The 466,304-nt window shown below is 45.7% G+C and overlaps 8 protein-coding genes and 2 long non-coding RNA genes across 17 annotated transcripts; 4 read left to right on the top strand and 6 right to left on the bottom strand.

Moving 5' to 3' along the window:
- Nucleotides 1–359: 359 nt before the first annotated feature.
- MAP3K14 (mitogen-activated protein kinase kinase kinase 14) lies at nt 360–36,336 on the bottom strand. Its single transcript, XM_035135478.3, has 16 exons — nt 36,250–36,336; nt 27,013–27,291; nt 26,150–26,219; nt 24,701–24,914; nt 23,829–24,425; nt 20,093–20,230; nt 17,302–17,431; nt 16,432–16,563; nt 15,876–15,980; nt 13,203–13,366; nt 12,021–12,171; nt 10,191–10,499; nt 8,161–8,267; nt 6,822–6,966; nt 5,565–5,665; nt 360–3,975 (listed from the first exon to the last, which is right to left on the bottom strand). The coding sequence occupies exons 2-16, from the start codon at nt 27,269–27,271 to the stop codon at nt 3,811–3,813; spliced, it is 2,787 nt and encodes a 928-aa protein (XP_034991369.3). The 5' UTR covers nt 27,272–27,291; nt 36,250–36,336; the 3' UTR covers nt 360–3,810.
- A 22,223-nt stretch (nt 36,337–58,559) lies between these two features.
- On the top strand, nt 58,560–65,266 carry LOC148683793 (uncharacterized). The gene is made up of 3 exons (XR_015946533.1): nt 58,560–58,745; nt 64,411–64,496; nt 65,002–65,266. It is a non-coding gene; the product is annotated as an uncharacterized LOC148683793 (long non-coding RNA).
- A 2,799-nt stretch (nt 65,267–68,065) lies between these two features.
- Nucleotides 68,066–240,770, top strand: MYO1D (myosin ID). Of its 2 annotated transcripts, XM_035136261.3 has the most exons (22): nt 68,074–68,205; nt 103,639–103,847; nt 105,047–105,140; nt 107,940–108,105; nt 110,132–110,185; nt 111,360–111,455; nt 113,055–113,171; nt 117,911–118,114; nt 119,311–119,456; nt 119,545–119,659; nt 120,324–120,494; nt 128,107–128,177; nt 130,789–130,863; nt 131,899–132,031; nt 144,353–144,519; nt 147,383–147,590; nt 162,601–162,824; nt 163,345–163,489; nt 165,704–165,808; nt 177,834–177,947; nt 185,227–185,381; nt 238,035–240,770. In XM_035136261.3, exons 1-22 carry the CDS (start codon nt 68,111–68,113, stop codon nt 238,189–238,191), a joined length of 3,021 nt encoding a protein of 1,006 aa, XP_034992152.3. In that variant the 5' UTR covers nt 68,074–68,110; the 3' UTR covers nt 238,192–240,770. The 2 variants fall into 2 exon arrangements, with proteins under 2 accessions (XP_088511116.1, XP_034992152.3); XM_088654990.1 differs by lacking the exons at nt 103,639–103,847; nt 105,047–105,140; nt 107,940–108,105; ... (16 more) ...; nt 185,227–185,381; nt 238,035–240,770 and adding an exon at nt 74,521–86,607 and having other exon boundaries at nt 68,066–68,205.
- LOC148683792 (uncharacterized) lies at nt 230,080–241,565 on the bottom strand. Of its 2 annotated transcripts, XR_015946535.1 has the most exons (4): nt 238,258–238,391; nt 237,937–238,196; nt 236,562–237,018; nt 230,080–230,402 (listed from the first exon to the last, which is right to left on the bottom strand). It is a non-coding gene; the product is annotated as an uncharacterized LOC148683792 (long non-coding RNA). The 2 variants fall into 2 exon arrangements; XR_015946534.1 differs by lacking the exon at nt 230,080–230,402 and having other exon boundaries at nt 236,695–238,196; nt 238,258–241,565.
- Nucleotides 241,566–246,382: 4,817 nt separating this feature from the next.
- Nucleotides 246,383–251,081, bottom strand: CDK5R1 (cyclin dependent kinase 5 regulatory subunit 1). The gene is made up of 2 exons (XM_035137183.3): nt 250,880–251,081; nt 246,383–249,911 (listed from the first exon to the last, which is right to left on the bottom strand). The coding sequence occupies exon 2, from the start codon at nt 249,798–249,800 to the stop codon at nt 248,883–248,885; it is 918 nt and encodes a 305-aa protein (XP_034993074.3). The 5' UTR covers nt 249,801–249,911; nt 250,880–251,081; the 3' UTR covers nt 246,383–248,882.
- A 40,012-nt stretch (nt 251,082–291,093) lies between these two features.
- On the bottom strand, nt 291,094–293,706 carry HEXIM1 (HEXIM P-TEFb complex subunit 1). Its single transcript, XM_035134844.3, has 2 exons — nt 293,360–293,706; nt 291,094–293,152 (listed from the first exon to the last, which is right to left on the bottom strand). The coding sequence occupies exon 2, from the start codon at nt 292,748–292,750 to the stop codon at nt 291,677–291,679; it is 1,074 nt and encodes a 357-aa protein (XP_034990735.2). The 5' UTR covers nt 292,751–293,152; nt 293,360–293,706; the 3' UTR covers nt 291,094–291,676.
- A 5,188-nt stretch (nt 293,707–298,894) lies between these two features.
- On the bottom strand, nt 298,895–325,338 carry ACBD4 (acyl-CoA binding domain containing 4). 4 transcript variants are annotated; one of them, XM_060282339.2, is made up of 11 exons: nt 325,217–325,338; nt 321,159–321,297; nt 317,984–318,104; nt 315,916–316,000; nt 315,132–315,252; nt 311,706–311,846; nt 309,470–309,564; nt 308,020–308,131; nt 302,596–302,762; nt 300,541–300,594; nt 298,895–299,755 (listed from the first exon to the last, which is right to left on the bottom strand). In XM_060282339.2, the coding sequence occupies exons 2-11, from the start codon at nt 321,241–321,243 to the stop codon at nt 299,645–299,647; spliced, it is 1,092 nt and encodes a 363-aa protein (XP_060138322.2). In that variant the 5' UTR covers nt 321,244–321,297; nt 325,217–325,338; the 3' UTR covers nt 298,895–299,644. The 4 variants fall into 4 exon arrangements, with proteins under 4 accessions (XP_060138322.2, XP_034990734.3, XP_060138323.2 ...); XM_035134843.3 differs by having other exon boundaries at nt 311,751–311,846; XM_060282340.2 differs by lacking the exons at nt 321,159–321,297; nt 325,217–325,338 and having other exon boundaries at nt 315,132–315,299; nt 317,984–318,037.
- Nucleotides 325,339–343,182: 17,844 nt separating this feature from the next.
- Nucleotides 343,183–429,194, top strand: PLCD3 (phospholipase C delta 3). Its single transcript, XM_035137245.3, has 16 exons — nt 343,183–343,643; nt 378,067–378,228; nt 387,234–387,462; nt 389,717–389,846; nt 394,809–395,034; nt 399,876–400,077; nt 401,337–401,481; nt 405,571–405,723; nt 407,593–407,712; nt 409,290–409,325; nt 412,300–412,459; nt 414,560–414,676; nt 421,463–421,641; nt 423,755–423,890; nt 424,340–424,489; nt 426,744–429,194. The coding sequence occupies exons 1-16, from the start codon at nt 343,508–343,510 to the stop codon at nt 426,830–426,832; spliced, it is 2,370 nt and encodes a 789-aa protein (XP_034993136.3). The 5' UTR covers nt 343,183–343,507; the 3' UTR covers nt 426,833–429,194.
- Nucleotides 429,195–433,734: 4,540 nt separating this feature from the next.
- Nucleotides 433,735–454,636, bottom strand: NMT1 (N-myristoyltransferase 1). Its single transcript, XM_035137246.3, has 12 exons — nt 454,421–454,636; nt 446,964–447,072; nt 446,448–446,589; nt 445,873–445,991; nt 443,972–444,063; nt 442,424–442,540; nt 441,660–441,830; nt 440,413–440,521; nt 437,325–437,495; nt 435,426–435,593; nt 435,031–435,168; nt 433,735–434,098 (listed from the first exon to the last, which is right to left on the bottom strand). The coding sequence occupies exons 1-12, from the start codon at nt 454,633–454,635 to the stop codon at nt 434,078–434,080; spliced, it is 1,572 nt and encodes a 523-aa protein (XP_034993137.2). The 5' UTR covers nt 454,636; the 3' UTR covers nt 433,735–434,077.
- DCAKD (dephospho-CoA kinase domain containing) lies at nt 454,290–464,648 on the top strand. 3 transcript variants are annotated; one of them, XM_035135624.3, is made up of 6 exons: nt 454,290–454,675; nt 457,462–457,546; nt 458,607–458,724; nt 460,529–460,732; nt 462,978–463,065; nt 463,967–464,648. In XM_035135624.3, the coding sequence occupies exons 3-6, from the start codon at nt 458,613–458,615 to the stop codon at nt 464,250–464,252; spliced, it is 690 nt and encodes a 229-aa protein (XP_034991515.1). In that variant the 5' UTR covers nt 454,290–454,675; nt 457,462–457,546; nt 458,607–458,612; the 3' UTR covers nt 464,253–464,648. The 3 variants fall into 3 exon arrangements, with proteins under 3 accessions (XP_034991515.1, XP_034991516.1, XP_088511808.1); XM_035135625.3 differs by lacking the exon at nt 454,290–454,675 and having other exon boundaries at nt 457,487–457,610; XM_088655682.1 differs by lacking the exons at nt 454,290–454,675; nt 457,462–457,546 and adding an exon at nt 457,595–457,768.
- Nucleotides 464,649–466,304: the final 1,656 nt, after the last annotated feature.

The following is a 466,304-nucleotide window of genomic DNA, read 5'->3' as shown; positions in this document are numbered from 1 at the left end:
AAATCCAGCTAATTAATTTAGCATGCTGGGTGGATTCAATGGGCATTTTAATTTGGGGGGGTGGGTGGGAGGGGAGGAATACACACAGACTTGCACATATGTCATTTGTGACACTCGCCAGACACTGCACGGATAGGTAAGTTAAGTGGCAGCAGAACAGCTGCCGTCGTGTATCCCACTCTTGTTGAGAAACTTGGGTGAAACAACTTGGCATGTGCTGGTTTGGGACACAGGGAATGGCTAGGACATGGGACCCACAAACCTGAGGCATTAAGACCAACCTCACTCCAAACCAATAATTGCCCAAGAGCAGAGCAGCAATGCACAACACTGTTCAATAAAACAAAACTCCACAAAAGTCAGTTGCTGCCCCAAAAGGCACGGTAATTTTGCTTCATTTCCACGACAGCAATACATACATTTAGTATCACAGTGTTCTGGAACATCACAGAAAGGGAAAAGAAGGTAACAACAGATTTAGGCAACCGTTAGTATTGCATAGGTCTGGCAACTGGCAGAACCGACTTGAACCCAAAGAAAAGTGGGCATGTGCACATCTTGATAACTATTTTGTCCCACTGATGTCAACAGTCTGTGAGTGGAACTAACATTCCCTGCACTGGAGCCCTTGGATCTACAAAAACCAAAGAGTCAAGAGGAGTCTGCCTGCAATCATATCCCAGGACTTCTCCCACCCCTTCAAACTGAGGAACCCCCACCCCACAAAAATACTTTAGTCTTTTCAAAATCAAGGGCAGACAAAGACTGCAGAGTCTTATTCTTGCAGAGCAAAACAAAGCTATTCAGATTGCAACAAAGTGCAGCCAGGCAGCCCTCTGACAAAAATGATCATTTCCTAAAGCAAACTTGCAGAGCAAGTGGAAAGGCTACATATGAAATGAATGAATGAAAGCAAGGCAAAGCACCAGTGCTTTCATACTACCGACTCTAGGCTTCCATGGTGCTGATTGTATATTGCTGAACTACAGCACTCAGAAGCTGTATCGCTGGAGGATGAAATATTTCCCAAAATATCTAGAGGGCCGCAAGTTCCCCACCTCTGCTCCAGAAGGTCTTCCTGGACCGTTCTGCAGTAAACGGTATAGACCATTGGTGGCTGTAAAGCCACAGGGCTAGTGGAGACCACTAAGTGCACAGAGTGCCAATCTAAATGGGGAGCAAGAACACTTGCCTCTCAAAAAGCGGGTGGATAACCTGTCCTGTCTCCACTGTCCCCCTCTTTCAGCAGCTGCATCCAAGAACTGAACCATGCTTGTAGGATGTAGGTCTAATGTGCTGCAGGGAAGACCAATGGGACAAAGAGATTACTATAGGTCAGGAGCTAGCGTGTAGGCCTCCCTGCACCCGTTTCCTTTTCTAAAGGGTAAATTCCCTGCCATTTAACTCAGTAGCAACTGAAAACACACTCCTTTTGCCCAGCCTCTTTCCTTCTAAATCTAAGCTAATGCAGTGCCTCTTCTACACACCAGGTGGCGTCCGTACCAGTTCCATTCGTTTTCCTGCAAAAAATAACGCAGTAAACCTTGGTTTGCTGATTTTACTGCAGCCTTGATGGCAATTTATGCCTTTGTGCTGGCTGCCACGCACACCACGACAAAGGCTGGACTGAAACAATGTTGGCCTTTAAAGTGGCTTATTGTAAAATATTTCCTCGGCACATGTACATCAAGGGAGGTTTGGGACAAAGAAGTTCCTTTGGAAAAGGATGAAGATGCCCTTAGATGCCCTTCCTTTTAAAAAAACACACCTCTTCTTTTTCTACCCTACTTCAGAGAGTTTAGAAAGAGGCAGCTTCCTTACCTGACAGTAGAATCAACCCAAATGGGATGGAATAACCTTAGCTCCGAAATAAAAGAAAAAAACCAAACCATTTTATGCAACCCGAGAATGGCCACAGCCGTCCCAGAATGGCTGCCTTCCAGTCTCCAATCCCTGCAGTGCCATGGCTGTGGTTGAGATTAGCCAGCCTTCATTTTGTAAGCGGCATTAATATTCCAGACAGGAAGCTCAGCAAGGAAGGGGGTTCAGATTCATAGCTTAGTAAGCTTCAGGCAAGGCTTTGTCATAGCAGGAAATCCTTGAACCCAACAAGGAAAGAGGACGTACCACTTCCCTCCTAATGAAGTTCCTCATCTAGTCACTTTCATTCATTTACCCACATCACTTGGCACAGAATAAAGCCACTCCAAATTCTACAAGGTCAACCGTGCCAATATGCACACATAATTTTTTATATATAAAAAGAGCATCCATATTGTACTGATTTGCCTACTTTATTTGAAGTTTACATTTTGCCTAAAACTCTTCTGGTATAGTGTTTGGATTTCTAAGGCTGCAATCCTATGTACACAGTTAGTTTGGGGATAAAGTCCCACTGACTGCAGTAGGGCTATTTCTGAGTAAGCATGCATAGCTCTGGCTCTGATAAAAACACATGGCAGTTTTCTCTATTTAGGACAGAAAAAGAAAAGAAAATGGAACCAAAACCTAAAACGCAAGGAGCTCCACTTGAAATGTCTGTCAGTCTTCACCAATCACCAATGGGGGTTGTAGCTGAAAACATATCTATGAAGGGACGCATATCAGGCTCCCACAACTGGTGACCCACAAAGCCAAAAAAAAATCAAACTTCCTATTTCTTGCTGCCTGTCCAGGGGCTGCAAAAGCCTACACAGCAACTGTTTGGCTACGGTACATGTCTGCCATGGTGTATTGGGTTTGGTGGGTTACAAACAATACAGGCCCAGATTATATGAACAAACTGAGACACACTCGAGTGATTTCCCCATCCCGTCTCACATTTCTCCATGAGATGGAATGCAAGGCTGGTTGCGTTTTGATGCCAAGCACAGGAAACTCCTCTCAAACACCCCAAAAGGGGCACTTTGGTATATTGGATAAATTCAATGCCTGGACGTCTGCAAGAATCCCCCCCGCCCCGCCCCCTGGAAATTTTAAGCTCGCCAAAATTTGGCCAAGTAGCGATTCACCAAGCCAAACAGGGCTCAGGCACATTAAGGCCTTTGAGGTTATTGGCCACACAAGGCAAGGCAGCAAGAGGAGGTGCTCTTATCAAAGCACTGGTGGGCTGCCATAGGCACTGGATGGTGTGCATTCAAGGTTGGCTGGGGGGGGGGGGGAAGCTGGCTGTCTATTGCATAGCTAGGGAAATTGCCATTCAGCTGAAATTTAATACGATGAATCTTCCAGCACAGATTTCAGAGCTTTCTCAGAAGGTGCAGCATGCTACCAGTTTCGCTAAGGAAGTTCCCAAGCGAATCAGGTATGTGTTGCTTACTACATTCCTCCCAGCTGCTCAGGGCAACGTTTTTTGCACTGCAACAGGCATGCAGCATCAAATGAAGATGAAAAAGTGAGTTGGCCAAAGTGACCTGATGTCTCCAAGGAGGTTCCCCACCTCTAAGCCCATTGCTGGGTTTGGGGAACTTTACTAAGCCCCACTGCGCAAATCAGAACTTCCCATTTTCCTTGGGATTGGTAGAAGGCGGTTGGGTTAAGAAACTGACCGACCGACCACAACCCAGCAGATCAGGTTCTTCCTAGTCTTCTGGGTCGGTTTCATAAACGCAGACACAATAATTCAGTTCTTTCTGCCACCCAGCCCATAAACCTGGCTGCACACAAGGGCTGGATGCAGTAAAGAAGCAGTGAGGAACCAAACCTATAACCTATAACCACCACCAACATTTAGCACTCAGCTATCTGCAGATGCCACATCTGGCTCCATGAGGGACATCACAGGAGTGTGGTGGGGAGAGACAACATCCCTCAAGGCTTCTTCTCTAGTTGACCATGTTTGACCCTCCAGCTCCAGCCACAGCTGCTGTCGGGAGCAAGAGTGCACTGAAGTTCGATGCCCAAATCAGGGACCTCCATGTCGTAGTGGACAGGTTGGCCTTCCTTGGTGAAGAAACTGAAAGCAGAGGCCGGTATCTGTGAAAGCAGCACACACAAACAAATAAAAAAGGTGAAGGGGCCCGACTCCACAACAACTGCACATTTATTTCTAGTTGACAGAGGAAGAAGCGAAGTCACATCACATGCATTTAAAGGGGGAATGGGCAAAAAATTCATTGCATGCGTATTTCTGGGCCCACAGCAGAGTTCAATAAGAGCAAAGTGGCCATGTTGATTATCTTTCTGTCTCGAGACAATGGAGTGTGCCTCCAGGGGTGGAGCCAGACCACTGCGCTAGCAGCACTGAAGCAACCTCCCTGGGGTGTAAGCCTGGGCAGTGTGTATGCAGGTCCTGGGTTGCTGATGACAAGACGCCCCTTCTCAGCCTGTCTGGCACCAGCTGGGCTGCAGGAGTTGCTGGAAGGAGGCGTACAAAGTGCCATCCAACCGTCTTAGGGACTCCACTCTGAATTTGTGCAGGGTTTAATCCTTAGCCCTTTCTTCTCCAGAATATATATTGCAAGGCGGAGAAGGATTAAGATGACATTCCAAAATACAGTGGTACCTTGGTTCTGAAATGCCTTGGTACTCAAATGCCGAAAACCTGGAAGTGTTCCGGTTTTCGAACGTTTTTCGGAAGCCGAACATTAGATGCAGCTTTTGGCTATTGTTTCCGGGGCACCTGCACCAATCAGAAGCTGCGCCATGGTTTTCGAACATTTTGGAAGTCAAACAGACTTCCGGAACGGATCAAGTTTGGCGCTTTTGTTTTTGCGTTTTTGTTTTTGAGGTTAATTTGATTTTGTGACTGTGTGAAACCCAGTTCAGCTACTGATTGACTGCGGAAATGGATGAAAGCCCCCCATCCATACAATGATTATCATCAGCACAGGCAAGAAAAAAAGTAATTTTAATTTTTATCATCTACAATACTGTCTTATTCATTTTATAGTGCAGTACATTTGCTTTCATTTTATAATAAATCACCATCATCATCATCATCATCATCTCTCTACGAGAAGCCAAGTTACAGGGAACCAGGCAGAGGGCCTTCTCGGTAGTGGCACCCACCCTGTGGAATGCCCTCCCACCAGAGGTCAAAGAGAACAACAATTACCAGACCTTTAGAAGGCATCTCAAGGCAGCCCTGTTAAGGGAAGCTTTTAATGTTTGATGGATTTCTGTATTTTAATGTTTTGTTGGAAGCCGCCCAGAGTGGCTGGGGGAACCCGGCCAGATGGGCGGGGTATAAATAATAAATATTTATTTATTTATTCATTCATACATACATACATACATACATACCCATCTGGCTGGGTTTCTCCAGCCACTCTGGGCAGCTACCAACAGAATATTAAAATACAATAATTTATGGATCAATGGTCTTGTTAGATAGTAAAATTCATGTTAAATTGCTGTTTGAGGGGTTGTTTTTAACAGTCTGGAACGGATTAATCCGTTTTGCATAACTTTATATGGGAAAGCACACCTTGGTTTTGGAACGCGTTGGTTTTGAAACGGACTTCCGGAACGGATTAAGCTTGAGGACTAAGGTACCACTGTAGCCCCATTTTGCAGTACTTTGCACCCCCAAAAGGAGAGAAGTCCACCAGGGCAGAACTCACCTGGCTGCTGATTCCAATGGCTACATCTCCCACCTTGGCGCCACGAAACTCTCGGATGTGGAGACTCTCCCCGCTGAGCAAGCCGATCTCGATTTTTACTCCTGGAAGGCAGAAATAGAGAGCTAAGCATTTACTTGCCACCTGAAGATAGCATTCTATACATCTGACAAAGCAGCTTCTAGTCCTTTAAAACTCATGTCAAATAAATCTATCAGGATGCTTCCCGGCTGTCACTATTTTCAGGTGGGATTCGCTCACCTACTGGCAGATTGGAAGGGCCCCGCACAACCAACTCACTTTCCTAAACGATCAGACTTCTTTGTGATAAAGAGAGCAATAGCAAAATGCAAGGTAGCCTTTACAAAAACTTATGGAATATGCAGAAACGGCGAAGCTTACCGGAAAAATAAGAAATCAAGGTAACAAACTTTTTATAAAAGAATGGAAATGGCTTATGGAATATTTACAAATAAACTGAAAACAGGCAAGAACATTGGCAGGATTATTGTAATAACCTGCCTTTTTTATAAGAGTATATATTTAAAGTACATGAACAAACGAGTATGTTAAGTTCATTTGGAATATGCAGAAAATATAAAAAAATAAATTTAAGGAACCGCAGAATGAGGGGGAAGGAAGTGTCAAAATGATCGTAAAATTACTGAAATTGAAAATCATAAAAAAGAGAAATACAAGGCAGCCAACTATATCCTGGTATTTGATGTAAAACGATTTTTGCTCCCAATTCTAGTGTTTATTAGTTTATTAGTAATGATTTCACAGTCTAATGAGCAATTAGTAATTCATGTGCCAATGAAACACACCAGAAAATGGAACGGTTTAACACAGGGGTCAGCAACCTTTTTCACCCGTGGGCCGGTCCACCGTCCCTCAGATCATGGGGTGGGCCGGACTATACTTTGAAAAAATAATAATGAACCTATGCCCCACAAATTACCCAGAGATGCATTTTAAATAAAAGCACACATTCTACTCTTGTAAAAACACCAGGCAGGCCCCACAAATAACCCAGAGATGCATGTTAAATAAAAGGACACATTCTACTCATGTAAAAATACGCTGATTCCCAGACTGTCCACAGGCCGGATTTAGAAGGCGATTGGGCTGCATCCGGCCCACGGGCCTTAGGTTGCCTATCCCTGGTTTAACACAATAGTGCCTTCGACAAGCAAATGCAGAAGAAGCCATTGGGCCTCTGGCTTGCATAGTACCTTACGGGCCAAGAACAGAACCTACCATCAAAGTAGGTGGGCATATCCGTATGCCTGCTGAGATGCAGCCAGCTGTTCCAGCTGTTGCTCTGCACATCTGTTTGGCTGCTCCAAGAACACACTCCAGAACTCATGGTTTCCTTCAGGCTCTGAGATGTTTTCAATGAGTCCTAGAGAAACAGAAAGCGATGGCAATGTCATTCTTCCGCAGGCACACCAATTGGCTGCTGGGTCTAGTTTCCAATGCCTCACAGTATGAGGGTCACTTCAGGTAGTCCCACCCCCACCCCCACCCCAGGCATGTGCAAAGGACTGGAAACCAGGACAAGACAAAATGTGATGGAGAGGACAAGATTGAGGCTGAAAGGAGACTGTTTGAAAAGCAAGAACCTGCCATTAAAACAGCAGTTCCATGTCCCCTTCTCCAGTCAAGATAATAATGCTTGCATGCGTCACGGGACACCATCATGCTTTTGAGTTTCCCCTGCGTAGCACAGCCAAGGTAGAGGAGAAAGAATGTAGGGACTGGGAGTGTGATATCATATTGCTAAATATCAATGAGAAATGGTGTAGACTTAGGGCCGATTCTGTTTGATGGCAGATGTGCACCTTCTATAATAATTAGTACAGAGTTGAAACAACCTGGATATCCTTGCTGGGGTAGATAGAGATGGGAAGGCCTGGGGGGAAACTGGAAAAGGGGGGGGTCCAGCTTTTTTCCCAAATGGCAAAAAACCCTGGTTTCCCCCCAATTTTTCCCCCAGACCTTCCCATCTCTAGGTAGGCAGGCCACACAACAGCCTGTCAAAAAGCAGCTCAAAGCATGACTGCAACAAGGAACATTAAGCAGAAGACACACGCTAAAAGGTTTTCACAGCTCAGAGGCAGGAGATGCTTCTGGGACCAAATCAGGTAATTGGCACAATGCAAGGAAAAAAGTAAAGGTAAAGGATCCCTGCATGGTTAAGTCCAGTCAAAGGTGACTATGGGGTGCGGCTCTCGCTTTCAGGCCGAGGGAGCCGGCTTTTGTCCACAGACAGCTTTCCGGGTCATGTGGCCAGCAAGACTAAACTGCTTCTGGTGCAATGGAACACTCTGACTGAAACCAAAGTGCATGGAAACACTTTTTACCTTCCCGCCGCAGCGGTACCTATTTATCTACTTGCACCGGTGTGCTTTCAAACCTCTAGGTTGGCAGCAGCTGGGACAGAGCAACAGGAGCTCACTCCGTCGCGGGGATTCCAACTGCCGACCTTCTGATGGGCAAGCCCAAGATGTTCAGTGGTTTCGACCACAGTGCCACCCGCATCCCGGCACAATGCAAACAGCCCATGGCTCCCTCCTGCTTGTCCTCATGTACTTGCCTTCTCACTGGTGTCTGACGGGAGACCACTGTCCAGGCTGAGGCACAACAGCATCTGCTCCTGCTCCTCCAGAGAGAAGGGCTGAGACAGGCTGTTTCGAATCAGCTCTGTGGGAAAGGAAACAGGCTACAATGAAAACAAAGGCCAGAAGATCATCCCCCAACCACCCCTGGTCCTCAGCAAGTTCCAGATTCAACCCCCACCAGTGACAAGTGGGGTCGTGCTATGCAGTTCTGCCCCCCCTTTCAGAGAACTACATTTGACTAATTTTGGAACACATTTGCCAAGCAATCAATGCAGTTTTAAACAAATCCCGTGCTTATTTTTATCCCCATTTAACTCCCTAACCCCCCGCTCTCTTCAGCACAGCCTTTCTCATTTCAAATGCTCCATAAAAGCTCCTCCTGCTAATGAGTATCTCGCTCTGTCAGCCCGTTTGGTGTTTCCTCGTTTACACAGCGCCTCCCCAATAAGCCTGCATCGAAAGACCCGAGCAAGGCTCTCAATAGATAAAATCAACGTGTTATAGTGACAACTGGCAGCTCCTAACATGAGCTGCACTGAGCTACCGGTAGGAATCAAAGTCCAGATATAAGGCCATCTGAAGGGGAAATGGTGGGTGGAGGAAGGGTTCAGCAACCCCTCCCCACAGCGCTTCTCTGCTTAAAACTGCAGCCTCACCATGCTGCTTTTCACAGTGGCTTGGCACCACTTATGTTAGGAGACATCAGCCTACGGTCATAACAGATACTTCAACCACGAACCAGATGGTTCTTATGTGCAAGGACTGAGTCCACAAAGTTCAAATCATGAAAAAAAATTGCTTGTTTTAAAACAGACATTGGCATATTCTGGCCCTCCAGATGTTTGGGACTACAATTCCCATCATCCTTGACCACTGGTCCTGTTAGCTAGGGGTGATGGGAATTGTAGTCCCAAACATCTGGAGGGCTGGAGTTTGCCTATGCCTGTTTTAACACAACAACAACAACAGCATATTCTGTTTCCTTCATGAAAGCCTATTCAGTGTTCTTTTTCATATACAGTGGTATTGGAAGTCGAACGGAATCCGTTCTGGAAGTCCGTTTGACTTCCAAAAGATTCGGAAAACAAAGCAGGAAGCTCCTGCAACCAATCAGAAGCCGTGTTGGACGTTCATGTTCCAAAGAACACTCACTTCCGGGTTTGCGGCGTTTGGGAGCCTAAACATTCGACTCGCAAGGCATTCGGGATCCAAGGTACGACTGTATATATTTTAAAAATCATGATAGGATTTATTCTACATGGATTTGAAAAAAGACTCAATACACTGTGAGGCTCCATAAAGGTACAAAGAAAGGCAAGAACAATGATCCCAGCAATATAAAAAAGGCACTGTGGAAATCAGCTATACCAGTTGCAAATCATCCTGAACCCAAAATGCCAATGAATGAGTCATGGCAGGTTGGGCTGAACTAAATCAAGAATGCAATGAAAATGACATGGGGCATAAAGAGCAGCTGGAGAAGTGCAGATAACACTTCTCCTACCTGAACCAAGATGCGGAAGGAACCCTATCCTTCTGAAAAACCCTCGCCCCCGCTTCAATAAAATTTAGCAATGTGCAATTGACAAGATATTGGAATTCAACAAAGATTCCCTTTTCAATACCTGCATTAAGCCAAAAGGAGCCCAATTTATCGTTTTAACCTTGAAAATGGAGATATTCAGTGTTCTGAGATGGTTTGTTCTTTTAAATTGCTATGTCCCATCGTATCCATGCTACCTTCTATTCTGCTACAACCACCCGGGCACAAGATACATTGGCGCCGTGCGTAGATGTAATTCCACCCCCCTTTTTATCTTTTAAGCACACACCCCTTCCTTGCCTGGCCCTCCAACCAACCAATAGGAAGCAGGTAGTCCTGCCCCATACGTACAATCCTTCAACTCTGGGGGAGCAGAGCTGCACACAAAGAGACTTGAGAGTAAGACGACAAATAAAGGCACATTTCCAGAGAGAAAGATGAGAAGCGCAGTTCGCTCATTACCAAACTCCAGCTGCTGAAGCTCAAGTTCAAAGGATGTGGTTCTCCAGTCTGTCAAACTGCCCCTCTTGGCGTTGAGAGGAGACGGGAAGCAGGGCTGCAGAGAGTCGCACGGCTGCATTAGTTCCTTGCACGTGCTCAGAGGGATGAACTGCGCCTTCTCGGCCAGACCCTGGCGGGGAAGTGGGGGGGTGTGGCTTTCGGGAGGCTCTGGGATTGGCAGCGGTGGGTCTGGGAGACTAGGCTCTGGTGCCAACTGTAGGCTTCGGGGTTGTCTGTATTCTCCTCTCCAGGGGCTCCTCAGGCCTCCCACTGCAAAGCGAAGGGGAAATGTTAGGTCAGAAGAGGAGCACTTGCTGGAGGGGAAACACCCAGGAGGTTTCGTTTCTTTTCAATCCCAGGTGACTGCCATTAAGTGAAGAAAAAGGATGCATTGATGGGATGATCATTTAAAGCTTTATCCAGCGGCAGGGTGTGGGTGGGTGTCCTCAAGTCTGAGGGCCAAATGAGGCCCCCAGATTTCTCTGCCTGGCCCCTGGAACTCTCCCCAGGCCACACCCTGCCCTGGTCCTGTTTCACCCCAAGTGTTTTTTTCCCTAGCTGCAATTTGTCCTTGACATCTGGGGACTCTGGCTTGTCCGGATGGAGGTGTGTGTGTGTTTAGAAGTTAGCCTATAGCAGAAAGGCAAGATTTACATCCACAGCTCTTCCCACCTTTGCCTCTGGCCTCACCTGCCACACACAGTGTGTTAAAGCAAACAGGTTACAAACACCTGGAATTTCTGTGGCTAAGTTATACCTGCTGTAGCTGCCGTACCTGGCCAAAGGCAGTCTTTTTAACCTGCCTCAAAACAGCAGCCTTCCTGTTCGCTACACCACCGAAAGTCCAAGTTGTAAAAGTTGCCTGTGACGCGTTACGGCAGGGAGCAGCATTTTGAAAATAAAAGGCACACTCCCTGCTGTCTGGTGGGAATGCGCAAAACAAGGGTTGCAGAATTGGACCCAGTATGCTTGACGTACGGAACACCATCAGCTGTGGATGCAAAATTTAAGGACAGTCAAAAACCCAAGTGTTATGTGATTGATGGGGGACACCCACCCTCACTTGCAGATGATGTCAGCCTCTCCTGGTATTTCCCACGGAGGACCTTACAGTCTGCAAATAACAACACCCTGAAAATTCTGGGGCCCAGGGAGATTAGACTGGCCTCGACCAGAGCCAGGGCCTTTTCAGCCATGGACCTGGCCTGGTGGAACGCGCTCTCACGTGAGACCAGGGCCCTGCGAGATTTGACCTCCTTCTGCAGGGCCTGCAAGACGGAGCTGTTCCACCAGGCCTTTGGTCAGGGTTCAGTCTCTTTGTATAAGAACAAGCACAAAGAAGGTTTACCAGCCCGCTCACAGGTCCTTATAATATTAGTGGAAACTGTTGGTCCTGGCGAGTATTAACTGCTTTCAATTTTAACCTGAGGATTGTCATTTGTCCAGTTTTAACTTTAATTTATTTGGGATGCATTTTAATCGATTGTTTGCTTGTTTTTATGCATATCGTATTATTTATATGATGTTAGCCGCTCTGAGCCCAATTCTGGCCAGGGAGGGCGGGGTACAAATCTAAATTATTATTACTATTATCATTCTAACTCCCGGCACAAGAACCGGATCTGCCTAGCGCCAACATCCAAGCAGTCCTATTAAAGCCAATGCAGCAAGCATTTGGCAGCAGCGGCAGCAAATAAAGCACATCGCATGCCGCAAGCAGCTTTTTGTCGCAACCAAGGTGTTGGGCTCTGGTAATCTGCCACTTGTTTAACAGCTGTAGGAAATCCTCACCCTTTTCAAGGGCCGCACAGGCTTTCACCCTCAGCTCCGCTGCAGAGGCCCGTTGGGCCGGATCCTTCTCAAGTCCCGCCTTGATGAGATGGGCGGTGGATGGGTGGCAGGAGGGTGGGATTTCTCTCAATGGAGGCGGCTCTTTGGCTATCTACAATACAGAAAATGCGGGGAAACGTTAGGTGTCAGAAACGACAATGTCTACTAGAGGAGAAGGAGGCAGGTCTGTTAGTTGGGACAGGTCACCCAAGGTGTTATGATCCTAAAGAGTTTTTTTATAAAAATAAAATAAAAGATGATGTACTGTTGGATTATTACGCCTGAGAAACTATTTGGAATGTACAAATGTATTTCAAATGTTTGCTGGAAGTGCCAAGAACACAAAGGGACATTTTGCCATGCTGTGGTGGACATGTAAAAAGGCTAAAAAATATTGGATACAAATACATATGCTGACACAGTCAAACCTCGCTTGCCGAATGTAATCTGGTCTGGAAGCCTGATCGGCTTCCGAAATGTTCAACAACCGAGGCGCGGCTTCCGATTGGCTGCAGGAGCTTCCTGCACTCAAGCGGAACCCGCGTCGTACGTTTGGCTTCAGAAAAACGTTCGGAAACAGGAACACTTACTTCCGGGTTTTCAGGAGCAAAAAGGTTCCGAAACAGAGGCGTTTGGGAACCGAGGTTGGACTGTACAGCAGATTTTAAAGGTTTATATTAACTGTAAGCCAGAACTCTTTATTTTAGGGTTAATGGACACATCTGGAAAAGGACTATGGAAGATTACTCCAATATATTACAGTCGTGAGACTGTTATATGCACAAAGATGGAAAGATACAGACCTACCCACTATAGAGGAATGGAGGATAAAATATAGCATCACAGGGAGACTGCAAAGAAGCTGAAGAAACCGTTTGCCATAATCAGCCCCCGAGGGAAGGTACAGCCACACCCCAGAATGCCCTCTTCCTCTTCCTTCCACCATTGATGGACCTGGGAGGTCCTTCAAGGAAAGGCACTGCTCACCTCTCCAAAGTGTTTTCCTTTATTATTTATCCATCAATCCCTCATCCTCTCCACACACCATACCTGAAGATGGAAGGGAGTTCGTCCTTCCAAATGCCAATGTGCCCCGACTAAATCAGGCCAGCCCACCTGCGCGTCTGCGAAGATGCAACTTACCTTGAGGCACAGGGGGTGGTTGTAGTACTGGGTCCAAGGGTGGCATCCGTTCAAGAGATGCAGCATCATGCAGCAGCTGCTCCAAACGTCTGCCTTGGAGTCGCAGCGCTTCCCCATCACCACCTCGGGGGCCAGGTGGGTCTCTGTACCAGGAACATAATCCCCTGGAAATGCAATGGAGGAGATCTGCTCTCAAAGGTCTTGTGCAGTAGCAGCCCATGCACAGGCGGTTCTTAAAGGGGAAAGGGTAGCAGTTGGGACCCAAACAAGAGACCTGGGGTAGTATAGCAGACTTGAAGCTGGGCTTAAACTCCCTGTTTGTGGCATGCTCTCCCCAGAGAAGCTCGCCTGGCGCTTCATTATCCACCTTTAGGCGCTAGGCAAAAACATTCCTCTTTAACCAGGCATCCAATGCCCTTTTAAAATGTATTGGGTTGTTTTAGTTTTAGTTTTGGTTATGTGTTTTGTGTTTTTATATTGTGATTTTATCCTGTGAACCGCCCTGAGACCTGCAGGTATAGGGCGGTATATTATATTATTATTATTATTATTATTATTATTATTATTATTATGCGACAACAGTGGGTGGAGGACCTGGGTGAAAATCTCTGCTCAGTTATTAAACACTGGCGGGCCTTGGCCAAATCACAATATCTTGGCCTAATCTACCTGGCAGGGATGTTGCAAGGATACAGATATTTGTGTGTAATCAGGATTGCATGATCTTAGATAGATAGACAGATATAGATATAGATATAGATATAGATATAGATGATATAGATATAGATATAGAGATATATAGATACAGTGGTACCTCGCAAGACGAATGCCTCGCGCAACGAAAAACTCGCAAGACGAAAGGGGTTCGCGATTTTTTTGGTGACTCGCAAGACAAATTTTTCTATGGCCGTGCTTCGCAAGATGAATTTTTTTGCAATCCCCCCCCCCCCATTCCTATGGGAAACCGTGCTTTGCAAGACGAAATTATCGCTATACGAAACGACTCGCAGAACAAATTATTTTCGTCTTGCGAGGCATCATTGTATGTCATTGATATCTTAAGGATGTAAAATGAGTTTTTAAAATTGTAAAATAGAAAATTTAATAAAATTATTTTTATCAATTTTATTAAATTTTCTATTTAATGTAGATGTAAAATGAGTTTTTAAAATTGTAAAATAGAAAATTTAATAAAATTGATAAAAATAATTTTATTAAATTTTCTATTTTACAATTTAAAATACTCATTTTACATCCTTAAGATATCAATGACTTCCCTTCTTCTCTTTCCATGGTTCATTTTACATACCATAAATTCCTGCATATTTTACAAAAACTGTACCATTCAGTATTCCATTACTGCATCCATCAAAACATATTTACACTGTTGAATTTATCTTTATGCTGCCAGCATTTTCAGCTGTATACAATTATTTCCCATATATTCAATCAACGTTTTCCAGTCTTCTTTAAACATATGTTCTTCTTGTTCTCCTATTCTGTATGTTAAGTCTGCAAGTTGTGCATATTCTGTCAAACTTAAGTTGCCATTCTTTTTTGGTTGGGACCTCGCTCGTTTTCCATTTTGGGGGCCAGGATTGCATGGTCTCCACCAGCAGGACATAGCTGACTTCCCATGGTAAACACAAGGCTGTCAAGAGTTTATGTGTCTCTAAGTTAGTTATATATAGCCCCTTTGTGACTGGCAACCCCAGCACTCTCAAAATCTGAAAAGTGCCCATTAGTCCAAAAAAGTTGGTGACCCATAGTCTCCTGCGTAGGACCTAACACTGGATCCCACCCCTACTTTATTGGTTCTCTGCTTTATAATAAGATAGGGCATAGAAGACACTTTGAACATTCAAAACAACAACAACACATAAATGCTAAGCGTTATTGCTTTGTTTCATTTTAAGAAAAGCCATTATCTAGTCCAGGGTCCCCAAACTAAGGCCCGGGGGCCAGATGCGGCCCAATCGCCTTCTAAATCCGGCCCGCGGACAGTCCAAGGAATCAGCATGTTTTTACATGAGTAGAATGTGTCCTTTTATTTAAAATGCATCTCTGGGTTATTTGTGGGGCATAGGAATTCGTTCATTTTTTCCCTCCAAAATATAGTCCGGCCCCCCACAAGGTCTGAGGGACAGTGGACCGGCCCCCTGCTGAAAAAGTTTGCTGACCCCTGTTTAGTGCTTATGTTCAGATGGATATGTTTCAAATGACTGCTTCTGAAATCTCAGAAGCCAGAGGGATGACTGAGGAAGATCTTCAGTGCTTGGGAGGTGGGCCTTCAATGCCCTTGCCCTTTTGGGGCTAGCAAAACCAAAATAAAACTATGCAGAAAAAACTCAATTTGCGTAATTTATACAAGCTACGAACTCCTAGCTTTCTTGGAGCAGAATACAGACCCCCAGGGCACAAAAATTTATCTATTCGGCATGGATTACACATTAGCCCAATTGATGCCTAAATATAATGCCAGGGGAAGTAGAGGGGGTGCAGAGGCCAGATAATGGCATATCTCACACGGGACTGGCAGCGGGCAGAGCGGGCACACCTCCATGATTTTTATTACAAGGCGGGCTAAGGGCATTTAACTGAAAACATGCAAAGCAGCCTAAACATAGGCTCAGGGCATATCACCGACCTTTTGCTGAACTGACCGTAACTCACCTGTCATCAAATACTTCCCCATGCCATCCGGGTGAAGGTGAGCTGCATGACCAAAGTCGCAGAGGACAGCGTGGCTTCTGTCGCCGGACAAAAGGATGTTGTCAGCTGGCAAGGAAAAGGTCGCAATGGTTTGCCTGCCATCGAGATCCAGGCACGTCCCAACGGCAAGCAGGATCCAAGCTTTGAGCAACGACAAAGCCCGGTTCTTTTTTCAGATCAGAAACCCGTGTCTCACCCGTGCTGCTTTGGAGCAGGAGCGGAAGCTCTCAGGGCTGGCTCTTCCTCCGCACGACCTTCCACGGCGGCAGAAACTAGTGCCGCTGGAAGAAGGCTAAGCATGAAATCCTTCTCCTCAACGTGTCGTTTGCGGGGCGGAGAATTCTTATCAACCATGTCAGAAATGGCAAAGCGAACGGCAGGTGGGCAACCTCAGCGAGAACCGTGTCAAAACACTGCTCTCCACCCTCTCAAGAGCTGCAAGAGAGCCAATCCACCGGGGGGGGGGGGAGGCAAGCTCTCTGCTACCCAGAAGCCAGTTCACCAACAAGGTACGTACCTTTCACATCTCCGTGGAGAATGCTGTGAGCATGAAGGTACTCCAAGCCTTCCAGCGCTTGGCCTAGATAATCAAGAGCTCGGTCCTCCGGCAGGTAACCGCGTTGCTTCAGGAGCTGACCAAGGGACCCACCTGCAAGGAAGAATTGCTGTTATTTTATTTATTCCCTCTGTATCCCACTTTTTCCTCTAAAAAGTGGTGCACTGTCAGGCTTCAAGGAATCCAATCCTCTCCCCCACAGCAGGCTGCCAGTAATAGACAAGAAGCTCTTACCAAGTCTTTTATTCAATATTCACAGAGAGGTTTAGAAATGCTGCCTCTAGGAGTAACGGTGTTGCTCCAAGTGGAACCCCCCCCCCCAAAAATCTTTCTCATTATACGTCATCCCTATGGTGGCTGATCTGTACCTTCTGCCTCTGCGCTCTCTGCTCTCCTACTTTCAATGCCCGTCGGGTTCTGGGAGAAGGGGAGTCTAGAATGCTTTCTAAAGATACTGAGTCCGTCAGCTGTCACCCCCCCCCTGCTGCTGCTGCTTCTTCCTGCTCCCCTCTCATTATTTCCCAGGTTTTCCCCTCATGTGCCTCTAAGTTATGACCTCCAAACCACTGTTGTAAATCTATACTGTCCTCCTCTTCTCTGGAAGGACCAGGCTGTGGAGGTAGTTCCCACCATTCCTCCTCTGTCCAGTCCCTGACACGCACATGGTCATGGCGGAACTCGCCAGATGAAACATAACCTTGCTTAGCCACTCTGCTGGCCCCCCAAATTATTTCCATGCCAGATCTCATTACTTTGCCCATGCAGTAAGCTGCAAATCGCTGCTGCTGCTGCTCACACGGGGCTCCCTTTCTCTTGTCCTTGAACACCTACCTTCCATTAGCTTCATGAAGAGAGTAATCCACAGGCCCTCCTTCACTGCTCCGTATAATGGGAGGACTTTGGCATGCACCCCTTCAGTGCACGGCATCAACTCCTCTGCACGGAAGTGTTCGACCCGCACCTGGATTGAAGAGAGCAAGATGGCAGGAGGGTTCACTCTATGTACAGTAGTATCTTGGTTCTCAAATGCCTTTGTACTCGAACTTATCGGTTCCCAAACACTGTAAACTCGGAAGTGTTATGGTTTGCAAACGTTTTTCAGAAGCTGAACATCCGACGCAGCTTCCGCTTGAGTGCAGGAAGCTCCTGCAGCCAATCGGAAGCCACGCCTTGGTTTTCGAACGGTTTTGGGAGTCGAACGTACGCCCCAAATGGATTACGTTCAAGAACCAAGGTACCACTGTAATTAGAAAACAACAGTGTCCACCTCTGGGGGTGGAGAGCTGGAAACAGAAGGCTTACTGAGGTCTAAAAGTGTGTGTGGTGGTGGTGGAGGTGGCAGAGAAGCGGTTAAGGGAGAGTCAGGTTGGCAGAAGGAAGCAGGCCGCAGGTGACAAGGGACTGAAATGTGGAACTTGAGGAAACAGCTGCCAGGGGAGGCCTGGAGACAGGGAAAGGAGGAGCCAAGATGACAGAGGGGTTCATGAGAAGGTAAAGGTAAAGGTAAAGGACCCCTGGATGGTTAAGTCTTGTCAAAGGCGACTATTGGGTACGGCGCTCATCTCGCTTTCAGGCCGAGGGAGCTGGTGTTTGTCCACAGACAGCTTTCTGGGTCATGTGGCCAGCATGACCAAACCGTCTCTGGCGCACAACGGGACACAGTGATGGAAACCAGAGCAGCACACGGAAATACCGTTTACTTTCCCGCCACACTGGTACTTATTTATCTTCTTGCACTGGTGTGCTTTCAAACTGCTAGGTTGACAGGGGCTGGGAGAAAGCAACGGGAGCTCACCCCGTTGCGGAGATTCGAATCATCGACCTTCTGATTGGCAAGCCCAAGAGGCTCAGTGGTTTAGACCACAGCACCACCCATGTCCATAAAGAGAGCCCAGGGAAAGAAAGGGCTGTGAGCATTGACCATGAGATCGCAGGGTGGCTGTGGCGGCGGCAGAGCTAAAAAGTCCACCGAATGATGTTCACCAGCCCACCAGACTTTTGCTGCAGGGATGTAGCGAATAATAAACTCTCCGAGCCACAAAAATGGCAAGCAAGGCGGAATCTACAGGGGAGTCTCATGGCACATGTTGAGGCAGTATCAGGTTACTTTTTTCTCTTCAACACAAGCGTTCAAAATGCAGCCTGCTTGTGTATCGGTTTTTTTAAAGCAATTACAGCTAAGGCCAAGAGCAGAGCTAAAGAGAAAGCAGATGGTATATCGTCTGGCCAAGTGCAGAGCTTGCTGAAGATAAGGAGGAAAATATGAGTCACTGGCGTGTTTGGCTGCTGCACGATAGTCGAAGTGGGCTTAGATCAGAACATGAGACTGCGGGGAAGGAGGAGGAGGAGGAGAGTTCAGAATGGGGAGGGATATAAGGGGAAGGCACATAACCAGAGACTTCAGCCTACTGGAGGTGCCTCCAAATATAGGCACAGCAGGGAAATACAGCTCTGTCACCCGAGCTCCCTGGTCGGGCTCTCTGGAGCTTGATATTAACAGCAGTGATCACGATGTGAAGATGCACAAAGCAGTTCTGTGGCTGGAGCTGAACAGCCTGGGGCCTGGAGAGTATCTGCATGGGAGGTCACCCAAGCAGCACGTGCATTGTGGAAAGGGCAGGATACAAATAGATCGGCTAAGCTACCCAGCATCATATGAGGGCCATACAATCAAATTGCTGGGAGAATTCCCCTACAAATCACCACCACTGCCCTCCCTGCAACCCCAATGGGTCAGTGCGTCTGGCTGCTAACTGAAAGGCTGGTAGTTCAAGCCCACCTAGGGACATCTATGGCGGGATTCCTGCACTGCAGGAGATTGGACTAGGTAGCCCCCGGGATCCCTTCCAACCCTACAATTCCATGATTCTGTGAACACTGTGCAGGAAAATTACAGCTTCAATCGTCAGATGGCAGACTAAATTGATGGACTATGCCGAAATGGCAAAAATGACCGGAAAAATCAGAAATCGGGAAGACCAAAACTTTTAATAATGGGGGAAATTGATAACTTACCTTGGAGAACACTGTAAACAGTTAAAATCATTAGAGGGATTGCAATAACACTTGTAATGTAACGAGAACTATGGATGATATAAAGATATAAAAATTGGGATGATTATATATAAAGAAAAGATACAGCAGAAAAGGTTCAATAATGGGACTCATGGAGAGGAGGAGGAAAGTCCAGGGATTTGTGGAAATCCTAGTCTATGTAGGGTAAGAATGTAAATTTTAATATGTAAAACCAAAAAAGCAAGCTTGTGGGGGGGGGTAGGGGGGGAATCTCTGCTGCTGCTATTTAGCATGTCTGTCGTCTCTGCCACCGGTTGCTCTTAGAGAAATCAAGGCCATCGGTTTGGACTTTGTGCAAGAGCAACCCTCCCCACATAGCTTGCTGCACCCAACACCCACGCACGGCAGGAGATTCCACCGCCCGGTGTCTCCAGGGCAACGCCTTCTGCCTTGACCTTGAGATCAGCCACAAACAAGTTGCAGCAAAGCGACTGCTCCAGCCCCAGCCCTCAGCAGCTCCAGCAGAAAGGGAAGGAGCTTTCGGTTCCCCTTTTGATTTCGCTTTCCCTTGCCTCGGGGCAGAACTGGGTTCGGGGCATTTGCATACCTTTTTGGCAGCACACTGAAAGCCCGTCTGCTTGTCCTCCATTTTGTACACTTCACCAAAAGATCCTGTGCCAAGCAAGCCTGGACATTTGGTCCAGTGGACGCCTTCGCGGTACTCATAATCCACGGCTTTCAGTTTCTGAGGGATGGCAAGAGCAGTAAGATAAGGTACAGGGGTCAAGGAAAGGGGGAAGAACTGCCAACAGCAGGGACAGGAGTAGTACAGGGATACAGGCACTCCCCAGCCGGCCTGTTTAGCTAAAGTCATTTAACCCAAGAAACTGGCCACACGTTTTTACAGGTTTCCCCTCTTCCACCAGAAGTTCTGGAGCAGTGGTTCTCAAACATTTTTCTCTGGGCCACACTTTCAGGATAAAAATTTGCTCGTGCCACACCAACTTTTTCATTGAAATACATTGGAAAACAAAAAGAAACAACTCCAAGCAGTGCTTGATCTACAGCACAGAACACAACTACTTTATAATCTGATAAAGGGACATCTTTTATGCAGCTACATAAGACTATGGGTCATTCAAAAAATGTAATTATAAACAAGCCTCTTACATGAGAGGTTTAAGCTTGCTTTTGCTGGCTAATCTCAGTTATGTTAGGTCTTATCTGAGACAAAAAAAACCCTCTCATCTCCTCATCAACACATAAGTGTTTCTTTTTTTCTGTTGAGTTGAAAATCCCTGTTCACACCAATATGTCATGGAGTATGATAGAAGAATAGCCAAAGCTCTTGAAGAAAGCTGTGGATACTGTTTCTGGTTTCCCTCAATCTTCCTGCCAAACCAGTGTGGCACCTCACACCCTTCTAGAGACTCAAAATGCAATACCCTAAAACCACTCTTGAGGAGCCCTGCTTCCAATGTATTTTGAGATGTCTGCTATCTGTCCCTAAGCTTGCCCATCTTGTGCAGAAGGATTGTTCCAATGCTGTGTATTCACGCCATGTGATCACTTTCCTGTCCCCATAGCTCAGCTGGTTGGAGCATGGTGCTGATAATGCCAAGGCTGCAGGTTCAATTTCCATACAGGACAGCTGCAACTTCCGGCCTTGCAGGGGGTTGGACTAGATCAGGCATCCCCAAACTGCGGCCCTCCAGATGTTTTGGCCTACAACTCCCATGATCCCTAGCTAACAGGACCAGTGGTCGGGGAAGATGGGAATTGTAGTCCAAAACATCTGGAGGGACGAAGTTTGGGGATGCCTGGACTAGATTATCCTCAGCGTCCCTTCCAACTCTATGATTTTGTTGAACACCGATTTTGTATGTATGAAATAAGCCAGAGGAGCAAGTCCGCTTTGGGCTGGTTTGTGGAGGACAATTGCACAGAATCTGCACTGCTACAGACTAAAGACCTTCTAGCTCAATCACTGAAGAGATGCACAGCAGAACCATACCCTTCAGAAAGCAACACAAGTCTTTAAAAAGTGAACCAGAGACCACACCTTCTACTGGGGGAAATAAATATCCAGCTCCCTTCTAGCTAAGAAAAGGATCTTGCTCAAATTGTTTGCAATGACAGATTCCTGCAGTTTAAACCACCCTTATGCTTGTCCCTGCCCCCCCCCATGGAAAGATTTCTAAGTAACTGTTCCCACTAACTTTCCTTTAAAAATTAAAAGTGTTTTAAAGCACGTAAAGAATATTGCATTACCAGGTAAGACCAAAAGGTCCATCTAGGGCATCAACCAGCTTCTAACAGCCGAGTAATCTTGGGAACCCTATAAACAAGGCCCGGAGGCAATGCCATCCCCAGGGATGTTCCTGTTAGCAAGTGTTATTCAGGCATACACTGCATTGTTTAAATCCTAAAATCACACAGCTGTGAATTAGTCTAATTCTTTTGAAAACTATTTAACCGACATCGTGCATTAATGAATTCTAAAAGCTCGCTCTGTGTTCCATGAAGAAATACTTCATTTCGTCCATCCCAAATCTAGCACCAACCAGTTTCACTGAGCAACTCAGGCATGCATTGTTATTACTGAGGGCCAAACAAAGTTCTCTCTCCACACCAGTCACAATTCCAAATTCTTGTATCACTCTCTGAATTCAGCTATATTTTCTTTTCTTTTTTCTTTTCAATCTATAAAGCCTCAAACACTTCGATTTCCCCTCATAGGAAACATTCTCTTGTGTGGGCAAGCCCAAGTTAGACAGGTCACCCAAAGCGGCAGCTCTTCCCCAATCCGACGTCGTCATGTAGACATAGCGGGTGGATGCAGGACATTAGAACACTTCTGGTCTCTGCCCATGTGATGCTATCTTGCCAAGCGTGGTTGATGGTTCCCGCCTGAGTATCTCCCCTGAAGCACGGATTGGGAGAAGAGGGGCTACAAGCAAACCCCTCACATCCAGGCTTCCTCCTCAGCCCTTTTCTGCCTTACACACTTCAGTTTTTACTTAATTATCTCTGAGCAATAGGCAATTCCCCCCCCCCCCAGGCTGATCCCAAAAGACATCCTTCATCCCCACTGTCAAACGTCTGCAGGGGTCCTTCAAGAGTGAGCATCTCCTACCGTCCCCATTGGAGTATTTCTCCACTTTTACCCCTAACAAGTAAGATCATGTACATGCAATGATACCCCACAATCCTTTCCCTCTGCTTTTCTAGACAGCAAACAGCTATTTTCTCCAGAAGAGGCACCTAATCTGACAACATTCGCACACGAACAAAACAGCTAAAGGGCTGGAGTACTCTTGAAAGCAAAGTCCCCGTCCTCCTCACTTAACTCCTATCTCAGTGAAGAGCTTTAAAATTACGTTAAAAAGAAGTCTCGTCTACTGAAAAAAAAATATGTATCACGTACTGGAGCCCTTTCTAAGCTATCCCACTTGAAACAGCATGTGAGGAAATTACGTTTTTGAATCCACAACCACCGCTCATCAAAACCTCCTTGCCCGTGGAAATCTAGCATTTCAGGACAAAAGGCAGTAGCCTCATTTTTTTTCTCTTAGGCATGACAGTTTGCCACGCTGGGTTTGTTTTTGTGATGTCCCCCACACAAGGGAGCCCTCAAGCAAGCAAGCCCTCACTTGCAGCCTAGAGTGATACATTCCAAGGAGGCTGTGTAACACAAAATATTTCCGAACGTTTATTAGTCCTCCTCAGAGTAGGGCCAATGAAATTAATCAGCCCAAGTTAGTTATGCCCATTAGCCCCAGTGGGTCTACTATGAACAGGACCACTGCCGAATAATTAATAATAATAATAATAATAATAATAATAATAATAGTTTATTACTTATATTCCCCCTTCATGGATCACTGCCTTGTCGTGGCAAAGGGGCTTGAATAACTCCAAGAAGCTACGGTATGAGCTATGCCATGCAGGGCCACCCAAGACGGACAAGTCATAGCCGAGAGTTTAGACTAAATGTGATCCACCTGGAGAAGAAACTGGCAAACCACTCCAGTATTTTGCCAAGAAAACTCCATGGACATAAAAAAAGGAGATGCTTTGAGAAGAAAGTGAGAGTTTCCAAGGCATGCTCTGGTTCATGGGGTCACAGAGAGTCGAACACGACTAAGACAACAACACTTATATCCCGCCCATCTGACTGGGCCTCCCCAGCCACCCAAATAGCACCCAAAATCTGGTTCTGAAGTTTAAACAAGGCCCCAGGCGATGGGTTACTCTGGTCCCTTACTTCCCAGAACATGGTGTAATCTACTCTGAGGAAGATGCCATTGTCACCCCTAGCTTCAGCTTCTGTGAAGGCTCACCTCCGTAAGCAGCACCCCTTCATTTCCATCCATCCCCTTTGGATTCAATCCACCTCCTTTCCAGGTCTTGGCTAAGCAAGCTAGGTTTCTTGGTTCTCCGAGGATTACACTCCCCTTCAAGGCATCCACCAGAAATTCTTCCATGGACAGCTTGTCTGAGATGCTTTCTGCAGGCTGGTGGCTACATTTGGAGAAGCTCTGCTCCAAGCTCAGGCCTGAGAGGCGTTGCTCACCATCCACACAGGAAAGGTCATCAAAGAGATAGGTCCTCAGAGGGTTGAGTTTCAAGGGAGGAAAGAGGTCACTGTAGCCACAGAAATCAAGGGGAAACTTCCCATAGGGGAAGGGGTGTGGAGTCTCTGATTGAGGGGTGAAAATGCCTTGCGTGTGGGCCTTCCAGACATGGCTCAGGCACTGAGCGGGGCTGATCAGCTTGTGTAATTCTAGCTTTCCTCGATTCTTCAGCAAGTCCAACCTGCCAGCAGGTAGGGCTTTTTTTGGTTTCTCCAAGGTGCTGAGATCACAGCCCAAATCCTTGCATGACTTTGAAAGCCAGGAAGCGCTACTGAAGAGGGTGTCCGAGGGCGAGTCATCCTCCTGGAAGAAAAGGGGGACAGAGTTAGATCAAGCGGGGAATGATTCTCTCTCAGCAGGGGCTGCTCTCAAAATACAAGCCGCACTGACAGGGCCTGGGGAAAATTTATTTCAAATAATTAGGTGCCAGGCCAAAAATGCATTTCAAAATTCTTTGGGGCCAGATTTCAGGTTTCGGAAGGTATCAGCAAACCAGTTACCTGGGATTTCGCTTGTTCTTACTCCTAAGAAAGTACTATACCTGGGCATGATTGAAGAAAACATAGGAAAGGCCTTACCTGCACTGGAATTGGCACACAGCTCTCCTGTTCTGGCGTTCTTGGCTTGTGAGGTGGGGAGGCCGACTCCTTGTGTGTAAGAAGATGGGATCTTTTCTTTCGCCGTTTCTTCCGGGACTTGCCACGATGCATGGCTTTCCTGTAGGCTGGGGCAATTTTGCCCTCAGTTGCGTAGGCCACATTGTTGGGGATCTGATCGAGGCTACAAGACCGGCTGGCACAGAGAAGGGTATTGCAAAGGTATTTTAGATTAAAAGCAGCAGCGACGGAACACGGCCTTCTCTAGCTGAATTGAAAACTAAGAGGTATAAAAGGAGAAGTTAGAAGAAACTCTAGATCTTAAGAACAATGAAGCTTCTTGGCCACAAAATGGAATTCCATTTTGCACAATGCCTGGCACTGGATTATACGAGACCCTGCATTAACAAACAAACAAAAATAGTGCGACAAACACTAATTTTAATTTATGTGACCTAAGTCCATTTCTTAAAATGTATATTTTGCATGGTCAAAGTACAAAATACATCTCTCTCCTTTTCAACAATGTTTTGGGGTTAAAGGTGTTAGTCTATTGGGAGTGAGGGGGCTGCAACGCTGAAATAATTGTCCTTACTCTGAATTGGTTTGTTTGACCTCAGAGGTGTGGTCATGTTTACCATGTGATCTCTGATTGGCTAGGATCATTCTGGGAAGGAGAAGCAGCCCTAAAAAGCAGTGGGAGGGAGTCAGTGGCTTCACAACAGCCATCAACAACTATGGAAAAGCTACAAAAACGGGATTTTTCGGTAGGAGACATTTTACTCTTTGTTGCAATAAGCAATTACCGGTATTTCTTACACACACCAATGGATGACTGTTCAGCTCAACCCCATGTACTCAGGTACAAAATAATACACAATAACTTGGATGTCCCCCACTCTGCAGCTTCCCATCCTTTCTATTATTTAAGTCATTGGCTTAGGCCTCGTTCATACCTCACACTAATCCAAACCATAGTTTAGTATGTGCTTCCCCAGTTACTGTGCTGCCCCTGCTGTGCTCAGCTAAGCCACAGCTTGGGCTTGGCATGTCGTCTGGGAACAAACCTTGGTTACAACTTGTAATTAACCTGGAGAGAGCTGAGCCACAAGGCCAGGTCCAAAGGACACACTAAGCCAAGCCATGGTCAAGTTCAGCATGGCGCAGCAAAAATGACAGCAGGAGCAAAGGAACGATGTTCTCCATGCAAGCCTGCATAAAACACACCAAGCCATTGTTTGGCTCAGCATCACATGAGAACTAGGCCTCATATATAATAAACCCCATGGTGAATATTGGGTATTCAAAGGATACCCAGGACACAGGGTTAAGATGGAGTAGAAGATGCATTCTAGAATCAAAGTTCCTGCCCCACAATGCAACTGAGATTTGTGGCTCTTTCTGCACACTGTGTTACAGGGGAGACCTTACCTGAATCGTTTGGTGTCAGCAAGAAAAGGCCTCTCAGAATACGTAGGGCTGAACTCCTGGCTAATCTCACCTGCAGAGGAAAGCAAACGAGGCCAATACAAGCCAGGGTGAGGCAGGAAATGCCAGAGTCATACCATCTTCCGGAAATTAGCTTTTCTGTAGTAGCAAAGGAGGATGTCAAAACCTAACTCCCAAAAGAGCCACAAGATCACCAAGAGGGACTGTGAGTATTCTGTTTGGGGAGATGTGGGGAGGAATCACAATTCTGGATGAAAAAATATGCAAGCGAGAATCCAAATAATTGCATATTTGGTCTCTATGTCCATGGGAGTTTAGGATTTGTGTCTGGGTGGGCGAGACATGCTTCTGCATCACAAGCGGCTTCAAAATTTGGAGTGTGTTTCAGGAGCAGTTTACAATGCAGCATAGGAGGGAACGGCTCAGTGGAAAAAAGGCTCCCAGGCATGCATAAAGTAGCCCTGTTTTAACACTTCAATTTCTCTTGTGCCTCATAATTGTTGACCTTTCCTAGGGTATTCTAACTAAACCGCTCATATTTCCCAGAATTTGAGCCCTGGAAGGGCTACATATGTTTGGTTTCTTTTATTTACTGCTGCATAAAATGTTATTCTGACACACCAGCTCCTTATACCTCAGCGGCTGGGATCCTCCTGCAATGGCTGGTGAGTGAAGCAACAGCAATCATGGGCTATGTCTGCCGAACAGGTTTCCCATTAGCTGAGCTGATGGGGTTGCAGGTCTGCTAGAGGGCTTTGATGCAGAAAGCTACAGCTACAGCTTCACCCCCAGCCACAATCCAATTTTAGCCCCCCACCCACTCAGCGTTGCAGCTCCCCACTTACATTCTGCCTGGGCAATGATGGAGATAGAGGCTAAGCTCCCTTCCCCACTGTCTTCCTTGGCAGTTCCTTTGGCAATCACGTCGCTCAGAATCTTCCACGGTCCCTGGAACACATTTTTCTCTGGATCCTCTACTTTGCAAACGCTGCTCTTTTTCTCAATCACCACCTCCTTCGGTCCTTTATCCGTAGGAAGCTCCTTTGGGTGCCCAACGGTAACAGGGACTGGAGCGTCTTGGCAAGCTATTTCCATTACGGCCATCTCCTCCTTTTGCTAGAAGGCTGGAAGATAAATCCCACCAAAAAAAGAACAAGCCATTAGAACAGATGCCCTCTCTTCATAGAACCATAGTAATGTGGGGTAGGAAAGGACCCTTGAGGGTCATCTCAACCCCCTGCAATGCAGGAATCTCAACACACGGTCCAGAATGTGGAGACGACACTCTATTGAGTTCCCCTTCCCTCTCACAAACACACTGACGATGTCTGATAACAGGGAGTGGGCGAAATGTGCAAGGTGGCTCCATGACACACACGCAGACTACAGACCCTTCTCTCTCACTTGCTCATAATTCACATGTCCCTCTCAGGCAAACCACACATGCACACAGGCCACACATTCCTATCTTGCCCCTCCCCCAACACACACCAGCTGTAAATAAATATCTCTCCTAAGTACATCTCTCCATAGATGGGTACCTGAAGGATATTTGGGGGGGGGGGTGTCAGGAGAAGTAAAACACAGAAAGGGTGGAACAGGCTAATTTCTCACACACAAAAATGAGAAGGATCGTGCCTGTATGGTCTAACTACCACTACTACTATTTTATCTTTATTCATTATATGCCACACATCTGACTCGGTTGCCCCAGCCACTCTGGAAGGCTCCCAACGAAGTATTAAACACACAATAGAACCTCTAACATTAATAACTTCCCTGCAAATGCTATGAACTCGCTTAAAACCAAAACGGGGAAACTGAGGGTTATGGTACATGTGGGGGCAGAAAGGCTTTCACAGGCTTTCACAGGCACTATGGTGCCCGTGGGCACGGGATTGGCAATTCCTGTTGAACAGGATGCATTGGGCAGTGGATACAAGGCGGCTGTTCCTTCCTTCCTGTTCTGGGTGGTGAGAGGGAAGGATAGACAGACACATTCCCCCTTTCCTTTCCCCCACCTCCATTTTCCTTGCTTAGTTACATCACATTAGAAGGTTCAGGTCTGGGCTGGTTGCCAGTCCTGACTGAGTGCATTTTATTGCTATTTAGCGTGGGCGGGCGGGTAGGGGAAGACTCTGGGGAATAAGAAACCGGGAAAGGCATTCAGGGAAGTGGGGACAGTTCTCCTATAGCACGTGAGGAGCTTATTAAAATCTCGTGGCAAATTCCTCTTCCAAACTTTGCTTTCAGGGCATGCATTTTTAGGGAGGCCAGTTCTCTCCACCACCACCCCACCCCACCCCACCTCGATCTTCCATCTTCTCAAATGATGCCCTAATACTCCATGACTCAAATGCTCTCAACCTGACCTTCCATCTCTCCCCCACCCCACCCCCTTTCTGTCCTTCAACATTCAGCGTTTGAACCAATTTAGACCTATGGACTAAACTGGAAAGCTCACACAGTCCGCCAAATGTCTGGTTCCTTTCAAACCCCTCCAGACCCCCCCCCCCAAAAAAGGTGCAAACATGAGGATATAGTGGAGAAATAAAGCAAGGATTTTAATGCAGCTGTGATTGGGCATCAGTGATGGGTCATGTTCCCCACAAAAAAGGGGGAAAGTGAGGCTTGCCACCAAATACTGATGGGCATTTTGAGCTATGTCTTGCATGAAGTGTTTCAGTGCAGAGATAGAAGAAACACCGCCAGTCCTAGAGAAACTTGCTTCCCTTTTTAAGACTAGCGACTGGCTTCCTTTCTTTTTAACATTAAGGTGTGTTTTTTTTTAATATTCTATATTTGGTAGCTTTCAATGGCATACAGCTCTGAGCTTTGGACTAAGCGAGCAGACTCTCCGTGACAGGGAAAGGAACTGCTCTCTTAGCCACAACTGCAGCTGTATCAAATCGATCCGGTACCCGGCCTCTTGACAGTAGACTAGAGGATCCTTTTCCTGTTTCGCAAGGCTCTTTCGTTTTCCACCTCTCCTTTGAGCTTCGGGCTAGCAAAGGCCACTTCCCTGTGCTTCTGGTGAGCCAGAAGCAGAATGGGGGAACCTCCAGACACTGCACCCAACTGGAGTGGGTCTTGCGAGAGACGGTGTCCTGTCTCCGGCTTGCAAGCCTTGTCCAGGCTGGGCACCCCTCTCTCCCACCACTTCCCGGCACAGGCAGATTTCCAGACAGGCAGAGGTGGTGTTGGCTGGCTGGGAAGGGTGTGGCAGAGGCTCACTGAAGGGCTGCGTGCACACTTTCTCAGTGCTGCTTCCTCCTGACCACATACACAGTACACCCTTTTTTTAAAGAAGTCTGTCCTCTTTAGGCAGTTTTTTTTTAATGCACTTCTGCAAACCTTGGGGTTCCCTCAAACAAGTAAGGTACCTCTTTTTTTTTTTTCCAGTGGCCCTATTTTGGCTACAAAGCTGTTATTGTGGGAGCGGTTTAGTCCCGTATTGTTTATTCTTATTCAAACAGTTTAACTCCCATGGTGAATAAGTGATTTATAAAGACACAATGCAAAAAGAAGAAGTTGTTAAAACTATAAAATCTCCATTAAAATGCCTGCTGGATGTTCAGTAGGGAGGGGGACTGTCTGACTTCAACTGGGAGTTCCATAAAATTGCGCCCTCAATACTAAACTCACAGCTCCTGGTGGAAACAAGCCCTGCATCCAAGCCATAGGGGACCACCCCACAAAACATTGGTGATCGGGCAGGGATATAAGAGATTCGGCAGTCCTTGCAGGACCCTGAACCCAAATTGTTAAGGACCTTGCAAATTAATACAAGCACCTTGAACCTGGCCTGGTAGCATATAGATTTTTGTTGTTGCTGCTGCTGCTGCTGTTTTATGTGGGGTGTTTTTTTTTTGTCTCTATAAAATTTATTCAAGTTTCAGATTTTGAAATTTACAAAAATGGTCCTGGATACCATGATGGTCTATGGGATCAAAAGCCACAGAGAAAATGAGAAGCAGTCAAACTCCGGCCACAATCCTGCCCTTGTCTTTACCTGACCAGCAACGCTTACCTTTCCACAGTCTCCTTACAATTATTGTTTAGCAGATCATTTCAAACCTGCCTTTTAACTTCAAAAAATGCCCAAGGAAGTTCACAATATAAATGGAATTAAAAGTAAGAGCAGCAGTAAAATAATTTATTTATTTTTAAATCCGCCGGTAAAAAACAAATTCAGATTAAAATGATGGGACAAAATGCTCCACACCCTGGGGGAAATATCAAATGCTTGCCAGAAGAAGAAGTCTTCACCCTGGGATGGGGCCAGACACCTAGGCACCTTTCCACCTGTGACCAACACCCTTGGCCCTGCTGAACTTACTGCTTCAAGGTCACAGCTCACCTTGATCGTTCTGGCTCTACCTCCCAAGGCTGCCTCTTGGCTTTGCACCAAGTGACAGCCTCTGTTTGAGGGCCTGCTTCTGCTGCCATCTCTGTTCCTGTAATGAACGCCCACGGCCCATTTCCCATAATGCACTCTGGGCAGGGTCTTCCCGTGTTCTAGTTGCAAAGCTACGAGGTATGAATGGGGAGTCAGCTCGGCCTTTTTTTTCCACTGAAGCTTGCCTCAAGTGTTTCCAAGTGTACCGCGTGCAAGGATTCCCTTCTGTGTTTTGAGAAGGGAGAAGTTAGGCCTCAAAAGTGAAACCAAGTCATCTGATGGCCATATTGTTGCAGGGGGGAGCGGTGAAGTTCCGACAAATCACCACTTCATTTTAGTAAGGCCTCAAGCCTCATCTTCCTGAAAGGGAACAGGAAGCAATGGCCCTCCTTGTTAAAATAATATTTAGCTGCTCTTCCTGAACCGATTCAGGAAAATACAAAAAATAGGGCACTGTTTCGGGGGTGACCTTATCTACAGCAGGGAAGAAAGGCTGCTTCCTCTCTGCGAGATGCTTTTTACCCAAAATCGAAAGTCATTGTTCCTTGTCCCAAGGTAACCCCTGCCTACCCAAAGAAGGAATGCTAGGGTGCCTGAGCTACACATTCCTGTGCCAAAAGAAATAAATAAAACACTTGTGGCACTTTAGACGTGCTAACAGACAGACTGATGCAGAGGTGGGCAACTTGTCGGTCCACGGTGTGCATAATCTGCCTGATGTCAGTGTCCAGATAGAGACAAGGATGGGCAGAAATGCAGACAAAAGTGATCTGGATGAACGCATCCAGAATCAGAGATGGGAGAAGTTTCCATTTAAAATGCTAGACTACTGCATCCACACTTCCTGAAACAATACAGGTGGCAACCATTTTGCTTGCGTTCAACTGATGAACAGGTTGTTTTGGACCTTGAAGAGGATGTAACAGGGGAGCGGGGGCATAATTGGGGGGGGAGCTTATGTGTGCTCCACCAAATCATGTGAATGCCCAGAATGCTGCCCCCGCACAAATAGGGAGTTGGCTGTACGCAAATTAAAGCACAGCCACCCTTCAGCCTTTGCACTTCTTTGAACTTGCAGTTCTGTAACTAACCCCCAATTTTTTTTACAAGAATATGTGTATTAGGGGAAAGTGTGCATTGCAAGCATGCATGTCATAAAAATGCATTATATCAAGGAAACTGTTTGCAGAAGTGTGTGTGTTTGTGTGTTAGGAGAAATGAGCACTAAAATTATGGTGATTTTTTTGGTGAGGGGGTTCCTTTTCCAGGTCAAAACTGATGTGCAATTGTAAAGAACAAACCTATAACTTGAAAAATGATTAAACAGATAAACCAAAACCAACAAATTGATCTATTAACCCTAACTGGATTAAAGGTAGTCCTGTTAAGAAAGGGGTTGCTCCATTTCATTTTTACTTAAATAACAGCAACCATGGTATGTGGGAAAGTGGTAGGTTAGCCTTTTCTCATCACACCACAGACTCAATGAAAGCTGCCCCTCCCAGAGCTGTTCCTCATCATGGCAACTATTTGATTGCAGGAGAAAACCAAGCCACACATTTAACATAGTGTATAGTTTGGCCCTGAGTCTACAAGGACCATGTGCTGCTAGCATCCCATTGCTGCATTATCAATCAAGACATGGAAGCTGAATTTGCAAACCACCAATTCTGGAATACTGTATGTGCTTGCCAGCCTGTGTTGCATTTTTAATTTTACACATCTCAGGCAGAAAACATCTGGCAAGCAACCACAGCAGCTGTCCATTCATCAGCAATGAGGTATTTGAAACTTGTGTGTTGTATTCCCGCCCCCCTTAAGAGAAAAGGTTTCATTCCAGAGTAATACAATCAATTTGTACCATGTGTCTATCTTGGCAAAACTGCATCTCAAGGATCAGCAATTTATGTACTAGGGATTGCTTTAATCCAGTCACAGGTTGTTACAAAAAACTACAATTTCGTCTTTAATACACAGAGGACTTGAGCCCATGAAACCTTATGCCGCAATAAAAGTCTTTAAGGTGCCACAAGATTCTTTGTTGTTTTAACCCTAGGTTTGTAAACAATTGATCACCTAGGGTAAGCAGGAATTGTCTCCAAGCGACCAAGTGAGGAAGAGTTTGTAAACTAAAGAAGAATTAGTTTGTTTTCATCTTCAGACTGAAGAAGATATGTGTCAGCTGGTAACTTATTTACAAGACTAAACTGTATTCCTAATTTTGCAAAATACATCCTGAATGTTAAGCAGACACAGTATATGCTGGATTTTAATATACACAGGAAATCTTAAACTGCTATTAATAATATTTTAAGACTATTACATTTACAGTTTTGTTTGTTTGTTTTTTAATGCAAATAAGGATTGGCATGTCTTTTCATTGCACAGCACGTTGCCACAGTTTTGTAGGGGGAAATGCATGAAACTGGAAGCCAATAGAATATCGACCTGTTAGACTCAGACTGACTGGACATCACACTCACAGGAAGAAAAACAAAGTATAACAAGCCACTGAAGCTTCAACCATAAGAGCACAAGAGGAGCCTTCTGGATCAGGCCTATGGCCCATCCAGTCCAGCATCCTGTTCTCACAGTGGCCAACCGGAAACTCCTATGCAGGACCCAAGCACATGAGCACTCTCCCCGCTTGAGGTTTCCAGAAACTGCTATTCAGAAACGTAACTGCCTCCAACCACAAACCACAGAAACCCTACCAAGCCCTTCTGTGGTCTCTGAAATTCGACCAGACACTATCCAGACCATATTACCACTTCAGCATTAACTTTGTTTGATAGAGTGCTCCACATTGAACAGAAACGCACTACTGTCCTTATGCTACAGGAAGGTTACGAAACTCAAAGGTCTGTACATTTTTTATTGGCCTTTTGTAGCAAAGGCAAGACCTGTTATCGTTAGGATCCATCCCTCGCCACCGGCACAATTTTCTATGCATGCTTACCGAAAAGCCGCATTATGTTCTATGGGCTTACACACCAAGGGACGCATGTGTACAGGATTGCAGTCCTGATCTCACACTGCACCTCTATGGGAAGTCAAGGACAATTCCCCTTCTGCAGCTCTAAACCTTAAGTGCTGGGGGAAGGGATTACAGTGGTACCTCGACTTACGAACAACTCGACAACCAAATTTTTCGACCTACGAATGGGGCAAATGGCCACACGTTTATGAATTTCTCGATATCCGAACGGAAACCGCAGCAGTTTTAGATAGGGCTTTTTCGACTTACGAATTTTTAGATGGGGTTGCTTCGACTTACGAATTTTTCCGTTTCCAATGCATTCCTATGGGAAATCGCATTTCCAATGGCGCTTTTCAACTTATGAATTTTTCGACCTACGAAGGTGCCTTCGGAACGGATTAAATTCGTAAGTGGAGGCACCACTGTACAGTGGTACCTCAGTTTAAGAACAGTCCTGTTTAAGAATGATTCGGTTTACGAACTCCGTAAAACTGGAAGTAGTGTCCCGGTTTGCGAACTTTACCTCAGTCTAAGAACGGAATCCGAACGGTGGAAGGGCACCAGTGGCAGCAGGCCTCATTAGGGAAAGTGCACCTTGGTTTAAGAATGGTTTTGGTTTAAGAACGGACTTTCGGAACGGGTTCGTAAACGTACCACTGTATTATTATTAGTAATAGTAGCAGTATACCACCCTGCACCTGTAGATCTCAGGGCAGTTCACAACATAAAATTACATTATGAAGAACACAAAATACCGGTACATAATAAAAATAGAAACAAAAATAACCCAACAATCCACAACACAAAGCAGCCAGTCCCAACTTTCCTCTCTAGGTTGTAGACATAAAGTAAAGCAAGCATCTTTTCTATCGCTACGCTGAGCTCTCTGAAGGTCAGTGCAATTGAAGGGGGTGATTTCTCTACCCACCCATCCAAGGTTCCAAGCTAGAGGGGAAGGTTGGGGTTCCCCTTGCCATCGCTGCCTTTGGGCAAAAACTACTGTGGCAAGAATGGCAAACAGAAATGTAAACCCAAGGGAGAGAGATGCATCTATCTCTCCAATGACACTCCTCCTCAAACTTATGACCTTTTTTCTTTTGATAGGTCCTTGGCCCAATTGACAATGCCTGCCTCCCCTGTTTTTGTGGCTGTGTTAACTGCTACACTTTGCCCAATTTTCTTGAATGCATTTATTTTTTAATTTTGATTTAATCTATATTAGACGTTTCTAAAAGAAACTGAAAGCCAAGGTAAAATGCTTTAAAACTATCAGATCTCACATTTCTGGTATAGAGCCTGGCAGGCTACTAGCTTGCTATTTGAAAGCTACTGTAGACAAGAAGAAGCCTGTTAGTCCTGGATGAAAAGAGCTGCTAGACGAAGGCATATATGGGCTATACTGTTACGTTTCGGCTAAGTAAGTTAAACCAAACGAGGTGTGTGCAGGTATCCTGGGAAAGGGCAAGTAAAGGTTCAAAGCGCACAGGAAATAAACTTCTCACATGCTGCCCGCCAAGGCTTACTGGGAGGCATAACTTGCTATGTGCTGGAAGGTGCATTCAAGCTTATTTTCCGTTTTCCATCCCATCCTTTCTCCAAGGTTCTCACAGTGGCACACATAAACCCCTGCAAGGTAGGTTAGGCTGGGAGGCACCCACATGGCCCAGGATCATCCTTTGGGGCTTTGAAACCAGTCAACCCAAGTATAAGCCCACTCCAGTCACTACATATTCCAATGATAATACCTAGTGGTTTATTTACAAAGTGCCTAGGGCTAGCTTTTCCAGATCTGCAGAGGCCAGTGCTCAGCAGGACTCTAGAGGTAAGAGCATGAAAGCAAAAGGCAGGGGGGGGGGGAGAAGCAGTGCCCAATAAGGTGCTGGGGGGGGGAGAGACGAGACCTATCTATCTATACAAAACATGCACACGGGGGAGGGGGGGCAGCAAGTAGCAAAACTTTCAGGCAAAACAGAAAACAGCCTGCCTTTTTAATTCTTTCAGCTTCCTCCCAACTTTAATTCTGTTAACTTGGCTGACAGCTCCGTCAGAAGAGCAGGAGACTCTTAAATCTCAGGATTTGAGTTATAATTTGGCATCTGAATGATTGGTACTAGTAATTGTATTCTAATTTGGCATTGCTATAACGAGGCTATTATTGGATTATTGTAATTGAAAACTAATAAAAACTATTTATTATTTTTTAAAAAATGATTCTAAATTCTCATCCAGAGACACTTAAGAGATGGGAACGAGAAACGGCCGCGCTAGGCAAGCAACAGGTGCGGGAAATTAGGACTCCGCACCTGGCACGGGAAGAGGGGAGGGGGGGAACAGCTTGAGAGAGCTGCGGTCCTTCGTCCAGAGACTACAACTCCCATCATCCTCGGCCGCCGACCGGCGCCGCTTTCGCGCAGAATGGAGGAAAAGGAAGCCTGAAGGAAGTTTTGGCTGAGGAGCGCAAAACATATATACACATACACACACGAACAAACCCCTCTAAGCGGCGGATAGCGGGACCGGGCTGAGGGCTGAAGAGACGAGGGGCAAACTAGCGGGAGAAGAAAATAAGTTTTTTGGGGGGTGGGGGGCTCCTCCAGCGGCCCCCCCACCTCGCGCACACGGAGAAGCAGCAGCAGTAGCAGCTTCAGGAAGCCCAAACACATCCCTTTAAAATGCGGGGTGCGGCACAAACCAGAAACCCACCTGTCGCGGGGTTGGGGGAGAAGAGAAAAGAACCACAGCAGGCACTTCCGGCCTCCTTCCCTGCTCAGGCTCAGACTGACAGGAAGCTTAAAAGCGGACGGCTCAGGGCGGAGGGGCAGACCCTGCCCCGCCCCGCAATCCCGCCTCCGCCCAATCAGAGACCGCTATTTGCTCAAAATCACGCCCCTCCCCGCCCGCTTTCTCCCACGCTCCCTCGCGCCTTCCCCCGTCCACCTCCCCGCTCTCAGGGACAAAATGGCTTCAGGGATAAGCCACGCCCAGGCGGCGAACAAGGCCGGCGGTGACGCCACCCGCGCGAGCGTGTTCCTCTTCCCACCCCTTTCAAGGCCCTCCAATACCGTTTCTTCCTGTCACTTTGTGATTGGTTCCTGGGAGCTGCCCGTGATTTCCTATAACTACTTTGGCTTCGGGAAAACGCAGTACAGTACAGTACTGTAGTAAGAAAAAGAAGGGCAGTTTTTCTAAAAAAAAAAAAAGTTTAGGGGTACTCTCATTTTGACTTAAGAAAATCACCATTTTATAGTTCAAATCGGGAAAAATAAATACAGTAAATGGACAAAAGTACAAATATTCACAAAACGTTTAGGGGTCTGCGTCCCCCCCCCAGAAAAAACCCCCAATAAAATAATATTGGCTTGACAGCGTTATATCCGGCTGGATCTTTTTCAATAAATTGTTTTCTCGCCGGGTGTGACTCGAATTCAGAATGGGAGTGGCAGGATGTTAGTCTTTCCCAGCATACACAAATTATTATTATCTGAAGAAGTGTGCATGCACACGAAAGCTCATACCAATGACAAACTTAGTTGGTCTCTAAGGTGCTACTGGAAGGATTTTTTTTTATTTTGTTTCGACAAATTATTATGTGATGCAAGACAGTTAATCTGTTAAACAAAAGGACTGTATTATGACTTGCACATATAAGCATATGGTCTCAAACTGACTTTCTCTTATATGCTGCTTTATTGCGACGATGGCGACTGTACTACTGATCCTAAAGCTGAATAGCTTAGTTGCCCTGCCCTGCTTCGGATCCAACACCAACTACAATCCCCTCCTGAACCCAGAGCTCTCAACTGCCTCACCTGCAACATTCCAAGCCTCATCCAATCTTCACTCACCTCCAGCATTCCACCCTCACTCTTCCCCCTCCCTCCCTCCCTAACGTCCCCTTAATAATTCTAATACAATCACCTTCGTCACCCTATTACACTAGTTTTCAACCAGTGTGCCGTGGTACCCTGGGGTGACTTCCAGGAGCCTTTAGGTGAGCCCCAGGTGGCTGTCCTTTTATTAACCTACAGCCCAGATCTTCCTGCTTTCTCTCTCTTTCTCTCTGAAGCACATTCAGGGGGAGCAGGCGGCAGCTTTAACTTGCAGCCTGTTATCTTCCTGCATCTCTTCCCTACCCCCCCTCCCCATGTTTATCTTCTTAAAATATTCCCCCCCCCCCCCGAAAAAAATCCTCCCCAGCTTCAGTAAGTAACAATTCCTCGGTTTTACACAAAAGAGCTTGAGAAATAATGAAGTAGTTTGATGGAGTGTGTGCCTGGGTGTGCGTGTGTGTTCTGTAAGGAAGTATTTAAAAATAACTCTGAAAGTAGAGTCCTTTATGTTTCTCCTTCTACCCCAAACATCCCTCCCCCCCCTCTTCTTCTCTACATACCCTGCAGGCAAACCCCATCCTCCTTAAGTTATCCAGCTTTGTTATGGTTGCCATATTTCAAAAAGTAAAAACCAGGATACCCCAAAGTTGTTGAGGTTTGACTTGTCTAAGATCCAGGACAAGGCACCGCCTTTCAGAAATTCCGCCCAAACGTCAATTCCATCTGGGAAATCCCAGTAATGGCAGACCTAATGGAAATAGTAATTGATTTCAGAAGGCACTCTTCCGTCTTGCTGCCACTTTCCATCCTTGGTAACATGGTTGTAATAGTAGAGTCCTTTAAGTTCCTGGGCTCTATAATTTCTCAAAACTTAAATTGGTCAGGCAACATCAATATTATTATTAAAAAGGCCCACCAGAGGCTGCATTTCTTGAATCAACTAATAAAATTTAATTTGCCCCAGGAATTGTTGATCCAATTTTACAGAGGTATCATTGAAACTGTTCTCTGTAATTCTATTACTGCCTGGTATGGCACAGCCTCCAAGATGGACAAGAAAAGGCTCAAACGTGCAGCAGTAAGAATTGCAGAAAGGGTACCATAATCGGTGCTAGTTTGCCTTCAATAGAGACACTTTATGCTATCCGAGCTAGGAAGAGAGCAGAGCAAATTGTCGCAGATCCTTTCCATCATCTGTTTGACTTACTTCCATCTGGACGTCGCTACAGGACTCTATACACAAAAATGGCTAGGCACAGGAACAGTTTTTTCCCTTGTGCCATCATATTGTTAAATTCGTAGTTGCGTAGCAGAAGGGAAGGCCAGTTATGGGTGGGTTTCCTTTGCTGTGCTATTGTATTGTGAGTGGAACAATGTTTGTATAAGGTACATACACATTTACATTGCAATGTAGCCGAAGCAAAATTCCAAATATGTTGGTACTTGGCCAATAATTGATTCCTAATTGTGGGGACAGGCAGAATGTTGCAGTAGACGAGGTCTGCATGTGTATCCTGTGCTGTGTGTTTCTCGCTTTCCTACCCTGCAATACGAAAACGTTTCTGCTGCTGATGTTAATCTTGTTTTGCCCTCTCCACCCCCGGATACACTCTAATTTCAGGGAAGCCTGGTGCTGCCGTGTGAAGTATGTCAGCTCAGCCCTCAGCAGCGTGCTCCCACTTTACGCACATGCCAAAAAAGGTGCCAAAAAGGGGAGGGGCAGGACAGGGGAATCCCCACTGGCTGTTACAAGACTCTATCAATAACAATAATAATAATAACAATAACAACTTTATACTCCACCCATCTGGCTGGGTTACCCCAGCCACTCTGGGCGGCTAAAGGATGGAGGGGGGCCCTAATATGCACTATATGGTCTCATCCCACTACACTTTGACACCCCCCTTTATTCTTTATTATTAATACAGCTGCCTGACAACCCAGCAGCCTGGCCCCTGTTTCCCAGCTGATGTCACAATGGGCAGGTTTGCAAGCAGGCATCATATTGCCCTGAGAGACGGATGCCTGTCAGTCTGATGGTGATACACTTGCCTTGGCAAGTGCTGCCCATAAGTGATAATGAGCAGGAACTGTGAAGGTAAGAGGAGCTCAGAGCCAGGTTCTTGAGCTGGGGAGGGACCCTGTGCATTGGAAATGGAAAACCAGGAGGGTGTTGAGTGTCACAGGATTGTGCCTTGACTTCAAGGGGAACGTTGGGGAGATGGGTTTTGCTCGTGCTCAAGTGCTAAGATTGCCACACAGGTTTTCCAACATATTGGAGGACAAGAAGGGTACTGTGTACTGTGCCAGGCAAGGAATCTGTGTACTGTGTACTGTGTACTGAGTACTGTGCCAGGCAAGGAATCTCTGGGCTGGCTTATGATAACCACACCTGATTGAGCACTGATTGAGTCCATTAAGCTAAGATGTAATGGATTTAAAATAGAGGATTGAGTAACGTGATTAATATTTATGAACACAATGTTAGAGTTTTAAGGTAGCAACAATGCACTCATGCATGTGAGTGAAGGAAGTCACATGGGTATTTGGGTAAATGGTGAGGTGGGTATAGGGTTTAGGGTTAAAGGGGGGAATCCGTATATTTAATGTATAATGTTGAAAAGGTATGGCAACTAACATGTAAAATGAAATCCATAATAAATAAATGGGGGGGGGAATAAAAAGAAACCACACCTATGCTTCCTAGGCAAATAAGCCCAATGGCAATGTGCATGAGCCCTAAAAGTACGCTGTGTACACAGTCTATGGTTTTAAGGGAAAGGCCTCTAAGGGGCTTAGGCTTGCACAGGGCAGAAGCTTAGTGAGATTTATTTTGTATTATCTGTTTGCACCATCACTGTGTGTGACCCTTTACAAAGAGGATGCTGTCCTGAGCAGCTTAAAATCTTTAATTTGGCACAGGGAAGCAACAGGGAAAGGTTGAAGGTCCAAGGTGGCTCCTGAGTCCTACCAGGGTCTGTGAGTTTAGACTTCTGGGTTCCCCGGCATTTCCCATATATGACCTCTTTCTTTGCTTTTATTTTCCTTTCTATCTCCTAGGTCCTGAGGCATGAAGGTCAGAGAAGCTGCTGTGGCGGCGTGGACAAGCTGAGAAAGGGGTGGGTGGGGCGCCATACTTCAAAGTGGCATCTTGCAGGTGACGGGCACTGTGATTTTTGCAGCAGGGAGAGAGCTTTGCTGCATGGTTCCCTTTCCGAGCTTAGCCCCCAACCCATGCAGTTATAAGGGGGGGCACCATATTGGACAAGAGGGTTTAACTGCAGGGGGGAGGAGGAAACCATTTTGCAGCCATCACCCCTATGCAGCTGCTGCTCAACGTTGCTGCAAACGCCTGTGTTGGGCCACTGTGTTTGCTTCTGAATCTCTGCGTGGATGTGTTCATGGGGGGGGGGGTTTGAGACTGCAGCAAATAGCCCCTTAGCAGCAAAGACGCTTTGCTTGCAGAAGATTCAACCCTTTGTATGAAGCGTCAGGTAGCAGATTGTGGGAAGATTTCTACCCAGTGGTGGCTGGTGCCCACTGTAGTTTCCCCATTCACATGTGCAAGCCTTTACTTGAAGTTGCATTCATAGATGAAGCAGCTTGCCTCATCTGAACATCAGCTGCTGTTACAAGAGAATGGAAGAAGTAGAACCTTTCTGCATGAGATCAGAAAGGAAGGGCTCTAGTTCCTTGAGAAGTTAGCAAGTTAGCCAGGCTTCCTTTGGAAGTAATGGAATGTTAATTCCGTTGGATATCCAATCCCCACATATACCAGGAGGATCCTATATCCTGCCTCCCTTTGTGGGGCCACGCTTTCGGAGAATGGTCTCCGTCTCCAGCTCCCACTATGATGGACAAGACGACAACCAAGCCATCCATGCAGTTATTGGCTGCCATTTCTGGATGCCAGTGAATCCCGAAGGAATCCTCAAAGAAAAATCTTGATCCTCGTGCCTCTTCTCCACTGCCTCGCCTCTGTGTGGGCATGGCTCCTTCTTTGATGTATGCTGCAACCAGATATTTGGTCCAGAAGCAGTGGCTCAAGTTTCCTCTTCTGAAGACAACAGTGGGGAGCCCAGCCAGGCTAGATAGCCGACCATCTCAAGGAAGAAACATTGGCTTCTGAGTGAAACCATCCAGGATGTAGCAGAGGAGCTCACCCCATTTGCAGCAAAAGTGGGGAAAGGCCCTGAGTTCAGGTAGGAGGAAATGCTTCCTTCCCATGTCCCCCACCATCATGGCCCAGACAGGTGCTAGCATGGCTTGGAGCCGATGTCTCCGTTTGCTTTGCATCAAGGGAAAGCAGCAGCCTTGCTTTGGGAACCGCCTCTGTTGTCCTATCCTCATCCCGGGAGAGACTGGAGCCCAGAAGGACACCTGACTCAGAGGTACTGGGGCAGGAGGAAGGAGGGGGTCCTTATGAAGCACATAAGAATAGAGTAACACCTTTGCTTGGAAAATTTGGTTGGCTGCAGGGATAAATTGGTTTCCTTTCTGATAATAGAAACGAGCAACAGCTGAGGAGGTACTCTTTGCCTGTTTTATAGCATTTGTACAATGATTTGACCACCCTAAATTGCTCTGGAATAAAATTCCCAGATACCTATACATCTTTACTTGCTGGATTTCTTGTTCTCTTATTTTCCATTTCCCTAGTTTCCAACCTTTGGAGAAAACCAAGATTTTCGTCGTCTTGTAGTTTATGGAAAGTTTGTTCATTTCACAGTAGAGACTCAGGGAAAGTATAAGACGTTTCAAACCCAAGCTCGTTAATGATAGTAGGACTGTGTCATCTGCGTATAATAAAAGAGGAACAGGCTTCTGATTGAGTTTGGGGGCGTGTGATTCTATTTTTTGGAGGTGTTCTGGAAGATCTGATAAAAATAGATTAAATAGAAAGGGGGCAAGAGAAAGCTGAGAAAGGGGGGAGACTGGAGCCCAGAAGGACACCTGACTCAGAGGTACTGGGGCAGGAGGAAGGAGGGGGTCCTTATGAAACACATAAGAAGAGCCTGCTGGATCAGGCCCATGGCCCATCTGCTCCAGTATCCTCTTATCCCCGTGGCCACCCAGATCCATGGGGGAAACCTGCAAGAACCCTCTTTCCAGCCATGACTTCCAGCAACTGCTATTCAGAAGCAATACCGAAAGGTTGCCCTTTCTGGATCCCAGCACAGCCCTTCCATTTCCACGAAGGAATCTGAATGGAACCAGCTTTATGTTTGCGTATCTTTCCCGCTGCCCCCTGTCCGCGTGGGCATGGTGCCCTCTCGGCCATTTGCGGCACCCAGATCTTTGGTGCAGAACTTGGCCCCTGCACCCTTACTAAAAGGACAGTTCCAAGGCTGGCACAAAGAAGTACTCCCTTTATAGAGGTGCACAGTTGAAATAATATAGGTTTGTGCATGTAATACGTGTATCAGAATGAAACATAAGGAAACCCTTTATTTACTCTGGAGGAAGACCTCTGTGTGTGGAGAGAAACACTCCCTTGAGTGCTCCTTTCTTTGTGATTTCCCCTTTTCTAGTGCTCTGACCCTCCCTCCTCCCAGCTTCTTAATTTCTTCTTCATTATTTTCACATTTCTCTTCTCTCCGCACCGCCTGTCATCTGGGGAAGGGAAGAGTGTATAGGGGGCAGCTGGATTCTGCCCCGATTCCTGGGAGGAGTCCACAGAGGTGACAGGACCAGAAACTCATTCCCGCCCTTTTCTATATTTAAAAAAAAAAGGCGGGAAACGCCATTTTGTTTCAACATCTCAGCCGTTTGGTTCTCCTCCCTCCTGCATGTGAAACTGGAGGGGCTGTTCAACTGCCTGCTGGGGGGGGGTCTTCTTATGGAGGCCCCCAATGCTTGCACCCTCTTCCAACTGCTCAATGACCTCCGAAGGTACAGCCTCAGGGAAAGCAGAGAGGCAAAAAAACCATGGCGGCCAGCATAATCTCTGCACTGCTGGCCTTTGCCCAAAGATTTCCCCGCTTCAGAAACACAGTAGCTCGGCCTAACTCTGGCCGAATTGAAGCGAAGATGATCTCATCCTCAAAGACTTGTAGTTTTGAAGTGGAAAAAGGATCAAACATGGAGTCAGCAGTACAAGGCAAGGGGGACCAGGACACAAGATTTCTTACACAGTGGGAAGAAACCATTTAAATGCAAAGAGCGTGGAAAGAGCTTCATACAGAAAGAAACTATCAGATCTGCTAATATTTTAAATTTTATCCCAGGGTGTGTTCCCCCCCCCCGCCCCTGAGAAATTTCCATATGTCTCTTTGCTGTTGTTTGAAGCAGTATAACCGAAACAGAAATAGCATCTTCGGTAGTACATTTAACCCCATCTGAAAGATTTTCATCCTTCCCCATCTTGCTAAATCTTGTTTCACCTCATACCATACTTCAACATAGATATTCGGATTAAGCGATGCATTTTTATTTCTTAACCAAATACCCAAATATTTCACCTCTCACACACACACCCAATGCCCGTTTTGTTTTGTAGACCCTCTTTCTCTTGATGCGTCAGATTTTTTAGTCAGGATTTTAGTTTAGTTTTTCTTTTATATATAGAAAGAGAGAACGGGCCTTTTCTGCAGTGGCTCCCTGTCTGTGGAATGCTCTCCCCAGGGATGTTTGCCTGGCACCTTCATTATACACCTTTAGGCGCCAGGCAGAAACATTCCTTTCTAACCGGGCCTTTGGTTGATCCGATTTACATCCTATGCCCTTAAAGAATTTTTTTTTGGGGGGGGGGCGACTATTGCCTTGTTTTTGTTTTTATTAGGTGTTTTGTGGTTTTATATCTTGATTTTATTATGTGAACCGCCCTGAGACCCCGAGTATAGGGTGGTATATAAATTCAATAAATAATAATAATATATAAATTTTGTTTTTCAGTTTTTCAGTTTTTGTGACATACAAACATCCAATACAAAAAAAATCCCATTTGACTTCCCTCCCCACCCCTTTCGTGGTTCCTTCAGTTACTTCAGTTTTCTTATTGCATCTCCTCAATAATCCATTTTTTGGTTTACTCCCTCTTTATTTCTTAGTCAATAGTTTTTAAGATTTAAGGTAGTTTTTAAATTTTAAGATAATCCTGCAAATGAATTCAATTGTTTACAATAACTTTTCAAAGCTCGCTCCATCTTCCATGTGACAGCCCCGAGATCTTGACTCTCTCTGGTGTCGCTGGATCAAGTTGATAAATTTTCTTGCATTACCTAAACAGTTTTAAATGGATTTTGAATAAACGTGCAATTAATTTTTAAAAAATAAAAAACTCAGCCATTTTGTGGAACACCATTTTGTTCCAACAACTCAGCCATTTTGTGGAAGGCCGTTTTGTTCCAACAACTCAGCCATTTTGTGGAACGAACAACGCAGTGTTTCTCCTGGAGGCCCCAACAGCTCCTAGAGATGTGGTTGCTACACCTTTTTTGAGGGGGGTTCTGGAGGAATCACAAACAATAGGACAATTCCTTCCTGACTAGGCCCAACAAAAATGTCGCGCAAAGTCGCGAGGGAACTTTCAAAGTTCCCTGAGAGCTCCTCTTGCTCAATCTTCAGGCGGGGGCACTGGACGGGGAATTCAAAAAGCGGGGGATAGGGAAGAAGCACGGCAAGATGGAAACGGCCCAAAGACTGGACTTTGGTAACCATCTTCAGTGGCCCAGGCCGCCTGGTTATAGCCTCCCCCTGCTAGTCGGTTGCTAGAGGTGCAGGGTTGAAATGCTGGTTTCCCAACATTTCCTGCAGGGAGGCTTGCTGGGACAAAGGACCCTCCACCACCCCGCCAGCCGCTTGCCATCGTCCCCCCCACTTTGCGATGCTCTGGCACTAACTACCCACAGTCTCCTGATCCAGCTTTGCACTCCTAACAATATGGGCGGCTATGAGGCGGGTCTTTCCCTAAACCCCTTTTATTCCTGATGCCACCACAGATGATATCGATCACGATATTTCAGCCCTGACGTAGCCCAGTGTGAGGCATGCGGATGAAATCTGTTTAAAACAAAACCCAAGCAACGGTTGCATTATAGCTTGGGTACAACTTGCATCGTTTGTTACTTTTATTACATGGGTATGCAAACTAAGGCCCGTGGGTCGGATCTGGCCCAATCGCCTTCTAAATCCGGCCCGCAGACTATCTGGGAATCAGCATGTTTCTATATGAGTAGAATGTGTTCCTTTTATTTAAAATCCATAACTTGGTTATTTGTGGGGCATTGGAATTCGTTCATTTTTATTTTATTTTTCAAAATATAGTCCGGCCCCCCCACAAGGTCTGAGGGACAGTGGACCGCCCCCCTGCTGAAAAAGTTTGCTGACCCCTGTATTACAACTACAGCAGCGGGGATTAAACTACTGATCCTAAACTGAACAGCTGCCCAACCCTGCTTCGGATCCAAATACCATCCCCCACCAAACCAACAGCTTTCAACTGACTCCCAATTGCCTCACCGCCAACATTCAAATTCCTTTTCAACATTCAAACCCCTTTTCAAACCCAACTGCCTCATCACCAACATTCAAACTCCTTTTCCAATCTTCACAAACATTCCATGCTCCCTTCTTTCCCTCTCCCTCCCTTATTAAGATTCCCTTAATAATTCTAATATAATTACCTTCCTTTTTTATAAATTTATTTGGTTTTTCAAATTAAAGTTTTACAATCACATATCCAACATACATCATAAAAACAAGATTCCAAAGAATCTCCTGGACTTCCCCCTCCCTCCTCCCCTTGTGGTCATGCGGCATCTTTTATAATAATCCAAATCTCCATTATATCCAAAATTCACCACTGAACTACAAGTGTTATTCCAATCCTACTAATGATTTTAACTGCTTCCAATTATTTTTAAGATAAATTATAAATTTTCCCCATTCCTTATTAAAATTTTGGTTTCTGATTCTTCCGGTCATTTTTGCCATTTTGGCATAATCCATCAACTTCATCTGCCATTCTTCTCTGGTCAGGACTTTATATTCTTTCCATCTCTGGGCCAATAACATCTGCATAGCCGTGGTCGCATACATAAACAATCTTTTCTGCTCCATTGCAATTTCTTTTTTAAAATATTTTTTATTGCGTTTTACAATTTTATCATCACCACAATCATTATTTTATTTCAACAAAACAAAATAAAGTATAGATCCCCAACTGCCCCCGCCCCCCAGCGGTGACTTCCCTCAACTTCCTTTTCTGTTTTTTGGCATATTATCTCTCCCTGCTTATTGGTTATTTCTTATTCTTTACAGGTTTTTTTTAAAAAAATAGTTATTATAATTCTCTTATCATTTTAACATGGCATTTCCATTTCTATATTTGGGGTTTTTTTTTGCTCCATTGTGATTTCGGCACCTCTAATTACCTTCCTTTCCATATTACATCCATGCAATATTTTACGTACCCTCCTCTTTGTAATCATACTGTTAAAAGCCCTTGAGCTTCCCATTCCTGGTTCCAAGGAAACGGGGGTGAGCAAGCTGACTTAAGCTCTTGCCTCCTCCCATTGTATGTTCCTCACTTATGTTCTAAAAAGCAGATATTCCACCCCACCCCCCAAAATATGTTGGGAACTGTAGTGTGTTAAAGTTAATGATTAAAAACTGGAGGGCAAGGTGAGAAGAGGTGGCGGAAACCCCACACCTAAATTTACCCTGGGCAGGTTAGAGAATTTCTGCTGCCCTTAAAGAGCGGTTAAGTTTGTTTAATGCTTACTCCGTGTCAATTCATGTGGCAAACACCACAAACCATATCATTGGTTGAACTGCTGCAGATGAACATTTTTATATGTAAGCTCCCTTGTGTTCCATCAGGGGGAAAGGCAGGGTATAAATAAATACTTAATAATAACTACCATTGCTACCTGATTTTCCACACAAAAATACAAAGGGGGACCCTGAACATAAGCGTGCAATGAAAGGGAGGTGGAACTAAAACCCTTCCTTTTACCATTCTGAGTGTGACTTGTAAGATCTTGCCATCTCCCATCACAGGTTCCTAATATATCTTCTAAAAAGCAAATATTTCCTCCCCCCCAAAAAAACAACAACAACACGTTGGGAACTGTAGTTTGTTATGGGTTCTGGGAATTGTAGAGGGAAGCTACAATCCCCAGGATCCTTTGGGAGAAGTCATGTGCTTCAAATGCTCATCGGAGGCACTTTAAATCATAGGATCATAGAACTGTGGAATTGGAAGGGACCCCAAGGGTCATCTACCTCTTTTTTATAATATTTTTTATTAATTTTCATGAATGGCCAAAGAAAAAATTATATATTATATAAATTACCTTAGGGAAGTAGGTTTAAGTTTTCAGTTTGTACTAAAATAAAAATTTTAAGATAGAAAGTAAATTTGAAATTAGGATAGAGATATGCATTTATAAGTAGAACCTGCTAAAGAGGTGAAAGGAAAGGAAGCTCAGAAGGTGGGACCGAGGGAAGTCCCCTCCACGATGGAGAATTAAAAGATCAGTAAGGGATAAATATTTTTTGTTATTTTTGTCTGTATTTGTTTGTGTATGTTTCTTTGTATTTTTGTTTGTTTTTATTGTATTTTTGTTATCAGTATTTTTGTTATATTTTTGCCATTGTGTGTATTATTGAATAAAAAGTATTTTATTTTATTTTAATTAATTTTCAACTACCATCCAAGAATAGCCTCATTATAACAATACCAAATTATAATTCAATTACTAATAATTTAGGTGCCCCCCCCCGTGGGCTAGATTTTATGGTTTGATTATTTTCTTTTTTTCCCTGCATTCCAAAAACTCATTAACTTCAATTACATTCCAGCCTAGCTTTGGAAACCACCTCTGTTGTCCTGTCTTCATCCCGGGAGAGACATGAGCCCTCAGGAAGGACAGACGACTCGCAGGTACTGGGGCAGGAGGAAGGAGGGGGTCCTTATGAAACACATAAGAAGAGCCTGCTGGATCAGGCCTATGACCCATCTGGTCCAGCATCCCCTTCTCTCCAGGGCTTCCCAGATGCCTGCAAGCAGGATTCAAGCACAAGAGCCCTCTGCCTACCTATGGCTTCCAACAACTACTTTGGAGAAGCATTGCTGCCTCTCATTGTGGAGGCAGAGTGTTGCCATCATGGCTAGTAGCCTTTGATAGCTCTCGCCTCCATTGAATCGCCTAATCCTCTTTTAAAGCCATCTTATGAGATGCTCTTCCGGTGCATCTGATTCTCCCATGCTTCATTGTTCCTGCAAGAAGGTGGCAGGCTGTTGTGAGGTCGGCAGTGTGATCTTGCCCTCGCAACATACAAAGTTACAGCTGCTTCGTAATTGCATGCACATCATTACCCGATGATCATATCCAGTGCTTTTCTTTAGAGAAAAAGTTGCCAATACTGCGTACCCTTGAGTACCCCCAGGAGAGAAAAAAAGCACCGATTATAGCACATCCACCGCACCATACATTGAAAGCCCTCTTCTGCCACTTTCTTTCAAGGTCTTGACTTCCACCAAATAATCCTGGGAACTGTTGTTTGTCAAGGATGAGGACCCCGCAGACCCACCATTCTCTGCAGCTACACAATTCCCAGCGCCCTCAACACACTACAACATTGCCAGGATTATCCATGACTGTTAAAAGTGCTGTAAGAAGGCTTTAAATATATGGTGTGGGTGTGACAGCTGAATGTGTGTCTGAGGTGGCCTTCTGTCTGTGGCATTCTGTCTGTGGTAGCCCATTCATATGTGAAAGCCTTCACTTGAAGTTGCAATCATACAGTATATGAAGCAGCCAGCCTCATCTGAACATCGGCTGCAGTTTTTCTCCCAGAGGGCCTGGAGGACCCACCAAGGAAAGGGCCAGATGAAGGTTTGAAGGAAATAAAAAGTATGGCAAAAATTTAAATTTCTATGAATAATAAATTAACACATACCGTACAACCAGGAAGCGTCCTGAGACTTGTGGGTGTAGGGCAATATATAAATTCAAGAAATCATCATCATCATCATCATCATCATGAAAGGGAAAGGTTAAGGGAGAAAAGCTGCTGGAGGAGGAGGAAGAAGTGAATGTAGAAAGAACAAGTAAGAGGGATGAAAGATTTGCATGGCACGGGGAGGACATGGTATGAGTTGAGCAGAAAAGGAGAATGGAAGAAGAACCTTTCTGCATGAGATCAGAAAGGAGGGACTCTAGTTCCTCAAGAAGACGATCAGCCAAGCTTCCTTTGGAAATAATGGCATGTATAATTCCATTAGGAATCCATTCCTCACATGTCAGAAGAATACTATATCCTGCTTCCTTCACAGGGCCACGCTTCCAGAGAATGGTCCCAGTCTCCAGCTCCCAAGCTGATGGGCAAGAGCACAGCCAAGCCGTCTGTGTGGTTCCTGGTTGCTCTTTCTGGATCCCAGGTCAGCCCTACCAAGTCACTGAAAGAATCCTCATAGAAGCATCTTTGTCCTCGTGCCTCTTCACCACTTCCCTTTGTCTGAGTGGGCATGGCACTTCCTCAGTCATTTGCTACGTGCCGGACTTTGGTCCAGAACTTGGCCGCTACACCCTCACAAAAGGAGAGCTCCAGGATAGGAGGTAGGAGAAACTATCCATTGCGTGATCCATAGGAAAGCTTCCTTCCCATGTCCCCCATCATCATGCCCAGACTGGTGCTAAGATGGCTTGGAGCCAGGTGCCTGCTGATGTCTCTGTTTGCTTTGCAGTGAGGGAAAGCAGCAGCCTAGCTTTGGGAACCACCTCTGTTGTCCAGTCCTCATCCCGGGAGAGACACAAGCCCTCAAGAAGCACAGAGGACTCGCAGGTACTGGGGCAGGAGGAAGGAGGGGGTCCTTATGAAACACATAAGAAGAGCCTGCTGGATCAGGCCTATGACCCATCTGGTCCAGCATCCCATTCTCTCCAGGGCTTCCCAGATGCCTGAAAGCAGGATTCAAGCACAAGAGCCCTCTGCCCACCTATGGCTTCCATTTGGAGAAGCATTGCTGCCTCTCATTGTGGAGGCAGAGTGTTGCCATCATGGCTAGTAGCCTTTGGTAGCTCTCGCCTCCATTGAATCGCCTATTCCTCTTTTAAAGCCATCTTATGAGATGCTCTTCCAGTGCATCTGATTCTCACATGCTTCATTGTTCCTGCAAGAAGGTGGCAGGCTATTGTGAGGTCAGCAGTGTGATCTTGCCCTCGCACCATACAAAGTTACAGCTGCTTCGTAATTGCATGCACATCATTACCCGATGATCATATCCAGTGCTTTTCTTTAGAGAAAAAGTTGCCAATACTGCGTACTCTTGAGTACCCCCAGAAAAAACGCACCGATTATATCACATCCACTGCACCATACATTGAAAGCCCTCTTCTACCACTTTCAAGGTCTTGACTTCAACCAAAGAATCCTGGGAACTGTTGTTTGTCAAGGATGAGGACCCTGCAGACCCACCATTCTCTGCAGCTACAATTCCCAGCGCCCTTAACACACTACAGCATTGCCAGAATTATCCATGACTGTTAAAAGTGCTGTAAGAAGGCTTTAAATATATGGTGTGGGTGTGACAGCTGAATGTGCGTATCTGAAGAAGTGTGCATGCACATGAAAGCTCATACCAGTAGCAAGCTTAGTTGGTCTCTAAGGTGCTACTGGAAGGAATTTTTTTATTTTGTTTCGACTATGGCAGACCAATACAGCTACCTACCTGTAAGCTGAATGTGCGTCTGAATGGGCCTTCTATCCGTGGTGTTCAGTCTGTGGTAGCCTATTCACAAGTGCAAGCCTTCATATATGAAGTAGCCCATAGCAAAGAGTTCTCCCATGCTTCAAGGATACCTTCTCTCTTTCGTCAATTCCTTTATGCAGCACTGTGGCTATAGTGGAAACTTGGTGATGCCTTTCAGGCCCTCCCAAAAGCACATTCAAATTTCTCACTCTGTACGCCAGTTTGTAGGTACATATCTGCTCATTGAAAGGCACACCTGTTTTGATACACTCAGAGGAAAACGCACAACGCCAAGCAGGGTTGGGGACAGAACTCAATTCACAGCTGCAGCTAGAACACATGTGAAGAATAAATAAGATAAGGGAGCCTCTGAACATCTGTAGAATGCATTTTGTCACTAAGCTGACAAATCTGGGGTTCATTAACTGCTGTGGCTTGTGGATCAGTGGGTGGGTTTGCATCCTCGTGTCTCTCTTGTTTATTTGTTTTTGGTTTTTTACAAGCTTAAACCCTGCTCAGTGGTGGCTAAGATAATACAAATGAAGGTCTTGTGCTCAGATTTTGATCAACTCTAGGAGAAGGAAGAGGCTGGTCTCACAGAGGTGCTTGAAAGGAACCAATTTATTTTGCAAAGGTTGCCCGGTGCATTTTGTTCAAAGCTCTTCCAGTATACCCTTTAAAGTGAATCCCCCAGTAATATAGGTTCACACACGTAATATGGCACATTATGTATCAGAATGGCACATAATGAAACTCTTTGCTTTTGAGGAAGACTTTGGGCCAAAATGGATTAGGCAATGATCACAAAATAGTTTACTATTTTTCAAGGACCAACTTGAGATCTGACTCATCTTCTGCTCTACTGCAGTAGTTCTCAAACAGAGGGCCTGCAGGACTCGCCGAAAGATTAATAGTTATTATTGATAAATAAATCTATGCCCTGGGGATAGAAAGGAAAGAGATAAGAGAGAAAAGCTGCTGTAAGAGAAAGAAGTGAATGTAAAAATGACAGGTAAGAGGAAGGCCTTCTGGTGGTTCCCTCACTGTGAGAAGTGAAGTTAAAGGGAACCAGACAGAGGGCCTTCTTGGTAGTGGCACCCGCCCTGTGGGTGACATCCGATCAGATGTCAAGGAAATACACAACTATCTGACTTTTAGAAGGCCTCTGAAGGCAGCCCCGTTTAGGGAAGTTTTTAATGTTTGATGTTTTATTGTGTTTTTAATATTCTGTTGGGAGCCTCCCAGAGTGTATGGGGAAACCCAGTCAGATGCGCGGGGTATGTATGTATGTATGTATAAACAAACAAACAAACAAACAGGAAATATTTGCATGGGCCACGGAGAACACAGAACAAGTTGAGCGTAAACAGAGAATGGGGGGAAAGCCTTCCTGTATTGGATCAGAAAGGAGATGCTCTAGTCTAGAAGTGGTTGGACTAAGCTTTCTTGGGGAGCAATGTCATGGCAGTTGCACTGGGCATCCATTCCCCCTGTCTGCCAGGATAATACCAAGTCCTTCTTCCTTCCCAGGCCAGGGCCACGCTTCCAGAGAACAGGCTCCAGATCTAGCTCCCAGGCTGATGAACAAGAGCACGACTCAGTCCTCCATGGCATTCCACTCTGACCTTTCTGGATTGCACAGTCCTTCCAAGCAGGGCCATCTTTAGCAGATGCGGCGCCGGGGTGCAAATATCCGCCCAGTGCCCCCAAATTACCACGGATAGTGTTGGGTTGGCCGTAGCTGCGCACTGCAAGCATGGGGGCCCCCCCAAAACTCTTCCCCATGCAGCTGCGGGAGAGCGATCCTCGCAGAGGCTTGGGAGTGAAGTTGCACCCCTCCCAAGCCTCTGCGGGAGGAGAGTGCAGCTTCCCTCCCAAGCCTCCTCAGGAGGAGAGCAATCCCCGCAGGGGCTTGGGAGGCAAGCTGCGCTCTCCTCCTGCGGAGGCTTGGGAGGGGCGCAACTTCACTCCCAAGCCTCTGCGAGGATCCCTCTCCTCCCGAGGAGGCTTGGGAGGGAAGCTGCACGCCCATCAGCCTTATGGTTGGCAGGGCGCAACTGATGGGCATGCAGGGAAAGGGGAGGCCCCCGGCAAAGCTGCGCAGCTCCCCCGCTTGCTAGGGCGCCCCTGAGAGGCCAGCGCCCTGGCGCGTTGCACCACTAAGCCCTATAGGAGAGACAGCTCTGCTTCCAAGTCGCCGAAGGAATCCGTGCCGAAACAGCTTTCTCCCCGCTCAGACAGGTAAAGAGCTTCTGGAAGCAGCCTCCAACCCTGTCCTGGAATAACCTCCTTCTTCTGACGCCCCTTTATCGCTCCAACTTTCTGATTCCAGCACTTCTCCAGCCTCCTTCCTGTTGTCCCACCGCCAGGTCAAAGTCCTCATCTTCCCTGTCATGCTCCTGGATGAGAGGCTCCCACACCTCCTCCTCATCCAGCTAGACCCTGACACTTGTGAATTTGTGGCACAGCTTCTTTTCCATACAGACTATGAGAAGTGGAGCGTCTCTGCTCCGGGGAGGGGCTCGAAGAAGTCAGTGGCCTGCTACTCAGCGCCTTGCATGTCTCCTGGGGTGTCATATTTTCTGTCTGAATGTGCCAGTCCCCTACCAAGAGGAGAATGGCATCCCTGGCAGGTGGGCTTCTGAAGTAAGCTGGAAGACTGGGGGTGTGGGCCCCTCTCTGGTGGTTGGCCTGATTTCAATCCCCAGAACAGAGCACACCGGGAACAGATAGGGTAGGATGGGGGGCGATTATCGAAACTGACTTTGAAAATCTGTATTTGGAGGTTGCACTGTACATATGTTTTTCTTTCCGTGTTACTGCACACGTTGAAACTCAATAAAGAACTTGGAGCAATTTTGATATGCCAAGGATAAAAAAATTTCTTGTTATAAACTTTTTTTAAAGAAAAAATAAGCAGTTTTCTTTCTGATGGAAGGACCAATTTAGATCTTTGACATGGTTAGCCAATGAGATCTTTCCAATGGCCTTCAAAGTTTGGATTAAATGAGTGGTGGTATTAGCACCAGGCCGCGGCAGGACCATCTTTAGGAACAAGAGTGGAAATAGAACAGTAAACTACATTAAAGGGGTAGTAGTCACAAGCCACTCTCAGGACAGCTGCAGAATGGGAGCATTAAGAACGTGAGAAGAGCTCAGCAGATAAGTACTGGGGATGCAAAGAGGTTGAGGGAATGTTCTTTCACATGTGGTGGACTTGTAAAAGGGTAAAAGAGTACCATAGCTGCCAAGTCCGGGTCGTAAAGATCCGGGATCGGCAGCGCGCGCATGACCGGAAGTTGCGTGACGCAACTTCTGGTGGTGCTTTGCCCTTCTATGGGCACCAAAAAATGGTGGCGCCAGTGCCGGAAGTCGCTTCCGCGCATGACCGGAAACACGTAAAAGCGACTTCCGGCGCCAGCGCCGCCATTTTCTGATGCCCATAGAAGGGCAAAGCACCACCGGAAGTCGCGTCACGCAACTTCCGGTCATGCGCGGAAGCGACTTCCGGCGCCGGCGCCGCCATTTTCTGGTGCCCATAGAAGGGCAAAGCGGCACCAGAAAAATGGCCGCCGGGCAGAAGCCAATTTAAGGGACAATACCGGGATTTTTCACCAAACGGGAGACCGCCGGGAAACGGTAAGAAAAAATGGGTTTTCCCGGCGGATACGGGATACTTGGCAGCTATGAAGAGTACTGGGAAATAATCCATAATGAATTGGGGGGGGGGGATGTTTAAAAGTACCTTTCCAAAAAAAGAGAGTTCTTTTCGCTGGGGATAGTTCAGACGGAAATTCCCAGGTGTCAAAAAAGGTTGCTTATGTATATTCCACTAATGTGGCCTGTGTTTGTTAGCCCAAAAATGGAAAACGAGCGAGGTCCCAACTAAAGAAGAATGGCAACTGACAGAATACAGTATGTGCAGCTTGCAGACTTAGCATATAGAATAAAGAGAACAAGAAGAACATATGTTTAGAGAAGATTGGAAAACGTTTATTGAATACATGGGAAATTGTGTACAAAGCGTTGGAAGCATTAAGATAAATTCAACAGTGTACTGTAAATAAGTTTTGATGGATGTAATAATGGAATACTGAATGGTTTAGTTTTTTGTAAAATATGCAGAGATTTATGATATTAAAAGGAACAAGGGTGGAAAGATAAGCTACATTTACAGGGGTAGCGATCACAAGCCACTCTCAGGACAGCTGCAGAATGGGAGTATTAAGAATGGGGGAGCAGCTTGTCTGAATCGGACTAAACATCTTTCTGCATATAAACACAAGACTAAACAGCAGGGTTGTGCGTTACTTTCTTAACCCCACCGGTGTAGGGATAGCAGCACAGGACAAAGCTACAGGACTGCTCTGGGACTCTTCCAGCCCAACCTTTAATCGGGGTACTAGACTACATTGCAGGCTTCCTGTAAAACACTTTCTCTTCATTGCCCTGACTCCAACGTGCAATACTCAAAGTGAAGCACACTGCAAAGCCGTCATACTCCCAGCTGCAAACGCTTCAAACTTTCAATATGGGATAATGAACTGCGTTCGTATTGAAATCTGCATTTTTTTAAAAACGTCTAAAGGCAAAACAAGGGTTTTCCTTCCCGCACATCAAATGAGTTTCGATTAGAGGAGCCCAAACTATTTGCTGCTACCATTTTGTTCGGCGGTTAATGTGCCAGCATACGTTTACATGGGCATTAACATCTTGGCTTTCTCTGCAGATTTCTGGGAGTGGTGTCAATAAGCAAAAATAGCAAAACAGCACACATTCAGTAACTTTTTAAAAAATATATATATTCAGTTCTCCCTATCCCGAGGACTCAGGATTCGTATTCATAGCTTTCAAAACCAATGAAGCCAATAGATACCTAGCACAAGTGACTTTCACAACGATGAAAAACAAATGCATAAATAATGTCTCACTTCCAAAGACGCTGCACAGAACTCTCTTCTTTCATCCTCTTTTGAAGAAGAGCAGGCTGAGTCATTTCCTATAGGGCTCAAGTATGATAGCAATTTAACTATGTGATGCTTTGACTTGCTAAGTGTTACCAGGCAATGGCTGTCCTGAAACATGCCAGAGGAACTCTTGATTTCCTTCCAGTGCTGCCACAGTCATTTTTTAATTCACACGCAACTTTAGCTGCCCTCGCCTCATTCTAAAAGAATGCCCAGGACCCGATTTTATGTGCCTAAAAAAAAGAGGAGGTGGAGGAAGCGGTTAGCAGCAGATAAAAGTACTTGAGAGCCTGGCATTAATGCCCTAAAATAATGCTACAGTGACTGGGCAACCTTCCTCTGTTAGGGAGATTGCATTTAATAGTCTAGGACAGGGGTCCCCAAACTAAGGTCCGGGGGCCAGATGTGACCCAATTGCCTTCTAAATCCGGCCCGTGGACGGTCCGGGAATCAGCATGTTTTTACATGAGTAGAATGTGTCCTTTTATTTAAAATGCATCTTTGGGTTATTTGTGGGGCATAGGAATTCGTTCATATTTTTTTCCAAAATATAGTCCGGCCCACCACATGGTCTGAGGGACAGTGGACCGGCCCCCTGCTGAAAAAGTTTGCTGACCCCTGGTTTAGGGTGGAAAGGGGGATTTTCCTTTAATGGATGCTAATTTTGGGGCAAAAGAGGAGAGCGCAAAATATGGTCTGAAGCTCAACATCATGATGGCCACTGGTCCCATCACCTACTGGCAAATAGAACTGGAAGAAATGAAGGCAGTGAGAGATTTAATTTCTTGGGTTCCATGATCACTGCAGATGGTGACAACAGTCATGAAATTAAAAGGAGCCTGCTTCTTGGGAGAAAACCAATGACAAACCTAGACAGCATCTTAAAAAGCAGAGACATCACCTTGCCGACAAAGGTCCGTATAGTTAAAGCTATGGTTTTCCCAGTAGTGATGTATGGAAGTGAGAGCTGGACCATAAAGAAGGCTGATCGCTGAAGAATTGATGCTTTTGAATTATGGTGCAGGAGGAGACTCTTGACTTGAGAGTCCCATGGACTGCAAGAAGATCAAACCTATCAATTCTGAAGGAAATCTGAAGGACAGATCCTGAAGCTGAGGCTCCAATACTTTGGCCACTTCATGAGGAAGAATGGCAAATGAAGTTGATGGAACACGCAGAATTGGACAAGATAACAGGAAGAATTCAAAACCAACGGGACCAGAAGTTCTTAAGGGATTGGACAAAATTTGAGAAATATTTGAAAGACAATTGCAAACAACAGATTACGCTAGTAGGTTTGCAGGAAGTTTTGTAAGGAGAATGATATGAAATATTATAAAAATGATTTAAAATGATGAAAATAGAGTGAGGGTTGATAAAGTAATAGTGAAATCAGAATTACAAGAAGAAGTTATAAAGTAGGGAAATCTCCAGAAGTGGCTGAGGGAAGTCAAAAACAATGTATAAAACATGGAAGAGTGTTAAATGTTTGATGGATGTATATGTAAAAAATCAATAAAAATATATTTTTTAAAAAAAGAAAGCGGGCTGCTCCCCCCTCCGCCGCCGCTGCCAGCGGCATTGATTCAGAATAATTTTTTTCTCTTGTTTTCCTCCTCTAAAACTAAGTGAGTCTTATGGTCAGGTGCTTCTTATGGAACGAAAAATACGGTCCTTTACCTTTTAAGGAAAAGGCATGGTGGCTGCAATGCCACATACACTTTCTGGGGCTGCAATACCAGCCCCCACTGAATCCAATAGGACTTCTGAGTAGACACGGGTTAGGACTGCACCGCGAGCCTCACCAAACCTATTGTAGCATATATGGGAGACAAATCCTTCTTGGCCCATCCTGTCATGGTCATGCAAAAATAGATGAGAAACGTAACTGAATTTCCAATCCTGGAATAACGCTTGTAGTTTAATGGTGAATTTTGGATATAATGGAGATGTAAAAGATTGGGATTATTATAAAAGATGCAGGAGAAAATGATTAACAATAGGACCCACAAAGGCGAGGAAGGAAGTCCAGGGAAGTCTTTGGAATATCGTTTTTATGATGTATGTTGGATATGTGATATGTAAATAATTTGAAAAACCAAATAAATAAATTGATATCTATATCTATCTATCTATCTATCTATCTATCTATCTATCTATCTATCTATCTATCTATCTATCATCTATAAATATATATAAATGTAACCAGAGCATGTTTGCGTCTCCACTTTTAACCGAAACCGCTGGACCGATTGCATTAAAATTTTGACACAATGTCACATGCGAATATGCAAGGAAGCTAAGGCAGTTTGTGCAGACAGATTTCACACCTGAGACAGGTGAAAACATGATTATAGGTTTAAAAAACCCACAGTACCCTCCAGTGGACGTCAAAGGAACTGAAGACATTTCCTTTGGTATAGCGCCATCTGCTGGACGTCAACACGGCCACAGCTGCTGCCATTGGCTGCACACTATCGGTGACATCACAGAAGACCACGTCAACCAACTGAATATGAGCCTTTAACAGAAATCAACAGCAATGCCCAGCATTGGCCAGCCGGGAGAACCGGCTAGGCCACAGAGGTTTGCGAGGGGGAGAGATAGAGGGGTTGGGGTGATGGGTGCCGTCACGTGGAAGGGAGATGACGTCACGCAGCGTAGGGAACAGAGAGAGGGGTGTCGTGCCGTCATGCGACTGGGGTGAGGAACGGGGGCACTGAGTGGAGGAGGGCCCTGCCTTTGGGGAGGATGAATGTGTCAGGACGGGGTGCGGGGATTTCACGAACACGCTTGGGTGGGGGAGTCAGGGTTGGGACGGGGCGGAATTTTAAACAACATGCGTATTGGAGGGAATGATTGTATGCTAAATGAAGGGGGACTCTGAAGTTAGGGGACTCTGAAGGGGGACTCTGAAGGTCCATTTAACAGACTGAGCCACAGCAACGCGTGGCCGGCCCAGCTAGTATATATATATATATATAAAAGAAACTGAATTTGACACTTGAATAAAAACATCAAGCAAACCCTCCATCATGCATGCTGGGGTGTGCTTCCTGGTTTAATATTTACCCATTTTAGAATCTTGTAGCTGTAGTCTGAATAGCTGTTTCTTCTTCGTTCTGTTTGGAATGATGTGAGCCAGTGTTGAGGAACAGAGACCACCTTGCTGATAAGGGACCAAGGTTTCCTTCATTGCAGCTATAAAGGAGTAAGGGCACGATCACAAAAGTGCTGACAAACCAAGGTAAGGTTTCAAGAGGGATTCACTGAAAGTTTAATCCTACGTGCCCTACTTAGAAACAAAATTTATTCAAAAGCATTCAGACATTAGGAATATTCGATTACAGTCCTTCCTGTTGCCTCTGTTTTATAATTGCATTATTATTATTTAGAAGAACCACAGATTAAGATGTGAAACAAGGCAAAACTCCTAAAACAAAGTTTCTAAGTACTAAACTGGGAACCAGCATCTCACAAGTCTATACGCATTCCAAGCTAGGCACCATCTAGTGGCCAATTTCCATACAAAACTCATGAAATTGTCCTTCCGTCTTGTCTAATGCTATTTATGTGAGTGTCTGTCTGATACTGGGGAGCGGGTGGAAGCAGCAGCAGCATTTGTAATCTCCATCTGCATGTACGGAAAAAGCTACAAAGCTTGATTTTGCTCGTGTTTTCCACCCCTAGTGAGCTACAAGTAGCTCATAACACAAGCCTATATATCTGCTCAGAAGGAACTTCCATTGGGTTAAATGGAGTTTGCACCCAGATAAACGTTCTAGGTCAGATTATAGCCTCAGTCTATAGCACGGGTGTCAAACACAAGGCCCGGGGGCCAAATCCGGCCCGCCAGACCTCGTCATGTGGCCCGCCGAGCGCCCCAGCCAGCGGGACCCAGCAGCGGGACCTTGCTGCTGAAGTGCAGCGCCAACAAACAGCTGGGGGCGGGGGGGTAGAAAGGCAGCCGGAGCAGCGCTGCATGGAGCGCCCCGAGCCACAGCAGGAGAAGGAGGAGGCAGCTTGCCGGGTCAGCGCCCGGCAGCGCTGCACGAAGAGTCCCGAGCCTCTGCGACGCAGCAGTGCTCTGTAGCACTTTGAATCCTCCTCCTCCTACCACGGCTCGGTGCCTGGAAACGGCTGCTGCTGCTGCTACTGAGGCACAGACAAAGCACCCAGCAGCGCCGCGTGGAGGAGGAGGATTCAAAGTGCTACAGAGCACTGCTGCGTCCCAGAGGCTCGGGACTCTCCGCACGGTGCTGCTGGGCACCGACCCGGCAAGCCGCTGCCTCCGCCTCCTCTTGCCTCACCTCCTCCTCCTCCTGCCGCGGCTCAGCCTCATGAACGTGAGCTCAGCAGCGGCTCAGCCTCACGAACGTGCAACTCTGAGACTTTGCGCACTTCTCCTAAAATGGACACCCGCTGCCTCATGCTGCACGGGAAATGCTTTTTGCCCCTGGGTCCCTTCGCGCTCTTTTCTGGCGCTGAATCAAGGCGGCGACCCCCCCCTTCCCTTCCTTTCTTCCTTTCTCTCGTTCTTATTCTTTCTTTCCCTCTCCTTCCTTCCTTCTTTATCTCTGTCTTCTCTCCCTCTTTCTTTTTGTTTCCTTCTTTATTCCTTCTTTCCTACTCTTCTTTCTCTCACCTCTTTCCTTCCTCTCTCCCTCCCGCTCCCTCTTTTCTTCCTTCCTTCCTTCCTTCCTCCATCCCCTCCCCTCCCTCTCCCTCTCCTCAGAAACATAGGATGCTGCTTTATACTTCTGGCCCTTAAACCCTGGAACCAGGAGAGCAGCTCCAGTGAGTCACCCTCAGCCAGTCCCTTTGGTGAAGGGTGGTGGCTCACTGGCAGAACATCTGTCCTGCATGCAGAAGGACCCCAGCATCTCCAGGTACCAGTAGCTCAGCCAAGCTCCTGCATGAAACCCTAGCGAGCCTCCACCACCCAGTGCAGTTACCAAAAATCATTTTTCAATAAATTGTACAATAATTGTACATTTGAATATCTACTTGCCATTATTCTGACTATGTTTCTGCTTTCAGAGCTAGTTATTACTTACATTATTACAAAAAAACAGTAATAATTGAATGCAGTGACAATAATTTATGATAATAAAGAGTGGACACATAGTCCTACAGATACAACCGGCCCTTTGAGGGTGACCAAACTGCTGATGCGGCCCCCGATGAATTTGAGTTTGACACCCCTGGTCTATAGGATTATAGCACTGAGGTTACACACTGTTAAACTAAACCCTTACAGGTATTCCATTAGCTTATAGAATCATAGAGTTGGAAGAGACCACAAGGGCCATCCAGTCCAACCCCCTGCCAAGCAGGAAACACCATCAAAGCATTCCTGACAGATGGCTGTCAAGCCTCCGCTTAAAGACCTCCAAAGAAGGAGACTCCACCACACTTCTTGGCAACAAGTTCCACTGTGGAACAGCTCTTACTGTCAGGAAGTTCTTCCTAATGTTTAGGTGGAATCTTCTTTCTTGTAGCTTGAATCCATTGCTCCATGTCTGTTTCTCTGGAGCAGCAGAAAACAACCTTTCAGCCTCTTCTATATGACATCCTTTTATATATTTGAACACGGCTATCATATCCCCCCCTAACCTTCTCTTCTCCAGGCTAAACATACCCAGCTCCCTAAGCCGTTCCTCATAAGGCATTGTTTTTAGCCATTCCTCACAAGGCATTATTTTATCTTCATCAGTTCTCAGGTGATCATTCTTATTTCTGCGCTGCAAAAAGCTTATCTACTACCGCCTGTAGCCCAAGCAACAGCTAATGACGCAAGGAGGTGGCTGAAGAGCTGGAAATCCAGACTAAGGCAGCATTTAAAGCACTCTTGCAAACTTTGGGTCTGTCAAGGAAACTAGACTACAATTCATGCCTAAAGTAGGGAGAATGAGGAAGGACACAGTTGCACTAAAGAAAACATGAAGTACAAGGAAGTTGGGCTATATAGCCTAAAATGTGGATGAGTAAACCTATAGCTAAGGTTTAGCACAGCATTTAATAGAACGAGCTCTCTCCCCCCAACCTTTTCTTCGTAGCGGCTTTGTCCCTATGCTTTTTAGCCTTCCAATATGCAGCGGTTTAAGAAGTTAAAGCTTCTTCATTTAGGAAAGCAAGTGGCAAAGTGTCATCAGCTGAGTTACTAGCATCATATCAGTTCCAGGTGCAACAAATTCTCATCTCCTTGGTTTAAATTTAAATTTGTAATGTGTCATTTGTGGTCCCAGTCTACCTGAGCTGATAAGAGGATGCTAAATCCGGAACAGCAGTTCTCATTTTCTGCTTCTGGGGGGCAGCTTCCACATCAACCTTTCCGCTGAACAACCCCTGGGAGTTTGCCATGGAATCGAACGTGTTGAAAAGGATTATGGGAAATGTTTTAGATAATATATTAGAAGAACAGCACCGCTGGATTTGACCAAAGGGCCATGGGCGTAGCCAGGATTTTTATTAGGGGGGCAGGTCTTTTTTGGGGGGGGGGAGAACCTCACTTTGCTATGTATTTTTATTGATTATGGGGGGTGCCCCTCCCTGCCCCCCTGGCTACGCCCATGCCAAAGGCCCAGTTAGTTCACTGTCCTGCTCTCACAGTGGCCAATAAAAACCCTAGGAGAAGCCTCTGAAGCAGAAACCGAGCTCAACAGCACTCTACCCAACCATAATCCCCAGCAGCTGACATTCAGGGGTACAATTCAAAGCGCTGGTCATCCTATATAATAATGTGCAAGTGTCTCTGCGTCCAGATTCCCTGTGTCCCTGTGTCCGCGCTACTGCGCATGTGCCCCATGGACACAGGGATTGGAGCGCAGAGAGCGGCCGGCTGAGACAATGAAGGCGCCGCCACCGCCGCCGGAAGCAGCTGCTACTGTAGCACCGTCGTCGTCGTCGGCTGCCGCCCTGAAATGCTCTGTGCAGCCGGGGACGCCGAAGAGGCTGAGGCGTTGGATGCCGGCTGGTGCAGTGAAGGCGTGAGGTAGCGCCGCTGGCTGCCGAGCGCCCCTCTCTCCGCCATGGCTGAGGAGAACGACGGCGCCGACAGTCTCCCTCAATCCCCGCTAGCGCCAGCGTCGCCTTGCCCCTTCAGCCGCACGGCTGGGTTTCACTCCTGTTGCCCCTGCAGGCGCACTCCTGAATAGGAGAAGCGGGGAGATTTGGAGGGAGGGCGGCGGCGGCAGTTGCGGGCTCAAACCCAAATTAAAGGGGGCGCTCCTCGCCACTGACCTCCCCGGCGGCCCCCTCAGCTCGACGCCCGCCGCCTCGGCCCGGGCCGCCCTCCTCAGCCCGCCTCCTCCTCAGCCGCCTCCCCTACGGGGAGTAGGCTCGCCGGTCCCGGGATCCACCCACCGCCGCCTCCTTTCTGCTTTTGGCTGCCTGAGCTCCGACACCTCTCGCCTTCTCCCAGCGGCGCCCATGGTGGCAGCCAACCAAGGGGCGGAAAGGAGGCGACGGTGGATAGATCCCGGGGCCGGCGGGTAAATCCTGGCCGAGGAGGCAGCGCCGCGGCGGCCCCGGCTTCTCCTATAGCCGAGCGCCGGGGTTGTGATCCGGCCTTGCCGCTGCCGAGACACGCGCTCTAGCGCCCGTTTATTTTAACGGGCTGAATGACACTAGTTAGCTATAAAGCCCTATGCAGCTTAGGCGCAAGCTATCCGAAAGACAGCATTCCCGAAACCTGCCTGGGTTTTGTGATCTTCGGGCGACGGCTTTCTCCTGGTCCCGCCACCCTTGCAGGGACACTTGGTGGGGACACGGAAGAGGGCCTTCTTGGTGGTGGCTGCTCCAAGACGAGGGTGGCGCTGTGGTCTAAACCACTGAGCCTCTTGGGCTTGCTGATCAGAAGGTCGGCGGTTTGAATCCCTGTGACGGGGTGAGCTCCCGTTGCTCTGTCCCAGCTCCTGCCAATCCGGCAGTTCAAAAGCATGCCAGTGCAATGAGATAGATAGCACTGCGGCGGGAAGGTAGATGGCATTTCCGTGCGCTCTGGCTTCCGTCACGGTGTCCCGTTGTGCTAGAAGCAGTTTAGTCATGCTGGCCACATGACCTGGAAAGCTGCCTGCAGACAAACACCGACTCCCTTGGCCTGAAAGCGAGATGAGCACCACATCCCCAAGTCAACGTTTACATTGTTTTGCTCCAGTTCAACCTGGGAACTCCTTCCCTAGAGAAGCTGAACTGGTCCCCCCGCCCCGCCCCCCGTTGTCTTTCCACAGGCTTTTGAGACCTGACTGTTTTTAACGAAAGGGCTGGTGCCCTGCTGTTTTTGGTGCGATTGTCTGTATGTTTTTAATAGATCTTTCCTACAGAGAGTTTTAATTCTATTAATGTTAGATTGTTTTTTTAATTATAGGTGTGTGTTCCGTCCCCCGTCCCCCCATGTTTTTAACTATTCTTACATTATCTGAAAACCACCTTGAGTCCCTGTCGGGGGAAAAGGTAGAGTATAATAATAATAATAATAATAGTACATTGGTTTACTGCCTTTGTGTCAGAGAGCAGAAACTCTGTAAGGAGACATGTGCAGTGCAACAGCTAGGATTAGCGTCCAACGAAGAGATTGCTGCATCTCACAGCATGTTCTTTTTATGACAGCTATGGGAAGCTGCATTGCATGTTTTCGTTAAGTCCACTTTACTAGTGCATTTTCTCTTTTCTTGTTGTCCCCTTTATCGGGGAAGGTCTCTACCTAACTTGTGCTTCTCCTCTCATAACAGAACAATAAAGCAGAACTTTCCAAACTGTGCCTTGTGACACATTAGCGTGTTTAATGCAGTGTGTAGGCTGCAAAGGGGATAGTTTCACCTCTGCTTTGCTAGTAAAATGGAATGACCGTGTCGCGAAATGTTGCATGTCTAAAAAGAGCGTCAGCAGCATGAAAAGTTTGGAAAACTCTGCAATAAATATTCTTTTTCCTTTGTTTTAAAAATGCAATGAAATCAAGGGTCCGCCGAGGCTGACATCCTGCCTCATCCTCCTTATCCATTCTCAACAGCAAAACCGAAGTAGCAGCTTGAAATATCCCAAAGACATTGCATTGGATTCTTAAAAAAGAAAAAAGAAAGGTTGGGGCATTAGCATCTCCAACCTGGACTCACTCATGAAACCCATTGAGGAATATGGATAGAAAACATACAGCATGTTATGGTCTAAGAGAAAATTATATGAAAATGATATACCGTATCAATGGTACTGTTATAAGAATTCTAGGGTCCCAAATATAAACGTTCATAAATGTACAAGGGAAACACACACCTAAGTATATAAACCACGTGTCTGAAATAGTACAGGAGAGCAATCCTGAAACCATTTTGACCCTCCCAAACCATTTTGACCCTCCCAAATTGACCTCAAATATTTCTCTGCAAGGAGGAAGGAAAGGGGAAAGCCTCTTCATTGTCCTTTGTTTACCTGTCCTAAGGGCGTATTTGTCTGTGAGCCTGTGGCCTGCATTCAGAAATTTAAGTATTTACCAGCATAGAAGAATGGCAGGGCTGCCCAGGTAAAGCAATCAGTGACCACTGTCAGGTATCCTGGCAGACAGAATTTCTGCTGTAGATAGCCTCCTGTGATGTATTTCTGCTGTAGACCTGCCTCCTTCTGTGATGTATGTATGATGTTTTTGGGAGTAGTCTTGAGCTACAGGGTGGGCAATTTAAAAAGTCTATATAAGGGCTTGCACACCATTGTTCTGGGTTCCTCCTCTCTCCTGCGTGTGGTAAATGAGGACCCTGTTGCAACAGTTTAATAAAGATCAGGCTTACTAGCTGCTTTGCTTCTCAATACTCTCTGGTTGGCCTCTGTTATTTTCTCCTACCAACAGGGAGCCCACTTAATGACTCTATATGGGCTCTTGGATACCCCATAAGGGAAAGGAGCACAGTTTTTCTTATAACAGTACCTAACACCAAGTAAACTGGCAAAAATGTATAAATCTAAATCAAATAAATGCTGGAAATGTAAAGAGAAAGAAAGTTTTTATCATATGTGATGGTCTTGTAGTAAGGTTAAAGCTTACTGGGAAATGATATATAATGAATTGAAAAAGATGTTTAAAATAATGTTTGTAAAAAAACAAAACAAAAAACCACAGAAGCTTTCCTTTGGGGAATTATAGGGACAGAACTACCCAAACTGTACAGAAATTTATTCATATATGTGACTACAGCGGCTTGAATGTTACTTGCTCAAAAATCGAAAGAAGTCCCAGCGAAAGAAGAATGGATAGAAAAACTTATGGAACATGCAGAAACAGCAAAACTTACCAGAAAAATTAGAAATCAAGGTAACAAACTTTTTATAAAAGAATGGAAATCATTTATTGAATATTTACAAACTGTAAACAGATAAGAACATTGGCAGGATTATTGTAATAATCTGCAGTTTCATAAGAGTAAGTATTTAAAGCAGATGAATAAATCAACAAATTTAGTTTATTTGGATATGTCAAAAATAAATTAAAAATAAATTTAAGGAACCAAAGAAAGAGGGGGAAGGAAGTCAAGTTTTGAAATGTCAAAATGATTGTAAAATCAGTGAAATGTATAAACCTGAAAAGTATAAATAAAAATATATTATTATTAATAATAATAATAATAAAGAAATGGTTTATTGAATATTTACAAACAAACTGTAAACAGATAAGAACATTGGCAGGATTGTTGTTGTTGTTGTTAAGTCGTTTAGTCGTGTCCGACTCTTCGTGACCCCATGGACCAGAGCACGCCAGGCACTCCTGTCTTCCACTGCCTCCTGCAGTTTGGTCACTCATGTTGGTGGCTTCAAGAACACTGTCCAACCATCTCGTCCTCTGCCGTCCCCTTCTCCTTGTGCCCTCCATCTTTCCCAACATCAGGGTTTTTTCCAGGGAGTCTTCTCTTCTCATGAGGTGGCCAAAGTATTGGAGCCTCAGCTTCAGGATCTGTCCTTCCAGTGAACACTCAGGGCTGATTTTCTTAAGAATGGATAGGTTTGATATTCTTGCAGTCCATGGGACTCTCAACAGTCTCCTCCAGCACCATTATTCAAAAGCATCAATTCTTTGGCTATCAGCCTTCTTTATGATCCAGCTCTCACTTATTACAGTGGTACCTCGGTTTGCGAACGCAATCCATTCCGCGGAGGCGTTTGCTCAGCAAGGCATTCGCTCACTGAAGGCACGCTTCTGTGCGTGCGTAAAGCGCCGATAGAGCGCTTCTGTGCATGTGCTGCGCAGATCGTGTCTGCGCATCCGACGCCGTGGAACCCGAATGTAAACACTTATGTGTCTGTGGCGTTCGTAAACGGAGGTTTTCGTAAAGGGAGGTAGTTGTAAACCGAGGTTCCACTGTATTGTAATAACCTGCAATTTCATAAGAGTATATATTTAAAACTGATGAATAAATGAACAAATTAAGTTAATTTAGGTATGCAGAAAATATGAAAAATAAATTTAAGGAACTGCAGAAAGAGGGGGAAGGAAGTCAAGCTTTGAAATGTTAAAATGACTGTAAAATTATGGAAATGTATAAAACTGAAAATCATTTTAAAAAAAGAAACCCATTGAAGCCACTCTCTGTGGGCTTAGCCTACCTCACAAGATGGTTGTGGAAATAAAAGAGGAAAGGAAAAGAAAAACCACGCACCTCGCCTGGAGCTCCTTGATAGGAAAGGCGGGCTACAAGCGTTCCAAGCTACCTACGTCGAGAGACGACGTTTGAACGTCACGTCGTACGCAAGCGCGCCGCTCGGAACGAGCCGCCAGGTGGCCCTGCAAGCTTTTCCTAGAGCGAGAGAGGGGAGGGGCGGCGGTTGCCCGGGCGGCAGGCATCCGAGAGTGGGCGTGGCTTCTCCCTGCCCGCAGCCCCGCCCAACTCGGGCGTGACGCGCGCGCCTCCAGTCTCGAGCGGCCTCTCAGGTGAAGGGGGCGTGGCCTTCTCGAGTAGACTCCGTCGGACGGTCGGCTGCGCTTTTCTGCCCGGCTCCGGCGCGCGCGCCCGTTCTTCTCTTCGCCTTCGCCCGCCGTGTGGGCTCGCCGCTCCGTCCGCCGGGTCCCTTCGCCCCTTCCTAGCGCCATGGCAGAGCAGGAGAGCCTCGAGTTCGGCAAGGCGGACTTCGTGCTCCTCGACGCCGTCTCCATGCCCGAGTTCATGGCCAACCTCCGGCTGAGGTAAAAAGAAAGCAGGAACGGGGGCGTGGGCGGGGCGTCGCGGGTCTCTCTCTCTCTCTCTCTCTCCCGGCGCCCCTCCCCATCGAATTTCCGAGGGAGGGGGCAGGAGCAGAGATCTCTCTGATTGGTGGGTAGAGACTGGGATGGGGGGAAGCAGGCAGGTGCCCTCGTTTCACCTGGTGGATGGGGAAGGGGCTCCTGCCCGTCTCTCCGTCCGGACTTTCGCCGCAGGGTGATTTTGGGGTGGCGCCCGCCCGGGAAAGGGGCAGCGGTTTTCGTTAGATCAACCAAAGGCTAAGGGTCGGGGGGTTTGCGCGCGATTCGAACTCAGCGCTTCAGCAGCAGCGAGCAGCGTTTCTCTCGCGGGTACCTGGAGCTCTTTTTACATCCTTGCGAGCCCTCTCTGCCCCGGAAAGCCGCCTAGGCGTTGATGCGGCTCCCCGGTGCGCGTGGAGTGGCGTGCGAAAGACAGGGCGGGTTGCCTCTGGGCCCATTGGGGTGAGTTCGTGGGAAGAGGCAAGATTCCGATCGGATTATTTCCTGGTTGGTTGGCAACTCCGTTTTCCTGGTCGCTGCCTGAAGTGCACCTGGTTGCAAAAGTTTCCTTCTGTGGATAGGCTCGTTTAATCTTATCCTGATAATGATTTTGCGGGGTTTTTTGTTTTTAAAATCCAGTCACTTAAATAGGATGTCAGTCTAATTCTGTAACATCTTACTGCCAGTAGTGGCCATAAGGAGGGTGTTAGTTTTCATAGAATCATACATCAATGGTTTTGTCACGGGGATGAGTCAGAGACCATATTCTTTTGGGGGAAGGTAGCTGTGGACCATCTACCGGTGATGGGGTGTGTGGGGAGGTTTGGAGCAAAAAGTAGGTGGAAGAGCTTGCCTGTCTGCCTCTTCATTCATTCTCTCCCTTCCAGACTCACTCATCCTCTCTCACACCTGTTCACAGTACCCTTTTCTCACTTTTACTCTTCTATCCGTTCATTATTTAGGGCTTGGCAGACCTCACTGAAGGTGGTGGAGGACTGTAGGTGACCCTGACCCTTGAGCTGTAGGTTGCCCCCTTGTGTATTGTACATGTGTGGTCCTGCTAGGTCAGATCAAGGGTCCACCTGCTGACACCCTGCCTCAGGCTCAATAGCCATCCTCAACAGCAAAACCGAAGTAACTGCTTGAAATACCCCAAAGGTATTTCATTGCACTTTATTTATCTTAAGTATTTTGACCTTTCCCTGCCTTTCAGGGTAGGTGCCCTCCCAAAGGAGAGCATAGAGAGATTTTTATGACCACTATTTCAACGTTCATCAGTAAGCACTGTGATTTGAATGCCATGTTTGTAGTGCATCTTAATCATAGCATTGGTAAGGTGTGGTTACTCAGGGATCCTGCCATCATCACCATGCCCACATTCCTATTCTGCCTGTGAAATCCAGACCACAAAATGTTTCATAATCAGAGAATGGGTAAACTGCAGAAAAGCTGTCTAACATATCACCTAGCCTCCACTCCCCAAGTTGCAGAATGAAGTTCAAACAAAGTTGGTAAAGTTGGGCTGAATGAACTGAAGCAACAAAAGACTCATCATTCCAACCAGAAATGCTTTCGTTGCCTTAAATCAGGCTTCCCCAACCTTTAGCCCTCCAGATGTTTTGGACTACAGTTCCCATCATCCCTGACCACTGGTCCTGTTAGCTAGGGATCATGGGATTTGCCCCCATATTACCCAGCCAGGATTGCATAGCAGCCTGTAAAAATAAAACAAAATACCAGCCATTGTGTTGGCAGCTCCAGCAAGTGAACAGAGAAGAGGAGACTGAGTATCTCTTTCTGATCTGTGTTGTGCACAGCAGTTGTGGCCAAAGTCTGAGAGTATTTTGCCATCCTGTACAGAATCTTCATCCAGCGAAAATGGTAGCTGAGTTGGGTTACCTGGCACATCTTCCTTTTCAGTAATTAAAATATGTTTAAAAACTGAACTCTTAATTGCTTCTTAGAAAAAGCAGAATTGAATATGATGATTAATTGCTAATTCCCTCCAGGGCTGCCATGTGTTGGCAATGTGATCATGAAACACCTGCCCTGTGGCTATTGCATAATCACTATGCCAGGGCAAACAGCTCTTTCAAGGAACAGAATAATGGCTGAAATTCTTGAAGGCGGAAGAGGGAAAAGAATTTGAAGGGGAGGGGAGAGAAGAAGAAAAAGAAGGTAAAAATTTCAGTCTTCTCTCCCCTCACCATCGTTCAGAAAGTAGCATTTATATTTATGATTTTGAGAGTGCTTGTTTGAACCCTTCCATTTATTTGAATGGAACTTATTTTCAAATAAGTATGCTTAGGCTTGCTACGTGGAATATCAAAACTTTTTGCAAATATATATTATCTTCCTTCATTGCAAAGAAGTTGCATCTAGCTTTCTTGCAGTTAACAGGCATCTTCTCTTCTAGATGTTTAGCTCAGTTGCAGCAGCTGGTCAGTGCCTATTTTTGTTGGTTTCGTGGCAAAATGGGATTCCATTTCTCTGGGCGGGTGTGTGGTCTGTGGCTGTAGACATGTCACTATATTTAAACACATTTGGCACATATGAGCATTTCTGGGTTGGCAAAGTTTATATTTCATGAAAACAGACATGCTGATCCTGGACATATCTTTATGGAACTTTGTTCCATTGGTTTCAGTTCAGTTTATTTTTAAGTAAATATGCTTAGGACGTTAGCATAAGCCCTAATTCATCTAGGGATAAATTGTGCAGTTTGGTTTGAAAGACATAACTGATGAACAGGATTTCTGGTCTCCTACGGAAGCCTCTCTCCCCTCGTGCGATATAACATTATTTCACCTATACATGGGCTTATTTGTCCTCCTTGTCTTCCAAATCTCTCTTGAAAATCCACTACCAAAAGTGTTTTCAGGATCACAAGAGTAGTGATGCCTGTTCTTCTAGAAGCAAGAGAACTATCTAGAGTTGCCTAATGGAAGTTCCTTGAAAATCTGGGCTATGTCAGTTCCTGGATGGGAGAATGTTCGGGAGTCATCATAGAGCTAGAAGGAGCCATATACCGTGTTTCTCCTAAAATAAGACACGTCTTAAATTTATTTTTCCTCCAAAAAAAAACACCACGGCTTATTTTCAGGGGATGTCTTATTTTTTATTAAGTATTTTTTATTAACCATGCATTTTGTAAAGTGGGCAAGGCAAGAAAAGAAAGTAGGGTACTGTACCGGTAGTGTTTTGAAACTGGGCTTTGGGGCTCGGCATGGTGCGCTGCACACTGTGGCTCTTGCCGTCGGGGCTTGGCGTTGCGCACGCTGCGGCTGTTGCCGGCTCCCCTCGGCCGGGGCTCGGCTCCGCGAGCGCTTGCCGGCTTTTGCTGAGTCGGGGCGGGCTGTTGCTGGCTCTCACCGGGTCCCGGGTCTCACCGGCTCTCACCTCGGGGAGGCGTGCTGTTCAGGCTCCCGCTGGGTCGGAGCTCGGCGAGCGCTGCGCCTTTTGCCGGCTCCTGCTCAGTAGGGGCACGGTGCGGCGCGCTGTTGCCGGCTCCCGCTCAGTCAGGGCTCGGTGCGGCGTGTGCTGCGCCTCTCACCGGGTCCTGCTGTGTCAGGGGTCAGCGTAGCGCGCTGTTGCAGGCTCCTGCTGAGTCGGGGCTCGGCGAGCGCTACACCTCTTCCCTGCTCCCGCTCAATCGGGGCTTTGTGCGGCTCGCGCTACAGCTCTCGCCGGGTCCCGCTGGGTCAGGGATCGACACGGCGCGCTGTTGTCGGCTCTCCCAGGTCAGCCCTCGTGGGGTCCTGCTTGGTCGGGGCTCGGCGCGCTGTACTGCCGGGACCTGCGGCTCTCGCAGGGTCCTGCTGCAGCTCTTGCTGGCTCCCGCTCAGTCAGGGCTCGGTGCGGCGTGTGCTGCGCCTCTCACCGGGTCCTGCTGTGTCGGGGGTCGGCGTAGCGCGCTGTTGCAGGCTCCTGCTGAGTCGGGGCTCGGCGAGCGCTGCACCTCTTCCCTGCTCCCGCTCAATCGGGGCTTCGTGCGGCTCGCGCTACAGCTCTCGCCGGGTCCCGCTGGGTTGCGGATCGGCACGGCGCGCTGTTGTTGACTCTCTCGGGTCGGCCCTCGTGGGGTCCTGCTTGGTCGGGGCTTGGCGCGCTGTACTGCCGGGACCTGCGGCTCTCGCGGGGTCCTGCTGGTCGGCTCTCGGGGGGGCCTGCTGCAGCTCTTGCCGGCTCCTGGTCAGTCGTGACTCCACATGGGACATGCTGCTGGGTGATTTGGCGGGGCAGCAACATCCGTTTCAGGGCGCCGACAGGAAACTTCCTTTTCCTCTTCCTCTTCCTTGGCGCCATCCAGACCCGCTCCCCCCCCGGCTTATTTTCGGGGTATGTCTTATATTTATTCTACCCTTGAAAAGCCTGCCATGGCTTATTTTTGAGGCCCGTCTTATTTTAGGAGAAACACGGTAGGAACCTCTTGTTGCAGGGAAGCCTCAATTAATGGCTTTCCAGTTCCAGACTCTGCTTGAAGACCTTCAGCAAAGGAGAACCCCACCCCAAGTCTTTAATTCCATTGTCAAAATTGATATTATCATTAAGGAGATTTTCCTAATGTTGAATCAAAATCTACCCTCCTGTAACTTAAACCCATTAGATCTAATCCTGCCCTCTGAATCAGCAGGGAGAAAGTCTTTGTTCTTTTCTTTAGTGACAGCTGTTTAGGTAATTGAAGTGTGCTGTCATCTCCCATGTCCTGCCCAGTTCTTATGGCCAGGATAAGTATACCCATTTCTTTTAGCCCAGGATTGGGGAATTTGTGGTATTGCAGATGTTGTTGGATCCCATATCCCATTACCCCTGGCCATTGGCCATGCTGACTGGGACTGATGGGAGTTGGAATTCAACGATATCTAGAGGGCCACAGGTTCCTCATTCATAGAATCATAGAATTGTAGAGTTGGAAGGGACCTTGAGGATCATATAGTCCAACCCCCTGGAATGCAGGAATATACAGCTGTTCCATACGGGGATCGAACCTGCAACCTTGGCATTATCAGCACCACACTGTAACCAGCTGTCCTGCTTTAACTTTTCCTCATAGGACTTGTTTTCTCTTGCTCTCCTCTGAACCAATGCCGGTTTGTCTATTTCCTCCATTAAGTGCACAGCACTCCTGATGAAGTAAGACTTCTGCATAAAATTGAACTATTGCTTTTTGAGTTGAAAAGTATGACTCTCCTGCAGCCTAAAATTTCCCTAGCCTTGTCTGCAGCTGCTTCACACTGTTGACTCATTGGTATCTTGTGATTGGCTACAGTCCTGAGATCATTTTCACATGTACTGCTGCCAAGTTGGGCATCTCCCATCCTATTTCTGTGCACACACACCCCTTCCCAGATGCAGAACTTTGTATCCCACTCAGTTCTTTGTCCTTGCCAAACTAGATAAGGATCCCTTCTGCTCCTTCATCTAAGTCATTAATGAAAATGTTGTTGAAGTATATGGGGCTTGGAGCAAAGCCCTGCTCCACTTTTGAGTACAGTTTTTCAATTAGCTGTTAATCCAAATGACAGCATTGTCTAACCGGCATTTAACCAGTTTGCTAACCAAAATATGATTAAGGACTTTGTCAAATGATTTGATGAAATCTAGATAAATTACATCCACAGAATTCCACAATTCACAAAGTTCTACAATTAGAATAAAAAAAGAAAGAAATGGGAGTTGTCTGATAGTGTTCTTCAGTAGAAACCAGCATAAGTTTGTCCCAGCTTCTACCAATGACTGCATTGTTATCAAGAATCTTACAAGTGGGCTCCTTTTAAATCTGTTCTAGGATCTTACTGTGTCAAAGTCAGATTTGACCATTGTGCATCCAGTCCAACATTCTGCTTCCTGTAGTGGTCGGTCAGATTCATCTGGGAAGGCCATAAGTAAGACATGGTCAATAGCCCTTTCCTGTCATTTGCTGGCAACTAGTATTTAGTGGCCTCTCAAACTGAAGGTAGTATATATGGTAGTTATCATGACTAGCAGCTATTGATACACATTCTCTATGAATTTCTCTAATCTTTTAAAATCCATCTCAGCTAGTGACCTTCTGTGATGGTGAGTTCCATAAATTATACACTCTGTGAAGGCATACTCCCCCCCCCATCCTCTCACCTGAATTTCCTGCCGGTCAGCTTCATTGGATGACCTGAGTTGTGGTGGTTTAAGAGAAGTGGGGGGAATTATATCCATTTCCCCCAAAACATGTGTTTAGAGTGTCATCTTGGAGCGCCTGGATTTCAACATTCTACTTAGCAACAACATTTTTGTCTCTAGCCCTATACAACTACATTCCCTCTCCAGCAATGACGGGAGGAGCACAAAGTTCCAGGATGGAAGAAGCATTTGAAGCAGGCAGTATCTTCCTTTCCTCTATCCGAGATCTGGGTGAATTGTATCCTCTTTGGCAGACAATTTAATACATGTCAACACTTACAATAAACATTTGAGATCTCTCAACATTATACCGTCAAACATGTATGCGTAAACAAAAAAAGGAAAATAAAAACTATGTTACTTATCTACTTGTTGTGTTTTTACTTTGTTTGCACCAGACTTCCTTCCACCTCTTACTTGGGTCCATAGAATTCTACATTGTATGCCTTTCCAGTTGTAGCTAATCTTCTGTTTACCACCTTTTCCACAGTTTCTACTAGTTATCTTTACAAGAGTTATTCTAGCCCAGTCAAAAATTTTAAATCAACGCAGTAATCTTTCAGATATTTTTTAAAATTACTCCAATTGTTTTTAATTTTTTGGTACTCTTGGTCTCTTAATTGCCTTGTCAGTTTGTCAATCTCTGCATATTCAATCAGCTTCATTTGCCAGTCCCCCTTCATTGGAATTTGGTCTCCTTTCCAGTTTTGTGCTATCAATACTCTCGCTGCTGTGGTGGCGTACATGAATAATTTCTTCAAATCTTTGGGGATCTCATCCCCAATGATTCCTAAAAGGAAAGCTTTTGGCTTACATTTTGCTGAGCATGGTTTTAGGGATCTTGTGCGCTGTGAGTTAAACCACAGAGCCTAGGGCTTGCCGATCAGAAGGTCAGTGGTTTGAATCCCTGTGACAGGGTGAGCTCCCGTTGCTCGGTCCCAGCTCCTGCCAGCCTAGCAGTTCAAAAGCACATCAAAATGCAAGTAGATAAATAGGTACTGCTCCGGCGGGAAGGTAAACGGCATTTCCGTGTGCTGCTCTGGTTCGCCAGAAGCGGCTCTGTCATGCTGGCCACATGACCTGGAAGCTGTACGCCGGCTCCCTTGGCCAATAATGCGAGATGAGCGCTGCAACCCCAGAGTCGGTCACGACTGGACCTAATGGTCAGGGGTCCCTTTACCTTTACTTTCCCCTAAGTGTTGAGTTTAGTATCCCAATCTATAGGCCCTTCCAAGATTTTTTTTTACTCATCTTCATTAAGCACAATCAGCCATCCTGGAAATCTCTAAATATACCCTAGTAAAGCATATGTGCAATCATCTTAATACTAAAGCTAGAAACAAACATTTGGAACCGGATGTTTAAAATTTAAGATTTGGCTATAAATTGTGCTGCAATCACTTCTTTATGAAGGGCACAGAGCATGGGCGTCTGAAACTGCACACTGTAGTGCTTTTATTTTTCTCCATAACTTATTGTAGATGAAAATATTTTCCTTTTGTTTGGATCTAAAAATATTTAGGAAGTAAATGCTACTTTTGATGACCAGCTTTATTACTAGTGAGAAAATATTTGTGGTGCTGATACTCTTTTAACTTGCCCTTGGAGTGGTAGATGTTAAGCTTTCTGAATGCTGCTTTGTGCTGGTGACGGGAGAGATTTCTGTAGCAGGAAGGGAATTCACATTATTATTATTATTGCCAATGAAAAACCAAACTCACCACAAGAATGTCCCTATATCCCCTTGTAATTCCAAACATATTACTCCTTTTGCAAAAGCATGAGCAAATAAGGCAGGGAGACCTTCCTAAAATTGGCTTTCTGGTTAGACAAACAATATGTGGACTATATGCTAGAAAAAGAAGAGTGAAAGCAGGTCTCATTTTACAGGGTAAACCAAACAGACTTGTTTGCGAGTGTGCTGTGCTTACTTTCGTCTCATAACTTCCTGTAACAATGCTGGATAGGAATCTGACCGAAAGGAGGTGGTGTGGAGATCTGAGAGCCCCAGCTTGCCGTACTTTAGCCACAAATCATCTATAAACCCCTGCGAAAAAATAATGCCCGTTTCCTAGGCTAGTAGTCTATCCGTTAGACCAATGGTTTCCAATTAGCTAAGTACTGCAGACTCCCTGTTTTTCAAAAGCCAAGCCATGGACCCCCTACTTTTGCAAATTTTGATCTCTCTGGTAGTTTTTGTTATGTAAATGGTACTGTGGACCCCCTGGGGTCCAGGGACCAGGACATTAGACCATATGATTGTAACAATAGCTAGGAATGGTTCCTCTACACATCTTGACTGAAATAAAACCCTGCATTTTTCCTATCAAAATGAACTTTCTGCATGCACTTATCATGTATATCCACATTTGCATGTTGATCAGCTTAGAAAATGGCAGTTATAGAGTTAATGCTACATTGAAACCAGTAATCAGATGAATAAGTGCAATCAATCTAAAGTTGTATCTAGACAAAAATTTGCTGCTTCTGCGATAGGTTTTTCTGTGTTTGGGGCCACGATTCTCTGTCAGAATGGATGCAGACTTTGGGAGTCCTGTCCAACCTTACTTTTTTATAAGCAAGTTCCTGTTGTGTTTGACAGCGTGGTTTTTCAGCCTCTATTCCTTTAGAGAGGAGGGTTTTTGCCACACTGACTTCTGCATTTTAAATCTTTGGCCTTGACTACTATATCACTCTATGTGGGCCTATCCTTGAAGGCAACATAGAAACTTCAGAAAATGTCAAATGCCACTGTGAGTTTCCTCATGCTAACCTTTAGAGGCTTTCAGAAGGCCTTTTTGGTAGTGGCGCCCATTCTGTGGAATGCCCTTCCATCAGATGTCAAGGAGATATAACATTTAGGAAACTTCTGAAGGCAGCCCTGTATAGGGAAGCTTTTAAAGTTTTTTATGTTTTACTAGGTTTTTATATGTGCTGGAAGCCGCCCAGAGTGGCTAGGGCAGCCCAGTCAGATGGGTATACCTCTGCAAGCAATTCTTCCTCAACCAACCCTATGACAACTTTGCTCATCTAGTTGTATAGCAGCTCCCTGTGAGAATTGGCAAAGTAAAGCACTGAAAAAGGGGAGCAGGCTAACTTCTCTCTTGCACAAAAAGAGGGAAATGGTGTATTTGTATGTTTTCCCGCATATCTCGGATTCTACAAATTCTAGAACCTACTATTTTTTAAAAGAAATGAAAGCCTCTATCTGGGTTTTATGGCTCATGGGGCAATCCGTCCCTTGCTCTCCTTGTTTGGTGCCATGAGGTAAGAACTGTTTCAGATAGAAAGAGGGCCTTTACATCAGCTCTCCAACCCCTCATATCTTCAGCACATTCTCCTTATTGGCTTTTAGAAAGACTTTCAAGTGGTATGTTTTGTTTGGCCTCTCACATGGTTGGCTAATCTGAATCTCTTCCACATTTTTATATTGCGTTTTAATCTGCTTTCATAACTGTCATAGGCAATGTTGAGCTTCAGAAAAGCAGCTTTCTTCTCCACTCCTTCCCTTTCCCTCAAATTCACTGGCCAAAACTGACTCCAGTCAAGTAGCTGAGGCTACACAATCAAATTATTCCTACAGTATCAGAAGCCTACAGGGCTCTGGCATCTATGAGGAGATAGCTCATATTGGGGATTACGTTGGCATGACCATTGTGCTTGGGGGCAGAAAATTTCCTTCTCTCCCTACACCTCCAATGCTGCCCTGTTTGTTATTACAGGCTGTGACTGTTTTAGGTACTTCTGATATGTGCTCAAACTTCTTACGCACGCATCATCACGCCAAACCCGGAAGTGATCCGAAAACATTGCGAAAAGGGGCGAGGACGGAATGGGGTGTTTGCAGCCATAACTCTTCTGCCATTCTCTCTCTCTCTCCCCCCCACATTTATTTCTCATCTTTGGGTGGGGGTTTGTGGTGCTGCAGAGGAGAATTGACAGAGAAGGGGAAGACTGAGCACTTTCCTCCCACCTCTACCTCAATTAATCCTGGGGTTTTAAAGAAGAGTAATAAATTGATGTAGGATTCCCCCACCCACCCACCCAGCTGACAGACTAAGATGCCTACAATAAATAGCAGCCTTGTTTCCAGATAACTTAAGAAATGCCTAACAGGTATTTTAAAATCTATTTAACATGAATGCCTTTCATGTGAAACTTTTTGACTCGCATTCATGTTAGGGATATATTACAAGGCACTCATAGTAACTGTGGCTCACTGGATACCATAATGTTGAGTCATGGATGAATCTCTTCAAGGGGATTTTCTTCCTATCAGAAAGGTAGCATCCTTTACTGAGTTGGAGAGGCTTTTTGTATTTGTGACATCCTTGGCATGTAACAGTATTTGATTGCTGTATGTGTGAAACTGTAGCACTGTATACATTCTCTGTTAATGTACTTCTGCATGCAACCCATTTGCTCACATTGGTTCCGCTATGAAGAAGTGTGCATGCACATGAAAGCTTATACCCAGAAAAAAATTAGTTGGTTCCTAAGGTGCTACTGGACAATTTCTTTTTTAAAATTTATTCCGACTGCGTCAGACCAACACGGCTACCTACCTGAATCTATGAAATTCTTGTTATGCATGAAGAATCAGAGTCCAAGCTTGTGGAGCTCTGAGCCAAGTTAATGAGGCTGAGATGCAAAAGAAAGAGTTAATGGCACAGAGACTTCCATTCTGCTGGTATGCCGAGTTCACGGCCTTGCTTTGTTTGTCTAGTCTCCCTTGATAACTGTGAGGGACAGGGGATATCGCGAAGTCCCTCCCCTCCTGAGTTCAAGCCCGTCCCCGAGCAAAGGGGAAAGCAGGGAGAGTTCCGATTCCAGTGGGGAAGCAGGAAGTCGTGTCCGAGGCTCAGGCAAGGTAGAGGAGCCAGGGTCCCAGGTGGGACAGGAAGGGGCAAGTAAGGGGGGAAGACCCATCCCCCCAACTCCAGAATTACGCAGGAAGAGGAGGGGCAAGAGGATGGGTCTGCCAAAGCTTTTGTGTTGGAGAAAGACGCGCCAAAAGCCATTAGGAGGTTCTGAAACCGACTGACAACATCGCTCCGTGTAAATAGCAATGACTTGAGCACTGTAAATACGCAGCACCAATAAAAGAATAAAATGCAGAGCTGCGTAGCGTCGTTACTCTGAAGTAGTCCACTCCGGCCACTGTGACAGCAACCTCCTAATCATTTTTGGGCTACTTTGGAGTTGCCGGGATGAGCGTGTCAGAGGCGGAGAAGTGGCGGCAGATCGCTGAGCAAGCCCAGCTAGAACTGCAACAGCTGTCGCTGCAGGCGCAGGGAGAATTGAAGGCAGCTAAAGAGGAGACTAAGAAGGTCCAGGACGACCGGCTACAACTTGCGGAACAGGTGAGAGAGCTCCAGGAAAAAGAGCAGCATTTAAGGGCGGTGGCGGTAGACCTCCAAAACAAGCTGGATGCAGAGAAAAACAAGGCGGGAGGGGCACCCCAAGTCCAAGTGCTGCCAGGAAGGAGAGCCGGGACCCTAGTAAGCAAGTTCAATGGAGACCCGAAGGAGTTTCAGGGCTTTGAGACTGAGATTGTGTATGCTCTTGAGCTGCACCACGATGAGTTCCCTGATGATGAGCACAGAGTAGCGTTTATTGTGGAGCACCTTACAGGGGCGGCCAGGGAGTGGCTAAGACCGTTAATTGCAACAAGGAATCCTTGCATGAAGAATGTCAAACTATTTCTAGAAGGTTTGAAAACGATGTATTCGTCCGATAGTCATATGGACCAGACTAAGGAGGAACTTCATAATTTACGCCAAGGAAATATGACAGTTCGCGCGTATTGGGCGAAATTCACCATGCTGGTGCACAGATTGGGGTGGGATCTGGAGTCTGCCCCAATGCAAGCGGCGTTTTACTTGGGGTTGCATGAGGAGGTGAAGGATGAGCTCTCGAGAGGTCCAAAGCCCAGTAATATGGATCAACTGAGCAAAGCGGCTCTGGCGGTGGGGGTGAGGCAGGAATCCAGATGGAGCGACAAGCAAGCAACGCGCGCAAAGCGGGCTTGGTTCCCACGGTCGCAGGAGAAGCCACTCCCTCAACAACCCTTTCAAGCCACGCCTGGGGCCAGTCAGGACCAGGAACCCATGCAGATTGATAGCGCGCGCGCGCGGGCTTTTCAAACCCCAGCGGCGCCAAGACGCAAGGAGGGAAGGGGTGGGAATTGCTTTCTCTGCAACTCCCCCCAGCATCTCGTCAGAGACTGCCCACATCGCAGGGAGTGGCAAGGAAAGGCGGGAACGGTTGTGCCCTCCCCCACTGACGCAGCACCACAGCAGGGAAACGGGAAAGCCTGGCTGCAGGAGACAAGGGGCGGCAGCCAGGCACAGTCAGCAGACAACAGCCCCAGCCCACCCACCCGCACAGAGAGGAGCAGAGCCAGCCCACCCCTCCCAGAGCAGGAGTGGTTCTAGAAGTGACGCTCACGCTCCCAAATGGCTATCCATTGACGGTCCTCGCCCTAATTGACAGTGGTGCCTCAGCCAACTTCTTCTCGAGAAACTTTGCAGAAGAGCACCAGATCCAGCTTCTGCAGCTGGATTTTCCTCTGCACGTGGCAACCATTGACGGCAGAGAGCTGCTGGGAGGGGCCATCACTCATCAAACCCCCCCCATGAGAATGACGGTTGGAAGGCACTCAGAGACACTGGCATTCAACGTCACCACCATCTCAGACCCCCCAATCGTTTTGGGCATGAGCTGGCTGGCGCGCCACGACCCCTCCATAAGTTGGCATCAGAGATGCATCACTTTTGGATCGGACTTTTGCCTGGAACATTGCATGCAGCACCAACCAGGGGAGGGGCCTCCGATAGCCACGGTGGCCACCATGCACGTCAAAGGGGGTGAGGCGATACCCAAACCATACTGGGACCTGCAGGAGGTCTTCAGTGAAGCGGAGTCCGACCACCTGCCCCCACACAGGCCTTTTGACTGCCAGATCAACCTGGTGCCTGGGGCAACTATACCCCCAGCCAAGCTGTACGCCATGTCAGACCAGGAACTGGAGGATCTGCGCGCTTTTATCGACAAGAACCTCAAGCGGGGGTTCATCAGAGAAAGCAAGGCAGCAGGGGGCAGCCCGGTCTTCTGGGTGGACAAGAAAGACACGCAACAGCGCCGTCTTGTGGTGGATTTTAGACGGCTGAATTCGGTGACAGAGCCAGTGGCTTTCCCCATGCCCAGAGTGGATGATCTCCTGACAGCGGCACGCAGAGGCAAGATTTTCACCAAGCTAGACCTGAGGGGGGCGTACAACTTGATCAGGATCCGGGAAGGCGATGAGTGGAAAACCACGATGTTCACGCCTCTGGGCTCTTTTGAATATCTGGTGATGCCCTTCGGGTTGCAAGGGGGCTCAGCATGCTTCCAGGCCTTCATGCACCACGTCCTGGGGTCCCTACTCTTCAGGAAATGCTTGGTCTTTCTGGATGACATCCTTATTTACTCCAACGACCCAGTGCAGCACGTGAAGGACGTCAGGGAGGTGTTACAGCGCCTGAAGGAGAACCACCTGTATGTGAAGCTGGAGAAGTGCAAGTTTCACACCAAGGAGGTGGACTTCCTGGGCTACAAGCTGTCAGACAAGGGGCTGGCAATGGACAAGGACAAGGTGCAGACCATCCTGGACTGGCACAGCCCCAGGACGCGCAAAGATGCCCAACGCCTACTAGGCTTTGCCAACTTCTACAGGAAGTTCATCAAGAACTTCTCTCGAGTTACGGCTCCCATCACTGACTGCCTGAGAGGCAAGCAGAAGTTCAGGTGGACACCAGAGGCGCAAGCAGCGTTCGAAAGCCTCCAGAGGGTGTTCGCCTCAGACCAGAACCTGTTCCACGTGGTTCAGGACGCGCCCCTACGCATTGAAACAGATGCTTCTGATAAGGCTGTGGGCGCCATTTTGTTGCAACTGGACGCCAACAGAGAGTGGAGACCCTGTGCCTTCTTCTCCAGGAAGTTGACCCAGCCCGAGCGAAACTACACAGTTTTTGATCGGGAACTTCTTGCGATCCACGCGGCGTTCCAGCACTGGAGACACTTCCTGGTGGGCGCCAAGCACCCCATCCAGGTGTGCACAGACCACAAGAACCTGGAGTTCTGGAGAACTGCCAGGGTGCTCAACCAGCGGCAGATACGGTGGGCGGAGTTCTTCTCGAACTTCAACTTCTCCATACACTACATCCCAGGAGAGCAGAATGTCAGGGCGGATGCCCTCTCCCGCAAGCCAGAGTACATGGAGGAGGAGGCGCCACCAGCCCCAAGGCACATTTTCCCCCCGTCGGCATGGTCCTGCGGAGCAGCAGTGGTGAGCGAGGCAGAACTCACAGCACTGACGGCAGCGGATGAATTTGCCAACCGCATCTTCAGAGAACTGAGAGGGGGGAGGGAGCAGGCAAAAGACTTTGCAGAACGCAGAGGGCTGCTTTTCTACAAGGGTGCGCTGTACCTACCCACCACCCAGCTTCGACGTACGGTCCTCAAGCAGATGCACGACAACCCTACAGCGGGGCATTTTGGAAGGGACAAGACCACTCACCTAGTCATGAGACACTTCTGGTGGCCAGGGGTGAGGGAAGATGTTCGAGACTATGTAAGGGGCTGTACCACCTGCCAGCGGGCGAAGGTGGTCAGAGCAGCGCCACCAGGGTTGCTGGAGCCCTTAGCCACACCACACAGGCCGTGGGAAGTGGTGTCCATGGACTTCATCACAGATCTGCCTTCGTCCAGGGGTAAGACTGCAGTGTTGGTGGTGGTGGACCTCATGTCCAAAATGTGTCACTTTATACCGTGTGCCAGGGCAGTCTCGGCAGAAGAGACAGCCAAACTGTTTGTTGATCACATTTTCAGACTGCATGGATTACCTTTAAGGGTTATTTCGGATCGTGGCCGCCAATTTGTTTCCAGGTTCTGGCGGCGGCTCATGAACCTCCTGCAGGTGGAGGTCAGCTTGTCGACGGCTAGACACCCGCAGACCAACGGACAAGCGGAGAGGGTCAACGCCATTCTGCAGCAGTACCTGAGATGCTACGTCAGCCAGCGGCAAACGGACTGGGTGGATCGCTTGCCACTAGCAGAATTTGCCTACAACAATGCAGTGCACGTCTCCACAGGGGTGTCGCCCTTTAAGGCCAATTACGGGCGCGACCTCAGATCTTTCCCAGAGAGGGAGAGGGAGGAGGAGGAGGAGGGCCCACAGGCTGAGGATTGGGCAGAGGAACTGGAGACGGTGCACCAGCAGCTCAGAGAACACTTGGAGAGGGCCAAGGAAGCGTACAAAAAGGGGGCAGATCGCCACAGGCGACAAGGGGAGGTCATCAGGGTGGGGGACAAGGTGTGGTTGTCCTCGGAGGGCCTTCCCACCAGAGGGAGGTGCAAAAAGCTGGCACCCAAATGGCTGGGCCCCTTCACGGTCACGCAACAGGTCAACCCGGTGGCATACAGGCTGGCACTGCCAGAGGACATGAGGGTGCATCCAGTGTTTCATAGATCGCTGCTGTCGCCGTACAGGGAAAGCAGCAGGCTCAGAGACAGCGAACAAACCCCCGAGGGAGGGGGGGAGAGGGAAAGCAGGGAGCAACTCAATGAGGCCACGGCCATCCTGGATTCAAGGTGGGGGGTGGGGGGCCTGGAGTACCTCATGGCATGGGAGGATGCTCCACCGTCCCAGAATGAATGGGTTCCCGCCACTCAGATACAGGAGGAATTCTTGGTGGAAGAATTTCACGCCCTCTTTCCCCACAGACCCAAGCCCTGGCACATGGAAAGGGAGGGGGAGGAGGAGGAGGCACGGGAGAACAGCTCACCATGGCGCTGGGAAGCGGAGTTTGAGGAACCAGAGGATGAGGTATGGGTGTCGCCAAGATCCACCCAGTCAGAGGAAGGAGCAGATTGGCAAAACATTTTTACCCCCACCAGCTCTGACGCCACGGACTTTTTGGGATTCCCGTCCTCCCAGGCGGAAGGGGGGGGCTCGCAGGACTGGGGGGAGGTGTTCACACCAACGGGCTCGGAGAGCACCGAGTTTTTAGGCTTCCAGTCGTCACCGACACATGGGGGGGGCCTGGGGAGGGGTGAAGGAGAGCTTGGGAGGGGGGTGGATGTGAGGGACAGGGGATATCGCGAAGTCCCTCCCCTCCTGAGTTCAAGCCCGTCCCCGAGCAAAGGGGAAAGCAGGGAGAGTTCCGATTCCAGTGGGGAAGCAGGAAGTCGTGTCCGAGGCTCAGGCAAGGTAGAGGAGCCAGGGTCCCAGGTGGGACAGGAAGGGGCAAGTAAGGGGGGAAGACCCATCCCCCCAACTCCAGAATTACGCAGGAAGAGGAGGGGCAAGAGGATGGGTCTGCCAAAGCTTTTGTGTTGGAGAAAGACGCGCCAAAAGCCATTAGGAGGTTCTGAAACCGACTGACAACATCGCTCCGTGTAAATAGCAATGACTTGAGCACTGTAAATACGCAGCACCAATAAAAGAATAAAATGCAGAGCTGCGTAGCGTCGTTACTCTGAAGTAGTCCACTCCGGCCACTGTGACAATAACCAATTAGGAGTTTCACACATTCAGGTTACCTTGGATCACTGCCTTGCAAACCTCTCAACAAGAGCATTGATATTCCTGAAACTAAGCCTTGCCTTGAATTTGTGTTGTTTAAACATGTAGGATCGCTATAATGGGCACCATAATTGGGCACATAGAATAAATGCATTGCTTTATGATTACTGTATAACTTGTTGGCCCCCATGACACTTCAGCTGAGGAGTTTTAAGATAATAACACAATCAGGGCCGTCTCAAGCATGTCGGGCGCCCGGGCGCCATGCTGCGGAGATCGCTCCGGCGCCCCCGCCCTGGTGGGCAGGCGCAGCACGCAGCATGGCTTCTGTGCGGCTTTGCTGCGCGGCGCCCCCTGCTGGCCCGGCGCCCTGGCACCCTGCGCCACCCAACCTACCCCTAGAGCCGGCCCTGAACACAATATAAAAAGAGCCCTGGTTGGGTCAGATCAAGGATTCATTCTGTTTCCAGCAGTTGTCTGCCAGATGACAATGAGAATATTGTAAGGGGGCATTAAGACAGTACTGTAACCATCTCCCATCATAGTTTTACAGTTCTTATTTGTCTTTTTGTATAGCCCTGAAACTTAGAACATTGTTTCATTTTTTACAGGTTGGGCCCTGAAGGGGGGGGACAAAGGAGGACTGGCCTAAAGCCACCCCTGCTAATTCATGGCCATTTCAGTTGCTTTCAGCCTTGAAAAACAGACTACCAATTTCTTTACTTGTGCCCCTGGGGTGCCTGCTAATAGAGCCCCATATCCAAAGGGATTTGCTGCTCTTTCTTCCTCAAATCCCAAAGAGACCCACTTACTCTCTTAGCGTATGGAATCAAGCCTGCAAGTATACAAGGCAAAGCAGCTGGTGTTGCTGTCTTCCAAGTTCTTGATACATATCCTGCTTACTTCCTGGCTTTTGCTACTCCTGAGTTAAAATACCCATGTCATCAAGGAATTCTGCATATATAGCTGCAGGAGGGAACTTTTTTTAATGAAACCCAGCATGTCGAAAAATGATTTGCCTTCAGTTGGATTGTTGTGTGGAGGCTGCAGAAGTGGCCACATGAGTAGCTTATACATCTGAATGGTGACATGACCAAATCTGAGATAATTCTTCGCTTACATTTAAACCAGAGGTGGGAAACCTGTGACCTGTGGACTACAGCTCCCATAATCCCTGACCACAGGCCATTCTCACTGATGGAAGATGCAAGCCATTGGGAGGGCCACAAGTTTCCCATCCCTTATTTAAGACATTCTGTTGATTGAACTGATGAGTTAAATAATGACTTTTAGTCTAAAATGTTATCCAGTCCCTGTTTCACTGCTAGCATAACCTAGAGGGGAAAACAAAACAAGGGTGGAAACTACACACACATAAAAAACGCTGTGAAAATGCTTTGTTAGAAAACGTTTTGAAAAATATATTGAATTTGCCTTAGCTCACCATCGCCATCTAGTGTCCACATTTGTATATTGCACTTTACAACACATTAAGAACGTTTTATTTACAGCTGTATAGCTGAGTCCAAGGTAAAGAAAAACATTTGTTGCTTAATAGTAGGACCTGTTCCTGGTTCCAAAAGAGATGATGCTTGTCATCCTTATTATCTAACTAATTAAACTGCTTCCTTGACTTCTAATGCTGCTGTTGAACCTTTTACGAGTGGCCTTTGTGAGAGCATGAGTAGTGAAGCATCTTGGGTTGGTTGCTACCTTAACCATAGCATGCAGTTGCTTGCTATGTCACTTTAGACAGATCCTTGTAATAAAGAGTAATAATTAACCTTTGGAGCTGTTAAACAACTTTGAATGTCAATAAATCCTTGTTACAAGTGTGTGTATCTTGGGGAAGGTGCTCCTTGGAGCTCATTCAATGTGAGCAGCAAGCTGTGGCCCTTTGTGGTTCTTTAAAAGGTCCTGCTATGGCTTGATAGTCCTAAGTATCTGTCTGAAAATTAAATTCCACCCAGGAAGTGGCTTTTTAAATGTGTCTGGTTCCCGTGAGGTGGGACATACAGTTGCTACTGGAAGAAGGCTTAGAGGCAGAGTCCATTATTCACCCCACCCATGTATAGCATGAAGATAGTAGAATAAGCTGTTTTGCATCCTGTGTACCAATTGTCAGTGCTGGCAGTTGCTGCAGCAACCCCTTGTTTGGATTTTTGTAGCTTATTACTTCCTCCTTTTTACTCCTGGATGTGTCCGTTCTCTCTTTGTACAGTACATTTTCTCTGGGGTAGCCTAACTGGTGCTGCCTATGCTCTGATAACCTCTAGGTTAGATTACTGCAATACATTATACATAGGGCTGCCTCTAAAGGAGGTTTGGAAACTTCAGCTGTGCATAATTCGGTGGCTAGGTTGCTCACCAGGGCAAGACAGTTTGAGCATATTACACCGATCTGTACTGGCTGTCGATTAGTTTGTGGGCCTAATTCAGATTGCTGGTTCTGACCTATAAAACCTTAAACCATTCAAGACTGCAATACCTCAAGGACCGCCTCTCCATATAAACCTACCCCAGACCCTGTGATCATCCTCTGAGGCCCTTCTTTGGGTACCACCTCCATGAGAGCTCAGAAGGGTAGCAACACGAGAACGCGCCTTTTCTGCAGTAGCTCCCCATTTGTGGAATTCTCTCCCCAGGGAGGTTCAGCTGGAAAACAACTGTACTTGCTCTGCAACGTTTACTAACATTAGAGAAGGTATGCTTCTAGGCAGGAGGACATATTTCACCCAATCTACTGTGTGTTTTGGAAAGTGCTTTGTCTGTCCATTTGCTTGTTTGTCCTCTGTGGTTTGGATGCCTCTCAAGATTATCATTGCCAAACTCTGCATGAGGGTTCCTAAGGGGTGGGGGGAGGGGGCTTTGTTAATGTTTAGACACCAGGTGCCATTTGAATCAAAATGCTGGACCAAAATGTGACTTTGGCATAAGTTCATCTAATTTTTGGCATAATGGGTCCAAACTCATAAACCACACCAGGCATAGGCAACCTTGGCTCTCCAGATGTTTTGGAACTACAACTCCCATGATCCCCGACCACTGGCCCTGTTAGCTAGGGATCATGGGAGTTGTAGTTCCAAAACATCTGGAGAGCCAAGGTTGCCTATGCCTGAACTACACTATCCATTTATTTAAGAAACCAGAGTAGTCATGATGTCCAGTACCACACTTCTGTGACACATTTGCTGTCACATATTTTGATGTCTAGAAGCATTCTTCTGTTTTCATATGTATGCAGGACAGGTGGTATAAATAGATTTTTTAAAGTACATCATATCTAGTTGGCTTTAGCTTCAACATTTGTCTTACATTTCAGTCATGAGCCTAAATGGATGATGGACACTGTCCTTACCATTAAACCAAACAAGCACAACTCTTGTTTATGCTGGCAAAGAGAACCACAGGCTAAATATGACTTGTTTCACTGGGCAGCATGAAACCTTGTTTTGCCACATCTGTTAAATAGGAAAACAGATAGCTCCTGATAAATGATAGGCAAGATAAATATGTATTAAGCAAATTTGTATCTGTAGGGAACTGGGTTTCTGATTCAGGTGTGTTCTCTGCAACTTATGTGCGAGAGAATAACTTTTGGTATGCAAACACTGAATTCAGCAATGTGCAAAATTTAGTTTTAGTTTGGTGCACTTTCTCCTATTACAGGAGTAAATGGGCAGCAATGGGAAAGTAGGATCATGAGGGAGGTGCTTGTCAATGATAAAATGTTTGAATTGGTCACAATTGTGACTTTCAGAAATATGCAAATATCCCTGCAGTACTCACTGAAGTTCAGCTGGGAGTTTTTCCTTTAAAAAAAAAAATCTGGGTTGGTGCCCAAAAATCACTGAAATCGGTTGGCTAGAGAGCTCCAAGTTTGCAGCTATTTTTACTGCTTGCTGTTGGCTGCTTGTTTCCTCCAGAGAACTACAAAGACGATTTGTTCTTTTCAAGTCCTTTTTTATTATGATTATGAATTGTCCAGTGCCAACTGTGAAGGAGGAAATACCGAATAACCCACTGTAGCAAATGTACTGTCTGGAACAAAGACTATCCAGCAAATATTTATTGCTGTTTCAGGCTTTGCTGCATGATGATGTGACCTTAATGTTGGAGTTTTCTAGATAAATAAATTTGATTTTTGTTTGTTCATTAAATCACTTTTCTAGCAATAGAATGGAAAAATGCAATGCTTATCTAATATTTATTGCTGCCATACCTCGTGGACCACCTCTCCCCATATTAACCGATCCAACCCGCACCCGGCGATCATAATCTGAGGCCTTTCTTCATGTGGCTCCTCCATGAGAGGTCTAGAGGGTGGCAACATGAGAACGGGCCTTTTCTGTGATGACTCCCCATTTGTGGAATGCTTTCCCCAGGGAGGCTTACCTGGCATCTGCCTTTGGCTAAATAAACAATCTATGGCCTTTTAAACGGGTGTGTGTGTGTTTATTGTTTTGTTTGCTGTTATGTTATGTATTTTTGTGTTTTCATTCTGAAACCATCCTGAGATCCTCAGATGAAGGGCGTTATATACATTTAATATAAATAAGAATATAAAGAATAAGAATATAAATTGCCCAACTATAATACATTGCCCAAACAAATCCCTGATATTTAAATTTGTTTCATGGCACTCATTTTGTATTCTCTCAGTGGAATAATCTCCTGAACTGCAGCTACCTGAAATCCAGGTTGTAGGGCCTGCAAGCTAGATTCCAGGGAACTGTGGTTCATGGAGTTATGTAGGCCGTGGAACTGATGAACCAAGGAACTACCTATAGAACATTATTGGCATGGGTAGCTTACTTATTGCAGACAGACATTGTGCCATTTCCATATACTATCTAAGAATCTGCTTATTACATCATTTTTTCTGTTCTTCTTGCCATTCTATCATGTTGGCTGCAAGGGGCATATTTGGCCTGCGTGTGGAGTATGAAGAAAAGAGCAGGGCAATCATTGCTATATGGATCAGGATTTCTAAACTGTACCTGTTTAGACAAAATGAGACAGAGTCATTTGTCATCAGTCTGAATTTATTGCAACCTGATTTTTAAGGCAATGGCCTACTTCACTGCATGCATAAGGCTGTAGTGATCTGCAACCAGTATTAAAATTGTTTGCATGTTCTTTTTATACAAGCTGCTGGATCCTGGTAATCCCTGGTGCAAATTAAAGTCACTGGCTTGCAGTTTAAATAAAATATGTGGCCCTGCTTATGAAAGTTGTGAGTCTTCACCATTCCATCAGAGCCCGAAAATTACATCAAATGTTCTCCAATTTAATACTGTACAGTACTCTTCTTAAAATCTTGAAGCCACTGCCTGAACACTGTAGCACAAGAAAACAAACACCAGTGACCAACAGTGTACAGAAAACCAATTTCTGGTCTGTATGTTTATATACCTGCCTGAGGCACGAGAGAGTAACTTGGCTGAAAGGAAGTGCAAGGGGCGAGGGAGGGGTTGACATGCCAACTCTAAAAATGTCTGGTTTTACTACTACTCAAGTCTTTGGAATGTTTATGAATAAGTCTGTGAGTGAATGGGATTACAAGGCAGAAAGGACACCCTTTAAAGGCCTTTAGAAGCTTCGCTTGAACTTCATAATCATATGTCTAGTGTAGATGTTTAACACTGTTGTCTGCTTAATAAACTAATACCTCTCCTTTTCCTTAGCACAGTTGACACTCCTGATACTATCTTTGATTTCATGAACATTATTGGTTTATGATCTGCTTCGGTTGCTGTGGCTGCACAGTTGGCAGGGAATGCAAATTATTATGGGATTCTGTGCTTATTTGTGCTAAAAGTTTTTTTTACATTATATCAATTCAGATCTGGGTTTTTCTTGAACACTTGGGCAATACAACAATAATATAATAATAATTTATTATTTATACCCCACCCATCTGGCTGGATTTCCCCAGCCACTCTGGGCGGCTTCCAACAGAAGTATTAAAATACAATAATCCATTAAACATTAAAAGCTTCCCTAAACAGGGCTGCCTTCAGATGTCCTCTGAAAGTCTGGTACAGTAGTTGTTTTTCTCTTTGACATCTGGTGGGAGGGTGTTCCACAGGACGGGTGCCAATACCAAGAAGGCCCTCTGCCTGGTTCCCTGTAACTTGGCTTATCGCAGTGAGGGAACTGCCAGAAGGCCCTCGGCACTGGACCTCAGTGTCTGGACAGAACGATGGGGGTGGAGACGCTCCTTTGGGATCTCCCATTTTAAAACCTTTATTCTCCTAGCAATGGTACTGCAACTAAACCTAATACTGTACAGAAACTGGCAAACCCTGGACCAGATCTTGCTCTTTGGGAAGTTTCACTTCACTCCTGCTTTTGCCTTCCAGGAGGCAACTCCCATAGTTTCATCAGAGCTTGTCAGCAGTCCACCTTGAAAAATGAGGAGGAGCTTTGCCATCCATTCCTACCTTCTCTGCTTTGTGGCCATCTGAATACCAATTGCCTACAGGAGTCTGTAAACAGGAGTAGATTCCTCTACATAATGGTGCCAGCTTTCTTAGTTTGTGGTGATTGAGGAGATTAGCTTTTGCTTGTAAGGTTTGAGACAGGCTGTTGTTGCTGTATTAGTTTCAGAGCATTATGGTTGTGTTCACACAATTTTTGGAACGATTTTTGGAAGCCGAATACCCGGTCGTAGCTTCTGTGGCTTCTGATTGGCTGCAGGACACGCCTGCAGCCAATCAGAAGCTGCGCCTTGGTTTTCGAATGGTTCCGGGATGGAATGCATTCTGTTCAAGAATCAAGGTACGACTGTATCTAGAGAGCCACATAGTGTTAGAAACTGGGATAGAAAAGCTAGGAGCCAAATGGCTTCTGGGACCTGGGTTGTGGGTGCCAAAATAGAATGTCTAGTCGCCTCTAGATAGTGGGGGAAACACTTTTTATTTATTCTTTTGATAAGCATGAATTAATACACAATTCACATAAGTGACGCATTGTTAATATCACATGTTTTGCAGAAATGGTTAAAACATGTTTAATTTGGTGTTTGCAATAAGAATATTGGTACCATACTTAAGTTTTCAAAACACTCTACTCTTTATTGTTAAACTCCTTAACATATTGTCTATCCTTAACATTTATTTTGAGGCTTCAAAGCACATAAAGGTAAAGGTAAAGGGACCCCTGACCATTAGGTCCAGTCGTGACCGACTCTGGGGTTGCGCGCTCATCTCGCATTATTGGCCGAGGGAGCCGGCGTATAGCTTCCAGGTCATGTGGCCAGCATGACAAAGCCGCTTCTGGCAAACCACAGCAGCACATGGAAACGCCGTTTACCTTCCCGCTGTAGCGGTTCCTATTTATCTACTTGCATTTTGACGTGCTTTCGAACTGCTAGGTTGGCAGGAGCTGGGACCAAGCAACGGGAGCTCACCCCGTCACAGGGATTCGAACCGCCGACCTGCTGATCAGCAAGCCCTAGGCTCAGTGGTTTAACCACAGCGCCACAAAAGGGCACCCAGACCACAAAAGAATAACTTTTAGGTGCTAAATGTGCCTGCTAATTTTGAACCCTGGGGCTACTTTCCCATTCCTGCAATAGAGGCTGCTTGCTGTGAGGCAACAAATGTCTGCTATTCCTGGCTATTGACTTTTAAGTCCCACCTGTGGTGAAATGGAAGTACTATCACTCTCTTGCCACATAGGGGAGTTCTGTTTTGTTTTAAGAACATATAGCTGCTGAAAATAGCATATGGCAAGCAATACTGCCAGGCAGCAGCTCTGTGAACACTGGGGCACTTTTTCTTCTGGATACTGACATCATGAAGCCAATTTGTAGCTAAATATATGAGATTGCCTTCCTTATGTCACAGGGGCCACCTGTAAGCAAGTGCATCATCCCAAATAGCCATGTGCCATCTTCATGAGGCAGATTTAGCTGCTTTCCCACTGTACTATATATAATTCAGACCTGATTACAAGTATATCTATTTATGTAGCAATTATCTTTAAAGTCATCCTTAGGTCTCTTGAGTTGCTGTCTGTGTATCTGCAAATTAGCCACTTTTGAGTCTGTCTGAAGGATTCTGGGTAATGCAGAAGCTTGAACTTTACTAATAGATTTTTTTAAGGAAGATACTGCCTTGCCTGTTTCTTAAGATCACTGTTCCGGCCATTGTTTCCATCTCCTTTTGTATCTTAAAAAAATGTGTATGAATATGATGGGCCACTTCACCTATTAGTTGTTGACAAGAAATTGTGACTTGTCGGAACTTGCAATGTAATGTCTCATACCTCTGTGTTTTTCCAGCTGGAGTTGCATCAGTTTTGTTTTGTCATGGAACACACTGTTTTTTCCTGGATTTTACCATGGAGGGCTTGTTTTCAGTCAGGGCTTAATCAGAATTTAGCCCTTGGGTGTATAGTGAGGGCTTCTCAGCATGAGCAGAATATACCCTCTCCAGATTGAGTAGCTGCAACCAACCCCTTCCCAATTCTGGGTCAGAGAGTTAAGTTATAAGAAAGCTTGAGTTCTTCCTGTTAGTAATAGAGTACTGTTATGTAGTGTGTAGTGTTTAGTACAATGATTTTTAGAGGTAGGAAGGCGAGAAGTTTGAAGAGTTGTTCCGATACCTTGTTGACATAGGCATGCAAATTACCTTAGGCATGTCATCTCACACGTAGATTCTTTTCCTGGAATGGAAGTAATTACCAAAGATCAAATATAAATTTGCATTGCATCTTTAAGAGTCGAAAATGTGCTTTGTCCATATGCAGCGAAAGTTACTGGGGTTGTCACAGCTCTTATTAAAATGTATCTTGGTAAAAGGCTAAGTTGCCTTGACTTCCTAATGTTGTGTTTAAGATGGTTACTGTATTTGAAAACATGCATATTCCTTGACTATCAGAAATAGGTCTGGAGAAAGGTTTTTCTAGGCTAGAGGGTTTCAAACTTTTTCACCTAAAATGAAGCCTTATCACTTTTGTGCTTAAGGACACTTACTTGTCTGCCACAAACCTCCTGCTCAGTGCAGAGCATTCTGTGACATGTTCTTGAGCAGCCTTCCTCAACATGTTGCCTTCCAGATGTTAGACTAACCATACTGTCTGGCATTCCTAGGACTGCTCAGGGCCAATGGTGCTGGTTCTTCAGGACATCTGGAGGGCTCTTAAGTTGGGGAAGGCTGCTCTATGGCACATCATCATACATGCAGGTCACTAGAGATTAGACTGTATACACCCATATGAACTGTGTGTGAGAGTAAACACCCTTCCTATAGCTGTGTGGTGGCAGCGATGATGATAAAATAGCCATTGATATGCCTCCAATGAATTTTGGGGTTCCCCAGTTTAAAAATGATGGTCCTAGTGCCGTAATATTTTTTCTTGGCTGTGTCCAATATTTATGTCAGTATTTCTCTAACCTTATGTCCCCTCAAGTCCCCCTACCTGCTTACAACCATTTCTTTAGCAAGCAAATGTGCAGAGTCCTCATACACAGCTGCACATCTCTAGTTCGCTGCTTGTAAGGCTTTGTTGACTGGAGTGCTAATCCAGCACTGGCATTCAGAGAGGAGTAGGATAAGGCATTTCATCCTCCCTCTTAAACTAGCCAGTCAGTGAAGGAAGGCAGGAGGAGGGAGAGCTGCTCCCACATCTTTTATGAGCTTTCATACTTAACATAGCACAATTGGGTGGCTGCTGTGCTAAACTGCTGCTGCTGCTACTGCAAGAAATGTGCCTTTGGCTTTGCTTGCTGTAGGATTCTCTTCTTCCATGGAGGTTTGCCTCATCTTCATTGAGGTTTTATATTGCCTCTCTTAGCAAGTACTTCTGCATTTCTCTTGATCAGTGGCTTTCAGAGCTTCAGAGGGAGCTGATTTGCTGCTACGGTACCAATCTCCTACATTGCATGTATAGTATTGGGTGTGTTCTGGATGCATTCTCATTTTGTGCAGGTGATTGCTAGGACCAAAAGGCCCGGCTGGCATCCTGTACAAACCCCTAGCTCTCACAAGCAGCAGGTGAGGTGAAAATCCTGTGTCTAGACTTGATCACTTCAGACCGAAGGTGAGGTCTTGCATGACTTGAATGCCTTTCCATACCAAATAATAATAAATTCCTGCGGAGAACTAGGTGTCAAGGAGAAGGGTTCTAGCCAAGTTTTCTCCTCGACACATATATACCGGTAGTTGTTTTAAATGGAGCAGCAGTCAGTCAAGTGAGCCTCTCCTGCAGTCTGAAGAGGTCTGTGCTCAGGATTGCCATCTCAAGTGTTATTTGGGAAGGCTGAGTACATGTCCAGGAATATGCCCCAGAACCTTCTATGTACAACATTGTGCATATCTTTCATGCTTAGATGCACTGTACAGATGAATAGATTTGCATATGAGAGTAGGAAATTTCTATGAAATGTGTTTCCACATGGATTCTGATGGGGATTTTATGCACCCCATCAGTGTACTGGATCACCAGTGAACTGGTGGTCAGAACATTCATTATAATGTTGGAGGGCAATTCCAAGACTGGTACCTAACCATTCTTGTGCCTGCTGAGACTTAATTGGGTTGGCACCAGAGCACTTTCTCTGTTATGCATCTGTTGTTGCATTTTCTGTGGTCTAGAAATAAAGCACCAGTTCTAGGGAGTTCGGGATGCTTTCATGACAAGCTGTTTACAATAATGTGTTAACATGGAAAATACACTGTAGTGTTGCATTAATATGCAAGGCATGAAATAACTCCTCAACAAAAGAGCAATAATACTGTGCTCGGTCTCTGTTGGGTCACAAATTATCGTGCCTTAGAAAGTTTAATTTAACATTTCCACATGAGTTTGCTCCTGGTGATAACAAATGGTCTGTTCAAACCAAAAAATGGGAAGAGGAAACAAAAGGCAATGTAGTATACTGTTTTGGTTACACTGGCATTTTCTTACCCTGAATCAGCTTATGGGGCACATCTAGTTCAATTATTTCTGTGCATTTTATGTTCTTCAGAGAAGGCCTGCTGCCTTTCCTGACTATTTCTAGGACTGGAGAACTAAATTGGTGCATTCAAAAGCCCAGGCTCAAACACAATGTTCTATTCAGAAGATCCCAGTATTCACAGAGCAGTACCGAGTGCGAGTTTGACAAATGTAGAATATTTTTAAGAGAACAATGAAGCATCTGATGTTGCATCAGCGGCTTGTGGCTAGCTGATGGCAAGAAACAGCTCGGGATACCCTTAAGAAATCTTGTGCTTCCACTCCTGTACTTCAATAGTAGGAAGCAGAGGAGTCTTGGCGGCAAGACTCAGTGTAAATTAGGGGGGGGGCGCTGCAGCTGGGATTAATTGTCACAGTAAGTATGTCCCTTGTGTGTAATATTCCATCTCCAATATGGTAGCAATCCAGGCCTGTCCTCTGTGACTCTGGTGGTAACCACTGGTGGTATGTAGTTCATACACTGCTGTGTATGCTACAAGTTTTGCTCTTGGTTCATTCATAAAGGTAAAAGTAAAGGTACCCCTGACCGTTAGGTCCAGTCGCGGACGACTCTGGGGTTGCGTGCTCACCTCGCTCTATAGGCCGAGGGAGCCTGCGTTTGTCCGCAGACAGCTTCCAGGTCATGTGGCCAGCATGACAAAGCCGCTTCTGGCGAACCAGAGCGGCACACGGAAACGCCGTTTACCTTCCCGCCGGAGTGGTACCTAGTTATCTACTTGCACTTTGACATGCTTTCAAACTGCTAGGTGGACAGGAGTTGGGACTGAGTAACGGGAGCTCAGCCCGTCGCTGGGATTCGAACTGCCGACCTTCTTATCAGCAAGCCCTAGGCCAGGCATCCCCAAACTTTGGCTCTCCAGATGTTTTGGACTACAATTCCCATCTTCCCCAACCACTGGTCCTGTTAGCTAGGGATCATGGGAGTTGTAGGCCAAAACATCTGGAGGGCTGCAGTTTGGGGATGCCTCCCCTAGGCTCTGTGGTTTAGACCACATCGCCACCCGCGTCCCTTCATGGTTCATTCATAGTGCAGTGTGAAAGATTTTTGGATTCACACGCCCTCCATGGTAATGTCTCCAGATAAAAGGGATCACTAAACTGTTACCCTTGTACAACACTTGTTTGTGTCATTAGAACTTAAGCTAAAGAAATTCATGAATGTGCCCTAGGTGAGAGATTTTAGTTGCTTTACCAGGAAGCATTTCTTCAGTACATGGAAGTTGGCCAAAGGAGCACATTCCAAATCCCACAGGTAAAATAGTAAGGAAATTAAAACACGTTTTTTTCCTTTGTATTATGTCTAGATTCCTGTCATGAATGAGGATTGGTTTATGACCTTATAATGTAATGTGCTTGTTGTGAAGCTTTTCACCCCTACATCTGTTGCTTGGAGTAAAAAGGGTGTTTATTTGGGGTTGGAGGCAACTAAAAGAAAAAGTTGGGGAGAAAAGAGGTGAATGAGGTAGTGGTGAAAAAGTTATGTTTCTGCCATATTAGAGGTAAGCAGGGGAAACCAGGCTCCGGAAAAGTAAATGCTAAGAAATGAGAATGAACAGCAACCCAATGAATGTCTACTTGGAAGAAAATCTCATTGAATTCAATGAGACCTACTCCCATATCTGTGTGTAGAATTGCACACTATAATAAGAGCAAAACTTGTACGCCAGGTTTGTTTTTGTTTCTTTAAGAATGCATTGCTAATTTGTTAAAGTGCCATTATTCTGAGTCTTAAGATGTTCCTAATGCCTAATGCACAGCTGCTTGGTTTAGCATAATATGTCAAATTTCCTCAATGCCAATATCACGTCATTAATATTGACCGTGCTGAAAATGAGTGAAAACACCCCCCAACATTCCCAGAAACATAATCTTTTAGGCACCTTAAAGAACTTCTGCAGCTCAAGCAAGAGCCTGCATTATATGGGGCCCAATTATTAACAAGCTCAGAAGTTCAGTAAATGGCGTGGTATTCAGGTGCAGTGTTTCAGAAGGGGCTAAATACTGCAGGTGCATCACAAAATCTTCTTTTACTCGACACTCCTTTGGTTCCTCCTTCTGTAAAGCTGTTGTTAATGTTTTCATGTCTATATTTTGTGTGTATGTAACACTTCTGCTTGGATCACATTCTCTGTTAATTTTAGTGAAATGGAATGTGAAGCATGTTATCCTAAAGGCAAAAAACTTGTAACTGTTCTTTTTCTTTTCTTTTCTTTGTCAGGGAGGTCCTTCCAGGTGACTCCTATTCTATTCTTTTCTCTCTCTCTCTGTACTTTCTTTCTGTGGGTATAGTATAATTACTTGGAGTTAGCTAGTTGGTTGGTTAAAACAAATTAGGCAGGTGGCAATGGTAACAATTTTTTTCTTGATTTATTGGCAGAAGGCACCATTGCTGCAGCCTCTGTCTGTTCCAGGAAACCAGTCTGTTATCCCTCTGCTGCCTTTCTGCCATAATATCTGCAGATAAAACAGGCATCCCAAGCCTGGCTTGCACTCCGCAGCCCTCAAATGTGGAGGAGGCATGCCTCACAGTACCCACTGACGCAAGCAGAAAGAAAAGCGTTCTTACACTCCTGCGTTTAGTGGTTTGGCTTTTATTTGCTTCTGTCCAAGGTCTTTTGCTCTGTAATATGCTGAAATTGCACTGTGTAGAAAACAGTTTCCCCTCCCAAACTCCATATTGTGGAATTGAACCACGGTCTGTGCAGCTACCTCACAGTCATATCAATTTCACTGTTGTTTTCGCCTATAGCCTACCGTATATGACTTGGAAGCTGAAGCTGGTCAGAAGCATGGCAAAATCTTAGTTAACGTAGTTCCACTGTATAGTAAAGGCTGGAACACTTTTACATAACACTACTAACACAAAATCCTTTTCTTTTGCAGTTTGCCTTTCCCGAAATAGTGTCATGCCCCATTTTTTCTTCTTTATTTCCCAAATCCTTCTACTTTCCTCTTAAACTGCTGCAATAACCTTACAACATGCCTGATTTAGAGAAACAAGTTCTTGAGCTGTGTTTGTGTGTGTGTTCTGGCACGAGGGCAGGAGGATGAATTTCTGGTCGGGCCAGTAAAAGTCTGACCTTTTGGCAACCCTAGAATTACAAGCCCATCCTGCTCCCCTTCCAGACTTCCTTCAAAGGAGAACTTGCCCTGTTTAAGAGTTTTGTGTGAGTAAATTGCTTATCCTTGCCCTGCCCTTGCTTCTCAGTCCCATTCAGGAAAGGAGGGGCTCCAATGCACACTGAATGGCATTTCCTACTCTGTGGAATTGGCAGCCCTTAATGCTGAGTTGAAAAGGGCGTAGGGCTCTTTGGTTTTCACTTGTAAATCTATTAACATTTATTGCAGGTGTGCATACTTCATAAGCAAGAGTGAAAATGAGATCAATGTCTAGGGAGGGTGTATCAAAATGCTTCTGGGATTGTAAAACTCCATTGAAACCTGAACTCTCTGGGCTATAACTAACTCAGTGCTACTCAGAGCAGATCCATTAAAATAAGTGGGCTTAAGTTAGATCCCTCAATTAGTTGGGTCTACTCTGAGTAAGACTTAGTTGGCTACACTCCTTTGTCTTTGGAAGCAAGTCAGTAATGCTGAATTTTCCCACTACTTACAAAGGAAGTGCTTTCAGTAAGAAAATATTCCACACTAGATGAAATTGGGGGTTCTGCCTCCCTTTACCTGTGTGTTCAGTGGGAGAAGAATTCAAATAGGTTAAGAATTTGTGAAACTGTTAAGGAATATCTCGTGTGAGATTAGCAGAAGGTGCTTGACTGCTGGGATTTTTTGCAGCATCTTTATAGCAATCTGGATGTTATGCAGTAGCATGAGCATAGCCAGGATTTTTGTTGGAGGGGCAAGTCTTTTGTTTGGGGGGGGCGGGACAGAACCTCAGCTATATATTTTTATTGATTTTATTGACTGCCCCTCCCTGCCCCCCTCCCGGCTATGCCCATGTGCAGTAGCACATGAAACTTAAAATACTGTGTTTGGAACCCTGAACTCATGTAGAAGCCTCTGCTCAGTGGCTGTTTTGCGGTACTTTAGAAAACATAGGCAACTCCATATAGCACTGGTATACAGTACATCAGCAGCTGAGCTGAGCTGAGCAGGGACCTGTGATCTTCACTGCACACTTGGTTTGGTCTTCCTTTCTCAAATTGAGCAATGGAAAAGGATTTGTCATATCCTGCTGTGTGTTTTAAGGGCACACTGTGTTTGGGCCAGGATTGTGGTTCAGTCAGCTATCAAGTAAGTATTTTAGAGTGAGTTAGGAAGTGTACTGATCCCACCTAGTGGTGAAGGATCAGTAACAGTCTGCAGAAGATGGGGAGGTGTTGTGTTTTTTTGAAAGAAAATGTGGCGGGCAGGGAAGAGGAACCTAAGGTCAGGGGTAAGCAACCTAAGGCCCGTTCGGGGGCCGGATGTGGCCCAATCACCTTCTCAATCCAGCCTGCAGGCGGTCCGGGAATCAGCGTGTTTTTACATGAGTAGAATGTCTCCTTTTATTTAAAATGCATCTCTGGGTTATTTGTGGGCCATAGGAATTCATTCATTATTATTTTTTCCAAAATATAGTCCTGCCCACCGCATGGTCTGAGGGACGGTGGACCGGCCCACAACTGAAAAAGGTTGCTGACCTCTGTCTTTGGTCATCCATAGGGAAGGCTCTCACATTGGTGTGCTAGAATCCTTTTGGACCTCAAGAAGAGATTAAAGATGCAGAAGTTTGAACTTAAGAGCCTGCCCTTTATGGTTTCTGTGCAGTCACACACATGCAGTCTGGAGCATTTAAGACAGAGCTTCAGAGAACATTTTAGTCTCTACCCTTGAGTAGGGAAACTCGGTGCCATTTGACTGACTTGAGAGTGAGAAAAACATCTCTTTTCCTCAGCTCTGGTTTGACAATGTGAACTGGAAGAGACAGCAGCAGCAGAAGAAGAGTGCCCTATTGTTGGACTTATACGGTTCAGGGGGAGCTGGCAGATGCTGACAAATGCCTCCCCGGGCCATCACCTACAAAGAGATCCCACTTCAGAAAAGCGGTTAAAGGGAAACTGTGTGCCCGAAGTGGTCCTGTTCCTCCAGCTCCAGACCTGTCAAGATCACCCCCAGAACTCCAGAGCAGAGGTGGCAGCATGCCTGAGTGGAAGCCTAGAGCCAAAAAAAAATAATAAAAAATCCTTCAGCAGCACCTTAAAGACCAACTAAGTTTTTATTTTGGTATGTATCTGACGAAGTGTGCATGCACACGAAAGCTCATACCAAATAAAAACTTAGTTGGTCTTTAAGGTGCTACTGAAGGATTTTATTTTATTTTATTTTGCTTCGACTCAGACCAACACGGCTACCTACCAAAGTTACAGTGCCCACCTGGCATTATAAGCTCTCTGGGCTCTGAGCCCTGCTCTTGAGGAAGAAACCAGAATTCCTCTTCTGTTACAGATCAGGGCCACCATGACATACCAGGAAAGGCTAGCGCACAGAGCAGAACTTAAGAGAGACTTCCCAGCTGCAAAGCAACACATTATTCTGCTGATTTAACACATTGGTCCCTGACCCACTTGACCTTTCTGATAAGGCAGAATTCTGAGTCGCACAGCGGGGACTGGCCACTGCCTTGTGTTGGGTGCTTCTCTCATGAACTTTGCTCGTTCTGCGGTTGTCTCTCTCTCACAAGTTCCTTATCTCTCCTTATGATTTCTACAGTATTCTTTCAATGGTTTCCAAACACATTCCTGACATTTATTATACCTTTCTTCTTTAAAAAAAGAACTTTGATCACCATGCCATATTTCAAATGCTCTTAAATTTCCTTTCGTTGTTAACAAGAAATATTGTGCTATCATCTCCTCGTGTGTGGCTCACTGGACTTAAAAAATAAGTTGTTGAGCCAAGTTTCCTAGCTTGGAAGCCCACAGCCTTTTGTTCAGGAGTGTCTTATAATCACTTCCTGTCTGCACTGCTTGTGCTTTAGCAAGCAGGCATGACACGATACAGCCCTTTGACTTGGAGCTTATCTCTGAGAAATTCCCTTAAAAACGTTGGATGAGATGGCTGCGTCAGGGTCCCTGAAATTGATAGCCTGGTGAATCAATCCCTTGAATGGATTGTAGAGTTGTGTGAACCATTCCCCCCCCCCTGTTTTAGAAAGCCTTCCACACAGCAAATATACAAAGTTTAAGTAGTGTGGCTAATTGATGCACTTTGCAGTAGTTCCCCCCCTCTCTTCATCCCCCCCCCCTTACCTGAAAACAACAAGAGAGACAAACCTGGATAAGAAGAGTTCACTAATCAGCTATCTCTGCATTCATCGCTAGGACTGATAGCACTTCCTCACCCCAGGGACCGTATCAGCATGGAGTGTATCTTTGGTACTGAGTCATCTTATGAGAAAGTTGTTTGAGCCTATGGTTACTGTGGATTTTATGCTCACCTTTAAAGCTGCCTTTCTTGTGGCTTTAATGTCAGCTAGGTGTGCAAGTGAGTTATGCACCCTACGCTCTGACTTGCCTTACATTAGAGCTTTCCAAACTTTTCATGTTGGTGACACATTTTTTTAGACACGCATCATTTCGCGACCCAGTAATTCAGTTTCATTAGCAAAGAGGAGGTGAAACTAACTCCTTTCCAGCCCTGGGAGCATTTGCGTGACACACCTACACACTGCAGTTGACACACTAACATGTCACAACACAGAGTTTGGAAAGTTCTGCCTTACATTATCCATTCATAATGGCAACATTATTCTATGAGCCGATATCACTTTCCTAAGCTGAATACAAAGTACCTTGGAATTTGTGTTTAGGAAGGATGTGTGTGAAATACTTTTTTTTTGTTTTTGTTTTGTTTTTTTGTTAGGGCTACACTGGGCATTTAGACTTGATTAAGAGTTTTTTGATGCAAACTTTTGCGTGTTGTATTGATGCAAACTGATTTTTCCCAACTAGATTTTTTAATGTTTTTAAAGTGGTCTTGTTTAGTGCTCCAGTTGTCACTTACTGTCTCGTATATTAAAGTAAAGGCAACTCCCAATTTACATGGAGGTTGCGTTCCAATGCACCACACATTTAAGTGAAATTGCGTATATTTGAGACACCATTGAAAAAGCCTGCAAACACCCCATTCTGCCCCCACCATGCCCTGTTCCACCCCCTTTTGTGACTTTTTGGGTCACTTCCAGGCTCAGTGTGATGTGAGTGTGCACAGTCACACACATATTGAAAGTGCATAAATTGGGGGGCAGTTTGCCTGTACTAGCTTAATATTCTTCTAAAAGATGTTCCAGAATAGTGAGATTGGTATTTGGAACCTCGATAAGCAGTCCTGGTAGTAGGACTGTCATCACAACTTGTTACACATGTTTGCTTGAACCTGTAAAAATTGCCATGAGGGCTAGATTCTTTTTCGGCGTAATCAAAACTGGTTCTCAGGATGTCGAATTCTGCTTCTAGATAACCAGATTCTATGTTTACATGGAAAACTTGGCGGCATTTACAGTGCCTATAATTCTTCCTAATGTACTACATATGTTTTCCATACAAGCTTTCAAACGTTATTACCTTTCTGTTAGTCTGTGAAATACTTTGGTCAATTGACTAACGGGTATGATCAAAAGCAGCTGAGGAGATGTGCAGAAGCTCATGTATGCTCTTTGAAGTTAACTCTCTCTCTCTCCTTTGCCTTTGTCTTGCCCTGCCTAGGTTTGAAAAGGGACGGATCTACACTTTTATTGGGGAAGTGGTCGTTTCTGTAAACCCTTACAAGAACTTGAATATCTATGGACGGGACATGATCGAGCAGTACAAAGGTCGGGAGCTGTATGAGCGGCCCCCTCATCTCTTTGCTATTGCGGATGCTGCATACAAAGCCATGAAGAGACGATCAAAGGATACCTGCATCGTAATATCAGGTGTGTTGCAGGGTACCTGCTACCTCCGTAACATTCTAACAGCCTATTTGAAAGTTGAAGCACAGGAAGTGAGTCTGGCTGCAGTTGTGTTGTTTCTTCTAGTGCTGGGATGCAGCATTCACCCTGTAGTAGTTGTTGTTTTTTGTTGATAATTGGAGGGAGTGAAAGCAGTTCGAGGAGTGGGGAATAAATTATTTGATTTTAGGGGGGCTTACCAAGACATCTCGTGTTATTGGCCGAGGGAGCCAGCGTACAGCTTCCAGGTCATGTGGCCAACATGACAAAGCCGCTTCTGATGAACCAGAGCAGCGCACGGAAACGCCATTTACCTTCCCGCTGTAGCGGTACCGAGCAATGGGAGCTCACCCCATCACGGGGATTCGAACCGCCGACCTCCTGATCAGCAAGCCCTAGGCTCTGTGGTTTAACCCACAGCGCCACCCGCGTTAATTGGGTTAATCCATTGCAAATTAGGAATACCGCCAGGCTGCTGGCTTGCAGCTTTGCTGAGGCTTGAAGTGTCAACAAAGCTTCAAAAATGTAGATGAAGCAATTTTACAAACTATGCTTTTAGCAGTGCACCTTTCCCAACTTTCTCCCTCTCTAACACCCACCTCATCTCCAATATAAAACTTAGAATATAAGGAGCTGTCATCTGTTGAATCAACCTCAGCTTAGGGGCAGGCAGTGCTTTTTAAAGAGCTGAGCATTGTTTGAGAGCGGTTTTGCTTCCTATGGTGTGTTTGCATGTTTCATTTTTTCCACACTGGTCAAAAGTGTTTTGCAGTGCTTTGAGGTAAATCCCACCCTAAAACCTGTTCACCAGAAGCAAAAGTGGAATGAATTTACATACCACAAGTAAGCAGTTCCTCTTTCTGTCCATCTTCTACTGGCTCAACACTGTATGCAACTTTCTAGAATGCCATACAGAGGTCTTGCCCACTTCTGCAGTTGATGTTCTTCAACTAGAAATGCTACAAGTTGAATTTGGGACAGTACATGGTCAACATATGTCCTTAAATTCAGCTTGCGTTAAAAACTGACAAACCAGAAATGACTTAAACAGCAAAAATACTGTAGTACAGGGTAGAGTGAATGCTGAGAATAAAATGTGTCCTCTTTATAACTACTACAATGTGGTGGTTTTGAACTCTTGTGAAAGCTTAGAAAACTTTTTTTTCCTCTGTCTGTGCCCCCAGGTGAGAGTGGAGCAGGCAAAACAGAAGCAAGCAAATACATCATGCAATACATAGCTGCCATTACTAATCCAAGCCAGAGAGCTGAGGTAGAAAGGTAAGGTGACTATGGTCCTGGGAAAGAGGGTACATGTTTGGAATGTAATATGGTACATGGGGCTGCTGCTGAATTGTGTGAAGGCTGGGGTGACACTGATAGCAAAGGACACAATTGCCCCTACCTGGCTCCGTGGTTTCTAAGCGCAGTTCCAGGTGCTAGTGTTAGAATGGCTTGAGTCCTACATGTCTTCGGTGCTGTTTCTTTCTGTATGTTCCATTGCGATCACTGCTGTTTGGTTCTTTGTCCTGGCCTTTGACACCCAATATATGTGCTTCAGGGGAGGGACACTGTCTCAGTGGTTTAAACCAGTGTTTTTCAACCTTTTTTGGGCAAAGGCACACTTGTTCCATGAAAAAAATCACGAGGCACACCACCATTAAAAAAGTTAAAAAATTTGAGAAACGCTGGCCTAGGGGAGGGGAATGTCTGTGCCACTAGCTGTGGGGAGCCTCCTTTTACAGCAGCAGTCTATCCCCAATAATTTAGGTGCCAGGGGTTAAACAAGTGGAGACAAGGCATTTTCATAAGAACCTAAGAAGAGCCTGCTGGATCAGGCCAGTGGCCCACCTAGTCCAGCATCCTGCCCTCACAATGGCCATCCAGAGGCCCCATTGGGAAACCCACAAGCAGGATTCAGGCACAAGACCACTTTTCCCCTCCTGTAGTTTCTGGCACCTGGCATCCAGAAACACTGCTGCTTCCAAATGTGGCCGGGCAGAGGAGAGCCCTCAACAGGTTGCCCTCTCCTCCACGAAACCCACCGATGTTGGTGGTCATCACTGCCTCCTGTGGGAGGGAGTTCCTAAGTTTAACAATGTGCTGCAGTTAGGAAGTCCGTCCTTTTACCTTCACTTCCAGTGCCAGGACCTCTGACCTGCTCTGCGTGCCCTTCCCACGTGCATTGCAAGGTTTGCTCCCTTAAGGGAGAGGATCTAGGGGAGAAAGGGGGTGCTCCCTTCCTGCACTCCCACCCTAGCCCCCCACCATCCCTTGTCTCTCCTCCTCTGCACCTTTCCAACACCCACCCACCCACCCAAGGTCCCTTTATTATTGAACGTGGTGGTCATCTGCTCACCCTACTGAAAGCTGCAAAGGAGCCATTCTGCCCCCTCCAGCGAGGAAGATGAGTCCATTACTGACCTCCCCTTCCGCCCGCCCCCACTAGTGTTATTAAGCCTCTCTAGGAATTGGATTCTTTGGATTTAACCATTATAGATCCACTTGAAATTCCCTTTCCCCCCACCCCCGCAAGTGGTGCCTCCCGGGCCGAATTTCAAGGCAAGAAATTACCTTTACCTTTTCACGCAGCTTGCTACATTTGTACGTAAGTGAAGAAAGAATGCACATATCGAGTCAGCAAGAGGAGCGAGAGCGAGACAAACAGCAGCAGCAGCACCCGCCGGCCGCCTCTCACGTCCGAGGCCATGGTGGTGGCTGTTGAGAGCTGCGCTCGCCCCGCGTCGTGACCCGGCCGGCTTCCTTTCCGGTGGGTTAGTGTTGAGTGATGGCGGCCGCCAGGCACGTGACAAGGCAGCAAATCGCCCTTCTCGTCGCCGCACGTGTGTGCCGCGGAACAGCGGTTGAGAAACGCTGGTTTAAACCACTGAGCCTTTTGGGCTTGCTGATCGTAAGGTTGGCAGTTTGAATCCATGTGACAGAGTGAGCTCCCGTTGCTGTCCCAAGTCCTGTCAACCGTTTGAAAGCATATCCGTGTGAGTGAGTAGATAAATAGGTACCAGGGATTTGTCATCTTTCCGCAGGGCCTGCAAGACAGAGCTGTTCCGCCTGGCCTTTGGGTTAGACTCAGACTGACCCCTGTGTTTTCCTCCCTCATGGCTTGGATTTATGGACTACTTGAAATGATGCTGCATTTAAAATTTTAATACTGTATTTTAATCTGTATTTTAATTAATTGTTTTTATGTTTTATTGTAATTCTGTTGGTGTCAGCCGCCCTGAGCCCGGTTTTTGACTGGGGAGGGCGGGGTATAAATAAAAATTTATTATTATTATTATTTATTACCACTGCGGTGGGAAGGTAAACACCATTTCTGTGTGCTTTGGCACTTGTCACAGTGTTCTGTGTACCAGAGAAGGTTTAGTCATGCTGGCCACATGACCCAGAAATACTGTCTGAGGACAAATGCCAGCTCCATCGGCCTGAAAGCGGAGATGAGTGTCGCACCCCAGAGCCAAATTCTACTGGACTTAACTGTCCAGGGGTCCTTTACCTTTACGTGCTTCAGGGTTCACCCTATTCTTGTGAGTGTAATGTGTTTTAACTTTTAAGTTTTAAATTTAAAATTGTTCTAACCTCCCCTGAGGAAAAATAAGAAGTAGAATGGATCACATGTGGGCACAAGGATACATGGTGCATGCCCTAGGCTGCACATTTCCCTGCCATTGAAGGTATTCCTAGGTTCAAGAGTTGCTTTGGAAGTGCAGGCTTTGGCCTGGATTTTATTGGGGAAAAGATTGAGCTTTCAATGTGCAATGTTGGAGCTGAACAGACTTTTTTTTAAAAAAAAAAATGGGGGGTGAGCTTTAGATACAAACAAAGAATACAGTGTCCAGAAGTGCTGGATTAAGCCGCATGCCGGAGGGGAGCTTTATGTTGAGACATGTTTTGGGCTACTTCACTTGAACCTTTCATGAGCACAGCTTTTTTAATCCCACAAAATCGCTAATGTGGCCATTCCGCTGCTTGCATATAAAACATGTTGATTTGCAAACTTAGAAATACATAACGTCTAGACCTGGTTTCCTGTTCCTTTTTGTGCCTGTCTGCTCTCCAAAGGGTGAAGAACATGCTGTTGAAATCCAACTGTGTCCTGGAAGCCTTTGGCAATGCCAAAACCAACCGAAACGACAATTCCAGCCGGTTTGGAAAGTATATGGATATCAACTTTGATTTCAAAGGGGACCCAATAGGTGGGCACATCAATAATTACTTGCTGGAAAAGGTAAGTTTGCCTTGCCAATAAAAAAGCCATCATCATTTTTTGTGGACTTATTTTATAAATGATGAGAAGGATTACCATATTGTATGCATCTGCTGAGGAGAGCTCGTGGGATAAGAACATGCCTTACTCCCAGCAGGACAAAAATCAAAAGAGTTGGCTTTAACATAGTGAGCTTTCCAGAAAATAAAATCACAGCAGATGTCAAATGCCATGGTTTTCAAATAGAGGATCATGCCGCAGTAACAGAACTTTCTATTACATGTTCAGTCATGGGTTGATGAAAATCTCACTTAAAAATGGACTAGATGATGGGACTGTTTTGCTTTGCGTGACTATGAGAGCTGGCTGGCTTTCATGTGGATTCCTGTGACAGCATCTGGTGTTTGGGGTGTGTGGTTTTTTTGGTGTTTTTTTAAGCATCTGCATTTGTTGCCCTCGAGCCTCTTTGCAGAATGAATGTAGTCTCAGCCTCTCTCTCTCTCTGTCTCTCTCTCTCTCTCTCTCTCTCTGTCTCTGTCTCTGTCTCTCTCTGTCTCTCTCTCTCTCTCTCTCTCTCTCCATCTCAGTCTCAGGGGTTATTCCATATTTGGTACTCATATGCCCATTTGCTCATAGTGACACACTTGGGGTAATTTATTTATTACAATTATATCCCATCTCTCCCCCCCAAAAAAAGAACTTGAAGTGGTGTGCACAGTTCTCCTCCTCACAACAACAGTATAGGTTCGACTGAGAGGCAATGACTGGCCCAATATCACTCAGTGAGTTTTATGGCAGAGTGGGCATTTGAACCCTGCTTTCTCAGCTCCTAGTCCAACTGTCTTAACGACTACATTGCACTCAGTCTCAGCCATTATAGCTGTGATGGCTTGCAAGGCATTTTAGTGATTTATTTTGGGTTTTTAAAAAAGTGGTGTTGGTTTCTCTCTCAAATTAAAACACGAAGGTATTTGAAGAATATTTTGATTGCAGATTGTAGATGTAACTTGATTTAGGATGCATCCTTTGTACTCTACTTGATTTGCATGACATTGTAAAACAATAAAAATGAATTAAAAAAAAAACACAAATTAAAACACGAAGGCATTTCGGCTGGTTTGGTAAGCATCCTATGTTTGTAGGAGTTGGCCCAGTTTGGTTCATTTGGAACAGGCCCTAGACAGTTGCGCGGGAAGGGGGTGCGGTCCACCCTGGGTGTCATCACTGGGGTGTGTGTGACAAAATGAGTTGTGTTTTTTTAAAAAAAATTGGGCTCATGAAACTTTTTAGGAGTGACGTGGTGACTTAGGTGCCTGCAGGTTCTGAAATGCCTACTGCCTCTCCCTCAGCCGCCCTATAGCTGAGGGGAAGGCAGCGGAGAAGCAGATCGCCCCGCCCCTAGCTACAGGACACGCTCCCACACCAGGCACCCGAGCGGCTCGCTACACCGCTAGCCTTAGATACAGTACTTGAGAAGAGTTCTGAAATCTTGGATTACCTAAATTCTAATGGAAACAATACCCAATTTGGCATTCCCATGTCCTCTTTCAGCCAGCTTTTTTTGTTGCTCTAAAGTGCTTACTAGTAACTTTTGGGCATTCCATCACACCTTTAAGGGGCTCAACAAATAGACCATAACTGTCCTGCGCCTCTGTTATAAATCCAAAGTGTAACTGCTGCCAGTGCTCTTTACCTAGTTGCTTGTTCAATTGCAGTACTAAAAACCCCCACCAACACCACATATTTGTATCAGACTTTTCAATGTGGGGCGGGGGGGGGGGCATTGATGGCAACAAGTCATCAAAAATTTACAAACAGATTAAGTACATTAAAACAGTGTAGACCTGTTACTAACTAAGTAACTAATAACCAAAATAACTAAGTAACTAATAGCCAAAACTCAGAGGTTTCCCACTCTTGATGTTCTGGCCTGAGCCCTCCAAAACTTTGCTATGACACCACTGATGCCTTAGTCAAGAGACTTAAGCTATGTTGGGTAGCTAAGCCAACTTGTAATCTTTCCCTTGTTTCTTGTGCTTCTCTCTAGTCACGGGTGATTGTGCAGCAGTCAGGAGAGCGCAACTTTCACTCCTTCTACCAGGTGAGCTGTTAGCTTGATATGCTAAGGTGAAATCAGCAGCCTTGTAAGTGAGTGCCTCTGAATTCACAGGAAATACTGCTTGATTGCTTTTTGCAGTGTCCCTCATTGTGTGTAAAATTTTCAACAGATGCCACATCCCACTTTGCTCACTAGTCCATGCAGGGTATATGCTTGGCTTTGATTTGTCATTTGCTAAATACAGTAATTTACAGATCATCAGCGCCATCCCCTTGCTCTGCTCAAAGGCAGGCTCTTCAAGCCTTACTCATCCAAATCTAATCCTCATTGGGTTTTTTGTTTTTGTTTCTTTTGGAGGGGTTGGTGATGCTGGTTCTAGATACAGATGGAAATAATTTCCCTATACTTCCGGCAAGCAATTAGAGTAACTGGCAGGGGCGTACCCAGGATCAAAACTAGGGGGGCCAAGGGGCGGGGCTAAGGCACGGGAGGGAAGGGAGGAAGCACGCAGGGCGGGGGGGGGAGGAGCCAGAGCGCGATGTCTGCCGGGCAAGGGGGCCGCCGGCGGCAGCAGCAGGAGCTGCTGAGTTCAATGGGACTTGCTCCCAGGGAACAGCGCACAAGAGGGCAAGCTTCTTAGCGCCCGCTCCACCAAGCGGCACTAATGTGGTGGTCTTTTAAGGTGTCCCGCATGCCCAGAAGCACTCTCCTTTTTTCTTTTCCCCTCCTCTGAACGCAGTTCAGCAGCAGGATCGGCGGCAGCAGGATCCTGCATTCAGAGGATTGTGGGCCTGTGTGCAGGAGCTGTACACAGGCATGGGCAGAAGAAAGATTGGGATCTACTGATAGTTCTCTGGGTCATTTGCAGTGAATTAACAAGGATTTCTGACTACTAATAGCTTTAATAATAGAACCAACAAAGGTTACTTTTTCCACATAAATTGGTATTGAAAACAAATCCCTAAGCTTACTTAGAATATGCTCCGAGGAACTCCTATTCATCATTTCTAACTATATCTCTTTCGTACCTGGCTTTGGTAGGTATATCTTGGGGTTTTAGAAACAGAGAAAGTGGATTCAATGAACCTGAAGTCTGCCCACCCCTACTGTACAGCTTTTAGAACTTTTAAAGTACTTTAATTGTTGATAATAACAATAGTATAAAAGCTGAAAAAGAAATTAATTTGGATAAATGACTCTCCGACTTTCTCTTCAGCTACTCCAAGGAGGTTCTGAACAGCTGCTACGTTCCTTACATCTACATAAGGATTTATCTGCATACAGCTATATTGCTACTGGAATGCAGTTAAAGGTGAGGTTGTTGCCAACTTATGAGGAATCTCTTTTTCTTGGTCCTTCTGAATTGTGGCATGATCAGCCATACTATGGACTCTGTGCAGTTCCAGCTGAATTTATGCACTTATGCCACTTTAGTTGGCTGGTTTGGGCATAATGCTAATAGTTTAGCATTGTGAGAATAAGCCTTGGAAACACGTGATCCTCCCTTCCTCCTAAAGAAAGGTCACACAGAGGAATTAGAAAACTTCTGATTCAGTTTTGGATTGACCACAAACCTGCACAAGCTGCAGTTGTTTCTACCAATGTTGAATGGAAACAGTCCAATAGATTTAGACCAGGTGTCCCCAAACTAAGGCCCGGGGGCCGGATGCGGCCCAATCGCCTTCTAAATCCGGCCCGCGGACGGTCTGGGAATCAGCATGTTTTTACATGAGTAGAATGTGTCCTTTTATTTAAAATGCATCTCTGGGTTATTTGTGGGGCATAAGAATTCATTCATATTTTTTTTTCAAATTATAGTCTGGCCCCCCACAAGGTCTGAGGGACAGTGGACTGGCCCCCTGCTGAAAAAAGTTTGCTGACCCCTGATTTAGACAAATCTCTTTCTTCTGACGTAGATCATGCAGCAGAGTTGACTAAGGCAGTTTCCGTTCCCAAACCAATCTGAAATTAATCCAGATAATCAGCTTTATTCCAAAGTGTCTATGGAGTTGTCTGACCACCACCCACTTGAGTACCTTGTCCCCAAAATGCAAATATATGAGATTGACCGAGAGTTGCCTAGTTTAACAGGGTCAAGCAATGGTTTCTTAAAATAGAGAGTCACAACTGCCTCCTTAAAACCACGAGAAACATTCATTTAAAAGAGAGAAGGGGAGAAAAAGAATGCTGACCATCTATAGTTAGATTTTGCTTTTCCTGGATTATACCAGCACATTGTGGCTTCAAATTCTCCACATGCCTTGTGTACATCCTTTGGTAAAATAGGCTGAAACAATTGGTTATCTAAGGCTGAAACAATTGGTTATCTAATTAGATAACAATTGGTTATCTAATTGGCAATTGGTTATCTAAGGCTACTAGCCATGATGGCTATGTTCTGCCTCCACTGTTGGAGGCAATATGTCTCTGAATACCACTTAATATGAATCACAGGTGTGGAAAGTGTTTGTTGCACTCGGGTCCTGGGCTTCCTACAGGCATCTGGCCGACCACTGTGAGAACAGAATGCTGCACTAGATGGGCCATTGGCCTGATCCAGAAGGCTTTTTAGTGTTCTTAACTAAGTGGCTTTTCAGCACATTCTCTGCAATCAGTGTGGCATGTGAAATAGATTATCCACTATAGGTTATCCACTATATACTGAAGGCATATAGACTTCTACCTGATGTTAAATTGACTCTGAGGAGGAGTCGTAGCTCAAACCACACACAGGACGTTTTCTGTTTTCAGATTAAATATTGTGCAATATCTACAGGTTTTTTCTTCTTCTTTTCAGCTCACCACTGCAGAAATGTCCGCCATGATTTTTCTTGTCTATTATTGCACCCTCAGTGTGCGTGCAATGGTATTGCATCTGATTAATTTGCTGTTGCTGCTGCTTCTTTTTCAGTGTTCTATTAATGATGGTGCTGACTTCAAAGCTGTGGCTGATGCTATGAAAGTAATTGGATTTGAACCAGAGGAGACTCAGACAGTATACAAAATTCTAGCTACCATTCTCCATTTGGTGAGTAAGAGGGCGCCATGTACACAAAGATGGCTCTCTGGGCTGCTAAAATGCTGAGGGTTTATGTATGTGCGTGTGTTGATTTAAGGAATAATCAGAGTGAGAGCGAGAGAGCACACTTTGATTGAGTGGCATTATGACAGAGCTGCAGCTCTGAAAGAGCAGACCACTTGTTTCTTCACAAATTCAACATTTCCTGTCAGTACCAAGCGAATGTAGAGATTGCTACTCTCTTCTGTCCAAATCTCATATTGGACCTGACTGAGGAAAGCTGTTGAATGCTTCTCAAATTTAATTGCCTGGGATGATTGGCACATTTTAGGCTTAGAATCCCTTCACTGGGGAGGGAGTAGAATACTCTGTACCGTACCAGCATATAGTTCTTACGTGGAACTTGTCTAGCAGATATGCAGATACCGTAAGCCAGTAATCAAGGTTTCATTTTTAAATGAATTTATGACAAATGTCTCAGTGTTTTGGCAGAAGACCTGACTCCAGCTCTGTTACTTAATACTGAGGTGGAAGTTGAGTTCCTAGAACACTGGAGGCGAGGGCACAAATTATTTGTTCTGCCTCCTTTGCATTTGCGTCCTGTAAATTGACTGGAATAGTAGGTTTTGGGGTTGTTGTTGTTTTTTTTTTAAGGAGATTGGAGTGGAGTGAAAGTGTGAGGGAGAGCAGCTACAGACAGCCTCCTCCCATCCTGAGCACAAGTTCATCTCCCAGCGCCAGTGGGAGTGGGGAGGGGGATGTCTCTAGCGGGGAATCAGGAAGTAGAAGGCACAGCTCAGGTAGGGTAGCAGAGCCACTGCTCCGCTCAGGAGAGGAAATGGGAAGCAGGGAAAGCGCGACCAGAAGACCGCTCCCGCCGACCCCGGAATTGCGTAAAAAGCGCCGGGGGCGGAGATTCAATGTTCCCAGGCTACTTTGTTGGAGGAAAACGCGGGAATCTCCATTCGGAGGTTCTGACCCAGACTGACAACATCTACATAGTACTGACTCTGCACTGTAAATAGTTTGCACTGAATAAAAGCATGAAAAGGCGACGTTGTGAGGAGTCTTTACTCTAGAGTAGCCGCTACTGCGCCTGTGACAGAAAGAATTGGAGCTTGAGCCTTTTCAGCAACTTGGGAGCTGCTTCCCAACAAAGATCTTCATGAAGCTGCATTTATCTGTAACAGAAAAGAGAAACTCGCCAGAAAGAGAGTTAAAAGGACTTCTCATTTGGGATGCCTGAGGCATCCAATATGCTGGGTTTGGACGTCCCGTTGCTCAGAAAGACGGGGAACATGTGATAAAGCTCCGCCTTCAGTTCATTCCTTGCCTTTGCAAGGACAGCCTTCTCTCTCACTTTGCCTTGGATGACTTCAGGATTTCCCCTCTTTATCTATTTTTGTTTTACAGTTGTTCCTAGATCTCTAGTTTTTTCTTCCATCTTCTTGGTTTTTGTTTTTGCTTTAAAAAAAATCCCCTTAAATGTGCTGTGTCTTTTGTCTTTTGCCTCTCCTCCTTTCCCCATGGCTCCGTTTAGAGAAGGCAGGCCACAAAGGAAACAGTTCAGCGTGAGAGAATAGTTAAATGTAAAAAAATCACAGGTGCCTGAGACTGAGTCTCTAGCCGTAAACCTCTGTAGTCGGCCTGCTCCTACAGCTTAAGAATGCTCCGACTTGGTGTCTCAGTCGCACCTGGAATTAATATGGGTGTCTGCTTCCCAAGCACCATCTCTCATCCTCCCAGGGAGTCCCAATATGCCAACTGCTGCCACTAGATGGAATCAAACACCAAGGAGCAACAAACGAGCCACAGAGATGTTGATCTCACCATATCAGGTGGTGTGGAAAGAGTTCACAAAGAGGGCAGGCCCCTTTGATGCCATTTTGGGTTCCTCATCATCTTCCTGCCAAGTGTCATCTTGGAAGGGTGTGGCCCAGACCATTCCCCATTATGACCAGCAGTGGCCTTCCTGCTATATTCAGCTCTCAGGAAAATGTCGTCTCTTTTCCCCCCCCCTCCCCCAGCATCAGCTAGCACCGCATCTCTGTATCCTATAGCTCTCCCTCGACTTCCCTCAACTTATCCAGGGGTCCCCCTCAGCGTTATTATATTTTTATATTAAAAGAAGGTGGTGTTGGAATAATGAAGCTGTTATTGTTGGCATAAATGGCCAGTTAGTTCACTAGGAATAGGAAAGGGAGTCTAAGAACTCTTTTAGAATCTTCTCCAGCTGGTCCTGATTCATCCGATATCAGCAGATTGGACCTGCACAAAGCAACCATCCAACTGAGCCACATCCTCACACAGTATTCTTCAGATGGCTCCAACCAAGGTTCCCCTGTGCCACATGCACTTAAAGTGGGTTTCATTTTCTCACCTTCTCAGTTCTCCTCCTTTAAGGTCATCTTCTTAATGGCTATCGCCACCACTTGCAGAATCTGTGCTAGGAGCCGTCAGCATCAAAAACCATCTGCTTTTTTTTCCACTAGCACAAGATTCAACCTTTATTCCAAATATTGCTTTGGACTTCCATAGTGAACAAGAACTGATTTTCCCTTCCCTTTGCTTGTGCTCCTCTCAACCAAGAGAGAGTATATGGTATAAGCTGGATGTTCAAAGAGCACTGAAGAAGTACATTAAAAATACATAGTACATTTCTGATTCCCTTTTTCAATTCCTTTCAACCTCGAACCGTGGGAGGGAAAGCCTCAAGCACTATCCTAGCCATATGGCTCAAAACTCGTATTTTTCTGGCATATAGAGACCCAACAACTCCCAAAGGATAAGAACATCAGTGTCAATATTTTCATTCTCTCCCATTGCTGGATGTGTGATTGTTACATCACATGTCTGTGTTTACATTCCATGCTTGGAAAGTGTGGGAAACGGAAGCCAGTCCTATCTAGTCCGTTGTATTGTACTTTTGTACTCTCCCTCTCTCTTGGAGAAGATGTGAGAAGGACGCCATGATTCCTTTGTCCTGTATATATTACTTAATAAACTTAGATGCCACACCTCATGGCCTCGGCTTCCAGCTTTACTCTGCTGTTTGAGTGTGTGCATATCTTCAGATATGTATTGCTGCTGCGCACCAGGACTGAAGAGTTACAAAACATCTTGTGCTGTGCTCCAGACGGAAGACGCCCAGAGAGGTTTCCAGTGTGGGGGATTTGCATCATCACCTCCCCCCGACATTTCCCACACAGAGCCCAATCAACAAGGGCAGCAGTAGCTTCAATGGCTTTTCCCATTAGTGCTCCTTTCTTAGAGATTTGTCAGGTAGCCACATGGAAGTCTTCTTTAGCTTTTAACAAACATTACAGAATAGGCACCTCTCCTGAGGTGGCCTTTTGAAGGAGAGTGCTTTAACATATTCTCCCGCCATCATAATATTTTCCACCGACTCGTGTGGCTGGAATGAATGAGGCATCCAATCCTCACCCTAGCAAAACCACTGATCAGGGGATCTCATATACAGTGGTACCTCTGGTTGCGAACGGGATCCGTTCCGGAGGCCTGTTTGCAACATGAAAAGTCCACAACCTGAAGCGCTGTATCTGCGCAGGTGCGCGGCGTGATCTGGCGCTTGTGTGCATGCGCAAAGCGCGATTTAGCGCTACTGCGCATGCGCAAGTGGCGAAACCCGGAAGTAACCCCTTCTAGTACTTCCAAGTTGCCGCGGGACGCAACCTGAAAAGACATAACCCGCAGCGGACGTAACATGAGGTATGACTGTGCCTTCAACACTGGGAATTTGTCAAAGCCTCCAGCTCATATCAGGCAGTTCCTTTCCCCAAAAGAAGGAATTACTGAACTCCTGGAGCAACATTCTTTTGTTTCAAATTATTTTGGTCCTGGACTTCTTTCCGAAATCTCTGTCTCAAGCTTTTTTCCATGGGATGGAAGCTTAATGATTTGATTTAATTTAATTTAAAACAAATTTCCTTTTAACAAAGTCACTTAAATTAGGGCTGCCATACGTCCGTCCGGACGTTACTGGGATTTCCCAGACATTACTGGGATTTCAAAGGTGGAATTGCCATCCCGGAGAAATTTCCAAAAGGCAGCACTTTTTTCTGGATCTTTGGCAAGTAAATCGAAAATTTTTGTTTTTTGGCACAACAACTTTGGCGGTTTTCTATAAAAAAATAGAAAGAAGCTCAAGAAATTTGGTGTCTTCCTAACAATTTGCTCAACAACATTCGGGGTGTCCTGGTCTTTACTTTCTTCACAGCAACCCTACTTAAGGTAAATACAAAATAAAACAAAATGCAAATAACATTCCATGTTGGGGTGGAAAATTATAAATGTTCAATAATTCATTTAGTACATTGGGAACTATGGTCAGTGTTTGTCATTTTTATATCTGTTGTGCAAATATATACATACATGGAGTCCAGATGATGGGGAACTTCCCTTATATGCTGTTGTCTTTGAAAAGTTGCTTTCTCATATGCTGCTAATGCAGATAAACCTTTTGATTGGAGCACCAATCTCTTTGCCACCATTAGTACACCGTCGGAAATTTGCTTTTTTAGTTCTCATGTGTCCTCAGAACCCCAGGTTAACTGTTGGCTTCAGAGGTTGCCTGGTAGAACCCTTATGGCAGGGGTATTCTTTGACCTAACTGGGATGCATTAAGGAAATTGCATCTGTCTGAAAGCACTGCCTGTATCAGAAGTGCCATTTGCTGCCTAGACTCAGGGAGAATGAATGTCCTTAATTTTTTTTCAATCTTTCCACAGGGCAATTTGAAGTTTTCTGTGGATGGTGACATACCTGTCATTGAAAACAGCAAGTTAGTGTCTGTCATTGCTGACCTGCTCGCAACCAAGGCTGACATGGTGGAGAAGGCCTTGCTTTTTCGAACTGTTGCTACCGGCCGGGACATCATTGATAAACAGCATACAGAGCAAGAAGCCACCTATGGCAGAAATGCGTTTGCAAAGGTGGATGTAGATACACTCCTGCCAACTTGGAAGTTTCGGTTTATTCTTACAGTGGTTGTTTCGTTCTGTGTCTTCATACTTTTCACCCACGCAGATATGCACACATAAATTGATAGCCAGCATCTTCAGTTTTTTGCCCACACATTTCTTTATTAGCCATTTGCCCATTTCACCTCAAGGTGAATCTTTCTTGCCATAGGGCAGGCACCCCCAAACTGCAGCCCTCCAGGTGTTTTGGCCTACAACTCCCATGATCCCTAGCTAACAGGACCAGTGGTCAGGGATGATGGGAATTGTAGTCCAAAACATCTGGAGGGCCGAAGTTTGGGGATGCCTGCCATAGGGGATCAGACAAATGTTGGGTTGGGGTTTTTTTTTTTTTTTTTTAGACATCTGTTTTGAGTAGTTTTATGCCTTGGGGAGACAGGTTTGTATCCTTGGAGACTTATGGAGCCTTGAGAATGCAGAACTCTCTGGACAATATAACCAATATACAGTGGTACCTCGGGTTACGAACTTAATTCGTTCCAGAGGTCCGTTCTTACCCCAAAACCGTTCTTAACCTGAGGCACGCTTTCGCAGCCAGCGCACAATTTCCGTTCTCATCCTGGGGCAAAGTTCTCAACCTGAGGTACTACTTCCGGGTTAGCGGAGTTTGTAACTCGAAGTGTTTGTAACCTGAAGTGTTTGTAACCTGAGGTACCACTGTACTCTGGGAAAGAGCACCAAGCAATGTCTGAGACGGAGCAACTATTTTTTTTTCCTCGGTGAGAATTGTCCACTGGCCCAGGGGTGATGGGAGAACCCGTAGACTTTACCACAGATAAGAATATTGGTTTAACATACCTTGGTTTGAAGGTATCTGAAGAAGTGTGCATGCACACGAAAGCTCATACCAAAATAAAAACTTAGTTGGTCTTTAAGGTGCTACTGAAGGAATTTTTTTAATTGGTTTAACATGTTTAGCATCTCCAGTGTCTTGCAAATTGACATCACAGTAAAACCTAAAGCAGCTAGAGAGCAACCTGTAGTTAACCTAGGCTAGTTTCCTTAAACTTTGTTAGGATTTTGACAGCTGGTTACATATTCCCCAGTTTCCTATTAGAGTGCTACAGAAATGCATCACAAAGCTGAATGCTAACTAAACCCGAGCAGCAGAAACGAAAAATGACCCTGGATATTCTTTTGGTTTGAAGGCAATATACGAGCGCCTTTTCTGCTGGATTGTGACACACATCAATGACGTGATTGAAGTCAAGGACTACAACAGCACAGTTCATGGGAAAAACACTGTAATCGGGGTCCTTGATATCTATGGCTTTGAGATCTTTGACAATAACAGGTGAGGTGTCTTGAGAGGGTTAGGCATATCACTTAAATTGTTTCCAGTTGCGGAATTAATTAATTATTTCAATATGTTTTTGCTTTAGTTTTGAACAGTTCTGTATCAATTACTGCAACGAGAAACTGCAGCAGCTCTTCATTCAGCTTGTTTTGAAGCAAGAGCAAGAGGAATATCAGCGTGAGGGAATTCCGTGGAAGCATGTGAGTAGATAAGCCAGAGCGTTCCAAACTGTGTGCCACGGCACTTTTAGGGTGTTGGCTGCACTGTGTAGGTGTGTCACGCAAACACGCCCTATGCTTCTCCCGGGCCTGGAAACGGGTTAGTTTAACTTCCAGTTTGCTAGTAAAACTGAATTACTGTGTCATGAAATGATGCATGTCTAAAAGGTGTGTCACCAACATGAAAAGCTTGGAAAGCTCTGAGATGAGCAGTCGGACAAAGCCAACATGGATTTGAAGATGCCAGGTGTTAGCGATTCTACACCAGCAGGTAGCTATTCAAAGCTCAAAAGAGAGGGATTTAGAATGGGAGAGCCCTCCATCCCCAGCCACGGAGAGTCGAGTGCAGACCCATTCCATTCTGCAGGATTTTTAGTGGTGCTTTGAAACTGGAGTAAAGCCATAGGGGAGTTCGATAGATTTGCCTGAAATGACCTGAAATACCAGAACTGAAATTGGAATAAATTTTGACAGTGAGCGCAACCTTTAAGAGTGAAGACACTGCTTGCATTTCTAGGTAAACGTAAACTGGCGCTTGCTTCTCTGTTTCCCTACAATTGCGTGCCTGCAATCGAGAGAGAAAACATTCCTCACTTACCGTAGTTGGATCACTGTTGCAAATAACCCTGCTTGAACCACTCTGCAGATTGACTACTTCAACAACCAGATCATTATTGACCTAGTGGAGCAACAGCATAAAGGAATCATTGCCATTCTGGATGATGCCTGCATGAATGTCGGCAGAGTCACTGATGGGATGTTCTTGGAGGCTCTTAATACCAAACTGGGCAAACACGCTCACTTCTCCAGCAGAAAGGTACTCCTTTGTGTGTGTATAATAACTTCACTTGACTAAATCAAGCTTGGGGGTCAACCTAAATCAACCTATATCCTACCCTTTCACAGTGAGAACGATGTTCAGTTTTGAACAAAATAGCAAACCAGATGCAGCTTGCTTTGCTCCTGTTTGTCATGAGGAAAAGCAGGGAACAATGCCTACTGCAGTGCTTACACTGCTGGGTGTTGTAGTGGACTGGCTGGATGCAAAGGAGAGATGGGAGGCACCAGCCAGGGAACCCCCTAAGGAACCCCCAGGGAAGAAGGCTCAGAACCTGGGGATTGGTGGTGGAACGATGACGAGTGGTCAGAGGGAGAAGGAGCAGATCTGGGGGAGGGGAAGGGTCTGAAGTAGAAGAGGTGACAGGGTTTAGTGAACAAGAAGAGGCTGTGGCAGAGCACAGTTCAGACTCGGAGGCAGAAACAGAATCCAGGGAGTCTTCCCCTCCTGCTGCAACCAGCTCCCCTGGTCTCCTAGAACACAACGAGAAATGAAAGAGGCAGAGCAGAGTTGGGTTGTGCGCAGACGCATCCTGAGTCCTGGTGGGCACTTCAGCTGTTTCATTGGGGCAAGACCCTCCTAGAAAGGGTTGCCTGAGACCACTAGGTCAGAGCTGTGGTTGGTTTCCTTGAATAGAGAATAAACTTCACTGGTCTCGGTTGATTTATTGGTTTGTTGCTGACCTATGCCTGCTTCCAGCCCTGACAGATGTCCACTTTGTCATCTCATATCGTATTGCCCATGCACTTTGTAAGTCTGGTCTCAGCGCTAAACACTGAGATTCTCAGGGCCAAACACTGAGATTCTCAGAGTGCAAATTCCACCTTTGCAGGGTGAGCTCAGAAGAAATAAACAGCACACGCTGCTTAGGTAATTAAGACATCCAGAGAGAGAGAGAGAGAGAGAGAGAGAGAGAGAGAGAGAGAGATCTAGTTCTCATCAAGGTGCTAAAACTTTAGATGGAAATTCCCGTAATGTAATATTCTTTCATGGGGGAAAAAATCTATTCCCAAAAAATAAATGAAAAATAGGGTTTTGGGGGACAAGGCTGGAACGCTTTTTGGTGTAGTTTTGATTTTTATTTTAATTGGGGGAGTGTGCCATTATGTAAGCCCCTCCCTGTGATCTGAAGTGGTGCAATCCAGACACAGGTTTCCCACCTCAGTGCTTACTGTGCCAAAGCAGCAGTAAAAGGGAACTTTACTCCCAGGCAAGGGATGCAGGTGTTGCTGTGGTCTAAATCACTGAGCCTCTTGGGCTTACCGATTTAAAGTCTTGAAAGGTCGGCAGTTCGAATCCCTGCAATGGGGTGAGCTCCCATTGTTCTGTCCCAGCTCCTGCCAACCTAGCAGTCTGAAAGCACACCAGTGCCAGTAGATAAATAGGTACCCCTGCTGAGGGAAGGTAAATGGCGTTTCCATGCACTCTGGCACTCCTCATGGTTCTCCATGCACCAGAAGCGGTTAACCATGCTGGCCACTTGACCCAGAAAGTTGTCTGTGGACAAATGCTGGCTCCCTCAGCCTGAAGCGAGATGAGCGCCACAACCCCATTGTTGCCTTTGACTGGACTTAACTGCCCAGGGGTCCTTCCCCCCTTTCCCCCCCTTAAATGGGAGCTTAAGTTAGGTTTGCTTGTTCTGTTAATACAGCCATGCTTGTGTTTGTTAACAGAACAAGCAAATCCATGTCTGTACCTCCAGTACCAAATCCTGTCTTTAAGACCCATTGCAGGACAGGTAACAGGATAGGTATATGATGCTGCTTGAGGTTGAAATGTGAAGATGAATGTGACAGGCATTGACCAGACACCTGTTCATTCATCAGAGTTGTCTGTGCGCGAAGATATAAGTCGATGCAGCAGGGCATCTTGGCCCAAAAGTTCTGCATGGCATCTGTGCGTGCCTTTCCCTTCCCTTCAACTGTACTGGGAGGAGGGGAGGCAGAAGCAGGTAGCAAAACAAGCTGGAGTAGTTCTGATGGTGGAAATGATAAGGGAATTTGAGACCATGTGGGGCCCAGGATTATGGGTATGCATGTACAAGGATGGTGGTTGTTTTAGTAGGCTCGGGTGCTGTTTGTAGTTGCCTGAGGTGGACTAAAAATAGGTAGAGTTAACTTGGTGGCTTGTATGGGTACTAGATGAGGTGGTGCCCTCTAATGGTGGTACCAATTGGAAGAAGGGACCACCTGGTATTTGTCTGCAGAGCTTGGACTCAAAGGTGAGAGTAGCCTAAAAAATGTAAGATCCCATGATCTGAAGTACGGCTGTGCATTTTGTTAAGTAAGTTTTGACATTGGAAATGTCAGTTTTGCACTGATATCCAGCAGAGGGAGCAGGAGCCTGCTCAAAATTGCAGGGAAGAACTGGAGCACGAGTTTGGCAAGACGATGATGATGTCACTCGCAGCCAATAGGGACCCGGTTTAAATTCATGTGATATTTCCTAAGCAACTAATTTTGCACGACACAGACAACACCAGCGTTTGATTTATAGTTAAATGACTTCAAAATCCACAGTCAGGCAATGACACAGAATAGTGAGCAAGCTTTTTAATTCTCAGAACTCATCAGGCTGGGTATTAAATAAAATGGGAAGCAGGAGGGAGTGGAGAGAAAAAGCTGGCTTGATGTTGAGCCGCAAAATCTGCATTTAGTCACAGTCTTAAGATGGAGTGTAGGAGATTGCAGACTTACAGCACAGTCCTAATCATGTCTAATCAGAAGTAAATCATTGGATTAAGTGGGGCTTACTCCCAGGTAAATGGGGTTAGGATTGCACCCTTAATTGGATTTGGCTGTGCTACTTGCTATGGAGATTTCAGGTTGCGCCTAGGGCTGATGGGACAAAGGAACAAATAATGGCAAATTCCCTCATTTTTGAAAATGCTGCTGCTACCTGGATCTGTCTCTTGCCCGAAGTGAAACATGTGGTTAGATGATAGAAAGATGACAAAACAGTGTTAACGGCTCTGCCCAATGCTTGCTAGCTTCAAAATCACAGACAGCAGCATGAATAATTTTAAGCCCTGGACAATGGTGATCCCATATTTTGGCAGTGTGCTTAAAGAAAGATATCTTACTTGAAATGAGTCTGCAATGTGGAAAGAGAGCCTCTCACCATGTAGAGCAAATATTATTCTTAATAGGCATGAATGAAAACTATGCTCAAGATAGTTAACACAATACGTACGTAGAACCATATTTATGTAGTTGTTACTGAAATTTGTATCCTGCCCTTCCTCTCCATAGGGTGCCCCATAGGGTGCCCAATAAATCACTGAATTAGTTTGTATTGTAAAACACAAACTGGAAGTAAAGTAGGAGGGAATATCTGTAGTGGTGGCTTTATGTGTTCTTTACAGAGGGTAGGATTTGCAAGTATGGCTGCAACAGAATCAAGCCCATAAAGTATAAGCAAGCTATTCAGAGGAGAGGTGGTTTCCACAGATAAAAGGCTAGGTGTCCAGGAATTTCAGCAGAAATCGTGTTGCCGGTTAATGTTATATTCAGTATCATTGGTCTCAAGTCTTCATTACGCTGAACCTCTTAAATCTGTGTACTGCTGAAACTGAATTTCATTTGATACTTGGAGGGGGAAGGGGAGTGTGTCAAGAGCTCTCCAAATTCCAAGACAAATCGTCTGTGAAGAGAGACTGCTAGATCAGGAGACATCAGGATCAGCTAGAATCTATGATGAGTGAAACCCCCCCCCCAACTACTGCCAAAAATTGCCTGCATGCTTTTAGAATTCTTTCTGCTATGCTGAGTAATAAGATATTATTTTACTTTGGGTCTTCCTTTTATTTTTACACGAAAGCTCAGGTCCTCATGACTTTGTGTGCTCCTCAACCCCTGTCCACATGCTTCATGGTGCAATCACAAGCTTGCATTCATAAATGTGTTCTCCATAACACTCTTATCGCTTCCTTAATATTTCCAGCAGTTTCTTATAGTGGAAATCCAGGTTTCTCTGTATCCCGCAAAGCAAAACCAATCTGGTATTGCACCGCCCCGGCACCTTGCTGAAAGCAGCAACGGTGACCACAAATATTGAGGCAAGTGTTTATGAAGAGGACAGGACTGTGTGCTTTGGAAACAGTGATCTTGGAACCTCACATTTAATGCTTCAGTACTCCCCTGTGAAGCGTATTGGGTTTTGCATTGGGGCAGATAAGCTCCGAGGGGCTGCTGTGCCCTACATTCTAGTGTCCTAGTTTACAGACAGCAGCACACCGGATATGCAGTCAGCTTGGGGTTTTTGTTTTGTTTTTGTTTTGGTATGTAAAACCCACACAGCAGAAGAAAGCATTTTTGCTCTGCACAAAATAGAAATCTGGGTTACATTACAGGCCTCTTCTCTCTCTTGCCTGATGAAAGGTTCTTGCTAGCTGCACAACTTTGTGCTGGGCAGTGTAAAATCTGCCTTTCTAGCTTGAGTTTTCCCCTTCCTCTCCTCATCCACTCTGAAGAAGATCAAGCCTGCTTCACTCATTATAATTTCCATAAATGAAGCATTTCCACACAGAGGGACTAGAGCAGGGGTGGAGAACCTGTCGTTCTCCAGGTTTTGTAGACTACAGCTCCCACCTTTCCTGACCATTGGTTGTGCTTGCTGTCCAACCACATCTGGAGGGCCACAAGTTCCCCACCCCTGAAGCAGAGGGTCCTTGTGATGTGTGAGTAAGGTCATGAGCAACTACCACCAGTCTGGTAGTTGAAGCATAGCATGATAAAGCCATGCCACAGGTTATGCTAAATGTGCCCTTTTCTGCATGGAGTTAATCACGAGTATTTTTAAGTGGGAAAACAGCCGGCTGGAATATAAGCTCTGAGCCTTTCTCAATCTCAAATCAATTTTTATTACAGCAAAAGCCAGCAATACAGAATATCATAATTCCAAACGAAAGAAAATCAGCAGTAACATCACCAGAAGTAGAACAATTACACAAAAGGAATTTGCAATGTGTCATTCAATAGATGGGATTTACGTTTCTTAATAGCTAAATTGCAGAATTTGGCCACGTAACATGACACTGGGCTTGAGGAATCTTCCTGAAGGAATTTTCGTAAGATTTCGGGGGGAAATTCCAAATAATATTGTAAGGGTGTAAATTTTGATAAAAGGGGTAAAGTAAGTTGAGCTCGTTCTTCACTATAAAATTCACAAAATAAAAGAAAGTGAGTGACCGATTCTACCTTGTTAGACATGCAAGGGCAAAGGCGCTCATGAATTGGTACCCGCATAAATTTGCCGTACAGCACCGCTGAGGGCATTGCCTCAAAGCGGGGCTCTAGAGAAGGCCCATCTGTAAGCTTCGTTAGTGATGTTAGATAAGTAAGGGGCAGCTGTAAAATTAGGCCACGATTTTAGACATCTATAATTCTTTGGGAGTAAGGCATCTTCTTCTTGTAATTCGACATCGTAAAGTCTCTGAGTAATAATTATTTTTGCCTTGTTCCATTAAAAAGATCTCTCTGAGCCTTTCCTTTCACCTACCACTTTTCTCGTGAGTTCCCCCTCCCGGGTGAGTTCTCCCTCACTTCCTGCCAGGCTAACTTCTGCTCTGGGAGCTTGGCTAGAAAAAAATGCTGCTTGGGCGGGAGGAGGCTGCAGGAGGAAAGTGACAGGCGGGGAAAGGTCAAGCACCCCACTGCACTTGAACTTGGTCCCACACTGTGCCCCTTTATTGCTGTTCGCTGGCGACCCAGGTCATCATCTGAATGCTCTCAGCTGCCTACATAACGTTGGCGAAATGAATCTTCCCGATCAGTTTGGATAAATCTCAGCTGCCAGCTACCATGATGAGGATGGATAGATAACTGAGGTGGTAACAGGTGTCTTCTGTAGTGGGGAAGACATTGGGACACACAGGTCGCTGTCATGAAAGCACCTAGAGGAACAAAAGAGAGAGAACCAATAGTTAGCATGGCTCTGTCAAAAACCAGTCGTCAGAGCTTCTCCCCAATGTGAATGATTTACTAGATAAAGCAAAAGCGATTTCAGTAAGACTGAACGTGGGTTTTATTTCTGTGTTGGGAAGACATAATATGTTGTTGTTGTTTGTTTAGTCGTTTAGTCGTGTCCGACTCTTCGTGACCCCGTGGACCAGAGCACGCCAGGCACTCCTGTCTTGCACTGCCTCCCGCAGTTTGGTCAAACTCATGTTCGTAGCTTCGAGAACACTGTCCAACCATCTTGTCCTCTGTCATCCCCTTCTCCTTGTGCCCTTCATCTTTCCCAACACCAGGGTCTTTTCCAGGGAGTCTTCTCTTCTCATGAGGTGGCCAAAGTATTGGAGCCTCAGCTTCATGATCTGTCCTTCCAGTGAGCACTCAGGGCTGATCTCCTTCAGAATGGATAGGTTTGATCTTCTTGCAGTCCATGGGACTCTCAAGAGTCTCCTCCAGCACCATTATTCAAAAGCATCAATTCTTCGGCGATCAGCCTTCTTTATGGTCCAGCTCTCACTTCCATACATCACTACTGGGAAAACCATAGCTTTAACTATACGCACCTTTGTAGGCAAGGTGATGTCTCTGCTTTTTAAGATGCTGTCTAGGTTTGTCATTGCTTTTCTCCCAAGAAGCAGGCGTCTTTTAATTTCGTGACTGCTGTCACCATCTGCAGTGATCAAGGAGCCCAAGAAGGTAAAATCTCTCACTGCCTCCATTTCTTCCCCTTCTATTTGCCAGGAGGTGATGGGACCAGTGGCCATGATCTTGGTTTTTTTGAAGGCATAATATACGATCCCTTAATATGGGATGGGGCACACCTCATTAGATCTCAGGTTCACTCCCCTATATACCATGTTAAAGGAAGGCAAGTGTCGTGTTTGGGAGATATCCAGGAGCACAAATAAATAGTAGTGAGCTAAATGAACCAATGACTCTTAACTTTGTATATAAAGCAGGGGCAGCTATCCACATGCTTTATTCTTATCTAAACAACCTCAACCTTTGGACTGGCTCTTTGGCTTTCCTCACAACTGCAGGACCATTGCAGTCACCGACGGCATGTGAAATGGAACAGTGTTTGATTTAATGTTTTATGTTCATCTTTCTTGCATATCGCTTTGTGTTTTACGACAAGAAAGACTACATTTCCGCCCTGTTTTCACTTGAGCTAAACTACTTGGTTTTGCTTGACCATGTGAAGATTTCAGTATTCTCTTCACGCTAGCTTCACTTGGTTGCTATATCCTGTGAAAACAGACTTTTCGTAAATTTCATATCAATCTGTTCACTTGGTGATGCCCTACAGTTTGCCTGTGTATTTTGGTTAGATTATTGCACGAAAGAGGAGAGAACAGATGGCAGTGGAGACCCACGGTTCTTCACTCTCTGCAAGTTTCTTTCGCTATAAAGGAACAGTATCACTGAGTCTAAAAGAAAAGGTTGCCTTGACTTACAGATTGTCGTGTCTATAAATAAATACCTTATATAACAATAGAATTCGGAAAGACATTCCGTTGCTAAACTTGTATGTGAAGCAGTAGTTGAGCCCACCAGGGTCTGTCACTGAGAAGCAGCTGTGCAATGCAGTCTGAGATGCTTCAGTAATATTGACTTCTTAACCATTTGTTTTTAAGCTCTGTGCTATGGACAAAAACCTGGAATTTGACAGAGACTTTCGGATTAAGCACTACGCTGGAGACGTTATGTAAGTGTGGTTCTTGGGCTTGCTTTCTTACTACCTGTTAACACCTCCTCAAACACACTTTTTCCGTCACACACTGCCTTTTCTCCACTGCAGTATAGCCCAAGGTAGCCTTTCTCTTCTTTTGCTTTTTGTAAAGTTTAGGGAAATGTTTGTATATGTTTTGCTTTTAGATAGTTTTTTGGTGCTGCTGCTGTGCTATGCCACTCATAGCTTCCCATGATTGGTCTGTGATTATTCCTCTGCGTAGCCACAAAACAACTTTTCAACCTCCCTTATCAAGGGTGTTAAATAAATAAATAAATAAATTGTTAGGCTATTTAATTTATATTATTGTACCTGAAGAATAATTGTACTCTGTGGGTTAAACCACAGCACCTAGAGCTTGCCGATCAGAAGGTCGGCGGTTCAAATCCCCGCGCCGGGGTGAGCTCCCGTTGTTCAGTCCCGGCTCCTGCCAACCTAGCAGTTTGAAAGCACGTCAAAGTGCAAGTATCATATATTCCAGCGTATAAGACGACTGGGCGTATAAGACAACCCCCAACTTTCCCAGGTAAAATATAGAGTTTGGGATATACTTGCCGTATAAGAAATACGACCCGGCGTGTAAGACGACCCCCGACTTTTGAGAAGATTTTCCTGGGTTAAAAAGTAGTCTTATACATAGGAATATACAGTAGATAAATAGGTACTGCTCCGGCGGGAAGGTAAACTGTGTTTCCGTGCACTGCTCTGGTTCTCCAGAAGCGGCTTAGTCATGCTGGCCACATGACCCGGAAGCTGTCTGCGGACAAATGCCGGATCCCTTGGCCAATAAAGCGAGATGAGCGCCGCAACCCCAGAGTCGTCTGTGACTGGACCTAATGGTCAGGGGTCCCCTTACCTTTACCTGAACACATGTTTACCTGGGCACTTCTTTCAAACACAAAAGCTAAACCCTTCCATAATCCCAGAAGCCATTTATTTCACTGTTCTTCCTCAAGAATTTGCTTCTTGGCATATTTCATGTGTTGCTGCATCTGTATAGTTTTAATGTAGCAACACACACATGAAACTGTGCAATTTCTGGAGGAAATATTAATGTAAGGGAAACATGAATAGAAATGTGAGACGAGAGGAGTGACCAGTGGTTGGGTATGATGGGAGTTAATAGCTCAACAATACTCGAAGGACCACTGGGTTAAAGTGTTTCACCATATAATCCCAGTAATATTACCTGCAAGGTAAAAAGGTAAAGGTAAAGGTACCCCTGACCGTTAGGTCCAGTCGCAGATGACTCTGGGGTTGCGTGCTCATCTCACTCTATAGGCCAAGGGAGCTAGCATTTGTCCACAGACAATTTCCGGGTCATGTGGCCAGCATGACTAAGCTGCTTCTGGCGAACCAGAGCAGCGCACGGAAACACCGTTTACCTTCCCGCTGATGCGGCACCTTTTTATCTACTTGCACTTGACGTGCTTTCGAACTGCTAGGTGGGCAGGAGCTGGGACCGAACAACAGGAGCTCATCCCATCGCGGGGATTCGAACTGCTGACCTTCCGATTGGCCAGCCCTAGACTCTGTGGTTTAGACCACAGCGCCACCCATAAATCCCAATGTCCCAGCCCTGCAAGGTAGGTCAGTGCTATCTTGATAGCCCTGTTGAGCTATTTTATAAGATCTACATTTTAAAAATCATAGGCTTGGACATGGGCTGAGGTCAAGGTAACAGGGGTGTGTTTAAGGTTGTATAGTTAAGTCCACAGCTGAGATGAGATTTCAGCCAAGGACTAAAGCCATGTGTATTTTTTATCAAACTTTATCTATATAATCCAAATAACAAAACAGAACTTCTTGAAACAGACACATAAGAACCAAACCAAACCAAAGCTGTGCATATTTTCTAGTTTAAAAGTACACGCCAATTTCTTAACAGTAGAACTTGCCCTATTGGCGCGTACTTTTAAACTAGAAAATATGCACAGCTTTGGTTTGGTTTGGTTCTTATGTGTCTGTTTCAAGAAGTTCTGTTTTGTTATTTGGATTATATAGATAAAATTTGATAAAAAATACACATGGCTTTAATTGCTAGCTAAATTGGGCCACATCGTATAGCGTCCTGTGTGAGAGGAGAAGAACAAAGGTGAGCTTTCACAACTAGTACACCTTCTCTCCAGGAGTTTGTCATCATGTCACTGTGTATGAAGTATGTTTTATTAGCTTCTGATTTAGCCCACTGGAAGTCTACCAGGGAAGAGAGAACCCCTGGTGCTGTTAATTTTCTGCTTGGTAAAATGTGTGTTGTCGCAGTACTGATAACCATGTGTTGTTGAGACTCCTGTGATCCGTTCCAGACATGGTAACTGTCTCCGCAGTAGGAGGCAGCAATGGTTATGAACACCAAGCTACTGGAAACTGCAGGAGGAGAGAGTGCTCTTTTGCACTCAAGTCCTGTTTGTGGGCTTCCCATAGCAATCTGGCTGGCCACCATGAAAACAGGACACTGGAACTACATTGGCTCGATCCAGCAGGCTCTTCGTATGTACTAAATGCCTCTCCCTTTCAGTGGCCAATTGTTACTTTTGTCACTTGAGGTTCACTGAAATTAACTCTCTCTCTCTCTCTCATTTACCAGCTACTCAGTTACAGGATTTATAGATAAAAACAAGGACACTTTATTTCAAGATTTCAAGCGCCTGATGTACAACAGGTAAGGAGTCAAGCTTCAGACCTGCAAAAGGGTAAAAAGAGTACTGGGAAATAATTCATAATGAATTGAAAAAAAATGTTTAAAAGTACTTTTTAAAAAAACCTAGAGCCCTTTTTGCTGAGGTTAATTCAGTTGGATATTCCCAGGTGTCAAAAAGGGTTATTTATGTACTGTGGCCCGTGTTTTGTTAGCCCAAAAGTGGAAAATGAGCGAGGCCCCAACTAAAGAAGAATGGAAACTTAAACTGATGAAATATGCGCTGCTTGCGGACCTAACATATAGAATAAGAAAGCAAGAAGAACATACATTTAGAGAAGATTGGAAAATGTTTATTGAATATATGGGGGGGGAATTGTGTACACTTGAAAGCGTTGGCAGCATTAAGATAAATAAAAAAGGTAAAGGGGCCCCTGTCCATCAGGTCCAGTCGTGTCCGACTCTGGGGTTGCGGCGCTCATCTCGCTCTATAGGCCGAGGGAGCCGGCGTTTGTCCGCAGACAGCTTCCAGGTCATGTGGCCAGCATGACAAAGCTGCTTCTGGCGAACCAGAGCAGCGCACGGAAATGCCGTTTACCTTCCCGCCGGAGCGGTCCCTATTTATCTACTTGCACTTTGATGTGCTTTCGAACTGCTAGGTGGGCAGGAGCTGGGACCGAGCAACGGGAGCTCACCCCGTTGCAGGGATTCGACCCGCTGACCTTCTGATCAGCAAGCCCTAGACTCTGTGGTTTAACCCACAGCGCCACAACAGTGTAAACAAGTTTTGATGGATGTAATAATAATGGAATACTAAATGGTTTAGTTTATGTAAAATATGCAGGGATTTATGATATGCAAAATGAACCATGGAAAGAGAAGAAGGGAAGTCATTGACATTTTCAGGTTGCTTAAATGAATATTCCAAATGGTAAAACAGAAAAATTAATAAAAATTATACAAAAAAAGGGAGTCAAGCTTCAGCTATTCATATGTCTCTTCACTACAGCTGACCAAATATTACTGACCTTTTCACTCCTTTTCTCCCTGGCTTTGTAGCTCCAATCCCGTGCTGAGAAAGATGTGGCCAGAAGGCAAGTTGAGCATCACAGAAGTGACTAAGCGACCACTGACTGCTGCTACCCTTTTCAAGAACTCAATGATTGCTTTAGTGGACAATCTGGCATCAAAGGTAATAATGGGTTTCGGTTTAAAGCAGGGGTGGGGAACCTTAGACTCAGGGCTAAATGTGACCTCCAGGCACTCTCCATAGGACATATCCCCTCACCAGCCCTGTTCTGCAACTTCCTAGAGTGACTTAGATAAAATGCATTCTTGAACTGTCATCATGCCTGGATATTGAAACCTCATGACTTTTCATGTGGCTGGAATGTAGCTTACTGTTCAAAAAAGAGTCACATACTTTCCCTGTGGCCGCTCTTGCCTTTGCCCCAACTCACAATTCATGAGTAGCCTTGGCAAAGTAGCCCTCATGATGGAAAAGGGTCCCAACACCTGGTCTAAAGTCAGTTTTTTCCATCTATGTAGGAATTCATTATTTAAAAAATACTAGGCTTCCAAACAGCAGCAGCAACACAGAATTCCTACAGCATGTTCTATGTTCAGAGGGTTCGATAGTGCTTATTGCAGTCCTCCTGCCAACACTGAAGAAGGACATTGATCCTTTTTTGAAGATGAGAAAGCTGAGGTTGATAGGCTAGCTGACCCGGGACTTGAACTGGGCTCTGATGTTTTCCAGAGGTATAATTTCTAAAGATAGGTGATGGGTGCAAAGCTTGCCAGGAAACCACTCTGACCTGGAAGCATGAACCTTTAGTCTAATACGTGGTAGAATTGGTTAACTGGTTAATTGGTTAGTCTGGGGTTTGTATATGACTGGTGGTGTGCTATGATTGGTTGCAGACTTAGTTGGTATTTTTATGTTCCATTGCTGCATGAGCAGAATGAGAAATGGGGCACATTTCACAAGCTCTCTTGACCTGCAGCCATTCTTTTTCTGTCTTAGCTTTACACCAGTAGGGGAGTCAGGACTTGCCCAGGGGTAATGTAGATAGGATCTGCAACAAGCTAGCTATTCCTTCTGATTGCCCCCTCCCTGTGCTTCTGGAGCTGTCCCTTTCCTCAGTCTTAGGCTGGTTTAGTTACAGCAGCATAGGATTTACGTCGACAACGTTATGATGCTGTAAATTTCCTACACGATCATAACCTGGGCTTATGTTGGCATAGAGGACTTGGTAGCAATCCAATCCCTGTCTGGTCAGCGTAACTTAAGGATAGAATACTACTAGCAGCCAACTTTATCCCATGCAAGCGAAGATCTTGGCAAAGGGCTCTATAAGCCACTTGTGCCTTGCACCCCCAGCAAGAGTAGCGCTAGAGGGTTCATCAGAAGCAGAAAAGCTTCAAAAATGAAGCATGTAAGGAAAAAAAACCTCTGCTGTTATTCATACAAGGTTGGCTCCTGTATCTAAGCTCACGCTGGAGCAGGTCAGTGCAGCGCTTTTGAGGTTTATTTCGGTGTGTTTCTCCATCCTGGTTTGTTTGTTTGCTTGTTTTGTTTTGTTTTTACTGACTTGAACCTTCTTTTGCATTATGGGCATTAATCACATGATGAGTAGACAGTGCTCTGTGTGAGGCAAAATTAGTGAAGCCCTAAAATCTTAATTTAAAAGGCGAAGCAGTAAAGAGACCCAGGGAGAAGGTACAAACAAAATGCATTAGGAGGTCCCATGGGGATTTTTTTCCTGCAGAGTGTGTAGGAAAGGTTCTGTCTTGATCATTCAAAAGTTTTATGTGCAATATTCTCCTTAATGAAGAAGGACCACTGAGTTCTTCAGAGCAGCAATGTGGACATAAAAGTTTGACTCTTTGGCAGCCATTAAGAGCTTTACAGCTGTCAAGCCAATATGTGAAATAAATGGGTTGTAATGGTTGCATTAAATTTTCTGTTATGAGGGAAGCATAGTATTGTGTGCTGACAAAATGTGCTGTTCAAAAACTGTCCGGTGTTGAATAGCATTAACTTCATTGCTGTCTTTATTTTATTTTCGTAAGATTACATTTGCAATGCTAGCTAGCTAGCTAGCTAGCTAGCTAGCTAGCTAGCTACACACACACACACACACACACACTGTATACAGTGGTGCCTCGCTTAACGAATGGCCTGCTTAACGAAATTTCCGCTTAACGAAAGGTTTATTCTAGTGGAGGTTGCCTCGCTAGACGAATTCGTTTTACGGAAAATTCGTCTAGCGAATTGCGGTTTCCCATAGGAATGCATTGAAATTCAATTAATGCGTTCCTATGGGCAAATTTTTTTAAAAAAACAATTCAATGCATTCCTATGGGATTCGCTAGACAAATTTTTCGTTATAAGAAAAGACCCGTTAGAATTAGATTCGTTTAGCGAGGCACCACTGTATATTCCTTCTATATATATATTGCTTCTATATATATTGCTTCTTAAAAGAGCTGCTGTGGTTACTAATATGCTGTCAATATAGCAAATTAAGAATGTTGATACTTACCTGTAAAGACTTAAAACAACTTGGGACCAGCTGAATCCTTCAGCGATATAGACCTAACTGGTCGCTAAGATCTTCAGCCAAGGTACTCCTGGTTGTTTCACAACCAACAGTGATCCATCTTGCAACAACCCAGAGGAGGATCTTTTCTGTTGTGACACCCAGCCTATGGAACAACCCTCCAAGATGATGCAAGTGCCTGCTTGCTTGCTACGAACTTACCAATTATCCTACTTTTATATTATTTTGCATAAAAATCTTAAAGCAGTTCACAATAAAACAAAAGTACAACACAAATGTATTAAGGCCAGTGTATTGCGTTTATCTGGACTTGATTGCTGCTGTATTTGTTGCTTTGTTGTAGTTCTAATGTCTTCTTATGAACTGCTTTGAAATTTTTATGAAAGGTGAATAAAAAGTAATTTAAATAAAGAGAAAACAGTTTAATAATAATTTAGAAACCTGCTGATCCTGTTAATGGTCTCCTATCAGTACCTCTGATTCTGGCCGAATATTTTTGCTTAGATTCTCCATCTGACCTTCAGACTTTCCCCTTTTCCATTCAAATCAGTGGAGCATGTAATCCAGTCAAGAGTCTTCGGTGATGGAGCCATTGGCAGAGTTGTCTTATTGTTCAGACTATATTAGAGTCCTGATTCACAAGCTCTTATGTTGGGGGGGGGATTACCACCCAGCCCAATTAGCACTCAGAGACTTATTTAACAATTTGACTGATTACCCTGCAGTCCCTTCCTTAGGCTGGAGATTGGGAATGGTGCACAAACTAAATCCCCACCTAAATTGTTGTCAACTACTCTGCAAATATTTGGCCTGAAAATTAACCTGTTAAATTTTTGAAATAAATGCACCTAATTTTGCTCTGACTCTCCAGGTTCAGGATCTAATGTGTGAGTTATGGCATGTCAAGTAACTGCCTGTATAGATCTCAGATTTTTCTAGCACATAACCTCAGTCCATTTGTCTGTAGGGATTTGCTTGCTTGCTTCTTGCCCTATGTTCCTTGTGGGTGAGGTGGGCAAATATTCTCTTTCTTTCTAAAATGTCGTTTTGTGACTCACTAACAGTGAGAATGACCAGCCATGCCACTCAGTGGATGGAGGAATAAGACTGCATTAGAATGTTAATAACCAAGATATCAGTAGGTATGTAAAAGCCTCCATTTAGGAGCATTTGTTAGGAACAGTACGCCCAAAGCCTTCTCTCAACCTTTGTTGTTGTTTAGTCGTTTAGTCGTGTCCAACTCTTCGTGACCCCCATGGACCAGAGCACGCCAGGCACTCCTGTCTTCCACTGCCTCCCGCAGTTTGGTCAAACTCATGTTCGTAGCTTCGAGAACACTGTCCAACCATCTCGTCCTCTGTCATCCCCTGCTCCTTGTGCCCTCCATCTTTCCCAACATCAGGGTCTTTTCCAGGGAGTCTTCTCTTCTCACGAGGTGGCCAAAGTATTGGAGCCTCAGCTTCACAATCTGTCCTTCCAGTGAGCGCTCAGGGCTGATTTCCTTCAGAATGGATAGGTTTGATCTTCTAGCAGTCCATGGGACTCTCAAGAGTCTCCTCCAGCACCATAATTCAAAAGCATCAATTCTTCAGCGATCAGCCTTCTTTATGGTCCAGCTCTCACTTCCATACATCACTCTCAACCTTTATTTATTGTTATATCAGGATCAAAACAATATCTGGGCACCATAAAAGCTAAATGTGCTTTTTTCTCCCTTCCCTGTCTTATTAAGGGGGCTGTGTCCTCTCATTTCTTGTCTAGCAGATCTTGTACATCAGGAAATAAAAGATAAGAGGTGTTTCCCATGCAGCTTTTTAAAAATAGTATCTTTGGACTGATTTATGCTCCTGCCATGTGTAATAGAGTGTGGCTGATAAATACTAAATCCTTAGAGTTGCCTCTTGAGGCTTTGGGCCTCTTTCAAAAGATCACCAGGGGGTCTTTCCTTAATGTTCCTTTCACTGACAGCTGTAGTGAGTGATGGACCATTGTGAGACTGGGTTTTTAAATCTCTGGGGACCCCTCGTTTGTTTCTTAATCTCTCATTTGCTGGCTGAACCTGCTCCCTTCTCTTTCCTCCTTGTGGTTTCATTTGTTTCCACTGCAAATGAGCTTTGTCAGTGTACTTAATTCCATCACTTAATAAACCAGGCACCTACCGTGTTTCCCCTTTTTTAAGACGTAGTCATTAAGTAAGCCATGGCAGCATTTTTAAAAGTCCAAAATAAAACAAGCAGCACGCAAAGGCACCAAATTCAATCCAGTTTCAATCAAGTATTATTAATCCAAAGAGAAAACAATAAGAGAACCATATACAAGTGCTGACACAAGAGCCAAAATCAAACGTTAAACAGATAACATGTACAAATTAAAGGCAAACCAGTCTTTATAGTCTTTGAGGCTATCTAGCGGTCAGCAAGTGGCAGCAGGTCGAACGAGGTGTCAATGGTAGTAAGACAGGCTGCCGGCGTTTTTTTGCCTGTTTCGCCCATATGACGGGCTTCTTCAGTAGTTCTCCTTGTACTTTTATGTTTAGTGCATTCACTGGTGGTATAAACCAGGTCTTATTAGTATTCGAATTAAGACACTAATATACATATAAACAGAACAAATATCAAAAACAGTACTTACAATTTGTATGAAACCACTTATCTTGGCTTAGGCCACAATGCTCAGGTGTTTTTTCAAAAGGTTCTCTCATTTACATATTCACTGGTAATACAAATCAAATTCTAATTATTGTTTGAAATAATACAGTAATACAATTTCTAAAATACATGTACACATAAAGAGATACTTACATTTCTTGTATTCAGAGTATTTTTGGTTTGAGCATGTATTGACTAAGCAAATATCCTGTGTTTGGAGCACACTTATATACAAAAAGTTGGTTCACAGGTGATAATAATTAAAGATGACAATTAGGAGGGGGCAGAAGAATGTGAGTACTGATAACACTTACAGTATCTCTATGATTACTGTATGTTATACTGCTAGTGTGTTCGTTTAAATGAATACAGAAAGGTCAAGATCTGAGTTTAAACCGTCCGGTTGTAATGTCTTAAACATAAAAATCAATTTAGTTTCTTGTTGTCTCAATATTTTTAGGATATCCTGCTTGTGGTATTTCTTGGGTGTGTACTGCCATAAGCCAAAAAACATTAAATCGGAGTCACTGTGTTTCATTTGTAAAAAATGAGGTGTAAGAGGGGCTTCCATCACTTTATTGCGGATGCGTGATCTGTGTTCTCCTATACGTACCTTTAGTGCCCGCGTGGTGCTGCCTATATACAGTTTGTTGCAAGGGCACCGTATGCAATAAACTACGTTCTTGGAGTTGCATGTGGTCATGGAGTTGATTTTAAAAGTGAACTGCATATGTTCACTTTTTATTTCTTTTACTTGTAAACTGTAGGGGCACATATTGCATGAGCCGCATCTATAGTGGCCTTTAGTGACAATGGATGGTGATTCCAAACAATCAGCTTTGACCAATTGATTGCGCAAAGTTCCTTTCTTCCTCAACCCTAAAAGGGGGGGATCTTTACAGCCAGGTATGTCTTCCACAATATGCCAATGTTTATATATAATGTTTCTAATGTGGCTGGCCAGGGGTGTGAAATCCATCCCCATGACCAGGCGGCTGGGTTTTCTGTTTTTAATGCTATCAGACCGTGTTTCAAGCAAATTTTTTCGATTGCGACCGTCTACACGTCTGTATGCGTCCTGTATGATACAATTAGGGTAGCCCCGGTTAACGAGAGCTTTTTCTAGCTGATGAGCCGCATTTCTATAGTCTCTCTTGTCTGTAGCATTCCTTTTCAGTCTGATTAACTGTCCGTATGGTAAATTTCTTTTTAAATGAGAAGGGTGACTTGAAGAGTAATGGAGTAGGGAGTAACAATCCGTTAATTTCTTATATGGTTTGAATGCCAAGGTGTTTCTATTTGAAATGTAGACCACTACATCCAAAAATGGAATTTCTTTTTTGTGATACTGACAAGTAAATTTTAGATGGGAATCCAATGTGTTCACCCATTCTTGGAATGCAATACATGTTGCTTCAGATTTAAAAATTATGAGCAAATCATCAATGTATCTTTTAATCAGAATGATGTCATTTGTAAAGGGGTTAGATTCAGAAAAAAAATGTTTGTTTTCAAAGTCAATCATGTGAATGTTTGCTACCGATGGGGCCAATGCCGCGCCCATAGCAACCCCCTTGGTTTGGATGTAGAAGTCATTTTTATACCTGAAGAAATTATTTTCAAAAACAATATCCAGTAATTGGATTAAAAAATAATAAGGAGGGGTTTGTTCTTGTCTGGAACGTAGTAAATTTTCAATGGTCCCTCTTATGGTCTCTAGTGGGATATTAGTGTAGAGAGAACCTACATCGAGTGTTGCCAGGATCGCTCCTCTAGGCACGGGAAGGTCTTCCAGTTTAGCAATAAGATCTTTAGTGTCTCGGATATATGTGGTGGTGGCAGTGGAGTATTCAAATATAAATGAGTCTAGGTACTTGGATAAGGGTTCAGTGAGTGAACCAACAGCTGAGACAATAGGACGGCCCGGGGGTGGTGTGATATTTTTATGGATCTTGGGGAGAGTGTAAAAGATAGGGACCCGTGGATTTTTACAAAGTAGGAACTCGGCGGTTTGTATAGAAATATAATCTAGCGCTAGAGCCTCATTGACCGTGATACGAATAAGGTTAGAAACTTTCTGAGTGGGATCATAACTAAGAGGTAAATAATATCTTCTGTCGGCCAATTGCCTGTTTATTTCCCGTTCATAAGTGACTGTGTCCATAAAGACAATAGCCCCTCCTTTGTCCGCAGGTTTAATTGTGATGGAGCGGTCATTCGCCAAGTTATGAATTAGCTCTTGTTGTTCTCTAGTTATATTATGTCTAGTAGGGATATGACGTTTTTCCAATCTGTCTAAGTCTTTTATAATTTCATGATGAAAAGCTTCTATCCTAAAATCCTGGTTATGGGGGATGAAGGTTGATTTGGTTTTAAAAGGAGTACTAGTGTCCAAGGTATCAGTGTTGGACTGAAATAATAATTTTAGTTTCAGTTGACGAATCATTTTATACACATCAATGCGAGTGCTTAGGGCCGAATATTTTTGGGTGGGAGCAAAATTTAAGCCTAAACTGAGTACTCTCAACTCATCCGAGGAGAGTATCCGGCTTGACAGATTAACGACAGTTATCTGTTCTTCCCTCTGCCCCTGCGCCTGTGAGGGTCATACTGTGTATGTTGTCTGGGTCTTAATTGTCTAAACTCAGATGTTGATTCTGATGATCCTCTGCTGGAAATGCTACTGTTCTCATCTGGAATAGTAGTGTCGTTTTTTGTTTGTGGATATTTGGTTTTTCTGTCAAAAAACCTATTGTTTCTATTTTCATATTTAGACCTCTATTTTCATATTTAGACTTTCTTCTGCCCCCTCCTAATTGTCATCTTTAATTATTATCACCTGTGAACCAACTTTTTGTATATAAGTGTGCTCCAAACACAGGATATTTGCTTAGTCAATACATGCTCAAACCAAAAATACTCTGAATACAAGAAATGTAAGTATCTCTTTATGTGTACATGTATTTTAGAAATTGTATTACTGTATTATTTCAAACAATAATTAGAATTTGATTTGTATTACCAGTGAATATGTAAATGAGAGAACCTTTTGAAAAAACACCTGAGCATTGTGGCCTAAGCCAAGATAAGTGGTTTCATACAAATTGTAAGTACTGTTTTTGATATTTATTCTGTTTATATGTATATTAGTGTCTTAATTCGAATACTGATAAGACCTGGTTTATACCACCAGTGAATGCACTAAACATAAAAGTACAAGGAGAACTACTGAAGAAGCCCGTCATATGGGCGAAACAGGCAAAAAAACGCCGGCAGCCTGTCTTACTACCATTGACACCTCGTTCGACCTGCTGCCACTTGCTGACCGCTAGATAGCCTCAAAGACTATAAAGACTGGTTTGCCTTTAATTTGTACATGCTATCTGTTTAACGTTTGATTTTGGCTCTTGTGTCAGCACTTGTATATGGTTCTCTTATTGTTTTCTCTTTGGATTAATAATACTTGATTGAAACTGGATTGAATTTGGTGCCTTTGCGTGCTGCTTGTTTTATTTTGGACTTTTGAAGAAATTGGCAGCATTAGCCCATCATCTTTGTTTTATGGCAGCATTTTTAAGCATTTGCGAAAGATAAGACATACCCCGAAAATAAGACATACCTCCATGCCCTGTATGAAAACTAACACCCTCCTTATGGCCACTACTGGGAGTAAGATGTCGCTGAATTAGACTGAGATCCTATTTAAGTGACTAGATTTTGGATTTTAAAAGCGAGACCGCCGAGCGCCCCAGCCAGCCAGCGGGACCCAGCCAGCCAGCGGGGCCTGGGAAGCGGCTGCTGTTGTAGTGGTGAGCTCGCGGATCGCCCAGCCAAGGAGATCTGCTGCCCCACCGGCCGGAACCGACTGCTGCAGAGCGGAGCGCTCCGCAGCGCCGAGCGCTCAGAGCGCCCAGCAGCACCGGGCGGAGCGCTGGAGCCAGCGGCCTCGCCTCCGCCCGGCCGAGGAGACCTGCTGCCTCGCTGTCCGGAATGGCTGCTGCAGAGCGGAGCGCTCCGCAGCGCCGCCGGAGAATGCTCAGAGTGCCCAGCAGCACCGGGTGGAGCGCCGGAGCCAGCGGCTTCGCCTCTGCCCGGCCGAGGAGACCTGCTGCCCCGCCGTCCGGAATGGCTGCTGCACAGCGGAGCGCTCCACAGCGCCGCCGCAGAGCGCTCAGAGTGCCCAGCAGCACCGGGCGGAGCGCCGGAGCCAGCAGCTTCGCCTCCGCCCGGCCGAGGAGACCTGCTGCCCTGCCGCCCAGAACGGTTGCTGCAGAGCGGAGCGCTCCGTAGCGCTGCCGCCGAGTGCTCAGAGTGCCCAGCAGCACCGGGCGGAGCGCCGGAGCCAGCGGCCTTGCCTCCGTCCGGCCGAGGAGACCTGCCGCCCCGCCGCCCGGAACGGCTGCTGCAGAGCGGAGCGCTCAGCAGTGCCGCCGCCGCGCGCTTAGAGCGCCCAGCAGCACTGGGCGGAGCGCTGGAGCAAGCGGCCGGCCGGCCGGCCGCCAGGAACCAGCTGCTGGAGCGCGCAGAGCGCTCAGCAGCTCAGAGCACCCGGCAGCGCCGGAGCCAGCGGCCTCGCCTCTGCCCGGCCAAGGAGGCTTGCCATCCCGCTGCCCAGAACCAGCTGCTGGAGCGCGCGGAGTGCTCAGCAGCTCGGAGCACCCAGCAGAGCCCTCGCCCCTTTCTTCTGCCGTCTGGCCTGTCTTAAAAGGGGCGCAGCGGAGAAAATGCCTTTAAAGGGTGATCGGAGGGGGATCCGGTGGGAAGATGGGAAGATGGGGGCTTTCTATTTCATTATTTAATAGGGTTGCCATATTTTGCAAAAGCAAAAAAGAGGACGCATTTGGCAACTCCTGCTTTTAATTATGGATCGCTATGACGACTCTGCCTGTGATAAAGAGGACGTGTCCTCGAAAAAATATGAGACATGGCAACCCTATTTATATCTATATTTGCTCCATTGGTTAGAGCATGATGCTGATGATTCTTCATTGCAGAGGGTTGGGCTAGATGATCCTTGGGGTCCCTTCCAACTCTTCGATTCTATGATCATCTGGAGGGACACAGGTTTTCCCATCACCGATGGAGAAGACCTGTGAACCTGAAGACCTGAGAATATAGTACTGTACAGCTGGAAGGGGTCCCCCAAGGGCCATCCAGTCAAACCCCCTGCAATTATGCAGAAATCACAGCTAAAATAATCCCCATCAGATGGCAGTCACAGCTGGAGAAGCCTTGGCCATCCAAACCTGGGTTTTAAAACCTCCCATGTAGGCGAGTCCAAGCTCAATAGCACCTCAGAGCACTGAAATCTTTGTGCATACATTGTATTGTTCTAATACATACAACAGCCTTGTCAGGTAGGACAGAGCTCAGCAGCGCTGCGCGTAGCACACAGCAGCACCCCGAGCCAGCGGCCTGGCCCAGCCGAGGAGACCATAAGACACCCCACCAAAAATAAGCCACCCTGTGTTTTTTTAACGAAAAAAAGTTATAAGACGGTGTCTTAAAAAAGGGGAAACACGGTAGTTGAAATGCATCTTCTCTTAACCTCAGCCAGCATGAAATGTGTAGCATGTCGTTTGTCAAACACTTGCCATAGCAAACCTCTGTATGCTTTTTTTAAATAAATAAAAAATTGTTGAAGCAACCCTTAATACAATCATTTCCAGGCAATGCTTGCTTTTTCATTTGGATAGCTCGGCCTTCCCCAAGTTAGCAACCTACAGATGCTGTTGGATTCCAGCACCCATCATTCCAACTGGCATGGCCAGTGCTCAGGGCTGATGGGAGCTGCAGTCTAAAACACCTGGAGGACATCAGGCTGGGGTAATAATAATAATATTACAATAATTTTTTATTTATACCCCACCCATCTGGCTGGGTTTCCCCAGCCACTCTGGGTGGCCCCCAACAGAAAAGTAAAAGCACAATAAAATGTCAAACATTAAACATTTCCCTAAACAGGGCTGCCTTCATATGTCTTCTAAAAGTCAGATAGTTGTTTATTTCCTTGACATCTGATGGGAGGGCGTTCCACAGGGCAAGCGCCACCACCGAGAAGGCCCTTTCCCTGGTTCCCTGTAACCTCACTTCTCTCAGTGAGGGAACTGCCAGAAGGCCCTCAGAGCTGGACCTCAGTGTCCGGGCTGAACAATGGGGGTGGAGACACTCCTTCAGGTATACTGGGCCGAGAAAAGGATAAAAACTCCCTGCCTAGCACAAATTACCAGCAACTCTTCCCCCATTGGCGGCTAACAGATTGAGGTTGAATCCTGACAAGACAGAAGTACTGTTTGTGGGGGACAGGAGGCGGGCAGGTGTGGCGGACTCCCTTATCCTGAATGGGGTAACTGTGCCCCTGAAGGACCAGGTGCGCAGCTTGGGAGTCACTTTGGACTCACAGCTGTCCATGGAGGCGCAGGTCAATTCTGTGCCCAGGGCAGCTGTCTATCAGCTCCATCTGGTACGCAGGCTGAGACCTTATCTGCCTGCAGACTGTCTCGCCAGAGTGGTGCATGCTCTAGTTATCACCCGCTTGGAGTACTGCAATGCGCTCTACATGGGGCTACCTTTGAAGGTGACCCGGAAACTACAACTAATCCAGAATGCGGCAGCTAGACTGATGACTGGGAGCCGCCACTGAGACCACTTTAAAGCCCTAAATGGCCTTGGTCCTGTATACCTGAAGGCGCGTATCCACCCCCATCATTCTGCCCAGACACTGAGGTCCAGTACCGAGGGCCTTCTGGCGGTTCCCTTGTTGCAAGAAGCCAAGTTGCAGGGAACCAGGCAAAGGGCCTTCTCGGTAGTGGCGCCCGCCCTGTGGAACGCCCTCCCATCAGATGTCAAAGAGAAAAATAGCTACCAGATTTTTAGAAGACATCTGAAAGCAGCCCTTTAGGGAGGCTTTTAATGTTTAATCAATTATTTTATTTTATTTTTCTGTTATAGGCTGCCCAGAGTGGCTGGGGAAACCCAGCCAGATGGGCAGGGTATAAATAATAAATTATTATTATTATTATTATTATTATTATTATTATTATTATTATTATTATTAGCAAGGTTGACACACATAGTTGTATTCATAATGCTAGCATTTGCTTGAATTCTGGCGAACAGCTAACCCTGGATAGCCCTAACTATATTTAGGACCAACATGGAGGAGGAGGAGCATGCAATTCTCTGGCTTGTTTTCTTTGTGACGATTATCCGATTTGGAGTAGTACATTTGCACTGCCCTGCTCTTGCGCCTTGGCTCTTAGCATTAAAATTGTTGTGTTCCTCACTGCCTCCCACTAGGAACCATACTACGTCCGCTGCATTAAGCCTAATGACAAAAAGTTGTCACATCTATTTGATGAGGAGCGTTGCAGGCATCAGGTGGAATACCTTGGACTCCTGGAAAACGTCAGGGTCCGAAGAGCAGGTTTCGCCTATCGTCAGACATACGAGAAATTCCTTCACAGGTAAGGAAAGATAAAGCTGACTAGCCTTCAGATGTTTGGGGACCCTCTAGATCAGTGATGGCCAAACCTGGCCCTCCAGCTGTTTTGGGACAACAACTCCCACCATCCGTAGCTAACAGGACCAGTGGTCAGGGATAATGGGAATTGTAGTCCCAAAACAGCTTTGAGGGCCAGGTTTGGCCATCGCTGATCTAGAGACTAGGCAGAAATGACTGAAATGTATCATGTTGAGTGGTACTGGCTTTGTATACCCTCCTGCTTTATTTTGGAGAATAAAATAACTTGTATAGGGATTTCTTCCTTTCTTCCTTTCAATTTCTTTTTTTAACAAAGTAATAATCATAAATAAATAAGAATAAAAATGTGCACCCCACCACTGAGGCCATTCCATTGTAACTATCCAGCCTCCCAAAATTTCAAAACCTCTTGTGGTAGTTTGACCTCTTTCCGTTTTAACAGTACAAATTCTACAAACACCTTCCATATCTCTGCAGAATAATTTCTCCTGCATATTCCCCATCTTACCTTAATAGCACATGTTAACTTGTCATTAATAGCTATATCCCACACCTCTTTATACCATTATTCCATTTTATATTCTGCTTGCCCCTTCCACTTCCTAGCTATAATAACTTGTGCAGCTGTCAATAAATTTGTGAGCAAGTCCTTCACAGCCTGCAAAACTTCCACCCCATCATAAATTGATAATAATGCTACCTCTGGACTTTCAGTCAGCTTTAACCCAGTGATTTCTGTTATCTCCTTAAATACCCTTTGCCAATAAATAGTACATATTCACGCGTATAGGGATTTCTGTTGGCATTAATGAGAATAGTTTCACCCGGCCAGTTTTATAGACCTTTAATAAAGGTGTGGGGAACTTTTGGTCTTCCAGATGTTGCTGAACTACAGCAATTCATCATCACATGCCATCTGCCATGCTTGCTGGGGCTGGTGGGAATTATAATTCACCAGTATCTAGAGGGCCATTGGTTCCCCACTTTTAACACCTCTGCTTTAAAATCTTTTGAATGTACTTTTGTGGTCATAGCTTTGGTTTCTTAGAGACCAGCTTGGTATCACCCCTGTAGGATAAATTCAATGTCCAAAAGTTGTGTGGTTCTCCCACTACATCTTTTCTCCCAGCCGATTGGCGCAAGAAATATTTCCCCCGTCTGTGGTTAGCAAGCAGAGAGCTGGAACCAAGAGCAAGAGTTTGGCTGTCTGAATATATCAGATATTTATGCCATGGGCTCCCTGTGGCAGAGCAGGAGCTCCTCAGCCGATCTAAATGAAAACGGATGCACATCCATGCTCCCAAGCGCACACAAAGCTCTACGCCATTTTCTGTAAAGCACCTTTCTGTATGAATGAATATGTGAGTTGCAGCTTCTTTAATTCCGAAGAGATACCGAGGTCACCTTGGGCACCGAATGCTGCTATTTATGCTGGTGATAAGCTGTTAAAGCTTGAGCAAAGAAATTCAGATGGGAGAGCAGGGCTGCCTTGTAGTGTGCCTCTGCTTTAACTTGGGAAGTGGCTGCCGAGACCATATAACACTGGTCCTGAAAGACCTACACTGGCTCCCAGTATGTTTCCGGACACAATTCAAAGTGTTGGTGCTGACCTTTAAAGCCCTAAATGGCCTCGGCCCAGTATACCTGAAGGAACGTCTTACCCCCATCATTCAGCCCAGGTACTGACATCCAGCTCTGAGGGCCTTCTGGCAGTTCCCTCACTGCAAGGTTACAGGGAACCAGGCAGAGCGCCTTCTCAATAGTGGTGCCCGCCCTGTGGAATGTCCTCCTGTCAGATGTCAAGGAAATAACTATCTGACTTTTAGAAGACATCTGAAGGTAGTCCTGCTTAGGGAAGTTTTTAATGTTTGGTGTTTTATCATGCTTTTAATAATCTGTTGGGAGCCGCTCAGAGTGGCTGGGAAAACCCACCCAGATGGGTGGGGTATAAATATATTATTATTATTATTATTATTATTATTATTATTATTATTATTATTATTAGCCCTTTCCTGACTTTGGCTAGGATTTTGTCAGGCATTCTTGGGCCATATGGACAACTATAGTCAAAGGCAGCTGTGCATTCTCTCTCTCTTGGCTCCAGGGGACAACTGCTGGAATTCAGCAGGTGGAAGATATTGTTGTCGATTAGGCAAGGGCAGAAGACTTGCCCATTGTTGCACCTCTTATTGCCTTCTTTGCCTGAAAAGGCCTCTGACTTAAGCACCCACAATGCCTGTTGACTTGCTAGGCTGGTGAAGGTCCTTGTTTAGTCCCAAGAGTCATTGGCAGATATGAATAATTCTGCATGATCCAGGCCCCACCCTCTTATCAACTGAGTTACTCTAACCCAGGCATCCCCAAACTGCGGCCCTCCAGATGTTTTGGCCTACAGCTCCCATGATCCCTAGCTAACAGGACCAGTGGTCAGGGACCATGAGAATTGTAGTCCAAAACATCTGGAGGGCCGAAGTTTGGGGATGCCTGCTCTAACCCATTGAATGTATTTATCTGGAGTTTCATTCTGCAAAACTGGAACATCCTTAAAGCTTGGTAGTCAAATAGCTCATTCAAATGATCTGTCAAACAATAAGATGACACTCCATGGAACATAAACCAATTTGAACCCAGTTCTACTGAAGCCTGCGCAGGTCACTGATTCCATTATCTGCATTTGCAAGTCCTTTCCATGTGAAGTGGAAACAGATAAAGCCCCATCACATTTGTTGAGGTCATGTTGGGGATGCCCTAGTAGTCCTTTACCATGATACTGATGAGTCTGGGATTGAGCAGAGATGGCAAACGCAACTCCAACATTGCTTTCTTTTAAAAATTCTGCTATGCAGGTACAAGATAATTCCTGAATTTACTTGGCCAAATCACAAGCTCCCATCGGACAAGGAGGCTGTTAAAAAACTGATTGAGCATTGCGGGTTCCAACACGACGTGGCCTACGGCAAGACCAAGATTTTCATCCGCACGCCTCGGACACTCTTTACGTTGGAAGAACTACATGCCAAGATGCTTGTATGGGTTGTTCTTTTCCTACAGAAGGTGAGAGGCAGTAGCAAAAGCTGCTTTAAAATAGCCCAGCTCTAGCCACTGCAGGCTTATTAAAGGTGGCAGTATGGCCTGTGGCAGATTCCCAGTGCACTGTTAGCTTAATCTTTATGCCGAACCTGATTTGTAGGGAAAGGGTTCCAGTTTTGTTGTGGAGTCGGCTGTTATTGCAAATCCATTTCCCACGATATGCATTAGAGAAGCAGTTCAAACACTAGCCTCCAAAAGTTTCCCAAGGACTACAACCCTTGAGTCAGGTAATTAGTTGGTTTGTCAAATTAGCTATCTAAATCTGAATTCAGGACAGGGAAACTGGGCACTTTAAATAAACTGGGCTAACTAAGAAGACTTGTGCAAACCTGATTTGCAGCAATAAGCAGTTAGTATGTTGTAACTTTAAAACGATTATTGACCTTTGCTTACCTTTAATCCAATTAGAAAGCTGGTTATGGTACAAGAGGAATGGACAAGACAGGGGTGGCATTTTGGAGCAAGGCAGAGAGGGACATGATTGGGCATAAAAGTTCCAGGGCGCCCACCTGGGGCCGTATTTTATAACAGAGGACACCAGAAATGAGGGCTTGGAAATCATGTCGTCTCAAACATAAACCGCATCCCTTGTAAATCCAACTTTGTAGCCTTTTTGTGCAAGCCACAACCAAAGATAGGAATAGTGAAAAAGCAAACTTGTGATGATTGCTTTTAATAACCCTTTTACGTTGTGATTATAATGAAACACAACGTCGTAAATCTGCTCAGAATAAGGGATAAAATTAACGACGTTTCTTGCAGTGGAAGGCCTAGAAACATCAGTACCGGTATGTTCTGTTTTGTGCATAGCAGTACTCACAAAGTATAAACGGTTGTTACTCCAGCTTGCATCTCTGTAGGACTGATTCCTGTAAATGATCCTTTTTGCTATTGCTTGTATGACAGCTTCCCCCACTGCCAGAATGTCCCAATGGGCCTGAAATGGTAAGGGAGGGAAATGGTTGCTGCTTTGCAGTAGCTTGCCCCTTTTACTGTTGCTACCAGCAGGAAGTAGGAAATTAATTTTTAATGTAATGCTAGAATATTGATTCATTACAGCACACATTAAGTAAACAGAAAAGGGGATCTGTGGAAGTGTGATGGGTCTTGTGATGCCATAGATTTCTTTGGAGGGACTTGATTTTCTAAAACAAAAACAAAACTCAGAAAAGGTAATTAGAGGCCTTACCTGGCTTGAAATGCTTTGGAATTGTTATTACATAATTCCTTAAAGACCTATATAGCTTAGCCTAGTTTTTGCTCCATCATGCTTCTACTTAGGATTGCTACTTGTTACCAGCAGATGGAGCCCTTGCAGGCTTCCAGTGAAGAGATGAAGATTAAGCTTCATATAAAAAATAAGACAAAAAAAATGAGGCAGTTTGGTTTCTGTGTCACTTTTGTATGCTTCTTCAGAATGTTTAATAGTTAGCAACTCCCCTTTTTATTTGCTGCCGGACAAGCTTTTGTTCCTCCCCAAATCTATCTCCATCTTGCGCATTATGTGCAAAATGTGACTGTAGAAAATATTGGAAGAAACTGCTTGCAGTCCTGAGGTGCAAGAATTTTTGGGAGAACATGGAAAATGAGAGAGGGATACAGAATTTTGTTGATGGGATGAAGCACTGCTCTTGGCTCACTAGAGAGTCTGTGAAGGGTTCTGGGTTTGCAGTCTTGTGATGATGTAAGAGAGATGGTGATCATGACAACCTTGCTTTCTGTCCATCATTCTCTCTTTCATATTTTGTGTACTTCACAAGACTCAGCTGATGGGGTTAAGCACGTCATAGTGCAGGCCCCCCTGCTTAACGGAACTTGGAGGGTTTATTTCTTTATTTGCATCTACAGTCAAACCTTGGTTCTCGAATGGCTCCGTTTTCAAACGTTTCGGCTCCCAAACGCCGAAAACCCAGAAGTAAATGTTCCAGTTTTCGAATGTTTTTCGGAACCTGAACGTCCAACGTGGCTTCCGTTTTGAGTTTCCCTTTTGATTTGAGGCTTCTGCTTTCCCGTTTTCAGTTTTTGGAAGTCGAATGGTCTTTCGGAACGGATTGCCTTCGAAAACCGAGGTTCCACTGTATAATCTTTCCGCGCCAAGTGCCCAAGGCAGCTAAGAGTAACAATATGCAAATGCAATAGAAAAGCAAACGAAGTAGAATGACAATTAAAAGAAAAATAAATAAACGCAACAGCAGGTTTAAACAAAGCAGCAAAATGAATCCCCCTCAGTGATTTTGAAGGCTTCTGCTGTCCAATGAAAACCCAGCTGAGAAGAGACTAAATAGGCCTGGTTGAGAAGCGAGTTCAAAATGCTGGTGCAGCCACTGAGAAGACCCTTTCCAGTATCCTTGCCAAATGTGCCTCGTGTTGGTATGACACAGAAATCTATTATTTTCTGAGAACCTTAAAACTAGGCAGGTTCTTGCATGAGAAGTCATGTTCCAATGTTTAGGAGAATGCTCCCCAACATGATGCTCTCCCAATGTTTTGGACTACCCCTTTCATCAGTCCTGGGGCGGATGGTAACTCAGGCTCAGCATATGGAGGGCACTACATTGGGGGAAGGTGGACTTAGGGCTTTGAGTATCATCTGAAGTTTCTGAACGCTGTCCTGAAGACTTCTTTGCACAGCTAAACTGCGGAACTACATCCCACGAGAGGCAGTGATGGCCACCCATGTGGATGGCTTCACAAGAGGTTTGGACAAATTCATGAAGGATATGGCTATTAGCTTCTGCTAGCCACGATGGCTGTACTGTGCCTCCATGGTCACAGGCAGTAACACTTCTGAATACTAGTTGCTTGTCCTTTTATGGGTACCTGAGTTGGTTAGAGCTCAGTCCCCGTATGCAGGGGGTTGGACCAGATGATCTTCACGGTTCCTTCAAACTCTGCACTTCTATGATTCTATGAAACCACGAGAGGGGAGAGTATTTTTGCACTTAGGTCCTGCTTGTGGGTTAACTACTGCGAGAACAGGATGCTGGTCTAGATGGGCCAATGACCTGGTCTGGCAGGCTCTTCTTACTATTCGGAGATAGTCCCAGGTAGAGTGTGCATGTTGTTCTAATCCAAATGAGATGTAGCCGGGGCATTTGTCACCATGGCCAAACCGTACGTTTCAAGGAAAGGGGTACAGATGGTGCTCTGGCCTCAGTTGAGCAACAGCATATGCTTTCTTTGCCATTGCCATTCAAAAGTGTCATGAATAATTGGGGTGGGGAAGCTCAGAGGTGGAATTGTCCAACTGGTTCATGTTCAACCAGTTATCTATTTAATAAGTGGTTTGCTTCAAGTAGCTGTATGATACCTCTATGAAAATAAACACAAGCAGTGTTATCTCAGCGTTCTCTCTAAAAAGAGCCAGCAGGACTTAAATAGCAAATGTAATGGGGTCTCTTAAAATCAGACTTCTAACACCTTCCTCTTCGCCCTGATCATCCTTGGGTTGACTACTTCTGTAATGCAGACTCAAGCCATTTAGGACGCTGCCAGCTTTGCTTCTATCAGAAACCATTACACTTAGTTCCCCCTGCCAGCTCGTCCTTTTAGAAAGGCATTAGGTTTGGTTGTATCTGCGAGGTTGAACCGCTAGACTCCATGCAGTTGTGCAAGAAGACAGGCTTATTAATGTTTCAGCCTGGCACACAGGAATGTCCCTTTTGTTGAAAGGGCTGTGTGTCTGCCATCCTTTCCAGTATTGTGAGCTGACAGTGTTTCCCCCCTCTTCTCTCATCTATCCCCCCCCCCTTGCCTTGAGGCATTTTATTTCCCCAGACACTCCTCTCAGGAGGCTTGTCAATCAAGACCCTGCAGCAGCTGTTGCCATAGCAACATTCCTGGTGGTGGTGGAAATAAGTAGATGGAGAGAGGAGATGAGAACAAAAGCTGCGGCTGACTTTTCATAATTTAATATTTTGCTTTTCTCTGTCCCAACATGCCCTTAAAGCTGTACATACTGGGAATGGGTGAGCTGCCAAAAGAAGAAGAAGAAGAGGCTTCCACTATTAACAAAAGAAAAGACTGCGTTTTCGTATTAGATTACAGTCCAACAGCTGTAATCAGAGAAGGGCTTCTGCACAATGACCCACATCAGGGATGATATAAGGGGTTTGCCATCGATTTAGAAGGCATTTTCCTATTCTTGTGTGTTGAGGTTGTGGAAATAAGTAGAAATGGGAATTGTTCTGTATCTGATGTAACATAACATATCTGACATGGGATCCTCAGCCAAAATCCTCCAATGTTTCTGAACACCCATTGCTGCATTGCAAAGGCCATTTATTACTGCCTTTAGCCCAGTGGTTGGGCCACACATAAACCTGGAAATCAGTATGTTTAACAAGCACCTTCATTGCACACTGAAGTCTGGATATATGAAGAACTCTAGTTTAATGAGTAAGCCAAGTTTCATGTGCCCCCCCTCTGCCCCAGAGTATATTATCAATTTCACAGAACCACATTTATTCTTTGTGCAGCAATACAGAATCCACTTTTCTGACTCAAACTGTGGTGTCCCTAACACTAATTAAAAATGGAGCAGGGGAACAGGCATTGTCTCAGACCCCATAATTAGTGAGGCACAATAGGAGAATCTTCCACTTTTAATATGAAACTGAACATCTTTTGTGCTCCTCGTTTCGCAGAATTTTGCCCCTCTCTAAGGGTTATTTTACCTAATTTTTAGAGCCTAGCAGCTTAGAGGCAGATTTCCCCCCCCCCTGCTGCAATATCAACAGCAACCTCTGAAGAACAGATCCCATTTGCAACGCTCTGGAAGCCATACAGCAAAGCTCATGCCCGTGTGGAATTTATCTTCCTAGTTTCAGTTTTGGTGCCTGGAGGATCAGCTGTGCTTTGACAGTGTGAAATGTTGTTTGCCTAGCAGCTCAGGCGACTGTGAAGCAGGGTTGGTAGGAGAGGGCACATGTGCGTCTGCTGTAGCAAGCACGAAAATATTTTTGCAAGGCTCGTACAACCATAACATGTCTCTGTGTTGCAGTATTGGCATTTAAATTTCAGAATGAATTACTTGGTTTTGGCGTGGATTTTCCGTGTATCTTTTTGGGTTGGGGTTTTAGGCGCTTGGATCTGGCGGAGGAAATCTTCAGGGGCTAACACAAATGCTTTTTCCAGTGAAATTGGAGTTGCGAGGCGCTTGCTGAGCGGAATCTAAATACAGACACCCTGCCTCTCTCTCCCGCCAATGCCCCTCTGTTGACAAGGACAGTAGATGCTAGAAGAATGTTTTTGATTTCTTTCCTCCATGGCCATCCTAACCAGCGTTCTATTCATAGCCAGAGCCTCGTTACTTTTTAATGTGGCTTATAGTTGCTCTCTTTAAGGTGCAAATAGTCCTGTCATTCTGGTTATCCACACAAAAAACCCCTATGAGGTTGTCTCTACTAATGCCCTGCAATGATGGGGGTCTAAGCAAAATAGCATAATAATGTTATAAAGGTACCCTTTTATGGAAGGTTCATTCACTTGATGCCCCAACAACTGTGATGGGGAAAGTTGAGGTATAGCAAGAAGTTACCTTATTAGATTTATTTTCAGTTGTGGCTATTGAGCACTGCTGGTGGTAGTGTTGTGCTGCACCATATCTTTCTCCTGAGCCAAGCCATCCAATCTGCGAGGACTAATAGGTATTAAAAAGGGGGTGTTCTTCTTCCCTCTCCCCTTTCAAAAGTGTTTTTCGTAGGTGATGGTCTTTCAGATGTTAAGTTCTGATGTCCTGCACAACACCAAAGACGGGGCATGCTAATTGAAGGATTCCTAGCAGATGAACGTCCATTCTTGAAAGGCTTCAGTGAAGATGCCAGCTTCCTTAGGCAGGATCTTTCTTTTTGTTATTTGTTTGGTTTTGGAGTTTGGAAGTTCTCCTAAGTCCAACAGTTTAGTTACAAGCATTGCTTACCGACTCATCTTCAGAACAATTCTTCGAACACTTCTGTGTAGTGCAAGTCCAAGACCTGCTGACTTCACAGTAGCTACAGATTTTGAAGTGGGTTCAAGGTCAGCATTTAATTGGCACAACCCCATGCATATTCATTGGAAGTGGAAGTAAGCGACACTGAGCTCAATGAAACAGTTCCAGATAAATGTACGTCAGGTTGCAGCCATACTGTCGGGTCATGGCATGCCTCGGAAGTTATTTTCGTGAAACTCAAGCACATACAGCTTGGCTCCTCGGGGTCAAAACCATGTCGCACTAAATTGCGTAGTCAAAAACCATGTCGGGGATTTTTAAAAATGTAATAGGAGGCATTAAATTTTCATTGGCACCCACAGGAGCCTTTTATCTCAGGCTTCTTGTGGGTTTCTTGAGTGTTTTTCATCAGGATTACAGCTGGGGGAAAGTGGTTTCATCTTCCATCTTAACATGCTGAAGTCCCAATGAAACACCCCCACGACCACATATTAAAACTTTTTAGATCCCCTGACATGGTTCTTATCTACAAATTACGATCAATGTCTAGCCTGATCCTTATCTGGAAGCTTTGGCCATGTACCTGTCTTGTGTACTTTGGATCCTGTGATTTTTATATTTTTTTATATTTTTTGTAGCCTGTCTTTCTTTTCCGCATGCTTGTCAAGTTGACAGTATTGTGGGAGGGCCTGGTCCCTTTGCTTGACACAGCACTCGTAATTTAGGCTGCAATGGGGAGTGTTTGCTCTTCGGTTTTTATCAATCTTTTAAATAAGCTGCCTTTTTAATGATGCATTATGGTAGGTGTTAGAATGGAAACCACTTCAGATCCTGGAAAGCATCTCACTGCTGTCATTTCCTTGAACTCATCTCTTTTTTTTTGCTAACCATACTGGGCAGAGTGGAACTCTTGTAGTTCTCTCCCCCGTGCCTCTCTCCCCGCCCCACAATTTTACCACCTCCAGAACCATATTTTGAGAAATAATGATGCATGTCACACATTGAAACAGATGGTGCTATGCTCTTTATTTGCATATTTTAAAGTGAAATGTGTTTGTCATGAATACAGTTCATCCCCACCACCACACACAGAAAGACAATTTTGGGAAGGGAAGGAATTGTCCTTTGACTGTCAGTAAAAGAGAAGTTAAAAACAAATGTGATTCCTAATGTGGGGAGAGTTGGTTCAGAATTCTCACCTTAGGGCTGGGGGGCTGCTGAGACTCGCATCTGGAAGCCTCACCTTACAGCCCGATCAAGGCCCAAGTTTGATTCAGCAGATAGCCAAATTCTCTGAGCAGACTAAATTATAAAGCCAGAATGCAAACTCTGTTAAATGAACAGTGACAGCCTGTTCAGCATCTACCGTCGTAGCAGATTTATTAAAATGTGCTACCCATGCTAAATAAGAAGCTGTGTCCTAATGGCATAGCAGTGAAGGGTCAAAGGGAATGGATTCAACTGCTATAGGAAACATGACCTCTGAAGGCCTTTCCAAGAAAAAAACACCTAGTGTATATGTTGGGGATAATATCCAGGTAAATGTTAAATAAGTACTAGTACTGGACAAGAGCTGAATGTATGGTAACCATGTTCCTGTACTGGAATGGGAGAGAATAATTTCCACTGCACTTTAAGTTGGGGAGGGGGGAGAGATGCAGTAGTTTCATTTCTGTGGGAGAGAGGGTCTTACTTGTGACTATACTGTGATTGTTCCCACCCACCGAATCACCATGACTTACGGCATGAAAATATACATAGAAATATTATTCTCTCAAGGATCAGCATCTCTGTTTGGGGCAGAGTGAAGCGAAGCTTTTATCTTTGCTTGCTTAATGTTTTTTGTTTCTCTGTTTTGACTATCCCCAAACAGGCAGGAGGTGCTGGGTTGGGTTTGTGATCTAGGTGGGAAGTTGGCAGTCGGGAGACTCTGGCAGGCAAGAAAAGGTCAGTGGAAGCCAAGTGTCATAGAAGTGGTGAAGGGAGGAGACGTCAGAAAGCAAGAGCAGAGCAGCATCAAACGGGGTAAAGAGCAGGGATTCACCTTCCAGTCTTAACGGGCAAGAAAGTATATAAGATAAACCACCTCTGATGTATTCTGCCTTCTCTATTCCCATCTGCATTGAGTTTCTGCTCCCATCTATATTGAATCTCTACTCCATTTGGATGAATAATACTTACCTGTCTTCTTTCGCTCCCACTTGCCCACTTAAAAGGCCTTTTGTGAGTGTAGCCCCGAGGCATGCCTGAACTGGTTAATTGGCCTGGCTGAGAGTGAGGGGAGGCTGCTTTTTGTTGATCTTTTGACTCTTAGAGAGGTTTGGGTAGCTTTCATAATACGGTCTGAGAGTGTCTCGGATTTTTGAGGAGAATCCCTCTGTACTCCAGATTCGGTCTAGAATGCAAAACCCACCCAGTCAAGTGAATAATTTGCTCCAGTGTTCCCCAAACGCCGAAGGGAAAAGTGGACTCTGCTTTGGGTCCCTGTACTGACTCATCTCCTCAGTGGGTTGGGGCAGGGGAATAGCAACCCTGGCTTATTTTGGAAAGCAAGAACACCCCCCCCCCCAGCATTGACTATTATTTCTTGCTATGCTACGTGCAGCGGCATATGGAAGAAGGAAAGGCAAGCTATTAAAAAAAAATACCCCCACAATAATAAAGGTAAAGGGACCCCTGACCATTAGGTCCAGTCGTGACCGACTCTGGGGTTGCGCACTCATCTCGCATTATTGGCCGAGGGAGCCGGCGTATAGCTTCCAGGTCAGGTGGCCAGCATGACAAAGCCGCTTCTGGCAAACCAGAGCAGCACATGGAAACGCCGTTTACCTTCCCGCTGTAGCGGTTCCTATTTATCTACTTGCATTTTGACATGCTTTCGAACTGCTAGGTTGGCAGGAGCTGGGACCAAGCAACGGGAGCTCACCCCGTCACAGGGATTCGAACCGCCGACCTTCTGATCAGCAAGCCCTAGGCTCAGTGATTTAACCACAGCGCCACCTGGGTCCCTCATCCCACAATAATACTTAAGTGCAATTTAGAAAATATAGCGCTAAGGGCAACAGAAGAAAATAATGACTGTGGGGAACATGCGTGAGAGTGTGCATCTTTTTTTCTTTTTTAAAAAATGGGAAGTTTGACACTTGTGTATATTGTCACATGTATGCATACATTCATTGGCAAAGCTCACTGCCCTATGCAGACAAAGAGCTACTATGAACCAAAGAGACCTTGGACGCATTCCAAATAACTGTCATGTGCAAACTTAAAGTGTGCAGAACAAGCAATCCTCAATCCCTGACTTAGAATTATGTCTGAAGAAGGATCGCTGTTTTGTGCCAAACAAACCACAAAGTCAAGGTTTGTTCTTGGTTTACCAATTGTGGTTTGTTAAAGCAAAGCAAACCAAACCATGTCCCTTGGTTCAGGTGTCACACTAGGCCAGGGACTATTATATTCCATTGTACACTATTATATTATTTATTGTTTGTATTTGATGTGTTTGCCAAGCTGGGCTCATAAATTTAGCGAATACATATTTGTAGCCCACCCTTCACCAAATGGTGTCCCATAAAAGAACAATTAAAATAAAGTACAATGTAGGGAGCAGCAAAGCAGGCATGATTTGTTCATGCACAGCTGGTCATGGTTTACAGTAGCTTACCAATTTTGTGCAACAATTTTACTTTAACAATGCCTGCCTGCCTGCAATGCATTCTTGATTATTTTCTCTATTTTAGTAGCACACACACACACACATCCCAAAGCAGGATAGATAAAAGGATGATAATGCAACTGGTAGCTTGGGGGAAAGGCTACTTAAGTTTTGCTCTGGTTCCTAAACACTTTGGACCTCTCGCTCAGGCAGCTCACAGCTTTTGGGCAGCTGCCAAAAATAACTCAGTTTATCTCATAGCGTAGCAGAAGAGATGAGCAGCAAAAGTAGCATGCTGAAAGGAGATACCTTTGTGGGATAACAGCAACAAGCTTATGTGGTGATGCATACACCAATGCAGTATCCAACTTACATTCTCCTTGACCAGTTGTTGTTCCAAATAGGGACTGGAAATATGTGTGCAGGTGTAGCATTAATGCAGGGTCTCTCAGTAGGTTGGTTAGAAAATCTAGCGTTTAGTCTGACCATGGATGGAAGGATGGATTTAAATTCAATGGAGCAGGGTTTCCTTTTGGCTCAGTTTTCAGGGTTGAAGCCAGATTGATGATTTGTTGCTACTGCATGTACGAAGGTATATCCTAGCTGCTCTAGGTTGGCAGAACTCTTTTCCCATGAAGGTTCACCAGTGCCTTAACCTGAGTGTATTTCAGGAGCAGAGTTTAAAAACCGATCTCTTTGATAAGGATATGATGGCTGTGGTCAATTGTTCATAAGTGTTTCATTTAAACTTGATACTTTGCTGTTTTTCATTAACTTATTCTGAGACCCCAAGTCTCTGGAATAGGACAGGACAGTGGTTTTCAACCAATGTGCTGTAGCACCCTGGGGTGCCTTGAATGATGGTCAGGGATGCCATGGGCAACCACTTGCCTCTGTCCCTCTTTCCTTCCCTCCTCCTCCCCCCAAAGGCTTGCACAGCTGTTTGTTGCAGCCAGCCTGACTACAAGCTCTACAGGCGAATGTTGCCTCTGGGGCTGGCCTGGGGGTGCTGGCTGCCAGGAGCTGAGGCAGCCTTGGAGTAGGCAACCAGGTGGGTGAGGGAGGCTGGGCAGGCAGGCAGGCACTGTGCTGGCTTTTCTTGTGTTTGCTGTGTGCAATGCCTGCCTGGAAGCTGAGTGCCCTGTGCTGAAGGGGAGCCTTTCCACCATGCAGGCCCACTGGCCTCATGTTCACCTTTGGTTAGTCTCCACTGGGCTGCTAAGGCTGCAGGCATCCTCTTCCTAGGCCCCTGTGGGGCAGTGTGAGGGGCAGCAGCAGTGGCTGCCTGGAGGACTCCCCAGAGGAGAGGAGAGGAGGCTTAGGAAACGCTCCACGAGGGTGTTTGAAAAAGGGTAAGAGACTGCCAGTTCTGCAGGCAAGGGGTGACATAACAGGGCTCCTGAGCCCCACAGGGGTGCTGCAGAAAGAATGTGGACTCCAAAAGGTTGAAAACCTCTGGGATATGTTACTATCCACAAAAACTTAATGGTCTTAAAACAGTGTTACAATGATTCACACATACTGAGTAGCGTTGGCTCTCGTCTTGCGTTTTCTGGAGGTGGGTAGAATTAAAGGGCTTGGATATGTTCCAAAACGGATTGCAGGATCTTCTCCCAGTTCAGAATCAGTGAGGCTTGCATATTAATTCTTTGTTGGGACTCTGCAGCAAATATTTTCTCTCCCCATCTGTTTGTCCCTTGTTTTATCATTCCTAGCTTGACGTAATCTATGGTTTAGTGAGGCATGCAGGAAGGACCTCCACTTGACACAAGCTTCATAAAACAAATAGCTGTGGTGCTAAATTGCCTTGGGTAATTAATTAATCCTACTGTAAATGAAAGGACTGATGCACATCTGTATGGATCCATAAGATGCCAACTCAGGAGCTGAATCAATTTCCCCGGCCAGCCAACCCCTCAATGAATTGCAGGGCTGTCAGTTCACCAACAGGAGAAACAAAACAAAAAAAAACCCTTTTCCGTTGAACTCAAAGAGAGACGAGCATTGGTCTAATGCAGCACCAGGCAATTTGAAACAGAGTGCAACCATTGTAGAGTTCCTGGAGAACGCTTCATCTAATATGGTTGAAATGTAATACGAGTTGCATGGTGAGAATTTGACATCCACATTTGCCATCTCAGCTACTTGACATCCATAGGGTGGAGGAACTGCAGTTACGAAATTCTTCACAGTGGTGTTATAAGAATTTTAAAAGGCTTTCTTGCCTGTTTAAAATGGTTCTAGTCCGGTAGGGAGTCCGAACCTCTGAAGAGATCGGGCAAAATTAATTACCCCTCTTCAATAGTGCAAAACAGAGACCAACGCAAGGTAGAGGAATCTGCTGCAGCAGGGTGTTCTCTCTCGCACAGGAGAAGAGAAGGACCCCGAACAAAGGATCTCCCTCTCCCAAGCAAAGGAAATTATCTTTTCACCAGATCATGAGAAATGACCACTGAATTTGCCAATGTGTGTTGAGTGTTGTTGTATTATTTCTACTTATTGGACTCCAGAGGGTTCTCCACTCAAGCATGAGGAACTGTCTTCATCCCCTTCTGCCTCACTGCCCTCTGCAGCTGAAACAATCCCTTTCAGAACACCTGCACGGTGCTGCCGCCTCTCTCCTTCAGATCCCTCTGCCAAACCCACCTTTCTCCCTTAGTAGATAAGAGGGCATTGCTAATGGGATTAGGTCCCACCCTCTGACCTTTAAAGATAGGGATGAAAAAGCTGCTTGCTGAAGGACATCAGCCACCCACAAATTCACACACCGTCTTCCTGCCTGAGACAGGGAGGCAAAGTTTTATTGGCACCCTTCAGGGCTTCATCCCCGCCCTCCAAAAAAGGTGGCAGAAGAAATATGAAAATTTAAAAGAGATCATTAAGATGAATAGAAGACAGGGAGCCCCAATCCTAAATGCTTGCTTTTGGTTTGTCCCTGTCCTGCTGTTCTTTCCTCTATAAAGCAGTACAGTCTAACCTCGGTCGTTGAGTTCAATCCGTTCCAGAAGCACATTTTGCTTCCGACATTTTCTACAACCAAGGCGCGGTTTCCGATTGGTTTGCAGGAGCACTCCAGTGGAAGCTGCGTCAGATGTTCGGCTTCCAAAAAATGTTTGAAAACCGGAGCGTTTCCTTCTGGGTTTTCGGCATTTGGGAGCCGAAACATTCCAAAACGGATGCGTTCGGGATCCGAGGTTTGACTGTACAGTAGTTCGTTAGCTGTTTCTCTGGTCTATTATGACCTAGAGGAGGTCTTCAGTGGGCAGCAAGGCATCCATCTTTGCTTCACCTGTTCCTTAGGAAACAGAAGCATTGCTCATGGCCAGCACGACCCCTGGTGATATTCCTTTCTTTGAGTGTAGCAATGAGATCCACATGAAAGCAGACTCTCTTGTTCCCTGGGATGTACTCTTTTTACAAATTCCAATTAAGAATGTTGTCCTGTCCACAAGGGGAGAATTGAGCTACCCTTCATCCTCCCTTGGAGTAACTTGAATCATAAATCTGAATAATGGCTGGGCAACCTTTATCCTGTCTAGGGCAGGGTTCCCCAAACTTGGGTCTCTGTTGGACTACAACTCCCATCATCCCTAGCTAGCAGGACCAGTGGTCAGGGATGATGAGAACTGTAGTCCAAAAACAGCTGGAGACCCAAGTTTGGGAAACCCTGGTCTAGGCAACATTTTGCTCAGGGGCAATTTGCCCTGGCTTCATGCAGTGGGGAGGGCCACCCATTTTCTCCCCCTCCCTCTTTGCCTTTTCTTCCCTGCCCAGAGGTCTACTGGGGAAGGAGCTTATTGCTGCTGACCTGAGCATGTGGAGACGACTTTTGAAATAGGCCAGGGACTACAGCTTACCCACCCCTGCTGTAAATAAATGTAAAAGCAGAATATCTATACTTAGGAGACTGGTCTCTGTTGTCCTCACTGTATTACATAATCCTCCGGTTTATATGGTTGTGTTTTTAAGCGGCAGTGTCTATAGATCCCTTGCTCCTCATCCCTAGATCCAGTTGAGATTCCTGCATGGCAGGGGGATGGACTGGATGACCCTTGGGGGGTCCCTTCCAACTCTACAGCTGTATGATTCCATGATCCCCAAACAAAATAAAGCCTGAGTCCACTTAACTATGCTTGTCTGTTTACCTCGTCACCTTTACCTCTCCTTCCCTATTGGGATTTAGATAGAAAGATGCTTGGAGCAGTAGCCTGTCTTTTGGTACGCTACTTCATCAAGGGCCATGTCCGGCAGTGGCACAATATAAATAATGATAGAGGGGAGAATTGGGTTGGCACTTCTTTAACTCTGTCTCCACGAAATTAATTAACTCTGGGGCATGGCATGGCAAGAGAGCACTGGCAGTAGAACTCTGTATTGTTACTATTATTAGCTTTCTTCCCCACCCTTCACCATCATGTCCCGGGGCAGGTGGCGGCAATGTGAAAATGCAATATTAAATTCAGTTAAAATGATTTACCATCAGAGGAGTAGGGTGGGTCCTAAGGGACTTCCAAGCGGCAGCTCTTCAGCGTCCTGAAGAGCATTTTGCCCCTCTCCATGCCTAGCCAAAGCAGAATAAACTATGCAGATGTGATTGATTTTGGATAATTCACATAGCTTGTGTAAATCAGGCTTCTTGGTGCAGGATCTGGACTATTTAATATGAAGTATACAAGGCTCCTTGCACAGTGCTTCTTTTTGTGTATGTATACAAGCAAAGGCTGGTGGGGTGAGTGGCGGGTGTCGTCTGGCATGTATACTCAAGTATACAGTGGTACCTTGGTTTTCGAGCATCTCGGAAGCCAAACATTTTGGTTTTCAAACGCTGAAAACCTGGAAGTATAGTGGTACCTTGGTTCTCGAACTTAATCTGTTCCGGGAGTCTGTTCAACTCCCGAAACCGTTCGAAAACCAAGGTGCGACTTCTGATTGGCTGCAGGAGCTTTCTCCACTCAAGTGGAAGCTGCGTCAGACATTCAGCTTCTGAAAAATGTTTGCAAACCGGAACACTTATTTCCAGGTTTGTGGTGTTCAGGAGCTGATTTGTTTGGCAACTAAGCCGTTCGAGAACCAAGGTACCACAGTAATTGCTTCTGTTTTTGAACGTGCCTCAGAAGTTGAACAGCTTCCACTGCAGGTTCTTTCAATTTTCTCCATTGACTTTGCAGCCCAGCCCTTTGCGCCTCGGTTGTCAAACATTTTGGAAGTCAAATGGTCTTCCAGAACGGATTACGTTCAACAACCGAGGTACCACTGTATTGTGAAATGCATGCTCCATTTGCACTATTACTTTGTAGTGATACATGAAATATTGAGTAGGAAGAAGGAAACTACTCATCCCCCCCCCATTTCTATTGTCCTAACTTTTTTTATGGGGGCTTCTATAGGTTTGGAGGGGCACACTGGCTCGCTTGCGCTACAAGAGAACCCGAGCTGCCCTCAAGATCATAAAGTGCTACCGCCGATACAAAGTGAAGTTGTATATCTGCGAGGTTGCCCGGCGATTTCACAACGTCAGGTCTATGAAAGGCTACGGCAAGCATGTGAGATGGCCCACCCCACCCAAAGTGCTGCGGCGGTTTGAAGAGGCTCTGCAAGCAATCTATCACAGGTAGGAATCAAAGGCAGTCTGTTTCTTGGGCTACGGAGCAGGAACATTACCTGATACTACCACGTATAGTGTAACCGCGAAAGCCTTGCAACCCGAACGTTTCGGCTCCAGAACGATCGAAAACCAGAAGTGATTGTTCCAGTTTTTGAACGTTTTTTGGAAGCCGAATGTCTGGGGTGGCTTCCGATTGGCTGCAGGAAGCTCCTGCAGCCAATCGGAAGCTGCGCCTTGATTCTCGAATGGTTCTGGGAGTCGAACGGACTCCTGGAACACATTCTGTTCAAAAACCAAGGTACGACTGTATTGTATTTGAGAAAGATGCAAGCACCATTTAAGGATGTGGCGGCCGCAGAACAAAGCCAGCTTGTGGTTATTTTTAGTTATGCCAATCAGTTGGTGAGTGGGATTGCAGAATTGTTTGTATGAAAATGCTGATAACTATTTAATTGGGCAACCGTATATTCCAATCCCCATGCTAGTCTGATGTGCAATTGCTTCTGGTTTGTTTGTTTTTTACCAGGTGGAGGGCGCACGAACTTATCAAGAGCATTCCCCCCAAGGATGTGCCTCAGATCAGGGCAAAGGTGGCAGCAGTGGAAGTGCTGAAGGGCCACCGAAGTGATATGGGGATCCAAAGAGCCTGGCAGGGCAACTACATTGCATTGGTAAGTACTATATAGTAGAACACGCAAAATGTCAGTCATTGCATTCTGTGATACCGCAAAGATAAAAAGTAAATAACCAAGGCCCATGCTAACAATTCTTTACTCCTTGCAGAACTAGCCTTTTCCTCTTAAACTCCAATCCTTGTCCTTCTTTCCTCTAATTCAAGCCCTAATTGATTTTTTCTTAGTTAATGAACAACAACAAAAACTATTACAGAACTCTGTCAAATCTCACCCTGCAAAGCAGCCCACTGTGTCCACTCTTTAATGAAAGTGAGGTATATTAAAAACAAAGTAGGCAAGCTAGCTGTATACAAATTTGCAGAATTTATTCTAGTGTGAAAATTGGAAGTGTTTGCAAGTGGAAGGTGTGATTATTTTAAACCCATGGTTCCAGACGATTTCCTATATTGGTTGCCTGCAAACACCAAAGCATCCTTTGAAATGTGTAGGTGGTTTTCTCAACTATGGTTATAACTAGAAGAAGGGCTTTCACTTCTCAGAGGATGGAATAAATGAATGAGCCCCAAATGAAATTAAACTTCTGTTCAGAATACCCTTGTAAAAAATGCTACCAAAGACGGAATTAAACAGATAGCAAAATAAGCCTTGTTGAGGAAGAGACACTGTATGTAGAATGAAGTTCTGCCCCAACACACTTTTGAAATAATTCGGCATCATGCATGTAGATGGGGTGATCCCACAAAAACTTGTAATACCTCCGTTAGTCTTTAACGTGCCACAAAACTACCATAGCTACCCCCCTGGAAGTTGTTACCTCACCAAAAGCTCTTGGTTGTGCTGTTGTGAAAGAAAAATGGATAGCTCCTCTGGGAACTGGTTAAGCAACAGGAAGCAGAGAATATTAGTAAATGAGCAGTTCTTTCAACAGGTGGTAGAAAACAGTGAAGTCTAAGGATCTGTGCTTACATAACTTGTTTAAAAATGTACGGGGAAATGGGAATTCACATTAGGTCAGATATACAGAAGCATATAAAGTGGTGCATATTGGGGCAAAAATCCTACCTTCAAATAGTAGCATAACCACCCAACCTCACCCCACTTACCATTCCCCCCTCCCCCTCTTCCCCCCTGTTTTCTTCCTAACAATTATTATTTTTATTTAAAAAAATGCTTGATGAATTAAAACAAACAAACAAAACTCTGTTCTATGCTGTTTGCCCTTTGTTTAAACCAATTCATGAACCAAGAACTTACACATTGACCACTAATAATGAACCATATGTTGTAGATATTTATTATTTTTGTGATTACAAATGACACAAGAAAACTTTGTATACTTATTTTTGTTTCTAAAACCCAATAAAAAGTTATTCAAAAATAAATAAATCCTAGCTTCATGTACACACTGATGGAATTTGAACTGGTGGTGTCTGATCAAGAAAAAGATCCAAAGTCAAAGGAAGTATACTATCAGCTGGAGAAAAATAGTGGGAGAGCGCAGTTCCCTTCCTGGGGCCTTTCCAGGTGCTTCTGTTTGGAAACAAGGATGTTGGATTAGCAGAAATGTCCTTCTAGTCTGGAAAGACATTTGTGCTTAGTCTAGTAGTGCTGTTCTTCTGTGTTCTGTGACCATGCTTGAAAAGAAGGCCCCATGTATGCATTGGGTTCTGCAAACTATTGTATGGAAAACAAACAGAATGCAAGACAGAATAAACTTGTATGCCTCCTTAGAATGCCCACTTGCTTCCATTTTTCAGGGATGTAGAAACCACGGCCAAGCCCTTTCATAAGAAAAGCACCGGATCAGACGAAAGCCTGCTGTCTTGTTCTCACAGTGGCAAGCCAGGTTCCTATGGGAAGCAAGCAGGGCCAGATTGCAACAACAAACACTCTCCCCATTTGTTATTCCCAAAAAGCTGTTATTCAGGAGGACATTTTATTTGCTGCCTTGTTCAGAAAACCTAGGAAATTCAACTCCATAATTAAAAGACTGATGCCCATCTCTTACCTGAGCAGTTCTAACATATTCTGCTCTAACATAGTCTCTGTTTAAGAATTGAAACTTTTGGAATCAAGGAGGTGCTGGGCTTGGAATGCCGTCTTGGTGGTGAAGGATAGCAATTGCAGTGTTGTTACAAATGTATATTTGAGACTTCTATAGCTGGCTGACCTGGAATGGTAAAGATGCTGCTGCCCTTGTTTTAATGATGAAGACAAATTATTTGCTTGTCTTCCTGTTTGCTCCTTTAGAATCCAGATAACCCTCAGGCTGCAGGCTCATTTGTCCCCATTGCCAATGAGTTGAAACGAAAAGACAAGTTCATGAATGTTCTCTTCTCGTCTCACGTCCGCAAGGTAAGCACAGCAACTGCTGCAGAAGGACGATGAAAGCCTCTGGAAAGTAAGGGGAGGGGAGGGATTCATCAAGAGGCTTTTACATTGCTGAAGCTCAGGTCAAGGAATTTTGAAATAGTAAAAAGAAATAAAGAAATGTATTTCAAAAAGAAGTGCTTCTGAGGATAGTATTTAGAACTAGGAAAGTGAGAAAACTGTCAGCAAAACAGGTGGGGATTGGGGGAATCAAACTTACAATTTATTGTAAAGAAGTTCAAAAAGGGTTGAACATGAATAGAATAAAGAAGACCTATATTGTGTGCATTTTGAGCAGATCTACTTTTGCAAGTACCCAGGTGGCGCTGTGGGTTAAACTACTGAGCCTAGGGCTTGCTGATCAGAAGGTTGGCGGTTCGAATCCCTGCGACGGGGTGAGCTCCCGTTGCTCGGTCCCAGCTCCTGCCAACCTAGCAGTTCGAAAGCATGTCAAAATGCAAGTAGATAAATAGGAACCGCTACAGCGGGAAGGTAAACGGTGTTTCCGTGTGCTGCTCTGGTTCGCCAGAAGTGGCTTTGTCATGCTGGCCACATGACCTGGAAGCAATACGCCGGCTCCCTCAGCCAATAATGCGAGATGAGCGTGCAACCCCAGAGTCGGTCGGGGGTCCCTTTACCTTTACTTTTGCAATGGTTCTTCAGCTCTGCTGCGTTAAGCAGATGAGCTCAAAGTTACAGGGTGATCTCCTTTGAAATGTAAAGGGCAGATTCATACTAAAAAGCTTCTTCACCCGCACCTTTGGTCTGGTGCAGGCATCATGTCTTTTGGGTCCTGGGTAACTTGCTTGGGAGAGCTGCTTGACTCCTTGGCCTTTATGTTGCAGAATTTTGCAGGATCCCATTCCTCCAACCCTATGCTTTTAAAACACACTAAACTTGAGAAATCTGGAGTTTTGGGGTGAAACGTCATCAGTAAGGTGATGATGCATAGCTCTACCTCCCCATCTGCTTTAGGTTACATTGCCAAGGTCCTAAATAGATTCCGAATGGAATGGATGACCAGTAAATTGAGGCTTAGTCCAGATAAGACCAAAGTATGGCTGATTGATGATACACTTGAGCAAGGAAATCAGATTCAACCTGTTCTATTGGGGGGGGGGGGTTGCCCTCCCTCCCAAAGGATCATGTTCTCATCTTGGAAGTGCTTTTAAATCTGGATGATCAAGTTATCTTTTGTGGCCTCTGGCACTTCGTTCAGCAGCTTTAGCTGATTCAGCAGCTGTGGCCAATCCTGGAAAAACATGATCTGTACTCAGTTATTCATGCCCTTAAAGAATCTAGATTGCAACTACTGCATTGTGCAGCATGTGATGTTGCTTTTGAACCCGCATCTAGACACTCCAACTGGTGTGAAATGCAAAACCTTGTTTGCCAACTGGCTCATGCCCCAGGAAACATTTCTTTGCAAACTAAGCTGACTGCCAGTGAGCTTGCAAGCACAATTCAAAATTTCCATTTTGACATTTAAATCCTGAAATGGCTTAGAACAGTAGTACCTGAAAGATCACCAACTCCCACATGAATCTGCTCACCTCAAAAGATTGTTGTCTGAGGCCCTGCTCTGTGTCCCCACATTTTGAAGCAAGGTGTGTGGCAGTAAGGAACGAAGCCACTCTTCCAGAACACACTTCATTCCTTCACCATTCCCGCTCTATTTTAGAAAGAGATTGAAATCAGTACTGCTTCCCTCCGTTTTTAATGAGAATCAGTATTGCTGATGTTTTTACTGCATCATATTTTGTTTTTTATTGTGTTTTTTTTATTGTGCTAGCCCCCTTGTGAATCAGTTTTGTTTGAGAGGTGGAATAAAAATAATTTAAATATATATCCCTTCACCGGGGATAGCACCAATAATAGTCGGCCGGCGCAGACACAATACTGCATGTTCTCCTGACTGAGGTTAGGAGATCAGTAACCCACCTGAGATTTAAATATTCCTTTCCCCTCTTATCTCTTACCATCAAGGTTGTAAATTCTCCCAATTCTCTTTTTGGAATCAACATGGTTAACACTACAGTCATACCTCTGGTTACATTCACTGCGGGTTGCGTATTTTCAGCTTAAGAATGCGGTGGACCCGGAAGTGTTTACCTCCTGGTTCCGCCACTTGCACATGCATAGAAGCGTTCTGTGTTTTGTGCATGCGCGGAAGTGCCGCTCCAGATACATACTTTTTGGGGTGAGAACGGCACCCCGGAATGGATCAAGTACTTATCCAGAGGTACCACTGTATATATACATGAATCAGTGTTAACCACGTTTAGCTGCCACTCTTAAGTTTAGAGATGTTGTTAGAACCAGGTTAGCAAATTCAGGTCTGAGCTAAAAATGGTTAGGGTTAAAATCTGTTTGCATGTAACACTAACCATAGCTGGCTCCAGAAATGGACGGGAGAAGGAATCACACACAACAGGGGGGGGGGCAAATGTATAGGATACTTCTGATTTTGTAATCATGATCAGCCAGGGTTGTGTTTGCCTTGCACTAGCCTGGCTTGTTGTCTAACCTTGGTTAAGATTTCAAATGTGTCGTGAACCCATGGTTTAATTTGCTGAACCGCACCCTGCCCCCCAAATGGTGTAGGAGGTTGACCTGCTTCTCCCCTTTTGAGCAAGGAGTCTGGAGAGAACACAAAATTGCCTTAACTGTGGCTTGCTCAGTGCTGATATAACACATAACCATAGCTTCACATCCCAATTTGGGGCTAATCCTTAACTGTGTGTAGCATTTAATTATGGTTAAGTTCAATGTCTGTATAAGGGCATTTCTTGGGTTTGGTAGTATTTTATTCAGCTTGGGTCTATGTAGAATATAGCAGAGGGCCGTAAAATACTTCCTTGGTTTATTCAGTTGACATTTAGGAAGGGTATGGATCAGTGAAATACTGCTATATAGTAATTACTCCCCCTCCTTGCAAAGTAGAAGAATGATGAGCAAAGGAGAATTCATCTGCTCTCTGTCCTTGAGTGCCCCTAAATCCCTTGCATGTACCTGCTTTAAAGGATGCTTCAATCTGAATTTGTGTTAGGACTGACAAGCCGCATCTTTGTCAGGGAGTTTTCTGGAATGTATTTTCTCTCTCTGTGTTACATAATTTTAATCTCTTTAAATCTTTTCTCACATCCTTCCTGATTCAGATTTCCAAGCATAATGTAACAAAGCCCTTTACCCTTTGAGTTGCAAAAGATTTGTTTGGTTTTGATTTGTTTAAACTCTAATGAAAACGTACTTGCCAAAGAGAAAGCTTTTTGTGTTTGGCGATATAGATCCTGATTGATAATGGGATCCCTCCACAGATGTGAGTACAAAAATGTGTGTTCACAAGATGCACATCTCCAGATTTTGCCTCAAGGAAGCAACAGTGCTGTGCTTTGAGTACATTGTGCAGATCTGTAATGGCTATGCAATTTTTTTCTTGCTCTGTTTGCATTCTTTTTCAAACTGTGTTTTTGCAGCAAAGGATAAATAAAGGAAGCAACTGGGCTACATCAGGGAGAAATAGAAAGCCTGTACAGGGCACAGAAAGTTTCCTCTGCACACCCAGTCTAAAGACTACGATAAATATGGCATCTTTCCCCAACCTTTCTTCCACCATCAGCACTCTGAGAAATCATTGCTCTGCGCCCCTGTACACAAGAACTGTTATGTGGCCATAAAACTTTACCTTTGCTTTGAAAAGAGAATTTTATTAATTAAAAAATCAAAGTTCTGTTTTTAGTTCTATTCTTTTTTTAATGCCACCAGTGTGTTAGCTATCCTATAAAATGAAGGTATTATATCAATTACACTGGCTGCCTGTTTGCTTCTGAATCCTAAGCAGTTTGGCACTAAATTACTTGGTGGACCACTGGCACCCATATGAGCCTGCTTCAAGCCCCAAGGTCTTGCTCACAGACCCGCCAGTAGTATACAGTCAGGATGTGGAAATATGAGACAGGGCCTTTATGGTGATGGCCGCTTACCTATGGAATTCCCTCCCACAAAAGGTGCATTTGGCCTCATCCCTGCTTTCTCTCAGGCAGGCCATAAAAATGTTTCTTTTCCATCAGCCTTTCGGTTAGGTATCTTGTGTGGGTTTTAAACTTGCTTTTATCATTTTTAGTACAGTCGTACCTTGGATCTCGAACACGTTGCAACTCGAACGCCTTGGTTCCCGAACGCCACAAACCCGGAAGTGAGTGTTCCAGTTTGTGAACATTCTTTGGAACCCGAACATCTGACGCAGCTTCCGATTGGCTGCAGGAGCTTCCTGCAGCCAATCAGAAGCCGCACCTTGGTTTCCGACCGTTTTGGAAGTCAAACGGATTCCATTAGATAACCAGGGTACGACTGTACTGTGGTATCCGCTGGCACAGGTTGGCTGGGTGTTATATGCTTGTTTCGTTTTTTATGCTGCTCTGTTTGCTTTTAGATGCTAAAAATGTATCATTGGTCTTTGGCTCTAGTGGTTGGATTGGTAATGCTTTATTGTGTTTTGTGATCATTATATGTGAGCCACTTTAAAAGGGCTTCAGTTTTTTAAAAAGCAGCGTAAAAATCACTTAAATAAAAATTATAATAAAGAGCGGCCACAAGCAAACCTGGCCTTCAATTCCGAAATCACATGGCTCTTTTTCACTCCTACCTCTAACTCTTTATTTCCATTTCAGTCTCCTTTGTTCTGCATATCTTCTTTCGACTGCTATTGTTCTCCTCACTCTTTCTTTTAATGCTTTGGCTATGCTGCTTCCTAAGTTGATAACAGCCCGCTTTTTCACATCAGTCCCACAGCCTTTCCCTAACAGCCAAAGCCAAGTGTTTTTTGCACTGTCGGCTCAGTTCCCCTTCTTTTCCCCCCACCCCTTCTTCACCCCTGTCAGGTTTTGTCCTTGCCCTTTACATTTCTCCTCTCCATTTAACAAACAATAACTTCACACTCTGCAAATATGTTAAGAGGAAAAGGCAGGCACAGATTCCTCACACTCACAGCGAGCACCTGCTGCTGTTCTGCTGCTGATTGGGGTTTCCTGGTGTATGTCCCTGCATGTTTTCAAAGGATGCTTCTCTGCTTTCCCCATTTCCTACATTGGTATGTTGGGAAGACACTGGTGTCACTACTTATTGCGGCTAAAAGTGTGAAGCACCACTGAAACAGCAGTGATGGTGTTAACTGCTTTGTACTGATCAGCATGCAGGGCACACTGTCAACACTTAAGTAGATGCTTAGTCAAGAAATGGCCAGGTTAGGGGAATTGCAAAGCAGAAAGCAGGCTGCTTTTCTGCTTACAGACAACAAACGAGAGAGAAGAAATGATGGCTTTAGAAAGTGGAATATTGGGTGCTTAGTATCTGTTGCCTTCAGGCAGAATTTGCAATAGCTCTTTTGCTTGATGCTCTTGTGCAGGGGTCAGCAAAGTTTTTCAGCAGGGGGGTCAGTCCACTGTCCCTCAGACCTTGTGGGGGGCCGGACTATATTTTGAAAAAAATAAATAAATGAACGAATTGCTGTGCCCAACAAATAACCCAGAGATGCCCTTTAAATAAAAGGACACATGCTACTCATGTAAAAGCACCCCAATTCCTGGATCTCCAGGTTCCTGCAAGAACCAGCTGCCCATAATTAGTAACCCATGATTTAGAAACTTTATTTTACACACTTGCTGGGGGGTTATTTTACCCAACAAACCATCAAGCCATCTTGCCCTTATGACTATCAGCTGGTAACAAGAAAGACCTTCTTTGAAAGGAATGCCCTACCTTCCTGCATGAGCTGCTTTTTCATATTGTATATGTTTAACCAATCTCTTTACCCAGTAAACAGCCACCTTCCAGATCTCTTTCTGGGCAGGTCTCCTATTGAATGTGATGCTTCTCTCTCTTCAAATTGATTAGTTGTCCCGGGTAGAGATAGCTATGGCAGAATTGCTAGAGGGTGTGACATTAGAGAACCAAGCTAGAATTGTCATGTTCTGTACAGAGTTGGCAAGATTGACAGGTTGAAAGAGTGAATGACATGTGCTTCTAAATGTAACAAGAATATGGGTGAGCAAGCTTCCAGAATCTTGAAAGGTTATTGTCAAGAGCATAAAAAACCACCCTTTTATCTATTTCTGATGATGAGGACAGATTTAATTTGTTGCAAAGCAGAAAGAAAAGATCAGCAAGTTGGCTCACTTACTAGAGTCCATTTGCTCTGCAGATGTTTTGTGCAGTTTGGCAACTCTGCTTGTCTAGTTGTTGAGTTTGGATAGTTTGGATGTTGTTTTTTGTGGTGCTACAAACGTTGCATTAAAGTAGAAACTTGGAACTTAATGGCTTTGAGATCCTTTCTTAGTCTTCTGGTCTCAAATTCTGCAGGTTTACCATGAGTCAAATATACTGGGCAAGATACTAATTTCTGCTGTGCTCAAACTCTACATGGGGGCTCTGATGTGCATATAAAACTCAGCATGAGTTTCCCTGTTCTCTTCAGTACAAAGGACAGCTCCGTGTGTGCAAGGCAGGATGCTGACTTTAAGAGAAAGTTACCAGTACATTCTTGCTTTCTTGGCACTCTTTGTGTACGCTAGTTACTGGGCTAGAGTTATAATATCTGTTGAAATGCTGGATCTAATAAATTGGTCTGCTGTTTCTGAGATGCTCTTGCAATCTACTTTGTCACGATTTCGGCACCAGTTAAATGGCAATCTGTCTGAGATTACTACTGCTTCTGTTACCATATCATAGATAACAACAGCCAGGGTGGTCCGGAGGGTGAAATTGCTGCTGGTGAAAAGCATTTCATGCTACAGAAGCCACTTGTACCTTCAGAGATGAGACTGGATCCAACAGCACCCCAAACTACAAATCTGACCTCCTAAGCGGTTGTGCAATTCTGCCCAGAACAGACTGAATCTTGTATCCCTGGGTAAACCCAAAGTATCTGTTTGCTTGTCTGGAGTTAGTGTCTGTTTACTGACCCTCTCCCAGTCCAGTACTGATCTCAGGTACTGGTTCATCGCATCAACTGCACCACCTGAATTGGCAAACAAGGGTGAAACATAACTATGTGTCACCAGTATACAGACAGTGCACCTCAGTTCTCTGTTCCACTGAGAAACTAATCGGTGGTTCCATGTAGATTTACTGTAACTGCAACTTTTATACCATAACCTATATGGTTGTATCCAATGCTAGTCATACTCGGAGCAGACACACTGAAATTTCTGAACAGGTTCATTATTTGCCAGATTATGTTGGAGCACATTCTGTAGCAAGGATAACTCCTCCCACGGGAACTTGGTAGGTAGGGCCTTCAGAGCCATACATCCCATAATAGCTAGCCTGTACACTTGATGTAGCATTAGCTTCATCTCCCTTCTTCCCACCCGCTCCACAAACATGGGACACATCCAGATGTCAAAGAGAAAAGCAACTACCAGACTTTTAGAAGACATCTGAAGGCAGCCCTGGTTATCTCCCGCTTGGACTACTGCAATGCACTCTACGTGGGGCTACCTTTGAAGGTGACCCGGAAACTGCAATTAATCCAGAATGCGGCAGCTAGACTGGTGACTGGGAGTGGCCGCCGGGCCCACATAACACCGGTCCTGAGAGATGTACACTGACTCCCAGTACGTTTCCAAGCACAATTCAAAGTGTTGGTATTGACCTTTAAAGCCCTAAAAGGCCTCGGTCCTGTATACCTGAAGGAGCGTCTCCACCCCCATCGTTCAGCCCGGACACTGAGATCTAGCACTGAGGGCCTTCTGGCGGTTCCCTCATTGTGAGAAGTGAGGTTACAGGGAACCAGACAGAGGGCCTTCTCAGCAGTGGCACCCGTCCTGTGGAACACCCTCCCAGCAGATGTCAAGGCAATAAGCAACTATTTTACTTTTAAAAGACAACCCTGTTTAGGGAAGTTTTTAATGTTTGATGCTGTATTGTTTTTAATATTCAGTTGGAAGCTGCCCAGAGTGGCTGGGGAAACGCAGCCAGATGGGCGGGGTATAAATAATAAATTATTATTATTATTATTATCCTTAAAATAATTAGTCATTTCATAGTGGCTCTTGTAAAATCACCTAAGATCAAGACACTTTTACCATGTGTGTGTGGATGGTAGTAATCATGGTGAGATACTCAGTCTTGTGGACTAAACAATGTAACAGACTTTGAAGATTGCCGTTGGAAGTGAAGAAAGCAATCAATCCCCTGACATGGTCAAAGCAGCTGTATGTTTACGGCAATCAATAAGCACACAAGTGTTTAACTTGTTTGTTAGTAGTACATTTTCCACTTGGCCATAGTGGCTGAGGGAACCCATCTTTGTGAATGCCTTGAAGCAGCAGGGACAGAGCAAATCAGGTGTTGACTATTCATAGCAATGGAAGAAGTGGTAGTCAAAGAGAATCAAGGCTTACCTTTGCTCTTCTTTGTCTTTCTGTGTTTCTGATTGATGTAGTGGAGCTTTCCATGTCGAAGATGGTGCTGTTAAAAGCATAAATATATGGCACATGCAGTGTGTACTGGCAGTTTGTAGTGCTGCAGAAGACAAGACCTAGTTTCCCATCTGCCATCTCTTGGCTAGATGGTTCTTCAGAGCATTGCCCACTCTCTGTGTTTGACACCTAAATCTCTTAGCTGATTTTGAGTTACTGATACAAGTGACAAGCTACCTGGAAAAGCTTAGGTGTCCTACTTTTGCACAGATTTAAGGGATTATTTGACTCTGTTACAGAGAGCATGCTGCTTGTCTGAAGGACTCACGTTGGTTACCAATAAAAGAGATGCTACTTGTGTAATTTGGGCTCCTGCCAAGCAGTAGGATGAAGTCAGAAAGGCTTTATGCCTCAGAGAGGGCTTCCTTGTTCATCATTATCTCCACAGGCAGCTGGGTTTTGTTTTTATTTTTAAATTGTACAGAACCTAGAAAACTGTAGACACATTAATAATAATAATAATAATAATAAGTATTATTATTATTATTATTTATACCCCGCCCATCTGGCTGGGTTTCCCCACCCACTCTGGGCGGCTTCCAACAGAAAAATGAAATAAAATAATCTATTAAACATTAAAAGCCTCCCTAAACAGGGCTGCCTTCAGGTGTCTTCTAAAAATCTGGTAGCTGTTTTTCTCTTTGACATCTGATGGGAGGGCGTTCCACAGGGCGGAAGGCCCTCTGCCTGGTTCCCTGCAACTTGGCTTCTCGCAACTAGGGAACCACCAGAAGGCCCTCGGTACTGGACCTCAGTGTCCGGGCAGAACGATGGGGGTGGAGACGCTCCTTCAGGTATACTGGACCGAGGCCATTTAGGGCTTTAAAGGTCAGCACCAACACTTTGAACTGTGCTCGGAAACGTACTGGGAGCCAATGTAGATCTTTCAAGCCCAGTGTTATGTGGTCTCGGTGGCCGCTCCCAGTCACCAGTCTAGCTGCCGCATTCTGGATTAGTTGTAGTTTCCGGGTCACCTTCAAAGGTAGCCCCACGTAGAGCACATTGCAGTAGTCCAAGCGGGAGAGCAATGCACCACTCTGGCGAGACAGTCTGCAGTCAGGTAGGGTCTCAGCCTGCGTACCAGATGGAGCTGATAAACAGCTGCCCTGGACACAGAATTGACCTGCGCCTCCATGGACAGCTGTGAGTCCAGAATGACTCCCAGGCTGCGCACCTGGTCCTTCAGGGGCACAGTTACCCCATTCAGGACCAGGGAGTCCTCCACACCTGCCCACCTCCTGTCCCCCACAAACAGTAATTCTGTCTTGCCAGGATTCAACCTCAATCTTATTATTAATGCATTGCTGCTTGTCCTATTCTCATTAGTTAGGGTGAACAGTTCTTCTAAGATTTATCTTTCTTCTTTTTAATGAAAATGATTTCTGTACGTATGCATGTGCACACACACACACAAATATACCCCTCTGATTTTTGGGTGTGGGGAAACTGGTTCTGCATTCCAAACCGTCTCTTACTGAAATCCATTGGAGTAGTCTTTTGTTCTTTCTCCTCCTGCTACATCCAGCCATGTGGAATAGATAGATAGATAGATAGATAGATAGATAGATAGATAGATAGATAGATAGATGATAGATATAGGCAACCCGTCTTCAAGGCTTTGCTTTGAACTATCATTTTAATTCCGTTTGCCCGGCTGGATGCCTGTCAATAGCAAGTTGGAAGGAAAAACTGATCTAATGGTGCATTTCTCAGCAGGGGACTCAATTGTGGTTTACTGAATCCCAGTGGCATCCTCAATTAATTTCAAATTTAGAGCCTTTAGCTGTAAAAGTAGTAACAAGTGGGTTTCATTTCACTGATGGAAATGGTTTCAGTCCCATTTTGGAAACTGTTAGCAAACAGTATGTTTCACGTTGCTAGCATTACAAATGTAATGGTAATTTAGAAATGGTGCTGTTCTGCTCTCTCACACATTCCCAAACACACACACACACACACACACACACACACACACACACACACAGCAGAATACCCTGCCGCTTGCTATCTTTAGAGTTGTCACAGCAAGGCATAAGTCTTCCTGTTACAAAAGGCATCCAGAGTTGACATCTTTAGGGCGTTCCCAGATAATGCTAGTTTACATAGGTGCTGTACATATGTGAAGCCATGTTACCTCGCAACGGCCATAATCAAAATAGTAAAAACTTCAATGAAATCAGTCTGAAAAACCAAGTAGCCTACCATAAACCAATTAACAGAAAAGTGAGGGTTATTTGCACAGTATAATAGCAGCGGCTCAGACAGTCACCCTGAAAGCCTCATGAATAGGTGGCAAAACAAAATTTAGGGGGAGGCCATGCCATGATGTTGATGCCATGACGTTATTCACTGCTCCTCTCGTTCACCAGCTGCAATGTAGTCAGCTTTGGGAATCTGGAGCAGTACCCCCAAAACTGATTGGAGGAGAGAATTAACCAGGTTCCGAGCCATTGGGACAGGAGTGGAGAACGAGTGGGGAATCTTTTTTCAGTCCAGGGTCTGCATTCTCTTCTGGGGCAACCTTTCAAGGGCCACATGCAAGCAGTGGACAAGGCCAGAGGCAAAAATGGGCAGAGCAACAAACGTAAACGTCACCTTTGTATATAGACTAATTTCTACACACATTCGTACACCCTGCTCTTCCCTCCATCCAGGCGAGCAAGAGGCATTATTGGAGTTCAGGGAAACATTCCATCCAGGTAAAAGCACTCAGGGTGAAAAACAGGACCAGTGAGAGGTGTGGCCTGGGAGCATCACCTGGGGCAAATAAAGAGGCATTGGGGCCTCATTTGGCACCCAGGCCTGAGGCTTCCCGCACCTTTAAGGCTGTAAAGGAAAGAACTAGAACTTGAATTGAGTCCAGAAATGCATGGCTAGCCAATGAAGATAAGAGCACCAGAATAAAATCTGTGACAATCTGGCAGCTGCATTTTGGACTGATTCAAAGCTTCTGGGTGTTTTCAAGTGCAGCCCCATCTAGAGTGCATTACAGTAGACTTGTGTAGACATTACCTTTCTGTCTGCCAAACTTCCTAGATAACTTCCCATACACCTGAGAAAGCCGAAGCTCAGCTAAGACCTGCCTTTAGAGCAAAGTCCTACCCTCTCACAATCAGCCATGCTCTGTTTTGGGCAGTTTATGTGGTTAGAGGGCTGGTCCCTGTCTGTCTTTAGTGAACAAATACAGGCAGCAACAGGGTCATCATATTTGGGCTGACATTTTAGCAATCCAGGTTAAGCTAACAGAAGTACTTTTCCTTTCTTTTTTTAATCTCATTGTTTTCAACTACTGCTTTCTATACACAATACCACCAAGTTGAACTCAGCTTAAATCCGGACCGTTTTTAATCCTTCTGTCAGTTAAAACCTGATTTGCACATGCCTTTTAGAACTGTGGAAGCAAAATTCAAACATCTTCAGGAGCCAGTAATGCTACTATCACGCTATTCAGAGTGTGTGAAGTGTGTTCTTTGTTTTGTTTAAAAAAAGGAAATGACTTTTAATTCCCATGGGGATTTGATTATTTCCAGATAAACCGCTTTAGCAAAGTGGAAGATCGGGCAATTTTTATCACTGACAGACACCTTTATAAGATGGATCCGACAAAGCACTACAAAGTGATGAAAACCATCCCACTGTACAATGTAAGTATTGGAGCTGGAGCCAGGACTCCGCAGTACGAAATTGCTAATGATCCAGCTTCTCTGTTGTAAAATTGATAAGAACTCTGGTCAGAATTCTGTGAAGTGCATAGAGTTATTTTATCTGTATATCTCCCACAAGCTTTTTTTTAAAAAAATTTTTTTGCAACCCACTCTTAAAAAATAAAAAAACCAAAAAAACACACAACAAAAACCAGGGTGGGTTACATCAATAGTGGGAGTGCAGTTCATAATTGGCATATTGTTGCTGGGAAGCTTCAGTTGGTGGTGGAACTACCAAGAAAAGATGCCCAGCAGATCTCAAGTCACAGACAGAATGGTATAAGTGCCAGCTCTTAAGGTAACAGGACTCTAAGCCATTCAGGCTTTATAGGTCAGTACCAAAACCTGGACTCGGGCTCAGTAGCAAATAGGCAGTCAGTGCAGATCTTTAAGCACCAATGTTTATGGTATTTAGGTTTCAGGACCATCAGAATACTGACAGCTGTATTTTGCGCTATCTGCAATCTCTAAACCATGGGTAGGCAAACTAAGGGCTGGATCTGGCCCAATCGCCTTCTCAATCTGGCCCACGGACGGTCCGAGAATCAGCATGATTTTACATGAGTAGAATGTGTCCTTTTATTTAAGACGCATCTCTGGGTTATTTGTGGGGCATAGGAATTCATTCCCCCCCCCAAAAAAAAATATAGTCCGGCCCCCCACAAGGTCTGAGGGACCGGCCCCCTGCTGAAAAAGTTTGCTGACCTCTGCCAGGTCTAAACCATATTCAAGGGCAGCTCCATGTAGAATGTTTTTGCAGTAGTCTAAACAAAATGTTTCTGGAACCTGGCTCACTCTGACCAGGCTATCTCTGTCCAGGAGTGGCAGTAAGTTCAAACCAATCAGATCTGAAAATAGGCATTCCTTGTCACCAAAGTCATTTGGGCTCCCAGAATCCAGGAGCACCTACCAACTACAAACCTGGTCCTTCAGAGGGAACGCAGCCCTATCCAGAGCAGGCTGCCCCCCTAATTCCCAGACCCAGAAACCACCAATCTGCAGCACTTCTAGCATGTCAGGATTGAGCTTCGGTTTACTGGCTCTTGTTTCCTCCAGTACTGGTCAAGAACCTGCCTGATGCTCTGGTCAATAAGCCTGCACGATGGCAGGAGAATGCTTCCCTAAAGGCTTAGAGGCATGGAAAATCCATAAGCAAAATTTCCTGCTGTCTTTTTTTTTTCATAAAAATTTTTACTTGGAAAGCCCCATGTGGCTGCTTTGAAGATCAGGGAAGTAGGACTAGGTTGTTCTGAACTACTTTCCTCCTGAACAAGCAGCTGTTAGCTGTGTTTCCACACACTGAGCTATCTGTGTGTTCTTCCCCTACCCTCAGCCCCACCCCGTGAACTAATTCTTTCCAGAGGAGTGGTGCAATGTATATCGGGGTAAATGAAACACGCACATTGCTGCTTTCGCAACCCTCAAAGCAACTGCATGGGCCTGCTATTTCAGTATTTTTGAAAGGGGGTAAGATCTTGATCACAGCTCTCCCTTCCCATTGGCCACTGACTCGCAATTGTGTTTGTCTCTTGTGGATCAGCTTGTCCCTTAAAGAATTTCTTTCAAAAGTGTGATACTCAGCTGGGGGTTTATGCCTACAAGGCCTGAAGAATTTTAACTCGTGCTGAAAGGCTGGCAGACGGGCTGGTGCAAAGGAAGCACAGCAAGATCTTCCTGGCCACTTTTTCTGATGCACTACACTTGCTTATTCTCTCATAGCCCTAGTGCAGGCACCCCCAAGCTGCGGCCCTCCAGATGTTTTGGCCTACAACTCCCATCATCCCTAGCTAACAGGACCAGTGGTCAGGGATGATGGGAATTGTAGTCCAAAACATCTGGAATGCCGAGGTTTGGGGGTGCCTGCCCTAGTGTGTAACCCATCCTCCTCTACCTGCCTCATCTGATCCATCCCCCCTTATCTCCCCTCTGACACTACTCCCACGCACAACCAGGTGGTACCTCCTTTTATTTTATTTTTCATGGAGTGGCCTTGCACACCGCAGAGCAAATACTGGCCTCCAGCTGCCCATCATTCCAGAATGACTCTCGAACCCTTGTGCTCACCAGAGGATGTTATCAATGACTCAAAAGTATTTACGAATTAAGCTATAACTTGTCCTGCTTCTTGCTGAGATAAAATATTTGTCCCTGGTAATCTTTCCCCCACAAAGAAATCATTTCTCCCATCCTCCCACAGTCCACCAGGGTTTCTTCCCCCCAGGGGGGAAATCCTCTGTCTCCAGAACAGCTAGAGGACATTCCCCATCCTTTATTTACATGCTTGTAATTTTTCCAAACAAAACGTATCAGCAGCCTGCTATTCGGTTTTTTAGGAGCTGCCCATTGCCGGTGGGGTTTTTTTTTGACACGCATGGCCCCTCAACTAATATCTTTGTATGTAGTGAAAGTGGGGAAGCCTCGAAATCTGCATAATTGTGCGGGGGATGGGTTTCCCCCTTGCTCTTCATAGAAAAGCTCCATTATTTGGACTGACAGAGATGCTTTCACCTAGAACATGGACCATTTATATTTGAGCCTCGGCGTTTATTTCTCTGCCTCACCTGAAAAGATGTGTTCCATTTACATCTGCAAGATGGATTGGCCCTGTAAAGGTGTACAGGAGCTAGCCTCGTCAAAGTGCATCTGCATGCCAGCAGCGCTCACAATCACTTTTTGCAAAGCTGCCCTGTCAACATAGCAACATCCCTTGGGAAGGCGTTGCCATGGAGATCTCAGGCGGTCAGCTGGTGCCTGGTCCTGCCGAAGCTTGTTTTCCCAGCTCAAGAAGCCGTTCTGTCACTCCTAACCTTTTTTTTAAAAAAAAAAAGCAATTCCAAATGGAGAGTAATATCCCTCGGTGTGCCTTTGACTTGTGGCAGTAAAAATCCCAGTGACTTGAAACCTCTGGTGGGGTTCTTGTGCCTGGTGTTGCCAGCCAAGTTGGCATATGCCAGGAACTGAAGGATGGCAATAACTAAATGCATTAAGATGGGAAGATATGATCCTAGGATTGAGGAAGTCTGCAGCTGGTGTACAGATAACTAGGAAATAATAATACATTCTGGAAAACGGAGGAAATGAAGATAATTTTCTCTTATTTCACACATGCCTGTTACTATCACTTTGCATGCTTGTTTTGTTAAATTGAATCGGGATGCATTCCTGCGTCCAGTTTTGGCATTTTTAGAATGTAGATTCAGTTGGTTCGTACAGAGTGTGGTACCTCACAAAGCAGTGGTACAATTGCTTCACCATGCACCTGCCTTACAGAGCAAATCACAATTACCCACACCAAGATGCCAAAGACAGCTTTAAATCAATTATTTAAACTAATCTACCCTGCTGAAGAGTCCCCCTGTAGCAGATTATTGGAGCTAAATGTGGTTTGATAGTTGGCTGCATACCAACCTTTCACTTTTTTATGTTAGAGGTAGCTCCTTGTTCTAAAACTAAGTAGCAAATGTATTACTATCCAGAAGTCACAGTAGTACAACTGACCATTGACTTGTTGGAGGGCGCCAAATTGACTTTCCCCATTCTAAAGCGGTATAGTCTTACATTTTTTCAGGATTGAAACCTAGAGAACAATAACTTTGTCCCAACTGTTTGCTAGGGGACACAACAGTTGGCACTGGGCATTGCCCCTGGAATTGGCCTGGATGGAGAGGGGAGGGAAGATCACGAGTAGGTATTGGGTTAGAATTCTCTCCTGCCTGACCCCAGCTCATAACACCCCCTATTTGTTGGAAGAAGGTACAGACTGAACACAGAATTCTTGTGTTTACATGTGGGGTCTCTTGATCCCTTTGCAAGAGAACGCCTGGTCACAGAGTGCTTTCAGTCACATCCCCTTGATTAGAATCCTAGAAATACAACTGAACACACCTAGACCCTGCTTTTGGAGGCTTTCATAACAACAATTTCTAGACGTATGCACTGCTGTTTGGGCAATTCCTTTTTACATGAGCTTTCTAGTGCACTGAACATTTCTTGAAGTCTTAACCTTTCTCTCCAGCAAGGGGGAAATGGCAGAGAGGTGTTGAAAGGTGTCAGAAATGAGACAAGTCTCTTTTTTCATGCTAAAACAAAGAACAGTCCTTGAAGGTTGAGTTTTTTCTTAGGTTCCTTGAAGAAACTAGCAGTCAGTCTGATCCAATTATAGCCATTCTAAATAGCTAGGAATTCTCATCTGAGTACACTTTTGTCAATGCTTGACATTTCGCTACAAAAATAAATAGCAATTATTGGGTTTTTGCCTGAAGAATTATGCTTCCCTCTGGGATGTTTGAGTGATCAAAGCTGTATCAGCTTTTAAAATTTAAAGCTTATACCCTCTAACACACTCTGTGTGTGTGTGTGTGTGTGTGTGTGTGTGTGTGTGTGTGTGTGTGTATTCTGGGGCAAAGCTCTTTCAAGCCTTTGCTTAATTTAATCCCTGATTATTAGACAAAAGCTTGTGTGTGCCAAACACAATCCAGAATATAGAAATGTATTGGCTTTTTCTATGGGTCTGATTAGCAGAAATGCACTGTAAGCAGAATCAAAGCCCCATCACCAATACTTGGTCAATCAGTAAGCTCTTTGTTATTATCAACAGAGCCATTTGTGGTAGCATGCGCAAATATTTCAATCTTTGTTCTGTCTCACCTGATTTATTGCTACATTTGCACAAACCTTTTAACTCATTAGTATATTTTTTTTATAAAACACGTGTGCCTCTTTTAAAAAATGAATAGCGAAGGGAGGAGGATTAATTTGCACTTGCTGAACCAAGACACGCACTGAAATGTAGTTATCCTTTGGAGTTGACACTTACCTAGATCTTGCAATACAGTTCTCCAATCAAAAGAGCATAGAAAATGTCTGCATTAGTAAAAATGTTTACAGAAATGTAAGATATCAGGGGGAAATGCTTCAAAAACGGATACACCAGGAGAATATATGCACACAATTGCATATGAATTTTCTTGTGCCAATGCAGAAACAGGATGGACTGAATTTAAGAATGGAAAATGAGAAATGGAGAGAAACCAAAATGGGCAGGTTTCACCCATCCCTACCCCAAGGCTGTACAGCTGCAGTATATAGTCTGGGATGTGTGTGCTGATCTGCTACAAAAAAAATGTCTCCATACTGCGTTCAGAATATGTTGTGCCATGCAAATACATTTTCATATATTGTTATCAGTTGTCAAGTTCTGTGTGACGAACGCATTTTGTGGAAAATGTGCGAGTAAGTTTGGAGATGAACTAAAAATTCATAACAACATAGGAGTCTTGGTAGCCCGATCTGGTCCAGCAGTCTGGTCAGCCCACGGGAAGATACAGATGAGTTTGGGTAGAGTGGCACTCTGATCATAATCCCCAGTGCCTAGTGTTCAGAGACATGCTGCTCTGATGCAGGAGATGAAATATGGTCATCGTGACAAGTAGCCATTGATAGCTTTTACAGGGGACTAGGTAATTTCATGGAGGGATAAGGCTATCTAAACTGGTAGCAAATTCCAGAGTTTAACTAAGTGTGAAGAAACATTTCCTATCATCTGCTCTGAATCTCTTGCTGTTCACCTTCAATGAATGATTCCAGAGTCTCCTATTTGGTGTGTGTCTGCGTGAGAGATACTACCTTTCCCCACACCATGCAAATACATCATTATCCCCTCTCCCCATATTCATCTAAAAAACTCCAAATGTTATAAATGTTCCTCAAAGGTGAGTTGCTCTTGCCCCTTGGTGAGATTGGTTGCCCTTTTCTTCACCGCAGGCAGAGAGTGGGACTCCAGATACTTTTTATAAATGGCTCAGGGCCGCAATAGCTCAAGGACCGCCTCTTTCCATATGAACCTGAGATCATCTTCTGATGCCCTTTGTGTGCCTCCTCCTCTAGAGGTCTGGAGGGAGGCAACACGAGAACAGGGCCTTCTCTGCAGTGGTTCCCTGTCTGTGGAATGCTCTCCCAGGGAAGTTCGCCTGGCGCCTTCATTATACACCTTTAGGCACCAGGCAAAAAATGTTCTTTTTTAACCAGGCCTTTGGTTGATTTGATTGACATCTGATGCATTTTAAAAATGTGGAAGGGTTTTTTTGGGGGGGGTATTGGGTTGTTGTTTTTATTTTGATTCTATATTTTATGGTTTTGTGTTCTGGTTTTGTTCTGTGAGCCACCCTGAGACCTCCGGATATAGGGCGGTATATAAATTCAATTAATAATAATAATAATTCTAATCAGTGCTTTTTTCTGGGGGGGGGAGGTGCGGGGGGGTGCATACCCCTAAACATTTTGTGAATCTATAAGTTTGGCCTCATTGAGGGGCAGTATTTCAATATGAGTAGGAAAATGAGACTACCCCTAAACATTATTTTTAGAAAACCAGCCCTAATTCTAATAATTGTAAATATATCATGGAGTGTAACTGAAACAAGCTTCCTAATATATTTCTAGTATGCTTAGCATGTTTCCTAAGTACTTGAGGTGCTACTGTGAAATTTTATGTATGCCTTACTTTTAAGGTTCCGTTTAATTGCTCAACTGTCTGTGGCACAGCTGCCAAGTCTCCTGCTGAAAAATGCGGGATCAGCAGCGGCGCGGCACCGGAAGCCGCTTCTACGCATGTCCAGACATGCGTAGAAGCGACTTCCAGTGCCGCTCTACCCGATTTTCGGTGCCCAGGCATGGGCGGAGCGGCACCAGAAGTCGCTTCTACGCATATCCGGACATGCGTAGAAGCGACTTCTGGTGCCGTGCTACCCACGTCTGGGCACCGGAAATCGGGCAGCGCCAGGACCCAAAATGGAGCCTCCCTGGCAGGTAAGAAATCTGGGGGATTTACGGGATTTTTCCCAATCCAGGCTGCCAGCGGGAAACGGTTTAAAATACGGGGGTTTCCCGCAAAAAAACAGGAGACTTGGCAGCTATGGTCTGTAGGCACTTCTGTATTATACAAAGTCATATTTGAAATACTAATGTCAAAACATATAGTGCGTTGCTACTAGTACATGTACCTGAGTCCCTGTGTAATTATTTCTCACTTGAGTGAGAAAAGCCAGGCACTTGCCCTGTTAAAGTCTGGTTAATCAGACATGGCTGTCATTCCAGAAACGGGTGGTAGGGGGAAGGTGTCTGGATTTCTAATCTAATTTTCTATCTATGACTACTGCAAAGCATCCACTAAGGCATGGAACTTGGTTAGCCTTAACGTTTCCCCTCTTTCTTCGCTCAGCTGACGGGATTGAGTGTCTCCAATGGAAAAGACCAGCTTGCAGTTTTCCACACAAAAGACAACAAGGACCTAATTGTGTGCCTCCTCAGTATGCATCCAGTCAATGAGAGCAAGATCGGAGAGTTGATTGGAGTCCTGGCAAATCACTTCAAAAGGTGAGCTTGAGTACAGACCACCAAGGCTTGCTTTGGGGTGGCTTTTGACTCCATTTCTGTAAACATCTGGATATCTCTCTAGAGTTTGACTCCTCAGGGCTTGGACAAACCTGTATTTTGACCACATAAGTAGCTCTTTTTGGCTACCCAACAGATGTGTTAACTGTAAGACAAACTCTAGGTGTTGTGACACCATGCATCCGTATCTGAAATGTTTTTCCCATATGTGCTTCAGGTTTGACTGTGTAGGACCAGAATGACTGCTGATAGTTGTCCCGTGTTTGGAAAGAAACAGTATTTGGTCTCAACTCGTCTGTGCCCTTTAATTCCTAACAGCCGATCCCATTGTGTTTTCTATTTTCCACTTGCACCCACTAATTATGTGTATAATTTGAAAAGCACTCAGCTTTTGTGGCAAAGTTCTTTCACACCCAGAATCATTTTGATTTGATTAACAATAGCTGCTACCGTACTACAGCGGCTCTCCTGTTTATTACTCATCCTAGCTTTCCCTTAATCAGCCATGGCCACACTTGGCCCTCCAGCTGTTTTGGGACTACAACTCCCATCATCCCTAGCTAACAGGACCACTGGTCAGGGATGATGGGAATTGTAGTCCCAAAGCAGCTGGAGGGCCAAGGTTGGCCATGCCTGCCTTAAGTGAATTCCCTTAAGAGATTCAAGCTTGAAATATGATCAGTTTTGGTCAGTAAAAGTTGGTGTCTACTACATTATTAATAGAGTTCAATATAATAAGTTGTTATGGATGGAAATCCAAAATGGTCTTTTTTGTTGCAACATGGAGTTTTGCCTCCTACATCTTTGACATGGTTTCATAGTAATCTACTCTTTATTAAAACATACCACAGGAGCCCAGTATAACTTATGTGGAACCTTTTTGCTGAACCTTCTCTCAAATTTAAATTAGTAGCAAATACCACAGAGCCTAGGGCTTGCCGATCGGAAGGTCGGCGGTTCGAATCCCCGCATCGGGGTGAGCTCCCATTGCTCGGTCCCTGCTCCTGCCCACCTAGCAGTTTGAAAGCACCTCAAAGTGCAAGTAGATAAATAGGTACCACTCCATCGGGAAGGTAAACGGCGTTTCCGTGCGCTGCTCTGGTTCGCCAGAAGCGGCTTAGTCATGCTGGCCACATGACCCAGAAGCTGTACGCCGGCTCCCTCAGCCAGTAAAGCGAGGTGAGCGCCACAACCCCAGAATCGTCCGCGACTGGACCTAATGATCAGGGGTCCCTTTACCTTTTACTATGATATTTGACTACCTCCTTCCAATACACTGAGGTTTCCCCACTCCAGAATATACCATTGGGTGTGTGTGAGAATACCACGTGAAGCAAGCTTTGACATCTGTCTCAGTCCAGTGTGAGACCTGTGGTAGATGCTCTCAGTATGTGACAGCATCCATAACATGGGAATGGCTTTGGCTGGCCAATTAAACCAGGTGAGGGTAGCTGATGAGTCTCAAACCCTCAGTGAGTTAGTGACTTCCCCTGCATGCAAAGACAGGCTCTGTCCGATTAAGCAGATGTGACCAATAATGGGTCCAACCATGGGCGTACCCAGGATCAAAACTAGGGGGGGGGCAAGGGGAGGGGCCAAGGCACGGAAGGGGAGGGGCCACAAAGTGGGCGGGAACAGCGAACTCGCGCTCCGCCGGGCTGTGCCCCTCCCTAGAAGCAGGGCTGGTGGGCGGAGGCGGAGCCCAGCCCAGCGGAGCGCGAGTTCAGCGTTCCCGCCCGCCGCGCCGCGCTCTCTGGTTCCCCGCCGCGCTTGGCCTTGCCAGAGGGCGCGACGGGGAGCTGGAGGGAGGGCGCAGCGCGGCGGGCGGGAACGGCGAACTCGCGCTCCGCCGGGCTGTGCCCCTCCCTAGAAGCAGGGCTGGTGGGCGGAGGCGGAGCCCAGCCCAGCGGAGCGCGAGTTCAGCGTTCCCGCCCGCCGCGCCGCGCTCTCTGGTTCCCCGCCGCGCTTGGCCTTGCCAGAGGGCGCGACGGGGAGCTGGAGGGAGGGCGCAGCGCGGCGGGCGGGAACGGCGAACTCGCGCTCCGCCGGGCTGTGCCCCTCCCTAGCAGCAGGGCTGGTGGGCGGAGGCGGAGCCCAGCCCAGCGGAGCGCGAGTTCGGCGTTCCCACCCACCGCGCCGCGCTCCCTGGTTCCCCGCCGCGCTTGGCCTTGCCTGAGGGCACGCCGGGGAGCTGGAGGGAGGGTGCGGCGCGGTGCGGCGGGAATGGCGAACTCGCGCTCCGCCGGGCTGTGCTCCGCCTCTGCCCACCAGCTCTGCTTCTAGAGTAGGGCAGCTGCCCTAACTTGCCGCATGGTGGGTACGCCCTTGGGTCCAACAGTCAAGAAGGTGGTTTCTGCACATGCTATAGAAGGAAGTGAGAGGCAGATGGGGCTTTTCAACCGGGGAAGGTGGTGCATCTAGAAGGAAAACTCTGATCCTAAACATCTGCTTTCTTGTGGGATATTTTCAGGAAAATAAAAGACTAAGGAGTAAACCCTACACAAATCTGGAGTGGAGTCTCTAAGATGGTTGGATGGCATCTTGTATGCCTTTTTCTGGCAAATCCTGCAGCCAGGCTGGTGCCAAATGTATTGCTCTGCTTTCCTTTGGACCATATCACCAAGGCCAGAGGGGAGATTTGTTGTCTGGGCCACCCAGGACTTCCATACACACCGCCTAGGCTTGTGCCCCAGAGAGATGCTAACACAGTGGTTTGACTTCACCCCTGGAGGCGCACTCCTTTGTCTCTTGAGACAATAGATGCCAACAAGTTTGTGCTGCAGGAAATTATGCAGATGCCCAGTAGAGGGCGCTAGTGAGGTGGGAGAAACTGCAATGATGGGGAGCTTGAGATCTGCTAATTCCTGACTTCCTTGATTCCAGCTAGCCCAGAGCCTTTAGCCTTTACCTATTAATTTACTATGGCATAATTCAAGTTCAGTAAAACCATCTCTATGGTCATCTCACACAGAACAATATTTGCTTCAGTCCACAAGCCTTAGTTGACCTAAGTCAGTGTGGGCCAACATTTATCCTCCAGCCAGACAGTGGTCCTCCTGGAACCAGGAGGTTGCAAACTGACCCCCTTACATGTGTCCATGGCCAAGCTCCATAGTTGAGTTGGTGCCATCAAGTAATAATAGTTTCGCAGTTATGAAGGCGTAGCTGGAGCATGGCACAGGAACAAAGGAAGTAGCCTTATACTGAGTCAGACCCATCTAGCTCAGTGTGGTTGCAATGACTTGCAGTGACTCTCCATGATTTCAGACAGAAGTCTCTCCCAAGCTTAGCTGGAGATGCCAGGGGTTGAACATGGGACCTCCTGCTTGCAAGACAGGTGCTCTACCACTGAGCTACAGCCCTTTCCCATAAAAACATTCCAAAAAGAAATATTACTTGAAAGCGTAGATAGAATATCTTACCAATTAAAAAAGTTTAGCCAATCTATTTCCTGAAAAAAGATTAATATTGAAAGATATTGATTAAGGAAGCCTATGCATATGACAGTATCAGGAGGGGAGGAAAAATAGGGAGCACAATTGAAAAACAAAACAAATCTCTGATTTGATGGACCCATCTTCCAACTACCCTAATAATGTGGATTTCACTGAGCTTTGCCACACCTGTGGTGGGGGTGAGGAGATTGTTTTCACTGCAGCTGCTCTAGAAGCCCTTCAGCAGCCAAAAATATTTTCAGCAATTTGCTTAATGGAAACAGTGGAATGCAAACCTTCACTCCCTTAAAAGAAGGGGGGTGTTTCATATTGCATAGTAACTCGAGACAGAAATGCTTTTTGTCCCTCTTTCTTCTACAGTCAAGTTTATTGTGCTTTCCTGAACTGGGATCCTGATGCTTAATTTATATCTTGCAACACTTGATTGCTATGTCCTGTTGCCTGCTTTGGGAGCGTGGAATCCCAATATACATAAGTAATGCACAATTAAAATGCTTTAAAGATTTTGAAGTTGCCCCACCCAATCCAAGGGCTCAGGCTCATAAGCGTGTCCCTGATTACTGTCCCGAAGGCTTGCAAACTTAAGAGCAAGAAATAATGAAAGTAGGGAATAGTTGGAGATCAAAGCATAAAATCTAACGGGATACATGCATTTCTACACTGATGGGGTGTGTGGAGAGGTAGGCCAGCTAGATTGAACCAAGTTTTAAAGCAGACAATAAGTCATATTCACCTCATGTGGCACCCTAGTAGCTGTGGTGAGAAAATGACTGTGTTGGTGCATCATGCCAAACCATGGTTTTGTGTAACATGCAGAAGACACAGTGAGCCTCAGGCTCCTGCACTCCCCATTCCTTCTCCTCCTGCATGGTCAGGAGAAGGACTTTGGGAGCTTTTATTTTGCATTGCCTTTAAATGCATCTGCTTGCTTCATTTGAACTGATGAGCATGGTTTCGCACCATGTTCAGTTTCAAAACAAGCCAATTTCAGACCATGGTTTATGGAGCTGACTTGTTTCAAGAAAACCTAGTTAGTGTAACCCACGATCCCCAGTACAGATGAAATGACAAGCCACATTTATGGGAAACCAAATATAAAAGCTGCTGAAATCCTCCTCCTGGCTATGCAAGGAGGAGAAGTGTGTATTGGAGTGTCAGGGAATGAACAAGCCTTGAATATTGCTACAATTGATGCATCTCACTAAAACCATGGTTTAGTATGACGTGCAAGCACAACCAATCTGTCTTGCTTTGTTTGCTTGAGATCTACCTCACAGCTTTCAGATTCGTGGAAGATGTCTTTAAAAATATGAAGCCAGTATCTGCTTCTGAGGGGTGAGCTGCTGTTTGACCCTGAGGAACATGTCTTGAAGAAATTTGAGGTGCTATAGCTAGATTTGCAAATAGTAACTGCTTATCAATTGGAATCCTTGGACATTATTGTTTAGGACATGACCAAATTACAGCTGATGTATAAACGTAAGAAATCAAGAGAGCATTAAAAGAAAAGGAAACTAAGCACCTTTTGTTGCTTTGGGAAACGCAATCATATGCTATGTAACTCACCAGTACTCACAAGGATTACCCTGCTACCTTTTGTGGGGTGAAGTCCCTGGTGCATACAAATGGTTTGTGAGTTATGGGCAAACTTTTGACAACTCAAGGTGGAGAAAGGACGGGGGAGCAGGTTACATGTTGGCACAGAATATTTGTGCCTAGCAGATGGTCCCTCTGCTGTTGGTTCACTATGCTGTACATACAAAGATCTCCCAACTATACCAGTCAAAACAAATGACACTTGCCAGACACTTTCATGCAATATTTTCCTCGTTTCTCCGATACAGTGTACACACGCTTCTCCCCTTGCCTGTTTGTTTTTCCTTTTCTTTCACCCTCTGTAAAAGGGGGCCAGTTCACCAGGCTTTTTCATAAACAAGTGACACACAGAATAACATGAGCCACCTGCACACGTCAGACTTGCTGAGTCAGCTGCAGCTGTTTCAGGTGAGCCTAGTCTTGGGTCACTAAACTTCCAGTATACAAGGAGATGAAACTGGAAGGGTTGGTGCTGAAGGTGCAAGAAAAGGAAATGGGTGAAGCAATTGAGGGCAGAGGGAAGGCAGAAGCAGACAGCAGCCATTTCAGAATGACTTGAAATACGAAACATTCACCAGCTGTAGATGTTGTGGCTTGTGGGTGTAGTTTTCTGGTCTGCAAATGGAGATATTGCCCACCCTAGGGACTACTCTCATTTAACATCAGATTTACAAAAAACATCGTGGTGATGTTTTTCATCATTCTCATCAAAAGTACTTTTAGAAATCCCACCCTCACTCCTGTGCTCCAAAAACATAGTGGAGCTTTTGTGCTCAGCAAACAAATGCTATGTTCTTGTAAACCGAGCTGGTTTTGCGTTGTGGTTAAGATGGCAGCCAGGATCCCTGCTTCAAATTTCACCTTAGCCGTTAGCTTGCTGTGATCTTAAGGAAGTCACTGTGTGTTAACCTCAGGCCCAGCAACTGCAGAATAGGGAAAATAACTGGTGTCAGTTGATTGGCAGAGCTGTCAGGTCCACAAGATCCCCAGATGTGTAGCACTGCAGAAATGAAGGCTTTTTGCACTCCCTAGAAGCAATGCTTTCTTTGTCATGGTACTCACCATTGCAGAGTACTGTCACCTCTCCCCCTCTGTCTACGGCAACCATTGTATGCTGGAACTCACAGCGCTCTTATCAAGATATGAGTACCAGCAGCTCATTTTACCAAAATAATAATAATGAAGCGCTTCCTAAAAGCAAGCCGAATTCAACACAGTAGGTCTTTTCCATCAGCTTTGGATTGCACGGAACATAGTACCTTGGTTCTCGAACGGCTTAGTTGATGAACAAATTGGCTCCCGAAGGCCAAAAACCTGGAAGTAAGTGTTCCGGTTTTCGAACATTTTCTGGAAGCCAAATGCCCGACGTGGCTTCCGCTTGAGTGCAGGAAGCTTCTGCAGCCAATCAGAAGCTGTACCTTGGTTTTTGAACAGTTTTGGGAGTTGAACGGACTTCCGGAACGGATTAAGTTTGAGAACCAAGGTTCCACTGTATCTGAATGCTGAGTATTAGTATTTCTTATTTACTCTGCTTCTTTTCATGTTGGCCAAGAGCAACCTCGAGGGTTCCTTTAATGCAGGAGTGGAGATCTCAAGGCTCTCCAGATGTGATTGGACACCAACTCCCATCAACCTCAGCCAGTCTGGTTTGTGGTCAAGAATTATGGTAGCTGTAGTCCAGCAGCAGCTGGAAGGCCCACAGGTTTTACAACTCTTACTTTAGTGTGTTAGATGTCCTTGCCGCTTGGATTCCAATGAGATTCATTCACAACATCCGCTGCTCAATTTTTGGAACTGCTTTTTAAAATCTAGTTTTAATATTGTCCAACCTTTCAGCTTAAAAACCCAGACAACTGTTTTAAAACCCCTTTTATACAGTCATAGAAGGTTTTCCTTAATATCTGCCTCCCTCTTTCTTTCTTTCTTTCTTTCTTTCTTTCTTTCTTTCTTTCTTTCTTTCTTTCTTTCTTTCTTTCTTTCTTCCAAGCTTGGATTGCTTCCTTCTCCTCCATTAAATGTTGCCCTCAAGTACAGTATGGATACCAAATGAGCTCCGACTCAAATAATTTATTTTGCCGTCTGTTAAACAAGTGCAAGCTTCAGGATTATTCCCCCCTCCCCTTTTCAGCAAGGTTTCCTCCTTATTTGAGAAGAAACACTGGAGATGTTGCTGAAGCGGAATATGCATGGTGACAGTGTCTCTTTTGAGACAGATATAGAGACATGGCAAGGTTTATAGTTTCCCCTTAATGTTAATGAGCAAGCATCTTCCTGAGGAAATGGCTCTCTGCAGAAGTGCAGGACACCTCCACTCAAAAGAGCCATTGAAAACTTGCTAATGTCAGATTTATCTGTCACTTAAGCATTTTTATGCTGTTGGAAAGTTGATTTCTGCTGACAAAGGATGCCAGTAAAGGAGGCAGCCAAATGCTAGCTAATGACAGGGCCTTGCCTGCAAGACTATGTGAGGCAAAGCAGTTTGCCAGAAAAGACCCTAACTACCCCTTTAAAATATACATTTCATTTTCAATTTATGTTATTTTATCTATACGTTACTTATAAAAAGCACCCTGAAATCATTACATAAACCATCACAAATAATTCAGCCATGAAAGTAATGCTGAGGGGCAGTTCAGGTGTCGTAATCTCAGTTCACCAAACCATTGTTTATTAATACAAGCAGCATCCACCTCTCCTTCTCTCATATGCTGGCTTTGATGCTTCAATCATGGCAACCCACAATTTCCTGTTACATCTGAAATAGCAAACTGAGATGGTTTAATTTTAATTTACTAACCATTTTATAGTCCTGGCTTCATAACCTTGTTAGTAAACCAGGATTAACTGAGATCTGGTTGTATTAGGAAACCATGGTTTAACAAACCACTATAGAAACAGTCTCTCCACTGTGGGAGGGCAGGAGCAAAGAGGCACAGTGCTTGTTCTCAGCTTAATAAACCATGGTTTTATTTCGTCAAGATTGTTAACGTCTGAACTAGTCCACTTAAATGAAATGAAAGCAGATTAGAGGATGTGAAAATATTTTATGGGACAAACCTTTCTAAACGCCTGCTATAGATAAATTTGGTTTAGAAACCTGTTCCACAATCTTGCAGTTACTGTATACAGTGGTACCTCAGTTCTCAAACGGAATCTGTTCCAGAAGCCCATTCAGTTTTCGAAACATTCGAAAACCAAGGTGTGGCTTCCCATTGGTTGCAAGAGCTTTGTGCACTCAGCGGAAGCCGTGTCGCACGTTCGGGTTCCGGAAAACATTGAAAATGGAAGCATTTAATTCCGGGTTTTTGGCATTTGAGAACCGAAACATACGACAACAGAGGCATTTGGGAACCGAGGTACCACTGTATATCATATTCTGGCATCCCAGGGATCTGAGTTTCTTTAGTTCCTGAGAGTACATGGTGACTTAAAAAAAACCCAAAACTAAACGCTGCATTTCCTACGGCAACTAAAATCTAAATTCTGAACATAACACAATTAGGACCTCAAAATAAAGCTCCACTCATGGCATGTTGCTGCCTGATAGTGGCTGTGCAATTGTCTTCTCTGTGATCCCCATTTTCTCTCAAGGTGCCTACCATATAGAGACCCTCCTCTTTATCTAGTAGAACGCTTCTGAAGTTGTTGTAGGCTGAAGACAATGTTCCTCTCATCCTGAGCAGATAACCATTGAATTCCAACAGTAGCAGCAAGTTGTGGCCGTGCTCTACAAAAATGTGTGTGGAATGCTGTAAGCATGTAAGCCGCCTGAGGCCCAAGGATCTAAAGGTAGCTGGCCTTGCTGCTAGTTTTCTTAGGCTACCTGCTGCTCCAAAATCCTTTGTGCACACTCACAAACAGATGGTGGCTGATTTGGCTACTCTAGCCAGAGTTTAAATTCACCGACAGCAGCATTATGGAGCTGTCAAAAGATCCATCTGCCCCAAGCAGCTGTCCTGGCATTTGCCTGTCTGCCTCCTTGGGAAATTCTGTGCCTCCTTGTTCTCAGGCAGACATATAACTTTGCTGCTAGTGCTGTTTTATTGGGACAGGAATGGAAGCAGGACCATCTGCCTGATAGCGTTGATCAGAAAAGGTTACTTCTCTCCCCCAGCCTCCCCACAAGCCTTTTCTTATCTTTATAGCTGATAGTTTTCTGGCTGTGTCCAGAGGCAGTTCTGGGCTGAAGATAGCCACTTAGGGCTTCTTGGACACAGGTCATGTGCATTCATTTTGTGAGAGAGAGAGAGAGAGAGAGAGAGAGAGAGAAAGAGAGACTGAGTCAGTGACTCTTGCCTTTGTGTGTGTTCCCAAACCCTCCAATGAGTAAGGCTGAAAGACTTCATTTAATTAATTTATACTACATTTCTGTTTAACCGCAGGTCTAAGAGTGTCTTTTTTAAAAAATAATAATAATCATGACTGTTTCACATGCCGGGATTTATTTTGGTCTGTTTAATTGTTCTCTGAATAGAAGAATCTTTATGAAAGCTTTAAGCTATTAAACTAGTTGACAAATGACCCATCCTGTACTTCTAACCAAAAACCTGCTGTTTGGTGTTTTTAAAAAGTGGGTTTAAAAATAAAATACCATTCATTTGTTTCAATGCATATTTTTTTTTATCTTATGCATTTTCAAATTAAAACCACTGAAGACTTACTAGGTGTTTCACAATCAATCATTCTCTTTTCTTAAAATAAATAAATAAAACCGCCCAAACAATAAACTACTGTATCAGTTTTAGATATCCTGTAAGCCTGCCAGAGTACGCGGGTTATACATATAACAACAACAACAACAACAACCATGTCTTTAAGCAAGCCAAATAGCCCACATTCCACAAAGCATCCCTATCTGCATTTTTAAACAAGTTTTACAACAAACCTTGTAGTTTGTGTATTTTTCTTCATCAAGCAGCTGCTGATTTGCCTTGCATATACATGTTCATTCTGTGACATTAATTCTATAGCTACCCTGTTTCCCCTATTTTAAGACGTAGTCATAAAATAAGCCATAGCAGGATTTTTAAGCATTCAAGGAATATAAGCCATACCCCAAAAATAAGACAGTCATAAGCGCAGCAGCAATGCCGGCTGCAGCAGGAGGAGGGGGAAAAAATAAGACATCTCCTGAAAATAAGCCATAGTGTTTTGTTTTGTTTTGTTTTGTTTTTGAGGAAAAATAAAAATAAGATGGTGTCTTATTTTCGGAGAAACACGGTACCAAGCTTCCAATATGGTGAGTGGGCAAGTGTGGATACTTGATTACTTATGAACAAACAGATGATGAAAGCTCACTTTAGTGGCAGAATTATATATTAGAGTCAAGAGCAGGCATCCCCAAACTGCGGCCCTCCATATGTTTTGGCCTACAACTCCCATGATCCCTAGCTAACAGAACCAGTGGTCAGGGATGATGAGAATTGTAGTCCATAACATCTGGAGGGCCAAAGTTTGGGGATGCCTGGTCAAGAGGGATAAAACAACTTTTACCACATTGTATGTGTTTTTATGCCAGTTGGTGTCTGTGTCGGATCTGAATTGCTTTTTATATTGCTGCTTTTTAAAAATTGTTTTATATCTAATGTTTCTATATATGCAAATGTTTCAGCTATTTTTTATATGTTGTGTTATTCTGTTTTGATCGTATTGGAAGGCCCCATGGGAAGTGTATTGTAAATGAAATTAATAGCACCTGCAACAGTGGGCATCGGAAATGATAATCAGATAACATATATTCTTTGATAAATTACAATACTGTATTTCAATGGGCTTCTTTTTAAAGATGCCGCTGTGGTATTTTCAAACCTGCATAAAGCATAACAAGCCGTTGTGAACCTCTTGCGTTTGCATAGAATCATAGAATTGTAGAGTTGGAAAGGACCCCGAGGGTCCAGCTCTCTGCAATGCAGGAATCTCAACTAAAACATCCTTGGCAGATGGCCACGAAACCTCTGCTTAAAAATCTTAAATGAAAGAGTACACCACCTTCTGAAGGAGTCCATTCCACTGTCAAGCAGCTCTTACCGTCAGAAAGTTCTCCCTAATGTTTAGTCATGATATTTCCATGTTGCATGTTCTCACCTGCACATGGTCACCCATTCTTCTGGTAAAGGTGTAAAGCTCTTGGATGGTCACAGCAAACTTGCCCACTTCTTTCCAGCTGTGGTGGCTGCAGCATAGGCCAGCAGACTGAGACTCTTTAATAACAAGGAATATTCTTGGTACTGTAGGTATCCTGCGATGGAGCTGTCCGTTTGTGGCAGATCAGCAACAAAAGAGTTCAAGTTTCCATATTCAGCAAACTCCACATTCTGATCAGATATTTCCCAGCATTTCCAGTATCTCATTCTGCGCCTGCAAATTACGATTAGTATTCCCCCCCCCCATGTATCCAGCTGGTGCTATGTGTTTGGTTTTGATATTGGTCAAAGCTTAACTTCCCAGTGAAATGTGAGCTTTTCCCAAAAGGCTGGCCCATTCAGGCAGGTCCAAGCTTTATGAGAAAGTGATACATAGGGACAAAAGTGTATTTGTGTCCCAATAGCATACTGCACCATGTGGATCGTTGAGATGTAGCTCAGCAGTAGCCATTCTGTGTTTGGATTGTTTGGGAAGTATTGTAACAGAATATATACCACTCTGCTGAACCACCTAGTTCAGATGTGGCATGGTGTTTGGACAGCTTCCTTAATCTATTAACTCCTGCACTTCCTGTTTATTACCATGGTGTCCACTGTTACCGAATTACCGTATGTACAGAACGTCTGAGCTCTCAACACTATCCAAATGCATTTTCCTCTTTCCCAATCCTACAAGGCCTGCTTTATTCCAGCATGATGTAACCTTGGAGGCGGGGAGATCGAGGAAGCCCCTGTGCTTGCGAAATAGGTTTGTAAGCGCAGTAGAATTCATCTGAGTAGATCCTTCTGTGTGGATTCTTTGAGGCTTTCCAGGAGCTTTGCACTGTGCATACTAGTGGCTTTCAAAGTCTCCCAGGGATCCCTGGGATTCCTCAGAAACTTGCCAGCAGGAACATCATTAATGCCAGATAAGCTTCCCGGAAAAAACATCCCATCTTTCAACTCTCAATGATGCATGATGATTTGGGGGCCCAGGAGGCGTGGTCAGCATTCCCATGTGAACTGCATGTTTCATGGCAGACATACAGGGATTTCTTGCCAGCTGAAAAAGATCCACAGAAGACAAAAAGCTTGAAAACAGCTAGTGTATATATTTTATAATCAGGCCTAAGTATATCAATACAAATATATATATATGATGAGACAACTGGGATTGAAAAAGCATTGACTGTCTCTCTGGCCCCAGGCCCTTGCTGTGTCAGCTTCAAGACTCTGACTTGGCATAATTTGGAAGGCATCTGAGGTGCTTTTGAAGTGCCAAGCATTTATGAGATCAAGTTAACGAGGTCTTCAGCTCCTCAAACAGTGATTCACACCTTGGGTAAAGACTCCACATCATCTCTCCTATATGACTTCCAGCCAAAAAAAAAAAAAAAACCACACACAAAGCACCAGAAAAACTGAATTGCGTACACACGCGCTAAGTCCTGTCTGTGGTGCCTACCCTCTTCCCCAATTACCATGCTTTCTGTTGTTATAAGCTAATTATGGATACTGTTGCACATACATTCTTTGCTCAGAATTGTGTTGTATCATTGCATTTATAGTCGTGCCATATCTGTAACATAACCTATCGTGCAGCGCAACTGTGGCCCAAGGGAGTTTCCAAAAATATATTTGTTTTATGGTTCTGTTTATTTTTTTTAATTGTGTCTTTATTTTATTTTTAACTTTTGTAAACTGTCCTAAGGATGATTGTTTGTGGAAAGGCAATATAAAATTCTGACCAATAAATAAATATATTTGGAGCTATAACAATTTGACATATGACAATGCAGCAATTGCACTGCAGCAGTGCACACTTTTTGAAATGCCCTTGATTCTGGAACAATGTAGTAAGCATAGTAAGGTTGACCATGTCTTTCAATAGCCTCTCCAGCTCCCTGCCCAGGCCCTTATCTCTTCCCCTGTCACCTCTGCTGCTTCACATCTTCCCTTGATGAACCGCCCCCCTCCCCAAACTTCATTGTATTTGTGTTCCACAAGCTGTTCATTTTGTAACCTAGTAAGTTGAAAGGATCTAAAGCAGGCAGGAAAAAAATGATGCTTGTGTGTGGGTGTTTTTTGTTTCCCTATTCTTTTCTGTCTCTATTCATGAGGAGTCAGGAGGATGTTTCAGAAAACTGGGTCAGGCATAACTCATCCTCTTCAAGACGTGCTCAGGCCTCGTAGCCAAACCTCGTTGTATGAAAAGTGACAGCAGATATTTGTCAAAGTGTTAATGGTGACATTTAAACCAGGTTCCTAGCCGTCTAGCTGTTTTTCTTAGTGCTTGACCTGTCAGCTCTTTGCCAGCATTCTATGTGATGTGCCTCGGTATATTAACTTTGTTTGTTATTAGGCGTGAAATATAACATCAGTGTGGGTACTCTTTCTCTCTCTTTGCATGAAATATGGTGGATTCCCTCTGCTGGGTAAAGATTCACTTAATGAGCTTCAAGGCTGTGTTGGCCCAATGCTTTGTGAAGCGTCAGCCATAGGATGAAAGCTACGCTGTTCAAATGGAGAAGGCATGTTCTCTTTGGCCTAGTTTGGATTCTGCAGGCACTTTTATCTCTGTAGATCAGGCATCCCCAAACTTCGGCCCTCCAGATGTTTTGGACTACAATTCCCATCATCCCTGACCACTGGTCCTCTTAGCTAAGGATCATGGGAGTTGTAGGCCAAAACATCTGGAGGGCCGCAGTTTGGGGATGCCTGCTGTAGATGCTTTCAAGGAAAGCTGAAGTGGGATAGCAGCTGTAATGTTTGCCTGGGAGGGCCTGGGTCTACTTTGGATTACTCCCTCCACCAATGGTTTGTGGACACACCACACTTTTGTCCTTCAGGAAGACTTGAAGATTCAGAAGCACCCAAAAAGTAAAGTTCAGTTGAGCACACTTTGGCCAACCATGCTGAAAAGTCCCGAGTAGAGTGTTGAATTTCTGTTCCATTTAGCTTTATCAGCTGGACTCCTTCTCCTTCTTTTAGTCCAATATGCCTTCTGTTTTAGATAGGAAGTCCCCTTTCTTTTCTACTGCAGGGAGTATCATTTCAGCTGTTTACTTGTTTGAAAAGACAGGGCGCTTATGACTAATGGATTACTGTACAGGAAATCTACTTTCTGTGTGTTCGGGAGGATTCAAGTGGGAGCAAGTACACAGCAGCACTCTTGTGACACTGATATAGAAATCCCCGTTTCCTCATATCGCTCAATAGCTGCTTTGACTAAACAATTCAGTACATAACCCAGGTGCCAAAGACTGACATTTCTGAAACCCTCCTGTGCTCAGCAGGTTTTTATAAGCTGAGGTTTTGATGTATTAACAGAGCAAGTGACTGGAGCCTGACTGCCTGCCTAGGCGGGCCTGTCTCCTCCAACCTTCTCTTCAGTCAAGAACTGGAAATTCTGGCTTTCCTGATAGACTACTGTCTGCCAGAAACATGACCAGGTGAAAGCTGTGGAGATCTCGAAATGCCAATAGGCCATGGCTGTCCCTCCAACAGAAAAGTCAAACAAATCATAGTCTAATTTCTGTGCCAAGGAAAGACTTGTTTCATACTTGAAATTGCAGAGGCATACACAGATGTTTAAACTATGCATAAAGTTGTTTGCTTGCATGTGTTCAGATCTTTCCTCACAACCATGAAAACTAGATATTTTGAAGGTCTAAGCCGGGTATCCCCAAACTCGGCCCTCCAGATGTTTTGGACTACAATTCCCATCATCCCTGACCACTGGTCCTGTTAGCTAGGGATCATGGGAGTTATAGGCCAAAACATCTGGAGGGCCGCAGTTTGGGGATGCCTGGTCTAAGCTGAATGCGCTCGCAGTATTTTGGGAACATTCTTGGCAGTGTTAAAAATTGCCCCCCTTCAAGATTTTTTTGGTAATAATAATCACCCTATTTGTTTTCATTGCTCTCTGTTACCTTCAATGGGCTTAAATTACCTTCAGTAATATAGTCAGCCAAATCTGGCTATATTCTGTTATATCATTCCATTTGCAAGGTGATCCCTGATTGTATTGGATTTCCCATGTGACAGTGCAGGAGAAAGAAGCAAACAGCAACTTGAAGGGAACAGAGCTTAACAACTGGGGTGGTGCTTTCAGGTTTTTCTCAGTGGTTGGCCAATGATGGAATTGATGAGAGACTGATACATCCGGTCATTAGTTCCGAAAGATCTATTATTATAGCTTTGTAGAGAAGCTCAGGCTTTGTGTATCTTGAACCACCTGCATTTGTTCCTAATTTGTTCCTGTGTTGACTTTGCTGCTCTTTGTGAGTCTTTCAAACCCGGCATTTTAAGCAAAAGAGCAACATATACCAGCAACATCATTCCAAGTTCTGTCTGTCTTGAATATGTCATTCTGAAGTCAAGTGCCGCATGTTCTCTGAGGCATTACAAACCGAACAGGAAGGAGCAGAGGAGACAGTGGCTCATATATGAATGACCTTATAATAATTTTTGTTTGGGTGTGCATCACTGAGGGTCACTTTAATGGCCGGTTCTCAGTTTTCTTGCACATTTCATCCCATGCAAATCATGCCACTGTCACCCTTTCATAACTAAAAAGTAATGTCACCATTCCAGATTATTTTTACCTGGTGAAATGTTACTAAAACACTTCTAGACCCTATGATCATAATCTGAGGCCAGGGACATTTTTTGAGAACCGGGACATTTGCAGGGAAACCAAAATGCTTTTTACAAAGCTATTGTACTACCAACCTTACTATATGCTTCTGTAACACTGGACCACATATAAACGCCATCTCCAACTCCTCGAAAGATTCAATCAACGGTGTCTCCGAAAAATTTTACGCATCGCTTGGAAAGACAGGCGAACTAATATCAGTGTACTAGAAGAAGCAAAGATCACCAGTGTTGAAGCAATGATTCTTCAACATCAACTTTGTTGGACTGGTCATGTTGTGCAGATGCCTGATGATCATTTTCCAAAGCAACTACAGTGGTGCCTCGCTAGACGAATTTAATTAGTTCCACAGGTCTTTTCTTATAATGAAAAATTCGTCTAGCGAATCCCATAGGAATGCATTGAATTTTTTTTAAAAAATTTTTGCCCATAGGAACACATTAATTGAATTTCAATGCATTCCTATGGGAAACCACGATTCGCTAGACAAATTTTTCGTAAAACGCATTCGTCTAGCGAGGCAACCTCCGCTAGAAAAAAACCTTTCATTAAGCGGAAATTTCGTTAAGCAGGGCATTCGTTAAGCGAGGCACCACTGTACTCTATTCTGAACTTAAAAATGGAAAGCGTAATGCGTAATGGTCAACAAAAGAGGTTTAAAGACTCTCTCAAGGCAAATCTTTTAAAATGTAGTATAAACACTGACAACTGGGAAACACTGGCCTGCGAGCGCTCCAGTTGGAGAACAGCCTTTATTGAAGACAATCTTACTTGGCTACAAGTGATCGCCAAAGAAGAAAATTTGAGGCCCTTTCTCCTGTGTCCCCTCCATGGGGTCCTTCACTTGTGGAATGCTCTCTGCAGAATGGCATGCCAGGCACCATCTTTATCCAATTTTAGGCACCTGGCAAATACTTTCTCCTGGGCTTTTGGCCTTTAGTTTGAAAGATATTATTGTCCCTTTTAGCAGGTATAGAAATTTGTGGGGGGGGGGGGGGTTTAAGCTTTTTATCTGAATTGTTGTGTTTTGGGAGGTTTATTGTTTTTAAGTTGGTTTTAATGCATGCTACTTAAAGTTATCTTAGTAAGAAAAGTGACCAATAAATAGTAACAGGAGTTGAAATCTTGCCCATATAGATAGTTCTGCATTTCTTTATAAATTGGTTTTGTGTGGAAATGGATCTCTGTTTCTCTCTTCCGACCTCCCCCAGCCTCTAGATAAAATGCTGTGATGCCACATTATGATTGTTTAAGTACGCATTTATTTATAAAAGCATTTATGTATGGCCTGCAATAAAACATCAGAACCGTTCACAACATTAAAACAGCATTGAAGGGGAAAGGTAGCTATTAAATGTCAACAGTAAGTGATGTTGCTTCTGTTCAAGAGTTGGAAGCTGAGCTTGGCTGAGAGTAAAAGGCAACACAAGAGTCTTGGGTTAGGAAGGACCATGTGTGCCTTTGAGCTTATGACTTACTAAGTGTGCCCTCCACCAAGCTCTGCTCTGGTTTCCTTCATTTTTTTCTACCACACTTAATTTTTAGGAGATTTAAAGTAATTTTTGGTGGGAAGCGGCCAATAAAGATCTCTCTGAAGTAAGAGTCCCCTCAACACGCACCTGCAGGGGCACCGTGGGCAGGCAAACGATGGTTTGCCGGGGAATCAACAGTTTACATTGGCAGGGGAATGGGAGGAGATTCTCGGTGGTGGCGCCCGCCCTGTGGAATGCCCTCTCATCAGATGTCAAGGAAATAAACAACTATCTGACTTTTAGAAGACATCTGAAGGCAGCCCTGTTTAGGGAAGTTCATCATGTTTGATGTTTTATCACTTTATTATTAATAATATTCTGTTGGGAGCCATGCAAAGTGGCTGGGTATAAATTTATTATTATTATTATTATTATTATTATTATTATTATTATTATTATTATTAGGGAATGGTTTGAACTATGGCAGATACAGAGTGTTTGGATTGCAGGTGGGGATATTAACATTATGAAGACAATAACTTTAAACATAAAAGATCTGGTGGAATGCTATAAAACGGCCAAGATTATATCAACTGATCCCAAAAGTACAACCCATGATCATTATGCTGCAAAAGACATAAAGCAAAATTTACAGGTGCATTTCTTAACTCTGCGAAAAGAGCACTTAAATGTATTATACGTGGGTTTTTATTTAATTTTTGTTTTTTTTAAAAGAAATGATTTGGGGCTTGCAAGGGCTGAGGAAACCTCTGCTTGAGACCTTGGAGAGTCACTGCCACTAGGAGTAAGACACTCCTGGGCCGTGAGAAGCAATGATCTGACTCAGTATAGGGCAACATGTGCCAGGTGGGAATGCACTTTGAAAGCAGACAGGTGAGTTGGTTAAGTGAGAAGCCCTAGAAAGCTGAGCAGCCCAAGCTATGCCTCATGCTGCTTGGCATTGCACCTGATTCATAGGAGGTGGAGGCAGCATTGTGGACTGACTTCCCTGTCTTCCAGACTTCTTTTGTGCTGTGAGAACCAGATTGGGCGGTGGCACAACTAGGTTAATGGCACAAGCCCTGTGGGAACTGATGTCTGTTTAGAGCTTGATGATTTTCACTATATAGGCACTGTTGTTGGTGCAACATCAGGACTTCAAAGCTGGAAATGCTAGAAATGCTGCCAAAGGACACAGTCAGCAAGCGCGCACATTAGGACATAGGGATTGGGAAGGCATCCTATGTATGGGAGAGAACTGAGCATTTGCCAGTCAACTGCCCTGGACTTTATCTCATTCCTTACACACTCTTCCAAAGATTTCACAACTCAGGATTCCAAAGAGATCCCACTCGGGGCACTGAAGGATCCCACAGAATTGCTGCATCTCGATAGCATGGGTATCACATGGGGGCTTAGCAGCATCAGCTGCCAGAGCCAAGAAACAACTTGTCCCCGTATACCCAATTGCTTGCCACTGGAATGGGCGTTCAGGGGATAGAGAGATTCTCTATGCTAATAGGCCAGGCTGCGATGTGGTCTTCTGCATCAATGAAGGATGCCACACATAACAACTGAGCCCAGAGTACTGCCTGGAAATCTTTATCAGTGCTGTGTGTCTGTATCCTCTCAATTTTTTATTTGTGCAGTGTCCACAAAATCTTGGGCGCCATTGTTGATAAGGATTACTAAACTTCTGTCATACACGCAAAACCATTTCCGCATTCTGTAGCACCCCTGTTTTATCATCTTAACCCGGCAAGCACGTGTTTCAGAGTTTAGGTATCACGTCAGGGCATCACGGACTTGCCTATGTACTGCAATAGTGCTATCTCAGTACTGTGGACTGCACTTGGTGTAGACTAGTGGAGTAGTCCATCTGCTCAGCAAAAGATGGGAAAGGGAGCCTTGTGTTGTGAGAGGCACCAGTGAACTCTGTACCCTGACTAGGGTACTGGGGACAGTGCTTTCCATTTGCACGTCCCATGGTTGTGACTGTAGCCCGAGTCATGAAAACAGGAACAGGAACTCGCTGACAGATAGCCTGGACACTGCTGCTTTCCCGTAACTGCAACAAGGGAAGCATGGTTTTAAGCCTTTAGTTGGATACAAATTGAGAATGACAGAGGTCAAAGTGGCCTTTGCTTCTTTGGCCTGGGCCTACTATTCCACGTATATGCCATGCCACCCACTGAAAGGATGGGTGGGGTCAGATCATTACCAAAACATGCCTGCATCCCAGGAACCGCTTTCTGCTGCATTAGATAACATTCCCAGGACTCTCAACTTTGCCTCTAAAGGGAGACTGAAAAAATTGTGTGTCCTTCATTTAAAAAGAAAACTTTTGATGTGACTTTTTTCAGACAAAACTTGCATAGCTGCTATCGAGGCTTTGATGCACTTATTTCCAGGGACCAGAAGCTTATGCAGTGTTATTTATTCTTTGCTACTTTGACTTACTGCGAGCTGCAGTTTAAATTGATGCTTACAGTTTAATGGATGCATTGTAGGTGATTGATTAATCATGCCAAGCAATTGTATTTGTAATAAGTTGGAAGCGAAAGTTATTCTTAATCCACTTGATTTCTATAAGAAAATGTGAGTGGATTCAAATATAGAGAGAATCAGAGAGAGGGGGAGGGAGGGAGGAGTTTTGAACACTAAAAGGTTGAGCAGTGAAAACTGCTGAATAGCTGCTGCTGAATCTCCTTCCTTGGAACTTTTCAACGGCAGTTTCAGCAGGGACATGCAGAAATGTTTATGTATTTGCCATGTTTTCACTCATAAGAGAGCGTTGCCAAATGGTCTGTGTGATTTGAACCAGGCCAAGATACAATGAGTGCATTCATTGCTTTTCATATGGAAGGTCCCAGGTTGCGTTCCAGGCATTTCCAGGTAGGGGATAGTAAAGGCTTCTGCCTGAAACCCTGACAGGCATGTGTGAATTAAGGGATGGGGAGCCCATATCCCTCCAGGTGTAGTTGAACTCCAGCGCTCATAATTCCTGATGGTTCAGTATGCTCGCTGGGGCTGACAGCAGTTGGGAGTCCCACATTATCTGGAGGGGTTCTGCACCCCTAGTGTAGGCAGAACTGAGCTAGTTTGTCTGGTTCAGCATAAAGCAGCATTGCTCTAGTCCCTCCTCTTTGTTTTTGCTGAAACTTTAATACAGACATAACCACTGCTCTATCTTCTGTGCCTGCATATGCTGTAGTTCGGGAGTCAGCAAGGTTTACCTCGCCTGGGCCGGTTCACTCCAGTACAGATCCCTCTGTGGGCTGGATTGTGCGCACGCAATTTCTGGCATCTGTGTCTGTGCAGGCGCAATTTCTGGCACCGCAGAAGCGAGTCCCCACGCCGCGCTGGTTTAGCACAGAGCGGGTGGCTCGTGAGCCGGTTAAACGATCCCCATGGGCCTTAGGTTGTTGGCCCCTGCTGTAGTTGCTTGTAGAACGCATTCTTCCACACAGCATAGTGGGCCGTGTTCAGTTAACAAGTTAGCAGAAACCAGAGCTAAGGTTCCCAGTACTGCAACAGAGGTTCCTCTCCTCTGGAGGGTCAGGAGAACCCTCAGACAGCAAGCAGGGGGACAAGAGAGGGAAATTGTTTCGTCAACGCAAGCATTTCTGCTTGCTGATGGAGCTATCTTCTTAGCACCATGCTGAATACAATCTGTGTTGTAGTACACATTCTGCGGAAGGGAAAGCAAGGGGACTTGGAGCAGCAACAACTCTGTCTCTCTTACTAAAGTCTAGTTCTGCCTGTCCCTCTGTTTCATCACACAGCAGTACCTGTCTTTTAAGCCCCAAGATTCTTCTCTGCTCACAGCAATATTCCACTTCCTTAGTGCTGTCTAACTGTCAGGCCTCTGTGGCTGATATTTTCCCATCATTGGTTACAATAATTGAAGATTCTGTGACACTCGGCAGTGGAATTGCAAGCAGTGGCTCACCATAAATGCTGCTGGCTAGAAATGACCATTGTAGTGCCTGCAGTTAGTGAAATACTCCACAGTTGTTTCTCCCATCCATAGATCTGAGCCCGGTCTTTGAACCGAGACTCAGGAGGCTGGGATAGCTCAGTCGGTAGAGCATGAGGCTATTAATATCAGGAGGATCATAGGTCTGAGTCTCACACTGGGCAAAAGATTCCTGCATTGCAGGAGGTTGGACTAGATGACCCCCATGGTCCCTTCCAGCTCTACGGTTCTGTGATTCTATCCCAGCCTTTCGTTTCCTCCATTGCATTAATGTTGGGTGATGGCTGTCTTGAAGAGGTTATTGGACCAAACCTAGAATTTGTTACGCTCCTGCTAGAATTATCAGTCAGTCTTGGACCAGACTTCTTAGTCTAAGTTTTGAGCTGTGGGGGAACAGACAACAGAAGGAATTACATGGCAGAGGGTAGACATCTCAAGTGACATAAACCCACAGGTATTTCTCTGCCCCTTCGTACCCTGGCAAGTTTGATGTTTAGCTCCTCTCAGCAAAATTGCAAATGTTTCAGTGAGACCTTCTGTGAGGGACAGGGGATATCGCGAAGTCCCTCCCCTCCTGAGTTCAAGCCCATCACCGACCACAGGGGGAAGCAGAGGGAGCTCCGATTCCAGTGGGGAAGCAGGAAGTCGGGTCCGAGGCTCAGGCAAGGTAGCGGAGCCAGGGTCCCAGGTGGGACAGGAAGGGGGAAGTAAGGGGGGGAGACCCATCCCCCCAACTCCAGAATTACGCCGGAAGAGGAGGGGAAAGAGGATGGGGCTTCCAAGACTTTTGTGCTGGGGAAAGACGCGCCAAAAGTCACTTGGAGGTTCTGAAACCGACTGACCACATCACTCCGTGTAAATAGCATGACTTCAGCACTGTAAATACGCAGCACCAATAAAAGAATAAAAATGCAGAGCTGCGTAGCGTCGTTACTCTGAAGTAGTCCACTCCGGCCACTGTGACAGCAACCTCCAAGTCTTTTTTGGGCTACTTTGGAGTTGCCGGGATGAGCGTGTCAGAGGCGGAGAGATGGCGGCAGATCGCGGAGCAAGCCCAGCAAGAACTGCAGCAGCTGTCGCTGCAGGCGCAGGGGGAATTGAAGGCAGCTAAAGAAGAGACTAAGAAGGTCCAGGACGACCGGCTACAACTGGCGGAACAGGTGAGAGCACTACAGGAAAGAGAGCAGGAATTAAGGGCGGTGGCGGTAGACCTCCAAAACAAGCTGGATGCAGAGAAAAACAAGGCGGGAGGGGCACCCCAAGTCCAAGTGCTGCCAGGAAGGAGAGCCGGGACCCTAGTGAGCAAGTTCAATGGAGACCCGAAGGAATATCAGGGCTTTGAGACTGAGATGGTGTATGCTCTTGAGCTACACCACGCTGAGTTCCCTGATGATGAGCACAGAGTAGCGTTTATTGTGGAGCACCTTACCGGGGCAGCCAGGGAATGGCTAAGACCGTTGATCGCAACAAAGAATCCTTGCATGAAGGATGTCAAACTATTTCTAGAAGGTTTGAGAACGATGTATTCGTCCGATAGTCATATGGACCAGACTAAGGAGGAACTTCATAATTTACGCCAAGGAAATATGACAGTTCGCGCGTACTGGGCGAAATTCACCATGCTGGTGCACAGATTGGGGTGGGAATTAGGGTCACCCCCAATGCAAGCGGCGTTCTACTTGGGGTTGCATGAGGACGTGAAGGATGAGCTCTCGAGAGGTCCAAAGCCCAGTGATATGGATCAGCTGAGCAAAGCGGCTCTGGCGGTGGGGGTGAGACAGGAATCCCGGTGGAGCGACAAACAAGCAACGCGCGCAAAGCGGGCTTGGTTCCCACGGTCGCAGGAGAAACCACTCCCCCAACAACCCTTTCAAGCCACGCCTGGGGCCAGCCAGGACCAGGAACCCATGCAGATTGATAGCGCGCGCGCGCGGGCTTTTCAAACCCCAGCGGCGCCAAGACGCAAGGAGGGAAAGGGCGGGAATTGCTTTCTCTGCAACTCCCCCCAGCATCTCGTCAGAGACTGCCCACATCGCAGGGAGTGGCAAGGAAGGGCGGGAACGGTGGTGCCCTCCCCCACTGACGCAGCACCACAGCAGGGAAACGGGAAAGCCTGGCTGCAGGAGACAAGGGGCAGCAGCCAGGCACAGTCAGCAGACAACAGCCCCAGCCCACCCACCCGCACAGAGAGGAGCAGAGCCAGCCCACCCCTCCCAGAGCAGGAGTGGTTCTAGAAGTCACGCTAACGCTCCCAAATGGCTATCCCCTGACAGTCCTTGCCTTAATTGACAGTGGTGCCTCAGCGAACTTCTTCTCGAGAAACTTTGCAGAAGAGCACCAGATCCAGCTTCTGCAGCTGGATTTTCCCCTTCACGTGGCAACCATTGACGGCAGAGAGCTGCTGGGGGGGGGCCATCACTCATCAAACCCCCCCCCATGAGAATGACGGTGGGAAGGCACTCAGAGACACTGGCATTCAACGTCACCACCATCTCAGACCCCCCCATCGTCTTGGGCATGAGCTGGCTGGCGCGCCACGACCCCTCCATCAGTTGGCACCAGAGATGCATCACTTTTGGATCGGACTTTTGCCTGGAACATTGCATGCAGCACCAACCAGGGGAGGGGCCTCCGATAGCCACGGTGGCCACCATGCACGTCAAAGGGGGTGAGGCGATACCCAAGCCGTACTGGGACCTGCAGGAGGTCTTCAGCGAAGCGGAGTCCGACCACCTACCCCCACACAGGCCTTTTGACTGCCAGATCAACCTGGTGCCAGGGGCAACTATACCCCCAGCCAAGCTGTACGCCATGTCAGACCAGGAACTGGAGGATCTGCGCGCTTTCATCGACAAGAACCTCAAGCGGGGGTTCATCAGAGAAAGCAAGGCAGCAGGGGGCAGCCCGGTCTTCTGGGTGGACAAGAAAGACACGCAACAGCGCCGCCTGGTGGTGGATTTTAGACGGCTGAATTCGGTGACAGAGCCAGTGGCTTTCCCCATGCCCAGAGTGGATGATCTCCTGACAGCAGCACGCAGGGGCAAGATTTTCACCAAGCTAGACCTGAGGGGGGCGTACAACTTGATCAGGATCCGGGAAGGCGATGAATGGAAGACCACGATGTTCACGCCTCTGGGCTCTTTTGAATATCTGGTGATGCCCTTCGGGTTGCAAGGGGGCTCAGCCTGCTTCCAGGCCTTCATGCACCACGTCCTGGGGTCCCTCCTCTTCAAGAACTGCCTGGTCTTTCTGGATGACATCCTTATCTATTCCAATGACCCAGTGCAGCATGTGAAAGATGTCAGGGAAGTGTTGCAGCGCCTGAAGGAGAACCACCTGTATGTGAAGCTGGAGAAGTGCAAGTTTCACACCAAGGAGGTGGACTTCCTGGGCTACAAGCTGTCAGACAAGGGGCTGGCGATGGACAAGGACAAGGTGCAGGCCATCCTGGACTGGCACAGCCCCAGGACGCGCAAAGATGCCCAACGCCTACTAGGCTTCGCCAACTTCTACAGGAAGTTCATCAAGAACTTCTCTCGCGTTACGGCTCCCATCACTGACTGCCTGAGAGGCAAGCAGAAGTTCAGGTGGACACCAGAGGCGCAAGCAGCGTTCGAAAGCCTCAAGAGGGTGTTCGCCTCGGACCAGAACCTGTTCCACGTGGTCCAGGACGCGCCCCTACGCATTGAGACAGATGCTTCTGAGAAAGCTGTGGGCGCCATTTTGTTGCAACTGGACGCCAACAGGGAGTGGAGACCCTGTGCCTTCTTCTCCAGGAAGTTGACACAGCCCGAGCGCAACTACACGGTGTTTGACAAAGAACTTCTTGCGATCCACGCTGCGTTCAAACATTGGAGACACTTCCTGGTGGGCGCCAAGCACCCCATCCAGGTGTGCACAGACCACAAGAATCTGGAGTTCTGGAGAACGGCCAGGGTGCTCAACCAGCGGCAGATACGGTGGGCGGAGTTCTTCTCGAACTTCAACTTCTCCATACACTACATCCCGGGGGAGCAGAATGTCAGGGCGGATGCCCTCTCCCGCAAGCCAGAGTACATGGAGGAGGAGGCGCCACCAGCACCAAGGCACATTTTCCCCCCGTCAGCATGGTCCTGCGGAGCAGCAGTGGTGAGCGAGGCAGAACTCACAGCACTGACGGCAGCGGATGAATTTGCCAACCGCATCTTCAGAGAACTGAGAGGGGGGAGGGAGCAGGCAAAGGACTTTGCAGAACGCAGGGGGCTGCTTTTCTACAAGGGTGCACTGTACCTGCCCACCACCCAGCTTAGACGTACGGTCCTCAAGCAGATGCACGACAACCCAACGGCGGGTCATTTTGGAAGGGACAAAACCGCTCACCTAGTCATGAGACACTTCTGGTGGCCAGGGGTGAGGGAAGATGTTCGAGACTATGTACGGGGCTGTGACACCTGCCAGCGGGCAAAGGTGGTCAGAGCAGCGCCAGCAGGATTGCTGGAGCCCTTAGCCACACCACACAGGCCGTGGGAAGTGGTGTCCATGGACTTCATCACAGATCTGCCTTCTTCCAGGGGCAAGACCGCAGTGTTGGTGGTGGTGGACCTCATGTCCAAAATGTGCCACTTTATACCGTGTGCCAGGGCGGTCTCTGCAGAAGAGACAGCCAAACTGTTTGTTGATCACGTATTCAGACTGCATGGATTACCTTTAAGGGTTATTTCGGATCGTGGCCGCCAATTTGTTTCCAGGTTCTGGCGGCGGCTCATGAACCTCCTGCAGGTGGAGGTCAGCTTGTCGACGGCTAGACACCCGCAGACCAATGGACAGGCGGAAAGGGTCAACGCCATTCTGCAGCAGTACCTGAGATGCTACGTCAGCCAGCGGCAAACGGACTGGGTGGATCGCCTGCCACTGGCAGAATTTGCCTACAACAATGCAGTGCACGTCTCCACAGGGGTGTCGCCCTTTAAGGCCAATTACGGGCGCGACCTCAGATCTTTCCCAGAGAGGGAGGGGGAGGAGGAGGAGGAGGGCCCACAGGCTGAGGATTGGGCAGAGGAACTGGAGACGGTGCACCAGCAGCTCAGAGAACACTTGGAGAGGGCCAAGGAAGCGTACAAAAAGGGGGCGGATCGCCACAGGCGACTAGGGGAGGTCATCAGGGTGGGGGACAAGGTTTGGTTGTCCTCGGAGGGCCTTCCCACCAGAGGGAGGTGCAAAAAGCTGGCACCCAGACGGCTGGGCCCCTTCACGGTCACGCAACAGGTCAACCCGGTGGCATACAGGCTGGCACTGCCAGAGGATATGAGGGTGCATCCAGGGTTTCATAGATCGCTGCTGTCGCCGTACAGGGAAAGCAGCAGGCTCCGAGACAGCGAACAAACCCCCGAGGGAGGGGGGGAGAGGGGAGGCAGGGAGCAACTCAATGAGGCCACGGCCATCCTTGATTCACGGAGAGGGGTGGGGGGCCTGGAGTACCTCATGGCATGGGAGGATGCTCCACCGTCCCAGAATGAATGGGTCCCAGCCACTCAGATACAGGAGGAATTCTTGGTGGAAGAATTTCACGCCCTCTATCCCCACAGACCCAAGCCCTGGCACATGGAAAGGGAGGGGGAGGAGGAGGAGGCACGGGAGAGCAGCTCACCATGGCGCTGGGAAGCAGAGTTTGAGGACTCGGGAGACGAGATATGGGTGTCACCGAGATCCACACAGTCAGAGGCAGAAGCAGATTGGCAGCACATTTTTACCCCCACCAGCTCGGACGCCACGGAATTTTTGGGATTCCAGTCCTCCCAGGCGGAAGGGGGAGCCTCGCAGGACTGGGGGGAGGTGTTCACACCAACGGGCTCGGAAAGCACTGAGTTCTTAGGCTTCCAGTCGTCACCGACACCTGGGGGGGACCTGGGGAGGGGAGAAGGGGAGCTTGGAAGGGGGGTGGATGTGAGGGACAGGGGATATCGCGAAGTCCCTCCCCTCCTGAGTTCAAGCCCATCACCGACCACAGGGGGAAGCAGAGGGAGCTCCGATTCCAGTGGGGAAGCAGGAAGTCGGGTCCGAGGCTCAGGCAAGGTAGCGGAGCCAGGGTCCCAGGTGGGACAGGAAGGGGGAAGTAAGGGGGGGAGACCCATCCCCCCAACTCCAGAATTACGCCGGAAGAGGAGGGGAAAGAGGATGGGGCTTCCAAGACTTTTGTGCTGGGGAAAGACGCGCCAAAAGTCACTTGGAGGTTCTGAAACCGACTGACCACATCACTCCGTGTAAATAGCATGACTTCAGCACTGTAAATACGCAGCACCAATAAAAGAATAAAAATGCAGAGCTGCGTAGCGTCGTTACTCTGAAGTAGTCCACTCCGGCCACTGTGACACCTTCTTCCTCTGCAGAGTACATATTTTAAGCTTGCTCTCCCCCTCCATCTGATGCCATGATGGCTGGCTTGAGCAGTAGAGCATTGAAATGTCTACTACCTGAAGTTGCGGGGTTAATGGATCAGTGGTTGCTAGGCAGTTGCTGAGTGCTTTCTTCCTCCCTCCCTCCCTCCTCCCTGCAGGTCTGATCTAGAGGTCTGAGGAGCCCTTTTAAGCATGTGCCCTGCTGCCCGTCCTTTAAACAGCACAACCGCGCACTGACAGGGGCTGACCATGTGAGACTTCCCCACAGATTTGGCGTACCTGCTGCTAGTCAGGACTTGCACAATGTGCCCCTGCTGTGTGCTGAGTCACCCCAGCTGCACGACTCAGAGAAAAAGCACCTTCTGTGTGTTTAGGCTTCCTAACAAGGGGCTGAATATGCAGCTAGGTCTGCAGTCCTAGCCCTTGTTTCCCAGATCTAAGTTGTCGCTTCTGGTGTTCTGCGTGCTCTTTCTCTCTCTTTTTCCTGCTCTCCACCCCACCCTTTTGTAATATCCCAGAGCACAGAAATGTGTTTTTGTTGGTGAAAGGAAAAAAGTGGCACTGCCTAACATTCCTTTAAACATGAACATTCTTAATTGGGCCACAAAGTGGGGAAAGGAGCTTTGCATTCTAAGACACAAACCTGAATGCCTGAGAGGAGGAGGAAGGGGTGTTGTACGGAGAAAGCAGAGGCAACAGTCTGGGAGGAGACTCGGGCAACTGCCAGGGACACCAGCAGAACCTTTAAACACAACCAGTTTATCATGCAGGATCAGCCGGCTGCCTTCAAACACAGCCCTCACGTGTTAATTAAATGCTCACATGTCCACTATAGCTGGGGTTGTTTTTTTTAAGCATACACATGCACCAAAGACACTTGGGTATGAAGTATAGAATAGAACTAGGGCAACAGAGAAGCCAAACGCTGACCTAGATATTTGTCGTTGTTGACTTGGCAAAGGGAGAAATGCAGAGCAAATATTGAAGTCAGCCTGGCAATAATGATCCTCCTGTTCTTTTGGAGGCTTTCCTTTCTGTGCCAGCATTTAGGTAAGGGGAGGCAATTTCCCCAAACAATCTTCTTATACCTTGTCTAACTGAAAAGGTTATGGGGATGCCTATACACTTAGATAGCTTGATACCTCCTTGTTAAGAGCCAGTGGGGTCAGTGGCATAGCCGGTCTTTGTGTGCAGGGGAAATCACTAGCTCAGCAAGGGGTTTGAGACCCACCGGCTGCCCTCGTCTATTTCAGCCAGCCTGTCAAAGCCATTCCTGGGGCGTGGCTGCTGTCATAGGCTGACAGCTTCTAGGAGCCACAAGTGAGAGCTGAGTGCAGGGCGGGAACCAAAGGTGGACAAACTACTTGGGAAGGAGGATGACATGCCCCCCACCAGAGATTCTTCCCTTCTCCTAACACCCCACACACCCTGAGAGAGAGTAGTCATGCTATAATGAATACTGAAAATCATTTTGTTTCCTGGTAAATGGCAGATGGCAAATTATTTTGTTTTTCTTAATGGCTGTTTTAATTTATGAATCATAACACTTGCCTAGGCTACTGTATCACTGACATAGTCTGAGCTCTGCACAAACTTTGAAGGCAGTCCCATAGGAAACAAAAAATGTCTGCAGTGCATTTGTTTGAGGAGTAAGATGCTGGTTTGCTTCTCCGGGACTCATTGCTTTCCTTTTCTCTAATGTCCTTAGGCCTGTCTAATGACCACTTAATTAGTTCTGATCTTGTGTGCTGTTGATTCCTTCTATATATTGGAATGATGTGATATTGCTGAGACACTGCCTGTCTTTTATGGAAGATAAAAATAAAGATTAATTAAAACTTTTTTTAAAAAAAGATACTAGTCTATTAGTGGGACTATGTGTTTGCAATAAGTGGGAAGTAGCTAGTTTGGCATGCGTTTGAATTGCACCTTCTTCTGCTGTGAAATAGGATGGAGGCTAAATTACCCTATGTCATCATCCTCTTTCCCCATGACTCTCACCTCCACTCCTTCCCACTCTCTCTTGGCTACTAGAAAGCTTTTGAGTCTGATCCTCCCTGAATATTGCCAGGCTGGTTTATGAAAAGTTACGTACAGACTGTCAGGAACCCCAAACCCTGACCTTGACATAGCTAGGCTCCCTTGTCCGTTTAGAGCTAAGGCAAGTTCTGTTGGTTATGCCGCGCAGGGGTGGCCAACTCCCAATAGACTGCAATCTACTCACAGTTAAAAACTGGCAGTGATCTACCCCCATTTTTGGGGTGCAGGTCAAAGTTGTTGAGCATTTTTAGGGAGGAGGAAAGCCCTGTTTTTTTTAGGTGAGGGACAAAGATGTTGAGCTTCTTTTTAGGGGAGCCGAAGTTGTTGAGCTTCTTCGGGGGGAGCTGGTGATCTACTACAGACGTCCAGTGATCTACCGGTGGATCACGATCTACCTGTTGGACATGCCTGGTTATGCGAGTTGCAGTAGAAAGTGATATCCATGGGGGTCTTTTTAGAGCAGGAATAGAACTAATTGCAGGGGGTTGGGCTTGGTCAAGGTGGTGGTGGAAGTTATCATTCATTGATCGTTAGCATCCATCTGTCTCGAGACAATGGAGTGTGCCTCCGGGGGTGAAGTCAAACCACTGCATTAGTAGCACCAAAGTTACCTCCCCAGACCGCAAGCCTGGGCAGTGAGCGTATGGAAGTCCAGGGCTGCCCAGACAACAAGACCCTTCTCTCAGCCTGCAGATGTGGTCCAAAGGAAAGCAGAGCAGTGTGTTTAGCACCAGCTTGGCTGCAGGAGTTGCCGATGGTGTCCAAGGCACCACCCAACTATCTTAGGGACTCCACTCCAGATTTGTGTAGAGTTTACTCCTTAGCCTTTTCTTCTCCTGAAGATATCCCCCAAGGCAGCAGAGGTTTAGGATCAGAGTCTTCCTTCTCCTGGTTGGGCTTCCCAGGTTGACAAGCCCCATCCACCCCTCACGTCCCTACAGCACGGGCAGAAGCTGCCTTCTTGACCATTGGACCCACTATTGGTCTTGTCCACTCAGTCCACCAGAGCCTGTCTTCACATGCAGGGGAAGCCCCTAACTCAACAGAGGGTTTGAGACCCATTGGCTACCCTCACCTGGTTTAGCCAGCCAGTCGAAGCTGTACCTCGGGTGTGGCCAATCGGTTGAGACCAACCAATTAGTTGAGGCCTTTGGAATCGAACACTAGTCATGCTAGGCACAGCTGACATTTTTTTCTCTCACTACCATATCTTGTGCTTCTCTCTGTATACCTCATGAGGGCTAGAACTTTGCTTTCGGATTAAATAAGCTTCTCCTGCCATGAGTCACGAGTAACTTCAGTTGAGACAACCAAAGATCATCCCAAGCTACAACCATATCTCAGGGCACCACGGTCTCATTGGCTACTGCTTCATGTTCATTTGATGCTGATCTTGCCAGTACAATTTGGCATAACCTTGATTCGGGATGTGATAGCATCATAGCAGTGAACAAAACTTCCAGGCTGTCAGCTTTGGTTTGGAGTCTTCAGATAAATTCGGTGTGGCAGATGGAAATTGAGCTCACATGTGTGTATGCGCGCCTGGAAAATCCTGCAAAATGCTAATCAGGTGGGTGTCGTTTGAGATTCTGCGTGTCGGAATATCAGGCTCTCATCAAGTACAGCCAATAACACCACCCTCGTTTAATTAGTCTGCTAGCAACACTGTTATTTGGAGGGAGAGAATTCATGTGGAAAAAAGATGGGAGAAGATACAGACTTTAAGGGCTCGTGCTTCTTTTAGAGCAGTAAAAATGTGTTCAATCTTCTGAAACAAGCATAGGAGCAAACAGCAAAATATACCCTTTGCTGCTGGCTAAAGGTGAAGCTTTCATGAGGTGTTTACCTCATAAGTACCAGTAGAAAAGGCTACCGTTATAGAGAGAGGTGGAAAGGACCTTAAAGGTCCTTTGGTCTAACCCAGGCATAGGCAACACCTCACAGACAACCCAAATAAGTCAGTTTAAACTGGACTGTATAAAGATGATTTAACTGGAAATATAAAAAATAAACACATGTACAGGTTAGACCAGGCATAGGCAACCTTGGCTCTCCAGATGTTTTGGAACTACAACTCCCATGAATCCCTAGCTAACAGGGCCAGTGGTCAGGGATCATGGGAGTTGTAGTTCCAAAACATCTGGAGAGCCAAGGTTGCCTATGCCTGGTCTAACCTGTACATGTGTTTATTTTTTATATTTCCAGTTAAATCATCTTTATACAGTCCAGTTTAAACTGACTTATTTGGGTTGTCTGTGAGGTGTTGTGGACACATAAGACTACTTTTTAACCCAGGAAAATCTTCTCAAAAGTCGGGGGTCGTCTTATACACCAGGTCGTATTTCTTAAACAGCGAGTATATCTCAAACTCTATATTTTAACTGGAAAAGTTGGGGGTCGTCTTATACGCTGGAATATACGGTACCTGTTTCTTCTTGAGCTTGGCCTCAATGCTTATCAGTATGCAATTTCAAAAGATTCATTTATTTGGGGGGGGGGAGGGAGAGAGAGAGAGAGAAAGGATGCTAATTTTTCTCTTAGACTTTGGCCCTGTAAGTTTTCATTTTAGATTTGTGGTATTGCCGTTCAGCAAACCTGCTGTATATAAGGAAATTCAAAGCACTCAAAGGAAGTACATTAAACAAATCCTTCAAGATGAATTCTTAGTATTTTTAAGAGGATCATTAAAACTAGAGGGCAAAGACATTTAGAAAAATATTTGCTGTGCTGCCAACATTTGCAAAATCCATGTAGGAAAGAGCTGGGGGGAATGCAGAATCAGTTAAAAAATACTGACAATAAAAAGATAGTATTAATTTAGTGAGGGGAAAGCACAAATGGGTGTTTATTTGACAAGCCAACACCTATGATGGTGCAGGGTGCTACTACTCTTTGTAGGTGGGGGTAGGGGAGGATGTTTTCAGCTTGACGGTAATTACAGATCCAGTGCAGAAGGAAGATCTCTAAGCAAGGTTTCCATGGTAACAACATCAGCAGCTGAATGACTTTCTGTCACACCAAGTTGGTGATTTAATGAGTTCATTACTGAATTCCAGAGGAAAACATGAAAGTCTATGTGAACCATTGCTGCTTCAGCCCCAGAGACACTGCAGTGTATGTGTGTGTGCGCGCGCATGTGTGTGCACAGAGGAATTGCATATGAATCACATTATATCTGAAAGAAGGATTATGGTGGGAGCAGAAGGATGGGCCAGCCATCTCCCTAGTCCTTCCTGCTTGGAATGTTAATACTATAAATGTGCTCTAGCTTATTCGATGAAATAAGCTGAAAGGAAGGCAAGTTTCTCCAAACAATTTGGAGAGACTTTGGGTCTTGCTTTTGTTTTGGGTACCCAGTTTTGAAATTGAATTTTCCACTGCTCTACAAGGGAAGGGAGAAATCCCTTGTTTTGTGCAGCTGCATTGAGTCATAATGTGTGGTGATGGGCCTCTTCAGGTTAAAAAAAGAAAGAAAAGAATAAATAATACCAATAAAGGTTGAAGCTACTTCCCCTCCCATGACACATCAGGGATATTTGTGGCAAGGCCCAGAAGTGAGTGTCAGTACCAAAAAATATATGTGGGAAGGCTTTGCTATAATACAGTAATGGGTGGTTTTCCTCACAAAATCTCCCCTCTTTGTCAGAGCAGTCCTATTCATAGTCGACTCTTAATGATGAATCCATTAACCATTCTAGGCAAGTTGAGACATGTAGGCAGCCCATGAGTGAGAAGGGAGTGCCTCTTTTTTTCTTTTGTTATTTTACTGGTTTATGATTACCATTGCTATAAGAAAAAAACACTGCTCCTTTTCCCTCATGGGGTATCCAAGAGCCCATATAGAGTCCTTAAGTAGTTCCCCTATCGGTAGGAGAAAATAACAGAGGCCAACCAGAGAATATCGAGAAGCAAAGCAGCTAGTAAGCCTGATCTTTATTAAATAGTTGCAGAAGGGTCCCCCACTCCCCTCACACAGGGAGGGAGGAGAGGAACCTAGAACAGCGGTGTGCAAGCCCTTATATAGACTTTTGAAATTGCCTACCCTGTAGCTCAAGACCACCCCCCAAAACATCATACATACATCACAGAAGGAGGCAATCCCCAGCAGAAATACATCACAGGGGGGGTCTACCATTAAATCCTGTCTGCCAGGAAATTTGACAATGGTCAATCATTGCTCTACCTGGTTTCTCTGTCTGGTGTCAGAGGACCAGTAGGAGAACACTTCGATCTCCCAGGACATTCTATAAAAGATCTAAAGTAGCTGTCTTATTACAAAAGAATTTCAGAATAGACTGGAAAGAGTTACAGGTAGGTAGCCGTGTTGGTCTGAGTCGAAGCAAAATAAAAAAAAATCCTTCAGTAGCACCTTAAAGACCAACTAAGTTTATATTTTGGTATGAGCTTTCGTGTGCATGCACACTTCTTCAGATACACTAGACTAGAAAGAGAAGTTGCTGAATTGCAACTTATTACCAAACTTAAAACCATGGAGAGACCTGGTCTGAATAGAGGCATTGGATTCTTATACAGTACATGATAAAGCTATTTTTAGCCATCTCACCCCTTGCTTTTTCCTGTGAGACCAATTGCAGTGTTTAACAGTCGTCAACAGGTTTACCACACCTATCAGCCAATCACCCATTCCCACCACCCTTCTGAGTAATACCCCTCCCCACCCTCTCACTATATATAAGGGTCTGGTGACTTCTGTTTCAGTGTATCTGAAGAAGTGTGCATGCACACGAAAGCTCATACCAATAACAAACTTAGTTGGTCTCTAATGTGCTACTGGAATGAATTTTTTTTATTTAATAGACTAGGACATACTTTTGAGGAAATACACTTAGGATCTCTCTGTAAGGTTTTGCCTTCTCTGTGGAGTAGGCCAATGGGATTGTTATGGGGGTACATAGCACTATATGAAGTGCTGTGTGAAACCATAGTTACAATTCCACATTCTGCTGATTGCAACTAAAGGGCTCCAGTGTGGGAAAGATCTGGATATTAAAAGTGTTTGGGAGTTGGGGTTTTTTCCAGAAAGGTACAACTGGAATAACTATTACGTCCTTGCAAGGAATTGCAAAAAAAGTAAAGTTTCCCACATAAGTGTTTACTAGTCTCTACGTCTAAACATCTTTATCTTGGGTTTTTTTGTAGCCTATAAGAAAGAGAATCAATTTCTGTAATGCTCACCTGGATCTATTACTTAGCTCTACACACTCCACTAGCTATTTACAAAGCTACTTTATGCTAACCACAAAATTTAAAGTTACGGGGGGGGGGGCGGGCGGCGCAGAATTGCAGGCAATGTTCCAACTCTCGAGTGACCATGGATGCAAACTGATTCCTACAACTAAAAAAAATTCTCCAAAGTTAATGTCAGCCCACAACTTCGGTTGGGGGTATGAGGTACTGGGTGACTGTGAAATCAAAGAATTAGATTCTTAAAAACAAAAAACAAAAAAACCCATTTTTTTAGGTCCTCTACTTAAAGCACAAGCTACGCAGGCTTCCATTATCCTGAAACTAGATTTGGTTTATGAATTACTACATTCTGCAGGAAAACTGATATTACCTCCATGTTATTGACTAGAACAGCCCTTTGGCCAGGCATAGGCAATCTTGGCTATCCAGATGTTTTGGAACTACAACTCCCATGATCCCTAGCTAACAGGGCCAGTGGTCAGGGATCATAGGATGGGAGTTGTAGTTCCAAAGCATCTGGAGAGCCAAGGTTGCCTATGCCTGCCTTTGACATATACCACATATAAAAATGCAAGCTGAAACATACCAGTAGGAATATTCACTAGCCTAGCCTAACTATGTTGAGGTTTGTTGAGGTCAGAGAGTTACAGTAACTGTTCCAAGGGAGAGATAACAGTGCCAGATACAGAATATGATATGTTGCAGAGATAGCCTCTGCAGTAAAGATGTTTTCATTTGCTTGCACTATTGCAAAGGCTCTGTGGGCGGAAATAGTTCTTTCATCCTACTTCTTGTTCAATCTTGTAGACAGAAGATGGTCATCCTGCAGCAAGGGAACTATGGTTAGTAGCCACTGCAAAGATACATTCATTCCCTGTGTGGGTGCGTGCGTGCATGCATGCACACACAATTTTGCCTCCTCTGTTGTAAGCACTTCCAGCTTATCATACAGCCTTTCTGTTTTCCTTCATGCAAATGCTCATTGCTCCAAAAATATTAGAGCGTTCCCTACCACCTATTTGATGTCTGCATATACTGGTAAAACTAACTTGATACCAAGGCTCACAAAGAGGGATATAGGCCTTCGTTAAGGAAGCTTGAGCTGCTGCTAAGGGACACACAAGTTCTTAGCTGATGCTGGTCAGAGTTTCTTGTGTATGGCTGGGCTGGGGCAAGAGGTGCAGGGAATTTTAGCTTTGACTTGGGGGTTGCACTTTGCTAGGAGATTAAAATTCACAGGTGATGGTCTGCTGTTCAGATAAGATCTTTGAGGGTTTGGGGGGTTGAACAGGTTTGCCGTGAGAGCTCCCGCTTTCATTCGTCAATTTAGATACCGTATTTTTCTCACCATAACACCATAACACACAAGTTTTTTCCTCCTCAAGAGTAAGGAGAAATCTCTGTGCTGTCATGGAGCGAATGCCATGGCTCCAGCCGCTCAGCAGCTGATAGCCAAGCTGATCAGCAAGCCAGATAAGGGACACTAACAATAAAGGGGGCTGCCTAGGAGCCAGGAGGTTAAGACAGCGAACTTGCAAGGAGAGTACTAAAGCAAGCAATGAGGAGAGCAATTAGAAGAAAAGGGCGGGAAACTGCTCCAGCTAAGGAAGGCAAACAAGAGGGAGAGAGGGTGTTAAAATGAAGTTGAGCAGCTGATTGGCAAGCCAGATAAGGGACCCTTGCAATAAAGGAGGCTGCCTGGGAGGGGGGAGGTAAAAGCACATGGATCCTCAGGATTTTTGCATTGGGTCACCCTAAATTCACCATCAAATCACATATCATGTCTGTGGCCACAGCATGAACCACAAAAATCATACACCCTCTGTTTCGTTCAGAATATTTTTTTTTCCCTGGTTTTTTTCCTCTAAAAACTAAGTGTGTGTTATGGTCCGGTGCGTGTTATAGTCCAAAGGTATGGTGTGTGTCTGTGAGCAACTGATGATCAAGCTGAGCCCCTGGCAGTTTGGCAAGTTATAAAAATGAGGAAACTCTGAAACAAAAGTTAATTTGATGTTGCAACAAAGAGATGGCAACAAACCTGCCACAGGAAGTTATGCATTTCCTATTCTCATGCTTGCTTTCACTTTGCAAGTTACAACTTGAGGCCTGCTGTTCAGATAAGACTCACTTTGTAGGTTGTACTACATCAAAGAGAACCTAGATAAGCGGTGAGGCAATCTTTCTGACTTGCCTGTGCTGTGCTAATGTCCTTGCTCCATAGAACAGCTAATTAAATAGCCTCCGTTTGAAGTATTGGAAATCACATGATCATAAACGTCAGCAGCTTTGCACGCTATGTTTGTGATTCCTATTCTTGCACTTTGCCTTTGTCCCCTTCAGTGAACCTTTGGGCCCACATTCATTTTCTGTGGGATAAATACCCAATCCAAGAAAGCTGTCCTTTCTCCCAGAATTACACTGTATGTTACTACTACCGGTAGTAGCTTCCCACCATCACCTCAAGGGACCTGCCCTTTGGCTTCCACTTAGGGTTCGTTTGGTCTGTTGCGCCAGAAGTGATTGAGTCATGCTGGCCACACAACCCAGAAAGCTCTCTGTGGACAATTGCCTGCTCCCTCTGCCTGAAAAGCAAGATGACCACCACAACTCCATAGTCGCCTTTGATTGGACTTAACAGTCCAGGGGTCCTTTACCTTTTACCTTTACCTCTCTTTAACTAAGGAGGAGGCACGCCATCTTGCCAGCCCCAGAAGATACAAATCAATAACGTTCACCTCAAAGCAAGCCTTGGAAAGGGGAAGAGGGTAATATTGCCTTTTGGAGTCCTCAGCTGTTGTGTGAGAATGGAACAACAGCAGGTGTCTTATCCCATGAAAGGCCAAGACATTTAAAACACATTAACACAATACAGCAACTGTCTCTCCCCCCCCCACCTGAAAATCTCTCCCAGCTGAGAAACTGTCCATTGGAGTGGACAGAGTGGTCTAGCTAAATTGGGAAGTAGCTCTTATCTCACTGGAATCTGTGGAATGGAACTCTCCAAATGGGCTTGGTTACATCTCTTGAGGAGATGAGTTGTGTAGGCAGGAGTTGTCTGCTCCTCCATTCATCCATAGCTCTCTGGTTTTCTTCCTTATATAGGGATGCCAAGTTTTTCTGACTGGATTACAGCAGGGATCCATCTCTGTCTGCTTCTCTGTCACTCTGCAATAGCTTTTGTTAATTGATTCAGCTTATTCAGCTAAAACAGCCTTGCAAATAAGTCTACAAATATTGCTAGCCACACACACACACAGCCTTTTCACTCCCATAGACCTGTTTACTCATTTGTGGGTCTCAGGGTGCAATCTTACATGCACTCACTTGGGAGGACTTTAGAGTAGGCATATGTAGCACCGCAATGTAATAACGAAAGGAAATATGCCTTTACCTGGTATTTGCATGGTAACTTTTCTTTTTAAATACTATGTAAATGTTCCAAAATTTGTCCCCATATTCGCCGGGGAAATATGTATGACGAGTATAAATGAGTGTCAGAAATCAACACTGGCTTGGAAAACTATTTTAAGTAGAAAGTAAGTAAATACAGTGGTACCTACAAGACGAATGCCCTGCAAGACAAATTTTTCGCAAGACGAATTCGTTTTGCGAAAAATTCGTCTTGCAAATCGCGGTTTCCCATAGGAATGCATTGAAATTTAATTAATGTGTTCCTATGGGCAAAAAATAAATAAATTTCAATGCATTCCTATGGGAAACCGCGATTCACAAGACGAATTTTTCGCAAAACGAATTAAATTCGTCTTGCGAGGCACCACAAAGGTAATCACAAAGGTATCAGTCAACATGGCATTAATACTGGAGGATGCAATGTTTAATTGATCCACCAAATTAATATTTTTAAAAAAACTTTCAATATCTAAAAAAGCCCCTTTTTATCATTAAATATCTATTAATAGTCTAAGATTATACTTACACATTATCTAATAATGAAGTATATTTCTTGCTTTAGAACTATTGTTTTTAACACAAATGTAACTACCTAAGTTTTCTTTAGCTGATGGACACATTTTATATAGGAATATAATATGACATTTTACAGATTAGCGAACTCAGACAGAGATTGGCTTTAACACTTCATATTTTAGATTTGGATAAGTTATGCCAGGGACCAGACTTGCCATTAACTATTGGCAGTTCTATGCTGCTGTGTTAAATCAATGTGCAAGGGAAGAACCTTTGAGGTATGAGTGGGAATCTTAAGTATTTAGGTAGTTGGGACATAATTGTAGTGAAGCTTAGACACATGTGCAGTGCTTTTTGATAACTGAAATAAATTTGGCACCCACCCTCTGGACACGGAATTGATAATGGCAATAATATGCCCTTTTAAAATTCTTTTGGGGGGGCGGTATTTTTTGTTTTGATGAGAAAGGCCAGTGTAGCCTTTCCATATGTCCACAGTCTTCTGGACACATCACATGTCGTCCTTTGTCTGCATGCAAGCATCTACCTCAAAAGGTGGAGAGTGGGACTTTTCCATCCTTGGGGATTACTCCCAAGCCCACAGCATGTTATCTTGTCACTGCAGCAGCCCTTCACAAAATAAATAGCAATTTACAGGGAGTCTCTTGAAATGCTGCGATAGCCTCAGAACAAAGAATTCATCTGTTACTCTCCTGACAGCATTTACTCTGCAATTGGCTTTCTCAACCTTTTGGCTTGATTACCCTTTTTTTTGGTGGTTTGGTTTTCTTTCAATTTTTCATAGACAGAAATATGAGAGATTGGATTCTGGTACATTCATTGAAACGATGCAGGCGAGCAGGGGGAGAACGTTATTCAGTTCAATGGCCAAAGTAAAATCAATTAACACTAAAAGCTTAATGCACTGCAAATTCTTGGAAATTCAGTGCTGCCCTTTTAGCAGATAATTCAGAAGTTTTCCAGTACAGTATGCAGTTGACAAAATGCTATTGATGCCTCCCTTCATGGATCCGACTGCTCTTTGCAAAAACATTTGTTTGCACACGAGACAGAGAGGGTACCCTGCTTGGCTTTCTCTTGGCCCGGTGCTTCAAGGTTTGCCTGGATTTTTAATGTGTCCCTTCTCAGTGAGTCAGTTTGTGGGGTGTGGGGAAAATTGGCAAGCATTTTGTTCATACGAAAGCAGCCTAAAATGTTATATTAGAAGAGTTATCAAGGTGCAGTGGTAGGAGGGTGTTACATACCAAAATTGCTTTGTGACACATAGAGCAGGCATCCCCAAACTGCGGCCCTCCAGATGTTTTGGCCTACAACTCCCATGATCCCTAGCTAAGAGGTCCAGTGGTCAGGGATGATGGGAATTGTAGTCCAAAACATGCCTGACATAGAGGATTTGGAAGCAGCATTGTAAGATATGGGTCACTGTGTTTCTGCTGATAATTGGCAGCTTTTTAACACTACCAAATCACCTTGTTAAGAGAAGGGGCGAGGCAGGCAATAAGCTCTTGTTCTTCAGAAATAGCATTTAGCATGAACTCCTCCTCACTCCTGCAGGGATAAGATAGGAAAAGGAGGGAGTCTCGCTCTTCTGGTGCTGAAACAAGAGCAACAAAATATGGCATGCCATATGTTAAATGCCCTTTGCGTCTTTAATTAACACAATGCTGGTGTTTCTCCTACTTTTTGAAATATGTGGACCGGAGGATGAGTTTATTCTGGGCTTGCTACCCTTTTCCTTTGCAAGGGATCCAGCAGACCAGATCAGGCCTTTGTTTTCATTTCCACCTCCCATTTCCAACATGCACCATTTGATAAAGGAACAGCACTGGGACTGGCATGGTTGCAGCTACAGAGGAAGGTGGTGGCACAAGGTGGTTCATTAGAGGATGAGGGCTGACCTCCAGACAGTGGGCAGAGTGGCAGCCCCTAATGTACAGCAGCATGATGACATTCAGTGGGAGAATGTTTTGCTCCATGTCCCAGTTGTCTGTTTTCCTTGATCATTGCTTCATGGCGTCGTTCTGCTCCCTTGCTGTCCCCTCTGTTAGTATCTACTATATTTGTGCTGAGTTATTACACAGTGCTGATCGCAAGAAAGACTTTGCAGTAAACTCAAAGCCATCAGCTCGCTGTGATAACCATCAGCTCCCCACCTACCAATGCCTAATGAAAACCTGCCACTAGACTGAAAAGGTCATAAAGGAGCTTAGCATTTATCGTTATGGCAGTCAGTCTCATGGTTAAGAACTTGCCTCAGTATAAGTGGTGCCAAGACTTGACTTCATAACATATTCATGCCTGTTATGAGTTGCCTCTCAAACATGTGATATAAACACAGAGTGCCTCTGAGCCATGTGCAGAGTGCTTTTACTTGGCCTTTGAGGAAAACCCTGACATGCACCAGCATGTTTGGCATGCAAGCCTTGCTAAGAATGTGGCGCAGTTCTTAAAACCAGCTTATTCTTCCAGCACACATACACACACACACACACACACAGAGAGAGAGAGAGAGAGAGAGAGAGAGAGAGAGAGAGAGAGAGAGAGAGAGAGAGAGAGAGAGAGTCAAACCTCGGTTGTCAAACGTAATCCATTCCAGAAGCCTGTTCGGCTTCTGAAGCATTCAACAACCAAGGCGCGGCTTCCGATTGGTTGCAAGAGCTTCCTGCACTCAAGCTGAAGCTGCGTCGGGCGTTTGGCTTCCGAAAAACATTTGAAAACCGGAGCATTTACTTCCAGCTTTTTGGCATTTGGGAGCCAAAATGGAGCCGTTCGGGAGCCGAGGTTTGACTGTATAAGTTTTTCCCTCTTCTTACCATCTCTTCTTGTTTTACGCATAAAAGTGATTCCTCCCCTCCCCCCCCTTAAAGTTCTGCTTTAGGTGAGATTGCAGTTCAAGGCTACAAGATTTTCACACACGCGCCTATTCATTTCTGTGAATGCAACCTTCTCTGGGTAAATTAGGAAGAGCAGGAGCAGAACTAGGTCACTGCTTTAAAGGAGATAGTGTCTGCTGGCAGAGTTGCCCTTTTCAGGCCTACGCAGATTGGCCAGGGACTGGGAGTCCCACGATAGCAGCTGAAGCAGAAAGGGCAGGTGGTGGTTCTTCACAGATTGTAGCTTTGAATTCTCTATGAGCACCGATTAAAAAGCTGACATTCATTAAATTGCAGTTGTCGCCACGCTTTGCTCTGGATTCCAAAATGTGTAGACTGACGAATTCCTCTGATCCAAGGTCTTTGATAAGGGCGGGTAAAGAGGGTGTTTTTTTTTTTTGCAGAATCTAGTATGGTTGGAGAACAGCATTCCTGTGCCTCGCCGCAGGGCTTCAGCCATGCTGCCTGTCTATAAGCGATATCGAGAGCAATCAGAGAGATCTGGTGGGGGCAAAAAGCTCCCTACTCCCTTGCATGCCCCCAAAATGCATGCCTGTATTTTAAATACTGCCTATCTCTGTGGAGATGAGGAGTGCACCTGTAGGAGAACCCAATTATACAGGTCATTTGATACAGGTAAAAGATGAATCAAATCAAGACGAATGTGCAACAAGCTGAGAGTTCTGATGAGGCTCCAAAGCATGTCTGCCTATTTTGGTTGACTATAAGGTCACGGGCCAGTTTGAGGAATCTGGCTCATGTAATACACACCAGGAACAGGTAAAAAAAATCTATGTAAGTGTGCTACCCTGCACACCAACATTCATCCACTCCCTCTAGATATATCAGTAGAGTCCAAGACACAGTTTGCTACCAGGAGATAACCGGTTCATCCACACATTTCTAGGTAGCACAAGCAAGTGAGCCAATCGACACGGTGTCACAGATAACACACCACTTCCTTCCAGGTCACAGTAGCCAACATACCTCAGGATTTATTTATTTGTACCCCGCCCATCTGGCTGGGTTTCCCCAGTCTTCCCCAGCAGTATGTAGGTCACTTAAAACATTATAATGGGAGCACTCCTCACGATGTAGTGGGTGCTCTCTCCACACACCCCACTCTGCAATGACATGTTTCTGCTTCTTTGCTAATTTTGCATGAATGTGGGAGATGGTTTGAGGACAGTGTGCCTGGAAATGTCCCATCTGCTCAGTTTGGTACTGGCCTGGCAAGCACTGTGACTAATCTGGCAGAACTGGAGAGGAGTGGAAGACAAGTTGTAAAACAGTCTCTGGAAGACCATCTCGGGTAACAGAAGGGCTGTAGCTAATTGGAGGAGCACAAGGTTAATAACAGGTTAATCACAACATCTCCAGGTAGGCTCTGCCTGGAAACCTGGAGGGTCAGCGCAGGTTAGATGGACCAGTAGTCTGAATTCATATAAGGTAGCTTCCTATCTTCCTATGTTCTTAACAGGCACTGGAGAACATCAGACAGGAGCAAGGTTAGGACTCTGCCTACTCCACACTTTTAAAAAAAAATCCCGTAGAAATTACACAAGTTGGTCAAATTTGCATGATTTGCCTTATTTTGTGTACGTTCCATGAGGACTAGAAACTTCCTTTTTTTAAAGTGCCAGCTGAGATTCTCCGGAAGATGACTTCTGTGCCTGCTGCCACATTCTGTCGAATTGCACCGTGAGCCAGCCCTGAGCGGCCTGTAACAAACTCATGGTAAACAATGTTTTTAGTTCTTGCAGTTTTAAGAGGTTAAGAGCAGGCCATCTCAGTTAGTTGTGAAACTTCCTCCTTGGAAGATAAATTAGTGGTTTTCCTTTACAGCCTCTTGAGATCTGTTGGTTGATGCCAGTCACCTAGAGTGTGAGCTGTCGCTTTGTTTTAACGTTGTCTACCTTGCCTTGCATTCTCCCTCCAGGCCCCATGAAGAGGTCAAATATAGATTTCCCTCCCCATGTTATTTACCCCTTCAGCACCCTGTGTCATTCTGGAAGAATATCTCTTCATAAGTGCTGCCTCCTTGGCTTCAGATTTCCTATCCTCAATGCAGCCTTTGGTGACTGCAGTCACTTCCTTGCACATATTTGTGAAAGCAGGTGGCTTCCTTCATGTCCTAGTAACTCCACCCCTAAGGCTGACTCCTGTCCTACCTCTAAGATACGTAAAAGCCAGGGTGTTAGCAAGCTACAAAGATAATGATTTTAATTGAAGTTTAATGTCATACGTTGTTTTAATTCATTACTCTGATTTTGTATGAGCCCCATCCTGGTAAATATTTCTAATAAAATAAAATAAGGAAAGGCCAAAACAAATCACTTCACATTTACAGTGGTACCTTGGTTCCTGAACAAATCGGCTCCTGAACGTCACAAACCCAGAAGTAAGTGTTCCAGTTTGCGAACGTTTTTTGGAAGCCGAACTTCCATTTTGGCTGTCAGCATTGTTTCTGGGGCCAATCAGAAGCTGCACGCCTTGGTTTGCAAATGTTTTGGAAATCAAACACACTTCCAGAATGTGGAAGTGTGCATGCACACGAAAGCTCATACCAAAATATAAACTTAGTTGGTCTTTAAGGTGCTACTGAAGGAATTTTTTTATTTTACTTCCAGAATGGATTGAGTTCGGGAACCAAGGTCCCACTGTATACGGCTTATAAGAGCACACTGAAATTGCTGAACTCTTACAACAATCCTGTATACTAGTCTATGCATTTATTCCCTCCCCCACCCCCCCAAAAAAAAAAAGAATAAGAAAAAAGAAAGAAAAACCGTTCCAAGGTCACATCCTCAGTTCATAGCATAGGCAAGATTTCAGCTGGGAACTTTGCAACTTGGTTGTTCTGTCTCGTAGCGACTGTAACCCACAGACTGGGTTGAGCAACATTTGCCTGGGAATTTGAATACCTTTTCTAGCCATGACCTAGATCAGGCATCATTAACTGGTAGGCCACAGGAAGAAGCTGAGCTCTGCAATGAGTTACTGGCAGTAACCAGACTAAAGGTTTGGGAGAGGATCTGAGGGCAGAAATGCCTTTTCTTCCTCCTTCACCATTGTATCCTCACCACAAGACTGCATAAGAACAGGCAATGAGGAGGCATTCCTGTTGAGAGGGGAAATACCAGTCCTTTCCATTCTTGCACTGATTTCCTTGTACTTGGAGCCCAGCAATGTAGATTGGGGGTGGGGGAGGCAACTCCCAAACAGTCTGGTCAGGAGTGGCCCTGTCCCCAGTCTTAAAAGCTGGCATCCACTGGCCTAGGAAAGAGAAAAAAGAGACCGTTTTGAATATTTAAAAGGGTCTTGCAAAAAAAGAAGAAGAGCCCTTGTTTATATTACTTACTTCTGGCAGCCTTCCCCAATCTGGTGCCATCCAAATGTTTGGGATTTCAGCTTTCCTAAACCCTGACAGTGGGCCATGCTGGCTGGGGCAGATGGAAGGTGTAGTTCAAAACACCTGGAGGGGTACCATATTGGAGCTGACTATTGGCTATTGTTCATCTTGTTCGCTGAGATTAGAGCAAGAAGCTGTTGGGTGATGTGATGCTGATTTTGCTGGAATAGCGTAAGCGAAGATTCAAAGCTTCCCGGACCCTGAGATCAACTTCTGAGGCCCTCCTTTGTGTTCCTCCTCCTTGAGAGGTCCGGAGGGTGGCAACACGAGAACGGGCCTTCTCTGCAGTGGCTCCCCGTCTGTGGAATGCTCTCCCCAGAGAAGTTCGTCTGACACCTTCACTATACACCTTTAGGCGTTAGGCAAAAGCGTTCCTTTTTAACCAGGCCTTTGGTTGACCTGATTGACATCCTATACCCTTTTAAAATGTGACTCTTTTTGCGGGGTGTGTGTGTGTTATTGTCCTTATTTTGATTTTATATATTGTGATCTTTTCTGTGAACCGCCCTGAGACCTCCGGGTATAGAGCGGTATATAAATTCATTAAATAAATAAATAAATAAATAAACAAACCATGAAAACATTACAGACAAGTATGAAATAAAAACCACACAATCAATGATGAAATTGGTAACATCAGTGATAGCCCAAATAGCCACAATCCAGAACAGCTTTCATGTTCCAAATGCCTGGGCAAACAGAAAACTCTTCAGCTTACACATAAAAATATCAGAAGTGGGGGCAGATTTGATTTTCCCCAGGAGCTGGTTCTATAACCAGGGTGCCTCCACCAAGAAAAGGTCCTGTCTCATGCCACCACCCTCCCAGCTTCTGCTGTAGATGGGGACAACAATCAGGGCCTCTCCTGCTGATCATAATTCCTGGGCCAGTTGGCAGTCGGAAAGATATTTGGATCCCAAATAATTCAGATCTTTATAGGCTAATAGCAAGGCACTGCCATACATAATGAGTTAGGAATTGCACCACATGTTTCTACTACATCCTGGGCGTACCTGGAGGTGTGCAGGGGAACAGCTAGCTTAAAGGTTGCTAGCTCAGGCATCGTGGTTGAGAGGTGGAATGTGGCTGCAGTCCTGATCAACAAAGAGAGATGCACAAGCATTCTACTCCTTCCAATGCTTATCTACTAAAACGTCAGCTTTGGGGCTGCCATAGTGCCCTCTTTTTTGGGATGGGCCTAGAGCAGGCATCCCCAAACTGCGGCCCTCCAGATGTTTTGGCCTACAACTCCCATGACCCCTAGCTAACAGGACCATTGGTCGGGGAAGATGGGAATTGTAGTCCAAAACATCTGGAGGGCCGAAGTTTGGGGATGCCTGGCCTAGAGCCACTTAGCTGATGCTGCTCTTAACTAACAGCTAGTAATCATCATCATCAGATTTTATTGGTCAGCTAAATACAGGTTATAGCCAAGAACAAACAAACAAAAATCGACACAGAAACCAATTCAGGCTGGTGACCAATAGCCATTATTTTATGTATTTCTTTTTGGTTGGTTGGTTTTTGCTCTCTTTATCCAAGATTATTTGGAGAGGGCGACTGAACTTTCCTCTAACCATTCAGTAAAATTAAAGTTAAAGGTTCCATATCTTCCCATTGCCACTAAAAGCCCTGATGAGTGTCTGTCTTTTGAATGGCTCTTAAGAGATGCCTGGGTGTTGGCAAGTTGCTCATGGAGAGAAATCCCCAAAGATGTGAAGCGGATGTTGGAGACATGAACCCTGAAGACACTTTGTGACCTGCCCTCCTTGAATGGATTTACTATTCAGATGGGTTGTATGCAAAATGGGCATGCTTGTCGTAGGCTTTGGGCTGATGGAAAAAAAAACCAGTACCAGCTATGCACTTACATGAATAAAACTGCTCAGTTTGGTGGTTCTGTGATCGGGTTCCAGATCTTGCAGTGCTTCCAGAGGGAAGCTTTCTGCAAGTGTGCTGGGTCAGCGGCGTCCAGTCTGCCCTATGCCCTCAATCCACCCAAAGATCACCTTGTGCCAATAGCTGCATCTCCCAACAGCTGCAAGGTTTTTGTGAGCAGCGGAGCAAAACGGAGCACAAAACCAGCAACTTGTATCCCCGAGCTCCTCTGCTAGAAGGTACTGCTTTGTTCTGGGGGGGGGGGGATTTCCTGTCCCACGTCCTGCTTAGCGAGCGTTAGATGTTGCAGGAAGAAGTCACCCGCAAGTGTGTGTGTGCATTTTCCAAATGAATGGTGTTGTGCTTGCAGAGCTGTGGAGACGAACGAGGATTGCAAAACGCTGCTCACGTTGGCGTTCCCTAATACTAATAAGCGATCGGTTTTAAATTTGGCTCGTAAGCAGGCATCCCTAGAAGAGGCAGCAGGCTCTAGCCCCACCCCCACCCCCCAGCCAAATAAGAGCATGCATGACAGTCACATCATCTGGTTGGCTGGCAGTGATGCACTGGCTAATATCCAGGTTACTATGGTGACCAGGACCAAGAGAGTTGTAGTGTTTGAAAGCAGTGGTTTCTCCCTTCAGAAACCCTCCACCCCTCTGCTTTTTCTCCCGCACAGACTGTTTCTCTTCTCTTGTTTCTTCCGTGGAACCGTGTGAGTAATATTCTAGCTGAAGTGATCTCTGGCTTGTCACGTTTCTTCCATTTTAAACCACCTCTCCATGACGTTGAAGCACGCTGGGCGCAAAATGGAACGCGAGCAGCACCATTTGCCCACGTGCAAGTAACTCTGAAATCCTTAAGCTAGAGCAGGGGCCAGCAACCTTTTTCAGCCGTGGGCCAGTCCACTGTCCCTCAGACCATGTGGGGGGCCGGACCATATTTTGGAAAAAAATATGAACAAATTCCTTTGTCCCGCAAATAACCCAGAGATGCATTTTAAATAAAAGCACACATTCTACTCATGTAAAAACACGCTGATTCCCGGACCATCCGCGGGCCGGATTGAGAATGTGATTGGGCCGCATCCGGCCCCCTAGCCTCAGCTTGCCTACCCCTGAGCTAGAGCTTTCCAAGACCCACTTGTGGACTTACGGTAATGAGTAAGCCTAGCAGTATAGCTCCCTGGGTCTGTTAACCTTTGAGGTAAAGAGGACTCTGAGATAATCTTTTCTGTTTTCAAAGCAGAGTTTTACAATCACATATCCAATGTTGTTGTTGTTTAGTCATTTAGTCGTGTCCGACTCTTCGTGACCCCATGGACCATAGCACGCCAGGCACTCCTGACTTGCACTGCCTCCCGCAGTTTGGTCAAACTCATGTTCGTAGCTTCGAGAACACTGTCCAACCATCTCATCCTCTGTCGTCCCCTTCTCCTAGTGCCCTCAATCTTTCCCAACATCAGGGTCTTTTCCACGGATTCTTCTCTTCTCATGAGGTGGCCAAAGTATTGGAGCCTCAGCTTCACGATCTGTCCTTCCAGTGAGCACTCAGGGTTGATTTCCTTAAGAATGGATAGGTTTGATCTTCTTGCAGTCCATGGGACTCTCAAGAGTCTCCTCCAGCACCATAATTCAAAAGCAGCAATTCTTCGGCGATCAGCCTTCTTTATGGTCCAGCTCTCACTTCCATACATCACTACTGGAAAACCAGTTATCCAATACATAACATAAAAACAAGATTCCAAGGAATCTTCTGGACTTCCCTCCTCCCCTTTGTGGGTCCTATTGTTAATCATTTCCTCCTACATCTTTTATGATTAATCCAAATCTTTCATATCTCCATTATGTCCAAAATTCACCATTAAACTACAAGTGCTATTCCAGTCCTGCTAACAGTTTTAACTATTTACAGTGGTTTTTAAGATAAATGCTAAATTCTCCCTATTCCTTATTAAAAATTTGGTCTTCCTTATTTCTGATACTTCCGGCCATTTTTGCCATTCCAGCATAGTCCATCAACTTGATCTGCCATTCTTCTCTGGTAGGCATTTTATCTTCTTTCCATCTCTGGGCTAGTAGCATCCGCGCAGCTGGGGGTCGCGTACATAAATAGCCTTTCTGCCCCTTTGGGATTTCGGATTTCCAGGATTTGTCCCCCATTCTTTGTGAGCCGACCTTTTGAATCTGGACCTGCCTTTTCTGTTTGGGACCGTCCCTGAAGCACTGAGCTCTTAGTTACGGTTTGGAGTCTGAAGCAGCGTTTCACAAGCCAGCTTTCAAAAGCCCTCTGTTGTCCGGAACATTGCTGCTACAGTCACTGCCTTCACAGGGGACTATGACCCCAGATACATACATGGCCCCAGTTGGCATTAAAAGGTGTAGTGAGAGGGACCTGTGGCACAAACCAGAAAAGTAAATACTGCTTGTTTTTCATGGTTAGACCCTCGCTGTTTGTTTTTATTAAAAGGGGGAAAGAAAAAACAGCTTCTGTTGCTCACATTGGATGAATCATTTCTGCAGCCTTTCAAGAGCAGAGGTTACTGAACTGGTCTGTGGGCATGAGGCTGTCTGCAAATGACTTCCTGTGAAGTTTTGATGAAACTAGCTCTCTTGCTATTTCTGCTTCTTGTTCCAATAGGCAAGTGTACCCTGCGTGCTCGCGCACAGTTTTGTACTGGCAGCCAAGATTCTGAATGTGTATATGTTCACTTATTTTGCATATTTCTGCTTTTGCTGTTTTATTTTAAGCCCCTATCCTCGAGATGGGGAAGTTCAAGCTTCCCCTTGTATTTAGACAGCTTCTTACCACCTCTGGGCTCTGAAGCTTTGAAAAAGTATCGCCAACCTTCTTTCACATCTAACTTTGCAGGCATGAGGACTAGAAATTGAGTGATGGGATGTTAATGAGAACAGAGGTGCTCGGGATGCTGAATTCTGCAGCCGACCCAATTTCATGTCATCTCCCCTCTCCCCCCAGCCTTGACAGAATTGTGGAATTCAGGCATGTCCTCTACGTGCCAGAGTGAAAAACAAAGAACATTGTGAACTGCCCCTGGGAAAGTGTTGTGTTTTAAGATGATATGGAAAGTGCTTTCCTATGTTAGTCAAGCTGCGTGAAACTGATTCTACACCAACACACACCTTTGTGCACCTTAGCTATGTTGCAAGACCAGTGCCCTAGCTTGCTATAACAGTATCCAAAAGTGATGGCAACCACCTTTTGATAGACTCATCCCCACCTAGCCTCTTGGGCTTGCCGATCTGAAGGTCAGCGGTTCGAATCCGCATGACGAGGTGAGTTCCTGTTGCTCTGTCCCAGCTCCTGCCAACCTAGCAGTTCGAAAGCACACCAGTGCAAGTAGGTAAATAGGTATCTATCTGCGGCGGGAAGGTAAACGGCTTTTCTGTGCACTCTGGTTTCCTTCACGGTGTCCCGTTGCGCCAGAAGCAGTTTAGTCATGCTGGCCACATGACCCGGAAAGCTGTCTGTGGACAAACGCCGGCTCCTTCGGCCTGAAAGCGAGATGAGTGCCGCATCCCCATAGTCACCTTTGACTGGACTTAACCGTCCAGGGCTCCTTTAGCTTTACCTATACTCCACCATACCACAAATCTCAAGGGTCAATTAGTCAAATGTGATCAGGCGATGGGAGAGGAGAGCTAACTATGAGTGAGAGGGAATGATGTTGATTATGGAACCTCTGGTGATATAACAAGAAGCAGAATTTGTTGCAGTGCCGTTTGTAAAAGCATATCCAACAGCTACATTCTTGCTCAACCAAATGAAGGGGAGGCATGTACTTGAGAGTATAGAGCAGGCTTCCTCAAACTCTGCCTTCCAGATGTTTTGAAACTACAATTCCCATCATCCCTGACCACTGCTCCTGCTAACTAGGGATCATGGGAGTTGTAGGCCAAAAACATTTGGAGGGCCGAGTTTGAGGAAGCCTGGTATTGAGTATTGTTCTCTCTTACTCACACACCCACCCACCGGTGATTCACATTGTAAATGCATCCACAAGCACCTGTGATCTGCTTTACCATGTGTTCATTTGGGTCTGCTAAGGCACGGCAAAAATAGCAAATTAATCAGGGATTTTCAATGCAACTCGCTGTGGCGTTAAGTCAAGAAGTATTAAATACCTGGAAGACTTGGCCTCCTGTCCCGATGGCACCCTGACGTGACAGCGATCAGTGTTGTGCATCGTCTTTCTTGTTTGTTAATCTTGACCCTTTTCCTTTCTTTTCTTTTAAAAAAGCAGACTAATATTTAATATTAGTGGCACAGCCCTGAGCATGTTTATTCAGCAGACAGTCACATACGGGGCTTACTAAGCACTCCTTGGTCCTTTCCCTAAAAAGTAGGGGGGGGGGCAATTAAGTTTCTGCTGGAAAGCGTTGGCAGAAAATAATGAATTGGTGTGATAGTTTAGGTTTCCCAAAGAAAAAGAAATTTGGCAGTGTTTTGGGGATTCTGTTTCCATTTTTCAGTAAGTGATACAGGACCTTTAAAAACAAACAGATTTCAGCATTTGGGCATATTCATCTTGCCAGCTGCACTTTCAGCTCCTGCATTTAAAATTATCATTAGCTGTCTTTCCTGTAAGGGAAACAAAACTGCATTATTACACTCATAAAGCGGGGAAGATTCTTAAAACCCAACATGCAAATTACTCAAGTTGCCGAATGTCCTCCACCCCCACAATGGAATTTACATTTTTTAAAAAAGCTGAATAACAGCTTAAAATTAAATATTCTGTTTCTCTTTGCATTAAATTTCTGGAAATTCTTTCCCCCTGGACAGCATTGTCAGAAAGACTGTGAACTCTCTTTATTTAAGCCTGACATTGAAGCCAAGGGTTGTGTTTTTGGGTTTTGTTTTTGTTTTTGTTTTTAACAGGGCTGTTTTATGGGATCTGATTTTTCATTCTGGGGTGGAATTTCTTCTGTGGGGCTTCTAAGTTGGAGTGTTAGGAGAGAGCAAGGCGGTGAAGGAAGGACACAAGTCTCGCCCACACGACGTGAGCAAAGGAGTTGGCCCTCTTCTTACCTCCATCAGGAACGATTTTTTAAAATACAGCAAAGTAGTCTGGAACTCATTCCGTTGGAACAGCTGCATTAGAAAGCTGTTTGCAAAAATGATTGCAGTCTTTGTGTTGCTCTTGGGTATAAAGCATTGATGTGCTTCATTCCTTGAAATTAAAAACCTTTTTTAATTTTTTTTAAAAAGCTCAAAATATGGAAATAGTGCAAATCTCAAAAATGGGTTTGTGATAGAGGGAACTCCATCAGGTCACAGAGGGGACTCTCTATACCTAAGCCTGGATGAGTAGCTCGTATCTACGCACCTTCCCTGGCCCCATCCCAAAGAATGCACAAGTTGCCCTCCCTTATAGCCTTTCCAGAACCATGGCTAAAGGAGTCGGTGGTTCTTTTTCTTCATTTGCATGATCCGTTCTAATCTTGGCCGTTAATCACGGCCTCCCGAGCTGTTAGGAGGTGGTGGAGCAGATCTTACAAGTTCAAGGTGGCCTTTCTTCTCCTCTTCACACACATTGAAGTCTCTTTCTTTAATGCGTTTTTCTCCTCCCCGCCCCCCTCTCTCTCGCCCTGCAGTGAGAAACGCCGCCTGCAAGTCAGCGTCGCCAATCCGGTCCAGTGCAGCATGCATGGTCGGAAATGCACCATCTCCGTGGAAACCAGAATAAACCAATCAGAGCCAAACTTCACCAAGGATCGGTCAGGCTTCGTTCTGTGTGTGCCTGGAAATTAGCATTGCTTCTGCTAGGGGAGGGCTGTGGGGGGGGGGAGGTAGAGAGAGACTCCCCCTCTAAGCAGCCTTCCTTTCCTCTTGTGCCTTGAATCTTGCATGGGGGTGGGAGGAGGAGGAGGACGGTTGTAAAGATGTTTGTCTGTGACACACATCTAGACAGCTCTAAAGCTACACTGAGCAGGAGCTTAAAATAGCCCTCCATTGTGCTGGCTATAAATTTAGAACTGGCTCCCATGCTGTGTTTTAGCAAAGTGCCTTTTATGAATGGATATATGTATATATGCTCTCCTCCTCCTATTCCCCCCCCCAATATCTAAGATGGTTGCGTAATTAATCCTTGGGACTCCAAAGCCTTCTATGGGAGGGAATAGGAGGGGGGGCGGGAACCCCTTTGGATTTCATGCAGGCCTTAATTTTAAAAGTGATCTGTACTTAAAAAGAGGTGGGCTTTCCATAGCACAGGGTCAAGGGGCTGGCAGCAGCTTCCACAGAGTTTCCCCAGCCCCTTTTGTTCCAAAGAGGTTATGCATGAGAGGAACGCCCCCCCCTGGCCACGGTTTGCCCACTTAGTGCCCTCCAGATGTTGTGGACTCCCAGCTCCCATCATCCCCAACCATTGGCCCTACTAGCTAGGAGTCTCGTCAACATCGGACGGCAGCATGTGGACTGCCCTTGCCCTAGGTCAGGCTTCCTCAACCTCGGCCCCCCAGATGTTTTGAGACGACAGTTCCCATTGTCCCTGACCACTGGTCCTACTAGCTAGGGATCATGGGAGCTGAAGGCCAAAAACATCTGGAGGGCCGAGGTTGAGGGAGCCTGCCCTAGGGCTCGTCCGATGTTGACGAGACTCCTAGCTAGTAGGCATTAGCCATTGCACCCTGGAAAGGGTGTCCTTGTTTGGCATTAGCTGCTTCGCTGCAGTGCTAGCGTTGCACCCGGACACCAACAGACAGGTGGAAAGAGCACCAGCTTTAAAGTATGTCTGTTATATCTTCAGGGGGGGGGGCTCCCCTGTGTGCATGACTTGGCACAGATTTGCCTTCGCCAACGCTGCTGTTAGTGCAAGCGCTGGAGCCGATCGCTTAGGCCAGCTCACAGTGTGCTTTATCCGAGCGGCTGGCATCATTCTGGCCAGTGTGTCCTCATAGTTAGTTGCCTTTTGTCCAGCTCTCCGGCTTTCCGCTGGGTAGCAGGCACAGCCTCGTTGACGAGCTTTATTTTCTTCTCATGCCAAAGTTGCTGCGTTTTGCTTGACGCCGAGCGCTTCCAGCGTCTCGAGGCGTGGGCCGAGACGCACCATGCTGGAGCACTTGACAACAAGGCCCACACCAAATAAGCAAAATACCAAATAAGTAAAATGAAGTAAATTGGGGGGGGGGACCAAGCCTGACACTGCTGGTCAGGTCAGGATTCCTTGACTTTGTGATTGCTCACAACCCAGGTAGGAACATTGAATGGTTGATCGGTTGAATCAGGTTTTCTTAAAGCATGGGAATGTAGCCCTTCCCAGATTAATGGGTGGTGGAGCAAACTGGCTTGTTCCTGGGGAGCAAGTCCCCACCACCGTCATATTGATGGACAAAGTCCTTATTACCCAGTTCCCAGCCATTCTGGCTGTGCTGTTTCCCCATCTTTGTGGTCCAGCTTTCCAGAGAAGGGGACCACCATCTAGGTCCCTTTCCTTGCTTGTTTTATGGCTAGCCTGGAAGTGGCAAGATCCCACCCTTTTAACATTTTAAAGTATTTTTTGGTAGAAGTGCCCAGAGGCTGGGGGGGGGGTAAATACCGTATGAAGCCTTTAACGTGTCCCCCCCCCCACTGCGTTTATGGCATGTATGAAGTCCATTAGCCATCCCCTGCGTTCGTTCCAATGAATGCCAGGCACATCTATGCTGAACGGCCCATCGTTTCTTCTGAAAAGAAAGCGGGCTCTTGACTGGTCTTGTAAACTCGACCAAATGTTTGCACTCTGTTCCCTGTTGCAAGTAGCGAAACGGACCTGTCCCCACTCGCCCCACCCCCACCCCCACCCCAGCGTCTTCCTCTGCTTCTCGGTTAATTACTCAAAAGCCTTCCAGCTCTCACTTTCATAGCAGCCAAATTAGCCAAGGAAACTTTTTAATTAGCACTTTCATACGGTGCCCCGGCATAATTGCTGCATTTGAATAATGACAGAGACCAGCCCTCCAAACCTCGGATGAAGGGTGGTTTAGAAATTTAAGAAATGCAAAATAAATAAGCAAATTGTATGATAAGGAAGTCTCTCCAAATCTGTAAGACTGGCTATGTCACGTGCTATGAAGTATTTGTCTCGATTTAAATGAATATACAGTATTTGTGGCCTTTTCTGTTGTGTGTATGTGTGTGAGTGAGAGAAAAGAGAGAATTTCTCAGTTTTATCTATAAATTAACTATTCCTTAATTGTATGTTTGATTTTTAAGCCTGAGGGAATAATGGAATGAACATTTTAAAATTTAGTTTATATAGAAATGTGGGCAAGCACCCTTGTTATAATTGAAATGTATTTTTGTTTACATCATTCATTGCAATAAATAAAAGAAGTATCATTTATACCCAATCATGCTGTCTCTTTTTGTATTTGGGAAGCACACAGAAATCTTTTAGGGCCACAGCAGCTTTTGCATTACTCTGAGTCTAACTCTGTAACACTTTTTCTTTTTAATTAAAGCTTCTAGTCCTCAAGACTGCATAGCAACTAACCCACAGGCACAGGGTTGGAGGGAACACTGAAGAATAGTGAACATGTTACTTAGGAAGATGCTGCCTTAGACTATTTTTTGGAAAGATGGGAGTGTAAATATTTCAGATAAGTACATAAAATAAATATGTGGCTGTGAGTTAAGTAATGCATATGATTGCTCCCAACAAACTACCTAATTCAGCACTTTGGACTCCCAGCCATTTCTCTTGCACTGCTTTTATGTGTTCCCAGCCTGCTCCAGTTTTCCAGTACTCCCATCTCTGACAGATTTCAGGACCAAGTGAAATTTGCAGCAAGACAATGCGCTTAAGGAAATGGCCTTTTTCCAAAGACATATTACTGTGTTTGCTTTGGTAGTAGTATCTGTAGGTCATCCTTTAAGGCTCTAAACCAGGCATCCCCAAACTCTGCCCTCCAGGTGTTTTGGGACTACAATATAATAAGAAGAAGGAGAAGAAGAAGGAGAAGAAGAAGGAGAAGAAGAAGGAGAAGGAGAAGAAGAAGAAGAAGAAGAAGAAGAAGAAGAAGAAGAAGAAGAAGAAGAAGAAGAAGAAGAAGAAGAAGAAGAAGAAGAAGAAGAAGAAGAAGAAGAAGAAGAAGAAGAAGAAGAAGAAGAAGAAGAAGAAGAAGAAGAAGAAGAAGAAGAAGAAGAAGAGGTTTATTATTTATACCCTGCCCCATCTGGCTGGGTTTCCCCAGCCACTCTGGGCGGCTTCCAACAGAAAAATAAAATACAATAATCTATTAAACATTAAAAGCCTCCCTAAACAGGGCTGCCTTCAGATGTCTTCTAAAAATCTGGTAGCTGTTTTTCTCTTTGACATCTGATGGGAGGGCATTCCACAGGGCGGGCGCCACTACCGAGAAGGCCCTCTGCCTGGTTCCCTGTAACTTCTCACAATGAGGGAACCGCCAGAAGGCCCTTGGTGCTTGACCTCAGTGTCTGGGCAGAACAATGGTGGAGGCGCTCCTTCGGGTATTCTGGACCGAGGCCATTTAGGGCTTTAAAGGTCAGCACCAACACTTTAGGCAACCCCCCCCCCCCATTTTCTTATTTTTGAGTCCCCCAAAATGGGGGGGGGGCGTCTTCTACGCAGGAGTGTGTTATTACACACAAAAAAATATGGTACATAGCAAGGTCCCATGGACCTTTGCAGCTTTGCTTCTCTTTCTTGCTAACTACGCTGGGTGTGGCCTCCAGTTATCCCATATAGATCAGGGGTGTCCAACTGATTGATCGGGATCGAGTAGTCGATCCCTGGGAGGTTCTGTTTGATTGCTGTCGACCGCGGGCTCCTTTTTGTTAGCGGTGCCATAAGAGCATCCGGGGCTTGCTGATCAGAAGGTCGGCGGTTCGAATCCCCGCGACGGGGTGAGCTCCCGTTGCTCGGTCACTGCTCCTGCCCACCTAGCAGTTCAAAAGCACGTCAAAGTGCAAGTAGAAGGTAAACAGCGTTTACAGCGGGAAGGTAAACAGCGTTTCTGTGCGCTGCTCTGGTTCACCAGAAGCGGCTTAGTCATGCTGGCCACATGACCTGGAAGCTGTCTGCAGTCAAATGCTGGCTCCCTCGGCCTGTAGAGCGAGATGAGCGCCGCAACCCCAGAGTTGTTTGCGACTGGACATAACGGTCAGGGGCACCTTTACCATTAAGAGCATCTGGCCCCACCCCTTCACCCTGCCCTCCATTCGTGCATGCTCACTGGAGCGGAAGATGGAGTTTTCGCTGTGAGTCAGATTGTTTCCTTAGTGATCTTTCTCCTCTACTAAAATTCTTCACTTCCCTCTCTAAAATGGAGCTTCCCTCCCTAAAAAAGCTCAACAACTTTGGCCTGATCGCAGTCTCTTGGGAGTTGGACGTCCCTAATATAGATGAATTGGCATTTCCTTCTTCGCCGGTTGGTTTGAGACAGGGATTGCCGATGGGTGCAATAATGAACACTCAGTAGAGTAAACAAGGGAAACCGGACTGAAATGCCCCTGAAGATGTGGGAAAATAATATCTGGGATACAACAATGTCTGAGCATCTTGCCAGACACAGTTATGCCATATTAAAGGCATAACATAAAGAAATGCAAACCCTTTTAACTGTGTTAATTACCACCAAATCAAGTCCTTGTTAGGCCAACTGCTCAATCTTCTCGGTGGAGAGACTATGGTAAGGAATGCATTGAATGTGTAAGCCTTATGTCTAAAGTCAATGGGTGTCAGCGACCATGCCGCAGAGGGCTGCACAGATGAGGAACGCCAGGCCCCTCCCCCTCCCCCTGCTCCCAATTCAGGATCCTGAATCTTCCCATGAGCAGGAGGACAGTATAGATTTGGAGCAGTGGTTTCCAGAGGGGCACAGTTCAGAAGACAAAAGTTGGGAAGAACTGGGTGGTGAACAGCTAGGAGAGGAAGACCTTTATGAGAGAGAGTCAACAGATACTCTCTCGCTGGAAAGCCGACATCCGCCCAGCCCCAAGGTCATGACAGCAGATAAGGTGGCAGCATAGAAAGCAAAATGGTTGCGAGATCAGGTTGCAAGACGAGGAAGTGACGGGTGACTCGGAGGGGAAGTGGGTGTAAACCTTAATTGGGAGCACTCTTACTCCGAGAATGGACTCTTTGTTATTTCGCTGTGATCATTAAAATATCTTTAAATGGTAAGAGACTATTTTTGCTTTGTTCTGCTTATCCACGGCCAAAGGAAGCCGCTTCCCCAAAGCCTGACAATGAATAGAACAAACACCATTTGTTGCTGCTAAGATGCTGCAAAGTCTTTAATGGTTCTTGTATTTGTATTTTTTTATAAACCCATAAATGTTCATTGTTGTTGTTTAAAAAAGCCCAAGGGTTAGGAGATAATGGACAGGATCCAGCAAAATGTGAGCAATTTTAAATCCACTTGATCTCAATGGAAGATGGATCTTTTTTTCAATGGAAGATATTCAGGCTGCAAACTCAATGGGGCTTTTAAAGCTTACAACTCTTGCTGAAATCACGGCAAGTTGTTTTGGTTGGAACACGCCCCACGTTTCTCAAGACCTTTATTGTAAAAGGGCGAACATGATGCAAACGTCTCTCTTTCAGATAAAAGGCTTCCCTCAAACACAGAGGGAAAGCCAGCAGCAGCCTCAATGTTAACTACTTCGTTTCTCGATTGCTTTTAAAAAAACCTAGCTTTCATTGTCACCTTAAGGAAGAATAACCCCAGTCCAGAAAGGGAGCCTGTGAAGGATGTCGAAAAGGGATTAGCAGCTAGTGCTTGTGAGCTCATGAAGAAGGAAAGCGCCCTCGGAGGCGAAATGTGCTTAAGGACTCTGCATTATTGTGTAGTTCTGAACCTTTTTTAAAAAAATCTCATTAGCTGGACTCTAGCAAAGGAACAAGACTGACTTCCTCTTCTGAATCTCCTTGTGACTCATGCACCATGTGATACCAGGAATGCCATTCACAAAGCTTGGTTTCCTTTCTCTTCCCAGTGAGAGACTGGCTCCAAAGAAGGAATTGCCCTCCCTGGGCCAATCCGTTTTCCTCTCCTGTCTCCCCATCCCTCCAAGACAACGTTGCCCCTCAAAACTACAATATGGAGGGGTGACTTCAGCCGTACATTGTCTACTTTTATTTTTATTTTTTGCTTTCTAAAAACTGGATTCCCGAGGGTCCACCGATGGGTGTTCTGAATGTGAAAAGCACACAAGGGCATATTTGAGATTTCTTCATAGTGAAGTCTTCCAGGTGGACTACAGCTCCCATCAACCCCCTGAAAATGCTTGGCTGGGGATAATGGGAGTTGGGAGAACAACTCTGTGTTTTACAGTGCCGATCTGCTTACAGAAACAAGTCCCGCTAGATTTAATGGGGCTTACTCCCAGGTAAGGGGATACACAGGTTTGTAGTCTTAAGTGATTCTAAGTGTGTGCTATTGGTGAATCGGATCAAGGTCTACCTAAACCAGCATCTTTTGTAAAAATCCTAGCAACCATCTGTCACGATGTTGTTGTCCAGTTCTGCCTACTCATTTTCTGCAGGATATTGCCTCCGTGGCAACCAGGAGAGAACCTGTGAACCATACTATACTTAACCTTGATTTAAGACCCTCTTGCGTTAAACCGCCTCCCTACAAGGCAAATCCAATTAAATTCCGATGGCTCTGTTATTTACAATTGTCTTCATTGTCTATCATCGCCTCCTGCCATCACACAACAGCATATGTTTTTTTTTAAAAAAAGAAATAGATATATAAAATAAAGCTCTGAATACCATCATGTAATGGATGGTCAGTGCATTTTATTTTTAATCAGCACAGTACAAAAATAAATAAAAATAAGGGGAGGGTGTTAAGTTACAGGCACACACAGCTCTGTGACAGTCTTGTCATATTTATAAACCTCACATACTTACAAACTCACTATAATACACATACATACAAAAAGGACAATTTATAAATTAATTTAAGTAATAATAAGCAATAATCATAATAATAATACCAATTTTGGTCAACAAATGTCTACAGAAGAGATTGCACACTAAAAAAAACAAAAACCCCAAAAACCTCAACATACACATACATGTAGAATTTAGCAGGTTTTCTGTTTGTTTGTTTGTTTTTCTTTTCCTCTTCTCCCCCCCCCTCCCACCCCACACATAAAATGTACAGGTATGGAGAATTTCAAGTGAAAAAAATGGCACGTTTTTTTTTCTTTCAGTTTTTTTTTCCTTTTGAAAAAAAAGAAGTAACAACGGTTTAGAACACAGCCGAACTCTTAAGAACTGTGTACAGTTGAGATTTGAAAAGGTCTAGAAGTCTCGAGATGAAAATATATTGATTTGAAGGACCTACGGGTAGGGCTTGTTGTGACAGTGGAGGGGAGGAGGGTGTGTGTGATGTGCTTGAAATTGTGTGTGCTTGAAATCTGTGCATGGCGATTTATCTTGCTTCTTTGTTTTTACAATCAGTTGTTCCAAGGTTTTGCCTTTTGTCAAAAGATGCAATGGAAAGCAATGATGAAAGAACAAAGGAAAGACAGACCTCTCCCCCCCCCTTTCGTATTTATTAGCATAGATTTTGTTCTAAAAAGTTACTTGTTTCGTATAGCAGCATGTTAAAACCCCATTCATTGCTCTTATTATGTACTCAAGTATATCAGTTGATCTTTTGTTTGCTGTTACAAAAATCCCAATAAATACACTGGATCCAGGACTCCAAAAAGAACAAGACAGGTTTTCGCACCAAGGGATATACATAGGTCTGTTAAGGTAGATCCCTCTGCAATGCAACTCATGGTTTGCTTACTCTGGAGTAAGCCTCACTGTCTTCAATGGGGCTTTCTCCCACGTAAGCATGCATAGGACTGCAGCCGCAACCTTCCAGAACCACGTTGATTAAAAGCTATAATTTCCCTTTTATATTGAAAAGAAAAGAAGGACAGTGTACAGAGGAGGAAGAATAAAGGTTTGGGGTTTTTTTTTTTAGGGGGGGGGTAGGAGAATTACTTATCCAGAGACAGGCTAGAATTTAGTCTTCAAGGTGTTCCAGGAGCCAGCGAAGAAGCTGAGCAAGGAACACCATACCGTAGTTGATGATGGGGGACTGAAATGAATTATGTGCCCATCCATTTTAGAGCAGCAAGAATGGTCATGCAATGAAGATCTATACACCCCCCCCCCCCGATTCCCCATTCACTGCGAAGGACCCAAAGCCCTCCCTCGCGACTCTAAGGCTCTCCTTCCCTATGGACCCAAAACATACGCTCTTAACAGTCAGTGTCTCGCTTTTGAATGGCTCAGATTTCGGCCTAGCTTTCGGAGGAGGCGATGGCAGGACCTGCTTAGCAAACCCAGCAGCCGTTTCATATTCACAAAATCTCAGCTCCTGTCTACCTCAAAGCCTCTCTCAGCTCAGACCTTTTTTCCTTTTGAAATTTCACAGCTTTTTTTCCCCCTGTTCCTCTTACATTTTTTTTATTATTTAAATAGTGCTCTGCTGCTTTGAAGTTAATTGCAAGCTACCCTATTCGACAACCGTTAAGTACAAGACAAGCTCCCCCTTCTGCCAGAATGCCAGCATCCATAACACCAGGATCAGAGATGGAGCCCCAAACGCTTTCAACTTGGCCTTTTGTCCAATAGCTACCCCAACACCCGAGAGTGTTTGAGCTTCTTTGTCCCCTCTGTTGTCCCACGGGAACATAAATACAGAGAAGATGACGTCCATTGTAAAGGAAGTTCACATCTTCAGCGGAATCCTAGACCCGGGACTATTGGCATTTAATACGGCATGTCATTAACTGAGCAAAATTCAGTGTATATTCCGGTGTCGTTGCACCCCCTCCCCACCCACATCCCCTGCTATTCTCTATATACATTTACCATCCCTGAAGCTTGCCGATCAGAATATTTTTTTTTCAACCTCTTCCTTTTTGAGAACCGGAGGGCTAAGCAAAATAAATTAAATTCCTAAGCACCGGAATAAATTTTTTTAGAGGACTACATCAAATGTTTCAGTGCCAGAAATAGGGGGGGGGGTGATACTGGAAAAAAAACATTAGGAGCTGGCATGCTTTTTAGAGAGACTAAAAAAGCAATATAAATCCCATAATATACTAAATGTGTGTCTATTCTGTATATGCTTCAGTTTTATATTCCCAAGCTGCTTTAGTCGCAATCTGTTCCTGAAATTGTAGTGTTTGCTGCGGATCTCTTTATTACATAGTCATCATTCTTTCCCCGCTTGGTACGTTCCCTCCCTCCCTCCCCCCCACCCCTCCCCCCTCATAAAATATTAAGATGGTTGGCTGGCTAAATAAATGACAAGGGATTTTCCATTTCAGGATGGGGTGGGAGGAATCTGTAACAAAGAATATCAGCTGTATATCGGGGTTCAGCACCAAATCATCTGGACAACAAATCGACTGGCACCAGCCTTACATTTTCCTGAAAAGGTTTATCTTGAAAAGGGACCATTATTCCAGCTGCTCAGAAGGCCTCAAACAGAATCATAGTCACTCTGATCTGAAGCAGCCAGTTTAAATACTGTGCAATAAAAAACAAAACTCAAAATGTATCAAACGTCCACCTAAATAACTTGCCAGCAAAATTAATACTAGGTGAGTTGAGTGCCCATTTCCTGAGGCCATCTTTAATCTCGGCCACCCATTCCATATTGGCTACATCGGCTTTCCTTTTTCCTTGGGTACTGTCACAGGAAATGACCCCCAAAATCTCACCTTTGCCCTTTGGCACGGATGTAAACCAAAGGGGCTGCCTCCCCCAGGGAAAGGCGGCGAGAGGGGAGACACACCCCAAAGGGCCTGCGATACGCCTGTCTTTTGCTTCCCCACTTCTGCTGGAGTGTAGCCACGTGCTTTCATGCAATAAGGGTCCCCTTTCCAGAGGCCAATACTGATTTGGTGTCATTTCGATCAGGCGAGTGCGCAAGATGGTGGAAAGAAAAAGAGGAGGCGGATCCCGTCCTTTGATCCCTTTTCCAGAACGCCAGGCTCTGCAAAATGCACTGGGTTGCCTCCCGCTTATCGTCTCGAGGACAGTAAATGCTATTTAGCCACCTCCGCAATCCACGGTGAGGAATTAAGAAGTGCAAGGTGGATCTCCCCTCCCCGGCTGAGGATCTCCAAGGCAAAAGCCAAGCGCCGAAGGGACGCTGCGGTCTTGCCAGCGTTGCACTTGGCTCTAGGCCCCACCTGCTCGCCCCCTCCTTGTTGACATTAAGGGCGAGAGGAAGCCACAGAAAACCAGGCAGGCAAGCCCTGACGTCACCGCTTCTCCTTTCCGAAATGTGTCTGTGTTTTGGATCCCAAAAAGCCAAGCCAATCGCGGTGGAGAAGAACGGAGGCTCAAGTGTCCTCTCTCAGGCTTGCCCATGCCCACCTTTTGTGTCCCGGTTTGTTTCGAAAACAAAAACAACATAAAAAGAAGGAAAAAATGTTCCCCCCTCATCCCAGCGGCAAGGGAGCCCGGAAGCTCACCGGTCCAGGCCAATGAGCAGCCTGTTCTTCTCTTCCTGGCTGCTCTCGTTCTTCAGGTCGGCAAAGACCTGAGTGAAATAGTGCGGGTCGGCGTTGATCTGCAACATTTTGGGGCTCATGAGGTTAATAATGGACAGGCAGCGATCCCAGAAGGCCTCCTTGCAGCTCTCCACCAGGAAGGGCTTGAGAGGGTAGGAGATCTCGTTGCCCATGTAGGAATAGGAGAGATAGAGGCAGGTGAGCAAGACAGCTTGCAGTTCATGGTCCGTGGCCACTTCGGAAGAGATGACGTCCCGGCAGAGCATGTACAGGAACACCACGTTGGCCGGGGTGATGAAGCCTTGGTCTTGCCAGCCTTGTAGGAGCAGGGACCGGTCGACACTCCGAAGCCAGAGGACCGGGTCGGTGGGCGATAGGTGCTTCAGCCGGTAGCATCGCCGGCAGAGGAACTCGCCCAGGCACCGAAGCAGCTCGCTGGTCGAAGCTTGGACAATGACCCTCTTGGGGGTGCCAGTCGAGTTGGTGTTGGGGTGGGGGGTCTTCTTGACGGAGGAGAGGTTGCTCTTGGAGGTGGAAATCTGGTTGTTGGGCGCCGGCGGCTGGGCGCCCTGGGTCTGGGCAAAAGTGGAGAGGTTGGCACACGAGAGGGACTTCTTCAGGTTCTCGTTGTTGAGGTGCGTGACGTTGTTCTGGTAGCTGCTGTTGGGCTGCACCTTCTTGGAGTTCTTCTTCTTGGCCGACACGGCCACGATGCGCTTCCAGGGCAGCACTGAGATGATGGAGTGGCGCTTGAGACTCTTGTCCTTGGCGTTCTTGCTGTTCTGCACGGCCGTGTACTGTCCCACCGTGGACGAGCCATCGTCAAAGAGGGTCGCCTTCCGGTAACTGGGGGAAAGGGACAAGACGGTACCCATGGCGCAAGCAGCAGAGGAGGGAGGGAGGCGAACGGAACAGCTGGCTGGGTACGGGCAGCGGTCTCTGTTTCAAGCACCCCTGTGCCGCAGTCTTACAGCTTCAGTTCAGACCTGCCAAAGGCAAAATGGTTCAGATAAGCAAAAGCGGAGGTCCTTTTTTCTCCCAAGCACACAGAATCCCCCCCCCTCTCCCTGAGGGCGCAGAAGCCCCTTCTCACCCCCTCCCTCTCCTGCCCCATCCATCCTTTTCTGGCATTATTTTCTGGCTTCCACTGCTACCCTCTCTTTTTCTTCCCTCCCCTCCCAAATCTTTAAGGCCACCTCAGGTACATATTGCCTGCTAGGTCTCCCCGCTTTTTTTTACCGACATGGCCCTACTCCAGCAGACACAAAGCCTGTGGAAGACCCCCTTGTGCAAGCTCTGAACACGCAGCCATGTGCTCAAACGTGTGTGTTTCCCTAGAGGTAGCCATATTATCCCATTGCAGCAAAACAAAAAACAAAAGCCCCTCGCTCGTGTGTTCAAGGGATCACGGCAGAAGCACCTCCCGTGGGCCAGAGCAGAGCCCGTTTGGCCAGCAGCATGATGTCAGAGGTGCACATGCCTCTCCAAAGCAACAGACTTTGCCCACTCATGGGGAAGCTCTGCCTGAGCACATTATACGGGCATCAGTCATGCATTTCATATAATTACAGACGCGCAACTTGCTGCGTCGTGAATTCTGCCCCTTTGCAAAGCAGCCATCCGCCAGCTGCTGAGCTGGAAGTGTGTGTGTGTGTGTGTGTGTGTGTGTGTGTGTGGTTTATTCTCATTTTATCTTTTGCTGTCGTGACCCAGCCTGACATCTTCAGAGGAACGGTGGTATACAAATGCAATTTAAAACAACAACAACAAACCATTCATCCTGCCTCCCCATCTTTCCTCCTGCCAATGTTTTCCTCCGACCCATCCTGGCGTACACACACACACACACACACGGGACTCGCTACCTCCGCCCCCCCCCACGTTTTTTGCTGCATCCCCTTCAAAGGGAGGGGGGAGAAGGGAGGCTCGCGATGGCCTTCCCCGTGGTACCCACCGCAGTGCGCGCTCCCTCGGCCGACGGCGCGTCTTCTGTCCAAGGTCCTGCAGGGACGGCTTCGTTCCGGGGGGGGACGGCGGCGGAAGGTGGCGCTACGGGGGGGGGGTGTTTTCGTCCAGCCTCCCCCTCTCCCAGCTCCGAGGTGCGCCGGATCAGTCGTGCGGGGACATGGAGAGCTTCGGCTGGCACGGAGAGGGGGGGCGCGCGCGGATGGCGCGATGGCAGGCACCCCTAGGTGGGGGCACCCCCTTCCCACCACCCACCCACCACCCTTCCCTCCCTCCCTCCCTGCCCGCAAGGGCGGCGGCGGCGGCGCGAGGCGTCCGGACCGCCTGGCGCTTCTCGGCTCCTGCTTTCGGCTGCTGCGCGCCCGGCTGGCTCCGCGCGTCCTGCTTGACTCCGTCCGAGACGCCGCTCGCCGCCCGGCTCCGCCTCCGCCCCGGCCGCGCCTCCCCGCCTCTCCCGCCGCAGCCGCAGCGCCGCCTGCCAAGCGGGACGCCCCCCGCCGGTCGCCAGCGGGAAGGCACCGGAGCCTCTGTCGAGAGCGCCTCTGAGCGCGTGCAGAGGGAAGAAGGCGCATGAGCTGAGCCGCGGACGAGGAGTTTCATGGCTTGTCATTGTTTCCTCTCTCTCTCTCTCTCTCTCTTTTTCTTAAAAAAATAATTGCTTTTTCAAATTAAAGTTTTTCAGTTTTTCTGTATACATCTATCGTTTTATTGTTGCTGTGGCCTTTGGCTAATGCGAATAAAGTTGTTTGTTTATTATTATTATTATTATTAAGCGAGAAGAGCGCCGCAGCCCCAGAGTGTTTTGCGACTGGACTTAACTGTCAGGGGTCCTTTACCTCTATCTTTTTTAAATTAGCAAAAATGTATAAAACATGCTCAAATGTATGGTGGAAATGTAAGGAAAAAGAAGGCACCTCTTATCGTATGTGGAGGAATTGGAAGGTGGTAAAAGGATTTTGGGAAATCATATATAATGAGTTGGGAAAAAAATATTTAAAATAACCTTTTTTAAAAAGCCTGAAGCCTTCCTTTAAGGAATTCTAGGTGTCAAAATCCCAAAGGAGCAGAAAAAATTTATGTATGCTACCACGGCTGCACAGAGATGGAAAGAAGATACCTACCAGAGAAAAATGGCAGATGAAATTGATGGACTATGCCGAAATGGCTAAAATGACCAGAAGAGTCAGAAATCAGGAAGACCAAAATTTTAATAAGGAATGGCGAAAAAGACCACTGCAAACAGTTAAAATCGTTAGTAGGATTGGAATATCACTTGTAGTTTAAGGTTGAATTCTGGACATAATGGAAGAGCTAAAGGGTTTGGATTATCATAAAAGATGCGGGAGAAACTGATTGATAATGGAACCCACAAAGGGATGGAAGTCCAGGAGATTCCTTGGAATCCTGTTTTATTTGATATATCTCTCTAAAGGTTTAAGTTGAAAAAATCAAATAAATTAGTAAATATACCAGTAAGTAACGGCAGTGCTTGGCAGGAGTTTCAGAGCAGGGCCAAGAGGCAGAAAGCAGGGTAAAGCTTGGAGGGTGGAGCTACCCCCCACTCTCGATTCCGAATGTGGAGGTGGTCCTATTTTGTCTCCCAGAGTGGTGCATGCTCTAGTTATCTCCCGCTTGGACTACTGCAATGCGCTCTTCATGGGGCTACCTTTGACGGTGACTCGGAAATTGCACTTAATCCAGAATGCGGCAGTTAGACTGGTGACTGGGAGCAGCCCCCAGGACCACAAAACACCAGTCCTGAAAGACTGGCTCCCAGTACGTTTCCGAGCACAATTCAAAGTGTTGGTGCTGATCTTTAAAGTCCTAAATGGCCTCGGCCCAGTATACCTGAAGGAGCATCTCCACCCCCATTGTTCAGCCCGGACACAGAGGTCCAGCTCCGAGGGCCTTCTGGCAGCTCCCTCCCTGCGAGAAGCGAGGTTACAGGGAACCAGGCAGAGGGCCTTCTTGGTAGTGGCGCCCGCCCTGTGGAACGCCCTCCCACCAGATGGCAAGGAAATAAACAACTATCTGACTTTTAGGAGACATCTGAAGGCAGTCCCGTTTAGGGAAGTTTTTAATGTTTGATGTTTTATTGTATTTTTTATATTCTGTTGGGAGCCGCCCAGAGTGGCTGGGGAAACCCAGCCAGATGGGCGGGGTATAAATATTATTATTATTATTATTATTATTATTATTATTATTATTATTATTATCATCATCATCATTGGCCTCAGATAGAAAAATGCCTCTGGTTAGCCTCACCTTTCGCCACACCCATGTCAATCACCTCCACACCATCCATTCAAAGCACTCTCTTTTTTTCCCTTTTTCTTTTTTAAATATTTTATTAATTTTCACCACAAACAAAATCATTACATTAAAGAAAAATAAAAAACATAAAAAGGAACATTTAACACAACTGTATACATATTTCATATTAAATCCACATTATGGGATTACTTCCCTCCTCTCTCTCTCCTGGTTCCTTTGTATTATTTTCATGCATGCATGTCAATAAAGACTTTATCTCTAATTACCTCCGCATTTAAACATGATCCATAACATTGCAAGTGTTTTTAAAATCCTGCTAATGTATTCACTTCCTTACAATGCTTTTGTAAATATGCAATAAACATTTCCCATTCTTTTTTTTTTTTACATTTGTTATCGTCTTGATTTCTTAGTTTCCCAGATTCAGGTAGGTAGCCATGTTGGTCTGACGCAGTTGAAATAAATAAAAAAAGTAAAAAATTGTCCAGTAGCACCTTAGAGGCCAAACCCTATGCCAAAGTAAAAAGGTAAAGGGACCCCTGACCATTAGGTCTAGTTGTGACCGACTCTGGGGTTGCGGCGCTCATCTTGCTCTATTGCCCGAGGGAGCTGGCATACAGCTTCCAGGTCATATGGTCAGCATGACTAAGCATAGCTGCCAAGTATCCCGTTTTCGCCGGGAAACCCCCTTTTTTCCTACCGTTTCCCGGCGGTCTCGCGTATCAGTTATTATCCCGTTATTCTCCCTTAAATCCGCTTCTGCCGGCAGCCATTTTTCTGGTGCCGCTTTGCCCTTCTATGGGCACCAGAGAATGGCGGCGCCGGTGCCAGAAGTCGCTTTTACGCATTTCCGGTCATGTGTAGAAGCGACTTCCGGCACTGGCGCCGCCATTTTCTGGTGCCCATAGAAGGGCAAAGCGCCACCGGAAGTTGCGTCTACGCAACTTCCGGTGTCGCGGGCTGCTGAACCCGGATTTTTCCGTCTAGGACTTGGCAGGTATGTGACTAAACCACTTCTGGCGAACCAGAGCAGCGCACAGAAATGCCGTTTACCTTCCCACTGGAGCGGTACCTATTGATCTACTTGCATTTCGTGCTTTCGAACTGCTAGGTTGGCAGGAGCAGGGACCAAGCAACAGGAGCTCAGCCTGTTGCGGGGATTCGAACCGCCGACCTGATCAGCAAGCCCTAGACTCTGTGGTTTAACCCACAGTGCCACCCGCGTCCCATATGCCAAAGGCTAAATGGACATAAATCTGACATCAGGAATCACAGGACAGAGGAGCCAATAGGAGAACACTTCAATCTCCCAGGACAGGCATAGGCAGACTCAGCCCTCCAGATGTTTTGGGACTACAACTCCCATGGTCCCTAGCTAACAGGACCAGTGGTCAGGGACGATGGAAGTTGTCGTCCCAAAACATATGGAGGGCCAAGTTTGCCTATGCCTGTCCCAGGACATTCAATACAGGATCTCAAAGCAGCTGTCTTATTGCAAAAGAATTTCAGAAATAGACTTGAAAGAGAAGTTGCTGAATTGCAACTTATTACTAAACTGAAAACTATTGGAGAGACCTGGCCTGAATAGAGATACTGGATTCTTGTTTCGTTACATATGCTAAAGCTATTTTTGGTTATCTGCATACTGTCCCTTGCTTTTTCCTGTAGGACTAATTGCAGTCATTAACAGTTGTCAAGATACCCATTGAGTCAATCACCCATCTCCTACCACCCTCCCACTATATATAAAGGTCTGGTGACTTCTGTTTTAGTGTATCTGAAGAAGTGTGCATGCACATGAAAGCACTTCGTTGATCTCTAAGGTGCTACTGGACAATTTTAGCCCCCCCCCCCTAAGTTTCCCAGTTAGTTTAGCCATTTTCGCATATTCCATTGCCAATCTTCCTTAGTGGGGACTTTTTTCCCTTTCCAAGTGTTGGGCTAGCAATATTCGAGCGGCCTTTGTTGCATACATGAAGACAAAGCAATCACGTGCCACTTTAAAAGTCTTAGGGAACCCGGGGAACTGTTGTTTGCTCAGGGCGCTTGGAATTGTAGCTCAGTGACGTCCGTGCAAACTACAGTTCCCATGATTCTTTGGTGGAAGCCATAGCTGCAGAAGCGGGGTGAATGTGGACGTGAGCAGAGACTCCCTCCCTTAATCTGCAGGATTAAGACATTCCTGCCTAAGAAGGCCTCCGGCCTTTAGAGACTGTTCCCATAATTCTACACAATCCCTCTCTGGTTTTGCACTCTGAAAAGAATACAGTAAATAACACTGGCTTTCATGATATTTTCGATGGAGTTGCTTCAAAAGTGCTTCCGCTGCTGGCTTCCGTTGTCGCCGCTTTCAGTAATGAATATTTTGCTATTTTCGTCAACTGGATGAGGGAGAAAAGACGGGGTTTAAATTAATCAAACCAAATGCACAATAATAATCTTGTTCTGTGTTGGATGCAGAAATGGGCACTTTGCAAAGTGTGAGGCATTACAGAAGAGTAAACTGAGGAATCCCAGTTGCGAGTCACGACCCAGCCCAAACCCAGAGGTCACACCAGCAGCTGACAGTTGCTTTCAGAGCTTTTTATTTTTATTTTTGAGAGAGAGAGAGGAAGAGGGAGGAAGAGAGGATGGGTTGAGGGGAGCAAGAAACAGAGGGCAGGGGATATGAAAATGATATGTTGTTGGTATCCAACACCGAGTAAACTGGCAAAAATGTATAAATCTAAATCAAATAAGTGTTGGAAATGTAAAGAGAAAGAAGGTTCCTTTTATCATATGTGGTGGTCTTGCAGTAAGGTTAAAGCTTATTGGGGAATGATATATAATGGATTGAAAAAGATGTTCAAAATAACTTTTATTTAAAAACAAAACAAAACCAGAAGCTTTTCTTTTGGGGATTTATAGGGACAGAACGACCTAAAATTTTACAGACATTTATTTACGTATGCTACTACAGCGGCAAGAATGCTACTCGCCCCAGAATGGAAAGAAGCAGAAGTCCCAGCAAAGGAAGAATGGATACAAAAACTTTTCGCAGAAAACGTTTCACAGAAATGGCGAAACTTACCGGAAGAATAAGAAACCAAGATAACAAAGATTTTTATAAAAGAATGGAGATGGTTTATTGAATATTTACAGATAGGAAGAAAAAGCACTTGTGCATATGAGTGTGTTTGTTTTGGAGAGCTTATTATTAGCCTTTTGGGGTAAAATACACACATATTGCAAAAGAGGGCAGCTTATGCCGCAGAAAACCTGTTTGGTTGTTAAAGCTGCAGGTGGCGTCACCTACTGGCAAAAGGCAGTATTGCGCCTCCAAAGATTAAAACAGTCGGAGAGCAGAGAGTTCCAGGCAGACCCTCCTTCCAAATATTGTCTGATGACAGAATAAAATTTCCCAATATGTACTGAATGTGAAACTCAGAGGGCAGGGAGCTTTTATTTTCAAAGGGCACTGTCTAACTGACTTAGTGCTGGCCCACTGAAAAAAATGGACTTCAGTCCATTAATTTCAACAGGTCGCCTATTGACCAAAATTAGATTATCTCCCAAAGAGCCTGGCATCTCAGGCTGTGATCATTATCTTGCACACGTTTTCCCCCAACGACCTTCAAAGCAAAGCGATTCAAAATATGTGCCTTTCTTTTCCGAGGTGCTTTTTAAAATCAGCATAAACATAGTGTCTTTGAGCATGTTCAGAGTGCTCCTCTCTGTTCTCTTTTCCTTTTAAATAAAATGGATACTTTAAAAAGCAGGGAAATTAAATAATTGAAAGTTTTTTAAAAACTGGTTTGGTCCTATTTTGTTCTGGCAGCTAACTGGAGATCTCCAGTCTGTCGCTGTTTTGACAGAGAGATTCAACTGCATGCTAGCATTTTAGGTTAGTACAATGAAAGCGGATGAAATCTCCCTTTTGCTCTAGCACAGGAATCCCCAAAATCGGCCCTCCAGGTGTTTTGGGACTACAATTCCCATCATCCCTGACCACTGGCCCTGTTGGCTAGGGGTGATGGGAGTTGTAGTCCCAAAACTTCTGGAGGGCCGAGTTTGGGGGGGCCTGCTCTAACACAACATATCCATTTGTTTTGAAAGCAGACGTTTTGCAGTTAGGAAATTGACAGGGAAAATGCACCCAAAAGTGTAGGATGAATGAAGAACAGGAAGATGTGTGAAGCAGCAAATCAGAACACATGCACGATAAAAACTGGACGCAGTCTAATCACCACCTGAGCTTTGGGCAAGAAAATCAGGATGAATGTTCAATGAACAGGTTATATGGAAGAGTTATGAAAGGATGAGATTCTGCTCATGACAGTGACATTCTAGCCAGGTTGAAACCCCCGAAAGGCAAGAACAGATCAGCCACATGGAAATAACTTAAGAAAGAAAAATGTGCAGAAAGGAGAGGAATGTCCAAAATATATAAGAGGTTCAGTGTCGAGGGCCTTCTGGCAGTTCCCTCATTGCGAGAAGCCAAGTTGCAGGGAACCAGGCAGAGGGCCTTCTCGGTGGTGGCACCTGCCCTGTGGAATGCCCTCCCAACAGATGTCAAAGAGGAAAACAGCTACCAGATTTTTAGAAGACATCTGAAGGCAGCCCTGTTTAGGGAGGCTTTTAGTGTTTAATAGATTATTTTGTTTCATTTTTCTGTTGGAAGCTGCCTAGAGTGGCTGGGAAAACCCAGCCAGATGGGTGGGGTATAAATAATATATTATATTATTATTATTATTATTATTATTATTATGATCAAAGATCCATGAGGGACACAGGCAAGGAAAAATCACACACACATTTACTGTGCCTTTCACATGTAACAGACAGAAATTCAACAGGAACATACTTCCCCAGTATTGTGTCGCTCTGCTCAAAATTAACAAACTATTATGTTTGCTGAAGGGTGAGCTCCCGTTGCTCGGTCCCAGCTCCTGCCCACCTAGCAGTTCAAAAGCACGTCAAAGTGCAAGTAGACAAATAGGTACCTCTCTGGCGGGAAGGTAAACAGCATTTCAGTGCGCTGCTCTGGTTCGCCAGAAGCGGCTTAGTCATGCTGGCCACATGACCCGGAAGCTGTACGCCGGCTCCCTCGGCCAGTAAAGCGAGATGAGCACCACAACCCCAGAATCGTCCGTGATTGGACGTAACGGTCAGGGGTCCCTTTACCTTTATGTTTACTGAAGATTGTTTCCTCTAGCCTCACCAAGTCAACTTGGATGCTCAGCACCATTCTTTGTTTCCTTTTTTAGAAATATGAATGTTTTGCTAAATGTAACAGATTCCCTATCTTTTAAGACATAGCATATGTGGACAAACAATGTGACCTGTCTGTGTCCTCCACAGCTGATCCCTGGAACACGAATCCTTAAATGGTTGTTTTCCAGATATGTGGTGTTGCTAAAATCTGAAGGATTGGATGGATTTGGGAGTCAGCTTTAAAGGGCTGCTATATTTAAAGGGGACCCAGGTGGCGCTGTGGTTAAACCACTGAGCCTAGGGCTTGCTGATCAGAAGGTCGGCGGTTCGAATCCCTGTGACGGGGTGAGCTCCCATTGCTTGGTCCCAGCTCCTACCCACCTAGCAGTTCGAAAGCACGTCAAAATGCAAGTAGATAAATAGCGGGAAGGTAAACGACGTTTCCATGTGCTGCTCTGGTTTGCCAGAAGCGGCTTTGTCATACTGGCCACATGACCTGGAAGCTGTACGCCGGCTCCCTCGGCCAATAATGCAAGATGAGCGCGCAACCCCAGAGTCAGTCACGACTGGACCTAATGGTCAGGGGTCCCTTTACCTTTATCTTTATATTATTAAAGAGGGATGAGGGTGGCACTGTGGTCTAAACCACAGAGCCTAGGGTTTGCCGATCAGAAGGTCAGCGGTTCAAATCCCTGCGATGGGGTGAGCTCCCGTTGCTCAGTCCCAGCTCCTGCCCACCTAGCAATTCGAAAGCATGTCAAGTGCAAGTAGATAAATAGGTACCACTCCGGCGGGAAGGTAAACGGCCTTTCCGTGCGGTGCTCTGGTTCGCCAGAAGCGGCTTAGTCATGCTGGCCGCATGACCTGGAAGCTGTACGCCGGCTCCCTCGGCCAGTAAAGCGAGATGAGCGCCGCAACCCCACAGTCGTCCGCGACTGGACCTAACGGTCAGGGGTCCCTTTACCTTTATGTTTACTGAAGATTGTTTCCTCCAGCCTCACCAAGTCAACTTGGATGCTCAGCACCATTCTTTGTTTCCTTTTTTAGAAATATGAATGTTTTGCTAAATGTAACAGATTCCCTATCTTTTAAGACATAGCATATGTGGACAAACAATGTGACCTGTCTGTGTCCTCCACAGCTGATCCCTGGAACACGAATCCTTAAATGGTTGTTTTCCAGATATGTGGTGTTGCTAAAATCTGAAGGATTGGATGGATTTGGGAGTCAGCTTTAAAGGGCTGCTATATTTAAAGGGGACCCAGGTGGCGCTGTGGTTAAACCACTGAGCCTAGGGCTTGCTGATCAGAAGGTCGGCGGTTCGAATCCCTGTGACGGGGTGAGCTCCCGTTGCTTGGTCCCAGCTCCTACCCACCTAGCAGTTCGAATGCACATCAAAGTGCAAGTAGATCAATAGGAACCGCTACAGTGGGAAGGTAAATGGCGTTTCCATGTGCTGCTCTGGTTTGCCAGAAGCGGCTTTGTCATGCTGGCCACATGACCTGGAAGCTATACGCCGGCTCCCTTGGCCAATAACGCGAGATGAGCGCCGCAACCCCAGAGTCAGTCACGACTGGACCTAATGGTCAAGGGTCCCTTTACCTTTACCTTTATATTATTAAAGAGGGATGAGGGTGGCGCTGTGGTCTAAACCACAGAGCCTAGGGTTTGCCGATCAGAAGGTCAGCGGTTCAAATCCCTGCGATGGGGTGAGCTCCCGTTGCTCAGTCCCAGCTCCTGCCCACCTAGCAATTCGAAAGCATGTCAAGTGCAAGTAGATAAATAGGTACCACTCCGGCGGGAAGGTAAACGGCCTTTCCGTGCGCTGCTCTGGTTCGCCAGAAGCGGCTTAGTCATGCTGGCCACATGACCCGGAAGCTGTCTGCGGACAAACGCTGGCTCCCTCGGCCTATAGAGCGAGCTGAGCGCCGCAACCCCAGAGTTGGACACGACTGGACCTGATGGTTAGGGGCCCCTTTACCTTTACCTTTACATAATTGTTGTTGTCAAAATTGTAGCTCAATAATAGGAAAGCACCTTGCAGTTTTGAGATGGTAATATTCCAAATACCACTGAGATGCAAAAATTTATAAATGAAGCGTGCTGAAGGAATTACACACATACACCCCAATCCCATCCGCCAAAAGCAGCCTCAGTTCATTTTGTCATGGACCGCACAATTTAACAACGTACAGTTGGAAAAATCGTTTTTACGGTACGTGTTACAGCACACACGCACATTTAAAGGCGACCTTCTAGGCTGAAAACCCTTTCAAGGTTAGTTTACATAAAAAATATAAATTACATTCAATTTTATTTTATTTTTAAGCATTTAAAACACTTCAAAAGTCAGTACCCACAATTGCTTAAAATCAATCGAAACATCTAACAGGAACGATTTAAAAGCAGCTCAGAATAAAGGGGCTTTCGGGGCATGCCTAAAGGTCAGCATTGAAATCCGCTGGGAGGGGGTTCCACAGATATGGTATAAGGCCAGCTCTATATACAGATTTAATAACTGTATGTTATCTGTTAGGATATACTGTACATTACAGTACAGTACTGTGTTTGGGGAATCCTCTGCAATGCCTTAGTCTCTGCTGCCATCTAGTGGCAGAAAGGTCCAACAACAACCTACTCTTCCCCCTCTTCTTTGGCAAAACAGGGTCCAGGACCCTAAGACAAAGTAGCCAATCCGGTGCTCTTTGGATGTTCATAGAATCATAGAATTGTAGCGTTGGAAGGGACCACGAGGGTTATCTAGTCATCCAAACCCCTGCAAGGAGGAATCTTTTGCCCAATGTGCAGCTAGAACTCACGACCCTGAGATGCATTCTTTTTAATTTGTTATTGCATTTCACCTTTCAACCACAATTTACACATTTTCGCAATAAGGTGTTCATCATCTGCACACAACAACATTTCAAAATTGTTCTCTCTTTTTTTTTTGTTCTATACCAAAAAGTTTTTTTGTCCAACTTAAAACTCACGGCTACTTGTCAATGTGCAAACCACCAGAGTTGAAACCTTCTTTGATTAGTTGTTCCCTTGCTTTAATTTTACAGTCCCTTTCGCTCCACTCTAATCATACTTGATAGCTTAACCATTTCTCATTACTTATCATCTCCTTTCTGTGAAGCGCTTCTTGCACTGCAATACATAAAGGTACCTACATACATAAACTAGGTTTGTATCTCTTCCAGACTCTCAGTATAGCACGTCTGACAAAATGGTTTTTAAACTCCACATTTACTTTGACCTTGTCGTACCACAGATATCAAAAGGGTGGTGCTGTGGTCTAAACCACTGAGCCTCTTGGGCTTGCCGATCGGAAGGTTGGCGGTTCGAATCCCTGCGACGGGGTGAGCTCCCGTTGCTCTGTCCCAGCTCCTGCCAACCTAGCAGTCCGAAAGCACACCAGTGCAAGTAGATAAATAGGTACCGCTGCGGTGGGAAGGTAAACAGTGTTTCCGTGCGCTCTGATTTCCATCACGGTGTCCTGTTGCGCCAGAAGCGGTTTAGTCATGCTGGCTATATCACGTATGTATACGGACAAACACCGGCTCCCTCGGCCCCAAAGCGAGATGAGCGCAGCAACCCCATAGTCGCCTTTGACTGGACTTAACAGTCCAGGGCTTCTTTAACTTTTTCTATTTTTTAACCACAGATATCCATGCCATCCTAATCTTAAAATCGTGAGCTTCTAATTCCAAAATTCTCCTATTTCTTAACCGAAATACATTTCTCAACATGCCTTCAAGTTCAGCCAGATCGCGCACGTTGGCCCCTTGCTCTTCTTTGAGTTTCGGCTTTGTGGTCTTGGTCCTCTGGTTTCAATCTCCGCCTTGCGGCCGCTGCCTCCCTAAAATTCAGCAAGATCCTGCCTGGCTGTTCTGGGCTGCAGGGCCTCGCCAAGAAGATTTTGCATGACTCATCTTTCAAATACATTAAAGTCCTGACCCCCAAAACGCTGGTGTAACTTCCCAACTTATTACAGGTGGCAGTGGGAAGGTTGACAACAGAGGCCAAAATGATGAACTTCCGATGTGGAGTGACTGAGCTCCTGAAGCTGCGATCGAAGCAGAACTTCCCTGCCTTCATGGATCTTATTTTTAACTGCGAAAGGGTGGGTGGCAGAAGCAACCGAGCAATGAAAATCCTTCGCCTTCTCTGGATAACGTGTTGTTTTTGAACTGCTGCCCCTTTCACCCCAGTGCACGTTGATTGTTTGGATTTGATGCTCACATTTTCCAATTCCCACAGAGGCCTTTTTCCTTTTCCCATAACTCCCCCACATTCCAGGAGTTGGTCTCTCTGCTCAGGGGAAAGGAAATCAAATCCTGCAACGCCTTAGCAACATTATGTCCTCTGCTCGCTTTCCAGTCTATGCTGGCTGCTTCATCCAGAATTGGCATTATTATTATTATTATTATTATTATTATTATTATTATTATTATTAAGAAATCCAGACAAGGTTCCTGCCAAACCTTTGCATTCCAGTTACAGGTAGGTAGCCGTGTTGGTCTGAGTCGAAACAAAATAAAAAAAAATTCCTTCAGTAGCACCTTAAAGACCAACTAAGTTTTTATTTTGGTATGAGCTTTCATGTGCATGCACACTTCGTCAGATACACTGAAACAGAATCCACCAGACCCTTATGTATATTCAGAGGGTGGGGGGGTGGGAATGGGTGATGGGCTGATGGGAGTGGTAAACCTGTTGATGACTGTTAACGACTGTTAATGACTGCAATTGGTCTTGCGGGGGGGGGAGCAAGGGCTGAGGTGCTAAGGAAAGCTTGATCATGTATAATGAGATAAGAATCCTATGTCTTTGTTCATTCCAGGTGGCTCCATGGTTTTAAGCTTGCTAATGAGTTGCAATTCAGCAACTTCTCTTTCCAGTCTGTTTCTGAAATTTTTCTGTAATAAAACAGTTGCTTTGAGAACTTGCATAGAATGTCCTGGGATAGCATACACAATGTTAGAAGATGAGCAATTAAATAGTCCTGAGATGGTATGTTGGATGTTGTTGGGGCCAGTAATGGTGTTGTCTGGGTGTATGTGGCAGCAAAGTTGGCATCTGGGTTTATTGCAGGCTCTGGTACCAGTGTCCATGTTAAGCCCACCCCACCCAAACTTAAGTTAGAAAACTTTGATCGTAGCTACAGTGCTGATCTGAGCATCATGGGACCAAGCAAAGCACGACTGAGGGAATGGGCAGGAGGAATGGTTTTTCTGGGGGGGGTGAAAGCCCTGCCCTTTTATTTTTCTTGCTTAAAAAAAATAAAATCCCTGCTTTTTTTAAAAAAAAGCAGCATTCAGGTGGGGCGGGGGGGCAGCTGTCTATGTGTTTAAACGACTTCCTTGTTTGATCTGGTGGTGGTTGGGGAGAGATGCCTGCCTCTTTTAGGACTCAAATCAACCTAAACATCTTTCTTCCTCAAGGGATACAGGCCGCTGCGAGATGCCAAGAGAAACTGCTACTAAGTTTTTCCAAAATATGACAGGGTGGTTCCCTCTCCCTCTCCCCCGCCACCCCACCCCACGCCCCGCCACAACAACCAGGGTGTTTTGTTCTGTTTTGTTTCTGCAAAGTGAAATAGCACAGGAAATTCTGGAGATGAAATTTTACTAGACTCAGGCAGCTGGCTGGGGCTGATGGGAGTTGGGAGTCCAATTTATATCTAGAAAGCCACCACTTCTCCATTCCTGCCCAAAAAAGATTCTAGGCATGTATGAAAGTTCGGAAAGTGCTTCCCTCCTTCAAGCTGCTCCAGAGAAGCGGACACGGAGCAATGGATTCAAACTACAAGAAAGAAGATTCCACCGAAACATTAGGAAGAACTTCCTGACAGTAAGAGCTGTTCGGCAGTGGGATTTGCTGCCAAGGAGTGTGGTGGAGTCTCCTTCTTTGGAGGTCTTTAAGCAGAGGCTTGACAGCCATCTGTCAGGAATGCTTTGATGGTGTTTCCTGCTTGGCAGGGGGTTGGACTGGATGGCCCTTGTGGTCTCTTCCAACTCTATGATTCTATGATAGGTGGGTTTTTTTGTTTTTGTTTCAATTATGGAGCTCAGAAAAGAGAGTTTTTGGAAAACCTTCTGTGTATAGTTGGAAGACATTTGCCCAGGTGACATTGCAGTATCTTTCAAAGAGGAGTCACAGTAGTGGGGTTGGGTATAAATAATAAAATTATTATCATTATCATTATTATCACCTTTTGCTTGGCTTTGTGGTTGGCATGTTGGTTTTGCAATGCTAGCAAAAACGCCTCTTCCCATGCTTCAAGCATCAATCGTTTTAAGGGCGAGCACATAAAATGTTCTTCGGCTCGTGCTTTTTTAAATGGGGAACATTTGAACATAAGTTGGAAACTGCTCTAGGTTGCGGTTGTCAACCTTCTCACATATCAAGTAACTTTTAAAGGCTGGGGAGAACATCCCCTTTTCACAAAAACGAGAGCTTTTTTCCTGGAAGGCCAGTTTGAAAAGTGGAATGAAAGAGGAAGCAGCCCCGACCAAAGAAGATTGGCAAACCAAGTTAATGGACTACGCTGAAAAATGGCAAAATTAACGGGAAAGCTCAGAAATGGAAGGTGACAAGAAATTTTAAAAAGAATGGGAAATGTTTATTATGTACGGTGGCACCTCGGTTTATGAACTTAATCCGTTCCAGAAGTCCGTTCTTCAACCAGACTGTTCTTAAACCAAGGTACCACTGTACTTACAAAAGTACTGTAAACAGGTTAATGCATTGGCTGGACTTTAAGAACACTTGCAATTTCAGAAATAATGCAGGAAATTTGAGGTAGGAAACATAATTTGGAGTAGAAATGATATGCAGCTCAAAAAGAAATTTAAGGAACCAGGGAAGTCACGGGATTCGGAAAATCCCTTTTTATGGATTTGATATTGCTTTTATGCGTCTTTTTGTTTGTTGTTGTTGTTGTTGTTGTTTGTTTGTTTTCTATTTTTGTTATTTTTGTTGAAAATTTAATAAAAATATAATTTAAAAAAAAGAAAAGAGAAGTGTAATGAAACACAAAGGAAGCTGGTTTGATCCATAACAAAGGGCACGCCACACTGTTGCTGGTGGGATACACCCACCCACAGGCAAATTCAGGCCATAAAAGATTTTTAAACATACTTTCCCCAAAAAACCAGAAGCTTTTTTATTAGGAATTATAGGACAAGAGATAATGAAAGGAGATCAAGTATTATTTATGTACGCGACAACTGCGGCTAGGACTTTGTTAGCCCAAAAATGGAAAACTCAGGAGTTACCGACAATTGAAGAGTGGCAGACAAAAATGATGGACTATGCGGAACTAGCAAGACTGACTAGCAGGATTCGAAACCAGGGAGAGCCAAGGTTCCAAAAGGATTGGAGTAAATTTGTGGACTATATGGAGAACAACTGTAGAAGTTTAAAGACACTTGCAGGACTGAAATAAATCCCACGAACCGACTTTAAGTAGATGAAATAAAGGAACTGCGAGATAGGAGTGAATAAGAAAACCGAATGGGGGGAAAGAGGGAAGTCAAAGCTCAGCAGAGCAAAGAAAATCATAAGGATTGATAAGATGTTAAGAAGAGAAATTTTGTGTTTACTATGTTTATTATGTGTTGTTGTGTTTGTGGTTGTATGTGTGGTTTGTTTTTGTTTCAATGTGTTTAATTGGAAAATCTAATAAATTGCTTAAAAAACCCCCACAAATTCAGGCCATGCAGTTTAAACCGTTATGGAGCTCTTGCGAAACAAACCCAGGAGTTGACTTTTTGCAATAAGCAGCGAGGAAATGGGAAGAAGCAGAAGTCCCAGCAAAGGAGGAAAGGGTACAAAAAATTATGGAATATGCAGAGATGGCAAAACATACCGGAAGAATAAGAAATCAAGATAAACTTTTTATAAAAGAATGGAAATGGTTTATTGAATATTTTCAAAACAAAATAAAAAAATTTCTTCCAGCAGCACCCTAGAGACCAACTAAGTTTGTCACTGGTATGAGCTTTCGTGTGCATGCACACTTCTTCAGCTACAGATTACAGATATATTGTGAACAGATAAGAACATTGGCAGGATTATTGTGACAAACTGCAGTTTTATGAGAGTATATATTTAAAGCAGATGAATAAAGGAGCAGATTCAGTTAATTTGGATACGCAGAAGGTATTAAAAATAAATGTAAGGAACCACAGAAAGAGGGGGAAGGAAGTCGAGTTTTGAAATGTTGATAATGTATAAAACCTGAAAAGCATAAATAAAATAAAATAAATCCTGGCTACAGCCATGCATAATGCCTTGGATGGTATGACAGGCATGTGATCTCTGTTCTCCTTGCTCCCAAATCAAGAATGAGGAACTTGTGGGCCTCAAGAGGCTGTTGCTGATGGAATTTGGGATCCACCTGCATCTCTAGTCCACTGTTTCCCAAACTTGGGTCCCCAGCTGTTTTCAAACTACAATTCCCATCATCCGTGACCGTTGGCCTTGCTAGCTAGGGACGATGGGACCAGCACACCTTCAAAGCCAAGCAAAAGGTAATAATGATAATGATAATAATTTTATTATTTATACTAGCAGGAAAGGCAACAATAGCTTTAGGTTGGAAAGATAGAGAAAAATGGACAGTAGAGGTCTGGGCTAATTATTTGTTTGAATTTATTCAGTCAGACATCGTGGCAGTAACGTCACAGGAAATAACATGGAAGGCCAAGTCTACTGTGATAAGGACAAGATGGAACCCCTCTCTTCAATGGATAACAACTACTGGACCAGAAGACATTCAGTGGAAATTAAAGACATTGTGCCCGTGGCTGAGGACAACTGTTTGAACCCTTCCAATGGATTATGGGTGGGGGAGAGGGTGGGAAGGGAAAGGAAAAATGGTACGGAAAATTAAAAATTGGAAGGAGAGAATATAATGTATGTAACAATTCTCGTACTTCAATGAAAATCTTTTTTAAAAAAAAAGAAAAGAGGAAAAAAAGTTAGGGATGATGGGAGTTATAGTCCAAATGCCCATGTTTGGGAAACACTGATCTAGAGTGAATTGCCCTGAGACATGTGTGTGTGTGGTCGGTATATAAATTCAACAAATAAAAATAGAGGGCCACAGTCTTCCCGCGCCACATGCGCACACCAATTCAAACGAAGGCAGGTTGGCAGCCCCTCCTTAGCCGTTCCCCATTTTCTGTGTTTCCATCGTGTGGGGCTGCCCCACATCTCCCTACAGCAGTCGGACCTACCAGTTGCAGGCTGGGGTTTGGCACCGCAGCTCTAGAAAGAGACCCCCGACAGCTGCCCCAAAGCAGAGCTTCCCAGCTCAGGGTTTTCAGCATAGAGAACATTTGGCCGATAAACTCGTTTATTGCAGAGGGCAAGGCACCTTTCACGAGGCTGCTGCTCTTGTTGCGATGAAGCAGCCTTTTCCCCCTGCAGCCGAGTTGCAACATGTTGTTGGGTAAATGCCACCCTTTGACATCGTTATTGATCAGGGTTGCCACCTTTCCCCCCACCAGCCCTGCTCCTCTGCGCCTTCTGCTGCCAAGGAAATTTAGGAGGAGGAGCCAAAGCTTTGCCTATCAACTTCCATTTCCAAGGCAGGCAGGGGGAATTCTTCAGGGCCGCATGTCAGAAGTCCCATCTGTGCTTCCACGGTGCAAAAACGAGAGGCAGGCCTGGTTTTTCTTCCTTAAAATGGAGGGCACAATTACGAAAAGGCCTTATGACAGACACATCGGACCGTCAAGCTTGAATCTGTCTGTCACAGGGCTTCCTCCTGCCTGCGATGTTTTATTTTTTGGAGGGGGAGACAGGATTGATCCCAAGGTCTTCTTTCTACCTGGGGGGCAGGGCGCCTCCTGAGTTAAATCCCCCCTCCTTCCATCACCATCAGTCCTTGTTATACCACTTAGGATCGCTAACACGATCTCCAACATGCTCTGTTTTATTTTATTTTAATGCTGTTTTTATTAGACGCATGGTTTATTTTGTGCCGTTTGAAGGCAGATCCCTCCTCCCTGAGGTTTCACTCCTAAGGGTGGCAGAAGCTTAGCAACATCTACTGCAGTATTTCACAAACCTTTATTATTATTATTATTATTATTATTATTATTATTATTATTATTATTAAAAAGAAAGAAGATACTTTGTATACGGCTGGGATTTCCCTCCTCCTCACCCCATCTCCTGGGGTCGAGCCACCTCCCGCGCAGCTTTGGCGGGGCTTCCCTTGTACCTTTCAACACAGCTGCACGACAGGCAGAAGTCCAACAGGTGCAGTTCTTTCCTTCCCCACCCACTTTTTTGCAGTTTGGGAGATGCTGCAATGGATTTTTTTAAAATATATGTATATTATTATTTCTTTAAAAGCCTCAACTGTTGCAAGTTCTCCGTCGTAGCAGCTGCTTAAAGGGACGGGGGGGGGATTTTGCAAAAGCTGCAATCTGATCGGGTGCGTGGAGAGACGACGCAGGTATCTCAGCAAACTATAGCAAAAAATGCAACAAAATGCAAAAATTTGCACAACCTCCAGACTTCTGATCCCTTCCGTTGCCCCCACCCCAACACACACGGGCGTCCAATATGGCAGACAATTATTGATCTCGTCTCCTCCCCGCACCCCGTTCCCAACATGCAGCTCTCGATGAGCGCAGGAGCGTCGCACTGCATGCTGGGACTTGTAGTCCCTGCGTGGGATGCAGGCTGCAAAGAGGAGAGCGCCGCTTTTGCAAGCTCAAGGCGAATTCTCTAAACGCGGCTTACCTGGCAAGATACACGGCACAGGTTTGGAACGACTTCCCTGGGAAATTAAAAATCACGAACCTCGTGAAACAAGGAAAGGTGTTTTGCTGAAAGACGGCAAAATGGTTTTGCAGATGCGTCATCAAACCATCAATTCTAGCACCCCAGTTGTAGCTATAATTTGGCACCATAGCTGCCAAGTTATCCCTTTTTTACAGGGATTTTCCCTTATGCTGAATAGGCTTCCTCGCGAGAAAAACGAAAACTTGGCAGCTATGTTTGGCACCTCAGTGATTGGTATTATTAATTGTATTGTAATTTGGCATTGTTATAATGAGGCTATTATTGGGTTGTGGCAATTTAAAACGAATAAAAATTATTATTTAAAAAACCCAAAACGTTTTGCAGATATGTTGCAACAGCAATTTTTTTTAAAAAAGGGGGAAGAAGCGCCAACACGTTGCCAGAGCAGTAATTGGTTGGTTGATGATCGTTGCTGTTTATATATGCATATAACAATTTTGCATGCTAACTTGGGGGCTTTGCAGAGAACCAGGATCAGAGGTTAAATAATAAAATAATAATAATAAAAAATTATTATTATTTATAATCTGGCCGGGTCCCGTCCCCCCCCCCCCCCCCCGCCACTCTGGGCGGCTTCCAACACACATTAAAATATCACGGATTAAAAACTTCCCTAAACAGGGCTGCCTTTAGGTATTTTCTAAATGTCTGGTAGTTGTTTATCTCTCTGACCTCTGATGGGAGGGCGTTCCACAGGGCAGGCGCCACTACCGAGAAGGCCCTCTGCCTGGTTCCCTGCAACCTCACTTCTCGGAGTGAGGGAACCGCCAGAAGGCCCTCTGCGCTGGATCTCAGTGTCCGGGCAGAACGATGGAGGTGGAGACGCTCCTTCAGGTATACTGGACCGAGGCCGTTTAGGGCTTTAAAGGTCAGCACCAACACTTTGAATTGTGCTCGGAAACGTACTGGGAGCCAATGCAGATCTCTTAGGACCGGTGTTATGTGGTCCCGGAGGCCGCTCCCAGTCACCAGTCTGGCTGCCGCATTCTGGAATAATTGCAGTTTCCGGGTCACCTTCAAAGGTAGCCCCACGTAGAGCGCATTGCAGTAGTTCATTGCAGTAGTAGTAGGTTGGTTTGAGGTGGAATAAATGATAGCATGTTGTCATCATTTGTACCCATTTGGCCATTCATCCATCTGCACAATATGAATGCCTTCTCTTGAGGTCGCTGTTCTGCAGATGGGGCATCAGGGGAGTACCCAGGATCAAAACTAGGTGGGGCAAGGGGCGAGGCCAAGGCACAGGAGGGGAGGGGCCACAAAGTGGGAACGTGGGCGGGGCTACGGAGCCCAGGTGAAACTGACTCCGGTCTCACCTAGGCACCGGGGCTCCGCTAACAGTACGCAGCCAGGGCGCTCGCTCTGGCCTGCTGGGCTGCCCCCGGTGCACTATGGCCAGGACCCCAGCGGAGCGCACAGCCGTGGGCGAGAGCGGCGCTGCCGGCGGGGCTGGTGGGCAGAGGCGGAGCACAGCCCAGCGGAGCGTGAGTTCGGCGTTCCCACCCGCCGCGCCCTCCAGCTTCCCATCGCGCTCTCTGGTTCCCCGCCACGCTTGGCCTTGCCAGAGGGCGCGGTGCGGTGGGCGGGAACGCCAAACTCGCGCTCTGCCGGGCTATGCTCCGCCTCTGCCCACCAGCCCCGCCGGCAGCACCGCTCTCGCCCACGGCTGCGCCGGCCCTGCTTCTAGGGGGGGCAGCTGCCCCCCGGCCCCGCGCTGGGTACGCCCATGTGGGGCATCACATTGACCGAAGCACCCAGAGCAATAATGCTTTGTATGCTGATGAAATGCAATACTGGGGGCAAGGCATTTGAGGCAGCAAACCCCTGTCTGGGCTGCACCACTGAAGAGCGGGACTTATCCCGAAGGACTGCTTCTCCATATCAACCACAAATATTTAAATCCTATACTGTATATGTATAACACACACACACACACACACACACACACACACAAACTAGCTGCGAAGGAGAGAAATTCAAATCTAGACTTACTAACCCTGACATCCTGGTTGAGTGTGTGCGGGGATATTATTATTATTATTATTATTATTATTATTATTATTATTATTATTATTTTGGCATGGAGGAGCTCTCTCCTGTGAGCCACCCAACCCCAATCACTGCAGATTAAATCACACACAGATTTATCTCCTAAGAAAAATGCCTTTGTCACAAGTTATCATTGTTATGGCCATTTCTAGGTGGAGTGAGCTTGTGGATTTTCGCTGCTTACTGGACTTTCCCAGTAATAGGGTTAGTGACGATACAGCCACAGACCACTACCACCTGCAAGATGCCAGTGTGTAATGAACTTGCCTGTTCTCAGAGGGGCTCGGTGGCTCACTGCAAATCTACTGCTGGTGCATTCATCTGTGGTAATCATTATTATTACCGGTATGTACAGTAGCAGTAGTAATAACCAGTGCTATTTTTTTTTAGCAGTGGTTCCCATCTGAGAGGAGCTGGAACTGAGTTATTTATTATTATTATTTATTGAATTTATATACCGCCTTATACCTGGAGGACTCAGGGCAGTTCACAGAAAAGATCAACATAAAAACCACAATATATATAATCAAAATAAAAACAACCCAATAATACCCACCCACCCCCCGAAAGAGCCACATTTTAAAAAGGTATAGGACAGGGATGTCCAACAGGTTGATCGTAATCTACTGGTAGATTCCGGGGAGGTTTTGGTAGATCATGGTCGATCGCTGGGTCCCTTTTCTTAGCGTTGGCAAAATAGAATCCGGCCCCCTCGCCGCGCCCTCCATTGTTGCACAATTTGCAGAACGGAAGACGGAGTTTACTCAGTGAGGCTGTTTGTTTCCCCAGCAATCTGTTGTTGAGTGTCTGTTTGCCTTTCTCCCTAAAAATGGCCAACAGCTTAGCCTTGAACTCCCCCAAAACGGGGCTTGCCTCCTCACTAAAATAGCTCAACAACTTTGACCTGACCTGAACCCCAAAAAAACGGGGTTTTTTATTCTGTGAGTAGATCGCAGTCTCTTGGGAGTTGGCCACCCCTGGTATAGGATGTCAATCAGATCAACCAAAGGCCTGGTTAAAAAGGAACGTTTTTGCCTGGCGCCTAAAGGTGTATAATGAAGGCCCCAGACAAACTTCCCTGGGGAGAGCATTCCACAGACGGGGAGCCACTGCAGAGAAGGCCCCGTTCTCGTGTTGCCACCCTCCGGACCTCTTGAGGAGGAGACACACAAAGAAGGGCATCAGAAGATGATCTCAGGGTCCGGGTAGGTTCATATGGAAAAAGGCGGTCCTTGAGCTATTGCGGTCCTGAGCCGTTCCAGCTGGGGGGAAAAGCCCTGGTAATAACAATTGTGAAACAACAATGAGCTTAGGAAATACGGCCCAGTGATTTCTGGGAGCATCCGATTCTGTAGCATGGTTGGATGTGAATTTGATCGACGCCTGATGGAAAACCAAACCATCGTGAGCACCATATCTGTTGCCCTGAGGGATGTGTGTGCGTGAATTGATTAAGTAAATACATTAGCAGACAACAATAAGTGGCTGCAAATGTATTTTTCATTTTATGTGTTGCAGGCCTGCTCTGTTAAAGGCCCCTTTCATTTTATTCATTCGAACGTACCCTTGTGCACACCAAGGGTGCAAAACTTATGCACACATTAGAGCTCCTCGGACAGACGCATATATCCAGGCAGGGTTGCTGCCGCAGAGAGCCCTGTTTCCTCAAGGTCAAGCGCCACAGCAGAGGCAGGAGTCTCAGCCACCAGCTGCCTTAACAAACAACAGAAAGGAGAGCTGTTTTGTCTGCTCCCTCTTCCAGGACACCGGGGCAAAGAGCCCCCTGGCCCTGTTCACTTGCAGTCAGTATTTTCCCGGAGGGAGGTTCACCTGGCACTGTGGTCTAAACCACCGAGCCTCTTGGGCTTGCTGACCGGAAAGTTGGCGGTTCGAATCCCCACGACGGGGTAAGCTCCCGTTGCTCTGTCCCAGCTCCTGCCAACCTAGCAGTTCGAAAGCACACCAGTGCAAGTAGATAAATAGGTACCACTGCGACAGGAAGGTAAATGGGGTTTCTGCCAGGGTGTCCCGTTGCGCCGGAAGTGGTTTAGTCACGCTGGATACATGACCCAGAAAGCTGTCTAGACCAGGGGTCAGCAAACTTTTTCAGCAGTTCCAGCTGTCCACTGTCCCTCAGACCTTGTGGGGGCGGGACTATATTTTGAAAAAATTTTTTGGGGGGAATATGAACAAATTCCTATGCCCCACGAATAACCCAGAGATGCATTTTAAATAGAAGGACACATTCTACTCATGTAAAAACACCAGGCAGGCCCCACAAATAACCCAGAGATGCATTTTAAATAAAAGGATACATTCTACTCATGTAAAAAGACGCTGATTCCCGGATTGTCCGTGGGCCAGATTTAGAAGGCAATTGGGCCGCATCCGGCCCCTGGGCCTTAGTTTGGGGAACCCTGCTGTAGACAAATGCCAGCTCCCTCGGCCTGAAAGCAAGATAAGTGCCACAACCCCATAGTCACCTTTGACTGGACTTAACCGTCCAGGGGTCCTTTACCTACCCTTTTTATTCCGTAGAGCAATACCAGCCGTTGAAGACAGAACCAGGCGAGGTGCTCTTGAACCAGGGCCGGCCCATCCATGAGGCAAGGTTAGGAATGGGGCAACTGCCTCAGGTGGTCGAGCCAGAGGGGCGGCAGGTCCTTTCTCCAAGGAATGCATGGCCTTGGCAGACTTCCCGCAACGCCATCTCTGCAGCAACCTTGCTGCAAAGAGAAGGTGGCGTGAGGTCTCCTTTCTAGGGAGGAAATGGGGCTGCCCCTCCTGTGTTTTGCAGCTGCCTGGTGTGATTCAGAGTGGGCCCCTCTCACCCTGCAATGGCCTTTGATTCCTGCTTCAACCTTGTTTCCGATGTAATCATCATCATCATTTATTATTTAAACCCCGCTCATCTGGCTGGGTTTCCCCAGCCACTCTGGGCGGCTTCCAGAAGGATGTTAAAATACAACAATCTATTAAACATTAAAAGCTTCCCTAGACAGGGCTGCCTTCAGATGTCTTCTAAAAGTCTGGTAGTTGTTTTTCTCTTTGACATCTGGTGGGAGGGCGTTCCACAGGGTGGGTGCCACCACCGAGAAGGCCCCTCTGCCTGGTTCCCTGTAACTTGGCTTCTCGCAGGGAGGGAACCGCCAGAAGGCCCTCGGAGCTGGACCTTAGTGTCCGGGCAGAACGATGGAGGTGGAGACACTCCTTCAGGTATACTGGACCAAGGCCGTTTAGGGCTTTAAAGGTCAGCACCAACACTTTGAATTGTGCTCGGAAACGTACTGGGAGCCAATGTAGATCTTTCAAGATGTTGCTCTTTGCTCACCCCTTCTCCCCTGGTAGGGAGGGAAAGCCCTATTTCGTGGTTTGCCTCAGGTGCCAAAATATTGTGGGCCGGCCCTCTCTTGAACATTCGGTTCTAAGCAAGGTGGAAACAATTAACAGACCCTCCAAGTGTCCCTATTTTCCAGGGACAGTCCCGGATTTATAGAAGCCGTCCTGGTTTCTGATTTGATCCCAGAATGTCCCGCTTTTCCCTATTTTCATTGGAGAAATGTTTGACCATATGGGGATCTATAAGGCATGATTCTCATTCCCCACCCCTCAGTAGAGTGGCAGATTCTTGAGTGGCAGATTTCCCCAGTTTAATTAGTATTTTCGTGCCCTCACTCCAGCTGCTTCGTAAGAAAGAGGGGGAAAAGAACGGAAGGAAAATATGTTAGAAGGTCCCATCCGAGATCTCCTGTTGGTCCTTCCTGCTTACTGAGCTCTCCTGAGCAAACAGAAAACACGAGAAAGTAGTTCCTGCCTCAAGAAATTCCAAAAATGCATTGGAAAGCAGAAGCAAAAACCAAAAAGCTGGGGGAATCCCGTAAGTCAAAATGCTTCTGACTCAAGCACTTTGGCTCCATCAGCCCTCAGGAAAACCCAGCCAGCCGGTACCCAAATCCGCAGGCCTGCTGTGCTGAAAAAGGAGCAAAGAATCCCTTTTAAGGAACCACTCCATTCTCCTAGTTATAAATTGGTTTTAATACCGTGTTTTATTTTATTTTTGTTAAATGCCCAGGGACCTTATGGAAAAGGGCAGGCAAGAAATCCAATAAGTAAACAAACCAAACAGATATAATAATAATAATAATAATAATAATAATAATAATAATAATAATAATAATAATTTATTTATTTATACCCCGCCCATCTGGCTGGGTTTTCCCAGCCACTTTGGGCGGCTTCCAACAGAAAAATAAAACACAGTAATCTATTAAACATTAAAAGCCTCCCTGAAGAGGGCTGCCTTCAGATGTCTTCTAAAAGTCTGGTAGTTGTTTTCCTCTTTGTCTTTGACATCTGATGGGAGGGCGTTCCACAGGGCGGGTGCCACTACCGAGAAGGCCCTCTGCCTAGTTCCCTGCAACTTGGCTTCTTGCAACGAGGGAACCGCCAGAAGGCCCTCGGTGCTGGACCTCAGTGTCCGGGCAGAATGATGGAGGTGTGATAAATTGGGAGTGGGGAGAGAGGAACCCAAAATAGTCACTTGAAGAAATAAGCGAACTCTACAGCAATAAACTGTATTGCATTGTAACCAGGGCTGTAATTCCGGTAACTGGAGTTTGTTAAGGGGTTGCTGGAAATTGTCACTCGGTGAGGGATAAACTACAGTACCCATAATTTCTTTGAGAGAAGGAATGTGCTTTAAATGTATAGTGTGTACACGGCCGAAGAAACTCAGGCTGCTTATACACATTGCATTTAAAGCACATGACTTACCCCCCCCCCAAAGAATCATGGGAACTGTAATTTTCCCAGTATCCTTAACAAATTACATTCCCCGTGATTCTTTGGGGGAATTCATGTGCTTAAAATGTGTCTTAAATATATGGTGTGTACACAGCTTGCCAGATTATTTAACTGCACACAGTAATGATTATACAAACTTGCAGAATGTTGTATTCTTGTTGGTTTCAGGGTTTTCATAACTTTCATAAAGCAGAAAAACAAAAAACCCAGACCCTATTCCTGTGCAGTTAACAGCCGCTTGGCTTGGATAAATTAAGTGGGCGATGTTTTCCTCATCTGCATGCCAGGAAAATCTTCCTCTATTACATGTCAGTGTGCTATTTAAAAGCACAAAAACAGAGTCACTTGAGAAAGCTGGCCACAAAAGCTTTTTCCTTTCTTTCTTTTTTACCGTGAAAGCTAAACTATTGTGTAAAATTTGGCAGGATTTGGGAGTGAGTGAATCTTCCCAAAGCAGAAGACGAGGCAGTTCGGAAATAAATGTTTAGAAGAACGAAGTATGGATAAACCAGGGTGGGGTACAGAACCCACCTGTTTGAAATCAGGCTCAAGTGGATCTCATGATTGTGGGATCCACCTTTTTTTCTTTTTTAATTTACTAGAACTCTACTAATTGGTACCAGGTGAAAAAAAATGGCTTTTGGGGCAGAGCCAGTTACAAAAGGGGCTGGAGTCCTAGTACACCCTATGAGCTATAGGCTGGGATGGCGTGAAATGCAACAAACCATTGTTACAGATCAGTGAGGTTTTAACAGCCTAATTGAGTAAAAGAATTGCCAACCCTTACCTTCAGGCACCCCCAAACTGCGGCCCTCCAGATGTTTTGGCCTACAACTCCCATGATCCCTAGCTAACAGGACCAGTAGTCGGGGAAGATGGGAATTGTAGTCTAAAACATCTGGAGGGCCGAAGTTTGGGGGTGCCTGCTAGACTATGGCTAAATTAACTGTGTGTATGTAAAAAAGAGACACACAACTTGACTTCAATGGGGGCCTATCCCCATTTCTTTTGACTTGGGAGTGATTTTCCACAGCTCCCCCTATAAAAACAAACTTGTACAGAAAAGGGAAAAGGCTGGTTCACACATGTACCGGTATATGTCACACATGTATATGTGCGTCTTCATATCTCTCTCTCTCTCTCCTTCTTTTAAATTATGCTTTTCAGATGCAGTATATACATTTTACCTGCACCGATTTTACAATCATTTTGACATTTTAAAACTTGACTTCCCCCTCTTATTTGCAGTTCCTTAAATTTATTTTTAATATCTTCTGCATATCCAAATTCACTTACTTACTCGTTTATCTTCTTTAAATATATACTCTTACGTAACCGCAGGCTATTGCATTAATCCTGCCAGTGTTTTTTATCTGTTTACAATTTATCTGTAAATATTCAATAAACCATTTCCACTCTTTTATAAAAAGTTATATTGATTTCTTATTCGTCCATTAAGTTTCGCCATTTCTGCATATTCCATACATTTTTGTAACCATTCTTCTTTTTCTGGGGCTTCTGCTTCTTTCCATTTTTTGAGCAAGTCACATTCTTGCCGCTGTAATCGCATACATGAATAAATTTCTATACCAGTTAGGTAGTTCTGTCCCTATAATTCCCAAAAGAAAAGCTTCTGAGTTGTTGTTTTTTTAAATAAAAGTTGGTTTGAATATCTTTTTCAATTCATTATATATCATTTCCCAATAAGCTTTAACCTTACTACAAAACCACCACATATGATAAAAAGAACCTTCGTTCTCTGTACATTTCCAGCAATGCGTGTGTGCGTCTCGATCTCTTACCGCTTGATGACTCACAACCAAAGGCGTGAGCCGAGGGACTCCATTGATAAATATCGCCTTTGAGGTGACGTGTAACTGTTCTGTCTGTGGTTGCTGATTTACAGGTGCTTCCAAGACATTGACACTGTATCCCCCGAGTGACAAGGGGCTTGTGTGAACCAGCCCAGGAAAAAAAGGCAGCCGGGGAGGAGCAGAGATTATATCTTTGCTGATTATCTCAGAAAGTTAATTGCTCCTGGGGGACGGCCATAGGGGTGTTTTGGTAGTTCTTGCAGAGCAATAAAGCTGTACCATGGACGATCCACTCCAAAGTATGCTAGGAGACCCACCCTGATGGGAAGATGGTTCTGACATTAGCTATTAGCCACTGAAGGGGAAGAAATGGAGGCAGTGAGAGATTTTACTTTCTTGGGCTCCTTGATCACTGCAGATGGTGACAGCAGTCACGAAATTAAAAGACGCCTGCTTCTTGGGAGAAAAGCAATGACAAACCTAGACAGCATCTTAAAAAGCAGAGACATCACCTTGCCTACAAAGGTCCGTATAGTTAAAGCTATGGTTTTCCCAGTACTGTTGTATGGAAGTGAGAGCTGGACCATAAAGAAGGCTGATCACCGAAGAATTGATGCTTTTGAATTATGGTGCTGGAGGAGACTCTTGAGAGTCCCATGGACTGCAAGAAGATCAAACCTATCCATTCTTAAGGAAATCAGCCCCGAGTGCTCACTGGAAGAACAGATCATGAAGCTGAGGCTCCAATACTTTGGCCACCTCATGAGAAGAGAAGACTCCCTGGAAAAGACCCTGATGTTGGGAAAGATTGAGGGCACTAAGAGAAGGGGACGACAGAGGACGAGATGGTTGGACAGTGTTCTCGAAGCTACCAACATGAGTTTGACCAAACTGCGGGAGGCGGTGCAAGACAGGAGTGCCTGGCGTGCTATGGTCCATGGGGTCGGACACGACTAAATGACTAAACAACAAATTAGCCACTGAAGGGAACCTTTGGGGGGCCTTGAGACAAAGTGGCCTCTCTCAGTCCCTCCCCGCTTTCTCCCCAAGGCACTGCTACCCACCTGCTTGCCCATTTCCTCCTGCTGGTCCCAAACCATGCAAACACCCAGGTGAGCGCAAAACAGGTAGAGGATGCTGCTGTTATCTCTACCTCCTTGCCAATGTTTGCATGCTCAGAGTTGCATATTGAGAGATGACAGGAGAGCATGGGGAAGAACAGCAAACAGGCCTAGAAGCAGGAGTTCCCAGAAAGCAGCAGTGGCTTCCTTGCAAGTGATGTGGACTTGGCAGCCGCCCAGTGCTGCCCACACCTGTTGGCAGGTGTAAACCAATGCTAATGCTGCTCCAAGCAGCATCCACAGAAGAAGTATAGTGTCCCAAACAAGGGAAATCACAGGACCTCTGCTCTGTCCTGCCTTGGTCAGACCACACCTGGAGTACCGTGTCCAGTTATGGGCACCACAGTTTAAGAAGGAAATGGACTAGCTGGAATATGGGCAACCAAGAGGAGAGGCAGTGTGGTATAGTGGTTAAGAGCGGTAGACTTGTAATCTGGTGAACCGGGTTCGCGTCTCCACTCCTCCACATGCAGCTGCTGGGTGACCTTGGGCTGGTCACACTTCTTTGAAGTCTCTCAGCCCCACTAACCTCACAGAGTGTTTGTTGTGGGGGAGGAAGGGAAAGGAGAATGTTAGCCGCTTTGAGGCTCCTTTGGGTAGTGATAAAGCGGGATATCAAATCCAAACTACTACTACTACTACTACTACTCCTCTTGGATCCAGAAACTAAGCTGGATGAGGAATGGTTGAGAGAGTTGGGTATGTTTAGCCTGGAAAAGAGGAGACTGAGAGGAGATATGATAGCCATCTTCAAATACAGTCGTACCTTGGATCCTGAACACCCTGGAACTCAGACGTTTTGTGTCTCGAACGCCGCAAACCCGGAAGTGACTGTTCCGGTTTGCAAACGTTCTTTTGGAACCCGAACGTCCGACGGGGCTTCTGCGGCTTCTGATTGGCTGCAGGAGCTTCCTGCAGCCAATCAGAAGTGGCAATTTGGTTTTCAAACATTTTGGAAGTCCAACGGACTTCCGGAACGGATTCCATTTGACTTCCAAGGTACGACTGTATCTAAAGAGCTATCACATGGAACAAGCTCGTTTTCTCCTGCTTCGGAAGGTAGGACCCAACCCAACAGCTTCAAGTTACAAGAAAGACCTTTTTTGACGATAAGAGCTGTTTGACAATGGAAAACACTCCCTCTGAAGGTGGTAGCTTCTCCTTCTTAGGTTTTCCCCCCGCATTGGTTGGATGGCCCCCTGTCATTGATACTTTCGTTAAGATTCCTGCATTGGAAGGGGTTAGATTAGATGACTCTTGGGGTCCCTTCCAACTCTACAATTCTATGATAGGCAGGAATGACTATCATTTTCATGCCTTCCTTGTAAGATTCTCAGGAAGGAAATACAGTACTGTATGGACTTTTGACTGCTTCATCCAGACAGCTGCCAGATTTACACCATCATGAAACGTTTTGGTGTGATTCTCATAGAAGGGAGGAGGGGAGAGAAGAGTTTTAAATCCCTGGAGTGCCGGGATTTCCCCCCCCCAAAAAAAGAAAGCCCCTACCCTGTGAATTGTAGCTCTTAATGGTGAGTTGTCCACTTGTAGTACAACAAAACCAGAATGTACGCTTTCTGTTGCTTGTGTCATGATGCAATCTTTTATTGTCTTAGCTTGCCCAGCATTTAAAAATGTATGTTACTTGAAAGGATTTCTGCCAGGTTTATAGAAGCGCTGTTGCCTGAAGCTTGCCCAGGTACTGCACAACCACGGATCGGTTTGCGCAATATTTGTTTGTGCTAGCTTTTGCCATTATTGACCTATTGCCAACTTCAGGATTGGTGTAAGAGCTACTCTGCACTGCATCACTTCAAACTGCTGGCAGGGAGTGGTAACCTTATCCTTAAACCACCCTGCATTGGTGGGGCCTGTATTTAGTAAACCAGATTAGGAAGATGTTTCCTCCCTTAAGAGCTAGTTTACTACATGCAGGGAGTTGTGTGTGTGGATTTTTCTAAAACATGCTGGAGCTTTCGGAAATATTTTTTTAATTCGCCTTTCTGCATAATACATTCTAGACAACATATAAGGAAGAGCTTATTGCCAATTAATAAATATTTCTTTAAAAAATAAACCGTACTCGCAGCACCACTGATAACTTAAGATGATGAAGTCATTCATCAAAAGCAAGGGTCAGCAAACTTTTTCAGCCGGTGGCCGGTCCACTGTCCCTCAGACCTTGTCGGGGGGCCAGACTATATTTTGAAGAAAACAAAACAAAACGAATTTCTATGCCCCACAAATAACCCAGAGATGCATTTTAAATAAAAGCACACATTCTGCTCATGTAAAAACACCAGGCAGGCCCCACAAATAACCCAGAGATGCATTTTAAATAAAAGCACACATTCCACTCATGTAAAAACACCAGGCAGGCCCCACAAATAACCCAGAGATGCATTTTAAATAAAAGGACACATTCTATTCATGTAAAAACACGATGATTCCTGGACCATCCGCGGGCCGGATTTAGAAGGCGATAGGGCCACATCCGGCCCCCTGGCCTTAGTTTTCCTACCCTTGATCAAAAGCTTGGATCCTATGGAGAAGGCCAAGATAAATCTGCTTTTAATGACCTTGACATTGCCAGTGTGTGGACAACTGTGGCAAGTGTTTTCTCTCCCCCCCCCCCCGATGGACACAGCTGGCAGCGAACAGTTTGTAAAAAGACACCTGTTTGTGACAGATTGCACGTTGCCATCCATAGTCAAGGCCACAGCGGAAGACTCTCCCTCCAACCACGGTACAGAATTCTACCCCCTCCTTTCGCAGCTCCATCCTACATCTCTAGAGGCATTGAGCCTGTTCCTTCCCAAGCTTCACCGAAACAGGGATTAGGAGATAAAGCAACCCCACGCTAAATGCATCCGCTTATTAAGAGATAAAACATTGTGCACTTTGAAAAACATTGTTTCAAGGATGTCTTTCCTCTTCCCGTTTCAGCAAAGGAATACATACAGTTGTACCTTTGTCCGGTTGAAGAACGATTTGGTTTACAAACTCCGCAAAACCGGAAAGAGTGTCTTGGTTTGCGAACTTTAAAGGTAAAGGTAAAGGGGCCCCTGACCATCAGGTCCAGTCATGTCCGACTCTGGGGTTGCGGCGCTCATCTCGCTCTATAGGCCGAGGGAGCCGGCGTTTGTCTGCAGACAGCTTCCGGGTCATGTGGCCAGCATGACAAAGCTGCTTCTGGCGAACCAGAGCAGCGCACGGAAACGCCGTTTACCTTCCCGCCGGAGTGGTCCCTATTTATCTACTTGCACTTTGATATGCTTTTGAACTGCTAGGTGGGCAGGAGCTGGGACCGAGCAACAGGAGCTCACTCCATCGCAGGGATTCGAACCGCCGACCTTCTGATCAGCAAGCCCTAGACTGTGGTTTAACCCACAGCGCCACCTGGGTCCAGTTGTGAACTTTACCTCGGTCTAAAAACGGAAACTGAACGGTGGAAGGGCACCGGCGACGGGAGGCCTCATTAGGGAAAGCGCTCCTTGGTTTAAGAACGGTTTCGGTTTACGAACGGACTTCCGGAACAGATTAAGTTCATAAACCAAGGTACAGCTGTATGCATAAAAACCACAAACTCTCTTGAGTTCACATTTTCAAAGACTTTTGGCGAGCTGCAACTTTACACTTTCTCAAACTTTATTGCAATTTTAAGAGCGGTGGTAAACTCCCTCTGACACTCTTGAATCCCGAGAAGGCTCTCTGTAATCTGGGATCCTTCCCGAGATGGGTCTGGCTCTGCCTCTTCCATGGTACTTCCTTACGAAATTCCTCTCTCCCCCAGGGAGACCCCATCAAACTCCATGCTTTCAGGTGACACAAATATCAAGTTTCTTTTTACTGCTCTTTGGGTGTTATAGCAGGCTGCGGGCTGCTGTGGCCATTTCCTACAGTTAAGTTTTTACATTTATAATTGGTGGATAAAAATCAATGGTTTAAAAAATAATAATCAGATTTTTAATTGGATTTTTTTTAATTGGATTTTTTAAAATTTAAATTGGATTTTTTAAAATTTAAATTGGATTTTTCAAATAAAATGCTTTGGGGAAAAAATCTTTCTAAAGATAGTTTTATTTTTACATTATAGTCCAAAGGCTATTCATCAGGAAATAAGGATTTGTTTTAAGATTTTCATGTGTGCTAAAACTCAGTTTAAGTTTTTTTTAAATTGTTTAACCACATCAGTTAACAAACACGGATGCATTTGCTATAATGTTATTGTTTCAGTTAAATAAATTGTTTAGTTAGTAAGGAAATGATTATTTTCCTCCTTCCAATAAAGTACAGCAGAAAAGTTGTCCAAATATAAACAGTTAACATATTAAACCTCACAATAATTTCATAATTATCGGTCTATGTACAGTATTTCTAATAGTATAACCAAATCAGTAATTTTTGTTATAACCGTAAAAACTACTCTGAAAATTTATTATTCCAAAAATGAAACCTTCATCTGGTTGTAAATATTAAGATTATACCAGCAATAGAGTCTGTTAAAAAAAATGATTTAAATAAAGTCTTACTGACTAGTGATTTAAATCAAATCCATCCCATTTATAACTAGCTTTGTTTTCATCTAAAGGCTTCGTTGCAGGCAGCGATCGGATTTCCCCCAGCCTGGTTCTAAATGTGACATGCTCACCTGCCCAACATGGTGGTCAGCAATTTGCCTCCCGGGAATTGCCATTCCCACAGTTTGAGGAGTTCATGCTGCTTTACACAAAGGTAACTCCCCTTTCATGTTTAGAAGGGAACTGTACAGTTGGAAGGAACCATGGGGGTCATTTAGTCCAACCCCGTGCGATGCAAGAATCCTTTGGCCAACATGGGACTCAAACGCATGACCCTGAGCTTAAGAGTCTCACGCTTTATTTACTTACTTTCTATACCACCCTTCACCCAGGGATCACAGGGCAGTTTGCAATATAAAAACGCAAAAATGCCTAACATAGTAACCATCAAAAACAATAACTTTGCCCCCAGTTTAAAGGGCCATCGTTTGTTGACATAGTCAAAGACCTGGGAGAAGAGGAATGCTTTTGCCTGGCGCCTAAAGGTATGTAACAAAGATGCCAGGCGAGCCTCGCTGCGGAGAGCACTCCAGAAATGTGGAGCCGCCACCAAAAAGGCCCGGCTCCAGACCTCTCATGGAGGAGGCACATAAAGGAGGGCCTCAGATGATGATTGCAGGGTCTGGGTCGGTTCATATGGGGAGAGGCGTTCTTCGAGGTATTGAGGCCCCGAGTCGTTTTAAGGCTTTATAGGTCAATTCTACCAATTATGCCACAGCAGCAGCACAAGATAAGAGAGCAACAAGGCCGAGTCCTTAGCCAGAGCAGCTCAAGATCTATTCCATCACCCTTCTTCATTTTATTGTCAGCTAATCCAGGGGCAGACGAGGAAGCAAATATTAACAACTGTACCATTTGCTACATTTTTAGAAGTGGGTGCATGTTTCAACCGGTGCTCCACAGGTATACAGTGAAGGGGATGGCAGAAGCTATCACTTGAGGGAGGCTGGAGGAACTTTTGAGACATAGGTAGACTGGGTTGTCTATTCCCTTCCATCCCATGAGCAGCAAGACTTTGAAGGGAGAAGAGCCTGCATTCACGAAGGAAGCAAGAAATGTATTTTTGGGGTGTGTGTGAAGAATAAAAAGCAAGAACTTGTGGTTGTAGGGGGAAGTAGGTGCAACTTGTTCCATTTCCCCAACCCAGAAAGGGATGAAGAGGTTATCTCACCAGTGTTTAACATGCCCAACTCTCCTCTTTTTTCCTGTCTCCTCCCCACCTGAGAGGAAAGTAGCACGAATTAACCGACAAGCTAGAAACGTGAAAGCGTTCTGGAATTTGCCGAAATGGCACAGCTAACAAACAGCTTGAGAGGAAAGGTTAAAGAAGAATTTGTTAAAGAATGGGATAGGTACAAGAAATATGTTAAAAAATACAGCGAGAACAAAATTTCTATGACAGCGTTCGAATAAAAGGGGGAGGAAAAAGTCTGGATTTGTAGAAATTGGGATGTTTAAAGCAATATGAGTGTGAAACGACAGATAAAAATAGAGACAGTACTGATTGTATATACATTCAACAATATAAGAAAAAAAGGTATGCTGGAGATAACAGGAAGTCCAAAGTTAATTTTTATTTTTATGTTTTTTTCCAAGTTTTTCCTTTTTGTTTGTTGTTTCTGTGTTTTTTTGCATTTATATAGATATATATTTTCTTCCATTACCCTCTCTTTCTCCTTTTTGTTGAGAAAGGAGGGATTGAGATATTGTATGTAAAGTGTAAAAATGTATATGTTTGGTGAAGAAAATAAATAAATATATCAAAAAGAAGAAACGTGAAAGCGTTCTGTGTAGTTCAAAACCTTGCGACTCCCTTCACCGCTTGTTGTTTTCCCTTGCGGCCGGCTCTGAAACATTCGCTCCCTCCCCACTGCAGAAGAGGACAATGCTTGGTCTGTTTATGTTTTTTTATTTTATTTATTTATTTTAAAAAACCTTCCCCGGCAAAAAGGCAGAGACAACAGATCAAGGCACTCAAGAACCAGGCACAGAGAGAGCTGCAGTCAAAGTCCTAGAAAGTGAACCCAACTTTCTGCTGGCTTGGAAACAGTATTTTGGGTTACGCAGAACGCTTCCATAGCTGCAGCTCAAAAACAGGCTCACACAGCCTACATCAGTAAAAGTATAGAAATCATTGCTTTAGTTTATGCGACTCCCGATATCCACAAGAAGGAATTAATTTGGGATTTGGACAACCCAATAGCTTCTGCTGCGGGTTTATTTCATCAGTTTTGCCTAGGCACTTACCTGGTGAGATAAAACACCTGACCACACAAGGCTTCCCTTACCTATGAGCCCCATATTCCATTGCTCTAGAACAGGCATCCCCAAACTTCGGCCCTCCAAATGTTTTGGACTACAATTCCCATCGTCCCTGACCACTAGTCCTGTTAGCTAGGGATCATGGGGGTTGTAGGCCAAAACATCTGGAGGGCCGCAGTTTGGGGGTGCCTGCTCTAGAAGCACAGAGGTACTCAGAGCACCACCCTCTATAATAATAACAACAAACAACAACAATAATTTATTATTTATACCCCACCCATTTGGCTGGGTTTCCCTCTTTAGCCTTTGGTGATTTTTCTCTCTCTCTTTCCCTCCCTCTCTCCCCCCCCAACCCAGAAAGGCCTCTGACAACTTCTAACCCCCCCCCAATTAATAATTTTGTCTGCTTCTTAGCATACTGACACTGTACTCCTAATACCTATCTATTCAGAGGTTGTTCCTGTGGGATGTAACATAAGCAGTCAAGTACACTTCCTGTTTGCCCAGAGTGGACACACGGGGAGGGGTGTTACTCCAGCCAGGAGGACTTCCTGTCACACCTGGTCTGGAGCTTCCTCCCCCTGCGTGTGACCAGGTAGATGGGCATGACCCTGTGAGACCCCATAAAAGGGCTGGTCACGCAGCCACCTTCCTTTCTTCTTTTGTTTTATTCCATCTTGAGGTATTTTGCTGTCTGCTGGCTCTCAGCCAGCAGCACATGAGCTCAATCCCCATATGGGATGAACTCAAAACTCTATTCTGCGACTCCAAGCTAAAGCCTGCCTTCAGAGAACCTACTGCCAACTGAATGTGAGTAAACGTCTAATTGCTTTTAAAGAAGGCTGTTGTGTCCTTATTCTTTTTAGGAGGGATAAAAGGGAAATTTACCAGGAGCAAAACCCAACCAGGACAAAACCAGATTGGATTGCTTAAGTAAAGAGATTCAAATGAATCTACCAACTAGCTTCGTTATATACGAGGGAATGTACTCTGCTACTGACTCACTAGCGTGAGGAAGGATAATATTGAGTCAATATATCCTCTCCCACTATCCACAGCATTCCCAGAGCTTCGTGAGGCTCCCTCCTAGTTAAGCAGGGAGTTCCGCAGCCCCGGAATTGTGACTAGCTTCTGCTTAGAGAAACACAGCCTCTTCTCCAACCTGTAATCTTCCCTTCCTTTGGCAGGCAGGAGAGCAGGGGTGAAGAACCCACAACTCTCCAGATTATTATTTCTGGGATCTCCAGCTCCCCATTTGCTTCAACCAGCAACAAATGATGGACGGGCCTGACGGTTTTTTTTAAAAAAAAAAAACTTGTTGGGGCAACCCAGTCAAGATGGGTGGCATAATAACAACAATAATAGTAACTACTGCAGCTGCTACTATACACACTGAAGTATTAGAGGAGGGGAGACTACTCCATTTATAGCAGGAATGGTCCTGCAGATGTTAGGTTAGCTGTTCCCAGTGCTAGAAATCAGCTAGGCGCATTTTGTGTCTGGCGTGGGTTCAATTGCAACCACGCGGAGATCTCGGGATGCCAGGTTGGCAACTGTCATCTCCACCTGGCTGGCGCCTCCGGCTTTCTTAAGCAGCCAAGCAGAAGACCTTACTTATTGCCTTTATATCCCCATCTTTTTCTCCAAGGAGTGTTTGGGTTCAGCCCCCATTCCTACGACGACCCTGCGAGGTGGGCTAAGAGGCTGTGACCGACTCAAAGGTCCTCCAGTCCGCTTTGTGGCTGAGTGGCGATTTGAACCCTGATCTCCCAGGTCCTGGTCCAACACTCTAACCACTACACCATACTGCCTTCTTAGAGCCCTTCTGCTATGAGACAGCTATATAAATTAAGTTGGCAAATAAATATGGGGAAGGCAAAAGTTCACTTAGAGAAAGATTTTAAATATTTTCCTTGAGGCTTGAATTTGTTTTAGTCTGGATTGTTCTATCTGCTTTTTTAATGTGTTGTAAACTGCTGTGAGATTTTTTTCTCTCTTTAAAATGAAGCAACATAGAAATATAATTAATTAAACTAACAAGAATAAACTCCACCGGGGGGGGGGGGAATGTCACCTAGACTTACTGTTGTGGTAATTGTAACCCAATTTTAAAGTGCCGTTTGAAGATTAGCATGTGTGTGTGTGTGTGTGTGTGTGTGTACTTTTCTATCAATGACCCCAAACTTTGCCCCACTATTGACCACCTGAAAATTGCCGAAGGTCTTGCTGGACCACTTAAATGATTTTTCTGCCTGTCGCGGCAATTGTAATGCACTGTGTTACGGTATGATTTTAATCGTATTCTTGTTGCTTCTTGTATTTCTTACGCTGCATTTTCTTGGACTGAAAATTAAGTTCTACGGAACTCGGGATCGCATGCAAAGGAATAAATGAAAGGCTGATAATGCAATTCTAAAATCAATATGAATATTCCATGTGGACTTGCCGCAGAAAACACCTGGATGACGCTTGCAGGGCACTGATGGCCTATGGACCAAAGTTTGGCAACTCCAATGTTGGACTTGACCCTCCCTTGTCCATTGACCATGCTAGCTAGGGCCGACGGAAACTGAGAGTTGAACTCTATCTAGAGGGCCAATTGCTTCTCACTCCTGCCCTAGAACTACCCAGCCCCTTGTCAAAAGAGGCTAAAGTGTTAACCTCTCATGTCTTCTGCTCAACTTTTTAATACCCTACACAGATCCAGAGTGGAGTCCCTAAAGTGGTTGTATGGGGCCTTGTATGCCTCCTTTCAGCATCTCCTGCAGCCAAGCTGGTGTCAAACATATTGCAGTGTTTTCCTTTTGACCTCCCCATCGGATGCGAGGCCAAGAAGGGGGTATTGTCATCTGGGCAGCCCAGGATTCCCATACACATTGCCCAGGGCTTTCCCAGGTTCCTAAAAGCCTCGAGTCTGATCTCACCAGTGCCCTTCCCAATGTTTATGGGTTTGCAAACTGAGATATCTGGAGTCGGCAAACATGCAGGTGCAATCCAGAAGCATGGTTATCTTTCCAAAATCAAGGGGAGTGAGAATTTGCATACAGGAAGGAAGGGCCACAATTCTGAAGAGCAGCCCAACTGTGGTTTGAAAACTCAACAGGGTTTTTGTCTGTGCCAGGTTTATGTCTGCTGGTAGATGTAAAGCTTTTCCAATATGCAGTAACAGCAGCGAGAATATTATTAGCCAAAAAATGGAAACAAGAAGAATTACCGACAAAAGAGGAGTGGATTATAAAATTGATGGAGTATGCAGAAATGGACAAAATGACGGGAAGAATCCGAGAACAGCGGGACCAGAAGTTCATCAAAGACTGGACAAAATTTACAGAATATTTGAAAGACAGTGGTACAGAAATGAAAATGTTAGTAGGACTGAATGGACAAAATTTACAGAATATTTGAAAGACAGTGGTACAGAAATGAAAATGTTAGTAGGACTGAAAGAATCTTTGTAGATATAAGTAGTAAAAGACATTGCGTAATAATAATAATAATAATAATAATAATAATAATAATAATAATAGTAATAATAATAAATTATTTATACCCCGCCCATCTGGCCGGGTCTCCCCAGCCACTCTGGGCGGCTTCCAACAGAAGAATAGAACACAATATATATTAAACATTAAAAGCCTCCCTGAACAGGGCTGCCTTCAGATGTCTTCTAAAAGTCTGGTAGTTGTTTTCCTTTTTGACATCTGTTGGGAGGGCGTTCCACAGGGCAGGCGCCACCACCGAGAAGGCCCTCTGCCTGGTTCCCTGCAACTTGGCTTCTCGCAACGAGGGAACCGCCAGAAGGCCCTCGGTGCTGGAACTCAGTGTCCGGGCAGAATGATGGAGGTGGAGACGTAAGGACAGTATAATATGAAAGGACAATATAAGAATTTGGTCAATGTTAGAATTTGGAAATATAGTATTTAGAAATAATGTTTGAAAGTTATTAGAAGGGGGTTGAAGGAAGCCGAGGCTTGGAAAAGCCGCAAGGGAAGAAAGATAAAGAAATTAGGATTTAATGCAAAATGTTTATGTATGTAAAATAAATAAAAATGATTTGGCAAAAAAAAAAGGTTTATGTCTGTCATGCCATGGGCCAGAACGAAGTAGATGGGAGAACCTGTAGCCCTCCTGGGTTTTGATCGTTAAATCCTCATCATCCTCAACCATTTGCCAAGCTGTCTGGAGCAAATGGGAGCTGGAGTCCACTGGCACTGGAGTAGAATGGAACAGTCTTGCAAAAACAAGATGCATTTTATACTGAGATCATTACTATGAAATAATCCCACTTTGGAAAAGCAGTTTTGGCATAAAAATGGGAGAACAAAATAATCCCGAACACCACTTCTTGACACAGTCACAACCACAGAAGGGGCTTAGCATCCTCTCCGTGTTTATCGAATTCCACCCAACTCGAAAAGGGTCTTGCTCCCCAAGCAAGTGTGCGTACAATCGCAGCCATTCACATCGGCCGCACGCTACCCTCTTGCTACGGGCAAGAGAGGAATAAACAGGACATCTCCTGGCAATCAATTAACTGCACTGTGCAGCTGGCTCAAGCAAGTGAGCCAACTTACATGAGCAAGTGCGAGAAAACAACTGAGCATGCACACAAATCCTGGCCCGAGGGGAAATCCTTTTGCGGCTGAGCATGAAAAGCAAAGCAAAACACTTCTGTAATGAAACGTCCCTGGCCACACCCAAATTCTCTTATGATCTGTCGGGCCCCAGAAACAGGCGTGATCTCCTGCTTTTGATTTAGCCCAGAATGGGCTATTTAACCTTTTTAGAAAGGCGACATGTCATTCCTTCCAGCTCATAATGCCATGACTACTATTAAAATGGCAGGATGTTGGCTGTATCTCCATAAACAATATTCATAATAAACACTTCGACATTTGATTCAATATTTGGTTCAGGCAGCCAGATCTGAGCTTCACCTTCCTACCTGCCCTCCCCCCAAACCTCTGTTCTCCAACTGTAAAAAGAGGAACAATAGTTACCAACCATACAGGCGAGAAACATAGTTTGCTTTGACAGCACATATGGTAAAAAGGAACCAATTGTAAGGTACTAAGGACAAGTGAAGGGTGATCTAACAACTAATGTGTTTTCTATATTAGGAAGCCAAACCAATGGCTTAAAGCGGCCTGTCCCAATTAATTCCCCATTAAAACTTTAAATAATGGCATCCAGATGTCACCTGGAAAAATGATTCACAATATTCTCCACCTAGAGAGAGTATCTTGAATTATTTTTCTAGAAACCACACCAAAATCATTACACCGACATGACCTTCAGTTTATTAGAACTCTTAGCATGAATCTGTATATATTTTTGTCACCATGTGACTGTGTTTTCCTTTTACAACTCCTCGTCACCTCTCCCTCCACCCACAACTAGTCTCCCTTTTAGAAGACACTCAAAATAATAGTTTTAACAAGTCAGATGCAGTTTTGCAAAAAAGAAAGAAAAAAAGAGTTCTCCCATGAATGCTGGATATTATTCTGTTTTGTTTTTAAAAAGAACCCCACTCAGAGACCCCTTTGATTACACATAATTTAAAGAAAGAGCACACACTACGTTAGAGCTATCTTCAAAAACAATATGAGGTTTTGAATTTATTCTGATTAAATCACCAAAAAAAGAGAAAAGGTCCATTGTCTTTTATATATACATATATATATATATATATATATATATATATATATATATATGTATATGTATATGTATATGTATATGCATACACACACACGCACCCACAAAATGGAGATAACTTCTTGCATTCTGATTTCGGGGGGGGGGGGTTGGGGGTTTCTGTCCCATTCCACAAGTCCTTAGAAAAAAAATCTCCCCTGTTTCATCAGTCTCCCAATTTGGGAAAAGCTTTCTCCTGTTGTCTGCTGAGTTCGTTCTCTTTCAAGAGTTTCTGGTTCTCAGCTCTCAACCTGCCCAGTTCCTCCTCTAGCTGACTTACCCGGGGGTCTTCCGTCGAGTCCCCCAAGAATTTCTTGTTCTCCATCCGCAGGCGGTTGTTCTCTTCCTCCATCTTGGAGAGACACTTCTCCAGCTCCAGGTACTCTGTGATCAGCTCCTGCTTGCTCATGTTCTGAAGGCTTTCGACGTGGTACTTCTCGTAGGTCTCGGAGAAGTCCTTCTGGAGAAACTCGCTGCCGTCGCCTCCCATCCCGTCGCTGCCGCCGCCCTCCTCCTCCACAATGAAGTCTTCCTCGCTGGTATCCTCTGACTTGGCGGCAGTCTTCTTGGGGAACAGGCCGGTCTTCAAGTCTGGTTCTTCCTGGTCGTGATCCTCCATCAAGAACTGCGTGGTGTTGTACGGGGCGACGGGCTGCCCCTTCGCGAACATCTCCGCCCGCAGCCTGGAGGCCCGTTGGCTCTGCTTCTCGTCAAACTTCTTCTTCTCTTCCCAGCTGAGCTTGTAGTATGGTTTCCAGTGCCTCTTCTTCTTGGAAGGGCGCCTCCTGTGCTTCTTCTTGACCAGCTTCTCCTCCTCCTCCTCGCCTTCAGCTTGGGGCCTGAACCTCTGGCCAACAGGCCCGGAGTAGACTTGGCACTGCAAGCCGAGCTGCTCTCCATCACCTGGATTTTGGACGGCCGCAGGTGCGCCACAGTTCTGGTCCTCAACCTCACCGCTGACGGCTCCCTCTGGGGCACCCAAACTTCTCCCAACCGGAGGAGCCGCATGTTCTGCATCAAGGCAGGCCTCGCTGTCTCCCCTCATGGGGCTGCCATCCTGCTGCTTGGCCTCTCTCCGCTGCCACCTACCGTCCATCACTTCCCCTTGGAGCAGTTCTCGGCTGGCGGGTGGAGAGATCAAAAAAGGCCCCTCTCCACTACTGGCATCCCTGCAGGGGGAGAAGGGGGAAGTTTTGCCATTTGGTTGCTGCTGGCTGGCAGAGAGGGCAGCGTCAGCCATTGTTGCTTCGCTTGGCAAGCCAAGATTTGGATTTCTGGTGCTTCTGTTCTCAGTCCAAAGGGGCTGGCTCCCTCTTCCTCCTTAAAACCTGCAACTGTCTTTAACTCTTTAGGTTGTGGTGGCCAGCTTTTAAAGTTCGCAGGAAACAAAGGCCCTTAACCCTTCATGCACTGGGCTTCATTTATAACCCCTCGCAATCTTCTCGGCCACTTCAGCTCCTGAAACAGGTTCTCACAAGTTGCCACTGTTAACCCTTGCAGGAGATCAGCAACAGTCTTGTCATCCGAAGGCCTTTAGGCTTGCATGTCGGTCAGGTGCTGAAGAACCAGTTCTCCCCACCAGCTACCACCCTGTCTCTGCGTCTCCTCTTCACATCAACAGCTGCATGGCAACTCTGCACATCTGGAAACACAAAAGTTGGGGATCGAGAGATGTATGAGCTAGCACAGGACCCAAGGCAACAAGAATAACTATGCCCCCTTGAGAGCAACTTGCAAACGATAAGAAGAAGTTAGGGGGGGGGGGACAAAATCCTAGAGATGGAAAAGGCAACTGAGGGGTTAAGCTGCAGGCAACGAAGAGTTAAACTGTCTCAATCCAGGCACTTACGGGTTAAAGGGGATCCAGTTCCAGCACCGCAGGAGTTAAGAGCTGTCCCGATGCCAAATGTTATTCCTTCCTCTCACCAGTTCAGATCCAAATAATCAGCTCGAGAAGGAGAAGAAAATCCGGCCCAAGCTTTCAACAATTAAAAAACTATCCCAGTATTGCATCGGAAGGGTTAAAAAAGAGCTCCACCTTAGACAGCAAATTGCGAAGTCAGCCGGGAAGGGGTTAACTTCTCCACGCACACCCAACGTTCGAATACCCACCCCCTCGCAGTTGGCCCCGCCCCCTCCTCCGGCCTCTTTCCTCCCTTACTCGAGCGCCTTCTGTTCTCAACTGCTACTCCCAGCTCGCCGCCTCGCCTTATATAAACGAGCCAGCCCCCACATCTGAGTGCGCAGCCGCCACTCAGATCCCTGGTCCCAAGGTATCTCGGGATTTGTGGTTTCCCTTTCCGATCGATTGTACAGTTCGCTCTAGCCACAACGACTACGATTCCCAGAACCGCGGCGTGACGGCATTCGTCAGCCAATCAACCATTTGGTAGGGTTGGACGAAGAACGAGACGCTCTCTGATAGGACTGCTAAACAACTAAGGCCTGAATGGCTATACTGGACGCCTTTCATTCGTGGCTTAGCCAATTAGAGGTGGACAGTAGGAGGCGGTGGAGGCGGTGGGAAATGGAATATACCATCAATTTACGCGGGGGTTGAAATCTTCCTCGGTGGCCGAACAGCTTCAAATGGTCCTTACGGAGCACATATTAAGAGGAATGTCACCTTATAATATTTATCTTTCGTGATGGAGATGGTGGGAAAAGATTGGTGATTCTCCTCGTAGGAAAAAAATGGTACTGCCCAAAAAGTAGTTCGAGGCTATTTTTGAAGATTAAGATGATTCCGTAACAGCTCAGCTGTTTAAGACCGCGGAATTTCAGTAACAGGTCGAGTATTTGGAAAGAGAAGAGATGTCACTGGGTGGCGAAAAAGATATGGATGAGAGAGGTTGGTAGGAAGCTCCTGCTGGCGGAAGGACACTTCATTGCTAAAGAAACACACGCTGCGTTAACCTATGACGGTGACTGATCCGTGTGGAGGGAGTTGTAAACAAACCGAAGTCGGAAACAAGTTCCGTCTTAAAGGGACAACGTCAGCTCTCCCGTTAGATCAAATGATGTAATAGGAGGCCTGGGAAGGTTGTGTGGACTAGTGGTTAAAGACTTGGCAGCCTGAGCTCTTCTTCATGTTGTTGTTGCTGCTGCTTCCTCTATGGAAGATCTATGTGAGTTGCAGCAGATTAAAGTAGAGAGTATTTTTTAGCCAGATTCTCCTGTTTCTGACAGCTGAGATGCACGGGGAGGTGGGGAGGGGTTAATCTCTAGGAAGGTCCAGCCAGAGCTTTAAGCCTTATTGCTTGACGTGGAAGCACGCCGCTAATGTCCCAGATGTTTAGGAGCATGTGAAAGTCGGGATGGTGGTGGAAGAGGCAGCTGCACTCTGCACATGGTCAGAGGCCCGTTCATCTTCCGCGTTGCTTTATATGCATTTCCAAATCCTGCGCGCCTTCGGATTTAAGCAACAGGGGCATCATTTGCAACTGAGCTAAACCTTGGAAAACCAAGTAGCCCTGGCTCCGCCCAGCACTTGCTTCCACACAAGGCACGATTGTGGTAGCAGAGTACCTGTTTTGCATGCAAAAAGGCCTGGGTTTCTCCCCCCCCCCAATCGCTAGCATTTTTCAGGTAGGGCTAGGAAAGGCTGGAACCCTGGAGTGCTGCTGCCAGCTCGAGTAGACAGCACTAAGGTAGATGGACCCATGGCCTGACTCAGACTAAAACAGCTTCCTGTGAGATATGGACTGAGGGTTCTTCAATAAAGGGTGTTATGCATAGAGGCCTTCCTTTATGCACCTCGGAAGCTCGGGCAAAAATGGTATGCGAATGCATAGGAAACAAAACCTTGATAAAATCAAAGTCCCATTTCGATTTAATATTATTTTTAAATGCAGTTTTAACACAGGGAGCATTCTTTACTTTCCCCCATCATCGCAGAACAGTCCTGCGAGCCTGGGATGTTACAATCAAACCCAATTTGAGAGGCCATGCAACAGAACATCTGCTGCTGGGTTTTCCACCACAGGAACTTGCATCAGACAATAGGGATAAACTGAGTAGGAGGTTAGATTCAGCATATTTGATCTTTTAAAAATCGAAGGCTTGCTTCTCCTCTTCAGCTTAAAAACCCAGGCTTTTTTAGAAGGCACGTTTTAATTAATTTGCAGGAAAGCCGAGAGCATGCAAAGTACTCTGGTCTGAATGCAGCTAATACTGCTCTCTTGCACAAGCTTCTGCCGATTGCCCAAAACACCCCCCTTGTGCAACCTTACTGAAGATCACCAGAACAAAAGTGTAGGCAGGTGCAAACCAGCTGATCAGCCTGCGAAAGTCAAGCTTCCTAAAGGCCTATGTTGCAGATGGAAAAACTGAGGTTGGATAATTGCAGCTTGCCCAAGGCAATGGCGCCAGGGCAGAAGCGATGCTTCGGTCCAGGTCAGATTTCAGCTCTCTTGTTATTGAACCACATGAGCCACCAGCCTTCGAGTAACTTTAAAGGAAGTAAGATGTACTGTACTGATAGTGCAGTCCTAAGCATGCTTAGAAATAAGTCTCGGCTAGTTCAGTGGGACTTAGTGGCTTATCAGCATGTTCAGGGCTGCAGCCAAAAACATTGTCAAACCCGCCAAGGGCCTTTGACAGTTATTCTGTGGGGCTGTGGCAACCCTTGCTGTCCCAGGACATATCCTGCACAGAGACAGAGTGGGCCTTCTGGGGCTCAATAGTTAAGATTTAGATCTGGGAGAAGATTTCCCTCTCCTTTGCAGTGGGATTGCTGTGCAGCCTTGGTTATCTTTCTGTAAAATGGGAATAACAGTGGCCAGCCTCCTGTGGGCCATGAGATGCAATAAAAATGGTAACGCTCTGTAAACATATTCAGTTGAAGGCTATTAAAATTCACCGCCCAGACCCCCTCCGATTGTTCCAAGTAAATTACAAAGCAAAATCAGCCCAGTTTTTTTCAGGGACAGTTCGTGCTTTTCAAAACTTGCTCCTGGTCTCTGGTGGTTATATCGGTATATCTGACAGCAGAACAGAAAGTCTTTTCCTGATAGGCTGCTGCTTTCTGGATCCCTGAAATTTGGCCTGGCTCCTGCTTGGACAGGCTGTTCCCCCTTTGCAGCAGGAAGGTACACAGACGGCTGAACTCTTCTGGAGAACCATTCCCCTCCCTCCTGCCTCTTGTTCAGATCTTTTGTCCCCGAAAGGCCTTGCTATGCCTTCCACAGAGCCTCTCTTTGGGTTTTTCCAGGGTACTACTAGTTTGGCATCCCATGTGCCCATCCCTTGCCAAGGATTTCTCGGTTCGGAGCAAGACAACTTGGTGTATAGGAGCTCAGACTAGGCACAGATTCAGGCAGAGCTGACATTTGCCACGGTGGCGAATTTTGAGTTCACCACCCTCTGGGACCTCTACAAACGCAACTTCACCTAGGGTTACAAACTGCCCAGGGAGAACCAACAAGTGTGCCTTGAATACAAGGCGGATGTGCAGAAATCGCCTGAGAAACTTTTTCATAGCGTGGAGATAATGAACTGTACTGGGTGCTAAGCGAGCTGCTGTTAAAAGCGCAAGTGCGGAGGTTGTTTCGAAAAGCTGGCAACCTTGATCGGTTAGGTCCAGTGACGGCAAGCCACGCGCAGAAATGAGATTCAGCCTATGGACCTGTTGCGTCAGGGGAAAGGATGAAAAATTCCAGATCCCTTTATGGCACGCAGGTTTTGGATACCTGGATCCTTCTGCTGTGCTCATGGTTTCTTGAAGCGAGGTCTCGCATGGAATGCTAAAACGGGAATAATAGATATCCCCCTCCTTAATGTTTGCTGTGTGTTTCATCCTTTCCTGAAGTCTCTGAAATGTGACTCTCCAGGCCTCTCTTAGCCCCTCCAAGGGTCCCTATCTTCCAAGGGCAGCCCCCGATTTACAGAAGCTGTCCCAGTTTCTGATTTTATCCCGGAATGTCCCGCTTTTCTTAAGGGCACCCCTATTTTCATTGGAGAAATGTTGGAGCTTATGGAGTTATGTAGCTCCTGAGCCCAGCAGATAAGTAAATCTACAACCTTTAGAAGACATCTGAAGGCAGCCCTGTATAGGATTTATTTATTTTTTAAGTTTAATGTTTTAGATATGTTTTTATATATGTTGGAAGCCGCCCAGAATGGCTGGGGGAACCTAGCCAGATGGATGGGGTACGTACATTATTATTACTATTATTATTATTAAATAGGACATCCCTCTTTTCATTGGTTCCCATGCTGTAGCTCTCACAGGCCCAGCTATGCACCCTGACTCTTTTTGCCTGCCTTGAATATGCTATTGAACTCAGATAATGCCACCTATTTAGTTTATTACTGTAGTTTGTTGGGGCCAATTATAATCATTCACACAAAGTATAATTTGTGACCGGCCGCTGAGGATCAAGGACGTCCTTGTCACGATAAGTTCCAGCACCTCCCCCCCCCCCTAGAAAAATAGCACTGGTTTTCTCCAATTTCTTTGGGCCTTTGATGTGCTCCAGAGCAAGCCGACTCTTCATATTTTTATGGAGGCCACACCTATTGCTCCAAAAGCACACAGGCGGGTGGCGATTCTCAGCGTGGTTTTTCTCACGCAGTGGATCAGGACCCACCAGTGGGCCTTGGGTCACTTTCAATCGGGCCTCAGTGCCAATTGCCCTGCTCACTAGCCTTTTGCTTGGACCAATGCCAGCGCCAAAAATTCCTTGCATGCTGGTTAAAGGTGGCCGGGAGATGGAGATGTTCGTTGAGGAGGCCGGAAGGAAGGCTTCCTTCCTCTGAGGGAAGGAGGAGGTGTTGAAGGGAATTAGAAAGAGACGAAAAGTTAATATATAATAAGAATAGATACAAGATTAATCGTTACTTAAAACAAACCGGGGTTAGAAAGGAAGAGGGCGAGGCGAAAGCTGTTATAGGAGGAAGAAGTGAAAATAAAAGGACTAGGGGGGCAAGAAACGTAGGCATTTTTTGGGGGGGAGGCGTAATAAGGTACAAGCTGAGGATGAAAGGAGAATGGGAGAAGAAATCACGGGAGTTAAAAGAAAACAATACTTTGAGATACATATAAGCGTGGGAGGAGAAAATTAGAAAAGGTCTCCTCCATTTAGAGCCTCTGGATCAGCAAATTCTGCTGAGTGACAATGCCCCCAGAGCAAATGTCTGTGTTTAACTTGAGGAAAGCTGAGCTCTGGAACTCCTTGCCACAGGAAAAATGTTGCAGCAAAGAATCCGGCTCTTTTGATAGGGGGGGGGGGATACCATTGGAAAGTGAGGTCAGTCATTGCCCAACATGGCCTCTACCATCACCATATTTTGACTAGCTCTGCGGATAAATGTATGATATGGGTCGATTCCTCGTGGTCAAAGGCCAGAGTCCAGATTCTGGAACAGATTGTGGGAGCCTGGCTGCGATTGCCTTGAATTTTATTTCCAGGTGGCAGGACAGACACTGCACGGCCGTGACCAGAGTGTTCCTTTTTCTGATCTCACTTGGTTGAGAACGGAAGGGCGGGCAAGTGGCACAAGGGGCACAAAAGCATGTTTTTATGGGGGGGGAGTCTTTAGTTTGCATCGGCGCTCCCACGCCTTTTGAACCGAGAAAAAGGAGAAGAGGACTGCAGTTTCTTTATTAGCACCCAACTATTTCCCTCAGCTGGGAATACTTCAGGTACCCTGAGTTCAAAAAAACCCACCCCCTCCTCTCCAGGTAAGGGAATTGCGGCAAAAAAGGCCCACCCCTTGGATTAGTTAACACAAGCCCTGCCTGCCTGCCCCCTGCCACAAACCCCACAGTTCAGAGCCTTGCGAAGTCTTGTTTGATTGCATGTCGCCTGCTCGAATTGTCAGCGCCAGCCCCGGTTTCTCCTTGCGTGCGACTGAACAAGCCCCGTGGCCCTCAGTTTCTTTTTGCAGAGATGCCCCCCCTCCCGCCCTCACTTCCTTTATTTAGCACCACCCAAATGTGATTAAATATCTCTCCCCCCCCATCCGCTCGCCACCCACCGGCACCCCAAGATTGCAGCATTGGGGTTAGGCATATCCCAAGGTGCGCCCATCCCTGGTAGACCGGAAAAGTTGCCAAGCGTCCAATGTTCAGAGTTCAAAAGTGCCAGGACTTCTTTGCTTTTTCCGAGGGGGTTTGTTGTCTTTGTGCAATTCACCTCTTCTGCCTCTGGAAATACCAATGCAGCCATTGGATGATGAAAGGCCAAGCCAGCAGGAAAAACCAGGTGCGAGGAGACAGCTGTGCAGGCCAACCTGGAGGTTCCTGGGGAACGAGAGAAGAGGGTGCGGGTAAAATCCTGGACTGGATTGAAGGGAAAAGCACTGCGGGCGGAATGGCACCTGCTGCTGCTGCTTCCCAGCATGCAATAAGGAGTCCTGCTTTCTCTAACTGGCTTGCATTATTCCAATTAACCAGTTAGGCGAGAATGCAAGTTTGATTTGGTTAATAAGTGGGAGAAATCAACTCGTTCATCGATCAGCATTTCCCTGCTGATTAACAGGTTGATGGCCAGCAGATCCAGGCAGGTGGGCTGCTATTTAGGGTGGTCAGAAAAAGCATTTTACACATGCCCAGAGGCACACTCTTCTTTGTGATTACTTCCTGTGTGTTTTTTTGTTTTTTGTTTAATTAAACCAACCCACATAGATGCTTGGTTGCATCCAAATGACAAAAGGCAGGGACTGCACTTAAGAATACAGTGGAACCTTGGTTTATGAACACCTCGGTTTATGAATTTTCGGTTTACGAACGCCGCGGACCCATCTGGAACGGATTAATTCACTTTCCATTACTTTCAATGGGAAAGTTCGCTTCAGTTTATGAACGCTTCAGTTTATGAACAGACTTCCGGAACCAATTACACCCATGCTTTGGGTTAAGTACGCTTCAGGTTGAGTACTCCGCGGACCCGTCTGGAACGGATTAATCCACTTTCCATTACTTTCAATGGGATAGTTCGCTTCAGTTTATGAACGCTTCAGTTTATGAACAGACTTCCGGAACCAATTGTGTTCATAAACCGAGGTACCACTGTACTTGCCACATACCTTTCCATTGTGCAAGGAAGTTGGCCGACAAGGATTCAGCATCGATGTGTGGCCCTGAAAGGTAGAAAAATCATGATGAGCATAGAAGCCTGTGCACTTTCCCAATCGTATGATCTTTCAAAGGGGTTTTCTAAGGCCAAAAAGAGTATCATGTAAATATTTTTTAAACGAAAAATAAAAGGATCCTTGGCAGTTTTGCACAAAGTTTCATAACTCGTGCTGCCTATCATTAATCTCGCTGTTCTTTCTCAGGATTATTATCCATTTTTATTTTACCAAAAGAAAAAAAAGGTGTGAATGGATACATTGCATTGTGAGCTTTTGTGGTCCCCCCCCTTTTCTGAACTGTTTTCTAATTTTCCACTAGTCTTTTCAGTTTCTTATGGAAATATTTTCCTAATGTTTCCTCCTCCTTTTGTTATACTGCTGGTATACTGCTTTTGTTATACTACATCCTCTTGTATTTCAGCAGGGCTGAAGGGGACATATACACGTGGCTGTACAAAAGTTTGACAGGATCAGTGCTTTTCCCCCCTAGGGGGACGCATACCCATAAACATTTTATGAATCTAAGTTTGGCCTCATTCAGGGGCCGTGCAGTATTTCAATATGAGTAGGAAAATGAGAGTACCCCTAAACATTTTTTTTAAAGAAAAAAAGCACTGGACAGGATCATTACAAGAATGATAGCAGCAAAGCAACAAGATTATACAGCGCGCCCCTCCCCATGAAAAGAGACGAGCAAAAATGCAAGGTAATCTGGGTGTAATAAATAGACTCGAAAGGCATTCATTTTTTTAATAAAAAAACAACCAACCCCACAGCTGAACACCTCTGGACAGTTCCACAGCGAACGCCGTCCCAAAGAATTTGTGTGGAACACGGTTAAGGCCATCTTCACTGAACAGCTGCACAATGAAGTTAAACAGATACAGGCCACAAACCATAAAATCCAGAGTGGATAAATAAAGCTCTTATTTCCTAGCACTGAAAGATTTAACTCTTCTTATTGGCTCCAACTAAGTACAACTGCTATAGCACAAAACCTATATGGGTAGTAATGTGTTGCTCAGGGTTAAATAACCGCTTCCCTGAGTTACTATCGCCATAACGTGGAACCTGATAGCCAGAAAACCTTTGCCTAAAGATTCTGAAACTTTTAATTGGTGGGAAAGAGAGTTTCTCCGTTAACAAAAGAGCCCAGATCTTCTCCACAAGGGGGGCTGTTTGAAATTTCTAAAACTGGGCAGTTTGCTGCTGCTGCTGCTGCTGCTGCTAATAATAATAATAATAATAATAATAATAATAATAATAATAATAATAATTTGTTATTTATACCCCACCCATCTGGCCGGGTTCCCCCAGCCACTCTGGGCGGCTTCCAACAAAACATTAAAATACAGAAATCAAACATTAAAAGCTTCCCTAAACAGGGCTGCCTTCAGATGCCTTCTAAAGGTCTGGTAATTGTTGTTCTCTTTGACCTCTGGTGGGAGGGCATTCCACAGGGTGGGTGCCACTACCGAGAAGGCCCTCTGCCTGGTTCCCTGTAACTTGGCTTCTCGTAGCGAGGGAACCGCCAGAAGACCCTCGGCGCTGGACCTCAGTGTCTGGGCAGAACGATGGGGGTGGAGAAGCTTCTTCAGGTATAATAATAGAGAATCATTAGCAGTTATTGATCCTATCAGCCAAAGATCATCAGCGAGGGGGACAAAGGCAGGAGGTTTCAGAGTCTAGCTGCAGCCACTGAGCAGGCCCTGTCTCGTGTCCTTGTGCAGCACAGAGGAGAATTTCTCCAAAAGATAATAATGCACAGACACCCTTGTATTGGCAAAGGTGATTTTGGTTTTAGGAAGTTCCTTGTTCCCAGATGTGCAGGAAGATCCACTGCCTGATGAGAGCTAGGGACTCTTTTAAGTTTTTATACAGTGCACATAATGCATCCACAATGCTTTGCAATATCTCAGAAAGTTCCCTCCCCAGCTGCTCTGAAAAATCTGTGCATTTATTTATAAAAGAAACGAACGTGTCTCCCCATCAGAACGGGCAACGTGCCTGGAAAGTTGCCCGGGATTCCAGGTAGCCGAGTCTCTCCATCACTTTCTTCATGTCCTCCTGCAAAGCTTGAACGGCGCTCATCACCTGCAGGTCCACGTCTTGCTGGATCACGGCACTTCCACTGCTGCCGAGACCCCTCTTGCCGGTGGGGACAGTTTGCGGAACTGCAGCGTGGGACACGGGAGAAAGAGATCAGACGAGATACGGTATGATTTAAAGGGGCGGAATCTTAAAAGGCAGCGGCGCTCAAATATAATCCTAGAAGCGGGAGTTGATTTCTAAAGCGAGAGCTCCCAGGCCTCAGAAGTCACACCCATTCCAGATCTACACATGTGCGTGGGTGGTGGCATGGGCGTACCCAGGATCAAAGCTGGGGGGGGGCACACCAGCCACGCCCTCCAGCCATGCCCCCCAGCCACCCAATTGGCTAGCTGGCAATGATGTGGCCAGGATCCCCCCCAGGAGGCATGGTCAACGTCCACGCCCCCCAGAGGAAAGGGGGCCGTTTGCAAGGCAGCACATGGAGCCACCCGCGCTTGCACTCCTGCCTCGCCCGCTCCTTTAACGGCAGCGGTGACTAAAACGAGGCAGCAGCAGCGAAGCTGCCTCCGTTGAAGGAAACCTGGACCAACTTCAGCCCACACTCTTTCAAGTCACAGCGAGCACAACACAGAAAGTGCTGCCCCACAATGCTCCACGTCCCTGCCTGTCCTCTCCAGCTGCCCTGCTTCTTGGGGGGGGCAGCTGCCCCCCTGCCCCATGCTGGGTACGCCCATGGGTGGTGGTGATGGTGTGGGAAAGGATTAAGTCCTCTTGTGGATCAGGAATTGCTTGCACGCTCTGGTCCTGCTTGCAAGTTTCCCATGAGGATCTGGAAGGCCACCAGTGAGAAGGCCACTGGCAGGCTCTCCTTTATGATGTTCTTATCTGAATGGTTGTGGTGTCTTGATTAGAGGAAGGAACATGAGGAGATCATTGGTGGGCATCCACTTGATTGTAGCCTTTTTCTTTTATCAGAGTCACTCCCCTCGTCTATATGCCACCAGGGCTTTCCATTGCATCAGAACCGATGACAAGCAAGTCTTAGTTTCTAAAACGAGAGGTGGTGGAATTCAAGCCTGCCAGGAAATGGCTCCTTTTGATTTATTTATTTTTTAAAAAAACTATTGTCCACAGTCCCTAATTTTTGGGATAAACCAAGTAATAATAATAATAATAATAATAATAATAATAATAATAATAATTTATTATTCATACCCTGCCCATCTGGCTGGGTTTCCCCAACAGAATACAGATTAGAACCACGATAAAACATCAAGCATTAAAAACTTCCCTAAACATGGCTGCCTTCAGATGTCTTCTAAAAGTCAGATAGTTGTTTATTTCCTTGACATCTGAAGGGAGGGCGTTCCACACCATCGAGAAGGCCCTCTGCCTGGTTCCCTGTAACCTCACTTCTCACAGGAGGGAGGGAACCTCCAGAACACCCTCGGAGCTGGACCCCAGTGTCTGGGCTGAATGATGGGGGTGGAGACGCTCCTTCAGGTATACTGTAGTGGGCCGAGGCCATTTAGGGCAGGCATAGGTAAACTCGGCCCTCCAGATATTTGGGGACTACATCTCCCACCATCCCTAGCTAACAGGACCAGGGATGATGGGAACTGTAGTCTCAAAACATCTGGGGGGCCGAGTTTGCCTATGCCTGGTTTAGGGCTTTAAAGGTCAGCACCAACACTTTGAATTGTGCTCGGAAACAGTTGCATGCAGAAGATTTCAGGTTTGGTCCCTGCCGCCTCTAGTTAAAAGAATCTCTGAGAGCATCCCTGGAGAGTCACTACCAGTTGGTGCAGGAAGCGGTCTGACTCAGTGTGTGCTTAGCTTGCACATTCGCTTTCTCAGAGACCACTCATCAAGGTCAGGAGGTTTTCTCCATTGCTACAGATCTCCTGGAGAGTTTTTCATCAGGGGCATCAAGGATTGTCTCATCAGGGACTCAACGGTGAATGGGCCGGCACGTTCATTAAGGCAAACTAGACAGTTGCCTAGGGCGCCAAAATGGAGGGGGCACTGGCACGACGGGGAGCGCTGCTGGCTTCGCAGGACTCGCTCGGCCGCGCAGCCGCTACACCCCAACGCTACCTATCAGGATGGGCGGCAGCAGCGGCGCCGGTGCAGCCCAGGCGTGCCCAGAGCACCGAGGGCAGCAGCGTGGGGAAGACACGTGGGGCGAGAGCAGCCCCTTCCCGCGGCGTGTGCGCGCCAGAGCCGGGCCTTTGGCTCCAGGCGCCGTCACTGCACTCTACTTTTCAGGCAGGCGGGAGCAGCTGCTGTTGCACCCGGTCCGTGGCTGAAGCCCGAGGGCGGCCAGAGCAACCCAGCGGTCGACGTCGCAGGTAAGCGAGAGGGGCGCTGGGAAGGGGGTGAAGGCTGGGCCAGGCCCGCAGGGAGGAGGCAGACACTCGGGGGGGGCACCAGAAGGTGATCTCGCCTAGGGCGCAAAAAACACTAGCACCGGCCCTTGCCGCTCTCTCCTGGTGTAAACAAGACACCATCTTTCCTGAGCATATGTAAAGGCTGGGCGAAAAGGGCCCGTGCTAGGCAGCATGAAACCCTGCTGGAAAAGTTAGGCCAAACTTCTGTGAGGAACACAGAAGGAGAAGAGGGATTGGGGAATCGGTGGAGGCAAGGCGTATGGCCCACCCATGCTATGCAGCCCTATCTTCACAGGTATGTTACTAATTAACCTCTGAGCAGATGAGAAGAATATTCCAAGATAGTAGAGAGTTGCTATGGAGGGGGTGGATGGGAAAGCACACAGGATATTTCAGCGCTCTCAGAAAAAAAGATCACGAGGCGAGGCTAGAATCCATGCTGCCCGTCTTAAGCAATTTTATCGTGGGCAGCAAAACTTGGCTCCTGGGCATCAACTTCTCTGGATCCGGCCATTTGCAACATGGAGAAGCACCTCCAAGATGGGCCATTTAGAGAGGCATACAAGCACTCCAAGCAGATTTCCTTCAGCGGTTATTTTTTTTAGGGTGGTACAGTCAAACCTCAGTTCCTGAATGGCTCCGTTTTGGAACGTTATGGCTCCCGAAAACCCGGAAGTAAATGCTCTGGTTTTTTAATGTTATTCGGAAGTTGAATGTCTGACGCGGTTTCCGCTTGAGTGCAGGAAGCTCCTGCAACCAATTGGAAGCCACACCTCGGTTGTCGAACGTTTTGAAAGCCGAACAAGGTTCTGGGACTGATTATGTTTGACAACCGAGGTTTGACTGTACTGTACCACATCGTCCCAAGGTGGTAAATGGCCCAAAACAGCTCTTTGATCCCTCCACACCATGTGCATGCCTGTCACCATTTTGGAGATAGTTCCTTTTGTCACCACGGGCATTTTTTGTTTTCTATTTTAAAAGGCCAGATAAATTGTCACTTTATATGGCATTAATTGTGTGAGTGGACCTTGCAGGTTTGTTTTCCTTTACCAGGAAACAGCCATAATGCAGCACGGGAAGCGTATCAAAACATGGCAAATTTGATGTGTCACTGTTCCCTAAAAAGGGACCCCTGACCATTAGGTCCAGTCGTGACCGACTCTGGGGTTGTGGCGCTCATCTCGCGTTATTGGCCGAGGGAGCCGGCGTACGGCTTCCGGGTCATGTGGCCAGCAGGACTAAGCTGCTTCTGGCGAACTAGAACAGCGCATGGAAACGCCGTTTACCTTCCCGCTGGAGTGGTACCTATTTATCTACTTGCACTTTGACGTGCTTTCAAACTGCTAGGTGGGCAGGAGCTGGGACAGAGGAACGGGAGCTGACCCCCGTCGCAGGGATTTGAACCACCGACCTTCTGATCAGCAAGCCCTAGGCTCAGTGGTTTAACCCACAGCGCCACCTGCGTCCCAGTTAGCTAATTAGCTAGACCCATGGTAATGAGACTATGTCCAGGCCCCCATCGGTGTGGATATTCAATTGCATCTTAAGTGACTTGGGAGTGTCCATAACATTTCGTGGGCTCCACGTACACCAAACTCCGTAACCTGTTGAATGACTGGCATTTCCAGTTGTGTTTGTTATCGTGGTTACATTTTTGGAATCTCAATATAACTCTTTATAACAAAATTGCCATGGGGGGAAGGGGCTAGCCTCCATTGGAAGCACAACACTGGGTGAGGGGGCTTTAACCCTTTGTCATAATCCAGAACAAGTCTCTCCTCTACCCGCCCCCCGCGCAAAATGGAGGCTTCCCTCCTGGGCCAATAGAAGACCCAAGATGCGTGTGACGAAGATTTGGATCATGGTAGGAGACAAATGGATTAAAGTTAGTTAAAATTGTTTTACAGAACCCTATAATGCCTTCCTGCTCAGAGAACGAGATGCCCCCTTTCCTGCCTTCTGCTCCATCTCTCAAAAGGTTTGTTTCTGTTATGGTGGCAATTGTACAGCGCCAACTTTCCTGGCACGTCTGCCAGCAAAAACTCCTGCTTTCTACGAGACCTGGGACACTGCCTTACAGACTTATTTCAGGATCAAACTGAATTAATTACACTATCTCACTCAGACCTTGTGGTGGCCCGGTCTGTATTTTGAAAATAAATAAATAAATGAACGAATGCCTATGCCCCCCCACAAATAACCCAGAGATGCATTTTAAATAAAAGCTCACATTCTACTCATGTAAAAACACCAGGCAGGCCCCACAAATAACCCAGAGATGCGTTTTAAATAAAAGGACACATTCTACTTATGTAAAAACACGCTGATTCCCGGACCGTCCGCGGGCCGGATTTAGAAGGCGATTGGGCCGGATCCGGCCCCCAGGCCTCAGTTTGCCTACCCATGACAATAGAGGTTCAAAGACTCTCTCAAGTAAAATCTTAAAAAATGTAGTAGAAACACCGACAACTGGGAAACACTGGAGTGCGAGCGCTCCAGTTGGGGAACAGCCTTCACCAAAGGTGCCGTGGGCTTTGAAGACACTAGAACTCAGGGCACAAGGGAGAAACGTGCTAAGAGGAAGCCACGCTTGGCAAGTCCACACCGTGATCAACTCCCACCCAGAAAACTATGTCCCCACCGTGGAAGGACGTGTGAATCCAGAATTGGTCTCCCCGGATTCATTGTTAAAACCGTGTTTATGGAAGACAATCTTACTCAGCTACGAGCAATCACCAAAGAAAGAGGAGGAGGAGGAGGAGGAGGAGGAGGAGGAGGAGGAGGAGGAGGAGGAGGAGGAGGAGGAGGAGGAGAAGAAGAAGGAGAAGAAGAAGAAGAAGAAGAAGAAGAAGAAGAAGAAGAAGAAGAAGAAGAAGAAGAAGAAGAAGAAGAAGAAGGAGGAGGAGGAGGAGGAGGAGGAGGAGGAGGAGGAGGAGGAGGAGGAGGAGAATTTTAAGTCAAAATGTTAGTTTCGCATCTATACCACCTTTGTTGGGATTCCCTTCCCTGGTTGAAGATGCTGAAGTCTTATATCCAGTCTTCTCTCCACCTTGAATATTGTTCAGGGGGAGGTTTTGCATGGCTGATAGCCTCCTAACCTGCAGGGGAAACGAGAGAGGGATTGAAATCGTATGGGCATGCCTAGACTACTCCCCTCCCGGCTCCGTTCCATTTTAACTGTCATGGCTTCCTCCAACGGATCCTGTGACAATGGAGGTGCTGATTGTTCACTGCAACAGAATTATCAAGCCTTCCTTCCACAAAACTACAATTCCCAGGGTTCCCTGGGGAGATGGAAGGATTGTGCCCCGAGGGACTGTTTCTAGTAATAGCTCTGAGCTGGACGTCATAATAGTTTTAGAGCTGTTGTGGCTTGAATTACGGCAAGGCAAAAAGGCTCAATGTTTCCTAACAGGGTTGGCAAATGTGAGCCATTTCATTCTTCGCTAGGAAAGTATACCAAAGGCCAGCCGTTAAGATGATGCATTGTGTTCCATTATTTTAAGACTAATGGAAAGTATTGCTTTGTCTCTCGTTCTGTGTCATCTCTATATATAAAAATGTAGGCATTGCGCACGCAGAGGTCACAGCCTTTCTCCGTAGCCGCTGAACTGTAATGTAACAAATTTGGCCGCAACGTTCCATGCCCATCAGCGAGGGACCTGGCATAATTTTTTTTTCCAAAAAAGCAAACCTTTCACACCTAAAATAATGATTAAACACAAAAAAGTGGCGCCCAAATTAGACGTCACCAGCAAAAGCTCCGAAGACTCCAGCAGCATCCAATAGAAAGGCAGATCGGCAGGGTAGGGAAAATCACACAAATAACCCACAGCAACGCGTGGCAGGGCCAGCTAGTAAATAATAAAATTGTTGTTGTTGCTGGACTTGAGTAAGTTTTGTTTCAGTCTTATCAATATTCCCAAGTCTGCAAACTTTGCCTAAATCAGTATGTTTTCGAAAAGTTTTTTGTGTGTGCAAATTTTACCATAAATTTATTTTTTTAAAATTAGCTACTTCGTTCAAAGCGGCTCTGGTTTGATTTAGCAGCTCAGTACATTCAAAGCTCATCTTAAAACATGATTGCCCAAATCTTCATGGATTAGAAATTCTGCATAAGAGATTAAACTCTCTTTTTTTCCTTTTTGGTATTTTAATTGTATGTTTATTTTAAAACATACAACTTAAAATACTAAAAAAAATAATAATTGTAAATTCTTCTTGATTTTACTGTTTTAACTTTGGTAAACTGCTCTGAGGTTGGGTTTTGTTTTGTTTTTACAACCGGGCAGTGTATAATTTTTATTAAATAAATATAATTAATTAACAGGAGCATGTTTGTACCAAAAGAAAATCTAGATGAGATCTATCAAAAAGTAAGGAGAAGGCTCATAGTTAACTTCACAATTACCTCCCACCCCATTAGTCATCATCACCTGATCGGGTTCCACATGTTCCAGGCTGTCACAGAACACCTCGCTCTCCGAATCGCTGGGCACATGACTGCTCTTGATTTCTTTGTCTGCAGGGCCTGGACAGCAAGATAAAAAGTTATAGCTCAGAAATGGAAGTACAGAGAGGAGTTTGTGCAAGCTGTCATATGATTGCAGTATCCAAATGCCCAGGTGTGTGTGTGTGTGTGTGAATTTTTATATACATTAATATTTGCATTAATCCATAAACAAATTCAGTATCTTTATAGGGGTTCTTCCGACCCCCGGACTTCCCCCCCCCCGCCTCTCCCTGGTTTTCAATAATTATCTCTTCTCTTTTCTGCGTCTAAATACTTTTATCCAATCTATTAAATCTCTTTTTAAATACCCTTTATCAAATTATATTAAAAGTGCTGATCCAATCCTGCTAACGTTTTTAAGTGTTTACAGTGCTCCTTCATATATTCTATAAAGTTAATCCATTCTTTTTAAAAATTTATTGTCCTCTTGGTGTTCAGATGTGAAAAGAGTGTGCCTTGGAAGCCTCCATCCTTTGTTCTCAATATCTGACCCATGATATAGAATATAAAAAGGCCAAGAAAACCAGGTGCGCATATTCTGATCACATTCCCAAATGCATGCTAAATGCAAAAACAAGGGGCTTCATATTTCTTTAATGCTATGTGGGTTTCACACACACACACACACACACACTGAACTGGGTATCTTCTGTAACACTGACTAAGAAGGTTTTAGATCTGGGCTGCCTAGTAACTCAGATTCAACATTTCATCTGATTCGCAAAAGAGAAGGAGAAAGAGCTTTGCTTTGATCCCACTGCTTAGGCTATGTGCAGCTCATGAAGCCTCAAGAATCAAACTATGCTTCAGTGAACCAAGGAAATGGCACCAAAACTTAGAGCAGGGTTTCCCAAACTTGGGTCTCTAGCTGTTTTTGGACGATGCTGCTGCTGCTGCTAATTTATTATTTATTCCCCGCCCATCTGACTGGCTTTCCCCACCCACTCTGGGCGGCTCCCAATAGAATATTAAAAACATGATAAAACATCAAACATTAAAAACTTCCCTAAACAGAGCTGCTGTTAGGTCACAGCCCAGTATACCTGAAGGAGAGTCTCCACCCCCATCGTTCACTGAGGTCCAGCTCCGAGGGCCTTCTGGCGGTTCCCTCACTCCGAGAAGTGAGGTTGCAGGGAACCAGGCAGAGGGCCTTCTCGGTAATGGTGCCTTCAGATGTCTTCTAAAAGTCAGATAGTTGTTTATTTCCTCGACATCTGGCGGGAGGGCGTTCCACATGGCGGGTGCCACCACTAAGAAGGCCCTCTGCCTGGTTAAGAAGGCCCTCTGCCCAAGGCCGTTTAGGGCTTTAAAGGTCAGCACCAACACTATGAGTTGTGCTCAGAAACGCACTGGAAGCCAATTAAGGTCTTTCAGGACCAGTGTTAGTGGTCTCGGCGGCCACTCCCAGTCACCATCATCCCTAGCTAGAAGGATCAGTGGTCAAGGATGGTGGGAATAACAGCTGGAGAAACCCTGACTTAGATGTTGAATTTTTGCATATCACGTTGGGGGAGGAAGGATGGCGGGGGCTCCCACTCCCAAATCAACCACTTGTTTCTCAAAGTGGGAATATTAACCAGCTTGGGCTCTGTCCATACTTGAACCCTAAACTGATTTTAAAACTGGTTTAACCGACATTGCTTCTCTAGACACCTGGGTTTCTTTTCTTTTCTTAAAGCAGAGCTACCAATTTGCACATAGAGATCCTTACCGCCAACACAGGTTATGTCGAAATACACCCACAATCATAATAATAATAAAAGACAACCTCTACTTCCTAAGCAAATTAGTTCCCAACATTCTGTCCCACTCGAATGTGATCAGGGAACACAATACCCTTGAACCAAAAGGAGCAGGCATAATTCTTAATGGCTGGTACCATGAACAGCAGGGAGCAGGTTACCTTAGTTCCCACCTCCAATGGTTTGCCTGAGTGCATCTCTTATTAGCTTCCAGAACCATGGATAACGTTTCCCTATAAGAGTGAATTACAAAGTGGGGGTGCTTTGGGGGACACCCGAGGTTACTGCAAACCCTGTCTGCTAGCTCTGACACTACACAGCTTGGCCATCACTTCCTGGGATCCTGCAATCTGTTCAGAGTTCATAAATTGCAGGAATTGCTGCAGGATTAAAGCCCTTCCTCTGCACACACCCCACCTGTCATCATGGTTGGCATTTTGCTAGAATATCTGTAAATCTTGCCTGTTTGATTGCACTCTCCGTGTTCTGGTGGGATGTTCTCGGCTAGTCCCCTTAAAGAGCCATTGTGGAGCGGGGCAGACTCTGAGCCCGTTTTCACTACAAAGAGAAGGGAATGTTCATCAAATCTGCCCCTAAGGTCTGGGTTATTCTCCTATGATCCTCTGTGGCCTTTTAAAGACCTTTGGTGCCGTCTTTTCATTTAAACACGAGAGCATCAACACCTTAAAGTTTGCTGGTTACAACACAAATAATGGCACCCCTCTTTAATCCCCAAGGCCATCTCAAGATTTTAAGGTGATGACCACAACAGACCACCGAATTATTTCCATCGAAGTAGGGTCACCTAACACCAACCACCTGTCAAAATGGCCTATGGGGTAGGATGGATTACGTCAGGCATCCCCAAACTGCGGCCCTCCAGATGTTTTGGCATACAACTCCCATGATCCCTAGCTAAGAGGACCAGTGGTCAGGGATGATGGGAATTGTAGTCCAAAACATCTGGAGGGCCGAAGTTTGGGGATGCCTGGATTAGGTTAAGATCCAGACCACTGGATTAGGTTAAGATCCAGACCCCAAGAAGCATCTGACCTCAGAGGAGACGACCTCTGCATTTCTGAATGAGTTACTCTCCAGGGTAAACCGCTTCCACCCCAACCAGGGCAGGTGATTTTTGTTTGTGACTGAACGAGTCACAATACCTCGATGCGGCAGACTTACCCACCTTCGAATTAAAGCCGTTTACAGCAGTGGTGGAGAGCCTGTGGCCCTTGAGGTGGTCTCAAACTCAACTCCCATCAGTCCAAGCCAACATGAGCAATAGCTGGGAATATTGGGAGCTGTAGTCCAGGAAGGTCCACAGATACCCCAGCCCTGGTTTAGAGGATCAAATGTCCGGAGTAGTGAATCATTTGGAGATACAGCAAGCAGCCTCCACCGCAGATCATTTTGAGATCATAGGAGCCTTTGATTATTTAAATTCACCACCAGCAGTGACAAACACACATACAGTTTTGGAAATATTGCCTGTCCTTTTAAGCCATTGTTTGAGCTTGCCTGGCCCCTGCTCAAGTCAGGCTAGCCTCCACCTTTGCACAAACAGGGGCAAGCTCTCCCCAGGGATATATACCTGTAAGCGTTGACAAAAGAACCAGGATAATTACACAAAGCTACTTCTCTCCCATAGTGTGTGCATCCGGACACACACTTGTCATTTCCAAGGGCCTTTTCTAGGAGCTGTTAGTGCCTTCGGTGGGGGGTGGGGGGTGGAACGGAACAGGAGGGCAATGAAAAAATAGAACCTGCCTGTTTCTCTCAACATCTTGATTACAATGGACTTTGCAGTCAATGAATATGATCAACTCCCCCTAAGATAAAGGAGCTGAAGTTCAATAAAAACCGGATTAGCATTCCTGGGAGGCTTTTGAGCTAAACCGTAACTCGGATTTGAGGGTGTAGGCTACAAATCCAGCTAAAATATTTAATCTACCACCAAATGGCAGGCTCCATATAAAAGGCCCAGGAAGAGCAACTGGTTTGTTTTTTTCTTCTGTGAGGCTAGATCAGGCATCCCCAAACTTCGGCCCTCCAGATGTTTTGGACTACAATTCCCATCTTCCCTGATCACTGGCCCTGTTAGCTAGGGATCATGGGAGTTGTAGGCCAAAACATCTGGAGGGCCGCAGTTTGGGGATGCCTGGGCTAGATCGAGGTTTCCCAAACTTGGAACTCCAGCTGCTTTTGGACTACAATTCCCATCATCCCTGACCCATAGCTGCCAAGTTATCCCTTTTTTTAAGGGAAATTCCCTTATGCTGAATAGGCTTCCTCGTGAGAAAAGGGAAAACTTGGCAGCTATGCCCTGACCACTGGTCCTGATAGCTAGGGATGATGGGAGTTGTAGTCCAAAAGCAGCTGGAGACCCAGGTTTTGGGAAACCTAGGTCTAGATGAAACTGCTAGCTCAGATGGCCCGTCTGCGGTAGACGGCAAGTAGACGGTTCTTATGTTTATGGCACAGTCCACGAGGAAGTTCTCTTGCACAAGCTTTGCTGCAACAAATTCCACTATCAGATACCAGATACATATTCCACTATCAGATACCGTTCCACTATCAGATACCAGAATCCCTGGGTAGCTGCCGCGGTCCCAAAGACCAGGGCACTGGTGGCTGCCTTGAGCTCCCTTGTCCCGGTGGATTTTTAAACGGCCATTTAAATTTCCCACAGTGCTCCTGCTGTAAAGTGCCACTCTGGGGCATTGTGGGAAATTTTAAACCGCGGCTTTGAACCGCCTGCTGCTCCATGCAAGCCCACAGCAAAGGGTCCGCCAACAGAGGAGAAGGAGCGCTGTTGGGCAGCACTTTTTGAGCCTGGAGCTAACCCCAATGGCAGCGCTGTCATCTCCACCAATGACCCAGGCAGCAACAGGGCCTCTGTTTACACTGTAAGAAGAGTGATAACAACTGGGAGGTGGGCCAGATCTTTTCGATGGGGGTGGGGAAGTCAAAAGTGATCTACAGAAGAGCTGCCCACGCCAGGATTTAAGAATGAAACGGGCAAGGGGAGGGGAAGCTCCCGATTTGCATCTCGCACAATGTAGACTGCAATTCAAACCCCTTCTGCTGCCCCAAGTTTCCCTGTTTTGCCTATTCAGAGAAGGAAACCCAGCATGCGCTGAATTGCCAAGTCTTCTTTTTTTCGCCTCTCCCTGCCGACAAAAACCCTGGAGCAAAGTTGGGGGCTGGGGGCTGTCTATACTGCCCAAACCCTAAGCAGGTCCAAGCAGGTTGGACTGCTTCGCTCCCAGCTGATGAATGCAAATTGGCACCTGAGAAATTTCAGGGAGGGACAAGGATCGGCTGAGATTAGGGATCCCTTTTCCTACAGTTGCAGGGCTAAAGGATGACCTGAAAGCTGTAGGAAAAGGGATCCCTAATCTCAGCTGATCCTTGTCCCTCCCTGAAATTTCTCAGGTGCCAATTTGCATTCATCAGCTGGGAGTATATCCAGCCGAGACTCCCTTGCTGCGAGATTCCCCTCTCAAACACGCTGAGCAAGCTCCCTATAAAAAAACACACTTTACAGCAGGCATCCCCAAACTGCGGCCCTCCAGATGTTTTGGCCTACAACTCCCATGATCCCTAGCTAACAGGACCAGTGGTCGGGGAAGATGGGAATTGTAGTCCAAAACATCTGGAGGGCCGAAGTTCGGGGATGCCTGCTTTACAGAGGCCAGATTGGATGGAAGCATCTGCAAAGCTCGTATAGGCTGTGTGCAAGAGGAGCTGAGAAGGTGATTTCCACATTCTTATTTTAAAAAACACACACATCGTAATAGCTGGAGAACCCACCCACCCCTCTGTCACCTCTAATGGACATACCTGCTTTCTTCTTGAAGAAGGAGTCGGGGGGCCTGGGCATATCGTGTATCACTTCGTAGAGGGGTTCGAAGTATACGAACATGTCCTCCGATGACTCATCCAACGGCACGGTGTTGATGACCTGCCAGAAAGTCCTAGAGAGGATCCCGGGTGGTACAAGAACATTCCCTGGGATCCAGCGACCGGTCTGGGTGAACCTGGTGATGCTGCAGCAATGTTGAAGTCTGGACCTAACCTGCCCCCCCCCCCCGGATCGAGGACCACCGAGAGTCCCACATAAGGGCCTCCTCTCGAGCAAATTTTCTTGCAGAAGTGTAAACTTAACCCCTTCTCACTTGGATTTATTTTACAACATTGCCAGCGGAGTATGTTGCTGCATTTATTTAGAGGATTAGAAACAGAACTCAGCAATGTCTGTCAGGAAGTCTAAATACCAGGCCCGGTGGTTTATGCATTTTAAAACATCTCTCAGGGATCTCAGCTGTGATTTCACTCTGAATCTCACAAACATTTGACACGTTTCAAAACGACACAAAACTTTGGTTCTGTTCAAAAACCCGCTGGGTTCCTTCATGCTGAACTCCTTCATTTCAGCTCTCCGAAATCCCCTACCCACAGAGATTTGTTCAAGCCCAAACCCTGAGGTGCCTTCCTTGCCATTTCTGCCGTTGAATCGCTGTTAGGGTTCAGCTACAGCCTACTCATATCTCATTGTAAGGAGTTTCCATGGCGACCCAACCAGGCAGACCAGGCCTGAATGAGGAGGGTGTTCCCCATTTCCTACCTTCTGAGCAGCCTTCTTCATCTCTGCGATATAAGCTGCCATGGCTTCCATTTTGGTCATCTTCCCCAAGCTGTTCCATGCATCCCTGCCCAAAAGCCAAACATAACCTCTTACCTGGGGGACAAGTGCTTAATTTTGGGAAAGAGTTCACACCAGCCTGAAAGTCGGGTTCCCTGGGACGCCAGAGGCACTGTGGGATGCAGGTGGCGCTGTGGGTTAAACCACAGAGCCTAGGGCTTGCCGATCAGAAGGTCGGCGGTTCGAATCCCCGCAACGGGGTGAGCTCCCGTTGCTCTGTCCCAGCTCCTGCCCACCTAGCAGTTCAAAAGCACGCCAAAGTGCAAGTAGATAAATAGGGACCGCTCCGGCAGAAAGGTAAACGGTGTTTTCGTGTGCTGCTCTGGTTTGCCAGAAGCGGCTTAGTCATGCTGTACGCCGGCTCCCTCGGCTAATAAAGTGAGATGAGCACCGCAACCCCAGAGTCGTCCGCGACTGGACCTAATGTACAGGGGTCTCTTTACCTATTATTCTTGCGATTACTCAGTGAGTCTATGCATAACTCAGAGTATTTTTTACTTCTCGTTTTGATTAATTTAAAACAGGCATTCCCCAAACTTCGGCCCTCCAGATGTTTTGGACTACAATTCCCATCATCCCTGACCACTGGTCCTGTTAGCTAGGGATCATGGGAGTTGTAGGCCAAAACATCTGGGGGGGGCGCAGTTTGGGGATGCCTGATTTAAAACATTCACTTTCCCATATGTCCCAAACAACACACACACACACACACACACACACACACACACACACACACACGGCATGATAGCTCAGTTGGTAGAGCATGAAGCTCTTAATCTCAGGGTTGTGGGTTCAAGCCCAATGTTGGGTGAAATATTCCTGCATTGGAGGGGGTTGGGCTAGATGACCCTCAGGGTGCCTTCTAGCTCTATGATGCTAAGAATTCTATGTCAGTTTGCATTTCTTAGTGCAGAAAGTATTGATCTGATGTGTAGAGACCTTCCCTACTCTAATTAATTCAAGAGGGTTCTGGAAGCTTCTGGAAGCTTCTCTGTGTGAAAGAAGCAAGCAGAAGGTTCATGATGTTTGGGTTATTCCTTCAGAGAAGCTGAGTACAGCTGATTTAAACTGATTCTCTTATCTCTTTCTGTGAAGGTCATGCTGACTATAAAAGTCCAGAAGGAGCCTGAATTTCACTTTCTCTATGTCTTTTCCTTCTGGTGTGGTGTTCTGTACATAGTATGCTTAGGGTTAAGATTTAGACTTATTATAAGTTATTGCAAGTTTAAGTTAAGTCCGCTGCAACTGGATTTCTTATGGACAATGCCAATCCTGAATGTATTGGATTTGTGACCATTATGCTCATTTATGAAATACAATTGTGTCTGGTCTATTTTGGGGGGGAATCCTGCAACGTGTTTAAGTTTTTACTCTGCTAACTATACACTGGAATCTACTCTGGATCAATGCTGAGTAGAATTCAATGACATTCTATGATTTCCACTATTTAAAAACGGTATGGTTATTTTATTAATAAATAACAACTGGCCATTGTAAGAACAGAGGCTACCCAACCAAATGACTGTTTGCAGTTCTTAAGGGAAACGGCTCGGTATTAGCTCCTGCTCAGAACAAAAGGCAGGGCATTTTTCCAAAAGTAGGGGGCCACTGCAATGAAAGCCCTGCTTCTCATTTTTACAGTTTTAATCCCTTGCAATAAGGGCGTTTTTCTTTTGTTTTTCTCTTTCGCAGGCAGTACTTGATCACCTGACTGCAACTTGACACAGGCAAAATACAGGGAGGCGTAAGCCTTTATGGATCAAAGCCAGCATCTAAAATTAAGCGCATAATTGCAACAGTTGCCAGTGCAGTTGGAGCAATACTAGCTTATCCCCATGCCCATCAGATAAGCAGCAGTACAGTACTTTGCACCAGCACTGCAAGGCTGGGTCCATTTGTTGAAAACAGGATCAGGGGCTAATTTCAAACAAAGCCTCCTTAAAGGCAGTGCTAAGTTCTGAAAGGAGATGTTGGTCCTGGCCTTTCTTACCATTTATATCTGCCAATAGGGTCCCAAAACCCCGGCCTGGGGATCTGGCACCGACCCACCGTGGCTTGCTTGTAGTAGCTGTAGAAGCGTAGCATTTCTTCGTACGACGGTCGGTAGGCACCTGAGAAAAGGGGGAGGGGATGGTCAGAATCACCCGCAGGAAAAAATAATTTGAAATGTGTAGGTTAGCAGCATCACATATTTTTTAAGAGGCCCACGCAATTATGGTACCTGACCTGTTTCCGGTTCTGGAAGAACGCTAGGAGACAAAAGCAGGTTACAATACACACTGTTTAGGGTGAGATGATTGCAGTTTATGAAATGGGTCTGCTCTGGGACATTTCAAATCTCGAGAAATGACAATGGCTTTCAGCCTAGAGGGCTTGTACGCCAAAAGAAGAAACATGAGGGGTGCGCCGTCTCTTTTTCCACAAATATAGTCAGCTATGGCCAGTTTGATTTTACACGCTTGTCAAGATTATTGGGGTTGCGGCCTGCCCCATTGTTGCAGGCGAGATTCCAAGGGGGCCAGGCACTTACCGAGGGTTTGTGTTTTCTTTGGAATGAGGGACAGCGGAGACTGTGGCGACTTTAAATATGGGTTATTCACCTTTACCTTACACCCTGAGCCTATGATGGAGGTGTTCACAGCATGAACACCCTGGAGGATTTTGTTTCTCCCATAGCCGCAACCTTGGATTCCAGCAGAAATCAACTGCTGGTTTTGACCTATAAAGCTTTAAACGGTTCAGGACCGCAATACCTCAAGGACTGCCTCTTTCCATATGAACCTACCCTGAGATCATCTTCTGAGGCCCTCCTTCGTGTGCCTCCTTGAGAGGTCCAGAAGGTGGCAACACGAGAACGGGGCCTTCTCTGCAGTGGCTCCCCATCTGTGCAATGCTTTTGCCTGGCACCTTCATTATACACCTTTAGGCGCCAGGCAAAAACGTTCCTTTTAAACCAGGCCTTTGGTTGATCCGATTTACCTTCTATGCCCTTTAAAAATGTGGTTTTTTGGGGGGGGCTATTGGGTTGTTGTTTGTATTTTTATTCTGTATTTTGTGGTTTTATATCTTGATTTTAGTCTGTGAACTGCCCTGAGACCACCGGGTATAGGGAGGTATATAAATTCAATAATAATAATAATAATAATAATAATGTCTCTCCCTCTATGTCAGTGATGGCCAAACTTAGCCTTCCAGCTGTTTTGGGACTACAGTTCCCACCATCCCTGACCACTGGTCCTGTTAGCTAGGGATGATGGGAGTTGTAGTCCAAAAACAGCTGGAGGGCCAAGTTTGGCCATCACTGCTCTATGGCTTCTGCCTGCAGCCTGCTTCTACCCAGTTCTCTCTCACACAGACCTAAACTCTGGCTTTTGTCTTTCTAACTAACAGACAGTGGGTTTTTGGGGGGGGGAAGAGGCCCACCCATTTGTCCTCTGGCATGTGAGCCACTCCCTTTGTTTATCTTAATGACCCATTGTGCAGGCTCACCTACTGATTCCAGTAATTGAATCTGTGCTGGATCCAGGAATTAGAAGATGAACCTAACCCCCTCCCCCTAAAATAAAACTTACAACATTACCGTATTCTTTATAAGCCACTTACATGCCAAAATAGCTTCTAAGTGGCCTACACTTACAACTATAATTTTATAATTACAAAATCCCTGCACACTAAAACAATTCCATCAAAACGTTTAAAACCCCACATTTAAAACACACAATAAATCATGCCCGTTAAAAACCAAAACAGTCAAAACAATTAAATTAAAGCAGATTGATCAGGAAGTTCAAATTCAGTACAAGCAACTCCCGATTTAGGCGTGTCCAAATGACGTATGATCGTGCACAGCGCCAAACCCAATAGTAGCCCCAAAATGTCATGAAACGGGATGGAGTCGGGGCAGAGCGGGCTGTATTATTATTTGTTTATTAAAAGACTGAGCCTGAACTTCCTGATCTGTTTTATGCTTTTAATGGGCTTGGTAGTAGTGTGCATTTTAAATATGTCTTTTAAAAATGTTTTGATGAAATCGTTATAGTTTGTGTGTATGGATTCTATAATTGATTTTATACTTGTAAGTTGCTTAGAAGCTGTTCTGGCATGTAAGCAGCACGTAGCAGTGGTAGTAAAAAGGTAAAGGGGCCCCTGACCATCAGGTCCAGTCGTGTCCGACTCTGGGGTTGCAGCGCTCATCTCGCTCTATAGGCCAAGGGAGCCAGCGTTTGTCCGCAGACAGCTTCCGGGTCATGTGGCCAGCATGACAAAGCTGCTTCTGGCGAACCAGAGCAGTGCACGGAAACGCCGTTTACCTTCCCGCCGGAGCGGTACCTATTTATCTACTTGCACTTTGATGTGCTTTTGAACTGCTAGGTGGGCAGGAGCTGGGACCGAGCAACGGGAGCTCCATTGCAGGGATTCGAACCGCCGACCTTCTGATCAGGAAGCCCTAGACCCACAGTGCCACCTGGGTCCCTGTGGTAGTAAGTAGTAGTAATTTATTTATATGCCACCTGTGACGGGGTGAGCTCCCGTTGCTCGGTCCCAGCTGCTGCCAACCTAGCAGTTCGAAAGCATGTCAAAATGCAAGTAGATAAATAGGGACCGCTACAGCGGGAAGGTAAACGGCGTTTCCATGTGCTGCTCTGGTTTGCCAGAAGCGGCTTTGTCATGCTGGCCACATGACCGGGAAGCTATACTCCGGCTCCCTCGGCCAATAACGCGAGATGAGCGCACAACCCCAGAGTCGGTCACGACTGGACCTAATGGTCAGGGGTCCCTTTACTTTTTCGTAATAATAATAATATGCCACCAAACAACAACAACATCCATTTATATGCCACTCATATAACTGGGTTCCCCCAGGCACTCTGGGCGGCTTCCAGAACATTAACATTTCAAGCACAGTAAATTGGAATATACCGGTAACCCATCTTGGTGAGGATAGGGAATCAGGGAGTATAACACACCAGTAAGGGAACTATGCAAGCTTCAAACTAAGAATCTAAGTTCCAGCTCTTGAGAATCCCAGGGGTTTTTTGGGGGGGGGGGTTCCAAAAGAAGTTGTTCTTGTTGTTTTCTCCTTATGCCTGTACAGACAAGCTTGGAGAACGTTGATGTCAGAGGTCTGTAGAGTAACCGGAGAGCATCGCCAAATGGGCTCTCACCATTCTTGGGCAAGCCTTGAATGACACGAACAGCAGCGTCAAACTGCTTCTGGTAATCGGCTTCTTCTTCTTCCATCATCCCCATTGCCGCCGCCAATCTTGGAAGGAAAAGCAGAGGTGCTGAGGAAAGCCGAGGGCTCTGGTGGGAGAAAGGTAAAGAGATTCATTTGCTTCAGGTTCTCAGAGGGACAGCGCAAGGGTGATGAAACCAGCATTCGGAATCCGCCAGCTTGGCACCTGGCAACCCGCCACTTGCAACCAAGTGAAGATGGCGGGGAGCCAGGATGACGGCCGGCGTCTGCACCTTTTGGCAGGCTGGCACACAGCAACTTTTTTTTTTTTGCTGCGGTGCTATGACACGAGGCAGATTTTAGCCGGAGCTTTCAGCTTTGTAATCTTGTATGTATGTGTATATGTATATACAGTGGCACCTCGCAAGACGAATGCCTCACGCAACGAAAAACTCGCAAGACGAAAGCGTTTTGCGATCTTTTTGTTGACTCGCAAGACGAAGTTTTCTATGGCCGCGCTTCGCAAGATTAATTTTTTTGCATTTTTTTTGCTTTGTTTTGCTTACATTGGAAAACCGCAAGACGAAATTTTCGCAATACAAAATGACTCGTGGAACGAATTAATTTCGTCTTGCGAGGCACCATGTTTCTCCAAAAATAAGACACCGTCTTATATTTATTTTTCCTCAAAAAAACACACGGTGGCTTATTTTCAGGGGGTGTCTTAATTTTTTTTAAATTAAGTATGGTTAAACTGCCTATCACTATGGCTTATTTTCGGGGTATGGCTTATTTTTGGGGTATGTCTTATTTTCGGAGAAACACACACACACACACACACACACACACACACACACAGTGGTACCTCAATTTAAGTACACTATTGGTTCCAGAAGTCTGTACTTAACCTGAAGCGTACTTAACCTGAAGCAAATTTCCCATTGAAAGTAATGGAAAGTGGATTAATCCGTTCCAGATGGGTCCGCGGAGTACTTAAACTGAAAATACTCAAACCAAAGCGTACTTAAACTGAGGTATGACTATACACCATATATATATATATATATATATATATATATATATATATATATATATATGTGTGTGTGTGTGTAGCCTAAACATTCTGGGATGAAACCCAATACAGTGGTACCTCATGTTGCGAACGGGATCTGTTCCGGCGGCCCGTTCGCAACATGAAAAGGCCGCAACAGGAAGTGCCGCATCTGTGCACGGGCGTGACGCAATGCGGCGCTTCTGTGCATGCGCGCAGGATATGGACGCGCCGAGCCCGGAAGTATCCTGAAAAGACGCAACATGAAGCGGACGTATCATGAGGTATGACTGTAGTTCTTTCAAAGCCTAGTTCTCCCCCCCCCCCCCGCCAGCCCCTATCCAAAGTACAAAAACAGTGCCCAGGTACAATCTTCTCTCTATACAAAAGAGCTCTTAATCCCTGCCTCCACAGACAATTACAGACTCTCCCAGCTCTCATTGGGAGTTTTCCTTTCCTCTCCCAGTTTGGAGAACTCTGGGAGAACTTCACTTTCCTGCCTCTCAGTCACTTTCCTGCCACCCCTCTGCCTCTCTCATGTGCAAGTGGTCCCCAGGGGCATCCCAGAAAGGGAGACTCCAAAGGGCTAATACCCTTTGGTATTATATAGGGGACCGGGTGGCGCTGTGGTCTAAACCACCGAGCCTCTTGGGCTTGCCGATCAGAAGGCCGGCGGTTTGAATCCCTGTGACGGGGTGAGCTCCCGTTGCTCTGTCCCAGCTCCTGCCAACCTAGCAGTTCGAAAGCACACCAGTGCAAGTAGATAAATAAGTATCGCTGCGGTGGGAAGGTAAACGACGTTTCCGTGCGCTCTGGCTTCTGTCACGGTGTTCTGTTGCACCAGAACCGGTTTAGTCGTGCTGGCCACATGACCCAGAAAGCTGTCTGCTGACAAACACCAGCTCCCTCAGCCTGAAAGTGAGATGAGCGCCGCAACCCCAGAGTAGCCTTTGACTGGACTTACCGTAACCATCCAGGGGTCCTTTTTTACCTAACAGTCAAACCTCGGCTCCCGAACGCCTCTGTTTTGAAACCTTTCGGTTCCCGAACTCCGAAAACCCGGAAGTAAATGCTCTGGTTTTCAAATGTTTTTCGGAAGCTGAGCGTCTGACATGGCGTCCGCTTGCGTGCAGGAAGCTCTTTCAACCAATTGGAAGCCGCGCCTCGGTTGTCGAACGTTTCAGAAGCCAAATGGGCTTCCGGAATGGATTACAATCGAGGTTTGACTGTACCCTGTAGTGTCTTCTCTTCAATATGGCATTGGCCCACTACTGAGCAGCCTGCTGCCTAGAGCAGGCATCCCCAAACGGCGGCCCTCTAGATGTTTTGGCCTACAACTCCTATGATCCCTAGCTAACAGGACCAGTGGTTGGGGAAGATGGGAATTGTAGTCCAAAACATCTGGAGAGCCGAAGTTTGGGGATGCCTGGGCTAGAGCATAGCTCTCTTGTGCAACTGCTACACCTCCTTACCTTACTGGCACTTTTCAAACTGCACATCCCATCCCGAGAACCTGGTTTCTGCCGCCAGTGCCAGGCTGGTGCCGCCTGCTTGCCTTACCCATGCAAACAGCACTCTGGCGCTCTGTATCTAATACACTTTGCTGCCTTCTTCTGATAAGAAACTCCCGTTCTTCTGGTCCAATGTCCACAATTTCTATCATTAATCCTCAGTTTGCTACATGGGCACCTTGAGCAATTCATTGAATCATAGAACCATAGAATTGTAGAGATGGAATGATCATTCTAAGCCCAACCCCCTGTAATGCAGGAATATGCAGCTATCCCATACAGGGATCGAACTTGCAGCCTCAGTGTTATCAGCACCACACTCTAAGCCAGGGGACAGCAACATTTTTCAGCCGTGGTGGGCCGGACTATATTTTGGAAAAGGAAAAAAACACGAATTCCTATGCCCCACAAATAACCCAGAGATGCATTTTAAATAAAAGCACACATCCTACTCACGTAAAAACACGCTGATTCTTGGACCATCCACGGGCCGGATTGAGAAGGCAATTGGGCCTCATCCGGCCCCCGGGCCTTAGGTTGCCTACCCCTGCTCTAAGCAACTGAGTCCTTTGAGTTGAACACACTATACATGTAAAGCATATTCAAAACACATCCTGCCCCTCAACAAGGAAACTGTAGTTTACTCATCCCAGCACACTCAACAAACTACACTTGCCAGGATCCCTGGGGAGGAGGAAACACGCTTTAAATTTACGATGCGTACACAGGCTAAGGCTGAGACCTACTACAAGTGTTGCCCTCATATCTGTCCTGCTTTTTGCTGCCACAATGCACGAAGCATTAATCCTCCTCTCCTGCATAGCTCAGTCAGTAGAGCACGAGGCTCTTAATCTCAGGGTCGTGGGTTTGAGCCCCCACCCTGGGCAAAAGACTTCTGCATTGCTTGGGGTTGGGCTAATGGTCCCTTTCCAACCCTACAATTCTATGATTCTCCCCATGCAACCCATCTTCTGCCAGCCGGGCAACAAATTGCTCCCACACTGCAATCCCTTTGCTTGCCCTTGTGGCTTGGAGGCCGCTCACCCCAGCGCCGATCGCGGACCACCACGCCCTTGCCCACAGCCCCTTGTTCCCCGATGCCGCCCTGCTTTTGCTTTCTGACACCTCTTCCTTTCACCTCTTGTATGATAACGTGGCTGCCCGGTACCTTTCCCTGCCCAGCCTCCCGACTGCCAACTTCCTACTTTGATCACAAACCCAACCCAGCGCCTTCTGCCCCTTTGGGGAACCACAGGACCATCAAACGGCAGAGTTGGAAAGGACCCTGAGGCTCATCTAGTCCAACCCCCTAATGCAGGAATCTTCTGCCTCTCGGCAGGACTCGAACCCACGACCCTGAGTCTAAGAGTCTCATGCTCCACCGACTGAGCAATCCCAGGCCTATCCGACCATTTGCCCCCCACTGCCCACCCCCAGCACCCGTGATCCCACGCCCTTTGCACAAGAGTCCACTTCCAGACTCACCTTGCTCCGCTCAACTTCGCTCTTTGCCCGGGCACTGCGCTTTCCCGGCGCCTGGCTTGTTTTTTTTGCTGCTTGTTACTTTTGACCTCCTTAAAGCCTGCCCACGGCTGCCCGGTTCAGGGTGAAGCGCGTCTCAGCCAACCACCGCGCTGCATCGCGTTCCACGCTTCGCGCCTCGGCCAATAGGCAGCAAGCCCAGCCATCCGCCCCCGCCTTGTAGTTAGAGAAATACTGTGCTCGTGTTTTTTTGCTGTGATGTATAAAAACCTCTCCTGTTTGTACGCCAGCGCCGCCTGCAGGAGAAGGAAACGGCCTTGGCTAGCAAATATCCATGCGATGCTATTTATTGTCTAATATCGCCATCGTCGGGCGGAAGCGAGGATAGCAAGCTGATTCCTTTATCGGTGCAGTTATTCACACTGTATTTATTTGCTCCAGAGGTTAAATTCTGAGACCAGAGGGATTTTAATTGTGCCAGGAAGACGCAGACTGATAGCCTGTATTTGTCTTCGGCTTCAGTCCAAACTCCAATTTACCCCATTGCAGGGGCGCCAACTTTAATAAAATCAACTTCTTCACTCGTAGCCGAGTAAGATTGTCTTCCATAAACACACGTACCGCCACATTGGGACGCAGCGGGGACATTCCTGCAACACAGGAATCTCAGCTAAAGAATCCATGGCAGATGGCCATCCAACCTCTGCTCAAAAACCTCCCAGAAATGAGAATCTACTGCCTTCCGAGGGATTCCTTCCCACTGTAAAGCAGCTCTTGCTGTCAGAAAGTTCTTCCTAAAGTTGAGTCGGAATCTCCTTTATTGTAGCTTGAATCCACGGCTTCAGGTCCTGAGGGCCTCTGGAGCAGGAGAAAGCAAGCTTCTTCCCTCCTCCCAGTGGCATATGGACAGGGCTGCATGGTGTTGGCTCTCATATCCATGTCCTGAGGGATAGAGCAAAACGTTTCTCTCTCCCCTTTCTCCACCCCATGCAGAATTGCAAGGGGTCAGTGCATCTGGCTGGTAAGAAGATGGTCAGAGTTTGGAGCCCAGTCAGGGCAGGGCAGGCTGTGGGCAGGATCCTTGCATTGCTGGGGGGTTTGACTAGATGACCCTTAGGATCCCTTCCAACTCAGGGGAGCAAGATGCAGAACAAGGGGAGGCACAACCACACACCCCAACAACACCCTCTGGCCTGACCCATGGTGACGTCATCCCAGCACATTTTGACACACACACACACACACACACACGATTTTATTTCCATTAATTCAGCTGCCTGACAACCCAGCTGCCTGGCCCCTGTTTGCCAGCTGCCTGGCCCCTGTTTGCTGCTTTGCAAGCAAGCCTTATAGTGCCCTGCAAGAGGGATGCCTATCAGATGATGGTGAGATCCTTGCCAAGATCCTTTCTCATCACTGATCATGAATAGGAACTGTGAAGGTAGGAGGAGCATGAGGCCCAGAGGAGAGGAGTGGCATAGAATTATTATTATTATTATTATTATTATTATTATTATTATTATTATTAGCATCACCCATCACTGATGTATATGGCTTGGCTCCCTGGCTTGACAGCTATAGATAGCTTGCCAGGTCCCTGCCTCTCAGCAATGCTGCTCTGCGGACTGAGCCCCTTTTTCATGCTGCAGGGGCCCCAAATGAATCCTTTGGTTTTAAGGGAAAGGCGTCTTGCAGGCTTCATCTTGCACGGGGCAGGAGGTAGAGAGATTTATTTTGTGTTATTTGTTTGCACCATCGCCGCGTGTGACCCTTGAGAAAGAGGTTCCTGCCCCGAGAGGCTTACAATCTTTAATTTGACACAGGGAGGGAACAGGGAAAGGTTGAGGTCCAAGGTGGACCCTAAGTCCTCCTGCGAGACATAAGCCAGGGTCTGTGAGTTTAGATTTCGGGATTCCTGGACATTTCCCATCTGTAAGCTCTCCCCCTGTTTTTGCAATATGGTAATTGAGGTGATTCTATTAGAATTCCCAAGTGTATGTCAAGCAGGGAGGGAGGGGGGAAGAGAGAGAATGGAATTCTCGTGGAGGCGGAAGGTGGGGGAGGCTTAGAAAGGGATAGTGAATGTTGCGGGGGAGGCAGTTGAGAGTTGGTTGAGAGCAGTGGGTTCTAGAAAGGGGGCACTTAGTGGGGGACCTGAAGCTGGGCTGGACAGCTCTTCAGCATCAGTAGTCCAGTAGTAGGATAAAGTGTGCTCATCAGTGACCATGAGAACGAACTCTGATGGTAGGAGGAGATCCGAGGCCCAGAGGAGATAAGTAGCATAGAAATAATGTTGTTGTTGTTGTTGTTGTTGTTGTTGTTGTTGCCTGCCAATGGTGCATGTGACTTGGCTCCCTGGCTTGACTTGTCCACAGATGTTGAAAGCTTGGCAGGTCCTCAGCTGTGGCCCCCAGATGATATTTTCTGTTGGGAATATCTGGTTGCTTGCAAGGTTGAACCATATGGCCTTTCCATGCCTCTATTCTCTATACCAGGGGTGGCCAACTTCCAAGAGACTGCGATCTACTCACAGAGTTTAAAAAGTGGCAGTGATCTACCCCCTTTTGGGGTTCAGGTCAAAGTTGTTGAGCTTTTTTTAAAGAAGGAAAGCCCTGTTTTGGGAGGTTCACGTAAAAGTTGTTGAGCCTCTTTAGGGAAGAAAGCGACGTTGAGCTTTTTTTTTTTTAGGAAGGAAAGCCCTGTTTTTTGTGGTTCGGGTCATTTTAGGGGTGCAGGGCAAAGATGTTGAGCTTTTTTTAAGGGCAGCCACAGTTGTTCAGCTTCTTTGGGGGAGCAAGTGATCTACCACAGACGTCCAGTGATCTACCGGTAGATCACGATCTACCTGTTGGACATGCCTGCTCTATACTCTAAGGCTGCGTACACATCACACCTTGAAATCACGGGGTCATTCCATTAAAATGGCAACATGCACACTCATTGTTCCTAAACACATTCTAGATCTTTTTAAAGAGAATTTCCCAAAGTGTCAGGATCTTGCCACTGCGTGGGATGGGTTTTAATGGGAAGGAGAGTATACGTTAATTGAAATTTATCCAGGTACTCACAAATGTGAGCTGAACTGAGTTTTTAAATCCCCTCCTTGGCAGCAAAACTAAAAGCTTAGGAGTTAGGCTGCAAAACCTTGTTTTGAGGAAGACCCGCTATGAAGGTAAGCTGCCTTCCCCCTTTATAGGCCACTTCAGAAAGAATCAGGCAGCAAGCTGAGAAGTTAAAAAATAAGCCTTATTTGCTTTATTACAGGGGTGACCAACTCTCAAGAGACTGTGATCTACTCACAGAGTTAAAAACTGGCAGTGGGGGGTTCAGGTCAAAGTTGTTGAGCTTTTTTTACAAAGGAAAGCCCTGTTTTTTGGGGGGTTCATGTAAAAGTTGTTGAGCTTCTTTAGTTAGGAAGAAAGCGATATTGAGCTTTTTTTTAGGAAGGAAAGCCCTGTTTTTGGTGGTTCAGGTCATTTTAGGGGTGCATCGCAAAGGTGTTGAGGTTTTTTTAGGGGAGCCAACGTTTTTTAGCTTCTTTGGGGGGGAGCCACTGATCTACCGGTGATCTACCACAGACATCCAGTGATCTACCGGTAGATCATCACAATCTACCTGTTGGACATGACTGGCATAGCTCATGGGTAGGCAAACTAAGGCCCGGGGGCCGAATCCGACCCAATCGCCTTCTAAATCCGGCCCATGGACAGTCCGGGAAACAGTGTGTTTTTACATGAGTAGAATGTGTCCTTTTATTTAAAATGCATCTCTGGGTTATTTTGTGGGGCATAGGAATTCATTCATTTGTGTGGTGTTTTTTTTCAAAATATAGTCTGGCCCCCCACAAGGTCTGAGGGACAGTCGACCGGCCCCCTGCTGAAAAGGTTTGCTGACCCCAGCATAGCTGCAACAGAAGATTGACAGCAGGGGTGCTGGGTGAGGCTAGAGTGAGTGACAGCTGGGGAGAGTCAGTTGGAAAATTGCGATTGAAGCAGTAGTCGGTGTCATCTCAAACACCAAATAGTTCACAAACAAACCTTTTCATCACTTGGCATGAAGATCCGTCTCAACCAGCCTTGATCTGATTATTAACTTGTCTCTCATTTAGCCAAGACTTGGGAGTTTATCCTGATTGTGACATCATACTTGACATCAGAATGAAGTGCTTGCATTCAGCCAAGGCTGTCTCCAGGCCGACCGAAGTGGTTGTCCCATAAACCTTGGCAACTAGGTAAACATCAGCCAGATTCTCCAGCAACTTTGAAGTCGGGTCTAATAACCTAATCTTGAGGAAGAGTTTTAGTATAACCTGAAAGCCTGCCTCCAGTGTTAAGCGGACTCCAAGTTCCAGTCAAACTAATTATATGTGTAAACTTACTTCTGTGTATAGATGCTCATGAGTCAGTTTTTATAAAGAGATCAGTGTTAGTACCGGTATGCATCTGTTCAAAATAAATGCTTGACCCAATACCCTGATCTGACTATTTCTCTCTACTCTGTGGATTATCTCATCTTTCGTTTTAAGGGAATTATTTCTTTATAATATGGAAGTCCATCAGTCATGAAAAAAATGTCTGTGGTTTTAATCTCAGATTAAACTGCAATTTAATGTAATCACTTCTATGGAGTATGAATGTGCATCTAAGTGGATTTTCCCCACATCCGCTCTTTACGTACCTAGTTTCTCCCTCTCTGTTGTCTCACCCACCTACCTCGCCCTGTCCAAATTTAGACTGAAAGGACCTTTATTTTCTTTACATGTCAGCACCATGTGCATTGAGGGCAGTGGATCAATCATCATCTTCATCATATTTAAATGTCTCCATGCCTGACATGGGTGAGAGCAAACACTGAGGAATTGTGCAAGAAGTCCCTCTGTGCTGAAACAAAGGCATTTTTTTTTACAAGCATCCCACTGACATCAGATGTGCTGCTCTTTTTCAAAACCAGGGAGAGATAATTTAGTGATGGGGTACAAGAAATATAATAAAACCTCTGTAAGAAAGCATTGGTCGGTTGGCTATTTGAATGGAATGTCAGCAGCGTAGATCTGAGTTTTCTAAGGAAGCAATGTGGACTTAAATAAGCAGAAGGATGCCTTGAAATTCTGAAGGGCTCTTATTGTTTTGGCAGCATTAGGGAATTTGCTCTGCATCATTTATAAGTAATACTGGCAGGGAAGGTGGGGGGCTGTTTTTTAAAGAGAGTGGGTTGCCCCCCTCATAAAATATTTGAGGGGGTTGGGGCCCTCAAAGTTGATGGCTATTCAAATGGTGTGCATGCATTATGTCTCGTGATCAATTTGTTGGGGTGGGGACTGCCTGCTCCCCCCAATATTTGATTCAATATTTTATCCAATTCAATGGTGTAACATTGGAAAATGTAATCACTTCTCTTTTTTTTTAAACATAATTTTTATTGATTTTACAAATTACAAAATTACAAAAGACGGTACATACATGAACACCTTTTCCACCTTCTTCCCACCCCCCTCCATGGGTCCTCCCCTGCCACAGAAGTGTCCCACGCAGGTGAACAGTCAGAGATGGTCCATTTTATGGTTGGATTTCTGTCCTCCTCCCCCCCCTGCCCCCAAAGCCCCCCTCTGCCACCAGAGAGCTCCAGGAAACCAGGGCAGTACGCAGGAAGGCATCCATCCAACCATCTGTTCTCATACCAAAAAAGAGTTTAAAAAAAAAGAAAAAAAAGAGACAAAAAAGAGACAAAAAGGAAAAACAAAACAAGACAAAAATAATCTTTTTTCCATTCATAATTACTAAACCATATTTTATGGGCTTCCCCAACCTCCCCCCTTCCCCGGTTTTCATCCCTTTTTTATCCTCTTCCACAGTTTCTTATTCTATGAAATAATTACCTTTATACCTTATACTACTTAAAAACTTAGCTATCATCATTTTCACCAAATATCCAAATCACTGAAAAATCAAACTCCCATTTTCTCTTCCCGTGCCTAATTTTTTCCCCTCTATAAGCCTCCATATTTTCACCTTTTTCCAAAATCAATTCACTTTTAAGCTATAACTATTCCCAATCTAACCTTTCATCCCCAATTTCCGGCTCCAACCCCCCAATCCAGCAAGTTCCGTAGTCAGCAGTCCAGTTTTAATCCTAATAATCCATCCTATTAATCACAACTTCACTTTCCCTTCACCCCACCCCCTTTTTGCAGTATTTTGCCATCCAGGCCTCCATACAGCACCCCTGAGTTTCTTCTCTTCTCTGCTTATTTTTTTCCTCTTCCCTGTGGGCATTCTGGAGTTCTAGTAAATCCAATCGTACCCCCCTCAAAGGAGGGGCACTCCACCTAACTTTTTGTAGAGTAAAATCATCTTTTCTTTCATGGTGGGCTTCATTTTGTATTATATTGTCACAGTCCTCATCTTCATCTTTTCGTTCCAAGTCACAGTCCCCATCATTGTCAAAATCCTCCAAATCACTGTCACTGTCATTCTCACACTCCTCTCCCTCAGTTTCAGTAGCTTCATCCTCTAAGAATTCATATTCTGCCATCACCACCTGGAATTGTTGCTTTAACTCTTGCTGTTGTGTCTCCTCTTGACATAGTCCTATTCTTACTTCCCACATTATGGTCAAAACAGTCCGCTGAAACTCAGGCGAGTACCTTTTTGTTGACATAGTTCAATCCTGTCAAGGTCAAATGTAATCACTTCTCCTACCTGGGCAGTTATCTTTCCACAAAGGCCAACATTGATGCCAAAATCCATCATCGACTGAGCTCTACGAGTGCAGCTTTCTCTTGATCGAAGTGCAGAATGTCTGAGGAGCAGGACATTCACAGGGAAACCAAAATGCTTGTTTACAAAGCTATTACTTACTGTATGCTTGTAAAGCATGGACCACTTATAAACGCCATCTCTAACTCCTCGAAAGATTCCATCAACCGTGTCTCAGAAAAAAAATTACACATCACTTGGGAAGACAGGTGAACGAATGCCAGAGTTGCTGGAAGAAGCAAAGGTCACCAGTGTCAAAGCAATGATTCTTTCAACATCAACTTCGTTGGACTGCTCATGTTGTTCGGATGCCTGATTATCGTCTTCCAAAGGAACTACACTATTCCGAACTTAAAAATGGAAAGCGCCATGCGTAATGGTCAACAAAAGAGGTTTAAAGACTCTCTCAAGGCAAATCTTTAAAAATGTAGTATAAACACCGACAACTGGGAAACACTGGCTCACGAGTGCTCCAGTTGGAGAACAGCCTTTACCAAAGGTGTCATGGGCCTTGAAGACGCTCGAACTCAGGACAAGCGGGAGAAACGTGCTAAGAGGAAGTCACGCTTGGCAAATCCACACCTTGATCAATTCCCTCCCGGAGACCTATGTCCCCACTGTGGAAGGACATATGGATCCAGAATTGGCCTCCACAGTCACTTAGTGTGCCAGTGACGCCGTTCTCCTCTTGTCGGGGACTGGCACATTCAGACAGCAAGCGGAACATCCCAGAAGACATGCAAGGCGCTGAGTAGAATGGATTCCGTCTGCGACTTGGAAGGACTTTACAATCCAGAAAGGCCCAACTGGAACGCCACGGACGGCAGGGTTTGGCTCTTGTTCATCAGCTTGGGAACTGGCGATGAAGACCCATTCTCTTGAATGTGGCCCTGTGAAAGAAGGAGGACTTGGTATTCTCTTGGCAGACGTGGGGAATGGATGCCCAGTGCTCCTGCCCTGATATCACTCCCAAAGGAAGCTTGGTCCACCCACTTCAAGACGAGAGCACCTCCTTTCTGCGCTCATGGCAGAAGGTTCTTCTCCCATTCTCTGTTTATGCTCAACTTGTAGGGTGTTCTCCCCGCCCCATGCAAATCTTTCCTTCCTCTTTCCTGTTCTTTTTACAAGGGCAGCTTTGGCAGGTGCCAGGAGGGTCCAGGCACTCACCCGGGGTCCATGCTCCTTTGGAGAACAGAGACACAGCAGAGACTGTCGTAGCTGCAGGAAATATGCTTTATTCCCCTATTGGAGGGAGTCGGCATCTGACAGCAGGGTCCTGTCAAGAAGGGCTTGTCCCCCACAGCAGGGCAGCCCTGGAGTCCCAGGCATCTCTCCCAGGCTCTCTGATGGGCCACCAACCCCTTTTGGCATGTTCCTGTCTCTATCCCAGGTGAGGCCCTGGCATGTAAAGATATCTGAGCCTGTACTTTTCCACTGACTTCCAATCTTCCTTTCAATACTCCAAATCATCAAAATCCTACCATTTATTAATCTCCAAATTAATACTGCAGGTGTCCCCTGCAAATCCATAAAAGTATTTTTGCCTGCATAGTTTTTTACTGCTACTGTTGCTGTGAATCAATGTATGATAATAAAGCAGGCATGTCCAACAGGTAGGTCGTGATCTACCGGTAGATCACTGGATGTCTGTGGTAGATCACCGGTAGATCAGTGGCTCCCCCCCAAAGAAGCTAAAAAACTTCGGCTCCCCTAAAAAAACCTTAACACCTTTGCCCTGCACCCCTAAAATGACCTGAACCACCAAAAACAGGGCTTTTCTTCCTTAAAAAAAAGTTCAATATCGCTTCCTAACTAAAGAAGCTCAACAACTTTTACATGAACGCCAAAAAACAGGGCTTTCCTTCGTAAAAAAACAAACTCAACAACTTTGACCTGAACCCTCCCCCCAAGGGGGTAGATCACTGCCAGTTTTTAACTCTGTGAGTAGATCACAGTCTCTTGGAAGTTGGCCACCCCTGAGCTATGCTTTCTCTATTCTGGTTTTAATTGGTATGTATTGATGGTTAATTTACAGAATTGGCAGAGGATTTGAAATTTGTGGGGTTCTGATCGCACAGGATCAGTTATCTTTATAGTCTCATGGTGCCGATTGTGTTTTAGTGGATCATCTTTCTAGTTGTTACGTTGCACACTGCCCTGGTACTCTCTGGCTTAAGAGTGGTAAATAAGTTGTTGTTTTAATGTGATATTTGCTCTCTCCGGCTGGAGAGAAGGGTCCGCAACAAGAGCATGGAAATGTGTTCAGAACAGAAACAGGGCTCAGGGAAGATGTAACACTTCAGACCAGCTTTCAGTTATTTTAAAGTGGAACTGAAGATTTCACCACAATGTTCGGAGTTCTTGTCACATTAGATCGTTTCTTTTTAAAAGGATGACACAAGCTCAGTTCTAGCTAAACTTTCCACATAACCCAGATATGCATGCAGGGTGCTTGGGAGTGTGCTTGGGAGAAAAGGCATGTCAAGTGTGTGCCAAGAGGCCCTCTGCATTTGTCTGTTATCTGACAAGTCAAAAGCTGAGCACTGACTGGCACTGAATGTAGGTTTTTGGGCTGAACCCTGACTTGGATTAAAGCCCTATACCAAAAATTGTATCTGGGTGCATCTGGGTGGCCCAGAACAGGCTCAGTAAATCTGCTAGTACAGTGGTACCTTGGTTCTCAAATAAAACCCAGTTTTGAAAGTTTGTTTGTTTGTTTAAAAAAAAGTCTGATGTGGCCGTCGGCCATTGTTTCCGGGGCACCTGCACCGATCAGAAGCTGCGCCTTGGTTTTCGAACATTACGGAAGTCAAATGGACTTTCAGAACGGATTAAGTTGGGCGCTTTTGTTTTTGCTATTTATTTTGCGTTTTTGTTTCTGAGGCTTTTTCGGTTGATTTGTTTTTGTGACTGTGTGGAACCCAGTTCAGCTACTGACTGATTGATTGATTGTGTGACTGCGGAAATGGATCATCAGCGCAGGTAAGAAAAATATATATAATTTTAATTTTTATCATCTACAATACTGTCTTATTTATTTTATAGTACAGTACATTGATTATTGCTTTCATTTTATGGATCAGTGGTCTCGTTAAAATTCATGTTAAATTGCTGTTTTAGGGGTAGTTTTTAAAAGTCTGCAACGGATTAATCCCATCATCCCTGACCACTGGTCCTGTTAGCTAGGGATGATGGGAGTTGTAGTCCCAAAACATCTGGAGGGCCGAGTTTGCCTATGCCTGCCCTAAATGGCCTCGGCCCAGTATACCTGAAGGAGTGTCTCCACCCCCATCGTTCTACCCGGACCCTGAGATCCAGCGCCAAGGACCTTCTGGCAGTTCCCTCACTGCGAGAAGCCAAGTTACAGGGAACCAGGCAGAGGGCCTTTTCGGTAGTGGCACCTGCCGTGTGGAACACCCTCCCATTAGATGTCAAAGAGAACAACAACTACCAGACTTTTAGAAGACATCTGAAGGCAGCCCTGTTTAGGGAAGCTTTTAATGTTTGATGGACTACTGTATTTTAATATTTTGTTGGAAGCTGCTCAGAGTGGCTGGGGAAACCCAGCCAGATGGGTGGGGTATTAATAATAATAATAATAATAATAATAATAATCATTATTTCTAAGCATGTCTCTTCCTCTCAGGCTTCTGCCTCCAGCCAGTCTCTATCTCAGCTCTCTTATGATACAGACCTTAACATTTGTCTAACTGCCACCCAGTTCAAAGATGGAGGCCAACTTTTTGTCTTCTGGCACAAAACCACTTCATTTGTTACCCTAATGACCCATACTTAGGGGCCCTTGAATTGAATCCTCCATTAGATTTTTAACCCTTGCTGCACCCAGGAATTACAATATTATTATGACACAGCCATAAGGATTATATGGAATACAGATTAAATGGATTACCAGGTTTTGGCCTCAAGATGGCGCTGCTTCTTTGTACATACCGGATTAATAATTATTAATACGTACTGGATTAAAAAAACAGATCTACTAAAAGTGGTGTGTGTGTGTGTGTGTGTGTGGCAATCCAAATGTAAGGCAAGACATGTCGGAGGTGTAGATTTTGGTGAATTTCGTTTGCAAAACAAGCTCAACAACTTTTGTGTCCAGTCAGATTTTCACTTTTTGAAGTATGGCATGATAAAACTGGCAAAACTGGCATGGACACTATAAAAACTGGTGAGATTACCTTTTGGTTGTGTCTCTAGATCTCTATATGCTTGCTCCATACTTTTGTAATTTCCAGAATCTAGTTCTTGAAATAATTTGGCTTGTAGGGGGCAACTGAAGAGATTCATGATCTCACTAGATGCTGCTCACCTATGTCGAATCTTTATCTAACCTGTGAGATACAGCACCATGAATGATTTTTAGAACAGTGATGGCGGACCTATAACACGCGGGTCAGGCGTGACACGCAGAGCACTGCTGGCACACGCCCCATCGGCCCCTTCACGCTGTTGTTGTTGGTGTTCCCCCCTCCCCATTTGTTCTCCCGCTCCTCCAGCTTGTCTCCGCTAGAGCTTGTCTCTGCTGTTAAATCCCGGGTCCTTTTTGTTGTTGTTGTTGTTGTTGCTGGTAGCCAGAGATTGGTTTCTTAACCCTTTCTGTGATGTTTTTTTCTGGCGCTTTGGCAGACTATGATTGGGTGTAACAGCGTTCGTTTTTTAACCCGTTCTGTGCTGAGTTTTTTGGCGCCTGGACAGACTATGTCGGTGCTGCGTGTTAGTTCCAGCAAAGGTATTATTCGTCATTTGTTTCTGTTCTCTTTCCCCAAAAAACGCGCAGCAGCTTTGGGGCATCCCCCCCCCAAAAAAGCAAAGCAACTTTTGCACACCCCCCCAAAAAAACCTCCAAAACTTTGGTCAGCAGCTCTCCCAAAAAAAGCTCAACAACTCTGGGCACTTTGTAATAAATAAAGGGTTTTTGGTTTGGTTAAATAATTAATTTTTTGTTTATTAAATACAGTTATATATTACAATTATACATTTTTGTTACGGTATTTAAACTATAAATATCGTGAAATTATGGGTTTTTTCTCGAAGTGACACACCACCCGAGTTATGCTGTGTTTTTTGGCGAATTTTGGCACACCAAGCTCAAAAGGTTGCCCATCACTGATTTAGAAGAATAATTTGTAGAAATGGCATATATATCACCTGTGTGCTTCCATTTCTAAGGGGCAAGACTACATATTGCTATTATTGAGAATCCTTTTGTTTTACCCCACACTTTCCCTGTTTGTAATCCTAAACCCAGTACCCCTTCCAGCTATGACTCTTGAGACAATTTCACTGCCTTTTCATTTATAACCTACACCTACTCTAAGAAATCATGGTTCTGATGGTACCATGTAAGGTATAACTGACCTGCCTGTTATATTGGCCAGAGTGGGATGTGTTCACTCTTGTGAACCTGCAGAAGGTCAATTAATTAATTAATCAATCAATTAATTCCGAAATTTATTTGTTGCTTAGAAAAAGAAGAGCAATCATGGATTAGCGCTGGGAACCACCTGTCTGCAAGTAGCTACTGACAAAGATGTTGTCAGGTGGAAAAGCACTGGAAATATATCTAAGCTTTTAGCAAGCATCCGTATATGTGGCTTTGGACTAAATCAAGATGTCACAAAGCTAAGGTACCAATTTGACACAGAACAACAGTGCAGGGACTTATTAGAGAACTGCAGCTGGTAGCAAAGTGACCATTTCCTTGAGCATCGTACAAATAACTGGAGCTGCTGACAACGCAAATAGGAGTTTCTAACCACAGACCCAGTTATGCTATTATATAGTACTTTTTGTGTCTACTTAGCAGTTTGTATATTGGACTATGTGCCCTACAGCTTGGACAGGAGAAAAGGAATCTGATTTATTTTTAGAAATCCCAACAAATGCTTTTTCTTCCTTTTTCTTCCATCTCTCTCTCTCTCTCTCTCTCTCTCTCTCTCTCTCTCTCCCCCCCCCCCCCCAGTATTCAACAAAGAAGAACTCACATTCTTGCAGTGTAATAATAACATTGGTCAGGGGTCCCTTTACCTAAGATCAGTGAATGGCTTGCAAGCACAGGTGAAAAGTATTTAAACAGCCAATTGCTGATTAATTTAATGATTTAATCTAGCCTTCCTTCTCTTGATATGTGGGTTCACACTTTCTTATCTTCAGATTAAGGAATAAACCTGTATGCCGTATAGAAGACTTGAGCATCATTGAGTTCCTCCACAGAACCTCTTGAGTACCAGATTTCACACACACACACACACACACACACACACACACACACACACACACCAAATAAAGGAAGTGGGGGAGTTTGGCAAAAATAAAAATGGGGTTGTGTGTTAAAACTCGTAACAAAAAACCAAATAAGGCTTTTGCAAATACTGCAATTAAAGCAGTAAAGGAAATAGGGAAAATATAGGTGCTTATTTGCTAATACTAGAAGACAGAGGAGGTGTCCTTGGTTTTAAAGAGAAATAATATATATAGTGAGCAAAACAGAAACAAGTTGGAATGGAGGAAGAGAAATTAATTATCCAAAGATACAGACCCTATAGAATAAAGGACAGAAAAGGGTGCATGGTTTCTGTGTTGCAATGGCCTGTCCGCACTGTACATTTAAAGCAGTATCACACCACTTTAAAAACAGCCATAGCTTTCCCCCAGTGAATCCTGGGAGCTGTAGTTTGTTAAAGGCACTGGTGGAAAGTTGTTAGGAGAGCTCCCTCACAGAGCTACAATTATCAGAATGGTTTAGCAATTCCTCTTTTGATGGAACTCAGAGAACTGTAGCTGTGTGAGGAGAATATGACTCTCCAAACAAACTACAGTTCCCAGGAAAATAAAAAAATTCCTTCAGTAGCACCTTAAAGACCAACTAAGTTTATATTTTGGTATGAGCTTTCGTGTGCATGCACACTTCTTCAGATACACTAGAAACAGAAGTGTCAGACCCTATATATATACAGAGGGTGGTGGGGGTGGGTGGGAATGGGTGATGGGCTGATGGGAATGGTAAACCTGGAGATGGCTGTTAATGGCTGCTGATGGCTGCAATTAGTCCTGGGCTGAGGTGCTAAAGAAAGCTTGATCATGCATAATGAGATAAGAATCCGATGTCTCTATTCATCCCAGGTGCTTCCATGGTTTTAAGCTTGGTAATGATTTCCAGTTCAGCAACTTCTCTTTCCAGTCTGTTCCTGAAATTTCTCTGTAATAAAACAGCTGCTTTGAGATCTTGTATAGAATGTCCTGGGAGATTGAAGTGTTCTCCTACTGGTTTTTCAGTCTTATGGTTCCTGATGTCAGATTTATGTCCATTTATCCTTTGGCGTAGGGTTTGGCCTGTTTGTCCAATATAGAGAGCTGAAGGGCACCGTTGGCATTTGATGACATACACAATGTTAGAAGATGAGCAATTAAATAGTCCTGAGATGGTATGTTGGATGTTGTTGGGGCCAGTAATGATGTTGTTCCCAGGATTCATTTGGGGGGGGAGCTATGATTCTTTCTGACGGTATAATACGATAATGCTTTAAATGTATAGCACAGAAGCAGCCTCTGTATGTGAGACGGAGGCAAAATGGCACATGTGGTTCTGTGTAAGTACATGTAAAAAACATGTATTTACACAGGGGCAAAAACATGTCAGGAAGAGAAAAAAACGTTCCCTTCTGTGCATACACAATTATCAAGCAAACCTTTATCAGAGGCCTCATAGTTCAGATGAGGGGTCTTCTCCCAGACCCTCCAAGTGACCTTATTTTTCAGGGACAGCCCTGGATTTACAGAAGCCGTCCTGGTTTCTGATTTTATCTGGAATGTCCCAATTTCCCTTAGGACGTCAGATAAATGTTGGAGGTTATGGAGTTATGTGACTCACCGAGCCAAGAAGTTAAGTAACGAGACAACCTTTCGAAGACTTCTGAAGGCAGCCCTGTATAGGGAAGCTTTCTAATGTTGAATGTTTTCATATACAGTATTTTGGAAGCCGCCCAGAGTGGCTGGCAGAATCCCGTCAGATGGGTGGGATATAAATAATAAAATTATTAGTAGTAATACAGTCATACATCGGTTTAAGTACGCTTCAGTTTGAGTACTTTCAGTTTAAGTACTCTGAGGACCCATCTGGAACGGATTAATCCACTTTCCATTACTTTCAATGGGAAAGTTCACTTCAGGTTAAGTACGCTTCAGGTTAAGTACAGACTTCCGGAACCAATTGTGTAGTTAAACCGAGGTACCACTGTAGTAGTATGGAACAGGATGCCCCTATTTTCATCGGAGAAATGTTGGACGGCATGTCCACCTTACTGGGCACCAACACAACAACTTGATGACAAGGTGAGGTCTCTTGCTGCCCTAAATGGGGACACCCCACCCCCTTGCACATCCTCAGGTGCACGACATATCCCACGACAGGACCTCCCATAGCTCTGTTGGTTAGAGCATGGTGCTGATAATACCAAGGCTGCAAATTCAATCCCCGTAAGAGACAGCTGCAGGGCCGGATTTAGGTTTGATGAGGCCCTAAGCTCATAGCTGTCAACCTTCCCTTTTTTTGCTGGAAATTCCCTTATTCCAGCGCTGTTTCCCGCTGCTATCCTGGATTGTTAGATATACCGTAGACCAGGCATCCCCAAACTGCGGCCCTCCATATGTTTTGGCCTACAACTCCCATGATCCCTAGCTAACAGGACCAGTGGTCAGGGATGATGGGAATTGTAGTCCAAAACATCTGGAGGGCCGATGTTTGGGACTGCCTGCCGTAGACTGTCCCCGGGACAGGTGAGGCTGCTGATCCCTTATTTTCAAATCCAAAAGTTGACAGCTATGCCTAAGCTACTGAAGGTAATGGGGCTGTCCCTTGTCAACAACAAATTGTCCCTGTTTTTTGTGTTGAATACATGCTATACAACAACAACAACAACAACAACAACAACAACAACAATAACAATTTATAATTTATACCCCGCTCATCTGGCTGGGTTTCCCCAGCCACTCTGGGTGGCTTCCAACAGAAAAAATGAAATAAAATAATCTATTAAACATTAAAAGCCTCCCTAAACAAGGCTGCCTTCAGATGTCTTCTAAAAATCTGGTAGCTGTTTTCCTCTTTGACATCTGATGGGAGGGCGTTCCACAGGGCGGGTGCCACTACTGAGAAGGCCCTCTGCCCGGTTCCCTGCAACTTGACTTCTCGCAACGAGGGAATCGCCAGAAGGCCCTCGGCACTGAACCTCAGTGTCCGGGCAGAACGATGGGGGTGGACCTAACAGGTTATCTAAAGCCATTTGCACATAACAAAATATGCATTTTATCAAAGTAATTGTTGAACTGAAATACAATTAAGAAGTAGTATATTAATAGTGAAATACAATTAATAAGTAGTACTGTATTGTTTAGCTTATACATAAATCCGGCACTGGACAGCTGCATATTCCTGCTTTAAGGGGTGTTGTTTGGCTAGATGATCCTTAGGGTCCCTTCCAACTCTACAATTTTATTTTATTATGAAAGATTTTCTTGATTTACAAAATCTCTTCCCCCCCCAGGCAATAATATTTATTTATTTATTTACATTATAAGTGATACAACAATGTTGCATACAGAATAAAGTTGGGGCCAAAGGAGAAGAGGGGGAGAGAGAGGAAGGAGGGGTGATTATTCCAGGTGCAGATGTGGGGTTTTAAATGTCAGGTTTATTTGGGTAGGTTCTCTTTCCATTCCTTTATTGCATTTCCTTGGTAGTGAGAGAGGTTGGAGGGGGGCTCAGGGCGCGGTTGGTGGTCTTTAGTTGGCTGCAGTGATATTTGTTTGGGGGATCGTTGGGTCAAGTTAGCCATATTGATTCGTATGTTGTTGGTGGGTTCTTGTTGTTGTCATGTTGTCGGGCTGTGTATGTAATAAAGGGGAGCATGGGACGCGGGTGGCGCTGTGGTCTGAACCACTGAGCCTCTTGGGCTTGCCGATCAGAAGGTCAGCGTTATGAATCCCCATGGCAGAATGAGCTCCCGTTGCTCTGTCCCAGCTCCTGCCAACCTAGCAGTTCGAAAGCACGCCAGTGCAAGTAGATAAATAGGTACCGCTGCGGTGGGAAGGCAAACGGCATTTCCCTGCACTCTTTGTTTCTGTCACGGTGTCCCGTTGCGCCAAAAGTGGTTTAGCCATGCTGGCCACATGACCCGGAAAGCTGTCTGTGGACAAACGCCAGCTCCCTTGGCCTGAAAGTGAGATGAGCGCCGCAACACCAGAGTCGCCTTTGACTGGACTTAACCGTCCAGGGGTCCTTTACCTATTGATTCGTATGTTGTTGGTGGGTTCTTGTTGTCAGGCTGTGTATGTAATAAATGTCCTCTTCTATTTGTTCCCATGTCAGATTTAGTCTGGTTAGCTTTTCTAGGAAGGCTGTTTCCCATACGATTTGGTACCAGAAGTCCATGTTTCCTCCCGACAGGTTTCTCCAATGTCTGCCTATGATACTTCTCGCTACTGAGAGTAGATGGTCAATTGTGGCAAGAATGTTACTCGCCCCAAAATGGAAAGAAGTAGTCCTACCAGCAAAGGAAGAATGGATACAAAAAACTCATGGAATATGCAGAAATGATGAAACTTACCGAAAGAATAAGAAATCAAGCTAACAAACTTTTCATAAAAGAATGGAAATGGTTTATTGAATATTTACAGATAAATTGTAAACAGATAAGAACATTGGCGGGATTATTGTAATAACCTGCAGTTTTGTAAGAGTATATATTTAAACTAGATGAATAAATGAGCAAATTAAGTTAATTTGGATGTGCAGAAGATATTAAAAATAAGTTTAAGGAACTGCAGAAAGAGAGGGGGGAAGGAAGTCAAGTTTTGAAATGTTAAAATGATCGTAAAATTAGTGAAATGCAGACCTTTTTTCTGGGGGGACTCATACCCCTAAACATTTTGTGAATCTAAGCTTGGCCTCATTAAGGGGCAGTATTTTAATATGAGTAGGAAAATGAGAGTACCCCTAAACCCCTAAACATTTTTTTAGAAAAAAAGCACTGGGCAAATGTATAAACCTGAAACGCAGAAATAAAATGAGAGAGAGCTAGAGAGCGAGCAGATGGTTCATAAGCTCTTTAGAATGCGAGTGGGCATTATTCCACTGGAAAATGTTGAACAGGGCCAGGTCTGGGGTGACTTCTAATAGCTGTTTAGTAGTTATTTCTAGGACACAGCCCTGGCGTGGGGCAAAGGGGACACGGATCCTCCTTGCGGCTCAGGCGGGGGAGCGCAAGAGACCGGATCCCTCCTTCCCACCGAGTGGAAGCAAGAGGGCGGAGCACGTCGGCGTTGAAATGCGAGTCCCTCAAAGATCCGCCTCTCCAAATCTGCGCGCTGCGCCGCGGAGCCACGAAGGAGGCGCCCAGGCGCGCGGAGAGGGCGGGCTGCCTGCTCCGTCTCTGCCTTCGGAGAGAAGGGGGCAAAGGCGAAAACAAGCGGCCGAGAAGGGGCTCCGGCGGGGCGAGACGGGAACGCGAAATCTCTCCCAGCCATGATTTGCGGCAGGAAGAAAAAGGCGTGCGGCGAAAAGCAGCGTTGCTGCCACCGCCAACAGCAGCAGCAGCTTTCGAGCCAGCCGAGCGCAGTCGTTCCCAAACTCTCCGGGCACCGCGCCTTCAAAAAACTGGGTAAGTCAGAGAAGTGAAGTGCCCGGTGGGAATTTAAGGAAGAAGAAAAAAGAGCGCCCCGCTCCCTGCAAGTCTTTCCTAACTCTGCAGGTTCTTCCTGTCGGTTATTCTTTCCAAAACTCCTCCGCAATGTTTTTGCTGGACCTAATTAGCGCCAGGGCTCAGCCCCCGCATATACATATATATGTGCGGGGGCTGGCTGAGCCCTGGCGCTAATTTGGTCCAGCAAAAACATTGAGGAGAAGTTAAACGAACCAATTTACAGTACTAGTTATAGGTAGGTAGCCGTGTTGGTCTGAGTCGAAGCAAAAATAAAAAAAAATCCTTCAGTAGCACCTTAAAGACCAACTAAGTTTTTATTATGGTATGAGCTTTCGCGTGCATGCACACTATACAGTATTTATTTAGCGCTGGAGTGAGGTGGCGTCAAAGTAGACGAGAGCGCCCCTGAGCAGCTGCAGAGTGCATTTCTGTCACCGCTGAAATCGCTCCCGGTGCCCCAGCGGATAGGGGGTGTAAATTGGGGGTGGGCTTCTCTAGCAGGCAAAGGGATGTGTTTCCTGACGAGCATTTCCTTCTCTCTGCACATTAAACACCGGCTGCTTTTAGCCTGGGTGTTGCCATAACTCCAGGAACGCAGGATTTAATCTGTCTCCATGCACAGTGCCGAGACCTATTTTCCATACCGTATCAGCCTTGAGGCATGTGACCCCATTAAAGAACAAAGTCCTTTTTTATTTTACTAATCTGAATGTAATTTGTACTTCTGCACAGATAATGTAATATCTGAATAATTGGTTCTTGAGTGATTCTTTCTGATTTGCCAGGTGCCTTAACCGCAAGTTGTCCTTTAGGCGTTAGGAAATGTTGGGGGGTGGGTGGGTAGTGAAGAATGTAAGATTTAAGCAAATGATTGTCAAAAGCTCCTTCGGTCAGCTTCTGGGTGGCTTAATGGAAAACCTGACCTTGTACTAAACTGGATTTGAGCGAAGGGAATTTAATTGCTATCCTTTGATTTATTTGTTTTTTTGGAATCGGAATCAAATGTTTAGTTTTGTCTGGGTCAGCAGTAGTCTGTGAGCTTAATTCAGGTTGTCCGTGTTGTGTCTACAAAAATACATTAAAAACCAAATGGCATCTAGCACAAGGCACAGGCAGAAATCATATGTCAAGATCATTAGCAATTTTCAAGTGGTCAATGGGGGAAAGAGGCTGGGAACCACAGAGGCATTACCCATCAGTGGGCAGCAGTAGGCTACAGTAAAGGTAAAAGGTCCAGTCGCGGACGACTCTGAGGTTGCGGCGCTCATCTCGCTTTATTGGCCGAGGGAGCCGGCGTACAGCTTCCAGGTCATGTGGCCAGCATGACTAAGCCGCTTCTGGCGAACCAGAGCAGCGCACAGAAACGCCGTTTACCTTCCCACCGGAATGGTACCTATTTATCTACTTGCACTTTGACATGCTTTCGAACTGCTAGGTGGGCAGGAGCTGGGACCGAGCAACGGGAGCTTACCCCGTCGCGGGGATTCGAACCGCCGACCTTCTGATTGGCAAGCCCTAGGCTCTGTGGTTTAACCCACAGCGCCACCCGTGCAGTGAGAAAAAGCAGTGTGCTTGTGGTCAGAAACGGCTTCGCAGTGTCACTGGAATGAACCGCTGCAATAAACCTTTGAAATTTTTCAGTGTTTACCTTTAGATAACATTTTCTCTTGAGATTTGAGCAGGGCACGGCACCATTTTCGCTCTAGGTGAAAGTTAAAAAAAAAAGTAATTGCTTTACTTTTTGAGTCAAATGAGCAATTTCGTTAAAGAAGAGGCATGGCCAAAGCTGGGAGTGGTTGGTGCTAAAATTGGTTCTGGATGAAGCTCCAAGACTAGCATTACCTGCAAGAGACTTCTTTGTAATAAATCGCTACCATGGTACCAGAAGCCCTATGTGGAATGGAAATTGATGGATGAAATAAACACATAGGAACTCATATGTTACCCTGTTGCTGGATTTGATTTCATCCTCCAGCCTTCTTATCTTATGTATCCTCTGGCTTCACTAGGGAGTTTTGGCCTGATCCAAGGTGGGTTTGCAACAGGAGCACATGGTAAAAGTTTTAAGGAATGCATGTGTGGGTTAAAATTGGGTCCTGGGTCAGAAAAAGATGACAGCCCTAGTGAATATATACACTTTTAAAACCACGAGTTGCAATAGGACTGTCTTTTAGTTTGTTTATCTAAGTCGAGGTAGCTTTTAACCAGCTATCTGATTACATCAAAAATCCTTTATTAAGTTCATGAATCTCTTCCCCATTTACAGGTGTTTGTTCTGTGAAAGTCTACTTCTGGTTTAATATCCGGAATTGATATTAGTTAATTAAATACTGATGTCCCTTGGAGGACATTGAAAGAAATAGGAGATAAATTTAATATCCACTTAACAATAAGGGACTCTTTTCATTATTTCTTTTAAAAACCTCAGTTTCAATAGTACAAATGGATTTTTAAAATAAACTAGTGTGACCAGCAATGAGGACACTTGTTGTAGCACAGTCACTAAAGAGAACTTATTATTTGGTCTTAAACATTCACTTGCTTAGCTTTTCCTATTTACAATATGGAGATACTGACCTTCCTTGCAGTTTTAAAGTACGGTACGCACTCTGGATGTTCAAAAGATCTATATAAATACTGAGTGTTATTATTGCTAATCCCCTGCTTAAACATTAGCTCCTGTGATCAGCAGCTGGGAATTTGATTTTTCTGTCAGTTAAAGATGGCATTCCTAACAGAAATGAATATAAGGCCCAGTACATAAATGAAAACAGCCGCCCCGATCTGCCTATTTCACACAGCTTAATTCTCTCCAGAAGTGAAAGGTCTGAATGCGGTTTTGCTAAATTCAATCGAAGTATGGAATGTCTAACAATAATTAAATTGGAGATTGTTATTTTTATTTAAAAAATTATACCGCTTAACATAATAAAAAATATCTAAGCAGTTATTACATATAAACTGAAGACATGCAATAGTAACATTCAATAACATTTCCTAAAAACTAGCTGCAAGTAAATGCCTGTCACCTTGATCAGAAGCCAAATTCACTGTGAAAGAGGCTGAGATTTTAAAAAAATCTTCTGGTGCCTGAATGACTGTGTCTGAGCCTGGCAGGTTTCCCTGTAGAGGGAGGCGAGGAACCACTTCTGAAAAGGCTCTTTTCCCAGCCGCCACCTGCCACACCTTAAAAGGAGCCCTTTGGGGTGACAATCAGACTGAAAGGATGGACTAGTTATGAAGGACAGAGAACACAGCAGTGGTCATGCCCACAGATTACAAAAAGCACAAATTGTGTCTGCCAAGTCTAGAAAGCACACTAAGAATCCCACACTGAACAGGAATAAATAGAGCAAATTGGGGGGTCTGCGTGGAATATCGGGGTAGGGTGGGTTAGAGCAGGGACCCCCAAACTCACCCAGCTTCGGCAGAGACAGTCCGCAGGCAGGTAGGGACTCAGCCTGCGTACCAGATGGAGCTGATAAACAGCTGCCCTGGACACAGAATTGACCTGTGCCTCCATGGACAGCTGTGAGTCCAAAATGACTCCCAGGCTGCGCACCTGGTCCTTCAGGGGCACAGTTACCCCATTCAGGACCAGGGAGTCCTGCACACCCGCCCGCCTCCTGTCCCCCACAAACAGTACCTCTGTCTTGTCAGGATTCAACCTCAATCTGTTAGCCACCATCCATCCTCCAACCGCCTCCAGACACTCACACAGGACCTTCACCGCCTTCACTGGTTCTGATTTGAAAGAGAGATAGAGCTGGGTATCATCCGCATACTGATGAACACCCAGCCCAAACCCCCTGATGATCTCTCCCAGCGACTGCATATAGATGTTAAAAAGCATGGGGGAGAGGACAGAACCCTGAGGCACCCCACAAGTGAGAGCCCAGGGGTCTGAACACTCATCCCCCACCACCACTTTCTGAACACGGCCCAGGAGGAAGTGCCCCCAGCTCCCAAGCCCTCTAGACGGTCCAGAAGGATGTTATGGTTGATGGTGTCAAAAGCCGCTGAGAGATCCAGCAGAACTAGGAAACAGCTCTCACCTTTGTCTCTAGCCTGCCGGAGATCATCAACCAGTGCGACCAAGGCAGTTTCAGTCCCATGATGAGGCCTGAATCCCGACCAGAAGGGATTTGCAGCTGAAGCAGTCTTTTGCAAAGTTGGAAGGGAGTTGTTGATTGGAATCAAACGTGATTTCTTCCTCTATGTTCAGCTAACTCAATCCCTGTGTGGAAGCCAGTCTAATGTCAACCTGTGGACTTGGAGCTCTGCTCTTACGTGGTTGTGTGAGGGTAACATGCATATACAGTGGTACCTTGGTTTAAGAACAGCTTAGTTTATGAACAACTTGGATTACGAACGCTGCAAACCCGGAAGTAGGGGTTTTGGTTTGTGAACTTTGTCTCGGAAGCAGAACATGTTGAGTGTTTTCCATTTGTAAATTGAGTCCCCCGCTGCTATGGGAAAGCACGCCTTGGTTTCAGAACGCTTTGGTTTAAGAACGGACTTCCAGAACGGATTAAGTTCGTAAACCAAGGTACCACTGCACAGCCTCTGGCCTTTCCAATGGGGCGGGGTGCCCTTCCTTTCAAAACAAGGAATCTTAAACCTTTTCAGACCCCAACTCAAAGATGCATCCAACAGTTCATTTGTCAGTCTTTTACCACATATTTGCATCCTCGAGCGGTCCGGAGGGTGGCAACACGAGAACGGGGCCTTCTCTGCAGTGGCTCCCCATCTGTGCAATTCTCTCCCCAGGGAAGTTTGCCTGGCGCCTTCACTATACACCTTTAGGCGCCAGGCAAATACGTTCCTTTTTAACCAGGACTTTGGTTGATCTGATTTACATCCAATGCCCTTTTAAAATGTGATTGTTTTGTTGGGGGGCACTATTGGGGTTATTATTATTATTATTATGTATTTTGTGGTTTTATATCTTGATTTTATTCTGTGAACTGCCCAAAGGACCCCCACCCCTGTTGCGACCCACCTTGGATCAGACACTGTCTGCTAGTGTATTCTCACCCCACCCATTGAAGACCAGTGCTTTAAACTGCCCCCGCCTTCTTTTGGGGAGACTCACAAATCCATAACTACTTCGGATGTGCCTGTATTCTTAACTTGCCACTTTCTTTGGATGGGGGCCGTAACGTTTCACTCGAACCACGTGCAGATAAATAGCATGAACTCTTGTGTCATGTTGCTGCTGCTATATGCATGTAAAATCAGTTGTGAGCTGTGTTTTGATACGTATTCTAATCTTGTTCATTGTTTAACCTAATTTGGATTATGGAATCTAAACTGTGACTCACAATACTTTTGCTTGGAACTTTTCCAGCATGGAATCTTGCATGGTCTGATATCCATAGAAACTATTGCCGTATCTGTTTCTGATTTTCTTCGCTGGTGCTCGAATTTATTTATTTTTTTATCAAACTGATGCCAGTGTGATATTTTTCCAAGTAACTTTGCAAAGTATCCCCACCCCCACCCCCACCCCGAGAATGTGACAGTGATTTCGCAATCCTTGCTGTGGTCGTTTGTCAATAAGTTTTTGTTCTTTTCCCTGGAACAGGAGCTGATGTAGTATTTGCCCAGCCTTCTGCTTGTAATCTCTCTTTCCGTAAAGGCCAGGCATCCCCAAACTGCGGCCCTCCAGATGTTTTGGCCCACAACTCCCATGATCCCTAGCTAACAGGACCAGTGGTCGGGGAAGATGGGAATTGTAGTCCAAAACATCTGGAGGGCTGAAGTTTGGGGATGCCTGGTATAGGCTTTTGGGAAGCTCACTGGAAAGGCCCCCCCTTTTAATAATAGAGAAACAATTTCAGAGCCTAGGATTGCAAGACCTGGCTTTTCAGGACATTCCAGCAGAACTTGCACAAACTTGCAGCTCGGCAGGTCCAAAACAAGAACCCCTCAGCTATGTATGCAGACCCTCCCAAGTGTCCCAATTTTCCAGGGACATTTGTAATTTAGAGAAGCCGTCCCAGTTTCTGATTTGCTCCCGGAATGTCCCATTTTTCCTTTGGGTGTCCCTATTTTCCTTATAGAATTGTTGGAGGGTGTCGAGTATTCCAACCTGCCCACCAAGCCGCCTGAAGGCGATCCTGTATAGGGAAGTTTTAAAAAAAGTTTAATGTTTTATTATGTTTTTATATATGTTGGAAGCTGCCCAGAGTGGCTGCAGCAATCTAGTATGATGTGTAGGGTATAAATCAGGGGCCGGCCATAAATCATGGGCTGGAAGCGGCCCATGGGTGCTGTTTAACTGGCCCACGAGCCGCCCCAGAACTGAGCCGCCCGCTTGGTGAGTCCCGGCGAGCACGGCGCGGGGACTCTCTTCTGCAGCTCCGGAAATTGCTTCTGCACAGGCACAATTTTCGGCGCCTGGGCATGCACAGAAAGAATTTCTGGTGCCGTGGACATGTGCAGACGTGATTTCTGGTGTCGTGCTGCGCCGGCCCGGCCCACGGAGAATCTCCATGGGAGTGATCCAGCCCGGGCAAGGTAAACCTTGCCGACCCCTGGTATAAATAGTAAAATTGTCATTATGGAGTGGGACGCCCCTATTTCCATCAGAGAAATGTTGGAGGGCATTGAATGATGGTTGGCAATAAAGAATATATACAAACTTAACTAGATAGGACCAAGGCTCGGTCTAGGCCAGCATCCTTTTTTCAATGGTGGCCACCGAAGATCGAGAAGAACCTAAGGGTTTATTGGGAGGAGAGAATAAAACAGAAGGGAGGATGGTGCATAAGCACAGAAGGAACAGTTCCCTTGTTTTTCAGCCTCAGGCAAGCTGCAAAAAGAGGTTTGCTAGTCCCTAGTGAGACCTGCACCTAGCTGGCAGGCCTTGTTTGGTTTGATGGGTCACAAGTTTCACGGGCCTAAAGTACAGAGCGATTCCAATAACTAAAAGCAGTGTGGAATTTTGAAATTTGGTGTTCTAAAAGAGCTGGCATGCTTGCCCGAAGTTGATATCTAGCAGATTCATTCCTCCAGGATGTGTTTTTTCAGCGGTGGAACAATGAATATTCTGTATTCTTGCACTCAATTTCTCCTTACTTTAGCTCGGGCAAAGCGCCACTTGTAATCTCAGCGAAAGACACATAGAGGAATGTCTTTCTCTGCAGCATCTAACAGTGCAGTCCTGTTTGCTTAGAGAGGCACTTGCTCCCAGGTTAGCGTGTGTATACGGTTGCAGACTGAGTCTATGGGGCAGAGGAAGCGTAAGCAAGGCATACCTGCACAAAAACATCCAGGGGCTTTGTCTGAAACAGAGCAATGGGTGATTTCAAGGGAATGGCAATGCAGGCAGAACCGAACGATCCTATTTGGCAAGCAGGTTTCCCACAGAAAGAGAGAGCTTGGGAGACAGATTGGGGAATGCAATTCTGCCTCTACTTTCTGCACGTCCCTCAATGTATTGCCTGTTTTGACAGGGGGCAGTGGAATACCCTCCCCCAAAAGCAGGTGGCCTTCCCCCTGATGGTGCCGGATCTGCAATGAATCACGGGCGCTGGTCTTTTAAGTGTGCAAAATAAAACGCAGGTGTGGAATGGCGAGAGAGAGGTTGCCCAACTCGAATGGGAAAATCAAGTTTAAGCTACTGCTTGGCCATCAGGCTTGTTGGAGGGCTTTGGGCAAGTCACGTTGCCTCTGCCATATCTATTTCACAGGCTTCACTGGGGGGGGGGGGAATACGCTGTAGGCTTACAAATCTTACTTGCTAGTGGTGTCAAAATAAAGTGGCTCCTTGTTTCTCAAACCCCTTTGTACTCAAACGACCTGGAACCCAAACACTGCAAACCCAAAAGTAGGTGTTCCGGTTTGTGAACTTTTTTTCAGAGGCCAAACATACTCCGTTTTGAGTGCCACGCTTCCGTTTTAAGTGTTACTCTGAGGTCTGCCTGTTTTTGCTATTTTTACGTTTTTGTTTTTGCGGCTCTTTTTGTTTTGTTTTGTGACCGTGTGGAACCCAATTCAGCTACTGATTGATTGATTGCGTGACTGCAGTACATAGTTTATTGCTTTCATTTTATGGATCCATGGTCTCTTTAGAGATAGTAAAATTCATGTTAAATTGCTGTCTTAGGGGTTGTTTATGAAAGTCTGGGGTCCTGCCATAAGAGAGGTCCTGGATGGTATGAATACTGCATCTCAGTATGTTTTTGTTTGAGGAAATGCAACTAATGTTTTTTATTGCTGCTTAAAGGTATGATCTCTATATTCCCCCACAACTTTGTCAGCTTAGATTGACTAGCGGTGCTCATGCAACTTCTGATGAAGCGAGTGGAGATTCACCATCTACAGTCGTACCTTGGAAGCCAAATCCCTTGACACTCAAATGTTTTGGCTCTCGAACGCCGCAAACCCGGAAGTGACTGTTCTGGTTTGCAAACGTTCTTTTGGAACCCGACCGTTCGGCGCGGCTTCCGATTGGTCGCAGGAGCTTCCTGCGCCCAATTAGAAGCTGTGCCTTGGTTTCTGAATGTTTTGGAATTCGAATGGACTTCCCAAACGGCTTCCGTTCGGCTTCCAAGATATGACTGTATAGCTTTCAGGACCTCTTCTGCTGTGTGCCTGCTCTGTGCTCGTGGGATGAGCTCTGGGGTTGTGTAAGTAAGATGTTTCAGGTGGAAATTAATTGTGGGGTCAGATTTGACCACCCAGCAGTCACTGAAAAAGGTATGTTTCACCTGTATTGCAAAGAAAGCTAACAATTCTTCCTCCACGAGGCACAAAAACGAGAACCGTTGGGGAAATGGTTGCTGCGTCCCTCGTCAAGTTATCTGTTCCTAAACACTTGGATGAGTGGGTTGTGGTAATAATTAGTATCCACATTACTATTTACATTTCCGAGCACAATTCAAAGTGTTGGTGCTGAGCTTTAAACCCCTAAATGGCCTCAGCCCAGTATACCTGAAGGAGCGTCTCCATCACCATCGTTCAGCCCGGACACTGAGGTCCAGCGCCGAGGGCCTTCTGGCGATTCCCTCACTGCGAGAAGTGAGGTTGCAGGGAACCAGGCAGAGGGCCTTCTCGGTGGTGGCGCCCGCCCTGTGCAATGCCTTCCCATCAAATTTCAAGGAAATAAACAACTATCTGACTTTTAAAAGACATCTGGAGGCAGCCCTGTTTAGGGAAGTTTTTAATGTTCGAAGTTTTATTCTGTTTTTGGTCCTCTGTTGGGAGGCCCCCAGAGTGGCTGGGGAAACCCAGCCAGATGGGCGGGTTATAATTATAATTTATCGAATTTATATCCCACCCTTTCTCCCCAAGTTGCACGGGATGACAAACAGATAGCACAAATGGAAAGCAAAAACAAAGGAAGAACATTCTGAAGCAGTTAAAAACATTCTGAAAACAATTACAGTTAAAAGCATGCCAAGGTAATTACAAGGTATTATGTGTCTGCACATTTGCCTTCTGGTGCCTAATCCGTCTCGGGAGCGAGTGTTCCCACCCTGAGGCCATCCATACCTTAAACTGCCCATTTTTAGGCCTTGTTGAAAAGCTGCTTATAAATTGCAACTACATGGATAAATAAATAAAAACTTAAGCAACTCTAGGTGAGCTGCCTGTCAAATACTGTAGAGACTGGAATGTGCTGTATTAAGGTGCTTGGGTGAAATATATATAATCTTCTGTAAGATCGTATCTGCTTGGACCGGCCTGACTCAATTTGTGAAGGGCCATCATGGCTGTGAATATCTGTTGGCTCATGGCACGCCTGGAAGAAGCGGACCATTTGGATCCCTTCCAGTTGGGATTCAGGCCTCATCATGGGACTGAAACTGCCTTGGTCGCACTGGTTGATGATCTCCGGCAGGCTAGAGACAAAGGTGAGAGCTGTTTTCTAGTTCTGCTGGATCTCTCAGCGGCTTTTGACACCATCGACCATAACATCCTTCTGGACCGTCTAGAAGGCTTGGGAGCTAGGGGCACTGTCTTACAGTGGTTCCGCTCCTTCCTCCTGGGCCGTGTTCAGAAAGTGGTGGTGGGGGATGAGTGTTCAGACCCCTGGGATCTCACTTGTGGGGTGCCTCAGGGTTCTGTCCTCCCCCATGCTTTTTAACATCTATATGCAGCCGCTGGGAGAGATCATCAGGGGGTATGGGCTGAGTATTCATCAGTATGTGGATGATACCCAGCTCTACCTCTCTTTCAAATCAGAACCAGTGAAGGCGGTGAAGGTCCTGTGTGAGTGTCTGGAGGCGGTTGGAGGACGGATCGCGGCTAACAGATTGAGATTGAATCCTGACCCTGAAGGACCAGGTGCGCAGCCTGGGAGTCATTTTGGACTCACAGCTGTCCATGGAGGCACAGGTCAATTCTGTGTCCAGGGCAGCTGTTTATCAGCTCCATCTGGTACGCAGGCTGAGTCCCTACCTGCCCGCGGACTGTCTCACCAGAGTGGTGCATGCTCTAGTTATCTCTCGCTTGGACTACTGCAATGCGCTCTACGTAGGGCTACCTTTGAAGGTGACCCGGAAACTACAACTAACCCAGAATGCGGCAGCTAGACTGGTGACTGGGAGCGGCCGCCGAGACCACATAACACCGGTCCTGAGAGACCTACATTGGCTCCCAGTACGTTTCCGAGCCCAATTCAAAGTGTTGGTGTTGACCTTTAAAGCCCTAGACAGCCTCGGTCCAGTATACCTGAAGGAGCGTCTCCACCCCCATCGTTCTGCCCGGACACTGAGGTCCAGCGCCGAGGGTCTTCTGGCAGTTCCCTCGCTACGAGAAGCCAAGTTACAGGGAACTAGGCAGAGGGCCTTCTCGGTAGTGGCACCCACCCTGTGGAATGCCCTCCCACCAGAGGTCAAAGAGAACAACAATTACCAGACCTTTAGAAGGCATCTCAAGGCAGCCCTGTTTAGGGAAGCTTTTAATGTTTGATTTCTGTATTTTAATGTTTTGTTGGAAGCCGCCCAGAGTGGCTGGGGGAACCCGGCCAGATGGGCGGGGTATTAATAATAATAATAATAATAATAAACATTATCTAACCTGTGAGATACAGCACCATGAATGATTTAGAAGAATAATCTGTAGAAATTGCATATATTATCACCTGTGTGTATCTCAACTGGTGGCCTGAGACCTGCAAGCAGGTTACACATAAATGTTAAGAGTTACGTCATGTGTGCACTGCCACCAGTTTTTGGTTAGGGTGTTTGTTTGTTTTTTGCTTTCATGGGAGGGGGAGAGAGAGTAGAAAAAGAGAAACCAGAATAACCAAGATGCCTCCTCACAGGGCCGGCTCCACTATTAGGCAAAGTTACTTCCCCTTACTTCCGGGTTTGCGGGGTTTGGGAGCCAATTTGTTCGACAACTAAGCCGTTCAGGACCAGCTGGTTTTGAATGACACGAAAGCGCACCAAATTGTTTATTTGATTTAATATTGTATTTTTTCTGCCTGTGCGGGCCTCGTGTTATTTTCTTCCTCAGTCGCCAAACTAACTTGACTGGCCTCAAGTACCATGCACCTTGACCGTTTGCTTTTCTGCTTCAGGCAGCAAAATGTCTTGGGCCGCCCCTGCTCCTCCTGTACCTTTAACAGGTGGGAGGAAGACAGAATTTGAACAGGTGCAGCAGCCGATCCTACAGGGGTGGGGGGGGGGGAGAAAGTGGACCCACCACAATTTTCTCTTCTACAGAAGAATTGTTACGGGGACAAAGAAAGAGAGGAGAAAGGCTATGATTTAACTATGATTAAAAAAATAACGGTGCCCTGTGTTGCCATTTGAGGTTCAAAGTGGGTTCCAAAACAGGTTGAAGACTGATATATTTCCAGAGAAGACCAAAACAACCCCAGGTGTGTACTTGGCATCTCCCTGCCCTGTGTACAGAAAGTGTATTGCATGCACAGACAAGCCTAAACCTGTCTGGTCTGTTGTTCTACCATCTAGGGGAACCCAGACCAGCTGATGGCAAAGTCTTCTTGCAAACATACAGCCCCGTTTGTTAGGACCGTGAGGCTTGAAACTTCCGTCTCCAGTCACAGAGCTAGCAAAAGCTGAATTCCGTGCCCTAGCTCTCTCTTCCCATATTGGAAACTACTGCTTCTCCTGCAATGAATTAAAATAGTGTACCTAGGTAGTTAAGAGATTTGGAAGCTGGTACCGTTGTAGCTTGATACCCCAGGCAGATCTCTTCCTGACAGCAAGAGCTCCCGTTGTTTGCAACCAATGGTGGCAACTACTGATGGTTAGCGAAGTCTGTATTGGGGTATTCTCCAGACCAGGCATCCCCAAACTTCGGCCCTCCAGATGTTTTGGACTACAATTCCCATCTTCCCCGACCACTGGTCCTGTTAGCTAGGGATCATGGGAGTTGTAGGCCAAAACATCTGGAGGGCCGCAGTTTGGGGATGCCTGCTCCAGACCGTTTTGTGGGAGTGATTCGAGTGCATATCAGAACATTAGGTTTGCGCACTCAAAGTGGGTTAACATGCGCCGTTGCCCTAGTGACAGCAAAGCCCCTTTTAAAAAAAGAATCTGTCATTCTGCAGTTTGGAAAGTGACAGGGAAATGTATTGGAAAATAGGAGATGGACGTAGGACTAATGTATAATGCCCCCAAAACATACCTGGATAAGTGCGGGATGAGTGTTTGTATAGGTAAAGGCAAAGGACCCCTGGACGGTTAAGTCCAGTCAAAGGCAACTCTGGGGTTGCGGTGCTCTTCTCGCTTTCAGGCCAAAGAGCCGGCGTTTGTCCACAAACAGCTTTCTGGGTCATGTGGCCAGCATGGCTAAAACACTTTTGGCGCAATGGGACACCGTGACAGAAACCAGAGCGCACGGAAACGCCGTTTACCTTCCCGCCACAGTGGTACGCATTTATCTACTTGCGCTGGCGTGCTTTCAAACTGCTAGGTTGGCAGGAGCTGGGACAGAGCAACTGGAGGCCACCCCATTGCAGGGATTCGAACCACCAACCTTCTGATTGGCAAGCCCAAGAGGCTCAGTGGTTTAAACCACAGTGCCAGCCTGCATCCCTGTGCTTGTATAACTGCCCCCTAAGCAAATCGGAACAGATGCTTAGCAAAGCCCCGGATGTAATCCAACCTCCACATAAGCTTTGCGCAAGCAAATCAGGATGAATGTTCAGTAAATAGATTGTCTGGAGGAGCCTATAGTTCCATCTGTCAAACTGATATAACTTCACCTGCCCTCCCCTGCACACAGTAATTCAGTTTACTGAGTGACCCCCTGGGGTACAGGTTTGCAAGTGATGAAGTCTGACTTGGTCCTGGAGATAATGCACCTCAAGGGCATCGATCCTTTGGATCGATGAATTACTGAATTGCAGGATCCTGCCAGAGGTAGGCAAACCCTAAAATAGTTATTCAGGGGGGACAGCCTTCATTGCTGATAGCACTCTGGAAGCTGATCGATTTTCAGCTGGAGGCCAGCTTTTATCTCCTGATGGAAGAGCTGTTCTGGTTCAAAATGCAACAACCTTTTTCAGGATCACACAACTTCCAGTGTTTTCTTGGCTCCATCTTCTTTGCTGCCTCAAGCTTGCCACTGCCCTGTTTCTTTGGGAACATGTGTGCAACATCTTGCTTCCAGACCTACTCATTAAAATTAATCTGTCTCCAGAGTTTCCTCCCTTCCTCTTCGTTTCCTCCTCCTTTCAGGTTACCTGAAAATTATATTCTGGGCCGCTAAGGTAAACTTTGCAAGTTTGAAAGGAAAAAGCCTGCAGGCGACCAACATGATAAGAGTCCAAGGATAAGCTAAAGTGGCTGTTTGATCGCTGGATGTGATCTGATGTTCTGGCCAGTTTCTGGTGGTTTGCGGGGTGGGGTGGGGAGAATTATTGAACCGTCTTCCTCCTTTCCCAGCATGCTGTCACAATGTGAGTATCTACCTCATTCCGTGGGAGAGCACGACACAGAAATAGACAGCAATAAAGGCACAATATATTCTGAAAACACTTTTAAGAAAAGGACAAGAATTCTGTACAGTGGTACCTTGGTTGTCGAACTTAATCCATTATGGGAGTCCGTCCGACTCCCGAAACCGTTCGAAAACGAAGGCGCGTCTTCCGATTGGCTGCAGGAGCGCCCTGCAGCCAATTGGAAGCCACGTTGGACGTTCGGCTTCCGAAAAACATTTGCACACTGGAACACTTACTTCCAGGTTTGCGGCGTTCGGGAGCCGATTTGTTCGACAACTAAGCCGTTGGGGAACCAGCGTACCACTGTGCAGGAGAGCAGTTAGAAGAATGCACTTTTAAAAGAAAAAATGTAAAAGTTCTCTAAGACTTGGCCCTTGCGTTCACAGGAACTGTTCCCTTGGGCTCCTCTACTTCCTGAGTGCCATGATCTGAGCCTTAGGATAATAAATCTTTTAGAAATTTAAAATAACGGAGAAGAGGCTTCCAGTAACTGTGAGGTTGGGATCTGTATGATAGATTTACAAGATAATTCCATATAAAATATTAGAGGTGTGAATCTGTGTTTAGAAAACAGTTTTGTGAGTGCTTTTTGTCTTTTTTTCTGTTCTGAGTTCTACCACACTGGCAGCAATAAAAAAGACCTAAGAGGCGAACAAATTCCAGGATCATTTTATATTCTCTATTAACACACTTTGGGTGGGTTGTTTTTCTCGCCGTTGTTGCTCGTTTGGCTTCTTGGCAATTTAATTATTGCTGTAATTTATTGAATTAATTTTATATCACAGCATTTATATACCGCTTGATTGTAATAAAACTTCAGAGCATTTTGGAAAAAAGAAGTGGTTTTCTATAGCCACAATATTTCTGGAGTGGGTCACCCCTAGACCCACCCCATGAGATTTTCATACACTGGAATTATGAGTATTAAAAATCTATAGGCCTATGCTGCCTAATGTGTTTTTGCATGTGTGTGTGTGTGTGTGTGTGTGTAGCTTTTGGATGTTTGTGTTCAGTTTGGTCAGACCAAGGGGTGGTGAAATAGCAACAAGACTAGGCAAGGGGTTTTTGGAATCATGGAAGAATGGTGAGAGTTTTCAGTATCAGGGGTAAATGAAGAAAAAGTATTTCTGAGCATGTACAGAGTGCATTTACTTCACCACAGAGTGACAGTAATTGCCTCCATTCATATCATGGAACATACACATACCTCAGAGACTTTTTTCCTCCCAAAATATGATCTTCCATCTGTTTTTGTGGATCAGTTCTTACTCCAGGTGTTTTTGCAGCTGGATATGCTCTCCAAGACTCTGTCTCTGTCTCCCTTAGGAGGTCTGCAGCTTTGTACTTTTAACAATGTGAAAACAGCATTTATTTTTTTAAAGGCCTTAGTCTGCTGAGTGTTATGTGCTGACTTGCTATTTTCATAGCACTTGAGGGGGTTTATTGTCATGACCCTGAGATTAAGAGTCTCACCAGCTGAGCTATCCACAAATGTTTGGAACGAAGAAATAAAGTATCCCAAATTTATTGACTTAACACTGATCGTCCATATCAATATGAGATTTGTTTTATTACACATTAGCTGCCACAACATATTTCATCGTATCATACACTCCGTTTGAACCTAAGCACGGCCATCCTTCAAAACTGGCGCTTCTTCTAATTTTGCTCCATCCAAGTGATGTGTACACAAAGGTACATAAATTAGTATGAAAATAACATGCCGAAATGCATTATATTAGAGAGAAAATGCTTGCCAAAATGTGCATATATTTGTCAAAACTGCATCCAAAAGTAAGTTTATTAAGAGAAATCTGCCTTAAGAAGCTGATGAAAAAAACAATTTGTTATGGAAATGTGTGGGGCTGAATTTAAGATTGAGAAAATGAGGAATGTGGAGAACCAAACTGGACAGATCTTTCCATTCCCCAGAGCGACTGAATGTCTGTTGCTCCCAGGTGCTCATTTGCGCTCATTTGAGGCCTGCAGTAGCAAGGAGTTCCACATGCTAGTCTCTCAGGTTGTGGGTTGACTGGACTGAAAAGTTCTAAAGGAAAAATAGGGTTGGGGAGGCAGAGGTAGTGTGCCACCCTTAAACCACCCCATAGGTACTTTTAACGTTGCTTTTAAACCCTTAGAACACTTCATAACAATAGAATGTGCCCAGGGCCGGATTTAGGTTTGATGAGGCCCTAAGCTACTGAAGGTAATGGGGACCTTTATACGGTATGTCCAGCTGTCCTTCGTCAACAACAAATTGTCACCATTTTTTGTGTTGAATATATGCTACAGTATATATCTAACAGGTATCTAAAGCCATTTGCACATAACAAAATATGCATTTTAGCCAAGTAATTGTTGAACTGAAATACAATTAAGAAGAAGCATTTTAGGGAGCAGGCTAGCATTCCTTACATCATAGGAGCCTACACAACACAAAACACTGTTGTTGTTGTTGTTGTTGTTTGTTTGTTGTAGGTTTTAATTATTATTATTATTATTACTATTATTATTATTATCTTATATTTTGGAAAATGTACATCCAGGTTCCCCCCCTTTAAATTTCCTCTACATTTTTTGAGGGGCCCCAAGAGAGTGTGGCCCTAAGCTGTAGCTAGTTTAGTTTATACGTAACGTCTGTATAGTTAAAGCTATGGTTTTCCCAGTAGTGATGTATGGAAGTGAGAGCTGGACCATAAAAAAGACTGATTGCCGAAGAATTGATGCTTTTGAATTATGGTACTGGAGGAGACTCTTGAGAGTCCCATGGACTGCAAGAAGATCAAACCTATCCATTCTGAAGGAAATCAGCCCCGAGTGCTCACTGGAAGGACAGATCCTGAAGCTGAGGCTCCAATACTTTGGCTACCTCATGAGAAGAGAAGACTCCCTGGAAAAGACCCTGGTGTTAGGAAAGATGGAGGGCACAAGGAGAAGGGGACGACAGAGGACGAGATGGTTGGACAGTGTCCTCGAAGCTACGAACATGAGTTTGACCAAATTGCAGTGCCTGGCGTGTTCTGGTCCATGGGGTCACGAAGAGTCAGACACGACTGAACGAAAACAAAAATCCAGCACTAAATGTGCCGCATTGTGGATTCTGAAGTGGACCACTGATCCCCTCCTGGTCATGATCTGCTCAGATCAGATGAGACGAGTGTGCTTTGAAATCCCAGGTAGGGCAGGTCCTTCTTCCATTCCTAGGCCTATAGCCACATCCTGGCCCAGGAACATCTTTAAAAGTTAATCGCTCACCTCAGCATCACTTAATTATTGGACCTCATTCCTTTCTGTTTGTTGCTTAGATGCTTACCTGACAATCATATGCCTTATTAGCTTAGGGATGCCCGATCTAAAAGACGAAACGTCCGAGCTTTAGAGTATGTTGCAAGGCGGTTTAATGACTTAACCATGCTGCCAGCTTGTTTGACTTGCTGGGCTGTGCCATGCCTGTCACACCTTTTAGGCATTATTATTATTATTTATTATTTATACCCCGCCCATCTGTCTGGGTTTCCCCCGCCACTCTGGGCGGCTTCCAACAAATACCAAAATACATTAAAATATCACAGATTAAAACTTCCCTAAACAGGGCTGCCTTTAGGTGTTTTCTAAATGTCAGGTCACCCTAGATGTCACCCTAGAACTTAGCCATCCTGAAACTTTCCCAAAATATAATAATAATAATAATAATAATAATAATAATAATAATAATAATAATAATATTTATACCCCGCCCTTCCCAGTCAAGACGGCTGGCTAACAGCAAAAATATCAACGCAAGTATAAAAGAAACAATTCAATTAAAATGCAGATTAATACAATGTTAAAATTCAATTTTAAAATTAGAAATCTACAAGTAAGATAAAACCATTATGAGATAAAACCTTAGGGGAGGGTAACCCCGGGGTCAGACTGCGTCAGTCCAAAGGCCAAGCAGAACAGCTCTGTCTTGCAGGCCCTACGAAAAGATGACAAATCCCGCAGCACCCTAGTCTCCTGAGACAGAGCGTTCCACCAGGTCGGGGCCAGTACTGAGAAGGCCCTGGTCCTGGTTGAGGCCAGCCTAACTACCTTGTGACTCGGGATCTCCAGTATGTTATTGGTATTTGTGGACCTTAATGTCCTCTGCGGGGCATACCAGGAGAGGCGGTCCCGTAGGTACGAGGGTCCTAAGCCGCATAAGGCCTTAAAGGTCAAAACCAGCACCTTAAACCTGATCCTGTACTCCGCTGGGAGCCATATGCCCCCTTGTCCCTGATACCCTCCCTAAATATGCCCGATCTACCCCTGAAACCTTCCCAGAATCTGACCCCTTCCCCCCTTAATCCCTCCCTGGACGTCCCCTCCCCCCCTAATTCCTCCCTGAATTTGCCCCCTGATTATACCCCAGAGAGAGCACTGGGATGAATATGATTGAAAGACTTAAAGCCAGCTGAGTCCAGGCCCAGCGGGTGGATGTCGTCTGCCTGCAAGAGACAAAGGGGACCTGCATTATCTTCCTAGAAAGATGAACATCACCTGCTGGTCAGTTTCTGAGGCCTTTTTTGAGGCCGTTATGGGGGGGGGGAACTGCTCCTTTTCCCTTATGAGGTATCCAAGGGCCAGTATAGAGTCCTTAAGTGGGTTCTCTATCGGTAGAAGAAAATAAAAGAGGCCAGCCAAGAAGCAAAGTGGCTAGTAAGCCTGATCTTTATTAAACTGTTGCAGCAGAGTCCTCACTTGCCACATGCAGGAGGGAGGAGGAACCGAGAACAATGGTGAGCAAGCCCTTGTACTGTACAGTATAGACTTTTGAAATTGCCCAACCTGTAGCCCAAGACCACTCCCTAAAACATCATACATACATCACAGAAGGAGGCAGCCTACAGCAGAAATCCTGTCTGCCAGGATACCCGATAATGGTCACTGATTGTTCTACCTGACCATTCTTTTGTGATGGTTAATACTTTAGTTCCTGAATCCAGGTCACAGGCTCACCCTGTTCATACACAAATACGCCCTTAAGACAGCTAAGCAAAAGACAATGGGGAGGATGACCCGTTTCCTTCCTCCTTGCAGAGAAATATTTGAGGTCAGTTTGGGAGAGTCAAAATGGTTTCGGGATTGCTCTCCTGTGCTATTTCAGACACGTGGTTTATATACTTAGGTATGTGTTTGCCTTGTGCAGTACATTTATGAACGTTTATTTTATATTTGGGACCTTAGAATTCTTATAACATGGCACTCATTCTTTTTATGAAAGATCCAATGGGATCATAAGAAGAATTCTGTTCAGACCAAAGGTTAATCTAGTCCAGTATTCTGTCTCTGCATGTTTCTGGAAAGATGGCAAGCAGAATACAAAAACAGCCCCCCCCCCATGTACCCCTATTTGTCCCTTAGAATCTGGCATTCCAAGTTATATTGCCTGTGAACCAGAAAATGTATTTAGTTAACGCCTTGGAATTTATCTAATTAATCTTTGCATTTAATCTTAGGCAAGCCATTCTGTCTCAGATTTCACCCCACACCCGCTTTGCAATAGGGGGGTAATTATCTTGAGCTCTCTTACTACAAGATAAGGTACGCAAAGTGTGTTGAGTGCTCTAAAAGCGGTATATAAATTTCAGAATTGTTACGGAGTCTGTTTCAGTAGGTATCTGTTCCTTTCGGGGTTCTCATAATTCGTAGTGGTTTTGGGGGTCCGGGAGCTTCCAGTTCCTACACTTGGGATGTGTACACATTCCTGTTTATTCTGCATCCAGAGCGCTCCCACAAATTATTATTTTTTGCATAAATGTTATTGGAGTATATAAAGAGAGATACAAAACTTAATACCAAATATATTTCTCATCCAACATTAATCTAAATAGAATAAAAACATAGAGGAAAAGAGGAAAAGGAAATGGGGGGGGGAGAAGAGAGAAACGGGGGGGGGGGATGAGAGAAAACAACAAGAAGAAAGAGATACAAAAGAACTTAAAAGAGAGAATAAAAGGTAAAGGTAAAGGGACCCCTGACCATTAGGTCCAGTCGTGACCGACTCTGGGGTTGCGCGCTCATCTCGCATTATTGGCCGAGGGAGCCGGCGTACAGCTTCCAGGTCATGTGGCCAGCATGACAAAGCCGCTTCTGGCGAACCAGAGCAGCACATGCCGTTTACCTTCCTGCTTGGAACCTATTTATCTACTTGCACTTTGATGTGCTTTCGAACTGCTAGGTTGGCAGGAGCTGGGACCGAGCAACGGGAGCTCACCCCATCGCAGGGATTCGAACCGCCGACCTTCTAATCGGCAAGCCCTAGGCTCTGTGGTTTAACCCACAGCGTCACCTGCGTCCCTAAAAGAGAGAATAGAAAAGATAAAATGCAGAAATTAAAGAACTTCCGATTCTTCATCTGTCCGATACATATAAACAATGGTCACTTCACCCACTGCAATATAATACCCAACAAAACCGCTTTCTATAAACCAGGCATGTCCAAAGTCAATTTCTGGGGCTTAATCTGGCCTCGTGGCAGTTTATTTCCTGGGGTAAACAACTATGGGGTAAAATTTTAAAGAAGAAAGCTCAACAGCTTCAATCCTGAAAAAAGGTCAACAACTTTGGTTGGCCCTCACGCATGTTCACTTCATTAAATCTGGCCCTCTTTGAAAAAGTTTGGGCACCCCTGCTATAAACCAACATTTATCTTCTACCCCCAAATCCACAGGTCATTGTTTTGTTTTCTTTTTCCCGCAAAAAGTCTGAGAGGTTTCCTGTCTTTAGTAAATGCTAACAATGACTTTTACCTGATTAAACAGGCCACCGCTGTTTCGTGAAGCCGTGCGCACACGCCACAATCCTGTCGAATCTTGAGAAATGCCATGTTTTGATGCATTTCCTCCCCAAAACCAGCTTTGCTCTGTATGATGACAGAGCCCCACAGGTTGTGTGTACACAGCCTTTTTGGACAGGTCTGAAGAGGAAGCAGAAGTGGCTCTTCCCATCTCCCAGCTTATTTTTGGAGCATTGATTGACGATGCTCTCTCTATGGCTTTTTAAAATGGGATTTTTAAAATTTAAAATGGATTTTTTTAAAATGGGATTTTCATTTTAGATGAAAAATCGTCCTAAAGATACTTTTCTTTTTAAGTTACATTATAGCCCAAAGGCTATTCATCAGGAAATAAGAATTTGTTTTTAAGTTTTTCATGTGTACGAAAACTCAGTCAACAAATTCTTATTTCCTGATGAATAGCCTTTGGGCTATAATGTAACTTAAATCTGTCCGATTTTTAATGTTTAACCACATCAGTTAACAAACATGGATACATACGCTATAATGTTATTGTTTTAGTAAAATAAATAGTTTACATTGTTGTTAAGGAAATGATTCTTTTTCTGCTTCCAGTAAAGTAGAGCAGAAAAGTTGTCTGAATAGAAACAGTTAACTTACTAAACCTCAGAATAATTTCATAATTATCTGTCTATGTATTTCTAATAGCATAAACAAATCAGTAATTTTTGATAAAACTGTAAAAACTCCTCTGAAAATTTATTATTGCAAAAATGAAACCTTCATCTGGTTGTACGGTAAATATTAAGATTATACCAGCAAGAATGAGTCTTTCTGTAAAAAAATGATTTAAATCAAGTCTTCCTGACTAGTGATTTAAATCAATTTGATTTAAATCAAGTCCACCCTGCCAAGAAATAAATGAAGCCATCAAAATTGCCTATGAGCCTAGTTAGTTACCCATAGGAAAATAGGCCCGTGTCTCCCAGCTACTCTGCACGAGCTCAGAAGCAGTCTCGTTTGTTTTTATATCATGTTGCTATCCTATGTTCAGAGGATTTAGCACAGCACCCTTGGGTGTTACCTCATGACAGCCCTATGTGATGATGTGATGCTGGGAAAAACAGCTTTGCTCAAGACTATTCCACGGGCTTTGCACTTGAACGGAGATTTGAACCCAAGCCTCTCTGGATTAGGTCCAGTACTGGTGTTCAAAACCCTAAAGTGGATTGTGCCTCATTTTTGGGCTAATTAAACAATCTGTGGCCTTTTAAATTGTGTGTATGGAATGGGGTTGTTTTGTTGTTTTGTTTGGCATCCTGTTATGTTTTTGTGCGCATGTGTTTTTATATCGTAAACCACCCTGCGATCCTCGGAAGAAGGGCGGTTTATAAATGTAATAAAGAAAATAAGAAAATAAAACAATAAATAAATTCTGAGGTAGATACTAAGTAGCATTTTGCATTCTTTAAATAAAGTGAATGAGGAAAAGAGGGAGCAATGGCTGCAGACACAGAATACGTTAAAAACACACACTGCCCCAAAATAACTGGGAACTGTAGTTTGTTAAGGGTGCTGGGAGTTGTAGCTCAGTGTGGGGGCAAACTACAGTTCCCAGGATTGTTTGGGATGTGCTTTAAATGTATAGTGTATACACAGCCACTAAGGGGTGGTGAATTGGGGAAGAGACAGGCCTATAAGAGCTGCTGGTTAGGATTAAGGTGGATCCTTGGAAAGCAACAAAAACGACAGGCAATCCAGGCATTTCATTCAGGGACATAAGCAGAAGCGGTAGGCAAGGCCTAAACAAAGCTGCAAGCCGCATCAATGAAGACAGGGCGAAATATGAGCGGAACGTCTTGCAGATCCTCTCGCCGCTTTTGAGCTGGAGGGCTTGAGGAGTTACGTAAGGACAGCGGGGTTAAATATAGAGCACAGGGAGTTTCTTATGCAACAGGCACTGGCAATTTCTGTGACAGGTTTGTGAGCTGTGCAAAAAAAATCATCAACGGAGGTTCCTCTTTGAGTTCATTCATGCCCATCTGAGCCCGTTTCTACTCCTGAAATTACTCAGAATTGCTGTGGCCTCGATGGACTTGCTTGGTCATGTTTCGTGGAGCTGCCGTTGCTCGTGGCAAGCGGCAAGAAGTGGGAGGCTGGCAAAGCTCTCGCACACAGAGGGCAGCTTGGAGGTTTCTTGGGTTCTGGCAGGACTGTTGTTCAACAAGAGCAGCTGCCCGGTGCCATTGACCCAACACTGCTACACGCCCATGAAACTTTCTGGTTGAATTTCTGCCTGTCACATGGTTGTAAAGGCCCAGGAGCCCTGCCAGGAGACGCAGAGGGCTGTCTGAATAATAATAATAATAATAATAATAATAATAATAATAATAATAATAATAGATTTACAGTGGTACCTCGACTTACGAATTTAATCCGTTCTGAACAGACTTTCATAAGTCGAAAAAAATCGTATCTAAAAATTCGTAAGTCTAAAAAATTCTATCTAAACCGCATCCAAAATGGCGGACGGAACTCTGTTCGTAACTCGAAACATTCGCAAGTCGAGTCATTTGTAAGTTGAGGTACAACTGTATTTATACCCCATTCATCTGGCTGGGTTTCCCCAGTGACTCATTAAAAGCACAATAAAACATCAAACATTGAAACTTCCCTAAACAGGGCTGCCTTCAGATGTCTTCCAAAAGTCAGATAGTTGTTTATTTCCTGGACATCTTGTGGGAGGGCGTTCCACAGGGCGGGTGCCACTACTGAGAAGGCCCTCTGCCTGGTTCCCTGTAACCTCACTTCTTGCAGCAAGGGAACCACCAGAAGGCCCTCGGAGCTGGTTTAAGCCGTGGCCCAATATATACTGGTACATCCATATTTGAAGGGAAAGGGATCTGATGCTGGCCAAGACCACTTTGGAAACACCTGTAGAAGCGATAAGTTGCTAACATGCCCATAATCCCCCCCCCCCTAATGCTACTCTGGATGCTGTTTGGTAATACTTGCAACATGGCCACAGAGCAACTGAGTGAAGACACAGTACTAATTTGCGAACAATTGTAAGCTGATCTGTGCTTTTGTGCCTGTGAAAATGCAGCCAGACGCCAGCTCTGTGCACGGCTTGTGGGATGTTGCAGGCAGAAGGCAGATTGCATTCCTTGCCTCCGCTCGGTTGTGCGTTGACTGCAGACACCCAGATGGGACAACCCGCACAGCTGGTTGTGGGTCTGAATCAGTTCTTATTAGATGTGCGGTGTGGACGCTTGCAGACTTCACGAATACAGATTTGAGACTGATAAATAGCCTTCTGACCTTTACAATCAGGAAGCTGGTTTGGATTTTGCGAAGGGAGGACAAGGAATGTTAGGAAAAGATGCAACAAGATGTACTCAAGACAGAATAGTGAAACAAGCAGTGCACCATAAGTGATTGTTCTGTTTTTCTTATGCCTTTCAAGCCCCTTGCTCTTTCAAAGAGGAAGGGTGCAAAATTTGGGAGAACTCATTGAAGTGTAGGTGGGTTCCTACAAGGCAAGACACAGTGATAACAGCAAGAACCTTTATTGAACTACATAACTGGGAAACGGGGGCAAAGCAACTGCTTATACAGTACAGTGGTACCTCGGTTTACGAACACCTCGGTTTACGAACTTTCGGTTTACGAACTATCCTAACCCGGAAGTTAGTAAACCGAGGTGCCGGAGGTCTACTGAGCGTCCGATGCCTTCGGGGAGGCCGGGCCTTCGCTCCGATGCCTCCTGGAGGCCCGCAGCGAAGGACCGGCCTCCCCGAAGGCATCGGAGCAAAGGCCAAACCTCCCCAAAGGCATCGGAGCGTCGGATACCTTCGGGGAGGCTGGGGCTTCGCTCCGATGCCTTTGCAGAGGCCGGGGAGCACTTTTGTGACGCTCCCCAGCCTCCGGAAGGCATCGGACCCGGGACTTCGCTCCGATGCCTTCCAGAGGCCGGGGAGCGTTTCCGCGACTGGGCTGTGCTGCCGCGAAAGCGGTCCCCGGCTTCCGGTTGCCGGGGACTGCTTTCGCGGCTGCACAGCCCAGTCGCGGAAACGCTCCCCGGCCTCCGGAAGGCATCGGAGCAAAGCGGTTAATCCGTTCTAGGGGGTGTTTTTCCTCGTCTAGAACGGATTAATCAACTTCCCATTACTTTCAATGGGAAAGTTCACTTCGGTTTACGAACACTTCGGTTTATGAACAGACTTCTGGAACCAATTGTGTTCGTAAACCGAGGTTCCACTGTATACATTTCTTGAAAGCCTGGACCACTCCCACTCCCAACGTGATTGGCTGTCTAAACTTCCAAGCGGCGAATCACAACTCAGAGTTCAAGGGCCAATGGCAGAGGCCCAAATCCTGAAATGTTCTGTGATTGGACATCATGTATCGAATCAGAACACAGGAGCTCAGAATCCTTAGTCCAGGCTCAAGCTCAGGCAAACATAGACCACTGAATACATAACACTCATGGCTGTTTGTTGGCAACCAAGATTCTCCCTTCTGCTTCTCAGATCTTCTGTTGAGACTGGGATACGATCCCACCTGCTTTGCATCCAATGCAAACCCCCCCCCCCCCTGCTTGGATAAGGATACATGACATTAGCCACAATCTATATCCTGCAGTTTCTTACCAAATACTTTGCTTTGATGCTTTCCCCCTACCCTAAAACCACCTTGAGTAAATGAACAACTTTAGGCCAGTAATACCAGTATGTATACAGCGGGACACGGGTGGCGCTATGATCTAAACCATGGAGCCTAGGCCTTGCCGATCGGAAGGTTGGCGGCTTGAATCCCCGCGATGGGGTGAGCTCCCGTTGTTCGGTCCCTGCTCCTGCCAACCTAAGCAGTTCGAAAGCACGCCAAAATGCAAGTAGATAAATAGGGACCGCTCCGGCGGGAAGGTAAACGGCGTCTCCGTGTGCTGCTCTGGTTTCGTCAGAAGCCGCTTAGTCATGCTGGCCACAAGACCCGGAAGCTGTCTGCGGACAAACGGCGGCTCCCTCGGCCAGTAAAGTGAGATGAGCGCCATAACCCCAGAGTCGTTCGCGACTGGACCTAACAGTCAGGGGTCCTTTACCTTTACCTTTATGTATACAGCCTTGGGTCTTAGTTCTCACAGAGGTCTGAGCAACACCAGACTGCAGATGGGATATCCCATGACTAAGGGCTACTTCACACAAGTGATTGCTCCTCCCTTCAATATAGAAAGCTAGATGTCTAGGAGAGTTCTAGCCCTGACATGCTAGTTTGATATGTTTTGTTTTTCATGGAAGAGTAGTCTCTGAAGTTCATCCTATAATGACAAATGGGACTCTCTCTCTCTCTCTCTCTCTCTCTCTCTCTCTCTCTCTCTCTCTCTCTCTCTCTCACACACACACACACACACACACACACACACACACTTAGGTGATCAAATTTGCCAGCCACCATGGACACAGATTTCTGATCCTCTTTGCTCACTGCCGTATTAAAAATCTCTTGTGCGCATTAGATGAATAATGTGCCTGTTTTCTTCTGTCAAACGCCGGAGGGAGCAAAGAGGTGTTTGGAAACATATGCCTGTGGCAGCCCGAGACACTTCTGTTAAATCCACAACTGACCCTTTAGCTGCTCCTGCACATCCTCCTGACCTTTTAAAACCCAGCTGACTGTAAACAAAAATTCTCAAAACACAGATGGCGAGATGGGAGGCGAGGAACGGAAAGAGGGAAAAGGTAGAAAAAACAGAACCAGGGTGAAATCAGAACTATTGCAAACTTCTCCGGATTGTGAGTTCTGTGTCAAAGCCAGGCCAAATATTTTCTTTGAAACAATGGAGGTGGTGCGGTTGTTTCTTGTTAAAATAACAGCTAAAATCCCTAGCCAGCAGTTGAAAGGGAAGAAAAAGCAAAAAGCAGAGCAGCTGGGGTGTGTGTGGAAATGCTATCACCACGGGTGAGACTTGTCTGTGTTTATCATGCAGAAGGGATGGTGATCGCAACAAACCCGAGTCTCACGTGTTGCCTGGGGGCACCGGGGGGGGGGGGTGGTGGCAGCGTTGATCGGAAACCTCCTTGCACAAACACCGCTCCCCATTCCTCCGTTGCCTCCCCATCACATTCTAGCACCCCATGCCTTGCACGGCCTCTGGAAACGTTCCACGCCTCCTGCCCTGCCCTTCCCTCTCTGCCTTGGCTTACTTTTTTTATTTCCTAGGAACATAAAACAACAACTTCTGTGCACCAGAGAGAGGCCTTTGCTAAGAGGCACCTCTCCCTTTTCTCTCCCCCCCCCCCCCAAGTAGAAATGGCTTTGCCTCAAGTGCAGAAAACAATTTCAATTTCCCAGCTGACTCACCTCCCCTTCCTGGTACAGCTCCCAGCTGTGCAAAAAGCCACACAAAGGGTTTGGTCTGCAGAGCTGAAGGAAAAAGTGATCCACTTGGCCAGCTACTGTCTATTCTCTGGTGTTTCCCCCCACCCTCCCCTGGAATTATTTATTTTATTTTTAAAAGGGGTTTGGGAGAGAGATAGAGGTTTGGGACAGGGGTGGGAGACTTGCGGTCCTCCCGTTGTTGTAGGATTACAGCGGCTTCGACTGGCCGGCTAAACCAGGAGAGGGTAGCCAATGGATTCCAAACCCTCAGTGAGTTAGGGTCCTCCCCTGTATGCAAAGATGGGATCCAGCGGATTGAGTAGATGAGACCAATTGTGGGTCCAGGTTTCTGCACATGCTGTGTTAGCAGGGAAGTAAAAAGGTACAGGACCCCTGGACGGTTCGTTGTCGTCGTTTAGTCGTGTCCGACTCTTCGTGACCCCGTGGACCAGAGCACGCCAGGCACTCCTGTCTTGCACTGCCTCCTGCAGTTTGGTCAAACTCATGTTTGTAGCTTCGAGAACACTGTCCAACCATCTCGTCCTCTGTCGTCCCCTTCTCCTAGTGCCCTCAATCTTTCCCAACATCAGGGTCTTTTCCAATGATTCTTCTCTTCTCATGAGGTAGCCAAAGTATTGGAGCCTCAGCTTCACGATCTGTCCTTCCAGTGAGCACTCAGGGCTGATTTCCTTCAGAATGGATAGGTTTGATCTTCTTGCAGTCCATGGGACTCTCAAGAGTCTCCTCCAGCACCATAATTCAAAAGCATCAATTCCTTCATGGATCAATGCCTTGTCGTGGCGAAGGGGCTTGAATAACTCAGAGAAGCTATGAGCTATGCCATGCAGGGCCACCCAAGATGGACAGGTCATAGTGGAGAGTTTTGACTAAACGTGATCCACCTGGAGAAGGAACTGGCAAGCCACTCCAGTATCCCTGCCAAGAAAACTCCTTGGACGAAGACAACAGGCATATAAAAGTTATGACGCTGGAAGATGGCCCCTGGACGGTTAAGTCCAGTCAAAGATGACTATGGGGTGCAGCACTCATCTGGCTTTTCAGGCCAAGGTAGCCGGTGTTTGTCCACAGACAGCTTTCCAGGTCATGTGGCCAGCAGGACTAAACCGCTTCTGGAGCAACAGGATGCCATGACGGAAACCAGAGCGCACGGAAACGCTGTTTACCTTCCCGCTGCAGCCATACCTATTTATCTACTTGCACTGGTGTGCTTTCAAACTGCTAGGTTGGCAGGAGCTGGGTCAGAGCAATGGGAGCTCACCCTGTCACGGGGATTCGAACCGCCAACCTTCTGATTGGCAAGCCCAAGATGCTCAGTGGTTTAGACCACAGCGCCACCTGCGTCCCATGCATGTGTAGCAGGTATTGAGGAGCAGATGGGACTCACCAACCTAGGAAGGTAGCCCATCTAGGAGAAGGAAAAGTCTTGGGTCTAAACCTCCAATGCCTGGCTAGACATCTTTGGGAGAAGAAAAGGCTGAGTAAAGAAAAGGCTGCAGAAATCCAGAGTGGAGTCGCGTAAGGCGGTTGGACGGCACCTCGTAACTCCTGCAGCCAAGCTGGTGCCAAACGTATTGCTCTGCTTTCCTTTGGACCACACCAGCCAGGTCTTGTCATCTGGGAAGTCCAGGACCTCCATACACCCAGCCCAGGCTTGCATCCCAGGGCCTGGTCACTTCTGTGCTGCTATCAGCAGCATTTGGACTTGGCTCCCTGGAGGCACACTCCATTGTCTCTTGAAACAGACAATGACTCCTCCCGTCACCTCTGATTATTGGCCTCCCGGCTGGGGCTGCTCAAAGATGAAGTCCAACAATATCTGGGGTGTTGCAGGACACCTAGGGATTGCATCTGGGAATTTGGAGGGGCGCGAAAACCGGAGGATGTCTCCATTCCAGTCCACGCAATTGTTTTGGGAAGCGTGAGTCAGGTTGGTCCACTTAAAAAGGCGGAGCAAGGGAAATCCTTGAGCATCCCCGGTGGGAAGATCTATGCGTGTATGTGAGTGTGATTGCTGCAGGTGCCGTCAATAGTTTCAGGGATTGCCCCCCAGGAACCTAGTCTCTGGGGACGCTGCTTTCCTGAAGAGCTGGAGGAGGAGGAGGAGGAGGAGGAGGAGGAGGAGGAGGAGGAGGAGGAGGAGAAGAAGAAGAAGAAGAAGAAGAAGAAGAAGAAGAAGAAGAAGAAGAAGAAGAAGAAGAAGAAGAAGAAGAAGAAGAAGAAGAAGAAGAATTTGGATTTGATATCCCGCTTTATCACCACCCAAAGGAGTCTCAAAGCAGCTAACATTCTCCTTTTCCTTCCTCCCCCCCAACAAACACTCTGTGAGGTGAGTGGGGCTGAGAGACTTCAGAGAAGTGTGACTAGCCCAAGGTCACCCAGCAGCTGCATGTGGAGGAGCAGGGAAGCGAACCCGGTTCCCCAGATTACGAGTCTGCCGCTCTTAACCACTACACCACACTGGCTCTTGTCAGAATGGGTAAGGAGGAAATGTTCCCTCTTTGGTGCCTCTTGGCCCTTTGGGCAACCGTCTCCTGCAGGGGACCAGCTCCTTGGGTTGAAAACCCCAGGGAACTGACAGAGGTGCCAGCGTGTCTCTTGGATCCTCTGGCCACGCTGAGCAACACTGCCTTTTTGATCCAGCAACCCAGGGCTGAGCTTCCCTGCCCTGAACCCAATAAAGCTCCTTTTACTTCCACAGCCGTTCTTTCAATCTAAGCCGCGTGGCATGATTTCTCCTGAACGGCACCACATTTGATTCTCCTTTGGGACAGGCCGCACGCTCGGGCACTCTTGGCATATGTGCAAGGACAGCCCGGAAAGGGAAGAAAAAGAGGATGGCTGGAGAGTAGCTGCTTTGGGTCTGTGTTGACCACCCAGGCTGGAAGCACGTCTGAGCGTCGGGGAGTTTTTTTTTCCTCCCACCCCGCAAAGGAGGTCTGCAACGTTGCACAACACTGACACTTAATCGCTGCCCAGGAAATCAGGTTGCAGTCTGCTTCCAAAAAAGGCTGAAGCCATAGGGAGAAGCAGCAGGATAAATATAACCACTATTTCTGATGGAACATACACAACGTTGGAAGGAGTCGGTTCTGTCTGCGGAGGGAGGTATTCTGCATCAGCATCAGTGTGCACTACCGTAATAGCCAACTCAGTTTGAGTGACATTCTGTATGTAGTCAAAACAGCACCGTCCACCCACAAGCAGCCAGGTTTTTTTGGGTGGGAGGGCACGGAGTATTTGCAAGTGTGAAGGAGCCCAAAGGTTTGCAGAAGTACAGAAATCTTTAGGGTTGAAGTAGGCAGCGTTAGACTTACTCAGAGTTGACCCATTGGCATGAATAGACCAGCGTAACCGAGGCCCATTAATTTAAGCCTGTCCACAGCTAGTGCTGGGATTTGACTTCATCCCGGATGCATACTCCGTTGTCTCTCAAGACAGACGGATCCGTAACAAAAACTCCAAGCAGGACACAGTTGAGGAAACCCTAAAACAGACTAATAAGGATTATGCATGTTCAATGGGCAGATACATATAAAGGTACAGAACATTAAAAATCCCAGATAAATTACTTCTGTGTTTGCTGTCTGCCGCAGCATATTGTATGAGCTGCAAAGTCTGCAGCACTTACAACAGGCTTTCCACACATCGAAACCACATATTTTCTACAATAGGTTCTTCTGAATATTTTCACACTGATCATAGATAACCCCAAATTTCAATAACGGGTGCTGTTTTGTTTTGTTTTTCTTTCAATTGTACATTACATTTCCCACAATGTGGGTAGTTTTTTTAAAAAAAATGTTGGTACCTTAAATGCAGAATGCCTTCGAGCATGTACAGAGTACCTTTGACAACATACTTCCGTGGGGGTGGGAAACTCCCAGAAGCGCTGCTGCATGTTGATTTCAAGAAGCAGAAGCCAGTGCAATTCTTCTGGAAGAGTGCAGGCCAGGTTTCATAGACTCCTATAAGCGTCGAGCCAGAAGGGGCCCCCCAGGGGCCATCTAGTCCAACTCCCTGCAATGCAGGCACCAGAAGAAAAGCCATACACACTCTGTGCTCTCACTATAATAGAATATAAGTGTTTCTATGTACAGTATATATTTTTATGTACAGTATATATTCCGCCTAGAACGTTGAAACTATGCAGGGAGTGAGTTGAGCTGCTGGGACCAGGAAGGGAAAAGGTGTCAACTTTGGAAGAAACATAAAACAAACCTTAGCACTGTTGCCCAGAGAGGGCCGCTAAGCCCAACAGCAAACAACAGCCATTGATGCGGTCTGTTAATCCCTGCCACGGAGGCTTATGTGCTGAATGCCGTCCACCTGGCTCCCCGCCCCTTTGTGGGTATCATAGCTCTGTAGCCAAGAGATCATCAATTTCTGAGGATCTTACTCACTGTCTTCTGCTGCCCCTCCCAATCTATCTCTGCATATTTGCATTAGGGGGCCTCTCTGTAGTGTTCCAGCAGAAAGCACCAATGCCTTTTCCAGATTTCCTGCTTCTTCCTCCTCTTAAGATTCTTGGCTTCTCCATCTTTTTTCCCGCCCCGTCAGAAAAAAGTTGCATCAAACCTCAGTAGGAAGAGCCAGCGGTGGAGAACTGAAAGAAAAAAGCAGCCCCTCACCCCCATCTTATTTATATTATTTATTTCTTGCAACTGCACACTCCCACATCTTTCTCCCAAGGAGCTCGAATCGAGGTACATTTAACCCCCAAAACAACCCTGCCAGGTAGGTTTGGCTGAGAGGCAGTGAGCCACACAAGGTCACCCACTGAGCCTTCTGGCCAAGTGGGGATTTGAACCTGGGTCTCCTGGGTCTCAGTCGGGCACCGTTAACTACTACACACTCATACACACCGGCTCCAGTGTGTCAGTGTTTTTATTGTCAAGCCCTGGATGGTTTAAACAGGCATGGCCAAACTTGGCCCTCCAGATGTTTTGGGACTACAATTCCCACCATCCCTGACCACTGGTCCCGTTAGTGAAGGATGATGGGAGCTGTAGTCCCAAAACATCTGGAGGGCCAAGTTTGGCCATGCCTGGTTTAAGATATCTCAGCCTTTGGTACAGTTGCAGGTAGATAGCCGTGTTGGTCTGCCGTAGTCGAAACAACATAAAAAAAATTCCTTCCAGTAGCACTTTAGAGACCAATTAAGTTTGTTATTGGTATGAGCTATTGTGTGCATGCACACGATAGCTCATACCAATAACAAACTTAGTTGGTCTCTAAGGTGCTACTGGAAGGAATTTTTTTATTTTGTTGCCTCTGGTACAGTGGTGCCAGCTTAGAGTAAAAGGATTGACCCTACGCAGCAGGCCGAACGCTGCCCACCCCCAATGGCTCAATAAACCCATTTTGTTAGAGGAACGGGTAGAGAGGTGTTGGCCTAGGTGGTGTGCATCTAAAGGTAAAAAGGTAAAGGACCCCTGGATGGTTTATGTCCACAGACAGCTTTCTGGGTCATGTGGCCAGCATGACTAAACCGCTTCGGGTGCAACGGGACACCGTGACAGAAACCAGAGCACACGGAAACGCCGTTTGCCTTCCTGCCACAGCGGTCCCTATTTATCTACTCACACTGGCATGCTTTCGAACTGCTAGGTTGGCAGGAGCTGGAACAAAGCAACGGGAGCTCGGGGATTCGAACCGCTGCCCTTCTGATCAGCAAGCTCAAGAGGCTCAGTGGTTTAGACCACATTGCCACCCGTGTCCCTACATCTAAAGTCTTCCCCCAGGAGCTGACCTACAGAACTACAATTTCCAGCACATTTAACAAACTACAGTTCCCAGCATTCTTTTGGGGGGGGGGGAGAGCCATGTGTATGTAGCCTTAATATCGCCTGATTTGCACCGCCATCAGTACAATGGTTACAGATGGCAGTGCTTCTCTTCAGCCCAGGTAGGCCTGGCTGGCTCTGTCTAACCGCTGTGGGGCCAAGTTGTGTTCCTCCTTCCTGAGCAACTGATCTCCCAGGGTTTGCCCTGCTTTGCCTTGCTTCAGACCATTTCAAACATGGCCTCTTGCTCTGGTTTTTTGGGGTGTTAGGGAAGGGGTAGTACCTCTGGTTGGGGGACACGTTGTGCTTCTTCTGGGGTGGTTTGTCCAGAAAAAAAGGCTAAGGAGTAAATGCAACATAAATCCAGAGTGGAGTCCCTAAGACAGTTGTACGCCTCCTTCCAAGATTTCCGTACACATTCTCCTTACACACTGTCCAGGCTTGCACCCCAGGGAGGTTACTTCAGCGTTGCTAATGCAGCAGCTTGATTTTTACCCTCAGGGCCGCACTCCATTGTTGCTTGAGACAGCCAGATGCCAACAACAGAATCTACTACTGGTCTACTGTAAACCATGTCATTTCCTCTGACCCTGCAGGCCTGAAAGTGATTCAGAAGTTGTGAAAGTCTAGGCTTGATTACTGTGCACTCTGGACTAGGATTCCACACATTTCGTCACTGACTAGATTTATGCTGTTTCCAAAGAATTTAGAGATTCTCATGGTTTTTCAAAACGCAGACTATTTTTTTTAAGTGCACGGTGGCGGGGTTGGGAGTTTGCAACACTTTTTTTTTTAAAAAAACCCTCTTAATCCAGAGAGTGTTGTCTGACTGAGGTTGAAAGGAAAAGGCGCTTTGCATGTGTTTAGAGGCTCTCTTTTTCACGTGAACGTTTTCTTAGAATTTTGAAGTGTCAGGCATAGCTCTAGTGGCTTTAGCCCAAACGTAGCAGAGTTTTCCTGCACAGCGCAGAAGCTAGTTGAGGTGGAAATGACTAGTCGGCTAGACGCAGAATAACTATTTACAGGATTTATTAAAAGAAAATAAAACCAGCAGAGTTTCTGCATACAAAGCAAAGAAAAATAAATTCTTTCTCTCTCTCTCTCCCTTCAGCCATACTTAGCACTCCTACTCCTAACACCCAACAAGAAACAACTGTGCTAGCATTTCTAGATAACAGAGTTCAGTGCTGGTCATTAACCAATCAGAGAGCTGTTGCCAGGCCAGGCAGACCTTGGCTTCCTGCCAAGAGTAAGTTGACACTGCCTTGAGTTAATTGTGTGAAGCAAGAATCTGTAAGTTTCCCATGAGAACCAATTAACAGAAACTGAACACGTTTCACATTATGTTTCAGGGATAGCATTCAGAACAGAGTTCCAGGGCTGAATTCTGGCTCAGATCAAGCACTGGCAAACAGAAGTGTCTCTTTGTTTTTATGATCAGAAATGTATGTTGGGTACCTCGAGGTTTTTTATAGCTGCTGCCATTCTCTTCTTCTCCTATCTGGGCAGGCCTGACAGACGATGAAGATATCAAGGTGATGCTGAAAGGGTCCCCCTTTTGGAAAGTCAAGGCCAAGCAGGCGCAGAAGCAAAGAATATATCGGCTGCAGGAAGATGGGATGACCGTCTGGTTTGAGACCCGCTTTAAAAAGGCTTACTCCAAACATGTCTGTAAGTATCTGTGCGTGTCTGTTTGCGTATGTCCTCTTCCAATCCAGACTAGCCATGCAAATCCGGAATAATTTTAAGACAGGGGTCACCAACCTAAGGCCCATGGGCCGGAAGCAGCCTACGGAGGTCGTTTGGCCAGCCCACAAGGTGCCCCCGAACCGAGTTGCCTGCTTGCGTGCTGCGCTAAACCGGTGTGGAGCAGGGACTCACTTCTGCAGCACCGGAAACTGTGTCTGTGCACACACAGGCGCCGAAAATTGCAGGGTGTTTGTGCGCGATCCGACCCACGGACTGATCTCTGCGGGACCAATCCAGCCCAAGATAAACTGTCCCCTATTTTAGGAGGTATAAGAAGTGGTAAGCCCTCCAGTTGAAATACCTAGAAATATTGCTGTTTTCTCAAGTACTTTGAACTCAGGACGCTTCCAGACTGTCCCTATTTTCAGGTGGGAAGACGTGCCAGCAAATTCAGATTGAGAAGTCTTGTTTCTCCAAAAGATCAGACAGTTTTGCAATAAGGAAAGTGCTGGGAAAATGGAGCGGATAACTAATCTCCTTGCAAACAAAGCGTAATGAATATGCTCATTAAATAAGTCAACATTGTCTTATCTCCCTGCAAAAAAATCAGGGTGAATGCTCAATAAGCAGATCTTCAGCTCTCTTCCCTGTCTCAGGCAATCCAGGGGCGTTGAGAGCCAAAAGCACAGAAGCCTAGTGAGGTTTGCGGTGAGGAGAAATGATTGTGACTCAGGAACCCTGGCAGGGGAGAGGACTACACTGGAAGAAAGAGAGAATTGCATATGTTTATGGTTCCCAAAGGCTTTCTTCTGTTGCTTATTACAGATCGGGAAGCTTAAGGCGTATTTATCTTCAGCTAACATTGTGGGGTTTCCTTCCCCTCTAAGATTGCCACCATTATGGAACTATCGTCTTCAAACTACCGTGTTTCTCTGAAAATAAGACACCGTATTACATTTATTTTTCCTCAAAAAAAACAACACACCGTGGCTTATTTTCAGGGGATGTCTTGTTTTTTAATTAAGTATGGTACAGTTTAACCTACAGTGGTGCCCCGACTTACGAATTTAATCCGTTCTGAAGGCATCTTCGTAAGTCGAAAAATTTGTAAGTCGCAAAAACGCCATTTCCCAATCTAAAAATCCGTAAGTCGAAAAATCCCTATCTAAAACCGCCACAGGTTTTTTTCCGGATGCCGAGACATTCGTAAGTGCGCAGCCATTACCCCCATTCGTAAGTCGAAAAATTTGGTAGTCGAGTTGTTCGTAAGTTGAAGTACAGTGGTGCCTCGCTTAACGAATGCCCTGCTTAACGAAATTTTCACTTAACGAAAGGTTTTTTCTAGCGGAGGTTGCCTCGCTAGACGAATTCAATTAATGCGTTCCTATGGGCAAAAAAAAAAAAATCAAAAAAAATTCAATGCATTCCTATGGGATTCGCTAGACGAATTTTTTCGTTATAAGAAAAGACCCGTGGAATGAATTAAATTCGTCTAGTGAGGCACCACTGTACCACTGTACAAGGTTAAACTGCCTATCACTATGGCTTATTTTCGGGGTATGGCTTATATTCCTTGAATGCTTAAAAATCCTGCTACGGCTTATTTTATGGTTACGTCTTATTTTCGGAGAAACAGGGTAGTGCCCAGTGGTGTTCCCTATTCCCACCCCCTCAATTAGTATATATTTAATATATATACTCTACATATTTTTTTCTCAGTTTTTCAGAAGAGAGAGGCTACAAACTGGTGTGATGTTATATTGATATACAAAGGATATGTTGTGCGCATTGGTGTAAGCAATCTGAAGAAGTGTGCATGCACACGAAAGCTTATACCAAGAACAAACCTTAGTTGGTCTCTAAGGCGCTACTGGACACTTTTTTAATATATATTTCAATTGGTGTAAGTAGGCAGCTAAGTAACTGTGCTTTGCGCTTTGCCGATTTCACTTGCAGAGAGGGGGGCTGAGTGGCACAGGCCCGCAACGTCTGACCCAGTAGATTTTGACCTATGAAACCTTAAACAACTCAGGACCACAAAACCTCAAGGGCCGCCCGCCTCTTTCCATATGAACCTACCTGGACCCTGAGATCATCTTCTGAGGCCCTTCTTCGTGTGCCTCCTCCACAAGAGGGTGGCAACACAAAAACGGGCCTTTTCTGTGGTGGCTCCTTATTTCTGGAATGCTCTCCCCAGGAAGGTTCGGCTGGTGCCTTCATTATACAGCTTTAGGCACTGGGGAAAACGTGTGTCCCCCCCCCCCCATTGACATCCAATGCCCTTTTAAAATGTTTTGGGGAAACATTATTGGGTGGTTCTTGCTTTTTTAATTATATATTTTGTGATTTTATGTTGCGAATCGCCCTGAGACATGCGGGTGTAGGGTGGTATACTAATAATAATATAGTGGGACCCAGGTGGCGCTGTGGGTTAAACCACTGAGCCTAGGGCTTGCTGATCAGAAGGTCGGCGGTTCGAATCCCTGTGACGGGGTGAGCTCCCGTTGCTTGGTCCTAGCTCCTGCCAACCTAGCAGTTCGAAAGCACGTCAAAATGCAAGTAGATAAATAGGAACCGCTACAGCGGGAAGGTAAACGGCGTTTCCATGTGCTGCTCTGGTTCGCCAAAAGCGGCTTTGTCATGCTGGCCACATGACCTGGAAGCTATACGCCGGCTCCCTCGGCCAATAATGCGAGATGAGCGCGCAACCCCAGAGTCGGTCACGACTGGACCTAATGGTCAGGGGCCCCTTTACCTTTACCTTTACCTCGGGTTACAAACACTTCAGGTTACAAACACCTCGGGTTACAGACTCCACTAGCCCGGAAGTAGTAACTCGGGTTAAGAACTTTACCTCAGGATGAGAACGGAAATCGCGCCGTGGCGACATCAGGAGGCCCCATTAGCTAAAGTGGTACCTCAGGTTAAAAACGGTTTCAGGTTAAGAAGGGACCTCCGGAACGAATTAAGTTCGTAACCAGAGGTACCACTGTCATCTAAAATTCAGATAGTTGTTTATTTCCTTGACATCTGCCGTCAAGCAAAAGCACAACCTGTGTACAAATGCATACAACACACAGTGGAGAGGTGCATTTTCAGCACAGAACGGATTATAACTTTCTTGCTTGAACCCGCTTTAGATTGGCAACTAGTTTGGGACAGGGATGATGTCGTGTGTACAGCACGTCGTCACACAGTGAGTACACGTCCTAAGGCCTGTCTTGCGCTGCAGGAGATGGAAAAAACTGCATTCAGCTCTGTTTGCAACCATGTTTGAACAGCCACTGCTACGGAGCAACAGAGAAAGCTGTACATATTTACAGTGCGCCAGGCCAGTGATCCATTTAGCTGAGTACACTTGACTAGTAACAGCTCTCCATGGTTTCGGAAAAGGATACATTTCCAGTCCCACCCAGAGACGCCAGGGACAATAATGATTAAATTTATTACCCATTCTTTAACCCGGTGGGTTGCATCAATTTAAAATTCAGAATTCAGAACAATTTGCAGTCACAGGAATAGGGGGGGTCCCTACCACACTGTACAAATAAGGATGGCAAAGATGAGAAGGGTGGGGGAAGGGCTATATTTTAATTAATACATTCTCTAAGGAAGTTATACAGTGGTACCTCGGTTTGCGACCACAATTGGTTCCAGGGAGCTGGTCGCTCCCCGAGTTGGTTACTCCCCGAGGCACGCTTCTGCGCGTGCGCGAAGCACCAATAGAGCACTTCTGCGCATGCATGCGCTGCACAGATCGCTTCTGCGCATCCGAGCGCCGCGGAACCCGGATGTAAACACTTCTGGGTCCGCGGTGGTCGGAAACCAAAGTGATCACTCCCCGAGGCGGTCGCAAACCGAGGTACCACTGTACCTATCCCCCTGTTCAGTGGTGTGGAAAGCAACAAGAATTGATGTTATAAAGAAGAGAATTAATTGGTGGACGTAACAAACAAACAAATCTATGGATGTACGTAGAACCAGTAGCCAGCATTGTGTGCACATAGGTTGCAAGAAGAAGGAATAATAACATAAGATAAAGTATTTTGAAAAACTTAAGTGGACATGGCAAAAGATGACAGCAAAGTCGAGTTCAAGGGATGAAATGGACCTGGAAGAATAAGCTCCCTATGTGGGCATCTTGAAATATTGCATGTTAAATGGAATCACGGGCAGGATTAGGTTTTGAGCAGCAGCTGGACAACAAAATATAATAGCAATGGAAGAACTGTGGAGTAGAAAATTTTTTAATGCAGCAAAGAAGAATGGGAATAACAGCACCATGGAAGAAGGGTGGGCAGCCAACTTTCAAATTATGGATTAAATCTGATATTTGTTAAGAGAAATTGGAACTCGATAAAAATTCATTGGCTGGGGAAGAAAGGAATAGGGTGGGTCCTGAAAACACACAACACGAGGCGTGTTTTCTGCATTTGCTGAAAGCCTCGTAGTGAAGGTGCGAAATATACCTCTGTGGGGAGAGAATTCCACAACTTAGGGGCTGCCACAGAGACTGCCTTCTTATAGGCCACCACCCCACAACCTCGAAGGCAGAACTACCAAGAGGGTCTTCTCTGCTGATCTGGACACCGAAGAAGGTCTATAGGGACGCAGGTGGCGCTATGGTCTAAAAACCACTGAGCCTCTTGGGCTTGCTGATCAGGAGGTCGGTGATTCGAATCCCTGCAATGGGGTGAACTCCTGTTGCTCTATCCCAGCTCCTGCCAACCTAGCAGTTCGAAAGCACACCGGTGCATGTAGATAAATAGGTACCACTGTGGCGGGAAGGTAAACGGCGTTTCCGTGTGCTCTGGTTTCCGTCACTGTGTCCCGTTGCGCCAGAAGCTGTTTAGTCATGCTGGGCACTTGACCCGGAAAGCTGTCTGTGGACAAATGCCAGCTCCCTCAGCCTGAAAGCGAGATGAGCGCCACAACCCCATAGTCGCCTTTGACTGGACTTAACTGTCCAGGGGTCCTTTACCTTTACCTTTTATAGGGTTTGAACCTGGGACTCTTTGCTCACAGGGCAGATGCTCTGTCGATGAGCTACAGCCCTGCGACTGCTTTGATTCCCCTGTTATCCTTCCTCTGCAAGTGGGAACAGCTTGCTAGACTTTTTGTCTCGCCTGGGATTAAAACGATTAAAAACGAAATTGGCATCAGATCATCTTGTGCAAGCGTTTTATGCTGTGCCCCTCTCTGCCCGTCCATCACCAGGGCTTCAGATTTCTGTTTATTTTATAAGTCAGATATGAATCCTGTTTGGAACCTGTTTGGAAAGGATGGGGCAAGAGACGCAGAATTTTGTGCCACTTTTGGCAAAGATTAGTTGTCGCATCAGCGAAGGGAAGGTAGCAGAGGTTCAAATGGTGAATTCCTTAATCTGTGTGGTAGCATCCAGATGTATTTTTTAGGAGAAGGGGACGACAGAGGACGAGATGGTTGGACAGTGTTCTCGAAGCTACGAACATGAGTTTGACCAAACTGCGGGAGGCAGTGCAAGGCAGGAGTGCCTGGCGTGCTCTGGTCCATGGGGTCACGAAGAGTCGGACACGACTAAACGACTAAACAACAACAAGCATCCAGGCCGACAGGAACTAAACGCATGGAGGGCTGGTATTTCTTTTTTCCTCCTCAACTCCCAAATGATTTTGTAATGTACAGCAACCACGGCCCTTACGTTGCGCCATAGGACGTGCGCTGTGATGTGGTTTTAAAAAAATAAAAAATACAGTGGTACCTCGGTTTAAGTACACAATTGGTTCCGGAAGTCTGTACTTAGCCTGAACCTTACTTAACCTGAAGCGAACTTTCCCATTGAAAGTAATGGAAAGTGGATTAATCCGTTCCAGACGGGTCCGCGGAGTACTTAAACTGAAAGTACTCAAACCGAAGCGTACTTAAACCAAGGTATGACTGTAAATAAATGAATGAATTGGATTTTTTTTTCCTGGGAAGTTTAACTTAGATTGCATAGAGCAACATGGATGCACTGCGGGGAGCACACTGCCTCATTGCGCTGTGTCCAGGGCGAGCGAGGCGAAAACAAAACATGGGAAAATGTTCTGTTACTGGATGTCAGGGAGTGGAAGAGAGAGAGAGAGAAAGATAACAAGGTTCAGAGAAAGAATGGAAGAGAATAACAGGAAACAGCACAATGTTTGCAACAGCTGAACAGCATTTTCAAAGAAAGGCTATCATTTTCAGGGATGACAGAAGTTTGTTATGTTCTATGCACTCAGCAAATAAGTATAGAAGGATCTGATGTTGGGAGAAGGGCCTGATTGCTATACAAATAGCAGGTGCAGGAGTCCCTATCTGTGTCACAGTGGAGAAGAAAGGATCATCACAGCCGCTCCCCCTTGCCGAGGTCCCGATCCGGAGCAGCACCCCTCCCTCACTGCACCTGCCGTTTACTTTTTAAGAAGCATTCGCCCGATTTCTGTTTCACGGATGGCGTCCCTCGTTTGGTCCTCAGATTGCTGAGTGGTTTGAAATGCAACTGATGCAGGCACCTATTGGATAGTGCCGGTGACGTCACAGATGACAAGAGATGCAGTCCTGCTCCCACAAATTTGTACTGGGTTTGGAGGGTCTTTACGTTGCTAGTTTTGAAAATGTACTTTAACGTCGCTTTTGGCCCCAGAGCTGCGCTCACCCTTGGCCAACCCTCCAGGGCTCTGTGTGTGTGTGTGTCTGGAAAGAGCGGCGTTAGAAATAACTGACCAAGCCCTAAGCTCAGTTTGAGTGACTGCATGGCAGAGGCAAGCTTTGAACCTAGTGCCTTGCCCAAAGCAGGAAATACTTGCTCCTTGAACCCGACTTCAACTTTCAGTTACTTATGGCTCATTAACACTTAAGTCAGGGTGTGGTGCAAGGGAAGGTGTGGGTTAGTTTGTTTTCCTTGGATGTCCACCCCACACCACCCCCAGAGACAATAGGGTTAGGAATAGAGCGGAATTTGAAAGCTTGTTTTGGGATGGGCTGGTGCAAGAAGAATTTGCGGACAAACGAGTACTGTGAAATGTTGTTTAGCAACTTGCTTTGAGGGTTTCCGTGTACAATTTTGTAAGTGTGTGCAGACATGTGCAATGGGAGCCCTGCCCCCCCTCCGTGTCACTCGGTTAGAGGGCAGAGGGAGGAGCAATATCGTTCCAGTAAAAATAGTCTTTTTGCAAATTTGCTGCTTTTAAAATGAGTGAGATGTATCCCAGTACAGTTGTACTTAGAAGTCGAACAGCTTATAGTTCCTGAACGTTTCGGCTCCCGAATGTCGCAAACCCGGGAGTGAGTATTTCGGTTTGCGAACTATTTTTGGAAGCCGAACATCTGACGGGGCTTCCAGTTGGCTGCGGGAGATTCCTGCAGCCAATCGGAAGCCGTGCTTTGGTTTCCGAACGTTTTGGAAGCCAAGTGGCTTCCAAGGTAAGACTGTCTAGGACAGGGGAGGTACACATGTTTCAATCAAAAAATAAAGGGTAGTCGTAAACGTAATTTTAACAGGCCCATAAACTAAAAACAGCTATGAAAGTTGAAAGCCAGCAAAGATCTGGAAGGATTGCACAGAATGTCACATATAATGCTGTGGGGAAGAAGTCTTGCGATTGATGCGATGACCTTTTGGTTGTTTGAGGGAAGATATTTTTTCACGGAGACTTAAGGGCTCATCCACACTTAACTTTTGCCCTGTGTTTTCTAGGTGCAGTTCCACACTTTCCCAGTCCATGTCAGAGTGCTTTTTTTTTTCATTGCAGGGGGTTGGACTAGATGATCCTCGGGGTCCCTTCCAACTCTACAATTCTATGATCTATGAAAATTTGGATTTTTTTTTGTGTGTGTGTGTGTGGCTTGCCAAGAGCATTAAAGAGCAGGTTTTAGTGTGGCTGAGTCCTAATAAAACCCTAGGACTGAGAGTGTTTCAGACTACCTGTTTTATTGAGCATTTGCCTTAATTGTGTGCAAGGAGGCTAGATGATGTGTCAAAGCAAGGGTTATCCTGTACTTTACAGTGCAGTTTCCTTATTGCAAAAAGGCTAATCTTTTGAAAAGGGTGGATTTGATTTAAATCAAATCGATTTAAATCACAATTTAAATAACAGTTTAAATCAGTAAGACTTGATTTAAATCTTTTTTTTACAGAAAGATTCATTCTTGCTGGTATAATCTTAATATTCACAACCAGATGAAGGTTTCATTTTTGGAATAATAAATTTTGAGAGTAGTTTTTACAGTTATGTCAAAAATTACTGATTTGGTTGTACTATTAAATGTACATAGACAGATAATAATGAAATTATTGTGAGGTTTAATAAGTTAACTGTTTCTATTCGGACAACTTTTCTGCTGAACTTTACTGGAAGGAGAAAAATAATCATTTCCTTAATAGCAATTTAAACAATTTATTTAACTAAAACAATAATATAATAATAATATAATAATAACATTGTAGCATCTGTATCCATGTTTGTTAACTGATGTGGTTAAACAATTAAAAAACAAATTTTAGACTGAGTTTTAGCACATATCAAAAACAAACCTTATTTCCTTTGGACTTATAACGTAACGTAAATAGAAAACTATCTTTAGAAAGATTTTCCCTCCAAAAGCATTTTATTTTAAAAATCCAATTTAAATAAAAAAAAATCTGATTTTGTTGATTTTTTAAAAAAATCATTGATTTTATCCACCCTGCTTTTGAAGAACTGGGTTTCTTGCACAGTGCCTCCCAATCACCTGTACTGTAATTTGTCAGTATGTGATCAAATCCTGCCCCCAAACAGTGGCAATGTGGCCCTGAGTTGCAGCCTTTATAACGCCCCAGTGAAGTTGCCAAGACTTGAGTTTGGAGATCGGAATTGGGATTGTTAACTTTAAGCCAACATCCTTGCAGTGTGCACCAAAGTGATCGAGCTTGAAGCATTCAGCCTGGGATCTTGTTCTGTCCCTGATTTCTGTACGCAGTCCTGCATTCCTGTCTTGTCTTCCAGTCTCCATCCTGCACATTGAAAGCGTGCGAGAAGGTTATCAGTCGGAGGGGCTTCGGAAATTTGGCGGCTCTTTCCCCGAGCAGCAGTGCTTCACCATTGTCTTCAGAGGCAAGAGGAAAAACCTGGACCTAGCTGCCCGGAGTGTGGATGATGCTCAGCGGTGGGTTCGAGGGCTCACAAAACTGATGACCAGAGGGGAAGCCATGAGCCAGCGAGAGAAGCTCGAACAATATCCTTTCTGTTCAAGCTGCTTGAGGGTAGTTGATTGTGTCAATCCTCAGCCGCCAGGAGACATAAATTAAATAACTTAACGATTTGCTGCCGTCTCATTGACACCTCATTTTGGCCGCCTGAGGCGGCTGCCTCAGTCTGCCTCAAAGAAGTGCCTGCCTGCAGCTTTTGGTACAGGAAAGAGCTTTAAAGACAAAGCCCAGACCACAAGGCTTTAAATGGTTTGTGGAACCGCATTTGGAGAAGGTTCCCAGAAAGTGAGATCAGAGCTTGTTTAAATCTGTGAGCTGGTAGTGTCTTGGAGGTATAGTGGTACCTCGATTCCTGAACGTAATCCATTCCAGAAGACCTTTCGACTTCCGAAACGTTCGAAAACTGAGGCGCAAAGGGCTGGCTGCAAATGCATTTGAGAAAATTGAAAAACATGCAGCGGAAGCCGTTTGATTTCCAAGGCGCGTTCGAAAACGGAAGCATTTACAGTGGTACCTCAAGTTACAAATGCCTCAAGTTACAAACGCTTCAGGTTACAAAACTCCTGGAAATTGTGTGCCAGTGGCACAGTGGCAGCAAGAGACTCCATTAGTGAAAGCACGCCTCTAGTTAAGAACAGTTTCAGGTTAAGAACGGACCTCCGGAACGAATTAAGTTTGTAACTAGAGGTATCACTGTACTTTCGGGTTTTTGGTGTCCGGGTTCCTACAACGGAGACGTTTGAGAACCGAGGTACCACTGTAAACTAATGGAGAAAAATTCAGATCTCTCTCTCTGAACTTGAAATTCCACTACTTTTAACTTCCTTGGTAAAAATAAGAACATGAAAGTTTACGGTAGTTGTTTTCAGTTCTTTTTTGTCTGAGGAATCTCTGTCAACTTTGCATTAGCCTACAGAACCCTAATCCCCTCTCCTTGCTCCCCTCAAGCAAAGTTTTCACACAAAAAATCCCCTAACTAAAGCCCCGTCAAGATGTCCTTCTTGTTGCACATTCATGATGATTTGTGCTCATGATGCTATTGGGGCAGTCACACACACCCGCACTTTTGATACTGTTTGGGGCTGCACAGGTTTTGGGGCAGTCACACTGCTTCATTCCCAGTCAGTGAACATCCCGCAACTTCCTGCTGAGGTCCTGTAACTGGTTTATTTTTGACCCACTTTTTAGTTGTGCTTTAGCACTTCTGGACAGCAATCTTGTGGTAGCATTAGAGAAGCATCACAGAGCAAACTAAAGCAGAATATTAATTAATGCATTATTATTGTGCCCAGTACATGGTTGCAGAATACAGCCATAATGAAACACCAGTCTGGAAGGGTCCCTAAATTTATTTAACCCAGGCATCCCCAAACTTCAGCCCTCCAGATGTTTTGGGCTACAATTCCCATCTTCCCTGACCGCTGGTCTTGTTAGCTAGGGATCATGGGAGTTGTAGGCCAAAACATCTGGAGGGCCGCAGTTTGGGGGTGCCTGATTTAACCATTGCAAAATGCAAAGTTAAACACTTACGTTAATTCTTAATTAATTAATTCTTCATTATAACTTGGAGCTTCCTGCAGCCAATCGGAAGCCGCGCCTTGGTTTCCGAACGTTTTGGAAGTTGAACAGACTTCCTGAACAGATTCTGTTCTACTTCCGAGGTACCACTGGAGTTCATAGCTGCCAAGTTCCGGCCTGAGAAATAAGGGACTGGACCGGAAGTAGCACTGCCGCCATTTTAGAACTGGGCGGAGCATGCTCAGAAGCTACTTCTGATGCTGCTCTGCCCTGTTCCAAAATGGCCGCCACACCAGAAGTCGCGCTGCAGCCATTTTGGAACTGGGCAAAGCAGCATCAAAAGTCACTTCTGAGGATGCTCCGTCCAGTTCCAAAATGGCCGCAGCGCCAAAATAAACCGGGGGAAACAAAAAAAAATCTGTTTTTTTCGGCTGGGAACAGCCGGAAAAACGGGGGTTTCTCGGTGAATACGGGAGACTTGGCAGCTATGCTGGAGTTCTGAATATTAGTCTGGACATTCTAATCGAAGCATTTTCAAAACATTACCAAAGCTAATACCTCCTTGCAAAACCTTAGCTCTGAGTTGTCTTAACAGCTTAGCTCCAGGGAAATTTGTTTTTGTCAAAGGCTGAAGGGTTCCCGATTCTGAAATAATTCAAAATTCCCCTCATAATAATGTTTCCTGGGTGTAGACGTGTTACCTTAGTTCCCGGGGTTGGTGCCTCCCAGTCCCTTTTGTTCTTTCCTTACATCAGGTTCCACTTGGATCCATGACATCTTGCAACAGGCTGACAAGAACAAAGACAATAAGATGAGCTTCAAAGAAATCAAAAACATGCTGCGGATGATAAACATAGACATGAACGACATCTACGCCTACAGGCTCTTCAAGGTACTTCCTGGCCTTGTACGCTAGCTGCCATAACGCCTCCCCTGTTAGACGAAGGGTGCTCTGTCTCTAAGGTAAACAGACATGGGGGACGCTGTGGTCTAAACCACCGAGCCTCTTGGGCTTGCTGATCGGAAGGTCGGCGGTTTGAATCCCCGCGACGAGGTGAGCTCCCGTTGCTCTGTCGCAGCTTCTGCCAACCAAGCAGTTCTAAAGCACGCCAGCGCAAGTAGTCAGTCAAGTTTTTTGCTTATACCAGGGGTCAGCAAACTTTTTCAGCAGGGGGCCGGTCCACTGTCCCTCAGACCTTGTGGGGGTGCCGGACTATATTTTGAAAAAAATATGAACAAATTCCTATGCCCCACAAATAACCCAGAGATGCATTTTAAATAAAAGGACACATTCTACTCATGTAAAAATATGCTGATTCCCGGACCTTCCGCGGGCCGGATTTAGAAGGCGATTGGGCCGCATCCGGCCCCTGGGCCTTAGTTTGCCCCCCCCCCCGGCTTATAGCCAAAGGCTGCTGCAGTGTATACAATGTCATTCAATGAAATATATACTGTACTAGTTTGATACAAGAAGTTAAAACATTTACATTGTCAAAACATGACCTAATCTGCACAAAACTATAAAGGTAAAGGTACCCCTGACCGTTAGGTCCAGTCGCGGACGACTCTGGGGTTGCACGCTCATCTCACTCTATAGGCCAAGGGAGCCGGCGTTTGTCCGCAAACAGCTTCCGGGTCACGTGGCCAGCATGACTAAGCCACTTCTGGCGAACCAGAGCAGCACATGGAAACGCCATTTACCTTCCCACCGGAGCGGTACATCTTTGTCTACTTGCATTTGACGTGCTTTCGAACTGCTAGACGGGCAGGAGCTGGGACCGAGCAACGGGAGCTCACCCCGTCGTGGGGATTCGAACCGCCGACCTTCTGATCGGCAAGCCCTAGGCTCTGTGGTTTAGACCACAGCGCCACTCTGTGTGTCCACACAAAGCTATAGAAACTCCTTAATATACAAATTGAAACATTAGACGATAACATTTATAAGCTAAAATCACTGCGGGGCCACTAATATATTAAAAGTTATATTAAATAATACAATAGACAATTATGTACAAAGTTTAGTGAGAAAGATACAGCTTGGTGTAGATGGGGTCAAATAAATTCATCTCCTTTACAGTTTATCGCTATCTCGGCTATGTAATTTTTTCTAATTTTCCTGGCGGCAGTTGCAAAAAGTGCTACACGCCAGGTCACATACTTATCTATGTCTGCGAGGAGATAAAGAACCATGTCAGAAGGATTATGGCCGGGGGACCTTGTCATTATAGGTGTCAAAAACCATTCTCTTGCTTCATTATATAAGGGGCAGCGCAAGTAGATAAATAGGTACTGCTCCGGCGGGAAGGTAAACAGTGTTTCCGTGCACTCTGGTTTCCGTCACGGTGTCCCGTTGCACCAGAAACTGTTTAGCCATGTTGACCACATGACCCGGAAATAAATAAATAAATAAATAAATAAATAAATAAATAATAATAATAATTTATTATTTATACCCCGCCCATCTGGCCGGGTTCCCCCAGCCACTCTGGGCGGCTTCCAACAAAACATTAAAATACAGAAATCAAACATTAAAAGCTTCCCTAAACAGGAAAGCTGTCTGCGGACAAACGCCAGCTCCCTTGGCCTGAAAGTGAGATGAGCGCCGCAACCCCAGAGTCTCCTTTGACTGGACTTAACCATCCAGGGGTTCTTTACCGTTTTTTGTGCTCTGTCTCTCTTGCAAACGCACTCTGTGCTTTCCCGTCTCCCCTGCTGCCAGTTTTGCCTTTATGAGATGTCAACACTTTTAGAATAATGGTAGACGTGAGCCCTGCAGCCAAAGATTTAGCTGATTCTTTTGAGCCAATATTTGAACTTCTGCCTTTCCTCCCAGAACAGTCTCTCGGGTTTCCTCTGGCCTTCTTTGCAACGAGGACAATAATTTCTAGCTGCTGTGGAAAGGCAGGGCCACCTCGCCCTCAGTCCGAGGAAGGACCACATTCCTCAGCATGAGGCAGAAAGGACGGGGGAGAGACTTTAAAATTATTATACAGTGAAAGCAGGGGATTATACAGAGAAGAACATTAGCAAGATTATTGTAATAACCTGAAGTTTTATAAGAGTATATATTTAAAGCAGATGAACAAATGAGCCAATTAATTTGGACATGCAGAAAATATTAAAAATAATTTTAAGGAACCGCAGAAAGAAGAGGGAAGGAAGTCGAGTTTTTTTTGGGGGGGAATTCAGCAATGAATTATTATTATTATTTAATAAAATTTTATTCCATTTTCTTTTTCAATTATTACAAATATCACATATCCATAACCTTCATATTACATTCCCTCTTCCCACCCCTACCCCCCGGGCTTCCCCCAACTTCCACTTCTGATTTATTTTTCCCCTATTACACACTGCTATCTCTGAAAATGTATATTGTATTGTTTCCTTGTTTACTACATATTTCTATTACTAAAAGTGTGAGTTTTTATTTAAATCCTGCCATCATGTCAATAGTCTTTCTTGGTTTCTGCAGATATACAATAAATGGTTCCCATTCTCTTTCACTGTTGTCTTCTTCCTGTAATCTGTCTGTCAGTTTCGCCATTTCTGCATAACTCATCAGTTTTTCTTGCCATTCTTCTTTAGTTGGTAATACTCCAGTCTTCCAATTTTGTGCTATCAACATTCTTGCCGCTGTGCTGGCGTACATAAATAGCGTCCTCTTCTCTTTCGGTAGGTCTTGGCCTAAAATGCCTAACAAAAAAGCTTCTGGTTGTTTAACAAATGTTATTTTCAACATTTTCTTCAATTCCTTATAAATAATCTCCCAGTACAATTTTACCTTTTTACAATCCCACTACATATGGTAGAACGTACCTTCTGCTTCACGTCTCTAACATTCTTTCTTTTCATTTTTAGACATTTTTGCCAATTTAACCGGTGTTATATACCATCTATACATCATCTTCATATAGTTCTCTCTCAACAAAATACAATCCGTAAATTTCAGATTTGTTTTCCACAATTTTATCCAATCTTGGAATTGTATATTTTGACCTATATCCTGTGCCCAGTTAATCAGTACCGATTTTACTTCTTCATCTTTGGTTTCCCACTCCCAAAGGATATTGTATGCCTTTTTTAAAATAATTTTGACTTTTATTCTATCACTTCCTTTTGGAATTTTGAAACCGAATATGAAAAACTTTTCTTATTGTCTTCTTTGAATATGTATTTTAACTGTCTATGATGCAACCAACTTTGGAGATGTTCTTTTATTTCTTCATATTCCTTCAATTTTAATTTCCCCTCTTGTTCAACCAGTAACTCTCTATATGTTGGCCATTCTCCCTTTTTCTCTAATGTTTTAAGTGGCAGTGCTTCAATAGGTGATATCCACCAAGATGTCTTAGATTCTAGTAATTCTTTGTATTTTTCCCACACTTTAAACAATGATCTCCTTATTATGTGGTTATGAAACCCTTCGTGTATTTTTGCTTTCCCGTACTATAAGTAAGCATGCCATCCAAATCTGTTGTCGTGTCATTCCAATTCTGTTATTTCCTCCCTTTCTAACTTGATCCAATCCCGAATCCATATTAGGGATGCCGCTTCATCGTACAATTTTAAGTCTGGGAGTGAGAAACCGCCTCTTTCTTTCACATCTGTTAGTATCTTATTTTTTATCCTTGGCTTTTCCCCACTCCAGACAAATTTTGAAATCTCTCTCTGCCACTCTTTGAAGCATGCATTCCCTGTTATTACTGGAATAGTTTGGAAAAGAAATAACATTATTGGAAGTACATTCATTTTTATTGTTGCAATTCTTCCAATTAGGGAAAGATTCATCCTATTCCATGTTTCCAAATTTCTTTTAATTTTATGCCAAATTTTTTCATAATTGTCTTTAAAAATATTTTTATTTTTTGTTGTTATCCACACTCCTAAATACTTTACAGTGGTACTTCGGTTTATGAACACAATTGGTTCCGGGAGTCTGTTCATAAACTGAAGCGTTCATAAACTGAAGCGAACTTTCCCATTGAAAGTAATGGAAAGTGGATGAATCCGTTCTAGACGGGTCCGTGGAGTACTCAACCTGAAGCGTACTTAACCCGAAGCATGGGTGTAATTGGTTCCGGAAGTCTGTTCATAAACTGAAGCGTTCATAAACTGAAGCGAACTTTCCCATTGAAAGTAATGGAAAGTGAATTAATCTGTTCCACATGGGTCCGCGGTGTTCGTAAACCGAAAGTTCGTAAACCAAGGTGTTCATAAACCGAGGTTCCACTGTACTTTTTTATATACTTTTATCCCTGCCATCTCTGTTACTTCTTTCCTTTCCAATTTTTAATAACAATTTAGTTTTGCTTTTATTTAATTTAAATCCTGCCACTTGACCAAACTTTTGGGAGTGAATTTTTTGGATCTTCCACAGTTATTGCCAAATCATCTGCAAATGCTTTCAATTTATGCTCATTTTTCTTTAGTTTTATTCCTACTACTTCTCTATCTTCTCTTATCCTTCCTGCACTCAATCGGAAGCCGCGTCGGATGTTTGGCTTCCAAAAAACGTTCGCAAACTGGAACACTCACTTCTTGGTTTGTGGCGTTCGGGAGCCAAAACACATGAGAACTAAGCTGTTCGAAAACCAAGGTATGACTGTATTCCACCTCGGTACTTTTCGTAGCTGTTCCTCTCAGTGCCTAGAAACGCTAAAATAAAATATACAGTAAATGCAGATTCACACATTTTATACTCTTTGCAGAATTTCCATTTATTTCTTCCACCCCTCCTTAAAAAAAAAAAAGCACACAGCCCTGACTCCACCCGAGCTTATCAGTTGCTATTTCCTCTCATCCATCCCCCCCATGGCAATTTACTTAACTGCTCCTTCCCTCTTTCACTTAGGAGTGTGACAGATCAAACAACGATCGCTTGGAGGAATATGAGATTGAGGAGTTCTGCACACGGCTGATGGCGCGTCCTGAGCTGGAGGAGATCTTTCGCCGTTACTCGGGCGAGGACCGCGTGCTGTCGTCTGAGGAACTGCAGGAATTTCTCCGCGACCAGGGCGAGGAAGCCAGCTTGCAGCGGGCTCATGAAATCATCCAGACTTTTGAGCTGAATGAGAAAGGTATGAACCCAATACGCACACCTCAAAGTTATGACGGAACACTTTCTAGCATGGTTATAATTGTCATTAATGCAGGGCCTTTGTTGTGTTGATGCATTGCAAGCACATCCGGAAAGAACAAGCAGATTAAGGAGCTGAAATCCAAAAAAAAATCTCTCTTGGGACTGATGTCTCACCTAAGAGAAGGCTTTCATGGGTTGGATGAACATGGTTATTTTTGTGGAGAAATAAGAGCAACCTGGTTTTATCTCTGATTTTCTCTCCCCTGCTCCTCACCCTCCCATTATCAGTCATGTTGCTTCTCTGCAAAAACACAGTCCTTCCTCTCTACCCCCTTTGCAAAACCACACCCTAGGCATACCTGCCAAGTACCCCGTTTTCCCCGGGAACCCCCCGTATTTTCTTACCGTTTCCCACTGGTGTCCCGAATGGGATTACGGAGCTCCTGCTGGCGGCCATGTTCTTCCGATGCCGCTGTGCCCATTTCCAAAATGTCCGCAGCGCCAAAAGTCGCTTCCACGCATGTCCGGAAGTGCGTAGAAGCGACTTCTGGCGTTGCGGACATTTTGGAAATGGGCACAGTGGCATCGGAAGTCGCTTCTACGCATGTCCGGAAGTGCGTAGAAGCGACTTCCGGTGCCTCGGTGCTGCTGATCCTGGATTTTTCAATCCGGAACTTGGCACCTATGACCCTAGGTCAGTGGTTTTCAAAGGGTGTGGCTCACCACGCTGGTGTGGCAGGAGAGTGGGAAGATTCGAAGAAAGAAACATTTAAACATTTCAGTGTATACAACCAGGAACAATAGCCATGCCTCTTTTCAAGAGCATTGGCATATTCTCCTACAGTTCTCCACGACATCTTGTTGTGAACAGGGATTTTCAGCTCTGACAAATATGAAAGATCAGAAAAGGGGAAGGCTTCTTTGTGTTGATGAGATGAGCTTGTTTGTCTCAAATTAGACCGGGGTTGGCAAACTAAGGCCCGGGTGCCGGATCAGGCCCAATTTCTTTCAAGATCCGACCCACGGACTGTCCGTGGATCAGCGTGGGGATTCTGTTCAAATCTCCACTCAACCGTGGTGGTTTGCTGGGTGACCTTGGGCCACTAACCTAAGGCACAGATTGGTTTTGGGGATTAAAAGAGTTGGGGAGAGACCCTTGTATTCCACCTTGAGCTCCTGGGGTGGGGGAAAATCTGGGATAGAAATGCAACGACTAAATAAATACGACCAAGCCTAAGTACACGTAACTGTAATGATGGCATGTTCTTTCTCTACTTTCGCCAGCTTTCATCTCTCCCCTGTTACCTTTCGGATAAGGAGTCTGTCATGCCGCCTGTCCTTTGCAAAGTGCCATGTCTAGATGGCATTATATAATTAATGGCACCACACTGCCCCTGAGTCTTTGGAAAGCTATAATCTGTGTGCCGCCCCATAAAATTGAAGTCCACGGCTCAAAACTACACATTATGGAGAGTATACATGCTGGTCAGTGAAAGCAGCAGTAGCTCCTTTGTCCTCTCTTCCACAAAAAAGAAAGAAAGGGGGGGGGACACAATTTCATCATGCTTTTTAAAAAAACAAAACAAAACGACAACAACAAACACTTCATTGATTTTTCCATATTATAATTGCAGCATAATACCTTGCAACGAAAACAGCCAGCACAGCAATAACATCAGTCTAAAGAAACACAACAAGGCAGAGGAATGTAAAGGGGAGGGAGGGACAGAAATTGTGATTGTACATAACAGATCACAATGCTTTGTTTCTCTGCTGTCCCCTCCCCACACAAAAAGCAGACTGCAAAGTGGAGTGGGGTGGCGGAAAAGAAAGTACAATAGCATCCCATGGTATGTTTTGTTGCATTGCACATTGGTTTCTACGATCAATCTAGACTTGAACCATGGTTTGTACGATCATTCTAGGTCATAAACCATGGTTTGTATGATCATTCTGGACTTAACCCATGGTTTGTATGATCATTCTAGGTCATAAACCAGGCACCCCCAAACTCGGTCCTCCAGATGTTTTGGGACTACAACTCCCATCATCCCTAGTTAACAGGACCAGTGGTCAGGGTTGTAGTCCCAAAACATCTGGAGGGCCAAGTTTGGGGGCGCCTGTCATAAACCATTGTTTGTATGATCATTCTAGACTCAAACCATGGTTTGTATGATCATTGTAGGCCATAAACCATGGTTTGTATGATCATTCTAGACTTAATCCATGGTTCGTATGATCATTCTAGACTTAAACCATGGTTTATTTATACGATCATTCTAGATCACCAACCATGGTTTGTGAACCATAGTTTTCTTAAGCCAAGAACAAGTGGCAAGAATGAGTCCTCCTCCCTTGCCCCTTCCTTTTTCTTGCCACCAGTTGCAGAGTGTGACATACGATGCTGTGCTGCCCACCTGGTTGCAGGTGGCAAGGGCAGAAGAAACCCCAGGTTGGCAGCAGTGGCAGGCAGCAACGCACCCATACTTGTGCCCACTGCCAACATGGTGCTTCCTGTGCCCTACTTAGCCCTGGCAAGCAGCAGGATGGCTGCAGCTGGGAGGGGTAGTGTAGGGGCAGCATCTAGCCTCATGCTCCACAAATGCACGTTGCACATCGGCTTCCAGCACGGAGATCCCGACTGGTAATAAGCCAGAGTTCCCTGCTGTGTCCAAATGGCAAATCTGGCTTGATGTCGATCAACTAGCCAGGAAAATTAACCAGAGCCCAACAGAGGGATGAACCGGGAAAATAAGCCAGAGACCTACACATAGCAGGGGACTCTGGATCAGTGCAGGTCAGGATTTTTGCTTGACTCTCAGCAGCAGGAGGAGAGGAGCAGCCCTGCTTTATAAAACAAGGAATCATATTGCAAACTTGGCCTGGTTGAGAGGAGAGTGGAAGAATGAGATGAGGGACATCTGTTTTCGATAGATGTTGCACGTCCTCTGTATTGTGTATTTTTGGCCTACTTTTACAATGTTTGGAGGCACTGATTACGGGGAAACCTTTTCCAGAAGATGTTTGTAATTTCGAGGAGTTCAGTGATCTGACATGGTCATCTCTTCCTGCCTCTTGTTTTCTTCCTGCCTCTGTTTACTTCCCCTCTCTATCTCTTGTTCTGCTCTTGGACGGCTGAGAGCAGCCTTTAATGTTTAATCTGGTGGAAGGAAGAAGTGATAATGCAGGGAACTGTCACAGATGGGTGTTGGCTACTCCCGAGTAAGCACTCCACACCTCTGGATTTTCAGAGTTTGATTGTGCATGCTATATACAGTGGTGAGATGTCTCAAATCATGTCTGCTCTGCATGGGGCAGAAGCCCACAATAGCCTCTGGCGGGCTCTGACCCAGCCTTTAAGACTGGTCCCCAAAATGCCCCTCCTACTGGCGCTACGGGATCCCCATTGTGTCAAACCTTTCTCCTCAGCTGCCGCTGATTCTTCCCTCTCCTTTCCACCCTCTGATGCAGCTGGCCCCACCCCTTCTTCTCTGCTTCCCAACTGCAGTTGAGGCTCCAGTATGCTGCTAGAGCCCTGGAACCTCCTTCCTGCCTTGATATTCTTGCTGCTGCTCTCCCATCTGATGGAAGTAAGCAGAGTGGGCTGCTCTCTGCAAGCCCTCTCTCTTACAGGAACCTTCTGACCTTTTTGGATGTTAGACATTGTTTAGAGCAGGGGTAGGCAACCTAAGGCCCGGGGGCCAGATGCGGCCCAATCGCCTTCTCAATCCAGCCCGCGGACGGTCCGGGAATCAGCATGTTTTTTTACATGAGTAGAATGTGTGCTTTTATTTAAAATGCATCTCTAGTTATTTGTGGGGCATAGGAATTTGTTCATTCCCCCCCCCCAAAAAAAATGTCCGGCCCACCACATGGTCTGAGGGACAGTGGACCGGACCACAGCTGAAAAAGGTTGCTGACCCCTGCTTTGGAGGAACGTGCAGTATTGGAAGAGGGGGCTAGCTAATTAATAATCTGCACTAGCTTGTCGGGCAAGGCACATAGGCTAACAAGCCAGCTATCTATAAATCGGATGGTTTGGGGCCATAGTTCTGTGAAGCTCATGTGCAGACTATAGGCCGTGGGGGGATCGCCTAGGGCAGGCATAGGCAACCTTGGCTCTCCAGATGTTTTGGAACTACAACTCCCATGATCCCTAGCTAACAGGGCCAGTGGTCAGGGATCATGGGAGTTGTAGTTCCAAAACATCTGGAGAGCCAAGGTTGCCTATGCCTGGCCTAGGGGATCACCTCGCCACTTCTTGAGGGCTTCCCCGGGGCAGATCAAAGCATTTGCTTGGTAATGTACATCTGAAACTCAGAAAATTAGAATATCGTTGAAAAGTGCCTTTATTTCAGTAACGCAATTTAAAAGGTGAAACCAATATATGAGATAGATGCATGACATGCAAAGCAAGATCTGTCAAGCCTTTATTTGTTGTAATTGTAATTATTTGTCATCAGGTGGGTCAATTATAAATGGAATGTAACTAATGAAATGTTTATTTTTGTATTATTGTAACTTTGTTTTATTACTGTGGAATTTCCCAAAAAAAGCATTTGTAAAAATTAAAAGAAAAATAAAAAATAGTAAGTTGCATTACTGAAACAAATGCACTTTTCGGCAATATTCTAATTTTCCGAGTTTCACCTGTATATAATGCTTGCTGTTTAGAATAAAATCTTTAATCTTCTCACTCGCTTGTGTTCTGTATTGCTTCCGAATCTCACTGAAATGAACCACCTTGCATTTGGCAAGTTCTTAGGAAAGGCGTACGCTAAAATACGCCGGATGGGTAGATATGAAACTGTCTCCGCTAACCACCTCTTCGTCCCACAGCCAGGCAGCACAATCTCATGATGATGGATGGCTTCATGATGTACCTGCTGTCCTCGGCTGGAGACATCCTCAACCAGGGCCATGCAAGGATATACCAGGACATGACGCAGCCGCTGTCCCATTACTTCATCTCCTCCTCCCATAACACCTACCTGACGCAGAACCAGATTGGAGGCGCCAGTAGCACTGAGGCCTACATCCGGTAAGCAGGTTTTCTGGTCGAAGCAGCAGAGTCGTACCTGCCAAGTTCCGGCCTGAGAAATAAGGGACTGGACCGGAAGTAGCAGACCGGAAGTAGCGCTGCCGCCATTTTGGAACTGGGCGGAGCATGCTCAGAAGCGACTTTTGATGCTGCTCTGCCCTGTTCCAAAATGGCCGCCGCACCAGAAGTCGCGCTGCAGCCATTTTGGAACTGGGCAAAGCAGCATCAAAAGTCGCTTCTGAGCATGCTCCGCCCAGTTCCAAAATGGCCGTCGCAGCCGGAATAAACCAGGAAAAAACAAAAAAAAAAATCCGTTTTTTCGGCTGGGGACAGCTGGAAAAACGTGGGTTTCCCGGGGAATACGGGAGACTTGGCAGCTATGGCCTGAGTGAGTCCCAATAACTGCTTTCAGATGGCAAGGAGTGCTGGCAACGGGGATAGGTAAAGGATCCCAGCAAATAATGGTGGGTGCAAGGCCATTGGCTGCAGCATTTTGGCCAGGGCATGCAGAAAGGCATGGGAGGCAGTGGGTGAGCTGGAGCGGAGAGAGGAATCTGGTTGGTTGGTTGGTTGGTGGGGCTGCTTTGAACAGGCCAGGGGGAAGGAGGCCACATGGCAAGGCAGGATTACTCTCCAGGTACCTGGAGAGAGAACGATGCATGTCACTTTGCTCGCCTCAGGTGATTCCGTTAATTACGTGGCCCATAATCCCCAAAGGAGCCCTGCAGAACAATGTGTGGGAAATTGAGCCGTCCCTTGGGTGGGAAGGCACAAGCTGTTTACACCTTGAAGTTAGTTCTAAAGTTTGTTTGAAGAGTGCCGGCTAGCACAACTCTTGCCTGGCTCCCTATAAGGGGCCGGAGGACTTGAACTCGGCACTCAGGCAGCAGGACCCGGGCAGCTGTACACCTTGCAGAACTGAGCAACGTCTTGTGCTAAATAGTAACACAGACTCTTCCTTTTCCCTCCCTGCGCTTCCTGATCTGCGACTGCACCTCCTACCTTTAACCCTTGGCCCTTGTTGGCCTGATCCGGAACTTAACCCCTTGGCCTACATTGGTCCATGGTCCATCTCTGAGGTTGGGCAAGGCGTCACAATCCTCCCTGTCTCTCTAAGACTGATAAAATCCTAGAGGATTTCATGCCTCAGGTTCTTTCCTGCCTTGTGGATGACCTGTGCTCGCCTGACAGCTCCTTGACAGGCAGAGGGCTGAAATGCAGCGTCCATCATCACCTCACCTTGTTTCTGTCGTCGGCAGGGCTTTGATGAAGGGGTGTCGCTGTGTGGAGCTTGACTGTTGGGAGGGGTCCAACGGAGAGCCCATCATCTACCACGGCCACACTCTGACCTCCAAGATCCTCTTCCGGGATGTGATTGAAAGCATCCGGGACCATGCATTCAAGGTAGACTAAACCACAGTTTTCAGAAATGCGGGTAGCAAGAAGATTGATTGATTGATTGATTGATTGATTGCAGTTCTTAAGGATCCTCGGAAGGTAGAAGTAGCTGCATTTGATGTTCTGAGGCCCAAACATTTCTCTCGGGAGCTTTCATCGCTGCCCAACCACTTAGTCACTTCGCTGTATCATGATTCATGAGCAAATTTAATTGCTGGAAATGATTGTGCAAGCTTCCTTTTTCAAAGGCGTTGTATGCAAATGTCGCAGCGGGTGCAATTCTAGACAAATCCTCTTCTACAATCGTGTCTGGATTGCATTTTTTTTAAATAAAGTTTTTGTACTCAAAGTAAACAAAAAACAAAAAAACTTGCTTGTTTAGGTGGGGGTACCTTCTGTTGTTGTTGTTGTTGTTGTTTAGTCGTTTAGTCGTGTCCGACTCTTCGTGACCCCATGGACCATAGCACGCCAGGCACTCCTGTCTTGCACTGCCTCCCGCAGTTTGGTCAAACTCATGTTCGTAGCTTCGAGAACACTGTCCAACCACCTTGTCCTCTGACGTCCCCTTCTCCTAGTGCCCTCAATCTTTCCCAACATCAGGGTCTTTTCCAAGGATTCTTCTCTTCTCATGAGGTGGCCAAAGTATTGGAGCCTCAGCTTCACGATCTGTCCTTCCAGGGAGCACTCAGGGCTGATTTCCTTAAGAATGGATAGGTTTGATCTTCTTGCAGTCCATGGGACTCTCAAGAGTCTCCTCCAGCACCATAATTCAAAAGCATCAATTCTTCGGCGATCAGCCTTCTTTATGGTCCAGCTCTCACTTCCATACATCACTACTGGGAAAACCATAGCTTTAACTATACGGACCTTTGTCGGCAAGGTGATGTCTCTGCTTTTTAAGATGCTGTCTAGGTTTGTCATTGCTTTTCTCCCAAGAAGCAGGCGTCTTTTAATTTCGTGACTGCTGTCACCATCTGCAGTGATCAAGGAGCCCAAGAAGGTAAAATCTCTCACTGCCTCCATTTCTTCCCCTTCTATTTGCCAGGAGGTGATGGGACCAGTGGCCATGATCTTGGTTTTTTTGATGTTGAGCTTCAGACCATATTTTGCGCTCTCCTCTTTCACCCTCATTAAAAGGTTCTTTAATTCCTCCTCGCTTTCTGCCATCAAGGTTGTGTCATCTGCATATCTGAGGTTGTTGATATTTCTTCCGGCAATCTTAATTCCGGTTTGGGATTCAACTAGTCCAGCCTTTCGCATGATGAATTCTGCATATAAGTTAAATAAGCAGGGAGACAATATACAACCTTGTCGTACTCCTTTCCCAATTTTGAACCACTCAGTTGTTCCATATCCAGTTCTAACTGTAGCTTCTTGTCCCACATAGAGATTTCTCAGGAGACAGATGAGGTGATCAGGCACTCCCATTTCTTTAAGAACTTGCCATAGTTTGCTGTGGTCGACACAGTCAAAGGCTTTTGCATAGTCAATGAAGCAGAAGTAGACGTTTTTCTGGAACTCTCTTGCTTTCTCCATAATCCAGCGCATGTTTGCTATTTGGTCTGGTTCCTCTGCCCTTTCGAAATCCAGCTTGCACTTCTGGGAGTTCTCGGTCCACATACTGCCTAAGCCTGCCTTGTGGAATTTTAAGCATAACCTTGCTAGCGTGTGAAATGAGCGCAATTGTGCGGTAGTTGGAGCATTCTTTGGCACTGCCCTTCTTTGGAATTGGGATGTAGACTGATCTTCTCCAATCCTCTGGCCATTGCTGAGTTTTCCAAACTTGCTGGCATATTGGGTGTAGCACCTTAACAGCATCATCTTTTAAAATTTTAAATAGTTCAGCTGGAATATCATCACTTCCACTGGCCTTGTTATTAGCAGTGCTTTCTAAGGCCCATTTGACTTCACTCTCCAAGATGTCTGGCTCAAGGTCAGCAACCACACTACCTGGGGTGTACGAGACCTCCATATCTTTCTGGTATAATTCCTCTGTGTATTCTTGCCACCTCTTCTTGATGTCTTCTGCTTCTGTTAGGTCCTTACCACTTTTGTCCTTGATTATGGTAATCTTTGTACGAAATGTTCCTTTCATATCTCCAATTTTCTTGAACAGATCTCTGGTTTTCCCCATTCTATTGTTTTCCTCTATTTCTTTGCATTGCTCATTTAAGAAGACCCTCTTGTCTTTCCTTGCTGTTTTTTGGAAATCTGCATTCAGTTTCCTGTATCTTTCCCTATCTCCCTTGCATTTTGCTTGCCTCCTCTCCTCCGCTATTTGTAAGGCCTCGTTGGATAGCCATTTTGCTTTCTTGCATTTCCTTTTCCTTGGGATGGTTTTCGTTGCTGCCTCCTGTATAATGTTACGAGCCTCCATCCATAGTTCTTCAGGCACTCTGTCCACCAAATCTAAATCCTTAAACCTGTTCCTCACTTCCACTGTGTATTCATAAGGGATTTGATTTAGATTGTATCTTACTGGCCCAGTGGTTTTTCCTACTTTCTTCAGTTTAAGCTGGAATTTTGCTATAAGAAGCTGATGATCTGAGTTACAGTCAGCTCCAGGTCTTGTTTTTGCTGATTGTATAGAGCTTCTCCATCTTTGGCTGCAGAGAATATAATCAATCTGATTTCGATGCTGCCCATTTGGTGATATCCATGTGTAGAGTCGTCTCTTGTGTTGTTGGAAGAGAGTGTTTGTGATGACCAGCTTGTTCTCTTGACAGAACTCTATTAGCCTTTGCCCTGCTTCATTTTGAACTCCAAGGCCAAACTTGCCAGTTGTTCCTTTTATCTCTTGATTCCCTACTTTAGCATTCCAATCCCCTGTAATGAGAAGAACATCCTTCTTTGGTGTCATTTCTAGAAGGTGTTGTAGGTCTTCATAGAATTGGTCAATTTCACTTTCTTCAGCTCCGGTAGTTGGTGCATAAACTTGGATTACTGTGATGTTAAAAGGTCTGCCTTGGATTCGTATCGAGATCATTCTGTCATTTTTGAGATTGCATCCCATTACAGCTTTTGCCACTCTTTTGTTGACTATGAGGGCCACTCCATTTCTACTACAGGATTCTTGCCCACAGTAGTAGATACGATAGTCACCCGAACTGAATTCGCCCATTCCCTTCCATTTTAGTTCACTGATGCCCAGGATGTCGATATTTATTCTTGTCATCTCATTTTTGACCACATCCAGCTTACCTCCATTCATGGTTCTTACATTCCAGGTTCCTATGCAATATTTTTCTTTACAGCATCGGACTTTCCTTTCGCTTCCAGGCATATCCGCAACTGAGCGTCCTTTCGGCTTTGGCCCAGCCGCTTCATCAGCTCTGAATCTACTTGTACTTGTCCTCAGCTCTTCCTCAGTAGCATGTTGGACGCCTTCCGACCTGAGGGGCTCATCTTCCAGCGTCATAACTTTTATATGCCTGTTGTCTTTGTCCATGGAGTTTTCTTGGCAGGGATACTGGAGTGGCTTGCCAGTTCCTTCTCCAGGTGGATCACGTTTAGTCAAAACTCTCCACTATGACCTGTCCATCTTGGGTGGCCCTGCATGGCATAGCTCATAGCTTCTCTGAGTTATTCAAGCCCCTTCGCCACGACAAGGCATTGATCCATGAAGGATCAATGTGTGCATGTGTGCAAATATTCTGTTGCATGTGTGCAAATATTGATGATACAAGGCTGCCTTCAGATGTCTCCTAAAAGTTATATGGTTACTCATCTCCGTGACATTTGATGGGAGGGCGTTCCACAGGGTGGGTGCCACTACTGAGAATTAAAGCTAACCATCTAATGCAATTAGTAAAGCATAACACGAGTAGAAAAAAAGAAATTCATTCTAACCAGCGGATGATCAACACATGAAAAGCTAGGATGAAACAGTTTCTAAAAGGTTTTGAGGTTGCAAATGTACACAAAATTTCATGTAAGCCATCGTAAAATGCTTAGTGGTGTGTGTGTATGTGTGTGTGTTTTATTATTTTTAAAAAGGGGGAAAAGTAATCATTTGAAGGGTTGGGGAAAGAATCTTGGAGGTAGCAGGTGTCTTGGAGGTAGCAGGTGTCTTCTGACTCCATCTTGTCTCCTCAGCATTCTTCCTATCCTGTGATTCTCTCTCTGGAAAACCACTGTGGACCAGAACAGCAGTCCAAGATGGCGCGCCACATGAAGGCTATTTTAGGGAACATGCTTGTGACGCAACCACTGGATGGAGACACGCCCAAACAGCTCCCATCACCAGAGGTAACACCATTTACCATGTTTCTCCAAAAATAAGACACACGGTGGCTTATTTTCAGGGGATGTCTTTTTTTATTTTTATTAAGTATGGTACAGTTTAACCTACAAGGTTAAACTGCCTATCACTATGGCTTATTTTCGAGGTATGGCTTATTTTCGGAGAAACACAGCAGGGTAAAGGTGAGGGAACCTTTGACCCTCCAGACTTGGTTGGACTACAACTCCCATCAGCCTCGGCCATTTGGCTATGCTTGACTGGGGCTGGTGGCAGTTGTAGTTCCGAAACATCTGGAGGGGCAAAATTTCCTCACCCCTAATTTACTTTTAGCGTCGTACTATGTTATGTTCCTCATGTCACCTGTGATACAATCAGGCTGGGAATTTTGTTGAGGAGAAAACCAAAGTCAAGAGGAGTTTGACTTGACAAATAGATGATCTGTTGTACGTAGCTTTCAGAAACTTGCTTTCAACAACAGCAAAAGCCAAGATGAATTTTGGTACCCAATGCCAGATGGTTGCAGTTGTGCAGTATTGAAACCCAAAAAGATTGTGTGGAGGGAAATGGAAGCCTAATGGACTTTGGGTAATGTAGTAGCTGAGTTATTGCAGGATTTCCTTCACCCAGCTTCCTTCTTAGTCCCAGTGAGGTGATTAGTTCTTGTAAGGGATATAGGGTTTTAACACCTAACAGGTATGAACAAGACACTTTATGGCCAGGACTATCGGACATCCAATTCACATTTGCACCCCACAAAAAATCTTCATTGAATTTTGCAGGCGCAAAGCGAGAACGCTGGCACTGTTGGGCCTTTTGTTGGTTTTGGGCCTAGGAGTGCAGGGTGGGGTGGGGTGTGGGAATTGATTCAGATTGCATTTAAAAACCAAGCTACGTAGTTTGCGCTTTGCAAAACAGCACATGAACTGAAACACAGCCATCCTTCAAAATCTACAGTTCTTCAAATTCTGCAATAGTGCATTTTCCAGCCGAGTAAGGTGTACAAAAATGCATATACCGTGTTTCTTCGAAAATAAGACACCGTCTTCTATTTATTTTTCCTCAAAACAACAACACTATGGCTTATTTTCAGGGGATGTCTTATTTTTTTCCCCTCTTGCTGCTGCTGCGGCCAGCATTGCTGCTGTGCCTATCACTATGTCTTATTTTCGGGGTATGGCTTATATTCCTTGAATGCTTAAAAATCCTGCTACGCCTTATTTTATGTCTACGTCTTATTTTCGGAGAAACAGGGTACTGGGGCAAAGTGTGCATTAAAATGCACGTATTGCAGGAAATGACATACAAAAATTCATTATATTAGGGGAAATTATTCTGAAAAAAATGTTTGTATTGGGGAACATTGAATCCCAACTTGCTGAATACCAATTGGGAGAGATGCTGATGAATTTTCATTAGCATTATTTTTTAAAAAAAAATGCAAACGGATGTAGAGAACTGATTTTAAAAATGGAAACATGAGTGAAAACCAAGCCAAAAGATGTGCCCAATTCTATTTAGGCCCTGGGCAAATTCTGGAGCCCCGATGCCTCCACTAAGTGGATTGTTACAAAATAAAAAAAATTCCTTCCAGCAGCACCTTAAAGACCAACTAAGTTTTTATTTTGGTATGAGCTTTCGTGTGCATGCACACTTCTTCAGATGCATGCACACGAAAGCTCATACCAAAATAAAAACTTAGTTGGTCTTTAAGGTGCTGCTGGAAGGAATTTTTTATTTATTTTTTATTTTTATTTTGTTTCCACTACGTCAGACCAACACAGCTACCTACCTGTAACTTGGATTATTACAATTTCACATGGAAGGTTTCATTAGAGATTTAAGCTGTTTAAACTCCACTCCTTCAAACTCCACAGCAGTTAAAGTGGAAGATATTGGTGAAGGCAAAGAAGCTGCCGGAGGACAAGGGTGATCCCGAAAAAACGAGCTACATCACAAATCCTGAGGAAGAAATGCAGGAGGAAGAGGAAGATAAGGTGAGGACACAGCAGAGATTAGACCCCTTCTCCTAAGGGAGGAGAGAGAAATTATGTGGATAAACTGTCTCATTAATAGCAAGCTCTGTTGGCTGAGTGCTGGCAGACATAGACAAAGCTACTGAGAAGATAGATGGAGGGATCAGCAAGCTTGGGGGAGCCCTAAAAGTTTATACATGCTCAAAAAGTGTTCAGGAAAAAATCCTAAAGGGGCAAACCTCCCTAAGCTGAATATGCTAACTGACCATGGAATCTCAAGGTGTGATGGTGTCCACTAGCTTATATGGTTTTTAAAGAGGGTTAGTGCCAGGGACCTTGCTGAGGAGGGCTGCACTGAGGAAGAATGGTGGGAGCCACACACACACACACACCCAATCCTGACCCTGAATCTTCCCAGGAGCAGGAAGGCAGCATAGATTTGGAACAGTGGTTTGCAGAGGGGCATAGTTCAAAAGGCAGAAGCTGGGAAATACTGGATGGGGAACAGCTAGGAGAAGAAACACTGGAAGAGAGAGGGTTAACAGATTCACAGTCTCTGGACGGCATTCACCCCCGCCCCCTTTCCAAGGTCAGGGAGAGCTCAGAAAGTGGCAGAACAGAAAACACAGAGGGTACAAGCTCAGATTACGAAATGTAGGAGTGATGTAGATTAATAGGGATGGAGGGGCGAGTGTCCCTTAATTGGGAGCACCGCCATTCCTAGGAGATGTGTTCTTTGTTTTCACGCTGTGATTGTTAATGATTCTAACTGGTAAGCCGTTTCTTTCGATTCCCCGAAGCCTGACAATTAGACAGGTTCACACAGGATAAATCTGTGAATGGCCACCAGTAATGATCATGAATCATAGAATTGTCGAGTTGGAAAGTACCCCATGGGTCATCTAGTCCAACCCCCTGCAATGCAGGAATGTCAGCGGAATCACCCATGACAGATGGCCACCCGACCTCTGCTTAAAAACCTCCAGAGAAGGAGAGTCCATCACTTCCCGAGGGAGACTGTTCCACTGTCAAACAGCTCTTACTGTCAGGAAGTTCTTCCTGAAGTTTAGTCGAAATCTCCTTTCTTGTCACTTGAAGCCATTGGTCCGGGTCCTAGCCTACGGAGCAGGAGAATACAAGCGAGCCCCATCTTCCATGTGACGGCCCTTGAGATATTTGAATATAGTTATCATATCTCCCCTCTCAGTCTCCTCTTTTCCAGGCTAAACATACCCAGCTCCTTCGACCGTTCTTCATAAGGTTTAGTTTCCTGACCCTTGATCATATGGGTCACCATTCTCTGCACATGTGATGCTACATCTAGGATCAGAGACAGCTTGCCTCTGAACACCAGTCAGAAGGAAACCAACTGTGGGAGAGGGATATATTTAGGCCCTGCTGCTTGTGGGCTTCCCAGAGGCCCCTGATTGTCCACTGTGTGGGGAGAGTGAGATGCTAGACTAGAGGGACTTTTTAGTCTGACGCAGAACGGCCATTCGTTCTTAAATATGCCCCTTCGAAAATATCCATAGATATGTATGGCGTTTCTCACAGAAGGGTCTCTCTCTCTTTCTTTCCCCCCTCCCCACCCCTTCTAGTCTACGCATTCTCTTCAAGGGATTAAACCGTTGCAGGTGAGTACGTCTTGATTCCTAGAAAGAGCTGTCGCAGGGAATGTCAAGCCTAATGGGCGAAGTTGAATCTCACCCGCTCCCAGTCATGTAAAACCAAATGCATGGTGGTTTTTCTTTGCCTGGATAGGTGGTTAGTAGATCTGCAACAGCTTCCCATCACTTCTATTTCCCATGCAAAAATTCACATATCCAACCACAAGGAATTCCTACCCAAACCTCACTATACACACTGCAGCTTCAGCTATTAGAACAGAGGGCATTTTTTTTACTTCCTTGCTTGCCTTTTGCTGGTTGGCTGAAGCGGGGAGTGATTGGGCAAACCAGAGAGCATTTTTTCCTACATCTTTCCATTGGGTATTTTTTTTATTTTGGGGGGTCAAATTTAAGTGGTAGGGAATGTGGCAGCTAGACTGCTGACTGGCATTGGCCGCCAAGGCCATATGACACCGGTCCTGAAAGACCTACATTGGCTCCCAGTACGTTTCTGAGCACAATTCAAAGTGTTGGTGCTGACCTTGAAAGCCCTAAGCGGCCTTGGTCCGGTATACCTGAAGGAGCGTCCCCACCCCCATCATTCTGCCCCGGACACCGAGGTCCGGCTCTGAGGTTCCCTCCCTGCGAGAAGCGAAGTTACAGGGAACCAGGCAGAGGGCCTTCTTGGTAGTGGCACCTGCCCTGTGGAACGCCCTTCCACCAGGTGTCAAGGAAATAAACAACTACCTGACCTTTAGAAGACATCTGAAGGCAACCCTGTTTAGGGAAGTTTTTAATGTTTGGTGTTTTTAATATTCTGTTGGGAGCTGCCCAGGGTCGCTGGGGAAACCCAGCCAGATGGGCGGGGCATACATAAATTATTATTATTATTATTATTATTATTATTATTATTATTATTATTATAAATTTACCCATAGTAATTGATAGAAATAGCCAATATGTTTTGCGAATGCAAGCCTAATGAACGATTTCAAGGGAGCACATTGTGTTCAGCAAGCAGGAGCTGCAAGTACATGGGAAAGATCAAAAAAGGAGGTGCAGATTTTGACAGGGCACATACTCCTACCCCACGCAAACCAGGAAAGTGCAGGAAAATCCACTCCCTGCACAGGTGGTTTTTCAGGCACAGGGTCCGTCCCCCCCCCCCCCCAGTGAATGAAATCGATCCTCTGTGATCCCCAGACCAGGGGTGTCTGAACCACTGGTTGCAGTAACAGGACCTAGGATCCTTATTCTTCTGTGCCACTCATGACAGTTTCCTGGAGAAAAGGGTTGCCAACCTGAGCCTGCAATCCTGCCGCTGTCTTGGAGATCAAGACAGCCAGGTCTTGGAGATCAAAACAGCCAGGTCTTGGAGATCAAAACAGCCAGGTCTTGGAGATCAAAACAGCACACAATCCAAACCAGGCACCCCCAAACTTCGGCCCTCCAGATGTTTTGGACTACAATTCCCATCCTCCCCGACCACTGGTCCTGTTAGCTAGGGATCATGGGAGTTGTAAGCCAAAACATTTGGAGGGCCGCAGTTTGGGGGTGCCTGATCCAGACCATCTTGAGCCTTGGAGGTTATCCATCCTTGGCCAGCTAGTATTGCAGCCTTTCTTAAAGCTAGTCCGAAAAAGCTATCTCACAAACATCTTTACACCAGCCCTGAAATCGTGTCTCTCCACTTTGTGCCCAGATATGTGTGCCATTCATTCGTGGCAGGGCTGAAAATAAGGAATCAGATGGCTTCCAGTGTACAAAGGCCTTCCTGCCCGATTTGCCAGGAAGCTATTGTTAGCCTCGCTGTAGCAGGGGTGGCGAGCTTTCTCAGCAGGTGGGCCAGACCTTTTATGTCCCTGATCCTGCCAGGCCAGATTTGACAGGTGGGTGAGGCTGCTCGCCTATGTCATCAGCATGAAGAGATAAAGATCCGTAACACAAAGCACCACACAGGACTTGCAATCAGATGTTTGTTTGTTTTTAAAGGGACCATTTTCTTTCGTTCCAAAGAACAGGAGGCTTGGAGTTACCAGGTATCAGGTGATAGGTGTCCACTCCCAAGCCACCTGCCTCTTGAAAAGAAAAAAAGGAGCTTGCAGAGCTTGGGAAGTGCTGAACCCAGGGTTTGGAGAGCATTTTCTGCAGCGTTGGCGTTATGTACTAAGCTTGGATCCTAGAACAATAGGCAAGTAGGATCCTAGAATGCAACAGCTGATTGGCTTGCAGGAGAAGACCAATCAGGCTCCAGGAAGAAGTTAATCAGCCTGTTAGGCTGGTAGGACCGTAGAATGCAACAACTGATTGGCCTGCAGGAAAAGACCAATCAGGCTCCAGGAGGGAAACAGAATCAGCCAATCAGACGGGACTCATTGTGTAAATAATGTACAGTGGTACCTCGACTTACGAAGGCAATCCGTTCCGCGGCGCTCTTCGGATGTCGAAACCTTCGGAAGTCGAAGCGTCCATTTTGCACATACACAGACCGCGTGCGCCGCTTCTGCGCATGCACAGAACGCACGCGCGGCAAAAAATACTTCCGGGTTAGCGGACTTCGGAAGTTGAAACCTTTGGAAGTCGAGGCACTCGTAAGTCGAGGTACCACTGTATATAAAAGCCTGAGGTTTGGGGGGGCATTTCATTCACTGTTTTACAAGCTGCAATAAAGAGCATGAAGTCACTACAGGACTCCGAGTATATTTCAGTTTCCAAAGTGCCTACCAGCTTAGGAAGTGCTACAAAGCCCCTTTTGGCTAAGCCCCACCTTTACTTCCCCTTACCTATGGCGCAAGTGGGCATGGCTTGCCCAAAATGGCCTTGCGGGTCAAATGGAGAAGATTGGCAGGTTGGATGAGGCCCGTGGGCTGGTAGACCCTCACCTCTACTCTGTAGGCTACCAGGCCAGTAGCTATTTGCAAGCCTGGAGTAATTCAACTCCAGGACTGGGAGGGACATCTTAACTGGAAATCATTTGCTCTTTGTACATCCTTCTCCCCAGGCAAAGGATGCTGGGCAGGTTTCACGGGAGCTCTCTGATGTGGTTGTCTATTGCCGTTCTGTGCCATTTCAAAGTCTGTCTCAAGCTCTGCACCATCAGCAGCCGACCGAGATGTCCTCTTTCAGCGAGCGGAAAGCCAGGAAGCTGATCAAAGAATCAGGTCAGCTTTGGGTCTTATGTGAGCGAGTGATTTCCCTGAACAGAAGGAACTAAAAGCGACTCTTAAGTCTGAAGGCAGGGCGTCAGAGAAAATTACAAGGAAGATGGAGAAGGCAGCCAATATGACGGCATAGAGTGAGCTTATAACGTGCCCTATTTCTGGATGGCAGGGCGGAATTCTTGTCCTTGGCCAATAGGGCAGTAGCCAGATGAAAGGGGAAACCTTGAAAGTACCTTGAAAGAGGAAGGGGAGCAAGTCAGCACTTGGAAGCAAGAACCAGTCCAATCTTGAGCCATACGAGGATACAAAATAAACCTGCATACAGTGGTACCTCGGGTTAAGAACTTAATTCGTTCCAGAGGTCCGTTCTTAACCTGAAACCCTTCTTAACCTGAGGTACCACTTTAGCTAATGGGGCCTCCCGCTGCCACACGATTTCCGTTCTCATCCTGAGGTAAAGTTCTTAACCCGAGGTACTATTTCTGGGTTAGCGGAGGCTGTAACCCAAAGTGTTTGTAACCTGAGGTGTTTGCAACCCGAGGTACCACTGTATTAGCCAGATGGAGATTAGCCTAATGAGAGGGAAATACAGTGTAGTTACTCTCAATTTATGCAGGAGTTACGTTTTGGGAATCGCACATAAAAGCCAAAATTGTGCTCAGTGTGTGAGTTTGGGATTGCCAAACTCGTTTTTCCTGGAACTCTGCCCCTTAAAAAAATAATAATTTTTTTGCCATATGCGTAAAGCTGAATGCGCACAACTTACCGGTAAATGCGTGTAAGTAGCGAGTTACCTGTAATGATTAGAAGTCTGATCACATGTTGTTGTTGTTGTCGTTGGCATCTGTCTGTCTCAAGAGACAATGGAGTGTACCTGTAGGGGCGAAGTCAAACTGCTGGAGAATCACAGCGCCTGCTGTGGCAGCTCCCTGTTGTTTTTGCTGAGTCAGCAGCACCGAAGTGATCTCCCCCTGGGTGCAAGCCTGGGCAGTGTGTATGGAGGTCCTGGGCTGCCCAGATGACAAGATCCCCCCACCCCCTCAGCCTCACTGATGGGGGTCCAAAGGAAAGCAGAGCAATATATTTGGCACCAGCTTGGCTGCAGGAGTTGCTGGAAGGAAGCGTACAAGGAGCCATCCAACCGTCTTAGGGACTCTACTCTGGATTTGTGAGCCTCTTTGGCTTGATCAGAAGGTCAACAGAGCGAATCTCTGCGACAGGGTGAGCTCCTGTCGCTCTGTCGCCAGTGCGAGTAGATAAATAGGTACTGCTGCAGCGGGAAAGTAAACGGCGTTTCCGTGCTCTCTGCTTTCCATCACGGTGTTCTGTTGCACCAGAAGTGGTTTAGCCATGCTGGCCACATGACCCGGAAATCTGTCTGTGGACAAACCCTTGGCCTGAAAGCGAGATGAGCGCTGCAACCCCAGAGTCGCCTTGGGCTGGACTTAACCATCCAGGGGTCCTTTACCTTTACCTTAGGGTTTACTCCTCAGCCTTTTCTTCCCCTCGGAGATGTTCCACAAGGCAGCGGTTACAGATTTCCCCGTGGGGTTTATATGTATATTTCATTTATACAGGCTGCAGGATTTGGGTAACTATGTGGCCAACTAGTAGCGCATAATGACACTGACCTCTGGTCTGGTCTGAAGGGAGACAGGGCCTGGGAAATGGGGCCAGGGCAAAAGCTTGTAGATTCAGGAAGGAGGCTGCTGACTTTTGAGCATGCCGGCTAGCCCAAGACATTTTGCCGCCTGAGGGGGAACAGCACATGGCCTGCCCCCGCAAAGTCAAGATGCATAACACCCGAAGCCAGTCAAGTTATTTCGGCACCTGAGGCAGTAAACCTTACAGGCCCCACTTCCCCTCCATGACAGCAAAAGTACAGCAATAATAAATAACCAGTTGCTGTTCTTTCCTAATGGTAGGGCCGGCCCTGTATCGGTCCCACCGCTGCTTAGCTGAACCTGGGCATCTTGGTCATGCCAGTGAAATATCATCTTGTTCTCTGCACGGTCTTAAAGTGGAGATTGGTTAAGGGTATTGCGATTCGCAGCGCCATCAACTCTCCCTTTTGCTGCAACTCTCCCTTTTGCCTTGCAGGAATCCCTTTTGTCCGATACAACGCCCGGCACCTCAGCCGCATCTACCCGCTGGGTCTGAAGATGAACTCTGCCAACTACAACCCTCAGGAAATGTGGAACGCTGGCTGCCAACTTGGTAAGAGACTACCTAACCCTGGGGCTCTTTCCCATGCCTGCCCCCCCCCCAAGCCTCCCGTGAGCATCATGGGTGGAAAATAGGTCTGGGGGACATAACTCATGAACCCCTGCCCACCGCTCCTTGGAAGTCTAGAAGCAGGGGACCCGGGTTCCTCCTTCCCACTGTGAAATGGTCAATTCTAGTAATCTCCTCGCCACCTCAATAGGCGATGGAAGATGGACAGTCGAAAAGAAGCTTAGTCTGTGCCTGAGTGATGGTGTGATGGCCCTGAGGAGTAGGGATGGGCGAATGTCTTCCTTATTTATTTATTTATTGAATTTATATACCTGGGGGTCTCAGGGCAGTTCACAGAATAAAATCAAGATATGAAACCACAAAAAATATAATAAAAACAAAAACAGCAACCCAATAGCCCCCCCAAAAAAACCCCTCTCATTTTAGGCCGCATCAATTTTACTGTATGACTGATAGAAAGTCTGTTCTGTTCCATTTCTGCCTCTGTGTGTGGCCATAATAATAATAATAATAATAATAATAATAATAATAATAATAATAATAATAATTTATTTATATCCCGCCCATCTGGCTGGGTCTCCCCAGCCACTCTGGGCGGCTTCCAACAGAAAAATAAAACACAATAATCTATTAAACATTAAAAGCCTCCCTGAACAGGGCTGCCTTCAGATGTCTTCTAAAAGTCTGGTAGTTGTTTTCCTTTTTGACATCTGTTGGGAGGGTGTTCCACAGGGCAGGCGCCACCACCGAGAAGGCCCTCTGCCTAGTTCCCTGCAACTTGGCTTCTCGCAACGAGGGAACTGCCAGAAGGCCCTCGGTGCTGGACCTCAGTGTCCGGGCAGAATGATGGAGGTGGAGGTTTTTCTTAAAATAAAAATCCCACACAGGATTCTAGCTATCAGAGCAGCTAGAACAAACAGTAGCTGCTGTGCACCTACAAAAATGACCCTGAGATTGAACATGTGGCAATGTGCCGCCCCTCCCAGGAAGATTGTACCGAAAAAAGATGGCTGCCCTGTCCAATTTTCTGGGCAGGAACAGCATATCAGCATGTACATTGTGGTACCTCTGGTTACGAACTTAATTTGTTCTGGACGTCCATTCTTAACCTGAGGTACCACTTTAGCTAATGGGGGCACCCGTTGCCGCCACGGCGCGATTTCTGTTCTCATCCTCAGGTAAAATTCTTAACCCGAGGTACTACTTCTGGGTTCGTGGAGTCTGTAACCCGAGGTACCACTGTACAGTCACTCTCAAAAGGGCATTTTTGGATACATTTGCTACCACTCTGTATGTGTGTTTGTGTGTGTACCGTACACACACATATATACACACCCTCTCTCGTGTTCTACTATATATGGGGTATCTCTCAGAGTTTGGTCGAATTGAGGATTCCAGGCCACGTTCTGATCCATGCATTGATTTGGGAGTCGCAGTTCAGACGAGTTCATTGCAGGAATGCAGGCCTCTCCCTGCCGCTCCCTCCAAACCAACCTAAATTCCTCAAGCATCCTTGCTGAGGAGCAGGCCAGAGCCAGCCAACTCTCGATGTTTCCCGATTTCCTGCTGAGCTGGTAGATGCAATACATCCCCCCGGCCACCTGCAGTGAATCATAGAATCATAGAGTTGGAAGAGACCACAAGGGCCATCCAGTCCAACCCCCCGCCAAGCAGGAAACACCATCAAAGCACTCCCGACATATGCCTGTCAAGCCTCCGCTTAAAGACCTCCAAAGAAGGAGACTCCACCACACTCCTTGGCAGCAAATTCCACTGCCGAACAGCTCTTACTGTCAGGAAGTTCTTCCTAATGTTTAGGTGGAATCTTCTTTCTTGAAGTTTGAATCCATTGCTCCGTGTCCGCTTCTCTGGAGCAGCAGAAAACAATCTTTCTCCCTCCTCCATATGACATCCTTTCATATATTTGAACATGGCTATCATATCACCCCTTAACCTTCTCTTCTCCAGGCTAAACATACCCAGCTCCCTAAGCCATTCCTCATAAGGCATCGTTTCCAGGCCTTTGACCATTTTCGTTGCCCTCTTCTGGACACGTTCAAGCTTGTCAGTATCCTTCTTGAACTGTGGTGCCCAGAACTGGACACAGTACACCAGGTGAGGTCTGACCAGAGCAGAATACAGTGGTACTATTACTTCCCTAGATCTAGATGCTATACTCCTATTGATGCAGCCCAGAATTGCCTTGGCTTTTTTAGCTGCTGCATCACACTGCTGACTCATGTCAAGTTTGTGGTCTACCAAGACTCCTAGATCCTTTTCACATGTACTGCTCTCAAGCCACTGCTCTCAGTGGTGGCACTGCAGCGCAGCAGAGAACAGGCCAGCAACCGTGTCCTCTGCAGTCGGTTGGAGGAGCACGTAGTAAGACAATTTGAACACTGGCGCCTTTACAGATCCTTTCCCGTAAGCACCCATTGCCTTACACAGCCTACGGAGGCATTTCTAACCCTGATGATGCTGCAGTGGCTGTCCAATCTCCCAGGCAAAGGTCCCTTTAAGGGCTGTTGCTTGAGGCTGCTGGGTGGGCTGGAGATGCCAGAGATTGAGACCTTGTGCGGCCGTAGCAGGTGCTTGGCCACCGAGTTGTGCGCACCCCTCTTCCCCTAAACGAATGCCAGAAACCAAAACATTGAGGCGCTTCATATTACTGTACTGTGCTTGGGGACTCAGAGAAGCCCAGGCAAGGACAGACCTTTCATTTCCTGCCCTGATCTGACTCCCGTTGGCACAGTGTGTCCCCCTCCCTCCCAGTACTGCCCACTAACCACAAAAAAGAAAGTGATTTTTTACGTGCACGTTTTAAAAGGGAAGCGACCCAGGTGGCGCTGTGGTTAAACCACTGAGCCTAGGGCTTGCTGATCAGAAGGTCAGCGGTTCGAATCCCTGTGACGGGGTGAGCTCCCGTTGCTTGGTCCCAGCTCCTGCCAACCTAGCAGTTCGAAAGCACGTCAAAATGCAAGTAGATAAATAGGAACCGCTACAGCGGGAAGGTAAACGACATTTCCATGTGCTGCTCTGGTTTGCCAGAAGCAGCTTTGTCATGCTGGCCACATGACCTGGAAGCTATACGCTGGCTCCCTCGGCCAATAATGCGAGATGAGCGCGCAACCCCAGAGTCGGTCACGACTGGACCTAATGGTCAGGGGCCCCTTTACCTTTACCTTTTTAAAAGGGAACGGTTTACAACAGGCATCCCCAAACTTCGGCCCTCCAGATGTTTTGGACTACAATTCCCATCATCCCTGACCACTGGTCCTCTTAGCTAGGGATCATGGGAGTTGTAGGCCAAAACATCTGGAGGGCCGCAGTTTGGGGATGCCTGGTTTACAACGTGGCTGTTGTACGGTGCTTAATATGTGCTAAGCTATGAGCTGGAAGCAAATCATTGCTTCCTCCTCCTCTTCCCAGTGCTGGGAACAGAAACTTTATCTGTGGCGATTCTTTTGCTGCCGCAGAAAATGAACCCCTTTTCCTAAGGCTGGGTAACTGCTGGGATAGCTCAGCTGGTGAAGCTGGACAAGCTAGGATAGCTCAGTCGTTAGAGGCTGAGGCTCTTAATCTTAGGGTTGTGGGTTCGAGTCCCAGGTTGGGCAAAAGATTCCTACATTGTAGGGGGGGTCAGACTAGATGACCCTGGGGGGTACCCTTTCAACTCTACAGTTCTGTGGTTCTAAGTTCTTAAAACTGTGGCTTTGCTTCATTAAAGCTACTAGACGGGGAAATTCAGAACCTACAAGGATAGGGGTGAAACAAAGATTTGCTCTGGGGAATTTCAAGTCCGGCTGAGAGTAGCTGGTTTTATTTGTAAATGATTGCAAAACTAGATCCTATACATACCTAAGCACCTGGGAGTAAACCCCATTGAAGTCATTGGGATTTAGTTCTGAGCAGACGTGTCTAGTTTGCACTTGCAAGTGTGATGTTCTCTTGGCTTTAAAACAATATGCCGCTTCTCTTTTCCTGGGAAGGAAGGGAGAACGATGCCCTTAAGACACCCTAGGACAAACGATGCCCTTAAGACAAAGGTTTTCAACTTTTTTGAACCCATGGCTCCCTTGACCAACTATGCTCTTTCTGCAGCACCCCCGTGGGGCTCAGGAGCCGGTTATGTCACCCCTTGCCTGCAGAGCTAGCCCTTTTTTCATACACCCTCCCTCATGGACGGCTCCCTAGCCTCCCCTCCCCTCTCCTTGGGAGTCCGCTGGGCACGGTCTCTGAGCTGCCCCCCTGCCCCAGAGAGAGGTGCCCCCTCTTATTGCCCCACAGCAGCCTGGGAAGAGGATGTCCCCAGCCTTAGTGGCTCAACGGAGACCGGCCAAAGGTGAACATGAGGCCAGTACCTTACCTTGGGTGGCAGCAGTGGGCGCTGCCAGGCCTGCATGGCAGAAAGGCTCTCCTTCAGCACCGGGCACTCAGCTCCCAGGCGGGCCTTGCACACAGCAAGCACAAGAAGGGCCACCACAGTGCCTGCCTGCCTGCCCGGCCTCCCACTTGTCTGTCCATTCCCAACAGCAAGAGCTAGCAGACTGGCTGGCTGGTCTTCCTCACCCACTTGCCTGCTTGCTCCGAGGCCGTCTCAGCTCCTGGCATCAGCACCCCCTGGCCAGCCCCAGAGGCACCATTCGCCTGGGGAGCTTGTAGCCAGGGTTGCTGCAACAAACAGCTGGGCAAGCCTTTGGGAGGCAGAGATGCGAGAGGGCATCAGAGGAGGGAGGGAAGGAAAGAGGGACAGAGGCCAGTGTTGTCCGCATCAACCGTGACTATCCTTAAAGGCACCCCAGGGTGCCACGACACACTGGTTGAGAACCACTGCCCTAGGGAGATGGATGTTCCCCTGGGAGAACGATGCCTTCTCCGTCAGATTATCCTTCTTGTCTTTTCCTGGGAAGAGGAGGAGAGAAGCCAATTTTCGTCATAGAAATCCAATCTGCTTATACTGTATGAGATCAGCCTCTGGGCAAAAATAAATTTGATCAGCTTGAAAGCGTTCTTACCAGGCAGCGGCAGACAAAAGAAATGATTTGGCTGCATTCCCCGAAAAGGATTGTTTTGAAAACCTTTCCCAAGAACTTAGGACTAATTGGGACATGTTTGAAAAAGCCTTCAATAGTCAGAATGGGTCTCAACCCAGTTGCTCCATGATTCATTGTTTCTCGCCCTGTTTTGAATGTGTTTGTCCACTGAAGCATATTGAGAGTACATTCATATGCGTGTGGGCTCGTTGGCGGTTGTGCATGGCCTTCGTCACTGCCAATAAGCCGGGAGGCAGCTAGGACAGGACGAAGCTGGTGAACAAGACTGGAAGCAGGATGAAGTGCAGGGGAGTCAAAATATGAATCCCCGTGACCCATGGGTGTGGGGTAAATAACAACAGAATCAACTGGGTGCCTGGATTCAAAATGCAGGGCTTTGCACTCTCTCCAGCAGGAGAGAGCCCCCAATAGCATAGTTTAAACACACAAAAGTCAAGCAGTGGTACATCATTAGGAATATAGGCTATAAGACCCTTTTATCTCAGTGGATAAGTTTAAAACGCTGTTATGTAAGTTTAAAATGCTTTACTTACAGTGTTCCAAAGGTCAGATTCATGCATTTATCCAAGCAGCAGCAAGGAGAACACAGGCAGAACAGTCTTGGATAGAAAATACAGAAAGGTAGCTTCAGGGACATGCTCTAAGCTTGGAGCTTGCTTAGGCACATTAGCCTTGGTGATTACATGGCAAGAAGAAAGAGGGAACAGGAAGAGAAAACTTCACTTCCTCCCTCATTGGAGAAAAGGGGGTGTGACCTAGCAGAGTCTAGGAATCAAACTTGGTTGTCCTAACCCCTTCCTGCATTAATTAGCACTCATGCATAGTTGTGTTTGACTGCAGTTTCCCACAACTCCCAGCAGGAAGGGGCAAGCCGAGGGGGACCTCTATCATTGCAAGAGAGAGAGGAGGGACGATGAGCAGCACGCGAACGGGCTCCGGAGAGGGGGTGCTTAAAATGGTGGCTGCTCGAGTGCTGCTGCTCCTGGCACCAACAAAGCTCAGCCCCCTTCCTCCTCTAGGCAGGGCGGGGAGAAGCCAGGAGGACAGAGGGAGGAGATGCTGGTGCCACCGCCATGTGAGGGAGAGGGAAAGAACGCGCGTGCTAGTGATTCATGTGGCGATTCCCGGACCGTCCGCAGGCCGGATCCAGAAGGCAGTTGGGCCTGATCTGGCCCATGGGCCTTATTTTGCTGACCCATGTTCTAAACCAAGCATCCCCAAACTTCGGCCCTCCAGATGTTTTGGGACTACAATTCCCAACATCCCTGACCACTGGTCCTGTTAGCTAGGGATCATGGGAGTTGTAGGCCAAAACATCTGGAGGGCCGCAGTTTGGGGATGCCTGTTCTAAACTAAGCCCTGTCCTTGGAGCAAAGGATGTGGTTCTGCATATGTTCTATTTTATTGGTAGCATATGGCTCAATGTGTCTTTTGCTCCCAGCCCCTCCCACCAGCCCTTCCCTCCTTCCTTGTGTCGCTCAGTCCTCTTCCGAATTTGCGAACGGCATGGGTCAGAGGTAGGCAATGCAATGCCCATCGGAGGTTGTTGGGACTACAACTCCCATCCGTTGCATGAGAGGTGTCATCCAATGGTGTCTGGAAGACACAGGTATAGATGCAGGTGTGTGCAAAACTGCGCCATCACAGAGTCCCACTTTTCTGCCCCACTTCCTTTCCCGTGTAATCTCCTCTCCTTCCCATGCCCCCTTTCTAGTGGCACTTAATTTCCAGACGCCCGGTGCAGAGATGGATCTGAATGACGGGCGCTTTTTGGTCAACGGCCGTTGCGGCTACGTGCTAAAGCCCGCTTTCCTGCGCAACCACCAGAGCACATTTGATCCTGAAGCTCCCAGGGGCAAGACAGGCCAGCGCCCAGTTGCCCTCACTATCAAGGTATAGTAGCACGCAGAATGTTTTTGTGCAAATGGCTGGCTTCCTTTTTTCTGCATATATTTGGGTATGCATAAAAATGCAATGCGCCATTGGGCTGTTGGATGTCCTCGTTTGGGCTGCATTTTCAGCTGTGTGTATACTGCAGTTCTTCAGAACCCAGAAATACAATGTGTTATTTTAGTTTGCGAAACGTAATTTCTGGGTTCTTCTTTTTAGTGAGGGCTCTTAAAAATATGTTTTGGAGTGTAAGGAATTCAAACTTACTATTGTTCTTGGGATTGGACAACATTTGGCTTGGTGAGTTGATGATTGATGTAGAAGCACATAAACTGTTCTCGGAAAACCAAAAACTTTCATTTTACCTTCTGAAAATGTCAGGTAACGCCGAACAATAACCAATACAGTGGTACCTCCGGTTGCGCACAGGATCTGTTCCGGAGCTCCGGTCTGATCCCGAGGAATTCACAACCGGAAGAGCCTGTTCTGCACATGCACGCAGTGCGGTAGAGCGCTTCTGTGCATGCGCGTGGGGCGAAACCCGGAAATATACTTCTGGGTTTGCTGCGTTTGCATCCTGAAGGATACGCAACCAGAGGTGTGCGTATCCAGAGGTCATAGAATCATAGAGTTGGAAGAGACCACAAGGGCCATCCAGTCCAACCCCCTGCCAAGCAGGAAACACCATCAAAGCATTCTTGACATATGGCTGTCAAGCCTCTGCTTAAAGACCTCCAAAGAAGGAGACTCCACCACACTTCTTGGCAGCAAATTCCACTGTCAAACAGCTCTTACTGTCAGGAAGTTACCACTGCAATAATCGTAATCATAATCATAATATAACTGCAAGTACTTGACAATTATTTTTAATGATTTCTGTGCAATTTTATGCACATTTTTCTTACCAAACAAAACTAATTTATATTAATTTAACCAAAACCATCTTTTGAATTCCCAAGTCATGTTACAACTTTTTTAGTGCCCCTCATTTTTGGAATTTGGAAAGCTGAAAAATTCAACGACGTTCTAGTTGGTGCATAATTCAGTTTCCTGACACTCTTTGTTTTTGTTTCGTTTTTAAAGAGTAACTCTCCAGCCCTCATGGCTGCAAAATGCTTGAAAGGTGTGTAAATATGGTTTTCAGCTTCAGTGCCCATTCCCCCTGCCGGAATGAAGAAAGCAGGGTGGCACAAATTGCTGAATAAATTCTACAATATAAGCGATATTAACTGGCATTGTTTTATGCTGGTTGCAGAATTCAAACTGGGAGTGCCTGAGGGCAGGATTTTAATTTTTATCTTGCTCAGCACAGGTTACTCATTGCTCTGACTTTAGCTCAGCTGGCACAGATTCGTTTTAAATTTGGGATTGCATTTTTAAAATGCTCAGTACCAAATCATATTTTCTGTGGTTTGCTGATGGTTCTTAAAGAGTTGGTGCAGGAAGGGAAGGGAAGCAGGGCATTCTTCTCCCCCTATGGAAGATGTTCTAAACTCTTTCTTTCCACACTGAGAGCCAGTGTGGTGTAGTGGTTAAGAGCGGTAGAAGGTCCAAGGGTCGAGGATCAAGGCGTCGGCAAGGCAAGGGTCCACGGAGCAAGGATCAAGAGGCCAGATGCAACCAGGCAGGGATAGCGTTGCTGTGGCAAAGAGCTGAAGGGAAATGCTGAGCTTTTATCCCTCCCAGCTCCTGCCACCAGGTGCAGTGAGGTATCAAGTGGCCTCACCTGAGTGGCCACTCCTTGCTTCTCCAGCACAAGCTGAGGCAGGCCCCAGAGCCTGACTCCTGCCCATACTCCTGACAAGACGGTTGTCCGATGGGCCAAGAGGCACCAAAGAGGGAACATTTCCTCCTTACCCATTCTGACAAGAGCCAGTGTGGTGTAGTGGTTAAGAGCGGTAATCTGGTGAACCGGATTCGCGTCTCCGCTCCTCCACATGCAGCTGCTGGGTGACCTTGGGCTAGTCTGAAGTCTCCCAGCCCCACTCACCTCACAGAGTGTTTGTTGTGGGGGAGGAAGGGAAAGGAGAATGTTAGCCGCTTTGAGACGCCTTCGGGTAGTGATAAAGCGGGATATCAAATCCAAACTCTTCTTCTTCTTTGCCACTCTCTTCAGGTGATCACAGCTCAGCAGCTGCCCAAACTTAACAAAGAGAAGAGCTCCTCCATCGTGGACCCCTTTGTGCGTATCGAGATCCACGGAGTCCCTGGGGACTGCGCCAAGAAGCATACCGAATACAAATTAAACAACGGTGAGGGGGAAATGGAGTGCATATGACGTAGACGCGTTGCCTGCAAAAAGTCCCAGCATCGATTTCTGGCATCCACAAGCAAAATGAGGCATCCTTTGCCAGCTGGACTATCTCAGCTGGTAGAGCATGAGATCTGAGGGTCGTGGGTTTGAGCCCCACATTGGGCGTTGGAAGGGGTTGTACTAGTTGCCCCTTGTTGCCCCTTCCAACTCTATGATTCCGGAGGGTTGACAGAGGGGGAGATCTGATTTCAATACTGGCCAGTGTTTCACAAACTTGGGCAGAGAAGGGATGTGTGCAGAAAAAAGGGCCAAGGCTTGGGCGTGCAAGTCAGCTTCCTGAGAATCTCTGGGTTTACAAAGGTTTCGGGGCACAATATTCCTCTGGAATTGTGCCACGAGGAAGAAAGTCTCTTGTCTCCTTAACTTCTGATTTCCCACTCTTTGTAGGATTCAATCCGTGTTGGGATGAGACGCTGACTTTCCAGGTTCGGGTGCCAGAGCTGGCGCTGGTACGATTCGTAGTGGAGGATTACGACACGACTTCCTCCAACGACTTTGTGGGGCAGTTCACTCTGCCGTTGCCCAGCCTGAAGGAAGGTGAGTGGCAGCTTCAGGAGAGCTCAGTTGCAGAAATGATCCTGGAATCATGTACAGGTGAAACTCGGGAAATTAGAATATCGTCGAAAAATGCATTTATTTCCGCAATGCAACTTAAAAGGTGAAGCCAATATATGAGATAGATGCATGAAATGCAAAGCAAGGTATGTCAAGCCTTTATTTGTTGTAATTGTAATTATTTGTCGTTAGGCAGGTCAATTATAAATGGAATGGAATTAATGAAATGTTAATAGCTATGTTTATTTTTGTATATTGTAACTATTTGTTTTATTACTGTGGAATTTCCAAAAGAAAGCATTTGTAAAAATTAAAATTAAAATTAACAAGTTGCATTACTGAAATAAATGCACTTTTCGGCGATATTGTAATTTTTCGAGTTTCACCTGTATATGCTAAATATTTTGAATAATTGTAATACATACAGTTGGCAGGTAGCCATGTGGAAGCATACAGTGGTACCATGACTTACAAAGATGATCCGTTCCGCGGCCGTCTTCGTAAGTCGAAGTCTTCGGTTCTCGAAGCGCCCGTTCTGTACATGCACGAAGCGTGATTTTGCGCTTCTGCGCATGCACCGCCCTCGTGCACCACTTCTGCGCAGGCGAAAAGACTTCCGGGGTTGTCGACTTCGGAAGTCGAAACCTTCAGAAGTTGAGTCGTTTGGTTGTCTGTTTTTCCCTTCTTTGTTTTTCCTTATATCCTCTTAACTTTGTTCTCTTTTCTATTGCTTTCGTTTCCTCTTTGCATTTTTATTTTTTGGATGGGAAACATTTATACAAAGGCTTTGGCAGGGTGGGAAGAGAGAAGTCCTTTACTTGGGAACAAATTGGCTCCCGAACGCTGCAAACCCGTAAGTAATTGTACTAGTTTTCGAACGTTTTTCGAAAGCTTCCTGCAGCCAATTGGAAGCCGGCCTTGGTTGTCAAACCATATCGGGAGTTGAATGGACTCCCAGAACGGATAAAGTTTGGGAACCAAGGTTCTACTGTAAATGACAGGATATACATACAATATAGATGTATATACAATATAGATATGGTAAGGGTCCTTAAAATTATTATTTTTTCTCTTGCTTTTTTTCTTCTTTTTAAAAAAATATTGTTTGATTATTGTAGTGTGTGTGTGTGTGTGTGTATACACAGTATGTATGTGTATATATATATATATATACAGTGGTGCCTCGCTAGACGAATTTAATTCGTTCCACGGGTCTTTTCTTATAACGAAAAATTCATCTAGCGAATCCCATAGGAATGCATTGATTTTTTTTTGCCCATAGGAACGCATTAATTGAATTTCAATGCATTCCTATGGGAAACCGCGATTCACTAGACGAATTTTTCGGAAAACAAATTCGTCTAGCGAGGCAACCTCCACTAGAAAAAACCTTTCGTTAAGCGGAAATTTCGTTAAGCAGGGCATTCGTTAAGCGAGGCACCACTGTGTGTGTGTGTGTGTGTGTGTGTGTGTGTGTGTGTGTGTGTGTGTGTGTATATGGAGCTACAGCCAAGATGGTTGGAGAATTGCAGTGTTTTTACTCAGACATTTTCTGCTGCAATGTATCTTTTACATTGTATCTACATACATACAATGTATCTATTTAAAAAAATCTCTTACAATTATTTTATCATTTTTCCTTCCTTTTATCTCTAATCCTTTTATCTCTAATCCTAATTTTTCCTTTCCTTTTATCTCTAATCCTGCCTATGATTTCATTTGACTTTTTTTTTCTTTAATGGTCCACGATAGGCCTCCACTCTTCTGTAAAAAGTTCATCAATCTTCCTTTCTTGGAACCTGCTCTTTCCATTTCTGTGCATATAAATACCTAGATAGTTTGATCATCATCTTTGGAACTTATTTTGTCCCTATTCTGCCTATAAAGAAAGCTTCTGGTCTTCATTTCATTATACAGTACAGTTGTGCCTCGGAAGTCGAACGGAATCCGTTCGGGAAGTCCATTTGACTTCCAAAATGTCCAGAAGCCAAACCGCGGCTTCTGACTGGCTGCAGTTAGCTCCTGCAGCCAATCGGAAGCCCCATCGGACATTCAAGAACATTCGCCGACTGGAACACTAAATTCTGGGTTTGCGGCGCTCGGCAGCCAAAACGTCTGAGTACCAAGGCGTTCGAGATCGAGACTGTACAGTATATCATTTCCCAAAAGCCTTTAGCTTTTTTCCAGGTCTACCACATATCTCCCTCTTCCTTTCTGACTGGATTTTTCCCCTCAGGCTATCGGCATATCCACCTGCTCTCCAAGGATGGGACTTCTCTGTCTCCAGCCACACTGTTTGTGCACGTCAGATGCAGGAAGATGTGAAAGGCATTGGATAGTCAAGAATCCAAGTCAAATCTGGCCTGCAGTGGAGGAGTGGCTCTGCTGATTCCGATAACCGGCCGTCGCTCACCCAGATGTGTGCATCTGGACCACACTGAGGAAGCAGCAGGCCCCCCCAGCCCCCCCCGGTCTGGGCTGGATCGGGTGTGCAAGCAACCCTCGCTCGGAGAGCCTGACTCGCATTAGGGTTAGAAGACTGAAAAAACCTTTGCGCTATTGAAGATAAACAGCCCAAGTGGTGTAGCAACTCCTAGAAAATCTCTCTTCCGGACAGGGTATTTAGATCGGGGAGAGGGCCCAGGCCCACCCCCTTCCCCATTATGGTTTGGGAAGGGATCACAAGATGGGAATATCTTCCTTAAGTTTCCGACAGTCGCACGGCTCTTGTGAGAAGTAGTGAGTGGAAGGATTTGTTGAACTATTTTGCGTAGCTCTTGTTAGAACGGGGATTTTGAAAAAGGAGGTAAGGAGGAGTTGAGGGTTGTGAGCAACCCGCCAGTGGACGGATCCTGTTCAAGGCTTCTGGTACAGCCCTCTAAGCTGCAGAGGAATGTGAGCCACAGATTGAACCGAGCCTAGGCTAGCCTGCCCGTGGCAATATGGGTTTGGAGAGGATCAGCCCCAGCAAAGCGCATTTGGTAGGAACTTGGGTTGATGCTGTAGGAAACTCTTTGCTTCTTTAGGAAATAGGCAGTCAGACCTCTTCAGCTGGCAGTCAGCTTGCGAGGCCAGTCCAGACTTCAGATACCCTGGCAACAAGCTAGCAGATCGTGATTCTAAATCACAAGCCACTGACTTCTGATTGTCCCAAAAGAGCAGGTCAGAACTTGTATTATAACCCACCACTAGGCTCTCATAGTAGTACTGTATATATTTGTTTGAGCATTATCAAATAAATACTAGAGTGTCCAAAGAGTTCGCGTACATGTCACACTATATTTTAAGAAGCTAGGCTCCAAGCACTTTTTCCTACTGGTTCTTTTGAAGATGGGATTACAAAAAGCTCCTGTCCTTCAGGATAAAAAAAAAGGCTTGCTACCTCCACAATCGCTTTTTTCCCTTGGTCACATTAATACACCTAATCTTTCGGCGCTTTGGGTTGTTGCATCACATCACATAAAAGCAGGCGTTATTAGCAAGTTAACTAGTCATTTTGCCAGACCATAGGGTCATTTTGGAGCTCTGCTCAACCTTGCCCCTTCTAGTCGCTTAATATCATGAAGCTTTTTGGCTCAATGCACAGGTTCTGCCCAAGATTGGGCTATGGACCACGGATTAACAGCCATGGATTTCCCAAAATGAGAAATCCCTACTTGGTAGAGGGAAAAGCCAGACAAACCGCATACATTCGATGGGGATGAGGGAGTTTGCTTAATTTCATTTACATGCACAAGGGGAATCACAGCTGTGTGCAACTTCCTACACTTAGGTGAGTGCAGTTAAGGCTCACGTTCAAAACAACTAGCTTGAAACACCTTCCTTTTTGGTACCGGTAAGGCAAGAGCACTTGAAGAGCAGCCACCAAGGGACTGCCAATGCACGTTCTCAGTTATACCTGCTAATGCAAAAATGTGATAAGCTGGCCTTGCCTTTTAAGCCCCCAGTAGGAGCTAATGATGCGGAGGAAGGGAAAGTTGCAAAGCAATGGACATTATCAGCCACTTTGGATTAAGGGATGTTCTCAGAAGGAAGAGGAACCAACTGATCACATGGGGCCACTTTTCCCAGTGGCAGCCCCACACATCTCTTGCCAAGGGGGGGGGGTATAGGACAAGGACAGTTTTCAAAAGGGAGACAAACCTTGTTATTAAACACATCTCCCAAGAAAAGTAGGGAGATGATAGGAGTTCTAGAGAGCACCATTTTGGCTACTTCTAGAACAGGGGATTGGGTTGCAAGCAAAGTAGATTTAAGTAAGGCGGAGCTATTAAAAAAACACCAATCAAACATCTTCCTAGAGATTGTTTTAAAGAAGCAATCAAGTGAGTTTCTGTAGAGTTGGGTTTAGATATTTTGATCTACGGGATCTGGTCTGAGCCCATCTCTAGAACACGGTAGATTGTATGAAAATGTCCTGCATTAGACAAATTCTTCCCAGATCTCCCCCCCACCATCATAATTTAACTGTGAACTAAACATAGTTTACAAATCCAGACTTTGCACATGCAGCACTGGTGTGATTTCACCCTCTTACCCATCTCTCTTCTTTGATATTATAAAGGAAGAAGCCCCCAAGAACCAGAGTCACTTTCTAGAATTTGATTTTGAAAGCTTCTATGTATCAAAAGAGACTGTTTATAATGTATTGAATAGCTATAATAAAAAATATTTTATTTTAACAAAATCCCCGTGTCAAAGAAATTTCAAATTCCATGGAACAAATACGACAACAAAATAGAACTACAATCTTTGCCCTTAACGGAGGCATAACTGTGATGGGAATCAGGGCAGGGAATAAATATCCGTATGGGAATCTGCATTTCAGAATGTGGAGTCTGGTTTCCAAAATCCACATTTCAACATTTAGTATTTAAGTTCTGAGTGAGCAATCGGTTTCTCGGGTAGATGTTGGATTCCGAAGCATGCATATGCTGTTTTCAATGCACAATTTAAGACCTTAAAAGTAGTGTTTGCAAGTAGTGTCTAAGCTTGAGTTCCTACTCTTAAAATCTGGAACTTCCCCCTGAGATGTACAGGACTGTAATACTCTGTAGCCTTTTCCATTTATAAAGTGATGGTAGTGATGTAGTTCTCTCCCCTCTACCAATATTCATGTGTTGTTCAAAAAGCCCTTTCTGCCAATGACAATCACGTCACAATGATGTGGCAAGGAAGATCTATGGCTGCGTCTTTTATTTTTTTATGGAAAATTGAAAGCAAACTTCACTCCGATAGCTGAAAATGTTAACTTTTAGAGTATTCTTCAGGGTACCACAAGAGCGCTCCTCAACAACAAGGGTTGTTCAATTTAGGAATATTGGGTCGAATCAACATTTCCCAGGGAAGAGAGAAAACTTCTGTATCCCAAACGTGGCATTTCTCTGTGTTGTCTTCTCTCGTGGCAAAGCCACCTTTTTTCTCCTCCTTCCTGCCCCTGTGCCATCAACTCTTAGGCTGTCGGCAGCAAGTTGAGACAAAAAGTTATACAAGTCATGATTCAGGACCATCGCCACCACTCCCCAACTATCCATCAAATTTTTAAAAAGGCAGGCAGGACCCAAGGAGAATGCAAAAGGATCTAAGCAAAGGATGGAGAAAGGCAGCCGAAAGCAGCTCCTCCAACAGGTTTGTGTTTTTTAATCTCCTCTGCAATGTTTTGATGGGCCAACCAACGTTTAGCCAGACTATAGACTTTGGGATTGTCTTTATTGATCCCCTCCAGCAGGAAGCTCTTGAAGACAGAGCTCTTTCGCTGGTAGAACACAACCTATAGCCAGACCCTTAAAAAGCATTTCTGTTGAGAGCAGATTAATAGGCTCTGCATCCACAGTAAGGGACATGCGAGGAAGAGATTATGTCCTGCACTGCTGAGCCATCTCCCATTAGCACACAGGAGAAGTGAGGTTGGGAAGAGTGTTCTCCTGCCTCGTTGGAATGGAAAACGTTACTTTCAGCAGGACTTTTTTAAAAGCCACTGTCGCACTCAAAGCCCCCCCCCCCCCAAAAGGCATGGCTATATTCATGTGGTTCCCATCTTAATGTATCACACACTCAAAAGCCATTGAGGTAGGATACCACTGTCAGATCTTTGGCCAAAGTAAGCAGATATTCCTCACCAATAAGCACACAAGGGGTGAAAAGGAATATTACACATTTATCACATTTGAAGAATGCTATACAGAGACTGCAATATATAGAGAGAGTAATGCACAAGTAAGCCCAGGCCGGATGTCTGTGTCCTCATCACAGCACACCTCAAAAGTGTATCCGAAATGAAAATTAATCCAAAACCATGGGCAAAATGCTAGAAGAGGGCCTATCAAAGTCTATACAGGATCTGGAGCTGGGAACATGTCTGCAAAGCAAACGGGAATTAGCCGGGCAAGCTCCAGTGCTCTTTCAATTCCAGAGAGGCATGCCATGTCGAAGGAGCTGCTGCCTTTAGGCTTATAGTTCTTGAGAAGTTTTTGAAGGGAAGCGTTGGAAATTCAAGGGGTATTTTCTCAAACCCCTCTCAGGCAGAAATGAAGGTATTCCCTCCGAATAAAGCAGCAATACACTCGACCGTGGAAAGACACAAAGGCAACTTGGACAAAGCAAGCACAAATCACGGGAGAGATCCTTTTCGCAATGTTCTACTGAACCTCCACTGGTGACGTAACAAGCTGTGAGTCAACTGCACAAGCAGGAGGTTAAAAGCTGCAGGCGTTGCCAGCCTACGACACAAGAATTACACAATTGCCGGTTTCTAGCTTCAGGGGGATTTCCTCTTCCTCTAAATGCGTTTTGAAACCGTTGGGTCTTTATGAATCAGTCTTTGCGAAGGAGGGTCGGTTTCCAAAATGCAATGCTTGGGTAGAAAGCCATCAGCAAAGTAAGGAATGAGATATGCATCTTTTGCAACAGATAAAGCACTTTGATGAGGTGCTAAGTTACCTAGGTAATGCTGTCCTTTTCTGCCCAGCAGTGGAAGGAACCAAGAGTTTTCACTCAAGCGGTAAATATTGTCTGGACTGTACCATTTCAGAGAATGGGTAGTCTCTCACAGAAACGGATGCTCCACCATACAAAGAAGCTAGAGGTGAGGAATATCTGTTGCAGTCCAGCCTTCTCCCCTATGCATGCTAGTTTTCTATATGGAGATTCAGTCTGACAGGATAGGGGCTAGATTAGGGGAGGCGAACCGGTGGTGTCTCCAGTTCGTGTTGGACGCCCAACCTGCATCCGCCCCTGGCAGCATGTTAAGTGGTTAGGGATGGTGGGAGTTGTAGTCAACATCTAGAAGGCCACAGATTCCCCATGCCAAGGATGTAGACACAGGTTTCCCCAGCCTTAACTACAGGTTTCATTGTTAACATTTAAAACCCTAAACAACACAGAACCAGGATAGCTAGCAGTGCATCTCCTTCAATGAAACCCAAACTGACCTGCAAGATATTCCAAGGAGAACCCTTGCTGGCAATGGGGAAGCAGGCCATCGTCTGTAATGCCCTCCCTCTGGAAATCTGTGAGGCGGGGACCATGACGACTTCTAAATGCCTCTTAGAAACTCAAGTTTTCCTAAGCCTGTCCAAACTCTTGACCCTTTCCCCTTGTGTACACTTGCTTATTTTTTATTAGGGATACAGTTGCATTTTTTAGCCAGTTCTTAGCAAATTTCCTTGAATTATGTTGTATTTTTTAAATGTGAATTCCTTATAAAGTTTTATATTAAATGGTCTATTTTTAAAAAAGCAACATAAAAGCCACTGACTTGGCTACAATAAGAGGTACACCCTTCCTAGGATCTCAGCTCAGACCTTGAAGAAGAGTGGCCGTCTCCCACTACAAACACCACTGATGGTTTTTTCACAGATCCAAGGGACACCTCTTTAATTCATGGGAGGCCAATTCCTCCCTCCTGCTCTTCTTCTTCACGGCCCCAGATTCTTTTCAGCCATCCTTGTTTCCCAGCAGATGACTTCCAACACCTTGCAGATATGGAGAAGACCTTTCGAAAAGCCCCTTTTCCCTGATGGCGTTTCCCTCCGTAGCAAAACTTGGGAGAACCCCCTGTGAGACAAGGGCCACCCATCTTGTTCACTGCACAGATAGCAAATCTGCTGATTTTGGAAGACTGACAGCAAGGGTGGGTGCAGAAAGACGTACCGTATCTCCTTAGTGTTGGGTCACATTTTCACTGGGAAACTGGAAAAACCTCTTCCTTGAAAGAGGTCATTGAGTAGAAGCCCTCGACTGAAGGCCTGATCTTCCCAACTTCAGGAAGTAAAATAACCCTGCTGTAACAGATACACCAGCAACATAATATGGTCTGTCTCCCGTTGCAAGTATTCATTGGCAAAGTTACAGATAGCCATTCCCCTGGTAGCTTGAATGAAATTCTCATGGGTTTATGCGGACAGGCAACAGGCACAACTGCCAGGAAAGTTTCTCGTAATACAGTATCAGCAAATTCTCACAGAAGGGAGCACAAAAATGTTCTTTTCAGGGCTGGGCAGTACAAGCGGACTGTTAGTTGATTTAAGAAGGAGGGAGACGTTGCAGCTCAAGAAAGGTCGAAAAACAGGCAGTGTGTTCAATTCTGTTGTAGGAAAACACAGATGGGGTGGAGCTGTAGTTCCAAGACATCGCAAGCCCCAAATGACTCCCATCTCTTGGAGGGGGAAAATGAAGAACTGCTCCCTTAAAGCAAGGCTTGGCCAACATGGATTTTAAGAGCCAAAAGGCACAGGCTGTTAACAGTTTGGAGATTCGAGTGTTGCAGCGACAAACCTCAGCGCAAGTCCAGGACAGGAGGGATGAGAAAGCTACATACATCATCCCACAAGAGTTCAGTTCTGCGACAGCCCTGTAGTCACTAAATTAGCCCTTTATTTCTTTCCAAAAGAAAAGCTGAATAGGAGTATTAAGCACTTTAGCCCTTTGCTGCATGCACATGGCAGAAAATTGGCTTTAAAAAAACAAACAAACCCAACATCATTAACTAGCACCAGCCTAGGGCAACCACACCAGAGAAAACTCACACTGAAGCTCAATTGTGCTTTGGGTGTCACTGAGAAACACTGGATATAGCTGAGTGTTAGGATGCACCACACAACACTGATTTTGCTGGTGATGAGTGGGACAATCTGGGCCATTTTCAAGGCTATTTCTACAACAGAAAGCTAAGCAACCCCGTGGTTCCAGTCCCAGTTCCGCTGAACAGCAAACATGGTTAAAGTATATAATATATAATATATTTTTTTATTATTATTCACCCGTTAACTCCAATATATGCCAATTGTGAGCTAGTTTCTCAGCAGTTACATTCCCTTGATCGTGGTTGTACGGGGTGGGGAGGGGTGGGAAGAGGAGGCCAAGTGCTGATGCTAACATGTCGGCGCACTCCGTGGCGCATGGTACAATCATCAGAAGTGTCAGTGGACGGTCTGCATGGCCAGTGTAGGGGGGGCGCCAGCTCCTCCGCAGGAGGGTCGTACTTCCATAGACATCTGAACGGCAACGGCCAGCAGTTCCACTCTAGCCCGTCTTCAGCGGCTTTGCCAGCACTTCTCCAGAGATTACTGGTTACTGCAGCACCAGGCCAACCTATGGAAATAACCGGTATAAAGGGGAAGGGTTAGGAAAGGTTTTCCACCAACGAACCATCGGCCATCAATCTAATCCAAACCATAGTTTAGCAGACTGATGGGTTCCTGAACCAAAGATTGTAGCTGCAGTGGTTCTCCCTTGGGTCCCGCTGCTACTTGCGTTATCCAGGGCTAAGTCATGATTTGCTATTATCCAAACTAGGACATGTGGCATGCCTTTTCCACATAAACCCCAAGCGGAAAAAGCAAGAACAACTTGTGTTTTGTCAGGAGCAAGAAAAACCACAAGGCCAGGTTCGGCCACGTTGCTAAGGTCAACCATAGCTTAGCCCTGGGTAGCCAGGATGAAAAGAGGAGCACTGCAGCTGTGATCTTCGGTCTGGTTGTTCACGCTAAGTCCTTAGCATTACATGCAAACCTGGTCATTCAATGCTTCATGACTCAACTCTGGAAGATGTGGAGATGCCCTTCATTCAGGTCATTTGCCTAGTCAGAGACAGGCATTCCCAAGACACTCTATAGCAGAGAAGTCCAACAGGTCGATCAGGATCGACTAGTAGATCCCCGGGAGCTTCTGGTCGACCACTGGACTGGCTCCTTTTCTTTATCTTTGGTCTAAAAGCACCCGGCCCGGCCCCCTTTCCCTGGCCTCCATTTGCGCATGATCGCTGGAACGGAAGACAGAGTTTCCGCTGATAGGCGATTGTTTCCTTTGCGATTTTTAGGTGAGTGTTTCGCCCCATTCCCCTTAACTAGAAATTGTTCCTTTTCTCTCCAACAGCTTTGACCTGAACCCCTAAAAAACAGGACTCTCCTTCCTAAAAAAGGTCATCAAATATGACCTGAACTCCCCCAAAAAGGGGTAATCACTGCCTGTTCCCCCCCCCCTGTGAGTAGATTGCAGTCTGCTCTATAGCAATGGTCACCTACCTTCTCTGGCCCCATGCTGGGGCATTTCCAATTGTAGAGATAATACTGCAGATTTCCATCTCCAATCCCGAATTTCAGCTTCTCCAGGAAGGTCTTGTTCTCCATGAGATCCAGTGCATTGAAAACATCGAAGCCCCTCTGCACAAAGAGGTATGGCAAGGAGAGACATTAGACTTATTTGCATGCTTTGTCATTCCTTAGCATCCAGAAAAAATAGGCCAGTTTTTCCCCCTCAAGTGCCATGAGAGTGAGAACGTTGCTTTAAAAAACCCCGCAACTCAGATATTCAGGACTATCAATTCTGTACTGCTCCCCGGGTCTCCTTAATATATACGGTATACTGGGCTCTGATAAACAAGATTGAGGAAATAACCTAAAGAGAGAGCGCAGCTTACCATCTTGGCCAATATAAGGGCATCATTCATGAGGTCGAGAAGTGGTGTCTTGGTGTGGACATTGTAGAATGAATAGGCTGCCTTCAAGCTCTTGTGGGTTGGGTGATTCATAATAGTGGAGGGCAGGGTGTAGAAACTCAGGAAGTCGGTCACCTCCCCATCAGTGTTCTGAAGAAAATAGTGAGATACATTTTAGAATTAAGTCCCCCAGACTCTGGGAACGTTCAGTCAGTCTTCAGTTGCGGGGGAAGCAAGTTGTCTTCATCTGCCATTGGGCCTGCCCTCTCCAACTTAGCAGGGCGAGAAGATCTGATTCCTCCCTTCTCTCCAATTACAATATTATTCTGGTTTAGAAAAGAAACAAGATGAATTGGGAATTAAGATGGCAATGACTCTTAATGGACAGAACTTCGGACTGTAGGTGGGGGAAAGCCATGCAGAAACCTAGCACAGCAAGGAATGGACTGAACTAGAACCTCTCCACTAATGTGGGAATACTTGTTACAGGTAGGTAGCCGTGTTGGTCTGAGTCGAAGCAAAATAAAAAAATTCCTTCAGTAGCACCTTAAAGACCAACTAAGTTTATATTTTGGTATGAGCTTTCGTGTGCATGCACACTTCTTCAGATACCAAATCTTGTGGGAATACTTGTTGCTTTTGAATTTACAGCAGCGGTCCCAAACCGGTGGCCCATAAGCTTCATTCAGGGGGCCTGCAACATGCCTGTGGATTTGTGGCTGAAGACACCGCATGAAATACTGGTGCTGGTTTTAATTGTATTTTTATTGCTTCTTTTGTTTCTTATATTGCAATTTGAATTCTGTGGAGTTCAAACTGTAATACAGGCACACACCCACCCCCATTTACACAGGCATTGCACATTTAAGTGAAATTGCGAATATTTGAAACACCATTGAAAAAGCCTGCAAACACCATGTTCGGCCCCTGCCCTGCCTCTTCTCGTGACATTTTTGGGTCACTTCTAGGTTTGGGAAATACATGTGTGTGCAGTCTCACACAAACTGAACATGCGTAAATTGGGGGGGGGGGTTGCCTATACTGTACAATAAAATACATAAGACAAAAATGAAGCAATAAAAATTCAATTAAAAATCACGCAGCATCTAGCACATTGCAATTGCTGCAACAGGAAGAAAAATCATTAACTGCCCCTCAGCAATTTTCAAGTGGTCTATGGGAAAATAAGTTTGGGAGCCAGTGATTTACAAGGATATTCTTCTATGTGGGGGAGCATTAAAATTGGCATCCCCTCCCACCAGGAGTCTACAAGAGCAAAATCCATTCCAACACCTTATTCAGCTTGAATGCATGAAAAAGCTGTTAAATTTGACTGTAAGTACAGCAATACCCTTCATATATTCACTTCACACAGATGTTCAGGGCTGTTTTTTATCCCAAAGGAGTATGGCTTTTTTACTATACTTCATGTATAGAATCCATTCTGGAAATCCGTTCGACTTCCAAAACATTCGGGGACCAAGGCGCAGCTTCCGATTGCCTGCAGAAAGCTCCTGCAGCCAACTGGAAGCTGCGACACGACGTTTGGGTTCCAAAGAACATTCACAAACCGGAACAATCACTTCGGGGTTTGCGATGTTTGGGAGCCAAATCATTTGACTGGCAAGGCGTTCAACTTCCAAGATATGACTATATTTAAGGATCTTGATTCTGTCTGTGGGGTAAGGTCATAAGATGCGACGCCAGATTTTTTATTATTATTGTGCATCCAGTTATCTAAATCTGCCCACATACATGCAATTTGTCCTACTTCATATTCAGCAGGACAGGGGAGACAAGACACTACAGAACTCCCAAACCCCTTCTCCCTGCCCTCTGGTCATTGGGCTGTGAAGTGACAGGGAAGAAAGCGCTCCTCACCTCAACTACAAATGTGTCTATGATGTTGGGCTGGGGTAGAAACCAGTGCTCCACCTCCTCCTCATTCATGACAGGGGTCAAGTTGAACAGCTTCAGATACCCAGCCAGAAGTTTGTGCACAGCAGGGATGTCTCTCTGCTCCATCGGCCGCAGGCCTGGGGTCTTTGGAGTCTGGAGGAAGAGTCAGAGGAAAAGGGTTTGCTTAGAAAGGCACTTGGGGACCAGAGACCCTGGCTGACAGTGAAGGAAGGGCTTCATAGCTAGACTGGAGGTTTGCAGGCTGTACGCTCAGGACCGCTGGAGGATGGGCTGTGGCTCAGTGACAAGGGTGGTTTTCAACTAAGTTTTACTGCAAGGGCAACCACTGAAATTAATGGATCTAACTTTAGTTGTGCTCATTAATTTCAAGGGGTATACGCTGGTGGAAGCTTAACTGAATACCCACCAAGATGCCCGGTGCTCAATCTCTACAGAAGGGGCTCCTGCTTGACATCCTGGGAAGTCACTGCCAGTCACCATAGACAAAGTGGGCAATAATAATCTGTTTGGGCAAAAGGCAGCAGCATACACCCTGAAGGGAGAAAGGTTGAACCCTGATAAACTAGATCACAGGTGACCTTTACTACTACGTCCTTCTCCGACGGTTTCTAAGCAATCTGCTCTAAAAATTGTTCAGGGTTGTTGTTTCGCTCCCCTTCTGCGATGAGGCGCTGCTGGACACCCTCCCTCCAAGTTGACCCCCGCAGAGAAATCTTAGCCAAGACTGCACAGCCTTGTTCTCTGGCTCCTCCTGCTGTGGCAGCTGTGCAATGCAGTGCCTGTGTTGCGCAGCTTCTGTTCCAAGCAAACCTATGTGCAGGGTCCCCAAAGGAGGAAGCTACGCGGATGAGCCTTCTGCGTGCACATTCCTGTGGCTGGAGATTACGCTCCTGGCCAGTGAAAGCACTTTTGTGTTAGCCCTGGGGTGGCTCAGACAGAAAGGAATATTATATTGGCCTAATTGTATTGCCCAGGCACAGAAGAGAAGTGGCTAGATAAGCGGACAATTCTGGAGGGTGTATGCATGAGATCCAGAGAATTAGGAAGCAGCCACATAAGGCTTTCTTGGGGGACCAAGTGCATTTAAGGGCATTGGGGGGTGGGGGACTCCTCTAGACACACTTACCAGATCAGATTCTGTGCTAGTTTGCTGCCCACTGGCAGGCACTACGGGCACTACGACAACGCAAAATGTGTTGCTAGTGCAGAGTTGCCCAGAGTCACACTAGAACTTCATTTTCTGGAAATCACTGTTGCAATTGTGGTATGATGGGTAATTTCAAAAGATTTGCCTCAGCTATTTAAGGTGGTTCATGTGGCATGGTTGCCACCAGCAACTGTTACCAAGCAGTGCTCAATCACCTGTGTGCCAGGGCCACTTGCAAATTGCAGGATTTCCCTCTATCCCATCTGTTGTTGTTTTTTAAAAAAAGGGGGGGACCTATAGCAAAAATCACTCAATCAGCACAGCGAACAGGTGTGAACTTGGGAGATGGCCGCTCACACAGCAGTCGCAAACACCAGCACAGAGCTGAGCTCAACTTACGGAGACCTGATGCTCTCCCAATTAAAAAAGGTGAGCCCTCTTTACGTCTTGACTTCAAGCAAATATGCTTTGACACAAACAAACCACATTTGATCGACTCTGGAATCAGAATATTTACAGGAAAGGGTCAAAGGATGTCTAAATAACCATCCAAGGGTAGGACCACCCATCCTCTAGCTCCTTACCAAGCAACCTAAATACAATTCACATTATAGTGGGGGCATGAGGATAGAAAGAAGGTGCACATGGAGCTAGTGTCTCAAGCAAACAAGACATATACCCACTCTGCGTCAGTAGCCAATCTAACGCTGGGAAAAATTCCTTAAAAATGTTGGTGGAGGAGGGGGCACATAATCACTGTATCACCCACTATCTTGGCTCTTGACCTGCATTTCCAACACTTCTGGTGGCTGATGCTAGTTTTTCTCCCGAATTAAAAAGAAGGCACGGTTCACCCTTATACTCTACAAAGAAGCCTTTTCAGGGTATAAAAGAGAACTCCCCACACAGCAGAGGTCGCCTCCTCTGTGAATCATGCTTCTCCGGTGTGTGCCTTTAGATTTCGAAGGAAACAAGCCCAGAGCACTGCCTTCTTCGGAGACCAAATAAGCACACTCCTCCCAGGAGAGCCCCTTCTGTGGTCCCTGCACTGCAAGAGGGACTGAATGCTCCAATCACATTCTGATGCAGAGATGTTGCAGAATTATCCAGCCATGGAAGAAGATGATTAGGAGGCAAGGCCAAGACAACACCTTGTGCAGAGATGCAGCTGGCAATCTTCTCTGCAGATGGATGAGCTGGGCTCAGAGGAGCCTGTAATTATTTCTTTGTGGCTTGTGAGCAGTTCTCTCGCAGGACCCCGGTGTGCCCTTGGCAAGGTTTGGGACTGCTGCTCTAGATGCAGAATAATCTCTGGCAATACTGAGGAAGGAGAACAGGGCGGGGGAGAACCTAAGAAAGAAACTAATGCTGAGATTTGATCGGGGTGAGAAGGAAAGCTTTTCTGACCTCAAGGGGTACTGCTCAGGCTTCAGCTCAAAAGGTACTCCTCTTTTAAATGCAATCTGGTTTGGACGAAGAGTGAAGTTCTGAACAGTCGTACCTTGGTTCTCAAACGCCTTGGTACTTGTACGTTTTGGCTCCCGAACGCCGCAAACCCGGAAGTGTTCCGGTTTGCGAACATTTTTCGGAAGCCGAACGTCCGATGTGGCTTCCGCTTGACTGCAGGAAGCTCCTGCAGCCGATCGGAAGCCGGGCATTGGTTTTCGAACCGTTTCGGGAGTCGAATGGACTCCTGGAATGGATTAAGTTTAAGAACCAAGGTACGACTGTACATGGAACTTGTGAGGCGTGGGGAAATAGCACAGAAAGGTCAGGGTCCCCGCATGCTCTAGGGCTCCTTGCCTCGCTCGCGTGAGGAAAAGTGTGGCAAATATACAATCTCGGCTTGAAAGATTCTTACACAAAGGCCCCACTGAGGTTACTGCCCTGCCCATCACAGACCTCCGGAAGCCGATAGAGCTTCATGGTGCGTTGCATAGTCATGTTCCTGCTCAGGTGGGAAAACTTTACTTCAATCAGCTTGCGTGGATTCAGGGACCGGTGCCAGTACCTGCCGGAAAGAAGAGCCATCCTGGTTATACATCCCACTCGGATCCCATTCTTCCTCCATGGAAGCCTTAGTAACTTGAGGCCTAACTCAATATCACCTAAAAGTGGGAGGTACGTTTTACTCCTAGGCCCAGAAAGGTACATACACACACTGATCAATCAATCAATCAATCAATCAATCATCTTGCCAGAATGGCAGAAATTCTTCTTGCAAGAAAGCCCAATTAATATTTATTTCCCAGCATCCCTCTTCCCCATGTTATCCAGTCAGTCAGGGGTTAGAGATGGAGCCCTGCTCTCTGGGCAGTGGTGATACTTCTAGGATCTCCCTTGCCTGTCACAGCTGCAGCACGAGGAGACTCGAAGCTGCATTTGACAGGCTTGGCAAAAGACAGGATGCTATTAGAGAGCCGACGTCAGGGCAGGAACTGTGGAACTCAGAAGAAGCCACCTTTGGGGAGACAAAAGTAAATCTGAGGTGCCCTCAGTGGCTCGGAGTACCTTCTATCAGCTTCGGCTGGTGGCCCAGGTACGCCCCTATCTGAACAGGGATAGCCTAACTACTGTTGTCTATGCTCTGGTAACCTCAAGATCAGATTACTGCAATGCGTTGTACGTAGGGCTGCCTCTGAAGACAGTTCGGAAACTTAAGCTGGTGCAGAATTCAGAAGCCAGGTTGCTCACCGGAGCAAGACGGTTTGAGAGTATTACACCAATCCTGATCTGACTGCACTGGCTACCAATTAGTTTCCGGGCCCAATTCAAAGTGCTGGTTTTGACCTAGAAAGCCTTAAACGACTCAGGACCACAATACCTCAAGGACCACCTCTTGCCATATGAACTACCCAGACCCTGAGATCATCTTCTGAGCCCCTCCTTCGTATGCCTCCTCCTCAAGAGGTCTGGAGGGTGGCGACACGAGAACGGGCCTTCTCTGCAGTGGCTCCCTGTCTGTGAAATGCTCTCCCCAGGGAAGTTCGCCTGGCGCCTTCACTATACACCTTTAGGCGCCAGGCAAAAACATTCCTTTTTAACCAGGCCTTTGCTTGACCTAATCAACATCCCATACTTTTTTGTGAACCGCCCTGAGGGTATAGGGCAGTATATAAATTCAATAAATGAAATGAAATAACACTCACCTACAGGTACCAACAGGCTTCGGCAGCACCACACCGGCAGTGTAAACAGCCTGGAAAATCCCCTCCAAGTGGACCCGTCGGGTGATCTCCCGGATCAGCACAGGGGCCACCCGTTTGGAACGCAGTTTCTTGTGCACACAGAGGAAGTTTATTTCTACCATCTTCTTTTCCCTTCAAAGGAAGAGGGGGAGGGAAGGACAACAACTCTGAAGAACAGTTTCTCCGTCACATTTTGAAAAGCGATCTGAAGGAGAGCAGGAAAGACTGTCCTGGATTTAGTAAGCCTCATATCCACACTGAAGTCCCTATTGTCTCTTCTCCCATCTCCGAACATGATTTAAAGCTCTCTACGTTACACTGCCCCGAGTTATTCACCACCCCACACACCGTTCCTTTGTGCATACACCAATTTACTGGGCTATTTTCAGGCAATACTGTTCAGTCAATATTCTACCTCACCCACATCCTGTTATTATAAAGGCCTGTAGAGCCGCAGAATATCCCAGCCACTACATAACTTGTAACATGAGAGGTGTTGGGGTTCATGCCTGGTTGACTTGTTCCGTGCGGCTTTTCTGCGGCACAAAATTTAAAAAGCACTCTGCACACGCCCAAAGGTCCTCTGCACATTTGAAAGGTTAAAGAGCCGAGACAGTGAAAAATGGCTCCAGGGCTGAGCTCCAGCTCAAATTAAAACCTTTTCTTAAATCCACAAAGGGCATCCAAAGTCAAGGGGAGAGACAGAAGCGTGTGGCTTGACTTACGTGTCGTATATGTGTATAGCAGCCGGGATAGCACTGATGAAGCCAACCAACTTCTTACTGGAAATGACTCTCACACCACAGTGCCACTGGGGCAGCCAGCCTGGGGGACGCAAAGCCCTGAAAGAAACACAGGGTCTTGTCAAAGACATCTTGATCCAAGAGCCCACATGAGATCACTACTGAAGCGCAGGGTGCTTTGCCAAGAAATAAGCCCGGGGGAAACCTCTTCAAGAGGCCTTGCAGTCCAGGCAGACAATATTGAAATGGCAGATACATTTAGCATGGCAGTATAAAGCAGGTGATGGGGAAAACTGTGGCCCTTGAGATGCTGTGGGACTCCAACTACCATCAGTCCCACCAGCATGGCCAATGGTCAGATATAGCTCGGTCGGAAGATTTATCTCAGGTTGTGGGTTCGAGCCCTATGGTGGGCAAAAGTTTCCTGCATTGGACTAGATGACCCACGCGATCCATTCCAACTCTGCAACTCTATAATTTTATGATGGGTATTAAGAGTCCAGCAACATCTCGAGGGTCACAGGTCTCCTCTACTGTGGTATACAGTTGTACCTTGGTTTTCAAACAGTTCCTGAATGTTTTGGCTCCCAAATGCCGCAAACCCAGAAGTGACTGTTCCAGTTTGCAAACTATTTTTGGAAGCCGAATGTCTGACGGGGCTTCCGATTGGCTGCAGGAGCTTCCTGCAGCCAAACATAAGCCACGCTTTGCTTTTCCAACGTTTTGGAAGTTGAACGGACTTCTGGAACGGATTCCATTCAACTTCGGAGGTACAACTGTAAAGGCAGATCGTCACACAATGAAAAAAGTCAAAGTTTCAGCTGCAAGTTTCAAGGCTTTATGGATAGGCTTGGCGCATATATGCCCGGTAAAATTTCAGAACTGAGGTAGCTGGGGAAGAAGAAAACAAGACTCCCAGTGGCCAGGAGATGGCGGACTGCAGAGAACAAATGACCCAAGCATGCTTAATTTGTATAAATTGCAGAGGCTGCAGAATTGTCTTGGAATGGCGATGTGCCCTTTGGATAGAAAGTCTCTTCATCTATCACTATTTTGACTTGGTGGCTGACTTAACAATTGACTCCACAAGTTCCAGCTTATCCCACACATATGTACCCACATTACATATGTTCCCTGTTTCTAATGTTTCCAACTGAAACTATCAGAACAGAAGCAGGCATAGAATCATAGAGTTGGAAGGGACCCTGAGGCTCATCGTCCAACCCCCTGCAATGCAGGAATACGCAGGTGGCCCATATGGGGATCAAACCCACGACCTTGGCGTTTTCAGAACCACACTCTAGCCACTTGAGCTAGCAGGCGCCCCCTGGCCCTTGGAAAAGGGGGATTTACATATGGGGTAGCAGTGACCCATGTTAGGCAAGTCAAGACCTTGGATCAATATGAAGCCAAGCACTTGGGTCAATATTTTAGTTATTTCAGCATATGGAGGCAGTTTTGATTTTTATGTATTAATTTTTTTACAGATGGAGACCACCGCAGAGAAATTCAGACAGACCCTTAACTCACCACAGGAGGAATTCTGGTGAATAATCAAACCGGAACATGTTGTCATCATCTTCCACGTAGTTCTCATTCAGGAGAGTGTACAGCTCTTTGAGCTGAAGAAACCAAGAGAGAAAAGCATAATCTGCTTAAGGAAGCAAAGCTGCCTCTTAAGAGAGAACAGTGTTATCCGAAAGGACACTTGTGGCAAGAATTATTAAGGGAGCCACTGCAGGAAAAACTACCAGCACACTAAAATAGCTTTAGACATAGACTGGGGAAGACCTGACTTCAACTTCTACTTGTAGTTCATATCCTATCAATCGCCTACCTGTAGAAGAACAACTACCCTGCGAGGAACTGGCACAACAAAAATGGCTATACAATGACTTAAAGCAGTTTAAGAGTTTAATGGCACAGGTGTGTCTTGGCTGCAGTGTACCGGACATTTTTTTAAAAAATGAGACTGGGACAAAAAGGCTGCGTTCACACACAATGCTCAACTGTGATTTAGCAGCTGGGGGGGGTGATCTTTGAAGAGATTTTGTTTTAAGCTGTCTGTGTGACACAACAAGCTGTAACTCGTTGACAGCAAAACCAAACTCCTGGAAAGTTTCACAACAATCCAACTGCAAGACAAGGGTTATGTAATCGGCTTGTTTAACTAACCAGTTTGTTTTCAGCCAGGAATCCAGATTCATATGACAGGAAGTTGCTAACATTCTTGGAAAGCAAAACCCATCTCTGTACAAGTCCTTTCCCTGGCTACATAGCAGCAGGAGAGGGGAGACTGCAAAGCCCAATGCTTTGCTCAGGCTTGCTACAACTCATCCATGTAACACCAAACCATGGTTGAGCAGAACGTACGAGTGTAGTCTTGAGTCTCAAACCAGTAACAGAGGGCCAGTTTTTAAGAGATAAAAATATCAGATTAATGTTACAAAAAACCAAAGTGTTATGAAATTGTGCAGATGTTTTAAATGATATCTGTAATGTTTATATCAATAATGACATTTTTAAAAGGTAAACGAGTCAATAAAAATTGAGTCTTAAAGTGCTGGTATGCTCTACATCAGGCATCGGCAACCTCCGGCCCATGGAGGCCATTTATCCGGCCCACGGGCCGCCGGTGAACTGAGCCACCCACTCGCCAAGTCCCCCCCGCGCTACGGTAAACTGCCGCAATGCTGCGTGGAGACTCGCCGAGCGGCACTGGAAATTGCGTCTAAGCAGCCGCAGAAGTGATTTCTGGCGCTGCGGACATTTTGGAAATGGGCAGCCAGCACCGGAAATGGCTTCTGCGCAGCCGCAGACATATGCAGAAGCCATTTCCGGTGTTCCGGACATGGGCGGCGCAGCACCGGAAATCGCTTCTGCGCCTGTGCGGCCCATGTCCTCCGGCCCGTGGGCTGAAAATGTTGCCGACGCCTGCTCTACATGATCAGCAGGAAAGGTTTTGGGCCACACAGAAAAACTATGGCACAAACAAGGGCAAAATGAAGAGAAGTGGACAAGGCAGAACAATGCAGAGATGCAGAGAGAGATCCAGTTGACTCAAGGCAGCCAGCCAAGCTTAAAGCTGTGAGATTAATCCTATGACAAACTTTACTCCCACCAAAAAAAAAAAAAAAAACCCCACAAAAACCTAGCTGGTTTTCAGGAAGAATCTCTGGGTGAAGGGAGAGAAAAAGAAGAACAGCGGCATGGTCAAAATTAAGATGCCAGAAGAACAGCCAAACACAGAGGGGACAGGGAAATAAGAGAAATATGGATCATGTAGCGAAGCTGTGGAAAGCCTTAAAATGCAAGTGGTCAGAATCCTGAGGTGGAACAACTGGACACTATGGTAGCAATGGGGTAGGTTGGTGGAGATGGTTTAGAGGAGAACCTTCTAGGATGGTTAGTTCCGCTGCATCCCTACTCACCACACCTCGATCCCCCAAGTCCAGAGCATCCCACATAAAACCCTGAGGCAAAGTGTAGGGCTCCTGGCGGATGTTGTCCTTGTCTGGTTCAACGGGTCCATGAGTGTTCACTACTTCTCCTGAGAATGGGTGGAGAAAGAGAGAGAGGATTGCTGCCATGCATGACAAATAATTACCAAAGGGACCTTCCTAGCCCTCCACACGTGTTAGCACAGTTTCCTGGGCAACTCCTGCCTCCAGACCCCCAATTCTTCCAGGTCCCATATGCTTCTGTCCAAGAGACCTAGTCAGATCCTGCCCGCAGCACTGCTGCAAGGGCCCACATTCCCCGATTCCCCAACCTACCCGCAATCCCATTTCTGGGACTGAAACATCATACACAGCTTGACCACTAACACGATTTACACAGTTTCTTGAGGTTTGGGGAATGCACAAGATGCAGGGGACTGCTGAACCATTGTCCTAATTGGCATAGCAACAGGCTGGAAAGATCTCTCCAACGTTTTGAGGCTATTTAAAGCCAGCCAGATGGAAGAAAGAGAGGAAAGGAAAAGAGACACCAGTAATTTATGTACCTAATTTGGGGACTGGCTGTGTGTCCCAGAACTGATAGCTGCGCTTGGTGGCTTCTTCCATTGTCTTGGCAGGTCCTTGTCCTACGGAGAACAGCTCAATGGCCTTTTGAATCTCCTGCATCCTTTCTGCTGGCAAGGTCACCTGCAAATACACCAAAGGCACAATGAGCCAACTGACCATCATGTCCTATTTTTTCCCCTCCCTGAAAGTTTCAAATTTTGGAGAGCACATTCTCCTGCTGCCCCTTAAAACCATCGAACATTCAAAGCCTACACTGCTCTCCACCCCCACCATTCCACATCTACCCGCACTGAAAACAGAACAAATGTAAATGCAACAATGTAGGTCAACCAGTCCCCATAGAACTTCCCCTGCATGGATCCCCAGCCTTTCCTAATTTAACTTTATGAGTACCCAAAAAAGAACACAGTATAGGGAACGGGAGGCTCAGGGAGTGGAAGAGAACGTGCAGATGGTTCAACATGACCTGTTGCAAAGTATTTTTTACATTTTACCTTTACTGTCTGATCTTGGGCCGAATCAACTTGATCCCCCTTTTCCTTCTTCCGTTTCTGTTTCTTTTTCTTCTTTTTACCGCCACTGTCATCAGCTGGGCTTAAGCCACTGAGGAAGAAATGAAACATGACTGATGGGACTTTACAGATCAACTGCTAAGAGCAGGGCTTCAAGGGAGCTGGGCCCAGGTGCCAAGGTCACGGTTTGCTTCTGCATGGTGTCTTTTGACCAATATACCTTGGGGGAACTCACTCTTTCAAGCTTAGCTCCTGAGTGGACGTACGGGAAGAAAGAAACCACTGCTCTGACTCCTATCTTGCAAGGCTAGAACCACAAATTATACAGACTAAATTGCATGGAATAAATGTGTGTGCTTCACACAATCTGTAGCTTCTTGTGGTGTGGGGGAAGGAGGGTATTTCTGTGTTCCAGTTTTGCAAGGAATTGGGAAAGAAGGGTTGGCTGCAGTATGTGATGCAAATCATTTGCTCTGAGGCTACAAGGTCTTCTGCAACTTTGCCTCGGCACAATTTTTCCACCTTAACGAGACTTTATTGAACCACTTGTGTGAGAAGCCCTGACAATATTGCACCAGCACTGACTAGTTATAACACAGTTATGGACTAGCCACATAGCACAATGTGCACACTCTTAGCTTGTAACTCCTGCCTAATTTAGCACAATGGTGGCTGCTGCAAAGACAAAAGACAATATACCTCAAGCATTCTTTGCAATCCACTTTCTTTGCCTAGGCTGCAAAGTAATCCTCTAGCACGCGATCTGTCGCTCTTCTTAATCACTGTTTTGTTATTGTGGATTAAAATAATATATTGGCCTTGTTTTCCAAAAAAAGGAATGTATAAAAATTAAAATAAGTTCCCTGTACCCACAATGCACCCACTCTCCCAACACCACTAATCTCTTTCCACGGAGGAACATCTGATACGCCACCATGGAACACTGATTCAAAATGTACCTCTACATGAATTTTCATGCCTGCCATGGAAATTCTGTGTGTTGCATATGATTCTGGGGTGTCTTCCAAGGGAGTGCTCTCTGTCAGCACAGGCTGTCAGCAAAATCTACTGAGCCTCACTGCAGCCCTGCACAAGCCAAGTGCACAAACCAGACAGCATTCTCCAATACTAGTGTGCAAGCTGTTTGTTAATGGCTGGCAAACCCAAGCAAGTAGCAAGAGCTTCTCCCACAACTTAAAATCCTAGTGGAAGCCACCAAGGAGCTGCTGCAGAACTCGTCTGCTGGAAAAGGATTCTGGGGATGGAGGAATATTTTATGTGGAGTCGTGCCTCTTGGGCTTTGCTATTGCTCAGTATGAAATCCCCCCCCCCCCAATTTGTAGTAGTACATTGCACAACGCACTGACAGACAACCTGTTTTTAGGTAAGTTTAAATTGTTTTGTTCATTGGTATATCCCGCCTTTCTTTCATCGTGGAACCTAAGGCAGCATAAATTTCCTTTTATTAATCATGCATAAGTTGCTAAGGAATTCCAGGATTCTCTAGAACAAAGTCTGAAAGTCATTCTTTTGAGTCTAACTTCCTCTAAAACAGGAAAACAGTCAATGACATGTTTGAAGCACCCCAGACAGATGTTTGCATGGCTTCAACTATAAAACCATTATGCTACTTCTCTGGGTTGCTTGTTGCCTGATGACTGGCTCTTCAGATTATAAAGTTCTAATGTTAAGCTAAAATCTACATCCTTGCAATATAACACTCACTGCTTCACAACCAAGACTTCTCTGCTCCAGTCTTTCACACTGACTGCTGAGCCATGCAACGTCAAATGTAGATATGCCTCTAAGTCCTACTTGGCAAATCTACAGCTAATACTTACAGCACGTAATCTTTTCAGAAACCAGAGGGATAAGTCTTGACTAGATATTAAGGAATCTCGGCATAGTATGGTCATGCATTGCAGTGGAACTAAATACACTGTAGAGAATTAGACAGCAGCATAAAGCTATTTTAGCACAGACTGATCACATTCTGCACAGTTTTGCACACAATAAAAGTATTACATGCAATTGCCATTCATGTCACAGTTGCCAGAGAATCTCACAAATCTCCTGCACTGCAAATGCTCACACACTCAAAAATGTGATGCTCACTGGTTATTAGTACAGGAGCAATGATCCTACTGAGACAGCAGTGAAAATACTATGTTTCTCAGTGGCAAAAGAAAGTACTCCATGACAAAGTACTTTAAGTGTTCATCTTAACAGGAAAATACATGCTCAACAGATTAATCTAATTTAATAGCTACGTTTCTGAAGGCAGCCCTGTTTAGGGAGGCTTTTAGTCTTTAATAGATTACTGTATTTTATTTTTCTGTTGGAAGCCGCCCAGAGTGGCTGGGGAAACCCAGCCAGGTGGGTGGGGAATAAATTATTATTATTATTATTATTATTATTATTATTATTATTATTATTATTATTATTTCCACCACCTGAATTTTAAGTGGCTCTCATCCTTCATACATACAGGGTCAATTCAGTCTTCAAAACAAACCATGGTTAAGAATTATGAGGCTCATTCACAATGAGCACATGCAGGCTCCTTAGATGATGTTTGGGAGTGGGGAAAAACCTGGACACCTTCCCCCACTGCCCCAAGTGGAATTAAGAGAAAAGAGAGAGACAGATTCTTCAGCTGCAGTGCTGTATCTTGTGCCCCAGGTCTGGCAAGACAAAGACAACCATATGGCTAGAAAGCTCTTCTCTAAACCTTTAGTGGGGTCCTTCCCAAGCCAACTCACCTCCACCAGACAGTTAACCCACAAGATCTAGGTCGCATTGCGCACCACTAGTTGAGGGCAAAGCAAACCAGGTGCCTCCAGCAAGAGCGGGTGGTTCCAGTTTACTGAAAGAAGCAAAACCAAACAAGCAACACCACACCTGAAACAGAAGGGCAAAGAAGATCCACGCAGCCCCCACTATTGGATCACAAGATAGTGAGAGCCATGGAAGCAATGCTTTAAGAGCCTCAAGTGCATGCCCATGTTGCGATATCACAATCCACATCAGCAACTGAAGTCCTTGGTTCAAATGTGCCCTTTCCGATGCATTAACAAAGACTTAGGCATGCCCCTCGCTTTCCATTCCCCTCTACAAAATTGGAATAATAAAACCTACCTTACAGGAGCTGCTGTAAGGATTTTAAAAAGAAAGTGACTTTAACATCTAAAAAGCACTTTCAACCTGAGTGCCTTTAATACAATTAAAACTAGAAAAAACTATACACATGCTAAGTATTGCTTTTATCAAAACACTTCCAGAATCTTCCTTAACTCTTACCCTATCATGTAAGGAACAAAAATTGCTTTCCAGGCGCAATTCAAAGTGCTGGTTTTGACCTAGAAAGCCTTAAACGGCTCAGGACCGCAATACCTGAAGGTCCGCCTCTTTCCATATGAACCTACCCGTACCTTAATATCATCTTCCGAGGCCCTCCTTCACGGGCCTCCTCCTCCAGAGGTCCAGAGGGTGGCAACACAAGAACGGGCCTTCTCTGCAGTGGTTCCCTGTCTGTGGAATGCCCTCCCCAGGGAGGTTTGCCTGGTGCCTTCATTATACACCTTTAGGCACCAGGCAAAAACATTCCTTTTTAACTAGGTCTTTGGTTGATCTTATTGACATCCAATACCCTTTTAGAATGTGGCTCTTTGGGGAGTTTTTTATTGGGCTATTGTTTTTAATTAGATTTTATATATTATTTTGTTTGTGAACTGCCCTGAGATCTCCGGGTATAGGGTGGTGTATTAATCCAATAAATAATAATAGCTACCTCAAAAACCACACTTCAGCAGTTTCCACAGATTCCCACAGTACACTGAAGGAAGCCATTACTTTGTAGATCTGGATTATGGGTGCTACACCACATCAAAGCAGAACATGGAATATGAACCAAGAGGCAAGCCAAACCAGACTGATTAAGCCAGGATAGCCTCACATGCATATTCCCACTGTGGCAAAAGCTAAATCAGAAAACCAGTTTGGTATCAAAGCAGAGAGTTGAGTTATAATAAGATTTGTAGGATTTCTCCAGCCATGTCTTGTAACATTTGGAAGAATTAACACCTGGAAGGTTTAATAAGCAGAGCTTTAAGTCCTACTGCTCGTGACCACCTAATGCAAGTTCTTCAGATGATCTCTGCAGGACTCTAGTCACCAACCATTATCAACACAGCTATTGCACTTAAGCCAAAGCCTCAAAGCTACCTTCCCCCAAAGGAGCTTGCCAGCAAGTCCAAGACCACTTTTGGGGTTCCCATTACACCACTTTGGGAGTGTCACAATTTGGTCCCGAGTGTGCCAGTAGCTCCCTCCTACTTTAGGGGGAAATGAAAGGCCTACTTTACAGAGCTATAAAGCTATACAGTGGAACCTCCGGTTGTGAATGGGACCCGTTCTGGAGGTCCTGTCGCATCCCGAGGAATTCGCAACCGGGGGTGCTGCTTCTGTACATGATTTAGCACTTCTGCGCATGCAGGCGGTGTGTAGAGTGCGTGTGCGCATGTGCACACGGTGAAACCTGGAAAAATACTTCTGGATTTGCCGCGTACGTATCCCAAAGGACACGTAACGGGAGGTGAATGCAACTAGAGGTATAGTACCACTGTATGTGATTGATAATAGTGACAATGAGGAAATAGTTTTGGCTGGGTCATCTAAAAACAGACACACTTTAAATGACTTATGCTCCATCCACAAACCAGTGACACCTATTGCAGAGATAAAAGAAACAAAAAAACTCAACTTTTCAGGTAAGAAGCCTCTAGAAAGATGAGCCAAGTGATGCAACTATTGCTTCAAAGGCATTTATTCCTCCATCAACCACCTACTTGTGTAACAGGGTTGTTGTACCGCGCGCGCCCCCCAAAAAAGTTCTAAGCAAACTTGGCAACAAAGGAGTGGAAAATATGCGCAAGTCGCTTTGTTACCTGTCCAAGCAGGGGAGAAAGAACAAATCATTTAATTTAATCTAATCTAATATATATATATAAATGTAGAAGGGCCATGTTTGTTATAGTCCACTTTTCTTAAGAGGCTCATTCACAATGAGCACATGCAAGTGCCTTAGATGATGTTTGGGGGTTATTTAGATATAGTAGAGCTGTTTCGAGACATAAGAGTGCAAAACAGCTTTTCCCTATACATAACAAACCTTTTTCCTGAAGAAGTGTGCATGCACACGAAAGCTCATACCAAAATAAAAACTTAGTTGGTCTTTAAGGTGCTACTGAAGGAATTTTTTTATTTTTATTTTTCCTCAAGTTTATCAAAGAAAACTAGAAGTACACAGCAAGACACTGGCTGGTTTGACATTACAGTATGTACTCTTATAACACTCTAACTGATTTTTTCTTGACAATCTGGATCTAACTCAGGCCTATGGTAAATGAAAATAGCCCCCTTAGCTCTTTTGCATTTTGCGGCCAGAAATTGTATAAGTGTATGTGGGAGCTACTAACTTGTGAAGACATCGTCATCATAATCATCATCAGTCTCCTGTAACAGTTCACTGCATTTAAAATGCTTTCCACCCCAGTTTTAGATCAAGCAGTGACCCAGGAAATTTTATGTTTTTCCCCAAAGCCAACAAGTCAAGTTTGTACTAGGGAGTCTCCTCTGCAGGCACCTCACAGCAGAATCCTATCCACGTCTATTCAGAATAAAGCCCCACTGAGTCCAATGAGGCTTACTCAATGGCAAGAACATTGCTACTCATGCTACTAATTCCCAAACCAAGTACTGTAGCACAATGATTTACTGGGAGAGAAGTGTTAGTGGGTCATAAAAAAAAATAAAAATAAACCAACATAATCAGATGTTCCTGTGAGCCCATAGCACCTGTACACAGGGGAGGCTGCCCACTACTGCCTGGCCTTTCCTTTTTTCACCAGGAGTTATACTCAAAACAGTTCTTCCTGAAAGAACACAGGAAGATGGGCTTCCTTGATGCAGGTCATCCTTATTCTTTCTTACACCACCAAAAGAAAACCTTTATTGTCGCAGGTACGGAAGTGTGCATCTTATTTGAATTCAGAAAAGGGTGTGCGCCTCAGCTGTCGTACATTTCCCAAATACTGGTTGAGTCACATTATGCTAAGGTCTAGCAAGCCTCTTGTGTGCAGATGTTCTTGTTCTGAGACTGCTAGTGCAGTTAATGACAACTTGGCCTCTTTGAGCCCTAGTTCTACAGTTCTCTATGCAGGTACGACGATTAAAAATAAGCTTAGCGGCAAGAATGAAGACTTTGAGGAGGAATGGCCATATTCAAAGAAATGCTTGTCCATAACATGCCCCCGTTTTCATTCTTGTTGAACAAAAAAGCCACTGGATTGATAAATCTTGGGAGCAAAACCTGTGATATTGGCCTGAAAGCAACTGAGAAACCATTTAGTGCAGCACCCTGCCATAAAAGCAGCAGGGTGATTTTAAATAAGGGTGATTTATGACAGTAACAAAAAAGAAGATATAAGCAGCTGATCCTAATTAAGTTTCCCGTTGGTACTTCATATAATCCCTAATAATGGTACACATTAATTGGTTAGATTACGCTACTTAAAAAGGCACATTCATAGGCAGAAATGCTTTTTTTTTTTAAAAAAAAGTAAGAATGCAGCAGAGGCTTCTCGTTTGGGTTGCAGCTGCCATTTTCACTTTCACTCCCTGACCCACCGCCAACCAGGTCCCTGGCAGTGCCCTGCAACTGGCTTAGCCCTCCAAGACCTGGGCAAGTGTAGTGTATCTGGCTGCCCCCAACAAAGGTTCTTTTAACAGCTTTGTGAGAGGCAGAAATTCAGAAGTTGCATCTCCAGCCAAGGTGTGTATGGAAATGCATCTCTTGTATTTCTGCCCCTCACCCATCAGTTTAAAGACACAGGAACTTGTGGTGTGCAATAACAGCTTTTCTTGGGGGGGGGGGGGGAACCAACCTTATGCTTAGAGTTACAGAATAACATGCATTGCTATACAACAAAAGCATGCAATAAAAACCGTCCGTCTCTCCTTCGACCAGGCTACACTTTCCCTCAAGCTCCTGTTTTTCAGCCCACTTTCTTCACACCCACCCCATAACCCCCAAATATCTAGGTCCCGGACCCCTCCCTATGGCGGGTCCCCTTATCCCTCACACGAAACAGGCCCGGCAAACGCTTCGCCTTCGCAGTCACGCCGCTGGTCTGCAACGGGCGAGGAACCAGCGGCTCCCCCTTTCGGACTGGCAGAGCAACCAACCACTCAGGACGCAACCGCCCAGTCGCCTCGGCCAATCAAGCGCCGCAACAAAGGAAAATGGGCAGGGCCGACTTTACTTCCCGCCTCTTCTCCCACCGGACCGCCCTCCCCCCACTTCGCCGGTTGTGTATCAGGGCGGCTCCCCTCATATCAGAGAGTGGAGGCCCGGACCGGACCGGCTCAGAGTCGCTCACCCTCGGTTGCAGTTGTGCTCGTCCTCATTCTCGCAGTCGCTGCAGTGCTGCTGGTCGTTCTCCTCCTCCCCTGACGGCCGCCTCACTGCTGTATCACTGTCGTCCGCCATCTTGGCGAAGGGCAGCCGCGCCGGCTGCCGCGCCTGCGCAAAAGAAACCGAAGACGGGCCGCGATTGGGCGCCCGGCCGCAATGAGCTTTGGGACTTGTAGTCATCTCTTTGCGGGTCAGGGCGGGAACCGGAAGCGCAGCACACGTGAGCCACGGTGGGGGGGGTGGGGGGGAGGAAGCAAATCCTAGTTGCCTACGCTTTGGTTGTCAATGCTGTGCTAGGAGTTGGGAGGTTTCAAGTCTGATAATGATGAATGGCAATGTGGAAATTAAATTAATAATAATCAGTGCTTTTTTCTGGGGGGACGCAGAGCCCTAAACATTTTGTGAATCTTTATACTTTTGTCCATTTACTGTATTTATTTTTCCCAATTTTAACTATAAATTGGTGATTTTCTTGAGTCAAAAAAAGCACTGATAATGTGACATTAACAACAACAACAACAACAACAACAACAACCCTTTAGTGGGAGAACCCAAATGTAACTGTAGGATGGTGCCTTTATCAAAGCCCTTGCAATGCTGGAATCTCATTTAAGTTGGTTCTGGAGCAGCAGCAAACAAGCTTGCTCCATCTTTCATGTGACAACTGTTCAAATATTTGAAGATGGCTAGCATATCTCCTTTAAATCTTCTCCAAGCTAAACATTCCCAACTCCCTCAACCGTTTCTTATAAGGCTTGGATTCCCAATCCTTTATCATAGATTCACAGATTCCAAGAATTGTGGAGTTGGAAGGGACCGTGAGGATCACCTAGTCCAGGGCCTTACAATGCAGGAATATTTTTGCCCAACATGGGGCTCGAACCCACAATCCTGAGATTAAGAGTCTTGTGCTGTACTAACTGAGCTATCATATGAGTCACCCTCCTCTGCACAAGTTCAAAATATAGTGTTAATTAAACTTTTTGGTTTCAGTGTCTCCTAGACTTTTTGGATAACCACCAAATAAGAGGGGATGCTACTGAAGCCATTATTTTGCTATCAGATTTAGCAAATGAAAAAGATTCTGCTATTTCTACCTTGGCTGGCAGCAGTTCTCCAGAGCCTCACAGAGCCTCCAAACACCTAAAATCCTCTTTTAACAGGAGCTGCAAGGGTCTGAATATTGGGGTTTATTTATTTCTATTGCGGCACATGTTTATACCTCCTTCCCTCAGGGGAGCAGCAAGCAGAATATACAGTACATATGTCCCAGCCCAGGGAGAGCACAACAATTTCTGTGAGGTTTGGCTGAGTGCAGGTCATCCTGTTGAGTAGATATTTAAACCCGATTTCCCCAGCCAAAGTCCATCAACATTCAAGACACAACTACACTAACTAATCTACTTGGGGCAGGGAGGGAACTAGGTGGTTTTTTGTTTGTTTTCAAGTAAGTTGTCCCAAAAGCAAGAAGGGAGAATGTCCCCCACAAGTCTATAGTGTTTTGTTTTTAAGTTAAACACTAGCTGAAAATAGAGATTTTTGCATTCCAGGGCCTATCAGAAATTTTAAATTCAAGAACTGGCAACAATCCTAATTTAACCAGGGGAGGGAGGGCAGCTTGCATTCAAAGGATCTACAGTACTCTACCACAGAACTGTCATCCAGCTGCCTCTGTCAGCTGGGATTTTGTCCCAAAGACTTTCAAGCACCCAGTCGATACTACTAGTTTTGATTCAGGTAGGTAGCCATGTTGGTCTGACGCAGTAGAAATATATATTTAAAAAATAAAAAAATGTCCAGTAGCACCTTAGAGACCAACTAAGTGGTGCTACTGGACATTTTTAAATATTTTAAAATATATATTTCTACTACTGTTGTTGTTGTTGTTTAGTCGTGACCCCATGGACACTTTGTGACCCCATGGACCAGAGCACACCAGGCACTCCTGTCTCCCACTGCCTCCCGCAGTTTGGTCAAACTCATGTTGGTAGCTTCGAGAACACTGTCCAACCATCTCATCCTCTGTCGTCCCCTTCTCCTTGTGCCCTCCATCTTTCCCAATCTCAGGGTCGTTTCCAGGGAGTCTTCTCTTCTCATGAGGTGACCAAAGTATTGGAGCCTCAGCTTCACGATCTGTCCTTCCAGTGAGCGCTCAGGGCTGATTTCCTTCAGAATGGATAGGTTTGATCTTCTTGCAGTCCATGGGACTCTCAAGAGTCTCCTCCAGCACCATAATTCAAAAGCATCAATTCTTCAGCGATCAGCCTTCTTTATGGTCCAGCTCTCACTTCCATACATCACTACTGGGAAAACCATAGCTTTAACTATACGGACCTTTGTCGGCAAGGTGATGTCTCTGCTTTTTAAGATGCTGTCTAGGTTTGTCATTGCTTTTCTCTCAAGAAGCAGGCGTCTTTTAATTTCGTGACTGCTGTCACCATCTGCATCTACTACTAGTTTGTTTATTTATTTCACAAAATTTATATACCGCTTGATTGTAGGGGAAAGCTTCAGAGAGGTTTACATATGGATAAATAGACAAGATAGAGCTTTAAAAATTTGCACCGTAATTTAGAGTTAGAACCCCAATATAATAGGGGTTTTTTTGTAGTCTTTGTTTGAAATGCATTCCTGTTTATTGGTTGTAAACATGATTTTTTTTGTGTGTGTGGAAAAGTGGCACACAAAGAATGAACAGACCCTAACAAATTAAAACTCATACAGGCTTTCTAAACATTAAGGTAGGCTTGTTTAAATAAGAATGCCTTTAGCAGGCGTCGAAAAAGAATGCAGTGAATGAGCTTCTGTCTTTTTCGCTTGCGAAGAGGAGCAGCTTTAAAACTAGCTTTGACCGCCAGGAAGCCTTTCGAATTCCTTGCCCATACCTTGCTCCCCGCCTCGTTCTCCCTCAAATCGCGACACTGGCTTCGCGCTTGGGGAAGCAGAGCCCAGCCTCCGTGGCAGCGATTGGTTGGGTTTCCCAGCGTGACTTCTCTCTGCCAATAGGAAGTCGGAAAAGTTGGACACGGGTGAAGCCGACGAGAGGGCGAAAAGGTCTCGGTCAGCATTTGGTGGCGGAACCGAACTACTCGTGAGTGTGGGATGTTTTCGCGAGGATCGGAACCCTTCCTTTGCTGAACCCGGGGGCTGGGAGGGTAGGCATATCCCATGGGAGAACAAGCTTATTCGGGTTTATTTCCTGCGCGGCGTACCGAGAGTTTCTGAGAACGTGCAGAGTTCCCGCGCCGCATTCACTGTTGAGCCACCTCAGCAAGTCACCTCGCCTCTGAGATTAAGTGGAAGGGATCCCAGGGTAGCCAGACAGTTCTATCCTTCAGCGCTTCTCTCTCTCTTTTAAAAAATAAATAACAGAAATTTTGGAGGTGTAGGTGGCAGGGGGCTCCACACCTGCGGCAGAAGAAAGCAGTGAATTATATTTGTTTTCTCCCAGTTTTTCTGGAGGAATCTCCGTTTTTCAAAACTCCAACCCTGCCTTTCCAAAGTTAAACAACAGCCAGTTTTTGCGCTCTCTCTCTCTTTTAAGAACTACAGATTTCAAATGCAAAGTCTGTACTGATTAGTAATGATAAACTGGGATAAATAAGAGATACTGGAGGTGGAACACAGTAGCATATTGCAGAGGGCCTGAGCCATGCTCTTGTTAGGACCTAAGGGTTCCCTTGAACCCTTTACAACACTGGTTTGGCCAGAAATCCATCTACTGCAATTACTAAGTTTGCAGATGATACTACAATAATGGGTCTAATTACAGGTGGAGATGAATTATCTGTCTATGTATTTCTAATACTGTAGTATAACCAAATCAGTAATTTTTGATATAACTGTAAAAACTACAGTACTCTTGAAAACTTATTATTCCAAAAATGAAACCTTCATCTGGTTGTAAATATTAAGATTATCCCAGCAAGAATGAGTCTTCTTATTAAAAAAAATGATTTAAATCGAGTCTTACTGGTTTGAATCAATTTGATTTAAATCAAATCCACCCTGATAGGATGTTAGGTGGCGAGGTGGGTTGAGAATGAGAGTAGGGAAAAGTTGAAGCTCTTCAGAACGAAGTTTACAAATGAGCACAAGCTGAGTTTCGCATTTCTTTTGTCGCATAATGGTCTTTTTTCTTTTCCATCCAGGGCAGGATGTACCTGGTAGGATTGACGGGTGGCATTGCATCAGGAAAAAGTACAGTGGTTGCTATGCTGCAGGAACTGGGCTGCGTTGTCATTGATGCTGATGTTATAGCCCGACAAGGTGAGCCAGCCTGTGCTCCTTGGTATGAGGGTGAACAGAAGATGCGCTTTTGTTCACCAGTGGATCACTGGCCAGAGGCAATAGATCCTCCAGGATCCCCAAGGGAGTTGTTGTTGGGTCTGCTATTGGGTTCTCGGCCTGGATCCATTTGTGGGATAAAAATGAAACAAATAAATAGATTCCAGGCCAATGCCACATGCCATGCAGTCTTCCAGTTGTCTTGGGGCCTACCCACATACTGGGTTTCTTCCTCAAAAAAAAGCTGCTGAGGAAGAATAGAGCAGGGGTCCCCAAACTAAGGCCTGGGGGCCGGATGCGGCCCAATCGCCTTCTAAATCTAGCCCACGGACGTCCAGGAATCAGCATGTTTTTACATGAGTAGAATGTGTCCTTTTATTTAAAATGCATCTCTGGGTTATTTGTGGGGCCTGCCTTGTGTTTTTACATGAGTAGAATGTGTCCTTTTATTTAAAATGCATCTCTGGGTTATTTGTGGGGCATAGGAATTGCTTCATATTTCCCCCCAAAATATAGTCCAGCCCCCCACAAGGTCTGAGGGACAGTGGACCGGCCCACGGCTGAAAAAGGTTGCTGACCCCTGGAATAGAGGGTTAATTTGGATCAGGCCTGTAGCACTGGGGAATTGGGCTTAATTCTTTGCTTAAGGCAGGGGTCAGCAAACGTTTTCAGCAGGGGGCCGGTCCACTGTCCCTCAGACCTTGTGGGGGGCCAGACTATATTTTGAAGGGGGGGGGAAATGAACGAATTCCTATGCCCCACAAATAACCCAGAGGTGCACCTATATATATAAAAATGTAGAAGGTGCATGTTTGTACGGCCGCACCTTTCTTCACAACCGATTGCCCTAAAATTTGCCCATAACATCGGGTGCACATGTGGGAGTGTCTCTATCCACTTACATTGGCCAGATGACACACCTAGGACAGGTACGTAGAAACCTGGATTTCTATACAAAAAAGTGCCCCCTCCAGTGGACATCCAACAAACAACATGCAACATACTGGCAAAATCCCGCCCACTCAAGGTACAAACATGCACCTTCTACATTTATATATATATAGATGTGAGCTTCTAAACTCATTTGACTCACTGCTGCTAGAAAGACAGGATGCTGAGCTACTGCTCTGTTCTAATAGAGCAGATCTTGTATACTTGTTTGTTAGCCTGTGGATTGGGGCTGGAGGCAGGAGCTCTAAATGCAGAAAGCTTGTTAGAGCTCATGTGGCTTTCTGCTTGCGAGGAAGAGAAGCTGCATTCGTCTCATCCCTCCGTCGACAGCACTTGGAAATGTCTTTTTGCCAGTTGAAGGACCTCTGCAAATAGTTTGGGCCAGTTGAAGCTGGGGTTGCTGTGGATTCTCATGCCAGCTGATCTGCAATTGCTGGCCTAACGTGCAGCTCAGAATGTGGTTATCTGTCAGATTTCACACATCTCCAAATTTCTCGACTCAGGAAAAGGCGCAGTATGCGTTATAAATGCACATATTAGGATAGAAACGCATATGTCGAGAAGTAGTGCATTTTAAATATGCATTTTGTGATAAGAAAGCATATTTTAAATACAAATGTTCATGCGGGTTTTCAAAAAGCAAAATTTGCAAATTAATGGGGCAGCGGGACAGATTAGATGAATGAATGAGCATATGTAGGAATTGACGCAAACTGTCTTATCGCAAGCGACGCTTCTCAACTTGCAAGCTCTGATTGAGTTTCCCAGTGCTACCCCTGACAAAAAATCGAAAGCAACTGTGTTGGAGTCTTAATGTTAACCCCTCTTTCCTCAGTGGTCCAGCCATGCTTCCTGGCATACCAGCGCATTGTGCACTCCTTTGGCCCCGAAATTCTCCTGGAGAGCGGCGAGATCAACCGCGAAGCTCTAGGAAGCATAGTTTTCTCTCAGCCTGAAAAACGTAGGCTGCTGAATTCCATCACTCACCCTGAGATACAGAAGGAGATGCTAAAGCAGATCTTGAAATACTTTATGCTGGGTAAGCTACTGGTGAGGTTGCTTTTTAATTTTTATTTTACTTTGCAGAATCCTCGGGGCATCGATACACGCTGACAAAAGCTGCATCATCTCCCTTTGCCCTGTATTTTATTTTATTTTCCTTTGCCGGCCAAGAGGGGATGGGCTGTAAAAAGGCCTCTGAGCTGCTTCCTTTGTGCCGTGTTTGCGCTCATCCATTCACTGCTTACATCCTGAGAATTCTCCCTTCTTTATCCTTGCCCTTTGCATTTTTGCTCCCTTAACGTTGCCTTTAAAGAGCACACACAAAAGAGTCTTTGGGAAGTATTGTGCATAATGTCATACCTTCTGAAATGCTCGCACGCACCCCCGGCACCCCACACATACACACACACTTTTCCCGGGCGCTCTTATAAAAGCTCTTTTTGAACTCGATAAGGTAAAATAATGGTTTGACAGCTGGGATTTCTGCAGCATCTTTCTATTCCCTTTCATTCCTCTGATAACTGTAACAAATACAGCTGACAAATCTGTCTAGTCAAGGGCCTGATAATATCGCTGGCTGCTTTGGAGGTCTCGGGGTAGCAGAGAAGGGTCGCCTTACAAGGAGGAACTCATTGAAAGTAGACAGGGTGGGAGGGAGAGCCAGAACTCTCTGCCTTCCAGTTTCTAAGGCCAATATAACCCCCTTAGATGAGAGGGGAAAGCATTTAGGGAACTGGGAAAATAGCCTCACTGGTGATCTTCAAAGCTTTTTTCTTCAGAAGACCTAGACTTTTCTGCAAATTAAGGTAACTGAAGTAATTCAACTCCCGTCATTTCAATTAGTGGCAATATTATAAAAGCGGCTCCTCCTTTGAACTGCACACTATAATGCTGGAACTTCCCTGTGCTTCCGAAGGAGTTTGCCACATGAAGCCAGAGGCGTTCCCTGGTCAGAAAAACAACATCCCGATGCCTTGTTCAGTACATGGATCCTGGCCCAATTTTGTTGTTGTTGTTGCTAAATAATTTTTATTAATTTTCAATTACAAAAATCCAATCTGCGCCATATTATATTAACATCAGATAAAGGTACCTTTTACTTTAACACCAAAGAGCAATACCAATTCAAATACAAATCAATTACATAGCCAATTATAAATTTTGTGTGGCTTCCCGCTTGCTGTACTTTAAGGTCTTATTCCCTTTAATTCTGCCTCCAAACTGTTGCTCAAGCCAAATACAATCCATTCTTGATAAAATCCCTTATACTACAGCTTACAGAAATTAACTTCAATCGACACATATAATAATTTGTAAATTCACAGGTGAAGTTCTCCTTTCTTCTCCTCTGTGAGGTTTTAATTCTCGTCAGTTGTTCGTTTCACTTGCGTCGGCAAACTATGGCCCACGGGCCAGATCAGGCCCAGTTGCCTTCAGGATCTGGCCCGCGGACAGTCCATGGATCAGTGTGGGGATTCTGTTCGTTTGGGCTGCACCATTTCCCCCCCTGCGCCATTCCATTTTTTGCCTCTCTCCCTCACACACACCGCGGTGGTGGCGGCACCTCCTCCCTCCCTCCACTTGGCTTCTCCCCGCCCTGCCTAGAGGAGGAAGGGGGCTGGGCTGAGCTGGCTGAGCGCCATTTTAAGCAGCCCCTCTCCAGAGCCAGCCCTTTCATGCCACTCATCTTCCTGCCACTGCCGCCCTGGTGCTCCTGTGGGCCAGAGAGCAGAGCGGACGAGCTCCCTCTGCCTACCCACGAGAAGCAGCAGCAGCAGCGGTGGCAGCCCCTGGGAAGGTAAGTGCAGCGGCTGGGGCAGGGGGGTGGGGAGGAGGACTATTTGCCCCCCTCACCTCTTCATCCAGCTCCCCCCTCCCTGGTGCCACTTCTCTGGCCCGCCACAAGGTCTGAGGGACAGTGGACAGGCCCACGGCTTAAAAAAAATTGCCAACCCCTGCTTTAATTCTTTATCAAATATTACGCCCATATGAGTTATTCCTGATCCCTTTGTGCCTTTTGGCTTTGTTGATTCAGAGTTACTCTGAAGAGATCTCTCTCTTTGTTCTCAACTCTTCGGATTGCAACTGTAAAAAATTCCACTTTTGATTTCAGGCAGGGAGTCTCCCAAATTTTACTCCAGAATCTGACAACGGGAGGAAATCACACAAACTCTTGAATTTGCAGCGCTTTACACAAAACTCGTTGTGCGTGTGTGGAATGAATGCTTGCAGTTTCTACAACATTTCCTATACAAAATTCACCTCCCTCCTCCCCTCCCCAGGCCATCGGTATGTGATCCTGGATATCCCACTACTTTTTGAAACCAACACGCTGACAAAGTTCATGAAGCACACCGTTCTTGTGTACTGGTAAGGACATTACAGGGAATGATGTTGTTATGTTGTTATGCAAAACCACCAGTCAGTCTGATGCAACAAAGGGCAGAGGATGCCCATTGCAATGCATTGGCTCCTGAACTGAGTCAGGAATCATAGAATTTAGAGTTGGAAGGGACCCCCCAGAGTCATCTAGTCTAGCCCCCTAAAATGCAGGAATCTCAACTAGATCATACATGACAGATGGTCGGTCATCCAAGCTCTGCTTACATGGGATTTCCATGTGACCATTCAGATGACCCGAATCCATTATAACTGATTGCTCGTACAGTCGTACTTTGGAGTCGAACAGAACCCGTTCTCGAAGTCCGTTCAACTTCCAAAACATTCGGAAACCAAAGTGCGGCTTCTGATTGGCTGCAGGAAGCTCCTGCAGCCAATCAGAAGCCCCGTCGGACGTTCGCCTTCCAAAAATAGTTTGCAAACTGGAACAGCCACTTCCGGGTTTGCGGTGTTCGGGAGCTAAAACGTTTGACAACGATAAGCTGTTTGAAAACCAAGGTACGACTGTACTGTACAGTGGTACCTCGGGTTAAGAACTTAATTCGTTCTGGAGGTCCGTTCCATTCATCAGAAGATCTCAGGGCCGTTCACAGAATAAAATGCAAGATAAACCACAAGTAGATAATTAAACCAAAACAGCAAAACAATAACAGACACATTAAAAAAGGCTGTAGAATATTAATCAGCCAAAGTGTGTATGTGGCCATAGTCTCTCCCTGATTTTCCATGTCTTAGCCATGCTGGAGTGTGTAAGAGCAGCAGGAATTGACTAGATAGATGGGAGGGGGTGTACACACACACACACACACACACACACAGCCCTTTCTGACTTTCTCGCTGAGCTCAGTTCCTCTTCCCTTCCTTTGCCAAGTGACCCACAGAGCCAGTTGTCCCGCCTTATGTGCCGGAACGGGCTGACCCAGGCGGAGGCCGAAGCACGCATTGCCGCCCAGCTGCCCCTCGACCAAAAGGTCAAGCTGGCCGGCCACGTCATCGACAACTCGAGAGACGTCGAGACCACGAGGAAGCAGGTCCTGAAGCTGCACTCCTCGTTGGAGGACTCCATGGACTTCCTCCTGGTGCGGCTGCTGGCCATCACAGCAGCTGCTGGGGTTTCCGGCTTGGCGTATTTCCTACTGCGGCAGCTCATGTCTTAACTTGCCCTTGGTGTTGGTGACGGGGGAGGTAAGGGGGACCAAACCCTTCCGTGTTGGGAAGGGCAATAGAAACCCAGAACCTTTCCCTACTTTTTGCAGCCTGAACGATCAAAAGACCTCAAAAGCCAGGCAGCAAGTCTGTTGTCTTTCCGAAGTGAAAAGAGGCGTCATTCATTCCAAAGTGGCTCTCCACTATCTTTGTACGAGGCTCCCTTGCAAAAGATTTTAGTCGCGCCTGAGGAATGGAAAGGGCTTGTGGGTGTTGTTAACTAATGCTGGTAGGAATTTTGGTCTGCTGGGCCGAGGGGCTGTGGGTGGGGGCGAAATTTGCTGGCTACTACTGAAGTGTAAAAATGCATCCTATTAAATTTGACATGAGGATAAGCTCACAACAAAGTTACATTTTTTTAAAAAAGGGTACTGTGCACCTCTTCTCCCTCCCTCCAATATGCTATTGACTGCATCCTTGAGAGCTTCATTTTCAATGGTTCTCCAGGAATGTGGTCAATATTGAATATTGCTTGCGGGACACTCTGCCAAAATGCTCTCTGTGGGGAACCGACAAGGAAAAGGCGCCTCTAGGAGGTGTGAAAATACCCTGGGAAGTTGGAGAGGCTGTTCCCCCCCCCCCCGAGGCTGTTTGGTTACTGCATTTCATTTAACATCAATTTATTTGTATGACTCATACAGCTCAAGCATTATGTACTACAGTCTTACAATATAGTATTTGTGATTATGAATTGGAGCTCACCCTGCCTGGCAGTTAACCTGCTCTGTTCCTGGCCATACCTGCCAAGTTGCTGTCAGAGAAATAAGGGACCGGGCCGAAAATAGCAGACCAGAAGTAGTGTTGCCGCCATTTTGGAACTGGGCGGAGCATGCTCAGAAGTGACTTTTGATGCTGCTTTGCCCAGTTCCAAAATGGCCACCGCGCCAGAAGTCGCACTGCAGCCATTTTGGAACTGGGCAGAGCAGCATCAAAAGTCGCTTCTGAGCATGCTCCGCCCAGTTCCAAAATGGCCGCCGCGCCAAAATAAACCGGGGGGAAACAAAAAAAAATGTTTTTTCAGCTAGGAACAGCTGGAAAAACGGGGATTTCCCGGGGAAAACGGGAGGCTTTGCAGCTATGCTCCTGGCTGCTTTCTTCAGCTGGTTGCAAAGCTTCACTGAGAGCTGACTGCAAACCGTCACTGGGAGCTGGCTCATTCATGACAATAGGCATCTGGTCGGCCAGGGCGGAAATAAGAATCACAGAATTATAGAGTTGGAAGGGACCATGAGAGTCTTTATTCCTGCGATGCAGGAATATTTCATCTGACATGGGGCTCAAACCCATGACCCTCAGATTAAGAGTCTCATGGTCTATGGACTGAGCTATGGAGTGGTGGCCCTTCTTACCCTCTTAAGCGGGCTTCCTCAACCTCAGCTCTCCAGATGTTTTTGGCACACAACTCCCATGATCCCTAGCTAGCAGGACCAGTGGTCAGGGATGATGGGAATTGTAGTCTCAAAACATCTGGAGGGCCGATGTTGAGGAAGCAACAGGCATTGACCACTGCCATTGCCTCTTCACTCTTGAGATTGGAAGCTGTTCACTGATCAGGACAGGATAAAAGGAGACCATTGCTCCTGAAGGTTGTCAGCCATTTGTCTTCTTCAACCAACTCCGATTACAGGTCACAGTTCCACCAGGACTTTCTCCAGTGAAATGAATGCCAGCTTTGTTGTGCTTTGAGGAAGTTGACAGAAACGGAATTGCCCCGAGGCTGGCTGGGTTTCACATCCTTTCGATATCAATGCCTCCGCAGGCGAAAAGTGAAGGCAGGTATCATCCGTACATTGCCGAAGGCTTGCAGGCAATATCTTGTTTGGTAAATTCCAACACACACAAGAAGAAAATCTCTACCCAGCTTCAAAATGCGCACCTCTCATTCACCTCTCAATGTCCCTCCCCTTGCTTCTTGCCTGTGTCCTTTAAAAAATAAATAAATCATTGATTCTTATTCAAAGGAATACAGAAATACACACCCATTAAAAAGTACCGTATCTGTT

Source organism: Zootoca vivipara, chromosome 12 (genome assembly GCF_965207765.1).
Source record: "Zootoca vivipara chromosome 12, rZooViv2.hap1.1, whole genome shotgun sequence".
Classification (NCBI taxonomy): Eukaryota; Metazoa; Chordata; class Lepidosauria; order Squamata; family Lacertidae; genus Zootoca; species Zootoca vivipara.
The sequence above is the reverse complement of the archived record's forward strand: the minus strand, read 5'-3'. Positions and strand labels throughout refer to the sequence as shown.

Excerpts from the sequence above, each read along its gene's own strand:
- MAP3K14 (XM_035135478.3), bottom strand. The coding sequence starts at position 27,271 with ATGGCCGTAATGGAAATAGCTTGCCAAGACGCTCCAGTCCCTGTTACC. Across the intron at positions 17,432-20,092 it reads TTCAGTGTGCTGCCAAAAAG|GTGCGGGTCGAACACTTCCG; the intron begins GTATGCAAATGC and ends TCTTCAATCCAG. Across the intron at positions 6,967-8,160 it reads CGTCAGACACCAGTGAGAAG|GACTCATTGAAAACATCTCA; the intron begins GCAAGTACATGA and ends CTGTTTCTCTAG.
- MYO1D (XM_088654990.1), top strand. The coding sequence starts at position 81,038 with ATGAGAATGACGGTTGGAAGGCACTCAGAGACACTGGCATTCAACGTC.
- CDK5R1 (XM_035137183.3), bottom strand. The coding sequence starts at position 249,800 with ATGGGTACCGTCTTGTCCCTTTCCCCCAGTTACCGGAAGGCGACCCTC.
- HEXIM1 (XM_035134844.3), bottom strand. The coding sequence starts at position 292,750 with ATGGCTGACGCTGCCCTCTCTGCCAGCCAGCAGCAACCAAATGGCAAA.
- ACBD4 (XM_060282339.2), bottom strand. The coding sequence starts at position 321,243 with ATGGGGATGATGGAAGAAGAAGAAGCCGATTACCAGAAGCAGTTTGAC. Across the intron at positions 311,847-315,131 it reads CTTCTTCAAGAAGAAAGCAG|TGAAAACGGGCTCAGAGTCT; the intron begins GTATGTCCATTA and ends TTCTCTTTGTAG. Across the intron at positions 300,595-302,595 it reads AATCCCGGGCAACTTTCCAG|GGCCACACATCGATGCTGAA; the intron begins GCACGTTGCCCG and ends TCTACCTTTCAG.
- PLCD3 (XM_035137245.3), top strand. The coding sequence starts at position 343,508 with ATGATTTGCGGCAGGAAGAAAAAGGCGTGCGGCGAAAAGCAGCGTTGC. Across the intron at positions 407,713-409,289 it reads AGGAGGAAGAGGAAGATAAG|TCTACGCATTCTCTTCAAGG; the intron begins GTGAGGACACAG and ends CACCCCTTCTAG. Across the intron at positions 423,891-424,339 it reads CGAATACAAATTAAACAACG|GATTCAATCCGTGTTGGGAT; the intron begins GTGAGGGGGAAA and ends CACTCTTTGTAG.
- NMT1 (XM_035137246.3), bottom strand. The coding sequence starts at position 454,635 with ATGACTACAAGTCCCAAAGCTCATTGCGGCCGGGCGCCCAATCGCGGC. Across the intron at positions 435,594-437,324 it reads TAGACACATTTGTAGTTGAG|AACACTGATGGGGAGGTGAC; the intron begins GTGAGGAGCGCT and ends TATTTTCTTCAG. Across the intron at positions 435,169-435,425 it reads CCCTTATATTGGCCAAGATG|AGGGGCTTCGATGTTTTCAA; the intron begins GTAAGCTGCGCT and ends CTCTTTGTGCAG.
- DCAKD (XM_035135624.3), top strand. The coding sequence starts at position 458,613 with ATGTACCTGGTAGGATTGACGGGTGGCATTGCATCAGGAAAAAGTACA. Across the intron at positions 460,733-462,977 it reads CTTGAAATACTTTATGCTGG|GCCATCGGTATGTGATCCTG; the intron begins GTAAGCTACTGG and ends TCCCCTCCCCAG. Across the intron at positions 463,066-463,966 it reads CACACCGTTCTTGTGTACTG|TGACCCACAGAGCCAGTTGT; the intron begins GTAAGGACATTA and ends TCCTTTGCCAAG.